Raw genomic sequence first — 576,716 nt, forward strand, 5'->3', positions numbered from 1 at the left:
ATTTTTACTTTGTAGAAACATCTGGATTCAGACTTATTGACATAGCTCATTGCAAAAGTGTACTCACAACCACCAGTCCATCCCAAAAGATTTTGCTCAAATAAACACACTATAATTATTCAGGATATTTTTAAACCAGAAGTTATGATTCACGAAATGTTAGCAGTAGGGATTCCCAAGGAAAAATAAAGATGCCCTTAATACTGAACGATTAAACATCATGAACTTTTAAACAGCTTGTGTCCTGGCACTGAAATACACATTAATAGACTATTCTTTTATTTATATATGAATTCTTGCCCGTTCAGTGGGGACTTCTGTTCAGTGGGGAGGTTTTTAACTTTCCTAAACTCTCCTATAAAGAATTAAGATATCCGAAGTAAACTGAGACTACATTCAGGATAATAAGAGCAAATCTTGTTTACGGTCAATAGAAACCAGAAATCCCAAACCTGCGAACTGCTTTAAAGTTTCAAACCATATTAATATCAGATGAACAATGAAAACATACCAGTAACTAAACAGACACTAATCTAAAAAAGAGAGCAGAGGTAATGACTAACTGCAGCCAATTTTTTTGGCCAACCAGAACATTCCATAAGGCTCAAAACACTCCGTAAGAGTACGCCAAAATCTAACCGTTTCATTTCAGACGCATTTATTTCACAATCCATGAAAAGTGCCATGTTGAGGTGTAATATATTTCTAGAAAACTAAACCCAGTGACTGAACAATAACAATACTTTTGCAGAACCGGGGCTGCGGTAATCAAAGATGACTGATGCTATTCATTAGGTGCGATAACACAGCGCAGAAAAAGAAAATCATGTGCAGCAGTGAGGGATTCGTAACAGCCACCCAGAGCTGGGCTCAGTTACCATTAAAACACGATTTAGCTCCCAGAGTTTGTAATGTGTTTAGAAGTGATAAGTGTGCTACGCGGATGAGCTCATCACAATCTGGCAGTCACAGATCAAGCTCCCATAAAGAGGAAGAAAACAAATGTTTAAGCTACTAACAAAAAAATTAAGTTACAGTTGTACATGGGAAGAATTTTTAATAACAAAATTTTAAATGATGCTCTTCTTTTTTCCTATTGCGCTCTATTTTTTTTTTTTTTTTTTTTTTTTAACCCAGAACACAACAAAGCCAGTTTCCTTTCTGTCTGGAAACTAAGACTAATTCATACAGACTCTACAGTGCAATATTATATGTCAAACATTTCTAATGATGTTTCCTTGGTTAGGAAATAGGTGTATGCTGTGCCTATTGAGGAAACCCTGACCCAGTTTTAAATTGCACTAGAGGTACCAGGGTGGTGTGAACCTTGGAACCTTCCCTTTCACCTCAAGAGCATAGAATGTCCCGTTGGACTCATTAAGCTTGACTAATTCAACCAGAGGTGAGGTAAGTGACCTCTGCAGTGGACTGAAAGCTACAAACTCTTACATAAAATGAGCTATGGGATAATAGTGGCTCAAGTGGTTAAAGCTCTGGGTTGTTGATTAGGGTTCAAGCCCTGGCACTGCCAAACTGCAACTGTTGGGCCCTTGAGCAAGGCCCTTAACACTCACTGCTCCAGGAGTGCTGTATCATGTCTGACTTTGCACTCTGACCCCAACATATCCCAAAAGTTGGGATATGTGAAAAAAGAATTTCACCGTGCTGTAATGTACATGTGACAAAATAAAGGCTTGTATTTCAATTACAAAATAGCAACAGGCCAATTTGAACCTCACTCACTCACTCATTTTCTACCGCTTATCCGAGCTTATCCGAGAACATGCAAACTCTGCACACACAAGGCGGAGGCGGGAATCGAACCCTGACCCTAGAGGTGTGAGGGAAACGTGCTAACCACTAAGCCATCGTGCCCCCCCACCATCCGATTTGAACCTAATTTTACTAATTAATTCTATAACTCTATAAATTCTATAAATATTTAACATTTAACATCTAGCTACATTAATTTAGTGTAGAGCCACATTTAATAATATACAGTATACGAGTTTTAATATATTGTTGTGCTATTACTGTACAAAATATCTGACTAAAACACACACACAAAAAACCCACCACAAAATAGAGACCTTTGTCCCGAGTTCTCACCGTCTCTTTCATGATCGTCATGGTCTCATTTAGACTCACAAAAATGCGACCGTCTGGTTAAAAGAGCCACATGGGTGTCAGCTCAATACCCTAATGACAGAAAGAGCAACAGGAAGTAGCTTTGCTCACAGTGCCCTCTCAGCAGGAAGTGCAGTTTCTCTACACTCTAGCCAGTCCCAACACAGACATCCAGGTTAAATTTTCTGTGACCACAGAGATCTGGGGCAGAAGAAAGGTCAGCAGGGCAAGCCTTGTGTTTGTCGGATAAGCCGTAAGACCAGCTGACAGCCAGGGAGAAATCGCTAGCCTTTGACCACTGTGGATGTGGAAAGGGGAATTTGTTGAATTTTAAGAAATTTGAGGGGTCATTAGGAACTTTGTACGTTTCCAACCTGAGGAGAATTCCAATGAATACTGTGTCAGTAGCACTGTTCTCAAAATCAAGAACCTAGAGCCGTAATGCTTTTTATCTAAAATTGACGTCTTTTATACCAAAGACCAAAACATTGTTGTTTTGGTTGTATCTATGTTCAGTCTTGAACTTTTTGGTCACGTCACACTCCACAATGTTAGTTATTCCATCTACATCTACACACTCCTTGTGTAAAGGTTCATATGAAAGTAGAAACACAGAGCTTTACTTTAGAATTTCTAGTTGTCTACTAGAGGAAACTTATTTTTAAAAAAATTGTTTAAATTTGTTAGCTTTTTTCCACATAAATCGTTCGATCTTCAAAGTAAACTGATATCAAACTCATTTCTGCTCTCCGAGATGCCCTGAGTGCTGTTTCATGATCATTTAAATTTTGAAGGTCTTTATCTTCAACCACTAAAATTCTGTGAAAGGTTATCAACAGAGGAAAAAAAAACGCACATCTCTCACTGAAAGCCAACAGAATACTGGCTCATTTTCTATCAGACTTGCAGCTAGAAAATCATTCATTTGTTTATACTGATTGAAAATGATTATACTGATTGTCCCATATGTCGATTTCCATTCTTCCAGCACAACAGAACAGAAAAATAGTTAATGCCTGTGTCTTTATTATCTCTATATATCTGGTCTCCTGTTCTGTAGCAAATTGATTATTTGGTTTGTTTTTAGTTAAGATTTCATTACAGCCAGGTACAATTTATGTAGGACCTTTTTTTTTAAATCAGGATCTCTTTGTTGCTTAATTTCACTTAAATATAATACTGTTGTAGAAAGGACATTATTTGCATTTACATTATTTACTTTGTATATAGGGGGGCAGAGGTGGCTCAACTGGTTAAGGCTCTGGGTTGTTGATCGTAGGATTGGGGTTCAAGGCCCAGGACAGTCAAGCTGCCACTGCTGGGCCCTTGAGCAAGGCCCTCAACCCTCCCTGCTCCAGGGGCACTGTATCATAGCTGCCCCTGCACTCTGACCCCAACCTACTCAGTTGGGGTATGTGAAGAAAAGAATTCCACTGTGCTGTAATGTTTATGTGGTGATAATAAAGGCTTCTATGACCACCGTTCTACTTTCCAGTGGCACCCAAATGAGGATGAGGTTCACTTCTGAGTCTGGTTCCTCTCAAGGTTTCTCCCTCATATCATCTCAGGGACTTTTTCCTCACCACCGTCACCACAGACTTGTTCATTAGGAATAGATGTTAGAGATAAATAGTCACGTAATAATACACTTTTTATACATTTTTATTCTGTTTTATACCTATGTAAAGTTGCTTTGAGACAATGTGAATTGTTAAAAGTGATATACAAGTAAATCAAATTGAATTGAATAGAAGAAAAATAGACTTGGCAGACTGATAAACATGTGTAAGGTGACTATGACATGTATATAGTACAGTCATTAAGGGAGACATTATCGAGGCTCAGCCTGTAACTGCAACAGTGCCTGTTTGACATTTCTGTCAACTGTTAAAGCACAGGCAGTGTGTTGAAGCGTGATAAGCACTATCCGGTACGGCACAATACTGTCTGTGTTCTGCACTTTTTGTTAAAAATGTAGATTGTTTTAAATGATATATTACGTAGAGAGAAGGGTGAGGGTTTTCCCTGAGCCTTGCAAATTGCCTATGTATTGTTTTTTTTTTGCCACTGCTTCAGTTTAATCTAATTCAACTTTAACCTCATTGTCACTGACCTTAACAAACACAGCCAATGAGATAATCGGCTGCATGAGGCGTAGTGAGAAAACCGAAAATTCTGTACAGGCATGAGATCTAAACACGGAATTTAAATTATAATACTCACACACTAAGTTATAGATACACACACACACACACACACATACACACACACACACACACACACACACACACACACACACACACACACACACACACACATATATACACACTCTCACCGATCACTTCATTAGAAACACCTGTACCTACTGTATGACCTGCATGATTGTTAATGTCCTGATGATCTCCTGGGATTTTCCCACAAAACAGACTCTAATGTTTACAAAGAATTATGCATTAAAAAACATCCAGTGAGTGACTGTTCTGTGGGTGGAATCCTGGTGCTGATGAGAGAGGTGAAAGCAGAATCGTCACATGGGTTCAGGCTAACAGGATGACTACAGTAACTTGAATAAACCCATTGTACAGTATATCCGGGGTGAGCAGAAAAGCATCTCAGAACACATTGAACCTTGAGGCAAATTGACTACAGCAGTAGAAGACCACAATGGATTCCTCACCTCTCAGTCAAGAACAAGAATCTGATGCTAGAGTGGCACCAAAACGGGACAGTGGAACTTTAGAAAAGTTTGTATAGCCTTTTGAGTGTAAGAAATAATATTTAATCATATTTATAGTTAATTCATGGGCATTCTTTGGAACAGAGTGATAATTATGAAGGATTGTGTTTCTGGCAATCATATTTATGACCTTAACATACCCTTCCTAAACACCCAATAACTGCCCTGAACAATATTCCTCCTTCCCCAAAACCTCACCCACAATGTTAAAAAATGACTACACACATCGCTATCTTCACCCGTCGACATGAATACATCTCTCTTACACTCAAACTCGATTGTAACCCGAACAAAAGGTTCCACTTTAGAGCTGCTAAAATAGAGATTAGAGTTTACTGCTGTTTACTGTCATGCAGCACTAATGTAGATCATTTTCTCAATCTATTTGCATGTCACTCTTTCACTCTGTCATTCGGATATGTGGAAAGGTGTTGCACATTACTCTTGGGTTGCTATAAAGTATACAAAGGGAATGAGAGATCGGGTAATTTGGGGACGTGAGAACGTGTGAGCCAAACATTGTGTATTTATCAAGTAACTGTACTTTTAATCTGTCAGCTAACATGTGGAGGCTAACAGAAAAAGAGCGAATGCTGAAAGTAAAGACGTTGCGCTGACAGGTCCCTGCATTTGTGATGTCTATCACACTGTCTATCACATTTACTTTCCACAGTTCTGCAGGTGCTTTATCAAATCTAATAATACGCTACGCTCATTTGAGTACAGAATAATACACAACTGTTCAGGGATTTTTGACTGCTGTTCATTCGGTAGAGGGTTTTGTTACTGTGATTATTTGTTTAGCAATGTTGAGGTGCAGAATAATTCTGATCCACTTCAAAGTTTTGGCATTTCCCTCGGTTAAGTAAAGTCCTTGAATTCTCTGTGTATTTGGATAATATTGGATATATAAACACTATTGCAACATTCATCTCTTTAGTACATACTGTATCAGTGTCTGAACCCAGTTGCCTGTTTTGTAGGATGTATTTTATTTTCATTTATCTTCTGATACAGTTAAAATAGTCCTTTTTTTTTTTAAACATGAATAAAGTATAAATTTTATACATTCTATAACTAGGTGCCATGTGCACGAATAAAGTCTGTATACAGTTAGCAGTAGCTAAGAGCTTGGGCATTGATACTGCTGCAGGCTTCCATGTTTTTCCATCCACTTTTTTGGCCCTGCCATATCACACCATCGAGGTCCACGGAGGGTGCTGGCAAACACATGCTCACTCTGTGACATGTGAAGATATACCATAACTGCCTATTTCTACATGATTGGTACGTGTTGTGATTGATACCCGAGAGAGGATGGTATTTCTTCCACCTAGACAGCATGGTCAGTTTTACTCACTCCTGGGCACATATGGCTGTGGTATTGTCACTATTTAAAGTCCTAACGACAGACTGAATGCTTTTGTTTTAAGCCACATGCTTGACTGAAGTGAAACGAAGATAATGGAGTGGTGGAAATGCAATTGTTGCCCTAAACAACCTTTGTAATCACTATGTTGGCCTCTGGCATGCAACAATGACAAGTAGCAAAGACAATAGTGCATTGTACCTAACTAGTGATTAGTATAAATATAGTGTTCACATGCTCTTCATTTTTTAGCTATAATAAGCATATCAAAGGTTACATTAACATCAATTCTCAAACCAGAGCCGAAATAAAAGACTAAACTCAGAATACTCAGAAGTATTCCACAATATTTATATGTATATATAAATATGTATATAACATTTTGGGAAGATCAGAGCTGATCTGTCGAGCATTTCTGTACCTCCATCTTTGGAGCAGAGGTTAAGGAGGCTGTGCACGGTGTCCATCAGGTCCTGCTGTTGCTTCTGCAGCACTGTGCTGTTACCCGAGGCTTTGCCCAGCTGAGCCTCCAGCTCAAGAATCACACCACTCTGCCTGACCACAAGCGCCTGGAGATTGCTCTTTTCCTCCCTTAGCACCTCCAGCTCTGTCCTGTGCCTTGACTCCATTTCCTGCATCTTCAGCTCCAGAAATCTGGTACACAGAGAGGCACGTGTGGTGAAAGACGTGTGGCAGACAGTAGAATGTGAAAAACACCAAATACAGTAGAAAGGGAGGAAAACAAAATACTTAAGAAAGCGAGAGACACCAAAGATATCAGGAAAGGAGTGATACAAATACAGTAGAAAGGGAGAGACACCAAAAATATTAGAAACAGAGAGACACCAAATACACCAGAAAGGGAGAGACTCCAAAGACAGTAGAAAGGGAGAGACACCAAAGACAGTAGAAAGGGAGAGACACCAAAGACAGTAGAAAGGGATAGACACCAAAGACAGTAGAAAGGGAGAGACACCAAAGACAGTAGAAAGGGAGAGACACCAAAGACAGTAGAAAGGGATAGACACCAAAGACAGTATAAAGGGAGAGACACCAAAGACAGTAGAAAGGGAGAGACACCAAAGACAGTAGAAAGGGATAGACACCAAAGACAGTAGAAAGGGAGAGACACCAAAGATATTAAAAAAGAAGAGACACCAAAGACAGTAGTAAGGGAGAGACACCAAAGATATTAAAAACGAAGAGATACCAAAGACAGTAGAAATGGGGAGACAACAAGATATTAAAAAAGAAGAGACACCAAAGACAGTAGAAAGGGAGAGACACCAAAGATATTAAAAACGAAGAGATACCAAAGACAGTAGAAATGGGGAGACAACAAGATATTAAAAAAGAAGAGACACCAAAGACAGTAGAAAGGGAGAGACACCAAAGACATTAGAAAGGGAGAGACACCAAAGACAGTAGAAAGGGAGAGACACCAAAGACAGAAAAAAAGGGAGAGACACTAAAGAGATTAGAAAGGGATGGACAATTGAACATGAGTAGCACCAAAGACAATAGAAAAAGAGTTATACCAAAGACTGTAGAAAGAGAGACACAAAAAGAGATGCTGAGGACACGAAGGAACGAGTTAAAACTGCGTTTTAGGACAGAGTGCAGCTGTGCGAATCCGTCTACACTCTCATGTGATTGTTCTGCCTTATAATTCACACACCATAGAAGATTAAATTGATTTAGCTTGGTTATTATAGGTGTATAAATATTTACACAAATTTCCTCAGTATCCATAACTGAAGCACTGGCAGAAGCGATCCAAACTTCATCATATACATTTGGGAATGACTCTAAGGCCAGAAAGGTTCCATTTGTCTTGAGGTTTAATTGCTTATATTGTTTATATGCTACACGTGTACATGTTCCTGAGAAAATAACCAATGCATAACAAATTCTACATGATGACTTCTGGAACGATATTAATACCATAACATCACAAGAACAAATAAAAAAACACAAATGCAACTAACTCTTTCTTGATTTTTTTTTTTGTGTAACTGATGGGGCAATTCTTGTTTGTACATTTCTTTCAATTACAGCTGTGTAGATCTGCTGATAGAACTGGGAATCAAGCTTAAGTTGAGAGACGAGTCCCGTCAGACCAATTAACAATCTAGGTTTATTTAAATATCTAATTACCATCTACAGAAATATGTCCATCTATAAAAATACGTCTTCAGAAGTGTTTTTAAAAGCAGGAGACGTCTTTCGTCTATTGGCAGGTTGCACCGAATTGCACAGAATGAAACCAAGTAACTGTCCGAGTTCAGATTGAGAATTGAATGCATTTTGCAATTTGTGTTTTTTGGATGTGAAGCTTACATTTGTGTGTTTTTTTTTTTATTACAAGCTATCGGATTTAAACAATCCAGGTCATCATTTCCCAGTGCAGAAATGTTCAAAAAAGTCAGCTCTAATCAAAATGTAATAAATTTGTACAAGAATCTGATCAGTGAATGTAGAGTATAGACATAATAGTCATACCAAGCAGCCACTACTCGATGACCGGATTATAAACCGTTTAAAACAGCAAGACATCTTGAAATAGTTTGTGATTTGTGCTTATGCTTACCCGTTCTTATCGTGGAGTTTACTGATCTCATTGGTCTGCACCATGAGCTGCTTCTCCAGCTTGTTCGTGGACAAGGAGTTCTCCAGCAGCTGAATCTCCAGCCTGGATGTCTGATTCAAAACCTAATTTCAAGTCAGAGTGAAGCAGTACAGCCAGACAGTAAAGATATAGCACACATAAACCCAAAGTAGGCCAGTTTTAAACAAGCAACACCTGTAGAGAGGTCATAAACCGGAAAAATTGAGCTACTGCTGTTCCTTGGCTCTGCAGTGGTAGTGATTAAGAGCACTGGGTTCTTTATTTTACAGAAACAACAGAATCAAGTCATGACCATATTCCTGCGTGTCTCATTCAAATTCATATGAAACATCTGCAGTAGTGGGAACATAAGTACGAGCTAAGGATACAGGGAGAACAGACATATCATGTGATTTGTGTATTACATTTGGCTTTTTTAGTGGTGATCCTGCAGAGATAATAATAAGAAGAATAGCTTGGTAAGTGTTTTGTGGGAAGCTTAATAAAGGGGGAGATACCTGAGTCTCAACATCAGTCAGCTTGCGGGTCTGTTCGGCCGTCTGCGAGAGAAGATTGGTTCCCATTTCCAACATTGCCGCGGTGCGATTGTGGACGACACTTTGCTGTAACTGTGCCATCTCTGCCTTCATGCTCTCCTTGATGTAGTTCTCAATCTGTGGTCATCAAAAGTTGATAATTAACCAAAATGTAAAGAAACACAAAAACAGGCCAAAACATTAAAGTGAATTTAATTTCTTAAATGGTCAGATTAGGGCCCTGAATTGCCACTGGTTTGCAAGTGCAATCATGCATCACCTAAAAAAACAACACGAAACAATATGAAACATATTAAAGGGATCAGTGAAGCATTATGTCCTTCCATTGAGAAGAAAAGTATGTCTTTTGTGGCAAAATACAGGCCTTGCTACTGCACAGAGATGAATAATAAAAGGCAAGGTATTAAATTTGCAAAAGCCATTTTTTTTCTACCATATAAAGATAACATTATATCAAATACTCGGGTTAGGGTTAGGATTAAAGTTAGGGTGATTGACAGAACCAGACGCTTTATCAAAATCATTACTTCATATTATTTTGGTAAATTATATGATATTAACAGCACATTAAATAAATAAATAAATAAATAAATAAATAAATAAATAAATAAATAAATAAATAAAATAGAGCCTATGACATTTTCTATTCTCTATACCTAATTAACATTAATCTAAATGCTTGAATTTTGTAGTTAACAAAACCTTCCGAACAGTTTATTGACGCATCTCATCACATTCACTTCCTCGATTTCAATTCTGTTAATTTTTCCGAGAACAATCAGCGTACATAGAAATGTCATTTGAATAGATTCCATATTTTTTGAATGTGATATTCATGGATTTAGTCTTTCGTTAATCACCTACACCAACAAAGCGCATGCACAACTGCACATCTGAATGCAAATCAGTAAAAAGTATTCTTTTAATAACTGACTCAGTCTACTGTAGCTACCAAACCTCACCGAGTGAAGAAATGAACAGATTCAGATGTTATTAAACGGGACATATCCAATGAAAAACCAGTAGCTAGAAAGGCAACTTGGGATATAAAAACATGTTAAAAAAACACTCCCTCAAAACCAACTATAGCGTCCCAAACCACTTTTACACCTGGACATGAGTGTTTTACGAACGTTAAGTGAGCAATAAAATGAAAAAGGACACCAACTTAACACAAGGACACAGAGGTAACTCTCTGCAGCTGCACACCAGGAAGCAATGGATGTTCTCTAAAACTAAGGTTTATAGACCTATATAGTGTCACTTTCCAGCAAATGTCCATTCCTAAAACGAATGAAATACCAAGATATATGTGTATTAAAATAGCTTTTGATAGATTATTGGGCATCTAGTAATTTTCCACGTCCAGCTACACTACACAGTCACTCTTTAATCATGGTTTCTTCCAAGCAGGCATCATTTCAAAGGCGTTTGTTATCTACACTAAAGTAAAGTTCCTCTTTCTATAATGAATAGAATGATTCAACCTAATACTAAACCTCAGCGCAGTAAGTACCCAAAAGGCCGAAGATGTAGGTGGAAGCAGATGTAGAGTCATTTGTTAAGGAAGGAAGAGATGAAGATGTTGTGGTAGAGGAGAACTTAGGAGCTTATCTTTAAAGCTTTCTTTCATCCTAATCTTCTGGCTTGAGAGATGACAAGGCCAGAACAAGGTTTACGAACACAAAGACTACTTATGTGGATTAGCCCCCACACCCCCCACCCATCCGTCCTCCATCTGAGCTCCTCGTGTACTTACATTAGCTTGGACTTAAGTCTGAGTTTGACTTTGTCATATAATCTTGTCTGTTGTTGTCGTCTGTACTGGAGGTTGTTCATGGTCATATATGTTAATACAAGACACAACGTTTGCAGTAAATGATTCATCTACACAAATACAGGGAAAAGTAGCGTACGGATGTATAAACTGTAACCACAAAGATATGAAAATGAGCCAGACAAGTGGATTAGTAAGGCAACTGGACATATGTATATCTTGGCAAAGCAGGGAAATATGTGTGAGCTTTTCAGTGTGGTCCAGATGAAATATTTGAAGCCTACGAGGGGAATAAAGAGGCAATGCTCATGGCTGCCATTTGTAGGTCATTCCAAACTAAAGTGCTGAAAAATTATTTGTGTCTTTATTAAAGGGCCAAGGGATAGACCAAAAATTCTCTCTTGGAATTATTGATTGTGAAATGACTTGGAATGAAAAAGCATCAGAGGCAACAAGCAAATTTGATTTTTAAATATGAAACACATTAATGTTTAGTAACCGTAAATTCTTACTCCGAATAGTACATCTATTCATTTATTCATTGTCAGTGGCCACTTTAGACTGATCAGGGTCATGGTTTGTCAGGAAACAATGGACATGCGGCAGGGACACATTCTGAATGGGATACTAGTCTACATGAGGGCATTGTGCAGGCACAGATTCATACCAAGGGGCAATTTAGTATAGAGAATCAACCTGGGAGGAAACTGGAAGAAATACACATGGACAGGGGAGAAACTTCACCGAAACTCTGAGAAACAACAATGTCACTTGTTCCACAATAATACAGACCGATTGCTTGTTTAGACAAATGCTATAATCTGTTAGTTAGCTAATATTAGACAGACAAGATTACGAGACAACAAACTCTTTGCTAACAGACATATCTGTTCCTTAATAATTTATGACTTTGATTATTTATACAATTGTCAACAATTGCTTGATAATGTACTGTTTCTGAAAGATTATTTTTTTTAGGCATGGTCACGTAAATTAATCCAGGAATTAAAGCATACAGGTTATAAAGGGTATGCAGGGAATAACTGGGGCATGAAAGGACAGAAGAGGAGGAGCTCATGCCAAGACTTTTTAAATTATTTAATGTAAAATAAAAATGGAAATTGGGAGAAAGTGGTTGAGATAAAATTATGTGCCATTGTTTTATGTAAACCTGAGGATGTAAAGCACTTTGTTAAAGGTATATAAAGGTATATAAAGTTTGTTAGCTAATACAATTTACTTGACTTTTATTTCCTGTACATGTATAAAAGATTATGATGGTTATCATATTATCATGGTTGTGTATTACAAGGTCATTTCACAGGTTACACACACACACACACACACACACACACACACACACACACACACACACACACACACACACACACACACACACACACACACACACACACACACACACACACACACACACACACACACAAGGCAGAGACAGGAATCAAAACTGCAGCCTTGGCGGTAAACATGTTAACCACTAATCTGCCATCCCCTGTACTAGGATGTGGTAGCTTAGTGGTCAAGGTGATGGATCTCCAAGTTGCCACTGCTGGGCCCTTGAGCAAAGCTCTTAACCCTCAGTTGAATAAAAAAATTAGATAAGGACGTATTAGCCATATTATTAAATATAGAGTTAATAATTCTCAATAGTAGCTCTTTAGATCTCAAACTCTCTGATAATGGTTAATAAAACTGTAACCATATTATTAACATATTAATATATCAACTATAACCATGTTATGCCTGTATTTGTACAACATCTCCAAGCTGCTCCACAGTGACAGGGATTTGAAATTATTATGAAATTGTGAAATTTTTCAGATTAATACAGGAATAATCTGCCGGCAGGAACATGCACTTTTACTGATGATGACCTTTAAGCCTTCAGACAAGCAAAAGTAGAAACCACTGCTCTCAGTTGTGTGCATCAGAAAACAGGGGTCTTAACCGAGGTACAATAAAATCCGTCGTTCGCCAAGGTTTATGAATTAAAATAAGTGATTATATTAATGACATAATTAATTGGCTTGGAAATGTCTCCACCATCAAAATGTGATTGTGCAGATTAGAATGTGTTGGCATCTTGTTTAACAGATAGACAAACAGTTTACATGGTTAAAGCTATTAGCTGTTGGAGATATATTTCTTGTTAAACAGGCCGTTGGTTAAAGCTATGCGTACTAAAGTATATGTCACCTTGAGAGTGTGTTATTGCTAACTCTCGCTTGCTGAAACTTTAGCTTAGACATCCTTTTCCTGGCTTCTCTAGGGAAATGTAGCTGAGTCATGGCTTACACTGGTAGGTGTCCCTAACGGAAAGTACCAAGGAGAAACAAGATTAGACAAACATACGCTTCAAATAAAAATACAATCGAGGAAGCTATAAAATGTTCCAGCGTGGAGCTCCGATCATTTTCCACTTTTAACCACAAACAAGATGGAGCATCCAGAGACAATAGATGTGGTGGTGAAAGAGACACAACATTAGCTCAAACTTCATAATAATAACTGGTCACTGAGCAACTTAAAATGCTTATAGTGGCTGACGTACAAAAGCGATTAAATTTAATAGCCTGTAAAAATTTTGGTGATGTCTAGTAAACCGTACAGTAGTGTTGAGAAGAAAAAATCTAAAAACTTTAAGCAAACCTTTAACTGGTGCGGAAAACTCCACCTCCACAATCAACAAAAAGGGGAGCGACCACTTTGCACAACATGCAACACTCGCTTTCTTCTCACAGTTGCAGGAATTTGGCATAATTAAGTATATATGAAGCTGAGGACCCTGTCAGACACGACTAAACTGCACCTGGGAGGCTTGGCTTACATCTCTCAGCTGCCCACCAACTGGGGTTCATGCCAAATGAGTCAAGGTCAGCCCTATCAGCGCTTTAAGATCTGACCGCAGGCCACCTCTGTCTAGATCAATATCATGAGCAACGCTTTTAAACCACAAGGGTTTAGTGCTTGACTTGGAAATTGATTGTGTTTATTTGCAACGTGTACAGAGGTGGGAAGGTGAAAGGGGCATCCTTTGTCTGAGGGAGTGGGGGTTACTAGGAACCTGGATTACATGAAAAATTATTTTGTGGATTACATCATGATTGTGGTTTGATTTTAAAATAGCTCCTCTGTTTCCATTTAGCTTTAATTCTGTTCAGCTATGTTCGACTATGATCAGTGGGAATACAGCAGGGGCAAATTCTGTCACGTCTCTGACAACTGTAAGAGTTTATGAGCACCGGGAGCAGAATTTCACCTCACTATTAATAGTAAAAGAATCTGTTTGAACTGCCGTCCGGTGCGTTGAGACCCTTCTTAAAATTAGGACACCCAGGAGGAAAATCTGTCTTATTGCTTCAGACATGAGGATAAATCTGCAGCAAAAGGTGAAATTTTACACAAATTATATTCATTAACTGTAAGCATTAAGCAAGTGACTGTTTGTTAGAATTGTAAAAGATCAAGCAGAACTTTAAAGCAGACAGCGTGTGCTGCTAATTAAATAAAAAAACGTGCTCATATTGGGGCGAATCGCTTTATTAGTAGGAGGAAAAGTATCATTTTAAAGCAGATTTCTCTACAGCTGGAGCAGAATACTAGCCTTCCAAGCTAAGTACTTCCAGGGAGAGCTACGTGCCATGTCCTGTCTTATCTCACCCACTGTGCTGCGAGACGGGATGCTGAGATGGTGGCCTCTCTCTCTTTCTATCTCTCTCTGCCTCTCTCTCTCTCTCTCTCTCGCTCTCTTTCACTCAGCAAAATCCTTTGAAAACATGCTAGCAGCTGTCAGGAATTATGACACTGTGTTAAAAATAAAAAACATTCCTGTGATTAAGCTACAGTGTGAAAATAACCATTATCTTTAACACGCTTTAAATTACCAGGTACACTTACGTATGTCAGCCTTTGAAACATATTTATCACACGACAATACGCACGGCCCGGTCGGACATAACTCACGCTGGGAGTTCATGCTGCGCAGGCTGTTTTTCAGTCAGCTCTTGTTTTGTGAGATCCTACAAGCCTGTTTTGTGAGGGCTTATAAAACTCGCTCAGAGCCTGTGACTGACATTGTGTAGATGAGGATTAGTGGAGTAACACTTAAGCTGGGCCTGAAGTTAACCTCTACAACCCGGATCCCACGGGCCAGCTCCCAGGCATTCCCTCAAACTCTAAGCGGCTCGCTAAGCTCTCACACTTGCATTAGTCTGCACACACATTGTGTTCGAGGCTCAGTCCGTTTCTGTTTTTCTTTAGTTGTTAAATGTCAGACTAACAAGCTATTATGGCATACACAAAGACATACTGTACTGCGATGTGATGTGATGTGATGTGATGTGATGTGATGTGATGTGATGTAGGACCATGTACTGTATACATCTTCATTTGCTACTCAATGGTTCAACATGTGGTTTCTGGTGTGTGATTAAAATTGCCTTAATTCATTGATGGCATAGAACTAGAGCATGATTCAAGATCTCGACCTAACCACAGAATCCTTAAACCAACTGCCAGATACAGCAAGCAAAACGTTAACAACACCAGAGAGTTGATTTCATTTTATGACATTTTCCAGCTCTCTTGCATCGCCGTAACTTCTCTATGCAAAACAAAAACCAACCCAACCATCTCACACAACTGCAAACATTTAAACAGGCACGAGTCGGCATGTAGCGAGAGCCGCCCAGGTCTGTTTACTTTTAAAATTCAGATATGAAACAATAAATGGAATATAACAGCTACGGCCTACGGGACCGAAAGCCAGTCATGGGGGAAAACGACTGGAAGAAGAAGTAGAACAGTGTTTAATTGAAAGGGTTCATTTGCATGCGTGACTCGCTTAGGTAAGCATTAATGTCAATATCTGACCTATTTAGCATTCCAGACCAAATAAAATCTAAACACTTCTATGAACGCCTGACTGCTTGTCAATTCTGTGTGGCCTGTGGTTTGCAAAAATGCAATGGCCAGATGTTTCTAATCCTTGAGAACTGAAATCTGTGAGAGAATGAGAATACATATATATAACATATATACACATCTATATCAGGGGTGGACGAGTCTCCAGTCCAGACATACCCTGGACAAGCAGATTACACGTCCATGCTATCAGTACTTTTTCCCCCTGAAAGTGATAAGGAGGTTATCATCCTTCTTCTTTGTTTTGCTTTCAAGTCTCTGTTAAGTACTGAGGAGCAAATTATTCAAAACGGGTAAGTTTTAAAATACAAAGGTAATATCCTTCTATTAAGTTATTTTATGTTATATATAAAATGTATTAGTATTTTTACAGACTGCAATTTACAATTACTTTATGTTTCTCTGTGTGTTTCATTCTAATGTCTTCCAAGAATTATGAAAACGACTTTTTTCTCTTTAAAAAAAAAATAAAGAAAAGTTTAGCGATGTATCACAATTATCGTAGTGCTGTGTTCAATATACTGTAATGTCACTTAAGATCATTTTATCAAGGAGCAACTACTAACAGAAGGATTGAAACCTAGCCTTGGACATTTAAATGATAAATTCAGTGTTCAACATGACACATCTTATCTCTAAACATCATTGTTTCTAAAGTTTATATGATGATGTTGTACAGGACAAATTCCGTAGAAGAGAATACAAAATCCAGGCATGTTCACTTACACTCACACTGTGACTAATGACAGACACATACTCAAAGCAGCTTGTAGGGAAATGCAAAATTTCAATATCTAACTACTGTATCTCATCAACACAAGGGCTACTTTAAAAGCACTTTATGAGGTAACATGCCATGCTGAAACATTAGAGGTGTAAAACTTTTTTTTTTTAGCTATTACCTCATGATTATCAGTGAACCAAGTACCTTGTTTAACTCGTGTTATTTATTCTAAAAGATGTATGTTTACATTCGACAGATGTCCTTATCCAGAGAGACTTAGATTATCTCATGTTTTTTTTATATAAATAAGCAATTGAGGGTTAAGGGACTTGCTCAGGGGCCCAAGAGTGGCAGCTTGTTGGACCTAGGATTGAACTCACAACCTTCCAATTGATATCCCAACACCTTAACCACTACCACATCCGGTCTTAGCAAAAGAACATGAACGTCTTTCGCGATCTATACCGAACGTTTTTAGAAATACTTTAAGGGATAAAAAAAAAAAAAGGGCCGAGTTTGTTGCACAGAAAATAAACTACTCAAAAGTGCATGCTGGAGCAATAAAAGAGCAATTAATTTTTTATTTCCTGTATCTAAAAAAAATCGGTCTTCTTTACTTGAAAACATTAAAAGAACAGGAGGAAATGTTTACTTTGACTCAATACCCTTTTCTCAGAAATAAGAGAAGCGAATCCAAAAGAAATGTTTACTTTCCTTTTTATTTTGGTAGCGTGACGAGCACTTCTGCTTGTTATTCTTATCAATATTGTCTATGTGGAGTTTTAGCGCTCGTCTAGACGGGGATTTGGATCGCTAATATATCAGTATGAAGATGTTTAATTGGCTCTCCTACAAGCAACACCAATATGGAATGTACCGAATGTTAAGGAAATACATGCTGAAGACTCTACAAAATATGACTTACGATCCAATACACGATAGTGTTTATGTAAATGTTTATGTTTACCTTTCATGTAAAATCACACTGACAGTAGGCAAATATTTTGCAGAGCAGATTGCATGACTGTATATTTGCTCAAATCCTCTCGTTTCAAATGTTCTTTAAGCCTCTTATATTTGAGCTGAGCAGGATGTGGTTTGAATTTGATGTGTGATTAACTTTGGTATGTCTAGACGTGTGGGACAGGAAATGCTAGCATCCATCCGAGGAAATGCAGAGGCAAAACAACAAACAAAACTAAAGCCTCCTCCGTTCCTCATTACCCTACCTTTTTCTAGACCTTTCACTTAAAGGGACTAGGAGATATTTCTGCAGAGATGCAGAACAGAAGAGATCAAGCTATTGTCCTGACTGTTTCTGAGAAGGTTTCACATTTTAGCCAGTACAAGATCCTAAAGGAACATTACTGACTCTGGCTCTTTAAAGTTCTGCAAGATTCCAGACTGTGATTTTTGGGATATTGAGATTAATTGTGCATATTTTTTATATACTAAATAAACAACAAAGGTAGTGGTGGGTCAAGCAGTTAAGGGTTACTGATTGGAAGGACAGGGTTCAGGCTGCCAGTGTTTTCGCCCTTGAGCAAGGCCTTTAAGCAACAGTAACACGATGAGTTCTGTATTTTCATACATCCAACTTGATTTAAGTGTGTAGTTTCAAAGCTTGGAATAAAATGAAACACTGAACTTCCACCTGAGCTGAGAATCGATCGAACTACACTGATGTTTTGAACAGACACATTACCACTCTGCACTGCTCTCCTCAGGAGATTCTACAATGTATTTGTTTACCTTTAATAAGATGTGAATTAATATGCTCTCTCTACGTAGTTCCATCTAGTAGCTCTGTGAAAATCCTTTTTTTTTTTTTTTTTGCATATCCCATCTTTGGAGGTTGGTGTCATAGCACAAGATCAGCCATGATACAGCCCCCATGGAGAAGAAAGGGTTAATTTAATCACGTGGAACCGAGGTACGCATTTGGATTTTGGACTAAATAAATTCAATGTGCTTTTCTTCAGTGTGTATAAGTTCACAGACAGAGAGAAGATCACAATTCTTTCGTGTTACTGTGATTGACAGGAGAGAGAGTGAAGATGCCATGACTCCCTCCCAGAGATGCCACAAGTAGACTCCTGTGGCTAAAACACTTTTCATTTTCATTTCAAAATGAAATAAAGTTGTAACTGGATTGGAAATCTCATACCGCATTCAGAATCATGTTGATGAATCTCACAATCATGTTGATGAATCTCTATGAATTCATTCATCCAATGTTCGAACTCAGTGCACTAACATAATGTACTAAATATATACCGATTTACCGTACTGACGTTACCACCAGAAAACATCTCATCAGTTCCCTTGTGAACCATTTGCTTCTATTTTTTATTTTTATTTCCTCCATACTGCATACGATCACATCAGCAGTCTCTTACATCAGACTTTGGCTACGCTCGCCTCGTCCCAAACAGTGGGTGAGGATGAGGCATGCATTACTCTCTCCCTGGGTCTGGACACAAGGCCTTCTGAAGTTGCAATCCATGCTGACAGGCGTGTTCATCAAACCGGAAAGCAGAATAGAACACAGAAAGAAATCATTTAGAAAACTGTTTATGTAGGGGCTTGTAATATAAACAGTGTTAGGGTCAGCATCAGTGGTCCGAGATCAAACTCAGAATGAGCATGACATGTATGTTTTTTTTTTTTTATTGGTACAGTATTGCAGGCCAAACCGTTTGAAATAAATTTCCCTACAAATGTCCAGCTAAATTGTTGAACTCATAATCCACAGAATAAAATTCTGTTCAGCTAGTACACTAGGCTCTACCGGTTCTTCTTGGTCATCCCATTGCTTTTCCTGGAGACCAGTTCTTTTTAAACTGGACTACGTCAACAGATATTTATGTTCAGTTATAAATGATGCAGCTGCAGCCAAGCTCTACAAAGACCAGTGGCAGATTCCAGTAGCTCTTCGTCACAATTTATGACGTATATGTTCTCGAAGGTGGTAGCAGAGCCAGAGACAAAGCCCTGGCAAAACATATGGCGCAAAAAACCCAGACGAGCCAGCTTGGTTGATATGAGTCTGCCTAAAAGTAAATATTAAGATCTTCAAAGCTTCAAAACACCAGATTGTTCCAGTAGATATTTCGTATTGAAAAACATAATATGACCGTCAATTATAAATAGTACATTTTGTACATTGATTTGGAACAAATAGGAACATCCCTAGATCTTTTTGGATTGCTTACATTACAATTCCACTTTGGGAAGACAATAAGACACCACATAAAAACCTGTAGTGGATAATTTGCAGAGAAATGTAATCCACAATGTTTAGATTTCACAGCGAAAGGAAAATATTTCACCAAACTTAAACAAATCCAGAACAGTGAGTAAGCATTATGTCATTTGTTGTGAATGTATTTTTACTTTCTTAGCACTAGGATGAAGCTAATATTTTATATTTAACAAGCAGAACTTTTTTTAATTGATGTAAATATTGACATGTGCCCTACAATAGAGAATATGAAAGTGAAATGACTTTTATAAAGAAGCTTCTGGGAAAAGATCTTTCAGAATATTTGTTTTCTCAGTAGGGATTTTGAAGCTCTGGAGCTGGTGTCACCAGTGCCGTGTCCTTCGGTGTGCTCGAACGGTGTTTATTTTTGCTTTTGCAGTCTGAAAGTGTGGTAGAAGCGTCTATACACAAAGTGACAGATAGACAGGAGATCAAATGAGCAAAACAGCAACAGGCTACATGAGTGCAGCATCCGCTTATGTCAACAGGGGAAAAAAGCTGAATTTCCAAACTGCTTTTGGTAGTATGCTTTCCACAGCTAAATGCTTATCTACAGTTTAAATGATGATGATTAAAAACCACATGCTTTTGGCAGAAGGTTCTAATGTATTAGGAGGCAAAAAAGGAAACACAGAGCAAGTCAGGGGATGAGGAGAGTAAAACAGGAAAAGACATAAAGAGCCTTAAAACAAGTAAGGAATGAAGGATTGAGCAATAAATGTTAGAGAACAAAGTGCAAGTGCAAGTATATATATATATATATATATGACTGTTTAAATACATCTGCTCTAGCTGGACAGGAAGTTGCCCTCCAAGACACTGCACAGAGATCCATTCACAAGCACACTCCTCTCACTGTCTGGGTGGATGGGAAATGCATTACGTCCAAAATCCTCGGCTGTATTATCCGGAGGAATGCAGTCCAAAATTTAAAGGCTGAACACTGAAGGCTGACACCTGCCTTCCTTATAATGCATCATGCTCCTTATTATTAACCCTTGAATTATTATAAGGTGAGCTCTTAATGAATGGAAGCCTTTTCATCTCAATTTCATCTCAACTGATCTTTTGTTCTTATGTTTATTAAAAACAACTTTCACAAAGTACAGACGTTTCATACTTTATTGGAAACCAGACCCTTATTATAAGGAGCCCCATCACAGCAGCAATTCACACCAAATTACCAACAGTTGCGGCCTGTTTGAAGCTGCAGTTATTCTCTCCTGCTGATAGCATAATGTGGATTGACCTTTGTTACTAACCATTTACCCCGCAGCATGCTCTTTGTGCTGAATAGTTGGAGGTGTGAGAGCCACTTTTCCATCAGCAATTATCTCCAGTGGGTGCTGCCCGCTGTACACCGAGTGCCATGTGGAATGTGAGAAGATTGGACAAGTGCCCAGCCAAGTCAAATACATGGTTGTCTAGGATTCAGATGCGCTATAATGTCATGGTTGTACAGGATGGGGCTAAGGATTAATGATTAATGTTCAATGACAACGTTCAAGCTGGTGAGTTTCAAGAGAGTTTCAATGAAATAATTATAAAAAAAAGCAATGTAACATTCTGATTCCTCCTTTGTTGATAAAGATGTCTGACACACAACTGTTAACAAGTGCCACAGAACAGCCGGTGAGTGACGACTCGACCAGAGCAATGCAGAGCTCTTAGAATACCTGTTGTTGCTATGGAGGACATGGACATCTATATTACAGCTTGCCTGGATGCATAACAACTTCGTTAGGCTGTTGGAAACATTTATTCAGTAACCTGAGACAGTAAAAACTCGACTGACTTTCATGAAAGAAAACAATTCATGTCAATATCCTTGTTTAAATGCTGTTTCTAGGTGGAGCAAAGCACCTCCATGTCATGTTGTATGGAGCTCTGGATTCTTACCGCCGTGCACTGAGAGCCTTCATTTTCTAGGCAGGTTAAGAAGCTTGAACAGATAATTCTGATTTTTTTTCCCAGAATCTGGAAGGTACGTGAATAAAATGAGCAAAATACATAGCATTTCAGCATGAGAATAGTTATATAACTGTAATTCTAGCAGGACACAATTTCAACACTTCACCAAGCGAAAACGAAGAGGCTTGTCTTAACGTGTGAGAGAAGAACACCAAAGTTCATAGCCGAAATGTCAGCCAAAGAAACACAATGTGCTTCATCACCAGAGACGTTATCAGGATAAAGGATAAAGACTACGGCTACATACAGCCATCCCTCCCGAAGATTCGAGTGCTCTTCCTTTTCATACTCTGTATTAAAGCACATCATACCGAGTCACGCTAGCGACTGCTCTTAAGTTTCTTTAATTGAAATTCTGAGAAACGAAACAAATGACTTTCTCCACAGAGGTGACCTTGCTTTCCTACTATCACTTCATTTTATGCAAATGTTTATTCTCTCCAAAACTCAGATCCGACATATGCTTATAATACTGATGCTAATGCGATATTCATGTCTGAAAAATTAGTGAGATTTTGTCACTTTGTGAACTATGGCTAAAAGGAAGCTAAAGCGAATGACTCCCAAAGCTCTGAGATAGTACATATTGTACATAAAGACACTCATTTACACTCACAGGCTCATTCCACTGTTGTCCTCCTCCTCCTACTAACTCATTATACAGTATGTCTTTCTACTGGCAGGGTTACATTTTCGCACGTTATTTATCTGCCTGTCTTTAGAGACTCTGCTGACTGAGCGCAGAGGCTTTGGTTTCCCCTTTTCATCTGAAATGTGAGGCTTTGATTTACATTTGTGGAAAAGTTGATGGAGCCGAATTTTAGATCCTGTAAAACAAGGTCCTGCTGAAACGTCTGGCTAGAATTCGACTGTAGGCAGATGAAGACGGACTCTTCGAGCTGAACATCTGCATGAGCCCATCTGCCCTGGGACTCAGCTTCAGAGCAGCTCATGAGAGCTGCCTCCTTTCCCTGTAGAGTCCTTTTACATGTGTGACATAAATATATGTGACAGATGGTGCCATTTCTGATAAAGCGGAGAAAACACGTGTAAAAGAAGAACGCAACAAGCGGCTTAGAAGGTTTTCCTGAGACTCAGATCGGATGTAGATAAATTCACGAGGGAACTCGAACAGTTATGCTTGACTTGAGGTCACAATAAGGTCAATTATGATCATACAGTGACATAATTTCCGACACCTCCTATATCATCTAAATGAACTTTTTTAACAGTATAGAAGCATGCTGAAGAACAGCAAAATTGTTGAATAGAAGCTATTTGAAGTAGCTGCCCAGAATCTGTACAGAGATTAGATAAGAGATACCTGCTATTACATGATTCATGAAAACGTTGAAGACTATACATGGCTCTGGTAACAGTTTAATGATCCACATTAAAATAAAATATGTGTGAGATACCTAGCGATGTTAATCTTACATAATGTATATCTCCAGCCCAAATAGGCTAAAGGCTATACAATCAAGCTAAGAAATCCTGTTCAAGTCCAAATCCTCAGTGTTTTATTGTCTAAATCAATATCCTTCGTTTCCATTCGGCTCAGAATAAAGAATCGAACTGTTTACGATGGTGTCATCTAGCTGTCTCAGTGAAAATTACAACATTTATATTAGGATCATTCTTATATCCTGTATGATAAAGCCAGACAAACCCTTTCTGTCACTTTATCGCTTTGTTTTTAATACATGTCTTAAAAATTTAAGTGAATATTCTCTGAGGAAGCAGGAAAGCCAAAAATATTTCAGTCACATTGTCAGTCTTTTCAACAAACACGATATAAGGGAAAAGTGAAAGGGAACTTCGGCAATGTTACTGCCATTAGATTCTGAAGAGAATGCACACTTGTGAGTAATTTATTTAAGTGATAGAGGATTATTTAACAGCAGAAAACAACCTGGAAGATGTCTGAAGCTAGGTGCAAAGTGAAAGACACGTGAAACCTACTCAGTTTACAGATTAGAGCACTCGGACCTCGATTGACCCGATTACAGCAGTATAATAAATCACCAGAACATCTTCAGTGGTATGCAAAAAAAATTGATAAATAAAATCCTAAATCATTTTTGTACAAAGTCTGACCATTTTACCGGTTTACAAACTTTTTCTAAATATGCCCCTATATTTTTCCAGAAAAATCATGAACACATATATCCCAAGCTTCGATTTTCACATGCGTTTAGAAAGGGCTCGACCGAGCTACACACGTATTTTCTTAGATATTCCCCTGACACGCTAAGTAGAGGGTTCTGTTTTACTTTCACCTTCTGTGGGGATTGAATGTGAAGCACAGACACATTTCACTGCTTCTGTGATGAATGTGCCACTATACTGGTTCCTTAAAAAACAGGAAGGAAGAGCACTTCAGTCTCATGAGCGGCTGACAGTTCTGCCTTGCTCAGTTTGTTGCTTTTGGCCGGCACAATCAGCAAAAACAAACTTTGATACAAAGGAAGTCACCCCTAAAATAGCTTGGGCTAGCTTTGGCTTTTCAACCATGCTGTGTGGCCTTCAGACGATTGAGAAAAGAGCGAAAAAGTTCTCCATGAAGGAGAACCGAGAGATGGCATTTGTCTAGCTTTAGGATTAACCTTTTGTCTTTGCACTAGCAGCCATTGCCTGTGTCAAGGGAGAGGCGGAACAATGTGAATTGTACACGGTCAGGGTTCAAATTCAGGATTTTAAATCAAGAGCTCAAAGTGCAAGGCTTTCTCTTTAGAAACAGGCATTTCTAAAATGTTTTCTCGGAAGACAGATTGGAAAAGATCTGTCATTTAAACTCCCACAAGGACTTCCACATGTCCTCGTGGCCTTTACTCTCGCCGAACTGGAGCTTGAGCCAAGCTTGAGTGTCTCACTGAATACTTTTAGCTTAGATAAACTTCAACTGGACTTGTTTGCTTCAAAGGCTAAACTTACTACAGGCTTTTACTGTATGTTCTAGATACTATTTTAAGAACAATCCAGTTTGATCACAGTGTACCTTTGGGTCTGGAAGACAAAAAAAAAAAACGTCTGGGAGCTTAGAAGGAATAGCGCGCCCTGTCTTTAAGAGGCGAGTTTCCTGTGCTAAATGGCAGACCATCATCAAGCCCACAACAGTCTTCAGTCTCAGGTCATTCCTTGTGCTACAGTAATCCTTGAACAAACAGAAGCCACATTTGACTGGGCCGTGTTATCAGGATCTGCTTTTACCCCCCAGCATGACAGAATTCCACAGAGTAAGTGATGTGCTCAGTTCTGATGGTCAGCCTCAACCATTCCTCCTTTCCACATCCAGCCACAGACAGGCCACTATCTGCTACCTTTCATCAGGCTTGAGATTGAGAGGTATTAGAACCACCTCAGCCATCCAGCAACAGTCAAGTCGTACATGATTAAGATAGATAGACTGGCCCGGGACACTTAATCTTGTGTGATTAAGTATGTTGACTGAAATATGTTAACTGCATCCTCATGTTCCACTTGTATAATTAGGTTGTATTAGCAGGAGTGGGGTTCAGCTTACGCTAATACAACATGCAGTTGTGCAATTGCTCTCATTAAACAATTTTCTGAGAAATAGACTTGCAGAAATAAAGATGCAAATGAGTGTAAAACTTATTACAGTTTGTATACCATTTAAACACTGACAAACACTTCCACTGAGGTGAAACTTTTTCATGGATCCTTTCACTTAAGCGTATCCTTCAGATTATATATAGGAAAAGGAGTAGAGTGACACAATCTGCACTTAAAGATAAAGGCAGTCATGAGGCTGGGTGTGTATGTTCTGTACTGTATGTCTGAGTGTGTTTTAAGTCAGAGATGGGTCGAATGAAAAATGGAAAAGACCTTAGTGTCTCGTACTATCAGTAAGGAGGTATTATAGCATTACCACTGCTGGCTCTCAGAAGATCTCACACTCCTACATCTGAAGTAAAGTCTCTTATTAGTGTAGAATCCAATCCGCAGTCACTTAGCCTGATAAGGACTAATGGAAACCTCAAATCTACCTAAAAATGTACTTTAAAATTCTCTGTATACGTTTCCGAGATAAGGTCAAATTAAGTAACGGATGACGTATGTCCTTTAAAAAAAAAGAAAAAAAAAAGCTACAACTTAAAACTACAACATAAAACGTTAGAATTTACTAAGAACACCACAGAATGATAAAACCACATTAATATGTCATTTTATTATATTTGAATAAACAAAATGTAGTTTAAGTAAAAAAAAAAAGTAACATGACTGAAGGATTTAAAGGATTTCGGATGAATCGGTCATTAATCACCATGCCATGCACATTGCACTCAACGTCTGCTTCTGCTCAGTTTTAAACAAGAAGATTAAAACAAGAACATCAGAACATGCCTGCATTATATAGTCATTGATTGCTTCACCATGAACATCTAGTGCAGCTCCTACATTTCAGTGTTTACACATTCTTCTTAATATATACACAACATACACATATACTAGCACTGTGCTGCTAAGATGGGTAGTTTACTGTTAAACCTATGGCTTCAGAGAAGGGGTGTGATAACTGATAATGTTAAGAGCAATTAATCAAAGTATCTACACACACTGGACTAGATCATATGTGTGTCTGATAGCAACAGTGGGTATCATCTCTGAGGGTGGGAAAATAAATAAACAGATTAACAATTTATGTAATAATAATAATAATAATAATAATGATAATAATGATAATTATTATCATTATTATCATTATTATCATCATTATTATTATTGTTGTTGTTGTTATAATATTCTTGCAAAAAAATACAAATAAATAGTAATAATAATAATAATAATAATAATAATAGTAATAATAATAATAATAATTATTATTATTATTACTATTATTATTATTATTATTATTATTATTATTATTATTATTATTATTATTATTATTTGCAAGATATATTATTCCTGGAGGTTGGAGGTCTGGCATATTAGAAATTCTACAACAAAACATATGTTTGTACTTGAACCACATAAAAATAAGTCTAAAAGTGTGCTTATTAAAATATCCTATAATTCAGATTATAGGTTGTGAGGCCTGAATAAATGTCACAAATGGTCACAGTTTGGCATTAAACAGATTCTGAACATTTGTATGCATGTTATTTTAGTGTGCTGGTTTCTAAGCAGTAATTCTTGAAATCTTAAATGCTAGAATGTTGTTTTTAAAGTCAATTCATAAGCAAATGATGGCAAAATGGCGGAATTTCATTGTAACTTTCATGAAGCAGTCAGTCGGTTTAAAATAAAGCCAAGTTTTTAAGGTCTTTTCTCTGAGCCCTCCTGTGGGTCTCTTTCACCTCCTGTCATTAGAGAGACAGTAAGTATACAAACAGTTTCCTGGGTGACTGACTAACTGGCAGACATGCAACGTGTGGAGTCTACCTAGACATCTGTGAAATCAGGCACTATTCAAGCGAATCACCACTGTGATCCTGCCGTGAGACACATGGAGCAGATGCAAGCTCAGTAGTATAGGTATAAATCAGGGGGTCTGACAGTTTGAATCACAACACTACAGCTATTTAAAAATAATCGATTACAATGCTTGTCATAGAATGGAACACCATTTGTTCTCTTGACACTGAAACTTTCACAAACGCTTTAAGTTTATGTAGAAGCTACAAAGCTGCAGTCATTTGTAAGACTTGAATGCACTTAAATGGAATAAAGGCTTTGGTTACATTTCTTCTAAAACAGAAGTTGCTCACATTAAGCCTTTTCTTCTGAGAAGTAGAGTTTGCAGAATCATCTATTTTATACTTTCCCGTAATAGATTTCTGGAACTAGGCATCTGTGCGCGTTCATTTATTTACATACACGGAGCTGGTAATTTGTTAGGAACATGGCCAAATAAAATGTTACCACAGAGAAAAGGTGTTGAGGCAGCTTTACCTTCTGTAACCACTGTGTGTAGTTCTCCATGATGTGCTCCAGCTGTTGAATCTTCTGGTTCGAGAAGTCAGGTTCAGGTGGTGGAGCATCTCTCTGAAGTGAGTTTGCGTTGTACTGAGTGCCTGCTTTCGTCTCGCGGCAGGATGCACCTGCATTTCCGTCGCCTTCTGGAAGGATGAAGGTGTAGGTACATTGACCATGCTGGAGCCGGTGGTATCTGCGGCTAGAGGAACCTCCTGTGCTGCTGCCTGTGCTGCTAGCCTTCCCAGAGGAGCTTCGTGATCCTTCATCTCCTCCTTTCTTCTGCTCACCTCCAACACAACTAGCCACTACCAGCAGAGCTGCTAAACCCAGGTAGCGATAGGTAAGTGTCCACCAGAGCATGTCAGCACCAGGAAAACAATCTGAGATACAGAGCTGTCAAGCAGAACTTTTAGAGGTTTCCTCTGGTTTTGTCTTATTGTTTTAACTATTCCTGAATCAGAAGCCTGTTAAAGTGTCCAGTGGTTCAAGATATGCAATGTCCATATGGGACCTCCTTATGAAAGAACTTGTGGAGAACATTGCTGATCAGGTTGTATCCTCACTCTTCTCAGAGCTCTTGTCTAGTGTGTCCTCTTGAAGAAAATAAGCACTGTCTTTAAAAGATTTGTGCACATAGTATGCATTGACAAGTATTACATAAGCATTGTGTGGTTGAGGTTCTGAAGCCGGGAGTCCATAAAGAGATGCAACTGTGCCGTCAGACCTCCCCTGGTGCGCTCACACTCTCTGTCATGTTCTGCGAACTCAGTTCTGTCTGTGACCAAGCGACTGTGCAGGATTCTTTGCTCTAGGCTTCTAGCACGCTCTGTGCCTGCCCCTCAGAGTGACTGGAAAGGAATGTGTGTGTGCTTGTGTTTGTGTGTGTGTGTGTGTGTGTGTGTGTGTGTGTGTGTGTGTATGTGTATGTGTGTGTGAGAGGGAGAGAGAGAGAGAGAGAGAGAGAGAGAGAGACAGAGAGAGAGAGACGCACACACACAGACAAACATACAGAGAGAGAGAGAGAGGGAGAGAGAGAGAGTGCACGAGGCAGAGAAGGACCCCAGCACAGAGGATGTTCTCAAAGTAAGGATCATTTTACAAGCTCTCTGACCCTGGGCTTTTGTGGTAGCCCTGCCTCCAGTTCATGGCCTGCTGTGGCTTCCCGTGCACTCCACCGCACACACCCACACATCCACACGGCATGTTTATGTTTACAAGCTAATTTGTCAGGTTCGCATGCATGTTTCTAATTTTCTTCTTACTTTATATATGCAAAGCCACTTTGAGTCATACAATTCTTTAACTTGATTTTCAGCTTAAGAAATTTCGAAGACAAAAGCCAAAACACTGCATGAAATATAACATTTGTGATTTTTTTCCTTTATCAAGAACTCTAAATAAAAAAACTGCATTTTATTCTTGCTCTATCTCCAATAGTGAAATACAGCACCTAGCTGATGGAGAGTCTGTGTTGTCAGATAAGACAGACAAAACCTGGCTTCTTCTGCTCTTCATGCTGTTGTTTCTTCTGGAAAAGGTATGGTCAGGAATTACTTTGGCATAGATCAGCGCTATGACTTGAAAACAGTAACAGTCAGGATACTTTGCTGAAAGATGAGAGGTCACAAGTCAAGTTTCAATTAAGGCTTGTGAAGGTCTCCTTCCACAAGCCTCCTCCCCCTCTTTAAAAATAAAATCCATTCTACAGATAAAAGATAAATGCTTATCGGTGATATGGCACTTTTAAAGAAAGACTGTGCATTAATACACACCGCCTCTTCACACTTTCTGACTCATGTGGAGGCAGCCGAAGATAACAGGCCCAGAATATCCCTGGACCAGCCTTGGCTAAAAGCATGTGTAAACATTGCCCTGAAATCTTGGATCTAAGGCCTTGTCCTGCTGCAGTAATAAATTACAAATTTGTGATTGGTTACAACCCATTAAACTGAGCAAATCCCATGTAATTTGACAACACGGATGGTGTTATGTCTACGAGGATATCAAGATTACTACAGTATAACATCTACTATAACATGCTGTATGTTTTTTTTATTTTTAATAACATCTCATATATCAGTTTTAAATTAAGACTTATTTTCAATTGATGTTGTTTTGACTACTTCACTTAGACATCAGCAAGTGCTAAGGAAAACGTCTAAGCTTCCATATTTACGTCGATTGAGTTAAATCATGCAAGACTCAAATTCCTCACAAGAATGTAAACACAAGAGGAAAAATCTTTATCTTGTAAAATTAACTGCTGGGGTGTCCAGAAGGTGTTGAATGACAAGATGTTAAGATGATAGTTATTCGAAACAAATTACATATTAATTACAATCTGCAGATTTTATTTTATGATACGCAATTGAAATGAACAACACAGTTTCGTGTAAACATCTAGACTCAGAGCTTTTTTTTAATCAATCGCAGAACCCAGCCAATTCCTGTTCATCAAAGATGCATTTATGTGGTTAATTAGCAGGCAATAATATCTTAGTCCTCCAAATTCATAGGGCTAGTTCATCAATGTCATAGCCAAGCCTCTGTCCTGCATGTCCATGAGTTCACTTCATCAAGCCCCAAAAGCACTCTACAAATAGAATCATTCAAACGTGTTATTCTTAAAGCACTTAACATCTCATTTGATATGCTCCCAAGCCTGGAGAAACAATGACTCAATTCAATCGCTGGTGGTCTATAAAGCATGGTAACAAATGATGAATGTTAGATAGGAAGGATTATCAACAGGTTTGGCACAACATTATTCAACAAAGATTTGCACACAAGATACAAAGAGGCTTTGTTTGATTTCTTAGCTAGTTAGGCTACCAAGCATGAACGGGTGAAATAAAACCTTCATTCTTGTCTTTTCTCTGATAATTTATGACTCTGGGTGTGACAAGGAGAAGTTATACTATCCTAAATACTGACTTTGTTGGCTATAGCTTGTTATTGTAGTGCCTATTCATACTCAGGAAACTGATAAGGAATTTACCATACACCTAAAAAAAACGTCTTCTGTTACCCTCCTAACTACCATGTAATATTTACATATCGGGTGAATGTACCCCTATGCACTAGCAATACGCAAGAAAAGCCCATCTGTACATGCGTCAGTCTTCTTCTACGGTATCGTTCAGCTAGGATTCACATGCCTACTATGTTACAACACCACAATTTCAAGACAAAGGAGGTTAATAGCCTACTAGCAAAATGTTCATGTAGACTGAATGACTGGACATACTGTACTGTGGTGAAGGAATTCTAAGGAAGTAAATCCTATGAACCATACTATCCTTGGGATCTGCTACCTGGGGCAGTTTCTTCACCAGCAGCCAGGCTCAGAGACTTTCAATCCACAAAACGTTGTAGTTACTCTACAACACAATATGTGAAGGAAAAGTTCGAGGAAAGATTCAAGAGCTTACGAGTTAGAGGTCAAACAGCCCCCTGTACTTTTTCTGCCATTGGATCTTCTCATTTCCTGAAGAAAGATCTTGGCCTCTGTATATCATTAGAAGATTCACACAGCTAGATCTGTGCAATAGTTTTAATGTGATATGCTTTAGAGAATCTTCCAAGCAGGAAACGTGTTTTCATCACACCGTCAGGTCACTGAATTAAATCTCATGTAAGTTTCTGTGGGCTTAATTTTTTTTATTTTCTAATTCATTATAAATGAGGTGCTTAAAGAAATGGCAGACTGATAAATACTTGTCTTGGTCACACTTTACAGTTCAGCTCCATAATAGGTAACTATCTAAGGAATAAAATGGAGAGAATGAGTAGTTGTTCATAAAAAATAAAAAAAAGGGAAACAGATTATTAATGACCAAAGCGTTACTGTGTCGTCCTTTAGGAGTTAGAAAATTATTTTAAAATGAAACATATGGGAACCTTTTATTAATGACCAGTGTTTCTTGCGGTTATTAACACATCCGACAGCACATTAATAGGGAATACTGTACCAGGTTCGAAGAACTATAAGATGATATTTTATCATGTCAATCTGATGTTCCTAGGGAGAATAATAATACTGTAAATTTTGTTCTGTCTGGAACATATATCACAACCCCTGTGAGATCCAGAGAGCACATTCAGCACAATGACGCAACTTCTCCCAGAGTACCCCAACCCAAAATTATCCAGTGGGTGAACATCTCATTTAGTTCAGGAATCTAAACAACCACAGATCCTAAGGAATTCCCAACCGCTCTAACTAAACATCAGTAAAATGCTGACTACAGACCACTTCCTGTACAAACCTTCCATATGATCAACTCAAATATAAACTAGTTGCTGCTGCCAGGTTGCCAAGATGGTGCCACTAATGAAAATTCTTCACCTAAGGAGAATCTAAAGGCCCCCTTTAAATCATTAATGGTGACAGACCTGTAGAAGTTTCTCCAAGTGATACTTGCAGTGTTTGCTGGACATCACTAAGGAGCCTGGGAACAGCAGTAATTCCTATGTTTGGTTCTAATTATACAGTTTAAGCAGATTTAATATCACAGAAGTGAGTCTGCAACTGAATATGAATAGCATAGCACAGTGAATGTCAGCTCAGTGAATTATGATATTGACCCCTGAACTGTATTGAACTGTAAGTTTCTGGTGACCTCTACCTCTGGTGACATCAACCTCTGGTGACATCAACCTCTGAACATCTACATCCTCTTTAAGAAACAGAGCTGTGGAAAGAAAAAGTGATCATATGAACTTGCGCAAACATTGGATCAAACTTTTCCCCACTCTTTCAGCTATGGATGTTTCAAAACCCCAAAATTGACAACAACTTAGCCTGAAGCTAACAGTAAATAAGTTCCAGGCACTATAAGAAACCAACATGTTTTCAACTACAGTCCCCAGCCAAACCATTGCCAAGCCAAGAGAAAGAGCTACAGAAGATGCTAGTTTAAAGCACATGGTTGCAAGTATGATTCAGCTTCAGTGGTAATTGTGCAGGCCCGAATAGGTTTCTACAGTGCTGAAATAATTATCAGAGGCACATTTTATAATCACACTGTTTTCAAGTTTGGGTGTTTTCAAGCTCATGTTATGCTTGAGGAAGTCATATTATATATTAGCAGGGCTGTCACGCATTGAGAGTGACAGTCACTCATTCCGGTCTTTTGTCACGCATCACATTGTATTTCTCACGCAGAAAAACTTTTTGACTATTCTTTGCAGCGCCCAAAATGTATCAGTCCGCATCGCTTAGTCGAGCCTGACTCTTATCAGCCAATCAAAAAAAAAAAAGAGGCTACACAATAGCCAATCAGAAAATAGCACTACAGTATCTGGGTAGAACAACGAAACAACCAATGAAAATAAAAAATCCATTAGCGAGGGTATTTTCTTTGGTCAGTTTGAACAAAACCTCAAAACGAAACAATCATGACCCTGAAAATGGCTGTACTTGAGCCGAACTGATTTAAATGGGAGCAACATTACAAATGATAAAGGAGTCCAAAAAAGGCAACAAACACAATAAATAACACCAGTCATAATCTCTGTCTCTCTCTCTCTCTCTCTCTCTCTCTCTCTCTCTCGCACGCAAGCACGCACACACACACACACACAAACACACACACACACACACACACACACACACACACACACACACACACACACACACACACACACACACACACAAATTAATAAATGGAAATTAAATAAATACTTTGTATTGATCCTTACCAAACAGAATAACTCCCTCATTATTGATTATTGTTTTTTTTTTTTTTTTGGGGTGCTGGGGGTTGGAGATGTCACGCTTGCCTGTCTTTAAAACTTGAGAGCCCTGTATTAGATAATATTAAGTTAGCTATACCTTTGGTTGAAATGCTTAACCTGAGCAAATTTATAAAAGTGCACTTGAACCCGAATCTAGCTAATAGACCAGGGTCCAGATGTTAGACCTAAAAGGGCAAATTCAGAAAAGTGAAACAGCTCTGCAGCAACGTATGCATTCTGGATGCTTTCTGATGGAAATGGTGCTCATGAATCCAGACCTCATCCTGCTGTTTAACCCCTGCCTTGCTATCTTAAGGTGCAGCTAGCACCTACACTGTAGGTTTCCTAACACAGGTACAGCCAACATTACAAACATACATATCATATGAAACAGAGTATACGGGCAAGATATGAAATCTTTTTTCATGTCTTTTACCCCATGACATCACAGTAATAATTCAATTCAACTGAAATGTATTTCTCTAGCGCTTTTAACAATGGACATTGTCTCAAAGCAGCTTTACTGTACAAAAGAAACAAACACAAACGTTTTAATAATATACAAAGATTAATATAAAACAAAAATTCAAGATTAATATTAGACATATTTAAATGTGTTTGTATTTATCACTAATGAACGAGCCTGAGGTGACTGAGTGACTGTTTCAAGTACAAACTCCCTAAGATAGAAGAGGAAGACACCTTGAGAGGAATCAGACTCAAAAGGGAACCTCATCCTCATTTGGGTGACACTGGAGAGTGTGATTATAAATACATAGCCAGTCTGATATAGTCAAATATACAGTCTGACAATTGATGAGGAGGTTGCTGTAATCAAAAAGTACATGCAGTTCTCATTTCCTCTTACAACGTCCGAATGACGCAGTATCCAACTGGAGCTGAAACATCTTGATGCCTCAGGATCCTCACAGGGTTTTTTTTTTTTCATTTCAATAAAGGTCCAAAATCTTAATGACACTAAATACAGCGAATAATTCTCAATTCAAATTCATCTGTCTAATGCCTTCTAGTTGAATGTCCCTGCTACACAGTCATGAATATATGTAGAAAATAACTGTTAAATAGTTAGATGGAAGTTTAAATATAAAATAGAAACAACCCGATCTTCAAACTTGCATTTATACAGTCTAGTTAAGAACATATTATTTAGCTGATTTTATTACCTAAAGTGTTAGCTAGCTGACACCCAAGCGAAATAAATAAATAAATAAATAAATAAATAAATAAATAAATAAATAAATAAATAAAACAAAACAATAGTAACAAAAACAACATTAAAATACAGAAGCAGAACTTGTTTGTGTTACAGTTGTCTTCTTAGTAACTATAAAAAAGTCATGGCCTAATGGTTAGAGAGTCTGACTCGTAATCCTAAGGTTGTGGGTTCGAGTCTCGGGCCAGCCATGACTGAGGTGCTCTTGAGCAAGGCACGGTGTGTGTGTGTTCACTGCTGTGTGTGTGCACTTTGGATGGGTCAAATGCAGAGAACGAATTCTGAGTATGGGTCACCGTACTTAGCCGTATGTCACGTCACTTTCATAAATACAAAATGGGTAATTAACATGCTTCAGAGATTCAACAAGGTCTGAGTCTGGATTGTAGTGAATCTGAAGATGGCTAAATGGAGGCAAAAAACAATGATAACGCATCCCTAACAGAGCAAGAAATCAAAACTGAGAACAAAAATGAAATGTTTAGTCTGCCCACTAGTACCATGCACTAATTCCTTGCGACAGAGGACATGATTAATTCTTTCAACCAGCCTAGCATGCCACATGCTTCGACGGGTGATGTCATGAAGCAACATCAAGCTGAGAGAGTGACACAAGCCAAAACCACACAAAACTTTGCCCCAGGGCTGCCTCCTCAGGCAAAACTAACACAGCGATGTCTGGCCTCTGTCAAAGCAAACTACTCTCTGTTTTAGTGATGGCAAAGTTCAGGTCAAGTTTACAAAAAAAAAAAACCTACCTGTTAGATGTTTGGTCTTGTATTTATGCTCGAGACTTAATTAGTTAATTAGCATCTTGCTCCACTGGAAATATGTCGACATACAGAAGTCTATTTTTTATTTTCAATTTTCTCATTTTTAACCTAAAAAGCACATATTACTCATTTATTTCACACAAAATGTTTTTTTTAACGTAGTTAAAAAATGTTTTTTTTTTTCTTTTTTTCTTGTTTGTATGTGTTTGTCTTTCTTTTTACACATTGCGTATCTGGCACATTCAAAGCAAACCCTGTCAAAGCAAAATATCATAAGTTTGAAAACAGATGGTGTGGGTGTGATTATATGCTGATTATTGTACCCTAGAGACTTTCATAAGATGCTCTGCTAGAACATTTAAAAGAGACACGTAATCTAATATAGATGCCCACGTCTTGGAGAACGCCACATGTTTACAACGTTTTCTTTTAGAACGTAGCTTTTTGGTTATGGAAGGTTCCAACGTGTCAAGATATATATACAAGTCCATTTTGAGAGCTTTTCCAAGTATCTGAAGCACATTCCGGGATCTGAAACTGTGTGGTCTGATATGTATCTTGGTCTTTACTGCCATAATACCCTTTTTCTGTACAGGTCTGTATTTCTGAGTCAATTCCCTGCATCATGTTTATCATGTCTCAACTTACTTAGCATTTGTAATCAGTCAGATCATGACTGTTATTGTTGCTATAACACAATGTTTATCTCACCAGGCTGTTGGAGAAGCTTCCTGTAAGAAAAGTGTTTACAGAGGATCTGGCAACACTGTTTATCTGACTTCCCCACCATAGCTTATCTTTTCCTCACCAGTATAAGCCACAAACCGACAAGGGCATCTCCACGATTAATATTTACGTGTCAGATTTTAACGTAATTGATTAAAAAATAAACTTAATTTCCTCTTTTTATCCTTTTCACATGGATATTATTTGGGATGTGAGTTGTTCCAAGGCGGGTTACGTACTGTATATTCATCAAATATGCAGGAAAATGAAAATGAAATTCCATCACATTTTGCACTCGGCACATGGGAGAGAAGACAAACTGAATTCTGAACCAAGCCCAGAAGGACTGGTCCTATTTAGACACACAAACTCCGTGGCACTTTAATAGCATCGTAAAGCCAGCTTTCCTTCAATCTGTTTGTGGCTAAAGAGCATTCTGCCGCTCCCTGATTACAACCATAATCCTGTCTAAGCGCTCAGATCCTGTATTATGATACACAACCACAAACTGCCTGAGACAGAAATGGATCAACCAGCCAGATCATTACAAAATGCTGCAATTTAATATTCAGCACTTGACACAATTCTGTATGAAATACTGTTTGACACGAGTTATATAAAAATAGCTGACAGTCTTTTTGTGTCATGGTTATTCTAGAAGGAATCGGTTTATGTCATGGATTAGATGATGTGCTTAGAATTTCCAGCTATTTTTTTTTTTTTGACTTGAAGTCATTTCCCCTTGGCTGTCTTGTTTGTATACTGGTTCGTAAAGACTTCAAATACGCTTCCATTTGTCATGAGGGATTTGTCGTGTCTATAATACTCCTTGTCATCTTATATAAGAGAACATCTCTCATAATATCATGCTGAAGTTATCAAAATGATTATGTTTAGAAATATAACAAAACCGAGTACAGAATATTGTCCATTGAGAATAAGGTTAGTGAGCATGGTCAAATGTTAGATCGCTTACATGCTTCCAGACAACAGATAATACTCCTGCAATTGAAAATCCTCCTGACTGATGCACTCTTCCTGAACTTAGAGTAGATTAAAGCTGGAAAAGGAAGATCATTTGACTTGTTGCCCAGAAAACTAGATAGTTGTAAATACTATGAGTATCTACTTGGCTTCATCTCTTTATATTCATCTCCTTTTCATATTGCAGGGCCGGACATTGTACTTTATGGATTTATTCATCCATCCATCCATCCATCCATTCATCCATACATCCATCTATTCATCCATTTGCTTTCAGCAGCTGCTTCATCCTGATCAAGGAGCCATAGACACTGAGGATGAGGATGAAATATATTTTGTATATGATGCCAAACAATCCTAAGGATAATATAAAGTAATATAAAGGAGATCATTAATAAAATTCACACACAATGTGTAAAACATGGAAGTAGATCAGGATACCAAGATTCTCAGGTCTAAAGAAATGTAGCCGACCCGAATCACTTTTTACCCCAAATCCGGCATGCATATTTTTATTTTTTTTTAAGAAAGACCCGACCCGAGACAAACCCGAAAAAATTAGACCCGAGTCCGACCCGACCCGAGTTTTTTTTTTAACCCGACTGGACCCGAATGTTGCATAACTCTACACTAAAGTAACCGCTACAAAATTGATTGACAGGTCTGTTTCAACGAAAATGAGCTTACCGCCAGCCACACGTCGCCAGCCACATGTCGCAAGCGGTCTTGGCAAACAGAGGAGAGGTTGGAAAAGGACTCGAGTCGATGCACACACACGTGAGATACAGTAGTTTGGGTCTTCTCGGGTCCGTTCGGTAAAAACACATTCATTTTAAATTACCCGAGACCCGAAGCCGCTATTATTATACCCGACCCCAGTTCGAGGCACACGTGAAACTTTTAGACCCGAACCCGCCCGGGTCTCGGATCGGACCTCGGGTTTTCGGATCTAAGTGGACCCGCGAAGACCTCTAATACCAGGAGCTGTGAGACAAAAACACTCCTCACTACACCATGGTGCTGTCCAGTTCTGCTAGAAAATAAAGTTTGGCATTAGACCTAAATAAAGTTATATAAAGTCATTCAAGTCATGGCTTGTTCATCGGGGATAAATGTTAGAGATATATAGTCACTTCATTTTAAACAATGTTTTAATACTTCTGTAGAGCTGCTTTGAAACAATGTCCACTGTTAAAAGCGCTTTACAAATAAAACTGAATGGAAAAATAAATTGAATGTCCTGGAGCTTGAAAGGCTGTGATTTTTTTCTGGTGTTGATTTGTTTGTAGAAGTCCCAACTATGACCAAGTCTTGACTTCTTGATAGACAACCAGTCTAAATGCTTATCTAAAGTCATGAACCAATTCATGAACCAGAAAACACATGCTCATACAATTCCTGACAAATTTCAACAAAGAAACCTTTTTTAAACTTATTTGTTATTATTTTAAATATTCATTAGGGCTTCGAATAATATTGCCACATGTGGTTTAGAGAGTAAATGTTATTAGGAGAACAAGAATCATTCATGAGAGTGATTTTTGTTTAAGGGAAGATAATTAGTTTCGACAAGTGCCTGTGTGAAAAGTTTTTTTGTTGTCTGAAGTTGAATCAATTCCATATTTTTGCAGTGAGGTGTCAATAAATCTGAAGTTTGCTCTTTAGCTTGTCTTTTTAAACAACTAAAATGATATATAAGTCTCAATGAAGGACCTTACAATGTCACATAACTGGAATAGATCTGAAGGTTGTGTTTTTAAGTCTGTTGTGTACAGCTGCTTGTTTTTAGTTCTGATACTCGTGTTTGTCTCTGGCTTAAGCAGGATATGTCAATTAAATGCCATTTAAGTGGAAGACTGTGTGTCGTGACGATAAACAGGGCATCTACTCTGTATTTTACAGCCGGGTGATAAGTTGGCACGGCTAATACTCACTCACTAATGACTCTCTCTGCTTTTGACTCCTGATATGAGAGCTGCAAATGGAGAATCTGATAAGGCTTTAAGCAAGGCACTGCCTGTCTCTCCTCTCGGATTGAGGAGATGTCCTCGTAGACATTGTGTAGATTTTTAAACAGTGTATGTCAAATAGTATAAGCTAATGATATAGATCTGTGAGAGTTCAGATAAACGAAATCTTTCCCTGTTAGCTTGCTCTGTGTATTAACGTCAAGGCAGAATATCTGCATTGAAATAAATACATGTACAATATGTCAAATAATTATAACAAACCAAACCATTGACCTTAAGTCATTGAGCTTCTCTAGTATTTAAAACATTACTTCTAACGCATGCTGTATAAAGAACCCAAATACGCCTCTAGCCGTTGTAATGTTTGAGCAATCACCTAAATTAGATGCAATGTATATTTATAGAAGTCATTGACCTATAATAGATGTAAATTCCAGTGTTAGATACTTAAATCACATGGAGTCCAAACCGTGCACATAAGCACTAATGTCACCCATCATGGCTGCTTTGGCAGTAACCGATTTTTTTAAGGCACCGACAAAACTAATTACGGCAAAACAAATAATCGTTATCATCAAGAAAGAGTAACATGAACCATGAGCACCTGTGTGAAAAGAAAAACAACAAAGAAAAAAACACAGAAATGATAAATGCATACTTAAAGCTCTCAGCATGTGTTATGTCATCACAAGCACCAAAGGTAAATATTAAAAAAGAAAGAAATATATATATATATATATATATATATATATATATATATATATATATATATATATATATATATATATATATATAATTTATTTATTTTACTTTTTATTTACAGTTTTTTTTTAATTAAAGTTTTTTTTTTAAGTTGCACTACAGTGAATTAATTTTTTTTCTCTCTAATTTTTAAAAAATAGGGTCAACATTAAGATTTTTTTACCCACATGTTTTTCAAAACGCAAGGGGAGTATTTGTATTTCTGTATGATGTATAAAATCAGATCCAGAGTGCCTGAATTTATGACAGTCCAGGCACTCTGACGTCAACCATCAAGTCACTAAATAAATACAGTGTTGCTATGAGATAGTAGATATTGTGTCCACAATATAACAAACCTCACAAAAACACAAAGCGGATTAGTATAACAGAACATAAAGAAGTCCATAGCAGGGGCTAGCTGAAGTCATCTGTTGGAGTCATACAGAGAAGTTAAATGCAATTAAAGCCAGAGTCTAATAAATATTGATAGGTCATGTGTTTAAATATATTCCTATTGGGTTTATATTAAATTCTTGTTTTTACAGCATTCTTTATATGGTGTACACTAAAAAAACATTTGTTTTCTCTATAGCCATATCAGTGGTCTGGAACAAAGTGTACCTGTAACACTGAATACAGACTTGTTGATTTTATCCTTTAATGTGAAAGGAATTCATCAGACCAATTCAGGGTGAAAAGTCGCGGTCAGTCTGCGAGTGTTTTCAGTAATCATTGTCACCCAATCGCTGTATTTTGACATGTCATCAACATAGCAATTTCCATTGCACATTCTTCTGATACTTTTCATTGATATGATTGGTTTGCTTTTGTTTTGCTTAATTTTCCAACAACGTATCGAGCCGCAAGCCACACAAGCCAAGATTTTCATGTAGCCATGTCAGCTGCGTAATGTTTTTGCCAAGGAATATCTGATTTGTCTGTTTTCTCTGGCGGTTCGAAGCAAGACAAGCAGGCAACAAAAGAAGCCAGTAGCTCTATCTCTGACCTTTCAATTAATTTCAAAAAAATTCAGGAAGGACAGTTTTCGCAGAAAAAAAAAAATATTCTAAAACGGACGTTTGTGTATACAGTAAAATCATCGGGGTTTAATTGCTTGCTTAACCTCTGCTAAGCTCATACTGTAGCTCGCAGCTCATGTGAACTGTCTAGGCACTCCTATAACATGAGGGGAATTTTGTCTTTAGAAGCATTTCTGACTTACTTTCTTTACCGCCGTAACATGTTTTCGTCATAAGAAACTAATGACACTTGGACTCAGCCTAAGTCAGAAAATCTTTCTTGAAGGCTTCTTGATGGGGCTGTTATGTTCAGGACCAGTTAAAGAAACACTTTTGCCTTTTGGATGGCCTCTCGTGAACTTTGGAGCTCATAGTGTTAGCTGTGGCACTGGTACAAGGTCTCCTTACAGGACCAAGCTGAAACATTTCAAAATGCATCTCTAATTTGTTTAAGGGCTCTGGAGCATCGCAAAGGACCTCAAATCTCTGACAGGCACATATGTATTGAGAGTGAAAAGCAAACGTTCCCATATGCATTCTTCTAAAGCTTGTGTATACAAGTACTGCATGGTGCAAACGAGCACTAAATCAATCCGTATCTGTTACTGTTCTAGTTTATAGCTGAGCTTTTCAAACTCTACAGTTGTCTGAAAAAGTGACCACACATCATCCGAGCTGTGCTTCTGCTCGTGGTCTCTAACAATGCTAATCCTGGGACAAATAGAGTGTTCGAATACTGTACGCTTAGTCGTTTATCAAGCCATAAATATCTCTGTGAAAATCTCAGTGTCCGGCCAAAATAATCCCCTCTGTTTCAGGTCAAAGGGCAAACTTCGCACTTCTGAATGCAATGTAAAACATCGACATGAAAGTAAATAAATAAATCACACGTGCCCTGTAGTGAAAGCGGCTCTATCTCTTGGGCTGACGAGAACGTCTTATTCACACATTTATGGCCACTTAAAACAAAACAGAGATGAGGGAAAAACTGAGCCCCAGTGTAGTGTTTGAGCACTAAAACACAGCATGTCTTAGTTTGCGTCAGCGTTGGAAACGTGTCTTTTATTGCTCAAGCACATTAAGGTCAGATGAGCGTGACACTTTTCTGTGAGGCCGTTTAAACACTTAAGAAATTAGAACCATTAGCTTTACAGCAGGATATACAACACACGACAGATCAACACCTCGTAGCCCTAAAGGTTGGGAATTCACTTTATGATTTTTAAAGGCTGTAAAGCGGCCGTCATCTGTCTTTAGTGTAAACCAGAACCTGTCATCATCTGGGTTAGGCAGACTGGGAAGAGCTGTAGGAGCCGACAACTGACAAAGCCTCGCATGGTTTTTCATTAAGGTGTGCCGCATAGAAGAGGAAGTAATGATACGGTGTTGATCCATGTGGTGACAGAGTCAGTCATTCATCCATTTGTCTTCAGTGAGCAATTTTTCCTGATCGGACAGGATCCGGAACCTGCCTCTGGAATACTGGGAGCAAGACGTGACCCAGTCATTAAGTGAAAAATAAACGAAAAAGGATTTGTTAACTTTCTTAACACATGGTGCACGAACCAGTTACCAAGTTCAATGATTTGTATTTGTAGATCTTAGCTGTTTAATTTCACAGAACTGCTGGCTGGTTAATATATCCTATATATCCTATATATCCTATATAATATATCCTAGTTAGCACAGAAGGGAAAGAACGTGAATGTTAACTTTGTTTAGTGCAGTGTAGAAGCTCAGAGAACCGAATTCTTAGTATATCATTACTGATCTTATTGTTTTCAACACTGTTCAATAACCCATAACTAGGCAAGTACGCAGGGACTAATTAAGATCATGAGTAATACTACAGTATATTAAGACCTATTGGCTACTACTGAATACTGGGGAATTAACCAGTTACTAGATAATAAATAAATATAAAAATAAAAATACTATCAAGTAATGTACCGGATTGGTTGAATTAGTAGCTCCTTTATGAGTCATTTAGTCATTCACACACACACACACACACACACACACACACACACACACACACACACACACACACACACACACACACACACACACACACGACTGATTAATTACAAATTAATGACGTCAACATTTCAAATATTCTCCTACCTTTAATCCCAGACCTACGTATATTATTATGTTCAAATGTTCAAAGAACATTTATAAACATATTGTTTTAATTTAAAAGTACCATTGAATTTCCTTTTTTTGGTATTCCTAGATTTGTTTTTATTTTATTTTCATTATTTAAAAACTTGTGTTTATTCCCTATTATTCTAATATACTTTATTCTCTATTTCTACACTTTAATGCTTACATTTATTTTTGTAATTCACTTAATCTACTATTTTATGCTTGTGCTTCATTGCATCATTGTTTCCTTTATCTCCTTATGCGTATGTTTGTATGTATATTTTATATCTTATCTATATAATAATAATCTACATTTAATTGTACACAGTAGCATGATCTAATGTGCACACTGTCCCTCTAATACGATTTGTTCAAACACGAGTGTCCTGAGGGTCTAATAAAGCAAATTTCTTACTTCCTGTCTATTTTCCTCAAGCAGAAAGTGTATCATATTTCCTCCTGAGTAATCACCAGTCTCATACATACAAGGCTCTGTGGTCTTTCCATAACTATTGACACCTCATGATGTACTGCAGAATAAATTTTACCTAGTAGATAATGGCTGATGTGTCACTGTGTCTTTCTCTGCATGTTAATTATAATTAACTGTATCAAAATATATGTTTTAGCTAGTTATTATTCTCATTTTAACTGGCTGTGGCTCAAATACCAAACATTTGAATTTATTATACTTCTAATAAGACTTCTTTGACATGTTCTGTGTAAAAGCCAGTCATACCTATTCTGTATATCCTGAATCCCCCCCACCCCCCCCCCACGCCCCCCCAACCCCCCCCCCCCCCCCCCCAGAGCACGAAGAGAACATATTTTATTGAATACTTTAAGAGGTGAGACGTTGAAGTCGAACGTCATAAAGGAAAAAAAAAGACAGAGGACCATGAAACCACATAGGAGTAATTCTGAAGCTGAAGGTGTTTGTCTTTTGCAAAGTAGCGCACAGGCCAAGAAATTAAAAGCTGACAAAAAGCAGCATTAGTAGAATTACAATAAAATAAACAGCAGAGTGAGATTTTTGTAAAAACAGCCAAAAGTGAGAGTATAGGGTTGAATTTGTTACTATGACAAACGTATGGGTCCGTGCCAGAACTCCCCATGGGCTGAAAAACACATCATTGTGGTTTTAGAGGTTATTTGTACAGTACAACCTTTCATACCAATATTCCTATATGCATTACAAAACAGGTCTCTGAGCTAATGGTGCATGTGGATCGATTTTCAGTATAACACTTTTCATCAAAACACAATGCAGTTCCATTTAACACCGTCATTTTTCAGTGAGACACCCAATACTCTACAATAAGTTGCATTAAACCGTGTTCATAGAAGAGCCAAGTTAAGATTGATAATGAAACTCAGCATCTGTAGAGAGAGCAGTTAGAGAAAATGCTAGGTTAGTTCATAGGTACCTTCTCTAAATAGAGTACTAATAAAAGAGTGAAAGGCCATGAGGACTGCACATCTCTGTTTATCACTACCAGGCCATCATCAGGTTTAAATACACAAGCTTGACTTTGAAGTAAGCGAAACACACATTTTGTCCTGGAATCTGAAAAATGTCAGGAAGCCATTTCCCTTTCTTTGTCACCTTCATTGTCTAACACTCAACCAGTGTCCACATTCAAAGGAGCAAGTCTGTCGCTGATTCACGGCTTGAAGGTGACGTTAATGCACGTTTTGGAGCCCGCTGAATAAATACTCAGTCCGTTTGTCTTGGTCTGTTTGAAAAGATTTGGTCATATTGTCACTGACTGGAGAAGCGGTACTGACTTTATGGCTTCAGAAAATGCATGTGAAACCACAGTACACAGAAAGTAAGAAGAAGAAAAAAACCTAACCACCTGGGTCAACGTATGTGAACTTCTAAGTTCGTAACTCTCACTAATGAGACAGTTATGCCAAGGACCAAGTGTTTTCTGTAAGAACTCAATACATTTGCATGCAGATTGAGTCATTCAACTTAAATAACACCCCTAACTATGGCTTTCAGGTTTTTTTTTCAGTGCTGGAGAGAACTTAAACTAATGTCCACCTCCTGCTGATCTCAAAGAAAACTATTGTGTTTCCGTCTCTCGCTCGTCCTCTGAGTTGCCATGTAAATGCCGGGGTTTCTGCTTTAAGCACCTTCATATGTTCTGCTGTGCCGCTGCCAAAAAAGTTCTCAGCAGATGGACGACGGCCTGATGAGCTTCTCTGAAGCAAGGCAGTCACTGCCATTTTGGTTACAGCTCCTCAGCTACGCCACCCATTAGCACTGACTGGCAGCTAAGGGTCATGAACACCAACTGACTAACTCATATATCCAGTGTACTCTCCATTAAACTTGCATGAGAAACCAAATGGCTGGAAGTGCTTCAGCACGAGTCGGTCCTCCACTGCCACAGGGAGGCACAGCAGCATCAGGAGTCAAGATAAATCACTGACCCTTTGTCAAGTCCAGAGACATTACAATAATGAAATACCCTTCTGGGGTTTGTGCCATCAAAGAGCTATAAATCCTGAACAGAACACTCTGTTAGCAGTGGCTAAAATGGGCCATAATGACTTGCCTGCTGGTCGTTATACCTTCAGAGGAATTTTAGTTTGAGGCCAGCAGCTTTGGGAGAGATCTTGAAGGACCATAATGTATGACGTGTTAGTGGAAAAGTGGTTTAAAAGTTGCGCTGTAAGCATTGTGTATTCATATCTGTTACAGACATACCGGTAAAGTCTCATTTGCCTTTTTAGAGCTACATAAAGACATATGTTTATTTCCCTCTAGCGAAATCCACGTCTGTAATGTTAAACACAATAATGACGTTAAAAGAAATCTGACATCCGTAACGAACGACAAGCCAAAATCACCTGTCTGCGTGAAGAAAGAGGAAAAGGAAGTGGCACAGTGAATCATTTCTGGTAGCTTCTATATAGTTAAACTAAGAAAAATAAATAAACAAACTAAAAAAATAAAATACTACAATAAACCAAGACATTCTTTTGCTAGGACAATAATAATGTAAACATCTATAAATAGCCCTAGAAAATCTATTACAGTTCACTATTTTCATTATAGTGTATTCACTTAACATTTTTAATTCATATATAACAATAATTTTGCTTCTTTTACTTAAAACTACAATATAAAACTAGAGCAATTTTATAATTTAGTGTATGAGTGCGACGGAGATTTATTAAAACTAGCTGCCGAAAAATACAAAGCAAGTAATGTCAACGTTTACTCACAGATGTGTCAAAGTTATATATTATCATGATTATAACACATGAAATGAAAAAATATATTTGAACTCATTGTCATTTTGCTTTACGATATACTATAAGCAAAAATATTAAGTTCAAGTCGTTATTAATTTGGTGGAGGTTTTTGTCTAAGCGTATAAGCCACCTTTGGTGTTGTGTCTGGGTTTATAGAATAGAGTGGTGCTGTGTTCTGAATACTAGTGCAGGTCTTAAAGGAATTGTGTAAAGAGAGAGAGAGCTATGGGGCATGGGAGACACGTAGCTGTGGCTTTGTGCTGGGGTCACGAGGCCTGACACGCTCTCACACAGTTGGCAGCGGATCACGACCATTTCTTCTCAGCCTCAGCTCTATAAAGGCAAGAGCTTTGATTGGCAGCTCATTGAATAGCTATTTGTAATTGACTTCTGTTTATTTCTCATTCGGATTTCAGCTCAATCTAACTGAGACGTGGGTCCAAAAAGCCACATTCCATTTCTTAGAGCTGATTTAATTCTTTATCATTATAATGAGCAAATACAACACTAACTAGTCGCTCAAATATTACTGAGCAAATTTATAGTTTCAAGCTCTGTAGATATTTATTTTTATCTAACAACCTGAATGCAAAGCTGGGACCTTTAGTTTTGACCTTAATAGATCAATTTTTAATAATTACATGAAAAGAAAATATAATTATTTCAAATAACTAGTCAGTTGATATTGGGCAAGAAAAAAAGAAGATAGAACCAACAAGCAAGCCATAAAGAAATCATTTCCAAAGCATTTTAATAGAATGTTTTTTTGTTTGTTTGTTTTGTTTTGTTTATTTTATTTGATTATTGTGTTCTGATTTTGCCTTCGCTGTCTGCCTGAAAAGATGAATGTCACCAGTCTGACTAAAGATTTCTAAAAGATAGATTTCTAAAAGATTTTGTGCAATTTCCTCAAACAAAGAACACCATTCTTTATTCAAATGGTTATATAATTATGTGCAAAATCAGTTCAGCTTGCAATCAGCTTGCAATCTGGTTTCGTCTTGAAAACCGGGGGAAAAAAACGCTTATATACTCACTCAGAGCAGGTAAAAGTGAATAACAGCTTAAAACGTTCTGACCTGAATTAAAAAAGATTAGAACATTTTACAGAAAGATTAGAAAGAACACAGAACAGATTAAAACCTTTTATGTAGGTGGGTTTTTTAAGCAGTCTAACAGTCAGCATTTTAATAATAAATAAATATTGTCCTTCATAGATTTACATAGAACTACATGTTGTTCAATGTCTTATTTCATTCATTCATTCATTTTCTACCGCTTATCCGAACTTCTCGGGTCACGGGGATCTCAGGCGTCATCGGGCATCAAGGCAGGATACACCCTGGACTGAGTGCCAACCCATCGCAGGGCACACACACACTCTCATTCACTCACACACTACGGACAATTATCCAGAGATGCCAATCAACCTACCATGCATGTCTTTGGACTGGGGGAGGAAACCAGAGTACCCGGAGGAAACCCCCGAGGCACGGGGAGAACATGCAAACTCCACACACACAAGGCGGAGGCGGGAATTGAACCCCTAACCCTAAAGGTGTGAGGCAAACGTGCTAACCACTAAGCCACCGTTCCCCCCATGTCTTATTTCTAAATTCTTTATCTAATTAATCAGTAAATTCTGGTTCCAAACTTTAAAGCACTATATCTTTATTTGTGATAGACATACATGAGAATATGCATATAAGACACCAATTTTGGTTCATTTCAGTGAGGAATTTTTTTATATATTTGTGTAAAAGTGAAATTAGACACATGTATCAAACGTATAGGAAGATTATTCACCAGAAGAATAGACCGAGTTAAAAAAGAAAAAAAATGTGTCAGTTTGTTGACAGAAATAATTGGTCCACACTGACAAACTGACATACGCTCGTTAACCTGAGGTCTCTGGTTTCACAGGAAACACATCTTTCTCACTCAAAGAACAGAGAAGCCGTGATGTTGTAAAGACAAGCTGTAGAAAGAGGAGAACGTCTAGCTCGGACTCCATGTTTGTTTTGAGACGTACACGTTTCACAAGCCAACCAATCTCTGATGGATTTCCTGCCCACCCAAATGAATAAAATATACTGTATGTCATGTTGTGAAAGAAGTGTGTTTGAATATCAAATTGTCTTTAAACAGAAATTAAAAAGTAGCAGAGATCTAGCAGAATCTATATTAATTTTCATTTTGTCTAGCACCCGTATTTAGAATAATAATTAAAAATTAATAAAAAAAATAAATAATAATAATAATGTAGCAAAACTTTCTGAGGAAAATCTCAGGAAAAATACTGAGGTCCGGTGATATGATAAACTACACAAAGAGCCCTTTAAAGGCAATTACAGGTCAGTTTACATTTAGCACTGACCGTCTGTCACTGCTTACTTTTCATGGAGCCTTTGATGAAGTCATACCAAAGTTATATATGTTATACAGAGAAAAAGCTAATACGCATGCTAGCAATAGGATGTTTAAAGCCAGGACTCTGTAAGAATAGCATGGACCTGCTGCGATGTACCAGTGTTTGCTGAATGATAAGATAAATCAAAAATAGATATACTGTATATAGATAGAGCTGTGGATTTGCTTTGTCAACAAGATGCCTCTTTAGCCACTGTGTGTAGATAAATACAGAAGCTAACTGGCTTGAAAAGGTTAAATCTGTTGTGGAATAATCACTTGATTGACTATAAGCCTGACAGGAATCAAAATGTTTGATCTATCATGAAACACTTGATTATTAAGGGTTTAATTATCTGTAGCGAGGGCACGTGGCTTAGTGGTTAGCACATTTGCCTCACACCTCCAGGGTTGGGGGTTTCATTCCCGTGTCTGCCTTGTGTGTGTGTGTGTGGAGTTTGCATGTTCTCCCCGTGCCTCGGGGGTTTCCTCCGGGTACTCCGGTTTCCTCCCCAGGTCCAAAGACATGCATGGTAGGCTGAATGGCATCTCTGGAAAATTGTCCGTAGTGTGTGTGTGTGTGTGTGTATGTGTGTGTGTGTGTGCCCTGCGATGGGTTGGCACTCCGTCCAGGGTGTATCCTGCCTTGATGCTCGATGACGCCTGAGATAGACACAGGCTCCCCGTGACCCGAGGTAGTTTGGATAAGCAGTAGAAAATGAATGAATGAATGAATGAATGAATGAATGAATGAATGAATTATCTGTAGCACCTTGTATTTTAGGCTTGTAATACTCGGATTTTTCTTTCTAAGGTTAGATTACAGAACACCGGAAGCACATGGACAGGACTTGAGGCCTGTGAGAATAATGTGTTAAAGCAGATAGCCATATGTATTATACACCTAGCAGCTCGAGTGGCTCTGGTTTGATCCTGATCGTTGGTTGTTGCATGTTTTCCTCGGGTCTGTTTGCACTTCTTCCTTTCTCTATTCTCCTACCACATCATACCAAAAACATGCCAGTAAGTGAACTGGCGATTTGCTCTGAAGTGCGAATGAGAGGGCACATGTATGTGCTTACACATTTGAGAAGGCACCTTTCATCTTATCATGAACCCAATTGACCCAGAACAGGGCGTGATCAAATCACATCCTCTCCTTAAGACATAAATATAAAATAATGTTACTATACTATGGTTAAGTGAATTTGTAGAACTAATACTAAACAAATGCAGGAAATGACACATCTTAACTTGTCTGCAATTATATCCAGCTGGTGTGCATTAAAGGCTATTCATGCAGGGGTCTTCCAAAAGAACGGGGGTCTCCTGCTCACCATTGGCACCGTCACCCTCCAGTTCCAAACTGTTTGCCTTGGCCTCACTCAACACACAAATGCCTACATGACATCCTTAATGGGAGGGAGGGTAAGTAAAAAGCACAGCCATTAATGGGCGAGGGTGTGTACGTGAGTGTGTGTTCATGATCGATGGCTGGGCACCTAACCCAGACACTCTCTGTCCACTCGGAAATCCAAACTTAACGATGTTAAAAGTGGACCGGCGTGCATGTAAACCTATCCTGTCTCTTTCATTAATCTGCGTTAAAAAGCCCAATCAAATTGCCTGAGGCAATTTTGACAAACGTGAGTGCAAAAGCGCTCTTAAGTACTGCAGTGATAAGTTCCACCCACCCACACATGCGTGGTCTATTCCTACAGGGACCTCCATCGGGCTCGTACGTCATTCACGTCTCCACTGCCTTCCAGCGCACACATAGAGCCACGGCATCTGCCTTAGAGTGGTATTTTCAGCTCGAATCTGAATGAAGCTATTGTGCGGCGCAAAGCAACCTGGTCTCTGTGAAGTGTCACAGGAGCAGGACCTGCGTTGTTATCTGAAGCATAAATGGTTTCCAGATTCCTACTGGTTTCTTAGGGGAGAGGCAAACTGATTTGTGAACACGTGCTTTATGTAAGAGGTTTAAATATTAATAGAGATTCTCCATTCGGGGCAATTTGTCACTAATGACAGCATGCAGTTCCTTTCACTTATCTGCCTGAATGGTCCTGACTTTGGTTCTGCCATTGAACTGGATCATCATTATAAAATTCACTTCCATTTGTGGGGCAAATTGTTTGCCCTGTCTAAGATGACTGATTGGACTATCAACATCGCACTAAGGAGAGTTCAAATTGATTATTATAATTTGTTACATCCAGCCATTGACGAAGAAAAGCCACCACGGTTTTGAAACGATTGCCATAACAAAGAGAAAATGCGATGCATTTGAAAAGCCAAATCAGTAGCAGATGGGCAGGTTTCAAGCAAATTTAAGGAGAAAAAGGAATAGTCCTTATTATGGCTATTCAAATTGCTTCTTCCCTGATAAAGAATATGATAGAGAGTCTGTTTTGTTTACTTTAATTGTAGATTTTTATCCTTGTCTGAAACATTTGAGCCTCTTGCAATAAATTACCATTAACAAAAAAGGGGTTTCCAGCCTTAATAATGCAAGCTATTGCTTTCTTTCAAAAAAAGAAAAATAAAGCAAAAAAATTGGCTCTTAGCGAAGGTGTTTATTAGTAGAAACCGCACAGGAAACACTGCTCACACTATCTGTTTTTTGACTGCGTATGGACATGGTGAGTGCAATACTCTCCCACTTAGCCTATTGGCAGGAATGCGGTGACTGATAACAGGTTCATGGGATCGCTGCGTCTCGGCTCTGCTACCATTTACTTTGTATATGTGGCAACTGATGTACAGAAAGATGTCTAGCAGGGTCATCTTTCTGTTTGATCCTGCATTAACCTCCACATAATGACACACCTTCCTAATTGACAGCTCTGACTGAAGATAGTGGATGTTATCAAGAGTATAGAGATCTTATGCTAATGCCTTTTTTCAGATGATTAGCTTTTACTGAGTCTCTGAATGGGAGTCTGAGGTCACGTTCACACTGCAAGTCTTAATGCTCAATTCGGATATTTTGATCAGATCTGATTTTTTGTTTGTTTGACTGTTCACATTACCTTTTAAAATGTGGCCTATATCAGATACCAGTGTGAACTGTTTGCTGTTTCGAACTGACCCGCATGCGCAAACGAACAATAACAATGACGTCACACGCAGCACGCCGTTGCGCTAAAAAGTTGGCGAGGTTATGGAGGACGTATTGTATCATCTGGTGCAAGCAAACATATCATGTAATGCTGTAATGTGATGTATTCAATGCAAACATTATGAGCTGGTTTATGTAACTACTTTATATAACACTCTTAACACACACATGTTACCAGTCACGTTTGTGTCAAGTTTTCGCATAATTGTGACGAATGTCGATGTAGATTGACGTAAAAGTCGCATCAACAACCTTGGTTGTTCACACTGCGGCCACATTGGAAAAAATCAGATTTGGGTCTGATTCAGGACCACATATGGAAGTGGCCCAGATCTGATTTGAAAAAATCAGATCTGGGCCAGATTTGAGTGTTCACACTACTCCTGAAGAAGTGTCACCTGGTCACTTGACCCCCCAAAAATCGGATTTGGGCCACTTTTAGCTGCAGTGTGAAAGTGGCCGGAATAATCCAGACAGTGCACTTGTGTGTACACTAATATAGCCTGCAATGACGCATCCACGTATCACTTTCTTCACCATTTACCGTGCATGTGGTCACAATCCCACAGCTGTGTGATGAATCCCAGCATTTCATTCTCATTTGGTCACATCAGATATAACCGTTTCCATCAGACTGGTCCAGCCAAATTTAGTGGTGGCAAAAATCCCCTAAGAAACAAAGTGAGTCAAAACACAGTGTATGACTGAGCAAAAGAATAACAACACAAATACAGTTTGTTTTTTAGCATATTTGCTAAACTGCAACTTAGAAACCGATCCCCTCGGTGACTATATCTGGAGGAGCATAAAGAAAACATGATTCACTCGAAAAGAAAATCAAGGTTGACATTAGCTAGGAGATAACAAGAAAACTGTTCCTTCACTATCTCAGTGTAGGATGAGCATTTTATTATCATAAATTTTTTTTTTTTTTTTTACCACAGATGAGGTCAAATATTGATATGCATTGGGAAGTTAAGGGCTGGAGCTGACTCTTATTAAGGCCCTTGAGGTTAAGGATTAAGTGTTGCAGGGCTGGACCTGATGTTTTTGTCCAGACTATGTGTGTTTTATCAGTGCTGCAGTGTCCTTCACAAAAACACAACTCATCTCCAGCCTTAATTTAAACCTGAAGCTTTGAATGCCAATGCATCAGGCAGAATGTGTGAGGTCTGATAGACCCGAGGACATTAAAGTCACTTTAGTGGCTCATACCAGACTCGTAAAGTGTTCACAAATAGTTTTATTATGCAAATGTAGCTGGTATCTAATCTGGCTGTAATGTCTTATGAAGGCTGTTTTGGGATCAAAGCAGGCAGTGTGGGTCCTCTGTGACCTCAGTGTGGACCTTGTGACAAGATGTTGGTTGGCCACAGCTAACCCTTGGATGGTCATCCATCATCTCTGTGCTTTATCTAGAAAATAGGTGACAGTGAAACTAAACAGAGAAGACAACTACTAAGTGAAGCAGGAGATCAAATGCAGAAAATGGCAGCAAAACAGCTCAGCGTTTATCACTCCAGCAGTGAATCATGTTAAATATGTAGCTTAGCTGAGTAATAAGAATAACAGTGACAGAATCTGGAACAAAGTGTTTTGCTGCCTGAATAATTTCAGCCTAAACCTACAAACATCCCACATCTAACAGATTTTCTCAGCGATAGACTCACCTGCTGCTGTCTGCACGGAAAGCGGAAGAGGAGCAATTCAAGCTCACTCAAGCACGCCATCTCCAGCATCTGTCTATAGCTCACGATTCATAAACCGAGTTCATAGCAAAGGAAGCGCAAAACCCAGATGGCTGATAAATCGTTTGAGTGCCATTCTTTCTGTCGTCGTTCCTCACCTCTCTAGGAATGGGACCGTTATAGACACAGGGAATTCTATGGATTAAAGATGGAAAGATGGGAGAGTTGGAAATAGTGGTGGGATAAACTTTAATGAAGGAAGATAAGGCTGTGATATATTGATTTATCACTGTTGTGGAATGGATTCCAAGAGCCTGGGCCTCAGCTCTGGAGGACAATTAATAAAAGTCAACCCAAGAGATAGTGCTTGATAGATTTAGAGGATAAATGAGACAGAACTGAGATTTGAACCTCTCCAATAGGTCTTTAGTTACACCTGAGACTTATGTAGCTGTAATTTTTTGTGGTGCATTAAATAAGATTTATATTCGTTTGATGGAGAATTGTGAGTTGTGAGCTGTCGACTACAAGGTGGAAGCTTAATACAATACTTAATGCATTTTTTACCTAATAAACCACAAGGAGCCAAGTGTAAATCAATAAGTTAAAAAAAGAAAAAAAAGGTGTGAGCATAGTCTACAATCTACAGTCTCAAAAGTCCTCTGGTGCTTTCTCTAGGCATGTGCTTCAACATATACTATATGCTGGCAGAGTCACATTAATATGCTTAGGTATTACATTGCCTTCTTCTGGCCAGGACAGGAAACTACACCATCTAAGGATTTCTCAGGGCCTTTTTTATTTTTTCAGTGATGTATAGTGGTAACTGCATTTGGCACTAAATTCAGTGTAATTGTTATATATGGTGCTGTTAAGCTAAAGGGGATATTCTGCTTTAGATAAGATGTTAAGTGCAGCTGATTGACATGTTTGTGTGGGAAAGATGTCTCGTTTACGGCTCTACGGAGCTATAGCACGGCTGAGGGAGTGAGGATGCAGACGACGTCTTGTCTGCATCCTCACAGGCTGTCATCACTCAGCACCAAGGCTACAGTACACATGGGAGTCTGGGAAAAAGAGTTGCACCAGTGCTAGTGCAATGGGGGATGAATCACAGCCTTTACATTGTGAACCAAAAGATTTTAGAGTTCAAGCATAGACCTGTACTGTACCATCCATGAAACATAAAGAGAGGGGACATCCTGTACTCACACCACAGACAGCAGTCAAAAGAACTTTTTTAAAGTGTCCAAAGAGAGAGAGAGAAAAGAGAGAGAGAGAAAAGAGAGAGAGAGAGAGAGAGAGAGAGAGAGAGAGAGAGAGAGAGAGAGAGAGAGAGAGCGCCTCTGCAATAATAGCTCCAGAAATAGCAGAGATTTCCAGACACCTCACACTACACTACCCACACACATATTCAGAATATTCTGCCTTCATTCTTTTCCTCACAAATACTTAGTCTTTGAGGCTTTTTTTGTAACTATAAAATAATTTTTAATATACATTTTGGGAATTTCATATGATATGATTGCTTATAATAATAATAATAATAATAATAATAATAATAATAATAATAATAATAATAATAATAATATTTTTTTTTTGTTGGGCAATTCAGTAAAACTAATGATGAATCGAATTGTAAAGGGAATTTTTTCTAATAATTTGGATGTATAAAGCTTTAAAAGTTAAAGGCTAAAATAAATAAATCCTCTTGATGCTTTCTGGTCTCTACCACTAGATGTCCTCATCATGAAAGAAATTTACTAACCAATTTACAACAGCACAGATCTAGCCTGCTGTGTCAAAACTCTTAAAAACCAGCTCAAGCGTTTTACCAATTTAAGCAAATGTCCTTTTAGATACAAGACATAAATGTAAAATAAAAATAGATAAAATAAACGAGGCAGCTTTCTCACACAAACACATCAATCAGCTACACTTAAGATCTTATCTAAAGCTTATCTAATATATAAATCCCTGCACATTCTTATGCCTTAAACATGATTAGTGGAGGTGAAGGTATATCTGGATAGTTTTCACAGAATGGCCAAGTGCACTGTTTCATGTACACTTATATCAACAATGTACGATCCGGCCTACACACTCAGGTCAATTTTCAACACAACATAACATAAGCTTGAGGTGCTGTTCTATAAATATACACTCATCCCGTCAGAAATCCATTAAAGAAGATACATTTGAATGTTGGCCTCAATCTCCCATGCACAATTTGACAAGATTAATTGAATCCTCCTGTGGGATTTGATCGGTTTAACAGAAAGCAATAATTCATAACGTGTGTGCTTTCTTACCTTGAGGGACATCTGACGTAAGCAGCAACAGAGAAGCATTGCATTCTAATAAGCTTGTGCCTACATATGCCTGTACACGTGTCAAATCTAACCATCATATTTTGACATGGGTAATTATTAATAGAAGTAACAACAGCAAAAGTAGTAGTCATGGTAATAATAGTAGGAATAGGAGAAGTAACAGCAGTATTACTAATAGTAATTGTAGAGTAGTAGTAGTAGTAGTAACAGTACTAGCCACAGCAGTTATAGCAATAGTTGTAGCAGTAGTAACAATAGTAGTAGTAAAAGCAGTATTTGTAGTAGCAGTAGCAGTTAGTAGCAGTAGTAGTAATAGTAGTAGTAGTAAATTTTGTAGTAAACGCAGTATTTGTAGTAGCAGTATTAGTAGCTGTAGTAGTATTAGTAGCATTAGCAGTAGTAGTAGTAGTAGTAAATTTTGTAATAAAAGCAGTATTTCTAGTAGCAGTATTAGTATTAGTAGCTGTAGTAGTGGCAATAGTAGTAGCAGCAGTAGTAGTAGTAGTAGTAGTAGTACATTTTGTAGTAAAAGCAGTATTTGTAGTAGCAGTATTAGTATCTGTAGTAGTAGCGGTGGTAGTAGTAATAGTAGTAGTAAATTTTGTAATAAAAGCAGTATTTCTAGTAGCAGTATTAGTATTAGTAGCTGTAGTAGTGGCAATAGTAGTAGCAGCAGTAGTAGTAGTAGTAGTAGTAAATTTTGTAGTAAAAGCAGTATTTGTAGTAGCAGTATTAGTATTAGTAGCTGTAGCAGTGGCAGTAGTAGTAGTAGTATTAGTAGTAGTAGTAATAGTAAATTTTGTAGTAAAAGCAGTATTTGTGGTAGAAATTAGTAGCAGAAGTAGTAGTAGTAACAGTAATAATAGTAGTAAGTATTTGTAGTAGCAGTAGTAGTAATAGTAGTAGTAGAAAATTTTGTAGTAAAAGCAGTATTTGTAGTAGCAGTATTAGTGGTAGCAGTAATAGCAGCAGTAGTAGTAGTAGAAGTAGTAGTAGTAGTAGTAGTAAATTTTGTAGTAAAAGCAGTATTTGTAGTAGCAGTATTAGTAGCTGTAGTAGTAGCAGCAGCAGTAGTAGTAGTAGTAGTAGTAGTAGTAGTAGTAGTAGTAGTAGTAGTAGTAAATTTTGTAATAAAAGCAGTATTTCTAGTAGCAGTATTAGTATTAGTAGCTGTAGTAGTGGCAATAGAAGTAGCAGTGGTAGTAGTAGTAAATTTTGTGGTAAAAGCAGTATTTGTAGTAGCAGTATTAGTAGCTGTAGTAGTAGCAGCAGCAGTAGTAGTAGTAGTAGTAGTAGTAGTAGTAGTAGTAGTAGTAGTAGTAGTAGTAAATTTTGTAATAAAAGCAGTATTTCTAGTAGCAGTATTAGTATTAGTAGCTGTAGTAGTGGCAATAGAAGTAGCAGTAGTAGTAGTAGTAGTAAATTTTGTGGTAAAAGCAGTATTTGTAGTAGCAGTATTAGTAGCAGTATTAGTAGCTGTAGTAGTAGCAGTAGTAGTAGTAGTAGTAGTAGTAGTAGTAGTAAATTTTGTAGTAAAAGCAGTATTTGTAGTAGCAGTATTAGTATTAGTAGCTGTAGTAGTGGCAGTAGAAGTAGTATAGTAGTAATAGTAGTAGTAAATTTTGTAGTAAAAGCAGTATTTGTAGTAGCAGTATTAGTATTAGTAGCTGTAGCAGTAGTAGTAGTAGTATTAGTAGTAGTAGTAACAGTAGCAGTAGGTATAGTAGTAGTATAGTAGTAGTAAAATCAGTATTTGTAGTAGTAGTAGTAGCAGCAGTAGTAAAAGTAACAGTAATAGTAGTAGTAATAGTAGTAGTACCAATAGTAGTAGTAGTAGTACTAGAAGCATTAATAGCAATAGTAGAAGCAGTAGCAGTAGTACTGATAGTAGTAATAGCTGTATTAGCAGTAGTACTACTAAGTGTAACAGCAACAGTAGTATTAATAGCAGTAATAGTAGTAGCAGCAGTAATAGAATTACTGTAGTAATCGTAGTAGTAATAAAGCTAGTGGTAATAGTAGGAGTAGTAACAGCAGTAGCAGCAATAATAGTAGTAATAAAGGTAGCAGGTAGTAATAAAGGTAGTAGTAATACTAGGAGTAAGTGTAACAGTAGTAGCAGTAGCAGTACTAGTAATAGTAATGTATGATTATTGCTCTGTTCCCAAGACCTTTATGTATTTATGAATATCACGACAGAAATCTTTAATCCTATTCTATTCCATGTTCCCTGAGATACTACAATATAATACATATGCAGCTTTGCTGTTAGTTCCAATGCACTGAGAATTCACTGAGTCTCCTTATCATTAGATTGCATAGTTTTCTGTTCTTTACTAATCGTTCTAAAAAATAAAGTGTAAAACATAGAGACACCTGGCATGAACAGGAAACCGACACTCACAACCTCTCTTGTTTCCAGGTGTGTTAACAACCCAAAATTTACTCTGAAACAAGCAGCAAAGTATTCAATTTTTCTCACAGAGCCATATAATAAAAAAGCATATCATAACACACAACCCTTTGATCTGATCAGGATTAGATGCAGGGACACAGCCTTTAATAATGGGCATCTCACAAATTCATCATTTACTGTAGGTGCGTGAGCATGTCTGATTTGTGCCTGAGCCAGGGGCCATGTCAAAAGCATGCTGGGAAAATATTTGTGCTTGTTTATTGCATTGCAGGCAAGAGCCTGAATAATATTCCCAGAGTTACAGTGGAGCCGTTTGGCCTTAAAGCTGTTTGTCTGGTAACACTATGTGCATCAGTATAGAAACATTAGGACTATAAAATATTTGCATACAGCATGATTTCACAGGACATTAAACCAATGATTAAATGAGGCATGGCTAATGCAAGACAAAAAGAATCAGATGGCTTGAACAATAAGCTCATGACAGGCTCATTAGGACTGCACAAACCTGAATGTCTTCAGTATTTATGTTCTGTATTTACGGACCACACTAATTCCAATTAGGAGTGCAGACATCACCAGAATTCTCAGTGGACAAATGTATTTACTTTGGAGCAGCTATAAACTGTCATCCTTCACCAGGTTCTTCTTTCTCCTTTGAATCAGACACATGTTACTGGATGAATCACTTACCAATATTAAGAAATCTCCAATTTTCTTTATTGCATAATGTTGAGATTTTAATTTATTATTAGACAAACATGGTGTGTGCTTCCTATAAATTAGTTGTTGCTATAGAAACAATAATGAATAATGCCTCATTATGTTTAATCATGTTTAATTACACTCCTCTTTAAGTCTCAGTCATTGTTTTACAACCAGAATTACTGTCAGATCCTTCTGACCAATCGGAATCACTCAAACCTCCTGATTTTTATTTTTTAGGTATTATATTTGAGTACTTTTCATATACCAGATACTAGCAAGTAGAGTACGCACACACTATTTCTGCTTTAAGTCAAGTAACCTTGTAGTTACGCACTAGCTAAATGAATATTGGTGGATTTATAGAAAAAAAACATTCTGCAAGGTGTCATTTATAAAGAAGTGACCATTTTGAGTGACCATTTTTGCACAAGATGGCGCCCTCTTACTTCTGGGGCACGAGTGTGTGCATTACTACCTTTGGTTCTGTGTTGCTTTTTGACAAAAGGTTTATTATTGCGCCACTTGTCACTGACAGTATCGGTTTAAACAAGTTGCAATGTTGTGCAAGTGCTGTGTACAAAATAATATGTCATGAGCCCTTGATAGCATCTGGTGCACACACAATAATATCTGGTGAGCGTATGATAATATCTGGTGAGTATGCGATGATATCTGTTGGGAATGCAAGATCATCTCATGAGCAACATGATAATTACCTAAACAAATATTACAATGGGTCCTTTCAGGCAAGGGACGCTGTAAGAACCGAGAATGTAACCGTGTTACAAAATATTGCGATCCACAGTATCCAGTAAATCCAACAATAAATCCAAACTCCACAAAAACCTAGCAATTCCTTTCATCTTGGTTTTTAACTGACAAGATTAATTAATATCGTGTGTATAGAAAAGATAAAAAATAAGTTTTTTGACTCCAACAGAGTTTCAAAGCCAACAGATACTTGTGGTTGTTATTGGTGCTTTAATACAGAAAATAGTTTTTAATATTTGTAAAAGTAGAGTTGTTCAAATGAACTCTGTTGTCTCCCTTTGAGATATCCTCTATGTTGTACGCTATATTAGATTAGATTAGATTAGATTAGATTAGATTAGATTAGATTAGTTTCAACTTTATTGTCATTGTGCAAGGTACATGTACAGAGCCAATGAAATGCAGTTAGCATCTAACCAGAAGTGCATAGATATAGCAGTCTGTATAGAAAATACTAAACAAGTGTGAGACAAAACAGTTTCAGTCACTGCAATAGATGACATTTTCCTCTGGGCTTTTGTTTGAATGAACACCCACAAAAGCAAGAATGCAAGTGACTGTTATCGAAAATGAGGGATTTTGATATGACTCAAGTATATGAGCAGATGCAAGTTAACGATGTTATGAAGAACGGGATGAAACGACGATGAGATGTTTTTGGCATGGAGTGCATAAACTGAGGAATTCATAACACACGTTCCATTCAGTAGAGCTTTATGTTTACCTATAAAAGCCTGCTGAAATGACTGGGGAGGAGCTGAAGTGTGAGATGCAGAGATCAGGGGAAATTCCCACAGGGGGATTCCTGTGGTTTAAGAAGAAATAGGATCTACTGACAGACACTACCTATAGACAGAAAAAAAAGGTGGCTGGGGGGTTGGAGGGCAGACATTTGTCAGTCTGCCTTGTATCCTCTTTCTGTCATTTATCACAGTAAAGTAACTGTGACCCAAAGCAGTGGTCTGTGGGCTTTTTCTACACTCACGTCCTTTCTCCATAGACTGCAATACTTTCCTGTGCCCAAGACCTCAGATTACAGTGGGATTAAGAAGAATGTACCAGTGGCGCTCACCTCCAAATGATCTCTCCTAGCTAACGGCAGTGTAAATCATCGCTCCAAACAAATGATCGTGAGAAACTTTCTGCAAGAAATGTGACCAGATTGCTAAGCACCTAAACCGAAACAGTTGGTTAACATGCCCCTGAAGAAAAGTCTGAACCATCACATTGAGGAATTTTATGACCCAGAACAAACAACCTTGCCAAAAATACAGAATATTTTTCTGAATGTTCTTCAGTTGGATCCTGAGGCCTAGTTTCTTTGCCAGCTCTATCCCATTTCCACTCTTCTGTGTAAGGGTGCAGATATGAGCCAATAACCTTGCTTCTTCAGATGAAATTCTGCAGCCAAGTTAAGCAGTCTTGATGCTTTTATACAAGTCTCATTATATTTTCCATTTAGCTTTAGTGTGAAATTAGTACAGGAAAGCAAAGGGTTAATATTCTCAGGGCAACGCGGTTCAGCTTCACAAAACCAAAGTTGGGTTGAAATATCAAATTTGATAAGATGAACTGAAAAAAAAACATGGCTTTTATGTTACGCTGTTAGCATTCCATGGTTGGAGCTTTGAAACCTACTTCTGCCCTGAGTTTAGCATGTTCTTCAAGGGCTTTCTCCGGGTACTCCGGTTTCCTCCCCAGTCCAAAGTTATTCATTGTAGGAATCTGATTGGCATCTGTGAACTGTCTGTAGTTTCTGAATGGGTGTAATTGTGCCCTTTAATAAGCTGGAACCATGTCAAGGGTGTCCATTTCGTTGTGCCCCAAGTCCACCATAACAGGTTTCAGCAATAGGTTTGACTCTGTGTAAGAGACCTTGTGTGAGCCTTGCGATAGAAGCCCTAAAGAACTTGCTTGTTATGTCCTTTGCTAAACAGTATAATGTGTGTTTTTGCTCATTTGCTCTAGTTGTTGCTTCTATTACTGTACTTCATGTGCATGGACTTTAGTCTATCACCACTGTTCACTTTGGTACCAGTGATCAACTAGCATTACAACTAAAAATTTTTCTTAGTTAGAATTAGACTGATGAAAAAAGCTCTATAATCACTGTTGTTGCCAACTTTACAGTTTGAGCTTGGAAACCTATAGTCTTTTGTTACAGCTCCAGCCTTTCCTGGCAATAGTTATCTGTAATCAAAACTAACCACAAATGTTTTCTCCACCTCCCGTGTCGGAAATGATGCAATTACCATAGCATACATTAGCATATTTGAATGTAGGAATGTTTTCACGTGGCTCAAAGTGCTCTTATGGCTTTTAGCTTCTAGTGAAAAGCCTATATAAATACGAAAGAGCATTCATACAGATACTGAATTAGAAATAAACCTAGCTTTTATGGTGCATTGAGACTACAGCTATAATGGTTCATTTGATGTGTGTTTTGTTTTTCATCATGTTAAGTCATTTATTAAAGAAGGCATGTTTGGACTGATGAAGCTGATATAAATGTGAGAAATGAGAAGTACTCTGTCTTTCATTTGAAGTGGGGGAAATTCCCTAAGCATTTACACACACACAAAAAAAAAAAAAAAATCATCACAGGTTTGATCTTGGCTTGTATAGATTGCAAAGAAAATTACCATACTTTATAGACGGAGCGAATCTCAACCCCTTTCTGTCTGCAGTTTGGCTTTCTGTTTGATGTCTTAAAGAGGTTTAAAGTTCGAACATAAAAAGAGCATGCAAATACACGTTAGCTGTTGGGTGTGGGAGACATGTTGAGATTAATGCACTATAGGTACAACAAAGATTTACGTTTAATCGTAGGTGTTGACATTTAAGATATAACAAAGCAGTGCTATTGCTGTGAGAGATTAAAATGAAAATGAAAATGTTAAAGGCAGAACTGGCCTGGTATGATCCTGAGATTGGATTATCATCTGTTTGGTTTCACATGTTCTTCCCGTGTCTGTGTAGGTTTCGTCCGTGGTTCATGGTTTTCCTCCCACCTTCCAATAACATAATAGTCAATTCAGGGTAAGGACATTAGTAGCTCACTGGTTAAGATACTGCCGATGTGAAGTATGTGAGCTCTTGTACATCTGATATTCAGTTGATGTTTACATTGGTTTGTCTTCTTTTACATGAGTTTACACACTCATGATCATGAGTAGGATACGATTCTCACGAATCCTAATTTGCTTTTATAAATGCTTCTGTGATCATTTTTTGAATAAATCTGTTCCTAATCAGCTTGATCAATGAGGCACAGTGGATTGGCTACACTAAAAAATTTACCCCAAAGTGTGAATGAGCATGTGACAGTGTGCACGCATGTCACCCTGTGAGGAACTGGCATCCCATCTAGGTTGTATTCACACTTCACACACACTCTTCCTGAGACTGTTTCCAAGGAACATACACAGCCCACAAAGACAACATTGTGAACATTGAGTAAACATTAGACAAACAACTAAAAAACACATTATTTAACAGTAAATAATATCTTTTCCAATACGGCATGTTGGGTAACAGCTACGCAACGTCTGTTCCTATGGCTTTAAGGATATTCATTACCATTCTTATACACACACAAACCCACACCTCCAAACTAATAACACATAGCTTATATCAATAAACACCAATCTCACAAAAGAAATTCATCAACAGACTGGAAAACCAATTCAAATGAATTTAATTGCCCTTCAGAGTAGAACATTGAGCCAAGCACCGCTGCAAACATCAGCGATCACGTGTCAGTTGGACTGCGCCTCATCAGGCGATTACAGCATACATGATTGGAGCACTAGTAACTCAGCCAACCAATCAGAGCACAACGCTGATTACTGGGTGATTGAAGAGGCTCACGGCCTGCGGCTAGTGAAATGTGTTCTGTTTTGGCAACGATAAAGAGAAAGGAAGCAAACCAAAGAAAAACTGTACAGAGGCTACTTAAAGCCTCGTCTGTAGTTACACTCAGCCATTGAAAAAGCAATAGATATGCTCATTAAAAGTGAAAAGTGAGCCAGTATCGTTAGTCTGGCCTGACAGGCAGAAATTAGCTGCCACATGCCCACCCACAAATGTGGAAAGAAAGTGCATGACATGAAAAAAAAAAACTTACCTGCCATCACACTCCCGAGGTTCCCCAGCAACAGCAGGAAAAACACCACACACACACACACACACACACACACACACACACCATTTAGTACAAGACTGCTGATTAATTTTCAAACCAGCTGCCAGCTGAGTTGTTGTAGTCTAGAAATATTAGACGTTTTCATTCACCGTCACAGTTCACAGAAGCTTTCAGCTACACCTGTAGGGAAGGTTTTGTTCAGAAGTAGGTCAGCAACATTTTCTTAACTTATGACAAATACTGCAGCTTGGGGATAAAGTACTTGCTCTGAATGAAGGCAAACTTTTGAAGCATTTGTCCTTGCTTAAACACACACACACACACACACACACACACACACACACACACACACACACACACACACACACACACACACACACACACACACACACAAACCAACAACCAAACCATACGCACATCACCAGCTTTGAAGTTCTCTCATGAATTTTAAATCAGTTAGTCTTGGGATCCTGACCTATTTATTTCTGCATTGATTTCATGACATCCCTGTTATAGGCAGCTTTGATGCGAGGTGAAATCATTGAAACCCTTGATAAGTTATAAGAAAAGAAAATTAAAACAATTTGGAATTTTTCTTGAGCAAAACATTAACTAAAGATCATTGATCGTTAAGGAAGTTTGATAGTATCACTGAACTTTCACTATAATTAAAAAAAGGCACCAAATACAAAATAGTGACATAGTAAAAAGTTATGAAAAATAAAGCAAAATATATTGTAAAATGCTCCTATGGATGATTTACGAATAAATCCGTTCATATCCGCACAAACACCACACAAGGTAGAGGCTGAAATCCAACCACCAACCCTGGAGATACTGTAAAACATACTAACCATTCATTGTTTAGAATTGTTTAAATGCAAATAGTATTTTTAGCCTGCAAAGTGCAGTCTTAAGTCTTACACTCATTCCTCCTCACACAAAAAATAGTTTAATAAGACAATGAAATATGAGTTGGAGCTTATAAGAAGGCTAATAATAGTAGCTATATGAAATATCTAATGTAGTTCGTGACTATGGCAAATTAGGCCCAGTTACTGGAATAATACACTGCTCTTTCTGGAGGATTCCATTTATTTCTTTTATACACCCTTAGTTTTTTCCAAACAAGAGTATAAGTAAGCAACAGATCTGCAGATCTAAAGGAAGTAACAGATTATATACACAGATTTATCGAGTGTCAAATGAAAAGTTTCCTGGGAGTTCAGTGCATGCAGCCTGGCATTAGTCTTCCCTGGAATTATGCAAATCCTCTTTTATCAAAACAGAAGACTCCTATAACTTATTCAAATGGTTCCATTTGACAACAAAGATCATTAATCCTATCCAGACAATTATTCATTGCTGACAATTATTCATTCAATGATTCATTCACTTGTGAGGTTAATCAGATTATGTGGTTTTCTCAACCACAAAAAGTAAAATCTCATGGTCTAGGTGGACATGAACATGGCCTTATCAAAAATATAAACATAAGTCATTCATTCATTCATTCATTCATCTTTAATAACAGGTTTATCCTCATCTAGGTCACTCACATATGAGGACCTTCCCATGAATAATGAGTGCAAGGAAAGGATACCCTGCACATCCTGGTTGGGATACAGGGCAAACAAACACTAGCAAACACGACTGATACAACTACAGTGATACCTCGTTTATCGCGGTTAATGGGGACCGGAACCCATTGGGGACCGGATAGGTGAAAATCCGCGAAGTAGGATTGGCCCTAAGTTTGAACTTTTCATTGATGGTCATCATCTTCCTCTTCCTCTTGGGCTCACTAGAGGAATCTTTCACAAGGGCTTAACGGAAAGTTAATTTCGAACACAATACGCGAGACACAGTTGACAGCGTGAACGAGAGTGGCGAGATACAACAAGGGAAGAAGCTGGGAGAGGGTGCGATGATGCGCAGCCAATCAGCTCAGATCTCATGCCGGGAACCAATCACGTGCCTTGTCTGAGTGCCCGTGGGTGTGTACAAAGCCTCTGAGAGAGTTTCTCCCTTTGTCTGGCATCCTGGGAAACTTGTTATTTTTATTTTTCGATGAATACTTTTGAAAAATCAGGGATGCACTGAGGCTGCAAAACTTGAACCGCGAAACTTGAACCGCGAAGTGGTGAGGGATTACTGTATTTACTTTGCCAACCTACCATTCAATTACATTTGCCTATACATCAATAACATTGAAACCACCTACTAATATCATGTAGGTCCCACCTGAGCCACCGAAATAGCTCTGACCCTTCAAGGCATGGACTCCAAAAGACCTGTGCTATGATATCTGACAGATCTGACCTAGTGGATCCTTTAAATCTTTGCAAGTTGTGATGTGGGCCTTCATGGATCAGACTTGTTTGTCGGGCACATCAAACAGATGCTTGATCACACTGAGATCTGGGGAATACGGAGGCCTAATAAACACATTGAACTCTTTGTCATGTTCATCCAACAATTCCTGGACCATTAGTGCAGTTTGGCAGGACACATAATCCTTTTTGAAGAACTCTGGGGAATATGTACATGGTCAGCAACAATGTTTAGGTAGGTGTGATGTATCACAATATCATCCATGTGAATACCAGGACCCAAGGTTTCCCAGTAGAACATTTCCCAGACCGTCACACAGCCTCCACCGGCTTCCCTTATTCCCATCCAAGTGCCATTCAATGTTTTGCCTTATGAGTGTATCGTGTACAGACAAATAACAAAATGATCTGCTTTGTTCTTAGAGCCTGAAGCACAAGAACGTGAAATGCTTAAACAAATATTTTGTTAAGATTGCATTTTTAAGCCTTGCTTCTGATTAATGATGCCAATAACATTCCTTCGCAGCATACTTCCTAGCAACATCATCAGTTCTAGTGCATTAGCAGAAAATAATTTTGTGGAACTTTATACAATTTGGTCAGGTTGTAACTGCTTACCTTGAGTGAACTAGGTCAACTTCGTTCATATTCACAGACAGCAGGGACAACTCTAATACCTTTGACGTTGAAGAACACAGTTAATAAATGCACCATAACCAGACTGAGCATCTCGCAGCACAGAACTGTGTTCAATTTGCCAAAACATATTTTGTTCACTTTGTCTTGATTTAATTTTTCCACAATCAACCTAGCCTCTCATATTATACAACAAAGCAAACAGATGATAACCGATAAAGGGGTAAAATGTAAGAAAACCATTTAGAGTTTACACTGATACACATACAACCAAATATTTGAACATTGTAAAATATTATAACTGTGCTGACTTTATCCGCATGCACTGGTATTTTTTCAGAATTTGGAGTAGCATAGAATAGAAGCGATTATTTGATCACATATTCATTACAGCACAGGGAAATACATTCTTTACATATCCCAACATTGGAGGTTGGGGTCAGAGAGCAGGGTCTTCCATGATACAGGTTCAGTGAGGGTTAAGGGCCTTGCTCAAGGTCCCGAAATTGGCAGCTTGGCAGTGCTGGGGCTTGAACCTCAATATTCCAATCAACAACCCAGACCATTAACCACTTAAGCAACCACTGCTCTGTGTTTTTTCCACATATCCCAGCTTATTAGGATGATGGGGTCAGAACGCAGGATCAGCCATTGGGCAGCATTGGGCAGCGCCCCCGGAGCATTTGGAGTTAGGGGCCATGATCAAGGGCCCAGCAAAGGCAGCTTTTCATCACAAAGGTGTTCATTGAGGTTGAGTCAGAGTCAGGGTTCAGTGCAGGACACTCGAGTTCTTCCACTAAAACCATCTCAAACCATGTCTTCATGGAGCTCTGTGCTTTGTGTACATGGACAGTGAAAGGAAATAAATGCATCAGCATTATTACAGAGACTTTTGTTGTAGAAATTGTTGTTCTAACCTTGTGGCAATAATTTGGTGACGGTCCACATATAGGTGTGTTGATTATTTGTCCACATACTTTTGGTCATGTCCTGTATATAATATTCCATTTCAAAAGCATTTGACTTAATGTCTGGATAAAGCACAAGCCTTAATAACAAAATATTTCACTTTTTTTTGCCTTTCCTTAATATCTATATTTCTCTGAAAGCTTGACATTTTAATGCCTCTAGTTTCATAACCGATACTTCTTTTATTATTTAACATTCACAAAAATGTTTGACTTCGTTGACTGCAGAATGATAGTTTTATGACATTATTTTATGACCTGTAAAGCCAGACTGTAATACTGCCATTGTTCATTAGTGAAAAACTTGTGCTAGTTACCACAACACTATTTTATTTTATTTTATTTTATTGTGGATTTTGTGGAGTTTCTGGATTTAAACCACTATTATTATTTTTTAAACTGCGGAATACCAAACTGCTTTGCACTCATCTGTGGACTGTTAACAATCTGTCAAGTGACTCACATCCATCAGCCTATCAGGTATTAAATTAAAATATGTTTATCACATATTCTATTCACCACATATACAGATCCTATAGTTTTTTTTCTGACATTAATTTTAAGTTATGATTTTTACAGTGTAGTAGTGTAGTGTAGATTATATCACATATATGTTTGTCCCTTTTCCTTTTCGACTTTATTCTAAATTCTAGCTATTGATATGTGTTAGGACATCTTTTGGGCTATGAACTTGTCCCTGGTCCAGTCAAGTTCAGTTTATTTGAACTATATTGACATATTGACTATATGTTTATGATATGTTGCAGATTGGAAGGCAATTAATCGTTCTAATTTCTGTTAAATCTGCTGTTGACTGGATGCAGGTTATCCACCCTGATGCAATTCATATAAAAAAAAATAATAATAATAATAATAAAAAAAAGAGTTGACGCATTAGAATATGAGAAAGCTGTGCAAACTACAGTATGTGTTACTGTAAAGGGTGGAAATACAGCAATCTTTTTTTTTTTTTTTGCTAATTTCAGAACCAGCCTTTTGCAGAATAGGCAGACCTCAGCGACTGGTGCCTGACCAAAAGCCACAGCCAGCGTTCCTATCCTTAAGTCATACTTTTTTCCATGTGGAAAATAAAATACCATCTAATACTATAACACCTTCAGTTATATGAAAAATATGATGTGATGTGTTCCAACCTTTCTGTGAATACTCGCTTGAGCTCCAGACTTCCTCCAGTCTAACTCTGAATCTCACAGTCTGTTCATACAGCTGGCTCAGGTCAAGTGGCTAAACTTTATTCTTCTGTGTATCACTGGTTCACATCCTTCAAGAGCTCCGTGCTGGAATTCTATTCTGTCTCACTTGTAGGTCATTAAGGACAAACGTGCCTGCCAACTTCATTTTTTACTGATGGAAAAAAGCCTAAGTGTAAAATAGTGGTGGCTTTAGTCATCTGCCAGATACTACACAGACTGTGTGGACAGTTTTCAGCCCAGACAGGAAACAACAGTCAGCATACCGCAGAGCACCTGCCATAATAACTCTTTACTTATAACACACAACTTTCACTTGCAGGTTTCTAATAAAGAAGCATGGCACACATATAATTAGCAGTAATTCTTCAAAAAAAAAAGACATTTAATAGAAAACACCAGATGGTCAAAAGTTACAACAGGCTTCACTTTCTTTGTAAAATCTTATGTTAAATGTGTCAAGTTGCTATGCACAGACTCTCTGATACAGCCCCTGACACTATCATAAAGCTCCCCAGGTTCACCTGGATATGCCTCATTACCTCAACATGAGGATTTACCACCTGGATTTTAGTGGTATAACGAGGTACAAAAAAAAATAATAAAATCCAAAGGCAGCAAGGGCAATAAAAGCACTTCATAGTGATTTAGTCTGGTTTGTATCCAGACTTAAACAGACAACCTGAATTTAATCCTGCCACACCCAAAATGTGCTAATCTTATCCCTGAACTTTCTTATAATCATAATGAAATGAAGGATGCATGCTTGCTTCTCTTGGCAAACCTTCTGAAGGAGAATGAATATTTCAGAGACTTTCCTTATAAACTGTATGCTTCGATATTTCCACCACACCACCTACGCCCAAATTCTGGTATTGTGGAGTATTCTGAAGTGTAGTTTTCAAATGTGCATCAGATAAAAAGAGTTCCTATGCTACAAGAATATGGAGGCGTTCTTTGGTGTGATGAACCGGTGGCAAATCACATGTCATATATATATATATATATATATATATATATATATATATATATATATATATATATATATATATATATATATATATAGTCAAGCCAAGAAGCTTTTTATTGTCATTTCAACCACATATAGCTGACGCAGTAAATGGTGAAATGAGACAACATTTCTCCAGGACCACGGTGCTACATAGAACAAAGACAGAGCTAAGGACTTAGCACCATATTGGACATCTGAGTGGCCAATGCATACTACTGCCATGCCGCCATCTTGGATCTATATATACACTACAGTGCCCCAAAAGTCTCCATGTGTATATGAAATGACTACTTTCTAGCAAAATGTTTGTATTTTGTTTCTACAGTATTTTTGTTTCTCTTTGCATTTGACAAATGATGAAGGTACTAAATGCATTCTCATTGTTGTGGAAGCTGTCGAAAGGATGCAATGGACTTGAAACATGGTACACTCATTAAACAGAAAACAATCAATGTGGGAGCCAAATTTGGTAGACGACTGTGAGTGCTTACAAAATAAAGGCATGTGGAGGATGATTTGTAAATATATGCAAAAATACCTTTTGCTAAAAAGGTTTAATGCCACTTTTTGTATGAAGGCTTTTGGGGCACTCTGCAGTAATCAGCATGGTGGCACAACAGGTAAAGTTGCTGGCTTACAGCTCCAGGATCCCCAGATTGAACTTATTCTTTCTGGAATTCTGGTTTCCTTCCACCGCCCAGAAACATTCCGATATGTTGACTGCCTATGCTAAATTACCCCTAGATGTGAATCAGTGTGTGAATGTGAATAGTGACCAAAAATGGTTGTCCCAAACAGGTTATCGTCCCATTCAGGTCTTACCTGTACCTCATGCCCACTTTTCCCTTGATAGGCTTCAGTTAGAATAAAATGTACTTTACTCCCAATCTTATGATCTAATGATCTTATAATAATACTCGCTATGAGTCTAATAAGAGCATTAACAGGTTTAGCTCCTGCCTTTAATAAAATGCTCAAAGATCAGCCAGTTAACTTAATACAGTAAGTAAGTTAACTTATTTTACCGTTATTCTGTAGTAATAATTAAACAAATGAAGTCCCCAGAAATTTCATTTAATAATTAGTCAATTAGAAATCAGCCAATCATGTGACAGCAACAGAGTAAAGTCATGCAGATAAACATCACAAGCTTCAGTTTATATCAAATATCAAAATTTTGAAAAATTGACAGTCACCTGATTGTTGAAGCTACAGTAGATGAGCAGGTTTGAGTATTTCTGTGGCACAAATACCCCAGAGAGCATTATTCTGTGGGCTGAAATGTCTCGCTGTTAAGAAAGAGATTAGAAATGAATGGCCACAGATCGGAGCTGACAGGAAAGCCCTGGTAACGTAAATAATCAGTCTTTACACTCATTCTGATCATGTACAACACAATGGACTACAGCAGCAAAAAAACAACACATCAAATTCCACTCCTGTCAGCCAAGAACAGTAATCTGAAGCTCACCAAAACTGCAGATTTGAAAAAGACCATGAAATATATTACTGCATTGGCCATTAATGTAGGTTTGATGTTCTGCAGAGGATTGTGAAAGAGTGGGTGTTTAGGAGTAGCGTAATTGCACATCTACGAAGTGTGTTTTGTAGTCTCATAGAAGGTGAGTTCAGCAGGAAAACACACAGCTCTCTCTAACAGAGGTTTAACACAGTGGCCTCAATATTCTGTAGTGATTTGATGCTGCCTGCTTTCAGATTATTGAGAATCATGCAGTGAGGGGAAGAGAGGAGAGACTGTGTGGTTGAGAGAGAGAGAGAGAGAGAGAGAGAGAGAGAGAGAGAGAGAGAGAGAGAGAGAGAGAGAGAGAGAGAGAGAGAGAGAGAGAGAGAGATGAGACAGTGTAAAAGAGAAGAAAATGAGACCATTTTGAAAATTGAAACTCAATCACAAAGGAATTCCCACGATGTAAACAGCTGTCAGAGTTTTCCGGTCCTAATGTTTATTTGTAGATTAACTTTAGTGAGTTTTCTGTCTGCAGATTTCCTTCAATTCAGCTGAACCATCTGTAATGACACAGGATCACAAGAGTCTCAGTCTCCATAGAATAAGGTGAAATAACAGCGGTTCGTGCCTTCTCGTGGTGTCTGCTCTGAAAACAGGGAGTAATGAGAGCTGTTTGAACAGCTGTCTCTTCTTTTGCTTTTAATGCAATCTGGCTTCTTCATCCCCAAACGTTCTTAACACCTTTCCTGTTTTTCCTTTACTCTGTGGATTTTGACACAGTCAAAAAGTCATCCTATTTTAACCCAGGGCTATATTCACACACAATTGCACTCTGGAGATGGCTCACAGGCAGCTAAAGAAATTACTACTGAAAGCCATTATATCAGAACTTTTCACACTTCTTTCAGAGTTTCCTTTTGTAAACATTCACTTCTGTTGTATTTTATGTGAATAGTGCTTTTAACAATAGATACTGTCACAGAGAAACTTTCCAGACATCTTAGGGGTAGATTTAGCTTCATATTGAGCAAGCCAGGGATGACAGTGGCAAGAAAAAACCCTGTGAGAAGCCATCAGGAAGAAACCTAAAGAGGAACCAGACTCAAAATGACACACAAGAGCCTCTGGGTGGTGCCATATTGTGAAATTATAAACCATTACAGTGCCATGCTGTACAAGTGTAAAGGCAGACTGTACTAGATTCATGTTTAAAGAATTAACGGGAAGATTTTATTGTGAATACAAGACCTGGGTTGAGCACATGTCAGGTTTCTTCCTGATGACTTCTCACAGGGTTTTTTTCTTGCCACTGTCATCCCTGGCTTTGCTCATTAAGAAGACTTTCTGATTACAGCAGTAGTTCTTAGAAGGTAAAAATCTACAATATCCAGCTGAGATTATTCTTTTTTTTTTTTTTTTAAATATCCCTTAATGAAGTGAGTGCATTATTAACACACTTTGCAAAGCGTAAAATTGTTATAAAAAAAAAAAATACAAATATGAATCTGTTCAAGGTTTTTTGTTTTGTCCTGTTTCAAAAGGTTTAGTTTAGACCCACTAAACCAGTTTAAATCCAAGTACATACATGGATACATGGATACAGATACAAGGATTATATTACACCCCTAGAGTGAGTCTATGTGAAACCATCCACATCTGCAGTAGCATCAGTTTCTCAAGAACAAAATTAAACAAAGTGTTTAAGATCCAAAGATACTTCAATATCTTCAAAGCTGTTCAGTTGATACACCTACAAAGCCAGTCAATACCACATACCTAATTACCATAGTACCTAAATTACTTAATTATCACAGTATCACTGCAGGACACTGCAGCCAGATAATGCTTTATGTCATGTTAAAGGACAAATGTATCAAGTGATAAAACTAAGAGCAATGGAATCATGCGTTCATAATGACAGCAGACGTGCTACAACCAAGGATTAATATATTAAGCTTGAGTTATATTTCCAGCCAAGTATACAGTCGATACAGCGGTTCCCTGCACACAGGCCTGAGGGAGTGTTAGCCAAGCTGTAAACGGGTGCATATGCATACAACGACTCTATGTTTCTTTTTTAAAACCTGCCAAGTGAGATGACAGTCAAGTGTAGTGACAACAATGAAAGTGGTAGTCACAATAATACAGTGTCTACAGAAATACAAACATTAAGTGAACAGTAAGCAAAAATTTAAAGCGCAATCAAACACAAATACACTATTCACACATTCAGCGTTCAGTCTCTCTCTCACTCACACACCGCTGCAAGCTTCCATGTTCTTCAAAACACCTACTCACATTTATTCTCATTTCCATTTCCCCCCTAACAATTTAACCAAGCATTTCACCCACACTTTTGTCCCTGAGGATCTCATTTGAACTCACTTCATATCCAGATTCAGATTTCAAACTCCAGCACTACAGCACCACACTCTTAAAGCTTCCAACAAGTGTCTAGTGTTTGTAGCTGCAATCAGCATTAGCGCAGTCTAAGAGATTGTTTAATTCTGTAACGATAACGTCACTGTTCCTCACACTGCAATCAGCTTAGTATTCATCTGAACTCCAAAATCAGTGCTTCCGAAGACTGTTTAGGTTTGTTTAACATTTATCTTTTAATATTTTTTAAAAAATTATGTCAACAGTTATGTATTAAGTTTCTGATATGGAAACATGATGTGAATTCATGTTTGCAGTGAGTTACAAACGGTTACAAAACTCTGGTCACGCATGCTTTGTTTGTTTATCTTGCCCTGAAATGCTCACGTAATTAACAGGTCCATCCTGAGTCAACATCGGGGTGTTTGAGCCAGAAAAAAAATGCTAAAATATGCACAGCAAGAGATGGCTCATGTGTCAGTCAGAGTATGAGTCAGGTATTATTTAAAATGTGCTGTTCCTAAAATAATGTTCAACATGGCAAGATGAGTCTGTAAGGATAGAACTGGATTTCTACAGAAGTATAAGCTTTATAGAATTGTCATAAAAGTACTGATGTTCTTCTTTGTACAATAACCATTTGTTATTAAGCTGTAAATCTACAAATCCATCAAATGATTATCAGGATTCGACAGGACTGAACCTTCGACAGAGCAAGTGTGCATTAATATTATTATAATATCGAAAGTCGACGCGCTACGGCTGGGGAGTATTAGAGTAAGCATGATGTGTTTTGAGGCAGGTATTCAGCTAGGTTTAGGGTTAACATTTCCATGACACAGAAGTGTGAGTTATAGCGAAGCTGCAAAATTGTGCATATGTATACAATGACAGTATAAGTCTCTTTTATTTTTTTATGTGAGACGACGGTATTAAACGTAACGATAAAACAGTCAAAAACATAGTATTTAGAGATAACAACAGAAAAGCCAAAAACTCACTTTAATACAAATTATAAACTATATATAATTTCACTCTAATATATTGTGTATATAGAAACCAAGGCTGTAAAGGAATACAGGCAAAAGAGAGACTCGTTCATGATAAATCAACTCAAAGTGCTAAAATTATGCCGTATAGCAATGCTAGTTCATGGTTATATAAGTAATAGTCTGTAAAGCTTGGGGTCAGTGAGAGATCAATGTGAGCCACAGAACACACAACAGTTTTCTGTAGAAGGATATGGAACAGTATTCAGCAGCATATATAGTACACTGTAGCTGCTGTTCGATGTCATTCCAAACACTACACACTGTATTAACATTATCTTTGTGGTACAACATACAGTATAAATACATTTGATACTTTACTGTTTACATATGTTACAATACACATGCTTATATAAAGATATATATTACACTTAAAAAAAAATAAAGTGTATTATACATAATACACTTTATAGTAAAACTATAAAGTGTATTATTTACCTAAATGATCAGACGACTTGAGCTAACAGAAGATGCGCACGGAGGTTGAGGGAGGAGTAAACAGGTGGAGGAGTTAGGAGGAATTACACTTTCACTTTCGTTCACTTACTCGCTACTGTACACTCTTAATGCTACTTTACACTTAAATGGAACTTAACTAAACTTCACTAAAATTAATGAACTTAACTGAAATTCTCTTAATGTAACTGAACTTAATTACTACAATTTCTGTTTTCTTTACATTAATTTTGCTTAATTTTCTTCATCGCTTTTCTCTTCACTTGTTTTTGCCTTTTTTATCACTCTTTCCTCACTAATATCTGCCGGTCGTTTTAATAAAAAACCTGTCCAAGGATGTTTGTTTCTTCCTCCCTTTTAAAATGTTTTGGAAATGTGTAAGGCAAGTGTCATTAAACAACGCTGATGCATGACCAGTTGCAACTATTTCTGGGATGTTCGTATCTCGCACGTGGTTGTTGGGGATCTTTGTTTCGGCGGCGGCGGCTCGAATGCTCGTATCTCAAAAATGTGTTCGTATCTCAAGGCAAAAATTTGGTTGAATCACAGCTCCTATCTCAAAAAATTCGTAAGTCAAAGCACTCATATCTCGAGGCATCACTGTATTTTACCATAATGCACATTTCAGTAGAGTACAGTTCTTCTGGGTTTATTTTTCTTTGCACTTCCCTCTACTTTATTCCTGTAAAACTCACTGTTTTGTTGGTGCAGCTCTGCAACTATCCTCACATTTTCTATATTTTTGATTCTGTGTAAACTGTATAAATTCCCATATGGCAGTAAATCTAAATCCAAATGCAAATATCATCTACAAAAACAGCAATATTTAAAGGTTCAGTTTTTTTCATATGCTTCAGTTTCCTCTCAGCCTGAACTAATGAAAGAGCTAATAAATGATAATCTGCTATTTTTACCCGAAAAATAAACGGCAGTCTAGTAACTGCCCTCTAACTGTTAACTTTTGTCGCCATTACTTTTAAAGCATTGATAAAATGGCAGCAGGTCGAACTGGAAATAACTCGGTCAGATTTATAGACTGATGCGGCACGTTTACGGCTTTCTGCGATGTCTTTTAACTCGCCATACCCTTGGAGGTCTTAGGCTGTTTCTATTATCCTTAATAAGAGCAGTATTTACGACCTAAAATGTCTCCATCAGGAGCTATAAGCAACACAGAGCCAAATCCACCTCAGGAATGCAGCACTCTGGAGCTCAGGAGAGAAAGTGTGTGTGTGTGTGTGTGTGTGTGTGTGTGTGTGTGTGTGTGTGTGTGTGTGTGTGTGTGTGTGTGTGTGTGTGTGTGTGTGTGTGTGTGTGGTCAATGGCCACATCATAAACCTTCCTAGTGGTGTTGCTGAAGCTCTAACAATCTCTGGCTTATTCAGAAGAGATGTTTTTTTAAAATCACACTTAATGCACCAGGCCTGTGTTTCCCCTGCGATTGTTTCCTCACACTTCATGCTGGAAAGCCAGAAACCAGAAACCATCTCATATCATTACCAAATCATTTAATGATCACTATCAAACCACATTAACCACCATGATCCAACTCCTGTCTCTACACCCATTTGACCAGCCAAATAATAGCACTTAACCCTGTTTTTATGTGTCCTTAGTGCAGGGATGACTGCACAAGGCTCAAATGATTGCACGTGCCTCACCATAAATAGTGCAGAGAACACGTAAAGTCATCAACCTCACTGCCTGCGGCCATGCGATCACAGCGTTTATGCACTGCAGTAATGACTAAAGAGAGAAATAATAGTGATTATCCTGGGCTAGGCTGAGTTGTTGGCCCACCACAGTATAATTAGAGCCTTTTTGGGCTTGGTTTTGGACTTTTTAACTGAATCTCGTCAGTCGACTGAACAGTTTAAGCCAAAGAAAATACTCCTCATTTAATTCTAGAGCAATGTGAGACCCTAAGGATCAGCCACTATGTTAGGACTTTTAGAAAAAGGGTATGTGTGCTACTTTTAATAACACAAGTGCTACACAGCATGGGGAGTCTGGTTTTCGGCAAGCCTAGTAGAGAAACTACAGTGACACCACTGGCTGGGAAGAAGCTGAGGTCATTGCATTGTTCTGGTACTGGTAAAGAACTGGACACCTGCTTGCAGTTTTCACCCACATTAGGAAAACGATACCATACAAGAAACAAAAAGATATATGGAAGGATGTAATAAGGAAGGATTAATGCACCTCAGTGCACCTCACACACTTTTTTGTTCAGCCATTCCTGAGACTTCACCACTGCAACTCTATGGATTTTAACTAATGCTGAATCTGAAACCTTTGAACTAATGTTCTTTTAACGTAATTCAATATAATCCAGCTTGAACCTTCTTTCAGCATTTCTGATATCACACATAACTTTGATGTTACCTCTTTGTGAGAATATCAAAGAACGGTTTGGATCTAAATCGGAACTAACACCAGCTTAAAACAGAACTCCAGCACAACTACGATGCATTATATCTTAAGTCCATTTCAGAAGATGTTGTTTTACAGAACTCCCAAAACTATCCCTTTAAAACATGACATTTCAGAAAGTAAAGAAAAAATTGGGGTTTCCAGCAATAAAACTTAAAACTCTCTGTCGGTTAAACCAGGAATAATCTGTTTTCTTTAGATATGGTTTCCCTCTAAATCCCCAGAGAAACTACAGTACAGTATATAATAGCTATTTAATGCCATAGACAAGAGCAGCATGTGTGGATCTAACTTTGAGCTTTACATCTTTCAGATTTTGTCCCCCAAAACATCTTGTGGTAGTTGGTGAAATGCTTCATCACATCTGTTTTTGCTCTCGTGATCAAAACCTGTTAAGTGAACTGCTCCACTTAAATTACTTCCAATTGGCAGAAAAGTTGGGAAAGTATTCACCCAATTTATTTTTTCATTCCAATTTGCTTTATTTTCTCTAATTACCAATGTACAAAGGTGAACTATTTGGACTTTATTCATGTCTCCATGTTGGAAAAAGGGTACGAACAGATACCACTATGAATATATAATCTCTATAATTACTATTCTAATAGCAATGATTTATTGAGATCCATTGGCTGTTGATGGCTCTGTGGTTCTTGTACATTACGTTCCTCTTCACTAGGAGATTAAATTAGATTTTAAGTGGTATTTTGAGAAATTAAAACAGATCAGTTCTGACATATTGCTTCTTAATTGTTTAAATGATCATTAACAGACCACAAGCGGTACACTAAAGAGACTGCCAATGCTGTACCTTTCTACTCGTGTAGCTGCCTCTGGTAGTCATAACGGGCTGCATGGCACTGACACTGGTGGAAAAAAGACCAAGCTTTTAATTTAGAAATTTTTAAAAACCAAAAAGTAAACATTCTGCACCTTTTCTAGTTCCCTGTATAAATGTAAGTAAGTAACGTGTGATACTGAGCTTGTTTACTGTTTTGTACAAGAGATCATATTTTTTCTCATGTCTGATCTCTTTTAATCAAGCATGTGTTCAGACAAGACTGATGATTTGATATGAAATGGATAATGAGGTTTTACCCAAACTGGTGGAGTTCATGAGAACTTGAGTCACATTGTCATTAAAGCAGAAAAGGGATGAACCAATGACTAAAAAACTCATATGTGTAAATATTTATACGGTTCTAGTTTTCACTCAAGTTCATGTCAGTAATGTAATTGAATGAAGCATTTTCAGTAGCATTGGATCCCACTATATCTACATTCAACAATGCTCAAATAATACCTTAAAACTTCGATGTCCAATCTTATCCGCAAAGAGTCGCTTGGGTTCAGCTTTTCATATCAATCAAGCATCTGATTCCACCAGGCCACACACAGTTTTCTTCTTTTCTCACCTCTGTTTCGCAGCAGGAAAACTAAATGCAGCACAAAGAACTATCAATAGCTATGTAAATGTTTTATTTCAGATACTGCAGTTTGTGTCAGCCAGACAAAAGATACATAAGACTGTCTAGGTTAGTAAAACCATTGTTAAAACTAACTGCCCAAGACCAATGTCCTGATAGAATGGAGCTACTGAGGAGACATCAGGGTCATAAATCACTAGAAATATTATTTAAAGCAATTTTACTGTATTTTGAACTAGAGATGTGGTAGAGATGCTTTCAAATATGTACCTCATGTTTACTCAGGCAGTAAACAGACCACCATGATTTCTCTTGGATGCAGACCAACAAAGTGGCTTTTTTTTTAATTTTGTATATATATTGCTTTCTCATGAAACATGAATAAATCTCTCAGGGATCTGCTTATTGAGTGAAACCACGCACCATTAAATACCGAGGAATTCTCTGAAGCAAGCTCGACTTTGGTGATAAACTCACGATTGTTCCACAGACTGTAAAAGAAGAGAAAAACAACACTAATTTAATATTAAGCCAGAATGAACAATATTCAAAGGCTTGGGAGCATACAAGCACATTTCAAACAGTCGCTGTTATTATAAAATGAACACTCCAAGCGAAAAAAAAAAGAAAACCTTACGAAAACCAATTTCTGTCAAATTGATCCAATACGGAATATGTTATGTTTTTTTTTTTTATTATTATTATAAATACACCATTTCTTTATGAAAATGTCGTAATTACATTGCAGATTTCTAAAATATCGTGTTAAAAGCATTTAAATGTTTGCCATCTGCCAAGGTAGAAGTGTTCACATGCTAGTGACTGCTTTTAGCGGACATGATCACCAACAACAGATTCTTCAACGTGCTTACATGCACCTAATTAATTCTTACCGAATGGAGGACTGTCATGATGAAGAATTAGTACTTGTAGATAATTACTGCCACTTTTAGGAGACTGGAGAAAGGACAGGCCAGATGGCCAAACCTTATTAATGAGGATCCTCTGTGGCATTGCTGATTTGTGGTGCGTTTTGCTGTGTGCAAGAAAAAAATAACATACTATAATGTTCATTCAGCAGAAGTCAGTTAGAATTAAGAATACAGACATGTGGGTCATTATACTGTCAATACCCAAGTGCTTTAGTATTTAAAAGACAAGTTTAAACCAGTAATCAGAAATTCAATAAAAGATTAAATATTGAAGCTGGTAAAAAAAAAAAATGCAATTACATTTCCAAGTATATAGAAAGAGCTTTAAAGGTTACATGCTGTGGGGCTTTTTTTCCCCTCACAGATTTTTTGAGTGAAATGGAAACAGTTGATTAAGGAGGATATTTTTCTAAAATAATAAGTGTCTTCTGAATAAATTTGTCTGTGTGGAAGCTTTGTGCATTTATACGGGTCACTACATCAGTAAACAGACATACAAATCAAAACTACTGCCATTGCAACATACTGGTTACATTTCAGAGATTATATTGTCTTACCGTCGTGTGCAAAAGTTTAGGAACCCCTGACATGATTTTCATTTATAAATATTTGGGTGTTTGGATCAGCAATTTCATTTTGATCTATCAAATAACTGAAGGAATATTTCAGTTGTGAAATGAGGTTTGTTGGATTAACACAAAATGGTCAATATGCATCAAAACGAAATTAGACAGGTGCATAAATTTGGGCACCCCAACAGAAAAATCATATCAATATTTAGTAGAGTCTCCTTTAGCAGAAATAACAGCCTCTAGACGCTTCCTAAAGCCTGTAATGAGTGTCTGGATTCTGGATGTACTTTGGACCATTCCTCCTTACAAAACATCTCCAGTTCAGTTAGGTTTGATGGTTGCTGAGCATGGACAGCCCACTTCAAATCACCCCACAGATGTTCAATGTTGTTCAAAATATTCAGGTCTGAGGACTGGGATGGCCGTTCCAGAACATTGTAATTGTTCCTCTGCATAAATGGCCGAGTAGAATTTGAGCAGTGTTTTGTGTCGTTGTCTTGTTGAAATATCCAGCCCCGGCATAACCTCAACTTTGTGACTGATTCCTCAACATTATTCTCAAGAATTTGCTGATATTGAGTGGAATCCATGAGACCCTCAACTTTAACCATATTCCAAGTACCGGCACTGGCCACACAGCCCCACAGCATGATGGAACCTCCACCAAATTTTATTCAAATCAACAAAATGGCAATGGTGCCCAAATTTATGCACCTGTCTAATTTCGTTTTGATGCATATTGCACATTTTGTGTTAATCCAATGAACCTCATCAATTGCTGATCCAAACACCCAAATCATGGAAATTGTCAGGGGTTCCTAAACGTTTGCGTACGACTGTATATCTGACGTGTTTCTAGATCAGTTTCACAGCAAAATTTACAAAATGAAATGAAACTTTTAAAATACACTTAAAATAGATGCTAGAAGTAAATTGCACTGGTACAAAGAAACACCTGCTGCTTATTATGTATTAGCTAACTGTAGAACTGTAATATATACTTTTAATTAGCTTTCAAGTGAATTTAGTTAATAAAAGTTTAGTTAATTTAGTTAATACAAAAGCTTTTTCAGCTTTTTCTGCATGAAAGTACATGAACAACTACACAGTACAGAGGAACATGTGTGAATGAGAACAGGCCCAATGATAAGATAGCTAATCTTTGCTGTGTACATTTAAGGCTCCGATGGTGTTAATAGTCAACAAATTTTTCTAAATTAGTGTAAAATGAAGACAATCAAAGACAAGTGAGGTTTCGTGTGTCTTACACGACTAGACATTATGCTACAATGCAAACAAGTTAGCCAACAACTTAGTGTGAGTTATCGAGAACAGTTAGCTAGCTAGCAATTAATGCTTTTATTATGTTTACAACAAACTGTTGAGCAACAGATCATAGATATGAATGAAAATCTAAAATCCAACCTGCTTTTCGAGCAATCACCAACATTCATTTCTTATTGATTTTAGGGTCCATTTGTTTCTTTCCCGTTTCTGCTTTTTTCTTTTGTTATTTCTCAGCGCAGCCTATGAAAGGTTGTTCACATCCATGAATTTATTCCATTTATTTATTTTGCGTGTCTTTAAAATGTCAGTTGATGTCAACTTGTGCATAAATTACACAAAGTGCACAAAGTGGGAATGATGTGGAAGTGATTTTGTTAGGTCAAATCTCACTTCCACAGAGAGCTTCTACATCTCACTTCCTACATCTGTTTCTCAGAGCACAACATGGGCTACTGATGTTGGCTGCCATGGACTACACATTCCAGGACCCTCGGGCTTGGTGACTTCTGTTCCCACTCGCCTGACTCCTAAAACACAGTCATCTGCACAGTATTTAAGCACAGTTCCATACTCACATTGTGAAGTAATCACTCATAACTTTTGGTGTATATTTCGTATCTAGTTCCTGACTGTTGGCCTGTTATAGTGGTTTAAACACCACCTGGGTTTTTGCCAATTTGTGGATTCCGACCTCGCATCATGGATTGAATTTGTTTCCTCGTGCATGTTTGAAAATAAACTCTGGCACTCGTGCATTTGCATCTGCTTCTGCGTATTTTCTGGTAATTAGTCTTGAATATTGTAACTACGCTCTTGTAAGACCCTGCACCCCTTTTTTTTTGTTTGATAGCTTAAAAATCCTAGAACAAGTACAGTATAAACAACCAAATTAAAGCATTAAACCTAAAAATAAAAGTGTTTGGGGTGGAGCAGGAACACACTGATTACTCTAAATCAGGTCTGTAAACACACTGATGAATGATGCCATAAGATCCCACACCCCATGATTACTTTCAGTCTAAATCATAACTGTTCATCATAATAGTCAACAATATTTTTATTATTGAATGCAGAAGTTTTCGGAAAGATACGATATATGTTTGGTTTGGTTTTGGTTTATTATTATTTGGTATTATGTTGGATTTTTATGTTTATTAACTGCTTTGGTGTTTCTTGTTTTTTGAAGAATAAAGAAAAGTAATGAAAAAAAAAGTTGTTTAAGTAATAGATTAGATGAATGCACATGAAATGGAGCATGAGAGATGTAAAGCTATGTCTCTCGGTGCTTGTATGGCGACAGACACACATAAGCTAAGGAGTGATTGCCTCTGGGTCATCCAATAATCTAGACCTACATTACACTGAGTTCCTGTGTGTGTGTGGGGGGGGGGGGGGTTTACATAATAGTGTGAGTGCCAGGAAGAAGGAACAGAACTGATAAAGAGTGAGTTAAAGAAGACGATGAAGACGAGTGTTCCCATATGTTCATTAGAGAGAGGAACATCGCACACGTTGTCTTTATTTCATTTGCATACATCAATGATTCTGTAATAACTTCCATTATTTCCAGTTCTGTTATAATGGCTCCACATAAATTACCTCTAGACTCTAAGCCCTTATACAGGAGAGCCTGCAGTGGATGATGATTATGGAGAGGCTCTGCTGTATAAACTCACTGTATAATCAGCAGGTAATTAACAACAAAGGCGCTCTGCACTATCGCAGATAACTATGCAAACATTCTTGTCATCAGCCTGATTAAAGATAAATAAATAAATAAAAAAGAAATCAGCAGCTTTTGTGGTGGGTGGTTTTTAATCTCTTCTTGTTATTACCTCTTCCAAATAAAGCTTGTACTGGAGAGTTGTTTGCTTCTGAATTAAGGTAGATGAACTTAAGGTTGATTGAATGAACTCGATTTTTCAAAGTACACTTCAATTCAATTCTACACATCCTGAAATCTGTGATTAGACTAAAGCCCATTAAACGTCATTATGATTAGCTACTTACCATTAGCTATAACCTTTCTGGTCAAATGACCACCAAAAGTGTTGCGTTAAGTTGATTTCATTGTTTGTTTGCTATTCTTGTTTGCCATAGTTGCCGTTTGCTCTTGTTGTTGTTGTTGTTGTTGTTGCTTGTTTGCTGTTGTTGCGTTAAGTTGTTGCTGTTGTTTTTGCAGTTTATTTGCTTTTGTTTCTTTGCTGTTGTTGCTGTCTGTTTTTTCTTGATGGCTAGTTTGCTGTTACTGTTGCCGTTTTCATTTGCTGTTTGTTTTTGTTGTTTGCTGTTAGTTTGTTTGTTGTTCCTGCTTATTTGTTGTTGTTTCTTTTTTTATGCTGTTGTTATTGTTTTTGTTGTTGTTTGCTCACTCTTTTTGTCGAGTAGTTTACTGTAAAGTTTAGGTATTAATGGTGAGCAGTTCTACATCATCATAATTTGATCACATGATGCACTTTATGTGGCTAGGACAACTTACTTTAGTCCTTAGCTCTGTGTTGTTTTATGTAGCTTTATGTTGTTTTATGTAGCACCATGGTCCTGTAGAAACGTTGCTTCATTCACTATGTACTGCGTCAGCTACTGTATATACAGTATGGTTAAAACGACGATAGAAAAGCTTAAGAGACGCTTAAGGGACTTCAAACTACCCTTTCAGGTGCTAAATACTTTCTATACCTGTACCACTGAGAGCGTCCTGACGGGTAGCATCACTTCGTGGTTCGGGAACAGCACCATGCAGGAGAGGCAAGCCCTCCAGAGGGTGGTGCGGTCAGCTGAACGTACCATCCACACCGAGCTCCCTGACATGCAGGACATCTACAGGACGCGGTGCTGGACCAGATCTAGGAAGATTGTAAAGGATCTCAGCCACCCCAACAATGAACTCTTTTCTTTGTTGCGTTCAGGGAAACGCTTTCGCTCCTTGAAAACAAACACAGAAAGAATGAGAAGTTTTAAAATTTGATTTGATTTGATTTGAAAACCTTCTTGACCTGACTTAACCTGTAAAAAAAAATGAGAATGTGCAGACTTGCAATTGGAATAATCATGAACTACACCGAACACTATAAAATGGCAGAAACTGAACTCATTTTAAATGGACACACATTTCAGTTTATGATAAAAAAAAAAATTAATTGTATCTTACTCGGCTTCACTGGAAGAGTCCATAAGCTGCTTGCCACTGGGCTGTTAAATTAGAAAAAGGTAAAAACTAATTGGAATCCATTTTAATAAATAAATCAATAAATAAAAAGTGTCATGCTCTGCTGCTCAGTTTAACATAAAAAAACACCCAGTACAACAGTCATTACTCACATATAAACACAAGCTCTAGTACTGTTCAACTTAATGCATGCATACACACTTTTATCAGACAGAACAGTTTCTATTTTATTTTTGTAGTTATTCTAATTTGCCAGGGGCTTTAAAACACATGCTTTAAAAACAATCTAGGACTGTCATTAGATGAGTAAGAATAAAGTATAAAAAGATGAAAAGTTCTGGAGAGACTGGAGGGATTTGAAATTTACTTGAAAAATGATGCCAGCTTGTTTTTCCCCTGCATGACAGCTAAGTATTTTGTTGAAGGTACATTTGCTCATACATTCTTGGCTTTGTTTTGTTCTTTAAGTCTCCTAAAGCATCCTCTCCTAGCACACTCAAGCAATATCAAGTACACAACAGCCTTATCCAGACAAAAACATTGCGGATGTTCAGCTGTGGATGTGGATCTGGGTTGGTGTGTGGGCTTTGATTCCATCTGTGCACGTCCACACAATCTATAGATTGAATTAAAGGAGGTCTTATAATGTTTCCTCCTCTAAAATCAGACTTGTAGATTTACACTGTGTCTAAGATTGAGATGATTTAAATGATGTTTAAGAATGACATATTTTTAGAAATTATCAAACAGTTTATGAAATTTGTAAAATAATTGAATCTGAAATGTTTTATCAATAATATATATTTTTTTCATAACAATGTTGTTTTTGGTTTAAATAAATGTGTATGAGTAAATGTGTTTTTGTCTCTAAATTTGTATATACTACTACTACTACTAATAATAATAATAATAATAATGATAATAATAATAATAATAATAAGAAGAAGAAGAAGAAGAAGAAGAAGAAGAAGAAGAAGAAGAAACGTTTATTGATTCTAAAACAACTAAATTCACAACTCTTTTTAAAATCATTTAGAATTTCTTTATTATTATTACTGTTATTGTTATTATTATTGTTGTTGTTGTTGTTGTTGTTGTTGTTGTTGTTATTATTATTATTATTATTATTATTATTATTATTATTATTATGTTAAGCTTTTACACTCCTAAAAAATAAAGTTTTCAGGAAGAAATTAAAAGGGAGTTTCATTGTGATGCCAGTGAAGAATTGTTTTTAGTTCCCCAAAGAACCTTTCAGTAAATTGTTCTTAAAAGAACCCCTTTATTCTTAGTGCCATAAAGAACATTATTATAGAACCTTTTCTGGAATGGAAACATTCCAAGTTCTGACAAACCTGACAAAGAACCATTTAAGAACCTTTATTATAAACTTGCCAAAGATTGTAAGAGAGTCCCTGTTAAAAAAATACCTCAAGGAGGTGTTCAAATCCCAGGTCTGGTGGGTTCTAACATTTCTGATACTTAAAAGTGACTTAGCATTGATTAAGTAGTAAGATGGCTAATGGCCTTACCAAAACCCTAAAAGCGGCAGCGTGCCTATGCCAGAATTCAAACTCCGAAACGTCCTGTCATTACTCCACAGCATTATTTGTTGCTGTACTACATCTGTTCAGACTTTCATTACTGGACCCTTGAGCTGGGCTTCAGCTGTTCACTTTGATTCTCAGATTATATTGTGCCTCAAGATGCTTTGGATAAAATAAACTACCTATGATTGCAATTCTGAGAAAAGGAGAATAGGAGATTTAGAGTCATCAGTTTGTTTCTGGGAGGAAACCTGAGAATCCTGGAGAAACCCAACACATGGAGAGCATGTGATACTCCACAATGCAAAAATCTGAGCTACATTGCCAACCCTAGAAAGTGTAAGCACAAGAGTCTGTTATTGAAGTATATGTGAAGCCTGTGTGTGTTCGATTTTATCAGATTCATCTGGTCTCAGTCCGTTTCTCAGTCTCACTTTGTGAAGTCATTCCTGTTCCATTATAAAAGTTGAATTTTTCTTTGTATCCACATCCACATCTTCTCCCACTCCCTCCCCCAACACCTAGCAAGACTAACCAGCCAAAATAGCTCAATTTATTATTTGCATTTTCCTGAGATGAATATTGATGCCGATTTGACAATTAAGTCAAGGACAGGGAAAAACTACTATGTGAAACAATATAAAACCAATTTAAATGGGGAAAAAGGGTCACTTTGCAGCTTCAGCTACATTCAGTTTTATCCAGCTTAAAGATAGTATTAGTGCTGAGTCTAATTTTACATGACATCAGACTCTTGTTTTGTTCTCTATGTGCTGTGAGAAACAGCCACTGAAATCAGTAGATATACATTAGCAGTGACTCCTGACCCCAAATTTGAAATTAAATCTTTTTACCCCAAGTATGACGTAGCACTGAGATAAAATTCAGGGTGTGACGAGATCAAACTTTATTTAGTTACAGTTTTGTATAACTTGAACCAGAACATTCGAACTTTGCATCAAAAGTCATTTTAACACCAGTTAATGCTTTCCATAAAGAACAATAATGAATGGTTTGTTTTCAAATGCTTGCTTTGTGTAGCCTTTGGGATTATATCTATATTACTGTGGCATTGTTTCAACCTCTAAGACCATATCCAGATATCTTAGCTTGGGCCAGTAAAAACAGCCAAGTCCCACGGACTGTAAGAACAGCATACACTCCTCATGACCTGCCACAAGGCTCATACACCAAAACGTTTATCTACACCCATCTCTCAAAAACCAGACGAAAACATACTTAGCATACCAAATGTAGGCACTGGTGCAGAGGAACTAAAAAAAGGACAAAACAACAGGCAAAAATGGGAAGACTGGGGAAAATCTAAAAACATTTGTTAGATGGTATTTTATACCACCAGAAGTGAAATAAACAATTTGATTTCATCAGCAAGCAGGCACCAAAAGAGGTCATAAAACACTGACGCTAGCTGAGCATGTAGTCAAATTTTACAGGGTTTCTGTTGTGGAAAAGTGGAATAACAGCTGGGTGTGGTCAGCACAGAGTAAAAGGCGAGCAAATGCAGGAATATATATGCAGAAAAACATCTGCCTCCTCAGCAAACACGACACTGCGGCTCCACATCATGTGTATATACAGTACATACCATCATTCAATCATTTGTCAGGGTTGTGGTGGATCCAGAGCATATCCTGGAGCTCTAGAAGACGGGCCATGAGGCAGGAATACAATCTGGACGGTGCACCAGTCCATCCCAGGGCACCACCTGCATACACACACAGCTGTACACTCATTCACTTCCAGTGTACCGCTCTTGCTCCTATTTAGCATAGCCCATCCATGTGTACATTTCTTGGGAGGTTAGAGAACCCATGAAGACACAAAGAGAAGATAATAAAATTGATATTTAGCTATAACTTGTATAACTTTTTAGACAGCTTTAAAAGTCATTGGTCTGTTTGTGTTTTGTATCTACATACAGCTGACAATAAATTCTAGCTTTAACTAGCACTAATCAATATACTACAAAGAAGGATGACTAAACAATGAGACAAACACAATGAACAACAAGCCAGGATGAAAAAAACGTTCTTTTACTTTTTTCGTTCTTTTACATGATACAACTTCAGAAAAACACATGCAAGAAACTATGTAAAGTTGATGTGTATCAGTGGAAGCTCAAGTGATTAAGGCCCTGGGCTGTTGATCAGAAGAACAGAGTTGAAGCCCCAGCACTGCCAAGCTGGCACTGTTTGGCCCCTGTGCAAGGCCCTTAACTCTCACTGCTCCAGGGGTCTGTATCATGGGTGACCCTGAACTCTGACCCCAACCTTCAAAGTTGGGCTATATGAAGAAAGAATTTCACTGTGCTGTAATGTATATATGACAAAATAAAATATTTATTGCAAAGTGGCTTACAATTGAGACAGGATACAATTGAGCATCAGAGGGTTGTTGAATGGCAGCAAACACAGTTTGCTATAAACTGCCCACTGCCATAATCAATTCAACTGAATTTGTATAGCACTTTTAAACAAATTGTATAAATCGATCAATGTTTCCCTAATAAGTAAGCCAGAGATTATGGTGGCAACAAAAATCTCCCTAAGCAGACATAAGGAAGAAAGAAATCTTGTGAGGAACCAGACTCAAAAGGAAACCTGATGCTCATCTAGGTGACATCAGATCATCCATCCATCCATAAATCCATCTTCTACCGCTTATCCGGGGCCGGGTCGCAGAAGCAGCAGTCTAAGCAGGGACGCCCAGACTTCTCTCTCCCCAGACATTTCCTCCAGCTCTTCCGGGGGAATACCGAGGCGTTCCCAGGCCAGCCGAGAGACATAGTCCCTCCAGCGTGTCCTAGGTCTTCCCCGGGGCCTCCTCCCAGTTGGACATACCCAGAACACCTCCCCAGGGAGGCGTCCAGGAGGCATCCGGAACATGATCTGATGTCTAGGGACATGATCTATCAGATCATGTAATTATAAATCATTTCCCTTCAATTACTGCATACTCTGTGTTCAAGTGCAGTTCTATAACCAGGAAATTCATTCTAGTTCTAACATGATATCAAACTTGCTGATGTTATCCAGGACCTGAAGTGGGACATTCACATTGACTCCATTGTGAAAAAGGCCCAGCAGAGGTTGTACTTCCTTCGCCAACTGAGGAAGTTCAAGCTGCCACAGGATCTGTTGAAACAGTTCTACACTGCCATCATCGAATCCATCCTCTGCACTTCAGTGACTGTTTGGTCACTCCAAACTCTCGTAGATCTTCACGCGAAGACAATCACTCTGGACCCCTCACATCCAGCACATTCACTCGTCGAACTGTTGCCATCTGGTCGACGCTACAGAGCCCTGAGCACCAGAACGACCAGACACAGGAACAGTTTCTTCCCTCAGGCAATCCATCTGATGAACACTTGACATACACGGAACACACAACACTATTCTTACATTATTTACTTAAAACACATACTTATTTATATTTCAATTTGCACATTTTTCCACTGTACATACAACTGTCTATATTATATATATTGTATGTGTTCATGTCTTGCCAATGTCATCCTGTCACACTGTGGAGCTTCTGTACTAAAACAAATTCCTCGTATGTGAAAACATACCTGGCAATAAAGATCTTTCTGATTCTGATTCTGATTCTGTTAACTGATGGACACTTGAAACCAAAGCTATTCATGGTAATTGCAGTCCTAAATCTATCATAGTCATTGGAGTCCTAAGGCATTTGTAGCAAAACTGTTTGTATCAAATACAGACAAAAGTCATCATCATGGTTTCTAAGTGCTACAATCCACAATAATAACCAGGCCAACACTGTCCTCTGTGGCACAGCGCAACAGAATCGTAGCAAATATATCAAACTGATACACTTGAAGATCAATGTCCAATGTGAGTAAAGTGTTTCAGTGAGGTTCTGTATCAGTATCAAAACAAAAACAACCACTTTTTGTGGTCAAGTGTGCCTCTGCTTGTTGACACTGTACTGGTACTTTTGTGTAATCTCATGCACTTCCAAAGAAAGCAGGGTTCATGCAATAGATCCATCAGTTTTTAGTGACCTCTGGAAACACTGTTTTCAGAATGTGAACTACGTTAAAAATAACTCTTGTTGCATGTTTGGTTTTTGTCATCTACAGCAGCGGTTCGCAAACTTTTCAGACCGCGACCCCCAGTATTAGTCTGCTGACGACCCGCGACAACCGGATGATTTGCCGTGGTTACATTGAATGGTGACCTTATCCAGTCATATTGGTCGGGAGCGTCTCCTTCAGAGAAATACTTATGAAAGTGATCCAAAGGAGACATCATTACAACCTTTTTTAACATATAAAAAATAAAAAATATTAAAAAATTAAATAAATAAAGTTTATGGAAATAAACTCGCGACCCCCAGACCCCCAGTTTGGGAACTGCTGGTCTACAGTAGAAAGCAAGGTCAGCCAAGTTAATGATTCTCCAGCATAACTGGTATCAATTAAGAGGAATCAAATCTACAGAAAAAACACTATATTTAGTTTACGGTGTGGTTTAGCAGAGGTTCTATTATAACTACAATTTTAATAATAACGATGGATGTAAAATATCAAAGGACAGCATTTAACTGTTTTAGTTTTTTTTTTTTTTTTTGGTTCAGAGCAAACACCAGGGAGAGCAGCAACATCCCTCCTTCCTCATACAAACTGTACATCATTGAACACCATTGATCATAGTAAAATTTCCTCGTATGTTTTTGAACACTGAATCTAAATCTGAATTTTAATATACAGGATTCCATTTCGGTAAAAGTTGTGTGGCTAGGGACTTATTCTCAAGCGTTTTTGATGTTCATGGCAGCAATACTAGACCATTTGGAAGGCAGGGTGACACACCAGCCAGACATGATTTCCTGACTGCAGAAATTACTCACACAAATGACTGTAAATACTTTGCACAGTGTGGGTACAGAGCTGGAGAATTATCAGCCTACACAGACCAAGAGCTTTGTTCTTGCCAGGTTTTAGATCTAAGCAATCAATGGCAGCATATGTGCATTTTTTTTTTCTTGATACAAAGGCTTTTAAGACCACCATCTTCGCTCTTATTTTCCTTTCATAGGAGTGTGAGGAAAGCAGGCCTCTCCTCTGGCCTAAGAACAACTGCTCACCTTGTGAGTCTCACTGTTTGCTTGAAGAGGTGTTTTCTCACATAGCTGCATTTCACTGGCTGTTCAAGCAAATCACACCTCCCTCACTGTGTAAGCATGTGTGTGGGGGGGGGGGGGGGGGCAGCCTAAATACCCAGGCACACAAAGATTTCCTGTTTTCTATATGAGCCTACACACAGGAAATGTTTGGAGTCTGCCAGCTTTATTAAAAAAAACAACTAATAGTTCAGACTTTTTTCAAACGCACTTAGAACATTAAAAAATTTGGACTAAAAGTTAGAAAGCTGAAACAAATATCTGAATCCGTGGTGCATGCTGAGAAGAGAAATTGTGAATAAATGACTCCAAGTGCTATTTCCATTTATGTCTTTACCAACTGTATAAGTTTTTCAACAGGTCAACAGGTCAAATAAATAGCCGATAACAAGTCAATTTTTATATCTTATTTTTATAACAGTGTCAATTTTTATATCTTAAATATATAAAGTTTAAAATTCAGAACACTTACATTAGGTTTCTTTTTTTTCTCCATAGACCAGTAAAATTTCTCTGTTAAATTCTGTAAGTGACTTTTTCCCACCGTGGGTTTCAAAACAGAACATTTTTTTAGGAATCAAAGGAGAGCTAACTATAAAAAGACCCCTTTATGATCCTTTAAATTGTTTTCTGGAATTTTAATCCATATCTTGAATCCTTCACTTCAGTCAGTTTTCCAGGCTATGAGTTTCCACATCTGGAAAGATTATGCCGTGTTTGTAGAAACAATCCCAGATAAAAGAAAAAGCCTTATAGCCTGTGTGATAATGTTTCTGTTTTTTCTTCAGTGTAGACACTCTTTTCTTGAGGAACTGCTATTTCCTACCAAAATCCAAAAATGTAACAGTGTCCTGGCTGAGTTTAAAACAAAGAGCAATAAAATAGAGATCACATTTAAAAAAAAAAAAAAAAAGGACAGAAAAGTGGAGCTTTGTGCATTTTTCCCAGCACAGGTATATCCTACATACTCCAGAAATCAGGTCCATACATATATATATATGTGAATATTTTTCTATGGTCAGATGTGTGATATTCACCCAGTATTACATTTACATTCGAACAGATCAAATATCTAGAGTTGATTTCAAGTGTGACATTGCATTTTGTTTTAACTCTCAATATTACGTCCAAAGTTTCAAGTTTCAAGTTTCAAGTTTATTTGTATAGCGCTTTTTACAATTGACATTGTCTCAAAGCAGCTTTACAGGAACATAAACATAGAACAAAAGGTTAATATAAAGTATAATATAAAGATTTATAGAATGCAAAATTCAAGATTGAGATTAGTTATATTTAGTTCACAATGTGTATGTATTTATCCCCAATGAGCAAGTCTGAAGTGACTCAGGCAGCAGTGGCAAGGAAAAACTCCCTTAGAGTTATCACACAAAGAGCTGCCCCTGCCAGTCAAACAAGCCATCATTAGACTATCAAAAACATTAGATGTGACCAAAGAAAAAACATCTTGAATCAACATCTTGAAGCATTCTTGAAAAGAAAGAATGCACTGATGAGCTAAGAAACACCAAAAGACCCAAAGATTAAGGAAAACAAAAGTGGTAGAAGACAGAAGATTACTTTCCCAGCTGAAGTCAAACCTGTTCACAACAAATCAAGAGCATTTCTGTGTCAGAGTCAACAGTCAAGACTTCACTAGAATAAATACAGAGTTTACACTGAAATTGGACATTTATCTGAAGCATAACAGCAACCCAAATCACGTAAGTATAAGTATTGAAGGTTTTTTTCTTCTCTTATATTCTTAGTAACATCGGCTTCATAAAAAGTTATATAATGTTGTGCTGAATGATTCTTTTCCCATATGAGGCCCATGAATTCTTGTACGGTATTAAGGGACTGCAATAAAACCATATTTAGAGTACACGCCTTACATTAAGTGTTTGTTCTTCTTCCACTTGCTGGTGTCCCGGTGTCTACTGGGTCTGTTCAACTGTTTAAATGTGGAACACAATAGGAATTACAGATCTGTCTGGGCTAGATATTTATTGGCCTATAGAGCACATTTTTCCACAATTCACTCACGTTCTAGCAGACTATTTTTAAAATCACCTCTATGTAAAGTCACAGCATAATTGCAAAGTCTAATTTGCAGATATTGCTGATAGTTTCACCTTTGTGTGGCTAGACATCAGGAAAAGTCATGTCTAGGTTTAAAGTCGTAGTTAACTGTTAGTGTAACATTTTTACCAGCTGTTGTTAATTCCTCAAAAATAGTCATTTTTGAATATGCAGGAGTAGCTACGTATTTATTATGAAACAGCTTGAAAAAGGAAAAACAAGTGATTTGGGGAAAAACAATAATATATATATATATATATGGATAGCATTTGATGGATATGAGCCAAGTGCATTGCATATTTCACCACCACCAAAAGTTTCAGTCAGAGAAACACAAAACCGCAACATAACATGCTGATTTGAGTTGCCATATCATATTATTGTGACAATTCTTGGATTGGATTAGCTGATACTCAACCCTCTTGTCTACCATACAGGTAATGGTAAAAAATATATATATATATTGCATCATGTGTGAAGCACAGATATGTAAATTACAGTATGCTTGTCCGTGATGCTGTGAAGATAACAAGGTTCCAGAATGTAAATACCCCTCCTGAGCTACCAGAAAGGACACACCCATAGCCACTAAAAGAAATTAGGTCCACTTTGAAGTTGTTGGTGGCTCGTGTGGCTTTATTAAACTGACAGATCAAAGTGTTGTCCATAGAGGATCCAGCGTATGAACCTAATGCAATCTCAATTCCTGCACAGCTTGGGTGTCAGATTTAGATGGTTCAGATAGTTGTGAGCCTGCTGGGAGAACGATGCCACTACATCATCGGATATACACGAGATACTCAGTGGAGAACTCCAGACTCCTGGCACTGACACTGTCAGCATTCCTGGTAGAATCCATATTCCTCACAGGGGTTCATTTTCTCAGGCTCTGACACAGATTTGAATGAGGGTCAATACAAAGTTTCATGTGTCCAGTAAATATATACTCTGGACTTGGTCCTCCCCCATGAGTTTGGGTAAGGACCAATTGTATCTGATGGATGTGATTGTAGTAGTCTCCCGGTAAAAGGGTTCTAATGTATACCTTCCTTGTCATTGGGGTGGTACTCTCAAAGTACTCGCAATCTTTTGTACTTTTAATGTGTATTCCCAACATGAATGTAGCATACTTTTGTAAAAGATTGAAAATATATAAATGGACCATAACGAACACTTGGTGTGCCTTTAATTAGCTTTTAGAGTAACATTTCCAAGATACACTGCATGAACACTGAAAGTACAAATGATGTACCCTACAAGAGTATCACACAGGTGACAAACAAAGATATAGTTTAGTGCTTTTTCACGGTCGCTGTCTATGATCCTAACAGACAAAGATTAATTAGGAAATTCCCTTTCTGTCAATCTGGTTCCTACCAGGTGGTGACTAATCCGTGGTTGTTCAGAGTGACAGATTTGTTCTCATTAGTTAAAATGAAATATGCTGGGTACAGACATAAACAAACGGCAAGAGCCAATAGTGTACCTAACATACTTTTTTTCCAGAAGTGATTAATCTTGGCATAGTTCCTAGGGCACGCTATCAAGGACAGGTTTTCAAGGATGTGTTTAAGAATTCTGTGCAATCTTCATGAATATTATCTCAGCAAGCCAATGTGCCTGAACATTTGGAGGAAAGGCCTTGTGTTAGCTGTCATGATCGTTCTAAGAGCTATCGGAATAGACATCTTGCATCATTTAAGCCTTCCCAGCTGACAGAAAAAACATTACGCGTTAACCTGCAGATTGTCAAAGCAGTAGACTGAGTTGTCAGTGATGTCATATCTTGTTCCAGGTATTAAATAATACACCAAATCTACATACTGTTTAAAACATACTCTTCATCTTTACAACTGTTCAATGTTGTTATTCACACAGTGACAGTGGGTGTTCAGAAGGTCCCTCAGCAGCCATCCACTTCTGGCTATGTTTCTCAAACGTACTTGTAGATTGCATCGCCCAAATTGCCTTTGCTCCCTCATTGGGAATTTGTGGTGCTTACTGGGCTGTCAAGTCCTCTTTTTAAACCTTTGCACTCAGTAAAGAACACATTGCAACTGGCAATCATGTCTGGAAGTAATTTCATTGAAGAAATGTGTTGAATATTCTCAGATAAGCAGTGTCCAAGCTGCTTAAAGTCTATCTTCTGTTTTTTGTCAACTAGGATATTGTTAATTCTGCTTTCCACTAACCCTCAGCAGTAGATGATTGTCACTTCACTGCTCTGTTTGTTCAGAGCCTTTATAATGCAAGTCAAGATGTCTCTGATGAGCTTTGTTTGTGCAGACCTTTCTCCAAATAAACAGAATTGCAATGGTTTATGGGCATTTCCCAAGGGTGTTCCATTGTTTTCTACCGCTAAATCCAATAGGTAGCTGTCCATGGACACTTTTACAAGGCATTAGCATGTGAATGTAGCTCATAAACAAGAGGTAGTTTCAGTAGTAATTAAACATTCTCAGTCTGCTTTGGTATCAATGAAGTTTTAATTATGATTGAATTATTCCTATTAGGAACAGTGCGATTTTTTTCATTCACATTTATTTTGAAAGAGGGAAAAATTATGTTAAATATATCTAAATTACTTGTATAAGCAAATATTATACAATGAATTTCCACTGTTAAGAACTTACCATAAATCTTAGATCATTTTATGCAAATAACAGGATTATTTGTAAATGACAATCTGATGTAGAGTTTGTACAGTTTTGATGAAAAGGATTGGGTTACCAGGAGACAAAAAAAAGATAAATGTCCAGACATGAGCAATCCTTTAAGGTCTGTCTTGGTATCAAACTACAGCATTTGAAATGAATTACTTTGCTCATATATGTGGACAGAAATTTTAGCCAGTAATTTCTTTCTTTGCCTGAATTGCGTTGGAATAATTATAGCAATTTACATTCTCCTACTTCAATAAATGGGAAAGCCAATTTGGAGAAAATTACCTGAGAGAACAATGAGCAGTGTTGCAGGTATATTCATAGATGGAAATTCTAAAGTAAGTAAATTGTGGCTTTAATGGAAACTATTAAATTAGGTTTTGTATGGCGTGTCCTTTATGTCGATTTCTTCACTGCGAAGAACAGGTCAGATGGTGCACATTGATTTTGTATGATAATGAATACTGCTGTCATTGGCTGCCTAAATAGTGGGCAAGGTTGACGTTGTGCAGTGGAAGAAGGTTCATCAATATTTGCAGACCTGGATTTAATGAATGACCACAGCTCAAGACAGCACATGCAGCTCTTGCTTGCTATTGGACAAATATAAGAAATCGGTCTACCAATAAATCTGAGTTTACACTGTTAGATTGAGTTTTTGTGTTATCTTAAGAGAGAATACATACATGGACCAGGGTCATTAATACAGCCAACAAAGTAAAATGATGACAGTGAAAGTATTCAGGATGTATGAGTGAGAATGGTAATTCTGGGGTTCTGGTGATTTCCCAGCACAACGAGCAGCAAACAAAACAGTACTGTAAAAGAATTGCGCAAAGTGAGGGACTTCACAGTTTACACATAGGGTATATGTTATGACAAGGGGTAAAATATCATGGGGTAAAAATAAATGACAAATGGCATGTTGCTTTGTTACCAGTATTATGAGATAGAATGTTTTGTATGGAGCTTCTCCCAACAACAGATGATTTGGGATTTAAAAGTAATAAAGTGCCACTGCTTTTCCCCTGTTCTTTAATATCACAGTCTCGTTTCCTACTATTCTATATATGGCAATGGATAAATATTGGTTTTTAAAGGCTTCTCGCATCTCAGTCTATAAAAAAGGAGCAAAATACAACATGGAGCTGAAAAAGAACCGAAATTTTGAAGGAAGAGTTTGGATGTAATATAATGTCTGCATAAATGTTAGCTTATAGATCTGTAGCATGAAATGATTCTCAAAGAAGAAAAAGAAGACTTCTTTTAAGTTAGGGTTCCATGTATTACAAACCTGCTCCCGATTCAGTGTATTTATACACATGCATGCACAAGCTTGCTTAAAAAGATCTTTCAAGACTGACCTTGTGCTCTATAAGTTCTATGACGCAAGATATTTTTGGCCCTGCAAATACCTGGCACATTCGGTACCTGAGCACCAAGCTCCAAACATTTACAGCCATTAAGCTCCTGAAAAAGCTTGCATACCACTTCAGCTGAACTTTTTGCCCACAATTTTAGCTTAAAAGGGGAATTCAAACAGCAGTCCATTTCACCATTTCTTAGATAAAATGGTGGTTTATGGTAATATGACTGGCTAACTGTAGGTGACACAGAAGAGACATTTTGTAGCTCCTTCAGCAGAGAAGCTTAAATATTAGTTCATGAACCTCTGAAACCATCTTTCCACATCAAATAGTAGACTCACAGGAAAAGCTCTGAACCACCAAAAAAAAAACAGCAGAAAAAGAAAAACAAGAGTAGAGTGTGTATATAGAAGAGTATATTACATAATATTATATAATATAAAATATTCATGATGCACTAAATCTACAAAATATTTTACTTCAAGATTACAGCTATTTATAATCTAAAATAAAATTGGTTTTTGCTTTAATTCCCCTTCTGTATCTGCCATTTTGTTTATACTTTAGAATTGGAAATAATTTGTTCTCTGAGCTGTGAAACCTGAACCAGGTTCCAGTACATTAGAAGCCACAATGCAGAGAATTTTTCACAGATATTCATCTTGTGCTTTGACAATGCTGCAGTATGCACAGTGGCTCCTCTTGGCTTCATCAGCTAAGATTGAATTACTAGCGAAGAGTCTGAGAAGAATTCTGCCGGGCCCGTACTTTAAAGCTCTCGTTGTAACTGTTGAGCGCTACTTGAGCTAGACGAGGAATCGAGCCAAAGACGCTCAGGTATTTGCAGCTCACGCCTGGATGCTTTAGGTGGCAGTGAGGAAGGGAGCAAATAAGGTCTGATAGGTTGGAGACAGGGTGTCATTTTCATTTTAAGAGCCAACGATGTGGACGAGCCTGGCAAATCAACAGACCACAGGCGCAAGCAGACATAACATAAACAAAGCAACAAACATCTGATGCACTCTCTTGCTCTCAAATCATTTCATCTTCTTTCTCTCTTGTTTTCGATGGAATTTCCCAGCTCTGACTGTGACAACACTAAATTATGTTTTTAGTCAGCCAGTCATTACAGTGCTAGGCAGGAGAAGAACGACTGAAATGAACAGCAACATGGATGTAATTAAAATGAGGCCCGAGACATTGAGGAGGAAAAATAAGAAAGGTCTATTTGTGAGAAGGAATGCATCTCTAAATATTACTTCTCTATAGTTTCAGAAAACATGCCATGGTATAAAGACTCAAAAGGTCTTTTGAGCGCACCACTTTGCCTTGCCCTTCTTGTATTAGGATTGTGTTTGGACAGAAGGTTGCTGTACTTTGTTTTTGTTCCTCTGCTGAAAGGCCAGATGGAGGTTAGAGACCATGTCTCAGGGCCACTGGGAGTTTGTTTCTACTAATCCATGGTGTAGACAGTGAAAATGCTCTCCAGTATTCCGTGCACAGCAGGGCCACAAAACACAATGACTATTAGGATCTCTTCCTTTCTTTCTTTCGTTTGTTCTTTCTTTCTTTCTTTCTTTTTTTCTTTCTTTCTTTTCTGTCTGTCTGTCTGTGTCTCCATCCAAAGGGCCAAATAAATCTACCTTTAAAGAACAGGTTGCCAGAAACATCCTTGGAGAGTTTTAATAGTCTGCCATCTTAAAACTAATGTTGTTTGCCTCCTAAAAATGCATGAAGAATGTATGCAATTAAGTAGAAACATAAATCATTGTAATGAAAGACTCAGGGTACAGGGTCATAGATCATACAGTAGATAGACATTATTAAGCTAAACTACTAAACAGTGTAATGTTTTCATGACAGAGACAGTGCTGGTACAATGCCATCAAATGTGCACCAGTTCATTGTTTTCATGGGACAAGTCTCTATTTTATTTAACTGCCACTGATTATCAGTGTCACCTTTTGCCCGATGTTTTCTGTAGAACACTGACAAATAGACTAGAATGCACTTTATTATATAACAGTAGATCTTTGTCATGCAGTGCAAACAATATGGCTTTCAGGTTGTCAGTACGTTGACATTCCACCGTAAGTGAACGAGAGCAGAGCAAGAAAGGGAAGCCGATTAAAAAAGCAGGCACTGTAGTCAAAAGCGAAGGAAATAAACACACTGTTTTTGTCTGCTGATGAGAAAGAGAGAGAGAGAGAGAGAGAGAGAGAGAGAGAGAGAGAGAGAGAGAGAGAGAGAGAGAGAGAGAGAGAGAATGACTGTAACAGCTGTGATCTCAGTTCCCATGCCACTTCTGCTCACAGATCGAGGCTGAGGGAGGGAGGCTTGTCATCTGCTTGAAAGCAGCTTGCTGAAATGAAAAATGTCACTCACATTGAACTGAGGCAAGCAAAAAGCCAGAGAGGACCATAAAACCACAAACCAATTAGAGAGGGTTGCATATTACTTATTTCATCACAATAAATCCAGGTCTATAAGTGAACATGAATCAAGAAAGTAAAAAAAAAATAATAATAAAAGAAATTTAAATGTTGAAACTGCATTTGCAGCAGGAATGTTGGAGCTGCAGAAGTGCTCCAAAGAAATAGTGTGTGTGAGAGAGAGTGAGAGAGAGAGAGAGAGAGAGAGAGAGAGAGAGAGAGAGAGAGAGAGAGAGAGAGAGAGAGAGAGAGAGAGAGAGACTTTCCACACTGTAAGGTGGAGTTTCTTGCCTGATTCATGAAATTAATGAATCATTGATTTTCTTTTGATTCCTTACAATTGGTGCTCAAATAAAGTATTCCAAGCTTCATGAAACACTTGGCTTCTCCTCACACAGCCTCAGATAATATAGGATTGTGGCATGCCATCAGACTCACCACCACAAAAAGGTCTACAGGGTGTTTAAATGGCCAAGATTTATGACCGAAACAAAATTTACGTCTCAGCAATTTTTCCTAAAGATGCAAAATAATGACAAGAGATGCCTTTCTATTACTTAGCATTCATCCTTCCAATGATTTGTTACCTCTATGTGACAGGCTGAAATGCAGACACCGTATATCACAGGAACATGGATATTTAACATCTCTGTACTTTTTATTGCTTATGAAATACTGGTCTTTTTTGTGAATGAACAAATCTCATATTTAGTGTCATTCGTCCTTTTTGTTTAGTTTAGGTTTTTTGCAACAGGCTTTATAGTCTTTAGTGCACTGGAATCTCTGCTGCTTGGGATTTCTTAATAAAAATCTTCTTCGATGAAACACAAAGCAACACACAAATCAATCAAAGCAGTAACGGTCGTGTCAGACGGCTTCTCTGGGTGCTAAACAAATATTTCAATTTCTTCCTTTTCCTAAAGAACATTAGGTTTGATGTACATGTATAGCCTGCTAGTTTGCGTAACCACCAGCCGATACGTCCTTATATTTTCTAAATAATTTTTGAAAATAATTTGGTAAATCTTTACCACTCTGATCTTTTATGTTAAGTTGCATTTATTTAATGTTACATTGTGTTTCGCAAATTATAATAATAAATAATGATAATGATAAAATAATAAAACACACAATAACTACACAAATTCCTTGTTTTAAACATTTGTTTCTAAAGATTTTTTGTTAGCATTGTGTCAAAGAAAAAAAAAACAGTGGTGGAAATAAACAGTAGAAGCACAGAATCTTTCCAAAATAATTATTGTTAATAGTTATATTAGAAGTAATAATAATGAATAAATACTTTAATATATACTGAAATAAAATTCAAAAATGTATTAACATTTTTTTTTAAATGAAACTTAAATTAAAATTAAAATTTAATTTAGAATTCAAATTAAAGTGTGGCTCAATGCCTGAAGATTTGCAGAAGTTTATACATTAATACACTGTATATCGCAAGTTAATATTCAGAATATTTTTCCCAATAATTATGGTGAAATAGTGTAAATAAAATGCCTACCATTTCTGATCAGCTACAGTTTATCATCAGCTACCGCTAATAAACTTTTTCCACAGATTATTAACTAAGCAAGGAAATGTTGATATCTCTCCATGATAACACTCCATAAAAGGCCATGCAATAAGATTGAGGTGAGAATGTTGCACCTTCGTCAGTGGATCACATAAAACAATATGTGACTGTTGACATTAATTAACACCTGCCAGACTGCCCATTTAAATATTTAATACTATTAATAACTAATAAAACTACACTGTATAAGAGAAAGACTGTGTAATTACAATGGCAGCCATTTTCATTGTTTTTCCTCATGTGTAAATTAAATCTATAAGGGTTATCTTATGTACGCCCATAAATGTACTCCTTCATCCTGTCAGCTTTCAGTAGCTCCTGATTTGTGGGGTAGAGTTGAGCTGTTTAACACATTTAGCTAACACTTTATGTGAAAGGAAGCTGCAGTCGAATTACAGAAGCAGCAAATAAATCTAATGCTCAAGGTTTCATGTCAAACTTGATAGGTGCCATTAAATCGTTTACATGTTGTCATCACATGGAGGAGAGAAAACTTGTCATGAAAAGAGAACATGTTCATGAAGCTCTGAGACACCTATAACAAAGCGTCTGCCTCATAATCCGACTGCATCTACTTCATATAATAGAGTGAATCTGGATACTGGCTCATTTGCATTCAAAGCTATCATGAAGCACTGTTCCAGTACAACTTGTATTATTTAAGATGCCCATGATAAATCATTTTCATGTTCTCAATTGAAAGTTTTTTGCACACTTGAACGCACTGTGTACACCTCGTACAGCTTCGCTCATTATAAAAGCTTGTACATTAGCGGCAAGAACAGGGATTGAATAAACACAGACATAGAACACACCCAAATGACATGCAAGATAAGGATCAAAATACCAGTCTATCCCACCAGGTTCTTCCCTCATTCATGGAAAGACAAAGGCATTACTGCTTAAGACCTCTAATCTCTTCACACACAAGTTGTGACATAAGCCTCTCATAAATCATCCCATATAGCTAAATATTAATATAGTGCTTTTGAAAGTGGTGTGAAGGCCTAGTGTGGATACGCATCAAATACATTTTTGTTGTTTTGTTTTTTTTTTTAAGTTGAAAAGAAAGCAGCTATTGTACAGTACACATGGGAAACATAGTCATAATGTATAAAAAATATTTAATATGTGCTCAAGTGAAAGGTGTTACTTTTAAATGTACTCAAGTATTAATAAAACTAAAGGTGAAAGTTTCAAGTTATCGGCATGTTTTGATGTGAAAAGTCTTTTTTTTTATTATTTGTCAAAAACTACACTATATTACCTGAAAATATCAACATGGGATGCATATATGGGTCACAAATACTACATAGCTTGATATATTATTAATCAGAAATAAAACATCATGTAAATAACCGATATTTACCATTTAATAAGAATTGACTTAAAAGTTATGCTAACTGTTGAATTTGACACAATGGCATTAGCAAAGATTTCAGTCAAACTATATGTAGTTTATATTATGTTATCAAATTAGTGAAGATTGTTTTTCTTTTCATACCTTCTAACAAAAATGGCATCTTTATTTAAACAAGTATGCTAAGTGCAGCATATTGAAAGATTTCACAGAGAGCCTGACTCTTTTCCTCAGGTCAGTATAACAGTTTTTTTGGAATAGCTGCATTTTAAATTACATGACAGGATGCTTAAACTGCATGACAAGGTCACATCAGATGGCGAATGGACATAATTCTTGATTTATTCTTCTACACAGATGAACTCGATTGAATGCTAAACTGAAGCATGTGGATAACAAACTAAACCCATTATACACTAACGCAGAGTGTAATGTGCGAGACCACAGCGAATCGTTAACAAATACAAAAAATATTGAATGCATTGCTTAAGTCATGTAGCAACTGTAGTATTTTCACCGCCGTGTGAAGGACTGATCAAGTGACATGTCGGTCGAGAGATTGAGACACTCAGTGACATTTCAGTGAGTCGGATAAAGATTGATTTGCAAGTTGCAAGATTTTCAGTCTAAAGTGCTGTGTACATGCTTCTTGACACAAATCATATAGGCAGCAGCTCAATGGCATGTTTTGCTCAGCAAAATCTCTAAGCTGTTCATTTGATGCTGAAAGAAAGAAGTTATGTTGTACTGTCCTTGGCTCTGTCATGCCACTGTTTTATATGATGTCCATCCAGTGCTCAATAAAACAAGAGAACCCCTATAGATTACAGACACATTTTTCAAGGTCTGGAAAAAAGATAAAGAAAAATACCAAAAGTGTACTATATGTGTGTGTTTTGTTTTATTTTTGTTTGTGTGTCTGTAGTTTACGGCACAATGTCCTCTACAAATTCTTATCTCCTTATCTTGCATTAGTTAAAAGGGGCCTCACAAAACCTGCAGCATTAGACCACAGAAAGTTGGGGTTTTTTGTACAGATATAACAAAACTGAGCACTGAAGCACTGAGATAGAAAAAGAAAAAAAATAATGAAAGAAGTCTGACTGTATTAAACATTATTTTCTATCATACATGTGACCAATCTTGGAGATGCATCTATTCATGTCTTTTTTTTACAATTTGGTAAACAGAAGTATAAAAGCATCTCTTGGACTCTTGTATTAAGAATATTAATAATGGTTGAACACACACACACACACACACACACACACACACACACACACACACACACACACAAATAAATAAATAGATCTCTTTATGTGTCATCTTTAAAAGAGGTTCATGGATGATTTTTTGTAAAAAATCTAAAACTGCACATCATGTAACGGCTCTTTGGTCCTGAGCTGAAAACATAATGTACGAAATGTCAGATATTTCTGATTAATCTCTCAGATTGTGACCACTGCATCCCTCAGAGTGTGAGCATGTTTATCCAGGTGGAGGCTGCAGCATTACATGAAACTCACGGGACAGCTACAGAACCAGATATGTTGTCCATTTTTACTCAGCTCATGTACTCATGGACAGTTCCAAACTCATCTTCTTCACCTTTTAAAATATGCCATAACATTGCTGAAGGCTTGTTTCTGTTTACACAAAATTATATTTTTGCCCAGAGCCCAGATCCTGCTGATCAGATAATCTAAACAGAAGCCATCTTTTTATCATAGATAGGTTTGTGAGCTCATGTGCAATATGCCAATACTCCATCATGCCCTGTAAGTATCCCAAAGCAGTCAGAAGTCTATTGTGACTTCTGGGCAGCCAGTTATCACCAATTCTAAGGTTTTCACACAGAGAATTTTTCTGTGAGTATTGGGATCTAACACATTGTGACAAATCTTAAAGTCCTTGGATACCAGGTCTATAACCACCATGTTGATTATGCAGTGTCTTATGAAATGTGAACTTCTACTAAAATTCTATTCCAGCTTCAACATCTGACTGACACACACTCACACAGCTCCCGAAGCATAATATAGCTTGCTTTACATACAAAATAAAATGTGTAGGCCCTTTTCTTATCTATATTACACAGTAAAGTGCACCATTTATTTCATTAAAAGCATGAGCTTTGCATGGACGATGTACATCACTTTCAAAACCAGATTATTCTTATTTGCATCACACCATTTCACGCCTTAGAAAGAGCTCATTATATACAAGAAGAGATGAGTAGAAATGGATTATGTTCTCATTTTCAGAACTACCTTTATACTCTAAATCACATTCAGAAAGAGTCAGAGGTAGAAAGATGCATTGTAATAGAAAATGCAATTTATTCAGATGCATGAATTAGGAAGTACTAAAAACTATCCCTGTAGTAACATTTGCCAGACACCCTTATCCAGAGAAGCTTACATTTTATTTAATTTTTGTATTCAATTGAGCAATTTAGGGTTAAGGGCCTTGCTTGGGGGACCAGAAATAGCAGCTTGGTGGTCCTGGGAAACAAACTCACAACCTTCCATTTGGTAGTCCTAAGCCACTACTCCCCATTGGAGTAATGGTTGTGTTCATTAGAGTTAAATGTACAGCTTTCCTCTGTTTCCATTGCGTTTGTAACACTGAGTTGTTTCTGAAACGTCAATACGATGGCATATGCTATTAAACTGATGTATAAAATCTGTTTTTTTGTGTGTGTTATTGGAACTTTATCTTGCTTAGTGATCTGTACAAATTGCCTTTGTAGGTTGAGGGGTATAGGAGGACTTCACTGAGGGAAACCAAAAATGCAGAAGAAAGAGTGAACGCAGAAGTCACGATACGTTATTTTAACAGAATCCAGTGTTCCAGCAACCACAGAGCGAACATGATCTAAATACAATTCCTACTGATACAAATCATAACCACAAACTGTTGCCTTTATGCATGAAAAAACACAGTATAGTAAGCAACATTGTATTGCCAAAAAAATATGAAGTGGGATTAGTATTGGCAAGAGATGACTTATATGGTATCCTGCCAGTGTTTTGACATTTCATTAAATTGCCCATATGCTAAAGTAGAAAGAATGTAAGGCATTCAAAAAGAGAAAGTCAAACCGCAAAAGAAGATTTGGACCTTTTCCTCTCACAAGCCGTTCTCCCCTGCCAAAAGGTCTGAACCAGATGCTCTCAAAACCAGCTCTAAGCCCTGAACAGGAAACCATACGTAACTATCACTAAGTGTGGAAACAATAATCAAAAGCGATTGTTTGTTTAAAGGATGTGTGTGGAGGATGTGGTTGTACGAGCGGCTGAGTGATTATAGCACCCAGGCCACTCAGAGGATGATGGCGATGGAGAGAGATTAGAAGACTGGCTTTGATTACCTGTGTGGAAAGGTAATGGAATAAGATGCCTTGGCCTAGTGGAGCCGTCATTGGGGCACCTCATAATACTTTAATGAAATGTGGCAGGGACAACGTGTGTGTGGGGTGGAAAGTATTATCACCACGTAGGGGAAATGAAAGTCCACTGAAAGCCCTCTAATCTCAGTATAGAAGGAGGAAAAGCCAATAAGAATTTGGTAATAAAGGCCAAGGCAAGGATGAATGGAAGAAGGCATTGGCGAGCATGCTGCAATCATGCCCCTGACCAGCTCAGTGTGGAAAGAGACAGGAACCAGTAACAACAATGACACACACATACAAACAATAACATACAAACACATATTGCCTTTGTGGAAGAGAGGAAAGCTGATGGAAGTTCAATTCCTGATAAGATATATGAAGTTACAGAAAAGCTATTGTATAAGTTGATGAACCAGAGCAATTCATTCAGTCTTAAAACAACCTTAATTACTTAGAATAAAGCAACTACAGTGTGGTGACATGTGGTTACCAACATACCGTTAATCATTTTCTAATATACGAAAATGTATGATATTCTCCTGACACCACAACATAGTCTTTATATGACTGTTACAAAGCTCTTGTCACCTTCTAGAAAGGCTAAATAAAAATGACACATATTGATATGGAGATTCAATCTAATGTATGTTGCTATCGAAATAACAACATATCACAGTGAACTCATTAATATGTACCTTATATTATCCTAAACTATTATCAGTGCCATGCTGTTGTAGAAAATAAATCCAAACCCTTTGACCAATCAGAAGTGAGGCAATTCAACTCAATAGCCTTGTAGTAAAAGTCATTAATGATTTTTTAATGTGTGTTTTCTAGCATTAAATGGAGTTTTTGAGAATAATTTCCCGAGCTGAAAATATAGTTTAACGTTTTAAGAAAATGAACAAGGAAGTAACATGTACACATTTAAGGACATTATGATGGATGGCTCTGTCTCTGAGGCTCTGCTCAGTAATCTATGTTTAGAAGTTAAGTGAGGGTCACGCCAGGGTCATGCCCTCGGTGCAGCCGGAAGATGTCTGAGTGTACCCATATGCTGATTATTATACTGGTATGCAGGGTTAGATCAGGTTACTGGCAAAACCCTCATTTATCACAGAGCCACAATAAACAGCACATCATGTCAGAACTATTCCGCAGGTTCAAAGTAGTAATTATACAAGTTATAACATGTTCATAAAGGAAATGAACAGGCATTTTTTTCATCAATCATATCAATTTTCATCCTTCACTATTGTTATCTTTATATCTTTATAACATCTAATGGACTCTTTCTGCTATTTATAATGAGAAATCATCTGCAAAATAATAAATATCCTGTTGGCATAAATGACATTTATTTATTTTTTTCCTTAAGCCAAGTAAAGTCATTATTGTGTGTTATAAGGCAATTATAAAACTTAAAGAGATGAAGTGATGAAAGTTTACCTATAATCCATTCGCTAGTCACATTTACTGTTTAATCTGTGAGTAAATTTTGTTGCTAGTATGGAAAAACCCTTCACATGTAATGTCAAATGTTGATATTATCTACTATATATTTTGTTCTGAAAATGAAAGACTCACTTAAACTGAAATATGTAAAAGTTCTAGCAAACGTTCTAGCATTTAGCATATAGAAATCGTAAAAAAAAAATCAAAACTTGTATTTAAAGGTTCTGACCGAGCATCACAGACAATTTAACAGACAGTAAATAATGATAAACTGAATTGATTAGACTTACGTCAATTTCGCTACAGCACACAACCATAGAACAACTTGATCAAAGTCTGACATTCACTGTGTAAGGAAATCACACTCAGTCTATCAGCAAGGCTCGTGTGTGTCTATGTGGTTTCTTAATGTCGTGACACCATTTTCCTGCACTGTCACATAATTACCTTTTTTTTTTTATCTTCAATTAACTAAAATGCTGTTAGTTCTATCTTTTAAACCTCCTGCTGTTAGATGCAAAAGATTTTCAATCCTATAACTACATAACTTCCCTATTTATTTCACGGTAACACTTTACACAAATAAATCAATGATCATCAATCATCATCATCATCATCATCATGCGCTAATATACCTGATTTTATACTGACTTAAATATTTGAGATAATACTGACTAATTACAAACAATGTGAGTCTCATGAATCCATGCTTAAATAACGTCCACCTTAACCACATGTTTGTCTTTGTACATGTTGGAGCTCCTAATTGGTGCAACAGAAAACTTTCTTCTCATTGTTGGCAGATTGCGAGTTCTTTTCCTGATGATGCCACAGCCTTACAGAGCAACATGTATGTGTAAGATAGTAGTTAGCTATACATTCAATATTTGGTGACTTCCTATTAGCCCTAGTAGATGAGAATAGTGCCATAGTACAGAGATATACTGTATAGGTGTCGAGATTTTGACAACTCATGACCCTACTGACAGCAGCCTGAAGCTGTTCTGAAGAACTGACGAATAATAGTTCACAACATCACTGTAAACCTCAACCGCACACAAACTCACAGGTGCTGCGTTCTTTTAGAAGTCATCTTTTTTTGTGTGTTAAGGAAATGCTGGCAGCCTTGGCGTTTTGCTCTGCATGATTTCTCGCCTGTACGACTTACAGATGTGTAACACAAAGCCGGATCAGACAGTGAGGTGTTAACAGCTGGTGGGAGCACCGTAAACATCGTCGGCATTCAGTTAACACCTTATTTAGTTACCTGATTTAATACTGGCTATTTCCCTAAGAATCTGTTTTAAGTATCTTACTCTCTACATCCTTTTCACTCTCTGTTGTGTGGCTACGGCAATGGTTTGTAGCATCAGAAAATGTAATAGTGCATGTAATTTGCCTGAAAAGGCATTGTTATAAAACTACTCAAGTGGCTTTACAAATAATGCTTATGACACAGATTTATACCAGTTGGTCCTGGTGTTTTATTTAAAAAATACTTTCTAAATATTTTTCTTGCTTTCTTGGAGCTTGTTCTAACCTGTGGCTGTAATACTATTTTTAATATTAATTAAAGTTATGATGTACTGGTTCTTGGCTTCTGTACTGTTTAAATGGTTCTCAAGCATGGCCAGACTGTTTTGACTTTAATGAGAGTAAGATGAATGAATCGAGTTTTGAACCCTTTACAGGGACTTCCCAAAGTGCCTGCCGAGATAATTAGGTCCACATGAGGTGAAAAAGGGACCTTGAATTAGTGCACGTCACATGCAACATTCAGATATTACAGATTTGTGGACTAGGAATGAACACATGGAATGAATAAAAGCTTTTAGAGTTGTTAAACAAACCTACATACATCTTACAGAGAGAGAGAGAGAGAGAGAGAGAGAGAGAGAGAGAGAGAGAGAGAGAGAGAGAATTGTATATCAGGAAAAAGTGTGACTTTGAGGAAGGTTTACTCAGAGTTCTGTACACAAGGTGCATGCCCTCAACGCTAAATTTGTGTGTACATTATTTATATTCATCTATGGTCATAGACAAGGACTAAAATCAATTCAGAGTGACTCGTTCATCTGTTAGCGGCTAAAGCTAAGAGTTGGTTATTCAATTGTCTGCTCTCCATTTTGAGATTTACTTTGATTTTGGTGTTTTGTTTTTTGTTTTTTTGTTGTTGTTGTTGTTGTTGTTGTTGTTGTTGTTGTTGTTGTTGTTGTTGTTGTTGTTGTTTTTTAAATATTTAATTTCTGGCATTTAGCAGACACACTTATCCAGGGTGACTTACATTTTTTATTTCAAGTTTATACAACTGAGCAATAAGGGTTAAGGGCATTGCCCAGGGGCCCAGCAGTGGCAGCTTGGTGGACCTGGGATTCAAACTCATGACCTTTCAAGCAGGTCATAAGTACTACTATCCCCTAATATCTATGTAACTATAGCACATTGCTATCCAAAAACCCTGATGAAAGTGTGACCTTCACTTGGCTCAAGTGTAACTTATGTACTGTACTTGGCTAGCAAAATGTTAGACAGTAAGCAGGATGATATTTGTAGGAAACATGTCCAAAGTAATTGAAATACATTTAGCTTTTCAATGTATAAGCATTAAAAGCCTCCATTTTGGCTTAAATCATTTTTGTTATTGTGTCATGTCTTTAAATTGCAATTATTTAAATGTAGCCAAAATCCAGCCTTAGCCACATCTGACTGTTTTTTCCAACAGATATTTGCGCAATATCGTACAAGCAAGAGTGCAGTTATAATGAATACAGACAAAGCTATCACAACCCCCATGAGGTAGAATTAGCTGTGGCTCCTGAGTGGAATGAAAACCTGCACTGGTCCTTTGTGGATAGGATTGAACACCCCCGTGTTACTACACAACAGTAATTAATATCAATTACTACCTTTTTGCATGTGATAAGGTCAAATGTTCTGTTTTTGCTTTGCTAGCAGAAACAGATCCTGAACAAGACACACTCCTACCTGCCTGTTTATAGCCTGTCAGTTCGCTGGTTAACTCACATTGATTAGTAAATTCCCATTCTCTTATTCATTTTTATCTGATTATAAAGAGCAAAAATTGCAAACATGAAAAATGTATCGTTCAGCTTGTCCTCTGATGATGTCACTAACAGTACTGTAGTTATAGCACGTGCAGTGATCTACACAAAGAAACCATTAGTACACAAGTAGACATGAGTATGAGTACCTAAATGTATACAAATACCTATAGTATAAAGTGTAGCCCATAAACTGTCAAAGCAACACACACACACACACACACACACACACACACACACACACACACACACACACACACACACACACACACACACACACACACATATGAAAAGAGCAAAACAAAATCTCGCACTTCCTTCACTTCAGCTTGCAACAGTGCTTTCGTCTTTTGCGTCTATGTGTTCAGTCTGCCACCGTAGTGCGATTTGTCGGGCACGCTTGGCAAACACAGAGCGGGGCTTTAGATGTGAAATAAAGCAGACAAGGACAGGTGAGGCAAACTGGTAACAACACACCAAGTAGGTGCATGATGGTGGCAGGGGCAAAAAATGACAATGGCATAAATTTTAAGTAAAATACAATATATAATATATTGACCTTTTTCAGTGGAGCCATTCTGGCATGGCAATGTCTTTAAAATAGAATGCACATGAAAGCATGAACAGAGAACAAACTCAAGGACTGCATTAATAACTGAGATTGAAAATGATTACATTAAGCATACATTTTACGCATACAGTACGCATGCATTTTATTAGAATATGGATAATGTAGAGAAACTCAGATAAACGATGAATCATTGTGGGACGAATAAAGGTATATCTTATCTTTGTTGATTTAATATTCAGAGTAAGAAAGAACGATGTTCTGAATAAATTAAGAAATTGTATTCATACAAAAAGTGTATACATAGAGCTCATAAAGACATACCTATAAATATGGAATATGAGCATGTTGAAGGGGCAGAGCTTATGTTTTTTTTTTTGTTTTGTTTTGTTTTTTGTTTTCAAAATTGCTCCTGTCAAAACATGTTAGAGGATTGTCATTGGCCTAGAACACCTCCGAACAGTAGAACAACAATAGGAGACAGGACACAAAAAAGAGGGAGGACAGGAAAAGGAAAGACAGCACAATGATTGTCACTGCTTGTGGTTCCAGTCAGTCTTGTGAATTGAATTGGACAGAAGTCCCTTCAAGCCCAGAACAATACCAGAACAATTTATTTGAAGCGTTCTGATAGCACCAGCACTCGTACAGATCTGAAGCTGAAAAAGTTTCAGAAGATCCATCATCCCTATTACCATCAAGATACACGAATGGCAGACTGTAAATATTATTACTCTAAATATTCTTGTTATTTAAGCAATTAATAAACACAGCCAAAGGATTATAAAGCCTAATAATTTTCAGAACATGTTACAGTTACATGAAATAAAGCCTGGGTTTGGTTGACCTTCAGCTCTGATCCACGCAGGGAACTTGACGGATATAGAGAGAGGGCAACAAAGCCAATATTATTCATGTTGGAGAAAGCAGGTATATCATAATAATATTATGCTGTAATCATAATATCCATTTGCCCCTTTGGGAAAAATGGGTCAGCACTTTAAAACCTTGGAAAAAAGAAATCACTCAGTGAAAAACTTCCAACCAGAAGTTATGAATAAATCAGTAGCAAAGGCAGAATAAAATAGAGAAAAATACCAGGTAAATATAAGGACTGGTTCAAATTTAATAGGCTAGCGATATACAACATAATAAAAAGAAGCGATCAAGAAGAAACGGAAGGGAAAAATGAATCGTACAAAGTTCTTTCAAGGTTTTGCTCTGGATTCCTCTCCTCACCCCAGATCATCAGCCTGTCCATACTGTACGTGGATGTAACACATTTAAAAGATATTTACAGAGTAATTGCTAATAGTTAAGTGCACATTTGTTGAATGTCTTTAATTAATACTCTCAGTTAAGAGTGATGTTCCAGCCTTATTATACATTCCACAGCTCCTTATCTGTAGGACAAGGAGGAATTCTTGAAAAACACACTTTTTCAAACATTTTCTACCCACTACAGAACATTTCCATGAACACAAGGACTTTTTTCAGGAACTTCAGGTTGAGAAACAAGGGCAGCTCCTGTGAGCTCTAAGGCTGGAGTTTTTATTTCAGAGATGTTTTTTCGTAGAGTATAAACTTTCTGGGCGGAAGTTCCGATAGTGAATATAACCAAATGATTAAACACAACATTTCATAGAATAAAAATCTATATTTAGCTTGTAGACCAGAAATAAGGCAGCTAGCATAACCAGCGTGGATGGAATGCTTCTTCAACAATTTTCAAATGTATTTACACAAGCGGTGAGTGAAACATGTACAAGCGTATTTAGTAATTAGCTCTACGTGTGTGTCTGCTTACAGCAAGGGACAAATATAGCTTTAGAGCATGAAAGTGGCCATAGTGCATGCATGACCATGACTATGCTCCATGCAGAGCACAGCTGGATGGAAAATGTGCAATAATCTGTTCATGCAGTTAAGTAAAGGTAATATGTATCACCTTTATCTGTACACACAGTTCAAATAGTTCCTATTTTGAGTTTGTACATACGAAACAAGAACATGCTCATCTACAGTATGATAGATGGAACATTGTGCTGGGAAGAAAATGTGATGAATTGTTTGCATCACTTCTGGTTTTGTGTTTAACTCTAGTGTTGTGTTCAGTGGTAGACTGCTGTCTCTTTCATGCTCTACTACAAGACTGAGGAACTCTTTTGTCCCTGTGGCCATTAGACTGTACAACATCTGTCAGGTATTGCAGGGTGGAAACATATAAACATTATCTGTATTTACACTGAATGTGTATTTACTTGTCTATTTGCTGACAATGGAGATTTTCCATTTTCCATTTTTTTTAGATATATATATATATATATATATATATATATATATATATATATATATATATATATATATATATATATATATATATAATTTTTATTTATTTGTTTGTTTTTTTTAAATGAACTAATTTTCACGTTTGGGGAATTGTTGACCACGTCTCGGCAAAGCTGTTGTACCTGAATGTTGTTTCACATCTGTCTCAATCTTCATTCACAAGATAGAGGTGAAGTATATGTGTGATTGGAAACTGTGTGTTTAAACGTGTCACTGGTGGTGGATTGCGGGTAGTCCGAGGCAGCCGTGACTGTAGGTTATAGCATGTTCTACTCAGTTCACAGACAAGATCTCATTCAGGAACTGTTCATTCCCCTTAAAAGGGCTTTTCATACTGTGCTGATATGAAGCACACGCTGTTCAATGTCTGATTGATCTAACATCTTTTCACACTGAACATGCTCTGCTTCATAACAGTCCTAACCCCACTTAACCCCACAATTAAAAATGTAAAACATTCGGGAAGTGCATCAACTGAAGAGATTGTAGTACTTGTGATCTGTTTGAAAGGTCAGTTTGAATCCCAGGTCCACCAAGCTGCCACTGCTGGGCCCCTGGGCAAGGCCCTTAACCTTCAACTGTAGCACAGAGGAGTTTTATTTTTATGGTCAGAAAAGTCTGTCTAGTACAAACAGTGTGGCATAGACAGTAATGACCAAATGGACATCCGACATCTCTTCACGTTGTATACATTTAGCGTGTATGTTTGAGTCTGGTGAAAACTAGTAGGATGGCGCGGTGGCTGAATATTAGCACTTTTATTTTACTATTATAGTTTCTTTATCAAGAAAAATGGATAGGCTTCCTAAAAATGTCTAGAACCTTGTTAGATAAGTGTGATTTCCTCACGGGATGAATGTCACGATTTAATCAGTGATGTGTCACAGCAAAAAGGATTTAAATCATTCAGTTTGTAATAAGATACTGGCTGTAAAAAAAAATAATAACAACCATTGGTAAAAATGGATATGAAATATATTTGACATCAGGAAATGATGCAGTTTATTTTAAAAAATGACACAAATACATCATGTGAAGGTTTTTTTTTCCTGTCCGAGTCACATTTTCTTCATTCCTGGATATTGCTTGGTATTATAGCAGCTAAGCAGGCAAAATACCCATTAAGTTATTAATACTGATCTCCTTCTGCTTTTCTTCTCAGGGCAAATCCTTCACAAATCCAGAGACAGCAGCAGGGACAAAAATCATGTCTTCCCCTCTACCTCATGGATAAACATCAAGTCTTTTAAACAGGGAGATGAGATCTAATGTCAGGTGCAGTTTTCATTAGGGAAAATAGTTTACACCTGATTGCTTGTTTCTATTTATCACACATTATTCGTTATATATCCAATCGGTGCAGGGATGGACTGAAATATGGCAGAAAACTGGATATGGAAAACTAATAGATAGTGAGTCCAATTTACTGTAATGCTATGATGAAGAAAAGTAACTGTTTTAGTACTGTACATACTGTACAGTTAGAGAAAGTGCAATGTTACACTAAAATGTTGTGTAATCTTCAGCTAGTCTACAGTATCTGTATCAGAGATTTGGTGCTGGATGTTTTTCAGAGATGGAATCTTTGGAAAAGTCAAGCAGGAAAGCTTAAGGTCAAACCTATAATCCCATGATCCAAACAGACAGGTGACCACAATATCAAAGAGAAAGGTCAATAGCAGCGGGAGGCTGATTGGCAGCAGTCTGCATTTGGAAATTATTTCAGGCAGCCCCTCAAAATAAGTCCACCTGAACTTAGTGACCTGGCTGATTGCTTCCACTGTAAACAAACTTGAAATTTTCCTGGTGACTTTTCAAAGAGAAGGGCGTTTTACAGACTGTGGACGGAGATCTGATAAAGATCTGGTTACGTTTATATTTATATTTATTTAACATTTATATTTATATTATATTTATATAACAGTTAGATTTATTTTTAGATTTCAGATTAATATTTGAGATGTATGGATAAGGTAAGTTTAGATTTAACGTTTGGACTCAGATCGAAAATTTAGATTTAAATAAAATATTCAGATTTAGCTATGATATTTCTTTTTTTTTTTTTCATAAAATTCTTATAAAAACAGCATAATGCTAATGTATGTAAATCTTGGGAAACATCTGTTTCTTAGTTAAATATGTCAGTTATCATTAATAAATGCACTGAACCATTAATACAAGTCATGCCAATGAATTGTCAAATTAAAGGTATTATTTTGTTTCATAGTGGTATTACTTGAATATTTGAACTTGACCCATGGAAAATAACTTCACACTCCTGTCAGTTTATCTTTAAACATCTTAAGCATTGTTTTTGTGGTTAATCTTCTGGTGGTTTTTTCTCACTTCACTAAACAGAAATTAGAGGGTAAATGATGGCTCAAGTGGTTAAGGCTCTGGTTGTTGATCGGAGGATCAGGGTTCAAGCCCCAACACTGCCAAACTGCCACTGTTAAGCCCTTCAGCAAGGCCCTTACCCCTCCCTGCTCCAGGGGTGCTGTAACATGGCTGACCCCAACCTCCAAAGTTGGGATATGTGAAGAAAGAATTTGACTGTAATGTATATGTAACAGAATAAAGACTATAAGGGTTTTTTTTTAAACCTGGTCACTTCATGCGTTTTCTGTGACCCGATAGCTATACGATCGTTAAAAGACCAGGTGTAAATGCCCTCCGAAACAGTTTTGAGACGGATATAAATCCGATCGCTCAAACCCCTTCAGGAGGTGGTCTGGGACGCATTACAGATGAAACTGGACAGGTGTAAATGCATGTGGTTGTTCAAGCCACATACGTCAGTGCTAAACTCCTCCCAAACGGAAGTACGTCACTCCCAGGTGACTCGCGAGTCGTGCATCGCTCCTGAAACAAATATGTTTTCCCACCAGCGCTGGCTCCGATCTTTCACCCAGGTGTCTTATTGGGTCTTAAAATGCACTGCTGCCTCCAACGACAATGCAGCAAACAGTATATGCTGTTTTTTTGTAGCAACCGCACACACCAAAGCGTGTTCCATTTATATTACTCCCGGAAATGAGGTAAAATATATTTGCATATTGGGCAGGAGTAGAAAGATCGGATCGATATCCGGTTCGCCAAAACGCATTTATGTGGCCTAATGTAAATAGAACAGTTTTAATAAAACAGATACAGTAGCTATCGGATCAGAGAAAACACATGAAGTGACCAGGCCCTAAAGTGAAATGCTACAGCTAAATCATTTGACGATCACCAGACGATCTCTCTACAGAAACCGAACCGGTTCGTATTTAGAAAACTGGAATTGCTAAAAAATCACAAATTTATGAAGTCCAATAAAATACCTTGCTGGATTCACATTCAAAACACTGTTCTCGAGTCGAACACCATCACCTAGACATGCTTAAAAATCATTTTAGCAGAAATAAGGTGCTGTAGTGAAGCTGCAGAGGTCTGGCTCACTTTACCTTGTGATCATCGAGCACAGACTGAATTCGATTAAGAGAATGTTACGCTTCTGAATATGACTTTGAAATAAAGTTGGATCATTTACCAAGAACTTATTCCTGGAATAAATTGGATTATTCACCAAAAACTGATTCTGTTACACAAGTATTATAAATGATTCCATTCAGAAACTACAGGAGGTATCTGATAAAGGTGTCATAAATCCAGACTTATTACACATTTATTCATCTTGAAGCTTAGAGGAAATGAAAAAGAAAAGCATGCAGTTACAAGACTAAGAAGTCATTAATGTTTGTTTCATTATTGTGTTGTATATTAATTTCTTATCCCATTCATCAACGTCAGTCAATAAAAAAGGATGACGGACCATTATGTGTATTTGTACGTGTATAGTCTGTTACCTGAACATAAATACACAGCCCTCATCATAAGTTATTGCTGTATGCTAGAGTTTCACTGTAATCTTTTTAATAAGGAACATCCAGCTTGTGCTTTGATAAGACCTTATACACAGAGCTTATAGATAAAGCCATGGCAGAGTGATCACATGCTACTGTCATGTGTCTAAAAACACTGGCTTTCCTATCTAAGTTAAATAACCCAAAAATAAACCTTTGTCCCATGAACCAAGGTAAATTTGCTGATTTAGGGATAGAGTTAAGACACCATGAATCGTACTGCGGTCATGTTTAATTGGGGAATAAAGATTGGAAGATGAATGCTGTTATTAAGCACTGATTTTGGTTTATTAGAGATATGACAATGATGTATAGTGCATCTAGCATTCTGCTAATTAAGTAATTTGATTTCAATGCTGCTTGTTTTTAATTCGATTGAAAAGCCAGGACAAAAAGGTTGTCGCAAACTTCATGTGAAGGTTCGCAAACACGTTTCATGAATCACAAGTCTTTTCTTACTAGAGCACATTGTTGTTGGTTTGGAGGAACTGTTCAACAGACAAATAGGCTCAGCAGACCAGAGAAAATGGAAGGAGGAAGAGGGAGAGAGAGAAATAGTGAGATAAGAGGGATGTTTGGGGGAGAAAGTCACACGGCAAATCTGGGGGAACAGATCAAGACACATCGCCTGTTGAGAAGCCCTCATAGAGCTGCCATTTTGAGTGAGCATCTATGAAAGTCCCCTATTGTCACTCAGAGGTAGACACATACAGGGGCGGGAGAGATTTCATGGTCTATATCACTATCTCCACATCTCCACTCTGCTGCAGCTGCATCTCTCTTAAAGAGAGCGTTGATTCATCCGTCATGTGTCAAAGGTGACAGATAGAAGTGAACTAAAACCCAATGGAAGTAATCTTGACATACCCTTTAGCAGTAAAAGCTACAACAATACACACTCAGTTAGCAGATTTGGTTAACCAGAGAGATTTGTATTCAACCCACAACATCAAAACAAGCAATATATGGGTTTTCTGCACGACTGTGTTACTTCAGTTCCATGTTATATTTCCTGTGATGTTCAGCGTACTGAACAGGATGTAAAGGAAAATATCGGCTAGCAACCTGAAATCGATGGATAATATAATTACACAGTAAATAGAGATGAATGGTGTAATAGGAAGACATGGAAGTCATGTGCTAGAATATTGAATTTGAAAACACATGACTCCCATCTGTATTTAGTAAATTCTGACTATACAGTTCGAGTGACATTTAGCCCGTGTTACTTATTTGAAATAATTTTCCAGCATCGAATCTAAGAAAACATGCATGTACAGTATGTCATGATGTCTCGCTTCATTTCCATGACTCATCTATTATAGGTTAGGGGAAAATGTGCATTTTAGTGTCAAACAACATTTACTCAACCCCGTTTTTTAGTTCTTTTGAAATGATGATGAAGATATTGTGATACACAGATGACACTGGAATATTGTGGCCATTTTGAGCTCTGGCCATTCAAAGTACGTTTTCCTATCTCAGGTGTCAATCTCCCCTTTTCTTTACAGTATTGAAAGTAACATGGGTGAGTTATTAGCACAGAATTAGAAAATACACAAAATCTGGTTAAGCAGCATCAGTGCTATTGGAATGAGGACATTAACGTTGTTATTATGGTTCGTTTTCAGATAATAAATTACTTTCAATCTCATCTAATCAATATGTCACAGTGTTGTAAGCGCAAAGTGACCTCATCAGTCCATATCACAGTATCATTGTATCACAATATCAACGGTATCATAATATTTTTTTTTTTTTTTTAGAATTAAGAAAACTTTCAATTCTTCTTTCCATGATCTTCAGGAATTTCTTTTTTTTTTTACAAGGATGAAAGTTTTCAGGTATGTGTAGTGAATGTGTAATGGCTAGTTATCCATTAATGAATCCATTAAATTGATACAAACACGCTAACTGACTGAACAACTTATTATTAACTCTACATTAATACTGAGTAGAATCTCGCTCCTTTTGCTCTAAAACAGCCTCAGTTCTTTATGGTATGGAATCCACAAGCTGGTAGAAACATTTATTTTAAATTCTGGTCCATGTTAACATAATTGTGTCAGACAATTCCTGAAGACTTTTCAGGTGACCACATCCCAAAAGTGTTACATACTGGATTCAGATCCGGTGATTGGAAAGACCACCAAAGACCAATGGACCATTGTGATGCTCATAAAACCAGTTTGAAACGATTTTGGACGTGAAGTGATGCACATGATCAGCAACACTGATCTAATGTCTGTGGCATGGATGGGTATTAACCAAAGTGTGCTGAGAAAACATTCAATATCATTACACTCCCTCTGCTAGCCTGGACTGTTCACACAAGGCAGGTTGGGTCCATGGATTCATGATGGTTCAAATTCTACCATCTTGGAGCTTCAGAGCCAACCAAAGCTACATTTTTTCCTGTCTTCACTTGTTCAGTTTGGTTGAACTTGTGTCTGCAGATGTCTGTTCTTGGCTGACAGAAATGTAAGTCACATGATATTCTGCTGTTGTAGACCATCCAAATCAAAGTTCAACATGTTGTGCATATGGAGAAGATACGGCTTACTACAATCACACAGATTTTTTTTTATCAGCTCTGAACTGTCTGACCTTTCTCTGTTTATCTCTCCAATCAACAAGTTTCCATCCTCAGAACAGATGCTTACTGGAGATCAGCAGTTATAGATAAACTCAAACCAGACTGCTTAGCACTATCATTCCTGCCACACTCAAAATCACTGAGATTTTCCCCATCCTGATGGTTGATGTGAACATTGCCCAAAGCTGCTGGCCCATATCTGCACGGCTTTATGGATTGCACTGCTGCCATAAGATTAGCTGGTTAGCAGAGGTGGGAGTAAGTCACACATGTGCAAGTCACAAGTAAGTCTCAAGTCATGAATGTCAAAGTCAAGTCGAGTCTTTTTTAATACGTGTCAAGCAAGTCTTAAGTCTCAAATTTGCGACTTAAGTCTGACTCGAGTCAAGTTGAGCCCCCATCTCTGAGTCAATTAACCAAAGTCCGAATCAAGTCTCAAGTCATGAATGTCAAGTCAAAGTCAAGTCGAGTTTTTTTTAATATTTGTCAAGCTCAAATTTGCGTCTTAAGTCTGACTCGAGTCAAGTCATATGACCCGAGTCCCCCATCTCTGCTGGTTATATAATTGGTGAGTAGGTGTACTAGTGTTCCCTTTGTATAATCTATTTCAAGTAGAGTGAAAGAGGAAAAAATGCTCTATATTGATATAGATGTCCACTTGATTCAGGTTTTGATCTATTTATCTGAATCATGCACATCTGTTGCTTTTTCTCAGTTAACTCTAAGTATAAATAAAATATCTTTAAATAAGTCACTGATGATCAGTCACTTCTCTTTACCTTCACCACCTGTTTCTATATGTAGAACCTGGTGTGTTTTAACATGACATTCGTATTAAAAGCATGACATGGCCACAGTATAGGATTACAGGAGTGTTGTACATAGCAAAAGCTTGGCTCTGCTTCAAGTCGGTGTTAATGTTATTTGTTTTATTACTGCACTAATATATAAATCATGGTTGTTATTTTTTATGTATGTATTTGCCGAATGCAGTCGTGGTTGTATTGCCAAGAACACTGCAATAAATAAGATCAGGTAATAGATCAGTGAGGAATGTTAAAATAATAATCACCATCTGTGATCGTAAAAGGTTTTAGCTGAATATCAATGTATACTATTTAGTAAGGGATGTAATACTTAAGATGTAAGACAATTGTATTATGTACGTATCCTTTATAGTAAAATCTGTGTTTTTGAGTCTGTTGGCCCTTGGAGCTAAAACTGTCTTTAATCTATAGCTTCTTTCTTTGTCTTCATATCCAGTAATGTTGGATGCACTGTTTATATTTTTGCACTTGTTCTTGTTTTCAAAGTAATCTGTGTAATTGTTGATGCGGTGAATGATACATGAGGAACGTGCTGTAATGTAAGCATTCAGGAACTCATTTTGGGAATGTTACAAAATATTTAAAAATCAATGGTTATTAAAAATTAAACAAATGTGGTATAACAGGAATAAACCACTTTGGGACACAGTTGGACATTTGGTACATACTGTAGACATGAGGAAAAGTGGGAGCGTGTCATAACAGTAGATCTTATTGGACTGTATCCTTGAATAATGATTCCTATTTCACCATTTCTCCTGCTCTCTATCTCTCTCTCTCTCTCTCTCTCTCTCTCTCTCTCTTTCTCTCGCGCTCGCTTGCTCTCCCTGGCAAAGACAAAGCAGTCATTTAAGCATGTGGCACATGGTTTCAGTTACATTTGTGACTTGGCAGATCGTGTTAGCATGTGATTTTGTTTGAAGATTGGGTCTATATGTGTGTGTGGGGGGGGCAGACAGACAGACAGACAGACAGACAGACAGACAGACAGACAGACAGACAGACAGACAGACTACCATTCTCTATTACCAGGAAACATTTTTGGTGCCAGATCAACATACATCTTTACAAAAAAAAAAAAATCTATGAATTACGATAAACTCCATGAAGACATGGTTTGAGAAGGTTGGAGTGGAAGATCTCGAGTGTCCTGCACTGAGCCCTGACTCTGACTCAACCCCACTGAACACCTTTGTGCTGAACTGGAACACCGACTGAACCCCAGACCTCCTCATTCTTACATCATCAGTGTCTGATCTCACTAATGCTCTTGTGTGGCTGAGAGGTTTAGAGAGGATTATGACTTCAGTGATAGAATGTACAGTATTATTTTTAGCTCCTCGTAAATTTAAACATCAGATGTGGGTCTAAAATCAGTAAAGGGTTCTCAGAGATATAATACAGTATACTGTAGGTACGGTAGGTAGAGTAGAATTAGGCTTTAAGATTAAGATCATAGTTAGTTCTAAGCATGTAGTTAGTATTTAGTTAGGTGAGAAATCACAGAATACAACTCGCCCCTGGAAAAACAATATGGAACATCAAGCATACACAGCGTGCTATTAAAAAAATCATTTCCACAGTTTCTACAGGCCATTTGACATTTGTATGACTGCATGAAGACCACTGATTTATTGGAAGGCAGAAACTCTGTGGATCGATGACTGGTCAGCACCGTCACGGCTGGAAATCAGACTGGCAACTTTGGAACACGACGAATCAGTTGCTTCACTCAGCTCTGTAATTAAATTGCAGAAAATGTGGAAAATGGAATTAGACTACTATATGCATTATGTATTGTGCTCTCTCTCTCTCTCTCTCTCTCTCTCTCTCCCTCTCTCTCTCTCTCTCTCTCTCTCTCTCTCAGTCCCTTGGATGACAGGATGAACTCCATTTTGAAATTCCAAACAATCAGAGTTATTCTCCTTTACAAACCAATAATTTATTCATATCAATTTCTTTTAAAGTCATTCATCATTTTGTATTTCACTTTTTTCACCTTTTCTTTTCTTAAATTGTTGCTATGAATTGACAGAAAGACAAAGCGACAGACCGACTCACTCACTCACTTACTTACTCTCTCTCTCTCTCTCTCTCTCTCTCTCTCTCTTACCCTCCCTCCCTCCCTCCCTCCCTCCCTCCCCTTGTCTCCTGACCATGTTGTGCATTCATTAAAAAGTGCCTTGCTGTAGTATGAATGTTCATCACCTGCAGTTCTAGTGAGAAAAATGAATGAGAGAGAGGAATAGAGAGCAACAGCGACAGCAGGTAGTCCTGGAGTGAGGTTGAGGTATAAAGGGAAACTATTATTTTGTATAAAGGGATGTTGAAGATCAATAGTGAGCTGTGAAAATGAGATACATACAGTGTCTCTAGACATACAGACAGACAGACAGACAGACAGACAGACAGACAGACAGACAGACAGACAGATAGATAGATAGATAGATAGATAGATAGATAGATAGATAGATAGATAGATAGATAGATAGATAGATAGATAGATAGATGGTTAGATAGATAGATAGATAGATAGATAGATAGATAGATAGATAGATAGATAGATAGATAGATAGATAGATAGATAGATAGATAGATAGATAGATAGATAGAACATAATGCATACAAATATTTATAGTCAATATGTGCCATCTATATATAGTCTCTTACATGGAAATGATGGAAAAAGATAGTGAGAGATACAGCCAGCCGTAAGATGTTTCCCGATGGTCCATTAGTACTGTTTCCATTCAAGCCGACAGAAATAACCGTGTTACTCTTAAAAGGTGAGTTTCAACAAGATAAATGTGGCGTTGAGGTAATGCAGAGCTTAAAATACACAGCCTGACATCAGAGGGTCTAATCACTTTGTTTAGTGTCATATATTCATGTCAAAGCAGCACTACAGAATATCAAAATATTATCAAAGCAGAGATTATGCAACACTTCTGAGACGACGTATTAAGCAAAGGTCCTTTTTAGTGCATTTACTTATTTGTTTAATACCTTTAATTAGGAAACACAAATCGTTCTTAAGTGGATTTACTAAATGAGAGGCACAATGAGCATGTGTGTGTGTGTGTTTGTGTGTGTGTGTGTGTGTGTGTGTGTGAGTGTGTGAGTGTGTGTGTGTGTGTGTGTGTGTGTGTGTGTGTGTGTGTGTGTGTGAGTGTGAGTGTGAGTGTGTGTGTGTGTGTGTGTGTGTGTGTGTGTGTGTGTGTGTGTGTGTGTGTGTGTGTGTGTGTGTGTGTGTGTGTGTGTGTGTATGTGTGTGTAGTGCCTTGTGATGGACTGACATTGCCTTGCACACAGTGTTCCTGGGTCCACTGTGTCCTTGACCAGAATAAAATGATTTTTGAAGATAAATAGAGGAATGTTTTAATAAAAAAAGGGCAGTTTAAGTGACACAACCTGACTGAAATGCATCCTTGTACGAGGACTGTAGCAGCTGTGATGTACATAATCTAGACTGAAAAATATGCATCAGAATGACATAAAAGTCATTGTAAAAACTATTCTTAAAACAGTAAACTGCCCAAACAACAACATAATGGCAAATGACTGTATGATCATGACAAGGATGTCAAAACTATGGCAATGGGGGATTATTCAAAGGGTAATGCAAAACAAATTAACATAAACTTTAATATTTTAGATTAATAATGTAGAGTTGATCCATGACCTGCATTTCTAACAGTCCATGTGATGTTCCACATATCACAGGTAATTGTTATGTTTTTAAATGACTTTACCAAATAAATGCAGTTTGCAAGAAAGTCATGTAAGACATCTGAAGCTCCACCTTCTTCTTCATCTGTCTCTCCATAACTAGTGACAAACTTTCCACAGCCACATCCTCCCAGTTTGCTCAGTATCATTCAACACTCCTACCTACAAGTTATAGATAGGGGTATGGATGCATAACACAAGCCAAGGTTCTTAAAGTCTGTACAAAATGAACACACATATTCAGGGCATTTAATTTATTACAATAAATTTATTACATCTTTATTATCTTGAATGTTTAATATTATTATTCTTTAATTATTTAATATATTAATTATTAATATTTATTTATTTAATACTCAAGATTCTAGATTTCTAGGTTTCTATTTAAATGTAAGCAAATGTGTGTATTGTAGCTGCTTTGTCAAAAAATAATAATAATAAATTCGTCATGTCTAATCGTTGCTATTGAAGCGTATGTTCAGATGACATGCTGATGGATTTGATCTGAAATTGATGTGATTTTGCTCAAATTTTTGAAGTGCATGGCAGCTCGGGTCACATTGACATTAAAGCAGAAGATTCTACTTTTCACTCAAGTTGTTGACAGTAATATAATTTGTAATGAAACTTGTTGTATTACATCACAAATGGCTTCAAAATAGAAGCATTTCTAGTAGAGCTCTCAGACTTTTGGTCTGTACTGCATGAATATAGAGTCAAATATTTAATTCATAAATAGACATTAATATGTAATATGCTTCCGAAGCATTTGAGTGGAACTGTATATAATTATTTTAGCTGAAATACATTTGCTTATTAAATCTGACAATGTAGACTCATGTAATTTTTATCAAACCCATAACATAATAATGTAATAGTGATTTCAAGTGGATTACTAAATGACTAACTGATTTTTTTTTAATCTAGAGTACAACAACTCACAGCGTGCAACCGTAAGGCTGATGCACAATTTATTTTGTAATCAAATGCAATATATGATACCCAATGCCAAGAAAAATCAATAGCATTAAAGCAAGGTACAGTCTCATGGGATGCTGTGAACTTGTTGGTCATGGAACATGGTGGATTTAATCTTTTTGAACTGATGCACACAAAAATGTATCTGTCCAAACCTCACGTAATGTCTTTTTGATTTCACACTAAAGTGCACAAACCCGGTAGAGACAAAACAGAAAGCGGCTTGCTGTGATAATACCTCTGTCAGTGCGAGAGGAGAATGGAGAAAGCTGGAGAAATGCTTTCAAACAGCATTGTCTCTCTGTTGCCTATCACCTTGCTGTAATTACTCTCATCGCAGCCACTACACATTCATCCTGCGTTAAACTCAAGTGCTTTTTAAACCAGCGTTCTCATTTCTGCATACACTCGACTATTCTTTATCATTTTACCAAAAATAAAATACTAACGCAGTGAAAAGGTTCTGAACAAGGCATTTGTGATATCTTTGTGTTCGAGTTATCGATCAGCCATCGTCAAGGAAGCTGGTTGGGCTGAATACATTTTCATCATAAGGCTGTAGTTGTTGGGGCTAAATTCATTTAAATCACAGTAGAGCATCTTAGAGAGAAAAAGAGAGAAAAAGGAAGAAAGGGAGCAGCCGGTGTGGTTCTATTTTCATTTATCTTCAGTAAGCACTTTATCCTGATCCAGGTCTCAGTCTAGGGAGCACTGGTTGTGAGGTAGGAATATGGGACACCAGGCCAGCACAGAGCACCAGGCTCACACTCACACACACACACACACACACACACACACACACACACACACACACACACACACACACACACACACACACACACACACACACACACTGCAATCCTAAATCACTAATCTGATAATTAGCATGTCTTTGGAAGACAGAGAGCCAGCAGCAAACCCACATAGGTGAGGTTTTTATTTCATTTATTTTAATTAAATGTTATTATTGAAGCCCTACATAGTCTCTTAGTCTCTCATAGTCTCTGGATGGATGGATGGATGGATGGATGGATGGATGGATGGATGGATGGATGGATGGATGGATGGATGGATGGATAGATAGATAGATAGATAGATAGATAGATAGATAGATAGATAGATAGATAGATAGATAGATAGATAGATAGATAGATAGATAGATAGATAGATTTACAGGCAGACAAGCAGTTAGATAGATACATAGACAGACAGGCAAGTAGGCAGGCAGGAAGCAGGCAGGCCGTTAGATAGATAGTGACAAGGGCTCAACAAGACATGACATGACAAGGCATGACAAAGACGACATAGGACGACATAAGAAGAGGATTCTGCGCCGCCATAGGCAGTATACACAATACACAACTGATGTTGGGTAAAGAGGTCTGGCATTCATCCCAAGGGTGTTCAGTGCACTTAGGTTCTTCCGTTCTTACCTTCTGAAAGTATATATTCAGGGTGTTAACTTTGTGGACAGAAGCATTGTCCTGCTAAAACATGATTGAGCCTCCAGTTCCAGTGAAGGGCAATTAGTTGGCTGTACATCAGCTCCGACTGGCAGACAATAAACCCCAAAATGCTCACTACATACAGCTCATACACTCAGTCTGGTAAGTATGACAATTTCACTTTATATTCCAGTTTATTTAAAATACAGAGTAATTCATTTCATTCTAGTTGGCAAAATGCCCCTTTTAACCACCATCTTATTATCACTAGAGCAGAAATGAGAGTGATGAAGAAGTGTATACGTAAGAACCCAATAAAAAAAAACATAATTGCAATTATTTCTTAAGAGTAGCAGTAGCTTTACTAGTTCTTAGAATTTTCCTGTGGGAACAACAAATAACATTGTTTATTGGGCCAGAGGGATATGAAGCTACAAAAAAAATCAAGATATGCAGAACTGCACATGGACCAAATAAATACGTTCAATTTTTTCCTTTTTTAATGGTTTTGAGTCATAACTGTACATTCTCAACATCGATTTCTGTCTTTTAGGCTAAAATATGTTGCACACTATAGTAGGTGTTATTTTGCAAATTTAGAGGAGGAACGGCATTTTGTAATTCAAATGAGTCATTTCCAAATCTAATGGTTATTTGAATAAGTTCTTAACTTAAATTCAGAAGTAGGTGTTACCACACGCACTCTTTCTCACACACACACACACACACACACACACACACACACACACACACACACACACACACACACACACACACACACACACACACACACACACACACACACAGACACACACAAAATGAGGGAATGAAGGTATTGTTTTTTGTTTCTAAAGATACAGCATGAGAGAGATAGAGAGAAAGAGAGAGATAGAGAGAAGGAGTGAGAGAGTAAGAAAGAGAGAGAGAGAGAGAGAGAGAGAGAGAGAGAGAGAGAGAGAGAAAGAGAGAGAAAGAGTGAGAGAATAAGAGAGAGGGAGAGAGAATAAGAGAGAGAGAGACTGAATCTATCTTTTAAATGTGGAACCGATGAGACGTTTCTTCTAAAAATACAACATATTTCAGGTATTATATCTGTACATATGAATGTCCTGAACTCTTTCCTGTTGAATAAATAACTGGAAATGGCCTGATCTAAAAATATCACCCAATAAATCATTTATAGAGGAACTGTCTGCATTTTCACAAGACACAAGTCTGCACTGCAAGATTTAATCCTCACAATCTGTAGAGAACGGATGTCTCAGAAACAGTGAAAACTGTTGGATCTGAAAAGATTTCTCACTAGCTTCTCCCCCACATGAGATCTCACTGAAAGTTGTATTACTGGTTCGTCTGCATGTCAATAATTCAACACTTCATGAAAAATGAATTCTGTCAATAAGTGGTTATGGGTCTCGCATTTCAAATCTTCAAACTTTCTGAAAGTGAGCTACTGAAGTATAGACAGCTTGTCGATTTATGAGATGATGATGATTTGTTTCATGGATTTCTGCCATGGCCCTATGTCAGGCTAAGGTTTAATAAACCCACAATTCTTTTTTGAGTGAGTTCCTCCAGCGGTCGGTTTTGGGTCCCCTTTATTCTCACAGAGTATAATGATCAGATCACATGACTTCTCCAAGCCCTGCTGTACAAATTACACTCTTCACTTCCCCATGATCCACGTCCCAAATTTCACAGCAGGAACCTTAATTTTTGTATATATATATAATATAATAATAATAAAAAACATCTATATTGACCTGTTTTTATGCTGGAAAGATGTTGAAGTGCAGTTGCATTCAAAGTAGAAAAGTATAAACTCTTCTAGCAGTTTCTACAGTTATAATTGAACAGAAAAAATACCTGTACAAGTTCATTGTAAAGGTAAATTATTCTTAGTATTAATATCACTTCAGATATTAACCTTACCCTGATGCTCTTCGGCACTACATGTGTTACTCCAGCTTGGACACAAACCCCCAGGTCTTTATCCATTCTTGTTCTGCACTTATATAATGTTTACTCCTAGAAGATGTGAATCTAAATTGAGTTAAACAGCAATGTTCTCACTAAGATTTTCACAAGAAAACAGAAGAAAAACAGAACTGAGGCACGACATGAGGTTAGAAAAGGTAGAAAAGCAAAATTAGCCATTTTCCATCAACTGGTCTGTAAACTGGCAAGATCCTATAGAAAAGAGGAATATCTAAATTGAGATTTAGACAACCTCAAAACAGCCATCAACCCTGGTTCTGACCACCACTACCCCCCACGCACTCTCACCATCCCCTTCCTCCACCTTCACACCAGGCCTGTGTTAAATCTGCACATGACAGCAAACTTCCTCTTCGCCTCCACATGACCACGAAGATACAACACGAACAGGAAGAACACTGTGTACAGAATTGAGTACAGTTCATAACATAAATGAGCATGGAGCCTGAAAAAGATCGATTCGTTTTTTTACTCCAAAAAAAAAAAGATTCATTGCATGTTTTTTTTTTTGCTATAAAGTCCTTTCACATACATATGTTAAAAACATACATTTATGTAGTAATGTGTCCAACAAATGTGTCTTATGCATCACCTTTATTTGCATATACGCATAAATGCAGATCTTATATGATATATATAAGATTATATATGCAGATCTTTCAAATAGTTCCATGAAGAAGAGGCATTAATGATAAAAGTGCTATAGAGATGAATATGGAAAAAAAGAGGGGTGGAGGAGGGCCATACTGTGAATAGTTCCTAAAAATTGCCCCCAGACCCACTTTGTTGAGATAACAAAGTGCTGCTACATTGGCTGATGTCACCACCCACTACTGCAGCCTTGGGCCATTTTTCCAAACCACTCTGTGTGTGTGTGTGTGTGTGTGTGTGTGTGTGTGTGTGTGTGTGTGTGTGTGTGTGTGTGTGTGTGTGTGTGTGTGTGTGTGTGTGTGTGTGTGTGTGTGTGTGTGTGTGTGCAATATGCCATTATTTGATGGCTTCTTCTTTCTTGTCATCTCCTGCAGCCCGTGTATTAAATCCCCAGAGTAATCTGATGGTACCAGCATGCATGGTTAAATACTCAATGCATGCCCTGTAATGCATCACTGGAGAAGCATTGCCTTTGAAGAGAGCACCAGTGTTGTGCAATCATGGTATACTTCAAACAGCATACATTAAAACTGCACTTGGAGACCTCAAAGGTTCCTCCCCTCCCAGCCCAGCTCAGCGTGGTGGTGGCAGGTGAACACTAGAGAGCTCAGGAGTGGATAATGTCTTTTCTTCCCCTCCATTTTCCCTCCCTGCTACTCAGGCACTACGCTACGGCTGCAGCCTCCTGAATTTTTATTGTCTTACTTTAGTGCCTGTATGCTCTAGGTAAGAGGCACAGACACAAGTCCTTGCTCTGGCTTTACCATGATCTTTTCTACTTACATATGCATAATGCAAATCATATGATTTGACCTTCGTAATCATCAGATCTCAACCAAGTTGTACATTTACGGGAGATTTCGACCTGATGAGCATTTAGACAATACTCTTGACCAATAATCAACAAAACCCAAATGACAGCATACCAACCCTCCAGTAAAGTACTGTGATGACCCAAAGATCAAACTTTGCAACGATCAGATAAAGATTACTGAGATCAGACAATGATGATGTAAGTTTGAGGAGGTCTGGGGTTCAGTCAGTGTTCCAGTTCATCACAAAGGTGTTCAGTGGGGTTGAGTCAGAGTCAGGGCTCAGTGCAGGACACACGAGTTCTTCCACTCCAACCTTCTCAATCCATGTCTTCGTGGAGCTCTGTGCTTTGTGTACAGGTTCATTGTCATGCTGGAACAGTTTTTGAGTTCCAGTGATGGGAAATTATAAAGGTATACCTACAAAGACACACAAAGTGAATGTGCGCATGTGGTATTGCAATTCCAAACAGCTCCTAGGTATTGTTCTAATATTTTCTCTTAAAATTAAATTAAATTAAAATTTAATCTTTAGCCTGCGATATTTATGTACTTCTATTAATATCTGTGATATGGCCACCGCTATTGAGCCCTATATGAGCCCCACTGCATATGCTAATTGCAACAAAAACATGAATGTGGCTTGAGCCTCCTCTGATTAAATTTCAGGACAACTCCTTTATCTGATAATAGGGACAAGATAATATATATACACACCCTTCAACATCCCGATAAACAGGATTCAGTGATCAAATAAACACAAGGAGTTTTTACAGGTGGTAAACTGGGACATACAAGCTCTGTAAACTTGTAATAGCTGTGGTTCCCTTTGCTGTGAAATTAGGGCTGACATGAGTGACATGGTGATTAAATGAAACCAGAACTGTCAGAGATAGTAAGTCATGTGTCCCTTTGAATGCTAAGCCTGCAAATTAGTTCGGTTCATCCTCCTCTGGCATCAAACATTTTCATTGTACTGTATAATGTGGGTAATATGGTGGTAGTAGTGCTGCTGCCTCACAGTTCCAAGATCTTTGGTCACTGACTGTTTGGAGGTTCTAATGTTCTCTCTGTGTCTGTGTGGGTTTCCTCTGGGTTCTCCAGTTTCTTCCAACCTCCCAAAACATTGGTCACTTTCAGGTGTCCCTAAATGTGAATGTATGTGTATGTGCAACGGATTGTGATTGTCTCATACAGTATTCCGCTGATAGCTTCCAGGTCCATCACAACCCAGTCCAGAAGATAACAGTTAACGAAAATGAATGAAAAGTACAAATAGTTATGTTTAAAGTTATGTTTATATGCTATACAACAGCATAAATACAGTATCTGTGTATTCAGTGAAATATTATAATGGAATGAAGATAATGGTATATTGTTTCCCATGAACAGGAAAACTTTAGACCTCGAAGTTCTAGCATGACTCATCTCATAATTCAGGTTTAACTGAAGACACATAGTGTTTCATATCATTTTCACTCAGGAGCTTTGCAATTTAATTAAAATGAATCAGTACGCATGATGGGTTCCAAGGATCTTAATCACTACAAATTTTAATTTCCAGAGAGGCAGAGAGGCCACAGCAGACATGCAGTATTAAAGCGAAGCCTTACTATCATGTCGTGGCACAGATATGACTCTGGATTCCACGAGAGCTTTAAAGTCAGATGAAATCTTCTGATCCCACTTTTTCTGTGTTTTAAAAATGTTGGAATTGTAAAACGTAGAGAAATTAAAAAGTGTGAAAAAAAAGATTTTTAGCAAATTGAACAATAGCAAATGGAGATGCTTGGCGTTTGTTGTCAGAGAGAGTAGTAATAATCTTTTCCTCAAAGTAATTGAAGCCTTGAAGTTTGAAAGCTGCAGCAGAATACTCACAGAGCAATAAGCTCTTAATTCTACTTCAGAGAAAGGAAGATATACCAGCCCTCCATGTCTCACTTAAACAAAGCAAATATTAAAGTGTTTATGATTTTTGGTCATCGTGTTAACCTGAATTGCAGCGTCAAACATTTACTTTGTGAAATAATGCAGTGTTTACATTTACAGCATTTAGCAGACGCCCTTAGCCAGAGCGACTTACTTTTTTATTTATTTTTTTATCTCATTTTTATACAACTGAGCAATTGATGGTTAAGGGCCTTGCTCAGGGGCAGCTTGGTGGGCATAGGAATCAAACTCGCAACCTTCTGATTGGTAGCCCAACACCTTAACCACTAGGATACCACATTCCAGTGTTAAAATGTTAGAGCTAGATGCTTAGCAACAAGGCAAGAGTAAACCGTTATTTAATCATCATTGTTGACACAGCAAATATGCAAATAAGAATGTTAAGCCAGAGTTTAGGAATGTACAGGATTAACTGGATTAATTGTTAACCCTGGGTAAAGCATGAGCAGTGTGAAAAGTAAAACAAGATAAGCCAGGATTCTGTTCACCCAGAGTTTACAATGACCCAGTGGGACTAAGGTCAAGTGTGAAAAGCAGTTTAACATAGCCATCCCACCTACTGGCACTTTTGGAGGTTGAAGGAACCCGAGGAACCCAGGTTCAGGATTGAATGTGGGCCACAGGAGCGACGAGGCAGCAACACTGTAGCACCATGCAATTCTCTTATATATGAAATGACTTCTCAAAAGCTTTAGGTATCATACACCACATACACCTTCCAGTTCTCAGCATTTATATTGTACACCATATGGGTAGAAGGTTTGTGGATAACTGACCATCTCACCCTCACATCTTTCCAGAACTATGGCCACAAAGTTTGATAGAAAGTCATTAAGTCACTTGCTTGTCATTAAGGTTTGAACTAAGAGGTCCAACATGATGATACCCCTGTACGAAGCGAGCTCCTTGAAAACATGGTTTGAGAAGCCATATGGATTTGTCCTGCACACACAGAGCCCTGACCTCATCCTTACTAAACACCTTAAGGATGTAACCAAATTCTAATAGAAAGCCCTTCCAGAAAAGTGGAGGCTATTATAACAGCAAAGGGGCAACAGTTCTAGAATAGCTAATTCAACAAAGAAAACAAAACCACAACGCTTTGGCCATAGAGTGTCGCTTTAACAAGATGCACAGACTACCTCTAATGTGTCTTATTTTCAGACTCAAAGGAACTCTAATGATTTAAGAGCAAGAGCCTAAACTTCAGGAAAAAAACTCAACAGGTTACTTTTTAAATGCATTGATATTAATCATTATTACAAAGCACATTCACTGAAACATAAAGAACAACATCTCACTGACAAAATGACAGTGCATGATTCATGTGTAATTACAACATCCTTTTTCTGCATTAGCCTTAACCATTCAAGCATGCCTGTGTCTTCTACAGGAGACAGACTACGATTACAAATAGGCCTACACCTTCTTACCCACTGGGACCAATTACTCTGGAATCAAGCCAATTTGTGCAAGGAGCATTTTTTTCCTATCACCTGTCAGAACATTTATTCATCTGAGTGAATGCTCGTGTGAACGCCATCAAGTCTGGGAAAAGGTGTGTGCAATCAAGAGTCCTGTGTGAACAGATCAACCACCTAAAAGTACAGTGTACATGTAGCCGCGTTTTGATCTGAAAGCCCGGGTGGCCGGGTGAATGCAATGAGTATGCAGAGTCTCTGGGGAGATAAGACATTTTTAGCAGCAGTTATTTCCTTCAGCATATACGTTTTCACCTTGTTGTTCAAGGTTAACTACTCGATCTCTGTACGCTTTCCACAGGTGGATCATTTATAGTAATATGTTAATGCTGTAGGCTCGAGGGGCATGTATGAAGTTAATGTCATATCATAAAACTCCTGGATAAGAAGGTTATTTCTCCCAGACATTCTGTGTGGAAAATGGAAAGATTGAAAAAAATGGCAACACAGTCTCACAAGAAAAAAAAAACAACGTTCAAAGGTTGCACCTTCTGTCTGATGAATAGCAACATCCTGACGTAAATGTTTACACTGCATAGTAACACAACTTTCACCCGAATACGCGGTATATTATATTAAGCACCAACATATTTTAACTCAGCTTACATCTACATCTGTGCTGTGTGAAAAAGATCAATACGCTCCCTTTTTCTTCAATAGTGTGTAAAGTTTGATTAGGATAATAAAAGAAGCCCAATCTTTTTACTATTCTCTGCAAACATAATCAGCTTGAAAAATTAATCAGCTTGAAAAACACCCCAGTTGGGTTACATTTTCTTTCTGGTCTGAAAAACTAATTGAGCTTACAGAGCAAAATACTGTACAGAAGAAAAATAATCAGACAGTTGACATGTGCATGTGTTTTTATTTTAATTTTTTAGTTTAGTTTTATGTATGATTCATTTATTTTCATGTAGGCCATTTGGTGATCAGTCTTTTTGGATACATACAGTACAGTACGTACCAGTGGCTTATGGCTATATGGTTTATTATCTAGAGAATATCTGTTTGTTGAATTGTTAGACTGTGTTTGATACAGTAGATGTGTTTCCTATAACCAGCAAGTCACATAGTTAATATTATTAACCTGGGTTGCCAGACATCTGCAAAAACATCATCCAATTATATCTCAAAATTCCACAAAAAAAAAATTAAGCCTGAACTTTCTAAAGCATATAACTTCAAATATATGGAAAAGTGATCATTTTTGTTTTTCATTAATTTATTTTCATATATATTTAATATTGTTTTTAGTTTGTTGCAATTTCTTTGAATACTTTAAAACCATTATACCATTATAATGTGAATACTGTAATACCGTTATGTCTAATATTTCTTTTCTCCCATTTTCCCAATACTAACTCAATGGAAGCTATACGGGGTTTAGTTGTGCTGCCTCACAAATGCACAAAATCTACAAAAAAGTCAGCAAATCAATGGAGAATTGGCTTAAATCTGTCAAAGATCGATAATAATCAAAAATAGTAATAATTAGTCACTTAAAATATGTCATTAGTATTTCAGCTGAGCTTGAAATGTATGGAGAAACATGAAAACAATCAAAAAAATTAATTCCATAGATTTTTTTTTAGGTTCTTTAAAGATTAGCTGTATAATGTATGTGTATTTAAAGATAAAGAACACAATCTCAAACCACAACACACACACAGCACTAACGCTTCAAGGCTGTCTGTGTTTATACATATTACTATGAAAACTGTTCTGATTTACAATGTACTACTTCAAGGTCTTCGGCCATGCAATGATTCACAAAATACAAGAAACTCAGACAGTTAGATTAAAAGTCGCATAAGGGTCATGTCTTTTAAGGTCACTGGAAGACAGAGTGCTCTAAATATGTCATCTATTGCAAGTAACATTTTCAATGCAAATGCTCACCCTTAAGCTGATCCGATGCAAAACTTTGTAAATAGTGGGATAGTTTGAATAAGAACAGGTTTCCAGTCATTGTGAAAATTGCAAATACTCTACACTATACTGTATGTCTGTCTGTGTAACATAGAGATTATATTATGGCAGGTAAGTTCTGTTTGAATTGGTATATAGCGAACTCCAAAGGAAGCAGTGCATCCATTCTGTTTTATATGTATACATGTCTGATTTCTGCTTCCAGGCTTTTGTTTATCTGTCCTGTGTAGGTGCTCTATGTTGTGTAGAGTACACCTAATCCAGAGACGCTCTTGATGCTGTCTGGGATTTATACGAGCCACTCCTTCTTCATTACCTTCGATTTCCAATGCTTGAATGCTTCAAGCCGTGTCATTTAAATCACACAAAGCACTTGCTTTATATGCACGTCATAAATTATTGTGGAGAGAAAACCAAGCAATATTATATGGCTTTGAAGCCAGGCCACGTGTCAGCGCCTCTTTCGGAGCAGTAACATAAACTGTCCTAGGGCTACACTCTATAAATAATGACTCGCATCAAAGAACAGCATATTAAAAAATCATCCAAGTAAATCACAAAGCAGCTCTGTTATAAACTCTGACAGATCACATGCAAGATGAATCGAAAAAGCCTACATTTAAAGCATGGGTTACAAATTGTGAAGATGAAATCAAATCACATTGAAATGTTTGTTATATTTTTAACTGTAATCTTAAATCTTGGGAAGCAGCTGGTTATTTCGCATCCTGTCCCAAGAAAAGCTCCTGAACAATTCTGTTTCCAAAAGAAGCAGATGTTATGATTTAAACCGATGATGCTTGGCCATGTTAAGGATAAGATCTGAGTCATGCTGTTCACAGCAATTTTCAGTACAACTGGTTTGAAAACCGAATTGGATTTACGCTCACCAGCTTCTTTAAAAAAGAACACCTGTACCTTTGCACGTTCGTACAATTACCCAGTCAGTCAATCATGTGGAAGCTGCACAATTCATAAAATCATAAAAATACAGGTCAAAAGCTTCACTTAACATTTACATCAAACAGTGAGAAATGTCATTTCAGTAAATCTCAGCATTTTTGTTACTGGCACATGGGCTGGTGTGAGTAAAAAACACCTTGTATTAACAAAAAATAAATCAATAAATAATCCAGTGAGTCACAGTAATGTGGGCAGAATTTCATAGGAAAGCCACAAGAACTCAAAAACACTCTTTACATCTGTACATGTTGGTGTGCCCAGGCTCAGTAAAAACCGGACAGCTGAAGACCAGAAAACTGCCTGAATTAGAGCCTAACAATATGGCCTGTTTAGTGGTTAGTGGTCTCACACCTCCAGGGTCGGGGTTCGATTCCCTCCTCCACCTTGTGTGTGTGGAGTTTGCATGTTCTCCCCGTGCCTCGGGGGTTTCCTCTGGGTACTCTGGTTTCCTCCCCCGGTCCAAAGACATGCATGGTAGATTGATTGGCATCTCTGGAAAATTGTCCGTAGTGTGTGTGTGTGTGTGTGTGTGTGTGTGTGTGAGTGAATGAGAGTGTGTGTGCCCTGTGATGGGTTGGCACTCCGTCCAGGGTGTATCCTGCCTTGATGCCCGATGACGCCTGAGATAGGCACAGGCTCCCTGTGACCCGAGAAGTGGTAGAAAATGAATGAATGATTGAATGAATGAATATGGCCTGTGAGCTTAAATTCTGTACATTATAAAATATTTTGTATAAAGTTCTGGAATTACTGGACATGAAGTTTATGTAACTTCATGAAGACTAGATAAGCTTTAATAAAGTATGTGATAAACAGTATTTTATGAACCTACAGTATACAGTACATGGTTCAGCGTAGACAGACGAGTGAGTACCAGTCCTGCTTTCATGCTGGTCGGTGCTCCTTATGAAATCTGACAGTATATTTACTTTGTACACTCCGTGTTTGGAATTTTTCATGATTTAGCAACAACCGCTAGCCTCGTTACTGAATTAGCTCTGTCACCTGAAAGAAGAGAGCCAATTCCCTTTTGTCTCCCATATGCAGTCATCCATGCCCTCCCTCATACGCCCTATTGAGAGGGCTATAAATTAAAGGCACACTCTGACACAGACCCCTTTCCCAGCCCAAACACAAACACAGGGAACCTATTCAATAGGTTATAAATCCATGGTGCACTTTGACACACGAGCACACAAACACAAATGGTAGGACGTGACGAGCGTTTGACAATGTGAATGGATGGACGTGCATATGAAGGACATTTGCTGTGGCCGGCTCGTGGTTGCATTTGAAAGAGAGAGGGACAGATGCTACAGATGACACACATCTCAAACTATAGAGGAAGCAGGTCTGTGCATCTGCCATGGTTAAAGCCTGGCCTGACCCCTTGACCAAGAAACTGAAAACAAAAAGACAAGTGAATAAAAAAAAGAGAGCTAAACAGAAGGTCTCATCAAAAAACCCAGCTACAATGGAAATATCAGTGATTTCCAGTTAACCATGATCAAAAATTCACCTTTCGCCATTTAATAAAAAACTTCTGTTTTTCTTAATCATTCTTATTTGGGTTTCAGATATTACAGAAATTTCATGCTATGTGAGATTAACTGTTATGAACCTCTGTGCAATTACACTACAGGGCCAAAACATCTTTGGTCACTTGATCAGTGTGTACTGGTTAAACATCACATTCCAGATTTATCTCACCTTTACTGTGATAATGTGCTGCACTCGTCTGTTCTCTTCTGTGACGTCTTTCCACTAGATGTTGGAGTGAGTCTGTGTGGATTTGTGTTCATTCAGCTACAAGAGCATTAGTGAGATCAGACACTGATGGTGTAAGAGTGAGGAGGTCTGGGGTTCAGTTAGTGTTCAGTGGGGTCGAGTCAGAGTCAGGGCTCGGTGCAGGACACTCGAGATCTTCTACTCCAACCTTCTCACACCATGTGTTCATGGAGCTCTGTGCTTTGTGTACAGGGTCGTTGTCATGATGGAACAGCGTTTAAGGTCCAGTGAAGAGAAATTGTAATTTCATGGCATAAAGTCTTTGAACCAACAGTTTGTGGACAATCTGCATGAGTGTGATGGTCAGGTTTACGCAAACCTTTTGTCCAAGTGAATAATAAATTCTCAGTTAATATTAGATTAATCTTAAACACTTAATCCACTAAAGCTGTTTAGCATTTTCCACTGATTGTTGTTATCTTGCATTATACAGTCCCTCCAGGATTTCAGAGTTTTTTCAAGCATGCTTGATTTTGCTGCATCTTTTTTTAGTTTATTGTGCTATGTGCAAAAAACTTATTAAATTGGTGAAATTGCAAGTGTACAATTCTTCTTTTGAAAAGCACTTTGGCTGAATGTGCTTTGTAATGACATCACACAACACGTCTTTGTCCAAATCTGCAGGAGTTTGAATTTCAGGAATTTCAGCAACTGTAAAATCATGAAATCCTGGAGAAGACTGATTCTAAAAAGATTTAGCTATACAGTGATCCCTCGTTTATCGCGGTTAATGGGGACCGGAACCCCTCGCGATAGGTGAAAATCCGCGAAGTAGGATTGGCCCTAAGTTCGACCTTTTCACTGATGGTCATCATCTTCCTCTTCCTCTTGGGCTCACTAGAGGAATCTTTCGCAGCGGCACAGCACTTAGGAGGCATCGTAAGGGCTTAACGGAAAGTTAATCTTGAACACAATACGCGAGACACAGTTGACAGCGTGAACGAGAGTGGCGAGATACAACAAGGGAAGAAGCTGGGAGAGGATGTGATGATCAGCTCAGATCTCGCACCGGGAACCAATCACGTGCCTTGTCCGAGTGCCCGTGGGTGTGTACAAAGCCTCTGAGAGAGAGTTTCTCTCTTTGTCTGGCATCCTGGGAAACCGTTTTTATTTTTATTTTTTGAATAATATTTTTGAAAAATCAGCGATGCACTGAGGCTGCGAAACTTGAACCGCGAAGTAGAGAGGGATCTAAATATCTACACCCACACAGTGCACAACATGGCAGTCTGGGAAAACCTGTAAGTTGTCACTGTGACACAGTTAAACAAATGATAGATAGATAGATCTTCCTTGCTAGCTATCATATATTTTAAAATATACTTCACCAAATTGATGAAGAAATGTTTTATTTATTTGAAATCTTGCTGAGACTTCCTAAAAAAATCATCAGGTAAGAAACCAGTTTAACAAAACTGGTGGTATAAACAGAGAGATGTCTTCCTTCTCACTTTTAGGGGAACTCAGAATGTTTGTTTTGGGAAACCCAGAATATTGATTTTTTTTTTTAGTTCTGGGAAATCTGTCAATTTTATATATAGAAGAAAATGTCATCATTTGACCACACAAAGGGTTTTTCCCTAAGCCATTAGATCGTTTCATCAGATCGAGGAAACCTCTCAATAAACAGTCAGGAAATGGTCAACATTAGGCCACAATGTTTATTCAGTAGTGTTGTTTCAACTTACAATACTGTCTGCATTTTGTAAGACTAAAAAAGGTTACCATTACAGTCAGCTGTGCTTACACGCTACCAGTTGCTCTGGCCACTCTGATGGACACACTGCCTTCAGCCGATACACACACAAGCACATTTCCAAATGATAGGCACTTTGAAGGTTTAAAACATTTTGTGAATATACATTTATATATTTTTTTTCTATATAGTTTTTAATATGTGAATAAGCATTTGGACTCGTCTTTAAAAAGTCGAAAGCATAAAAAAAAAGATGAAAAAGTCACAAATAAAATGTGAAAACTCAAAAGGTGGCCAATGGAATATGATACCACAATATAAGAATCCTTTATTTCTTTTTTTCTTTCTTTCTGTTCTTTTTTTTTGCAGTACATTTCTGTGTTTATGTCCAGCTGAGGTGGCTTATTCAGTCATAGGGGTTGTTATTACACGGGGCTGGCAAGACGAAGCTAAAGCCCATGAATGTGTGGAGTTCAGTATGCAGTGAGAGTGTGTGATGTGTTCAGAAACAGCGGCCTCTTCATTCTGCTCTCCTCAGTACGACTTCATGACCTGTCGAATTCATACAGGCTTCCAGAGGGACGGGCGGTGGGGGGCGACCACTGAGAAGGAACTTCCGGGACTCGTTATCATATTAGATGAGCACCGGGCCGTTAACAGAAGCAGTTCTCCACTTCTAAGTATAGCTTCTTAAACAAAATGAACCTGATTAGATCAGAACTGTTTTGGCGTGAATGCACGCCTTTATCAGAGGCATTGAAACACTGGTGAAAAAAGGTACCCATGTGTCTGAAGCACAGCTGAGAGGGTTAAGAAGCTAAAAGGCATCACACCCAAGAGAGAGGAACAAACTAATCGGGGGCAGCAGACTCAACCGTTCAGCCACAAAGCCAAAGAACATCAGCATACTGTATGTATAAACGCACCGTGTTTAAACCGGATTTTCTGAAACGCCAGTATGTCACTTCCTTTTAATCACAAAGATAAACTCAGTGACTGATGTCAATGCCAAAAACATTTGGTTCCCCATGGAACGGATTCCAAGGCAAATTTATAGTGGATCCAGGCATTACAGGTGGAAGTCAAAACAAACTACACTGACATTAGCGTCCAACCAGCGTGCGATAGCACAAGGAGGAAAAATGAAGTGGAGTCAAACTCTGACAAGCACGTCCACGTAACAAATGGGATCGAATGGCATTAAATAATAAAGCTATATGTGGGTAGATTTTGCTGTACACATGTCCTGTCACCTATCACCTTTACGTCCAATTACCGACCGAACCACGAGCGATATTACAGACGAAGCTAGAGCTACTCCAAAAAAAATAAAATAAAATAAAAATAAACATTGATTATTATTCAGACATGAGAACAAACAAAACCAAAAACCAGGGAAAAGATTTACGCTGAAGGATAAATGTTAATCCAGAGCTCAGTGAAAAATAAAGAAAGGCATTTTTAAACACTGGAGAAAAAGATAAGTTAATGAAATACATCTTTTACATCAACATTAGACATGCTAGGGCGAAATAATGCTGAAAAAAAAAGAAAGCAGGACTGATACAGAACAATTCTATTCAAATTGTTTTCACTTAGATTTAAAGGTTGTTGTTTTTTTTTTCTTTACAAATACATACTGCTACAGTTAAAAAGTAGTCAGCGACTAAAAACGGCTCCTTTGACAGAAGACGGATGACAATTCCTCGCCTTTACAGATTGTGTGTGTTTTGTTTTTTTTTTACTTTTCAGCCTTTTCGAATAATACACAACAAAAGTTTAAATACACTGAGATTTACCATAATTGCTTGGTTTTTTGTTTTTTGTTTTTTTTTTTCATTACAAAAGAAAAAGAAAGGTCTGAATCACGATACTCTATGCAAATCTTTCTTTATGTTACTTATGTTCCTCGGTTGCTGTCTTAGTTTGGATCTTTGTCTTGAACGTGTTTGTCGTCGTCAGAGATATGGGACAGTCGTTGTAGTCAGTGATGAAGTTTAGCTTTACGAGACAGCTGTGGAAAAGGGAGTCTATGCATAAAACTCCTTGGTAGGAGCTTTTTGATACACCGCTCCAGAGGATTTCCTCTCACCGAGATCATAGCTGCCTTCATCCTTCTTCCTCATGCGGTACACCAAGAGAAGGATGAGGAAGATGGCAAAGAGAAATCCAATAACTCCACCAGCAATGACGGCTGTGAGGCGAGAAATAAACGAGAGGTTAACTGCAGCTCGGGGTGTGTGCGTGTGTGTGTGTGTGTGTGTGTGTGTCATTTCCAATGTTAATGTCGGTGACAATCATCTGCCTACGGCTCGTACATCTGGGCTCTGGCTTTCTAAATTCTAAAGTTCATCAAAAGCAGGCAGCTCTCTGCCTCAGTTAAGCCTCACTTAATTACCTAATTAAATAAAAAGAGCTCTTTGGCTGCTTTTCAGGGGAAAGAGCAGAAGAATGGTGGCAGAATGTAGGAAGCTGTCTGTCCACCCACGTACTCACATAGCAGAACCTCTCTGGTGCAACATATTACCCAGACAGAGCAGAGCTAACTCGCTTTTTAATATTTCTCCACGGATGTAAACGTGTTGAAATTGTTCAGTTATTTGGAGGTGATGCTGTACGCTTTTTCCCTTCTAGTCTGAAGTCTGGGGTGGAGGTGTTGGAAAGGCACAGGAGGCAGTATAGAAGAGATTGGACAGTCCGAGTTGTAAGGTTCATGCTGGGATTTTGTTTGAAATGGAATTAAACATTATCTATCTGATGGCCAATCGTCATCGTGGATGAATCCCCCATGTTTTATTTACATACTAATAAAGACAAAAAGTAACATTGAGCGATAGGGGACAGCTAATTTCACAACTAATGTGTCAGAACATTTAGTATTAAACTCTGTAAATATTATCTTTTTAACCTGCAACATGTTTAATAAAACTTCCCAGTGTCTGCTAGCATGTTAGCATGCTAGCTTTATACTGCATGTTGTATATATTTTCGTACGGTTCAGTGTTTTATAATGAAAATAAATGGTAAAATATCTTGTTTTGAAAGAACTTAATAGAGATTTTAAAAACTTTCTCAGCTGAGATGATCATCATTTGAGATTGAGAGATGGCTTAAAAAACAAGCGGTACATAATAATGGGCCTGTTAATTTTAGCTAGTGTTCAAAAATGACAAACAATCTGTGTTAAGCTGTAAATGAAGATTTCAGTATCTCGGGATTTTGCTAGCTGAAGTGAAAAATCTTCACAGATCTTCACACTGAACTGTAGAAGATGAGGGGTCACAAACTGTAAATAAACCCTTTTACCGTGGGATTGTAAGCAGCAGCAAGACTATATTTACAAACATTACCTACCAAGCACAAAACCGAGGATTTGTCAAGCGATCGCTGTTCACTAACGATCACAAACAATTTTTGATTTAGCACAGAAGCCCAACATAAAGAGGCTCGTGACCAACATGGCCGTCATGCCTACCTGCCAGGACCTCTGTCCTCTGGAAGAGGTTTTCTGAATGCACTTCGAAGGGCTCTAGGGGGGAACGAGGAGAGCTGGTGGTACCGGCGCCTGGATTTATGCGGATATCCTCCGTCACAGGAACCAGGGGCTGAATAGAGAGAAGAGGAACTGGCTTTAGATTGCAGCACAATGGCATATCAAACTATCACAATGGACTGTTTTCACTCCCCACTTCTGGCACAGTGATGTACTTCTACACCGTAGATTTGCTTATATATCATCCAATATTTGTCCCAGCAGGCTTACGGCATTCCCGTTCTAATTTAATAGGCATTTATAAATCGTTCAATAAAGCTTCAGTGCATGCATTCTTCTTCTAATGATTTTTATAATGAATAATTCACATGCAGCCTGCTGGTTGGCTTAATTCGGCCTAGAAGGCTAATGTTGCTTTTTTTTATTCGATTAATTAGGATTCCAGGGTATTATCCTGTAATAAATTAATACCTCCAAAAGGTGTGATGTGCAGCTGAACACCTACGCATGCAGCTGCCAATACACTCCCATGTTAATGTGACCTTTTACATGGCGCAAGATTGAGAAGAGTGAATGGAGTCAGTTTCTCCGTTTCCATTTCTGTCACATGCTACACATGGCATAGTCAGGGTTTTTAGTTAGAAACCTTTCAATAAAATATGATCTTTCATGCTTTACTTTGCAGTGAAGGTCCTTGTACGAGATCAAATATTTGGTGTTTACTGTATTGGAGTTTACTGTATTTCAATTCACTGAGATTCAGTTCATCAGAGAAAAATCATACACAAAAAGCTCCTCAGTTTGATTTCACAGCTCTGCTAAATGTTTTAATTTAACGAATATATGCATTCAGCTATACATCGATAACACTCACGAGCTAAAGCAGGAAATTCTTTGATTGTTATGGTGCGTCATGTAAAGATCGTTTTTACAAGTTGTATACATGAACACCAGCACAGAGTCGTAATTACGAGTGGGAAAGTCAGTGGTTATTATTCCTGTCTGTCTGTCTGTCTGTCTGTCTGTCTGTCTGTCTGTCTGTCTGTCTGTCTGTCTGTCTGTCTGTCTGTCTGTCTGTCTGTCTGTCTGTCTGTCTGTCTGTCTGTCTGTCTGTCTGTCTGTCTGTCTGTCTGTCTGTCTGTCTGTCTGTCTGTCTGTCCTTTTCATTTACAATATTCTCCTTAAATATGGCCCATAAATCTTAAGCTAGATCATTTCCCTCTCTGAACTTTCTTTCTTTCTTTGATTACAAACATAAAACGGAACCGCACCCGATGCACATTTCAAAAAACCCTTTCTGTAAATTTTGTAGCTAGTTACATAAGAGAAGGTATACCTCCATCCCCACTTCCTAACTTGTAAATACACACCTCCCAGAAGGAAAAGCACAGTTAGTCTTATTTATGCCTATTTATGACAGGAAACGATCGTTAAGTTGTTATTATAGTGATGGTTATATTATACTATAATGTTCAGATAATTGTCAGTTGTGTACTGAAGAGTATGTCTATGCATGTAAGGTTTAAATAAATAAACAACTTTAAACTAACCTCTGTCCTGTCAGGGTGTTTAGGCGGTTCTCTTGTGTGGTCCCATTCCCGGGCTGTGAAAGTCTCAACTCTGTGTGTGAATTCTTTGGTGGTGTCCTGCGTAGGCTTTGCTTTGGGCGCTATGAATAATGTGCTTTTTGTAGCCATCTTCACCTCTTCCTCACCAGCACCTGAAAGGAGCACCAAACCAATCAGCACAAAAGCACAACGGTCCAGAAAGCTGAGCGCTGAGTTAAGACTCTTAATGGATTCTAGGACAACAGCAGCTGCTTAAACTAAAGAATGTGTCATTTCTTGAACTGTAAGGTCTTACCTGAGCCTGATCCAGAGCTGAAGTCATCGTCATCTTCGGGGTATCCTCCAGACCCCGTTTCCTCCAGGTAGAGATCATCTGTGGAGGACGAAGTCTGTGCAGCCGTGACCGATGTCTACAAGGGAGAAAGAGTGCAAATAATTACAGATAGTTTCATGAATATTCGCCAAGAAACATAACACCCGGTCTTACAGCTTGAGGATTAAGCCTGCTGGAGTGCTCCCTTAAACAGATGCTTGAGGATTTCAAACGGTCCGGTTGCTTCCTTACTTCGGTTTGTTTGAGCAGATATGAGGTGAAGTTTAGATCTGGTCTCAGAACGACACCAGAGGATTTCGTCTTTAGCGATGCAACACGATTACAAGATATGCTCAGCAGTTCCTGATGTGGTAGCTAGGCTAATGTGAGCGCAGTCCTGGATCGTGACCAGAACATATGCCATTTTTAGCTAAACATTAACACAACTTGGGGTTGTAATTTTAAAAAAGCAGCCAAAGTTGTCAAGTGTTAGACAGCAGTCCAGATGTGGATCCATAAAAGTATCTCAGGAACTGAGCACCTGAGAGAAATGTCTCAGAGGCGATAAGCATACGGAAATAATCGCCATGAGACCAGAGGCTACACAGATGGTCATAGTCTTTCCATTTTTATTTCTTTTCTGAACCTAATGTCGTCTTGTATTTATAAAAATCTGGATAAAAGACACATGGTTAAAGCATAATGTGTTGATTCTCCCTGTTTTATATTCTAATCTATTGGCACTAGTCATACGTTTTAACATGAAATGCCACAATGAATGACTTTAAACTGTATTATTTGTACTCAGAAAGTAATCACCGGTTTGGATAAGCATTACAAGGTCATTCCTGTCATGCGTCAGTCATGTTAGCAGATTATCTGTACAAAGGGGGTTTTTATGTACTTGGAAATTTGTACAAATTTTACCTGAATACACTTTCACTAAAAGGTGCTTTCGAAGGCATGAAAGTAAATCGATATGCAAAACCTACAGTTGGATTTGACATTCAATCTATGACACTGGGTCCGTTCCCTAATCGCTAGTGGGGCTTGAAAAGTGCTATTTCAGTCATAGCACGTTCTACTCCGAGCTCTCTGCTTATCTGTGAAAGTCTGCTTGCCGATAAGAAGGCTTTGTTCTCTTCACGACATGCTGCAGTGCAGATTGCACCTGTGTTGGAGAGGCTTCCTGGTGGGACGCGTCACCGGTTTATGGCACAGGCAGCAGCAGCGCCACATGTTCGCTCTCAAATTAGAGAAGTCATGCCCCAACCATCGTCTACCACCCCCACCCCCTTATCCCCTAGCAACCACCTTGGGAGGAATGACTTGTTTGTCTTCTAGTGCTACAAGTGTCCTATTGAAATTTCAGGAACTGGCTGGAACTTTGACAATCCAAGACAATAAACCTGCACAAGAACAACTGCAGAATAACGCTAAACCCGATAACTTTAAAGGCATGAATCCGAACATGACTTAATAAAAAGTGGACATGTTTTTGATCTTCGGAGATTTGAGCTTTATGGGATTAGGCCACGTCTTGTTTATATGCAGGGGTGCTCAAAGAAGTATCAGTGGTGTGTCTTTGTGTGTTGTGGGATAGCTTCTCAGACACCATGACAACCTCGGTTCACTGCCAACCTTACCGAGTCTCTGATCGTTCAGTGAGCCTTTCCATACTGATTGGGTTTTACAGGGCACACAAATCCAGCCAAATCCTAAGGTTACATGTGCAAGATCGACTCGGTTTATATTCCTGCTCTGAGCGTTTGCGTATTATTATTGCATATAATGTTAGAAATGTCCATCTTTGAGAGCTAAGACTTTAAACATACTCAGATACCTTTTAATGTCTGTGAACGTCTGTATTTTAATTTAAGCAAATAATTCAACGAAATGAATGAAATAACAAAATACAAAGACAAAAAGCGATATGAGCTTCTTAAAGAATGCCATTCAAAGCTTGGACTGATTAAAGAAAACCGTTCATTTCAATTTCTTCATCCCGGGACTGAATTCCAAGCTACTCGGTAATCAACACTATACATGTGAAGCATACAATGAAGCATATAAGGAATTCCATCCAAATCAACAAGCTTCAGTGATAATTATGAAGGCCACACACACAAGCGCTGTAGCATGTGCCTTGTTGATACGAACTTTCAAGGTTTGTATTGTTTGCCAGGAACTAAGCACTATTCACAATAGGCAAAGGGGCAAGAAGGAGGAATTCCATATAAATACACTCCCCTCCAAGCCCTGGTGAGGACAAGACCATTGACGTGACTTCAAAGATCTTCTGCACCACTGATCTGAAACCTGTAGGATAGGGTTCACACGTACAGTGCAGACCTGAGCACAAAACCTGCCGCTTGGGCCGGTTCGCTTTGAAATGGAACATAGTGAAGTTGACAAGCCATCGTGCAACAAAGCGCAGCCTTATAAACCTATCTGCTGGTTTCCTTTGATCTACAGAGCTGCACTCGTCTTGCAGAAACCACGCTCCCATCCCCCATCACGTGTGCGCTTACTCCCCCAGACACACACCATTAAACTCCCAAACAGCCTGGCTAACAAACCTCAATGCCCACCCACTCGTCCAACAAAACATCATCAGGGGCAGAACGTGGTTCGCAAGCTGTCCTTGAGAACAACTGTGATTTCTTGTGGTTGACCTCTTTACAGCTCCTACACCCCTGAGTGCGAAAGTCTGGTGGTCAGTCTAACAGACAGCAGAATGAGAAGTCCTCTATAACGAGAGACCTTATGACTTTGTGGCCCCTTATAAAGTGGCTGCCACAATAGTTATTTTCATCTTTGTGTAACAAACAGCAAGCCAGCGGGAGGCTTACCTCTCGCCATAGATGCACACACACAAGCAAAAAGATGGATTATGGAGAAAGAAGAAACAACAATGTGACAGGAAACGGAAAAAAAGAGAGACAGACAGCCAGAGAGAGGAGGGGAGAGGAGGGAACAAAACAGGAAGCATGAAGAGGGGAGAGAGAGAGATTACTTCTGTTGCCTGCAGGTTACTTCACTAAAAGCCTGTCAAACTGCACGTTCATGCCTAGCAACCTTTGAAAGACTAGAAAGGGTCCCTCGGTGCAGTGTGTGGTTAGCTGTAAGCCATGTTATTACTCAGGCAGGCAGCAGATGGGACGGGAGGGAGGGGTGACGTGGAAACAGGCTAGCAATTTTTTTCCCACCAGGACTCACCTTTCACCTTCAAGGGAAATTCTCACAATTCTCAATCTTACAGTAGTCTCACCCTCGATCAGTCTGTATTTAATAACACATATATCTAAGGCATTAATCTCTCAACAGCCTAAACACAAACACACACAAACCAAAAGAGCTTAAAGTCTGCACTAGAAACAGTGTCATATCTTTTGCAAACCTTACGGGCAACGAGAATCTGAACCTAGAAGGAACATTGAGGATCACAGCTTTTTCACTCATTAAAAAAAAAACGGGCATAATCCCATCTTTAAAGGTTTCATAATTTAGTTTGAAGCAGTTAAGGCTGCTTGTTTGTCTGCAGGCTACAAGTAAAAGTCTGTGGTTGGCCATCTGCCTTGTTCTGTGAAAGCAGTATGCTCTAAGCCAAGACTATTAACAAAACTGGCTTACTCGACTAACTGCGTATTAATGGTTACATTTTGGCCCGAGATCCTTTAAATACATTCCTTCTATGATGGCGAGAGGAAACTTAAATTGCTGGAAATGTTTAAATAGATGCGTCTTCAGTTTCTCGTTCTACTCTCTACCGTATAATTTCAAAACCTCAAAAACGGTTAAGAGAGCTTTCTGGGGAGACAGCACAGCTCCACTGAGCTTCTATTCAAACTTTGGTGTTGATCTACAAAGCCAGAGAGAAGAAGAGATCTATACCGTAAGCAATACCGATCCTGCAGACACCGGTGCGGCTTCTTCCGTTGCGTAAGTCAGCAGCAATATTTTTATGTCAGCTTTATCACCTCTGAAGAGGAAAACAGCTGACCGTAGCTTTCCTGTCACTGCACTGTGCTGATGGGAAAAGAATGAATGATACTGTGTAATGGATAGGAGTCCACCTCCAGAGAGCCACCGCAAATGCACCTGGCGAGATCCGTTTTACACAGCAGCTAACGCTTGACCTCTGATTTACTGCCCTGATATGTTCTGCACAAACAGACCATGATTGTGTGATAGAGACAAAAGACGAATAGTTTTCGAGAAATCAAAGATAATCATGGAAAACTTTGGAATATTAGAAATTGGTTCCAGCAGTACAGCCAAAAAAAAAAAAAAAAAAAGGAATAATGTGTGGTATGAGTTCTAGTCTTCCAAGCCTGAGATTTTATGGCCCTGCTGGGGATCATAATCAGGCACAAATTAATAGTCTTTCTGAGAGGTGAGGGGGTTCCTAGAGGAAGCAAACACAAATCAATGTCAAGATCAAACCAGGGAGGCCTGAATATGGTCCGGCATGTGGGTAAGGTAAAATGTTTGTGAAATTACATCATTCACGGAACAAGAAGGGGCTAATCTGCACAGGAGCATGCTCAGTCAGGCACATGAGACCTTGCGACAAAGCAAAGCAATTACTTAATGCCTCAGTCGTTCTGCAAAGTGGTTAGCGGGTTCTTATCTCTCGTCTGAAATCTTTGACTCGGTGGACGTTTCCAGTTCTAAGGAATACTGTAGAATGAGGTAAAGCCTAAAGGTATAAGTGCAGTGAAAGCCTCTGATCATGCTCTGGCAGGACTTCATGCAAAGTCTCTGTGACCCTCATATGGTTCCAAGAATTTGGGAAAGCGCTAAGAGCAGGGAGGCCCAGAATGTACATCGATCCAGCAGATAATATTTCAAAATACAAGTAAACCATTGACATGAGGCACGGCTTGAGCCATGCAAAAACTTTCAGAGTTATGGGAACCTACATCTAAAGCTACATACATGCTTATGTTCATGACTTGACAATAAAAAGAAGACTTATAACCTTGAGACCATGCCAGAACCGCAGCACTACAAACTACAAAAGAAATATACTAATGTTCTTACATTTCCATTCATACACTATAATTTATGGGCAAAAGTGTTTTCCAAACTGTTGCCACAAAGCTGGAAGCAAGCAATTGTATAGAATGTCGCTGTGTGCTGTAGTGTTACAATTTCTCCTCACTGGACCTCAGACACTGTTCAGTCATGACAATGAACCTGTACACAAAGCACAGAGCTCCATGAAGACACGGTGTGAGAAGGTCGGAGTGGAAGATCTCGAGTGTCCTGCACCGAGCCCTGACTCTGACTCAACCCCACTGAACACCGACTGAACCCCAGACCTCCTCACTCTTACTGTAGCTGAATGAACACAAATCCACACAGTCTCACTCCAACATCTTTCCACTAAAAGACTTAACAGAAGAAGAAATCATATTATTACCAACTTATTGAGATGTTCAGAAAGCACATATGGGTGTGATGGTCAGGTGTCCACACGTTTATAGCCTAATAGTGTTCAAAAGTTGTTATGCATTTACTAAATGTAAAGTTAACAGTAAATATTAAACCTTAATTCTTTTTAAAACTATTATTAAGTACATTATTGTAATATCACAGTAGTGTAGCGGAGCATTTGAACTACTGTACTTCAATCGGCTTGTGATAACAGAAGCCTCCCATCCCAGAAACTGAATCTGAGAACCACAAAACTCTGTGGTCTTCTTAAAAGAGCAGCTTCTGCTTACTTGAATTCACATAAAGTTAAAAAAATCCTTAAAGTTATTTAATGTGTGTCTTAAACCCGAAATCAATTTACTGGAAAATTCCAATCAAACGTCTTCACTCTATTTTACTTCGAAGCAGCAACAAGGGGGGAAAAAAGGGTTTCTTTTTTTAACCCCAACCGCTGGCACCCGATCAGACAACACATCCAGCCTCTATGACTTCCTCTTTCCAGTATTGCTTCCTCAGAGGAAGACTTTCAATTTCATGGTTTCCAGTCCAAACAGCAGTATTCCCCACATGCCCAACAAGCCCTAGAATATCTTTCTATCCCAGCAGATCCATCAATAACAGTAATAAAGGCTAGAAATTGCCATCGTGATATGAAACAAACATCTGGACACATCGTATGTACCCGTATGTATCTACCCCAGACCTGGTTTTTCTGCTGTTTCTTCAACTCCGTCAGAAGGATCTGTTCTTAACGTTGACCTCATTGTAAAAACATTAACAGCATGAAACGCGTTTGTGGGTTAGTTAGAGATTTTCAGGGCTTTTATCGAACGCTTCACAGATTCCTGACCACCGAACGTGTCTTAAAATGATTTGTGCTTTAAGAGTTTTTTTTAATGATAACTGACCGTTTTTATCCACAGCCCTTTCAGATATTATGCTTTTTGAATTTTAATATGTATTCAGCCCAAAGGGCAAAGACGGTTCAGTGCAGAATTTTAACCATGAATAATAAAAGCAGCACAATTTCTTTTTAAAAGGAACACCACCTTTTATTACCTGTTTTAAATTCAACAATCTCTCACTAGACAGCAGCGGTAAGAGGAGAAAGATTTGTTTTTTTATAATTAACTGTCCTTAAACAATGAATATGGTTTTGCTCTGATGTTCCTTTGTGCTCCGCTGGTTTTAGAGTCAGAATCCGGTATGTTTTTGACGAACGTCTGCGCTCGGTAGAATAGATTTCACGCTTCTCTGACTGAATGTTAAAAAAAACGTGTATACTCGAGTAGGCACAAATACTTAAAGTAGTTATTACTGCATGCATGGAATTTCTGGTTTTTATTTGATTTTCAAAACTTTTTTCCCCCTCTATACTCTTATGGAACGCTGCTTTTGACAGAAAATCCTTCTGTGTAATCACGTCTATGTAAACTATTTATGGTAATAAGTAGCACATAGAACGTTTATTTAATCAGCTTGAGAATTTTGGGCTTTCCCACATTTCATGTCTATTCATGTTGATCCCTGATGATTTAATGTACAGATCACATTCTAAAGAAGGACAAAGAAAACTACTGTGTCTATATTGAAAGAGTTACCTGTCTCAGTCTCTCAGGCTCACTGTCTTTCTCTCAGTCTCTGTCTCTCTCTGTCTCAAGTTCAGTCTCTGTCTCTCTCTGTCTCAGGCTCAGTATCTCACTGTCTCATTCTCTCTGCGTCTCTTTCTCTTTGCGTCTCTTTCTCTCAGTCTCTGTCTCTCTCAGTCTCTGTCTCTGTCTCACTCTGTGTCTCCCTCTGTCTCTGTCTCAGGCTCATTCTCTCTGTCTCAGGCTCTCTCTCTCTGTCTGTCTGTCTGTCTGTCTGTCTGTCTCGGTTTCGGTGTCTTTGTATCGGTTTCGGTCTCTCGGTCTGTGTCTCAGTCTCTCGATCTCTGTCTCAGGCTCAGTCTCTCAATCTCTGTCTCAGGCTCAGTCTCTCAATCTCTGTCTCAGGCTCAGTCTCTCAATCTCTGTCTCAGGCTCAGTCTCTCAATCTCTGTCTCAGGCTCAGTCTCTCAATCTCTGTCTCAGGCTCAGTCTCTCAATCTCTGTCTCAGGCTCAGTCTCTCAATCTCTGTCTCAGGCTCAGTCTCTCAATCTCTGTCTCAGGCTCAGTCTCTCAATCTCTGTCTCAGGCTCAGTCTCTCAATCTCTGTCTCAGGCTCAGTCTCTCAATCTCTGTCTCAGGCTCAGTCTCTCAATCTCTGTCTCAGGCTCAGTCTCTCAATCTCTGTCTCAGGCTCAGTCTCTCGGTCTCTGTCTCAGGCTCAGTCTCTCGGTCTCTGTCTCAGGCTCAGTCTCTCGGTCTCTGTCTCAGGCTGTCTCTCTGTCTCTGGCTCAGTCTCTCGATCTCTGTCTCAGTCTCAGTCTGTCTCTCGGTCTCTGGCTCAGGCTCTCGGTCTCTGGCTCAGGCTCTCGGTCTCTGGCTCAGGCTCTCGGTCTCTGGCTCAGGCTCTCGGTCTCTGGCTCAGGCTCTCGGTCTCTGGCTCAGGCTCTCGGTCTCTGGCTCAGGCTCAGTATGTCTCTGTTTCTGTCGCTCTCTCTGTCTTTGTCTCTCTCGCTCTCGCTCTCAGATACAATCAAGTTGGATGGTTGTAAATGTGTATTTTTTGTGTATTTAATTTGCATTATATTGTCTGAAGCGTTAGCGTACATGAATTTTGTTGCACGCATTATTTGTTTTTCACATCTGCATTATGTGCTCACTTTCTGAAATATGCAACACTAACAAAATCTAAAATAAATGTTCTCTACCATAACTAAAGCGGTTTCTCCTCTGTCGTCTTCTTTTTATGTATTGTTATAGAACCTACAGTCAATCAGTTCCAGTGTATTTTACCCTGTATTTACTTTCAATTCACAAGTTCACCCAAATTCTGCATTTCATTTAAATTCACAGCATTCTGCTGAGGTGTCAGTAAGCATATAATCGTCTGCTTACTATCCTGCCACTGATATTTAGCTCCAGACAGATGATGGGCACTTCACTGCCACTAAGCCAGGGTTTCCTATGGAGAATCTCTCGTCTTCTAAAGAACTGCATCCAGGAAAAGCAACCCGTCTGCTGAATAATTCAATCTGATCTTGAGCTTTTAACAATAGATCATCATAAGGCAGCTTTACAGAATGATATCAATTTAGGATAAAAATGACACATTTATAGATTTATCCCTAATGAGTAAACCAGAGGTTGCGGTCATGAGGAACTCCCTATGATGAAAAGGAGGAAACCTTGAGAGGAACCAGACTCGAAAGGGAATCCATCTATATCTGGATTTCTAGAGCGTGCCATTATAAATCATTTCATTTCGATAACTGTGTACTATATGGTCAGAAAAGTGCAGTTATGTAATCAGGAAATGTAATCTAGTTATAAGATGAAGTCTGTTCTGTTGAAGTTCTTATCTCTTCACTGATGGAGACTTGAGTGAATTCACTGTGAACAGGTTTTGATTATGACGTCATGCACCGTCACGCAATGTGCCTCATGTGACCATAAAGATTAAAATAAAACTCAGAACTTCTCTGAGGACTAATTCTGGCCTCACATGGGGAAAGGACTCATATTTGCAGGGTTGCTTTCAAACACGTTTCTTTCTAAATTGCTAATCGTTGTGATTTGTGTTGTTCAATACGTCCCTTTTGTGCATGCAGGCTAGCAAAATATTAAGCACTATTTTTTTTTTTATTAGAATATGATATTTGTTTTCAGTACAAACTCTTATAAAGTTGTAAAGAACATTATTTTTGTGTTGTTTTTTTTCTTTTGATGTCACTGTGCAGAAAAACCTGAAAACGAGGAACTGCTTTCGTATAAGGCCAGTAAGAGCCATGGGGATTTTTTTTTATTGTCATGTCCTTTCTTTGTTGTTCTTTTTTTTTTCCACTGTCTGTGTGTGTGTGTGTGTGTGAGAGTGTGTGTGTGTGTGTGTGTGTGTGTGTGTGTGTGTGTGTGTGTGTGTGTGTGTGTGTGTGATGTTCCTGGTGCAAGCACTCATACGACACAAAGGTTACTTAATTACAGTGCTCCGGTCCTTGAAAACACACTTCACCAAAAGTTCTGAACTCTCAGAGCAAATAGCACCGAGTGCAAAAATAACCTAAAAGCGAATGCTGTAAAATATATTCTTTTGTCTAAAAGGAACTTCAAGGAGTTTTTTTAACAAGGGAGTTATAAGAAGAAAAGCCGAGCAGCGAAACAAAAGTAAACAACGTTGAGTTTGGCATCTGAATAGCAAACAGAACAGCTGTGTTATGTGATGACGCCTGGGTTGTGGAATAGCTACGTTTATTTTAACTGGCAGTCTGATGACCTCTGATGAGCGCATCATGAAATTCTACTCCTGATTCAATTCTATAGTCTTATACTGTAGGTATGTCATTTAACAATGGCTAATTAACTTAAGCTTTACCAGCTACATCCTTCATAAAGCCACTCAAATTCCCCAGCCTTATTAAAGTCATTGACAGGGACAACGTAGCTCACAGGGCTTTCAAGGATATTCTTAATGGAACCCAGAGGACTGCTGTGATGGGGCTTTGCTTTCGTATCTCCATGGCTCCCTGTGACTCCAAAGTGGATTATGGCCACCCTGTGATTTCTCGACCCAGTTAAACAGCTTTTGATACACACAGAAAAGCCAAGAATTCTTTGTGTGCTGTGAAACATTATACGCTGGGAAATGGGCTTCACCCTCTGAGTCAAGATTTGAATAAAAATACTTAAAGATTTGGTGCAGTGCAGCAGGTCTATATCCGGGCCAGTTAAAGCAGGATACAAATAAATAAATAAATAGTTAAATAAATAAATCGGTGGGATGTTTGGAGAAACGCATGGACATGCATTCAAAAAATTGCTTTCAGAAGCCAGAGATTTAAAGGAGCTCAAATTGTAGAGGCAAGGAAAGAGGCTCAAGGTATATTAATGGTTTTTTCTTCTTCATAAACATAAAAACCTAGTACTATGAACTCAATAAATATCTCATTGTATTCTTAATGAATATCCAACCAGACGAGATAAATGAGGTAAATATGAATGTGTGTAAATAAGTAGTGCTTGGTGATATAATACTAGGGCTGTGTATTGGCAAGAATCACGATACGGGGTTGCGATACGATATGTTGCGATACATTGCGATATTGTAAGCAAGGCGATATATTGGGATATTTCTTATTTTAATTACAGGATAAAGTTTTAGGGAAGCTGTCAAGAACACCACCATATGCAAACCTTAGCAAAAAAAAATTTCTTATTTAACCAGAACACAGTGGGAACTGAATTTGCATCAATTAGCCCCTGTAACATTCAATATGATTGAACCACTTTATGTGCAGTATGAATAAAGGGGGAAAAATAAAGTGCTTGCAGGATTTCTTAAATGTATTAAATGTATTAAAGCTGTTATAAACAGACCATTGGATGTGCGCATGCGCAAAAGTGTGCACGCTTCAGTTATAACACCACGTGTGTGGAAGTCTGATGCTGTAACCGATATTCTCTTTTATTTTCATTTTCTCATACTAATGAGTATTTTTTGTTTTAGTAACATGTTATTACGGAGGTTTTTCCTGTGTACGGAGGAATAAACCGTTGTGAGTGAAACGTTTGTGAGTTCTCCGTCCTTATTTTCACGGGCCTAACCTTGAGGAGCTATCCTAAATCTCCATTAACTTGTTACTTCCTGTCACTGTTTAAGTTCAGAGATAAGAAGACTGCGATCTAGCGGTTGGGATATAAACGGAACAAAATGAAACGGCCATGAATCTGTATAAATTTTTTTATTTATTTTTTTAATAAATATTGATATTTTGTTTTTGAGAATCGATAAAATATCAGCAAACAAAATATCGCGATCCTCACGTGTATCGATATTTTCTTACACCCCTATATAATACTGGTCTTGAAAAGTTTTGCAACATTAAAGCTGTATGATGATGATCATGAGCTGTAGCTATAAATATAACCAGCCCACAATTATAATTATATAACAATCTATTATACTGCTCTTACCTGAAGCCTTTTGTCTGTGAAATAGAGGATTACAAAAGGGCATCTATGCCAAATCTGCCAAAAATGAAGCAAAAAGTGTTGAAGTTCACCCCAGTGACTGCGTGACTGCTTGGAGATCCTGACATTTGAACTGACAAAGCTGCTACTCTTCACAATGGTATATAGCTAACACTAATAATGACAATATTTATTTCCTTCATACGTCGTTGAATTCAATTTAAACTGTCAATTCATTTCCTATCACCTGATTGTGAATCAGGTACCTAATACTGTACATTTAACATATGTCGTTTTTGGTTTTCTTCAGTCTCCAGACCACAGGACTCCAAGATTTTACAGCTTCTCAAGAACATCAAAAGTAGCTCATCAGTCAAAGACATTAAAACCGTTCAAGAACGTTTAAACTGACTGTCCCTCAGTGATAGGATGGACTTCCAACCTCAACTCAGATAATGGCTTTGCTTAAATTTCCTCATTTGTAGTAAATGAATCACACATACAACATTTTTTAATTGTTGTGTTGGTATGATCTACTACTTTCGAACCATTGTTGCTGTATGGTCTGGTCTTTATCAGCAATCAGGTCTGTGCTGAACTCAGAGTTTGTGATGACCTATTAGTTCCTCAGGATCTCTCGGTTGCACTATTGTAAACTGTTGTAGAAAGGACATTATTTACATTTACATTATTTCCTGTCCCGTGTCCCCCAAATGAGGATGAGGTTCACTTCTGAGTCTGGTTCCTCTCAATGTTTCTTCCTCATATCATCTCATCGCCACTCACTTCCGGCTTGCACGTTAGGGTTAGATGTTAGAGATATATTAGTATTTTACATTTTAAATTCATATTTGTAAATTAATTTTAAACTTTTATATTATGTATTTATTTATTTTTAATAATATTTTATTTCTTTTTTTATTTAGTTTTTTCTGTTTCTATACTTCTTTAAAGCTGCTTTGAGACAATGTGAATTGTTAAAAGCGCTATACAAATAAATTGAATTGAAATAGTACTAGAATAGTGCGCACGCACACACACACACACACACACACACACACACACACACACACACACACACACACACACACACACAGGAAAAGTTTTGTTATTTTGCTAACTTTGTTACGCTGATACGTCCTCGACAAGACTCAAATTGCACATTAAACTGAATTTAATGTAATTATTTAAATTTGACTTGTATTTATTTATTTTTTTGTCAGTTCATAAATCACACAAAAGTGAACATGTAACCTATCGGATGAGTGTCGCACGACATGCCAAGCTTTTAGTGACAAAACTATTGCTTACTGTTGGATAGAATCAAACCTAAAACCTTCTGTAAGCATATAAAAGTAATATTAGGTACAGACACAGCTTCTCTGTGGCCATTGAAATTGTCTGTCAATATTGCGCATCATTAGCAATAAATTATCTTTAACCGTGTAAAAATTAATCACCCTGTAGCACAGTTAAAAATATCAAGCTGGAACTTATTTCTCTTCCAAATGATAGCAAACTACTAAAATAACATATAGTATAACGAAGGACAGATCGGACGGCCATTTTATATTCACAGTCTCTGCTAACACACATCTGGCCACCTCAGAGTGCTCGGCAGTGTTCTAAGTTTACTGCATTACACCAACACAGTGTTTGCATGGACTGGAAACATAAGCTGAAGAGAGCATGACTTTTTCAGGAGACCAGTGAACAGGAGATAGATGCTTGCACTGTGTTGGAAAAGCCTGTCATGCCTGTGCTGAGCTCGGAGACTGAGAAAGTGTAACTGGAGCAGATAGCCGTTTCCAGACGCAGTTGGACAGTCCTGCTGACTGGGATCAGGTACAGCTCGGACACTTTCGCTGCAGCATGCTGTCTGTATTTATACGCCGTTCCCTGGTGAAAGGCTCCGTCTCTAGTGTCCATGCCAGATCTTTCTTGGCTCAAGAAAAAAGGGCTGGAATTTCCTGCCAACTTTCTGAAGAATAGCAGCTTTTTAACAGGAGGTTTACACCAATTACTTTGTGAATGTTTTACAACATCCAAACAAGCGCTAACAATACTCGCCAACTATGAAATGTGGCTAGAAATGTACACAAGAGCCTTTATTATATCTAGCAAATTGATCCGTCAGGCTGCCATAGAAAAGCAAATGCGAGCGCACATATCCTATCTTCGACACATTCCCCAAAGTGCTCCAGGAACCCCCAGCTTTGCTCGTGAGGATGAATGAACTCTTTCAGACTGCAGTGTGTCTGGAATTTCCTCCAGTGCTCTCTAAACACAGGTGGCACATGAGGAAGAAGTCAGCAGGAAGCTCATCCTTACAGCATATGTAATCGCCCTGAACAGCACACGGACCAGCAGGCAATGCAGCTGGTTATGTATTTTCACTGCAAATGCTACATAAGGCTCTGGGCACTGGGAAAGTTCTGGGGGGGAAAAAAGAATGGTTTATGGTTTAAAGCCAAAGCGGTTAAAAGATTACAATCGGTTCATTTCTTAGATAATGACTGAGTACATTCCAAATAGAATGAAGTAAACCCAAGAGTTATAATGTGAAAGGAAGCTTGTCTGAATCGAATGTGCCAGCTGGGATTTTTTTATATGTCACAGCGATACAGACAGACGGTGTTAGTAAATAGTTTACGACAGACTCGGAATTGATGGCCTCGACAGCATGCGGGGAAGGCATCGACAGTGGCGACGATGTACACAGGGAGATAACCGTAGACACACTGTCACCGAGGTTCTTACAAAAAGACCTTCACATTATTCACTCTAAACAGGCAACACTTCCTTCAGCCTGCCCTGATGTAGTCAGATAGGCGAGGTATCAGTCGGGATGAGGTCAGGGCTTTACACTCCACAGCACTCCCCTCAGGTTCTCTCCTCATGGGATGCTGATGTATAAATTAGTTGCCAGTTCAAAGTTTAATTTAATCCAGATTTCTGCTATTGCCCGAGTGCCTGTGGCATGTTTTATCCAGTATCTGCCCTGGCCTTTTTTCCCCACTCTATGACAGGAAACACTTCTTAAGTGTCAGCTCATTAACCTCCCTGTGGTCGGAGGGGGCAGGCCATGAAAGAGTCTTAACCGGGCAAGGGGGCAAAGGCCAACAGACAACAATGCCACAATGGCCTTTTCAGAAAATTAAAAGAGAGCCTAGATCTGCTTCAGGCGGTTTCTTAAACATGCCCAGGACCCCCCAGGGTAGTGTGAGAACCACAGAAACAGACACCACCCTCAAGTCTCCAAATTTCTCTACAGTTACTTTTTAAAGTCTTTGCACCGACATGACGTATGATACACCGACATTAGCACATGATGGCTGTACCTCATTTGGAGCTGTAATTGGGCCTAGAGACAACAGTTTAGGCTAAACTGTTCCATATCCATGAGTCACAGTGCAATCCTTACAGAGATGGAACTAAATGCGTGTCTTCCATTAAGAGGATTTGGCCTCTAAGGGGTCAGAAGGCTGTGGTATTTGGTGGGGGTTGGTCGTTCGCACAGGAAAGCAGAAAAAAAAAACTTGATGCCAAGAAAAAAAGGAGTAAGATGAGTAGATGAAAGAAAGTATAGAAATCAAATGAAGACAATAAGAGGATAAAAACGACAATGGAGTTTTCACATAACTGATTTAAGAGGCTGGAGAGTAGCCATTAACCTCCAGGACCAGAGAAATAAAACACGTAGAAGATGGCTGTCTAAACTGGCTTTGCTGTCAGAAGCGAAGGAACACTTTTGTGTTCCCGGGGCAGGTAGGAGAATCGCAAAATAATAGTATAAAGGAGGTATGCAGGCCGCGGGCTAAAGCACCAGGTGGTGATTTGTGATCTCATTATGTAGGGCTTATCCGCAATCTGCAGCGGCACTGAAAGATTTTCAGTTTGTGCACCTAAAGCACCGGGCTAACACCAACGAACAGCGTTAGCCTGTAATATCTCTTCCACGAATGGAAGGCATTATATCTCAGTCTTCATGGCATCGAAGCTTAGAATAGTCTGTGGTTAGACCTCAAAAATGGAGGATTTCAGCATAAAGATGGGTTGTACATTTAGAAATGTGAAATGACTGCTACCCTTGAGAAAGGAACTGTTGCAACACAGCACCAGACACAGCTGGACTCCTGCAGGCCTGTAACCCTTTCACACAGAGGCACGGCTACACCGAGGATTAGCAGTCTGGGAAATAAGTAGGGGCATTGTGGCACAAGTTAGAGATTAGTCGCATTTCCTGGGGTTCGCCGGCCGAATCAGGACATGAACACATGGAGGACCGAGCAACACCACGGAGGTCGTCACTCAATTTACTTGTCTGCGGAGTGCATTCAAAGCGTGCGGCCATAACTTAAATTCATTTTTTATGTTATGTAAATAATTCCAGGAAACGGAAATAGGTCACGTACCCAAAGCTCGCCTGTGCTGTAAATATTTCATGATGAAAAAAGCATGTCGGAGAACGTGCCTCTTCCTAACAGGCCACTGAAGCTGTGTTGGAGGACAGAAAGCACCTACACCGAGAGGACGGACATCTTGCTAAAGCGTACAAACAGCCCGCTTCATCCCTCGTCACATGCGAGATAAAGATCGTTCATTAAATGTTCGTGTTCAAAACCGCTTTCAAAAGTCTCGCTAACCTCACGCGGCGTTTCGTTTTCCTCCCCGCTGTAATTATGAACAAAACCGCACAGTTCACAGGGTTATAAGTTTCATTTCCACAATCCCAGAAACTGTCGTTTAATTGCACCTGGAGAACCTGGAGAGAAACCGGTGAAGCGTGTGCAGAATTCATACAAGAGGATTCAGACTTGTCCTGGGAATCGCTGAAATCCGGTCTTCCATAATAAACAAATGGCCTGCCGTGATTAGTCGCGTTCTTTTGTTCAGCAAACAAATACAAACTTTTGATGTGCGTCAGGCTCGAGTCAGGGAATGAGGAGTGTTTAGTGTGACTGTTTTGCAGTCCCGAACGTTATTACTGTGTGTCTGGATTTATTATAACGCAGTTCACGAAGCTATTAACAAATCAGTGCAAACGGTAAAGGCACTGATTTTCCTACTGTATAAAATAATCCAAATTATTTTACAATTTAGGTTTAACGTTTGACATTTAGGGGAATACAGAAAAATCAACAGAATAAAATTATATTGAAAACAAAGTAATAATGTATGAATAACAAGCTAGAAATAACATTTTCTACATAAAAAAATAACAAAAAAAGGCTTTTTCTTCATGTAGAGGAAAGGTGATGCATCATGCCCTTACTTCACCTCAAACACAAACATCGACTCCTACCTACGTTATTAAAAAAAAAAAGAGAAAAAAAAAAGGAAAGAAAAATATTGTTCCAAATTCCTTAGCAATGAGGAATAGTGCTGAGCTCTCGACAGCGCACATTTTTACATAACATTTTAATTGGAGTGTGGTTTGTGTAAGGCAGTTCTCACCATTACACCACCCTCCTTCACCTCCATCTGTAATAATAAAGCGGTGCTTTTACGGTGGAAATACTGCATGCTTCCTAAGTCGCCGTCACAGTAAAGAATAAGACACGGTGAACTGCAGGGTAAATTTAAGAACTGTAGCGGCGTCAAACGCTTGCTGTCGTTCCAAACGTTTATGAAACTCTCCCCTGTTTAAAAGCGAATATTCTTTCTGACCCGCTGCATAACACACAACACTCATTTGTACCAGCTAGAGCTAGGCGATGTAATGCCGATGAATATCTGGTCTTCTTAAAAACGTTCATAGCTCCAGTTGTGTTCGACTTCATGGAGATTTCGGACATTCAGTGAGAAGAAGACAAGCCTATGAGGATCCTGAGGTATGTTCCAGCTCCAGTTGGATTAGACTTCATGAGGATTTCAGACATTTAAAGAGAAGACACTAACTCCATGCGGTCTTTGAGCACAACAACCTCCTGATCGTTACACGACTGTAAGAATGCATGACTGTAGAATGAGGATATTATTCATAATAACACTCTTTGGTGTTTATAACAGGTTATAATCACATCCTCCAGTGTCACCCAAATGAGGATGAGGTTCACTTCGTCTCTGGTTCCTCTCAAGGTTTCTTTCTCTTTCATCTAAGGGAGTTTTTCCTCGTCACGGTCGCCTCGGTCACCTCAGGCTTGTTCATTAGGGATGAATACAGTACAAACACATTTAAATAAAACCCATTGATTTATATATCTAAAATACATATATATATAAAATATATATACATATAAACACTCCTAGTAATTATTGTCTCTTTGGGATATGGAACATTGTCAAATTTGCATATGAGAGTAAAAAAGGGAAACAAAAAGATCATCTGCGGATGACACGACCCCGTTCGGGGCCTGATAGCTCCTGCTCCGGATGACAGACCGCACGCCGTGCTCAAAGAGCAGCCTTGAAAGGAGTCTGTCATTTGTATCTGCATAAAAGAAAACACATTTGTGCCTCTCTAATGCTTCTCAATCCCCCACTGTCTTTTAAACGAAGCAAAACCCAGGCCTGCTGGAGTTTACAGCACGGAGATGAGTGTTAACACAGTGCATTAGCTCCGATTAACTCCTGCTCTCAGAGCTGTCGCATTAATGCGCCTGAGCACGTTGAAAAAAGAAAAGAAAAAAAAAAGAAAAAGAAAAATAATGCACCGGGGCATTAGATGCTGTTTGACCTGCCGTTATTAAAGATCAACAAAATCTCCCCTGCTGTCCAGTCTTCTGGGAGCAATTCCCGTCACTGTCTCGACCCTTTTTTATGTGAAATGTACCCTCTCGCAGCTTGATTAGGTAGTCACAGTTTAAATGCATTGGACATGGTGTCTGCCACCAGCGCTCACGGAATCGATGCTTCACAGCGGCCGACGAGACGGACTTCTCGCTACTTTAGCTTCTGCTAAAGAGAAAATTGGTTTTTCGAGGAACTAGACATGAGCTCCACTTTATGCCACTGTGTGTTTTACAAAACATTTACAGAGACGATCTGTATGCTTCCTTGAGAAACCTCGGAGAAACTAAAGCCGCAGGGATCTTTATTTACTCTCCTCAGGGAACACAAGACTGCACCAATTCTGTTCCTAATGATCACAGGTTTGAAGGATGAAATAAATCTTCAGCTTGGAAAACGCAGCAAGTATACAACAACTGGAACACGCGTCCAAACTGGCTTTTAACTAAACTGCTACGAGCAATATAGCCAGACCATAAAGCTGGGACGAATGGAAATAACATTAATGTGCATTCTTCTGCACCGCAAAGCACAGTAGAGATTTCTATAAGGCGTGTTTGAGTGATAATAAAGAGCGCTCATGATTGTGAGTGATTGCAGATGTGCTAAATGTAGCGTAGCGCCTTCCGCAGCCATTTAAAGCACACAAAGGGAAAGTTCGCTGACCATGTTGCGACACGTCTGTGCGTATGACGTTTAAAAAATACTGCGTGTTTAAATAAATCGCTGGGCCATTTATAATTATGGGGAATCGGCTTAATGCTTTAGCGAGCCCGTGACAAAGCCGGCAAAGAAACCGTTTGGGGTGTTACGTCGACAGAATGGTGTCGGAGTCTAATTAAACGTACGCTGGAATCAATCCAGATTTAAGACGCGTCATCGCTCGAATACATTTACTTACACTGAACACAGACCGTTTACAGGGCTTTACTCTCTCCACACCTCCTAACTACTGCTTTCTACAAACATAATCCGTTAGAGGAGATTTCCGTTTGTTGTGTTATGGCATGTCTTGAGTTAAAAGCAAAAGGAAATGAGAGAAGCTTGTACAGGATGTTTTTCTCACATGTTCAGTGACTGGGATCTGATCTAAAGATCTTACTCTCCATCCCAGGTGTCGTTGTCTAGCGGACCGCGGTCTGGATTAGCGGGTTTCACAAATTGTTTCAGGGGATCTAACAACACTATTTAAATATACTGCAGCAGAATCAGTATTTTAACAACTTCAGTTTCATTTATTTTCTTTCACATGAAGCTTCCTGCTTCTTTTCACATCTGCTGCTCATGCTGCCTCACAGGGCAGTGTAACAGTCTGAGGAAAGCGCCATCCTTCCCCTTCCCCTTGTACGATAACACAGACACCTATGATTGGTTAATGCCGCTGTGAATGATAGGAATGAGAGTACGTCGTCCTTCCCACACAGATAACATTATGCTCTCTTGGCTGTCGATGGCTGTCGTAGAGACTCGCGATCTCCAAACGAAAAAGAGAACTGTTTTCTGTTGCGCCGTTCGGCCATTTAACAAAAGTGTCCTTTTATTTACCCTCTCGAAATAAGGGGAGTAAGGACAACGCAATGTGACAAAAACAGCGTGTTTAAAGTTGTCTGGACAGAAGTGTGCATTTATTCTCCACTTCAAGCTCAAACTTCAAGCTGAAACCTAGAGCCACATCAGACATGGGATTTGTTCTGAGTTTGTGGCTCTTGTTCACATGGTCACAAAGCTTTGTCATGAACTAATCACTAATAGTTTAGATAGCAATAAAAGGTGACTGGGGTCTTTAGAAAGTCTTGTTAGTTGCAACTTTATGGAAATTTTACTTTATGGAGCTTCACATTCACTTTTATCGAAAAACCTCGGCTCTAAAGATTTCGATTGAAAATGTATTCAAGAGTACGTCAAAGCAAAAACTTAACTGGACAAAATCCAGATACTGAAGTGTGGAACCATGAAGTGAACAAACTGCAGATTGTGTAGAAATAAATACATTTTTGAATTACAAATGTCTAACAAAAATACAATACGAAAAAAAAAACCTTAAGGCTTTCACGCAGCTTTGACTCCTAAATCTTATAATAACAAGCCATTAAAAAAAATACTTGACAGAGTTCTGATAACTATCCGTAGTCGTGGACTTTCTTCCTACTTTCTGCTTGAACTGTTTGCGAGGTATGCAAAAAAAACTTTATCTGCATGTAGCAACTGCTTCCAGCTTTCAGGGAAAAACCAGTGGAAAAAAAAACAGCCGCTAGAAAACAAATGCACATACGTCCCGCAGATGTCTCTGCTGCTGATATATACAAGGTTAACATCAGGAGAATAGAGCTAGACAAATTTCTCCTCCCCACCACCACCTCATCATTCTTTCCATCTGTGGGGGAAGAAAAAATGGGAGAAAGAATAATGTCAGTGTTCAAGGGAGCAACTATAGCCAGAGTAATAATAGCACTGCGGGGAGAGAGACGCAGTCGGGGCTGGAACTGTGTGGCTGATGGCAAAACAAGAGTCCGTTCACGGTCCCGAGAGCCTGGCCTGCTGAGGCCATTAAGGACCACGTGAAGACACAAAGTGAGCCAAGAGACCGAGCTCTATGGGGATGACCGATTTCAGAGTGCACGCACCTAAAAGGCAGTTATAACAGGATATAAAGGAGAGGAAAAAGACTACATCAGCTTTAATGATGCTCATAAATGAACGCAAATATTTGCTCTTTGCAATAGTTCAGTACTATGCATCGATGGTTCTTCCCATCCTCTTCTTGCTCTCCGTATGATTTCCTCCCATCCTCCTCCCATCCTCCTCCCATCCTCCTCCTCTCATCCTCCTCTCATCCTCCTCCTCTCATCCTCCTCCTCCCATCCTCCTCCCATCCTCCTCCCATCCTCCTCCCATCCTCCTCCCATCCTCCTCCCATCCTCCTCCCATCCTCCGCTCACTGAGAAGTTCAGAGTGAAGGGATTTGTTTAAAGGCTCCGGCATCTCAACTCATAACCCATATTAGCTTGGACGCTCTGTACTAATTACTTACCACTTCTTGTAGTTAAATGAGCTGAAGTGAAGTTTTCCAGAAATCTCTCCACTAGGACTGCAGGGAAGTTACACACCTGTCCTTTAAATAAATAAATAAAGCAGCAGCACTTACACTGGTCAAAAAAAGAAATAAAATCATCTGTACTCTGTAAAAGTGCCCCAAACACCCATTTCACATGGACTGAAATTAGGGATCATTATCTGTTACAAATAAAGAAATCCTGTTCTCGTTTGCCGCAAACATGATTTCCCGTTAAGGACTTGAACACACTATGGTGTGCTATTATAGGAACGTAATTGTCCAAAATCAATTCAATTACATCTGTGCAAAGTCTGTGCTACTTAGTTCTTATCATTTACATTGCTTTAAACATAAATAAAAAATACCCCACCACCACCACCCAATTTGCCACGTTACCAAAGCTACAGCTTTACGGCTGAGACCCACATTATACACGTTTCTATAAACATCACATATCCCTGTGTTCTGCTGTTACAGGAGATGCATGAACGACTTCCGACCGATCAGAATCTAAACACTGTGGTGTAAATAAGCACTGTAGTGTTTTTTTTCCCTTTCAGACAATGATTCCACTCAACAAACAACAGTAACTCAAACACAAAAGACCAGAACAGAATCTCTCACTTAAAGTGTTTAGTTTTTGGAGTGCACTAGTCTGAGCACAAGCTTTTGCCCACAGCCAAGAGCTTGTGAATTGTCCAGAGTGTCTGAAGGATGAGAAATCAGTGTGAATGCCTCACTTTAGTGTCTTTGTCTCCAACACACGGCCCAGAAAACAGCGAACCTGACCCCAAGAGAGAAAAAGCAAACAATAAAACAAAAATAAAACTGATACAATGCAAATGTGTGTTTGGCTGTAAACAAAACAATCAAACTCATCTGCTATTCTGATGCTTCCTGTAGCAAGTCCACATCACTCTCGCTAATCTAAGCTGCTAAATGAGCTCCGCTCAGCCGTGACACATCTGCAACACGGTGAAATGAGCGAGTAAGACAAAACAATTAACAGTTCACTCAGCCGCCTTAGGAAATGGCATAATGTTCGGTTATTAGAGGTCTGTCTCCGACAGCAAGGTAGTCATGCCCTTGCATATATCTCCATTCTGAAAGCAATAGTGTGACCTCTCTTCCTGAAAAATCTCCTTGTACAATATGGAGGATTACAAATCTGTCATGTGGATCGGGAAGCACAGCATTACCGTACCGAACCCGAGGCTACCCGTGCTGCGGTTCCCGCCAATGGGGAAAGTACAGCAACTCAGGAAGTATAGTAAGGGGGGTGTCTAAGTCGTGGCCTAGAGTCTGACTCGTAACCCGAAGGTTGTGGGTTCGAGTCTCGGGCCGGCCACGACTGAGGTGCCCTTGAGCATAAATGGCTGCCCACTGCTCTGGGTGTGTGTTCACGGTGTGTGTGTGTGTTCACTGCTGTGTGTGTGCACTTTGGATGGGTCAAATGCAGAGAACGAATTCTGAGTATGGGTCACCGTACGTATCCGTATGTCACGTATGTCACGTTACTTAACCACAATATAGGAAGTATGTTTCCACAACATACATGTATCATGAGTGACAGAGGAATGATACAATCGCTCGATACCAACAAGTGAGTCAGAAACCAGTCCAACGCTGAGGAGAGTCAGCAAACAAACACACTCAGCTTCAGACCTCAGCAAACGTGCACAGTGTGAAAACCGACTACGATACAGCAGATTCGTTTTGGACTGAATTCCACTTCGCAGCCCCAAAAGGAAACTTTCAAACTTTTTCCACAAACGAGAACATTGGAGCTGAACGAGCTGCTAATTAATGATGCAACAAAATGGAAATTCATGGCAAAAAAATTCAATTAAAGACACAAAGGGAAAGAAATAAACCTATTTTTTATTCATCCGCTTTTATTTGTAGCGCTGCATCAATTATATGAATTTAGTGTGCATCTTGTTTATGCCCTTGGATGAATAATCAGGTAATGAATAAAAAAAAAAATTGAAATAAAAAAAAAAGTGTGCATATTCATGGCTATCAGCATACATTGCTCAAGCAGCAACACAATGAAACTCGGTCAAATTGCAATTACTGCAGTTTTTTTTTTGTTTTGTTTTTTTTTCCATTTTGCGGTCATTAAATATTGTGAAAGTTTGTGGTATTATGAATAAAAAGGCAACGCTGAAAATGGTTGCTAGCAGTGTTTACCTGCACAAACCATCACCGACATGTTTAAAGAAGACAAACGAATTTGAACAGAATGAAATTCAAAAATCCTACGTTTTGCATCAAATAAACTTTTTTGGTTTTGTTTGTAAGTCATGTTTAGTCGACTGAAGCTTTTCCTTATTTTACTTATTTTAAGCTTGATTGAGTATCCATAATAAAACAAAAGCTCCTTCTTTTGTCAGCAGGCAAAAAGGAAAGAGGTAGAAACAAAAGCATCTCCTGTGATCAGTACAGATCTGCCTGCTTTCCAGACAGGCTACTTTAATTGCAATGTCAACACCGTGCCAGCATAGAGAATCAATGCGCTACGCCAGCTTTCACTGAAATTGATGCAGCTTTTCACAGCTACAGGGCACGGTGACTGAGACTGCAATCAATGGCAGGATGCAGAACAAACCAGCATGCCAGTGAAGCATGGAATTACACTGAGACTGGTGCCCGTCCAAACCTGGACAAGATTCGAGGCTGTAAAGCCCTATTCGGACGGGATTACTGTAGTTTTACAGTGGGTCGTTAGAGAGATTTCAGTTTCACAGACGTACTTTGTGATTTTAATCCCGTCCGAATCTGCCATGTCTGTCTTTTTCTCACACGACCTGTGTAAAAATCCCAGAGCAAATGACCTACTGTTTTTCAGCAAACTCGGCGCTCCTCTGAGAAATCTAATCCAGTCTGAATGCGAATGTCTGTGATTGCCGAAAATGTTTTTTCAAAAACGCGTTTTCTTGTCTGTTTTGGTCAACGTGAACTACCGTATTAACCCTAGTGCACCGGTATTCAAGTTTGCTACCCTGTGAAGAAATAAAAAAATGAAATCAACAAGAAGAGCCAAATCATGTAAATTCTTAAGACTGGCTTCTGTAATATCAGTTTCAGGTAAGAGTACTTTCATTTCTATAGTCAATTACATAACGTGAAAATTATATAAAAAACATATTTATTCCAGTGGGTTTATATAAAGTTCTATATAAAACCATATGATGTTAAACATTTTTTATTGATCGGTCATATGACCATACGCAATCCACGCATCCTGGTCATGTGGTCTTATGCAACGCCCACATGTAAAACACAGACACTCCTACCTCCGTAATAAACACAGAGACGTTAGTCCCGTCCGAATCCATACATGAAATGACAGACGTCGGCTGAAAAAAATTCTAACTCAAACGTCGTTTGGAAAACTAGTCCCGTCCGAATAGGGTTTAAGTGTCAGAAATACAAACCTAAATTCCTGAATTACGTAACAGACCACCGTGCGTTAAGAGGACATTAGATAGACTTGTTTCAAAAAGTACGGCTCTTTAATCCGAAACGCTTAACAGATATTTCTAATGGCTGACTGCCATTATTAGTGATCTCATGCAAAATAATGAGCCATTAAAAACACAAGGCTGGCAAACTAAGCCAAAACGACACAACAGCTTATACTACAGAAGCACCAAGTTAATGAGATAGATAATTCAACTTTTAACATGTACTGGACCATAAAATGGCAATCTTTAAAATCTATACACACACTTTACTTTCTTACCTTCTTTCTTTTCCACATCTGCTCATGGTATTGGATTATCTGATAGAGCATGTCAAATACTTTCTTCATAGACGACAATGAATTACGGTGTCGTAAGACTACGGCATAGAAACACGAACGACTCGCCGTGTAAAGGATTCATGAGCTTTCGTTTCATTGGTGCGCTAGCTGAATGTAAACTCGGAGTACGTTTAGACTTCCCTGAGCTATAACACAGCGTGAAGGTGAATTTCTTTAAACTGGAGCAAGCCAAAACCTTTTATCCCAGAGCCAATCCCAGGAATTCTGGATATGTGAAGAGATATGCTGAATGTAATACAGCCAAACCACCTAGGGTAGAAGATGGGAAGAAACCAGAGAACCCATAGGAAAGGCACACACATGAGGAGAACACATCAGGCAGTAACCCGAGCTCAGGCTCGAACCCGTGAGCTGTGTGGCAGCCACACTATCCTCTGCACTGCTGCATTCCACCAAGCATTAATCTCAGTACAAAGATCACAAAAAATCAATGTGTTAAATGTTAATTCATTCTTTTCATCATTTTTTTCATGCAAACATTTTCAACTTGTCTTTTGTTTGTTGACAATATTAAAATTAACCATAGGCCCAGACTTGGGACTTCCATGGGACTTTCACACCGGTTTAGTCTGAGACAGCACATGGTCATTTGAAAGCTGTCCCGAGGTCCAAGAAGCACAACCTCTGTACTGAACCTGAGACTACCTGTAGGAAGTGGTGTGAGGTCAGTTGCACAGGAACTGTGATTTGATTCCTGTAGCGTGAAAGCAACTCGTACTCAGGTAGGAAAAAGAAGATGTGAGACACCTTACTGCACATAATAGCACCAAAATGTGGAAGTAGTAGTTCAGTGGTTAATGTGCTAGACTACTGATCAGAAGGTCATGAGTTCAAATAAAAGATCCACCAAAAAGCTGCCTCAGCTGGGCCCCTGAGCAAGGCCCTTAACTTTCAATTGTTCAGCTGTATGAATGAGATAAATTTAATCTGCTATGGACAAGGGTGTCTTCCAAATGTCGTTCATGTGAAATAATAAAAAAGAAAGTCTGCAAGCAGACCAACGCCGTGAGGATGGCAGCATTGCAGCCGAATTCCAGAAATACCCAATAAACGTTAAACTTTTAAGTCTTTACTCTCCGAGTGTAAAAGCTGTGTTTTGCCACGCTGACACCGAGGGACGTCTCACAGTTTGCAAAAAGCACTGGTATTACATAGCCTGAGCATTTTTTTTGACACTGTGAATCAAATCCTTTCACAGAATAAGTGACTAATACCCAAACTGTCTGTGTAAACAAACAGCCAGTGTAGAAAGCTTTTAGACCGGTCTAGTCCAAAGACACCAAAATAATGGAGCACATCAAGATACCATTAGATACAACACACAATAGCATGAGACATTTGTCTCTCTGGCATCACCTGACACTTCTATTTTTTCCTGTTGTCAATCCTACATGACTACAACAGCCATTACATGGTTTATGTTTGTTTCATGGGTGGCGTTGGCCTTTCAGTTCAGTCCTCTGGAAGTGGAAAGAAAACTGCTTTCGGTAAAACGTTTCAAATCTTTGCAATGAGAAGCACATCCAGTAAATTTTGAGACGTTTGGTTGGAACGGTTATGAATCTTTCATACACCTTAGAATCCATTCCGATGCTGTCAGCAGTCATATCATCACTAAAGACGAGTGAGTCGGTTCCACTGGCAGCTGTACATAACCATGTCATCATGTTGCACAGAGGTGGTGTTATGGTGCTCTTTTGTTTTTTTTTCTTCTCTTTACGACTCTTCTTCTGGAACAGCCTCATCTTGAGATCCATACCGATTTCTAAGATTTTATGAGTGTAATTCAGGAATTTATTATTATCTAGCTAGCTAAATAAGGACGACGTGAATCAAGCTCACCAACAGACATCCAACTCTCGACCAAACCGAGCGTTGCTGAATGCTTGATTCTGATTAGTCAGAAGTAAAACAACATATTCTGATACCATAAAATCTTTAGGACTCATTCTCGCATGCACTGACAAGAATATCTATAATAATAAACAGGACAGAACTAACAGCAGCCAAACTGTAAGACACCAATACAGGGAAATCTTCAGGACTTAACCCTTGTATGTTGTTCGTATGTTTGTTACTCAGCCAGTGTTCATGGGTCTGCTGCTTTTTAATTCAACACAATCAAAAATGTGATGTTAAAATACTCTACGGATGTTTATTTCACCACAATTACAAGCAGTATAAACAGCATATTGCATCACATTTTTTAATGAAAGTGCTACTCATTTTTTTGTTGTTTTTTAATAAAATGTAATAAAAAAAAAGAAAATCAAATTTAATCAAGTTATGAGTGGGGAAAAAAAATCAACAAATTTACAAGGAAGCAAAGTTTTTCAAAAACTTTTTTCCCACAGACCCGAACAACATACAAGGTTTATGTACATGTGATCTACATTTTAATGTCTAACTAACAACAAGTAGAAAAAAAGCTGAAGGAACGAGTGTTTGCAGCTGTCATAACCCAAGTGCTGATGGGAACTATCTAGTTATACGGATGTTACACAACATCAAACGTGTCGACGTATGCCAAACAACAAATAGACAAAACTAGGAAATTTCTTGATTTAATTAATACACCATTGTAATTTACTGTAGTATAAAAGGAATAAAGTGCTGTTGCTTATATTCCTCAAACAGTATGCGTGGGTGTGTTTTAATCCTTACTTATCCAGGGAAAATAAAATGCACCTAATGTTAAATGTTAAAACGACAACCCAGTGTAAGATAAGATGTGTCGTTGTAACGACTGAAAACTTCAACCACGGTTCAGTTACCGCCTGCTCTTCCATCGTGTGCCTGCGAGCCTTGTTAATACATGTGTGTTTTTAAATTTCATTTTCATTTAACATCACTTAAATAAATGGTGGAATTAGTAATAAAGGGCACATGGAACGTCTGCCATGTAACTCGTATGCATGCCTACAGGGTCGAAAGCTTAAACGCTCAACTCAAATGGTGCAATTACTGTAGTGCAGCTGGTCTACTTGCCATCGGGGCTGACTGCTTTTCTAAAGCCAACAGATCCTTTTAAAATGATTCAATCTTATTTTGTCATGAAGCTGTCAAACAATGCAAAGATGTCTGCGATCAGTATGGTCTGAATGTGTAAAAGGAAATCAATCCAGTCCGGTAAAAATGAACAAAAGACATTAAACGATAGAAGTGGAGCTTAAAAGCAGTTACAAGGCAAAGACACAGAAAGCAAATCAGGCAGAAATGGAAAGATTTTTTTTTTTAACCACTGCAACTAGACTAAAAGTTTAGTTTTCGTAGACTTAATGTTAAATATTATCTAGTTAGTAATGTGCCCTACAGTTTAACCGCACTGAGGCAAGGTCTTCTTTAACGTTGCTTAAATTTAAAAGTTATTTTAATCCTTGTGCTTATGAACACTGTACACATGCCTTGCCATGTGAAGACACTGTGCCTGAAGAGCATGATAGAATAGATTCCCAAAAGCATGTCAGGACAATTCATGCATGTAGTGTGATGAGAAAATAGACTAATGTAATTATTCTGTTATTGAAATGTTTCATACACCGTCTAGTACTTTTTAATACTAGTTTCTAAAAGTACACAAAGTGAATTTCTCACATTTCCAACCTTCTATCCGTGAGCAAAAATCTCTGCAGCTCTGAACGAATGCCGAACATTCGGTCATAAAATATACAGCATTATTCAGTAGACATCGTACAGGAATTGTGTTAAGCTCAAAATAAGCTCATAGCTAACTGGATGATGAGTGAATGCATGTCAACAAATGTATGTGCATGACGATGAAAAGAGATGATGTTGAAATTCCTTCCTGCCCAACAAGATAATTATACAGACGTATATATTTAACAGACAATTATATAATATTGTAATTAATGAGAGCAATACACAGTAATGTTGAGATGATAATCTATACCTGTCTAGCTGTGGGTTCAAATGTTTCAACTGGGTTTATTTGACACTTTGTGACAATGCATTTATTTCTACTTATCCTTCTATATAAGGGAAATAGCATGTCTATACAACCCTTTCAGAATGGCAGGTTTTTCTGATGTAAAAAAATAATAATAATAATAATAATAAAACCATGTCAAAAATCGTGTCAAAACTTTTTTCATGTTCAATGTAAAATTACAACATAGAAAAACAATCATAAATATTGATAGGGAAAAATAAATATATAATAATAATAATAATAATAATAATAATAATAATAATAATAATAACTTTGTACATCTTTTGATTTTATTATACTTTTTCTTATTCGCCATGGTACGTCTTCATGTCATAATATTTTACTACTCTTTCTAGATTCATCACGTTGTTAAGTCGCCCAAAAGAGTTTGTGTTGGATTTGGGGCCCAGCTCTGGCTAAGTCGTTCGGAAACACTGATCTGTTGGTGTATCAATTCCTTTGTTGATTTGGATGTTTGCTTTGGGTCATGATCATGCTGAAAGGTGAAATTCCTTTTTGTCTTCAGCTTACTAACAGACACCTGAAGATTCTGTCTAGCCATCCAACTATTTGGCCTAGATGTGAAGAATATGAGAGATCGTTGTCACATGCAGAGAGTAATCAGTACGTGTCAGGACTTCCTGCAGCTCCTTTAGTGCCGCTCTGACCCTCTTGGCAGCTTCCCTGGTAAGTCTTTGTCTTGTTCTTTTAAAACATTGGAGAGTTGTTCTTGGTGATGTCACTGTGGTACTCCAAATTTGGAAAATTCATTTATACTTCTCAAGTCCTTTCAACAGCTCAGATCCCATGCATGCTTTTCAATCTCCATGGACCATCCATGAAACCAAGAAGATCCCCAAACAGCTGGTCTTTACTTGGGGTTAATCAGAATCACTTTATGATAACAGCTGTATTTTAATTAATTTTGGACGTGAAATAGAATGTGATTGTCTTGAGAATGAACACAGCTATATCCCCATAATCCCAGTTTCCCATTTTAAAGTTTACATTGAGGGTAAGAAATTTCTGATTAGAATTTATGTTACATAACAAAAACCTACGGCAGTATTATGTACACACACACACACACACACACACACACACACACACACACACACGTATCATTATCTACCCATTTGCAATAGATTGATCAGGTTACATTAACACAAACACATACATACACATACACACATACATATACACACTCATACATATACACACTCATACATATACACACTCATACATATACACACTCATACATATACACACTCATACATACACACATACATATACATACACACATACATATACATACACACATACATACACACACACACACAGCCAAGTCTGGGGAAGGTTTATTAGTTACAGATTAACATTATTAATCAGTATTTGCTGGACTTTTGATAAACAGGAACCCAAATCAAAATCGTCCACTCGTGAAGCAAAGCCTGTGCAAATCAGCTGTGAAAACACACCGCAGGTTAAAGCGAGAAGACGATCTGTTTTGGATTAACACTTATTATAGTAATCAATGTAAACATTCCCTTTTCATTGTAACCTTTAAATGCGGCTTTGAAAGGCGCTGTGCAACATGTTGCCTCTCGTGTGAACTTTACACGGAGTTGCGGTGTTTAGAAGCTCAGGCTCTGCAGTCACTTTGGCTTCATAAAGCTCGTGTTCATTTTGCTGGAATAAATATCACAGCTTCCTCAAAGCAACTCTGGAGGAACTAACCTTAATGTTGTAAAGGTCTGGGTTTGTTGTGGAGCACAACATGGAAGGAAGGAGCAAGATTGCTTCGGAACAGTTTTTCACCACTTAACAAGAAAGCAAAAAGAAAGAAGAAACTCACCCTTTCTCCGGAAAGAAAGACCGTCAAGCAGAGGGTCAGTATCATCCAAAGGTTCCTCATAATTCCCCGGACAAGCGCGAGGCTTCCTGCAGCAAAGCGAACAAATCTCTTCTACTGAGTAACTCAGTGCGTGCGTCTCTCTCTCTCTCTCTCTCTCTCTCTCTCTCTCTCGCTCTCTCTCTCTCTCTCTCCCTCAACCTTCGCCTCTCTCTCTCTCTCTCTCTCCCCTCCCTCTCTCTCTCTCTCTCTCTCTCTCTCTCTCTCTCTCTTCTCTCTACCTCTCAACCTTCGCCTCTCTCCCCCCTCCCTCTCTCTCTCTTCTCTCTACCTCTCAACCTTCGCCTCTCTCTCTCTCCTTCTCCCTCCCTCCCTCCCTCCCTCAGGAGCTCGGTCCCACAGGATACGTGTTGCTTTAGTCCTCGGCGCACTTTGTTTCCTTTGGTTTTCCCCAAATGTGAAGTGCTGCGTGCGGAAATAATTATGAAAATCACTGTTTATCTTCCTCGCAGTCTTATAACGTGTTACTCAGCAGAACAACAGTAAATCCAGGTCAGCTGAGAGAGAGAGAGAGAGACAGAGAGACAGAGAGAGAGAGAGAGAGCTGGGCCATATGATTGGCAGCTCTACCGACCACTTATGAGACAGAGTGGGAGGGCTACAATGCTCTCCTTTATTTCTCTTTTCTGCTCTGCTTTTCTCTTATCCTCTTCACTCAGTCACTTAAAATTCTGATTTTCTGAACTTTTCCAATTACAAAATAAAAAGGTCAGTGTGTGTGTGTGTTTGTGTGTGTGTGTGTGTGTGTGTGTGTGTGTGTGTGTGTGTGTGTGTGTGTGTGTGTGTGTGTGTGTGTGTGATTCTGTACAAATCATACATCTTTTCTCTGCACCTACTGACTTTGTAAGTTTGATCACCTGTATGTTGTGCACTGTCTCCCCCTAATGGTTAAATAGGGGACAAGGTCACAGATAATACAGATTTTCTTATTTCCATGATTTATTAGACAGATTATATATCTTTTGTCATGTGGGGAAATCAAAAGAAATTATCAATGCCACATTTAATAAAGAAAAAAATCATGTAAACTGCAAAATATACAGTGGATGTTAAAAATCTACACAGCCATGTTCACTGTGAAGTTAAAAAAATAAAATAAAATTGAAACCGAGATAAATCATGTCAGATATCTTTGAAAATCCAAAAAGTAAAAAGTCTTCAAGTGAAAAACTAATTTAAAAAAATAATAAATAAAAAATAACCTGGATGCATAAGTGCACACAGACTATTCAACCTATATCTCAATGTCTCATAAATAATTTTTTGGTCTCTGTGTGTGTGTGTGTGTGTGTGTGTGTGTGTGTGTGTGTGTGTGTGTGTGTGTGTGTGTGTGTGTGTGTGTGTGTGTGTGCTCACATGCACATGTGTGCGTGCATGAGTGTGTATATGGGGCTTTCATATAGCCACCTTACCTAATAGCCCAGACATGTGAAGAATACGAGAGATGTTATATGCAGGAATTGGCCAGCTTGGTTAAAACCAAGATGTCACAAAAATCCTACAGAAACAGCTCATTTTTATTTGGGGTTACAGTTGTGTGATTACTTTTAAACAAACTTTGAATTTTATTTATTAATTCTGAGCACCAACACATGCAATTATAAAAGAGGCCACACATCTATACAAACAAGTTGTTGTCAGTTTTGTCTTTGTCTTTGACAGTATAAAAATTATATATAATCTGTTGAAGATGTCATTTGCTCTTTTTCCAGTCCTCATCTGTCCAGTTTCAGTGAACCTGTGTAAAGATTAGATTCCTGTGTTTGACTGACAGGAGTGGAAACCCTTTTGGTCTTCATCTGTTGTAGTCTATTTGTGTCAAGGCTTGGTGTGTTGTGCCTTTTGGGACTTGATTGTAAAGTGTGTATATTGTTAGAGACAGCTCCTGTACTGTATCTGTGTGGTTTATAAATTGTGCTGCTGCCGTATGATTGGCTGATTAGATTATGCCCAATGTTCAATGCAAAGTGATTGTTGAGTGAAATTAATGTATAATATGTATAACATTAATAATATATGATAATAATGTAATATAATTATATAATTATATTATATATTATACATATATATAATATTATATATTATATAATAATGTAATGAATAACATGAGTAACATTTTGCAATGTCATCCATTGTGTACCTGCTGTCTTTTGTGGGTTTATTTCAGAAGAATCTTCTTTGGACTCTGATATAAAATCCAATGATTGGTGGTAAGATATAAGTGTAAATCAGTCCATATTGTAAGAATTAGTTAAATCATAAGTCCATGGATAAAAATCCAAAAATGGTCCAATAGACCAATTCATTCATTCATCCATCCATTTTCTACCACTTATCCGAACTACCTCAGGTCACGGGGAGCCTGTGCCTATCTCAGGCGTCATCGGGCATCAAGGCAGGATACACCCTGGACGGAGTGCCAACCCATCACAGGGCACACACACACTCTCATTCACTCACACAATCACACACTACGGACAATTTTCCAGAGATGCCAATCAACCTACCATGCATGTCTTTGGACCTGCGGAGGAAACTGGAGTACCCGGAGGAAACCCCCGAGGCACGGGGAGAACATGCTAACTCCACACACACAAGGCGGAGGTGGGAATCGAACCCCCAACCCTGGAGGTGTGAGACGAACGTGCTAACCACTAAGCCACCATGCCCCCCCCAATAGACCAATTAATCCAGTTAAATTAATTAGGACTGTAATATGCCGGATTATTTAAGTGATTGAGGAATTGACTCTAATATGCTCAGAAACAAAACTATGCCATGGTGTCAATACAAAATGAACACACACACACACACACACACACACACACACACACACACACACACACACACACACACACACACACACACACACACACACATACACACACTGTGCAGCCCTACTCTCCTCAGTAGACCTAAACAGATCCAGATTACTCAGCACAGAGGCCCAGATTAGCCATCCAATTAGTGAGATAGCAAAGCTGCTTCTGCCATGCTAACTGTTTAGGCTATAAGTCTCTATAAGTCTAACACACAAACATTAACTACACCTTATGGACTGCTTACAATAATATAAAAAAGGTATTTCCAATATCATGTGCAATAACAAATTGGCACTGAAGAGAGATTAGACATTTTATTTCACTTAATATAGATGCTTCTATTAGTTAACAGAATAGAAGCTTTTATTTTTGTCACATATACATTACAGCACAGTGAAATCCTTGCTTTACATATCCCAGCTTTGGAGGTTGGGGTCAGAGCTCAGTGTCAGATATGATACAGACCCCTGGAGCTGTGAGGGTTAAGGACCTTGCTCAGGGACCCAACAGTGGGAGCTTAGCAGGACTTAAAACCCACAAATCAACAACCCAGATCCTTAACCACTTGAGTCACCACTGCCTATATGATACGATATAATACTGAATCACTGTGGAGTTTTATAACATTGTCTTTCTGAAATAAACCTGTCATACAAATGCTAATATTAAACATTACAAGAAGATAAAGAAGGTAGGTCTAAAATAAATAAAATAAAATGTCAAAATCTTAATCTCATTTGTGGTCTCAATATTCTGTGACCTCAAATATAAGTACATCGTTTAGATCGAACAATAATGCATCCTAATCAAATATGATGACAGATACGAAAAAATGAGGTTGTGTCTTTTTTTTAAAAAAAAAAAGTTTGCTTGCTTCAGAAACTGGACAATTTTTTTTAATGAACAGTGTTTTTCCTTTAATGCTGAATTTTCCAGAGCATTTTACAGAAGCTTGTAGGGAGGTTTGTCAGGTTCCAACAAGCTTCCTACCACAAGTTCGGCTCAAAGATCACACCAAAAGATCTGATAACATCCCAAAGTATTTGAGAATAGGAAAAGGAAGATTACAGTATTTTTTCTGCATTTTCCTCCAAACAAGTTAAAACATTGTTGTACATTTTAAATTTTTGGAACAGTATCTGCAATACACAGGTGTTATACACAAAATCTAGCAACCAAAATCTAGCAGAAGAGCATGATAAGTATAATGGAAAATGACTTATTTGATTTTAGCCTAACCGTTTAACTGTAAAATACTGTTTATTGAGTCCTTGCTGCATATAGTTCACACAGAGTTCACGCAGTGCACAGAGCGACAGATCTCTACCTGCTCTCCAAGCAATCAATATTGTAGAACATGAACATGTTGAAAATGATAATCAATTTAAATGAAATGAAAAAGATCCCATTTTGACTCACAGCCGCACTGTCCCAGTTTTAGAATGAATCCTCAAAACCCCTGTACACATCCTGCAAACATTTCACATCTTTCTGGTGTTTAAACAATAGCAACAAATGTTTGATATTGTTGTCAAATGTAGCCTAAATAACTGATTTGAATCATATCTTGCTTATTCGGTTTAAATTAGACAGACGTTTCCAGAATATTTCACACAAGCATCTGTTTCTGGACTTGAATAAAGTGATAAAGTTGCTATTTGCAGAATATTATGCTGTAATTTGTGTCCTTATTTTTGCAACAGCTTAACATAAAAAAAAAAAAAACACTTTCTGGTTCAAACCATGCCCACTTTTCTGAATATAACAACAGATATGAATATTTTAAGCACTAGACAAATACAGACTGGCACTACGTTACAAGCCTACGTACGTATGCACAAAGTAAATAGTTCATTCTGTATCTGACGACGGTGCCTCTGTGGTGGCTCTCGAGGTCACGGTGTGAGCTCGACTCATGCTGCTGCGCTGCTCTGCAGTCGTCCTACGGGATCTCTGGGGTATAAAGGTGGTCTTCCTACCACTATTAACTGTTAGTGAATTTTCATCATCATCATCATCATCATCATCATCATCAAAATTGTCTTCATCATCTGCCTCGTCATCCTCCTTCGTGGCTCCATGGGGCATCATTGGGGTGTGTCTCAACTGGCTCAGAGGTTTTCCCAGTATCCCAAAGCTAAGAACCCAACAGGAGAACCTGAGACGTTAAAATGGGCTGGAGCAATGGACAAACATAGCTACAATTGTATTACAGCTAGAGTTACTCATTTGTCACCTGCAAGTTGCCAGCTGTTGGCTGAGCTCCTCCATCAAAACATCTGTGTCTATGATCTCATCTGGTTGCTGCTTGTGGATGCTGGAGCTCTGAAACAAATGAGTTGCTTTTTCTTGTGTTGAAGGCAGGATGGACATCATGACAGGTGAGCACTGGGTCATTGTAGAGATTAGGCCAGGCCTATGCCGAGACTTCCTAAATCAAAGATCATATCAGATCATTTTAAGTTGTAAAAATGGTTCTCATATTTGTTCACCAAATGTGGTAAAACTCAGGTACAGACTGAGACATAGACCTAATGCTTTGGATGGTCTTGGGTTGACTTTCTGTCTCCTGTTCCTCCTCTTCCTCTTCCTCCGGTTCTTTCCTTTGAGCCCTTAGGGCAGGGTTGAATGTGTCAGGTCGCAGTAAGCGATTAATCTCAATCTGAATACCTTTTAGATCACGCCTTCCGAAGGTGACCCAAGCCACATAGCAGAAGAAGCTATACAGACACTGGCATATACATGCAAAACAGTCCAAAGTTTAGTAAAATCCACCTTCAAGCTTCAGTTACTTTTATTTGCTTAAAAATCTGGTTGCTAAAGGCAGGAGAGGCATGAATAAAGATTATTAAAATGTAAACGATTAACTAAATCAACTAAAATAGAGTGATAAACAGAGTGTGACTGAGTCGCAGAAAATAATCGATTAAAATGATGCTAATAAAATGACATCCTATATATTTTTTCCATGTGTTCTTAAATATAATGTTGTTAAGCCATTCCCTATTATCAATTATGTTTCAGCCAGTTTAACTGTTCCTTCACTTTCGAGTTAACAAGACTGAATAAAAGCAGCTTGTTGCCAAGATACTGCAAATGCAAAGCCCTCCATCCTTAAGGCTCCTAAAACTTAAAAGAGAACCAAAAGGAGCAACTTCAGACTGAAGACTTACATAAAGGTAGATATATTTCTCTTCACCATATCAATGCTTAGACACTTTTCCATAGTCTTTGTTTCACCAACCTCATACAGAAGCCTGTCACTGTAGGTGGATGACACCCTGCTCCTGTAGACACAATTCATCATTTTTTGCAAATCTCAAAATAGAATAATTAAGTACCACACACGAGGACGGCAGAATGGCCCTAGAGTTCATTTTTATTTTAATTGGGCCATAATTTATATTTGCACTATTATGCAAGTTGCCATAGGTAACACAGAGAGCAGAGTAGTTCATCATCATGAAGCAGAAACGCTCCGGTTACTGATGATGTAAGTCCATGTTTTGTTTTCCACAAAAGAACATTACTCATCCTAGCAATTATTCAGATCTGACATGCTTAAAAAAAACTGAAAAGTGGTACCGTCAGGCAATCTACTGATGAATTATTGCCTGAGTGTACCTTTAAGTGACAATAAGAAGCTAAATTAGTCATGGTTGGAAACTTGCCACAGACCTGCCACAAGCCATGTGGTGCTGTTGGGAGAGACTCTGCCCCAGCACCAGACTGGAGTAACAGACGGCCAGGTGCTTCTTGGCCAGCTCTAGTTTAACACTTGCTTCTGCTGTCATCTGCTGCTGTGTCACGCTCTGCTCCCTGAAACAACCAAAAGAAAGAGGATTATGCTAATCCAGATTTACAATTAGCCACCACCAGTGCAATGGGTCATGTTCATGTAAGCACTACTGTGGCTTAGACTTCATTGTAATGAGTGTAAGTAGCAGTTGTTACTCTTTAAATGCCTAAACAGACTGTGAAATGACTGTTGAAAAAGAATGCTTGGTAAACATCCCATTCCAGATTTATCTCCTTTTGCTGTTCTAATAACCTCCACTCCTCTAGGAAGGCTAAGTAACAGATTTTGGAGCATGGTTTTAAGGATTTAAGGATTAGTGAGATCACTCTGATGTCACGTGACTGGGGTTCAGTTGGTGTTCCAGTTCATCCCAAAGGTGTTCAGTGGGGTTGAGTCAGGGACAGGGCTCAGTGCAGGACACTCGAGTTCTTCCACTCGAACCTTCTCATACCATGACTTTATGGAGCTTTGAGCAGGATCATTGTCATGCTGGAACAGTGTTTGAGTTCCAATGAAGAGAAATTGTAATATTACTGATATTCTAGTTTGTCTTTCTAACTTTTTTGAACAGTTTGGAGAAGAACCACATATAAGTGTGATGGTCAGATGTTCATATGTGCACAGTATATATAACAATGCTTATATAAACACATGTTAGATAGAAGGTTTCGTTCTTATTATACCACAGCATTGATATAACAGGACTCCACACCTTTTAAAGTTTTAGAGTCAGAAGTTAGTCCTGTTATTAATAGCAACTCCTTCATCAGCCTCTATTTTTATTCTCTCTTGAGAATAGTTAATAAGACAAAAAAAACACACACACACACACACACACAGCTTGTCGTGTTATCAAAAAAGCAACGTCCTGAAAACTTACTGACTTCTTCCATAAGTGTCACCATATCAATGATTAAACATTATTCTTTCATTTTTAATGACTTTTTTCATTAGATCTGATATTACAGCACTGTAATACATCATAGTAACAGTACATTAAAGTATAATATAATTCATCTCACTCCTTCAATACAATACAAATCAAGTACAATCCTGAGATGATCTTTTTCAAATACATGTGAACCCTAACTTCAGACTCACACCATGAGAGCCTCAGAACTATCCTCCAGAGACTTCTTCTGCCAATAGCACTGCAGATACAGCAAAAGAGCAGCCAGAAATGCATCCAGCTCCTTACTCCTGTACTCAAAACAATTGATGATCAATACGGATACTATGTTAACTTATATGACTCTAATCATGATCATGTTTACTAGTTAACAAGCAGAGTATGACTTACTGAATGACAGACATAAAGCAAAGTGGAATGGGCAGGGCTTCATTCTCCTGCATTACAGAGACCGCCACTTCTGAAATAAATAGAAAATACATAATATGAAGATTTTTTTTTTTGTTTTGTATAGATGCAAGTTGAATTATGAATCTCTCTGTGCTGCATGAGGGTAAAGTGTTAACAGAGATTCTCATGTAAAAAGGATTATTGTTGTCTTCTTAAATCAAAATAATCAATATGATTATGTACACAAACATATGAATAGAATTGTCTATAATTACGTTTAATATCCTCAATAGTGATCGAGTCCCTTTCCTGTGAGCATTCTGCAGTGGCCTTGAAAGCGTTCAGCTCAGCAAGTCTCACACTCTTCCTCAGACCAGAGCTCCCTCCTTTGGTGGAAGACTTGTGCTTTGAAATTCTTCAAAAATCCAAAGAAGTGCAGTCAGGTTGATTATTTCTTGATGCAGCACAGAAATAATGCTATACTTATTAAATCAATAAAGCAGTTTTTTAAATCATAATCATACCCTAATTCATTAGAGGCATTCTTTAGCAGAAATCTATCAAATTTCATTATATTGAAATTTAAATATTTGCTAATGGTATAATTAGATGCTGGATAGAATTTCATTCAGTCATTTTAAGTAGCTGCTTTCAGGACTGTGGTGGATCTAGAGACTATCCCAGGAACATTGGGTGAAAGACAGGAATACTCCCTGGATGGAATGCCACACGCATGCACACACACACACACACACACACACACACACACACACACACACACACACACACACACACACACACACACACATTCACACACTCATCCACGAACCAGAGATGCCGGAGCTGTGAGACAACGATACTACCCACGGTGCCACCATGCCTCCAGGATTGAATTGGTCATTTAGAATGATAAAGAAGAGGAACATTTGGATATAAAACTGTCCCTTGATATGAGTTTGACTAGATGTTATGACTGTTAGGTGAAAGATATCATGCTTAACACATAATAACTTCAAGCACTGCTGACAATGTGTCTTAATGTATAATGGATCAGCATTAATGAAGAAAAACAAATATTTTTACTTTAATAGATGTTCCCTGACCAGCTCTTGGTAGGAAGGAGCTTTTGAGGCTTTTCTCTTCTTTTTAATCCCGGCAGAATTGTTAAAGCTGTTAAAAAACAGTCAAAAGTCAGTCTCTAGAGTCACAAAATACAGCTGATTGTCTAATTGTTTAATTGTGAGACAAAACCAGGAGGTAAGAGTCAGTTTACCAAGTAAACTCCAGGGTTTGTTTTTCATCATTCCAGGTCCATTTTCCAGCAGGAGGCATACTCACCTGTAAATAACAAAAAAAAAATCAATATTTATTATACAAATACAAACATTTTCTGTTTTCTCTACTACATGAAACATACAGTACATCAGTCACGCTATTCTTTCTCACACAAATGAAACCGCAATATATTTTAAACATATGATCGTTGCAGTTGTAAATGTCTAAGCACTATTAATTTGAGAATAAATTCGATCTTCACCATTTCCTTTTGTAATCTTGACATCTCCTCTGTTACACTAAACTTCCAATACGAGCCAATGTTGTTTACAAAGATGGCGGAAATCCCGTATCTTAGCAACAGCCAATCAGACATTACGTTCATCAGCACCTGCTTTCACCACGACAGGCCACTAGGGGCTGCTATAAACAAACAAACGATTTTCTTTCGACACTTTGCCCTTTCCTGATAAGTGGGCGGGGTCAGGTTTGACAGACAGGCGACTAGTCCTATAGCTGAAAAGCATCCGCTCATTCACCTCTTCCTGTTTTTCGACGAATCCCTTTTGTATGAACTGTAGTCCATAGTCCTGAAAATCAGGTAACACAATAAGTAATAACGACAACATTTGTTTTTACTTGCAATTTGAACACATGTGCTGTTGTATTCTGTTAAAATGACTTCATAATGGCGACAGTTAATATGTAGTAAATGTAATAACAATGTTATGCTTGGATGTTGTATATATTTTGTGTAAAGGTGTATTTAACTCTAAAATAACTCCATATCACCTGTTCATGTGCATGTCATACTTTTGTCAGCAAATATTCTATCATATTCAATTCGATTCAAGTTTATTTGTATGGAGCTTTTTACAATTGACATTGTCTCAAAGCAGCTTAACATAAACATAGAACAAAAGGTTAATATAAAGAACAATATAAAGATTAATATTAGATATATGTAAAGGTGTTTGTATTTATCCCCGATGAGCAAGTCTGAGGTGACTCAGGTGACTGTTGGGAGGAAAAACTCCCTTAGACGGAAGAGAAGGAACCTGGAGAGGAACCAGACTCAAAGTGGAACCTCATCCTCATATGGGCGACACTGGAGGGTGTGATTTATAAATATGTAGTCTGATAAATGTTGTACTGATGCAAAAGACCACATGGAGTTTATCATCTCTTCTTTAGTATCGCAGAGTCTAACTGGAGCTGGTAGATCTCTAGATGTCTCAGGATTCTCACATGGTTGGCTTCATCTCAGTGGAGGTCGAAATCTTCATCGCATGGAAGATAATCGGAGCTGGTACAATTTCTGGATGCCTCGGGATGGTAGAAAGAGAGAAGCAGTGAAGAGGGATTAAAGTAGCTCCTGTTCATAATATTAGGAAGCACTAGATCATAATGTGCATTTGGTCAGATGTAATAGAGCACAATATTATGGGATGTATTGTGTGTATGCCTGACTAAAGAGATGAGTTTTTAATCTACATTTAAACTGGGAAAGTGTGTCTGAGCCCCGAACACTATCAGGAAGACTATTCCAAAATTTGGGAGCTAAATATGTCATTCCTAATGTACTACAATGTCATGAGGAAGTCTAACCCATGTGATGAAATACCAAACAACATGTACTAGGTTGTTTAAGACTGTCATGTGTAAGGGAAGGCTTGTCTTAAATATCTTTTTCAGCCGTGTTTACATGTACACTAAAACACAACTGGCTAACTGATTGGCATTGTTTATTTCCAGACTACTACACTGAAGTGACACGGTGAAGACGATGGCAGCTCAAATAGACAGAGTCATGGCAATAAGTGAATGGGAGGATAGATGGCAGGAAGGAAGGATTGGTTTCCACCAACCTCACATTCACCAGCAAGTGGCACTTTTATTGTCTATTCATTCCATCTATTATAAGTAGCCTTGTGTCCATGCACTGCAAACATGAATATATTATCTGCCCCACCATTACAGGGGGCAGCCAGGGTTCAGGACCGCTTCCCTGGCTGCCACGTGTAATGGATGAGCAGCTCAGGATGGTTCAGTTGTCGTGCACACTTAATGGCCAAAGACCAAAGGTCTGAGCATCCCATTCCAGATTTAGTCCCAGATTTAGTCTCTTTTGTGAAGGTTTTCCACTAGATGTTGATGTGAGTCTGTGTGGATTTGTGTTCATTCAGCTACAAGATTAGTGAGATCAGACACTATTGTTGTACAGTTTATCCCAAAGGTGTTCAGTGGGGTTGAGTTCCACTCCACTACAACCTTCTCAAACCATGTCTTCATGGAGCTTTGTGCTTTGTGTACAGGTTCATTGTCATGATGGAACAGTGTTTGAGTCTGTTAGTTACTGTGACAGGGAAAAAGTAATACTGCAGCATAAAAAGACAACTGTGTGCTTCCAACTTTGTGGAAAATAAAAGCCCACATTAAGGTGTGATGTTGAGGTGCCCACAAAGCTTTGGTCACATAATGTATTATTTGCAGCTCAGATAAGTTAAGATTCACTAAAATATGGGAAAGCAAAAGAGTTTTAGTGGCTAAATAAAGACAATTTTTCAGCTGCAGAGAGTATAGGCATGGCAGGCATGGACATGAATAATCTGTATAATATGGAATTTGTTTACTTCTCTCACATGTGATGATTCCCCTTGTCATTTATCTTCAGAATGCTGAAGGATAATCTAGATAAAGTCTTGTGTGCAAGGCAGCAGGTTCGGTTTTTCTTCCCTCTGTGTGGTAAGGCTGTAGACATGAAATGGTAGGTGGTTGATTTGTGTTATGCACAGAACATGCCACAGTTAAAATGTAATGTGTCTCAAAGTTATTCATGCGTTGTATTCTGTCTGTCGCAGGCTGGCTGACATGGGTCACGTGATTGTCGGGGTTGAGATTTCAGAGAAAGCGATAAAGCAGTTTTTTGAAGAACACAGCCTGGAGTACAAAGAAGAGCCAGTGGCGGCTATACCTGAAGCGAAGGTGTTCAGGGTATAGTACAAACCATTTATGTTTTATCTCATTTTTATACTTTACTTTTCTGCTTATAAGAAATCAGCTTACTCAGAAGGGAGATCTTAGATTAAAAAGAATTAGTGGACTTTGTTTTGGCAAAACATTATGATTTATTAAATATTTCCTAAGATAAATTCACAGCAAATCCCAGCACTCCTCACAGGATTGATGCAAAACTGATTCGTAGTGACTGGTTTGGCTCCTGTCAGAAATCTGATAACTAAAAGATTTATGATAAGAAAAAAACTATTCTTACTTGGGGAAAGCTATGTCTTCCTGTTTGTCTAGCCAGAAAACATCCTATCAGACTCTTCCAGAACTCAGATGCTTGAGAAATCTGAAAGATGTCGTGTGGCCCAGTGTCAAATGTTGACCATTTCTCTTTAAGAGCTGTGGCAGGATCTCGGGATGACCTCCTGACACAGTCTGACCACTTTTACAAGTAAAAACATTAAAGGCAATGGGTGAGTGAATAACAACTCATATAACTAATCATTCCCATGTCTGTGAAAACTCCCAGCATGCAGATCAGATTTAAACAATACTGAATAATAACTTGGATGAGGAACAAGTCGAAGCTGCACAGAGCTGTGTGCTGTGTATAAAAATATATTTGGTGGACATTTATTATTAATGCAGTGAGAATGTCAGTATACCTGAAGCATTTGTACTGTCTTGCTCTGCTCAGTCTGCCTACATTTCTTATCCTTATGCAAGAAGAGTATTATATACTGTACATCTGTACTGTATCTGACCTGGAAGACGTACACAGAAAGCATTGTATTCAAGCTCCAAATCCAGTCTACAGTATAACACCTAAAACTTTAAAATGGCAAAATAACAAATTGGTATAAATAACAATTATGCACAGTTTTTGTTCCATAGTTTAGTAATTTAATAAAGAATGCATATGTTATTCATTATTACTGGATGGCAACAGGTTCTTGATATGTGTTCTTTTTTCTTTAATTAATCCTCGAGTTTTAATCGGTAGTGATGATAAATAAAAACAGAATTTGTGTGTGACTCAGCCAGTTTACTTTTCTTTGTTTTCAGAGTTCTGATGGAAGGATCTCACTCTATCAGTGTGATTTATACAAGTTCTCCAGGTACATGTTGTACTAACAGTTTTAGATTATAAAGCATGCCGGAGTAAAATCTAATAAATTATTTGAGCTTTCTCTCTCTCTCTCTCTCTCTCTCTCTCTCTCTCTCTCTCTCTCTCTCTCTCTCTCTCTCTCTCTCTCACACACACACACACACACACACTCTCTCTCTCTCTCTCTCTCACTCTCTCTCTCCCCCCTCTATCTCTCTCCCTCTCTCTCTCTCTCTCTCTCTCTCTGATTTTTCAGTGCCATAGAGGGACAGTTTGGAGGGATTTGGGACCGGGGTTCTCTGGTGGCCATAAACCCATGTGACAGACAAAAGTAAGCTGTCAGATTTCTCAGCATTTCCTTCCACATGTTATTATGGGCAGTTTATTATGGGCATTTAGAGCATTATCCAGAGCAACTTACATTCATCTTATTTAAACAGCTGAGCAATTGAGGGTTAAGGGCCTTACTCAGGGGCCCAGGAGTGGCAGCTTGGTGGCCCTGGGGTGTGAGCTCAAAACGTTCCAATCAGTAGTCCAACAGCGTAACCACTGAGCTAACACATCCCCATTATTTATTAAGTCATTAAATAAGGAATAAAACAAACCAGTCCAAGTTGTTATAGAAAAAGTAACCAAATTTAATGCAGACAAATTTAATGACAGAATTACTTTTGCCACCTTAAAATTATTTTCCAATAACAGCTTGAAGTGTTTTATTCATTTTATACATCGATTTGAAATCGATTTCAGCAAGTAAAGAAATTCACATACTTTTTATTTGTTATATTTTACACTTATAAAACATACACTTATTATAAGTAATAACAGCTATAAACCATCGTTCTTTCAACCTTCTTTTTTTCCTCTGTCCTGCTGCACTGACATAAAACTGCAACTTGTTAGAAAGAAATCAGAGCGTGCAATTCTCTCTGTCCGTAAGGCCTTCCCTCTTTAGATTAAGTTTAAAGGAACAGCTTAACCTCTGTTTACAGTGGAGACTCTTTCTCAAAACACTACATCTCCAAACTTCACCATATTAAGATGATCCATATTTATTCAACTCTTTTCACGAGGAGCATCCACCTTCGAAGTCTGAGTGTAAGTTGTTGCTCTAGAGAACGGATCAATTCCACAGCGCTGTGGTATAAATATTAAGAACATAGGTGTATAGCATGGAGCAGAAAATGTCAAGGTACTGCTTGATAACTGTAGTATCTCTTTGTTTTTATTCTGAAGGTATGCTACACTCATCAGGTCCTTGATGGACAAAGACTGCAGGTATTTATTGGACACACTGGAGTACAACCCTGAACTGTACAAAGGTAACAGTACAAAAGACTTGTGCTTTTTGGGACATTTGCTTTAGAGTCTTCTGAGAATTATTGTGTATTAGTATTTGCTTATATAGTTTTTCAACACAACAGGGCCACCATTTTTTGTGCCTGAAGAAACTGTGAAAGGTTTATACGGTGAGTTTACCTCATACCTCCATGATATATATCTATCTACCTACTATCTATCTACTATCTATCGATCTATCTATCTATCTATCTATCTATCTATCTATCTATCTATCTATCTATCTGTATACATATGTGTGTGTGTTACAGGTGATTCTTGTGACATCAAGCTGTTGCAGAGTAGAGACGCCTTTGAAGAAAGACATAAAGCATGGGGAATAGACTCACTTCTAGAGAAGGTGTTCCTGCTGATTCCAAAAGCCATCTTGAACTAACACACTTTTAGGAAGAGATGAAAAATCTCTTGCATATTTTGTACTTTTAGTAGCAGGATTTAAAGGGGATTTCAAAAGTTCCCAGAGCACACACTCGATGTGTTTGCAGGTTTTTAGTCTTTGTCTGGTGAGTCGGTCTACAGAGTGTCATCATACCTTGTGGAAGTGTGTGGTAGCTTAATTGTGTCATTTTTTTCAAAGGTCGAACATGTGACAGACAGACACCCCACCCCACATGCACCCACCCAGACACCTCACCCCCGCAGATCAGAGCAAAGAATGTGTGTGAAATATTGTTTTTGCTCGATAAAACTGTTATGCTACAGCAAGCTTTTCATCACATCCTGGTGTGTTCAAAAAGAAGAAGAAGAAAAAAAAATACACTGCGACAATACACCTGCACACACACACACGCACACACACACACACACACACACACACACACACACACACATACACACACATATATATATGCAAATGTATCCCCTTCAGTTTCATTTTTAATTTTGGGAACAAAATACACAGTGTATCAGTGCTTTGTTGTGTTGCAAGATCCATTTCCGGGTGCAACATGACATTCTGGATGCTTTCCCCTTTAGACAAGTGTGTTAATGTCAAAAAAACATGATCATCATTGTCTTAATGTGTGATTTGACCTCAAGTGCTTTTGTTGCCTTAGAGACGTGCCAGGACGCGGTGGTCCTGAAAAGGTTGCTCTAGAATAGTCACAGTTGGGCATAAAAAAATAATAATTCACACAAATTCTTTGTTCTTCTGCCATGCAAACTGAACAACAAAGAAAAGACCAATGTCACACACACACACACACACACACACACACACACACACACACAACTTTCCTCAAAATCCTCATAATTGCCCTTAGAATCAGGCAGTAGAAATGATTCAATCTCAATACAGCTTTCTATTGATTTGAAGACTAGTTAGATGTGAACATGTTAATCATCACATTTAACAACTAGCCTTAAAATGGATAAAACCTTTCATGTTCAAATCATTAATGCATATTTTCAAAAAGATGACACTGCCTCATGATCACAGTGCTGTAGTTGAAAAATGAATCTCATTAGCAGAATGAACTTCATTAGAGAGCAACAGACACCTGAAATGATTACAGCCAAACCACTTTTCCTTAATTAATCCATTAGACCTAACTCATTAATGAAGTTTGTTCCACAAACACCTGGTCCTGATGAAGAACACACAAGATATATTATTCTTTCAATATGGGTTTTTCAATTTTTAAGAGAAAATCACAGGAACATTTTAACCCACATCACATGCTCTGATACAATAGTGATGTATATATTCCCATGAATTGTTTGATTATCAGCTAGATAGTGTGTGTACTGCTACACTTCAGAGAGGATTGTAATAAAATTAAAAAAAAATAAAAAAAGACAAGACAAAAGATGGAAAAATAAATCAAATCTTTATTGTCTGCTTGTTTTTTTTTTTGTTTTTTGTTTTTTTTTTTTTGGTTTTTTTTATCTTTATAGTTTAATTCCTAAATAAATCTCAACATGAAGAGACACTAACCATTAGATGGGCTATCAGGAGATTATACATGTGGTTATATAGGTTATATATGTGGTTGTTTACATTTATGCATTTGATCTACATATGTGAAAATTTATTTTAAATAAATCTGATTTACTACATTTTGATTGCTTGTGTGTTTTCTGTGCATTTTCTTTTAATGTTTGAGTGTTTGTCTCTGCCTTCTGTCGTTCCTCTTGTTCTCCTCAAACATTTGATAATTCAATACCTGCACTTTAACTGTCTGTGAGCTGCTGTGATAAGTGAATTTCTCCACTGTGGGATCAATAAAGTATCTAATCTTATAAGTTTTATGAGTGACTGTGTGTGGATGGTGCCCTGCAATCAGTTGGTGTATCCTCCGTAGTATATTCCTGCATCTCACACAGTGTTCTCAAGATAGACACAGGATATATATATATATATACAGCATATTTTTGTTTCAGAAAATGTTCCAGAGTTCCTCTTCTGTGACGTCTTTCCACTAGATGTTGTAGCGAGTCTGTTTGAATTTGTGTTCATTCAGCTACAAGAGCATTAGTGAGATCAGACACTGATGGTGTAAGAGTGAGGAGGTCTGGGGTTCAGTCTGTGTTCAGTGGGGTCGAGTCAGAGTCAGGGCTCGGTGCAGGACACTTGAGATCTTCCACTTGAAACCTTCTCAAACCGTGTCTTCATGGAGCTCACAGAGATCACAAAACTCTGGACTTCTGATAGTTCCCAAAATATCAAAGTCAACTAAAGGTTGTTTTCATATTTAACTTTGGAATAGTGTTCCTGACAGTGTTCAGGTCTCAGGCACACGCTCCCAGATTAAATGTAGATTAAAGACATATCTCTTTAACTCTTTGAGGTCAACAATCTCCTAATCCATACACACCTATCAGACTGTATAATGACTGTAGAAGGAACATTATTCATAAATTATCTTTCTATTATGAATCATAATAACACTCTTTGCTTTTTATAACAGGTTATGATCACATCCTCCAGTGTCACCCAAATGAGGATGCGGTTCCCCTTTGAGTCAGGTTCCTCTCAAGGTTTCTTCCTCTTCCATCTAAGGGAGTTTTTCCTCACCACAGTCACACATTTACATTTACGGCGTTTAGCAGACACACATATCCAGAGTGAATTACAATTTATACAACTGAGCAATTGAGGGTTAAGGGCTTTGTTCAGGGGCCCAGCAGTGGCAGCTTGGTGGACCTGGGATTCGAACTCATGACCTTCCAGTAAGTAATCCAACACCTTATTAATTATAATTAAATATTAATATAAATAATATAATATAAAAATAATATAAAAAATTAATATGAATTAATTATTAACACTATATTAATCTGGAATCTTTGTATAATATTAATTTTTGTATAATGTTTTTTTACTTTTGATAATATTTCATATAAAACTGCTTTAAGACAATGTACATTGTTAAAATAACTCAAATAAATACATTTGAATTAAATTAAATAGAATTGAGTAGGAAATCTTATATATTCGAAACAAAACGACATTGTAGACAACTGCCTGCTTCCGACTTTGGGGCAAAGGGCTGAAAGGGTCTAGAATCCGTACGTAGTGTAGTTCTGTACTTGAACACAAGATGGCAGCACTTTTTCTAAAATCCTCACATCTTTTACAAGAGCAGGAAAATAATTAGTGGAAGCTGCAAATAAATTCAGTTTGTTTCTTTCTTTATGTCTTCTATTTTGTTTATATTCTCACATCTGGATTTGTGTGTCATTTTTACAAATATGATGCCACAATTGGATTCATTATGACAGAATGGAATGGTCTACGGCAGGGGTTCTGTGTTCCAGTCCTATGTGTCCAGGAAGCATAATTCTGTGATTTCCCAGATTCAGTGCCACGTGTTAAACCAGGTATAATATTCCAGATTTCTTGGTGTGATATTCTGGGTATTTAATCACCCAATTTGCTCCAAGTGGTCAAAATTGTTTAACTTTGATTTTATCTAGTTTCAGTAAGCAGGTATTTTTGTTGTCAGTTTAGTGGCCAAGGTCGATTGAGGTTCATTTGCCCCGAGAGCGCGTGCCAGATGTGTTTGTGTGTGTGTGTGTGTGTGTGTGTGTGTGTGTGTGTGTGTGTGTGTGTGTGTGTGTGTGTGTGTGTGTGAGTGAGTGTCGCCAAGACGCCTCTATGGTCGAGGACCAATCAGAAACGCCGTGGGCGGGGCTTGAAGAATGTTGCGCGGATAATGGAAATGGACAATAATAACCCCATGTGCTGTGACAGCCCCAGAGAGCAGAGCGCATTATTCTTCTTATTTCTGAATGGAGGGTCCAACTGAAAACGTGCGGTGTAAGTGCTGGTGGGACTGGACGCGTTTCAGGCTGGGGATCATTGGTCAGTGATGGAGCACAGGGTGAGGTAGCGCATACCTTGTGTTTGTGTAAATAGGGTTGTGCTGAACGGCGCCATCACAGCTTTTAGATCACAGACGCGTCGTCGTGACGATCAGCCTTAATGCCGTAAGCAAGCTTTTTTGCACACAGGGCATAGCAACCATTTTTTTCCTCCCCTTGACAGTGGATGTGCTATAAAACTGTAAAGGATCCAGTGTGCACGCTGCTTTCTCTCCGCGCAGGAGACGCGTAATGCGTGCGCGCTTGCCGAACGCATCCTCGAAGCCCACCTGTACCTGTACCTGTACCTGTGTATAGCGGGCAGCATTCATGTCTGATCTGTCGCTGTATCCGACTAACATACTGTTAGGATAGAGGTGGAGGGAGGGAAGGTGCAGGGAGGAGGGAGCGCATATCTGCGCCTTAACGCTCTCGTAACTCAATCCTGTTGAACCGCTGGTAACGAGCAGTTTACACGCCTCCGAGCTGGCAATAAAAGTGTCCACAGGTTTAAACCTGTGTCTAACAGCTTCTAAGAAATGGTGGGTTCAGGAAGCTTAGTTCTTAGCTCTTTAGGCATTTATGAGATGTCACTTCATCACATCCCAAACTGAAGGAAGTCTCCAGGAAGAGAGCGCAAGGAAGGATCCGTTACATAAAGCACGTCGGGAAGCCAGATTCCTGCAGCCAGTTCATAGGAAGGAAGAGGAACAACGCTTCCAGAGCAGGTACCACACTCTTCACTGATGTGCTACTCACACGAGAAGGTGCAGAGAGCTAATCAGCTGAGAAACGGCAGTGATGAGTGTCCTTTCACACTAAACCGTGATTATCTAAAGGAATCATGCTTCAAGTGGCTTATTGATGTGGGTGTCTGAGTTAGAAGTCAGATGAGTGGCTTGATAGCGTATTTCTTCTCGAGATGCCTCTATATGAGACACTTTACCCACTTGGTGTCCATGCTTGTGCTGATTTTGCAGCTCAGGGACGTTTAAATTAATGAGATCAGAAGAGGAGACATTACTAAACTGTGGTCATGACTCAATCACGCTATCAGGTATTATGTATGATCTGTCATGGCTTTTTTTAATATATTGGACTAGTTTTATAGCCGTTCAGTTTTACAATACGCTGTCCAGAGTTTAATGAGGGCAAGGGACTGAAGGTGGAAAATGGTTGGAATCTCAGCACCCTTTTGACAGCGTCTAATAACTCATTCCCCCGCCGTCATGCAAGCAAACGTATATGACTTCATATGGGCCAGGGGAAGGTTAAAAGGAGGAGGGGCAGTAGGCATGAATAGCTCTGCATTATGGCACAGAGGAGGTTCTGTGCATTCACAGCATCTTAAAGTGTGGAGTGTACAGCCAAAATATGGGCTTGAAGTATTCTCACAGCCAAGACTGCTAATGCTAGAACAGAAGAGAAAAGCTGTAATTGTCCTCGCTCATCCTGTTCGTTAATTAGCCCTCGAGGCATGTGCACGAAAAGCATATTGTTGAGACATAATTAATCAAGCCCAGTCGTAATTATTGTGGACTGGAAATTAAAATGTGAGGAGTAGCAGGGGGCTTTCAGTAAAAGGTAAACATCTTATTACAGTAACTCAGGCACACCCTTTCGAACCCTCTGAGGCAACAGTTTTGTTTTATTCGCTACCGTTTCATCTTGCATGTCTGTGAAATTACTTGGAAAATAAGTGCAGTTTTGCTTAAAACAACCTAAAGTCTTAGAAGAGCATACGGTAGATTTATATATCCTTCACAAACTGAGCTATTTGGAGTCTGTGTATTTTCAAAAGCGCATTTTGAGGTGAGGCCAGATGATGCAGCAGCTTACCGAACCACAGCCTCAGGCCCGGTCAGTCTCATTGCCACAAACATGTAGCACAGCCATGGCTGCCCTGCCATTGCTTTCCCTCTAGCCCATAATGATAGAGCTCCACATTTAATTTTAGCTAAATCTTGCCTTGCTCACCTCACCATCCCATTTGTTTCTCTCCAAAAACAGCTACCGTGTACACAACCTACATGTTCTGTCTGAATCCAGCTGCAGTTAAACAGGGGCCAAAATCACAGATCAACCCAAAACGCATGGCCAGCAACAACAGACGTTCTGTGTGTAGACAATGTGGTTATTTTGCAATTATAGCTGTGAAAGGCCAACAAGACGAGCTAAAAGAGCTACTGTGTGTACAGACTGTGCGTCAGACTGTGTCTGTATTCACTAAATATTAAAAACTCCTCTTATGCATCATAATGAAGTGTGTTACATTACAGTGAGTGGGAGTTAATTCGGCTCAATAGATCACCGAAATGAGATTTCGTCTTTTTTTTTTTATAAGCTGTTTAGCAAACTTTTAGTAATGTAAACACATTTTTCCAATGCAAAATTACAGGTTGGAATACACAGATTGTAAAAACGTGTGTTTTGTGTGAACACAATGATAAAGTCAGAATCAGAATCAGTGTCTCCAGGCTGAGAGAGATCTAGCCACTGTCACGATGATACCCTGACAGTTAGATGCGGTTGTAGGTCATTAAAACAGGAGCAGTACTTCTACAGCATATAGTCTGTTCCTCGTGCCATTGTGGGTCATGAACCAAGAAAGAATGTCAAGATGGATGTCAAACTAGGCATGCCGTATTCATTAAAATTGATTCTTGTTGACATGAAGGTGCATTCTTTCCTGTAACTGCACCCTGCCAGATGCCAGGCTCTTCGAACCCCATCGCAAACCACCTGGAGCTACTCTGTAAGAATAATAGTTGCGGCTGATAAAAAAAAAATTGACCTTGGAAAAAATAATAGCAGTTGTATCACTCGCAATAATAGAGTATGGACACATTGATTTGACAAAAGACACAATCGTAGGTTGAGGAATTAGATGAGAAGGAGAAGGAGAAGGAGAAGGGATGAGCTGTGAGTCCAGCTGTCACAAGCTCCTCCATGTGAGAAAACAAACCAAGCTGCCGCCGTCTGAGCTGGCCAGTATGGCACCGCTAACAACGGCTGCACCTGCTTCTTCTAACCCTACGATTTCACCATAAATCATTTTCTTTTGCGCCCATCAAACCGAGAGGCATATTAGTCTAAGGAAAATGGAAAATATGCATAGAAGTTAACTGATGTCGCATGAATGCATTATGGAATTGATTGGACAGGGCGATTAGGATGATGGAACGCTCTCATTAGCTGTTATGAATACATCGCAAACTCATTCCTGACCAACCTTGATTCTGGAGTCAGTGTCTAAACCCACGGTTTACCCGAGAAGCTCAAACACATTCTGAACACACTGAAGGAAGAGATAAGGAATAGAGCAACAGAGACTGAAAAGAGACAGCATGGGTGACAGGCTGTGATGAAGGCTGAGCGGGTGTCAGAGAGTCACTTCCACCAGTCTTTCCCTGTCAGCTCTAGACTCACTCCTGTGGCCCAGTGCTGAGTTCCCCAAGCCCACACATGTCCTCGATTTGCATCGCCCTATATTTATTAGCTGGGCTATCTCTCTCCTCCTCCTGCTCCTATCATCTATTGCAAGGGATTGCAGTGGCTTTCCTGCTATTGGGACACCTGTATTAACGGCAATCGATTCACAGAGAAAATTGAGATTAACTTCACCTGCGAGGTAAGAAAAAGGCGAATGAAATAAAAGAAGGGAAATCAATGTCTTAACTAAAGGAAAGTATGAATTATTGATGAGCAGCACGTAACGTAATCTCAGGCATCTGTTTTCTGACTAATATCAGCACTCGGCACATAGCGCACGGTGAGAGGAGCGTCACCGAGTAAGCAGTGTCTTATCGATTTTATGCTCACGTATCCATGCAGACAGAGCACTTAAGCATGCCCATAGTTTCATATACAGTATACGTGACATATGGCATATCATTTGAATTAAAGTTTAAATTACAGAGCAACAGAATATTTGATGTTTTAGATAATGTGCTGCAGCTCATTAGATGTGAAATGAAACAGGAGCCTTGTTTCTATCTAAATATTGAATTAAATCATAAATTGGCATCACAAAAGCATTATGCAAATTCGAGAGTGTTTCCATCAGCTTTGTTTGGACTAAGAAAAACATCCCAGGTTTAACATTCATTAGAAAAAATCTACAGAGAGCTTGGAGAGAAACCAATTTATGAGAAGATTCTTAATCCACAACAATAACAATAAAAAATATATATATATATTTTACCTCCTTTTTGAGCAGGGCACGAACATCTGACATTTTGTTTTCTAAAAAATGGGATCACAGATAATCATTTTACGTTTAGAACATAAAATAAAAGCCAGCATGTAAACTGATGCCCTGATTTGAATAGTGACGTATTCATGAGAAGAAAGACATTTGTGTCCATCATACATGTAGACCTCACAAAACTAAAGGACTGCTGAACAGTTGGTTGCTGTTTCCTAGCCAGCTGTGGGTCATTTCTTATTCACAGCTGCCAAGACTGAAACCCATGCCTGAAAATGATGACCTCCGGAAAAGCAATTAGATATGTGATTATTTTTATGGCTATGGATTTCCTTAAAATTTCATAGTCATATATATATTGCACATACTGGCAATTTGTAAACAACTGTTTAGAGAGAATTCCTTCAGGAATCAGGCAGAAAAAGCAGTGATTTTAGTTCAACTTGTTCTTTGTTTAAGAAACCTCCATTAACGTCCATTGTTACAGACATAAAATATAAGCCGTGATTGCGATCCGCGGGCATTCTAATCTAAATGCAAATTTGAAAACAAAAAGTGACGCACTCTCGATTGGAGAACCGCTGGATAATCGTAATGCTGATCACCTTAAAAGGATATATATAATATCTATATATAATATCTATATATAATAACATCAGAGGACGTAACATCAGTGACATCACCGTTATGATGTGTGAGTTGTGAGTCTACCAAGAATTCTTTCGAATGAATGCTTAGCATTTAAACATAAAGCATGTAGCATAATAGTATTTTTACAATACTACCAACTACATACTGTCAGTTTCTGTACAAATACAGTTTTGTGTCTGGTGTTGTGCGTATATTTTATTATTACAGATGGTGGGTTGTCCATAAGGACATGTGAGTCAGAACACCACCATAAAATATCAGCCATTCGATAAATATTAATCTTCATACAGTCCTCATTCAGCTGCACACATAAGCCTATGTTTCACTGATTTGCTCACCTTTTTAGAAGTTATTATGAGGAACAAATAGGAATTGTGACTAGCATTAACGATGGAGACTGGGGCAGGACTCATGCTGCCCCATTTCTCATTCTGTAAACATATTGTAGTGGAGGAGAACAGACGAGAAAACAGTTAATGACAAGTTTGCCAGGGTTTTAATGTTTTATACATTAAATTGGGTTTGGTCAAATAACAAGAATAAAAGGAATTAGAATAATAACATTTCAGGGGCACTGTTGAGCCGCCAATGGAGTAAGACGTCTGATTTGAGACTGTCCAATGGCCAAAAAATACAGCGTTTTTTATTAAGCTAGAGAAAATTAAATTTTCATATTCATATTTCATAGGCCTTCAGGTTTTGCCGGATTAGGTTTTCTTTTCTTTTTTAAATTTAAAATGACTTGTATTCGATTAAAAAGGGCCAGGATCAGGGGTGGATGGGTGGGGGGGGGGGGTTGTTTTCTTCTTTTTCTTTTTACTTCCTTTCCATTATTGTTATTATTGTTATTGTTGTAATCCTTTTACTTTACTCCTTTTTCGTGTAAAAACAAAATGGGATTCTGTATTGTTATTTGACTTGGTTTGTTTGTAATAAATAGACTTCCCAAAAAAAAATAGAATAATAATATTTCCACAAACAAAGGTAAAGTGTAAGTATCATGTGTCTGTGATGTACAGAACCTTTTATGTTGTCAGATTGCTATGGTATATTGCAGCCACAGGATATTGCAGCAACCGGAGGAGGGAAAATGAGGACTTAGATAGTGGATAATGTCCATATAACAGAAATGCTTCTCATATACAAAGGCGGAGGAAAAGAATAAAAAATGTATTTCACTTTTTACAATGCCTGAAGCTTAGGGGTAGTTTCTGGAGGTGGCAAAACTTGGCAACCCTGGTTAATATTATTAGCTCTTCTGTGTAACGTACTGTTTCAAAGGTATGTTTGAAACGTACACTTACTCAAAAATTCAGAAAATATCATATTGGGACAACCTCAGGGCTTAATTTTAGCTTAAGGCTGTCATTAATTATGTCGTCCTTCCCAAACAAAATCAGTGATCATGAGCTGCTGCTGATTTATTTCATTCGGATTAAGTATTTCGGTTGAAATCTAATCTACTATATGCATTCAGCAATAAAATCATAGATTGTTGCTGCAGATGAAGGTTGATAATAAAGCAGAGAAACACACAAGCTGGGTTTTTCTTTCAAAGAAAAGAAAAATCCGGAATCAAGTGAAAGTTAAATAGAATTTTTATGGCATATTGTACTACACAGTTAGACTCCAACACTAACCGAAATGGAGTAATTTGTTGCTCTCTGGGAATTCTTAAATTTGTCCTAGAGCTTGCTATTCAAGCAGATATGGTTTGGGAGCTGAGCGAGAAAAACAAAATGTGAAGATGGAATTATTGCCTATTCAGTATTACAGAGGACAGGACTGTGGGATAGGTTTCCAACTGACATGTGATTATTTGTAATTAGAGGATCTTGCCATTGGATTTCACAAAAGCAGGTCTAATATCTGAATGTGGCAGCATGTTGTACTGAAAAGTAAACACAAGCGGTGGTGAAGAAATCTGGGCCAAATAGAAATATAAGCATATATAAATAAGTGTATTATACTATTTCAGGTTTAGAAAGAAATTCTGAACAATCCAATTAATCAGACATTTTACAGTTTTTATTTACTGGTGCATTATCTTGTAATCTCACACGGCGCAATAATCTGAGCGGAGCAGTAGGGATGATGGCCCATGGTGTAACGCCGATAGGAGAGAACAGAAGCATTTGTGGCGGATAAGGTATAAGCAAGGGAGCGAAAGAAGGGTAAAAAGCAAAACTGAAGGAACCCAGGTGAGACCTGAAAGCTGTCTTTGTGCATAGCCTGGGAGGAGAAACACTGACCTATTCACACCCGCAAATACATATACACTCGAAGGGGGTTATGAAGATGAGGGGAGAGGGTTACTTGGCAAACAACGTAACCTCAAAACTGCAGCATGTTTTCATACCAAACACAAAGTCCAGTCTTTCCCAAGAGTAACGGACACCGCACTCATAAAGACGATTTATTTTCCTTGCTAGCACAGTCTTGATTGTACTTCTTAAAAGTTTCGTTATTCCCCCCACTCCCTCACTCGTGTGTTGGCTGTACTGGACTCTGTTTCACTGAAGCTTGGAGAGAGCTTGATGCTATCTGTGTGCAGCTCATGTTTAGCATGCTCAGGCCAAACACTAGGCCAGTGTGTGTGTCAACAGCAGAACGGTCTCAGACCACCAGTGTAAACGCACCCATTTCAAATCAAACATGGCTGTATGCTGGCTCACATACACACACACACACACACACACACACACACACACACACACGCTCTTTTGTCCTCACTGGTGATGCTTCACAGAGTGTATGCTAGATGTACATGTTGATGTTATAGTAAAGAATATCAAAAGAAAGATAATAATTTCCAAGTTTTTTTTAATGGAACCGTGTGCTGTACATACTGTACCCTTTATTTTTATATATCTTGTTGTGTTCTCCTTGTGTTGTACAGGAGCGTTTTGTTGTGTCTGATATTTTTAATTAAAATTTCTTTTCTTTTAATTACATCCACAATTCCCAGCATATTTAGTGTTATTTAATATAATAGATTCCTAATAGCTGCACTATTACAGAAAGTAAATAAAATATCTGTTTATATGAAGCATTTGATTAGAGACAGCTTGTATAAATGCCACTGCTAGATTAAATGACCAGAAGGATATTGAGTGATGTATGCTGTTTGCTGTGATTTCTCTGCTAGGATAGTGCAGAAGGGCGCAGTGAGACATGAGGAAACTGGAGAGTGAGGAGAACTTGCCCCTCATCGCTTTCATTGGACGGCAAGACGAGGACCACACACTGTTTTTGCGGTGGGTTCCAGCTCAGCTGTGAGAAAAAGAACAGGAGTGTAAAAGCCATAGAGGAGCCCAGTGAGTGCTGTAGCTTCTACTTCTTCTAATGGACCAGTGGCAGGGGGAGCTATGCCAGAGCTCAGGCCTTTTCCCCCCACCACGTCTGCTCCATGCTGAAGCTCCCAGCTGAGTCCTGGAGAGCTGAAGGAGAGTGAGGAAGCCCCATGCAGGCACGAAAGAAGTATGTGCTTCTGGGTCTGTGTACATGCTGCTGGCTGCTGCTCTTCTACTGGGGTGGCCTACATGAAAGGTTCCTAGGACTGGTGACACACCGGAGGGTCGAAGTGCTGCGCCCATGGCCTGACTGGCTGGACCGTGTCCTTTTACCAGCGTACGCCAGCCATGCAGAGCTGCAGAATGGAGCAGGACCTGGTGAATCCCCCACGCTGCGACGCCAGGCATGGAACGGCATCTATAAGGACAGCCGGTGTCGAATGGAGACATGCTTTGACTTCAGTCGCTGCCGTGGACACGATGGTTTTCGCGTGTATGTATATCCACCTGAGAAGGGCGATCATGTGTCAGAGAGCTACCGCAAAATCCTGGCCTCGGTGGCCGAGTCCCGGTACTACACATCAGACCCACGTGAGGCCTGCCTGTTTGTACTGGGCATTGACACACTGGACCGTGACCAGCTATCGACACAGTTTGTCCCCAACGTCGACGAGCGAATCCGTGGCTACCCTCTCTGGAATGACGGACGCAACCACGTGGTCTTCAATCTGTACTCAGGCACATGGCCGAACTACACGGAGGACCTGGGTTTTAACATAGGCCAGGCCATCTTGGCTAAGGCTAGCCTGAACACAGAGCACTTCCGGGCTGGCTTTGACGTTTCCATTCCTTTATTCTCGAAAGAGCATCCACAGAAGGGCGGCGAGCGCGGGTGGTTACTGCGGAACACTGTGCCGCCAAAGCGGAAATATTTACTCATGTTTAAAGGGAAACGCTACCTAACGGGTATTGGCTCTGACACAAGGAACGCACTGCATCATATCCATAACGGCAAAGACATCATATCCTTAACGACTTGCCGTCATGGCAAAGACTGGGAAAAGCACAAGGATGCTCGCTGTGACCATGACAACCAGGAATACGAGAGGTAAGTCAAGTTAGTGAGCCAAACAGCAGCTGAGCATAGAATGTGTCAGTGATGCTTCTGGCTATGAACCTGAGCTACTGCCTGCTGAGTATAAAGTGACAAGCATACTATCACTTACTGTTTAAGAGGGTAGTTTACTTGTGTAAGACATGTGTTGTGGGTGTGTAGGAAGTGCTTGAAACTGAACACTCTATGAAGAACAGGTGAAAATACATGTATGGTGTGTAAATTGTACAGCGTTAATGTGTAAACAAATGCAGCCATACAGGACGCTGCCTTCAAATCAAGAGCTTTTTAGTCTTGACATCCAAACGGTCCTGCCATTTGTTCCTACGAAAACAATTAGCAAGCACTGCAACAAAACGCAAATCAATTGTTAGCATAAACTCTGTGTCATTTACAAGCTGCAGGCCCACGGTAACTCTCAGAAAAAGAAATAGATCTCTCTTCTCAGTAGATGTAATACAAAACATTTACTATATCTGGCATCAGAGTAAAATGATCACATCTCATACTAATATTAACGTTCATGTGTACGGCTAATGTTAATGAATGGATGTACATTTTAGACTCAAAAATACTTCGAGTATCTGTGCCGTAGAAATTAATATATATAATTTATAGATATATAGATAATTTATATAATTTATAGATATAATTTATAGATATATAAATATAGAAATGAAACTTGCTTTTGATTACAAATTGGAAAAAAAACAATAACAGAATGTACATATCCAGCCAGGTTGAAACAAAAAACAAAAGGAAAAGAAAAGATATATAGATTTCCAGCCAGACGTATGTTTCGGCGATATGGACGGCAGGAGCTTAACTGACTCATGTGTCAGCAGGAACAGTGACATTTAGATTTATGTAAAAAAACAATAAATAGTGCTGGATATTGTGGACAAATGTTCCCCCCTGTGATGACTGTAATGCTTATGTATTCGTTTGATATTAAGGGAAATGAACAGCAACTGTTCTTTAGGTGACTATGAATGTAGGATGTGATTGGATTGCCAGCATGAACAATCCATCCACAACTACACAGACAGGGATATTATAACAGGGTTGCAGTCCAGAAACCTCTGAATGATAAAGGGTGTTTGAGATATGCTCAGTGCTACAAAAATTATAGGCACTGCCCAAGAGAGACGTGATATGGTCAGATGAGTCATTCTTCACTATTTTCTCAAGAAGTTAAGGCATACACAATAATATGTGGCAAACACAATAAGGAGAATGGTCTGAAAGCTTGAGTCCTGTGGAGAGGGGATGTGCTGGATCTGTTATGCTATGAAAAAGATCTTGCTCACATACTTTGGTTCTACTTGTCCCCTTTAAGGGTCAATGCAAACCAATACAGTTATTCTGACTTCTCACCTTTGTACGATGACGCAGTATTTCTATCCTGCTGGGTTTTAAGCTCATCCCATGACACTAACAATGACAATGCCTCTATACACAGGGCACAAGGTCTCACTGAACGACTTGATAATTATGCAAATATTGTAAAACAGAAGGAGATGGTGTTTGGGTTGGTTTTTATTCCAACCAAGCAGAAGCCACACCTAAAGAAAGTTGTAAAATGCAAGATCAAGCAATTAAACTGGTGGAATCAGATGTGGCTTCTGCTTGATTGGAAACAAAACCACAAACACACACACATACTCACAAACACACCCGTCCTTTGTACATAAAACAGGACACCGCTGTTGTAAAACACATGCTTTGGCCTCACCAAATCTCAACCCAGTAGAGTGCTGCAGGAACAAATCCTAACACTCGGAAACCAGTCAGCATTTTGACACTTCGGGTTCCATCGTTCCAAAGTCAATGGGGTTTTTTTTTTAATGGATTTTTGGTTAAATGCCTGAAATAAGGTCTGTGTTTGATTAAAACTAGCTCAAGATATTTTCCTGTTTCATTCTACGACAAAAAAACACATCAGAAATACCCTTCTTGTGATTTTTTAAAGCTTTCACGTCTTGAAAAGGGTGGCTGTTAACACCTAACTAAATGGAACTACACTACAGAGGTTGTCGGGGACTTAAACATTAAACGTCATCACTCTGAACAGTAAACTCATCTACGACAGCCTTGATATGTACAAATAACATGGTTTTAAAAGCTAATTCTGGTCAGACTTTTCATTTATTCAGATTCTTCCACAAACAGAGTACAGTGGATCCTTATTAAAGAACATGGATTGAAAGCTTGGTGACTGGTGACTGTGGTGTAGTTTGTATTGTATGTAGCCTAACTTTAGCTATTTCCTTCTGGTGATTTTAGACATCAGGAATTCTTATGTTGTGTTTATTGGCGATATGATCTTGATGAATGAAACAAATCAAGCTTTTGTTGGTCACAGAGCTGATTTTCTGCAATAATCCAAAAGCCAGTGGGAAAAAAAAAATCCTATTGTATTTTTGTCAAGGGAACTAGAGTGATGCTTACTTCTGGATATTCTACAAAACTACATCATCCCTGCAGCACTCTGTTGAACAGCCATGAGAGATTTAAGAGCGATGTGTTAGATAGCAATCTCCACCATCATCAAAACACCAACAGAGGGAATATTTTTTGGAATAGTTATGTTTAAACTTCACTACACTTTCAGAGATTTGTAGAGAATCTAGGGCAAGTCAGATTTAAACTGCTCTGAAGGCTTGTAATATTATACAGTAGCTCATTGACTTATTATTATTATTATTATTATTATTATTATTATTATTATTATTATTAAATAACTATTAATGTAAGTATAATTGTTATTTATTTATAACAAACAGTTAATAATTGTTAGGGTTATAGTTAAATATGAAGTTAATTATGTATAATTAGAGGAAGAGCCAACCTGTTATTTTGTTTCTAATACTGCTTATGTGAGTTTTGTGAGAACGTGTGGCAAAGCGTAGCGTCTTAATGGTTCCATCACCGTGCAGTGCCCCATTACTGTTTGCTTTGGGTTTGTGGTGTGGACACATTTCCACAGCACAGAGTGAATGAATGAGTTCATTTATTCCACACGACGAGGTCTTAGGGTCTCTCTCACTCTCTCACAGAAAGGGAAGGGGTCTTATAACCACACCAGCTAGAAAAAGGTAAAGTGTAGCTTGGTGGTCCATGGACCGAGGACCGTTTCTGTATTTTTTTTCTTACAGTAATGAGAGTGGAGACATACTGTAAGCTGATGAGCTCTAGGCAGGGAAAAGAATTTCATTTTGTGTTCACCCTCAGCAGGCAGGGAGAAGTGTATCCGTGGCGTCTGAAGGAGAGGAATCATAGAAACAAAAAACAAAAACTGTGAAGATCAGCACTGCATGAAATAAGGTCTATTAACTCATCTGTTTCCTTCTCCTGTTCTCTGTCTCTCTTTCGGGTGTTCTCGATTGATGGGGGATAGAGAATTGGCACAAGAAGCGTTCTTAGAAGGTACTTGCAGGTTAATGATGACCAGCATCTGCCACTGCTACAGATTAACCTGATATCACCTCGGACCATTCACGAAGAAGGAAAGAAGCAGAGAGAGAGGCAGAGAGACAGAGAGAGAAGGGGGGTGTACGAGCCGGCAGAGGCTTATCACAACCTAATGGCCTACTTCGCTTGATTCTTTTTTTAAGGAAAGAAAAACCTGCATTGTACTGAGAATGCAAATGAGGAAGAATGTGAGAGAGCGAGTTTGGGGGGAAAAAATAGGACGAGCGGTTGGGGGACATTTCTGGGACACACTCACACTATCACACATGCAGTGTTTTCCCAGAAGTCTGAACTGTTATTCAAGATATTGTGCAGAAGCTCCAGTGTGCAATGTCTGCGATCAAGCACACAGTTAAAGCAGAACAAGCAATGATCAAACCGTTGTCTACTTTTTGGGATGCCTTATACAGTATAGTCCCTATGACAGCTATCACCATGTGGTAGATTTCCTTACAGGTCATTATTCCAGAACGTAAAATAGCACCAGACAAAAAGAGACTAATAAAAGCATTATACCGATGTTTTATAGTCTACCATCCAAATAAAACACAACAGTAGAAAAAACTAATGAACAGATGTATAATGCTTTTCATTGTTAAAAAAAAATATACAGAGAGAAATGCATTGAAAGTTGCATTTGTATATTATATGGAGTAAATTGGATAAGGATATTGGATAAAATTGGAGAGAGAGAGAGAGAGAGAGGGAGAGAGAGAGAGAGGCATTCAAAAAAAAAAAAGTTACACCCAGCTGTAATTAGGAGGGTGTGAATTTGTGCCCCTAGAGAGAGCATGGCTTACGTGGGTCAAATTCAAACTAAGAGAATATCAGTCTAATAATAAAATGCATGCTTCAATTTAAGGCTCCCCAAAATATTTTTTTAAGCTACTTAGATTTTTATTATCCCTCCTCTTTGTATATGGTTTATTACACGATAATGTGATTATCAAGGAATTTGTGAAGTATATCCAATAGGACCCTTCATTTACACACACACACATTTTATTTATTTGTTTGTTTGTTTATTTAATTGTATTATTATTATTATTATTATTATTATTATTATTATTATTATTATTATTATTACTGAGATCTTCATAGTGTTTTTAGCCCATTTTAGCCAATTAGTTAGAAGTTTTTCCCAGAGCAATTTAATGGCATTTATTTTTTTAAAAATAACTGTAAATAATTTGCTTGTTTTGATGACTTTTTAATCTGCTTTTTCTAATGAAATATTTTATCTACTAGGTTAATGATCTGGATTACTGGGCAGTCTGTTATATCAGGAAACAAAATGCATGAAAAGGAAGAACAGAGCCGGTTTATACTGGTTTATGCTGGATATAATGGTTTTAACTAGACGACCGTGATCATCCTGCAAATAAAGCTAATGTTAGATAATAATAAATGCCACAGATTGCAGGAATATTCGGACCCTTTAATACGGATCTGGAGAATTCTATTCAAAATCATTACGTCCTAATAAAACATCACCTTATAATTTAATAAAATAACGTCCCATTAAAGCATCTACTGAAGCTTTCTTGTAGGAAAATGGTTCAGTACATTTACGGATGATTCACAGTCTGCTTACAGCATCACTTTTTCAAAGACGATTACATTACTTTCACTAAAATTGCAGCCGTATATAAAACACGTGGAGCTGCACTGCTTTAATAAAAATAAATAAATAAATGAATGAATAAACAGGCAGTGTGTGTATAACCAAGACATACAGTGACCATTATTGATGAGCTGTGTTTATAATGTAAATTAAAATCTGATATATAATATAGTTTACAGTATTCATAATTCTGCTGCTTTTAATATGTTACATAATATATGTATCCGAGGTTCTTGCAGTTTTAGGAATTTTGTTTTGATTATAGTTTAGACAGATAAATATAAATGATTATAAAGTTATACTAGAGCGATGCCGAACTGTTGAATCAGAAAATGTGCTTTCGTTTTCTATGACAGTAGCTCTGACAATAGTTCCAGCTGTAACACTAATGTTAGATTTAAACAAATGTCCTCATTATATAATACGTTAATAAGAGCTTATAGAACAGCTTGTCTGTGGTGGATGTGCCACATAATCTTAAGCTAAATATAAACAGATATTTTTTTGGGGGGGGGGGACGGGGGACAAAAATGTATGATGGTTGATATGACATTTTATTTTACATTCATTGGACAAGTTTCAGATTTCAGCACATTCTCAGTTTCTTGGTAACATGACAAGCTTTTTTTCTGTCCTATTAATTTCAAGTGAAAGGGAAAAAAATGATGCTGCTGAGAGAATGAATGTGATGACAGGAATTTTCATGGACGTTCCACAACGTTACATTTAACTCGATATGATTAAACAATGTGACGCTTGGTTAATATAATAAAGTTTAAGAAATGAAAGATAAATTGTAAAATGCATGATAAAAGCCATTACTTGCCATTGCGTATTATTTTTAAATCATGATCCTTGTATGTGATGCATTTCAGAGTTCTCTGCTTTGCCACAGGCTGTATCACACCGTCCAGGGTGGTTTATTTTCCAGTAATAGCACATCATGTCATGCCTTAAATACAATACGTTTACACGTAGGCATGCTGTATGCTCATGCAACAAATATAAGGGAGCATGGTTTCAATTTATCAATGCAAACAACAAAATGATACAACAGAACAGTTAAGTAGGGAGATGGAAATCTTTGTTGAACTTATTAACTGGTTGCTCTAGATCCTCATGGGACTCTAAATGAGGCAGGCGCACTTGAAGAGTAAAACCATTACACCAACAGATAAAAGACTTTCATCACTGCTAGTACTAACTGGGAAAGAATAATAAATATGTGGTGTGCCTAAAGTGCCTAATTAGATAGTTTGACCTTTTTTCTGACTCGATTCTGATTAAGTCAGCAATCATTAATAAAGTTTCTCGATTTATTAAACATTTAAGAAACATTTCTCAATTCAGATTAGGTTCGGTTTTCAAAAGTAAAAGCAAAAGCGAAAGCAATTTAAACGTAAATTTATAATCAGATGTTATAGGCAAATATACCATAGATTATTCAGATCGTGTAGACATACAGCATTCACAGAGAAAAATTAGGTCACCATTTTAAAAACCATGTTATTGAGCAGATGTGTTCATTCATCCACACTGAAGCACAAAGCAACACGATACCATTATTTTACATTTCTTTCCACCGTCACATCCATTATACATCTCCTGTGCAGACTCCTATGCAGACTCCTAGGCAGTTTACTTTATAACGAAGGCAAAACTTTTTGTATACTTTCTCTGGCCATTTTTTTGCAGCTAAATATCTTGGATGGGATGCAGCTTGGGAGAGTGCATCAAAAGAAGCCTCACTACAATTTTATGATTAGACACAGTTATACTGTAGGCTGCTCGGGTAAGTGAACGAGAAGGCACAAAAAAGCCATTTGTAGAAAAGAAATATCCTGCAAACATCCTGCTATCATCACTACAAGGTCTGTAGATGATTCTTAGACTTTTGTTGTATTTACACACAAATCTTACAATTACAATATGTGTTTGAATCTGACCAACAAATCGTACGCCTTGAATACGGAATATTTAAGATTCTGACCATTACATTTTAAATTTATTTCCATTTATAAATGAAAAAGAATTTTTATACAGGAATGGTTATGAACCTGCTTCATTATTTAAACTTCAGCATGTAGAAAAGATCAGGAATGATCCTAGTGCTATTCTACTGACAGCAGCAGTTGTGTTTCAGCCGTTGTGTGTTCACATATACACATCAACTCAGCTGCAACAGGCATTCGTATGTACACACCCATCTTATTTGCACAGTAATATGATGTGATATTCAATTTTAATCTTTCTCATTCTACTTAACAGACTGTATCTGTATACAAAGCCCCAAACACAAAAGATCACAACAGCACTTATTCTCTCAGACCAATTTGAAGTGTATCTATTGTTGTTAGTGTGTCCTAAAATGACCTGGCAGTTGCTGTGATTCCTGTCTGGCATGTGCTGGCTAAGATCATATTTTAGGCACATACTTGTCAATCTTTCTGATATGACCAAAAGAACGACTTGGGTTTCCTCACCGTTTAAAGTATTCCTAGGTTTAGGACATTTCACGGAATTAACTTCAGCATTTATTTAATTTCAGGATTAAAATCACCGTATCGTGTTTTAAATCTTGATACATGGCCATTTCTCCTGAAACTGACAACATCTGAGAGCTTTTAAAGCTGACCACAATTACACATCATTACAGTTTAACTTCGTAGAATTGTTCACAATGTTGGTTTTTGTTAGATTTTTTTTTTATTCCCATGCACAAAATGTACCGCAATGCAGGAATTATAGTCGCTGAAACTCTATTGACGTCCCCGGCAGGTCTGGAAAATTTGATTATTTCTGAAGCCTGCAGGTTAGTGAGTGTGTCTCAGCTTTGTGGGCTGGCACACTCCAGGCTTACTGTTGTGTATATCTGTGTAATGGGAGGGCATTTAGAGTCCCAATCTTCTCTTTGTGCACTGCAATCTGCACTGCTAAGGTGGGAGTGAGAGAAGCCAGAAGCGTCACTGCTGCTATTGTCAGAATCCAACAGAGCAGAAAGCATTTAAGAGCATATGAGTGGAGCACTTTGGACAAATGCCCTTTCACCCTGTTCCTGGGCTTCCTGTTATTCTCCTTGTCCCAGAACACCAACACACATCATTTAATCTCTTCCTTTCCGTGACACTCAGCGGCACAGCATTTGGTAATTAGCTCATGAGTTGAATTGGTGTTGTATTCGATCAGGGAAAACACTACTGTGTGCAGTGAGGGAGCAGGACAGAGATAACAACGTGGCATGAGAAGTGAAGGCTAAACTGAAGTGCTCTGATTCTCAAAATCTGAAAAAGCACTCAGTGATTAAATGTAGATGTAGTAAGCATCAGATTAGATAGTATTAGAGATGCCGCACAGTCACTGGATCATCCAGGCTTAATACTGAACGAGTGTGTGTCTGTCTAAATGTATTTATTGGATCATAAAAGGAGAGAACATAATCCTGCTCCGGCACTATTATTCAAAGCTGTATGTTGCGTGTCCTTGCTGTACAATTATTTATATTTTAGTCACGATCCAAATCTGCTATGATATTAATAAGGTTAGCTAAAGCTTGGTTAACGTTTTCTGTGGTGTTGTTAGGGTCAATAAGTCCTTGCATGTAGAGAATACACTGCAGATAATTATACCATGTAAATATTGTTCATATATTCAGATTTATCTACAATTTACTATTATAAGATTACCAAATAGAGACCAAATATAAGATTACTAAACCTATTTCTGGACAAAGAAGAAGAGCTTTATCTTTACTGGAATTTAACAATAGATGTAAAGCTGGAAATTAGTATAAATGTCTGTAAGCCGGGTTTATAATGCCTTTTTATCCCTTTATTTTCCAGTGTAAAACCCCAAACTATGTTCTTTTCCACATGTAGTTTACTGTGTCTGCTGAAAAGGTCAACCCATATCTATCCTGCAGGCTCTTGTAAAGCTAGTTCTCCATTGGCTAACACTGAATGTATTATGTCGACAGGTGCAACATTATTTATTGTCACGTTCTGTAACCTACACGAGCTGCGCTGAGTAACTGAGAAACAGCACAGAACAAAAGGACAAATATAACATAATACTAATCATGTTTCTGCTATGTCATGTATTTATATAGCATCCGTGTACATTCTTAATGTTTTTCCAGGCAAAAATGTGCTGTTTGCTTTCTGACACTGTTTGGTTTGATTTGATTTGAACTGATCCGGTCTTCAAAACAGGCTTGTGCCATAGATAAATTTCAGATGATTCATGGTATATAAAGAATACATAATATAGTGTATACAGTATATAAAGTATACTGAGTTATACTGGTGGCAATAGTAATGTTAACCCTTTTGTACAGCACCAATATAACCAGTTTATTAAAATGAAATAAAATAGACCACATAAAGATGATCATCTCTGTACAAAAGTATTGTAAGTATATTTACTGAGCAAAAACATAAAATAATTATTTTATTCTGTTGTTTAATCCTTTATATATTTTACCAATTTTTAGTTTTAGATTTTTTTTTGTTATTCTATGTTTCATTTGTCGATATTTTGCATCAAAAGACTCATTTATTGCAACTTCAGAATTTTTTTTTTATTATTATATCTAAAAAGAAAAAAAATGAAATTCTGATTTCTGAAATCCCTCTGGACTGGACTGGGATGATGATAACCTAAGCTTTATATTAAGATTGATCATGTTTGGCTCTGTGAGTCACCGATTGGGTGTTCACAATAAAAGTCTCTTAATTGATTTCCTGTGCCTGAGCTGAATGTAACTTAACCCTTTTTGGAGGTAACAGAGAACCTTTAGCTCTGGAATGTAATTGAATTCACCACTGGCTGGTTTCTTTTTTAGTCCTTTTATTAGACTTAAATTATACATTGCGATATTATGTCTAGACACCTAACCTGAAATATATAACACAGTATATGACAAATCTTCGAGCTGTGTATGAATCCAGATCTTAACAGATTATAGAGAATCACCAGCTCGCCGGGTTTTCCAGTAACAGTGTTAGAGCTCTTGGTCATGTGAACTGTCCCAGTGCAGACAGGCACAGGGCATTAAACACAAGCACAGTGACGTGCCCTAGATAAGGCTGTCAGCTGAACAAGTGAGAAACATATTGAACTTTATGAATTAATCATGAGAGAAGCCGTCAAACTTTTTATTTAATGATGACCTTTAATGCACTGTTCTCCCTCCGTACAAGTCCAGTGCCACCTCCCCGCTCGTCTGCAAAGCAAAACATTTTTGAAAATAAAATTTGTCCTGTACACCTTGACTAAATATCCTATATTATGCATCACTGAGCACACTTCATTATCCTGTACTCTTGCAGACTTATTTACTTAGTTCTTCTGGCATTTTATTCATGACCATAAAATAAAATTACATTCACTCACCACCTTATTAGGAACATTAACGCATGCACTTTTAATCATCATCCGCTCAGCCGATCGAGCAGCAGAAACGCAATGTGTAAAAGTCATGTAGATGTAGGAAAGAGATTCGGTTGGTGTTCATGTCAAATGTCAGACTAAAGGAAGATCCGGAAAGAAAATCTCAGTGACTCTGACTGTGGCATCGCGTTTGGTCTTGAAATGGTTTGAGTTGTTTTAAAAACCTCAAAAAATGCAGACTTGAACAAAGCATGAGGCAGATGTGCTACAGGCATGTGTTCAGGCTGGTGGTGATGGTGGTGTGATAGTATAAAGACATTGGACTTTATGCTAACCAACCTTCTGTTGAATGCCTATTATCTTATGAATTTGAATTTGTTAATCATATAATTGCATGATAATGTGCCTTGTCAGAAAACACACGTTGCCATGATGATAATGAGTTCAGTCTTCTCCGGTCACCAGATCCGGAATCCAGTAGAGGATCTTTTATAGAACAGAAGATTTCCAGTGTGAATTTGCAGCTGACGAATCTGCAATGGTGCAGTTGTGTGATGCAATCGTGTCAACATGGACCGGAGTCTCAAAGAAATGTTTTCGATATCTGCTGGAATCCATACAATAAAGAGTTGTTCTGAGACCACAGGGGGATCCTATCCACTATTAGTATAGTGTTCCTAATAAAGTGACCAATGAGTGGTACAGTATAATCCACTGGTATTATTATCTTTTATCAGAATTTCTAGCTTCTGAAAAAAAAAACATGTCACTATGATCCAGTCCCTACTGCACACATATTTAAATAGGGTATGTTTGGGTATTTTTAGCCCACTACTACACACCCCAGAGTCTTTTCTTCTCATGTAGCTCAGAGAGGAAGTGGTCTCTCTCCAGATGTCTAGGACTCTTCACCTACACCGTGGAGGCTGTTCTATCATCTCGTCTCCTGTATAAGTGATGCAGAGAGTGTAGAGCTTCTTTCTCCTCCCCTCTTTCCCTTCCCCCACACACTTTCTCTCTCTCTCTCTCTTTGTCTGTCTGTCTGTCTCTTTTCTTTGCTATCAATATCCTTCTAGTGATCAATCTTACACCATGTCCATCATTTGAGTCTCACTTTCATGTTCTCATTCACTCAGATTCCTTCTCTCTTTTCTTTACCGCTCCGTTATTTTTTTGTCTACCATTCCCTCTTTTTACACCTGCGACCATTTTCTGAATCCCCACACCCTCCCCCACACACTTTTTTTGCTCACTATTTCGCTCTCTATATTCATTTCTCTCTCTTTCTCGCTGCAGTAATGTGATCAGGTGCACTGAGTGAGTTGTCTCTGCTCCAGTAACCGCATTAAGGCCATCTCCTCTGGCGTGCCTGCTTCTGTTGCCCATATCATACTATCAAGGCCAGGGTCACAAAGGCCAAGTCCTCTACTGGAATGAGAGACACTCTGGCTCTCAATCATTGCTTGTAATGGAGCTCTGGCCAGGGTTTCCCATCAGCACTTCCGACCTGTGCTCATTTAGCTCTAGCAGCAGTCCACAGCTCTGGTAGCCAGTGGATCTATGTATCAGATGACCTCACCAATCTTCACACGCGTGGCCCTCCCAAAGGGAGAATCCAGGCACCAGCTGAAGCCCTAATGCTTCTGCCATTCCTCTGTAGTGTTGTGTCCAGATCAGTTTACCGCAGCATTGAGATTTAAGTCCGGGTGTGGTCCTGGCTCACTAATCTTGCAGGAAGCTCTTGGCAGTATGCAGTATGGACACCATAAATGCCAGAGGGAAATGGGTCCAAATTCCATCTACGGTTCCCTTGACGCCTTTTTTCCTCCAAAAGGCAGTAATTGCAGACAAAAATCAGTATTGCTTGTCTACAAAACACCATAATAACCATTTGTTCCAAGGCTTTGTTTACAGTTCTGTTTTTCTTTGCCCAACAAAACGGCTTAACAAAAATTGACTAAGTTGCTGAAAAGCAAAGCATCAGTGATCGGTAGAGAGCAGAAGCAGTTCTCTTCCTTATTTCCTGTTTATGCCACAAATCAGGTTCAGTTTATTGCACGCTCAGACAAACTTGTAAATGAGAGTTTGTCTGAGTGTGCAATAAACCGAGCGGTGTTGAAGCTTTTGTGTTTCACTAAATTGCATTACTGCCTCTGCTAGCCGTCTGTCCTCCTCCGCAGCAAAAAAAGAGAAGCCTAAAGAAAACGGCAGCAGTGACTTTTACTCCTCTTTACATCTCCTGCCTCTGCTTAATGCAACAAACCAGTGTTGGCATCGAACGGATTGCAATTAATTGGAGGTTCCACTTAACAAGTCAGTTTGGCACCCAGCACTGAAAACAAGTAGCGTTAGCAGGTCAAGAGAGCATGAAAGATGTGTGTAATGATGCATCTCACACACAAACATAGTCAGCCACTACAGTAGAGTGATTGACAGTGCCAGGCTGTGAATGCCTGGCCCAAAACCAGTAGCTTTCTCATCAGCGAGCCTGTCTGTCTGCTTGCCTGCCTGCCTACCTGCTTTCACCCAAATGGAGTTCTCATCCATCAGTAAAGGAAAGGCCTGAATGTCCTACCAGAGTGCACTCTTACACAAAGCTCTCAAACTTTAATGCTTTATCGATCAGGAGATGCATGTATCAAAGCTCTCAGAGTAAAAGTAAGACTGTAGGACTGATTTGCATTAGAGTTTGTCTATCAAATTGAGTATATATTCATAAGGATAAAGGAGCGCTGATCCAGGATCAGCTCTGCTAGTCTGTTGCATTCGGAGTTTGGTGTACTCAGTACTTTAATGCTTAGTCAGCTTGTAGCTACTGTTATATAATGTGTGGTGATCGCTGCAGGCAATGTGGTGTCAGTGATATGGGGTTACATTTTGACAGAAAAGTTGGAATAATTTCGTCTTACACTCCTCTGCCAAAATCGTCTCATTCTGGTGCATTAGCAAAAAACTTTCCATGTTTTACATAAAGGATTCCCTTTTGTTTGGGATTTAAGAAAAGAATTAGTGAATATTTGGCAGGTTTTTTATAGACCACAAAAAACACCATCTAGTTTCGTCTACCCTCGTTGCATCCGTGCCCTGCAGAAGTACCTAAAACTCACAGCCCTCTGTTCTTCCTGATGCTTCTTGACATCGGTAGCAGAAAGGAGTTACTTCACTTTTAAGTTATGCTGTGTAATGTTCTGTTTTTTTTTTTTTTGGGGTTGTGCTCTGGCTTGTGTATTCTGTTTGATTACTTGCCATGTAAAATTCCATAAATATATCATTTACTTGAAAAAAATGGTTTGACAGAAAAGTTGAACTCAACAGATGTCTTATAGCATTGCTTTGCCCCCTTGACCACCAGTGTGAAAGGGAAATTTTGATGATATTCTATAACTGTGAGGCCTGGCGGATTATTTTAAAATACACATGTATGCGCTTCATGACGTCATGTGGCGGAAATGAATCCGAAGAGGGAATTTTCCATCTGGATTGAAGCAAAGCAGCCATTCTTTGGCGATAAACTCATGCCTGGGTAGTGGCTAAAACAAGCGCACTGTTTACAGCCTGAATGAAGAGTGGCATTTTGAAAATGTTACATGCAAATAGACTGCACCGCTTTAGACCCCAGTGGTCATGGCGATCCATGTCTAATTGTCTCAGAGTCTGGCCACAGCCAATCAGTCATCACATCAAAGTGTAACAGGCCGGCGGCCTCTTTGAGCTAGAGACACGAGGAACGTTCCTCGAGACTTGACAGCGGGCGTCACCGCGGCAGCCAAACAGGAAATTGAATCTGGAGCACGCAAACGACACGCGGCCTGGTGGAATTTCAGAAAACAAAATGGTTCCAGGGCCTCCAGTGGGTCGAGCAGGAGGGAGGGAGAGAAAAGAATTCAGCCTATTTTCCCCCTCAGAGGCATTAACAGAGCTGCAGTGGGATAAAGACATGATGAGTGTTTACACATGCATTCACACACACACACCCTGAGTAACCTTCAACTGACCTGAGGGCTGGGATCAGAACAGGTGGCTACATCACAATGATTTATGATCAGATTGTTTCGTTACACTAATTAATGAGTTAGAAAAGATAGATGGATGGTTGGATGGATGGATGAATGGATGGATGGATGGATGGATGGATGGATGGATGGATGGATGGATGGATGGATGGATGGATGGATGGATGGATGGATGGATGAGAGATTTTTTATTATTCCATAGTGGTGGGAGATGTGTGAAGTCATATTTTGAAGGCTGCGATAATTGAGTTGCCTGATTATTCCTGTCTTAATTTCTTCACAGCTCTCTCCATTTTCTCCTCCGCAGTTCTCCTGTGTGTTTGTATGTAATAAGGGGGACTGAAACGTGCTCATCTATAACCCCAATTACATGTAAACAAACAGCCAGCACACACTGCTGTACCAAAATGGGCTCTCAGAGGTGCATCAGTCTGCAAATGTAAACAGCGTTTTTCTTCATGTTCTTCTTTAGCCCTGTGCTGATGGGAATATTTTCACTAGGCGACGTCTGTAATACATTTTCTACAGGTTTTAGCCAAGTTGTTTTTTTCTGTGAACCAAAGATAATTGATTCACACATATAGGTCATATAGTCAGGTTTATTTATCGGTAGTTTATTATGTTAGACTTCAGTTGTTTGAAGGTTGTGATTAAATCTCTTATGTGATTTGTAAAATTAGAAGATGCTCTGAATAAAAACATTTTCCAAATGAATAAATCTAAATTTCTAGAAAACTAAACATTGTATGCCATTGTACTGTAAATCAAGAGGATTTATTGATTTATTGATCAGGCCAATATGTGAAATTTTGTGATTTGATAACTAGCAATGCTAAGTGTGTAGCAAAGGTAAAAAGGCATCATCTTGCTGCAAAGCCAGAGACAGAATAAAATCACAGAGTTGCAGCTACAAATGATGGAAATACGTCATGCGCTAATGTAAACTCATCTCATCCGAGTCATTCAGACTCTCAACTATATAGAGCTTTGGAGAAACTTAATCATATCTAACTGATAATAATTGACCCCCAATGGAAGTTATAGTGATTCATTATCCTATGATGCTTAGTTTTGGATAAAAAAAATTAGTGCTGTAATGAAAAAGAAAACCCGAAGCAACGTCTAAGGGCTTTTCTCTACGTATTTGATAATAAGAAGGCTATTAAGTGATGCTGTGTGTGTGTGTGTGTGTGTGTGTGTGTGTGTGTGTGTGTGTGTGTGTGTGTGTGTGTGTGTGTGTATCCAAGGGGCAGAAAACATTCCTCTGCATGTTGTGCTGTATTTGTGCCTCTGAAACATTGTGTGCTGTAGTAAGGGGCTAGTTTACAGCAACATTGATGCCTGCTCTTTGCCAACAGCAAGCATAGCGATAAGCAGACGGCATTTTAAGTGCTGTGGCGAGCTGTTAATGTGTGTTTGTGTACAAAAGAGGAGGGGGTAGAAAAAGAGAGAGAGAGAGAGAGAGAGAGAGAGAGAGAGAAGTGAGAGGAGTGTGAAGCAAGAGTGAGAGAGATGTTGTCTTCTGGAAATGTCCTATGCGTACAAGGAGAGTTTCCCACACTGAGCACTGATCCTAATTGTCTGCTAATTGTGACTTCAGCAACAACCACTGCCTGCATTGCGTGTGTGTGTGTGTGTGTGTGTGTGTGTGTGTGTGTGTGTGTGTGTGTGTGTGTGTGTGTGTGTGTGTGTGCGTGCGTTTGCGTGCGTGTGAGTTTGCGTGCGTGTGAGTTTTAGGCAATGAGGGCAGGGTTGGAGCATACCCTCTAGGAGTGGAGCATGCAAAGACAGAGACAGCACAAACACTTCCCATTTCCGCTTCCTATATTTAGTTGATGTGTGAAAGACACCCTACACAGTAGCAACATGCAGCCTGACAACTTTTGAAAATGTGTGTGAGAGAATCAGGTATAAGAGAGTTAGACAGGCGTGCTTGTGGTTGGGTGGGTGAGCTCTGTAACCATGGTGATAATATTAATTCTCTCTGTTCTGCCACTACCTACAAAAAAAAGCGAACGCACACATACTCATGAGTTGCCATTAATAAAACTCCCCTCTGCATGCCTTAGTCATTATATATGAAGGTCCCTGGAGGGTTGAAATCCACTCATAAATGCGGCTCCACGTCACCCTGTCGGCCTGAAAAAGTGGAACCCACCTGGCAGCACACTCGTACGCACACACTAACATACATATTCATGTGATTCACAGCCACATGCTCTTTAACAGTACATCCTGTATTTCTACACAATTACATTCATGATAGGGTGACACATGAGCATGAGAAACCTGAAGAACACTCTCACCTAAACCAATCACACAAGTGCACACACACACACACACACATACACACACACAAACACACACACGCCTGTGCTTTACTGTACTTGCAGAGCTGTATATGAGCTGTGTGTGAGAACAAGTGGCAGGTTTGCTCCATTGCTCAAGGCAGTACTGTTGAATTTATGTTGTGTATCTCAGCAGGAGCAGTTTCAGACATGTATTACATACATTGGTGTTAAACCAAACACACACACACACACACACACACACACACACACGCACACTCTCTCATCGCTTATATATACCCTCTTGTGCATTCACAGAGCAGTTGTTAGACCTATGTTTGCCTTCCTATAACATAATAACCACTGCGAATAAATACTCCACAGCTTCTTAGCATTGTCCATCTGGGGAAACTCTTTAAGGTTCTACGGAGAACCCAGCAACACAAAACCCTTTCAGAAGAAGTAAACATTCCAAGCAGACCTCTTTTTGAAAGCTAGAATTTGTTAACCATCCAAAAGAATTCTGAAGGAGTCATTTAGTTTTGGGCCAGGCTATCAACACAAACCCCATTGTAATAGGACCTCTGAGACTTTGTTAGTATCATTAGTTGCTTCACTTGGCGATGAGGTCTTGTAAAAACTTACAACATGAACTAATAGAGACATACTGTAAAACCAAGCCTAAGAACACAGTAACTGGGATGTGAAGAAAAAAAAAACAAAAAAGAAAAATACAAATATAATAGTATAGATACAAATACATAAAAGTAAAAGTAATATTATTAACATGAACATCTATGACACCATTTCTCTGTGTGTGTGTGTGTGTGTGTGTGTGTGTGTGTGTGTGTGTGTGTGTAGTAATCCATGGGCTAATAGAAACTCACACCCCTTCATTCAATGCTTACTGATAGAATCAGCAAAGTATTTAGAGACTACCATTTTAAGATTTTAAGAGACGCATCATTACATCTTGTGGAGTATCTGACAGAACCAGCTTAAAAATAATGCCAGATGTGATGTGAAGGAATTTTTTCTTGGTTAAATTAAGGATGCACTAAATCAACATCTTTATTTATTCAGCAATTTATTCAGACTGTGAAGATGCTAAAGGATGGTTTATTAGCACTAGAATTAGTAGTGTATCAGCTTCCAGTGGTAACATTATAATGATCAGTTAAATGGTTAAAGGTTTGATTCCTGTTTTTTTTTTTTTTTCCCCAACCACATCTGTAGTATATGTGTGATTACAAATCAGAGGGGATGATGCTGACTTCCATTTTTTCCAATTCTGGTCCTTGGTAAACGCCTGTATGGTGCAGATGTGGATGAAGAGATTAGGTTTAATTATACTGGACTATTTCTTTAAATCCTTTTCATAAGAAGATGAAGATGATGAAGATGGTGATGATTTATATGCTGGAGATTAAAATGGGTTTCTGGAGCTGGATACAAAATGGTTTTCCCAAAGCCCCCGAGGTCTTCAGTTAATGGTTGTGGATGAAATTGAATTTCCTGTCAACCAGCTCTATTTTTCTAAGGCGAACCAGTAGCAATGGTTAATACAATAATGGACATAGGAAAAGGCTTTTTGACTCCTAGTGCCATGTCAATATCATGGATTTCAGAGTACCATTCCACCTTTTTCTCGATCCATCTCTATCCATCTCTCTCTTTATCCATCTCTCTCTATCTCTCTCTCTCTCTGGTAGGCACTGGTCAGTGGAGCCATGCTGAGCCTGGAGCTTAAAGCGACCAGCAATACAATAGCCTGCTGCTGCTCTCCATCAGAAGCCTGTCTCTGTCCCATGAATATAATACCATTCTTCACATTCTTACAAAGGAATCTGTGTGTTAGAGGAAGAGAATGGAACCAATATGTGTGATAGATGGACAAGATGGAAAGCTGGTCAGTTTTTTTTTATTACACAGCCATACCAGTGTCTATCCACATCTAAAGATTTCCCCTTGATATGACCTCTGTTATCTGTTTACATGACTGGCACTCACTTAATCTCGAACAGCACTATTCTGCATGCTCAGACGGCATAAACAAACACACACATCAATAAAATTCATCCTGTGGACTACTGACACATCCTCGACCGTGGTAGTCGCATGCCCTGGGCCTTAACTAAACCTGCTAAACTGATCTTCTGCCGGATTGACCTTTCTTTTACAAGACATGAACTATGAACAGACATAAATCAGGCCTGACAATACAGTGGATTATAGTTAGAGCTTTTGAAGTACATTTCCACAACACAACGGTAAATCCCACACGACCCCAGAGGTGACATGTAAACAATGCAACCACACTGTCCCATGAGACAGAACTGAAATAGAATCTGCTGTAGCCCTGATGCTTCCCTGCCTAGACTAACGGCTTAATAATTCTCGGACAGAAAAGAATTAAACTGCGTTACTATGCAGATGACAAGGATATAGCGAGGGCATGCCCCCTGAGAGTAAAATCACAAACTAGTATATTTTGAAAGTACTTATTCTGTAACACAATGCTGTACCTCTGCAAACACACACACACACACACACACACACACAGAGTAGGTGTGTCAGGCTGAGACTGATTAAAGTGCAGAGGCGATGTCAGCAACATAAAGCAGAGGCAGTAATAGGAATTACCTGTCATCCGTTTGCTGGTGATCGATTCTTTCACGTGTTTGCTGAAGACGGCCCACTTAATCTCTCGCTCTTTCTCTCTCACGGCAGTAATGGAGGAATTACATATTTACACCCTGGTAGCTGCTTATTTTTTACCTCCTGTTCCATGACTTTCTCTCATTCTTCACTGCCCACTGTTTTTCACTTACAGAATGCCACCGCTTAAATTTGCTCAATAAAACAGAGATTTAAGATGAATTTAAGAGTGAAGATTGAATTTATTCCGGTGTAAAAAATATTCCATAGCTGTCTTTGTGAGGATCTTTGTGGTCATGTGAAATAGCACTGCATTTGCTATAGTGAAGCTGTATGCTGTAAATGTGGAGTCTTTAACTGAAATTAAAACACACTCTGATATGGATCATTTGTAAGAGGACACCAGACCATCATGCCACCACGTCCCTAAGTGGGCCTTTATCAAACTATTGCCACTGATCTTGAAGAACACAGTTTATCTGTATGTCTTTGTGTGTATTACAATGCACTGAGGTTCACTGGTTCATGGAGTCCTACACTCAGCCTCCCGAATATGTGATCAGAAGTAAACAATACCAAGCTCTCTAATGATTGTCCAACTTGCCTTATGCGAACACTGGGATTGATTTCTAGTATTTTTAACAAGAATATATAAAGTAAATAGAGACAGGAATCGAAGCAAAGATCTTTAGTGTTTTTCAACACTTAATGTTGCCAAGAGCCAAACATTTAGGTGAGCATGCCATCGTTTAGGAGCCCTTATTTGTCAATATCTTCACATATCCCAGCTTGGTAGGAAGTGTACAAGGTCAACCATGATATAGCACCCTGAAGCAGACAGGGTTAAGGGCCTTGCTTAAGGGCCCAAATGTGGCAGCTTTGCAGTGCTGGGGCTTGAATCATCCTTAGCCTTCATTGAGACTCCACTCCCTGAAACTAACATTGCAACCACAGACTTTCCAGGAGCTGATCAGCACACATGTATCCAAGGATATCAGTTTACTTGCCACTAACCACATGAAAAAATAACAGTTTTTAAGTTTGGCATATCACTAATTTACTAATTTCAAGAAAGCTCATTGTGTCACAGTGTTCAGTTTTATTTTTTATTGGAAACTGGGGTACGAAGTTGCATAAACAGATGTGTGAGGTAAAGTGCGTGATTTGAGCTCCTGAAGCTGGGATCTGTAAACGATATGATTTTTTTCGTGTTTATTTCACTGTATGTCATCTAAATTGTAATCGATTATTTAGTTAAGACGCTTCAATACGAACTATTTGCCTTAAGGTGATACTTTTACATAAACGAAACCTTTAAACGTTTGCTTTTACTTTGTGAAAGTAAATTACTGAAAAAAATTACAATTTTCTTTCTCAGTTTTAGATAGAGGCCATTGACATTTCCACCATAAACCCCCTACAGTGCCAACATGAACCCCCTGTTGGGAAAGCCGGGTCTAAATGGAGCAGATCTCTCACAATGAGAAAGACTGAGCCACAGCTCTCAGTTCAGGCATGTTATCTTAATTCACCTCATCCATCTTTGTATTTTTAATGGTTTACTGGTCCCAATGAGCCAAAGCACAATGTGCTGACAGAGTAGTAGAGAAGAACAGAGAAGCAGAGAAGTACATCAACCAGCTGCCAAACAGCACCAATGCCAAAAAAAAGAAACAACAAAAGCACCAAAAGTGCAAGAAAAAGCTAGTAACTGGACTCAAGAGTGCTCGTGCACAGGGTGTTGACCTACCACTATTATCACAGCTGTTCACATACAAAATACTTCATTGTTTCTGTTTGTCCGTGACTAAGCAGCATTAATGAATTTGTCAGAAAGTGTCTAAGCAAACAAAAGCTCAATTATGCGAGGTATTTTAGGAGAGCCGGGCATGGCACGAGTTCTTGTAATGGCTGGGCGAGATAGTCGTTTTGCTCGGCTACATTTTGGAGTATTTTTTAATCAAATGCACAACACAATGCAGGGGCGTGAGATAGGGGATGGTTTGTTAATTCTGAATATTCATGTAGACATGAACAAAAATATAGACAAAAAAGAGAAATTTTACACAAACATGAACACTGACCACTGACAAAGGGCACTCAGAAGTGAACACACACACACACACACATACACATTCTACAGACAGACAGACGGATAGACAGACAGACAGACAGACAGATAGATTAGATAGATAGATAGATAGATAGATAGATAGATAGATAGATAGATAGATAGATAGATAGATAGATAGATAGATAGATAGATAGATAGATAGATAGATAGATAGATAGATAGATAATATCATATATATATACATGCCTCCTGGTGGACCAGCGACATGACACCACGCTCTTCTTAACATGGCCCAGGTTTAATTAACCTGGTTAAGGGAGCTTAACCCAGTCACTGAAGAATCAACTCTCACTGCCAGTCCCATGACTGAATGGAATGGGTAGGTTGTGTAAGGAAGGGCATCTGTCTTAAAACGTGCAGCAAATCTTATATGCAGACCAAGTGATCTAATGTGGCAACCCTGAACATGGAGCAGCAGATAGAACAACATATACTGTATGTATACATATGCATATATATGTACGTGTATGTATATATATGTATGTGTGTGTCTGTATATGATTTGAGCATAAACAAGCTCATGAATCACTTCTCGTCACAAAAGCTACCCTCCTTAGCGTACAGATCTGGGCACATGACCTCAATTTATTTGTGTATAAAGAAGAATGAGATTCTCCCAGTGATGTGTAAATTTGGTATAAATAATTCATCAGCGTTTTTTTCACCAGCAAACCGTCTCGCCTTTCTCACAGCTGTCCTCCTATCCTTCATTATTCTTTTTATTTTATCTTCAGATGTGCCCAGTAGTGATATATTTCCCTTTATCTAGACCCAGGCACCAGCAGCTAAGTTTAGAAACCAGCCTTCACTACTGAATCAGTATATATGTGGATTCAAACAGCACTCAAGTTAAAGTTCCTTTGCCATTTCATATTTCAGGTTTTCTTACTCATAAATCCCTGCCTGAGCTCACAGCACGCGCACACAGTGCGGCACTTTTTCAGCATTAATGGCGTCAAGAAATGGTCTAGTTGTCACTATGGGTTTCTTCACCTGTCACATGCTTATAAAACACTACAGGCTTGGTTTCATAAGACACACACACACACACACACACACACACAAAGTTTGAATCTTTGGGGTGTGTTGGTGGGACAGATATTCAACTGGTCAAATGAAAAGAAAGAGGTGGGGTTTAAATGAAAAAGGTTGTGTTACCCGTCTTGTTGGTATACGCAATCAACTCGTCTCGTCTCCTGATTTTTAATAATTGAGCACGCTACAATGCAGCGTAGTGACATTTTCGTAATGTCATTCGGATTCCACATCAATATTTTTAGTGGTAGAAATATTTTGCTGGATAACATCACTTACAAGAAATTGGTCTTGGCTTAGCCTTTTAAGGAGTTTGTAGTATTAACGGATCAACTATCAACGTTACTACAACTGATTAGCTGAGTTAGCTAGCTTTTTAGGAGTAGACTAAATAATATTAATAAAAAAATTTTACTGTGCTGTGTGAAAATCTTAAAAACTGTAAATTTTGTATACATGTTGGTTTAAATGTATATTTTATGATTTCTATACATAATTTTTCAAACAAAAATTTTATTTTACAGAATTTGAATATTAGAGAAAAATTATTATAGCTGCATTATTATTTAAATTAGAGAAATATGCCACTACAGAAAAAAAGTATCTACATTGAATTTGACAAATGAAGTAAAACAAAATCTTCTGAATCTACTGAGGCCATGACTGTCTGTCGATTCTGTCCATTGTAGGATGCGTCATGTATAAAAACGCGTCACCTTTCCGATTCACATTTACTAGCTGCATCCAGCAGGTGTGTCTCTTACTCTAAAGTAGCTACAGATGAAATCAGTGTCGGTTCTGTGGAATAATAGTATAATATTAACTGTGTACACCCAAAATACTGGTTTTAAGGAAGCAGGTTCATTTCTGTCTGAGTTTCTGTCATTATTTGTCAATTAATTTCAATTCATTCATATAAAAAAAAACAGTTAAATGAAAACATCATAAACACAAACAAATCAGCAATATTATGTTATTATAATATTAAATTTTCTTTGTAATAATTGTTATTATGGTCCTTAATATGAGATTTTGTTGCATACCATGACTAGCAATGTGGTGTTACAGGAAACTCCCTGATGAGGTGATGTGATACTACGATGAATACCCGCGATAAATAACAGCATGATAGAGTTATGCTTTAGTCTATTAAAGTCCTTTTCTCTTTATATAATTTTCAATTATGGATTGCCAGTAGAACACACTCAGAAGGCAAAAGCCTTTCTCGAGTTTTTCCTTGTGATAAATTTCAGGGAAAAACAATTCACATTTATATCCGAGCATTTCTAAATCTGATTTGTGACAAAACCGATATACACTAAGTTAAAAATAACTCAAAGACTCTTCATAGAAAACTTCACATTATCAACAATTATACACATTTTACACACCTTTAATCCACTGACATAAAACATTTTATAAGAGGGACATTTATATAAACTTGTGACTTGCCTTGCAGCTGCTGCTACTGTTATATCAAATTGATCTACATCTTCTGACCAATCAGAATCAAGAATTTCAGCTGCACTCTGGAGCAACCTCCCAGGATAAAGGCTGTGCGATTTGAAAGCCAGAGAGTGGATACCAAAGTGTTGTGACTCCATTACAATAGCAACGTTGCCACATAAACTCAGTAAAACACACACACACACGCACACCTCCCTTAGTGCTTTTTTGCCTGCTGTGATCTGTTGCTAAATTTACCACGTAATGATGTAGGCTGTTGTATTCTTGATTAGCACTATGACACAGTACATAGTGTACTATAGTGTACACTCGACCTTTAATTACATCATAGCAAGACTTATATATAGTCTTTTACAAAGTTTTATATATGGTACACCTGAATTGGTAAAATATGTTCAGTACAGTAAGCAAACATCCTTCCTATTGTATGCTGTCGTGTGTGTGTGTGTGTGTGTGTGTGTGTGTGTGTGTGTGTGTGTGTGTGTGTGTGTGTGTGTGCGTGCGTGCGTGCGTGCGTGCGTGCGTGCGCGTGAGGGCATGGGTCTGTAATTTCTTCTTCCCAAAGTGTGTCTGTGTATGTGTGTGTCTGTATGTGTGTCTGTGTGTGTGTGACTGTGTGTGTGTGATACAGGACTAAGTAACTGTGTAAAAGGATCAGTCCAGATTAAAGAGCTCAGGCCTTTTATCCCCATCCTTCTGTAATTAACAGCGAAAGAAAGAGAATAAAATAGATGGGGTAGAACTGGGAAACACACATATTTCAATGGATGGATTTCGTAAACACACACAAACACATACATACACACACACACACACACACAAGTACATTTAATGGCAGGGAGTATGCAGTCAGTATATGAGTATCTAGTGGGAGGCATTATTTTAGAAGCCAGGACAAATACAGCCGAATTTAGCTGAAATGGTGGAAACAACACACACACACACACACACACACACACACACACACACACACACACACATACTGTATAGGCCGATGGTGTAAATGCATGCAGCAGTATAGTGGTAATGAAGGTTTGTTCTTGTACTGAAAACAAATGGGACTTCTCAGGGTGACACAGCACCATCAAGTGACTCATAAACCACAAAGCACTGAAGGAGACAGTGTGTGTGTATGTGTGTGTGTTTGTCTGTATGTGTGCGCTTAAGACGGGAACAGATAGACAGGTAGAAGAACCCAGGAGATGCTTATTATGCAACAGTCACTGCTGTAACTCACATGTGATGGGGATTATTAAAAAAATAGAAAGAAACTCGTACATGCAATCGGATTAAAACATCTGTGTGTGCACACAACACACACACACCCACACACACATACACACTTTCATCACAGCAGCAGCAGCATTCTGACTTTGCAGCTGTTGGAGTGAAGATTACACAGAAAGAGAAGAATGGAAGAAGGACAGCGAGACAGAGATAGGGAGGGCGAGAGATTGCATTTGTGTCACAGATGAAATCTATTTCCAGCTATAATATGAAATTTTTCACTATAGGGTGCTGAGACGTTTCTACTGCCTTGATTTTCACATCCTCTAAGTCATTCCTATATCCCTCTCTCTGACTCTCACTTTTTTCCTCTCAGTTCAGGGAGAGAGATGCATCTGAATTGTTACATATTACACAGAGTGTAACTGACCTGCTACTAAACCCTCTGTGTTACTCAGCACAGGCTGACCTGAGCACTGACCTGAGCACTGACCTGAGCACTGACCTAAACACTGACCTGAGCACTGACCTGAGCACTGACCTGAGCACTGACCTAAACACTGACCTGAGCACTGACCTGAGCACTGACCTGAGCACTGACCTAAACACTGACCTGAGCACTGACCTGAGCACTGACCTGAACTTATGTACTTCATAAACAGTAAAGAAAATTCCTTTGAATTCCATTTAGAGCATAAATATTACTGGAATATTTCTGGAAAAGGGGGACTTGGTGGCTTAGTGGTTAGCACGTTCGCCTCACACCTCCAGGGTCGGGGTTCAATTCCCGCCTCCGCCTTGTGTGTGTGGAGTTTGCATGTTCTCCCCGTGCCTCGGGGGTTTCCTCCAGGTACTCTGGTTTCCTCCCCCGGTCCAAAGACATGCATGGTAGGTTGATTGGCATCTCTGGAAAATTGTCCGTAGTGTATGATTAAGTGTGTGAGTGAATGAGAGTGTGTGTGTGTTCCCTGCGATGGGTTGGCATTCCATCCGGGGTGTATCCTGCCTTGATGCCCGATGACAACTGAGATAGGCACAGGCTCCCCGTGATCCGAGAAGTTCGGATAAGCGGTAGAAAATGAGTGAGTGAGTGAGTATTTCTGGAAAAACTGACACACCCCATACATTATGTAACAAGGGCGTGAAACAAGGGAATAAGTGACATGTAGGGTTGAAAACAGCTAATGAGATGTGTTCAGGAAAAACAAAAAACAATTATCGAAACAAATGATCAGCATTTCCTTCTTCTCTCTTGTCTTGTTGTGGTCAGTTGTTTTTAAGTTAGCACAATTAATTTTGCAATATCTCCTCATATTCTGGCATGAAATATGGATAAAACAATTTCTGAAAAGAAAATCCAAACTCTTTGGCTGTTTGTTCTGTAAACTGTAGGAAAACCAAAATGACCAACATCCAGCCTATGAAAAAAAAGGTTCCACTTGCCTGCCAAAAAATCTTCCCCCTTTTACAGAGTTTTTATTGGTGCAGCTTATTTCAACACACATACAGATACACACAGTAAATAAATAAAAAGCCATGAGTGGTATATATGTACAGGAGCTTATAACAATATGAATAGTAATTATTCTATGTTATTATAATAATAATAATAATAATAATAATAATAATAATAATAATAATAATAATAATAATAATAATAATAATAAGACGAAGAAGAAGAATTTGTTAGTACTTCAACTATATTACTATTAGTGCACTAAATATTTTTGCCACTATAATTCCATGCTATCAGCCACTCCAGAAACTCCCTTGGAAGTTTATACACAAATTTTCCACAGCAGTGAGTCTCCACAAGAGTCTTACAGCGCAGCTTAATGAAGCGTTTGAACACTGGCAAGCAAAAATACCTCAACAACTTAAACTTCGTCTGTTCAAAAAAAAAAAAAAAAACTAGAAAGCTCCCAGCTGATTCATGGGTTTCATGCCTTAAGATGCCACTCATATATAATATCTGCTTAGCGAATATGTTCAGGGACGGCCTCGACGGCAAAATAAATCTTGTTTACCATCATGACCTCTCCCCAACTCCTGCATTCTTTTCAGATCAATTTTAATGGCATAAAGACTCTTATGAGGGCGCCCAGAGGACACGCTTTGTTAAGCCCATGCCCTTGCCTGAACATGTTTTATAAAGTTTAAAGCTCTGAAGTCGTGCTACAGTAACCTTTATTATAAGCCTGTTTTTGTAGCAAGTAAGAAAACTAAAGACTAGTCACTGAAATAAATCTGGAGAAATATATAATAAAATGAACTATGACCTACGAACTGGTTCTTTAAATATCCCTACATGATTAATGAGGTTCTAGATGTTTAGCAAGTGCAGTATTTTTTAATGGGGTGACTGCACATCAGAATCTCTGACGCCTTCACACACTAAAGTACAGGGACAACCTGTCATGTTTCTGAGCTCCATGATTCGCCGGTGTGACAATAAATAAATAAATAAATAAATAAATAAATAAATACCTCACATGATTCCTCACAAGCAGCAAACAACATACGAGAGATTGACCGATGACCTTTGCGCTTCCGATACGGATGAAAGAAGGATCAGTGGGCAACTGGTGGCTGTCCGTCATTAGAGATGGGCCAGGCCCAGCTGTGTGTGTGAGATAGCTGCTGGAGTCTGTCTGGCAGGAGCATCAATGATAATGAAATCATAGAAAGGCAGAGTGGTTGGCAGGCTGCTACATTCAGGAGATTCATTACAAAACACTGCTGAAAAAAATCTCCCTATAAGATTTCTTTCACACACCCAGCAGTGTGCTATAACAGTCATTATATCATATGTAAAAGCGGAGTCTTAACTGGGAACAATTTTTTCACTTCCAGCTTCCATCACCTACACACATTGGGCCTGATTAGGATTTAACCCCATTCTCTTATGCGCTTTCTTCCGCCTCTGCATTCCCAAACAGGTACTCGTTCGCTTGGCTGCAAACTCACGCATTCTCGCTCTCGCTCTCTCACACTTAGACATGGCAGCACTCCAGGCACTGGCAACAGCTGAGCAGTCAAAAAATGCTGGGCAGTGATGTTACAAAGAGAGACTAGCAGCTGCCTCTAGAGAACACTCCTCAGACCTCTCAGTGATACAGAGAAGCTATAATTTATTTAGACCTAAATAATGCAGGGTTTTATTGGGAAACAGGAAAGCCAAGCCAGACAGAACAGGAGAGAAAGCAAGGGGAAGTCAAGGGGGAACAGACTGGAGCAGTTCATCTGTTACTGGCAACGAAAACTGCTCATTTAGTTCCAGAAAGGATTTCCTGCATATTCCTTTTTAAATGTTGACAAGCTCTCCCCCAAGGACACGCAAGCAGTTGGAAATAAGACTGTTAGGCATCTTTGTGCTTCGCCGGAGTAAACATGTCTGTGTCTGCCAGGACACACAAACAGACCATTTTACTGCCGTCTACTTCTTAGAGGTGTACATTAACACAGAGAGCAAATGCACACAGTTGAAGGATTAAACTTGCCTGTTATGATCGCCATATAGATCATATAGTATGCAATGTTATTTCATTATGAATTAATTCATTATTATAAGTGAATACTTAAACAAGGCACTGTTTAGTGTGTGTAACTTTGCATGTTATATGCTTATATTATTTTATTTGTATTATATTTTTTTTAATCTTTCGATAAAAATACAACACATCCTTAATCATATTAATTTAGTGTGTATAAAATAAAATGGTACTTAATAATATGAATGCTCACTGTAAATCATATAATAACAAAAAATAACTATATTGTATTTTAAAAAAAAGGACATTTAAATCTGGGGAACAGTTTAAGTTTTATGTAGTCCCACATTTTTAAGGGACTCAAAATAATTGGACAGTTTGCTGCTCAGATGTTCCATGACCAGGTCTGGGTTATTCCCTCATTATTTCACTTACAATAACCAGATAAAATGTCTAGATTTGATTTAACTCTCCATGAAGTCCAAAGAGCTGCCACTACAAGTGAAGTAGGTGAGGCTGAAATATCAAAACAAACCCATCAGAGAAACGGTAAAATCTTTAGGTGTGGCTGAATTAACTATTTGGTAGATTCTTACAAAGAAATATCACACTAGTGAGCTCAACACCAACAAAAGGCCTAAAGATGACAGAAGAATTTTTCACCAGGGAAAGAAGTCTTCTATTCTCTTCCTGTCATTCTGGTACAGGTTGATGCTTGTTGCCTCCATTCATAAGCTGTTGTTCCAGATCTCTACAGGCTCTACAAGTCTAATCTTCCTATTTTTAAGGTTTATTACAGATTGATATGTTGTGGTTAACGCATTATATTTATCCTTCTCTTGATTCATAAATACAATGCGTTAACCACAACATATCAATCTGTAATAAACCTTAAAAATAGGACGATTAGACTTAAGAGCATGTAGAGATCTGGAACAACAGCTTATGAATGGAGGCAACAAGCATCAACCTGAACAAGAATGACAGGAAGAGAATAGTATAAGAAAAGGAAAGGCACAGCCTGTTATTTGTCATCAGAATCATCTCGAATGAGTGTGTATGGGTGTGTATAGTGGAACTGGTTCCTATGTATTTATTGATGATGTGTCTACTGACACCCAGGCAGCAGGAGGATGAATTCTGAAGTTAAGGTTTCTATATCAGCTGTTCAGGTTCAGCTTCAAACCTCATGGGACACCACATCGCATTGCAGATGACCTGAAGCAGACTTCGAATGTAAACCAAGATTTTTGTTTTTAAAGGAAAAGTGGTGGAATTTTCTGCAAAGACCAAATCCATCAACCTGACCTGAATCTAACAGTTGCATTTCAGGCAAAAATGAAAGTGAAACACTTTAAGAACAAGTAGGAGAATTGAAGACAGATGTAGTAAAGACCCAAAAGCGCAACTCCAGGGAAGAAGCCCAGAATCTGGTGGTGTCTATGGGTTCTAGACTTGAATGTACTCATTGATTGCAAAGGATTTGCAAACAAGTAATATTTAGAACTAAATATTCATATTCATTATGTTTTTCCAACTATATGTCCTAATAATAATATCCAATTGTTTATGGACTTGACTATATGCTGTCACAATAAGGAACTAAACGGACAGTTAAAACATATGAGCACAAAGTTTGGGATATAAATGTCAACAGAGAGAGCTTTTGAAATTGACAGGTAATATGACTGACCTTCTTTGTCCTGATTGGTTGGAGGTTTATGATCCACATCGTTCCTTTTTTCTCCTATTTAAAGCCTGGGACATCGACAGAGATTCTCCTCTGAGTTAATATTTTATTGACAGCTGACAAAATGTGAGAACTTCACCAAATATTAAAAAACATTCATATTTAAAAGTCACAGTATGCTATTGCTCGCGCTATATTACTTTTATATATGTATATATGTATATATATATATATATATACATATATATATATATGTATATATGTATATATATATATATATATACATATATACATATATATATATATATATATATATATTAAAGCACATTAGAATTGCAGTTGTTTATATCTAATTAGAAAACCATACATGATCATAATTAAAATGATTCATTGTACTCTTGACTTTTTACATATGCAACTGCTTATACTACTCCACAAACACTCTGCCTCTGAACTGCTCAGTATGCAGTGCTGCAGTAGGTCATGCCCCAACATTACAGACTGGAGACACGCTCCATGTCCCCTTGTGTCCCATAACAGCAGTAGTGTGCTATAGACACATGCATTTACCCCCTGGAAAAAAAAATCTGGCTCACTTCACGACTCAACCTCTGCAAATGGAAGTGCAAGAAGCCTGTTTAATAGCTAGTAGAAAACAAAAGGGACAATTAAATCATTTATTTGTTCCATCACTTCTGTGTAAATGGCTTCATTAAAATACACAGTGAAAGAACACACAGTGAGAGTAAAAGAGAGGGAGCAAGGGAAAAGTGGGCCGGAGCTAATTTACATTCAAACATACCCGTTCACTTCAGACCCATGGAATAAGCCAAGTGTAACGTGTGGTGCATAAAAGCTAAGAAAAGATCTCACTAACACCCACATAGTTGTGGTGCTGGTAAAAACAGGATTACTCTCTTAACTGGTGCTGAACTACAGCTCAGATGAATTCTCCTTTCCATCCCCATAGACTCGAAACACAACACAGCACAGATTAACAGCTATCCATTACTTGGCAGATGAGGTTACTCACCCAAAAACCTGTGTGCACTTCATGGAATTTTCACACTTTCAGTGCTTCAGTACTAATCTAATGGCACTGTTTTGGTAGCATCAGTTCTCCACAGTCACCACATTACAATTTTAATAAAGCTCTTCAGTCCAACCAGAAGAATAAATGGAAACGTTCAAACATATTAAACAACATATGGCTCACGGGCCGGGATCCTCCCAATAAAGAGTCTAATGGTAGCCGATCAAACGTAGTTAGAATATCTGTTCCAATTTAAAAAGGTATTGTAGACCGTGAATTAATAGAAATATTAAAAAAAGAGCTATTCCACTAGGGGCTCTAAATACAGCCACTGACAAAATGTCCTAGCGTTTAACAGCAGCTTGTGACCATATATTTTGGTGGGACATCACAGCATTAGCAAGAACGCTGCCCCAAATAAATTTGAGACAAGAGATGAATACACTTGATGCATTCTATTGGTTAGTATTGATTACATTTTTTGAGTAGAGTAATAAGCAGATGAGGGTCCACATCAAAGCCATCCAACACTCGGTCCAGTAAAATTTCATGTGCATTAAATCACAAACCCCAAAAAATCATGCACTGAAAAAGTGAGACATTTTTCTTCTGCTTTAGTTTGTCTGGCTCAATTGACTCAGGATCTCTATGATATTAGTACATAGGTTTAGTGCATAATTTTATATTAATATAAAAAGCATTAGTAGAGTCTAAATAAACTGTATTATGCACTTAAATTCAGACACATGTTGAGTCAACCTGGTGCTTTGGCTTTGGACACTTGCTGGGCTTTGATAAGGAGCCAGAAGGGGGGGAGATGGATGGCATGGCTGTTTGCTCTCCTGCTGCAGCGGTAAATAAACATGTATGCGAGTGAACAGAGATAGAGGTGCTTTTATGGCAGAGTGTTTGCACTCCTGCTGGAGTAGCGCTGGAGGCGAGCCATGGTCGCTGTACCCTGCCGGCCTGCAGAGGAACACTGGGTTCTTTCAAGAGCAAAGCCCGCTGCCCACACAGGGTCAAACTTGTGCGAAAGCAAAATAAGGGCTCTTATAGTCCAAGCCAGCCATCAGTGAAAAGCAGACTTATGTATGCTAACACATGCAGAGCTAGTACTCCTGGTAAGGAGGTGTCTTTTCTATGACAGTGAGAAGGTCACTGTTCTTAGGCAGCTAAATGGGAGTTGTGGATGATGGGCTAATTGCTGCACTTAGTAGTCAAGCACACACAATTCTCCTAGAAACCTGCTGACAAAATTAATCCCACTTCTCAATTAAATCGAATAAATTTCTTGCTTATGTTTCACATCTGAAAGCAGTCCATCACTTGAATGAAGATATCTTTATGACTCCCCTTTTGTTGTTGCCCTTTTGGGTCCCGTTGTTTCTGTAGATGTTCAGTTGTAAAGTCAGCCATTTTAGTGGACACTTGCTGAAGGAAGCAGTTTTTAAAGCTAGGAATCCAAGCGCAGGCCATCCCTTTTGTGTACCCTCCAAAGCCAGGCCTATAAAGCATGCCAAGGATAGAATATATGGAGTTTTCTTGTTTATAGTCCCCATGATTCATGACCAAGTAGAGATGCCTCCTTAACCTGATTGCCTGGATGTTGGTGGTCCGTATCATATGTTTTTTCTCCAACTGAGACAACAGTCATGCAGAAATTCTATGGGTAGTTACTAGATATGGGAATTATTTCATATATAAACAGACCGGATTTGCTGCTCAATCCTTTTCATCCATGATCATTAGCTCAATCTGGGTCAACAGTGACTTCTCTCCCCATTTCTCTCTCACTAATCACTTAATGGTGGCAATTGCACAAAGGAACTGGATTCGTTTCCTTTAGCGTGCTCTTACAAATGCTAAAAGGTTGCCAGGGACAACAGCTTGAGGCAGGGACGGTGGCCAGATCAAAAAGCCTCTCTAATGAACTACAAAGCTCTCTTTCTGCAGTGTGGAGAATGTTTGCTTGTGCTCATGCTTGTCTTGTGTGTGTCTTTTACACAGGTTTGACTATCAGGAGCTGCTCCACAACTCCACCTTCTGCCTGGTTCCTCGTGGGAGACGCTTGGGATCCTTTCGTTTTCTTGAGTCCTTGCAGGTATGGTGGTGTTATGCAAGTTGTGCTTGTGGCAAGAAAACCCATACATTTAGAATGGTCCAAGGGTTTACTAGTGAAACATTGGGTGGGAAACTACAGAACATATATTTTTAGGCTTACTGGCATTGTGTGGGAAAGGGCCGGAAGCTCACACGGGGTGCCCTCAGCTCTGCTGAGCAGTGCTGAATGGACAAATCCACAAAAACGGTGAGTTTGGCAGCCATACCCACACAGTAACTCCTCGCAATTTCTCTTTCTTTTGTCCCAAGTTCACTGTCTCCTTTGCTCTCACTTTTCCATTCACTCCTCTGTGAGCTTCTCTTTTCTTTGGTGCCAGCCAAAGCCACATAAAGAACTAAAGAGCTGGCAATTATCAGTGGATTTGTAAGTGGAAAGTTCTAGAACATCCTTTGACCCAGCACACCAAAATGTGTATACACATCTGAGAATTGGCTGCCGCTAGCCAAGAGCAGTGTTATTCCTTTACCTCTGATCTACCTTCTTTTTGTATGAACACAGACAAAGTCCAGGCATGATGTAGATACGATAGTTAGAAGTTAACAACCCGGAGCAAATTTTTGTTGTCCGAAAATAGTATCGTCTTAAGCTGTACCAGAGGGAGCTTGTTTGATCTCTGCCTGTTCTTAAAACTATGCTCTCCTGTGATTTCATTAAAACAATTAACACCAGAACAACACGCATGCTGTGAGATAGAAAGCAAACTGGAATACAAATTTCTAAGCGTACAACAGAAAGTACGTAAGCAACTTCAGTAAACAAGAGAGAAGAGGAATATCAGACTGAACTTAATAAACCAAGGCTCCCACCTACTATTGATCAAACGAAGGATACTGTTTAATTAGCATCCAGGATACTCAGTATCAGTCATCCTAAGTGCCATTTCTTGTCGAGAATTAACAATAGGATTGATGTTGATTTGGTCCCTTGGGACCTTTCTCTTAAACTGTTCCTCTTATACTCAACAAGAGTTCTGTAACCTCATATGAATGACTGCTATACATATGAACCTATTTTATTTTATAAGCAAACACTTTGAATTTTGGTTATCGTCTATTAATCCCTCTTTTTCCTGTCTTCCTGTCCCCAGGCGGCCTGTATCCCAGTGTTGCTCAGCAACGGTTGGGAGTTGCCCTTCTCTGATGTCATCCAGTGGAACCAGGCAGTTATCGAGGGAGATGAGAGGTTGCTGCTTCAGGTAAACATCATGCTAACAAAAACTGAGAGCAGTGAACTTTGAAGCCACTTAAAAGCATGTAACTGGGGGAATGAAAGTGGTCTAGATATGGAACAAGTGCATAGCATTTTCATGTACAACCTTTAACTTAGCATGTTCCCTTGAAAAAATCACATCTCTGTCCCATAAGGTGCCTTCTACAGTGAGGGCAGTGGGCATTGCCCGGGTGCTGGCTCTGAGACAACGTACCCAGATGCTTTGGGAGGCCTACTTCTCCTCAGTGGACAAGATAGTTCTCACCACTTTAGAGGTGAGCATAAGGTGTTTTGTATGTAGGTTTTAGGCAGAGTTGATCTGGCAAGGACTGTCAGGGGAAATTAAAACAAGGATGAAGATGCTCCGCATCATTAGCACCCACTTAGTGCTGTGCCTTCAGGTTAATTGCCAAACACAATGTTGGTTTTGCATAAATTGTATTAGACAGCATTGCCCTCTGCTGGCTAACTTTGAAACATATGACTTGCCATAATTTGGAAAGAGATAATGGCTAGGGGAGATAAGTGATGGGAAATAAATACATTTTAGGGAGTTTATTATCAGTAAATTGACTCACTGTTGTCATCCATCAGATTATCAAGGACAGAGTATATGGCCATATCTCAAGGAATAAGTTCATGTGGAATTCTCTGCCAGGGGGACTTCTGGTGCTACCTGAATACTCAATCCACCTGGCCCATTACCCTTTCTACTATCTGAACCTTGGTAAGCATAAAGTTTTGTAACATGTTTCTTTTCACAATAAATTACTTGACAGAATATTGCAGCATAACGTGTATGGAGCAGTGTGTTTAAGTGCACAGAACAGCCCCAAACTCATTTAATCAAACCAGTGCATCAACAACTACACTTAAACATCACTGTATTCACACCAGTAACCCTAACCATTTTCTTATTTCTCTCTGTCTTTCATTAATGCAGGAGTCATGCCTGGCCAGGAATTTACTGCTGTCATCCATGCCACATCCCCACTGGTTTCCCAGTCTCAGCCAATTATGAAACTCCTGCAGGTGGTGTCCAAGTCAAAATACTGCTCACAGGTACACTAAATGTTTCCAGAAAATAGAGAAAATGTATTTCTCTGTTGCATGATTCTCTGTTGCATGTTGTATGACTCCACTGTGCCTCTTTACAGATCATCATCTTGTGGAACAGTGAGAAGCCACCCCCTCACCGGAGCAAGTGGCCACCCATGCCAGTGCCCCTTGTTGTCACAGATGGCAGAAGGAAAGTGAGTGTCTCCACATGAGGGTACAGCCAAGCTGTGGCCATATGCAAAGAACAATCCCCCATGAGGCTCACACCATGATTTACTCTGCTTTTTACAGACAAGCAGCCGTTTCCTGCCGCATGTCGCGATTGAGACTGAAGCGGTGCTCAGCCTAGATGAAGATTCAGTGCTACTGACTAGTGAGGTTAGACCTTTCTTTCCATGATTAAACCAAGACCAAGACTATTCTTAAGTGTTTCCTTTTAAATTTGTAAGATCAAATCTGTGAACTTGTTGGAAAGACCTAAATTTCTACATTACTTATTCATAAAATGTGGTATGATCTTCACCCATGTCACAACAAATACATAATCATATTCTTCCTAAAACGAATGCCTAAAAAGAAACAACTGTAATTATGATTAGTTAACAGTCTGACTACAGGTCAGTGGCTTCGGGTAATATTCACATCAGCCATCACAATAAAGAGAAAGTGTATAATCTCTGTAAAACTGATCATGGCATGGTTGTTAGTACCAGATGGGCTGGTCTAAGTATATCAGAGACCTAGTGGGATTTTCACACATAACAGTCCTTTGTTTAAAAGAGGGGTCAAAACATTGGACCGTGAGATGGATGAGCTACACTGGCTTCATGTCCTGACAGCCAGGACCAGGAATATGTGACTATCATGAGTGTAGGCTTAGCCAAACCTAGGTAGTTGAAGATAATCACCTGTTCTTTTGCCACTCTTTCAGTCTGTGCCTATGATAAACTCAGATTCTTGTTTTTGCCTGATGGGAATGGAACCTGATTTGGTCTATTGCTGTTGTTTTTTTTTACAGAGATCACCTTCTTTCCCCATTCTTATGCTTGATGTGAACATTAACTGAAGTTCTTGTCCTGTATCTGCACTAGTTTTTGCACTGCACTGCTGCCACCAGATTGTCTGATCAGACAAGTTTAGATGCTAAGCTGTGCTGATAAGCTTGAATGTGCTGGTGCTCATAATAAAGTGGATGACGAATATACATAAATCGACTGCATCATTTCTTTCAGGTCAACTTTGCCTTCCACGTTTGGCGGAGTTTCCCTGAGAGAATTGTTGGATATCCGCCCAGAAGTCATTTCTGGGACCCGGTGAAGAAAATTTGGGGCTACACCTCCAAATGGACTAATGAATACTCAATTGTGCTGACTGGAGCAGCTTTCTATCACAGGTACTGATCAGAATTCATGTACCATCCAAACAAAATATGTTTGAAATAAAAAAAAGACTAATCTGCTGAATAACATTTATAATGACAGTAACTGTTCCCTTTTTCCTTTCATAGGTATTATCATTACCTGTTCTCTCATTATCTGCCGCCTTCATTACGGGCATTAGTGGACCGCAGCTCAAACTGTGAAGACATCCTGATGAACTTTCTAGTGTCATCTGTGACTCACCTGTCACCCATTAAAGTGGCTCAGAGGAAGCAGTATAAAGAGATGCCTAGTCCACAGGTAAGTCATCAGCCTCATGCCTCAGAGCAAAGTGAACACATTACACATTAAAATGCTTATACAAAGATTATACTGAAGAATGGTGAAGTAGTTTTTCTACAGGTTAACATGTTATAAATTCCTTTCCTTTTTTTGTTTGATTTATCAGAGCACCAACATGGCCCCCTGGGCAAACCCTGAGCACTTTACCCAGAGACAAGAGTGTATAAACACCTTTGCAAGCTGGTTCGGCTATATGCCCCTGGTGCACTCGCAGCTTCGTCTGGACCCTGTTCTTTTCAAGGACCACGTGTCTGTCTTGCGCAAGAAGTACAAGGACCTTGAGCGTGCTTGAGCAACACAGAGATTGCAAGCATTGGCTTTCAGAGTCACCTCAGCCTTGCTCATAAACGAATAAACTCTGCAGACTGAAAGTGTTAACCTTGAGCCTTGGTGGTGTTAAACCGAGAAAGACCGCTTCCAACCTACTGAATTCTGACAGGATCTTGACAGAAAGCTCAGAAGAAGAAAAAAAAAACTTCCATGCTATCAGATTGCACTGGCTGCCGTTTCACTTCTGGTTTGACGTTAGCACCTAGTGAGAGGCTAATAGTGCAATGGACTAACACCTTACCGTGTGGTTGTGGAGTCAGTCACATGGTAACTTGACTCAATACATGAAGCTGTATGTACATGACCAATAAAACATTTCTGAAATGCAACATGTTCTGAACATTAAGAAATGAGTCAGAAATTCTTTATTTTATACAAAATGATGTGAAAATCTTTGACTGTACAAAAGATTCATCTTACAAACATTTTTCATGTGGCACACATTCCGGAAGGAAATTTACACACACGCTGATTCTTTATCTTCCACCTGATAAGATAGCTGCCAGGATGAAAAATGTGAGAGATCACACAGTCTCCTGCTCAGAGGGTCAGGGATTTCTTGTTAGTGGCACAGAGTAAACCTGTAGCTCAGGCTGGTCTCCCATCTGTCCCTCTAGAGATTACCTGGGCTCACTCCTTACTACTTGGCATGGAATTCATGTGCCTAGATCCCTGATAATCCGAGAGCATCTCAGTACGGTACTTTACAGCAAGAAGTATGTATCACAAATGAAGTTTTCCACCCGAATCTCATTAATAATGACTACATACAACGCAGCAGTAACGATACCGGTGATCCTGAGCCATCTGCTGTCCTGACTAAGAGACTGGATGAAAGGTGGCTCACAGGTTTGTTTACAAAAAAGAAAAAGGCACCCCTGAAAGAAAAATGGAAATGTTTTCTGGTCATTTGCGCATTGTCAGCATGGCATTGATGTCCCACAGCAGGTTCCTCATCTGGTCCATCAGCACCTTCATCTCCTGATTCTTCTGCCTCACTTTCTGTCATGATGTTTGAAAAGTAGAGCACATTAAATAACAGTTCTGAAATAAACGTAACGGTTTGTGGTGTGCAAGTCGTCCTGCTAACGTAAACGTCGTGGCCATTATTTTAAAGTAACGACCTATAAATAAAAAATTATTTACACAGCCTGGAAGACGGCTGCATTTAACAGCTGTCTTTAAAAAAAAAGCCTGTACCGTATTGTATCTGTCGTTGTGGCTCAGTTTTAAGAAACTTCACGCTTGTAATTTAACATCACTCAGTGAGGAAAGTAATTCTAAGCAAATGACTTCATCACTAACATTATACAATAGTGTGCAAAAGTCTGGCACATGCAAAGAAATGCTGTAAAGAGGACATAAATATTAAAAAAAAAATTTATTTATCTAGTTACTATATATGTAGCATATATGCCATACATGTACATATTTGGAAATCTGGGAAAAGTTTTAGTACTGACTCAATAATGCCGAAATCTATTGATAAATTCTGTACAAAAAAATCACTATAGAGAGCCTAAGATTTTTACACAATATTGTATGTGTCTTACTGTAAACTACAAGACAAACCACAGCTGTATATGAATGCACTGTTTCTAATATTCTACTCTTTCCATAGTGACACCTTGCACAGGGACTTAATTGAATTAAGGAATAAAAGATATTAAAGAATGATATGTTGTATATTTTGTATATTCTGTTTATAGTTACTTTCACTGTGGCTGAACACCCATGCAATCTTGTCACTTAATCTGTGAATCTATCAGAGAATCTGATTTTCGTGGCATACCTGTCTCAAAGCCCTGTGCAGTTGTCACTATAGAAACAGGAACATATGTGAAGAAACAAATTATAAAACTATGATGTGCAAGGCATAAAGACATGTGAACAGGAAGAGAAATTTATCAACACCTTTGTACCGATGATAATCAGCAGCGATGTGGTATAAAATTATTCTTCTTTTACTTTCGTCTTTTCCCGTTAAGGGTCGCCACAGCGAATCATCACCCAACTCTATCCTCAGCATCCTCTACTCTCGCACCATTTAACACATCCATATATCTCCTCTTTGGCCTTCCTCTTGACCTCTTACCTGCATCTCCAACATCCTTCTACCAATATAACCATCTCCCTCCTCTGTATGTGTCCAAACCATCTCAATCTCTTCTCTCTGACCTTGTCCTCAAAACAGCCATCCTGAGCTGTCCCTCTGATGTGCTCGTTCCTAATCCTGTCCATCCTTGTCACTCCTAAAGAGAACCTCAACATCCTCATCTCTGCTACCTCCATCTCTGCCTCATGTCTTTTCCTCACTGCTACACTAGTCACTAACCCATACAGCAGAGCTGCTCCAACTACTGTCTTGTACACCTTTCCTGTGATTCTTGCCAACACTCTTCGGTCACACAACACTCCTGACACTTTTTGACATGGTATAAGATTGATATAAATTAATTAAGGGATTTTTGAAAAAAAATTTCTGCTGCTTTTTGCTTAATGTGCTCTCCTGTTAAAATCACTGTATTAATAACACATTTATACACACCTTTAAAACTTCTTGCTTGTCCTGAGTCACAGCAGGACTGCAGTGCTCCACTCTGACCGGAGCCATCTCCTCTCCGACATACGGCACCAGCTGTGTGATACAAACAAAAAGACAGTTTCCGTTTCATACACCCCGCTTCTTCACCGTTTTCATGATTAGATGACGTTTCATTTATTTATGGTGATCTATTTCACCTGATACTAAGGCAACAACATAAATCAGATTTATAATTAGATTAGACTTGGAGCAGTGCAAGCTACTGTGATTACTGTCAGATTCAAGATCACACTGTTCCATCAGAGCTCCAGCTTCTGCTAACCTGATGGTATCTCACCTCAGCAGGAGACTCCTGAAGGTCAGAGGTCATCTCTACACAGCGCTCGTACAGCAGTCGGAGTTTGCGAAAAAGCAAAGTCAGCTGGCGCAGGTGCTCCTGCAGTTTCCCAAAGCGGTCCTGATATGCTGCCTGACTCTGGGTCACACCGTTGGGCAACTAGAGAGGACAGACACAAAAAAAGAAATATCAGACAGAGTCAGACAGAGGACACTCCAAATGAAAAACAGTGGGGTGTTTAATTGACAGTGTGACACAGTAAACAAATAATAGCGGAATGTAACGTACAGAAGCTTTATTAGGAAAAGACCCAGATCATTTCAGCCTTTGCTTAGCAAACTCAAAACACACACACACACACCACCACCACCACCACCACCACCACAAAGACAGCATTATAGAAGTCTGCAGTAAAACAATGTAATATGAACCCTGTGTTGCATGTTTTTTAAATAGCAATAAACTTTGCTCAGTGGATTGACAGTTTCAACACAAAAAAAACTGAGCACAAAACCCATGTCTGAGTTTGTATTTTCAGCTATTCTCAGTGGAGTGTGAAGTTTGATGAATGAGATAATTAGGCACCATTAGAAGCTGCTACAGCATGAAGATTAACACCAGACAACCTGACAAATAATCAATGACACGACACTGCACTGCAGTACTGCACTTTCTACGTGATATGACTATAACTCCAGACCTATAAACCTGTCTGGGAAATTTAATCCATGGCCAAAAACAGGTAAGAAACCTCACGTCTTCAATGAGCTTGACTCGGTGCACAGGTGTACTGTCAGGTTTGTTCCTACACTCAGGACATATTTAATACTACAATCAGCTGTGTTCTTCAACCTTTGTGGAAACACTTTGGTGAAGAAAGACATACAGGTACACAGACCTTTGGACGCAGTGTTTACACAAAGATTTCATCTTGACATCTCATTCCAGGGGGGCATGGTGGCTTAGTGGTTAGTGCCTCACACCTCCAGGGTTGGGGGTTCGATTCCCTGCCTCGGGGATTTCTTCCGGGTACTCCGGTTTCCTCCCCCGGTCCAAAGACATGCATGGTAGGTTGATTGGCATCTCTGGAAAATTGTCCGTAGTGTGTGAGTGTATGAGAGTGTGTGTGTGTGCCCTGCGATGGGTTGGCACTCCGTCCAGGGTGTATCCTGCCTTGATGCCCGATGACGCCTGAGATAGGCACAGGCTCCCCGTGACCCGAGAAGTTCGCATAAGAGGTAGAAAATGAATGAATGAATGAATCTCATTCCAGACCATTAAGAGTTCATTTTGTAGAAGAATAAGACGGGAAAGTGTTCAGTGTGTAAGAGTGTAGTGTACCTGAGTAGCCCGTGTGATCTGGAAGATCTCCATAGTGCGGGTGACGATGTCCTGCACGGTGTCCTGACCGATGCGACACAGGAAAACCGGGGAGATTTCTCTGAGAGCGGCGGAGTTTGGAGGCATAGCAGCCTGTCCTGGGACTGAGGCTCCTGAACTGGCGCCCATGAGAAGGTTCTGCTGCTGCTGCTGTTGCTGCTGAAGGGGAACACCACCCAGACCACCACCTGGAGCCTTCTGAGGCAAAGACGACATCTGCAACAACAAACACAGCTATCATTCATCTGGCTAACAACATTAGCCGCTAACATTAGCAGCTAGCTCTTGAACGGCTATAACGTACACTACGTATTAACCGCGTATGTGCTCGGATTATAAACTCAACACATTTTAGGGCGCTTTAAGACTTACTGTAAATTCCAAGCGGATATTAGTGACGTCTGTAAACTACATAAAGCGCAAGATAAACACCGCGGGTCTCTTTCGCTTTCAAACAGATTAGCACACGCTAGTCTGTCGTCACTTCCGGTTTCCTCTACTCGTTTCGTTGTGCCGTTTTACTAACAAACTCCTAAAATACACCGAATCACTGAATCGTTTCGACACCCCAGCAGCACTCGTTTTCAGTTTATACTACATTTTAATTTGAGTAACTTTAGGAACAAAATATAGAATGACAAATATATTAATATTGCCCTGATGTTGGATTTCACATATAAAATTAATAACTGTTAATAAACGTTTTTTTGTACTATCAGCTTATGTAATAAATATTTGCGAATTACCACCTGAGTTTGCGTAACAACTTTAGACGACTCCAAAGTTAGCTTTTAATTATAATGGCTTGTTTTGACGTTTCTATTTACGACTTTTAGTTTGTAATTTTTCTTCTCTATCGGAAGTCAACAAACCGTCCACCATGAGTCACACGAGCGATGTAAGTTACACACGTTTTTAGTTTTTCTTTTCAGGTTGTTGTATTTTTGCTCAACCAGGTATGTATTGTTGTATTGATTGCTCACCATTTAATGTGTGAATGTCCGATTTCAGATATTTTATTTTAGGTTTTTGCTGCAAGCATGCTAGTATGATACAGCTATATGGCTACCTGTTAGCTAGCAAGGCAACTGAGAACTGATTAGGAAATAATCGTAATTATAAATGATTACTTTATTGCTTGGTAAAAGTTAGACGTGATCCCACTATGTAAGTTTAAATAGCTAGTTTTATCTCCATGTAATGTTAGCTAATTCTTGGTCATTCTGTGTGTTTATGCTGTGTAGCAGGTGATTTAATGCATAACGTGTCATGTGTGTGTGGTCATCTGAAATACACGTCACAAGTGGTCTATACTCTTTCCATATATGTATGTATGTATATGTGTGTGTGTGTATATATATATTTATATATATATATTATATATATATATATATATATATATATATATATATATATAATGTGTGTATGTATATATGTGTATATGTATATGTATATATATATATATATATATATATATATATATATATATATATATGTGATGTGTAATCTGTTCCCATATGTTTGAAGGCATGTTGAGGATGAGCATGGCTGAAACTGATAGTCTGAGCAGCTCGGAGCAGAACTCCATCCAGAATGATCCAATCTATGAGGAGGCATCGGGAGCCGATGGTTCCGGTTCTGCAGCCGAAGCTAACGGCCTGTCCTCTGCACAGCAAGATGTCCTCGAACGCTGTCTGCATGCGCTTACTCACGCCAAAAATGACAGCCACATCTTGGCAGCCCTTCTTCTGGTAAGATCACACAAAAAAATGAAACTTAAAATTTCAGCAAGCCACTTTACAGAAAAACAAAACTCAAAATTTTAAATGCAGCAAATTTCCAAACGTATTCCTTGATAATCCGATGAAAAGAAATAACCACAAGGATCACTACAAACTGACAAAACAAAACTAAATAACACTAAGGTGACACGTCTTCTTTCGTCAATACGTTATTACCGTTTTAAGAGCTCTCGAAACTTGATGGAAGATGTTTAAAATGAAAAATTTCTGAATGTAATCACACAGCAATTTGGCCAAGATATTCTTACCAAATAAGGGTAGAGTGAAGTCTTATTCTGAGCTTTCTTCCCTCTTACCTTTCATCCAAAAATAAATCCTAACCATTAAGACGCTCTATGTTTGACTATAGCGACTATAGATTAACATCATGTTCAATTTGGAACATCCTAATAAACAATTAAAAAAAAAAGGAAGTTCACACTTCTCACTCAAATCTCTGGTTTTAGTCAGAAATACAATGCAGGATTAAAAGAGAGATGTTTTTCATTTTTGCATTGTTTTTTGGGTGGTTGTTTTTTTTTGTTTTGTTTTGTTTTCGTTTAAATAATTTAAATGCTCTTCTGTCCAGATTACACGGTTGTGTCCAGCCAATCAGCTGGATCACGTGACCCTGCATCGAGTTTTTGAAGCAGTGGGATTTAACCTGCCTGCGCGCCTGCTGGTGACCGCGATCAGAGGGAACGAGAGCTCTGGGCTTCCTCCTGAGGAGCTGCTGTCTCTTGGGACCGCTTTGCTGGCTGCTCTAAGCACAGACCCAGACATGGCTACGCATCCGCAGCTACTCAGTACTGTCCCTCTTCTCCTGGGCTTGCTAGAAGGTGGAGCACCAGTCAGCCAGAAGCGAGCCGAGCATGACCCAACAGTATCTCAAGCCACTGAGAAGACACATGGAGGTGCTCCGTTTCATCAGTCAAAGAAAAGTACTTTAGTAAAAGAAGCAGCAAGTACTTCCAGGTTAGCAGGTGAAGAGGAGGTAGTACAGCCTCTCACATCCACCCTGGATGAGGCAATAGCAGCCGACTGCTATCAGGTTCTGAGCTCTCTGTGCTCCTTTCCACAAGGACCGGATCTGCTGCTGTCCCGTGGTGCTGTTCCTGCTCTGTGCAAAGCCGTGGCTCAAAAACAGACACTCAGCTGTGAGAAGGGGCTTCCTCTCCTGGCTCATCTCTTATCCAGCAGCATCAGGCAGCGAGCATGGAGCAAGCACCCATCAGAACTGATCTCTTTGCTTGATAGGATCTCCCAGAACTTCAGCCAGTCTTCAGATCCGAATCAGCTGGACATGTGTACGGCGATACCACCGTTTCTCCCCCCACCAGGACACGAGCCACAAACTCCAGAGCTCAGGGATGTGGTTAGTCGACTTTGGGCAACGTTGCGTCCGTTTATTCAAGGTAAACTCGGTTCCGAGCAGCTGGGTCATGTTCTCCTGCTGTCTGCTTGCCTGCTGGATTTGTGTGGCTGGGAACCAGCAGGTCCGCCAAAGTTCTGCTGCTTGCTAGTGAACCGGGCCTGTGTGGAGGTGAGGATGGCACTTGAGGAGCCTCCGGGTAAGAAGCTGTCCTCTCAGGAGCAGCACATGCTCACTGCCTGCTACCGTATCTTGGAGTCAGCCATGGAGCAAGCGTGCAGCGTGGGGAATAGCACGAGTCCTGCTCAGCCGGAGACTGCCATTACTGGTTTGAGTCTGCAGCAGACCAGACAGGTGCTGGGGGTCTTGGAGGAAGCTTTTTCGGCCATCATTTATTACCTGCAACAGGTGAGAAAATCTGTGCAGATGGAACTGGAACAATATTCCATATGATTTTTTACAAAGTTTTTAAGAATATTCATAACCAAATCAAACTAACGGAACCGAAGCATGAGGACTAGTCACCTATTCTTAAATTCAGTCTGAAAGAGTCTCTAAAGTTTTTTGGGTTGGATACATGAACAGTGTCACCTTTTAGACACCGATCAGGTTATGAACACTTCATTCACACCTCCAATTCTTAGTCTTGTTATTTGTGTTTAATTGAAAGATATAATAAAAGCTAAAGAAACACTGGCTGAGAGATGTGCCTCACGAAGCTCGTTCATTCCTCAGTCAGAAATAACAGAACGGACAGCGAGTGAAATGGTCTTTACCAAGTGAACATAGAAAATAAAAATTCCTCCATGAGCACAGATTACATTATCACACTCAATAACTAACTTTGAATATTTGTCTAGTTTGTACACTTTTTTTTTCTCTCATCCCAAATCTCTAGAACAGATCACATTTAGTTCCAGACTAAAGATTTGAGCATTTCTATGTGTCTAGAGATATCATACACAATATGAGGAATTATTGTTCCTAAACATTTCGCAGGTGGATCCGAGTCGTTACGACGAGCCTTTCCTTTATGCGACGTTCCGCTCTCTTTGTGCCTGGTTGGCTGAGGAGACGTCATGTTTAAAGGAGGACGTCATGGCTCTCTTACCCTTCCTCATTGGCTACACCAAACATCACCTGCAAGACAAGAAAGGCGAGGGCTTGGCTGATTGGATGTCAGAGATGTCCATCGCTGAAGGCTCCCAAGCTGGAACGTGGACAGTAGAGCAAGTGCTGAGGTCAGAAAGATTACGGACGTTTGCACGCTGTTGCTTTACAGGAAGTTTAGTTGATGTTCAGATCAGGCTGCGTACTGAATGCATTGTTCAGTATTTCAATCTTAAATAGTCTTTCAATCAAAATACCTAATTATGGATTTTCAAAGTGCGATTTAGCGATTTATAATTTTGTAAATATATTTCTATGCCTGTAATAATCACATCATTTCATTACACCCCGATTTATAATGTTATCATGCAGTTTATCTGGATTTATTTTTTTTTTTTAATGTTTTACATCTTTTCAGGACTGAAATTAGCTCATTAAGTATTTGTTTATATGTTTAAAATTCATATTTTGAATTTATATATTTCCCTAAAGCTGCCTTTGTGACAATGTGCATTATGAAAAGTGTTTTAGAATTGCAACTGAGATGTTTTAATTGCAGGCAGCAGATAGCTTTAAAATGACACATTGCTCACTATTTGAATAATAATAATAACATAATATTCTAAAGTATATAGGATTGTGTTTCTGGCTCAGATATCTCCTCCCAGCACTCTGCCACCTGTCAGCTGAGGAAGGCCCACGAAAGCTGCTGCTCTGTCTGGAAACTCCCGCTTTACTGGTGGACTTCCTCACCCGTGGCTGGGGAGTGCTGAAGACTCAGAGCGGGAAAACAGTAAGCCGAGATCCCAGTTTGGAAACGGCCTGTTCCACCCTGCTCAACTTTGTAGTCACAGAGCCCGAGCGAGTCAGGTACGAGGAGCCTGTACACTTTCACATACTAAAGCATAAATCAGTTTGGATCTTTACTCGAATGTGTATCCTGTGAAGCTAAAACTAAAACGAGTGTTTTCCTGGTTTAGTAAACCGCTTTGTTCCTGATCTGTGTGTGCTCAGGACTGATGCTTGCTTTGCCTCCCTTGAAGCATTACTGAGTGAAGTGCTCCCGATCCTCCTCCACAAGTCACGCTTGTTGCTTCTGACGGCCAACTTCTGCACTCTGGGTCTCATGATTAACAGATTAAAACCAGCTTCAACTGGTAGGTACCTTTAAGGACACATGCCATCATAAACACCGTCCTTTCTCAACACGCTCATCCTTTTGACTTCTGTTTCTTATGATGTCTGGAATTTTCTTTGTCACTGTTACCTCAGGCTTGGTCTTTACCTACCTAAAGCTGTGACCAATATTAAAGGTGCAAATTACTTACAAGTTTAAATATATGATATAATAATATGAAAAAATACAACATGTAGACCATGATGAACAATAAAAGTCATATTAAGTCATACGATCATCAGAAGTAGTCGCAGTGTTTGGAAAACCGCCTTCAGGTCTGGAATATTTGTTTGTGTGGATCATCGTCTTGTCAGTGATTTTAGATGTATATGTTGCCCAAGTTGTGAGGCCTTCCACTGAGAGGTGTGTGCCTTTCTAACTCGCGTCCAATCAATTTCATTTACCACAGATGGACTACAAACAAGGTCCCGTCTCAGAAATGATCAAGAGTAATGGGAGGCATCTGATAGTTCAGCTTTTTTCATTTTTTTAATATGTTTACATACATTACTGAGTTTAGACTGATAAAAAATAATAATAAATTAGTAGTATCAGGCTGCAACATAAATGGGGGTCTGAATACTTTCTGAATTCACTATATAGATGTAGCTATATTTTATTTTAGCACACAAGTAATAAAAAATGACAGACAGACTGTGAATGTCCTAATAAATCATTGTGAGCTGAATTTTGTGTCTTCATAGCATTTTAACTTGGTTTTCAAGCAGCTGAATATCATGACAGTCCACAGTGAGTTCTGGTAGCAGATCTTTATGTACATACTGTAGGTGGGAATCATGGATGTCATCTTAACGATTAATCGCCACCTTAAAAGTGTTATACAAAGATCATCGACACTGGATAACCAAAGCATCTTTCAATGGATATCTTCCTTGTAGGTTGTAAATATGAGGGCAGGACAGTTACTTAGACATGCCTTTTATGTTCATAAAAACTGATCTATGACTATGTGTGTACCCAACAGGAACTTTAAGTCAGCAGCGCTTCTTCTCCTCTGCCCTGCGTTTCCTCCGAGGGGCGCTAGAGGGGGTCGAGGGTAAGTGCCAGGCACAAGTCTCCCCAGTGTGGGCACCTTGGTGGGAGGAGGTGTGTGAGCTCTGGAGGCTCAGCCTGCAGGCTCTGGGTGGCTGTGTGAATGCTCAACCTTGGATAGCCACCATCATCAGGGAGGAAGGCTGGCTGCAGCACATCCTCAGCCTGCTCAAGTCCAGCTGTGGTCTCCCAGACCCACAATCACAGGAGGCGCTGGAGGAGGCTCTGTGTGCCCTCGCCCACAAATGCCCACTTTGTCGCAAGGATATTAGTGTATACATGAAAGGGGAAGCGGGGGACTCGCTCAATTGCATGCCACAACTGAGGAAGCTTCTAACTTAGCTACAATGCTAAAATCATGAGCTTTGGGGTATTAGCTCAAATATATAATGTAGTTTTTTCTTGTTGTGTGAAGTTTGAGGATTGGCAAAAAAAAATTTCTATTGTTTTATGATGCAAAAATTAAATAAAAGTATTTTGCATATGTGTAATAGATTTAATTGCTTTTATTGGAAATTATTATTCAGAGTTTTTACATGACCGAGCCAGGTCTGAACCCACTCTATTAGGAATGTTGGAATGTCATTTTTAGTTTAACTCAACACTTTTAATACCTGATCTTAAAAAACTATGTCAGGTTAAGGTAACTGCAGCTGTGTTTCTGCAGTGTCTCAAGTGTATACAGGAGTTTTCTCCCTTCTTTGTGCTTTTTAATTCTTGACAATTTCAAACTATTTGCCCTGAGGATCACACTCTGTGTAAATGAAAATCCATTATGATCTCAGTACAGATTTTTTCAGACGCGAAGAAAATCAGATCCTCTTCTGGGTGGTTTGTCAATCTGACTGAAATTCAGATTTGTAGGTTTGATATTAAATTATCGCTCAAACCAGCAGATGAACTGATTTAAATTACAAGGTCAAGATTTTCTCTTTTTTAATGTTACTTCCTTGGGCAGGTTCAGGAACTCAAGGATCACTTCCTGGCTATTAACAATGTTTGTAGAATGTCCGAATGCCCATCTGTCCAGGATTCTCATTAACAGAGTAGTGGATGGATGTTTGTAGGAATTACATTAAGGAATTAAAAAAAATTGCACACAGGAAAAGATCACTGATTTTGCAGCCGTCTAATTATATTGTTTGAGTGCAGTAATTTACACCGCCACTAGATGGAGATCTTGCTGCAACCATGTAAGCAATCTTAATAATCTAAACAATTACCTGTAATCTCAAAGCTGGTAACATTTTAGCAAAACTTAAAAATATCAATTTCAAATTCAAAAAAGACCATAGTAATGCTTTATCTATATTCAAAACATTGCTTTACAGGTAACCTCTGTGTGTGTGTGTGTGTGTGTGTGTGTGTGTGTGTGTGTGTGTGTGTGTGTGTGTGTGTGTGTGTGTGTGTGTGTGTGTGTGTGTGTGTGTGTGTGTGTGTGTGGGTGATTGTGTCCCCGAATGAAATGGTTTGGCATCTTGTGCCCCTGGTCCCTTGCACTACATAGGATGAATGGATGAATGCATGGACAGCAGCAGATCACATCTTTACACTGTTGGACCTTATTGGTCTAAAATATGACCATATATCGTTAATTAAGAGTTAATTCCAGTTTACAATTGAGAAAAGAATAGAAACGTATAATAATATATCATATAGTTTGGATTTAAATGTGTGTGTGTGTGTGTGTGTGTGTGTGTGTGTGTGTGTGTGTGTGTGTGTGTGTGTACTCTGAAATGACATCATATCTCCGGTTCAGATTATAAATGTGATCAGCTGTCAGTCAGTTCTCTCTCCCACCCCCTCTATACACACACACACCAAATTCTGTATAATAAATAAAATGTTACGGCTGACATCACGTAAACAAGAAATAAGGCTGTTACTCCTTGCATTAACAACAACAAAACCCTTTTTAAAAGCTGGAGAACCCGCACTATTTAGTCCTGTGCTATACGATTTGGGACACAACCCATGGTTTAAGCAGGTGTTTCTTGTGTCCCCACTTTTTTACTCCGTGTCACTCTGTTCCACCCTCCGCCCCTTTCGTTGTCCCGTCTTCTTTGTGTTCATAAAAGTCCTGAGTGTCGCCTTTCTTTTCTCACACACTGCACAACCTGCAGCTCCAAACCTTCACTTCAGTGTCTTCAAATCAATAAGCAACATGCTGTGGAAATCAAGGACAAAGTCGGATCCCTACTGCGTACAAGTAAGCAAACAGCTCCTTTAATAATGACGCAAAACTGTTGATATGTTTCATTATTATTTAATGATAGTAGTAGTAGTAGTAATAATAATAATAATAATAATAATAATAATAATAATAATATGTATCGTCTTAACATTTGTTTATATTATAGAGTATATAATAAAAAGAAAAGCATATTATAGAAATATTTCATTTGCTTTGAAATGGAATAATCTGCACGGAACATAAAAATCTGAATGAGTTTCAAGAATAAATAGTGAAAATAGTTTAAACAAGCGCATAATTGTCCCTTTAAGGTGGTCCACACGACCCCTCCCCTGTATAGTACACCCAGCTGTGGTGACGCTATAAGAGTGCACATTGCGCACAGTCCGGGAGAGTTGAACATTTGCACATCTTACACACACACACGCGCACACACACACCCGAACGCGCGCACAGCACTCATAACAGCGGCACTACGAACACTTAGGCCTGTCTGCATGGATCTAGCACGTCAATGAGTTTGTGAATTCCCTGTTCGGTCGTTTTCGAGGATCCTGCAACTGGACAGAGAGCCAAGTTTCACCCCAGACCACTTGTACATCCACATGTTAGTGCACACCTACTCAGCGATGGTGAGTGGAGCAGTGATTGTTTGTATTTTTTTTTGCATATACAATTCAATAGATGCATTGAATTTGATTTATTTTACTCCGTACATCTCGGCCGTGTTTATGCGTAAATGCAGTTATTGTGTACGGAGGACATTAGGTGTTACGGTCATTTTATGATTAATGTATAAATGCTTAGAGCTTTAATATATGCTATACGTGTGACAAATTGGCTTTGGAGTTATTAAAATCAGATGTACATTGGTAGGCTTTCACAATCACTCAGAAATGTTTACAGGAGAAATAGTAAACAGATTGGTGCCCGTTAATTGCGCGTTAGTTCCATGGGGATGTTTGGAAATACAGTAAATAAAGAACACAGGATTTATATCACAAAATAAAACCGTACTCACAGATCAGATACAGTCGCAGAATTGATTTCACTGACACATCGTTGATTTTGCGCTGGCTGAAAGCTTCATAAGGTCTGTTCATGTAGGTCCATGTAGCCAACACTATTGTATTACACATCTGTCGAGGGTTTGGTCAAATACGCAAGAACATGATTTGATTTTTTTCTGAAGAATCTTTATCTCGTTTCCCGTAAGAGGAGCAGAATAATTCATGTGTTTGTCTGAATGTAAAACAGACAGAAACACCTGCTGCATTAAAATTGGGAATATTTCCAGCTTCTTTTTTATTAGTAAAATGAATGGATTTTGTTAAATATTGCACTTTAGAATTGTTAGTTTTCGTTTTTAATATATCTAATGGATGTAAATACAACTAAACACCTAAATAGTAACTTGCCTACTACTTTACTATTAATAGATGTATGTATGTCATGTATATAAATTACATGTTATTGTCTTTACCTTTACGCTTAAATAAAAAATTAAGGTTTCAGGACTTTGTGTGTGTGTGTGTGTTTATTTTTTTATTTTATGAGGGCTCTTTTAAGAAGTATTAATACATTATAATGGAACCTATTTTTAGCCAAGCAGAATAAAGTTTCTAATGCTACTGTTTGTGTTTAGGAGCGCTCTGATGGGATCTCGGGCTCCTCACCGAGACTGTCTCAGCTCTGCTCTCTGAATCAGACGGCTTACTCTGCGGCTCCTCCGCTGTGCCACACTCCGGCCTCGGACTTCCAGCCGCCGTACTTCCCTCCTCCTTATCCACAGGCGTCGCTTTCCTACTCGCAGGCACAAGACTCGGGATACCCGCACCTGGCCGACCCGTACCAGTCCATCAGCTCCCTGCATCAGCACCAGCAGGCCGCCTGGCACCCCCCGCGGGGCCGCAACCCGGAGGACGCGGGAGTCCTATCACAGCCACACCGTGCACTGAGCCTCGAGCCCCGGCGTGAATATCCCGGTGTTCCCCGGCTTCTCCATGCGCTTGGTGAGGGAGCAGGAGCGGGAGCGCTTGGAGATGCGCCGCTCAGCCTGCACGCATCACAGCACGGCAATGAGGATCTGCAGGCAAGTATTTCATTAGCGTCGGGTGTATATCACATAAAATCAGGCAAGATTTCGGTTAGTTCTATAAAACCTTTTATTATTCCATATCATTCGTGACTGACTTTTTACGTGTGCGTACACACTGAAAACTCTGCTAATATCCATATCAGAAAAGTTCAGAAAATTAGAATAATGTGGTTTTTAAGCATATATACGCTTCTTTTTTCCCACATATGAATTTTTAGAATTCCTTTCTTTTCGCTTTTTCAATTATTTTTCACGTGATCACGTGTTATTCACGTGGTGTCACGGGAGCGTTTGAACTTCACTGGTGTATATGAATTTCAAGTATAAATATATAAAAACAAACAACTTTAGGGTGCTAGCTTTATAACTACATATTAGTCCCATAATAACAGATATTTCTCTCATAATCACGTTTCCCATCCCTATCAATTTCATACCACAACTTCAGAACAAATTGAACAAATTCCTGTAAGCCTTTATGAATTGTATACTTTATGCATTGTATGAATTTTCCATTCACACCATTACATTTTAATTAACTGTAGCCTGTTAATTGATTCACGTGAGACTAATTATTTATGATACTAATTAAACGTAGCCTATTTGTGAAGCACCAGAATTGCGCACTTATCTAAACACTAGCTTAGTACAAGGTTCATGTTGTTTCTGTAATTTAATTATTATTATTATTATTATTATTATTATTATTATTATTATTATTTGTTTAGTTTTTGTTTAGTTTTTTGTTTGTTTTTCAGTAAGCTGATTGAACGATTGATTCTTTTCTATTATTTTATTATGCACTGACTACATGTTCCATTATATTGAAGTATTACATTGAAAGTGTTAGGACATTTATATAGATAAGAGCAAGAAATGTTTATTGTTTATTTTTATTTTTTATTCGGTTATATTCATTCAAAGTGGTTTAACATCATTTTCCCGACTCGGTGGTGTTTTGGAGCAGGTGCAGGATCATAGTGGTCTGAATGACTTAGTGTTTGACAACTGAGCGCAACCAATCGATTTATTTAGACAGTTGAGGTCAACAAAAAAGGTTTTTTTCTCTCTGCGTGAGACTATTTTAATGTGAAACATACGAACCCCCTTTTAATTCTGTAAAACACTCCATGTTTATTTGCTCTACTTAACAAACAGCCGGCTGGATAACGAATTTCTGATTTTTTAACTGAGAACCACTTTAAAAATTCATGCATTTATGATTAGAAATAATCAAATAAATGTCAAATCTTTTTTTTTTCTATTCAAAGAAAATGATAACTATTTAAACGATGAATAGAATTTGGCACTATTTTAAAATAGGCAGAAGGAATTCTGTATGATTACATTTTAATTCACAATAATGATTTTTTTTCGATTCTAAGAATAAATTTTGTCTGCATAAAATAAAACCATTTTTCTAGTTTTTCTAGACTTTTTCTAGACTAATTTATCACAGAGGGCTCATCCTCTGAGCATATATAATCAGCCATAAATGTTAAAAAATATCAGAATCATTTTTATATTTTAATTAATTCATGTTATGTTATGTTCAAATAGCATTATTTACCTTATTGTGCTGATGCACATTGACAAATTAGTAATAATCAAGTTATGAGACAATCAAAACCAAATATATATATATATATTTTTAAACAGGGTATGGAGGAAACATCATCCCTGGGAATCTTGGATCACTCTGTTATCAAGAAAGGTAAGATACTATTGTTGATTAAGGAGAAGTGAAAGTAAAAATAGAAATCATAAGATTATTTTGTTGTCATTATTATATTATTATTTAAAGATTAAAACACACACACATACATACACACGCACTCTCTCTCTCTCTCTCTCTCTCACACACACACACACACACACACACACACACACACACACACACACACACACACACACACACACACACACACACACACACACAGTCCCCACCACAGAAATAATTCAGCAGTGTCGTTTCATGTGAAGTCAAGAAATCATCCAACGCTCAGCTCACCCTTTAGGCAGTAACTCTTAATGAACTGTTCATGGTCATATGAGAGAAAAAAAGAGGGATTAGAAACCAGCTCAAGGGAGAAGGAGGGGTGATGAAGAAGAGTTGTGAGGAATTCACAGTGTGATCTTTCCACTGAAATACCAAGAAATTGGATTTTTATAGGTCACACAGAAACTCCAGCTCTATTCCGTCTCTCTCTCTCTCTCTCTCTCTCTCTCTCTCTCTCTCTCTCTCTCTCTCTCTCTCTCTCTCAGAAGTTGGATCATATCATGTTTTTTTATACAAATGCCATCTTAATTCACACGTTTGTGCATTGGTTACGGTGCGCTCTCGTGGGTTTTGCAGATTCTCGGAGAGGATAAAAGACTATAAAGTCTGTATGAATAAACCGAAGGTGTGCACACACACACACACTCACACACACACACAGCTGCGTTTTGAATAGAGGCTGCTAATGTTGGGCATCACAGCAGGGCGAGATACAGAGACACAAGACACAGGACACGAGATAAACACGCAGAGAGAATAATTTTGTGTCTATATAAGTAAGAACATAATTTATAAATTATTTCTATACAAAGGCTTTTAAACAGTTTGCATATAGGGGTCCTTTCAAATGCAAAATAGATTCCTCTTACTGTACCTTTTATTATTATTATTATTATTATTATTATTATTATTATTATTATTATTATTATTATTATTATTATTTACTTAGACTTGTTATGTAAATGTGTAAAATAATATTTTGGGTATTTATAAATTTTATTTCTGAACCTTTCACCAAGAGAACAAATGATGTCCAAGTTTAAAGACTTGTTTAATGTTTGGCTCAATTCAATTCAGGTGACTAGACAAACAGGTTACAAACTCAATCCTAATTAAAATAACCTGTTGCATAGAGATTTCCCATAATATAACAAAATAAAATAAAATCACATACCCCAAGGCATCACGTAACCCTCTTAAAATGCTTTCGGTGTTGGGTACTTTTTGTTCTTTTTTTTGTTTGTTTGTTTTTAATGGTTAATGATTCTAATGTGTAAAAGGTCAATATTAAAAAAAAAACTGCCATTTCTATAAGCTTCATGGCATTATTTGCTAAAGAGGAGATTGTTTGTAATTCAGTCACTGACAAAGTATCCCATCAAAACCAGAGCTAAAAGCAGGTGGGTTTTGGGTTCAGACTGGCATGTTTATTACTGTTGGGTCATTACTGAGTGATGAATCTTAAAATCCTAGGAATAATGTTAAAAATAAGAACCTTCTTATATATATATATAGTCCTAGAGAAGAGTATTGTTCTGTATGAAATGAGAACCTTGTATAAGGGGAACTGCTTAAAAAAAGCAAAGAATGCTTCACTATCCACTGAACCTTTTTTAATATTGTACACAATCACCGTGATTAAAACAATTACATTAAATGCCTCTTCTAAACATTATTTAACATTATTTAATACACCAACCGTCAGACAAATTTCTTCAAATTCACTGCTTGTGAATCTGTTATTCTGTTGCAATATTGTTCAGGTTTTCAGTGATTGTGCAACAATGTTGGCTTATAAATGCTATTCTGATTAGGTTACGTCTCTTTTTTCATGAAATATGCCTGAGCTCAATTTTTAAAACGTTAGTAAGAGTCATATCCTCTTCTAAGAGGTTTGAAATTGGGCTTAAAGCCTTTAAGTGTGAGCATTTTTAATAAGAAACCTCTGACTTTACAAACGTTCTCTGACAGTTCTGATTCCAGACTGGCATGAAATTTCAAATAGTTTATAATAATTACCTATTTTACTCATTATGTTGTTGTGATTAATGCTATGTTGTCAGTTTGTGTCATGGTTGTAAGCTGAATCACTAATTTAATGCAAATTAAAAGCAACGTGCCCGAAGAGAACATGATCAAAAGCTGTGATTTTTTTTATTCAAAAAATGATAATAAGTGACATCCAATTTCTCAAATGAAAAACATTAAAACAGTGATAAACTACCAGACGAGATCAGTTAAGAAGGTGAAAAATTAAACCAAAAAAGTGTAGCGACACGAGCATCGTGTTAAACCCGCTGCTGCCGTCACTTGTCCTACTTTTCATTTCCTCCTTCTACATTTTTCATTACAGCATGTGAAAATTCAGAAGAAGCAGAAATCTGACATGTATCTAATACGTCTCCTGTCGCTGTCTCTTGCTCGCTCTAGTTCCAGTCCCTTCCAAGTTGAACGGCTCTGCTCTGTCTGTCTTGTCCTTTGGTAAAGACGGTTTGGGTCTCGGCGGTGTGTCCAACCCAGCTGAGGTCTTCTGCTCGGTTCCTGGACGCCTGTCTCTCCTCAGCTCTACGTCCAAGTACAAGGTGACAGTGGGAGAGGTCCAGAGGAGACTGTCTCCTCCTGAGTGTCTCAACGCCTCGCTGTTAGGAGGAGTGCTGCGGAGGTGAGCAGAGGATTCAGACAAGACCTGATCAGCTATTAAACAGATATAGAGAGAGCAGCACAAATTACATTTTAGGAGATTTAAACTAAATGGGGCTGAAATATTTGCCCACACAATGTAATATGTTAAACCTGTTACAAATTAAAATATTTGCAGATCAATCAATCATTTCCTGAATTTATCAATATTCTCTTTAGAAACACCAAACGCTGTATATACATTCTTTTTTTTTAATGTATCTTAATTTAACATTTTTTGAATATATCCACTTCCTACATCAAAAAAATAAAATAAAAAAAAAAGCCAAAGTCATTTGCTTGATTAATGAAGGTTAATGAATGAGAAATTATTTAGCCCATAAGCTAAACATTGTGAATTCAGGGGAAAAAAGCGATCTGGGGAAATTAAGGGTATAATCCAGATGAGAGGTGAACTGGTCAGAGCTGCTAATGAGAGGATGTCAGTAGTGTTAAGCGTCTCTGTGTCCCCTTCCTCAGAGCAAAGTCAAAGAACGGCGGCCGCTGCCTCCGTGAGCGTCTGGAGAAGATCGGTCTCAACCTTCCTGCCGGTCGCCGCAAGGCAGCTAATGTCACACTCCTCACAGCCCTAGTGGAAGGTACATACACACACACACATACATAAAGACAATGATGCACCGCATTAGTCATGTATTCAGACGGCACAGTACCTCACAGTTTCAGCATTTTTAGACAAGTTCTAATCTGAAATGAATTTCTTTAAGGTGAGGCAGTCCACCTGGCACGAGACTTTGGTTATGTGTGCGAGACAGAGTTCCCAGCGAGGGCGACTGCAGAGTACTTATGTAGGCAGAGTGATCCAGACCACCTCCCCACACGGAGAAGCATGCTGCTGGCCACCAAGTGAGTCCCAGTCACATCTGATCAAATGTCATTAACATCACCAGTACTTCCACAGTATATGAGTAAAAAACTATCTCAAATGATCTTGTACTTCAAACATGCACTTATTAGATCACAATTAATCCCATTAATTCCTAGTTGTAGCTTAATGATCTGAATGCCTCCTTTTGCACCCTGCTGATCCTAACATTAGGACTATCCAAATATTTAACACCAAACAGCAACAAAATCAAATCTATATCCAGGCCTCAGGATGCACTGCTCGGTTCCCAACACATCTGATGCAGCTTGGTCATTAACTGTGGAGCATAATTAGATGTTTTCAGACTGAGATTTATCCTCTCCGTAAATTATATTTACAAAATACTGTAATAATTACCACATTCCATAAAACACCCAAAAAAGAAAAATCAACACGGACAAGTATACGAATGAAAGCGGAAAAATTCTTTTTTTCATTAAAAAAAAGTTATTCCTAAAATTTTGTTTTATCTATTTGTTAAATTTAAGAGTGATTATTAAGAGTATTGTGTTGCTTTGTACCGTTTTAATCACTAATTTTTATTCACTTTTGGATGAATTTCTTTTTTCGCTTTTAAAAAATCACATATGTTCAATTTATCATGCAAGAATTAGCATTTAGTTAAGAATTGAACCTCCTCACACTCAGAAGGAAACCTGATAGTCTACTTTTTTGTTATACAGGTATAATATATGTAATGTGACACTGTGGTACATGTGGTGGGGAAAAAAAACAGCTAATCAAAAATCTATTTAGAGATCTTACACAACATGTTCACTTAGTACCAAAATTTAGACATAATAACCATTAATAAATACATGGTTAATGATGTCAGGTTGCTCAGATACATCATCATCTGTTAAAATATACAAATATCCATTAACCCTGTGATACTGGACAGAAAACTAGTATTCATACTATTGTGTTTAATATGTCATGAATGGCATACATTTACTCAGAGCCTTTTTTCTGCATCAAGCAATAAGTCAAAGAAATTTTATTTAAAAATAGAAAAAGAAATAGTTTTTGATAGAATAAGCAAAATAAGGATATGAATTTCTGCATTTTGAATCCATATATATGTCAGACAGCCCTGAGGTTTATTAAATACCCTACTGTCACTGCTTTTTGCTCTAACCTTCACTTTCTTTCCTTGTCCTCAGGGAGATCTGCAAAGAGTTTGTTGACCTCATGTCCCAGGACAGGTCACCGCTGGGTGCAAGTCGACCCACACCGTGCCTGGAGCCCGGGGTTCAAGGCAGCTTGACTCACTTCAGCCTGCTCACCCATGGCTTTGGCACTCCAGCCATTTGCGCTGCCCTCTGCGCCTTCCAGAGCTACCTGCTGGAAGCCCTCAAACTGCTGGACAAAGCAGAGGGAGGCGGCAAGAGCCACCAGGAGAAAGACCTGAAACACTGCAAATGAGGCAGCGGTGCATATCCGGCAACATCGCAAAGACTGAGCTCTTCCACAGCCTTTAGAAGAGAGAGAGATAGAGAGAGAGAGAGTGTGGGTGTGTGTGTGTGAGAGAGAGAGAGAGAGAGAGAGAGAGAGAGAGAGAGAGAGAGAGAGTGTGTGTGTGTGTGTGTTTACATGTGTATTTATGTGTGCGGGTGTGTGTGCTTGTTATCCGAATCTAACTGAATCAGCTGCTGGATTTGATTCAATCTCTGTATTACCGGATCAATTAGGATGTGATGTCCTCTGGAGAGAGAGAGAAAGAGAAAGAGAGTGCATGATTCATAGCTTCTCACTTCTCTGAATTGTGGGGTGGACATTCAGAACAGCGCCCCTGTGTACTCGCCCTGTGTTTCACTGAAATCCGAGCCACAGGAACTGCAAAAGGCAGCTAGAGATGCCGCACAGTGCTGACGGAAGCGCTCGTTAAGAAACAATGCAAATATCGTCTTTTTGTACTCCCTACTGTATGTTTGTTACCCATGATGTTATTATTATTATTATTATTATTGTATTTCAAGGTAAATGTAATATATTATTAAAACGAAATAATGGTGTGCCTGGTTAATACAGCTGGTGTATTTGTCCTTACTGGGTTTATATAAAACACATACAGCACATGTTTTTCACTGTTTTTATATCAATCACAATTTTTTTTAATTAAATCACATTCCAAGATATTTCTCATGATCAACCCCCCCCAAAAAAACTCAATACATACTAAATAACTTAATAATTACTAAGAATAATATAATAAATAATATAGAAATATAAGATTTATTAGAGAAAATAATAATTACTCAAATATATAATAATTATGAACATAATTTCAGCCTTTACACAAAGGCAAACCCACAAGAAGATTGTTCTGTTTAAAATATGTACTGTGTATTAATCCGTAAGCGGCTTCTACATAGATTTTATTTCATGTTTCTCTTCTGCAAGTGATCACAGTTAATGGTGAACAGACTTTATTTTTGTTAATCCACTTTATTATTAAATTGGCACAATCCAAACCTTTGGTGTAAAAGTGTTAAAAACGAATCACACCGAAGGTTGCAGAGTCTCAGCAGGTAATCCAGAAGGTAACACAAAACCTCTACGATTGCAAACACAAGTAACTAATCTCACAGTAGCTAATCCCCCTCCAGTCCTTCTCTCACTCCATCTGCCACTCTACCTTTCTTCATCTGCTCTGGGGCACTACACCTCCATACCTGCCCCCCTACTAGCTCGCACGCCCTGAGTGTTGATTCCCTGATCTCTCTCTCTCTCTCTCTCTCTGATACTTGTAGACACTATTCAGCGTCTCTGTGCCCGCAGGCGAACATATGCTCCTCTTCCCTGCAGATTCCGGTTATGTTCAGGGGGATTGTTTAATGTTTATTAATCTCACCTGTCTGCAGAGGGAAGATATGCACACACACACACACACACACACACAAATAAAGCAGAGTACAAAAATACTTTCTCTGCACAAGGTGAGAAACGGCAGCACATTCAAAAACACTCACTGATGAGCAGTTCTTATTTTTGTCCCAGTTCCATTTCAGCTCAGAACCTGAACTCAAGCTTTTTCTTGGATACACACTGCTCTGTTCGGCTCTGCAACTTAACCAAAGAATCTGCTCACATTAAACTGAATTTAGAAAAGAACTGATTGGATTGACAGAGCTGTTAGACTTCGGTAGACAGTCGGAAATAAAGATATTCATTTAACACATTACACAATAACATATTACCAATCCTACCCTTTAGAGGCCAGCTGTTGTTTCTACCAGCTATGTCTTCCACAACTTTTCTTCTTCTATTAATAAACATCACATTTCTCTGTTTGACAAGTGACAATACGCGTTAATGTTAATTATGACATGTTGATAAACAGAGAAATATTGCATTTAATGTATGAAAAAAAAACCTCAAAACACAATGTACTTAACAGGGCTAAAGTTTTATTTGAACATAAAGGATCAGATATGCAGTACAAAAGAGTGATGGTGTTAAGATGCCACAGCAGACGGTCACTTTGTCCCCACGGAAAGCTTCTCCATGTCGTGAATGCCATCCTTGTCAATCAAGCGAACGGTGAAAGACGGCAAGTTCAGGATAAAGCGCTTGTTGAGCTATGAATTTGAGGCAAAATTTAAAATAATAATTAAAAAAAATATATCACACATTAGTGAATGAGGGGGGGGCAATTAACACTGAAAATGGCTTAAATGATTTAAACGTTGTACAGAAATTCATTTTACTTCATTAGTTAGAGTTGACGTTCACACCAGAAGAAACGGAGGTACAAGAGAAAACTGACAAGAACGATGGTGGAGATGCGACGTGGCAGAATGTGTGTGTGTGTGAGCTTACCTCTTCTACGCACTTCTTCAGAAGGTCTAGTGCCTCTTCACGTGTCAGATCTGCATTCAGAGCAAGAGATATTTACTTCAAAAATAATTTCAAATCACAAAAACATGCTTAAAAAAAACCCCAGTATGATTTACACAAAGAGTTGTAAAAACAGTAGCCGAAAGCAGAACCTGAAAAGAACCAGAGAGTCTGTTTCCACCACAAAAAGTACTGGAATCTTTCTCTCCAAACACTAGAATCTACACTTTTTCTGCTGACCACAAATCAAGTTTTAGCACCTAGTATTATGGGCATTGAGACAGTTTTTATGTAAAATAACTAAAACAGTGTTGTAACAAAGTAGTGTGACTTATTAGTGCCATGTCGGGGTTGTCAAACAATATTGAGTTGTTTATTGCTCAACCTTAAATGACCCGAAACAAATGTTTTTTGGCAGAAACAAGCATTTGTTTTTAATTTTAGGAAGCTGCAGTAAATGTACTTTACAGGTGTCTATAATGACACCGTTCGTACTAATTCATCAACAAAATGATTTGAATGCCAGTAAGAATCTTTGGTCTGCCATAATATTTAGTTTACATTCAGCCTTATGGTCTATAATGTATAAATATAATGTAGCTGAATAACAAAATAAATTTTTATTTATTTAATTAATTTTAAGCAAGCAAGCAAGCAAATAAATAAATAAATAAATACCCTTTCAATTTAAACACGTCTTCCATGTTGTGTATTCATGTGCATCAAAAACTATGATGCAATTTAACGTGGTTCTTATTTGGGCCCGTGTTTGGACACTTACACACACAAAGAAACGGCAACAGAGGAGAGAGAGAGGGGTTTCACCTGGCCTGTAGTATCGGTCCATGATGGACAGAGTAAGGAAAGCTCCATATCCGTGTGCTGCGAATGGGGCTTTAGCCAGTGATGACATGTAGTCCATATAGTACAGAGCAGGACCGTCGGTCTGATCATAACCTGCCAAAAGCAGGTTCACGTGGTACGGAGTCTACAGGAAACAAGAGAGAGAGACTAAAAGAGAGCTCATAAGTTCGGCAGTAATTTACCATCAAAAAACAGAGACAAATATACACACAGACGTTCTCATTAAAGCACTTGAGGTGCCTTAGATCACTATTAAAGTTTGCTCTAGTGTTCGCACTATGATTTTAAAACACTGTTTTTAATTAACAAGTTCAGTCCTAAAGCGCAATCAACAAAACGAAGGACTGAAGTAGCATTATCAACATCAAAACCAGCGTCAGAAAGAGAGGGGAGGGTGTGAATAAGCCGAAACAGGAGAGAAAGCAAGGTGGGGTGGGGCAGGGAGGGGGTGTTGAGCGGTCTGGGGGGTCGTTGGTGTCACCAGCAGTGTGACATCTGCTGGATGACAGCACCCCGCAGCTTGGAGCACCTCCCCACCTTTCTCTTCTCCTCTTCCTTCTCCCCTCTCCAAGACTCCCTCCCTCGCCCCGATGCCCTGGAGCTGAGCCAGAGCTCATTAAAACTTCCTTTAGTCTCTTTCCTGCTTACTTGCTTTGCCATCTCCTAACTCTGTGCCTTTACACCTGCTTTACACTTCCCCTTCCCTCCGCTTTAAGCCGCATTTTTAAGAAAAGAACCGTTCCGGTGTCCGAACAGATTTGTAACTCAGCTGGTTCTCATTTCATCATCATGAAGGAAGAGACATAAACTGGCTTACTGCCAGCTACGCTACATCTAGAAAGCGGTGCAGGTGCTAGAGGTGCACATCATATCATAAAGCCTGCAGTCTGATTCAGACCTTGGCTTTGACACGGTGTAGTGGGAGTGTAAGTGTTAGAGAAACTTGGCTGTGCTCCATGCGAGTATCCCCGTAGACAGTCGGTTTAGAGCCCAGGTTGTTGGAGATACCAAGCAGGGGAACAACAGAGCTCCCAGGAGTGCCATCTCTATCCATTCTCTCTTAACTTGACACCTGTTTCATACATACCCCACCTGAGTTCCCAACACAACAGCAATTCTCTCACCTCACCCAAGAGAACACACCATTAAATATTAGCGCCCGAGCATACAACACCAAATAGCACTCTAGGCTATACTATATCTTGATATGGATACTGAATCAAAATGGCTTGGGGACAGTCAAGATAGAGATGTTTCACTTCCACCTCCCTTTTCACGTGCGTGTGCGTGTGTGTACATGTACCAGCGTTCCTCCAAACTCTCACAGACTGCCCAAGGCACCCTTCCCTTTCTCTGTCCTGACGTCTTCTCTCAAGTTCAGCTGTGACTGAGCCATGGAGCAACATGAAATACGGTGACAGTAATTATTTGTGTCTAGAGACACGGCTATATTTCTGGAAGTCAGAAGACGTTTCTTGGAAACATTTGTGTGTAGATTTGAAAGCCTTAGAAAGTCTTTTGTCTCTTTTTTCAAAGCTGAACAATAATTACAGAAAATGTACAAATACATATAATACAGTTTAGAATAGGGCAGTTGTTCAATTCCACCTATACACATTTTGCTAAATTCCTTAGTTTCAGCATTGGGATTTGATCTTCAGTGGCATGAATATGACGTTATGTGTCACCATCGTATACACCTAATCACATACAGTGACCACAAAACCTTGTGAAAAGACTCAGTATTTCAAACTCCTGTGCTCTTGAATCACTTTCTTTGTTTTTGTTTGCTTGTTTTTATAGATAAAACTACATAACGTTCTCGATGAGGTGTGGCAAAGAAGTCAATCATTTTGTATAAGTGTAAAGATTATAGTTTTAAATTTTAATTAGTTCGCTACATACTAACATTTTATTGTCTGTGCTAAATCACATTCATCTGCAGCCGAGCTCCAAGACCGAGATTAGTTTATAACAAAAATTACTGTACCCTTTGTTTAAACGATACGAGCATATAGATTTAACGATTAACAACTCAACATTTTAATCTCTCAAATATAATTAATATAATAAAAATAGCTGTGTCTAGAAAAAAAAAAAAAAATTCAGGCAGTCTCCAGAGGTTCCCTGCAGTCTTTTTTCTTTCTAAAGCTCAGTCTATATAGTACACACATGCATGCACACACACGCACGCACACACGCACACAATGTAGCTCCCTTTAGACAACCCAGGATTACAGCTACCAAGGTCAAGCATGTCTGCATTACATTGATCCAAATCTACTGTCTTTTCAAACCTGCCCACTGATACCTGACAACAGAAAAGTAAGTGAATGTTCAGTAATCGATCAGAGATTATTTCAGGATAAAACTGATATGAATAAAAGCACTTCTTAGCGTGGATTTAAAAATGTCCAATAAGGAACTCAGGGCTTTAAAATAAATAAATAAATAAATAAATAAACAAGCAAACCTCAAGAACCAAATCCTTATTCACTTAAATAAAAATAAATAAAAACAGCAAGGACAATAATTCATTCATTACGTACATTATAGATGTGTACATAAGAAATAAAAATAATTATAACTGTTTTTGACTATGTTTATTTCTTAACCACACCCAACCCTAGAGAGCACTGTGCTAGAACTAATCCTCAGAGGGAAGTCTGGTAAGATAGGCAGCCAGTGAAGGCCTTTCTTTAACTGTACATTAGATGCACTGCAGCTGAAGCATGTTGATTTGAGAATGAGGCCCAATGCCCCAGAGGGCTTCTTCTTAACCCCCGGGGCTTGCCCTCCCTCTTCAGCCCCTCCTGCAACAAATGCTCTAATTGTTTTTTGTAATTATTTTCTCCCTTCTGCTATTGTGACAAGCAGCAGCTACTCCTAACAAATTAACACAAAAACTAGCAGACAACAGGGCCGGGGTGTAGACAGGCCTTTTACACAGATGGGTGCATAAGTGATCTCTCTCACACACACACACACAAAGGGACTATATGCTGTAGAGCATGCTCAGGTGCTCAGGAGCACAGACACTTGGATCACACCTCATATTTCACAATGTAGACACACGACATCCTGACATCTGTCTTTTATCACTGTCAACACTACCTTCGTTCAGTCACAGCAAGCGGTGCACGACTCAGCGCTGCCAACCCAGCATGAATTACATTTACGGATTTGTTCAGTTAACAACTGAGCACTGGTCTGGGGGCAGGAGAACAAAATACAAATCACACCTTCGGAGCAGCGGCATTGTAAACTTTTGCATTTTGACACTAAATTCATTTTAGATATCAATCGATGTCGTTTGTCTAGCAAGGTCAGTATCTAATAAACTGTACCTATGATTATTCGTTATGGTTTTTCAGTCAGCTGTGACACCTGATTCAGGTTTCAACAGCACTGGAAGACCAGCACACCAAATACAGGAATTACAACAACAAAAAGAAAAGGAAAATATTACAAAAATGCAATGTGAGATAGAATTATTATTAACCATATTAATAATACAACCTAATTGCTGTCTGCAGTAAAGAGTGAGAAGAAATAAGCATAGACATTTTTGTACACCATCATTTACACACCACTCTCTCCCCCCATTGTAATTCAATTGCCTTCTAACTAGCGATAATTATATTCTCTTCTCTTCTAACAGCACCTTTATCCATTCATGGTTACTTCAAATCGGATGTAATGCACCAAGCAGCTCCACATCATGATGCTCTCCCCTTTGAACTTCTGTCTGTAATATTCTGTTCTTAGGGTCATATGATGAGCTGAATTAATGCCGCAGACTTGTTTTGTCGTTCAGTGGAGGGATTTTGTGGAGTGTGAGGTGTAGAAATGGAGATGTCTTTAGTCCAGTGCATTGTTGATTACTTTCTGTATAACTGGAGTTCCTGCAGCTCCTTTTTAATGACAGCTGGCTTCTCTCTCCATCTTTATCATTAATATTAGAGCATTTTACGCAATCCCATGTGGCTCACCTGTCCAGAGACGATTACTTCTGGTTTGGGGAACTTATTTTCTCGATTACAGTGCATGCCTGGTGTACTGACACTTCCCTTCTTTATGTGCTCAGGTGAAATTCAAAGGTGATCAGGTGCCAGAAACACACACTAATGCAAGGTAATGGTTTTATTTAAGATTCGGACTTGCTATTTTTGTATTAAATTGCTGCATATTTATAAATATTTGATGAAAGAATGATGTTGAATTGAATTCCTCCTTTTTCCCAATATAGGTGAGATGTGTGTGATGGATTAAAAAAAACAAGAGAAACTTATGTACACACCCTACTGCGCAGATAATCTGCTAGGTTCTTCCTGGTGAAGTTCGCAGCAGCCGTCGGACTGAGCTCATATCCTAAAAGAAAGACAGCATACAGAGGACAAAACATGAAAATGTCTGTATAAACAACAAATAATGACAATGTCTTAGCACGTTCAATTCCTAAAAATTGTTCACAAATTATTAAATTCAACAACGATTCCCATCCCATGAGAGCACAAAGATTATAAGTTTGTAATATTCTTCAAAACTGTGCCTTCACCAAACATTCGTTCTTGCTTACTCCTGCTTTAGCATCAAGCCAGCCAATGGGTCTGATGCGAAATACTGCTTTCACATTGATATAACAGGCCTTCATTGTAAACCAGATTGCTAACACATGACTGACGAGGAGTTCCCTCATCTCCTTTTACTAGGTCTCTCAATCACTTCAGTAAAAAGTGGAGGAGCCTTGCATGCACTTGTGGCTGGATGACTCCAGAGTGACCCAGAGTTTTGACCTAGTCATATAACCTACTTCTACTAAACAATTGATTGATTTTGTGTCATCCCTGGCAACAATTTGATCACAAGCTCAACTGAACAGTTGACACTGATGGAAGACATGAGCAACTCTCATGACTAAACAGAGACATTATGAACTCAGCCAATAGGCAGGATGGTGTCCAGTCTCTCCATGACATGCCACTCTACGAAAAGCACCGCTACCTTCTTTCCATTACTTACAAACTGTATATAGTTTTTGATAACGTACTATATACCTGTGCTGCTCAATGAAGTCTGCTACAATCTGAGCATCACTCTTTATCAGTCATCTCTGAATCCTTTTCCAGTCTCCCTTGATGTTGGTACGTGCCTAATCACAACACTGCTAATGATTAGGAGGAGAGTTATAGAACTCTGGTTACAATAAAAAGTAGAGCTTACACTCTCTAATATATTCAGGGTGTTGTTGTGAGGATATTTGGTTATTCTGCACAAGACCACAAGCATTTATGTTAAACATGAACACAAAGTTGATGTTCCAGTTCATCTCAAAGGTGTTCTGTGGGGTTCAGAGTCAGGACTCTGTGCCAGACACTCCAGTTCTTCCACTCCGACTTCAAGGAGCTCAATTTGTGCATAGAGGCATTGTCCTACTGGATGATGTTTGTGCCTTTTAGTTCCGGTGAAGAAAAGCTGTAATTCTACAGCATACAAGGACACTGAAGTATTTTTGTTTATTGTCTTGTATTTTTGTCCTGCACTTTTTGCACCAGGTTGCACAGATGCACTTTATGTATCTAGGAAGAACTTAAAGTCCTTAACTCTGTCTTTGTTTTATATAGCTCCATGATCCCTGAGAAACGTCATCTCATGTCACTGTGTACTGCAACAGCTATATATGGTTGAAAAGCCTCTTGACTTGACTTGACATACTGTGCTTCCAGTTTGTGACAACAGTTTGTGTCAATAACCACATGTGTGTGATGGTCAGAGGTTTACATGCTTTTGACTATAATGTTCATGGGATAATCGCTAGGATTCCCAGGAGTTCAGACCACGCACTAACGAGGAAAGAGGGGCCATGCAACAATGCCATTTTTTAATGAAATAGTGATATACACTTACTTTTTAACTTTGTATAAGGCCTTAGCATGCATACATACATACATACATACATACATACATACATACATAGATACAAGTGAGCAATCCAAGTTTTACAACCCTCAGTTAGCAGTTTACTACATGTAAAGCATAAGAAATAACACAGTTGTTTATAAAAGTGTGAGAGAACAACATTACATACCATTTCTCATTTTGTAGAGCTGGACATTTTTCTGAATGTATTCTGCAAACTGTACAGTATCTCCAGCTTCCCCGACACACAGCAACAGGATTTTCTCACTCAGTTTGAACATTTTGTCGTAGTCTGCAATAAACACGTTTCACGTTAGGTTTAACTTCAACTTCCTTCCCTCACAAAGAGAAAACACACAAAACATTATCCCGTCACATTAGTACTAATAACGCTTAAAATTGTGTGATTATTACAAAATAAAAAAAAATCTCTACTGACTTCTGAGGACGAACAAAAAAACACTTTCACTTTCGTTCCATATTTCGCCTACTCATCTGCTGAGACCAGCTCATCGATCTCACAGATATAAACAGCAAACGAGACAGCAAATGAAATCATGAAACAAAATATTACAACATATGAACGTCTCAGTACTGACTGACTGCAAGAAATCTGTTCTGCGCACAAAAGTGCCGAGCTAAGCCGCTAGCAATGACTAGCACAGACTAATCTAAAAGAAAATTGCAGTAAATTGTATTCTTATGATTTATTTGCGAACAACAGTTATACATACAGGACGACGAATTATATTAAGTACACGAATAATCCTCTAACTTAGTCACATAATTTTAAAGAACTAGAGCTGCGCGGCTAGGCTAATAGCTAGCATGACTGCTAAGCTAAACTATGCTAAGCTAAACTACGCTAAGATAAGCTATGCTAAGCTAAACTATGCTAAGCTAAACTATGCTAAGCTAAGCTAACGCTCGTGAGTTGATAAATCTTTACCTTGTTTCATTTTGATGATGCTGCTGGCAGCCACATTATCAGCAGCAACCAAGACAAAGTCCGGACCCTGAATACCAATCAAATATTCCATCTTGCAAAAGGGAAACGAATCCTATAGAATTTTAGTTACACCGGTATCGAATGGACACTGTAAGAAATTACACAGCAAAACTTCAGCACAGAGGCGCGCTCTTCTAACGTCACCGGAAGTAAAGGTCGCATGTCTTTGGCATCACCTGATTGTGCCGGATGGCTAGTGGTGGTGTGTTTATGTACTGTATGCTAACGTTATGATACATTTAATTCCTTTTAAAACATATATATATATATTTGTTTTTTCAACTGAAGCATTTCACACGCTTTTTCATACCTACATATATAACATAATGATTATAATAAAGTATAAGTATATATAAAGTATCTAATAAAATCAATCTTAAATAAAGAAAACAAATCACTTTTTTTTGTTATATATAAAAACTTACAGTTGCAAAAGATAAATGTATTTTTTTTCCAAATGTAGTTAAGATGTGTTTTTTTTTCTGATCATTTGTCTAATATCCTTTTTTTTTTTTTTTTTTTTTTTTTTTTACTGGTATCAGCCCAATACCTGATATCAGATCAGTCAGTATTGTCTCTAGTGATGGTTCTTTGCCCTGATGATTAAAGAACATTAAAGTAAAGAACATTATCCATGACAGTATCTGTGTCGGTTTTCCTAGAGAAGGTAATTCAGGGGCCACTATTGAAAAATTGAGCTAAAGAAAATAGTACTAATGTGAGAAACACATAAAAACATGACATCTGCTGTTGCAAGTAATTAAAAAAAAAACCAAAATATTAAATCAGGTATTAAACTAGGTAGCTATAATATCTGCCACTTTCTTTTGTTCTCCTCCTTATTTCTGACTGATTTCATTCACTACTCTTTTTAGCTAACACAAAATTACTTTTTATATCTGTAGCAATTTGTAACATGCACGTATTACTAAGAAGATACAATAACAGTACCAGATAATTATAACTTCAAAATACACTTTGTTCACGGTCTTTTTATACTCGAACGCTCTTTGTTGAGTACATCTTTACTTGCCACATAATCAATTAATTTGCCATCAGGAGGGAGACGTTACAATATTTAAACAAGTTGCTCATAGAAAGACATTTCTTCCAGTGAGATTTACAAATGCCATTAATTTTTTTCATATATCCTAAGCAAGATTGTTTTATTTTGAGAATCTAAATAATCTGTGGACCTAAGAAAAATGAATCTTAAACATAGTAAATCAATTTCCTATAAAAACCCAGCAAAAATCATTAGGTATGTCATTTTACTTTAGTTACTGTATATTTGATATTAACATTAATGATGGAAAAACTAATAGAGCTAGCTAATTAACTTAATTCAGAGCACTATACAATAGAGAGCTATATTGAACAGAAAAGATAACATTTTACAAAATGTTTATCAAGTTAATAAGATCAAAAGGGTCACCAAATCCCCAAACCCTATGTTATATGTTGCTGTAAATGGCATACCAGTTATTAATTATTTTCTATTATTGAGACTGCTAACAATTTGCTAAAGTACTATTAAAAGGTTTATAAATGCAATTTAAAAGCTCAAGTATTTATCTTCTTTGCATTAGAACCTAAAGCAAGAGAAACAACTTTGTATTTTAATAGATAAATACTTTTTTCTACAGCACATGCCTGTCCTTTATAAATGATCTCACAGAGACTCAAGTTTGTTTTTCTATACATAGGTTATCACTCTAGTGGAAGTAAGGCTGGATGTGTCATGCTCATTTATTTTCTCTTGCTGTCCCCCTGCCTTTCTATCTCTCTCTACATTTGTCACTGGTTTAGCCTGACTGCTTCGTTAGGACTCATAATTTGCATTCAGATTAATTATCTAATTACCGACAAATGTCCGGCGGCCACCCCGCGCTCCAGCTCGTCAGCTCAGAGCCTGTAATTATTTTAATCATTTACTTTCATCTGGAGTGTTTCTGCCATACTTTAGTGTTTAGAGGCCATTCTTAATTACCCTGCCAAGGCACTCTACCCTTGTTTCATGAAAAAGAAAGAAAGTGACACGCACGCACACACACACACATACATGCACAAAGAGCCCGATGGGGATGTGATCTTGACAGCATCATGGAAGCTTCAAGCTCTGCTGGTTTTCAAGCTTTTCTTTCCTCTACTTCTCGTTCACTTTCTCTCTCCCTACCTATCACCCCCAACATCCTGCTCTTCTAACTCTTTCTCTCTCTCCAGCTCTCACTTTCCCCCACTATCACCCCCACCACTCTCTTACTTCCTCCCTCTTCTTCTTTATCATAAGCACACACAGGAATCGCCTAAGGGCCCCAGTGCACTGACTGCTAATATACTGACACACACACACACACACTCAAACACATAGGCAGAGAGAGAAAGAGAGAGAGAGAGAGAGAGAGAGAGAGAGAGAGAGAGAGAGAGAGAGAGATCTTGCACAACACTTCCCTATGCTATCTGCTAGGAGAATCTATACAACTCTCTGTGCTTTATTTAGTCAGCTATCACACTGTTCACAGTTGTATCTGGTTCTTGTCCATCAGCGTGTTGTGGGGTTAAATCCCACTCACTGCTCTCATAATCATACCCTGGCAGCCTTGAGCCAAATACACTTAGCCATAACTGTTCTAGCAAAAGTACATAAATTATAATTGGATCCCTTGAATATCTGATTCACTTTGAATGGAAAATTAATGGAAAGATTATTATCTAATGGCCATTTTTATTTTGGGTTCTCTGTGAAATGGGAAATATGTTCTGTAAGTGGTCAAAATGAACCACTTTTATGACAACAAACAGCATAAAACAATTGAACCCAGCAGTTTCACACTGTGTCCCAAATGGGACCAGTCAGAGGAAAAAAGTATAGAGATTATGAGCACATAGCCTTAGGGTAGAGTTTGTTGGACTGAGACAGGTTTTGAGCTCTGATTAAAAACAGGGACAGGCTGGATTAATGATATTCATGAGTTAAGTTCAAGTGTCTGTAGCAAAATCCGGAGATTGCGTCTTGGTATTGATAAATGGTGTTTAAAAAATACAATTAATCATTGTGAGGACTTTGGGAGTTTTAGGTGTGTGTGTGTGTGTGTGTGTGTGTGTGTGTGTGTGTGTGTGTGTGTGTGTGTGTGTGTGTGTGAGAGAGAGAGAGAGAGAGAGAGAGAGAGAGAGAGAGAGAGAGAGGTTGGCACATTTAATACAGTCACCTTTGCCATCCAGTTAATCTTTGCAAACTTTAGGCCTTCAAATGAACAAAAAGTGGCGGTATCAGGGGAATAGTCCGAGCTTAAGTGTTTAACGTAGCAATTTAATCATTTGCATTCTTGAAGGGAAACAGCGCCGGTGTCAGCCGGGCCGATTAATCTAAGATTTCACGGCGCCGAGTCCGGGTGCCTTTCGCTTTTGTTCGTGACTGTCGCCGTTTAGCGGCTCTCTATTTCCCCCCCTATTTAAGCAGAAGAGGGCGGCGAGAGCGTACGGACACGAGAGAGACCGCTTCATCCGGACAAAAAGCGCAAGCTAAATGCAAGTGACAGCCTCTGAAAAAATTCCTTGGAGCAGCTGTGCGGATTCGACATAGGCGGCTTTTTCTCCCTCCCTCTCCTCCCTCTCCTCCCTCCTCTTTCGGAGCGCGTTTAGCCGCCGCTGTGACCCCCGGTGCTCGGCACACGCACCTGCTGCTCAGAGGCGCGCCTTCACCGGCGGAGAGATTAAGCGATGGGCGGTGCTTTGAATACCCTCATGAGATCCTGTGTTTAAAAAACCCCTTAATGCGTGAAAGAGCCTGCATTCATCTCCTATTGTTCAACACGTTTTTATGGGACAACATTGGCCATTATGAGGTTTAGAGATTTACATGGGACTCCATAGAAGGGGATAATCCTGTCAAGCAGTGAACGAATGAAAGTTTAAACCTGCTGTTTTCATATTTATTAGCTGGTTAAAGCAGCTGAAGGAACGATGCCCAGACTTTACTCCTTCAGCTTCACTCCTCTGCATCCACAGCTGAGCTCTCAGCCTGCGGCCAAAGGCTTTAGACACTTTATGCCATAACACATACTACTGAATTTTTATGCTTTCTGAAGCTTCTTAAAAGTGTAACTTATGGGTATTAGTTATTCTGTTAGATATCACCTCAGCGTCTGCCAAATGCTGTACATGTAAATGTAAATGTAAATGAATAGACAAGAAGGTAAAAATGTGGATGAGAATGTACTCACATTTTGTAATATTTATACAAAATTGTCCCCATGGTAAATTGTTTATCAGTGAAATATGGTTTTGCATTAGCTCCATGATGTGACACAGAGAAGAAACCTTGAGAGGAACCAAACTTGAGGAAAATCATAGAAAATCAAGAAAACCATCTTTCTACATGCACATCTATAGTAGTATACTGTTACAAAATGTATGCAAAGCCAGTCTTTGTAGTAACAATTTATTAAACTATAAATCAAAATCCACTGAACTGTATTATGACTTTATTAACGTTATACTCATATAAATAATAAGAAATTATATTTATCCTAATTAATGTCAGTGACCTCTTGTTTATGATTTAATATATCTTGGTTATTATTAACCTTTATCAGATTTTGTATTTATGTCTATTGTGTATATTCTGGAAAAGCACTGTATATGTCGATCCTGTACACTCAATACACCATGGATGCTCCAATCCAATATTTAATATCAGTATAGAGACCAGTGCTGAGATTGAAATTGATATTGGAAAATGGTTTTATCTATTCATCCACCTTAGATCTTGCAAATCAGACAATGATTCATTCATCGTCAGTTAATTTAAGGCCACCTGTTCACCTACTGGTATGTTTTGTGGTATGGTGTAGGTGAAAGGAAGCCAGAAAACCTGGAGGAAACCCACATGGACACGAAGAGAGAGCATAGAAATCCCGTCACCTACATTAACCCAAGCACAGGAGTAAAGCAGAGGCAGTAATCCTGCTTTTCTATAAATCACTACAGAGTAACTCTGACTGTGTTTTTATCCTATGAAGCATTTCTATTCTAATGGGAGTGGTCCCAAATTCCAGGATGACCTTGCACCATCCACAGGGCACAAGCAATCGCTGAATGAGTGTGAGTGATGAGTATGAAAAGGATATAAATCATATGCAACGGATTTCCCAGTTACCAGATCTGAAAACAATTAAACACCTCTGGGAGATTTCAACTAAACGAATTGGACAGCACTCTCCTTCATGAAAAAAAGGTTGTAACGTCGTACTCAAGAACAGTGTTCATCTAGAGATTTGTGGAATCGATGCCAAGCACATTGACACTGTTTTGGCAGCATGTGGTGGTCAATATCTGCCAGTTTATTTTGCTTATTTCTTTCATTTTTCATTTTTTCACACAGATCTTTCACTAATCATGTGACACAAATAAGCGTAAAAACCTACAATTATCAGAAGAAAGAGAACAGAGCATTCTGATATCAGTATTATATATAAATAAAAAAATACAGTGGAATGAGTCCATCCCTAGTTATGAATGTTCGGTCACATGGAAACAAAGAGTCTTTATTAGAAAGTGGTTCCATAAGTAACCTATTTTTTTTTACATGTTTGAAACCAAAATTCGAACAAAATGGGCTGGATGTGGCCTGTTGTGTTATCTCGCTCTCTCTGTAGACAGATCTCCCCATCCACTTCATCATACACTGGCCCCAGGGCTGCATACATCCCTCCATTCCCCCTCCACCCCCTTTCTGTCAAAGCTGATTGTTTCCGCGCCAACAGAGTGCTAGAGGCTAGTGCACTGTCACACTGCATCAGGCAAAGGGAAGGGTGTAGAGAGAAAGAGGGATATATAGAGAGGGATAGGTAGAGAGAGGAAACAGAAACAACAGAAACAGAGCGATAGAGGGAGACGGTGTGTGTGTGTGTGTGTGTGTGTGTGTGTGTGTGTGTGTGAGAGAGAGAGAGAGAGAGAGAGAGAGAGAGAGGGAGAGTGTGAGAGAGAGAGAGAGAGAGAGAGAGAGAGAGAGAGAGAGAGCGCGTGTGTGTCTGTGTGTGTGTGAGAGGGAGAGAGAGAGAGAGAGAGGGAGGGAGGGAGAGAGAGAGAGAGAGAGAGAGAGAGAGAGAGAGACAGAGAGAGAGAGAGAGAGAGAGAGAGAGAGAGAGCAAGAACAAGCATTTTTAATCTTACAACCCAGAAGTGTTTCTACTTGGTGGCCTGTTCATGCACATTTGATGAGGGATATGAATAATGTTACCCCCCAGTGTTGAGAAAGGGCTACTAAACCCAAAGATAAACATGAGGCTAGACAGACGATTCTCAGTGCTGCCCCCTGTTGGGGACTTTACTGTGTCAGTTGCCTGAAAAAAGTGACAACTAATCCTGTCCACACACACACACACACACACACACACACACACACACACACACACACACACACACACACACACACACACACACACACATTTATCTGTTTATTTAGGCTGGTACAAGACCCAAGCAGCAGCATCAACTTGTTCCTGCTGATGTGGAAGCTCAAGAAGGCAGAATCAACACAGAACCTTTGGACTTCGACAGGATTAATTGATATTGCTAATGATAATGACAATACTAATAAAAATACATTTTAATTGGCCAAACTCTTCGATTATAACCCTTGCAATTATACAGTATATTAACATATTCAGTCTAAGATTTAATATTTTGTAAGGTTTTATATTTTGTATCAGATGCCTGGTTATTTTTACCATATGCCGCATTCATAAAGATGTCTATATCCATATTTAAAAACAAATAACAAACAAATATACTATAATACTAATGTGTAAATCCCTTCCACTTGGTTCATGGTAATGTCACAGTAAAACAGCAGCTTCTTCTGAAAGATTACTTTTGTCTAAATTCAGGCTTTATCAAAATAATAGATACGAATGTCATATCATGGTATCATGGTTCATTAATTACTGTTGAGAAGGAAAGCAGCAGTAGGACTGAGTAAAGAGCAGTTAGAATGTGTGTTTATAACATCACACTGACTGCATTGTATATAAACTGCTGTTGTGAATTTGTGAATATGATCTATTTATCTCTATAGTCTCTCTCTCTCTCTCTCTCTCTCTCTCTCTCTCTCTCACTCACTCTCTAATATAATTATATACATATAATTTTTTTGTTGTTCTTCTTGTTTGGCATTCTTTCTTGGTTTAGGTCTTACCTTTCATCCGCAATCCTTATTTATTTATAGCACACATATTCTTGGCATTAGTATTGTAGGAACACAATACACTAAAATTGACTCCATATTTGGATGTTGGCCTGAGTAAAATTCTATAATTCATTACTTACAGCAATAACAACAGTGACAACTTATAGTTCAAACTAATAATCAATCTTTACTAAAAAGTCAATGTGAACAGATTAAGTAAAATATCAAAGAAGAAATATAAAAAATTAACATTAGTTTCTAAAATGATATGAACTTAGTTCACTAAATAAAAATCTTGTATAGTAGATCTCATAGAAGTTATCTAAAATATTTTTCTGATCTTAATCCCCTGGTTCGAAAAAAATGTCATAAAAACATTATGTATTGTAAATCATTCAGTGTATAATTTAGCCAAAGTGGTGTGTTTCATACATTCATTCATGCATCCATTATATCCCTTTCTCTTTTAACTTACTGTATTTTAAGACTGTCCCGGTAAACCTGAGCCATGTTGTGAAATCTGAGCCATGTTTCTGTGCATGTTCTGTCCGTGTTCAGAGTAGAAGTCAACTTGACTTCACAGACAATTTGACGTTATTAGTATCAGACAATTGGACTTTATTTTGGTAGGTCTGATATAAAATTAGTCCAGTAACTGTTGTTTTTCTTTCAGTTGAGATGTTTTTTTACCTCTGTTGGTTGGACAGAATAGTTGATTTTAGATGCTTAAGAAGAAGCAATTGGGGCATCTCAGAAAGTAGAAGTGAGATGGACATTTGTGTGAAAAATAATTCTATGAATATATTGTCATTAGGTAAAAGCTAGGTAAAAACAAAAAAACTACAAATTCTTAAAGTGTTTACTTTCATATGAGCCATAATTCCCTGATGTGGAATGTGATATGATAAAGGATTTAGTGTTTCTGGATATTATGTGTGTGCATTGTGAGTGTAAGTGTACATGAGTTAAAGTAATCTCTTGCTTATGTAACCTTTATGTGCATAATTATAAATATGTGAAATATATCAGTTATGACCATTTTATTATCTTATGGGTATTTTACTATTCCAAGATTTTTAAGATTAACTTTTTGTTCCACTTCTATGACATCACTTTAACACAATAACACAATCAGTGACAGAATCCTGGATGTTACCGCTGCAGTGCACCTTGCCACCAGAAATATTTTCGCAATAACAATTATTAAATTTGCTGGATATTTTTCTGCTACATGGTGCATGTGTTCTGCTTTTTTTCACACCCAGCTAGGATCATCCTCATTTTTCCTCAAGACATGTGTCATGTGAGGACAAACAGCGCACTGAGTGCTACATGTCCTCTCCCTCACAAGAACCCGAGCCTCCAGCATACAAACGTCTAGAGATGTCCAAACAAGTGTAAGTCGATGTGTTTGTTAATCCAAATAGCCAATCTTTACAAATCCTAGTATGACACACGCATCATTAATTAATCAAAAAAAATCTGAGTTATGCCTATGTAAACAATACAGGGTTCTCACCTAGAGGTTTAATTCTTTAGGCTGCTTATGCAGCTTTCAACCAAAGACAAAGAAAATGCATCTGTGCATTTGCTAATTATAAGCTACATGAAATGGCTGTATGTTTGCAGACAAAGGATAATAAGCGTAAACTATACAAACTTCTTGTCATGACCTGAGAATAATCCCCATTTTTGACAGGGGGTCAGGCCTGCTGTTTACTAGGCCGAAGTGGTGCAGTGAGCCTGAGGCAGAAACCACACACACACGTACACGCACAACGGAAATCCCCTGGAGACTCGGGACGGCGCCACAGTCACCCGGCGGCCATACTTACTCTTTGGACTTAACTACGATTTAGCTGGTATCTGTGCAAACACACATGAAATAAAACTTCATACCCAAAGCTTTGCCCATGTGATAAGGCACAAGACGATAAAATATTGTGAATTAATAAATAAACCATAATAAGAAAGGGTGATTCAGATTCCGTATTAGAACACCAGATTAATTTGGCACTGTTTATTTTCCGGATTGATAAGAAAAAGTCAAAACATGTTACTAATCCTTTCCAATGGAAGTGCCTAATGAAAATAACAGAACTTAATTTATGCGACACCATCTAGATGGGTGTGGACAGCATCAAACCGGAAATCACTGACGGAGTCACTATCATTAAATTCTGGTCAGGGTTTTGTTCGATCTGGAGCGAATGCCGGGAACACTGGGTGTGTTCTTAGGAGGTGGGAGGAAACCCATATAGACACGAGGAGAACATTCACAGAATATAACCCAAACCAGCTGTATTCAAATATATATTACAAATAATAACATTTTAAATGTTGTGGATGAGAGTAAAACCAAGACCAATAAAAAGTCATTAAAAATGGTATTCGGTCAGACTTGACAAAAAGCCATGCTTCTTGATAAGATATAAACCTTTTTTCATTCACATGTAGAAATTCAACAGATTTCAGAAATGTATCATATCTTTGGATGTGTTTTATTAATGGAAAGAAAGCTTAGACAAAAAAGGTGCAGTGATATACTGTGAAATTTTGTTGTGACATACAATTATTACAATTAGAAAGTGTTTTTGTTGTCTGGCTAAATGTTTTTTATGTCTGCCTTTTTTTTTATCATAATGAACTGGTTTCATTCGATAATCTTGGTATGTACAGTATTCATTAAGGGACACCCAATAAAAATAAAACTGTTAAATATTTATTCATTCATTAACACCCAAAAGACAAACCTGATGAACTGTCAGAAATTCAAACCCTTTCCCTTTTATATTTGGCTTCATCAAACTATATATATATATATATATATATATATATATATATATATATATATATATATATATATATATATATATATATAGTTTGATGAAGCCAAATATACTGGATTTCATACTGGTTTGGATGAGCACTAAGTAAGAAACCTTTGGTCAGGCATGCACAGCACTGCACTGATGTATCTTCAAGAACAATGTATGATAGCAAAGACAAAAACAGAGTCTGAAGCACAGACATATACAAGACCGGACTGACAGATGAGGGATGCAGGAAATAGTTTAAAAGGGCCTTCTCTGTCACTGTTCTTAGTCATTTGTTTCTGCTTGACCGTCTTCGCCTCTGCTCTTTCTCTTGCTCTTGTTTTTTCTCTCTTCTGGTGTTGTTACTGGCTAACAGCAGCTGCAGCTGAGCCCATGCGAAGCAGCTCTTTCCTGTGAGTGAGGATGATATCGAAGCTGGACTGGAGTCGGTTCTGCTGTTCTTGGACACGTTCCTGCAGGGTGCGCACCCAACGGATCAGGGCGAGCCTACGGTACATGGTCAGTTGCACATGGTGCTTTTCCATCTCCTCAGCTTTGAACCGTTCTCGGTCTTCCATGGTCCACACAGCCTCCATGAGTTCTGGCAGTTCAGAGCAGGGATCACTCTCTGAATCGGAGCATGCTTCTTCAGCTAGGCTAGAACCTCCCAGCCTCTTACGGTGCATCTCAGCTTTCTTGTCCTCTTCAGCATTCTGTTTTCCCTCCAGGTTTGTGGTTGCATCACTATTTTCTGAGTTTGAACCTCCCACACAGATGCGGTCCCACGTAAAGTTCAGGGAGTCTCCCCCAGTTACATCTCCGCTCTCAATGGTAAGAGGTGAAGAGCTTTCTGACCTGTAACTCAACTCAAAGTCTTCATCGCTCTCTTCCCAGTCCAACACCCCATCTTCTTCTATATCCTCCACCCGTTCTTGTGCTTTACCTTTCATAAGGTCTTCTTGCTCTTCCTCCTTCTCATCATCACTCATTCTCCTCATCTCCTCATCTATTTTGCCCTCTTCTGCTCCATCAGGAGGCACCCTGCCTCCAGTGTCTTCTCCACTGTCAATCTCAGGAAGAGGTTCCAGGGGGCTCCAGCAGGGAAGGCGAGAGAGGGGAGACAGGGGTCCAGGCACATAGTGGTTGGCAGACGTTGGTGGATAGCGGCTTGTCAGGCCCAAAGCTCGAGGACGCATTTGGTTGCGGTTCTCATCTCCAGTCATTGTGTTTTCATCTTGACCCAGGAAGTTGAAGTTCCCATCCTTCTCAAACATCCTCTGGTTGTTGCCGAGAATACGCAGGGTCGAATTTGTACCTCCAAGGTGACCTCCAAAAGCAGCGTTCACAGGTCGATCTTGTTTCAGCATGTTTCTTTGAGAGTGAATCGCTCTTTAAGAAAGAAGAAAAAATCGACAAAAAAAAAGAGATGGATTTCCAGCTTGGATAGATATTAGACCTTGTGCAAAAAAATACATAATAAATAAATAAATAAATAAATAAATAAATAAATAAATAAATAAATAAATAAATAAATAAATAATACATAATTTATTAATAAAATAATTTACAAAAAAATAACTCACAAATCAACAGTATTGTGGTGCCACATTGAGAGTTCTCAATTTCAGAAAATATTCTAATGACCTATAGCAGAAGAGGTAACTGAACTAATCACTTCATGGTGTCGTCTGTCATCCTATAGAGCCTCGGGGGCAAATCCTAATGATCCTATGCAGGTGACTCGGGCAGCATTATGGAAAAGAGAAATAACCGCAAGCAGCCGTAGGATTTAACCCGCGTTAATTTGCGTAAATTTATCACATCTGCGTGTTAATTATGGTATGAAATTATTGCCAATGGAGGACTAGCGAAATCTGAGAGCCTTTGGGCTGCTAGTCAAATCGTGCTATTTATTTACCCTGTCTCATCTCACACTGGTAATCACACAAATATCACAGATTCAATACAATTACGACTAAAAAAAAAAAACAGGTTAACTCGGATTTAATGCGTTACGTAAGAGCAACGCGTTTAGTCTCACCCCATATCACAGCTCTGGTCCTTCAGCAGGAACATCTACTAATTCAGATAATAACTACACACTGTGTTTATTCTGCGTGTAAAAGCTGTGATTGGAGATTATATTTATAAATCATTGGATAATTGGTGTTGTCTTACCGTCTGTTATGAGCGTTTAGCCCTCCTCCAGCCTGTCCTTTCTCCTTTCCAGCAATGTCTGTGCTGTTTCCTCTCTCTCTCTCTCTCTCTCTCTCTCTCTCTCTCTCTCTCTCTCTCTCTCTCTCTAGTATGACTCACTTCCTAAAGCGGGCAGTGGCGACCAAACTGTACATTGGGAACTGAACATTATCTAACTGATTAGAAACAAATCTTTTCATCTAATGCTGGGAATCTAACAACATACACCGTACAGACCTAAATATGTAGACACCTGAATATGTCACCCATATGAGCTTGCTGAATATGTCACCCATATGAGCTTGCTGAATATGTCACCCATATGAGCTTGTTGAGCGCCCCTGTATCATTGTACTGTATATAACTTTTGTATAATTATACATACATATGTTTACATATATACCTATATATTACATGCTGTACACATTTACATATATACCTATATATATTACATGCTGTACATATGTTTACATATATACCTATATATATTACATGCTGTACATATGTTTAAATATATACCTATATATAGTACATGCTGTACACATTTACATATATACCTATATATATCACATGCTGTACACATTTACATGTATACCTATATATATTACATGCTGTACACATTTACATGTATACCTATATATATTACATGCTGTACACATTTACATGTATACCTATATATATTACATGCTGTACATATGTTTACATATATACCTATTTATATTACATGCTGTACATATGTTTACATATATACCTATATATATTACATGCTGTACATATGTTTACATATATACCTATATATATTACATGCTGTACATATGTTTTAAATATATACCTATATATATTACATGCTGTACACATTTACATATATACCTATATATATTACATGCCGTACACACTCTTCTGAGAAGACTTTCCACTAGATGATGGAGCATGGCTGTGTGGATTTGTGTCTTTCATTCATGAGAGCATTAGAGAGGTTTTTGGGGTGAGGAGGTCTGAGGTGTGAGTTCATTCCAAAGGTGTTCAGTGGGGTTGAACTTATTAATCCACAGTTGTTTTTATTCATTTTTTTAGGGTTACATTGGATGTCACAGGAACACTAGGCAAAAGGAAGAACAGATCAAATCTGCATTCCACTCCAGTAACTAGCATGTATATGGGAGTAAACCTAGGAAATGGTATGCCTTCGGGGAAGTAGTAGCTCAGTGGTTAAGGCACTGGACTACTGATCAGAATGTAAAATGTAAGTCACTCTTGATAACGGCAACGGCCAAATGTCATAAAATGTAAATGGGAGAACATGAGCGCAAGACTGTATCAGTGACCCTGGAGCTGTGAGGCTGCAATGAGATCAGTTGCACCACTATGCCACCCTCCAATGTGTTTTACTCAATTTAATCAAATAATAAGAAACAAAAACAATACCTTGCCAGCTGGAAAATATGATCTACCAGCTGTGTTTTTCAGAACAAGCTCAATTTTTCAACAGAGTGTAATATTTACAAAGACCTGTTTACTGCTACAGAACATTTAAAATATGTCAATTTTAACTGAAATCATAATTTGTTTGCATCCTGAAAGTTGGTGAAAGTTGAAGCAAATCAGGGCACAGCCCATGAAATGTTTCAAAGCTGTAAGACAGTTGGAAGTTTGAAGAAGAGGCTTGAAGAACCAACAGCATTTAAACATATTACACCTTGTGCTGGAATCAGGAATCTAAAGTATGATAACAGTCAATGGAAGCTTCTATTCACATTTGGACATTACTATCATGTTACTTTATGGTGAAATCATCACACACTTGCATAAGACTTCAATGGTTTCTAAATACATCTATTTATTGAAATTGTATTTTGAAATTGTTATTCAAGATGAAAAGTGTTGTTTAAGGTTTAAGTTTGCAGTTTGTTTATATGATGCTGATTGGTGGTCTTAATCCAGTATGTTAGCTTAGTTAGCATTGTGCAATGTAAATTTAAAAAACTAAACTGTTCGACAACATTGATGTAATTTTGATTGTTCTCTAAACCAGTCCTTTAAGGCTGCTTCAGTATCGGGGAACCCTCCTGGAATCATTTTGTTGCTGTTGAGAACGACAGCAGATCATCTGGGCTTTTTTGTGGTGTCTTCTGAATGCGTGACTTGTTTTGTTGTTTGCACATCACACAGACTCAGTAAGCACATCGCCTCCCTGTCCCATGACAAGCTCCAACAACATCCCCATTCAAGCGCAGCACCTCCAGGCCGTCTCTGCCAAACCCTAATCTCAACAGTAGCCTTAACACATGAAAAATACATCAAACGGAGAAGCAGCCCTGCAGCCCCATCACATGCAGGATCATCTCCATCAACCAAACAAGCAAGGGAGGAGTGGAGACTGGGGGGTGGGGGGGTGGGGGTGAGAGAATGACCAGAAGATGAATTACTTTTAAGCACAGCTTGTGCTTCACCAGTTAAAAACACACCCAAGGCTCTAAGATTATTATGCACAACGACCATTAGATTTAGAATCAGTATAAAACCTCAGGGTGGGAAAGAATATGCTGTTGGCAGAATATAAAAACACTGGTTTGGTAGTTAGCAGTCTGCAGTAGCTAATGATCCAGTAGCATCAGTTCAGCTGTATGTCACAGAGTTCACAGGAGCCCACGGCACTGCTGTCAGTGACGGTTACTGCACATTCAACCAGCCGGCCAAGCGCTTTCAGCTGCAGAGCTCTTGTTGGAAGCTCAAACCTGGTGATTAGCTATGACTGACGTCCTTTACTGCTCAGGAAAAACTTGTAGGATTCCTTACTCTGACTCACAGATGTTACATTCTTAAGAAAAGTATGATTCACCAGTCTATTAAAGAACAGATCTACAGGCAGGTGACGAATTATAGGAAAACTGTGTGGCTCCTCTTTAACTTTATGGTATTTTTTAGTCCCCAGAGAATGAAGGTTCACTGCAAATCATTTCTAATTAATCACTTCTATCTCATTAGGATACCCATCCTGATGGGATTGGACACTTCCAGGATGACAACGTGCTCATTCACAGGGCATGACTGCTCACTAAACGGTTTGATAATTAGGAAAATGTGGTAAATCCTTACACACTGAACTAGATGGGGGATTTAAGGAGTGATGGATTGGAAAGCAAAAAAAAAAAAAAAAACTTCTGGAAGAATGATGTACATCTGCCTCTGGATATTTGTAGATTTCCAGTGGTTGGGCTTCTCTCAAGGTTGTCCAACACCTTATAAATATACCATACAGCAATTTTTACTTTATCATCTGTTTGTATTCCAGCACTGTTCAGTTCTTGCTAATGAGGGTCCCCTTGCCAGGGCTGCTGGACCAAGTGATTAGCAGCATACAATTAATTAGGTCCAGTTAAAAAGAATCATTACTACAGTTGAGCACCTAGATTCTAGAGAGACGAATGCTGCTTATTTAACAGACAATTTGCTTAGATTCCTAATAACACAACCATGCCTCAAACGGAACAGGTCTTTAGAAGAGCATCTTCACCCTGAGGGACTGGAAGCTTGGGGTCAAGTGTAATCTCCTAGCTTCTCTTCTGCTGGGTCACAAAAACCCCTGTTGAAATATTGACTTCAGAAAGAAAATAATAAAAAAAAGGGTTTACACAGGGATAAAGTTAACCATGTTTAACATTTATACCGTTATCCATTCAGCTTGAACCAAACTAACCATTTTCTTCTGACCTCTCTTAGCAAGGTGTTTGTACCCACAGAACTGTTGCTCATTCAATTTTTAAGCACCATTTTGTGCAAATTCTAGCAAATGTGGTGTGAAAATCCCACTCAAAATACTCAAACCATACACTGCCACATGATTGGCTGATTGAATAACTGTAAATGGGCAGGTGTTCCTACTCAAGTGTACAGTGGATACAGTCTACATTGCACAGAAATTGAACAAAAACAAATTCGGTTGTACATTATCCTAAAGTTACAGCCAATTAGTTTGCAATAAAATTCTAAAAATATGTTACCCATGTTCTATATCTAGGATTTCATAGCTTTAACAAATCATAAACATTTTGGAAGCAGTTTTAAAATAAACTTTTTATTTATAATTTTACAATTTCACAATTCCACAAAACACAATATTTACATGATAAAATATTTAGTCATCAGATTTAAGAGAACTGAGTCAAGACACGTATCTGAAGCTAAGAAATTAGCTCGCTGGAGGACGGAGACATCACAAAGCAGCTTCAGTTATCATAAAAACTGAAAATACTTCTCGGAGTGCCACCGGTTTTCACAGAGTTTTCTCTACATTGTCGCTTTGCAACCGGTGCCGAAGTGTCAGTCTGAGCTCTTTTCTTAATCTGTAACAGTCCGGAAAAATATAAATGAGACAACATAAAAAAAGTTCAGTCAAAATTAATTTGTTCAAAGATCAAACCTATTTAAATCTAGAATACTGCCATTTTATTAATGAGTGAAAACTGGACATATATAAAAAAATTATGATGTAATTAATTATATAAAATTATTATTAAACTATTTAACTATTAACATCTCATTAATAGAAATATATTTTTTAATTATGTACATGTAATAAAATCTAAAAATAATAAATAGTGAATTTGACATCATTATATTGTGTTGCACACGTACGCACACAAAACACAACACTCTGGTGCCCCCTAGTGATGCACAACAGCTCTAACACAAAATCCTTCGCATGTACGCCACTACACCAGGTTTCAGACTCTTATGAAAAGCTTCATGATAAAATGACCTGTTTCTTTGAGCTGGCAGATGTAGGTGCCTCCTTTTCTGGAGACAACGTCTGGAAGAGGAATCCTCTGGAGTTCCGTGGAGCTAGAGGGTTGCCTTCTGAAATGTTGGCAAGTTTCTGCAGCACTGCACGTGGCTGACTGAGCAAAGATCCTGTTCTCACCTGAAAGGTAAAGGCACGTTACGATCTGTAACAAATGGCTCCAACATGCACGAATAAGTAGCACATTTTTAAAATCATAATTTATTCATAAGTTGATAGATTGTTTAGATTCCCCTTTGTATCTTAAAAACTGATCTATATGCAAACAAACAAACACACACACAAACATACATACATACATACATACATACCATACATATATTATATATATATATATATATATATATATATAAAAATGTAGTCAACATCCTGCTATTGAAAAGTGTTCTCTGTCATACAAATACTTACAATAGGCTTACAGGGCTTCTGAAAAGGGTTGGTGTTAGAGACTGGCTTCTCTTGCGGGAGCACGGAAGAGGTCTCTGCAGCTAGAAAAAGGTTTAAGACTTGTTATCATACCCAAGAGTCAGAAACACTCCAACAAGTGATTTGTTTCAACAGCCACCTTTCTTTTGGAGTGCCTTAGCCGTTAGTTTCTTAGCCAGCTTCATGAACTGACTGTCCTCCTCTCCAATCTTGTCCTCCTCCTCCTCTTCCACTTCTGCTGCTTTCTTTGATGTTTCAGACTATCACAAGAAGAGAGCATTGCTGTTAATCTCCATAAATTGAACTTATCAGAATAATTGTACATATATGAGACAGCTGTTAAAATTTCCATGATCATGCAATAAATCTCTCAGTATCAATGTTGTTGATACAATCACCCTGGTTCATACACACCTGCTCTCGCAACCACTGCTCTCTCTCGAGCCTTTCCTTCTGCCTCTGCAGCTCATGCTGATCTACGTCTTCCTCCGCCTCTTCCTCTTCCCCCTCAGCAGCAACCCCGAGCTCAAAGTTATCATCTAGGAGTCAGGTTACATGTTATGAAACAATCAGGCATATGTATCTTCTGGAAACACTTAAAATAACAATGAAAGCTAGGATGCTCTTTTACAAACTTTGTACGAGTCTCTGATGGATTATTGATGCATGTCGAGAAAAGAGAATAATCATCCATAACATTAAACCACCATTGTGTAGGTCCCCCTTGTGCCACCAAAACAGTTCTGACCCTTTGAGGCACAAACTACACAAGACCTCTGAAGGTTTGGTGGAGTATCTGCCACCAAGATATTAACAGCAATACCTTTAAGCCCTGTAAGATGTGAGGCCTCCGTGGATCTGACTTATAAATCTAGGAAGCGGAGAGTCACTGTACTCTGACATCATTCTATCACAACCAGCATTACCTTTCTCCAACAATTTATGCTACAGTAGCTCTTCTATGGGATCAGACCACACAGGCTAGCCTTTGCTCCCCACACACATCAGTATATCATGAGTGCCCATGACTGGTTAAATGTTATGGCTGATTGGTGCAACTAACCAGTATATATTGGAAACACGTGCTTCATATTTATTACATTTTTCAAATTCATTAGATTTTTAGCCTTTCCAGAGCAAAGATTTTGGTGACTTATCCAAATGCATCCAATCAAATGCTCTCCCGAACACATCTATAAACAAACTACAGGTGTTGCTAAGCCATTGTTAGGTCTGTTCAGTGGGAGGTCTAACATCTAGAACACTACTTGGCTATTGTTCCTCAACACATTTCCTCAACTTCCTGTTTCCGGATGTGACTAAATCCTCGTCAACCAGCAAAGCTTTAGTTCACAAAACAGGCAGCTATCATAATCACAAAACAGCTGTTAGAATCACAAGCAAATGCCTTGTGTTCAGTGTGAAGAGGTTTGAACAATTATACACGCACACACACACACTCCCTCAACTTACCGATATTCTTCCAGCGGAAGCGGCGCTCTCGGCCAGGTCCGTCAGAGTGCAGATCTCCATCAGCTAGATAACGCTCCTGATATATGCGCAATTTGCGTTTATCATCATCTAGGACCTGCTTCCTGTAAACAGACAGACAACTCAAGAGACTAGAAAGAACAGTATACCAATATATGTATATTACACTATGATCAAGATGCCACAAAGCACACATTTGGCGTTGTTTGAACGCTGACTGCTTTCTAGTGGCAAATCTGTGTTATAGCAGTTTTTAGATATTCTATATAAGCCCATAGAGTGTGTAAAACACCACCACAATCTCCACATACAACCAAGGGAAAAAGTTAATGTGTTAATTCTTACATATGGATTTTGTTAACTTGGTCCATCAGTTCATCATCCGACGGAAGTTGCTCCTGTATGTCATCATCTTCGTATTCATCATCTTCCTCGTCGTCTTCATCGTCACTGCCGACATCACTGCCTGAAAGCTCGGCCTCAGAGTCCATGAACATTGGTTTGGGTCTCCAATAAATAAATAAATAAATAAATAAATAAATAATAAAAAAAGATGTTAGCCATTAACTTTGATTAAACTTGCTTGATTCACAAGAATTAATATAAGCCAATTCTATTCTGTATAATTTTTTATCTCTGTCCGTTTCACGCATTTCATAAAAATCACAAGCCTTAAAATGACTCACATCTTTTTGCCTCGATGTCGCCTGAATACTGCATCCTTCTCCTCATCTTCTACTTCATCACCTACATCTCCTTCACCATCAGAGTCTTCCTCATCCTCCCCCTGATAAGGAAAAGACAATCAAGTGAAAACACATGTTTAGTATCCCTGGTCATTCAACAGTACTAATTAGTTACAAGAGTTATGTTGTTTAATAATTGCCCATTAAAACATACTGCCTCTTACCCTCATTAAAATGTATTTTCTTCAATAACCACTATGCACACACACTACCATCTCAGACAACAAAATCACGTACGATTGCTTACCTTCTCACTGTTGCTGTCAACATCCGACAAGAGCCGAAACTCACAATTGTCCTCCTCTTCCTCCTCCTCCTCCTCCTCCACCTTGCTCTTACTATTAACAAAAGATAAAAATATTACCAATGTACACCACATGGATTAAACTGGCATAGTTAACATTTATAGTAAAAAACAAACAAAATAATAACAAAAAAATTACAAAATCCTCTTTACCTGTCAGATTCATCTTCAAGAGCAGGGCCTGTACCTGGTTGCACTGGAGATGTAGCTGAAAGAAATAATACAGAAGGCATTAATGAAGGATTCTGTGAAGTTAAAAAAATAAATAAATAAGAACCAGTGTCAGAGGAACCAAAAATTAATGAAACAGAAACACACACCAGGACTGCCTGTGAACTTTCCAGAGCAGAGAGAAAGCAGTTGGTCCATGTCTGCGTCTGAGCTCCCGTGACTCTCCCCGACTGCGTGATTCATCTCCACAGCCCCAGTTTCCACTTTAGGTGTGCCAGCGTCTCCATTCTGGGTGGAGAATGCTCCAGAGCACAGGCCCAGCAGCTCATCATCACCTCCTGGCTGACTCCTCCTGGATGCCACTGAGCCAAAGCCACCCGAGCAGAGCCCCAGTAATTCACCCATGTTGGCATCCATGGCGTTTTCATCCAGGTTATCTAAAAGCAGCTGTCGTTTATGAGAGCGGCTCTGACCACCACGGGGCCCCACATTCAAAAAGCCATCTGCATCCAACAGCTGAGACTGTGTGTCCTCTTCCTGTGAGAAAGGGCCCTCAGAGTTTTCAGGAGAGGGAACACCATACAGGTCCTGCGAGTCCTCCACAGGGAGGGTCAGGGACGGCTCAGAAAGCTTACCAGAGCTCTGAGGAACAGGACAAGAGGGCAAGAAAGTAGAAGGCACAGTTAGTGCATTTGATTAGAAGAAGAAGAAAGAAAAAAAAGCGACAAGTGTAACAGGATTAAATAATCAGCATCAAATAGATTTAGAGCCTTGGTTTGAATCCATAATGTTGGCATATTTCCAATAATACAGAGCATGACCAACTTAAACAGCCTGCAGTGTTCGAGATACACCACACCCCTGCTGAATCATAGAGCAAACTACTAACTGTGGAAGATCTCTCACCACCACCTTCACCCATACATCATCTACTACTGTAACTGGTCTCCCGACAGTGATGTAGATGGTGACATTCTAGAGAGCATTTATTTGAACGAAAACGATACTACTATCGAAGAAGCAATGAAAGTTGCTTAAAAGACGAATATATCTCCATATCTAGTTGTCTAGATATACCGTTGTGTTCTTGTTTATAATATATAGATAAGCACAAAGCTCTACAACCCCTATTCTAATTTCAAGTGTCTTAAAGTATAACTGCAATAAATAGGACTCTATTTTCTAGCTATAAATGGGCTGACCTTGGAAGCTGAGCCGAGGAAACTGGGTCTGAAAAAGCAGGGTGAGGGTGAGCGGAACACAGCTGCCGAAAGCCCTTTGCCTGTGGTGCGGCTCACTGGCTGATATGACGGGAGTGTGGAGCTCGTCAGTTCAAAGCTGCTGTTATGGCTGTTGTCCTTGTTCAAGGAAAGGCCATCATCATCTTCTGTGGGAGAAGAGAACAGTAAAGGTCACAATTTTTCTACAATAAGCATCATCCATATGTAAGGTTTACACAGATCTACAGTAAATAAGTTTCATTACAGCTGTCACATACGTATAGTATAAACTCACCCATTTTGCTGTCATTTTCGTGATTGGCTTGCCCAGACTGCCGAACACCATCCCTAAATATAAATGAATACAACAAGGTGTTAATAATTTTCCATCTCAAACATAAAAAAAAAAGACACACATACACAAGGACACACTTACCCGGTCCTGGAGCAGGAGCTTCCTGCAAACAGCATCAGAGTGCCATCAGTGTATGGAGTAGGAGATGGACTTTTAAAACTGGGAGAGACGCTTCGTTTTAATGCATTGCCTACTTCAGCTCCCTCTACCTCCTCTTCGTCATTTTCAGCATCGTTGGCTTCCTCTCCGTCGCCCAACAAATCTTCAATACCCTACAAAGTTGAATTTGGAAAAGAGCAACAGAAGAGGACTAGATGTATTATTAAAATGAAGAGGATGCACTTATTTCAAATAAAAGACTGATAATGAGTTTTTTTATTGGGTTTTTTTTGGGGGGGGGAAACAAACAAACAAATAAAAGAATATCCTAAAGTTTGGTTGATTTTGTGTTAATTTCTACATCTGAAAAATCCTGGAGAGACAAAATACCATGCAGGGAAAGAATGGTTTACACTAATACCTCTTCCTCCTCAGACTCAGTCATCTCCGCTTCCTCCTCCTCCTCACATTCTTCATTATCCAGGCGATAAAGGGCAGCTCTGCGCTCTCTTTCTTCCTTGCGGCGAATAGCCATAGCCTGCTGCAGACGAGACTTCAGTAAAACCAGCTTCTCTCCTGAACAAACACAGGGGAACAGAAAGATACTCCAACATCTCATGTCTTCAAAACGTGTCTGTTTATCTGTAGCATGTATCTGTAGAAATTCAATTTTGCTGAAGAACAGAAACAGAAGATAAATGTGCTCTAAAGGCATTTATTATCTCCCCAAAGATTTCCATTATGTGAGTCTTCAGCCAAATGGCTTTTTTTCTGTCCCCCCTAGTACAAATGTAATAACACAGTCCTTGCCTTTTGTACTTTTGAAAATTCTACATATGCTAAACAGAAATCTTTGATTTTGTATTCATTAAGCTGAGAACTAGCAACTAAATATGTAAATGATGTCTTCTAGACAGAATACCTGGCTTAGTGTGTACAGGCTCCTCTTCCTCCTCATTGACTGTGACAGTGATGGATTCAGAACACAGCTGTTCCTGTCCAGAGGCAGCGCGTTCCTTTCTCACCACATTTACATGAAGCGATCGCTCTCTTTTAGACCGAGGCGCAGGCTGGACATGCTTTAGAAAACGTTCTTTTAAAGCCTCTAGACCTAAGAAACACAACACAACACGTATCCAATGTTGGGAGCCTGATTAAAAAGAAAAATCAAGCAACCACAAACCAAAGGCTACCACTACAAACTGCTGCACTATTCACACAATTTAGAACACTTTTCCTCACCAGGGTTAGTCTGCTGTGGCTCCAGCTGTACAAAAGCTCCATCATCTGCACACAGCTTTGCAACAGGGGGAGGCTCCAAACCCAGCTCGCGCAATCTGGCCAGCTTATCCTTCTTGGGTTTAGGAGCTGCTGTTCCTTGCTCAGACAGCACAGAGCCACCTTGTCCTGACTGACCGGTCCCTGTCTTAGTCAGCTGAACCTCGGACATCTCATGATCCTCTTTAGGAGATTCAGCACTCTTAGACATGTCCACAGAAGGAAGAACACACACTTCTTCCATGACCTCAGGGTTTTGGAGTTCAACTCTTGAAACCTCTGACTGGTCATCTGTGGCTTCAGTAGACGTATCGAGTTCATTTGTAGCACCGGTTTGTTGGGTACCGCTGATTGGGGCAGGGACATTCAACTCAGCCTGTGGGTCTGAGTTCTGTTCTGGTGCTTCAGACTGCTTTTGTGTAGTAGAGGATGCTGTAGATGCAGCTACAATACAGGCCTGGTATTTGGGAGATCTTAAAAAAAAGGAGAAAAACACAAAATGAAACAATCCAAACAAGTATTAGTGTAAAAACACCTACAGATTCACCAAAATAAAAATCAAGACTTTTACTTGACTTGAAATTTTCCTTTCCATGACATAAGTGTACATAAAGTATAACATGATCTGCCTACTTCAGTAACGCCATAGCAGGTCTATCAGGGCGAACTCTTCTCTTGAAGAAATGGTCTATGCCTTTGGGCTCTGGCATATGGTATGGAAGCCCTATTGTAGATTCTGGTAAAACAAACAAGAAAGAAGAGTACATAAAAGTGAAAAACTAAAAACGAACAACAGTCAACAATTTTATACTCAATAAATTCCACTAACCTCTAACAATCCTCTGGCAATCACTGTGGAGCTGTTTCATTGCCTCCTTACTCGCTCTCGCTGCTTTCCTCTCCTAAGAACACAATTAGCTGGTTAAACAAATAATTACAAATAAATAGATATGAGGAACACACCCACAACTGAATGATTTGTACCTTGCGCTGGGATTTGCCTTCCTGCACTTCGTCCTCTTCAGAGTCATCTAAATGCGGCTGCAGTCAGGAGAAACTAAATATTATTTCTTATATTATTGTAAATTACTATAAATGGGGAGGTGTTGGAGGGGAGTATATAATAATTTTTTTTACACATCTCTGATGCATCCAGAAAGCAATAAAATGTTTGCACTATTAGATACGTAAGGACCATTAAGTGACACGGCTTGTCATTAATTTCAGAAATTGATTTGAAATTAATTTGACAATATTGTGCATGTGTGAATATAAATCCTTTAGAATTTCACTATTTTAATGAATTTACGACACATAGTCAAGGTTTTAAAGATCGGACCAAGTATAGAGTAGATAGCTCTAAAAGAAATGAATGAGTATATGACCTGGGGATGGGCTAGTGATTTGTACACATGTGTATTGCTGCTACTCAGAGAAGCTTTAATGATCCGTGCCTCTCACCTGGTTCTTGGCTTTCTTTTTCACAGCAGCTCGAATGGCATCCAGGGATTCCTCGTCCTCCTCCTCCATTACCTCCTCCTCCAGCTGAGCATCAAACAAGTCGTTATCACCCAGTAGACAACCACTGTCATTGAGAACCTTAGGCAAAGGTGACTCCTGAGAACAGAGAGAGAGAGAGAGAGAGAGAGAGAGAGAGAGAGAGAGAGAGAGAGAGAGAGAAAGAAAGAGAAAGCGAATGATAGTCAGCAAAGACTATATTCATTAACAGAAATTTTCTGAAAACCCCAATAAACTCACTTCAGAAGTTCTTATCTTCTCTTTCAGCTGTTTCACTAGAGCACCTCTGTGCGTCTCTTTCTCTTTGCGTCGCTGTGACTTCCCTCTCTTTTTGGTCTCTTCCTTACTTTTTCCTTGATGCTCATCTTCCTCTGGCTCACTCTCATCACTAGACATGGCAATGCGGGTTATCTTCTTTCCCCGGCTCTTTTTTGGCTGCTCGCCTTCACCACCATTTGTCCCCTCACCGCTGGATTCGGACAGCACGAGAGCCTCAGCCATCCCGTCCACATCTTCGTCCTGCTCACTGTCACTGTCCTGGAGGACCTTTCGTGTACGTGGCTTCCGGTTCACAACAATGTCTTCATCTGAATCTTGAGCTTAGAGGTTTAGATAAAGTATTATGGTTTAAAACAGCACTTGCCAAAACATACATGTTACCTGAATGCAGTAACTCATGCAAAGAAATAGATCCAGTACGCAAATGACAGTATACAGTATGCAGGTATCAGTAGATTCAATTTAACATAGGAAATACATTTTAATGTTTGTTAAAAAAAAAAAAAAAAAAAAAAAAAAATTTCAAAAGAAGGGCCTAATCATTTACATATGCCAGACAGCAAGACTTGTCGATTAGACACTCTCAATTGGAATGGAGGAGAAAGGAAATAAAAATCATCTAGAATATCAAGCAGACTGATCAAAGGCAGATACAAATAAAAAGCAATACTTTATATCCACATACACAGTACCATCAGCTTTTAGCCTTCTGTAAATAATGACTTGCATCACTGTCAGTTTTTAAACGTATAAATGCTGATGGACTATCAGTGTAAATGTTTTCATTGTTTATATTTACAGTACAGTTCATTTATCTGCATGTGAAATGAGACAAGAAATACAACTTGTTAGAAACTCACTCCTCCTGTGTTCATCTTTTTGCTGTTCCGATACGAGAGTTTTAACACTACCGAGACGTGTAAAGAAAACGTACAAAAGAAGACCTGGGAAAAAATAAATCCAATCTGAACAGGGAGAAAGAGTGTTACTGTTACCGTTCCAGTATTTACATCTTCAAATCGTCATTATTTACCTTCTTCAGTCTGAATGACATCGGTGGCGGCATCCGTCCCAGCTTCCTCCATGGGTGAACCTACGCCACTGTCTGAATCACTCTCTGCCTTGGGGATCTCAGCAGGCTGTGTACAGAAAACACCTGTCACATACACCTCTCACAGATAACTGATTAAACTGAGCTGGATTTAGAGCAAACAAACAAACAAATAAATAAAAAGTACACGCTTTATAAAGAACTTTATTTATATATGCTTTATAAAGAAAAGCGGTAGAAAATGGATGGATGGATGGCTTTATAAAGAACAATACATTAGCATACTTGGGGATCCACTTTAGATCACCAAAGAGGGATTAAACATCAACATAACCAGCAAAATCAGGCTGTAACAACCCTGATTCACGTATGAGGACTAGGTTAGGTATCAACAACCTTTTTTTTTTTTTTTAAATAGTAGAAACTTATAAAAATGCTTAGATCGATTCCCAACATGTTAGTAAGGTCTGGGTTCAGTAACATTCTAGCTATCGACCTAGATATCTCATTTATAGTCAAAGTTTGATGGAAAAAAAAAACGTTCGACGAGATAAACAGTTAACTAGTACACACTCCATAGATAAAATATACATTCGTTATTATTCCTATTACTATCTAAACCAGCCGCTTTGATTAGCAATGATTAGCAAGACAGATAGGCTAGCTATGACTTTCTAAATTAAGCGTCACTTTAAGTCTATCGAAGTTGTTTTAAATCGATTTTTACTAAAAGTAATGGTTATAAATATATATTATAGCCTGTGTGAAGCGGTTATAACAGGTCGCGTGAGCTGGCAAACATTAGCATTAGCATAACGTTACCCGCTCAGACAGAAGCAGGTCCATCTTTTGTCCACTGGAGCTTTTCGGCTCGAAAGCGTCAACACGACAGGTTAGTACACAAAAACGTCCAAAAATGACCGAGGAAAGACGGAGAAATTTGTATCTTTCCGACGAAGCTAGGGGTATAAAAACATCTCCCGCCTGATCCTCAGAAATGGAAATCTCAAAATTTCAACTGTTCGCGCGCTGTAGTGAACGCGCACGTCCTGCGTCACGATTTCAAGCTCGCTGATTCGCTCAGTTGTTGGCAGACTGGATCGCTCTGTCTGTGACTGGCTACACACGTCGGCGCGCAGCTTTCTATTGGTCGATATATTAAAGTCAACACACAACACACTTTGTAACGTGACAGAAAAACAATAAAGGTTTCTTACTCCAACTCGGTATAAATGAAGTATACAAATCTACTAATTGTAGATCTTATAAAATATATAAAATATACAGAAAGAAGAAAATAATAATCAATAAACAATCAATAAACAATAAATAGGATGAATGAAGACGAACCGTATTAACTGCTCTGTTATTTATACCGCTAGTGTAATGTAAATGGCGGGTTATTTCAGTATCGGTGCCACATTTATCTCCATCTTTAAAGGTGGCCCTTGGAGCTGTTTGTGTGGATTGTGCAATTGCGCATGCGCGATAAGCTGCGCACGTTCTCACGCATGCGCAGTTACAAATCCCATGGATCTGCTTTAAATCACACCGAAGACAACGCAGCGCGCAGATCCTTGAACGGATACGCATCCCTCCAGTTCTTAAATTAGCCACATTAAGCTTCGAGATACCGCCCCCAATTTCAGTGTCGGTACGGAGCCGCCAGGCCGGGACAGAGACGGAGAGAGAGCCCTCGGCCATGGAAGCGCTCGGACCCGGTAAGCGGTGAAAATATGGAGCCTGTGTCCGGTGACAGTGAAGCGCGAGGCGGCTCGGCTCCTCACTTTAGGCCGCGGCTTGGCTTAGCTGTTGTAGGCCTCGGAGACAAAAACGAAAACAAACACTTTCAGCCGCGTCTTTGTCACAATTCTGTTCGTTTTTTTGAACTAATACAGTTGCCGGTTAAGAAATACTTCCACAGAAGGCCAACAAGTGTTTGTGTATATGTGTGACGTCGGGACAGTTATTTATTGTGTAGCAGCGGAGTGAAATGTAACACGCACAGAGCAGTGCGGAAGGCAGCACGGCATTGTGGCGACGTCGATTGGGATTTAATCAAGAAGCGAGCTTTCTTCCGTGTGTGTGAGAGTGTGTGAGTGTCTGTGAGAGAGAGAGAGAGAGAGAGAGAGAGAGAGAGAGAGATCTGGAGAGAGAGAGGTCTGGTCTCTTACGGTTTCCTACTTATTATAGAAGGTTTAGTTGTAAAAGGACGTCGTGTTTTGCTCTGAAAATACGGAAGCTTTTGGACTATTAAAGGCGCTGACACTCGCGTCTGTTAGAGCGACATGATAACTGGCGTGTTTCTGTCTGTGTGAGCACATGGTGAGTGTGCTCGGTTTGGAATTGTGCATTTAAAACAATGGTTGATCGACTGTCAGCTGTTAGCTAGCTCACCGTGTGAACCACAGACAGACAGAGGCTTCTTGGGACATGAGCACATCTCAGACATGGCGTTAATGTCGTGTGTGTTTCCATTACAATCTCCTTACGACACGATACTAAGGTCCGTACGGACAAATAGCACTCTTTTACATTCCACTCTTTGGTATTAGGCCTCATTTTTTTGCTTTTAGTTTTGTGGAAAGGTTTAACGAGTGAAAGTAAACACACCTTTCTCTTCTCTCTGCTCAGCGGACGGAGTCGCCAGTGTGTTTTATAGTGTTTAGTGTACTGTATTTAAAAAACACACAGAGCCCGAGTGTATTAATGCCATTAACAGGAAAATGGTTCATCAATATTCTCACTGGTCTACTTTAGACTTATCCGTGACTTTTTTTTTTTTTTTTTTTAACCCTTCAGGTCACAGCAACCACACTGGACTTAATAGGGTCCATCAGTTAGAAAGTGGGTTTGTATGGCAGAGTAAAAAATAAAAACAAGTTTTAAAACTGATTATAATCTTGGATTGGTTTTGAAGCATTTTAAATTGATCATGCTTTTTTTGTGTATACACACACACACACACACACACACACACACACGCCAATGTGCATTTGAGTGGATAAAATGCATGTTCTTACATTTACAGCATTTAGCAGACGCCCTTATCCAGAGCGACTTACTTTTTTTTAAAATCAGTTTTATACAACTGAGGGTTAAGGGCCTTGCTCAGGGGCCCAGCAGTGGCAGCTTGGTGGACGTAGGAATTGAACTCGCAACCTTCCGATTGGTAGCCCAACACCTTAACCACTAGGCTACCACATCCCTAGTATATTGTATCTAATTTATTATTAGGTTTAAAGAGGTTTTCTTTTATCAGGCAATTCAGAATACATCTGCATAGGAATTTTTTTCTTATCATTTGTCGGTTTACGTGCTTGTGTTGTGTGTAGGTTGAGCTTTTACACATATTGGTTCAGACTTTAGCCATGGCACATGATGTGGTGGGGGTGTGAATGGCAGTTGTCATAGTTTTAGGAAATGCACAAACATGGATGAGGGGGATCCCCCCAGTAGTACTCCCAACATCCGGAGATAAGATGCATGTTCCAGGGTGTTTGTCAAGCCCTAGTTTACCTGAACGATTCATGGCTTTGCCCTTCATTTGCAACTCCCTTCTCCTTCACCTCGTTTTCTTGCAGTGATTGTAGATGTGTCATTGTTTCTGTGACTCCACTGCCACCTTTAAAATAAATAACTAAACAACAAAAAAATCTAAAATGCTGATATTACTCAGTAGATTTTATCCACAGCTGTCCTTTCCCCAGTGGTGTCACACATACCATTCAAAACAATCATTCATGGTGCCATCCTGTAGAACCAGTTGACATCTCTGTAATTAAAAGCCATGGGGATTCCCTTTGTCTCATCAACATGGTGAGGACCTGTGTTAACATCCTCCTGCTCAGCTGTACACTGTACTGAGTAAAGTAATCCCGGTGATTGGGCAGTGACGGCTTGCCATGTGCTCATTTTCATTACTGACTCAACTTTAATCCGTCCGCTTCTCAAACTCAGCCCGTTGCACCAGTATTCAATGCCAGGAATGTTAGATTTTTTTCCAGAATATTTAATAGCAAAAAACACCTCACATAAATTGTGTAAGTAAAATGTTGCGTAGACAAAGCTTATTTTGGGTGCCTCAGAAATGTGTAATGTTAGTAGTATTGCACACAAAAGCTGTGATTGCTTTATTTATTTAAATGCAAATAAAGAGTAATAGTTTGGCATCCATGCAGAGGTATAATGATGTATGATCTAAGCACAACAATGTGAAGTTACATCAGTATTAAAATCAGCAGGTTTAAAGATGTTAATGTCAGAAATCCACTGGCAAAGAAAATGAAGGGCGGGTGAAAAAAAAGTGAGACCAAATTGTATATACCCAACAGCTTGAGTTCTTTTCTAGGCGCACACAAGATATTGACAGCCGTAGTCTTAATAAAAAGGAGGAGGAGGCCGGATCAAGAGCAGGGAGGCCACAGTGGAGTCACAGTACCCCTTGTGGATTATGTGCTAACTGGAGCGTGTGGACGCACCACAGGACTTGACCTCTCCAATTTGTCAAAGCATTAGTGTCAAGCCCATGACAGTATACAGTACTCCTACATCAAATGTACAGCAGATTAGAAGACGGGACAATGAAATCTTGTACATCCAAATTTGATGCAAAAAATGGAATCATTTTATAGTTTGAACAGAAGGACCAAAGTAGCACTTAAAATGAAATGCTCAGAAATATCTAGTTCAGCAATGATGTTCAGCGCATCACAGCCGTTTTCAGCCCTGCTGCTTTCTGTGACTGTTTTGTTTCAGTGGCTTCTATATAGTGGGGGTTCTGTGCGGGTAATTGGGTGCCTTTGTTCTATGATAATTGACAGGAGGAAAAGCAAGACAATTTTGTGTTTTGAATGTGTTCTTATTTGCTCAGGTACTGGTTGGACATAGTCTGTCATTTTACCAAATTTACTAAAATGTTAAAATGTCCAGTATTTTTTTTTTTTTTAACACATTATTTTTGTACGTTTTCTGTAGGCCCGCCTGCCCCTACCTCCCTTTTCCAGCCACCACGCCGGCCCGGCTTGGGTACGGTGGGGAAGCCGATTCGCCTGCTGGCCAATCACTTCCAGGTGCAGATCCCCAAGATCGATGTCTACCACTATGACATCGAAATTAAGCCGGAGAAGCGACCGCGGCGTGTCAACAGGTGAGAGTTGACTGCAAAAGGAAGAAGACAGAGCAAATATGTTGTTGTTATTATTATTATTATTATTATTCATTTTCTGTGCAGAGAGGTGGTTGACACCATGGTAAGACACTTCAAGATGCAGATATTTGGGGACCGGCAGCCTGGATATGATGGAAAGAGGAACATGTACACGGCTCACCCACTGCCCATCGGGAGAGACAGGGTAAGCTGTCACTTGAAGCTGGCACCGCTGTTCAATCAAAAAAGGCATTTTTACATACAATAAGATGACATTTGTTCAGTGCAGAGTGTGTGAGCCTCCAGGCAGAACTCCTCAACACTGTGTCTTTTGTTCTACAACTGCCCACTCAATGTGACTGGTCTAAATACCACACAGTGTCAGCTATTTGCACATTTGCTTGTGGTTGTGGAAGCAGCAGCATCATAAACACTTTTAAGGGAAACACGAATATACCACACACTTCTCCATCTTGCTTTTTGTCTTTTGTGCTGACTTTGTGATGTGCCCAAAAACAAAAAAAAAAACACTCCCACACACACAGCATTTCAGCTGAACTATCTGTGCACTGTCTTGTTTTTGTCAATTAATTTGGTGATGCACAAAGCAGTAATGTGTGCTGAATGTTTCAGGTGGATCTGGAAGTGACTCTGCCAGGTGAAGGGAAGGATCAGACCTTTAAGGTGTCTCTGCAGTGGGTGTCTGTGGTGAGTCTGCAGATGCTTCTGGAGGCTCTTTCTGGTCACCTAAACGAGGTTCCTGAGGACTCTGTGCAGGCCCTGGATGTCATCACACGCCATCTTCCCTCCATGAGGCAAGCTGCTATGCTGATTTTTAAATTATTTATCCTTTCCTTTAGAAATACACATGTCCCAGGTTCATTTTTGGTGCTGGGATTAAAAGTATGAGCACTTTTGGACATTTCCACACTTTTTAAAAAAATTTTTTTATGAGATTTAACAGTGAAGATTGGGCTTGAGTTTGTTTGCGGTTTAGTGCAACTATGTTCCATGCAACAAAACTTTAAATTTGTTTTAAGATGGTAACCAAGGTACAGGTGTATGGATGTGTGTAAATGCACCGGTTATGTAATTACATTGTTTACTTTGTTGCAGGTACACTCCTGTAGGCCGTTCTTTCTTCTCTCCTCCTGAAGGCTATTACCATCCGCTAGGTGGAGGAAGGGAGGTGTGGTTTGGGTTCCATCAATCTGTTCGTCCAGCCATGTGGAACATGATGCTCAACATCGATGGTAAGAGGTCTATTGACTTCTATACGTTGCTATATTTTTATAGTAAAATGATAATGATGATTTTTTTTATTATTCTTGTTATTCTAATAATTGTGTAAATTTTTTTGTTTCCCAATCATATAGTTTCAGCCACTGCGTTCTACCGTGCCCAGCCAGTGATTGAGTTCATGTGTGAGGTTCTAGACATCCAAAACATTAATGAGCAGACCAAGCCCCTTACAGATTCTCAACGTGTCAAGTTCACCAAGGAGATCCGAGGTGAATTGTGTGGACCACGAGAATTGTTTAATATTTAAATAATTCCAGTTGTGAATCTTTATTGCTGTTTTGTCGAGTGGGGTTGTTTCTGTTGACATGCTTATGGTCGTATGTGTGAACAGGGTTGAAAGTGGAGGTCACACATTGCGGACAGATGAAGAGGAAGTACCGCGTGTGCAATGTCACCCGCCGCCCAGCCAGCCACCAGACGTAGGTCTTTAACCTGTTTTGAGGTTAAGCTTTCTTGTACAAGCCTTCTGTCTAATTAATACTGCTAACATAATATTTGAGCATTTCTGTGTAAGCTGTTTTATATATATATTTTTAATGATTATTCTTGATAGGTGCTGAAGATATAAGTGAAATATCAGTAGCTGTATTATTTTATTTTATTTATATATACTTATTGTGAAATAAGTAGCTGTATTATGACACCCAACTCACTACACCTTGAAGACCTTTTACTATTGTTTTGCTTTGGCAGGTTTCCCTTGCAGCTAGAAAATGGACAAGCCATGGAATGTACCGTAGCTCAATATTTCAAACAGAAATATAGTCTGCAACTTAAATACCCCCATTTGCCCTGCCTTCAAGTGGGACAGGAACAAAAGCACACATACCTACCCCTTGAGGTGAGTCCAAGGCTGTTCCAAGGCTTTTCCAGTCTAGGGCTGCACGATCTCTAAAAACTGTAGAAGTAATTAAGTGTTAAATGTATGCAAAAGTAATCATGTTACATATCTCTTGTGTGACCCCATTTGCTGATCCTTTACAGTAGGATATAGAAGCTGAAGTGAACTAATTCACCTTTTGTTTGAAATTGTACCATAATTTTTTTTCATGCACAATTTGTTTCACTAAATTCAGATTCTGTCCATTGCTCCAGGTCTGTAATATTGTGGCAGGCCAGCGCTGCATAAAGAAGTTAACTGATAACCAGACTTCCACCATGATCAAAGCCACAGCCCGCTCAGCTCCTGACCGCCAAGAGGAGATCAGCAGGCTGGTGAGTTGCACTGCATGACCTTCTGTTATTCCTGCAGTGCTTTTCTTTTAAATCTGTAGCTGTTTAAGAACAAAATTTAAGTCTGCCGAAGCACATCGTGACAGAACTGTCACAGCATTGTTTACTATGTGGATTAATATTCTTTAAAAAAAAAAAAAAAAAGTTCCCTGTTTTTTGCTGCATGTTAGTTATTTCAGCACTAGGTGATGTTATAACTGCTTTTGCTGAGATTAGCAGTAAACCCCCCCCCCCCCCCACTAATTTCTTTAGAGGATGTTAAATGCTTCTGTAGCATTTGAACTTGTGCAAACATTTCATAAGAGTGCACCATTTGTTCCTTCTTAAGGTGCAAATATATACTTAACATTCTCATGCACATGTACGCACACATGTAACAACATTTCTTGTTCAAATACTCACTTGCTGAGTTTAGTTACTTCATGAGCATTGAAAGCAGTGTCCACTAGATGGCAAGCCAAACACAAAACCTTGCTAACCGTCTGGGTTCCGAGTCAAATTTCATAGCAGGTTTGTGTACAGTGATGTGGTGATAAACAGTCTGCTGAGCTCCTGGTGGTGCTATGCAGCCCGCACTACTTGCAGTGCTTTAGCAACATGTGGACATGCACAAGCAGCATGCCAAATGAACATCTCGCATGTTGTGGCCATCTTGCACGTACAGTCACACAGCTAGTTTTGCTGCTAACACACAGTATATAAATGTATAATAATGTATATAAATCCACCTTAATTTTCTGTGTCCAGTGACTAGATGTAGAAAAAGAGGGAAAGACGGTGTTGTAAAGCTGATTTTTATTAATTTTTTTTTTTAAAAACATGACCCACATTCCAGCTTGTAGTGAAAAATAATAGTTGTAAATCTCTCTTCGACCTTATGTACTGAGTTATATGCTTTCCATTCATACAAAAGCATGAATGGCTGAGCTGAATGAGTCATAGCTGCATGTGCCATCTCGCTCACAATTTGAATGTGTTTACTTTGGCTTCTAATCAGCTGAAGAACAGAAATCATTGCTGCTGTAGCTGATTACTTAACAAGCCGATATTTATGTATGCTCTTTACCTTTGGGACGGCTTGCCGTGCTAATATTATTGAAATTGTATACAACTTTTTTTTAGCAGTTATTTTTTGCTCAGGATTTAGGTTTTTGTGCTCCTAATGTGTCTCAATAATTTAAAATATAGGCAGTTATTTGCAGACATGTTCTAGCTACCAGTAGTACTGGGCAATATGGCTGAAAACTGTATTGATATTTATTATATCAATTATATTTATTATATCATGTTGCTAGGTTACCAGAGAGTGAGTGCCTTTGTTAATGCAACCAAACTTGCTTCACAACCTCTGTTTTTCAAGTTTTACAAGTCTATCGCGATACATATCGTTATCCTTTTATCGCCCAGCCCTAGCTACCAGTACTGTTCTGTTACAGTAATGCATGAATTTATTAAATATCCATTTTGTTCTCAACTACCACTGAAATTATTTCAGTGAGAATGTCTTTCTTTGTGTATCTTGCCATAAGAATCTCCCTCATTATCAAACACATGTCCTGGATGCCTGGAAGCTGCCATCTTGCACATAATTACTGAACATACTTGTGATCTCCAAGCGGTTTCAAACCCTTTGCTACAATACAGTAGCCTGCTGAAAAACTTTGCTTTTCTGTTTTCTCAGCTAAAGCAGCAGGGGAACAGAAGAGGAAGGTGAAATATGTGTTTGTTTTGGGTAGAATTTGTTTAAGAATATTTTGTCTAAGTATTTTTGTTTTGCTTTACAGAGTTTATACAATTCTATATCTCTGTTCACCTCCCTTCCATCCTAAACAAACGACCCCCGCTCCAGCCTCGCCCCGCTTGATGTTTTCCTTTCAGTCTAAAGAGCATTGTTTATATATTATCTACAATAATGTACAACATTCACTACCGCAATATACACTTTATCATGTGAAACATAAACTACATGGCTTATTGTTAATTTTGTAACCATTATATCAAGAAAGCGTATTCACTCAGATTGCATTTAAATGTCGGTTCATTCATTATCTGCTTTATTATGTATGCTGGTGACATGGAGGTATTGTAAATATTGTCATACATTATGGCCTTTTGGTTCTAAAATGATCTCTCTCTCTCTCTTCCTCCCCGCAAGGATTTTCTTGTTTAATTCTGAATTTGTGATTTTGTGTATTTTTAGGTAAAAAGCAACAGCATGGTGGGTGGCCCTGACCCCTACCTAAAAGAATTTGGCATCGTGGTGCACAATGACATGACGGAGGTGACGGGGCGGGTCCTCCCAGCGCCCATGCTGCAGTATGGGGGCCGGGTGAGTACAGACACTGGGAGGGACTGTGGCAGGGTGAGTACTGGGGCACGGGTGAAGGGTGAGTACGGGTGGGGCCATAAACACAGGCGAGTGTGTGCGTTTGTGATTCGTGGTTGGGTGAATGAACTAACCAAGAGGAGGATGATCAGACTCTGCTTTTCCCGTCTTACTTAACTGATGATTTTTGTTTTATGGTTAATTCTGTTTTATGCTCATTTTCACACCTGATTTGAGTCATTGATTTTATAAACAAATTAGTGCTAAAAAGATTTAGCTGTATGAGGTGTGCTCTTCTCATTCGTATTACTGGTCCCTGGAGTCTTATCCTCTTCCTCTGGAATGTATGGCGCTTTTGAAAGACTGCTTTTCTTTTTGCCTAAAGTGTTACTGTACACGAATGTTACTGTGCTGGGATTTTTTTTTTTTTTGTTGGTTTGTTTCTCAGAGTTTCAAATTATCTGGTCAAAATGTAAATGGAAAGGCAGTCTCTCATTTTTGTTTAACTTTAGTGTCATTTCATTACTGGTGTTTGCTGTAAACATTTAACAGTGTAATTTGTCATCAAGGTGAAATGTTGGCTAAAACCTGTATCTTTATGCTAAAGAATGTATTACAAAACAGTTTGATGTTTTAAACACTATTCTAACATGTGATCATCTCCACTGTTCAGTGACTCTTACATTAATGCATATTAAAAGCTAACAACATAAATCCCCTGGGATGTTTTCTATTTTTGGTTATGTTAATACTTCTGAAGCAGAGGAATAAGTAGCTTGAGTACTGAATTCCCTGAACACTGGAGAGCACTGAACACAGCACTTTTTATTAACATCTTTTCATGCTTAAGCAGCAAGTTTAGATACTTTTGCCTAGTCATTTGATTTATGCCTGTTTAAACATAATGCAGTTAATCAGCCCAGAGGGGTTTTGTTGATCATTTTTTTAATGTTTACTGTTTAGTGTTTAGTGTATGGGCTTCACTAAGAATGTAGAGACTCTTTTCACAGAATAAGACAGTGGCTACGCCCAACCAGGGCGTGTGGGACATGAGGGGGAAGCAGTTCTATGCCGGCATCGAAATCAAGGTGTGGGCCGTGGCCTGCTTTGCCCCTCAGAAACAGTGCAGGGAGGACCTGCTCAAGTGAGTGCCTGTTTGTTTGTTTGTTTGTTTTTGCCCCCAAATGCCTTTTATTTCCACTTTCATATTTGCTGCTAAATAAGGTCTGTGACCATACTAATGAGAAGATATGGTGAGGTCAGCAAAAGGCTATCTGTGTATGAAATTAATATCCTGCGATGTACAAATTGTGCCAATTATTTCAATAAGTGTTTCCTACACTTGATACGGCACCAACTTTTGTATTACTTTGAACCAATTTCAGGAAAGCCAGTAAAAGAGACAGCCACAAAAGTAGTCTGTGCATAAACACAATGCTTGTTAGAATGCAGAGTTAACTTAATGTTGAGAGAACCTGCTGTGAGGGGCTTGTAAACATTGTCAGACTGTCTATCTAAAAATTCCGTACAGTCACAGTTTAAAACAACACTCAAAATCGTTTGCTCTTACACTGCAATTTTAGTTTGCAGGCTCAGTTTGGTTAGTTTATTGTTCTCATTCTTTCACTTTTCTACTAACACTTAATTCTAGTCCAATCCAAAGGCTAAATCAGATTAACATGTTTAGGAATTGTGGCTCCAAACTTTAAGCCTTTTTCCTCTCCACTTTCAGGAGCTTCACAGACCAGCTGAGGAAGATCTCTAAGGATGCAGGCATGCCTATTCAGGGCCAGCCCTGCTTCTGCAAGTATGCCCAGGGAGCAGATAGTGTCGAGCCCATGTTCAAGCACCTTAAAATGTCTTATGTTGGATTGCAACTCATTGTGGTCATCCTGCCTGGGAAAACCCCTGTCTATGGTAAAGAGATGAGCACAAGTCTGCTCTAGTATAATATTTTACTGGACCTCATTAACCACTCTTCTGCTGGTGTTTGCTGTTTTTAATTACTCAAGATTATTTCCATGAGGTTGAAGCAGATGTTTTTGTATTTTAGCGGAGGTTAAGCGTGTTGGAGATACTCTGCTGGGCATGGCAACCCAGTGTGTTCAGGTGAAGAATGTAGTGAAGACCTCCCCTCAAACGCTCTCCAACCTCTGCCTCAAAATCAATGCTAAACTGGGTGGCATCAACAATGTGCTGGTACCCCATCAGAGGTGTGCAGCAATAACCTAAATATTGATTTTTGTATGTGTGAAGTTTTTTAGATAAATAAGTCATTTCGGTACAGAAAGCAAGGCTGGATGTGAGTGAGAATTTGATTTGCCACATTTGCTAATTTTGCAAAAGACTCTTGTCACTGATTTGCAAAACCAGGAATACAGACCAATTACTTATTTGTAGTTTCACATATTGCTGTGTTTCATAACCATCTGCTAGCTAACAGAAAATAAACAAAACCTAATTATACCTCCATATCCCTTGTACTTCCCTCTGTGCTCCTTAGACCATCTGTATTCCAGCAACCAGTGATCTTCTTGGGTGCCGACGTTACTCACCCCCCAGCAGGGGATGGGAAGAAGCCGTCCATTGCAGCAGTGGTGGGCAGCATGGACGGTCATCCAAGTCGCTACTGCGCCACAGTGCGGGTGCAGACTTCGCGGCAGGACCTGTCCCAGGAGCAGCTCTTCAGCCAAGAAGTCATTCAGGACCTCACCAACATGGTGCGTGAGCTGCTCATCCAGTTTTACAAGTCCACCCGCTTCAAGCCCACGCGCATCATTTACTATCGTGGAGGAGTGTCCGAGGGGCAGATGAAGCAGGTGAGTACGGCCTGACATGTTATATAGGTGACATTTATGGAGGTTATTACATTTTCACTTGGAGGGGTAAAGTGATATTTAGATACATCACACAAAGTCTCAATGGATTATTTTCAAATGAATTCTCTCCAATGGATTGCTAATGCAGTTTGTTATACACAACACGCGTGTAATATAATCTACACTCTCCATCCACTCTAATAGGAAAACCTTTACACCTGCTTGTTTAGGCAGTTATCTTGTGGCAGCTGCACAGTGCATAAAATCATGCAGATACTGGTCAAGAGTGTCAGTTGACGTTCACATTGAACATCAGAGCAAAGAAAAAGTGATTGCAGTGACTTTGATTGTGGTATTGAGTATTTTAGAAATGCCTTTCTCTGTGTTCTCTAGGTTGCATGGCCTGAGCTGATAGCCATAAGAAAAGCTTGCATCAGTTTGGAGGAGGACTACAGGCCAGGGATCACCTACATTGTAGTGCAGAAACGTCATCACACCCGACTTTTCTGCTCTGACAAAGCCGAGAGAGTAAACAGTTCAAAATTGTTCAGCTAACCCTCACCATGGTTTTAAATATAATTCAGGTTAAACATTGCAGACCAAATTCTATCACTTTTTGCAGGTTGGGAAGAGTGGTAACGTTCCAGCAGGCACTACGGTAGACAGCACCATCACGCATCCCTCGGAGTTTGATTTCTACCTGTGCAGTCATGCTGGTATCCAAGTAAGTGTTTCTTACTTCCTGTTAATCTACTCTTGCATGATGCTGTCAGTTTGTAACTCTTCTGTTTCTTCGTGAATAGGGCACCAGCCGTCCCTCACACTACCATGTGCTGTGGGATGACAACTGCTTCACTGCAGATGAGCTTCAGCTGCTCACTTACCAGCTGTGCCACACGTATGTGCGCTGTACACGCTCCGTGTCCATCCCTGCCCCAGCGTACTACGCCAGACTCGTCGCCTTTCGTGCCCGTTACCACCTGGTTGACAAAGACCACGACAGGTACACCACAGTCTCACAGTTATGTTGTCAGCAGAGCATTCTGAAAGTTACTTTGTTAAATAATTGACATTTATTACCCGTTTAAAAGCAGACCTTTTGCAATGTAATGATGTGGTGAATACTTGCACCACAAGAGGTTTTTGTTTAAATCAATATGATATGGCTTCATCATTTGAAACACAAAGCAGTATATGGTGCCCATCTGCTAGCTAGTAGAACATTGTGTGGGGTTGAGCTTCAGTTATTTGTGTCAATACTGAAAAGTTCTCTCTCTCTCTCTCTCTCCCAGTGCGGAAGGCAGTCATGTATCAGGCCAGAGTAATGGTCGGGACCCTCAGGCCCTAGCCAAGGCAGTCCAGATTCACTATGACACCCAGCACACCATGTACTTCGCCTAACTGCTTCAACCAGCAGGAGATGCACTTCTACGCTTCCTCTTTACTTCTCTCCTTCTTTCTGTCTCTGTTTACTATTTCTTTGAACTTCTCTCTCTCTCTCTCTCTCTCTCTCTCACTCTCTCTCTCATATATTTTCATCCACAACCAAAGCGGTTCCAAAGCCAGAGGGTTGGACACGTGTCTGAATCAAGTGTTCGCCCTTAGTGGAACTGCCCACCAGCAATCCTGCACTGAGAGACCACTAGTCTCCAAGGCACAGTGTAAATCAAATTGAGCCATTTAAGAGTTTAGTTTTTCAGTTTTGAATGTCATATTTTTTTTTCCTTATTTTTTTTTAATTTGTAATATACACTGAGTGTGAGCAAACCTGCGCCATTTTTGTCGTGACAGCTCTGGCTCTCTCAGCTAAGCTGGACTTTGTCTACTTTTACCTCAGGCCATTGTTGGCTGAAACTTGTCCTTTTTATGATCGTATTTTAACTCTTTCCGCTCAGTCTTTTACAAGCGAGGTGATCTGGGTATCATACCCATTACTCTTCTCCCATTTTGTTGTGTGTGCGTGTTTGTGTGTGAGTGTGTGTGTGTGCACGTTTCATTGCAGGCCACTGAATTGTAAAGGGAAACTTCAAGGAGTTAACTGCTGTAAATGCCTCAGTTTATTTTATAGCGCTTCACATACATACATATATATAAAAAGACACATCTATATAAGCTTATTTCACTAGATTTACATTGTTGCAGGATTGCATAAGCTGATGGGTTTTGTGTAGCAGGAATTATCCATGGTCTCAGTTGTGACTGAGATAGTAAAGTCCTTCCTGTCCTGCCCTAAGTTCCTTTGTGTCTGTGGCATACGTTAGAAACACATACGTCCTTTTACGAATGGTTTAGTACAAGGTGCAGGGATGGTTACAGACATGAAGCTGGCCCATCACTGGTTAGTGTAGTAGGCAACAAAGGGCAAAACTTGCAGAAAGAACAGCACTCTCCATTACCTTTTATGCATTTCTACATAACAAATCAGATTTGTAAGAGTTTAATATAAATCCTTTTGTGATTATCTTAACTGTTAGTGTATAAAGTCAATGTCATTGTTACTGTTGTAATGTTGCTGTTATGTATTTCAGACCGTCAGAATCTCAGTTGCTTTAAAGAATTTTTATCCAGGAGTTGTATCGATGGTGTTGGGTGAATCCGGTTTTGTAGCTGAACATGTTGTAGCATTCTGTCCATGGTTGTGGGGCCCAAAGTGCTTTGGTTGGTGTTCCTTTTTTTGGTTTCAGGTGATTATCATTTTATGATTTTTTTTTGTTTTTATGTAATGGAAGTAATGAATTATCATTGCAAAGATTTGCTTTGACCTTATTTCTGCCCCAAGTGTCAGACAGTGGCTTGCTGGGGAAGCTGTTTTGACAAGGAAGGATCAATGACAATCAGGGCTCAGGGGGATAGTTAGAGCTGTTTGTTGGCCATTATTTGAATTTTACACTTGCTTCTGTGTTTTTTTTTATTGCTGTTGAGTGAGTTAATCGTGTATATCTATATATAAAGTTTGAAGGTATACGTTCGTTTTTTGTTGTTGTTTTTTTCCCCCCTTTTTTTTCTCCTCTTTCGAGAGGGTAAGAAATGCGAGCATTGTATTATTTGCTGAGACACAAGCATAAGCACTGCCTTGATTTTTGACAGTACCTGACTGGTTGAATGATGGCAAGCCTTGTCCCTGGTTATGTGGTCATGTTGGGCCTCTGCATGCGTCTTGTCAGGTGGGCAGCTCATCAGAAACCCTTTTGTAATAAACCATCTATAAAGCCACAGGTTTGCTATGAATGAGTTTGAGCTCTTGCCTGTTTAGGACGTGACTCTTGGCCTGTGGAGAAAGGATGGGGCAATGGCATCACTCGCAATAAGCTGGATTACGGTGTTGGGCAATTTCATGTTATTACCCTATTTTTTTTTTTTTTTCCTCTAATGTTGACCCCACAGTGCATCATATTTGAACAATTGTGCCTCATTGTGGTAAAATGACAATAATTCCAGTTTCTTATTATGGCACAGCAATATACTTCAAATGATGAACAAAGTTAAAGCTATAATTCTTCTCATTGATGTGGCCATTGGTATGATTGCCCTGGGCATGTGCATTTGTGTGGATGTTTTTATTTTTTGCTTGTGTCAATCGGTGGGAATGTGCATTTGGTGGACTAGCTCTTTAGGCTCTACAGAAAGTTATACTTTTTAGACTTTGCTTGCTTGCATGCCAGAGTATTGTCCTAAATCTCTTACAGAATATTTATTGTCTCAGAAAAAGGAAAAAAAAAAACTTCTGTAAATGTGTATGAATTGAGACTGCTTGTTTTTAGGGTAGCAATATTGACCAGTCTCTTTTGACAAGATATGAAATTTACGTCACAGACGTCAGTAAGTCCTGTGGGTCAAGCTGGATGCTGTGAGGGAGTGCCAAGTCCAGTCTTGACGAAAACTCCAACTCAAACGAGGTACACTTTTTTTTTTTTTCTTTTTCTCTCCAATCTGGGAGGACCAAGACTGGCATGTCATCCCCTTCGATACCCAACGGTATACTACATGGCTGCTCAGCTCAGGTCTGCTTGTGCTCTGTAGTTCTGTGGTTCTCTGTTTAAGACACTCACACTCTCAGCATCCAGATACTCAAGGATTAAACAAGAATTACCTCTTTTTAACCTTTTGACCCATGATTTCTCACTACTTCCCTGATTTTAAGAGAGCATGATTTTTAAAACAATTTCCTCTTTGATATATAAAGATTTGTTATTGGTCAAAAGTGTATTGTAATTTATTTCTTTTTTTTGTGCGTGTAGCTTTTCTGCTGTATTTTAATGTTTTCAGCTGTGTGACCTGTCTAGTAGCAATAGAGGGCGCTCTTATTGACCTGATGGGGCTTCCTCTGGCCTCTCCTATTAGGGTGCCACATCACTTGGTGTATTGCTATTTGACATTTTAAAAAAAGAAAATCCCCTCTTCCTTTTCTTTTCCTTTTTTTTTTTTTTTTTTTTTTTAGCCTGCAGGGACTCTTCGTGTTATTGTGCAAAGTTAATAAATTGGTATTTTACGCCTATCAAGTCTCTTTGTATTAATTTTTAATTAATCTGAATGCCATTTTGTCTGTTTTGCATCGTATCAAGCTTCTGGGACAATTAATTTAAACGAGTAAATGAAGCATAATATAAGTATTGAGGATATAAAGTTTAACCTTGGGTAAAATGTGTAGAAACTGTAGTTATTGACAGTCTTGCTATCATGGACTAGGCAGATACAGAGTTCTGGTCAAATAATCCTGTAAATATGTCCGGCTCCTGTACCTCTCTGTCCCGGCCTTGTTATGTCCTTGCCTTCTTTTGTGCTTCCCCATCTGCACCTGATCCTCCCCACTCATTTCAATTCCTGTTCTGTTGTCATGGCCACTGTTGCCAAGGAGAAAGGGTCTGCATAAAAAAGGAAACTTGAACCAGGGATCTTGTATCCGTGATGTTTAATTCAGTAATCGAGACACTGATATTTACATGTGGAAAACTGAGAACATACAACTGAGTTGTATTTGGGGAAGCCAAGAAACCAACTAGTGGAAGAAATTAGAGAAATTTGTATTTAGTGATGAAATTATCGTGTTCTATTACAGTTGTTCATTATTATTTGTAAAGTGTAATATGTACTATTTAGAAAAACAGATACAGGTATTAACAAAAATGTCAAACATTTATATTAGCTAAACTTTAGTTGTTTTCAAAAATATACATTAAACACTTGGTTTGATGGAAATTACAGTACACACCCTCAAAACAATGTTACTAGAAACTACTGTTTTGTTTTTGTTTTTTGTTCAAGCCACATCCTCTTCCATCACATTCTCTTATGAAAACAATCAAAGATTAACCAATTTCTGCAATTTTAACAAAATGTGATTTTTGTAAATCTTTTTTTTCTTTCTTCTTCACACAACTCAGTAATATGACTATATCTATTGCCCTAGTGTGCTAATTGATCCATTTACAGACCATGTGCTCTCCCTCCCTCTCCGGTTTCTCTGCCTCTCACTAGCACATTTGCTTCTCAAGAACAGCGTGGTGTTGGCCAATGCTTTGTTTTTCGGAGATGCCAGCAACCGGCATGATGAACACATTTTAAGGCTGTTATAAGTAGACGATCATTTCTGACTGACTGAATCGCCACAATTTTGTCCAGAAAAGTAGCCTCTAGTCTTTGTCTTTCCTCAAGTGGCCCGGAGCACTAGTCCTGGCTGCGTATCTGCTTCTGTCGACGATTATCTTCAGCACAAGTGGATCCCCACAAAAGACGGAGTGACTGGAAAGACGTCTACTTCTCCACACGTGGATATCCGAGACATTTCCAGGCTGTGTGGGCAAACGTTTTCTACCATTTCATTACTTAACAGTGGAACATCTTCAGCCTGATCTGTGTGTTATAACTGATTTCAAGATTGTTTTTGTTTTAATTTGTATGCTTGGTTTTTGAGAAGATCAGATGGTCACTTGGATGAAATCCATCTTCAGTGGTTCTTCCGTGTGGTATCAGATTGACTCTACCCAACCCATCTGAGTAAGGCAACACCAAACCAGGAGACTAACATTGTTCCACTGACAAGCTGGATCTTTTTTTTTTTTTTTAAACATGCAAGCGAGAACACATGCCTTGCTCCATACAGTGATAAAAACTTTGGTTCTCTAGGTACCTTGTTGACCGAGTTCTCCACAGCTGACTTGTGACAAACAATAGCGCTGGTTTGTTTCTTAATAATTTATCACATCAAAGAAAGAGGGAGAAAGTTGGCATGGTAAAGAACTGACGGAGAATTCCAGCACAGGCTTTGAAAGAGAGCATATGAAAAGTTAGTGTATTAACTCTTCTGAAGGAACTCACTGAAGAAAAACTGAAAGGCAAACAGGACAAAGAAAGTGTAACCTTGACGAGCAGTTTGAGGAAGGAGTAACGAGGAATCAAACAAGTAGCCCTTAACAGGACCTGCAGCAATAGAAAAAGTGTCGTCCCGGTTGTGGCCCGACGGGTGGTACAGAGACAGCGGCATCATGGTGAATACGGGTATGCAGCTGATCAGCTTCACCTGCGCTGTTACTGGCTGGGTGATGGCTATCGCAGTGACCGCGCTGCCCCAGTGGAAGGTTACAGCTTTCATTGGGCCCAACATCCTGACCTCGGAGATCGTGTGGCAGGGCATCTGGATGAACTGCATCTACCAGACCACTGGGCACATGCAATGCAAGACTTATGACTCCTTGCTAGCGCTTCCGCCAGACATCCAGGCAGCCCGTGCCCTCATGTGCGTGGCCATCTTCCTGGGCTGGCTGTCCTGCACGGTGTCCTGTTGCGGAATGAAGTGCACCACTTGCGCCGGGGATGATCGCCATGCCAAGGCTGGCATAGCGCTGTCCGGCGGGGTGCTCTTCATCCTAACAGGCCTGTGTGTACTCATCCCCGTGTCCTGGACAGCCAACACAGTGGTGCAGGACTTCTATAACCCCAACGTTCCTATACAGAAGAAGCGTGAGCTGGGCCAAGCCATCTATCTGGGCTGGGCGGCCGCAGTCATTCTCATCATCAGCGGCATCGTGCTGAGCTCCACCTGCTCCTACATCGAGAATGGACACTACAGACGTGGCTACATGGGCCGCAGCTTTGCTAATTCTAGGCCGTCCCCACTGGATCCCCCGAAACCCATCAGCACCAACAGTGTGCCCCTTAAGGAGTATGTCTAAGGTGGAAGGCCAGTGATAGCATTTCCATAAGACTTAAATGGAGATACATCATGGTCAGTCATGTAAAATACACATGGGGAGTCTCCAAGTTTGGAGACACGGCTGAATAATTCTCCTGTAGTGTTTGAGTTGTGGCTTTGAATAATTGTACTGCTTTTCTACTTTTTACTACTCATTGGGGGTGCAGTTGTAAATGTACTAGAGAGATGTACTTCTTATTTATTAGATTAATTGTTGAAATGTTGAATTTGACTTTGTTGATGATTGTAAAAGAAAATTCCTACAATTTGTCTCTGCACATTTTTGCAATTTTAAATTATTCGTGTTTGTGAAATGTGTGCTTATAAATAAAAAATAAAATAAAATTTAATGGTTTGAAACTAAACATCTTGTCCATGATGTAAACAAAACACAGAGGTCATTAGTCAGATGATAACTGGTTAATTGAATAAAGTATTTTTTAATTCATTCATTAAAAACATTGAAAAGTGTGTGTTGATTACATGAAAATAAAGTATATATATGATGGGATTAAAAAGTATTATAGTATCAAAGTCCACAACATCAAAAAATCATTACAGCTGTAAATACGGATGAAAAGAAATCCTCAATCATCACTGTGTACTTCTAGAAATACAATATTGACTGAGGATGCTGTGATGCTCCCGTGAAGTTTTCACAAGAAAAAGTACTTTGTAGTTTACAGATTCCTGTAAACTACAAAGAGCAAGTTCACGCAACGGTTGTAATAGGAGAGGATAAGCTCCAGACACTATACACCAACTTGGGTTACAGAGTTTCTATCCAGTAATTATGACTCAGAGCGACAGTGGATTATATATCTGAGGAAGAGAAGAAATCCACAGATTGAAGCATTGCTTACTCAGAGTCTATGAAGAAGGACACTTGAAAGAGTGCATCTAAAACAACAGAAAAGATATAACAATAATGAGAAATTAATAGCATAAAATTTCATTATGTAAATTACAATGTAAACAATTAACTGAACGACGCACGAGGAAATAATCCAGTTAATTCCGAAAGTTAATAAATAGATTTTCAGAAAGTTCCTATTCGAAAGGGATGGATTACCTGAAATTTGTTCCTCTCCTTTATGTGAATATAAAGATGTCCATCTCTTTTGTACTGTCTCTATAAGAGCAAGATCGCCAGGCTTCAGCTCCTGGAGCAGGTTCCTCCTCTGGATGTATCTGAACATAGAGTTAAGGACCACCGTACAGGCTTCATGTCCAATACACTTATCAGATCCAGCTTCCAATACATGGCATCAGTTATTTTATCTTTTCAATCAACAGTCCATGCAACACTGAATAGCAGCTATTATGTGGCTGGTGGAGATCTCCTCGAGGAAAATTTCCTCCTCTATATTAATTCCTGACAAAAAAAATCCTGATTTCTGAATTTCCCAACTTTTTGTCCTAGTGTACACTTACAACTACTGGCCAATTTATCTTAGCCTATCCAAATACTGTTATCCAAAATTGTTAAATCTAACTGAATGTTTTTCAATTGCTATTGCTGTGATGTGCTTTTTATACTGACTCTTCAGTAAAAAGTAAAGAGCTGAATGTAATGAGTATTTAACAGTGTCAGTTCTGGGATACTGGATCCGATAGAATCGTTCCGCATCCTGCAGCCACTCCAGCATGTCAGCGATTGATGGTGACAGAGCAGATCTGGCCACACATGTGCTGATAGGAAGGACGTCGGAGTTGTGCTCATAAATCCTGAAAACTGCAGACACCTGCTTACAGACTGAATCTTGTACTGAGCCAAGAGCATCCCTGTGAAAACAGCAAACCAAAGATTCAGTCAGACAGACAGTCAAAAAGATAGATGAATAGATAGATGGATGGAGATAGATAGAGACAGATAAATGGACGGATGGATGAATGGATGGAGATAGATAGATGGACGGATGGATAGAGATGGATGGATGGATAGAGACAGATGGATGGATGGATAGAGACAGATGGATGGATGGATAGAGACAGATGGATGGATGGGTGATAGATGGATGGAGATAGATAAATGGATGGATGAATAGATGGAGATAGATAGATGGACGGATGGATAGAGATATAGATAGATAGAACTCACACTTTCGTACTTAATTCCCTCAGGACTGTATCTACAGCATTGAGGAGTTTGTACTGTAGGCGCTCTGGGAGGTTTGGAAAAGCATTGAGAGGTGTATTTGCTATTTCAACGTTCTTCAGCGCCCTCAGCTGTTCTATAAGGTTCCCCAAGGAACTCACTAAAGGTGTACATTCTTCAAGCACCTCCTTCCAAACAGCCTGATTCGCCTTAACACTCTCAAAGCATTTTCTAACTTCTTGGTGCAGCTGTAATTCTGCTGGCTGAGACATGACACTTTCAGACAAACAAACAAACAAACAAACAAACAAACAAACAAAAATAGGTAAGGGGTTAAAAACAGCTGCAGGTCTGATCTTTACATTTGTATCACCATTATTATCAATTGTTAATATAAATTTAATGAGCTACATTATATCAATAACGGAATATCTATAATTTAGTACCTTTAGCTATTTAAGCTATTTAGCTTCATCACGCGCGTGCCCATGTAGTACTTCCTAATATTGCAAAGTGTACCGCAAAACCCACCAATCCAAAACGAACATCATAAAGCGTTTTGCAGTAATCTCTTCTGCGATTGGTCAATCCGTTTTTTTTTTTTTTGTCGTCAATCGGAGAATGAATCAGATTCAAATGGCTGTTAAAATATTCTATTAAACACCATAAATGTTCCAGTCGACTCTGAGTCGATTTTGAGTCAGACCTACACAACACATTTTAAGTACATATGCGCTCAAGGTGTGTTGTCTTTTAAGAATTAACGTGTATTTGTGAAAAATCTGACAAAATCAGATGTTGACTGAGTTGGTGGTCGATTCGACTCCTTATGGCTGATTTAAAGAATCGACTCTTTATTGAACGGACCGTGACGCCCCGTACGAATGACGTAACACAAAAGCTGGCCGCTTATTGGTTGATACATTTCTGCAAATAAATTTGAAAAGCTTTTTCCAACCGCCGTTGCTGTGAGAACAGCTCGTGAAGCAACAACAAAGATTAAACCAACGTAAACGGGTAATATAGAAAAGCTTTAACGATGTCAGAATGTTGATGATTGTTAATTTATGCACGATACGTCTCTAAACAGGATATTATGAGGTGTAATCTTTATAGCCGGTGAGCTCGCGCACCTTCTTCCCTAATCACCTTCAATGTGTTTTCTTTCAGAAACAAAAATGGCGCCTCGAAAAAGAACCACTAATGCTAAGAACAAAAAGAACCCAAAGATGCCCAAACTGGAGGCTTTTCTGCTCGATTTTGATGATGAAGGTAAGTTTATTAACCGTACATTGTTCCCAGGAAAGCCTTGGGTGTGTGTGTATTTTTAAAACGGCTGTCCTTTTCTCTTCATTCACAGTAAATACAATTTATAAGAGGTTGAATGAAAGGACCCACAACCTTCTAAAAGATGCAGACAACCTGTACAACATGACCCTGATCAAGCTTCCCATGGCAGTTCGACAGATGAACTGGATTCAGTATTGTGGTACGTGTTTAATCACCTGGTGTTTCTTTCCTTTTTCAACTCCTGTTGTTTTTTATTCATGTACTACATACATGTGTGTTTTAAGAAATTCAAATGTTTCCTCTATGTGCTCATTAGGTTCTGAAAAGCCACAAACAGCAGTGGATGAATCAAAGGTAAGTGTGTCTGATTTATGTTTAAGGTTCTCAACCTTCTGGCCTGAGATGGGGATGTAATCGTAGGAGATTTGTCGTAATTTGTTATTCGTAATAACTTGTTTGAGTTCTGTATTGATAATTAAAACAGTCAGGTCATTGTTATAAAATTTTCTTAGCCTTTATTTTATTCTGAGTGCCTTTTTAAAAGCCAATTTTACAGCAGACCACAGGTTCATGGCATGCAACGTACTCTCAAATTTACACCTGATGCTGGCGGTGTTCAGATCTGCAATTTGAAATAAATTATAAGTGTAGTATTTTGCTAGGTTAACATGGTTCAAGGTTCCTTATTTGCCACATACATATTACATACATGTGATGTGATGGAGTGAAATGGTTTCAGTGGTAGTTTTTCATCATACAGGAGAAAAGCAACATTAAAATTATTAATTAATATAGTATTTGCTATATATTGCAATGTATTCCCAAAAGGTCAGTGGTGATGAATATAAATATAACAATTTATTGTTATTATTGTTATTATTTACAGATACCTGCACATTATAATTACTGATCATTTTAAATGAGCTCAAAAACTGGCCAGTTTGAGAACCATGATCAGTTTTGAAATTATTATTTTTTTTTGTCTGAATGAATGCTTTTGTCAAATGCAGCAAAAAGAGGAAGCTGCACAGGTGAAGCTCACCCTCGCTCAGGGTCATACAATTCCACCGAAATCTGCCAAAAAAGGTGATTTTTATTTGTTACAAAAATGTTTATTCCTCTTCTGTTTTTGCTGTATGTATGCTAATATTAATCATATTTGGTGTGGGTTGTTTTTTTTTTTTTTTTTTTTTGGTCCATGTTTGTAGCTTGTAACAGTGTAAATTCTGAGGATGAAGAGAATGTTGTGCCCAAGTCTACCACTAAAAAGGTCAGTGCAAAAACATGTCACCTGTAGACTCTATTAAGGGTCTCCTATCTTACTGCTAGTTCTGTACACTTAATCAGTGAACTGTCATTTTGTTACTTACCAAAGGGAAGACAAAAGAAAGCACCATCAACTACCAAGAAAGCCAGAGCGCTTTCTGTGAGCAAGCAGAATGGCACTATTAGAAAGTAAGTTAAATATTCATTAACTAATTGACTTATTTTTACTTGTTTGCTTATACAAACATTTACTGGTCACTCCAATATGAATGTACACGTATAACCCATTTAATTATCCAGTCAGTTAAACATTTGAATGCAGCAGAATGCATAGCATCATGTAGAAACGGATCAAGAGCTTCACATTCAATACCGGAATTGAGAAGTGCTTGAGAACCACCTTGGCATGGTTGTTGTCACATGCCGGTGATGTATTTCAGAAGTTACTGATCTTTACACAAAGTAATATGTATTTCTTGACACCTCATTGATGAGAGTGGTCAGTGGAGATATGGTAGGATGGCCATATTAACTCAATTACCCAATTTTAACAGCCACGAGCTGAAAAGCTCAGGATTTTACAATCAGGTTCCATTGCTGTCATGTGAGGCTAAAATGAGTACAGGCTTACAGATAACTGTAAAGAAATACTTCGGTTTGTGAAGTATGGCGTGAAAAAGACCCGGGAATGTTTATTTCTGATCTTAAGCTGGATAATTGAATGAATGTGCAGGTGTACCTAATAAGATGGTCAGCGAGTGTACATATATTAAAGAGTCCCAATTCTTTTAAAACATGAAATGTTCATTAATAAAGTTTCTATTTATTCTGTCTTAAGATCCACCAGGAAGCCCATGGTCACCCCAGCCAGAAGTTTCTTGGATTCTTCAATCATAGGCCCAACTCCACTCATCACACCTCGCTTTGACTCCAGGTAAATTTCTGTTAAGACTCTCTGTCTCTCACGATGGAACGTGACTTGCTAGTACTCTGGGATAAATGGGCTTTTAAGGATACATTGGTGTGATCAGCTAGGGGTGACTAAAACAATGTAAATCCATTTCTATTTACATTCTGTGCTGTGGAACAACACCGTGCAAGTTTCTGCTCTCTTGCTTTATAGCCGCTAGGAACCTTAATTCCGGCACCAGTCTCTATCCCCTCTTACTTTTCTCTTGACGTTAATAAGACAAAAAATGGAGCTTGACACACTAGGAATAATAAAGCTCTTTATCCTGAAGACTTCATGTGAAGACTCCTTTCATGAAATGTTAAATAACATCATTGTTCAGAATCTCCATCATGCCAACAATATGCTTTGAGGAGCCGATGACACCTTTTTATAACAAGATTGTTATCTTTGTGGAAAATCAATCAACACCTTCTAGGGCCGAGAATTCGGTCATGGCGTGGCATATAGTTATGTAACGTTCAAAGTAAAATAGATTAGTATAATAAAATTAGCCAGTATATTTGTGATTTCCATGCCACCTTGTTTAATACTAAATTCTTAATGTTATGTCTGTGCTCTGTCTAGGTTGCCCAAGACCCCAGCAGTACGAGTTCCTCGTCACAGAGAGAAGGTGTACAGTATCTCTGTGAACGGCTCTCCCATCGCTGGAGGCTCGGACGATATCGTCATCAACGTCCCTCTGGGCAACGGAGAGGTTTGTGCTTTTTCACTATAAGCAAAACTGCACAATGTGGGGAAAATGGGAAGCCTTGTTTTGCTGGAAGGGGAAAAATCGAGATAAAGGATTTGTATCATGAATCATGTAAATCGTGAATCAATCATGTTTTATTCCATAATGAACACAAAATGTGATGATAGCTGCTCGTGTGCTTACAGTGCATTCAGCTTCTGGCCAGCGAGATGGATTCTGTTGATCTGCGGCAGCTGGATGATACGGCTATCCACAGCATCAGGCAGCTACAGGTATTCTGTCGTCATGTAAAGTAATGACCTTACATTTAACAATCTAACATTTATGTAAAAGTAAACATTTTCTATTTTTATTTGTGCAGAACCGACTTACAGCTCTCTGTGGAACCTCAGAGTGAAGACACTGCATTGTGTCAACTTTTTTTTTTTTTTAGAGCACCCTGTATATTCAAGTGTTGTCTGTTTATACCATGTATTCTTCAGTTCTGTTTTGGATTTCATTCTTTTAGCATGATGCTTTTTTTCTTTTTTTAAATCACTATCTTTCTGTTTCCTGTTGTATATTGTCACGGGCATTCTCTCACTGTACATCTATCCACAGTGTATTGTTCAGTTGTGCATTTTATTTTGTAAATATGATCCAAAATTTGTAAGCAGATGTTTTTATTTGAAGTCAAAATCATTCATGATATTTATGTACAATTCTGCTACTTTTCCTGAGGAGCAGAACTACTTGAGACACAGCATTATCTATATCACTTCAACCATGTATCTGTGTGGATAACATCCAGATACATGAGCAGTATGTATAAAAGTGGAATTCTAACATATAAACAGCATCTTACAGTAAATGACAGCTTTTTGTTGGTGGTCTCAAGTTCTCCGCTCTATAAATAGCATTTATTTATTTTAAAGTACTTGACGAGGCAACTAATCATTATGCAGCATGAACATGGCACCATCTGAATGGAGGATTCTTCTTTAGTATGTACAGGAATGTCTGAAGTCCATCAACTGAATGTCTTTAGTGTTAAGGATGACAGATGGTTCCTGGAGCAGTCACTCTAAATAAGTCTGCAGAGTTTCCTCCTAAACATGTCATCATTTCATGAAGGAGACCTGAGATCTCAGGAAGCTCTTTAGCACAGGAGGCTTCTGCAGGGCCAAAGAGAATAACAAATCACATGAAAATACAGAGCAGGACACAGTGAGACTTATACAGGGGACACAATTTTTTCCCCCACTTACCATTCGCTGACATTTTCCTAAAGGCGTACTTTGGGACATCATAGATGTTTTCGATCGTTTCTGAAACAAAGATAAAAGCAGATGTTGAGGAAGGGAGTCATGTAGCGATTGGCTGTGAGGGAGGTTTATACGTGTATGATGAATGAGAGATACCATATTCTGCCTCACTGACACGCCGGTTTGATCGAGGTGTATCATAAATGGGTTCCTCAGTATGTAGGGCTGCAAATACATTATACTGCTTACAAACAATGTAAATAAGATTTTCTAGAATAAAAATACTGAGATAAAATATTTTAATGTTAGTTGATTGTGTTAAATATTATTTTGTTGACACTCCGATTTCCACCTAAAATGTCAAAGGTTTCATGCTCAGTTTTGTCCTGAAGCTTTAAGGTTAACCTTGCTGGCTTGTCATGAAAGATTGTCTTTTCTTTGCACTGGAGCTGTAAGTGGTGGTTGTAAATTAATTAAAGAGATAGTTTGATGTGGTGTAGTCATATAAGATCATCTACCACCCTAATCCCACTCTACATCCAAGGCATCTTGGTGTGTTAATATTAAAACAGGAAGTTCGGAATTAGAAAGCTGTGACCAGCCCATCAAAACCCTGTGCGCTTTCAATTCCCCTTTCAAAATGTATTCTGTTATTCTTTGGCTGTTACAATAAGTGCTTCTGTTCTGGGAAATCTTTCCACTAGATTTTGAAGTGTCTGTGTGGGTTTGTGTTCATTCAGCTACAAGAGCATTAGTGAGATCAGACACTGATGGTGTAAGAGTGAGGAGGTCTGGGTTTCAGTCAGTGTTCAGTGGGGTTGAGTTAAAGTCAGGGCTCAGTGCAGACTCGAGTTCTTCACTCCAACCTTCTCACACCATGTGTTCATGGACCTCTCAGGCATTGTTGTGCTGGAACAGTGACGGGCTGGTCAACTCCAGTGAAGAGAAATTGTAAAGCTACAGAAGCAATGCTGGTAATAGTTCTGTACTTTAAACTTTGAGGCAACAGTTCGGGGAAAGCCCACATGTGTATGTGCATCATGGTCATAAGCATGGGTCTTAGCTTCAAAACAAATGTTGCAAGCAACTAAAGAACATAAATATCATTGAAGCAATACTTTGCTTAGCAACATTAGTCTTATAGAATTAAAGAAGCAAATATCAGACGAATCAGGAAAAATGTACCAACGTTTGCAAGGAGGAAGGACATCGTAATCGTTCTCGAGTTCAGCCTTCTGCATGACTTCATGCTCTGTGCACTGACTGCTGTCAGCATATGACAAGTCTGAGGAGATGAAGCAAAAGAAATGAGTTCGCAATATCTGCTGTTCATTCTTTATCCTTTTCAACCATAAGTCAATTACATAAAACTCTTAAAAATGAAACCAATGCAATGGACTAGAGTGATTGACAGAATTCAGGTCAATCATTTAGCTCAGTTCAGTAAAACATACCAACATCAATGTAATTCTGTGAGCATGCAGTTGGTATTACAGCAGCAGAGTGCACACTGGGAGACCATAGATAGGAAACAGGCTCAGCAAAGTGATGCCTCATGACCAGAGTATGACTTGACTCTGGCTGAGCATTACTGAACACACTGCAGGGGCTGGATGTAGTTCTGCACTTGGAATTTGATGTAGTCCCACTGCTTGTGAATACACACACACACACACACACACAAAGCATTTCATTTTGACATGTTGGCAATAATCTTTTGGTGTCAGTGTGTAACAGCGGTGTGGTGTTAGCGTTACCTGTTAGAGTTTGGCTTGGTGGTGTTACACACACGATGGTTCATCGCCTGCAAAAGCTGGCACATCCACAGCTGTCTGAGATCTGCTGTTTCTGCAGCCTGTTGGGAAATACTTCAGATTAATTAAATGAATACTTGGCTCATTAATACAATTACCCTATACAATACACAGTAAAGACACACAAATAAAAACATCAACATTAACCCAAACATTTATTCATTTGCCAGCTTTGAGTGTTCATCATTCACTCACTCACTCACTCACTCATTTCTACCGCTTATCGAAACTACCGGTGCCTCAGGCGTCATCGGGCATCAAGGCAGGATACACCCCGGACGGAGTGCCAACCCATCGCAGGGCACACACACACACACACACACACTCATTCACTCACACACTACGGACAATTTTCCAGAGATGCCAATCAACCTACCATGCATGTCTTTGGACCGGGGGAGGAAACCGGAGTACCCGGAGGAAACCCCCGAGGCACGGGGAGAACATGCAATCTCCACACACACAAGGCGGAGGCGGGAATCGAACCCCGACCCTGGAGTAGTGTTAATTTCGTCAGACGAGACGAGACGAAATATGTTCGTCAACAACCTTTTTTTTTCATGTCTAAGACGAGACGATGACAAGACTGCACCTCTGTCCAAAAACACTGACTAAGACTAAATTAACATGCATTATTATTGACGAAAAAATGCGAGACGAAAATGTTTTATATAAAATAAAAACTAAGATAAAATCTCTCTTCATTTCCGTCTACAATTATCTCTGCCTTTTCATCAGCTGTTACGACTTGTTTGCGGCTTCGCGCTGTTGCTCAATTTACATGTCTCATACGCCTGTGGTTACAACACCAAACCGCTGAACAATTATATTGCTTCCGCTAAAGAAAATAGTGCGCTCCGTCTCTACGGGTAGAATCCTGTGTGTGCATGGCAACGCTCTGTTTTTCATGGCAACGGTGTGTTATAGTTAGCAGCGGTCTGTTATCAAGAAATAAAATAGTGTTAAATGATATCTGTCTCTGCGCAGGTGCTTTTATTGTACATGACAGCTTATGTCCCGATGTCCGGTCTTTACATTACGATTAAAAGCAGTATCAATAAAGTAAAAAATGTGATGTTCAGTCAAGTTCGAGTGTGTGCACTGTTTAAACGAGTGTTCTCAACTTCTCACTGATACTTTTGTGATTCGCGGAGTTTTCACAAGTTTTATAGCCTTGATATTGTTTCTTATTAAAGAAAAAAACTCTTTACCCCCAACCTGAAAGCTCTTCCCCGTCACAATCACATCATAATCAAAATAATTATTAGGCTTAAAAGCAAATGTATATGTAAGGGAATCAAGTTTAATAATTACATGTAATATCGCTCCAAATATCAGTAATGGTGGTGCAATACCATGTATAACGTGCATTAAGTTGGTAATTTATTATATATATATTTATAAAATTGTAGTCTTTTTTAAAATAACACATTAATGCTGTAGGTGTATGTGTATGTGTGTATATATATATATATATATATATATATATATATATATATATATATATATATATATATATATATAGTATATATGTGTGTGTGTGTGTATATGTGTGTATATGTGCTGTAGGTGTATGTATATATATATATATATATATATATATATATATATATATATATATATATATATATATATATATATATATGTGTGTGTGTATGTGTGTGTATATATATATAGTTTATTATATATACATATATATATATACACACATACACACATACACACACATACACACACACACACACACACACACACATACACCTACAGCATTAATGTGTTATTTTAAAAAAGACTACAATTTTTTGACTGAAACTAGACTAAAACTGAAAGACTTTTAGTCGACTAAAACTTGACTAAGATACCTTGAGTTTTCTTTTGACTAAAACTAGACTAAAATGACGAGACTTGTAGTCGACTAAAACTTGACTAACAAAAGACTAATCTTAAAGGACATTTGGCCCAATACTAAATTAAAAATAGGTGACGAAATTAACACTACCCTGGAGGTGTGAGGCAAACGTGCTAACCACTAAGCCACCATGCCCCCCTGTTCATCATTCATATGTTCCTTAAATAAAAGGTAATTTTTACTTCTTAGCATTTTTTTTCTAACGTGTACTGAAGTCACAGTTTGCATTCAGCAGACACTCCTAACATAAAGTAGGAGTTGAGAGAAAGAAAAACACCAGCGATCCCTGTTCCGTCTTCAATACAACCATCAGTGAAGGTACTTTCCACTGAACTCAAACAGAAGAATGTTGATCTAATGTACTTCTAACTTGCTGGCAAATGACAACGAACCACATCCTCAAACACACACAGTACTGAGCAGAGAAGGGCAGCATGGAAACTCACCAAGACTTTCCTCTTCCCATTTTTCATAGTGAGCTCAAAACTATAGTTTTGTTTTTTAGTCCACATCATCTCACGCACGGACTGGACCTGTTAAACATCAACCGCAAAATAGTAAAGCCTCACGAAGCTATAGCTATGTTTTAACTTAGTTGTGACTGCAGTATAATTGGAAATTATTAACGACTCAGTTTACAAACCATCTGTAATTATGATCGTGTTTGAAAGCTAGAGTGAAAGGGAGAAGCTGAAGTCACATACTTACCTCAATAAGGTAATACTTTCCTCTGAGGTCAGACTATTAGAGAGGAAAAAACCCCACATTTTTATTCCATTAGTTCTGACTGTTTAATCTGAGGTCAAATTAAATGAAATGAAACTACTGTAAACTGCTAAAGGTTATATCAGTATACAACCGTGTGACAAGTGCTTATCCACATAATCACACACCAATCTTAAATGATACTGGCTTAGGAATCAATTTCATCAAATAGCAGAATTAAATGACATTTAGATCGATATTTAGATTATATATAATGTATATTTTTTAATTCAACAAGATACACCATGTTAAAATTAGAGTTTCCTGCTTTACATATTTGCACTTTTTTGACCATATAGTACACAGTTACAGAAGGTTAATTTGTAATAATAATAATAATAATAATAATAATAATAATAATAATAATAATAATAATAATAATAATAATCATACATTTTATTTAAATGCACCTTTCAGGGCACTTAAGGACACCGTACAATTGAGTGGTGCGGATAAAATCAATACATCAATACAGCAAACAACAATTATTTACATTTAAATAGGTTACAATTGATCAGAGAAAGCTAATTTAAACAAGTGAGTTTTAAGAGATGATTTAAAAGCCACTTTCTCGTATGGGTTGTGGAAGAGAATTGCAGAGATTAGGAGCAGCATAACTAAATGCCCTAGACCCCATAGTGGCTAAATGAACAGACAGTACAACAAGGGAAACAGATCTGAGAGTACGCTTCGGGATGTAAATATGAAGCAGATCAGAGAGATATTGTGGTGCACAATTATGTAGAGCTTTAAAAGTAAGAAGTAAAATCTTATAGTCTACTCGATATTTTACAGGAAGAGAGTGAAGGTGGTAAAGACCTGGGCCCGTATCCCTAAAGATTCTGAGAATCCTCTCAGAGAGCTCCTAACTTAACCTAAAAATTCCTTGCCAGGAGTTTTAGCTTAGAAGTGATTCCAGAACATTTTCAGTGAACTCTGAGCAAGGAATGGATGGAAAATCCTATCTTAGTGAGGAGGTGTGGTTGACCCGTTGCTAGGTATGACTCATCATTTCAAAAGCCGTGATTGGTTGATCCTACAAGTTTGATGAAAATGAACGTTTGGTGATAATGAGCAAAGGATGTACCCTCAAATCAATAAACATAATTATACACTCTAATCTTATGCAGACTGTAATTGTAAATAATATTTCACATTCAAGAAAATATCTGTAAAATGAATAGTAAGCTGTAGGGGTTATAGCCTAACATTAGAATCTAAAATATGTGAAAACTTAAGCTCATTACACCCTGTTCAAATAATGATTCGTGTCTTATTTGCTCATATTAATATCCTAGCTGGCATATTTTGTACTTTCACTCCCATATGGACCCCATTGAAAACAAGATGGCCTATCTCAAGGGGCTGTCCTTAATGAAGTTACAACGTTACAACTCAGTGTGGTCTTAACGAGGGTAACACGGCTCAGCTTTTATCAATGTCTGTGATTACTTTCTTCTCCGGTGTAATAGCATTGTGGCGTCGAGTTGGTGAAGTAATTGCATCTCTAAGGAGATCCACCACAAACATGATTCCTGCACGATTCAATCTGTAGCGTCTCAATAATTCCCTGTCATCCAGTGTTTGCAGGACATCTCTCCTGCCTTCTCTGTTGGCCATTTTGTGCAGCTGCTTAGGGGAACTCCTAAGCCACTAAAAGTCCTCTTCCCTGCTCTTAGCAGATCTCACCTCAGGAGCCCTTTTAAGCGCTAGGAATCTTGAGGAATAGCTTTTATATTAACTGGGATTTTCATGTCACTTTTAAGGGAAATTCTAAGAAAACGTCATGACTCTGAGAATTTTCTCAGAATTTGGCCGCTAGGAGCCACTTTTTGCACAAAAATTCTTTAGGGATACGGGCCCTGGAGTGATATGCTCAATGGAGGAGGTTCTAGTAATTATACGGGCAGCTGAATTCTGGACTAATTGAAGTTTGTGAAGGAGTTTGTCAGGTAGCCCAAAGAGAAGAGAGTTACAATAATCATTGCGTGAGGTAACTAGAGCATGTACAACAACAGCTGCGAGTTTGGGGTGAGAAATGGACGAAGGCGGTTGATGTTTCGTAGATGGTGATACAAATACATTTATTTATAACTACATTTTCTGGTGTAACCCAGATTTCTTCCTCATATCATCATAGGGAGTTATTTCTGCTTTATTGGCTCGAGAGATCAATTTACTATAGAGATCAATTTTAAATGTATAATTTATCTATATATGTAAAGCTGCTTTGCAACAACATCTGCTATAAAAAAAAAAAGAAAGAAAAAAGAAAAAGTGTGATACAAATAAAATGAATGAAATTGAATAACATTTCAGACTTTGAGCTAGACCGTGAGTTCTGAGCATCAAATCGAACTCTGGAGCGGTTGTGTCGAAAATGTGATTCCGGACTTAAGCCGGCCATTACAACAGTTTTGAAAGTACACAAGATCATTTTTCTGTTGTTCTTCATGTTAAGAGTAAATCATGTTACATGATACACGAACCACATCAGCCGGTCGTCTTTGATATGAACAACCTGAGCCAGTTTAAGGTAAGTTAGCGTGACATCTAAACATTTTTAGAAAAATTATTACTTTTCAGTAACTTTCCCTGTTCTGTGTTATTGTACAAGTACTTATTATTATAATTATTATTATTATTATTATTATTATTATTATGATGCTATGTAAGAACATACTGTCATATACATCAAATATTGTCACAATTTGCTTCCTAGCCCTACTTCCAGGATGAATAATAATAATACACTTGTTTCTAATACATTTCTTTTTTTAAATGTAATGCACAATAATATAGTAAAACTCTCTAAACATCAGTATTCAGACCATCTGCTCATCCCACAGAACTTCAATTGCAAAAGACTGAACAGAACTGAAACCAAAGGCTGCTTTCAATTTCTACAACACAATGGAGCAATTTATCAACACCCAATAGCGCATCATGATAAAATGTTCCACTGTCATAGAGTCGTGTGTATTACATCAAACGAACACTTACAATCTAAGTAGAGTAAAGCTGAAATTCCATTCAAATTCATTTACACACGTTAAAAAAAAAAGCTGAAATTCAGTAGAGATACTTACAGAGCTTCCATGTTCTTTATTGTAGAAGAAAAGGGTTGAGTTGTAAAGCTCGAACCAGTAAGTAACCCACTTGAGCTTCTAAAATATTCAGTAAAACCATGGTATTAAATAAACAGGTCTCTTCTCTCAGTGTTTACTGACTAAATGCTGAGAATGTGATCAATTTAAGCTTAATCTCAAAAATGTTATATACATAGATGTATATAACAAATATGTTGTTCTGTATACAAAGATACTGCTGATTAGTTTTCATCTTAAAATCCCTCACTTACTATCTTATCTTTCCTCTTCTTTAGAAACCCCTGGCATGCCGGTGCGCACACTATCGAATCCTCTCTAGTAGACATGTTCAACTGCACTGCTGAAGATTTCTGTGGCCAATGTGATACCTGATTCTAAAATGACCACAGCACTTCCTGTTTTCAGAGGCCCTCTTACAGGTTATAAAACCCATCATTTATTTCCCAATTCTGTTTTTATAGATTGTTTTTGTTATTGCTGTGTACCAAAGACGGGGACACTTCAGACTACTTACACTTACAGTATTGTTCAAAATAATAGCAGTACAATGTGACACCAGAATAATCCAGGTTTTTAGTATGTTTTTTATTGCTACGTGGCAAACAAGTTACCAGTAGGTGCAGTAGATTCTCAGAAAAGAAACAAGACCCAGCATACATGATATGCATGCTCTTAAGGCTGGGCAATTAGTTGAAAGGGATGTGTTAAAAAATAGCAGTGTCTGCTGTTAACTGTGCAAACTCAAAACTGTTTTGTACAAACGTTTTTGTTTGTAGGATTTAGCAATCCTGTGAATCACTAAACTAATATTTAGTTGTATGACCACAGTTTTTTAAAACTGCTTCATATCTGTGTGGCATGGAGTCAACCGACTTGTGGCACCTCTCAGCTGTTATTCCACTCCATGATTCTTTAAAATTCCACAATTCATTTACATTTCTTGGTTTTGCTTCAGAAACAGCATTTTTGATATCACCTCACAAGTTCTCGATTTGATTAAGGTCCGGGGATTGGGCTGGCCACTCCATAACATTAATTTTGTTGGTTTGGAACCAAGACTTTGCTCGTTTACTAGTGTTTGGGGACATCGTCTTGTTGAAACAACCATTTCAAGAGTATGTCCCTTTCAGCATGAGGCAACATGACCTCTTCAGGTATTGTGACATATACAAACTGATCCATGATCCCTGGTATGCGATAAATAGGCCCAACACCATAGTAGGAGAAACATGCCCAGATCATAATGCTTGCACCACCATGCTTCACTGTCTTCACTGTGTACTGTGGCTTGAATACTGAGTTTGGGGGTCGTCTCACAAACTGTCTGTGGCCCTTGGACCCAAAAAGAACAATTTTACTCTCATCAGTCCACAAAATGGTCGTGCATTTCTCTTTAGGCCAGTTGATGTGTTCTTTGGCAAATTGTAACCTCTTCTGCACATGCCTTTTTTTAACAGACGGACTTTGCTGGGGATTCTTAAAAATAGATTGGTTTCACACAGACGTCTTCTAACCGTCACAGTACTTACAGGTAACTTCAGACTGGCTTTGATGATCCTGGAGCTGATCCATTGGCTGAGCCTTTGCCATTCTGGTTATTATTCGATCCATTTTGATGGTTGTCTTCGGTTTTCTTCCACGTCTCTCTGGTTTTGCTCTCCATTTTAAGGCATTGGAGATCATTTTAGCTGAACAGCCTATAATAATTTTTTTCACCTCTTTATAGGTTTTCCCCTCTCCAATCAACTTTTTAATCAAAGTACGCTGTTCTTCTGAACAATGTCTTGAACGTTTTCCTCAGGCTTTCAAAAAGCATGTTCAACAAGTGCTGGCTTCATCCTTAAATAGGGGCCAGCTGATTCACACCTGTTTTTTTCACAAAATTGATGACCTCAGTGATTGAACGCCCCACTGCTACTTTTTTTTAAACACACCCCTTTCAACTAATTGCCCAATTGCCCAGCCTTAAGAGCATGCATATCATGTATGCTGGGCCTTGTTTGTTTTCTGAGAATCTACTGCACCTACTGGTAACTTGTTTGCCATGTAGCAAAAAAAAAAAAACAAAACAAACTAAAAACCTGGATTATTCTGGTTAGTCACATTGTACTGCTATTATTATGAACAATACTGTACACACATTATATTTATCTTCATCACCGATGGTTAGGTCAAATGCGTTGTAATGACTTACACGGATCGCGTACGGTATAGCAAACGGTGCCTACACGTACATGTCTTTCTATGTTCTGACTACCGTATGTTCAGTCTTCCTACTGAAAGGTACAGACGCAATATCGAACAAACATTATATAGTAGACAGATCTATAATCACACAGTTTATTGTAAATGTTTGAAAGGTCAGAAATGAGTACAACAGCTTTATGGTTTTGAACTGAATCATACAATGTGTTAGTAATAAAACAAAATAGGTGCAGTGGTGGAAGTAGTAGTTATTTAATAATATAGATCATATTAAATATTTAATGTGGAACCTATCAACAGAGTTCTCATAGAGACCATTTCCCATTAACCTGACCACAGAATCTACACTCTGGGATCTTTCTTGTGATCTTGTCAACATTGCGCTGAAGCTTATAGCCAGCTTTCACTGCAGTAGTGTGTCTGTGGGGGCCAAAGGCAAACAAATAAATCATAAATATAAAAACAAAACCATAGAATAAAAAAAATCCCTTGTATAGTACCTGCTGCATGCGAGGTCAAACAAAACATTTTAACTGACGAACATGACATTAATAAATTATTACAGCTGAATCGTGCACAAAGCTAATGACCTATAGAAGTAAGAAATGGCTTTGTTTTTGTGCATCTCCCGTTATGGGTGTGCATACGAGCTCTTTACTGCCTTTTGTTCGCTAAGCTGTAGGTATTCCTCAGTAATATTTACATTTATAAACAAAGAGTTCCATCCTCTCATGCCTCTGCATAGGCTATCTGATAAGTGATGCACCTACTAATACTGATCTGAGGAAAAATTTATGTCATTTAAAACCGGTCCGGGTACGGAAAGGACCGTCTGTAGAGTTCAACCGTGGCTGACACACGACATTTGAGCACAGGTTGAAATCAAAACTCCAGAAGAGAAAAGAAAATGGTTGCATGAATGTATGAAGGTTCCAATATATAAAATATTGCTAGCCATCATGATACTACTAGCTTTCTCTTAAAGGAGGATGACTGGGTTGGAGGGAAGGAGAGGAAGAGTTTTTCCACTGATTAAAGGATTGCAGTCGCATGCTGCCTGTAACTGATCACCGTTGCTTGAGAAGAGCTTTATACATGGCGAAGCCTAACACTGCAAATACTGTGGCTCCAACGCTGGCTCTCAGCCAGAATGTAGAGTTCTTCAGGTCAGCCTGGGTCATGTGTCTGCATCAGAGAGAGAGAGAGAGAGAAAGAAAGAGAGAGAGAGAGAGAGAGAGAGAGAGAGACAGACAGACAGAGAGAGAGAGAAACAGACAAAGAGACAGAGAGGGAGAGCGACAGAGAGAGAGAGAATATCAGTCAAAAACACATCACTGATTAATTCACCTTGAGGGTAAATGACAAATGACAAATCAATGTGTAGTTCCTTTTTCCTACTTATTATAAAAAATTGTACTGTGCACCATTAAGTTAGTTCAATATTTAAGTATTTTCTAAAGAGCACAAAGGGAATTTCCCTAAATAAAGTTCTTCTATTTGTCATTTGGCATTCCCCATCACTCAGCTCCACGCTCTCACACACCAGAGGCACAGAGATGAACTGTGATAGGGTCGGCTGCTGGGCTGGGTGGTAGAGCAGTAAAGTACTGGCAAAAGCATAGAAAGAGCAGTGAGCACTCGTCAAGGGCCGGTAAATGAACATCCTGCTGAGATGCTCATAACAAAAAAGAAGCAGTAAAGAATAAAGGACATAACACAAAATGATGACTAAGATCACACTCCCAAGAGTCATCAAATCCAAAGTGTCTCACAGTTCCTGTAAACATCTGCTCTACTGCCAGTGTGAAAACTAAAGTAACACACAACTCAGCTATAGGTTCCTCCCTGCCTGCTCATTCAGACCGCTCTCTTCTAGTAGGTGTCAGGAAACAAATATCAAGCTCAACCATCAGACTGAAATATACAAAAATAAGAAACAGCCAGAAATGCTTTGTGAACCAGTTCGGTCAGGAACCCATCAGTGAACAGAATACACAAGTACACTGTGGGACACCATCTTCACCCGGACTTCTGGGTGATCGTGTGTTTACCTGGACACGAATGGGTCGACAGTCGCCTCCTTGTAGATCCTTTACAGAGCTGACTGTCTGCATCTGATGGATGATGCATCTGGTCCCATCGTCAGCTAAACGACAAGTGTCCGTCCCATAAAAAAACAAAAGGGGCCGCAACCTTGTGCACATGCATAAAGGTCGGCAATTCAACTACCATTCACAGCTCAGCCACCCTTACAGTACATGCTTCACACAACCACCAAGAAATGCAGCAGAAGAAAAAAAAGTCTGAGTTAATGAACAGATCAGTAAATTAAACCATAAAGCTCCTGTGCTGCGAGAACCTTTGACCGAATACAGGCTCAGATAATATCTGGTCAGAGTTGGGAGTGTGCCATCTAGGCGTTCTCACTAAACTGCATGTTCCAGCATCCAAACATCACAGAGCAGCACAGACACCATAGTAAACCACACCGTTATTAAATGCCCAGATACCAGATCAGTTTCAATCCTTTAACATGAAGGCGTTATATGCACTACTGAAAAATGCTGCCATCTTCAGTAGAGTAATCAGTCACCAAACACACAAACACCAAGTCAGCAACCAGAAGAAATTACATTACAAGCAGAAACGGTTTAGTGTCTACAAAGAGCTAGCTATTAACCCACTGCATACATACATTCCATACTCTTCATAAGGTGAAACATAGTTCCAGCCTGTAACAGGTTAAGACCAAACCGATCTATTCAATACTATTACAGACCGAGTAGTTAAACAGAGATAAAAGAAGGCATGCTAGCAGGGTTAGAATGAGGTGAAGAGATGCAATAAGAGGATGAACAGGCCCAGCCAAACACGCGAGAACGAACACCTACGGATGGAAAGAACAAGCATGACGACACATTACGTAATATAAAAAGGAATAGAAAGACATCAGAATAAGGAATTGAAAGGGTGACAAAATAAATCGTAGTTCCAGGTATTGTGTTAGCAAGGACCAACAAGAGACAAGGTAAAGAATAAATTCAACTGTTATTCCAATTATATTACGTTTGGATATTTCCGTCGACTCGTATTACACACACGTCGTTTACAGAGTATCTAAATGTCTCTTGTAGATCTAAACTTGAAGAGTAAAGACATTTTGTAGACTAGATTTTATTCTCAAAATGATAAAATGATATAAACACATTAGTGTGTAGGTTGTTAGAATGCTGTAAGGTTCAGTATTAAAACAAACAAAGACAAATAAATTCAGGGAGGACTGCAGCCGCAAAGGATAGAATCACCCGGCAACTACAGCACTGCCAGCACAATGATGGAGAAAAAAAACTGAATTAGTGCAGTTACTGTTTGCATATCCACCATGTAAGTGTATTAAAATACTACTTTAAGGACTAATGTTATAGTAGAAGGAAAAAAAATACATGATCTATATGTTAGACATGCAATTTTAAACAAAACCTAATATTTTAATAGAACAACAATGTTTAGTAATGCCCCATGCATTCAGTGCACCAGTTAAAGTAGTCACTCTGGTTCTCTATCTTCAGCACTAAATCTAATTTAATCAATAATTGATAATATTATTCATCAATAATTCAAAATAATAAACTAGCATTTTTTTAAAAGCAAAGTAGTGGAAACAAATCCTTTTTAGATTTATCCACATTTTCCAGAAAACATCAAGCATACAGACTCCCAAAATTGGATAGTGTCAATGACCTTGACATGGCAGTCAGTAACACATCCATCACCCAGCGAGCATCTCCAAAACTGCTCTCGACTCCCAGCAATGAATGGCTGTGGCTATGAAATTTACAATTGTATTCTTTGGCTAAATGTGTTACTGTTCCACCAATTAGGAGCCTGAGGGAAAGAAATGTTTGATGCCGGATTCTGTCAGTCTTCCCAATGCCAACTGAGACGCTCAACCAACAAGTACTAGAATCCTTTGACTAGCCAATGCAACCATCAGCGAATTGCCACGAGTCATCACTCGAACTGGAAAGAGCACTCACTATAAATCACATTGTTACTGATGAAAGTTTGGCACTGCGATCCTAAAAAGTCGTGTCTGGTGACATTCTGCTTCCTCATCTATTACAGCTTTCCTCTGAATTTCTTCCCATCTCTTCCACTCTTGCACAACCAAATGGCAAATCACAAGCTCCTCCACAACTGTCTTAATCGTACTACTAGTGACTCAAGAAAGGAAAAAAGGGAACTCGAATATGACTGGAAATAGATAATGCTCTGCTATTAACGGAATTGGATTACGAGTCTAAACCTTCCGGTTCAAAGAAAAAACGCTATTAGGGTGGCAAATACTAGGTACATTGGACCATTAGAAGTGGGTGAAGCTGGACAGTACTTCAGAGAAAAGACATAAAAATCATACTTTGCTTGTACCACACTGTAGAATTGAAGAATAATGCATCAAGGCACAAAGCAGAGACTAAACAGACATTAGAAATTCCCCTATATAGTTTACTGATACAAAGGACACCCGACTACAGACCTATTGATCATACCAACCACCCACCAACTCACCCACACACACACTCCAACACACAGAGAACCACCCCAACATACACAGAACCACCACAGACAATTCTCTACGATCTATCAATAAATGAAAAGGGTTAGAAAAAGCTAAGTAACCCATATAGAACATTCCAACCATCTGAGGTGGATATGCAACGCAAAACAGAGTAGGCGTGTTAGGAAACAGAGGTTAAAGGTGGACATAAAGAGCATAAGGAGGGCAGGGCTGGGCTTAGAGACCTGTTCACAATGACACTGTAGACTTTGGCCCTGACCGAACGCAGGAGCTCACTGTTCAGCAGGTTCTGACTGATGCAAAAAGTGCACCTGTTGCAGGCACACATGCACCGGAGCTTGGCGTGGCTGCGGAGACACACACACACAAACAGGAAGAGGAGTTCAGAGTCATGTATGATGCACCATCATGAGACCTGATTCCTAAACATTCCTCTTCCTCTTTAAAGGTTGGAGCTCCTGCCCTCCTATAAAATCACCACTTAAGGAAAAATAAATAAATAAATAAAAATATCACAAAGCAGAAATGGAGAAATTTAATGAGGCAAAACCACAATTAAACAGTACAAAAGCACAATTACACTCTTAATAACGTAACCGTGTTCCACCAGATCAACAAACAGTCTGTTTAATATTTTTGTAGCATGCATCATTATAACCTTGTTCAGGATTGTCAGGCTTTTAGCAGATACTATTTTATAGTCATTAGATGTTTGTTATTTTTCTAAGACCATTGTGATGATATTGTGGAGTGTATCCAATGTAGGTTTAACAAAGCTAAAGCAACCAAAACCCTTACTTCCATTTAGTCAGGTATCAGAGACTTGTCTAGGGCTGACTCTTTTACAAATGTCTAGTCTAACTGAGGGTTATATACAAGTTTAGCTTCTTCTCTGCTGTGACTCACACGATAGTGGCTAACAGTACTAACTGTTGACCACGGCTGCTAGAAACTGCTCTAAAGTCCACAGTTTTGTGCACAAGTATAAGATTAAAAAATATTGCTTTATACTGTGACATCAAGCTCAATTTAATTTGTGAATTTTTGTTTAAATTCTTTTTAAAAAAAGAAAGACAGTAGATAATAAGACTTCACAGGCATGACTGAGACACCTCACTAAAGGTCCTAAAACCAGTTCCTCACATATTTTGTTTACAGAAAACCCCAACAAAAGCACGTCTTAATACTCAAGACGACATTAATCCGTCTCAAATTAAAGAAACTTCAGGCTTAGCAGATTTCTGTGCTTGTACATTGGAAAAGGAACCAAATCACATCTTTATCTGAAGGACCTTGTGCTTCTTTGTCAATGTTATTTATAAACAGGCGATTTATAATAATTAAAAAGAATGATTGATGTTAAACTAAAATTAATATCGCCTCCAACAGCATCAGAAGGGGTTTATTTGCACAGCTTAGTAGACTGATTTAATCACCTCAGCCTCAACAGTGGGCCTACCTATAGTCTTTACATATTTCCCTTTCATATATGTAAATTAGAGATAAGCATCGCTCTGACCACCAGATTAGGAACGACATCACCATTAAAGGTGGAGTGCATAATGTTTGAAAGCCAATGTTGACATTTGAAACAAACACGACCCTAACCCAAATGGGTGTCACCCCACCAACACATACATACGCAACCCAGGCAACTATTATAGTGGAACCTGCTGGGGCAGCTGGCCGAGGGGATATTTTTTTCGATAAATGAACTCAATGAGTAATACTCTGGTAATACAAATGTGTTTTTGTAGTACTGTGGGTTTAGCTCCATTTCACGTGGAAGACGACGTTCAACGCCTAGAACACGAGGCAGAGGTAACGGCAGGTATCTGCCATGTCAATGTTTCAATAATGTCACACATGCGCACTGCACACTCTCTCCGCCGCATATTGACAAGACACGCCACTTCTGCTCATTGGCTACACGTTTGTTTTGTTAGTCGGCCCGACTCGGTTTTTCAAACATCGTGAACCTCACCTTTAAATGCTGGAACAGAAAGCTGAAGTGAAAAACAAACTAATCTGATGATATACTGTATTTGTGAAAAATCTATCACGAAATCTAAAATTTCAACATAATGTAAAGTGACGTGTAAATGATCCGAAGCTAACAACACATTCGTCACCATTACGGTAATTTTGATGGCAGTGTATTTTTTTCTTGTAGTAGCGCATCTGTGCAGTGTTAAGTGAAGTCTGAACAGAAGCATAGAGGCAAAACAAATTAAAATGATATCATTATTGGAAGATACACAAACAAGCAGTAATGGAGAAAGGAGTAATATCATGCCATCTCTAATCCTAATGAATGCTCAAAGTATAATAAAAACATTATATTCAATTTTAAACAGTTCTGAAAACTTTTTTACATTTAACACATACCATGAAAGTAATGCTATATGGGATTAGGGGGTTTTAATGCGCAGTCAGATTCGTGACAATTTGTTTGCCACGGTAAAAAAATTTCCTACAGAATAACGCAAAGGAAATGATGTACACAGGGAGGAGAACAGGCAGCCATGAAAGCCGTGCAAGAGGATGGAAAGGTTGTAAAAAGTAGGCTGAGAAAGCATTACTCACGGATACATGGCCATGGTGGTCAGTTTGGTGTAGATGTCTCTGCTGGGCGCTTCAGCTGTGTTACAGGTGAACTGCTGTGGCGGGTGCAGCTTGTGTCTCCTGCAGAAGTCTAGAGGAGATGTGCTGTATTGTTGGCGAACCTCGTGCAAGTCTGACTTAGCGGTGATTATCATACATGGAGTTTTACTGTCCATGAAGTATTTCTAAAGTAAAAAAAGAAAAACAAGGTCATGCTGATCCAACTCGATAATACTTTGTATTAATTAACCCTATAGTTGTACCTGATGTAGACTGCAGCTTGAGAACATTACAGCTATAAATCTTCTCTTCAGAATGTCTGTATTTAATCTCAGAGATGTGCCCGTGTGTGACAAACCTTATAAACCTTTGCGCAGTATTCAAAAGAGCGTGGATTACTGAGGTCATACACTAGACAGACAACGTCGCAGGCCAGATCAGCTTCAGAGAGGAACTCAAAGTCTGGGAGAACCTCGTGCAGCTGAGAAAGACGCAAAACATTAATTCTGTACCGTTCGTAAGATCGTACGAAGTTATGTAGGAATTCTGATGATTGCAATATGTAAACTTACTAGCAAGTACTTCTCCTGTCCATAAACATATGTGGTGCTGATGGCATAGTAGGATTTGTGGTCCTCCCTAATTTGCTTTTGCCTCTACATGAGGAAATACGCACACAAATAAAAAAAGTCAAGGTTTCATGCCAAAAAATACCTAATCTGGACAAGCTTGCACAAAACCAACTGTAAATTATAAATTCCATTTGGCCTAAAACAAAGGCCAGAGGACATCAGAAACTTGTGGCGGCATAATTTGTCACCATAAAAACAAACTGAAGAACCTCCATGATTGCAGAAGTTTTGATGCAGAACAACATGCACAAAAAAAAAAAAACAACAACACCCACACTTCAAGCATGTTCTGTATCTACCATCTTTCAGATTTGTTCAGTGTACTCACAGTTAAGTTCCTGCCCAGAAAGGCTTGCAGGAAGCCACTCTTGCCACTACCACGTGCTCCCAGGACATTACACCGGAACACACTGCGCTGGGTTTGCTTCTTCTGCAGGTCAATGTGCTTGTTCCTGGTGACTACACCACACAATACAGTCAACATAAAGATATAGATAAAGGCACGAGGCGGCATCTAGTCTCTCTGTCCGACATGCACGCAAATGCTTTTTCCCTTACTTGTGATGGCAGCAGCCTGTGAGTCCTGTTCATGAATGATAGAGTAACCAAGATAACCCAAGTATTCCAAGCAGCGCTGTACATCCAAGTATGTTGTCAGCCTGAAGAGTAGATCAGACATAGATCAGACATCATATACAAAAACTGCCTGGAGTACAAATGATTCTGAAACAAGGATCTCTTTAGATCGGTAACGTTACTTACGTCCACTGTGACAAGTAGCCCTGGTAGGTAATCCAGCCCTTATCGTTGGTGTACACTGTATTGTTGACATCAGGGCCCCAGGGCATGTAAGGGAAGACTTTAAACAGATCTTTCAACTCATCAGGAGACAACGAACAGTCTCGATCCTGAAAGGAAGCTTGGCTTTATTCTGGGATTCATTTTGCTAAAAGCTGGACTTTTAAACCATTCAATACAAGAAGTATTAAAAATCTCCAAGCATGATTCTGTTACTTCTCACAGACTAGAGCTATACATCTCCCAGCGATTCCCTTAAAAGCTGACAAACCCCGGACTGATGGACTCACCTTGTCGTGCTTGTCAAACACACTCTGCAGGAAGAGGTACGCATTGTGGTTCAGCTCTGTGGTGCAGTTCGGGGGAATTTTTATCCTGCACAAAACAAGGATGTCCCCAGATTATAAGACGACTTAATTAAATCCTAGCTGTTCCTGGCACTAGCAAAGACGGCCTTAATGCGGTGCTCTATAGCTAAAATCGTGTCAATGGATATTTACAATAATAATCTTTACATCGAATGTACAAATTTGATTCATAACTTATTTTTTGGTTTGCAAATTGTAAGTAATTTTTCCTGATCGATATTTTAAAAAAGTCAGAAGTCCAAATGAGGGGTTTCCTTGCTAATCAGTTAAGCTCATTTTAAGTTTTAATAATAACACAATCAGCTGAAAGAGCTTTTCGTGTTGCTAGGTATGGGGTGTCTCTACGTTTTCTTACTGAAAACAAGACGTTATTTTATCTGTTATGTTTGCACCCACTGCAGTTCTGATACTAAACGCGAAGGTCAGAGCCCGGCTTGTCAATAAACCAATTAGAAGTGCATGTACAAAACTGCATTAGTGTTATAGCAACGCTGTGTGATTTTACTTGGGTATATACGCCCAACACTGCGTGTGACTCACAGAGGAAACAGGTATTCCTGGGTGAGCTCCAGGTCATCATCATAGCCAAACCTTCGGAGCACAGTCCATGTTGTCTCATGCCTCCCTCTCTGTATAAACAGAGTGTGTAGGAACAAGAAGCCTGGCAGAGGAAGAGCACACAACCCAGTCAGCTATGCATATTTACATTTAATTCTTCGGCAGACTCTCTTATCCACCGCAATTTACACAACTTAAAACCTTCTTAGGTAAACAAAAAAAGCGAGCTTCATGTCCAGCAGAGCTGACCTTTAAGAGTGAGGCCGTTGTCTCTAATGCCATCGGTCATGTTTCGTCGCACAACGTTTTTCACGTCCTCCAGCGCTTGAGGAGCAAGTGGCATGTTAAAACAGGTTCTCTGCAAAAAAAACAAAAAAAAACCCACATACCAACCCTGTTATTAGACTAACTAAGCCTGCATGAGTATTTTCATTATTCAACATGCCAAGGAAACTTCTGTGACAGAAAATAAGAGCAAGGTTCATACTTGGAAGAAATTCAGCTCATGGTCATTGAGAATCCCATCGTTGTCCAGGTCAGATATTTTGAAGATACGCGTAAGAGCTTTGATGCAAGAAGGCTTCATCTGAAACCAGACGACAGATATTATTATTCCATCTTTAATCATTAAAACTGTATTTGAAACACATTATGAGAACAACAACCCTCAATAAGGTTTCCAAATCTGTTAGAACAGGATATTTTGGAGGGAATCGGAAATGTAATAACTGAGGCAGAGGCGCTAATGCTAAAATGCTCTTAAGATTTTGTAGCCTTTAACGTCTTAGAATTTCTCACCTCCTTGTCCTCTGGACAATAAAGGGGGCCTGTAGGGTGCAAAACGGCCTTCTGGGCATAGTAGAACAACTCCGAGATATTCTTCAGGTTTTTTGCAGAACACTAAAAAACAAAAATGATGGTTAAGATGAATGCTGGAGAGCCAAGTAAAATTGTATTTGTTGGATTACATGTAACTATACTTTAGTGAGGCTCTTATTTTAGTGTGCGTTAAAAGGTTTGATCTGCTCATCTAGTTCTAATTTACAAAAGTCACAAAATAGTCCGTCCTTCTCCAGGATTAATGTGTCTTATTAACAGGTAACAAACCCATGACAGACAGTTACATACTGAGATGGTGTGATACAGCCTGATACAAACCCACCTGAAGTGGATTATATTTATACAACTGCATGGTCTGTAATGTTATTCTGCTTACACCTCGGTGTCTTTACATTTATTAATGACCAACACATTGTGGTCAGACTCATAAACCCTGCAGTCTGTTACGTTACAGAGAAACCGGAAAGCACAAGCTCCACTGTATTGAATCTGTCTATTATAAGTTGTAAATTATGTTGAGTGCCTTCCATACAAATCCCTGTGAAGTTAACCCGCAACTGATCGATCAGCTGTGCTATGACGCATAATTATAAACAATCAATTCAGCTGTAATAATAATCCCATTAGTGACATTTCAGCAGGATGTAGTTCCACTAAGGAACATGTTTATAATGATATCTTTTGTGGTGTGAAGACAATAGTAAAAACTCATGGCCAAGCCCGAATGAGAGGGATTAATCTGATTCACTCTTCTTAAGCTCTATGTGCATGTAGTCTTGTTTAACCGGTCTATTAATTTAGACTGAATCTTTTCACAAGAATTTGGCTGGATGCCACATGAGCCACCAGGTGATGCCTGGTTCCTCCATGATACTGCACACGCTTAGCGTCTCTCACAGAAATATTATCCAAACTTATTCATCTTAGATTTAGAAAGACTTTCTAAACACATCCCATTAGTCACAAAAAAAAATAATAGGAGAACTTTACTTACCTCAACACAGGTCTCAATTTCTGAGTACTGATTCATGATGGGCAGAATGGTCTCCATGCTGCTGTGGTCCACCAGGTCTGACTTATTCCCCACAAGAATAAGGGGAACTCTGTAAAATGTCACGTTATGTTTTAACAGTCAGTATTGCATTACTAATTTAAGCCCAGTGTATATCTTTCTTTCCCTCCATCCTGTTGTAGAAGGCATGTTTTCCCATATCTCAAGGCATAACACAGATTTAGGGATACAAGCATCATGTGCTGAAACCTTAACAAAAGCTCACAAACACAAAATTACACACTACTTTATATTCTGTTTAATCAGTCAAGTGAGCACAACCATTGCCTGCTTTGATTCTGACCCTACAGTGCAGTTTGTACGATATCATCTGATTTATGACTCCTACACTCAATAATCCAAATAGCTTTTCTGGCTTCAGTTAAATAACAACGCCTCAAGCACCATTAAATTCTGTATAATTTTACAGACATGGAGAAGATTTACACAAAATGCAAAACCCTAATTAAAAATAAAATCTCTATTGTGTTCACAGATTGTCAGAAAATCTGTTCATGTGTATAATATAAATAAATATAATTATATACACACACATCATAATTAATATTTGGCTACTTCAATATATTAACATACTAAAATATATAAAATGTAAAAAAAAACACATTTAAATAAAATACTTAAACACATTAGCATCATATCATATGAATGTCATAGCCTTTTCGAAATAATCGAAAACTGTGCATCTGTGTCTATCCTCAGTGCCAGATATGAGCAGGCCAAACATTTCTATGCACCGCAAAATCATGTACAGACTACAGACACACATACCTGCTGTCCTTGTCTGTTCTGTCGTTAATGAGAGGAATCCAGTGGCTCGTTACCTAGAGTAAAGCAAAAAAAGGCTTTAAAACACCAGTAGACCATATTCAATTAACAAATACAACAAAAAAACGGACATAATTATCTGATTTCCATAAAGACCAAACCTACCTTCTCAATAGTCTTTTTGTTGTTTACAGAGTACACTATGCATATGACGTTTGCCTGAAACAAAAATGATTATTATTATTAACAACAACAACAACAAAAGGATGTGACATTTTACTAAATAGGAAATATACATAATATGGAGACACATACAATGCAATCCTATGAGCACCAAAAATAGTGCACACATACAGTAGTGACTTTAAAGTTAGAGGTATAATGAAGCAACCGAATAGCAGGATTATTACTGACTGTCTATTAGTGTTGCTAACTTGTAATGTTACAGTTACAGATGAGACAACTGCACCATGTTACGTCCTATCGCAGTAACATAACAGAATCATTATAACAGTTCTAACAGTAATCCGTAACGGATACAAACGTTTTAGGAAAATAATCAACGCCTGAATTTTATACACAAACCCTCTCTCCCTACAGAAGGATTAATTTTAGCAGCAAGAAAAGTGATCTGCTGTCAAAAGTCGATCGATAGTTGCGACCCTACAGATAACCGTTACTATAGTAACCAGTAGTAGAAAATTTATTTATGACAAAAATTATCACGATCTTGACGTTATACTGTCTCCTCACCCAGCCCCATGTCCGATGACCCAATTTATATCCCGAATTCAACCCGACCCTAACCATGTCAGTGAAATCAGGCTCACCTTAGATATTTCTTGGTATAGCTGTTCGTCCGACTGTTCTGCTTCTATGGATTAAGAAAATAAGATCAGCGGATAGAACAAGAGAAAACAACAGATGAGGAGAACTGGAAGTGCAACAGAGGTTTCATATGAACAGATAAATCACATCAGAGTGTGAGTATGAATAATAATAAAGGAGTGATATTTAGAGATGATGCATGCTACAAGACTTTACCAGAGTAGTCCACGATGTGTGTCGGAACTCTCTCAGGGGTGACGTCAGCAGGAATGGTGATCTCCTCGGCACGCAACGGTACCTTAAGTGTAGCAAAACAAAACACAGCAGGCATTTAAACGTCGTTTAACATTTCCACCCATAAAGCATGTACAATTAAAGGAAACATTAAATGTTGAGACAGACTGTCATACCTCATCAGGGAATTCCTCACTAACCAGTGACATGATCAGTGACGTCTTCCCAACTTTAGCTGTGGAAGGAGAAATATGATCAGTGTTCTGGTGTAAAGCATGTAAAACTCTTCGTATTATAACCAACTCTGATCTACAGATATGATACGACCGTGTGCAGAAGTTTGTACTCTTTCGCGTCTATTGGATGAAAAGACAAAATCTAAAAATAATTCTAACCTAAAATTAAAAAAAAAAAATGTACAAGAAGCTTAAACAAACAAACATAAATACAGTAAATAAATGAATAGAAATAAACTGAAAAAATCAAACAATTTGACAAAAGAGGTGTCAGGAAGACTGGATGTTCTGCAATGTGTAGGATGATGGTTCTGTTTTTCCACAACCATGGATTACAGATCTGCTCCTAAGGGCGTGCAAACTTTTGCACTTCACTCTAAATGGCTTGGCGCTCCATCTGACAGTAGAATTCCTTCATCCTAGTTGCTATAAATACGTTCTGTAAACAAAGAACAACCCGAACACGATGTTAGAAGAGAAGCATCACCACAATATCTGTTGGACTTCTCTGCAAAACGGTTCTGCAGCCTTTAAGACGTTGTGCTAATGTTGCTAATGAGTGCTAACATCGTTGAGCTCTGATATAAAATGTTCTTAAGTGATAAAAAAAAACAAAAAAAACAAAACTGAATTATTAAATGTACACGGTTTAATACACACGATTTAATCTAATCGACCTCAGATGATAACGTAGGTGAAGTTGAGTGCAGGGGGCGCGTGAAACCGCTAGCTAATTGGCTACATTAGCTTCCTAAAGAGCTCCAAACTTAATTATTTCTTCACTTACGTTCCCCGACTAATAATATCCTGACGTCCTTCCTCATTGTTTACGACGTGTATCCACTTAAAACAAACGCAAATCTCTTCGAAATATAGCATGTAGCTAAACAGCACAGCAGCACAGTCCCGGTTACTGTGCTTCTCTGAGGCAATGCTATGATAAGCTAAGCTAATGCTAAGCTAAGCTAAGCTAATGACACCGGGCTACGCATGCGCAGTTCGATCGATTCGCGCTTTTGTAGGGCAAAACGGACGGGAAGTTGGGTTCTTATTTCCTACTTAAATGGTGCTTGTAGTAACGACGTAGCGCCTGTAGAGGGCGATATTTGGGTTCAGATGGAGTGTTTCTGTCTATATATTCCAACATAAAAGTAAAAAAAAAGTATTTTAGTACAAGTTAAATATTTCACGGTTATATACTGAATTACAGACCATGTATATTATGTAGAACAGCTATAGTGTTTATAAAAGACATCTACTCTTGGTAATGGGGTAAACAATATACACATTTTATAGGTTATACAGTAATACATGACCAATGTAATGGTCAATTAATTCATGCATTATTTAATCCGAGGCTATTTCTGGATCTTCAGAAGCCCCGAGCTCCGTTTTACAAATCATACCTCTCAACTGACAGACTATGGAATGGAGTCTCCTGTCTGAACCATGCTAAAAAAAGACTATTACTACAAAAGATATTATTACAAAATACAAACAATGTCTACTTTGTTTACCTGCACATCTTTCTGTCATTCAGGCCAATTCATCAACTAATCATGTTGCAGCAGTACAATGCATAAAAACTATGTCAAGACCCTTATCTATCTAACATTAGGATGAGGAAACAAACAAACAAACAAACAAATAAAGCTGAGATCAGTGACTCGGTCACTGTGGCATGGTTGTCGGTGCCAGACAGGATGGTTTGAGTTTTTAAGAAACCACTGATCAGGGATTTTTTAGTACACAATGGTACAAGAAAAAAGTAACACAGGAGGAAACACCTTGTCCAGTTTGATAGCCTTCTTGAACTATTGATCAGAAGGATGAGTATAATTCTAATGTGTTCATTCCAGTATTTCTGCACATGTGATATTGTTTGAACATAGTATTTACACTGGTATTTTGTCTTTTGTGTATTGTCTTGTATTTTTTGTTTGCACTGTCTTTTGTCCTGCACTGTCTTATTTGTCTTTTGTCCTGCACTGTCTTGTTTGTCTTTTCTCCTTTGTCCTGCACTGTCTTGTCTTTTGTCCTGCACTATGTTTTTGTCTTTTGTTCTGCAGTCTTTTTGTATTTTTCCTGCACTGTCTTGTTTGTCTTGTTGCACAGATGCACTTTATGTATCTAGGACTAACTTTCTAAGTCTCATCTCACTGTGTACTGCAACAGCTATATATGGTTGAAACGACAATAAAAGCTTCTTGACTTGACTTGAGTTTAAATTCCATCATTGCCGAGCTGCCACCGCTAGGCCCTTGATCAAGGAGCTTAACCCATAACCACTCAGTTGTATATGTGAGGTAAATGTAAGGTCTGGAAAAAGTGTATCTGAAAGTGCTGTAAATGTAAACTGCATCACCTAGCATTTTTATCATTTTCAACTGTCCAGTTTACATGACCTTGTGTCCACATTGCATTAAAATCCTGATCTTGGCTGAAAGGAATGTAATCTGTTCAATTTTAATTAAGTAAGGAAGCTGGAAAATGAATTGCCAGCTGAGAGGGAGGGGCTGCTTAACTTGGCCTGTGTTTTGAGAACTTTGTCAGAACAGATTTTTCAGCAAGGCACTGGTCTGAACAATAACTAGTAGGGTCATGTTTTGGTGTTTTTAATATCTTTGTACCAGGCTGTGGACAAATTCTTATCTTCTCCTTACAGAGTCTTCTTTTTGGTGGAATTGATTTATACAAATAATTCAATTTAATTGAAAGAAATGGGTTTGAACAAGTAGATTTTTTGTTGTTAATAAATAATAGGAAATTAGGCAATAATACATTCATGTTGGTGGAATAATTGGGAAGTTCAATAGCATACATGCACTAATGAGCGCCCTCTGCTGGTTACACAACATGTCCGCAACACTTTTTCAGCTAATCAGACAATAAACCAGTTTCAGTCTTGGGTGTAAACAGACTGTAGATTCACAGATATACATTTAAGGGAAGTTATTGTTAGTGATGCATTAAATCTTAATGATTCATTTTTCGAGCACATGCTAAAAGGGGTGTGTATTGTAACCGGTAACTACGGAAAACCAAAACGGACAAAAAAATTAGGTTTTGTTTTACACCGTAAATAAGAGAGATGTAGCGCCCCCTGTAGGCCATGATTAAACACACCAATCACATGTGACCGTTTCTGCCTAAACATTTCAACTTAAAAGTTAAGATTAATAACAAGGTCTTGGATAATGTCATTATTTAACAATGGAGGTGAAAACACTGAATAAACTGGAATTTAAACATTTAAAATAAGAAATATTTTGTATAAATAAAATGAACATGTACAGTATTTTTTGCAATAAAGTATGTTAAAATTTAAAATATATTTATTTGTTCACAAAGTCATGCAGACAATCATCTGACTTCTTCATAAAACATTTTTATTTTGTCAGGTTGATGTATCTGTTTTTATGTGTGAAAAGCCTTAATTTAGATTATAGAGTTGTAGCAGGTGTGTGCAATGAGTGAGAGACTCTCACTTCACACACTCTCTCTCTCACTTCATTCTCTCTTTCACACACTTCACTCTGTCTGTCTGTCTGTCTCTCTCTCACACTTCATTCTCTGTCTGTCTGTCTGTCTCTCTCTCTCTCTCTCTCTCTCTCTCTCTCTCTCTCTCTCTCTCTCTCTCTCTCTCTCACTCACTCACTCACTCATCCCCGCCCGGCCTTTCTAAGCTGATTGTGAATACGGAAGTGATCCCAATAAAGAGTGCTGAGTGAGCTAAAAAACAGATTTTGTTTTCAGTGTTTCTGCTTTTCTCCATTTTCAGAATTACCTAGAAGTGGATAATATCTTACAAGCTTAAAAAAAGTCCACCATGCTTGTTACATCTGGGTTCTCAAGTGGCCTGCAGCTATTAGCATATTCACCATATCCCAGTGAAATTGATTTGTTTGCTATTTCAGAAAAAAAAACCAGTTGGAAAATAGAAATCGCAAAGATCACCTGAATACAGAGAGCTTGGAGCCAGAGCTTTAATAAATTACTAGTTAATTATAGAAATCCCACTGTTTATTTTCTCCCAGTCCAGATATCTCATTTCTGCAGTGCTACAGCTCTGTCCACTGTGTCCTGCAGGCCAGTTTGCAGTTTACATCTACAAAACCGTCACCCAGAATCCAAAATATAGAGCATTTACATCTTGGTTTACTTCCTGTTCCACCACAGTTGGGCCTGATGAGGGTAGAAGCACTGTGTCACTACAATCTGACCACACAAGAGTTCACTTGGAACCAGGCACAGAATCTCAATTAGAGCATCTCTCTTGTTCTCACCTGCACAAACAAACTGCAGCCAATAGGCAAATGCAGCCTCTGTGGAAACCCTGTATGTTCCATTTTATAAACCATTCCATGTCAAAAGTTAAACCCAGGAACCCTTCAAATTACTCTTGAGTGTTGTCTTACTTTTTTTTTTTACATTGAGTATACTTCGAAAAGGTTCGGGTTAAACATTTCATATATTCTGCAGCAATCCTGCTGATATTATAAATATCCACACTGATGGAGTCCAAACACGCTTCTGTCCTCGGTGATGATCATTTTCGTCTACGGATATTGGCCTCTGCTGAAAAACAGGAAATTGATTAATTTAACCCGTAAAGTAATGTATCAGCTACATTAAATCACATCTCACTTCTTTTTTTCTCCACAATTTGGTCAGCTGCCTATTTCTACCCAGAACCCACAGCTTTCTCTATCCTACATGTACCAACCAGTGAGAGTGAAGACCAACACATGCCAGACAATTGCATCTTTTTAAATTGCTGTTCATGCTACGACATGCTTGGAGGAAAGCCCTATCTGTTATTCTCTGTTGGACTCATGATCTCTCACAATTGGCTAGAGTTGTTATGACTGATAGGAGAGAAAGTATGCAATCTTTCCACCCAATATGGCAATTTTGTCACTTGATTTCAATTGAATGAGATTTGAATGTGCAATCTACAGACAATTTTTTTCTGTTGTGCTACTCAGGACAAATTCCTAGATTTGATCGATTGTAAAATTGACTGCTTGTAAATCGTGTCTTACTGGTGTAATCTTGAGGAATCATAGGCTTGGAGATGACATGTCTCAGGGCGTCCACCCACTCCTTTCTCTCCCGCTCCTGCTCACACATGAAGATGAACTGGCGGTCTGGTGTCTCCACTGCCATCCCACACTTCCATTTATTTCCTCTGGTCCCCTTCGGCATACACTCACTAACCGAGTACCCATGATTCTCTGTCCCAATGAAAATCACCCCAAGCTCCACAGCATCCTTGACAATAAAATGTAAAGTCTGGGTGTCAATTCATTTTCAGTTAACAAATAAAAAATTGTATGCTTAGTCTTTAATTCATCTATACAATTGATCATGTCTTACCAGCTCGGTTTTAAAATAGAGTAGTTTTCTGTCTAGACCATCCAAGATGAACCATCTCTTCTTGAATGGCTCCCGTTGCTGGTCAGAAAAGAGTTATTAATTTATATTTTATGTTTTTATGAAATTTCCATAAATTTAAATTAACATTCTCTTAATATAAAGAATTTTTTTAAATTTAAGTCTCCCCGTCAAAACACTGCTTATATTGAGTGAGTCACCTACCGATGGTCCAGTTTTTTCCATGTAACCTTCTTTAAGGTACTTTCTGGTAATCCATGGCAGCAGCTTAAAAGAATAATACATAAAAAAAATCCAAGGTCTATGCTGGATGAAACTAAATACATGGAATAAAATATTAATTTAAGGCATTTACACTGTCTTAAAAAAAAAAAACAATTAATAGTTTACCTCGCCATTACTGGCTGTAGGAAATGCTGTCTTCAGGTAGACATAACGTGTAGCTCTTATAGCGTTGTACCAATTTACAACTTCCTGAAAAGGTAATGATGTCTCAGTTACACTCTGATTTTGGCAGGATGTCTTAAAACCTGTGCCCAGATTTGCGTACAGAATGTATTTTATTGTAAAATGTTTTTGATATTGATCCAGATTATGGTATTGTTTTCAAGGCTTTAGTTCTGGAAAACATGTGTGGACTAGGCATGGGTACCTACAGGCATGTTGTGTAGTTTGTCTAATGCATGAAAATGCTAGTTAACCCTACATCCATCCATCCATCCATCTATTTTTGTACCACTTATTCTAAACAGACTCCCAAGGAATGTTGTGTCCATCCCAGGGTACTCGGGGCACATGACACCATGAACAGGGTAAAAACGAATCACAAGGTACCAACAAATCCCAACCTATATTTTAGAGATACCAATCAGCCTACAAGGCATGTCTTTGGGCTGTGAGAGGAAGCCAAAATACCCTAAACCCCAAACCCAAACTTGACAAATGTAGTTTCATTTTCTTCTTTTTCAGATGTGCTAACCACTAAACCCACCATGGCCACCTGAATTTTTATTAACAAAGCGATCTAGGAGAAGTGGTTAGGACCCTGCCCCTATCTATGGGTTCGCTGCAACATATGCAACTTTGTGACTTTGTCAGAAGCTTCAGGCAAATGTGAGCATACACAACACATTACCTCTTGTGGTTAGTTCCACAGAACGGTAAACAGCAACAGCAATAGTCTCAGTAACAGTTTGACACAGGTTGGTAAGAAAAAGAATTGTTTAGAATATAATATGTTTTACTTCTCTGTTGGGAACAGGCAAGACTGACAAAAAAGCTTTTGGCTAATCTGGAAATAGATCCTATTTTTTGTTGTTTCAAAATTAGGAAGTAGGTTCGCATGTTTGCATGCATGCATGTTATAAAAGAGGTTTCTGCTCTCACTGAGAAGGATGTGAGACAGATATGTCTACAAAATGTGTAGAAAGATCATTAATGGAAAAGATGACTCACCTGACCACTTTCATGGTAAACAAAGAGGTTTCGGGTGTGGTCCTCCACTGAATAAGTGATCTGAAGGCCGTGAGCATGCCCAATCTTCTGAGGCTGGAAGGTTGCATTCAGACTTTGTACAGAAATAACAGCCTTTGGCCCTTTTGATTCCTAAAATGAAAGAATAAGTATTATATACTCAATGATTTCAGTTATTGACTGTTACATAATGCAGTAATAGACTCCTGTGTACTGAATATTTGCAGGAAAAACAAGCTCAATTGTTTGATCCAGTTAATAAGAGGAAGAGGTATGAATAATAGACGAACAAATGGAGGCATTTAGTGTAATGCACTGTAGTGTAACTCATATTAATGCAAACATTAAAACAACAGGCAGCATTAAACCGCTTTCAATAAAATTGCATAACAAGGCATATTGTGTGCTCACATCCTCCTTATAATATTTGAGGGTGAAATCTTGCTCCGATAAAACAAACTTCCTCTTGAGAAACTGTCCATTGTCCTTCCCCTTCTTCCATAACACTCCTTCATATACTCCTATAATCAAAAGAAACATTTCAGAACTCTAGAAAAGGAATTTTAATAGGCAGATAGATAGAACGATAATTTATTTATTTATTATATAGATATAAATGACAGAGATGACACAGCATCAGGTTGCATGAAAACCAGCCAAGGACCATATTAGTTACCATTACAAGATTATTAGGCATTAAGATTTTGTGCTATATTTATATGATTTTACTAAACAAATAGTCTTAAAGCTACAGGTTTACCTGATGTGTAGGCACTAAGTTTATTTGGCTCTGTAAACTCCTGTCTTTCATACTTGGCTCTGATCCACTGCTCCCTTAGAACACTAGATCATGAAGGGGAAAAAACATCTCAAGCATGGGAAGTTGTTTAAAACAGATTAATTTTAAAAGAGAAAGTCAAGTAAAGCAGCCCAATGTTAACTACTGTCTCATACAGTATGTTTAGACAACTATGGGTAGTTTGACCCACTTGTGTAGAGAACTGAAACCAGATTGAAACACATTCAAAGGCTTGACATCTAACACCAAACCCCTCTTGGCTGAAACAGAAATACTTTACTAGTTCCCCTTATTGTTACTAAGATTATTGCATGTTCTGATGCACCCCAGGCAATTTGTTTGCCATATCAGCAGTCTCACACTTCCCCAACTATATTCTTCTTTAACTACAGTACCATCAGTCATGAACAATGGCTTGGAAATAATTCCCCTTTGCAGTGCCTGTAAATTAGCTCAGTGTTTTCAGTACTTACTCACAGTCATGTCGCTGTGGCTGATAATAGAAGACCGGGACAAATCTCTCGAAGATATCCTTGGCAGCTCGGTTTCCATGGGCTTTCATGAACTTTAGGTAATACCATGCAGTTACACAGAACACAACAGAATTCAGCTCAACCACATGCTTTAGTACTCAGTGTAATTCCTTATAATAAACCATTGCTTAATGAGACATTACTTTAAACATCCTAATTGAACTTATTTTGGAAAGTTACAATGACAGTAGTGACGTAGGACTACCGGAAATAGCTACTTTTTTACTGGACACTACTTTCATACCTGCACAAGCTCGTCATCCCAGAAGTCTAAGCGGATGGATTTTATCCGGCTAATACTTGATAAATTGCGATGAGTTCCAGAGCAATTCAAGCAAACAAATATACCAAGGGTATATGAAGCCCAGTCCGGGTCTGCAACAAACATAAGAGGACTAAATTAAGACCTAGGGCTATACAACTAATCCTAACACAAAGTCTTATACAATACTATAAAAAAGTCTTGTGCACACTATTATATATATATATATATATATATATATATATATATATATATATATATATATATATATATATATATATATATATATGAATCATTTTAAGTAAAAATTGAGTAAAGAAAGCAAGTGGCTGCACTGATTGTATGCACTTTAAACCCCAGATATTGCCTTTGTTTAGTTTGTTTGTTTCTGATATTATTTTTTAATGCTATTTATACTGTACAATAATGTAGTATTTTTTTAAGATGTATTAATGTTTAATTCCTTTTTTATGGAAGAGCGGCTTACTTTCCAACATTACCTTTCCTTCCTTCCAAAATCTAGATCAGCAGCACAGTTAGTTAGTTTGTTTGAGGGTGCAGTTAGGGCTGCTTTCTACAGCCTGAATTTTTATCTTAAACTAAATCTGGAAACATTTACTGAAAACATAAAGGCCAGTGAATAACTAAACAGAAGGCACTGGTTTGAAAAGAGCTAGTGGTTTGAATACATAATGCACTTCAGCAGTTTGACTGACCTGCAGCACCGCAGTCAGCACAGCTTCTGTTCTCCGGCAGCTTCAGCAGTTCCAGAAGAGTCTTTTTATTCTTGTCATGATTTGCCATATGAAACGTGGTGTAAAGGAATTTCAGGTGTAAAAAAAAAAAGAAAAAAAAAATTCTTTAGGACATCGTTATGGCCGTTTTCACGTGAAATATGTTCATTCTCCCCTGTTAAACTGGACTCCGGTGTACAAGCAAGTGCTCAACTCTGTGGTTAACCGGCAGTGAATAAGCCAAGTACCTCCTCCTCTCAGTTCACACACACACACACACACACGAAACCAGAGCTGTTTCTCACTTTTTTTTTTTAAATGCAGCCAGAGGTCTTTTTTTTTTTTTTTTTAATATAAACAAACATATCCAGTGGACTCCTGCTCAGATAATCCAACTACTCAAATATTAGATTAAAAAAAAATTAATTAACCAGAAAACTTTTTATTTCAACATTTTCCATTGTTTCAGTTTCACTCTTTTGAATGAATCCCACATACACAATATAGTATATTCAGTTTGGATACCTGTCCACAGGAGTCATGTACTTGTTAAACAGCCCACCAAAAGTTTGTCCCTCTTTCCTGTTATAATGTGCTAAATATTTGTGTGGGATTTGTGTTCATTCAGTGACAAGAGCATTAGTGAGATCAGACACTGATGGTGTAAGAGTCAGGAGGTCTGGGGTTCAGTCTGTGTTCAGTGGGGTTGAGTCAGAGTCAGGGCTCGGTGCAGGACACAAGTTCTTCACTCCAACCTTCTCACACCGTGTCTTCATGGAGCTTGTGCTTTGTGCACAGGTTCATTGTCATGCTGGAAGTGTTTGAGTCTCTTAGTTCCAGTGACAGGAACTGGTAATGTTACAAAATACAAATACATTTCTATACATCCTAAAAGTGTGCTTCAAACTTGGCAAAAGTTTGAGGAAGACCCACATTGGAATGTGATGGTCATGTGTCCACATTCTTTTATTACAATTTTAATAACTTAAAATACATCATAAATAAAATTACAGATTTGAAGATACCATTTCAGAAGAATATAATTTATTGCTTTCTTCTCTTGAGGAACATGAACTGACCTGTTGAGACATTAAAATTAAAAATGTCTAAAACTGACACCTAAAACTGAGTTTAATCAGTCAAATTCAAGGCAAAAAAATGCATCCTGAAATACGTGTTTGGTTGTAAAAATATACACATTTATTCTTTGATTTCATTGAGACATTAAATAAAGTCATAGTTGTAAATATTAACACTAACCAAAGGATGTTAATTCGATGGAGAAAAACTGAAAAATAGTGATCTGAATTTTAGTGCCCAATATAAAACCTTTAAGTTAGTGAAAGGCGCTGAGTAACTAGAGCAGCCAACAGAGGTCTCGTTTTTTTCAGTCATATATACATTTTTAGGCTGAAATGTGTTTTCTGACAAATTGTAAGTACAAATTTATTACTTCATAAAACATACATGATAAAAGTACAAAACATGAAACTCCACACAGATTTGAAAAAAAAAAAACCCAAAACATAGCAATGCACCAACATAAAACCTCACCTGCTTAAATGACAAATAATGTTACTGTACAAATGCATATAATCCAGCTGCCATTGAACGGTTCAAGGAAAACCTGAGGCCAGGTGCTGAAGAGTGCTTTTAGATAGTTCAAGGTGAATGCTATCAAGGTAGTGCATGAACCTGTGAAGAAAAACAGTACATTTAACACCATGAAAACTGTCAGCTATGTTTAAGTGCATCAGTTGACTTCAAAAACCACATTTCACTACTAAAAATCACACCCATCAAAAGTGGTGACACGTTTAAAATAGCCACACAAGTGTCTGGGTCTAAAGCTCATGAAAGCTTGGTTGACGACAAGATGTTTAAGCCCACATCCTGTCCTAAAACATCTCTGAAGATGCTTCCGCTTGGGGTGCAACGGTGCAGAACTTCACATACTTATGTTTATATGCCGGCTGCATATCAGGTTATATATCTCAAGAGTAGGAGATTAAAAATACATTTTAAAAGTGAGACTATTCTTTTGCCTTCCTGCATTTGACTGAATACACCCACATAAGACAAAATAAGAAAACTGTGCAGTCAAAAGTGCCATAAAAGAATGCTCTGGTGACTAAAATTGTACTGTGTGTATTCTTTTAATCCTATAAAATGTCCAGCAGTGTAGAGGTTGTGATTTATCTCAAAGTAAACAGGAGCACAGACTGAGCTCTGAAAAATGTTACCTGCGTTTGACCTTGCCCTGCTCCTTCAGACTTTCTGATCTACAAATGGTGCGCAGAGAGGGCAGGTAGTCCGTGGTTACTGCCAGTTTGTTCCCCTGTGTGCTGAGTGATCGGCTGGTGAGGACTGTATTCGTCACTTCCCTCCTCATATCCATCACCCTGTGATGTAACAACGTTCAGTAAACTTACATGGCACCGTTAGATGGTAACATGGAATTACATCAGTAAACAAAGACTTACTAGACTAGCACCCAACTCTAAATATACCCATGTTATCCATTCTGGTTTTACGTGATCATGTTACTATTTGCTGTAATGCTGAATAATGTAGATCTAATGCTCTGGAACAGGGGAGTCTTGCAGTCAGAGGGCAGACTGGGAAAGTATTTCAAATCGAATCTGACTCGGGTTTTATTAACACTAATTACTGTGGCTTCTGTAGCAACTTTATATCGACTGTTTAGCATCAAGCTAAATACAGACGTTTTATCTGTTCCGAATCCATGATGCAAAGATCGCAACAGTTGCATCAGTTCAAAAAGAATCGGCTTATTTAAAGCCATGAACAGACAAAGTAACATTTAAGTATTAAAACCTAATGATACTTATTGTGATATTTATTTAATGTTTCTTTGGCTTCTGTGTGTGACAGTAATCGGTTTGGATGAAACATTTCACTTTAAGCTGCTGGCTCCTAAGACTCTAAAATGTACGCGTTTCTAAACTACCGTTTATCTTAAAACTGGTAGTAACCAGTCATCAAATTTACACAGTTGTTGTATACTCACCTGGGTTCAAGTAGTTTGCTATGAGAGAGCCCAAATCTCTGTCTGTATGATGCCACAGGAAGGGTGAGCTCTTCCACAGTCTCTGACCTAATGGGCTCCTCAAACTCCTGGACTTTATTCCAGGCTTCAGAGATCCTCGCCTTACACTTTGAAAAACTCAGACTCCCTAACACGGCCTGGATTTCTTTGGAGTCAAAACCATTCATATGAGCTTTACACTCCAGGCGAACATCATCAGTCATTCCACATTTGATCTCCGCCCCTGTCCCGGTGAAGTCCTGTGGTCTGCATGCCCCTTCTGATTGAGAAGGCTGGTGGTGGAGAGACGAGTCCAGGAACGACATGTGATCTAAATACTCAGCTAAGGAGCTCAGGCACTGAGACACAGACCGACTCTTTTTCCTTTCAGTATCAGACAACTCGACTTTCACCCTCACAGCTTTGGATGCTGGTGGATCCTTAGGAGCTTCATCCTGTGCTGGTTTTGTTTCAGAACTGGGCTTAGGCAGGGACAGAAAGCTATCCTCTGAATCGGAGTCAGACTGAAAAGCACTTTTATAGTCAACGTTCAGCTGCTTTTTCCGCTTCATTCTACTTGAGACTTTGAGAGGTTGCGAGTCATCAGAATGCTCTTCCTCTTCTACTACGTTGCTGTATCTACCCAAGGGTCCTGGTTGTGGTTCCGTGTTCGATGGCAATCGTTGTCTGTTGACAGGGTCTGCAAACGGACGAACGGGTAGCGGGAGCAGCACTTCCAAGTTTGAGTAAAGCAAATTCGCGCCTCTCTTTTCAGCTTCTGAGAGAAGATCGAACCAGCTGCCTATGTCTACATCTGAAGGTTCATCCTGAAACACACAGGTATTAAGTATTTGAAGCACAGATGAGATTTAACGAAGAAACTTCTAGAACCGTTAAAAAAGAAGATCAACGGAATTTAAAAACCTTTAACAAATCGTCTACTCCTTTTTCTTGCTGCGTGTTTAGAAGGCCTAACAAAGATTCTGTGCATCCTATATGACAAGGCGGTACGCTGGCCGGAGGTAGCGCGTCCACGTTGGCAACACTTTCCACTTTAACAGCATCGTTCTTGATCTCACCAGCAGATGTTTCTGAGCAAAGACAAATAAGGTGTAAAAAGATGAAGTTTGTCACATTGCACAATCTAATCCCATTGCTGGACCTACACGTACTCACCTGTACGTAAGAAGGGCCGTGGCACCTGCCGTCCTCCTCCACTGCGGGTCCAGAACTGCAGGTGCAGGAGGCTCTGTCGGATGTCACATCTGTTCCAATGCAATAAACATGACAAGTCCTGCATGTCTGTCCTCACATTTTCCACCAGACACAGCAGCTGCAGGTAACTCGTCACATCCACCTGAGACACGACGGGTGTCATCATTCACAGACTAGACATGCACACTTCAGAAGTGACACTGGATAACTATGTGGCAAACTATCTTACCAAGGAAGGAGCTTTGAAATGGATTTCATCAAAGTACCCATCAAACATTGCACTGAATGTAGGATCTGAAGATGAATGATGAAGATCGACACGATTACTTGCTGTATTCTGTTAAAGATGAACCATTGAACCAATCAGACGCTACTCTGTCACTCACCGCTGGTTGTTAAGATGACGGGTCTTTTGGTGGTCGTCATAAAGGTTTTAACTGCAGCCAGGAATCCGGAATCGTCATCAAATATGACATCGACTTCTTCAAACAAGATGAGAGACGTTGCTGTTCTCTTGCACTGCTCTTCGGAGGACGCCTTACTCTCCTGACTCTTGCACTCAGCTTGAGTGACTTTACCAGATGTCTTGGGACAACCTTTTCAACAGAGAAGATTTACTTAAGCAAGATGCCAGAATTTTTCAAGATACTGCTTATTTCCAAACGAAACTATTATACAGCTTCTTATATCCCCTTTTCCAAATAAGACTTACTCTTTTGAGCCTTTTTTTCTTCCTGAGCCTTTTTTTCTTCCAAAGGTGACCTACAGTCACCTTTGGCTGTAGGCCTTCCACCCATTTTGAAGAAATTGGCCAGTGATTTTGGTGCCAAGGTTCCTTTCCTCGATGCAGCACCTCGAGGCGACTGCGGTGGTTTCCTGGGTGAGGACACAACTCGTCTAGGCGAGTTCACCTTCCCTGTGATAAGAAAAGAAAAATGCAGTAAAGTCCTATAGATAAAAGACGAGAAGTTAAGAAAAAGTATAGAAATAAACATGTCCAGCACATGAAACTATTGCAGCATGTTTGTAGTTTGTAGAATCTACTCACGAGGAGAAGAGCAAGGTTTAGTTGAAAGACTGCCACAGCTATAACTGTTGAAGTAAGTAGGCTTATGGACATTAACCCCATGGATGTCAACTTGATGAGACTGCGTGGCCTCTTTCAACTGAGACAAGATCTGACGTCCACTACGCTGAGAAGAACAATTTACTTCAAACACCTAGGGCAGAAAATTTAATCAGAGTGTGACATTAAAGGTAGAGAGAGATTCAAATGATTTAGATTCAAAATGTACAACTGGACATCTGCCTCAATGTTGACTTTTTCGAAATACAGATAAAAATGCCTTTCTGTCTGTTTTTACCCTCACAAGTTCCTTACTCCATTGGGTTTCATCCCTTGCTAGTTTAACCACGAATCCTTAATCCTTAACTTTGGTAAACTCTGCTGACATTTTTAACATGTTGGTTGTGAAAGTGACAACAAATGTGAAGCGAAAATTCTGAACCTTGATTTCTCTTCTTGATGTTTTCACAGTAGGTCACCATACCATGACCAGATTCCCTAATCTTTGTCGTATTTTTATCCCGTCACCCTTAAAAAACACAGGAGAACTCACCTTGAAGCCGAGTTCCTGAGCGCAGGCATAAACGGCAGCGGTTTTGCCTACACCAGTGGGGCCTGTGATAAGCACTGTGTTACAAAGCATGTCCTCTGGATCCTCCAGCCCCTCGCTACTGTCACCTCCTAACCAGGAGTCTACACACGGTCACACAGCACAGTCAGGAATACACATGCAGACACAACTTTATCGGAGCCTCAAGAACTGCAGCGTAATTTACCGTTACTGTCGTCCTTGTGCTTTTTCTCCTGCTGCTTTGTCCTTTCTTCACGGTCGGCCCGGAGTTTCCATTCCTTCAACCAACTAGATAATGGAACAATGAAAGAATATAAATGGTGCAACTTCCTAATTTACAGTATTCCTGAAAAAATAATCAGATGGTCCTGAACAGCGCAGACCTGTGCAACTTCCTAACAGAGGCTGTGTTTCCAATGATGTCACTAGATTGCTGTGGCTGGTACTTCTCTGTCCAGGGCACATCCTCAGTACCGCAATCTGGGAAAAATGATGAACAATGACAAGATTTAGAAAACAGAAATAAAAACAAAAACAAACATGAAAGATTTCAAGACATTTTCTCTTTACCTTTGGAACATGAATCTGAAGTTGGAGAGTCAAGTATAATTATAGGGTCACACTGCTTCTTTTCCTCTGTGGGTTTGGGCTCATCCTCTGTAACCTGCTTGTTTCTCAGCGATCGTCTCGTCCTGCCACAGCTAAGAGCCACAGATTCAGTTGTCTCTGGTGTTCCACCACCTGGGTTGTCCAATATAACTATGGTCTCCTCCTCCTTAAGAACAGACTTCTGTTTCTTGGGCAGCCTGCCTACTCTTTCTCCTTCATCTACACGCTTACGCTTCCCTCCAACGGATTCGGTCAAGCCCACAGCAGGAGCTGCTTTAGACCCACCCTCGGGTCCTGAGGACATTAATCATTAAGAAAAAAAAGCAGGAATAAAGATTTTTATCTTTAGTGATTTATTTGCAAACATTTGCTACGAATTTTTTTTTACCCCAAAATAAGAATTCCATTCACCCTTATTAATTAAAAAGAATTAGACATGAGAATCAGACAACACAAGCTGTAATACATTCTTACCGTTAAAAGCAGCCTGTACATTTTCATTGTGTCTCTTTAGGATTCGAGTAAAAAATCTGTGGGCAGGGAAAGAGGGATTGGATGTGCTGATTTCTTCCAACAATCGCTCTCTCACAGGCTCCGTAAAATTTTCTCGCCTTCCAGAGACCTGAGGTAAAAAAAGGTAAAAATCCATTGTCATCTATACTACATATAATTTTTGATGATAGCTGACAGATTTTCTTACATTTCTTAATTTTAATTCACGTGCACACACGCAGGGCCGCACCTGCACACACGCAGGGCCGCACCTGCACACACGCAGGGCCTCACGTGCACACACGCAGGGCCTCACGTGCACACACGCAGGGCCTCACGTGCACACACATGCTCACACGCAGAACCTCACACACACACAGAACCTCACACACACACAGAACCTCACACACACACAGAACCTCACACACACACACACACACACAGAACCTCACACACAGAACCTCACACACAGAACCTCACACACACACACACACAGAACCTCACACACACACACACACAGAACCTCACACACACACAGAACCTCACACACACACAGAACCTCACACACACACAGAACCTCACACACACACAGAACCTCACACACACACAGAACCTCACACACACACAGAACCTCACACACACACAGAACCTCACACACACACAGAACCTCACACACACACAGAACCTCACACACACACAGAAACTCACACACACACAGAACCTCACACACACACACAGAACCTCACACACACACACAGAACCACACACACACACACACAGAACCACACACACACACACACAGAACCACACACACACACACACACACACAGAACCTCACACACACACACACACAGAACCTCACACACACACACACAGAACCTCACACACACACACACAGAACCTCACACACACACACACAGAACCTCACACACACACACACAGAACCTCACACACACACACACAGAACCTCACACACACACACACAGAACCTCACACACACACACACAGAACCTCACACACACACACACAGAACCTCACACACACACACAGAACCTCACACACACACACAGAACCTCACACACACACAGAACCTCACACACACACACAGAACCTCACACACACACACACAGAACCTCTCTCACACACACACACACACACAGAACCTCTCACACACACAGAACCTCTCACACACACAGAACCTCACACACACACAGAACCTCACACACACACACACAGAACCTCACACACACACACACAGAACCTCACACACACACACACAGAACCTCACACACACAGAACCTCACACACACAGAACCTCACACACACACAGAACCTCACACACACACAGAACCTCACACACACACAGAACCTCACACACACACAGAACCTCACACACACACACACAGAACCTCACACACACACACACACAGAACCTCACACACACACACACAGAACCTCACACACACACACACAGAACCTCACACACACACACACAGAAACTCACACACACACACACAGAACCTCACACACACACACACAGAACCTCACACACACACACACAGAACCTCACACACACACACAGAACCTCACACACACACAGAACCTCTCACACACACAGAACCTCTCACACACACAGAACCTCTCACACACACACACACACACACAGAACCTCACACACACGCACAGAACCTCACACACACGCACAGAACCTCACACACACGCACAGAACCTCACACACACGCACAGAACCTCTCACACACGCACAGAACCTCACACACACGCACAGAACCTCACACACACGCACAGAACCTCACACACACGCAGAACCTCACACACACGCAGAACCTCACACACACGCAGAACCACACACACACGCAGAACCACACACACACGCAGAGCCACACAACCACAATTAGACCAAAAGACAACCTCTATTCTGCAGGTTCTCTGAGCAGGAACATTGAAGTTGCTTGCATGATCCTCCAATGACACAAGTGGGATGGATGTTGCATTATAAAATTCCTTCAGGCAGCTCAAGAAAGGATTTTCAGGCCAGGGAAGAGTCCACATAGAGCAATCTGTCCACAGCAATGAAAAACAAAACGTACCTAATTAATAACAGCGATGATAATTAGACACAGGGTACAGGAGTGTCAGCTTACCCATGGGTCTTTGCTGCACGTGAACCACAGGCTGGAATGAAGTACAGGCTTGTATGTACGCCTCTCTGTTAGATGCCGTCTTAGCAATCTGCTTTTTAAAAGACTCGGGTAGGCCACTTTTCAGAAACTCCCTCTTTGCCCGGAACTGCTCGTCATCTTGAGAGTTTTCTGAACCCTCACGACTGTTAAAAATAAAATACAAAAATGAAACACTAAGATGTAGAAGATGTATTAATGTATTTGAAGATAAAAGATTCATTTCTAAAGTAAAACCTGCTGTCATCAAGTATAGAAATGATAGCTGAAGGTCTCAGGGCTTTTCCATCCACAAGTTTAGAAGCTAAAGTGAAAAACCATGCAGGATTAAAACGAGTCGATACTTCGTACAAGAAAATTATAAACGGCAAATGCTGCATTGTAGAAATGCATTACCTGGAGCGTTCTTTAAAGCCTTACTTAGAGGCGTATTTTTGCCTAAAACATCATTTAGACTGCGAAGTTTTTTCTGACTGCTGCCACTTTTTTGAGTCGCAGATGCTGGGCTGCTTTGTACGTCTTCCAAAAACACAACAGAATCCTGAAGAAAAAACAAAAAAAACAACAAAAAAAAAACAGCATTCAAACAAAGCCACTTAAAACGGACAGCAGAATGGAACCACATTTACACAACCTAAACCTGCGTACAGGTAAAATTAAAGCCATACCTCGTCCTCACAGTAATTTATTTGTATGGGTTCTTTGCTCCTGGAGGAGCGTCGCACAGCGGGCTTCTCTCCTGCAGCAGACCGTTTACTTTTCTGCAGTGCTTTGGCTTTCTGCACCAACTTTTTGGCCTGTTTCCTTTTTTTCAATGAATTGGATTCCTGATATAAATAAATAAGTAAGTAAATAAATAGTGACTCATAATACTTATGAAAGTGAATCATTAGTAATCACTATGGCACCTTTTCAAGAAAATAAAAGTAAAATTACCAGTGTTTCAGAATCTCTAGTTTTGGTGGCAGAAGAAGGAAACACTCTGGTGAATCTTATTCTGATCGATAAAGAATGATATGAACAGACATATCAGACAAAGTAAGTTCAGCAATGCAACATGTTAACATGTCTAACACAACAGGGTACAATGTACCTGATGGGGCTTTCTTGTTTGTCGAATGGAGAGAGCATCTCGGCTCTGTAAACATTCTTTTTGCGCCTGTGAGACTTTGGTGTGGAAGCTTGAACTACGTCATCCTGGTGGCAGGCTGCAGAGGTTTTTGGCTTCTCACGGCTCCTTGTCTTGCGAGGAGAGGGATTTCTTTCAGGTGCAGAAGCTGCCTGTCTACGTGTCTGATCTCTGGTAGACCTCCTAAGCTCTTTGACACCTTGCTTGTCACTGTCATCAACCAAGCCTTTTTTTCCTACTACCTCGACTGACATCAGAGGTTTGTCTTGCTTTGGAGTAACTGGTACTTCTTCAGATTGGTCTGCCTGTTTTTTCTTCCTACCTCTTTTCTTCCCAGCACCCTTAGCCTTTTGTGGCTCTGTACTCTGTTCTAACATGGGCAGGTCTGATTCAGTCTCATCTGCTTTCGTTTCAGGTTCCATCATCTCCGAGGCGTTTTCTTTAGTTGGCTTCGATTTGCTCAGGCCCTTGCTGGGTTTTCCTTTAGACCCATCCAGACCAGGCTGCTTGAAAGCATTCATAAACTGTTTCCTTTCTTCTTGGGTGCATTTAGGAGTGGAGCTGGATTCAACCACAGCAAGCTCCAAATCTTCTTCATGAAGTACAACGTTAGATTTCCTCTTATGGCCCGGCAGAATGTCTGTGTTCACCTGTGGGTTATCAGAGGATGGCTTTTTGCCATCCTGTATCTGGCTGTCCTTTTTACTTCTAGTGAAAATTGAAGCCACTTTTAACTGAGGTCCCTTGATCGACTCGAAATCAGGAGAGATCGGATGCACTTCAACTTGGACGGTAAGCATTCTTGGTGACATGGTGGCAGCTACTGGATCACTTGCATCCGCGCAAGACTTCGCTTCAGAGTTTTCTACAGCACAAGTGTCCGACTTGAAGTCAGCAGCGACCTCGTGCTCGTTTTGCATCTGGCTCTGTAAAAATTCTTCAAAGGACACAGTAACGGTGCTGCAACTCAACACTGACGTTTCATCGACATTGACCTCCATACTGGCATCATGTAGAGATTGATCTTGCTCTGTGTTGCATGGTTCACTCTGGCTGACGTTAGCTTTTCTATTTCTCCTCACCACAGACCTTTTAATTCTACACTTGTCTTCTTGAGCCGATGCATTCTCATCGACAAAATTATCGTCGATCTGGGAAGCTAAATTTTTACGTTTCGGATTTTGCACCGTATCCTTCGCTTTTCTCTCGTCTGAGCCAGTATCTGTGACATTCTTGTTTTTTAAAGGTTCTTCATCTATGCAGTTTGCATTGTTTATTTGCAAAGACCAGCTTCCTCCATTATTTATCAATGATTCATCTGGGCTTTCTAATATACAGTTATCAGCGAGCATGTCCTGTTCCTCATCTTCATCTTCCTGTAACTCGTTCTGTTTTTCCTTGACTTTCCTGGTCCGTTTTTTCCTCAGAGCTCTACTCACCTTAGGAGAAACTTCTTCACATGAAGATGTCTGAATCTCTTTGGATTGAAGTGGACTGCTGTCTTGGATTGAAGAGGTAGTCTTATCCTGAGCGGTTGACGGTTTCCGAAAGTAGTCCATGATGTTGTTTGATCGGGGCGGCGAGAAAGGCTTGTCCACAGTCTTGGGTAAGGGCAAGAAGTAGTTTGTGATGGTCTTCGGTGTCGATGGTGGCGGCTCGTCATCTTTCCTCGACTTCTTGCACGGCTGAATTAAGCAAAAAAAAAAAAAAAAAAAAGTTGTTTGTGAAAACACACTAACATTTAATGATTATCGTTATTATTCATAAATCATGAGGACAAACCTGCGTAGCCTCAAAATCCTCAAGACCAGCTGACATGGCAACAAGTCCAGCCATATCAAAGTATCTCAAAATTAGAGATCTAAATGTTACAGTGATACAGGGGTTTAAAAACAACAACACAAGATGTCATTAATCAGTAAAACAGCTTAAACTAGTTCAGATGTAAATCCAGTACTGTTGCTAGTTAAAGTTAACACTAACCTGGTTTATAGTAAAGTAAAGGCAGGATAATACATTGTCCACGTCTCTGAAACTTTAATTAACACTGTGCCATATCAGCAAAACGGTGTCTAATAAACATAAACATAAACAAAAACAAACCACTAGCTAACTTGGTTAGCTCGCTAACTAGCTAACTATTCCTCTATAACAACCAAGTTCATGCTACAGAGTTAGCAAACACACACGACACGCGTGTCAACAACTCTATACAAACGCTCACTGAAGTGTAAACATTGGTGAGAAAACAGAAGTAAACATTTTTAACTGAACCCCAAACCGTTTACTGTATAAAACTAAACTTAGTGCTTTTCCCGCAAATGGCGCCAAACAACACAGACCGCGTTCACCGCGTCAAATCCACCAATCACAGCGCATTTCGTCATTATCCTCAATGCGGATGTTGCGTAGTTTTTAAGTCGTAAGAGCATATTTACTTATACACAAACAAAAGAATCACATTAACGTTAACAACAATAACAGTATAATAATAATAATAATAGTAATAATAATAATAATAATAATAACTACAACAACAATAATAATTATTATTATAATAACAATAACAACAGCAAAAACAATAATAATTACAATAATAATAATAATAATGACAACAACAACAATAATAAAAATAACAACAATAACAACAATAATAACAATAATAATAAGAACAACGACAACAATAATAATTATAACAACAACAACAACAACAACAACAACAATAATAATAATAATAATACACCCAGCTTACATGTATGGCAATAAAAAATGAAATCATACACTGGATAGCCATTGTAATAAATCATACGAATGTTTAAATTTTTTTCATAACTTTTTTTTTGAAAAACCGCGATTTTTGGCGGCCATTACTGCTGTAAGCTGCTGATTGTTTTCACTTCGTGTGTCCACTCTGTATTATCCAGTAAAGCAAGCGGGAGAACGAATAAAGGCCAAAAACTGGTAAGAGAAGCAGGAATAACTACCAGATGTAAACATAGACATTGAAACCAACCACATGTTTAAGGTGACGTTGATATTTTTTTTGTCTGTTTGGTCTTTTTCATTGACAGAATGTGATGCTAATGTCAGCTAGCATGTAGCTTCTCTGTGTGTCTTGTGTGTTTACACAGTGCTAGTTGGCTGGTTCGAAAACTAGCTGAATATAATAGCAATAAAAACGTCCTTCTATAACAGAGAAATATTATTTTTTATTTATTTTGTTATATAAAGTTGTGTAATGGCGATTAGCGTTAGCTTGGGTTTGGCTTTCCAACTTACTGACGCTTTGTCATTATGAAAGCTGTATTTTGCTTCTCATTGCTTTCATTTACATCTCCTTCGTTACTTTGATTCGTTTATTCGTAAGTCAGATGAAATGAAACAAGAACATGATGACAAACCTCAAAAACAAACCTTTTGTCTCGTCGCTCGCTGATACGTCACTTTACAGCGACGCACAGATGTATTATGCTCAGGTGTATAAACTGTATAATCACACACACACACGTAATAATCTCGGGTGTATAAACTGTATAATCACACACACACGTATGATGCTCAGGTGTATAAACTGTATAACCTCACACACACACACGTATTATGCTCAGGTGTATAAACTGTATAATCACACACATTATGCTCAGGTGTATAAACTGTATAATCACACACACACACGTAATAATCTCGGGTGTATAAACTGTATAATCACACACACACACGTATGATGCTCAGGTGTATAAACTGTATAACCTCACACACACACACACGTATTATGCTCAGGTGTATAAACTGTATAATCACACACATTATGTTCAGGTGTATAAACTGTATAATCACACACATTATGTTCAGGTGTATAAACTGTATAATCACACACATGTATTATGCTCAGGTGTATAAACTGTATAATCACACACATGTATTATGCTCAGGTGTATAAACTGTATAATCACACACATGTATTATGCTCAGGTGTATAAACTGTATAATCACACACATGTATTATGCTCAGGTGTATAAACTGTATAATCACACACATGTATTATGCTCAGGTGTATAAACTGTATAATCACACACATGTATTATGCTCAGGTGTATAAACTGTATAATCACACACATTATGTTCAGGTGTATAAACTGTATAATCACACACATAATGGTCAGGTGTATAAACTGTATAATCACACACATAATGGTCAGGTGTATAAACTGTATAATCACACACATTATGCTCAGGTGTATAAACTGTATAATCACACACATAATGCTTAGGTGTATAAACTGTATAATCACACGTATTATGCTCAGGTGTATAAACTGTATAATCACACACATAATGCTTAGGTGTATAAACTGTATAATCACACGTATTATGCTCAGGTGTATAAACTGTATAATCACACACATAATGCTTAGGTGTATAAACTGTATAATCACACGTATTATGCTCAGGTGTATAAACTGTATAATCACACACATAATGCTCAGGTGTATAAACTGTATAATCACACACATTATGCTCAGGTGTATAAACTGTATAATCACACACATAATGCTCAGGTGTATAAACTGTATAATCACACACACTATGCTCAGGTGTATAAACTGTATAATCACACACATAATGCTCAGGTGTATAAACTGTATAATCACACACATAATGTTCAGGTGTATAAACTGTATAATCACACACATAATGCTCAGGTGTATAAACTGTATAATCACACACATAATGTTCAGGTGTATAAACTGTATAATCACACACATAATGCTTAGGTGTATAAACTGTATAATCACACGTATTATGTTCAGGTGTATAAACTGTATAATCACACACATAATGCTCAGGTGTATAAACTGTATAATCACACAGATGTATTATGCTCAGGTGTATAAACTGTACATTCATGCACAACATCTCGTATTCATCACATGTATTATTGTTGTTTTAGTCTATGATTTAGTCTTAATAAATTTCCACAGCCCAAATTTCACTTATTTCTCATAATTCTAAAGTGGTTTTCTTCATACCCAATGTTTATTTAACATGATTAGTTTGGATTTTTGTTTATTTTCTTAGCATTATTTTGGGAGGAATAAAGTATTTTCACCATAAAGACCTCTGCACAGGATGCCCAATCCACCATTTCATCAAAGTGCATTTAAAAAAGCCTTAAAAATGGAGAAGTTTGATCGATCTTCTAATATATGGCTGCTTCCTTATAGATGACAGAATGTGAGCAATTTCATGGACACCGGGAACCTTAGCCAGACATTCTTCTTCTCTGCTTTATAGAATGTGGAAGAATGATTTTCTTAAAGTATTTGTTATTATTTTTTTAATTTAAATGGTAACTGACTGTATGGTCTTTCTCTTATTCCTCTTACAGGACTTGACCAGAGATACGTTCATAAGTGTGATGATAAACTAACAGGTCTGCTTGTTATCCTGTTATTAGGAAGGGCTCAGCAGTGCCTGGGAGCCCAGGGAGCCACTGTCTGAGTCCCTTGGGGTCAACACCGAGAAACCAGGGACTATGAATGCTACAAAGGGAGGCCTGGTCATTTTCACGGCCAACTCCAACCCATCCAGCAGAGAGCTGGGTAAAAGGATTGCAGAGTAGGTTTGCTATTGTAGTGCTCTATTACATGTGACTTGTAACAAGAGTGTTGTCTGTTAGTTTAACTTTGGGCTTGTGTATTGTGTAATGACAGAATAGTTGAATTGAGAGAATAGAAGAGTTATCTGAAACCCCGGAATTGTCTCTGTCGGGAGTTTAATCCTCAGCTTCTTTACAGTGATGTTTTCTACCTTGTGGCATTTCGGAAGGGAACCCATGCCACATTTAAATACATTTACATGTCAAAGTGAAAGCAAAAATTTTGCCTGAACTGCATATCAAAAATACAGCATGCTTTTAAATAACACTGTTAAACAAAAAGTACACAATGATGAGCAAGAACCTTCCAGAAAAATGTATTTATTTGTCATGCAAAACTGTTTGTAACTTTTTTTTAGGTGGTGGAGGGTGGGGTGGGTGGGTGAAGCATTAACATCGAAGGTAAAGAAGAAAGGAATTGAGTTTTTGAACTTTTTTGATCTGTTACTTAGCGAATAATTAATTAGTTTATACTTAATTACTTCAGGTGAACCAAATAGCGCAAGCATAATGAATGATACATTAACCGTTTTCCCACAAAGGGGTAGTTGAAAAAACACCTGAGTTAGAAGTGTCGCACAATTTCTTGCCTGTATGCAGTGTGTACAGTATGCAAATCGACCAAGAGTTAGGGTGTGTGTCGATTCGGGTGCGTTTCCAATTTCCATACTCATCCAATCTGTTGTTCGTCGTGATTTAAAAGTCTAGGCTTTTACTCTGAGTGTTTGCATCATTGTCCTGCTGAACGCTGATGGAGTGTGATTTAATTTCCTGACATTCGAAGCTGTCGCTGTGCTTCATAGAAACTTGCAGCGAAGAAGCCGTCTGCTTTTTAATCAACTTTCCATTTTCTGCTCAAATACACATTTAGAATTGTTTTGTAAGACTTTGCCGTCTCACTCAAGGTTTATAAACGTTTTGTAGGACTCGAGTTCCAGATGTTTTCTGAAACGGCACTTTAAACTGCCTCGACATTGGTCTCATTGTATATACATGTTGCCCGGTCACTGTTCACAAGTTAAAGTAATCCAACAAGTTAAAGTAAAGTTTTAAAATGATTCAAACGTTTTAATCCTTACCCTTGACTTTGTCTCATTTTCGCTTGATTCTGTCTTAATCTTGACTTTAATTCTACTTTCATTTGTACTCAGTCTTCATTAGTGATTTACTTTATAGTCTGAATGCTAATTTTAAAGCTCATGTAGATATATCCAGTAACATTAACTCATCTTTTATTTTCCACTCGACATCACTGCAGAGTTTCTTGCAGAATAGCTGATTGCAATGCTTTCAAACGGTGGCATGAAACATGTCTGATTTTTCAGGTATATTTTTAAGTCTAGATATTACTTTTGATAAACGGTCCAGTAAAACATTTATACTTTATGTATGTATGTGATCGTTATGTCCCTATAGAAATGCAAGGTGATGTACTGCTTATCAAAGTCAATTGGCGACTGTGAAAGTTCTGTTTCAGCGGTCCTTACGGCCATGACCGACAAGAACCACCCGAATTCCGAGAACTTCCAAGAACTGCTGTTGTCATCCAGTCATTTATCACATTTCTTCTTGATTGCCTCCTGTCATATTGTTAGCGCTGATGTAAAGCCATTCTTTTTAACCTTACCGAACTCTCATAACAGAAATCTGCAGCTTTACTAACCTCATTTACTCTTGTTCTCCATACTATCTATGAGTTTGCTACAACCTAGCTCGGTCTTTTTGCTTCATAAGCTTCATTCCAGGGTTTCTTCACCAGTATCTACTCAGAGCTTTTGGTAACCACATATATTAACACCCCATATATTGTGTCATTTCATAACTTCCCTTCATTCTATTCACTTAACAAGACGTCTGGTGGTTGTCACTGTCCTTAGGGGTTCTCTGGGGTTCATAAAACCAGGTACACGTGTAACTAGCATTACATTTCGGTTAACAAACAAAACAAACAACGGCTGGAAAGAAACTTGGGCAATATTTTGCACCTATGTTCATTCCGTTGGTGTTACATTGTGTTGGCTTTGTGTGTCTTTCTTTTTTTCTTCTATTTCACGCCATTTCTTCCGTTTTTTTTTCCGCCTCTGCTTCTGTACAGACGGTTGGGTGTGGAGCTTGGCAAGGTGCAAGTCTATCAGGAGGCAAACAGAGGTGAGACGATAGAATGTTTCCATACGACAACCAGTTAAATGAAGCAGAGCTGCATATCATAGGAGCGATAATCTGACCAAGAAATGTGGTTTTATGTCAGTAAATTATGAAATGACGCCTGGATCTTTTTTGGGACCTGATAGTATTCTTTGCCTGGTTGATTCTACAAAGTGCTCATTCCTTGCATTCGTTTTCTAGGAAGTGCAGAGAAAGCAAAATGTTTTGCCAGGATACTGTAAAACTGGCACAGTTTATTTTAATACTAAGCTGTGTGTATTGCAGTGAATTCACTTTCGTACGTATTACAAGGACGAAAAGTTCTTTAAACTCGGTCTGTACAGAAAACAGTGGTTGTATAACAGTCTAGCACAAAACAGCAGAACTTATAAAATAATAGGTTTTGTTTCATCACAGAGACACGGGTTCAAATCCAAGAGTCTGTGCGTGGTAAAGATGTCTTCATCATCCAGACTGTATCCAAGTAAGAAATCATTATTTTGTATTAATGGGTAACGGCTGATAGCATCGTTATCGTTTTTATAGCCAAGTTCTCCTTTCTTTCACAGGGATGTTAATACGACCATCATGGAACTGCTCATTATGGTGTACGCCTGCAGGACCTCGTGTGCACGGAACATTATTGGAGTCATTCCCTACTTCCCTTACAGTAAACAGTGCAAAATGAGGAAAAGAGGCTCCATCGTCTCCAAACTGCTGGCCTCCATGATGTGTAAAGCAGGTACAGCCACTTGTATTAGCTGCTTTTTAAAGGCAGACTTCCAGAGTTTAGGAACCTCAAACCTCAGAAGTCTCCTTCTGAGCGTGGAACAAGCAGCAGTCCCTAATCAGACCAGCTCAGACTCCCTAATATTATCGTATGCGCTGCTCTAAACGTATTCGTAAGAATCGGAAACTGGATTCAAAATGTTGTGGGTGTGGATGATTTCATAATCCGTCTCCATCTTGGACACTCCTTGCCTGAGTTTAGCAATGTTCCTCACAGTGTTGTATAAAGTACTAGAAAGCAATACTTGAGTAAAAGTACAAGTATCGTACTAGAAAAAAACTTTCGTAGAAGTGAAAGTCACCTTTTAGAATATTACTCAAGTAAAAGTCTTAAAGTATCTGATATTTACTGTACTTAAGTATCAAAAGTCATTTTCTGATATTTAATGTACTTAAGTATTTGAAGTAAAAGTAAAAAGTAAAATTTCAGCGATTTTCGGTAGGCATAAGAGCAGGGGCGGTTCTAGGGTTTCATCTTTAGGGGTTTTAGCCCTCAGTGAGAATTTAAAACAAGCAGAGTTTTTTATTATATATTACATGACTACATAGTAAGCCAAAAGTTATGGTATTATTGAATGGCAAAAGTGGACACCAAAATTTTATGCATGATGTAATGATGCCAGTCTTGAATCAGATCAGTTCATGTATGTGTGCATTCTCTACAAACAGTGTGTCCAATGAATGCAGTCATTAATAAACTAATATTCACAAGATAACGACCAAATCAATAAATGTTATTTTTATTTAGTATCGATATTGCATTAATATTTTGTTTGTGCTATCAACTCTGGTAATAAGAATAGTGACATTTCATTGCTTTTGGTTGCCGCCGTTATAGATAAACGCCTCCAGCTCTGACTGCGCGTGCACGCTGCGTGTACCTGTGCTTCTCCATAGAGCTTGCGGAGCGTATAACAATCTAGGAGCAGTGATTGGCCAAGCCTCCCTTATTGCAGTCGCACACATTTCTTATGCTTTTATTTTGTAGTAACGAGTAACGAAGCTGCTTAGTGGAAATATAACAGAGTAAAAGTATACATTTTATCTAGGAAATGTAGTGGAGTAAAAGTGAAAGTTGACATAAATTTAAATAGCGAAGTAAAGTACAGATACGTGAGATTTTTACTTAAGTACAGTAACGAAGTATTTTACTTTGTTACATTGCAACACTGGTTCCTCAGCTGGTTCAATAAAAACAGGAGCAAACACAATAGAGTGTATTTCACAGAGTGTGTCTTAGCTTTTACATATTGTAATGCTGTGTTAGTAATTTGGTAGTCTATTTATTTAGTAATTGTAGTCTATTTATTTATTTGGATCAGGCTTGACTCATCTCATCACTATGGATTTGCACCAGAAGGAAATCCAAGGCTTCTTTAACATTCCAGTAGACAACCTGCGAGCGTCTCCGTTCCTGCTACAGTACATCCAGGAAGAGGTGTGTAACAGACCAGTAGCCTGAGCATCAGCAGCACACACTGTTCTTGCCGCCGACGTTCGCTCCTATGATAACTAGATACAGTGACACTCACTTTTTTTCTATTTTATTTCAATTCTTTATTTCTTCCAAGGCCAGATGGCACCTTCACTGATTATTCAGACTGCTAGTTCGCCTGTCCTTCTAATAGTTTCTCTTTCTGTCTAACGCACAGATCCCTGACTATAGAAACGCAGTAATCGTGGCCAAATCTCCAGCATCAGCTAAAAGGTACAGTAATTTAGCAACTTGTGTATGAATAAGTGACTTGAAGGCAGTGCGGAAATTAGTCATGTCATAACTGCACAATGACGTATATCCTTCAGGGCGCAGTCGTTTGCTGAAAGGCTGCGGCTGGGCATCGCCGTGATCCACGGTGAAGCGCAGGACGCCGATTCCGATCTTGTGGATGGACGACACTCTCCGCCTACCGTCAAAAACATCGGTGCGATCCATCCCAGTCTGGAGATACCTTGTAAGTACTTTATATTATTTCTAATCATATACATTTTTTAACTTGTAACAATAATCATTACTGCGTTATTAACGTTTGTCTTTTTTTTAATCACACAGTACTCATCCCAAAAGAAAAACCTCCTATAACCGTAGTGGGAGACGTAGGAGGTCGGATCGCCATCATCGTGGTGAGCTTTAAGATGGTCTAAAGTATTAGATTTTGTTTTTAAATGCGTTTTGGTAATATTCACAGACACATTTATGAGCCATTACTGATTGGTCTGGTGTTTCTTGTCATTTGTAGGATGATATTATCGACGACGTGGACAGTTTCCTGGCAGCCGCTGACACGCTGAAGGAGCGAGGTGCTTATAAAATCTTTGTCATGGCCACTCACGGAATCCTGTCCTCTGACGCACCACGTCTGATAGAAGAGTCTGCCATCGATGAGGTCCGTAGTCTGATCTAATCATCTAAACATAAAGACTAGAATTTGTACCGTTTTCACCCTAAACACTCATTTATACTTAATATTAAGTTTGTATACACAAGATGCCCACCACACACAGTCCTCGGTCATTTGACGTGTCACTCGTGCACGTTCTTTGAAATGAACGCAATGATGCAGTAAAAGTGTTAATACTGTAGCGATAGTGTAGAACCAGTTCAAACTAACTTAAACAAACTAACACAATGATGTCTCAAATCATTCTTGTGCACTATTCTAACACATTCTGTTCTAACATGCAGTGAGGGTTGATTGAGATGTTTGGGCTCCAACACGCCATCTAGTGGACGCTGCTTTTAATCCTGCAGGTGTAGATAAGACGCTGTAGCGAGTCTGTCGCCGCTCAGGTCACAGCTGTGTGGAAAAAGTGAAGGATATTTACTCCTTAACAATCTGCTTGACCTTCTGCAGGTGGTTGTCACAAACACCATTCCACACGAGATCCAGAAACTGCAGTGTCCCAAGATCAAGACGGTCGACATCAGCATGATCCTGTCCGAGGCAATTCGTCGCATTCACAACGGAGAGTCGATGTCTTACCTGTTTCGCAACATAGGCATGGATGATTGACAGATCTGTCACCTCCTGTTTCATCACTGCCACTTGTGTAATGTTCACAAAAGTTTTTTTTTTTTTTCCCCACTCATATTACACAGATATTGTGGCCAAAACTATTTTTTCCCCTCTCTGTTATGTTGTGCTTAAAGCCCATTACACATTCTTTTTTCTTTTTCTTTTTTTTTTCCTTTTTTTAATTTATTTTTATTGCTTTGTGCAAATTCTGTTCACTTACTAATTACTGCAGTGTGGTTTTCAGATACGTTTGAAAGAGGGTGAGTTCTGGGAAATACCCTTCACAGCTATTTTTGCTAATTTGTAATAATTTAAGGAAAAAAAAACACTGGCTGTTTTTGTTATGTTTTGTTTTTGTTATGTTTAAACTGAATGCCAATTTGTACTTTACGGATGTCGAACTGATACTAATTAAAATGGCTAATCAGGGTTGAAGTGCTCTGTTGTATCGGATAAATATTAACAGACTATTAATTTTATTTATTTACACTCTCGGGAAGGAAGAATTCTTTAACATGGCCAACCAATAACGAAATTATTAACACAGTCATCATCTCTTAGCACTCTGCCATATAATCATACCAGTCTTTGCCTCACGACTCGTGTAATCACTGTGCTACTGGATAGTTAACTGTGTTATTTATTCGGGAAGTTCTTGGAATCTCTAATGCTCAAATAAATTTGAATTTTTTGAACTTTAATTAACGGACAAAATCCGATAGTTGCTCGAACTCGAAGTAGAATTTTAAATAGGAATATTTTTCATGTTACGATGTTCAGCTTCAGCAGATTAAAGCTTATTTGCTTTACTAGTTATGGGTCCATGTACGTGATCTCGCTTCAAAACTGTTTTCAAGTTTGCTTAACTTTTGACTTTTCCAGTCAGTCTGTTGCAGGGGCTTTTGTTATTGTACTAATCTGTCAGGCTGTCACATTTCCTCACAGCACTCGATGATGATGATGATACAATAAATAAATTAATATAAATGCTATCACTGTTTGCTGTGTTATTCTGTCTGAATTACAGTATACTTGTGAAAAGTCAGGGGAGGGACGTATATATGTAAGCTCTGTACCACTATAAAAATAAACCTTTTCTGTGTTTTATGATTATTTACCCTAGAGAATGGCTTAGGAGATACTAGATCTGCGTCAAATCATTTGACCGATCTGTAGTGCTCTCGGTAGCTATGTGAATTTCCGTGCCACTGTTAGCGTACCAGTCTCTCAGGAAAAGGGTGTGAGTCCCTCATTCTTCTGTGTTTAAATCATTTCAAGCACAGTATAGAAGCTGATATAATTGTGGGACTGGTGCCATATCCACATATTGTGCTGTTCTGTTTTGGTGAAGGTGTAGCAGGGTATCTCTACAAATGTCTAACAACAATAGAAACTAGGCCCGGGTGTAGGATTACACTTTGTGTTATATAAAACTGAGCATGTGATCATTTTGTTTTTCAATTTGCAAACATGAGCTCTCTATTTAAGCCGTGTCTCCTCTGTATGCAAAAAATCCCCTTTGAGTGAAGCCCTACATGTGTTACGCTTTATGCAGACCGGCCTGCACTTGTACCGAGTTTCGTGAGGAAGTACCATCGTTTTTTTGGTATTTATTCCTCTTCCTCATACAAAGAAAGAAAGAAAGAGGGAAGAACAGATTTTGTCTTACTGGAAATATATTTATACAAACAAACAAAAAAAAAAACACTTAATAAGCGAATTTTAAAAGCACATCTCGGTCTTCTTCTTCTTATTTGTTGAGAATCTTCACATTTTATTTTTTAATTTTTTACACATTTTATTTTTAGTAACCACAAGAATTGGCCAGTAAAGTAATCATGCACTGCAACTTACTGATAAAGTTGAAAAATCAATATAGCATGTACTGTTTCTTGTTATACAGTTCGTTGTGTGTCATTCTGAATCTCCCGTGCTAAGAAACACACCTTTACCCTTTCTGTACAGCTACAGTTTGCCTCCTAACACTGATATGACACATTCGCTTACTGTATAAGCATAAACAGATTGTGAAGGCTATACAGAGAGCATGTCTTAATAAATACTTCTTAAAACAGCCTGAAAACATGAAGCCTCTTTAGACTTCTAGCATTTTCCACTGCTTGGAGAACTGCAATGATCGACGCAAAGACTCTCTTTGTCTGAGTTCTTTTTTTTATTTTTTTATTTCGTACTTTAAACTGCATTTATGATGTGGATTTCAATGCATCAGAATGTGATCCACCAAGTGCTCAATATTGTAAGTGGTGCTTTTTAGACAATAAACAGGCATTCGGTGTGGGTTCCTGAGCTCATTACCTCTTACCTTGCTTTCCCATTTAAGACGTAGAGCATTGCAAACCTTAAACCTTTTCATGTGTTAAATTAAGTTTGGTACTAAATAATAAAGATATAAATAAGGGACTGTTGTAAACAAATACCGTTAAAATTTTTTCTTGTATATTATAGACTGCATCATTTCAAACTTATGGAATATTTAAGCTTTTAACACCAAGGGCTGTTAAATACAACAACAACAACAACAACAACAAAATCATCTTTCCCTGTTGCTACTAATCTTAATAACATTAAATTCGTTTTTTTGTTTTTTCTTTAAATCTTCCGAATCTGTCCAGGAATTAATATAAAAACCTGCTGCATCAGAGATGGAGGAAAATATTCTAGGATTAGTTCACTGAGGCAAGCATGAAGCGATTAAAGTCATTAGTTTCTCATGTCACATACTTACTGTAAAATAAGACTTGAACTAATCAACCGTAACATTGAAAACCTTCTGCCTAATATTATGTAGGTGTCACCAAAACAGCTCTGAGCTGACAAATCATGGACTCTACAAGAACTCTGAAGATGTCTTGGTGGTATCTGGCATTGAAATGTTAGCAGCAAAATCTCCAAATTGCAAAGTGAGGCTTGATCAGACTGAGGTTTGGGGAATTTAGAGACCATCAAGTCATCACCTTGAACTCATGTTCCTCAAACCATCCCTGAACAATTTCTACCGTGTGGCAGGAAGCATCATACTGCTGAAAGAAAACACTGCCATTAGAGGAACATCCATAAAGTGGAGTACTTGCTTTGTAACAATGTTTATGTAGATGGTACGTGTCAAAACATAAATGTCAGGACTTAAGGTTTCCCAGCAGAACATTGCCCAGATCATCACTGCATCTGTCATCTTGTCTTATTCCCATAGTACATAATAGAGCTTTCTCTTTCACAGACACACAACAAGACATCCACATGATGTGAAAGAAAATGTAATTCATCAGACCAGGCAACCTTGGACCATTAATAACCAGGTACTAACCACTATATACCAAAACACCCCATAAGACCAGCAGTTATGGATATGCACTGACCCAGTCTTCTATCCATTACAATTTGGCTCTTGTCAAAGTCCAGCTAATCCTTATGCTTTCCCGTGTTTCTTGCTTCCAACACACTTGCTGCCTAATAATATATCCCACCCTTGGTAAGTGCCATGTTAATGAGATAGCCAGTGTTATTATCTTCACCTGGTGTATTCATGTTCTCTCTCTCTCCCTCTCTCTCTCTGAAGAACACATTTTAGAAGCCCTCTGCAACGTTTTCACTTTTTATCTTTTACTTTAATAGTTTTTTCTGATTCGTTTGAGAAGTGTAGTCAGTAAGTCTCTCTTTCAAGGTTCTTGGAAACAATGTTCCTCTAAAAGTAGACCTTTCTTCTGTGGTTGATGCCGAACGCTGCCTGAAGCTTGACTGATGTAATTGGTTGAACCTCATTCTATCCTGTTGAGCCCGAGGCGGTTTTTGAGAAGAACAGCGATGATCTGCTGACAGATCTGTCTGCACGGCTCTGAGCCGAGTTCGGTTTGACCTAATGGGAACCGTGTGTCTCCTAGGAAGCTTGGTAGGAGTTGCATGAAGATCATTAGTAACCCTGTTTTCACCCCACAGTCTTCCAGGTAGATTATTTTGAACACCTGGTGTAGATACGGCAGGTGGAGTAGGATGATTTCTGCTGTGGAGTTTGGTGACAGATGCTTTGGTTGAACTGAGTTTGACTTCATGTGTTGGAAAAGGTTTAGGTTGAGGCGAGACCCGATGTGGCTGCAAATAGTAACATAATTAAATTTCACCAAGTTATTTCACAAAACCTGTATAGAGTTAACTTTTTTTTAATTGTTTGTTAGTTTGTTGTTAGTTGTGAATGCTTCTTATTAAAAATTAACCCTGCAATTAATGAAAAAGTATTATTCGTTTTGTTAGACACACAGATGTAGAAAGGAATCCTTACCATCCGGGTATTTCTCTCCATCTTGGGTTTTACCTCAGGCTGCTTCTTACTTTCTTGCTGCACACACAGATGTTCTAGTGTCTTCCTTTTCAGAGGATGGATATCAACACTGAAGTGTACAACCTTAAAGCCAGTCAGTATCTTTGGGCTTAGTTGCTGTTCTTTATCCATAGTTCGGGCTGTTGGACTGTCCTTTGGTTGTGAAATGGAGTTGTCCATGTCTTTGACCTCTATGGCCTGCTCAGTGGTTGACTCCCCTGCGATCGACGGTTTTAATTGAAAAGACATTTTGCAATCTTCTTTATGAATCCTTTCAGTATTTGGGGTATTTGCTTTCTGTAAACCAGTGTTTAGAGATGCTGGTTTTGATTGTGGTGTCGAGTGTGCGTCATCAAGCACTGATTTGAGGCTATACGTGTTATTGAATCCTGAGTCAATTTCTGTGTTTAAACTCAGTACTGGCACTTTGTTGTGCGTGTCAGAAAACACGATGCACTGTGCCTCTGCGGTTTTCTGCACTAGCACATAAGGTGCAGCTACGTTATCCTTCAGCAACGGCTTGTTTACTAATAGCTGTGATTCAGCGCTGTTGTTCTTTTCTATGGGTTGCATGTCGAATATATGTTTTACTGCTGAATACGATTCACACCTCTGTAGACATTCTGTATTTTTATCAGGAGCTACGTGTGTATCGGTCTGAAATTGGTGTAGAAGTTTGCTGTCAGTTCCTTGCTGTGAAGTGAAATCTGTTTCCTGTATTAGATGTTTATTGTCAATAGAAACAGATTCAGACAAACTTTTTCCTCCATTCGTTGACGTCAACTCTAAATCGACTGTTCCCCCGGTTACGTGTTGGACATTATGCTCTTCTGGTGATGCACACTCAAGTATAGAATCTTCTGTTTCTTTTAGAGCCTCATGGATTGATGTATTTTTACATGAGCCAGATGTTAATGAGGACGAGGGTTCTGCGGCATTGTTTGGCTCACCTGGGAACCTGAAGACAGCTTGGATCCTGTTAAACATCCCTACGTTCTCAGAATTAACACTCTCACTCTCCCTGCAATCGAAGTACTCATCTGATGAAAAAGAAGACCTGGAGTCAGAATAGATGCTCTTTCCTTTATGTACTGTGCAGTCTACATGATCTGTTTTATGTTCAACAGGTTCTATGAGTTTATGTATGTTCCACTGATTGTCTTGGAAATCTTTATTACTGCTGGTTTCCGCAATATTCTCACAGATTATTTTGTCTGATGTAGTTGCTACTATATTACATCTATCACTGCCAAATGGTGTTATATTTTCAATTGCTGGATTCTGTGATATTTGAGAATCTTTACGTGGGTCAGCACTAGTGCAGATATTCTCAGCATCCAATTTTTCTCTCTGTTGGGAAAAGACTTGCTTTTCCATAACATCAACCACAGGTGAATTTTTCTCATCCTGCTTGCTACTCTCAGCTGGTGTAAGATTTGGAATAGAGGACAGACCCACAACCTGTTTTTTCAGACTGCTAGGTGGAAGTATCTGCTGAGGATAATTGCACTGCTTGTTCTTTCCCTCCAGTTTATTTTGGGGCTGCTCATTAGGTGAAGCAGCATTTTGAGAGGTGGTGCTTGGACAAATTTTCTCAGACAGAGACTCTTGTGGCCTGTGGATCGGTTCTTTGAATCGGATGGCTTGACTGACCTCAAAAATCTCTGAATGTGTGAAGTGAGCTTGTAGGGGTTTATTATAGTCCCTTATATTAATGAAGCCAATAACATCAATTGGTGGATCTGGCTCAGGCCAAATTGGCAGGTAGTCAAACATGTTAGCTTTTTCTAGGTGGAGCAGTCCAGGGTGAATGTATGGACCTTCTGACACTTCCTTCATGTGTTTAATGCTGTTAATCTTGGCTGTGCATGTCTCAGAAGTCATATGATTGCTGCTGACAGCAGCATTGCCTGAGACTAGAGCATATTTGGGGTTGATGAGTTTGAGGGCTAGGGTGTTTGTGGGCTGCAGAGCAGGTTCTGCTTTAGAGATGGGTTCTAGCTTTTGCTCTTTCTCAAGATTAATCTTGTTCAAGTCAATGGCATTAGACATCATATACAGGTCTTGGAACAGATGGTCAAACAAGTCCACAGCCTGGCCTGTGAGCACAGTAATGATGCTCCTGTCTAATCTCGAGGCAGTCCATGTGAAACTGAAAAAAAAAAAAAACACCCTGATTACACATGGTGCCTCGATGAAAACACACAATATAAAGTGACCAATATTTATGAATACTATGATTGGCTCAAACCAATCCATGAAATTGAACTGATCAGGAAATTCAGTGTTTTGCAAAACAATTCAACCCCCTTAAATGCCTGAATCAGCCTTAAACAAATTATTCTAGACAGTATATTTTAAATTATAGAAAAATATTCCTTTAAAGTATTTGTTAAAGTCAAAATGCATTATATGGCAGTGGATCTTAAAAAAAAATAAAACCTGAAAAAATTTGATGACTGTATTTTCAAACAGTTCCACAGATACAGTCGCTAATGCCAGTTTAATGCCATACAGTCCAAATGCCATACATGTAAATGCAATACTGAGGTCTAGATTTTGACCTGACCAACTGCGTAACATTCACCTGCATTGCTTTGACCTTTTCCTGCTGAAAAGTGAAGTTTCTCCAAAGCTTTAGCAGACTGAAACAAGTTCCCTTGTAATATCCCTTTGTACCCCTTTTTACTCCACCCGTTCTCCCAGACGCTGATGATGAGGAAGTGTACCCTGAGTGTGATGCTTCCAACAAATTATTTCACTATAGGGATGATGTTAATTAGGATTGGCTTACATTAGGTTTGAGGCACACACAGATGTTTGAAACTTGCAAAGAGAGAGTATTTTGATCGTGGTCTCATCACACCGAAAAAAAAACCAAAAAAACACATCTTCACTGAGTCAAGCCCATGCTTCAACCATCCCATATAGTCCTCTGTTATTCAGAACTCTTGAAATAGTCGGGTGCATCTTCACTCCTCCCTCAACCACTGTACACCTTCTGAGCTACTGTCAGCTTCACTGTGGCTTCCCTCACCAGTCAACCATTTTTAGAGAGGTAATGACCAACCTACTGCTTGGGAAGCGGAATGCACCTCCTCACTTTTGATCCAACACATTTACTGTAATGTCCATCCGCTTCCTATTTCCATTCATGTTCTAAAATTCTTTTTTTCCTGAGGCCAAAAATGGAATTTCCACTTTTCCTTTACTTGTTCAGCATTGAATTTATTTGTCATGTTCCAATCCACAGTGTTGGTTACCAGATCATATTTATTTCATGCTCTCTGTATTTCCAAGTATTTCTGTTTTGAGCTAGCCTATTAGGGCAATATATTAATATAAACATATGAAATATTGTCTCCCGATTTAAACCAACACTGTTCTGACTAATTTTAGATCACACTTGCAGCCATAAAATAATTCATTTGTTAATACTGATTGAATACTGTATGTTCAATAAGTTGATTTTGTAAACCAGTGTACCGGTAAAAAGGGTAACAAATAACTATAACTTACTTAGAATTCCCTACTTGCTGACCAATAATCTTGACAAATATTGTTATTTAAACAATTTCGAAGGGAGTTAAATACTTTTGCAAGCCACTGTAAAAAGTAAAACAAATCCCAAAACAGGACTCATACTATTATTACTTTAGTATTTAAAACAAAGCAAAGCAAAACAAAACAAAACAAAACAAGAATAGTAATTTGTGAACTGTCTAACCTGTACGATCCTGAAACAGCTTTGTCTCCATCAACAAACATGAATTTCTGACTTTGGCTCCCATATACTTTCTTGGATGAGTGAGTGAAAAAGCCAGTTCCTCTGATACTCCGCACTCTCAAGTTCTAAACAAAAAAGAACAAAAAAAAACCCAACAACATTAAACAGCTTGTTATTTCAGTAGCGATCAGGGGGCCGACCCTTTTTAACGGCTATCTCTCTTTATCAATCACAAAAACCTCTATTGCACTGGAATGTTCGCAACCAAAAAAATCCCTCAGTGCACTGCAGGAACCAGCGAGCGAAAGTGATGTCATATTTTCTGCAGCTTTTCAGCTTGAAAAAAATGGTGGATGAATTCTTAGCCAACTTTTTCTACAAGTGTTAAAAGCTAGTTATCTTTGTAGGAAATTGAGTCATCAGTGTCACAATGTGAAGTAAAACAGGGACCCTAACAGTACACGATATACACAATACACTAATTCACCGTCTAGGTAGATAGGGAGCTGTTTGATGCACCATGAGTGATTATGTGATATGTAGTTTACAGGTGAAAGTGTTATAACGAAGATATCATTAAATAATGTAAATAATGAATGCAATTTTTTCGAGACAAGACTCTGGGAGCAGATATGTAAACATGCTTAGGGGTATTTATGTGATTTTGGTATACAGTAGCAAACTGAAAACATTATAACTCTCTGAATTTTGTCCCTTGTGTCTTTGAAAGATAAAAAAACTTCTTCATTTGTTTTGCTAAACATCCTTAATTCCATAATATGTTCAAACAATAATTCATACAAGATCTGTTTTATATATAAAAGCTTCTTTCTGAAGTTTTTTCATCAGTCGTCATATTTCTGTTAACTGTTTTCTTGTGTTTTTGACCTTGTAAGTGTAACAGCTCAGATTTTATTATGGTTCTTCGGAATTCTGACTTTTAAGAGGGTGACATGACAACTGAGAAAAGGAGAAATTAAGGTGTATTACATTAGTACAATGGTCTGTCACAACTGCAGATTGTACGTGGATTTTAACGCAATACTTTAGCCACATTACACCCTGCATCCTTATTTTCCTGCTTGAACTTTGCAGAAAATACAACAGCTTTTCTTAGAGTGAGACTGATTTTTACAGTAAGTATTATAGGAATCGATCTGGACGAAGAACTGTTTTGAGATCTCATATTTACAAACTTAAATTAGCCTACTAAAACCACATTATGATCAAATATGTTTGTCCTTAAAATATTTTATAAATGTTAAAATATACACGACATGCACTACATATACTTTATTTTTGCAAACTCACAGGCTTTTCTTAGAGCTTCAAGCCAAATTTCAGTTCCCAGTCAGACTGGAAAGTTCACTTTATATAGCACACTGCATGTAACTAGCTGAAGTCAGTATTATGTATTGCTAAGGTTATTGGATGTTAGCCACAATAATAGCTTTGCTAAAGACTGTATATTTTGTACTGATTCTGTACTTTTTTTTTTGTCAGACTAAATATGTAGCGTGTGTATATTGGCCTGGTCAAAGTTAGCTTTGTTCAGTTCATCCTAATTTTAGCCTGAATGGCATCTTCACAAAAAAAAATCACTTAACTCATTTTCCCACCAAAATGACAGATAGAATCTTTAAAACACTGAGGTCAGAATTTTTCGTTTGCGCATGTACGACACGTGCGCATATTCCTCCAATCTTCTTCTCAGCAGCTCATATCTGATTCTCTGGAATGTCCTTGATGAGCTTCAGCATGTTAATCTGTGATCAGCTGTGTTTTGTATCTGTCTGACCTCTCACGTCAGACAGAAGGCATGAAGTGACATCTCAGATACACTCTACCTCAGACCGGTCTGAAAATCATTTAACTAAAGATTCAACTGGGGAGCTTTTGTGTCACACTTCTCTGACATTGTTAAAGCAGTTGCTCTTCTTTTTTCAGCTGCTCTCATTAGTTGTCGCCCCAGTGGACCATATGATCCACATATTTGATTTGGCACAGGTTTTTACACGAGATGCCCTTCCTGACACAACCGTCCCATTTCTATCTGGGTGTGAGACCAGCGTTGAGTGCAGTGACACGTGGCTGAGTTGGTTCCCTGTTTGAGAATCAAACCCACTGGACTACAGACAATGTTAAAGTGATTTGATTCACAGATTATTGCTGCCTTCATCTCTAAATTTAAAAATGCAGGACATACTGTACCTTGAGGTGTCCTGTGTGCATTGAGGCACTCTCACACATTTTCAGAAAGTGTGGAACCCCAGTAACATCCAGTATGATGTATACAGCTACATTACGCTTGAAGCTCGCGTGCAAGAGATCTTTAAAGATGTCCACATCTGTAAAGAAATCCATGACCACAGCAATGACCTGTAAATGGATTGCATTTTGTTATTTACCAAATTCGGTGATCACAAACATTTAACCAGAGGAAGATTATTCTGTAAACTCTCTTCAAATCTCACTTCCTATTACGAGATTATCACTATATTCTGAAGCAGTTAGTAACACTTTGTTTGTCATATTAATAAATACTGAAACCTTTATTTACATTCAGACTTACTAACTGCATGTGATTGACTAAGACCTCTGGACTTTGTCTTGCAGGCCATCACTACATCGTAAAAGTTGTGAATATGGCTTGATAAAATTTAACAAACGTAATTTAGTTTCATTTTCCTGTAACTTGGGTTCATTCTGAACTGGGAATGAGCTTCAGATTGTTTTTTCTTACTATTCTCAGCAATTTGACTTACTTAATATAAATCATACTGTGTGAGAATGTGAGTGTTAACATTAGAACTGTTTTTTAATATTTAAATAAATAAAATGAATGAATTCCATTACCTCTATACTTCTACTTTTACTACTACTACTAACAGGTGAATCAGGATGAATTATGTAGTGAGATTGACTCCCTAGGTTCAGGGACAGATTTTTTCCATCCACCATCACACTTCTGAACTCTACACTACACCGTTAGAACACTGTAAAAAATAATGTATATACTGTATATATATTACATGCTGTACATATGTTTACATATATTCCTATATATATATTACATGCTGTACATATGTTTACATATATTCCTATATATATATTACATGCTGTACATATGTTTACATATATACCTGTATATATTACATGCTGTACATATGTTTACATATATTCCTAAATATATATTACATGCTGTACATATGTTTACATATATACCTGTATATATTACATGCTGTACATATGTTTACATATATACCTGTATATATTACATGCTGTACATATGTTTACATATATTCCTATATATATATTACATGCTGTACATATGTTTACATATATACCTATTTATATTACATGCTGTACATATGCTACATATTTATCTGCACTTGTCTATTTGCACAATTGCTACTCTTTGCACTTACTCATATTTATCTGCACTTACTCTTTGCACTTCTGGGAGATGCCAAATTGCATTTAGTTGCTGTGTAACTAACTATGCAATGACAATAAAATGCTATCTATCTATCTATCTATCTATCTATCTATCTATCTATCTATCTATCTATCTATCTATCTGGTCTGAGGTAATAATAATATTATTACTACTGAGCTCATTAACGTACATTAATAACGTTGATAAGAATAATATCCCACGTTCTCACCTTTTGTGCACGTGCTATGGTTTTCCTGATGACCTCTTTAATATGCTCGTCACCTTCTAGAGGCGGGTGCGCGTGCACGGCGACGCGGGTCACTCCACGGTAGCTCGCGCGCTGAGGCCAGCCGAGCTCCAGGTGCGGGAGAGAGTCATCAGAGCGCTCCGGCCAGTACTGGAGGGACACGTGCGTCCCGGTACAGTCCCCTGCGTAAACGGGTAAATCCGGACAGTAGGGTTCCACGGACGCGCACAGCTGAGCGAGCTCCAGGTCGGACAAAAATGACCGAATCCGGTTGATCCTAATGAACTCCTGAAAACTGTCCGGACCTCCATCTAGCAGCCTCTCCAGCGCCAGCCTCTGCGCCTCACAGTACAGGAACTCCGGCTTGGACTCGTTCGTGCGTAAATTAACATGGCTCTCATTTAGACACTGAATCTGAGACAGAGCCATCACTAAAAACCTCTCCAAAATATCACCGTGCCAAAGGTTTCCCAATAGGTTCAAGTCATTATTCTGAAGTTTATCTGTTCACATTGGTTGTGTGTTAACCTGCTGATGGAGAGGTGGAATAACGCGTTCTTTCACATAACTCTACACAACTGTTATCAGAGTGTTGCCAGATTGGTAAACCCAATGTTTTTTTGGAAAATAAACAAGTTCAAAATATGACCAAAGTAGACAACTTACCACCCTAACCATATGTACATTTAGATGAATTCCCATTTGCTGTTGTAATAAGCACGCATTGCTGCTCGCCATTGCCTAACTTACCATTGTATATATCCACCTGTTTTCTGTTTATAACAGCAATATATTATGTTGATAGTACATACATCTCTAAACGACCGTTTATAGTAATAGCCATATATTTTGTTACAGCACATATCCTTCTGTAAATTTCAGTTTATAGTAATAGCCATCTGTATATTATGTTCATAGTACACACACATCTGTAAATTACTCCTATATTACCATTTTATTTAATTTATTTAACTCATGTAAACACTGTACATCCTGCACTTGCTATTGCACTCTGGTTAGACCTAAATTACATTTTGTTGCTTTGTAGTTGTACATGTGTAATGACAATAAAGTTTAATCTAATCTAATCTAATGTTGGGTGAGGTGGTCTGGTGTTCAGTGTGGTTGAGGTCAAGGTTCTGTGCAGGACATTCGAGTTCTTTATTCCAACCTTCTCATATCATGCAGTCAGGGAGCTTGCTTAGTGCACTTGAGATCAGGCTTGAACCTCTTAGTTCTGTACAATTCTGTGCTTCCAACTTGTGAGATGATCAGGTGTCCACAAACCTTTGGTCATATTGACTATAACGTTTCAACGTTAATATCAAGAATATTTATTCTTTAGTCCATATTTATCATTTAACCATATTATGTTAGCAATATTTACAACCACAATTAAAACTACAACAGGAATGACTGGTTCATACTCTTCTTTAAGTGACTGGATGTGAATAGTAAAGAGAATTTATGTACATGAATATTTTTGTATAAGCTATACATGTGGTAGGAGGATTTGTTGCTTAAACTGGCAACATGGACAGGTAACCACGGGCAAGCACGGTCACGTGACTCAATGCATTCACACTATGCAGAGGAATCTGTAAAGTCATCATTGTGGCCTGGTTTGTAGAAACATGGGGTTGTTGTGCCAAAAAAAAGTGCACACACATTCTTTTAAATTCAGATATATAGTATTGAGAAATGTTGAATGTTGACCTGTAGCTTCTGGTTTGTCTTACACAATTTCATATAAAGTAAACTCTACAGAAGACTGACACAATTGTATTATCATTAATACAATATAATATTTATTTCCCCCTTCCTTACTGCAATAATCACATCCAATTTATGTATGAGATATATGTCAATAACAGCAACAATAGACAAATAGACACGCATGTATATAAAAATACCACAAACACACTCTGCAATTAACGAACTGTGGCAAAAAAAAGTTTACAAAAAAGTGCAGCAAAAATGTAGCATTTGACCCTGTGGTATAAATGCATTTAGGTTTGAACCTGTTTGAACCTTTTTTTTATTGTTTAGTGGTGTTTCTTCTTTCCTCTTTGGGAAGCCCAAAGAGAGTCTCTTAGTGTCTTATAATCATTACATGTTTATACTGTAGGCTACATGAAAAGGATTATACAGTTCTTTCTGTGTACCTGTTCACCGCTCATCAGGGAAGACATGTATTTTTCCACAGACACAACATTATACCTTTTGGTATGTTTGTCTGGAGCAGTCCACGTGACTTTCAATTATTTCCTGGTTAAAAGTCTATTTAATAACTAATACGTTGAATTAGGTACATCAGATGGTATATCAGATCAGACACGCTGGACATAAAGGACCACGTGTGACCTCCTGCATGAAGTTCTGCTGAGGTCAGTGGTAAATGAGCTTGACATACTCTTTAGGGAAGAGGCCAACACGCCCATTGCATCGTCCCTTCCAACACTGCGGGTCTGAGCAGTCGAGCAGGTCAATGACATCACCACGCAGGAACTGTAGCTGTGAGTTGTGCTTGGGGATGAAGTCTACCAACGCATGGGCATGATGTGGCCGCTGGTGGATAAAAGATATGTGTGAATACATCTTCTGTTTCAGCAACAGAGTTGCTGAGTGTCATCCTGATTTAATAAGATAAATCATATTCCGTCTTACTGATTTAACATAGTAACTTGGTGATGAATTGATAACAAACATCTCAGTTTGAACCTTTGGAAATTTATAATTTTTCTTACTGTAATACAACAAAATACAGGAGACTCTGGCTTAAATCTAACCAACCAACAAGAGAGCGCATAAAATCTGGACTCTTCTGGACTTGTCTATACAACACCCACTACCTTATCCAGATTTTGCACAACACATATTGCGTATATTTCATTGAAATTCCACATATCCATACATTATTTATTACAGTCATACATTATTGTATATGTGACCACAACATTTTTTTATGTAAATCATCCTGGTTGGTGTAATCATTCATAAAACAGTTTAGCTTTCTGTGCATTGTTTCAAAATGAGATCAACCCTGTTTAAGGTAGATACGATTATCCAGAATAAGCTTAGGTGTGGTTCTTGTGGATTTTGATACACAAATCATAAAACTTCAAGCCTCAAGCCCTTAGCTTACCCTTTGTGAGTGTTCTGCCTCTCGGAGAAAGACTGTCCTTTCTTTAGCAATGCTGTTGCTTTTGTAGAATTCCACCAACTGGTTGAGAGACGAAAAGACCTCATCCCAGATAAAGTACTGTCCCTCTCTGTCCTTCAGAACCTTAAAGTGTTGCACATGATCACCATAGCTGTGATGTGGAAAGAACAAAGTTCTATTTAGAGTGAACATTTTTTGCATTCTTTAACCAAAAAAGTAAATTAATCACAGAATGTGCTTTGGTACTGCATCTGAGTACGAGAACGAGAACAACAGCAAAATACCATAATAGTAAAATAGTCATTGAAAATTATAATACACCTGAGGCCAAATGGGGAACTAGGATTCAATCGGTTAGGATAATTTACGGCAAAGTTTGAACATGAGTCACTTCCCCTTTGTGAAGCTGTGAGGGTCAAATACATTCACCGTTCTCCCTGAATAAATAAGAGGCTCTTTAGTCACACTCATACCAGTTTACATAATATTCTAATGTAGTACATTGATAATACAGGACACTGATTCTTTTATTTGTTATTCAGCAAGATTACTTTGTGTATCTAAGGAAGCCTTGAGCGTATACTATTTCAGCATCTTCTACCTTCACCTCAAGGTGCCTTGAATTTTCCCAGGCTTGGGGCAAAACCTACCAAGACCCTTGGTGTATACTTAGCTTCTCTATTTGATTCCCATATAAATAACATAGTAAAACCGGCTCAATACAGTATTTTAATGATTCCTTACACATTGGAGCGTGTTTTTCGGTAACCACAAGTTCAGACACCATCAATGTTTTTCCCTGAACTCAACCTGCCCAGTTGTCTCTCTGCAGTGGGGGCATTGTCTACACAACCATATTAAATTTGCAAGTTACTGTGATAGAAAAGAAAACGACAGAAAGAAACCAAGATCGATTATGTCATATGTGTCCCACCTTTAATGTGATATAGCAACCGATAAAAATCAATTGAAAAACAAGCAAAATATCTTAGGGAATATAAAGAAAAACAAAATGTGTACAGACCCTATTTATAATATTCATTCAAACTTATGTGCAAAAGAAATTATCATACACCTGTTATCAAAGAAACTCTGATACCTCCATATAAAGATCAGCTGTTTCTTTAGGATCTTGGTTTCATTCAACTGCTAAAGCATGTATGAGATCTCATTGTCAAAAGGTAATGATCAGGACAGGGGCACAAAACGTTTTCCAAATCATTAGATTAACATAAGACACCGTAGATCACTGTGAAGGTCATTATCAAAAAGTTTAAAAAATGGGGCACTACGGTGATATCACCGAGAACAGACCGTCCTTCCAAAATAGATGAAAGGACGGGATAAAAAAAAAAAAACTAATCAGGGAGGCTGCCAAGAGACCTACTGTGCAGCAACATTAACAGATCTGCAGGAAAATCTGGCAGGTACTGGCCAATCCCTGCATGAGACATCAATCTTATTTTTTTTCACGTGTCTAAGCCACAGGGTGGGAGGTCAAGACAGACGCCCGTTCTCATGACAAAAAAAAAACATCCATGCTTAGCTAAATCACTCCAAATCAAATGGGTTGACATCTGAATAGATTAAAGTTTTTGGGAATAATTCTAAAAAAATTGTTTTGGTGCAAAAATAAAGACAGCGTGTCACTCAAAGGACACCATACATACACAGTAAAGCATGGTGGTGGCAGCATCATGCTACGGGGCTACTTTTATTCAGCAGGGACAGGGGTACAGGTCATGATAGAGGTCATCATGATTAGTGCTACATGCCAATCTCTTTTGCCACAAAACTAACAGTCCTCTGTTAGACAGCTGAAGATGACAAATCCAAGTCTATGACTAGAATGACTGAAGGGGGAGATAAGATAACCTGAAGAAGGCTGTGCACAGAAGATCTCCTTATTATTTTATAGATCTGGTTCATCTTTGGAAAAAAAGAATGTAAAACATTTGGCCAAATCAGTATGTGATAGGCCTAACTAAAAAGATTAAGTGCTGTATTTATGTATTATTAATTATTTATTAATAATAGCAGGCTATTTAAAAAAAAAAAAATTTAACTTTTTTTTAAATTTCTTTATGTTTTTCACTTAGATTCTCCTGCTTGTTGTATGACATTAGAGGTTGAAAAAGATTTTAAATTATGTGTTTTTCAGCACAAAAACCCTTTTATTTAATAGTGGTGTGTAAACTTTTATTTATATCCACTGTATAATTTTCTATAAAAAAATTATTTTTCTGATTCCTGTGCAAAAAAAAAATGTATGTGAAATAAATATAAACCATGACAATATTGGGTGTGTTAAGACTCAAGTCTAAGAAGGCATATGATCCAAGGAGAGTAGGATCAAAATAAAACAAAAGTTTTGTGATGTTTCCTCACACTTTTGACTCACAGAACAAATAAAATCTGGGATTTCCCGGATTACAAAGATTATCATATAGTTTCCTCTTTTTGTAGTTTTCCAACTAACGTATGTTCCTCATCTAGTGGAGTGAGTATAAAAAAGTTTAGAGTTAAAATATTTATCTTGTAGTTTGCTTGACTTTTAAATCCGCAGTGGTTTAAACCTGCAGACTTGCATGCAATGGGATCTATCTATAATTATAAAACAGTATCCGTCATCATCCGCGGTTAACAGTACGACATTTTGTCATTTTATAGCTAATGACATCATAGTCACTATTCATTTTGAAGGTTGATTTATTTCTGTTATTTTCTACAAAGTGTTTTTTCTAGATAAATAACTACTGTATGTTGGTAAGTTTTTAATGGCTTTTACTAAAATGGTAAACAAGGGGAGTGAATATAAGAAGTCTCTAAGCCTTCCTCTTATCTTTCTTCACGTTTTGTCCTACTCCTGTATACTCGCTGTATAACTCTTACTAGTGTTAACTTTTTTTTTACCTGTTTATGTTCATGGACTGCAGTCCTGTTTGAAGCTGAATTGTACAATAAATGATAAAAATAAAATGATTTGAGTATTTGATTTCACTTCAGAAAGTGTTCTTTATGTAGCAGGCTAGCGAATTGTCACTACCGTCTTTTGTGAAATTGAGATAGATAATTAGCATTTTATAGATACACTTGACAGGCACTATTTACGTTCTTAAGTCCTCAGATGCTCTTATTTATGAGAAAAGACTGAGAATGTAACAAGGCCAGATTAACGAATGAAACAAATAAATAGAACAGAAAGAAATACTTCAATAACAAATACCAGTGCTATACTAATCTAAAAAACTGTTAATGCCACTGATAGACATTTTATTCATTAAAATATTGTGCTGAAACTGTATCAAAGGCATTATGATCTTCTTAGCCCCTTCTGGATTTCATGGAGTTTTTGATCGTTGCGGCTAAAATGTTTGTTTTTCATAATTCCAAAACAACTTTTTTTTTTTTTTTGAGTTTTTTGTGTATTTTGTGTGTGTTTTTTTTTAACTTCTTTTAAACTCCTACTGGTGAAAACGCATCTCGTTACTTTGCATGATAGTGCTCATGTTCTCATGTGCTCATGTTCATGTGTATTGGAGTGGGCTTTGGCTGAATGTGTGTTGTGCTGACGTGTCACAATCGTCCGTGACAATTTAAAAAAAACTGCGAGTTTCTCTGAATATTGCTGTTTGTAAAATCTCAAAATTCTGGGTTGACTTATTTCTATCACCTTCACTGCCTTTAATATTTCAATGGCATTTTGACAATTATAGAGAGAAACTGTCTAGTGGTTTTGACTGATGCAGTCAGATAATAATGTGTACAAATATTTTGGATTATATTGTGTCAATGTAGTTCATTTGCTTTAATATTAAAAATATGAGAGAAACATAACAAATGGAGGCAATTTTATTTAAGAAAATTTTAAGAAATTTTTTAGCAAACTATTTTGATAAACCACCTTGTGACATGTTTAATAAGTTTTTTTTATTCATTCAACTAGTTTTTAATTGAACATCTTAATAAAGTCCATGATATCATGCGTCCAGCATCTCAAAGCCTGAATGTGTTTAGAAATAAAACGGTTTCTTCTGACATACAAATCGAATGTTGGCATAAAGTTAGCATCTCATTTTAAGTTTTGGAGACTTTCGCAAATTGTCAATCTAAGATTTCTCTGCTTGTACAAATGTTTGCCTTTGCGAACAAGCAATTCACTGTGAGTAGAAAAAGCAACAGCAAAAATATGCAAAGAAAACCTTTCAAATATTGCCTTAAAAGTGGATATGGGCATGTTAAGGCCTGAATCTTTTTCTTTTTTTTTATTTTTTACAAAATTTTTTTTATAAAATTGTTTTTAAAATAAAACTGCTTTCATTTAAAGTTTTTGCTGTAGGATATAATTAACCGCATACTATTTATAGCATATTCTTCACCCTTTCTTTATCAAGGGTGCCAATAATTCCGAAGTGATATGACTCAGGATTCAACAACTTCAATATACTCCCAAAATATGCCATGAGTGTTTATCAGTATAATTGTGATGTGATTGAATTCCAGATTCATTCTTGAGACAGTTTTTCACAAACTCACAGGAAAACACTCATTTCATAACTGCCTCGTCAGCATAAAGTATGCCTCCAGTCAGCCATGTGACATACAGAGTGCTGTCTAAGAGTCTGACCAGACTCAGCACATGGCTCTAAGTTCACAGAAACTTTAAAATGTAATTTTTTTATTATTGTTACTTGGGTTTGACCATTTAATCAGCATTTTGTCACTTAGTCTTTCTTGGAAACAATGATAAAAGATGGCAAGTGAACAGGATTATAGTAATTAATGTTTGGACAGACTGTAGTACATTTAAAAAAAAACAAGTGTTCATTAGCCAGGACTGAAATAGACTAAGTAGCCAAAAGGATGTGAACGCCTGAAATTCTGAAAAAAATGGGCATTTATAATAAGTTGTTCCAACATTGTTGTTATAACAGCTTTCACTGGGAAGGCTTTCCACTAGATTTTGTATCGTGTCTAGGGATTTGTTTGTATCTAGGGATTTGTCTATTCACTCACAAATGTTTTAGTGAGGTCATGTACTGACGGCAAACGAGGAGGCCTGGTGTGCAGCCGTCATTCTCAAATGTGTTCAGTGGGGTTGAGTCAGACTCAGGGCTCACTGCAGGACACACGAGTTCTTCCACTCCAACCTTCACAAACCATGTCTTCATGGAGCTCTGTGCTTTGTGCACAGGTTCCTTATCATGCTGGAACAGCGGTTGAGTTCCAATGAAGGCAAAACTTGAAAACTAGCGCATACAATGGCACAATATGCAATGATGTTATTCACACGCTAACCCTAACCCTAACGCTGTGGCTAGTGCTGTTCAGTTTCTGATTGTGTGTACTGTATGTTGCTAAACCTCTAGCTGTAACATTCTAAAACATCAATGTTTTACACTGTAAATCTTTGGCACCAACTTTTGGTTTACACAAACTCTGTGTATGTGCTTCTGCTAATCCCACAGACTGACTAATTCTAACTCTTCATTTTAAGAGATACAATCTGGACTTTTTCACCAAATGTTTCCCCTTTGACTAATACCTTGTAAGCTCATCACTGGAGCCAGTCAGTCTCATTTCTATTGCGTAAAATGCTCTTTTCATGATCACAGACATTTTCTCCATTTTTTCCATGATATGAGTGGTGTGCTAAAGCCCCACAGGACTGCCCACCACAAATCGCGAGCAGAGAAACTACTGACTTTCACCATAATTTATTTCTGCACCCCAGCTGCCAATTCTGTTTTCACTGATGCACTGAGCATCCTCCTATTCTCACGCTAACAAGAACCGGATATGTCACACCTGCGGCCAGCCATGCACAAGAGTGTAGTGCTGATTATTTCATGCACGAAGCCTTTTATTATTCATCATTGAACCCAAACCATCCACCTGCGACTACTAGTTAATGAGCTGTGACAGGTAATAATATTAAACTTCTTCTGATTTTAAAGCCAGAGCCAAAACTCACATGAGTCTGTCCAAATTCACTTTATGCTCACAAACAATGACAATGACAAATAATGTTATAGTCCACATCACAATGTTAGAAGTACAACAGTACAGATAGCTAACCCACCTGACAGACATTGAGAACTCCCCAGGTGCGCTTTCGCTCTCTCGTACCAAGAAGGCACCGCATTCCCGCTGTCGCAGTCGTCCCTCAGATACATGCCTGGAAATCCGGCCTGCAAACCACCTGCGAACAGCAGAACAGCAGAGTCATACTCTCACTGTGGCCTGATAACAGACGCAAGAACAGGCTCTGTGCTGCTTGCCATTCGGGTAAATCAGCATTTACCTCTATTGCCTCTGATCCCCGCAGTTTTATCTGCCTAAGGATTACTCTTTGAGGAAGCATATAGAAATGCATAGAAGTCTTTTTAGATTAAGACGCATGTATACGTACGTGTTTGGATTCAAACTGATGTAGTTTTTGGGGACATATCCCTTCCTTCCCATTAACTCTGCCGTGTACCAGTTTGGATCATCTTCCATATTGGTAATCTGGCATAAAAGAAACAATCAGTAAGCTCAACTCCTCTTCTCCATCAGCAAACCTCCTCAACATTAAACTGTATTTTCTGACAGAAACCTTTGTCTGTACTGTTCTATGTACAAAGCAATTTAGGTACTAAAAGTTTATCTTAATTCTAAATGAACTAAAGCAAGTCATGTAAGGTCTGGGTGAGTTCTCACGATTCATTACCTTAAGTATGTCATCCTTCTGGAACGTGAGTTCATCGTTTTCTGTGGCACGAAAGTCGTAGATAGCTACAGCTTCCATCGCTTCGACCCCCGTGCAAGAGCTATGAAGCGGTCTACAGTTGAACAGCAGAGAGAGGATGTTCCAGCCTGACACACTGAATAGAACTGCACTGAAAACAGAAGCTACAGAGCAGAAATCGTTGAATACATCACGGTAAAGCACAGACGGCGTGCTGGTCGGTTCTTTGAGGCTGGCAATCCACCAATGAGTGTGAGTGTGAAAGAAAGAGCTGAAGAGGAGGGGAGAGAGAGAGTGAGAGAGAGAGAGAGAGAGAGAGAGAGAGAGAGAGAGAGAGAGAGAGAGAGAGAGAGAGAGAAAGAGAGAGAGAGAGAGAGTAGGAGGTAGAGAGGGGGTGGCAGTTCCTGTTGTTGCATTCTCACACAAGAAACACAGCAACACACAAAAAAAGGAACACTAACAAAAATAGGGGAGGAGGAAGAAAGACAAGTCTACAGGTCCACTACATAAATTCCTCCTTCAGAGAGGTGGTAATGATTCACAACCCATACGCATTGCTGAATTCATTTTAATATCCAAAATTCTATATTATAAATGATATTAATCTAATAACCTAGTTTTTTTTTTAATCATTTATGCTTTAGTGTTGATGTTCTCAACTAGTATACAGATTTTGTACCTTCTATCAAAATACATACAATACAATGGATAAAATAGGTTTGAAGATTTTAAAGTTGGACGCATCCCCATGGAGTAAGACACGAATAAAAGAGTTCTTAGGACCCTTGGGATTGACTTTGCACCAAAATGGCTATAGGGCTCAGTGCTTCTCTTTCTTTCTCTCTTTCTGTCATGGGAGAAGGGAAGGCCTGCATTACACAATACCTGACAAACTCTGTGTGTGTGTGTGTGTGTGTGTGTGTGTGTGTGTGTGTGTGTGTGTGTGTGTGTGTGTGTGTGTGTGTGTGTGTGTGTGTGTGTGTGTGTGATTAAAACACCATTCACAGATACTTCCTTTCTCTGGTAATCCAGGGAGTAAAATGGAAAAATCCTTCATTTGTATTTGACTCAAAATCTAACTCACATTTTAATAATAAACTCAGATTCTAGGTTAGATTTCCTTATTTTTCAGTAGACTTCATCACTGCACAGCATGGACTAAGTCTAAAAATAGACAGAATGTGAATCTATAGTACATATTTCATTGCCCACGCATCCTGAGCCAGTGAAGTGTGTGCTAACTCTAAGTTGTCATTCTTGTTAGATTCTCTGTATCTGTCCATCACTTTTTGTTTTCCAACCGCATGCTGTGGCACTGAAGCTCGACAATCGCACATGCGTCATGGTGAACCACATTTCTAACAGGCCGAGAGAGGATGTGTTGTAAAAATAACACCATGGGCTGTACTGCAAAAAAATCACTTCCTGAATACAAAGAAAAGGATAAGAAAAGAAAAGGTGCTGCTTGATTTTATTAATATAAATAACAACATATTAGGTGGACATGGTATCACAATAGATTACAGCATGACAAGTGGTTAATAATGCTCTGATTGTTGTATCAAATATATTCTGCTCATTGATTAAATGCTGTTGGAACATGAATTTTCTTCATGACTGAGTTGGGGTCTGTGTCCCAGGTCAAGCATTTGGTTTGAGTCTTAAGACTTGAGTCTTTTCTGATCATGGACTATGTAAAATTGTATTACTGTCTAGATTTATTTGAGTTCATTAATACATGATAGATGCAGTTACGGCTAGATGCTTTATATGGCCAAAAAATCGTGGACACATGACAGTCACACCCATATGTACATTGTTGAATATCTCGTTACAAATTTAATATACACCCACTCTTCTGGAAAATCTTTCCTTTAGATTTTAGTGAGGTCAGGCAATGATGTTAAGCGAGGAAGTCACATCATACATCCTGTACATCTGTTACAGCAACAGTTTGAGTAAGAACCACCTATAGGTTTAATGGTCAGGTGTCCACACAATTTTGGCCACATAGTATAGCTAATGGTCATGATGGAAAGAAGAAACTAAATCCTTCAATTTAACCATCAGTTCAGAGGCACAGTAAACAACAATTCAGTTACATTTGCCATTCCTCCAAACAATCTCTTTAAACCACAACAAAGCAACGCAAGTGAAAACAGCAGTGAGCAGAGGCAGGGGGTAACATGAGGTGGTCCTTTACACAGTATGTGTGATATAGGTTTAGCTGAGATGAGATGTTTTGTTCTGAAGCAGCTGCAAAAGTCTGTGTTTTATGTGGCATGTGGAGTGCTCAGGCTGTGCAGGGGAAAGTACACAGAGATCATTGTAATGTAAGAGTGAGATCGTTGTTATGTAAATTTATATTTTCATTATCTGACTTCAAAAATATAAAGTATGTTGAATGTTTAAACAAAACTAAATCATTAAAACAACCTGCAGTCATTTGTGGACAGCCTGGAGATGTATGACAGTAGAATAAAATATTATTATGAAAAGGCCAGGTTAAACAAATATGATCTACTCTGGATTTAACATCTATAGATGTATTGTTCGACGTTCTCTGGAGTGCTGTTGCAGTGTTTAAAAAAAAAATGGATCTTTGAAATTAACAGTACACCTGACCTATGACATTTTTCTGGCCTATGAAGAAAAATTGTATCACACATATAGACAGAGAAATAGTGAAATAGTGAAAAAGTAAAATAGAGAAATAGTGCTGCATAACCGAGTATTATCTTGCCATCTAGTTACCTGTTTTGTGAGTGACATGAGACATTTACATTTACAGCATTTGGCAGATGCCCTTATTGTATAAAAGTGCTTAAGTCTCTATTATTAGATACATTAACTCTGGTTGACTAGGTTACATACTTAAGATACCCTAAATCTAAAACTGTTTTTTTTTGTATTTTTATATACATACATACATACATACATACATACATACATACATACATACATACATACATACATACATACATACATACATACAACAAACAGGGAAGGAAGTGCTCTGGTACCTCTGAGGGTGCGAGCTGCAGTGCGAGGAGTGATGAGGGCTTTGAGGTAAAAGGGAGCTGGTCCATTTTTGGCTTTGTAGGCCAGCATCGGTGTTTTTGCTCTGACGCATGCAGCTACTGGAAACCAGTGAAGGGATCACAGCAGCGGGGTGGTATGAGAGAACTTACTGTAGGCAGGTTGAAAACAAGCCATGCAGCTGCATTTTGGATCATTTGCTGAGGATGAATTGAGTTCAAAGGTAGACCTGCCAGCAGTGTGCTGCAGTAGTCCAGTCTAGAAATGACAAGAGACTGAACAAGAACCTGAGTAGCCAGGGTGGACAAAAATGGCAGAATCCTTCTAATGTTGTAGAGAATTAACTGACATGAGCATGTCACATTAGGAACATGAGAGGAAAAGGACAGTTGATTGTCCATGGTTACCCCAAGGTTGCGAGCTGTGACTGAAGGGGAGATCAGGGATATTGCAAGATTATGACCTGGGGATAAATCACCTGGCATGATCAGCTGTTCAGTTTTGCTAGGTTTGAGCTTTAACCGATGAGCCGTCATCCATGATAATATTTCTGCTGGACATGCTGAGATCCGATCAGAAGCTGTATTATCTGAGGGCTGGAAAGAGAAGTTAAGTTGTGTATCATCAGCATAGCAGTGGTAAGAAAACCCATGCGAGGAAATAACTTCACCAAGAGAGTGAGTAAACAGGGAGAAAAGAAGAGGACCAAGTACTGAGCCCTGTGGGACACCAGTGGAGAGTATGTGCGGAGCAGATGTCACTCCCCTCCATATGTTACCTGATATGAGCATTCTTCAAGGTAGGAAGCAAACTATTCCCACACTGATCCACAAATCCCAAGGCTCCTGAGGGTGGATAGGGGAATCTAGTTTTTGCCCGTATCAAATGCTGCTGGAAGGTCAAGGAGTATGAAGATGGATGGCAGTTTGGCAGGTCTAGAAGCATGTTTTTTTCTCAGAGACAACCAAAAGGGCTGTCACTGTGGAATGAGCTGCTTTAAATCCAGACTGGTTGGGATCTTGGACGTTACCCTTACAGGCTAATGGATATGTATTTTGTGTGATGCAGCCCTCTACTGGTCAGTCAGTCAATTTGAAACAGTAACCCTGTACATAGACATGTCAAGCATTCAATAAAGGTTCACGTCAAGGTTGACAACTTCTTTTCTGGCACCCTGTCTACCCTTCAGAATAACAAAATTGTTCATATCACACCATAAAATAGGACACTGGCAAATATGTATTTGTATTATGGTAATTTGTATCATGTTAACTTTGTTTTCTCCTGTGCTTCCCGTGTGCCATGTTGCCATCTAGAGGGCTTGAAGTTCATGACTGAAATCTTCAATTACTTATTTACTGGATTTATTGTACTTTGAAAGCTTTCCACTAGATGTTGGAGCATGGCTGTGTGGATTCGAGTTAATTCAGCTACAAGAGCATTAGTGAGAGCAGACACTGATGTTGGGTGAGGAGGTGAAGTTGGTGTTCCAGTTCATCCCAAAGGTGTTCTTCTCAAATCATGCATTCATGGAGCTTGCATTGTACACAAGAGCATTGTCATGCTGGGCCTCTTATGCATGGTTTAGACTTCTAAGTTCCAGTGAAGGGGAATTGTAATGCTAAAGCATGCAAGGCATTCTGACATATGCACTATTTTGTATTTAATTACCACCATTCGTATATCTTAATTATTTTTCTTGTTTTTATATTTGCTGTAGTTTGCCTGAGCTTCATTTCAAGCATTTCATTGTACTTTCACTGACATCGGTATATAAGACAAATAAACATGAAACATGAAACAGCTATATACTTTCAACTTTGTGGCATTAGTCTGGGAAAGAACCACATGTATATGTGACGGTCATGTGTCCACAAACCTTTGGTCATGTAGCATATGAAATCTGAAAATGTGGTGTTTTAGCAAGCGTATTAGAGTAGAAATAATAGAATGAATCTGAAAGAATTTTATGTGTTTATGAAATAGAAACCGGAAGAAGAAGTATAGAAGAAGCCTTTTATTATCATCACATACACATTAACAGCACAGTGAAATTCTTTCTTCGCATAGCACTCAGGGCTCAGGGTCAGCCATGATACAGCACCACATGGAGTAGTGGGGGTTAGGGGCCTTGCTCAAGGGCCCGACAGTGGCAAGGCTTTAAACCTAATCTTCCAATAAACAACCCACTTGAGCCACCACAATACTTTACACTAATATAAAAGCATTTTTGTATAGATTGTATAAAAAGATGTAGCATGAGCAAAGTGGGATATAATATGGGAGTATTTTCAGATGTAAAACAATCCAACGTGGGTGTTTACTGTATCAACACAACTGCACTGTGTGGAACAGTTACTCTCGTTAGATGGCAGCACTTTCCAGCAGCCTGATGAGGGAAAATCTGCGACATCATCATATGAGTTTATTTAAAGTTTACTTATAAATAAACTTAAGCAGCTGCCTCGATTACCGAATTGTGTAACTATAAACGGATACAAACTGAGTATTCAATAACCTATCGTACAGAGAATATATGATTTAAGTGGAATATTGAGTAACCGAGTCGGTTTTGGTCACACCCTTTACTGCTTGGCATTCTCTGGAAGCCGAGCTATTAGTGGCTCCGCCATATTGGATGGACTGAGTAGGTCTCTCTCTCTCTCTCTCTCTATCTCACTCACTCACTCACTCTCTCACACATTGCTAATATACAGAGCTTTACTACTAGCTAAGCTAAACCACACGGCGACGTGTAGCCTCCTGCCTGCTCTCCACATAAACACTAACAGACACTTTCCTAAACTTCAGTACACATTTAACAAGCACTTTTAACTTCTACATTTCTTTACCCCCACTGTTATATATGCCGGGTATTATTATTATTATTCCCGGGAGAATACTGAACACTGAGCCAACATCACCGGATGACTTGGTAAGTTGTTTTCTGTTTTTCTAGCTGGTTTTCTCTCTCTCTCTCTCTCTCTCTCTCTCTCTCTCTCTATCTCTCTCTCTCTCTGTATGTGTGTGTAATCTTGATTCCCAGATTTGGTGATATCTCCACAAAGCACCATTCAGCCTTCAGCATTAGAGATCAAATTAACAATTTAGCAAACTAATTATCTAACTATTTAAGTTGTTGGGTGAAATCAGGCAGCTTGCAGCTTTACTATTTGGCGATTTAGCTGTTAGAAACACCTTTAAGACAAACCAGTTGTCCAAGATTAGCTTTATAGGGCTAACGATGTTAGCCAACTAACTACTACAATAGCCAGTTATTATATCTTTATCATTTTTACTGACGACCTCATTACTAATAATTCTCCTGACATTTGAAGCCTGGTCGCCAAGTTATAAACTCGTCATATCACAAAATGTATAAAAAAAATCTAGATATATGTTTTATTCGAACGTTAGCAACAAGCTAACAGGATGAGAACTTTTCTTGTATTATCTCTTGCTAGCTCCCCTAACTGGCTGCCCTTCTAGCTAACTGGCTACATGTTTACCGTACTTAATGGGAAGTCAACGTTTAATATCATTTCAGCATGTCTAAAGATGCAAAGTGAAAGTCGTGAGTTTTAGTTCTGTTTCTGTGCCATGTTTACACCCCCCCATGTTAAATATCAGCTTAGTGTTAAGATTGTTGCCCGGTAAGCAAGAAAGCTAGCTAGCTAACGGCTAACTAATTAGCGTGCTAATATCCTAGCTAGCAAGCTGCCTTTGTATAATGGTGTTAATCGCTTAGTTACAACATATAACTGTTATCTAGAAAATGCGACCTCGTTTGAAAGTCCAAACTAGTATTATTCGATCATTTTTCTTATTTGTATTATTTTCGCCTTATGGGCTTGTATGTTAAAGCCAGTCGGCTAATATTAGCAACAAGCTTATCTCAGTTTAACGTTGGGTGTTTATTAGAACAGCCTGTTTTGTTGATCTGATTTAGTTCATCACTGTCTGTAATTTTAGAGAACTTGTTTGTGCTTGATATGAGTACACAGATAAACCTAAACGAAACTATATAATCGTCCAGAATGGTCATGTTTAGTTCTTGCAGGTGAATAAGTCACAGCGCGGGTGGTCCTTTATGCTTAGACTGGATTAAATAAATAGCACAGACTTGTACTTTGTAGGAGAAATGCTGTTATTCGGTGGCTTGTTTGCTCTGGGACACACCCGTGTATCTCCCTGTGTGTATGAGGGCTGTTACGGTATGATAACCTGCGTTTTAAATATCGCGGTATTTCAGTTTTAATCACCACTGAAATACGCGCACAGGTCACAAGTATTACAAATGGGTTCCTTGTGTTTTTGGTCTTACATTGAAATCTGTATTTGAGTAACATTTTTTCAGTAAACCTTTCACAACAGCCCAGCCCTATCAGGATGGGTTTTCCTTTATTACAGGAGCTCCTCTGTGACTTTTATTCACCCCTTTACAGATTGGATATTTTGGTGTTTTTCTCCATCGTCAACAGACACACGTCCCAAGATTTTCTATGCGGGTCTCAGCTCATGTAAAAAACAAAACAAAACAATGTTTTACTGCTGATATTTGCCGTGTCTAATCACGAATCCTGCGTTATCGTTGACTTTTTGCCAGATACGAAACACTTCCCAAATCCCAAAACCGCTTCTCGCACGCTTATGAATTATGAATTGGGTTTTCAAAATGTTGATGGAACCTCGGTTTGTGCCAGACCGATATAAAAGCCAGTGTTCTTTCTCGATCTCGATTTCTGTGCCTCTTCAGCTGCTCGGGCACCGTGTTGTGGAGCGCAAAGTCCTGAGTTACTAGAAAATACAAACCAGCTAACAGCTCACTCCTCATGCGGTGAATTTATTGTTGTACAGTTGCAAGAAAAAATAATTTGAAATCTCAGTTTAAGAAATGAATCTGGTCTGAATAGGGCTGTTGTTAATGTTTATCACCTTGAGGTTATAGGCAGAAAGAGTGAATAACAAGAATGTGCGGTGTTGCTTAGTAAAAAGTACTTTATTTATTCATGGATGCCATTTTGTTCTGTGCATTTATGCCAAGTTTTTTTTTCCTTACGTACTTTATTACTGTCATGTACGATGAAGTTGGGGTGGCAGCAGGAACATATTAGTTGTATAGTATAGTGTTATTTATGTCTGTACTTTTGAGAGTCACAAACAGCTGGAACCAAATTCCTTGTATGTGTCAACACACTTGGCCAATAAACCTGATTCTGATATTTCTGTACGTTCCCTGCAATAGTAAGATTTTGGCATCCTGAAGGTGGCTCCTAGAGTTGTATTAGGTTTTAAGAAAAAGGGGAAAAAATGTTCATAAATAGCAACACATTTTAATGCCTGTTTTGAACATCAGCTTGAAGGTGAACATCTGAACAAACACCATGGCTAATGGTGACACTAACAATCTTAATGTTGTGATTAGTTCCTGTTAGACGTGTTTGTGTCTCACGGTATCATCCTCATTTAACATAACATGGGGGAGTAAACAGTAAGACAAACCATGCAGTTTCCGAACCTGTTATGTACGTTGGACTTGTATAGTCGTGCTCTGAATGAGTAAGTGGTGTCGGACAGTAAGATGCACCATGAAGAGGTTCTGCTCACAAATGGCAACCAGCTGTTAAAACATCTGCCCTAGGTGCAGTTAAGTTTACACTAAAGTGATATAACTGAGTTAGAAAGAACGGCAACGTGCACTGAAACACACACGCACACACCCAGTTGTCTCTCCTTGACGCTTATGTTTTCTCTCTTTCTTAGGCTGCATTGTTGTGGTTTAGACTGCATTCTGGATTTGCAGGCACACCCACTACTAATATCACTGCTTAGGCAAATGCCTCATGCACTGAGATTGCCATTAACGTTCCCCACTGCTAAATTGCCGTTCAGATGTTTTTCAGACAAAATCCTCATTTTGTTCTCGTATCCTTCCGCTGCTTTTTTGTAACGCAGCCACGAAGACGTGTTGGCACTTGTCGTAGACATTTTTTTTTGTTCATCAAGGCTGGATTGCATCACGGCTCTTTGTCCTTAATTCCTGTGTTGTATTTTCTCATGCATGTCCATTTTAACATTCAGATATGTTATAAGCACTCCCTCTGACTGGTCCAGGCTCTATTGTGTATTTGTATAGAGCTGCATTTTCTCTTGTCTGACATTACAGTCGAGGACAAGAAGTAGCCTTAGTTACTTTGATCTGTTTAACGCAGTGTGACTGATGATCTCTAGACTCAGAATTAGAATTTAGAATGACATTTTCTGCAGTGTTTGCTTGTTTTTGCTTTCCATTCTGTCAGGATTTCCAACCCAAAATAGTCAGTTTCAAGTGAAACCTTTAACAGCTTTGCGATCTGTGAGCTAGATAGAAACAGGTGTCATTTTAGTTCCGGGTTCTCTGAATGACAGCTCGATTATTTTTTGTTCTCTTTCCCTTTTTCTTCACTCACTCCTTCCCCGGATGGAACATGCTGAATTTTATCTCTTAAACTCCTGTGTAATATCGACAGGCAGTGTTTGACTGACCCATGCCCTGAAATTGGAAACCGATCTTAGGTGAGTCCCTGTCAGAATTTAATTTCATGTACATTACTTTCACTCCTTGCCCTGGGCTACATAATAAGCTTATTGTAGCTAAAGTGTTTAATCAGTAACAGCTAGGCTGGAACTAGGACTGTGTGATATGGATAAAAATAGCAGGTCGCAGTTGTGCTGCTACACATCGAGATTGCGATATGCTTCTCAGTATGGGAAACGGTGAAGCCCAGACACTTCAAGGTTAAACTTTGTCCTCTGTGATTTACATTTTTATTTTTTTTATTTTTTTGCCTGGTAAAAATTTATCTGCTTATGCAACGACTTCGTTTTGTATGTACAGCAGGCTTCTGTAATATTTATCAAACAAAACACATTTTGAGGATACAGTTAACCATGGTATCTCACTATCATTGTGGAACATCCTTGATTCATTTAATTTGAGCAAGTATGTGAAATTAATACCGAGTCGTTTTTTGCTTTACTCATAATTTTTAGCAGTTCTTGTGATGTGATATATACTACACCAGCTCTGTGGACTTCAACTGGTTGTCTGTAATCCTGAAATTAATCTTAACTATCCTTCTGTCTTTGAGTATGAAGTGTATAATAACAATTATTCCACACAATACCCATACGACAATTTGTCTTTGATTTAAAGAATTTGTTTTACAAGCCTAGATTACCAGATCTACTTTGCTTCTATGAAATCAGAGATTTACCAGCAGCCATTAAAGGTAACCATTATGACTCAGCGCTTACGTCTTTCCGTTCAGTTAGTTTAAGATAGATTATTAAATTATGTCTAGCTGTCATGTCTTATTGATCTCATTGTCCTCCGAGAAAAGGTTTTGTCATCTCTGAGGCTAGTCGGCGTTGCAGGAGAGTCGAGGAAGCCGACGCACATCTTCGCTCCTTTGCCTCCCTGAATTTGTTCTGCCTGGTGCTTGGCTTCATTTCAGCACCAGCTACTGAGCTGCCTAGTTATTGGCAAGGCTAAGACCTGCGCCGTTCTTTAGTATGGAAGAAGCCACTGTGCGTCTTACACCCTCACACAAACTGTGCCTGTGTGCTCGCTTCCTGAGCCCCCGGTCAGAGCGAGGGCTTCTGCATCAGTCACCCCTCGCTTCATCCTGTGTGCTTTGACTGAATCAGTGATTAAAGCAGCAGATGTTTCATTAGGGCCTGTCTTTATTCATGTATATGCAGACTCAGGGATGTCAGGAGGGAGGTGGGTGGAGGGAATCGATGCCAAGCTTGAGCTGTATGGATGCTTGGCACAAGTCACATTTTTACTGATTTTTCGTGAATTTACAAGACGCAGGGTTCAACTCGAGGTTCTTAGATGAACTCACTGTTGTCAGTAGGCAACGATCGATCGAATAGTGTTAATGTAAGCGTTAGTTAGCAGATCGATCAGGAAAATGAGTTTTAAATAGTTTAAAGCATGTGCATCGAGAAACACACGTAAACATAAATTACTATGTTATGTTGCTGTACTGTAGAAATATAATATCTGTATTTCAAGAAAGCTTTAGTGGACAGTCCTGCTGGCTGTTTGTTTCTTTCTGAAATGGAAAGAACGGTGTGATGCAATTAGTTTTGGGAAATGAGACATTTCCTCACATGCTAAAAGTGTCGTATTACGGTAAGATGTGTAACATGAACCGCATTAATCCACTCTGTCTTTTAGTCTCAGTAGCATGGCCTGTGTGTGTGTGTGTGTGTGTGTGTGTTTGGGTTATATTTCACTACCTGGATAAGAGCCTACTACACGTTCTGTTTCGAAAGTGCACAGCTGTGACCTATTTCTCCTTATCCGACATAGGGTAATTTTTAAAAGTGAGGAAATTCTGGCGTTGTCAGGAAATGTGCTTGCTAGACTTGGCCGCATGCGCTTTCTTAAAACAAAGGGCATGACTAAGATTTTTTGACCTTAGATTAGATTTTATGCATTATAATTAAAGGTCAAGTGTGCAGAAGCATCTGAGAAAAATCCTAATACATTTCTGCTCAGTTCAGCTGTGGAGGTTAATTTGTTTGTACTGTATGTTTATAACCGAGGTTTGTTTAGACTGTACTTACCTTCTCGGTTTTGTGTTCCAGGTAATGGAGGAATTCGACATGCTCACTCCCTGCTCTGTGTGGAAATGGTTTTAGCAGGCACCGACTAACACAGAGAATTGCTGACGTGAATTTGGACTAGTTAAAACCTTTCAGAAATCTGACCCCGACTCTGAGAACTTGCAGAAGAGAAGAAACTTTCTGGTTGTGTGTGTGGTGTGTTTTTTTTTTTTTTTTTTTTTTTTTTTTTCTTTTCTTTTTTTTAAATCCTCAGACCATATCACAAGGATATTAACACATAAAACCGCACCATGCCGAGCTCAACCATCCGGAGGCAGATGAAAAATGTGGTCAATAACTATTCAGAGGCAGAGAAAAAGGTCAGAGAGGCGACCTCCAACGACCCATGGGGGCCCTCCAGCTCGCTCATGTCCGAGATCTCTGACCTCACGTACAACGTGGTGGCCTTTTCCGAGATTATGAGCATGATCTGGAAGAGGCTGAACGATCACGGCAAGAACTGGCGGCACGTGTACAAAGCGCTGACGCTGCTGGACTACCTGATCAAAACCGGTTCGGAACGTGTGGCCCTGCAGTGCAAAGAGAACATCTTTGCCATACAGACCCTTAAAGACTTCCAGTATGTCGACCGTGACGGCAAAGACCAGGGCATCAACGTGAGGGAGAAGTCCAAGCAACTGGTGGTTCTGCTGAAGGACGACGATCGGCTGAAGGGTGAGCGCTCACAGGCCCTTAAGACCAAAGAGCGCATGGCCCAAGTAGCCACCAGCGTCGGCAGCAGCCACCAGATAGGCTTTGGTCGTGGCTCCAGCCAGCCGAACCTCTCCACCAGCTACTCGGAGGAGTACGGCAGATCTGAGGGCTCACCGGCGTCGTATCATGGATGTAAGTTTATTTGACGATGACAGTTGCTAAATTTCATTGTGTGCTGTTTTATTATGGCATCATTTGTTTTTATGGTGATCACCGAAACGGGGGTTATAAGTGATTTTTTAATGTCCCTGTAAAATGCCTTAAAATAGTGGTATTCGATGTGTTGACCAAATTTCCACTGAAACAGGAAGTCGGAGTGGGACATCATCGAGTGGCTCTTCACTCTTTTCCATTAGCCAGTAGATAAGATGCAGAATGATATCAAAATGGTTGATAATTATGAATTTTCCCTTTTTGAGCAGATTGACTTAGAGATATATTTAAGACTTGTATATACACATACATATATAAGTCACAAACTTTCATTTTGAGTTCAAGGGGAATTTAATAGTGCCATAATTATTATGCAATGACTTATCACTGAATATCGTAGGAGCGTAATAGTGTCTAGAGATGATTTTATCACCAAAGTTTATGCTATAATATATTTCAGTCACATGGTTCATGATATATAAAGCTTCAGCACTAGGAACATTTTAGAGTTTATTAAGTTATTCTGAAATTTCCTAGCTCTGCTGTCATGTTCCTCTCAGTCCATATCGATTTGAAGCGAAACGGCTTAATGTCTGATGTAAGATTTATCGTTCTAGCTGTTTTTGGAAGCAGTTCATTGCAGAGGCCGTGCAGCTGGACCGTCCTTGCTCATGATTTACTGTCCTTGTCTGCTTCAAGGATCCCTGAATCCTCCTATGCACAATTTGAAAACTAGCACTTCTGCTTTTGGCCATTATCTGTCATTTCGCTAGATTTGCTTCTGTTCTCTGAGTGTTTTGAACCGTGGCATGCCTTGCATTTTACTCTCCATTTGCCTCATGCTGGTTACAGGAAGCCAACATTCCCAAATTCCCCAAGGTCTAGTGCACTGCTCTGTGATCCTGTACAGAGGGGAAGGAGGAGGATTTCTCTCTCTCTCTCTCTCTCTCTCTCTCTCTCTCTCTCTCTCTCTCTCTCTCTCTTCCACAAACACGTACCACTAAATCGTTTTAACTTAACATACGGATGTCAGACATAGAAGAGTATACCGATGGTGATGGTGTGTATCAGGACTGAGCGTTGACTTGTAAATACCAACACACTCTATATTGCTCGGTTCTTATTGTTGTTGGGTGTTTTCTTTTTTTCTTTTCTTTTTTTTTGTTTGTGTTTGCGCATTTATCATTTTGACTGATGCGGTTTTCTCAATTGTGGCATATTAAACTGAAGAACAAGCAGCTGAGTCATTAAAACAAAGACGGGGGAGGGGGGGATAAACGTCTACAAGAAAAGCAGGACTGTTAACAGCGGAATGGTTTGCATTCCAGCAGAAATTTCCGGGAATTGTCCTTCCAGAATTTTTGTGAATAGGCTTTCTGTTAAGTGTAAGCCACACTTCAACAGGTTGCTTTCGATGAGGAGGTTTTGGTGCACAAATATGGGAAAAAACAGGCAGCTGGAGATAATTCAAGGTTTCAACTAACGGCTGTGAAATAATGTAACGTTGTAATAGTAGATTAGATGAATTATCGAAGATAAGAGCTAGTTTGATTAGAGTCTGGAGTGTTGGTGCGCTTCTAGTTTGCTGATATTGACCATTGCATGTCATCTGGCATGCAATGTGGTCCAATGTTTCCTGTGTTGTGAGATGAGCAGTTGATGTAACCAAACCCACGGTTATAGAAAGTCAGGAGATTAGATTTAGCTGTTATTTTTATTGGCTTGGTTTCTATCTCACGTCGTTGCCTAAGTTTAAATCACTACACAGGTTTTCTGCCTGGTGGAACCACTGATGGAAATGTCTAGAACAATTTCCATTTGTCACGTCGTTTGACTTCCAGGCAAGACCTAAAAATAATATATCAAAACATGTGGTTTTCTCTCTGTGCCTCATTCCATTTAGTTTAGTGTAAGTGCAGAGCTCATTTCAATATGAATCAGTGTACTGTCATGTTAATCGTACTGATTCATATCAGAGCCCACGAACATGACCCAGGAACAGCTCCACCTCTTTCTCCTCCCCCTCCAACACCGGAAAGCACCATTTTTACTAAATGAGAGCGTGTGCGTTGGCAGAGCACTTTGGTGTGTTGGTGGGTTCCACACTCCCACCATCACAACGTGCCAGCTTTTATGCTAAGGCTCGCTTTATTCCGAGCAGACTTCTGGCTCCTACGGAAAAGTAGCTCCCAGAGACCGAGGCGTCCGAACAGCCTGCTTGCCTCCACTGTGATTAATTAGTGTACAGAAACCAGTGATGGGTCCGATAACATCCTCCTACGGTGATGAACAAGACTCAGGGCTTTCCGAGGTACATTTCAGTCAGCGAAGCAGTATAATGAGCCCTCATGTGAGTTCAGACATTGAAGGAGATCTTTATTGATCCTCTTCTGCTTATAGAGGTGCCAGGCTGCTCAGCTGATTGCGTGTGCTGTGAGTCATATTTGCATCCTTCCACATTAAGACCGGCACAGGAACAAGCTTATGATGTAATACGTGATGTCGCAGCGATCCACACCCACGCTTCTTCATTAACGTCACCGCTACCCCAGCTCCACTTAACACCTTTTCTCATCCATACCCACCATCCTGTAACCATAAAAAGGAGAAAATGTCCACAGTCTCATCACACCACAGTCCTGCTTTGACAATAGAAATTTGTATCACAAATTTTGAGAATAAAGACATATAGAATGAATTGCAGTTTTGATCAATATTTTTCAGAACAAAATGTATGAAAGTTGCAAAAACAAATTGTGATCTTTTCATCTTTCTGAACCAAAAGCTCATCCAGGCCAATTTTCTGGTTCCTGAATACGTAATTAGGATAAAATATCAAGACAATACTCGCTTACATCCATCCATCCATCCATCCATCCATCCATCCATCCAATCAGTAGCCTAACTTAAAGCTAAACTCAACAGACCTCATTTATTACATACTTGATTTTAAAAGCTGATTCCATTTCACCTTCCTTTTAAAGGTCTGTGAGTGACTGATGTGCTGCACTGCACATACACCCCATATGGATTGTACTTTTCTGATTGAAAGACCTCCCCGGATCCTAGACATGTGCAGCACTTCTCATGGGAAGCGCAGCCAGTTAGAAATGAACCGTACAGTCAGAGGGGCCGATATTTCACCTTCTCTCATTTTAATTCTCCGTCCCACAAAGCGTTTATCAGAAGCCGAGAAAACAGAAAGGACGACGTATTGAATTTGAACAGCCTAAAATGAGGAAATAATAAAACTGCAGTAAAAATCCAGATCGGGTGATCGATCGGGATTATTAGCGAGTAAATGGATCAGGAGGACTGATGGTCGGTCGGAGGCTTTATGGATTGGAGACTTGCATCCTATCGATCACTGCCACTTTACAGTCAGACAGCTCCGAATAATGAGAGCACTTTAAAAGGTTGGAGCCATACCCACAAATATTTACCTCTGTTCTGCATTGCCCTGATCTGGTGCTATTAATAATCCCAGTCATTTCTATTGCCTTAGGGGCAAAATCACTGGCATAAGACCACAGGTCTGTGAGCACACCTCGGCCAGACCTAGTTCTCTCATTTGTTATAATCCTGTTTATCCAAAACCTCATCTTGGTAGAAGGGAAGTTCTACTCTGACTAACACACAGCCCTCAGTCTACAGACTCCATCCGTGGATTAGTTTAAATGATTAAATTATCCAGGCGTGTCATCCTTATGCTTTATCTCTCTTCCTACTGGGTGAGTTAGACAATCTCCTGTGCACAGCTTGCTTCACCCCAGAGATTGAGTTGGATTCAGCTCTGAGCTCTGGCTTGGTCATTCAAAAAACACTGATCTTTTGGTTAAGGGATTTTTTTTTTTTATTTGGCTGTATGCTTTAGGTCATTGATGTGCTGAAAATTCCTATTTATCTTCAGCTGACTAGCTGACACCTGAACATTCTGTGTTTAAATTCAACATGGAATTTTTTATGGTGTTTGTAGCTATTCATGATTCCGTCTACCTCGGGGGGGAAAAAAACTGTGACGCAGCCAGCACCATGCTGACTATGGTGATATTTTGGTGATTTGATGATTTTTTATTTTTTAGCACCAAACATACCTTTTTAAAATGGTGGATTTATTATAAATTTTGTCTTATACATGTATTATACATACTGTACAGTCTGGTCTTTATTTGAGCTTGATGCTTTTTGCGAGAAGAGGCTTTCATCTAGCCTTCCTTTATCTACCGCGTTCTTAGTGACGTCACTGTGAAGCTGCTAATTAATTTTATTTTATACACTACTCCTCATATAAAACTTTCAATAAGTGAGATCTTAACAATTTATTTGTGGGCTGTCGGTTGTTTGAAAACTATTTGGCGTTAATCAGAATCTTCTTATCGATGTGGGCTGCATGCTCATTACTTTCGAACATTCGATCGAATGTAATTGTTTAATTGAATGTAATTGTTTAAATGTAATTCAAACATAAAGGGGCTTGCACATGTACACAACCAGGCTACTGTAAAAAATAACAAAAAAAAAAACCCGCACCATTTTTTTTCTTAACACAATTTGTATACATTAAAAATTCAGGTTGGAAAAAAAGTTCTGATATGATTTATGTTGGCTTCATTTTTGGTGGCGTTTTCACACGGCGTGTAGAATTTTGAAATCTATTGTATGTCTTTTCTTTCCTTTCTTTCAGCCACATCCCCCAATGCGTCATCAGAGCTAGAGCAGGCTCGACCGCAGACGAGCGGAGAGGAGGAGTTACAGCTGCAGCTTGCACTGGCCATGAGCAGAGAGGCGGCAGAACAGGTGAGGCATATAGTCACTATCACTTACCTCACTACACCTACACTGCTGCAATCCTCACATAGTTCTCATTATTTTGATTTCCATTCCGTCTAATAACACTCGTCACTCCAGTGCTCTTTATAAACAAAAGGTTTACTGCTGGGTGTCTCCAGGTCGGTCCGAATTTCATCTCACACTATTACAGAACAGGAATGTCTTAATAATAGTAGTATATTTTAGGCTTGTGTTCTCAGTCAGGTGTAAATATGTATTTAAGTCTGTTTGACACGTAATAGCTTGTCACTGGATTATAGAGTGACGTGCACAAGTCAGATGCACGTGTTACACTGAGGCCAAGGGAACGTAAGCACTCTGGAATTAGATTTGATACAGAGAAATGAAAATTGAACCAAAAAACGGTGGCAAGCGGTAGTTAAAGCCCGTAGAGAGCGCACAGCATACTATAACAGTGTTTTTTTTTTTTTTAAATTTATTATTTATTTTATTTATTTATCACCCGTAAATCTGATTGCATTCTGATGTAGTGGAGCTGAGTCGAGGCTGCTACAAAGCACTGACACTCAAGAATCCTCCAAATGCTTCATAAACACCATTCAACAACACCGTGGCATAAAACAGACACAACGTGTGGTACTTGTAGTTTTACACCAAAGAGCAATGGTCAAGTCGCTTCACTGCGGTATACATTTAAGTTCGTTAGACTGCCTTAAATGCTTACGGTACTGTTTCGAATGAGCGAGAGAGCGACGTGACCCGACCTCCTCCTCGTGCAAGCTTTCACTCTCCACTGATTACAGATTATACAGAAATGCCGAGCCGTGGACTCGAGCCAGCCCAGAGATATTGTTCAGATAGAGTACAAATTAGAGTGGAAGCAGAGCAACCGCAAGCATAATCGCTGTTCCAAATTCCAAGTTATGAAAGTGATAAAGTGGGTCCAATAGATTGGATGGGAAGTGTTGTGTTTCCTTTCACCCTCTAAGCACTGCGAGGTTTGTCCGTAGTTAGCGCTCTAAGGGCATTGTACAGGAAGTGTGTCTACGCTTGGACATCTGGGATGAATTTCCACATGAAAATATGAGACAGGCCCCGCTGGTGGCTCAAGCTGAGGAGGGGCTCCTCGGAGCAGGATGTGTGCTGTAGGAGGTTCCTGCTGTCGGGACAATGTTTTACTCCGAACCTCAGCCTTTGCCTGGCAGTACACACTCCTGGCCCTTTCCCCTGCAAACTCTGCTTTAGCACATCCTACCCATCTCCTTTCAATGCGTCTCATCTCAGACAATTTACTCTTATGAATTATGAATGCCCTTGTGTTTTTCTTCCATTTAAGACTTCCTCATACTAAGTGATTCAAGCGGTCACGTGGATAAACTGGCTCCTCTCATGCATTTCCCCCATTTTCATCTAGGAATAGAAATGGCAGCTGCATGGGCCACGAATTTCACCTCCAAAATGTTATATATATATTTTTTTAACCAAAAACTTTTTCTTTTTTTGCCTGTCTTCTGTTACCCCTCAGGCCTTTATTTGTTTCCTCATACTGTAGTTCAGATGGGGGTTGGGGTGGTTGGCTGGGTGTGCCCCATCATCTGACTGTCAGCCTCAAGTACAAATGAAAATGAGTCATGTATTATTCAGGAGTGCTTGTCATGTTTTGGTGCATTACAAAACCGAACAAATTTCCGAAGTGCTCTGGACATGTACTGTATATAACGCAACGCATAATGTCATGTGTCGTGTGCGTGTTTAGGAGGAGAGGATGCGCCGTGGGGACGACTTGCGGCTCCAGATGGCTCTGGAGGAGAGCCGTAAAGACACTTCGAAAGTGCCCAAAAAGAAAAAAGAGGTAGGTGCAGTTCCTGGATTCACTGAGAGGTCGATGATTCATCACCCTTAATGCATTTCCCTCCATCATTTCCTGATATCATACTGTCTCCAGTACTCTTTCTGACAGTAGGTTTAGTGCAACTATAAACGCTTTTCGCCAATCATTTCAATTAATGCTTTTCTATCCTCCTGTGTTTCTTTTTTTGCGGACTTGCTCAATGTCCTGTGAGTATCTATACAGAAAGCCTAGAAGTATAAACGTTTAAGCTTCTTTATAGTAGCAGAACACAGATGTAAGGTCTAACTCTGCATATGTGTGCGTCAGCCTCAGTCGTCCTTGATGGATCTGATGGATGCGGTCTCTGGAGGTCCAGTTGACCCTTGGGGGACAGGAGGAGGAGGAGCAGCAGCAGCAGCAGCATCAGCCCCGTCCTCTGACCCCTGGCAAAGCTACAGTAAACCTGGTGTGTATAAATGAGTACACACACTCGCACAAGTTTGGTTATTTATTTATTTATTTATTTATTTATTTATTTATTTATTTATTTATTTATTTATTTATTTATTTATTTATTTATAAAATCATGTTGACCAGATGGTCTCTCTCCAGGTTCACTGAGCTCTAGGCTATTAGTTTCTCTCTATATCTCACTATATTTTTTGCCTTAACTGTTTGTCCCCCACACACTGTTTCTCTCACTGCCTCTGTTATGTGCACTGTCTCACTGTAACTGAGGTGGTGTCTGAGAAATGCAGCCAGGCTTGTAGTAGTACATTCCTGTTTGCTCTAAACAAAGGGGCCCAGTATGCAGATTTGCAGGTGGAGCACCCAATGTGCTCGTCAACAGATCCGTTTCCTCTGCGTTCCATCTGAGCTGCCTTACACAGCGAATACATCTTTATACATTATAGATCGAACACACATTTGTGTCTGAAAACAACGAAGGAAAACGAGTCATAGTGAATTGGATGATTATACATTCTGCATTTACGTTTGTATAAGTTTTGTAATTCCACCAGAAGAGACATCATAGTGGATATTATGAACCATATAGACAAACAGGGGGACACCGTAAGTGTACAAACATTTAATGGGTCATTAGCTGTAATTCAGTTTTCTGAAACACTAAACAAATTGCATGCAAAAGCTTTAGTACATCCAGCCTGTTAAAACTGATTTGGCTAAAGTTTCAACAGCTAAGCGTTTATTTTGCTCAAGGCTGCTAAACTTGCTTGCATGTTAGCAACACGCCCCAAAGCTCTCCCGTCCCTGTATGCCGTTGTCCCTGGATGTAGTACCACATCCACATTGGTGTGTATAACCAATGCGGCGTTCCTGTCCTTTTGTCCCATCCTGTAGGTTGCATGACATGAATTGTGTAGCTGAGAGTGTATCTGTGTGTACAGGTAGTGCCACTAAGCCAGCAGCTCCTGTGGATCCCTGGGGTCTGCCAGCTTCTGCAGTGTCTGTCTCTCCTGTGAAGAACAGTGACCCCTGGGGGTCAAGTTCTGCTCCAGCAGTGGCTGATCCGTGGGGCTCAGGGCCTGCCGCTCGTCCCAAAGCCCCTGGCCCAGGTACACACACACTTTCACACATAAGTCGTTGCATATGTTGAGCGGTGTGGTGAGGGTATCGAAGGTTCTTACTCTTGCCTCAAAGAATATGATGTCCTTTATTTCCAAACAGGCTCCTTTGATCTTTTCTCAACATCAAATGGTACCTCTACGGATGACCTAGAGGATTTTGACAGTCTTCGCTCTTCCATGATGTCAGGTATTTGTCTCATCACTTTATTCTGGAAACATTTTCTCTTGTTGCTCCTGTCTTTTGAGCCTCGTAATCTAGACTTCCTTCTATGCAGTTTTTAGATGGTGGAGTTCTTTTCAGTGACCTTGTTCTGACTTAAGATGAATGGATGCATTTACAGGTGGTGGTAAAGGAAATTCAGCCTTGTCAGCACAGACCAGCATGTCTGTCAGCCCTGACTTGTTTGACCTGCAGCCAAGTGCCACAACCAGAAAAACCCCCGAGTCATTCCTGGGTCCTAATGCAGCCCTGGTAAACTTGGACTCTCTGATCACCAAGCCTGCTCAACCAGCTCCTGTTTCGAATCCTTTTCTTGCTGGAGGTATGTTTTAGTCAGAGCTACTGCACTTACCAAGTGTTGTGTGGTAAGGATTTATGACTGTTTATGCTACTGAAGACTTTGGATGCATTTGACTCTTGACTCTCTCTCTCTCTCTCTCTCTCTCTCTCTCTCTCTCTCTCTCTCTCTCTCTCTCTCTCTCTCTCTCTCTCTCTCTCTCTCTCTCTCTCTCTCTGTGTAATGCCTTCTCTTAGGAGCCGCCCCTGCCCCTCCACCTCAGGTCAATCCGTTCCAGGTGAACCAACCGCAACCACCCACTCTCAACCAAATGAGAGTAAGCCCCATGATGGGCCTCTCAGCCCAGGGATATGGCAACCTGGCACAGAGAAGCAACGAACCCATGCCCTTGTCCTCTCTGCCCCCTGCTGGTGTTGTGGGCATGGGTCCTATTGGTGGCATGACACCTATTGCTCCCATGGGCCAAATGATGCCAAGCATGGGCATGCCAGTCTCCATGTCAGTGCCGCAGCCACTCAGGAGCGATGTTCTGCCGCCTGCAGGCACCACAACCCAGGCTACTGGTCCCACTAATCCTTTCCTGTTGTGAGGAACAATATAGGCTCTCATCGCCTTTCTCCGTCTCCCAGCTCCTTCCCTATAGTATGGACAGCATACTGTTGTGTTCCCCAAACCAATGTGCTATTTTGAGACTTTCTGGAGTAGCAGTGGTGTTTACAGTTTTTACATTGGCAGGCGATGCCGTCTTCGGCGGTAGGTACCATAGAGTGATTGGTATTTTATTTTTCTAAATTTACTCGAATGGACTGCCAGCGATTGATTACTGTGTCTCTAGGTGTGACTTTCTCACCACTCTTAGCCTACGGTCGCTTTCTGAAAGACAGCCTTGTGTTCAAAAGGCTTTCTGATTTTTAAAAATTACTTTGAATTGCTCATTTTCTTAAACAGAGGCTTAAACTCTGATTTCTCTTGTTTAATTTTCTAATTTTTAGTATTTTTGAAGCTGTATAATTGCAAAAAGCTAACCCGTTTTAATCAAAACAGCCACAAATGTTCTACCCGGTGCATATACACTGTGTGTATTTTACAGTAGGTTATGAGTAGACACATTTTAGACGACACTATCAGTTTACATGGTAATAATTTTGATGTTCTGAGCAGGGATTTTGCACACGCTCTTTTTGTTTTTGTTCTTGTTTTGACTGTTGTCTCACCGTTAGTCCTTAGCTCAACACTGATCAACCGTTGTGTTTTTTTTTTGTGTGTGTGTGGGGGAAAATGCTTAGGACGTGCAAAATTTGATCCACACCATCGACCTGTTTGAGCGGTTTTGAACCTGATGAGTTGAAAGATGACTTTCATACTGAAATGGAGGGGATTTTTAATGCGTGATGTGGAATCGGCTACCATATCATACCCTCGCTCGACTTTTCTGAATATATCCACCATTTTTAGAGCTTATTAACTGCTAATACAGGCTGTTTCAGTTCATTTACGGTTATGTATCTTCACACAGCTTCTCCCCCGTCTTTGTGACCGAGCTAATCAACGAGCAAATCGATACTAAAGATTAGTATTCAGTCAGCTAGCTTTTCAACCACGCTGAAAGGTTTAAACTAGCGTCCAGTGAACTTGTTGCTTGGCGCGTAACGGTGGTAATGTTTATTTAATGATCAGCAGAACAAAGGGAATCGGGAAGTTTATTTAGTTCGTGTTTTCTTCACGTCCGACTACGTCTACCGCTCACGGTATAACTAATCACTTTTACCCAGTGCAGAATTTTTATATAGCGTGTTTTAAATAGTTAAATATTTATCAGCGCTTTCCATTACAGCAAGTCCACAGCGTGTATGGAAAACCACCGTAAACACATTACGTATGGTATCTTTGGTTGGTGGGGGATTTCTTGACTAGGCCTGTGTGTGTGTGTATTTGTGTGCAGCACACATGTATGCATATTTTTTTCCTTTACTCTGTTTTTTTTTTTTTTTTTTAGCAATGGTGTTAAAATACATCAGTTGATTACCATTAAAGCATTATTATGTAGCAATAGGATATTCTTAAAGATGAGAATCCTTTTGTTCATATCAGAATTTAATTTTAATAAACGGTTCATTCACAAACAGGATTTTTAACACAACTTTGATTCCTGCTTTTATATGAATATTATTTCTCCCAAGGTCAAACATCCACTACATGTTCTTGCATGCTCCAGTTGAACTTGTTAATGAATTTGTAAGTCTAAGGATTTACAAATCTTTCCAGAATGACTTATTTTTTTTGTTCCTCCCCTATATCATGAGTGAAAGATTGCAATTTCTTTATCTACCCATATGTAGTTACCAAAGTCGTAGCGCTTTTGCTGTATTACAGAGTGGATGGTGTAGTTTTATAACACAAACACCCTTGTAAATTGTTTTTATTTTAATTACTTTTGGCCCATGTGTCAGTGTTCTGGATTCGAGTTGTCGTCTAGCAGATGTAGAAATGTGCCGTTTTTAACTGTCCTCTTTATTCGCGACTTCTTCCGGACATCCTGTGGTAGTACCGCCCCGATCGCAGGTGTGTTCTTACTCACAAACTCCACATCCATCCTCAGGCAATCGGGGGAAGACGGATTTAAACCGTACACTTCGTTCTCACAGTCGGTGCGGGTGCTGATCCTGTGATATTAGACTTCTTGCTGACGAGCATCAGATTAAATTACACAATTGTTTGTGGGGGGGAAAAAAAAGAATCCTGTTTTGTTATGCAAACTATCGTCGTGCTATGGCTTTTACTGATAGAATATCGATCTCACTTCGTCCTGTCTCATTTTTCCTGTTACTTCATACATCGTTATGCATCTATTGTGGCCGACTAACCTCATGAACGTGCATAAACACCTTTACTTTCTCATGTTACGTCTGTATATTTACCAAACTGTCTCATGTTACTGGGAGCAGGCTGCTTTTTATGAATGTGCTCAACCTGTTGGCATTATAACTGTATAATATAATTTATCATTTGTTCTATTGTAACATATTGTTCTGTATCTTATTTCTGTGTAATGCTTTTGTAGGAAAGTCACATGAAATTTTAAAATGCCACCTAAATCGCAGCAAGTGATAAAGGACCTGTAGCTGCATTGATAAAAAAAAAATAAACTGTATCACTGACATCGGATTTGAGTTGTGTGCTGAGATGTGTGATGGATTCTGCTGAAAATAGTTCACTCCGTTGGAGTCGTGTGTCCAGAAAAGTGAAATCCAAACAAAATAACAAAAAAAAAAAAGGCTTGAGAAGTTTATTACAAATATATAAATGTGTATGTATGAATGTCATGGTTGTGTAGGTTAAATAAATGTGATGCTTATTAAGTCATAAAAACTGTCCGATGATTAAAAACGTGATGTCTGTAGATTTCTGAAACGACGAACAGTTTAACAGCTGTGGCGTCGTCAGGTTCCTGTCAGGCGAGTGGCGGGTGTCGGCTCTGTGGGCGTGACGTCATATCCCAGCTTCTTCATGTCCTTGGTAACGATGTTAAACTGGATGGTGACGAAGCCTTGAGAGCGCACCCTGGTTACTGCAAATACAAAAATCCAGCATCGCTCAAATGTTTCCTTACTGTGTATTTGATTTTCTTTGGTATGTTAGAACTTGTCTTACCTTCTCTTCCCTCTCCCTGAGCCACGACCTTAGGATCCGTGAACTCAGGACGCCTTCCCGTCAACCAGCTACGGACCAGAAAGTACATTTTATTCGATGCAGAGATTTGTTCAGATCGATTATTGCTTTATAGTAAAATCCTGTTACTGCATGCCCTTAATATTACAGTTAAGTCTTCTATATTTATTAGTAGGGTTAAAAGTTTTGAACAGGAAGATGTGTTCAGGGTCAGAATGTCTCGTGCACAGGCTCCTACATTGCATTCCTTTCTAGTTTAATACAAACTTCTTTCGAATGACATCAGAATAATGAGTGAAAAAAACTAGAATCTTAGAAACGTTCACATAATTTTCAGTTTGTCGTCATCTGCGTAACGTTAGTGGTGGTGTGAACGTTCAGCAGAAGGGAGAATCTCAACATCTTAATAACATGGTCCATGTTGCAAATTTGCTTAAAATTAAACACGCATGAACATTTTAAAAACTTTTTTTCAAAATCATAAACACAACCACCTTAGATTCTGTTCTGCTCTCAGACCTCACTACAAAATTTGCAATGAAAACTCAACAGAATATATCTGAAGAACCTTTTAGTCTACTACCTTGTGAATCTCTGCAGCCTCGACGTGGACTCGGGAACAAACATTGGGATTGTCCTTGTGTGTCTGCAACGATTCATCATAAAGAGACGCTGGTAAATCTGGGATGTGATTTTGCTAATGAATGTCACGTACATATATGTGCTGGATCTTAACATAATTAATAAAAACAACACAAAAACACATCTGAGATGTTGATCGTAAGAAAGGTTCATTTTGTACAACATGGTGTTGGTGTCAATATTTGTGCAACGATCACAAATATTATGTCTTCCTAATCTAAAAAAACAAAACAAAAACAGACGCTTACGTTCCAGGGGTAAAAGGGACGTGCACAGCTCCGTAACCCCGGACCACGTCGTTTCCGAATGTATCTGGTCCATATACGCTCACCACGACCTGAGGCCCTGGTGAAAATTTAGAGCAAAAAAACACACACACTTTAATCCTGAGCTGTACTGTATTAAGAGGAAGGCTTAATAAATAGGGCAAATATTAGAAACCTGTTTAATTGTTATCATTATGATCATTATAAATAGATTTCCCAAATCGGTCCTCAGGGATGTGAAGACGTCTTAAACCACATGGCTTTCATTGGCTGTACTTATAATGACATTATACACACACCACACGCCCAAACACAGTATGTAGTGCCAGTATGACGTACAGCTTGGGGTGAATAGAGTATGTGGACAGAGCTATCTTGAGGTCTGTCCTCTGGTTTAATGCAGGAAACTTTTCATAAATGTAATCAATTAAAAAAAAAAACATTTCTCCAGCATTTTTCTATACATAGTGTACAGAAAACCTTGTCGTCTGCCAAACACCATTTTGGGTGTGTAGTAGTATTTAATAATTCTTTTTTATTATATAAAACATTCATTTTGCTTCCGGTTTGATTATATCTATCACACTGAAACCATTATAGCCTGTTTGCCTACACTAACAGCTCAATATTTGAAGTAGGGCTGGTTTTACCACTTTAAAACATCTGGAGACATCTAACTATCACTTTCACTCTTCTGAGATTATTATATAAATGGACCTGAGGCAAAGTAACTGAACACTGAAATGAAGCGAAGTGTCTGAGAACAGAAGCGTTATATGTGTTCAGTCATATTTATACTCCACATAACACAATGTCATTTTAGTCCTGGGCTCAAATAAGCACAGCAGCCAGATGTTGTGCCTTGTTTGGTATATCATCTTATGGTTTCTTCTAGATCTTTCGAATAGTATTTTTCTAAGTACCAATTAAATGTGACGATATCAATATCACTTGGTGAATGCAGTAGTGTGTGTGTGTGTGTGTGTGTGTGTGTGTGTGTGTGTGTGTGTGCTGCACTTTGCTGTCTCAATGCTGCCACCTTGTGCTACTTTTCACAGTTTCAGGCTCACTTTAAACACAACCCAAGGCCTATTTTTGAGCCTCTTGCTTGAAAACAACATGCTCAATTTAAAATGACTTGATCTTGAAGAACTCTGGTACTTTCATTCATTTTCTACTTCTCGGGTCACGGGGAGCCTGTGCCTATCTCAGGTGTCATCAGGCATCAAGGCAGGATACACCCTGGACGGAGTGCCAACCCATCACAGGGCACACACACACTCTCATTCACTCACAAACTATAGACAATTCTCCAGAGATGCCAATCAACCTACCATGCATGTCTTTGGACCGGGGGAGGAAACTGGAGTACCCGGAGGAAACCCCCGAGGCACGGGGAGAACATTCAAACTCCACACACACAAGGCGGAGGCGGGAATCGAACCCCCAACCCTGGAGGTGTGAGGCGGACGTGCTAACCACTAAGCCACCGTGCCCCCACTCTGGTACTTAATAAGGATTATCAAAATAATAATGATAATTGGTGGTTGAAATAAAGTGGGTTTTTTTCTGCTCGGTGTTTATCATTATACTGTTGGAATCCGGTTGTGTTTGTATTGTGTTATGGCAGATTGCTTGTGTCTGTTTTGTCGCATGCGCGTCGTTTGTGCTTGCGTTTCTTTGCTGCCTGTTCATTTAGCCGCTTGGTGTTGGAATTATGCTTTGTTTAGGTGTTAATGGTGTTTGTAGTCTTATAGCTGAGTTTCTTTCAGTACTTGTGTGTGCATGTGTAGATACAGCATTCAGGCTTTGTATGCTTTGAAAGGATTTATCATTTTTGTCCTGGCTAAAAGTGGAAGGGGTTAAATGTCATGCAAAGAAACATTTGTTACTCTATTCTTAGGCAGAGAACATCCTGAAGTTAAAACACCAGTTTCACTCCGAGAGGGTTACATCTCTGGGTCTTACACTTAATTGACAAATGTAAGGTTATGGAACGGAAGTAAAAACATCTTTCATTTGAAAATTTCTGCCAGTGGACTGGAACGTCAGTGTAAGAATCAAATGTCAAATGATTCAAAATTGTATCACCTTACAGGAATCAAATTCATTTTATGTTGAACAGTTTAAATTCACTATATTAAAAATCCTGACCCCACAGTGGATACACAACACCATAAGTCAGTACACGTTTTATTACTGAGATTCAAATCTAATTTTTCCAAAACTTTCTATCTCCAACTTTATTACTGACTAAATCCTCCTTGGCATGTAGAACACTAGTGTTGCAGATGTTCTGCCATTCTTCAGAGATCCTTCTTTTCAGCCCACCTTTGCTGGAAGCGTTGTGTTGCTCTAGCTTTCTTTAAAAAATATGCCAAGTGCAGGACTGGTGTAGTCAGGTGACATACTTGTCCAGGTCAGTTTTCATTTTTTCTATTCTTTAGAATCATTTGGCATCAATGTCCAAGCTTGAATATTGCTCTTCTGCCAAGCTTCTGGACACAGGGAGTTATCGTCTCAGCCAGTATTTGGGTATATCTACAGTTTTCATTCTGAGCTGGTACAGTAACTCTGATTCCACCGATAACCCCGATCCCGAACCAAAGCACTTACTGAAGCTGTCTGTTTTTCAGCACAAGCAGCTCATTCTAAACCTCCAGATTACTACTAGAACTGATTTGACTGATTTTTAGTTTGTCACTGATGTGTATCGTTTATCATCTCACAAACAGATTTAATCCAAGTTCAATTCCTCTGGCAATTCTTTTCCATGTGTAGCTATGATGCAGACGTGCATCAAACACAGACCATAGGTCCAAACTGTAGAACTTTCTGGTGTTCACAGGTCATTTTAGAGCCATGTTCAGTCAGGTGTACTCAGTTTTGTTTCAGTGATCACAGGCTTTCTAATTTGTGTGTCAGTGTTTGCCTTCTTTTGAACCAATGTTGTGTCAGTCAGCTGTATGGTCTGGTCTTTATCAGCAATCAGGTCTGTGCTGAGATCGGAATTTGCGATGACCCATTATTTCCTCAGGAGCTCTCAGTTGCACTATTATAAACTGTTGTAGAAAGGACATTATTTACATTTACATTATTTACTGTCCAGTGTCACCCAAATGAGGATGAGGTTCACTTCTGAGTTTTTCATTAGGGATAGGGATAGATATATAGTATTTTAAATGTTAAGTTAATCTTTTTAAAATCAATTAATAAAACTTCAATTGTATATATTCACTTACTTATTTTTATTCTTATTTTTTCTTCTCATTGTCATATAACACACACACACACACACACACACACACACACACACACACACACACACACACACACACACTGTATGTATTTCCTTTTCTCTCTCTTCTGTTTCCATACTTCTGTAAAGCTGCTTTGAGACAATGGGAAATTGTTAAAAGCGCTATACAAATAAATTGAATTGAATCACAGGTTTATTCACTACTGTTGCATTGAGTTTCCACTTTGGAGCCTGAATTTTCAATATAGTCTCTGTAAAAGTCTCTGTAAAAGTCTCTGTTTTGTTTTTGATTGTTCGTACAAATAGATTCTCTACTGGTCAACTTCAAAATAATGCAAAGAAACTGTGAGAGGTGATACAATTGTGAATCATTTGACATTTGTTGATTATTTTTTCTATATATCACTTCTGGCAATAATTCCAGCTGTGAGGCAAATCACAGGTTTAATTAACAGCTAATTCACAGGGGCTTATTTGGCAGATGTTCCACATAATCTAAGCCTAATAGCAAATTTGTAAAGTTGTTAAGTTTAAAAAATAAAAATGCATAAATGTTGATATGGTGAATCTTTGTGTACAATATTTTATATTTCTGGAAGGTGCCAGTGATCGCAATAGTCAGTAAGTTTTCCACCAAGTGGGAAAAGAGTCTTCAGTAAACAACACTTTGCACTTTCTGGTTTCTGAAAAGCAGAATAAGCTGCCGTGTTTTGTTGGTAAAGAACACAACAGTTTTTTAGCTGTTTTTAACACAAGCGAAAATAGAAGCCGACTCGTATTGCAGACGTTCTATGACGTTAAAATGACGTTCTATGACGTCTATGACGTTCTATGACGTCTATGACGGAAAGCAAGTGACTTTGTGGTGGAAACACCATCACACCAACTCATTGTTGATTATTTTCCTATAACAGGATCTCCTACACACATCGAGGTGACCGGGTGTAAGAAGTGTGTGAGGTGTGTCGTGGTAGACATACAGCCAAAGGGGTTGGTGCTTTTGAAAGTAATATCCAGAGGAAAGTTCCACACCAGGATCTGAGATGAATCTCTTCCTTTCGATGTTATTTGAGAAATCCCCTCTTCTAGTCCCTGCAGATAGGAACAAAAAAACAAAACAAAACACAAAAACACTAAATTGTGTAGATAGTAAAAAATAAAAAAAGAGTAAAATATCCTAAATGAAGCACATGGAGATTAATGAATGGGATAAATGATGCTAATGACAGCTTAGATTTATTTTATTACTATTATTAAAGTTTACTTACTGCTGTTGGAGCCCAGTCTTGTCCATATACAAAACAATACTTGCAATATAAGTCATCATATTCTGGGAACTAGAGAAGATAAAAGTAAACAAACAGAAGCGTTTTACAGTGTTGTATAAAAGCGAACACTTAAATCCTAACATCACAAACTCACACTGGCTGTTTCGATTTGTCCATTAACCAGGAGAAGAAAAACTGACGGGTTATTTGAGGTCATGTTTACGGCAGTAATAATAAAACACAAAACATTACAATTAGACACGATTGTGTGTGTGAGATAGCAGTAAAGGGAAAACACTCAAATGGCTGCTGGTTGGTTGCTAACATCGGTTCCAGCACCAAGGACGCTTTGACTACGGCTCCCTGTAAGGGACAAATCTAAAAGAAATGGCGATTTGTTAAATTTGGGTTTCCACCAGGTGGCTGTAGAAGAACATTACAAAAAAAAAAAAAATCTTTATTATTATTATTATTATTATTATTATTATTATTATTATTATTATTATTATTATTATTATTATTATTATTAGTAGTAGTAGTAGTAGTAGTAGTAGTAGTATTTCCTTTTTCCTTTTTTATTTTTTTAGGAGGACTAAATATATAGTATTTTAAATTAAGTTAATCTTTTTTTAAAAATAAATTTCAAACTTTAATTGTATATATTCACTTATTTATTTTTATTCTTATTTCTTCTTCTTCTTCTTCTTCTTCTTCTTCTTCTTCTTCTTCTTCTTATTATTATTATTAATAAAATATATGTATTTCCCTTTCTCTCCCTTTTCCATACTTCTGTAAAGCTGCTTTGAGACAATGGGAAATTGTTAAAAGCGCTATACAAATAAATGGAATTGAATTGAATTGAACTGAGTTGATAATTTTACACCATGTGACCAGACATGATTTAATTTATCAGCTCATTACCAAAACCAGCATGGGTTAATCTTTGTGGAAAAATAAATAAATAAATAAATAAATCACTGTAGGGCGATGAGTTTACAAGACCTGTGTTTGACACTCGTTACTTCACAAGGAAATGTTATTTATATTTGCACTGGGCCACTGTGACTGCGGGGTTTCATTCTGGTCAAGCAGGAGTACATCTGATTTCAGGTCTTCAAAAGATTATTAGGTTTACATGGCGGAAAATGAAAACCTGCAGCCACAAATTGCCTGTTACAGATAACACTGAAGTCCCATGGTAACCCTGAACAGATTGAGTGAGTCTGTGCAGGCACATGTGCAGGGATGAGGAGACGGTAGGAAATGTAGACTACCGGATAGCTTAACTAATGACACCACCAGGATTAATGCCCAAATTTCATTCATGGACCCTCCCTTGTGTACTCGTAACCTTTGCAGTAATGCTCACCTTGTGCACTTCTGGTGCAGTGTAAATTTGTGTAGAAGATAGTAACCTCTCTCTAGGACCTGAAGATTTTTGGAGGGTTTTATAAGATTTGCTGCCTGTAAAGAAAATCCACTAAGGAATAGTACCACGCGGCAGAAAACTGCTGAAAAATAAAGCAAAAGAGTGAACCTTCTGCCAGGATTGCTGCATGCTGAATATGACATTTCTTTAACCTGAGTCAAAAAAAATAATAAAAATGGTGTGCTGCAGGGGAATCAATATTAATATTAGAATCAAATGATCAAATTTCAGAGGTTTGTGCATTAATGATGCACTGCACCACTACATCGTATGTAAATATTTCCCTCACAAGACCAAGGGAAAATGGCCTGACGGTCACTGTGTGGTTTATGTGTGTCCCAGTTTAAGGCGCCCTCGTCTGCTGCCAATTTTCCCACTCAGGGACCAGGTTCTTTGACTTTCAGCTACTATTTATAGGACAGACTTGTCTGTACTACTTAAAAGTCCTTTGCAGGACCCGTAGCTAACATTTTTTTAGATGCAAGGTAAGGCTTTGATAGAGATTTTTCTGTATAGTTATTTTGCACTTTCTCTGTAAGGAGCACATGTGAGATGAAACATGTCCGGTTTGTAATGTGTTTTGAACACCGTTTAAGAAATGTACACATTAAAGACATTTTAGCATTTCGATATCTGTGACAGTTTGTACGTCACTAATATAATAACCTTTTACAGACTCACCAAAGCTTTGCATGGTCTCCCTGTGCTTCCTCTAGGTACTCCGTTTTCCCCAACAGTTCAAAGACATAAGGTGTAGTCTGATTAACGTCAGACTACTTAAATTTTCTGTGGTGTTTGTGTGTGTGTGTGTGTGTGTGTGTGTGTGTGTGTGTGTGTGATTGTGCCCTCAGATGGGTTGGATGGGTTAGCACCCTGTACAGAGCGCCCCCTAATAGATAGAGATAGATGAAAACAGATGGAGGCACAGATACAACACAGGACCTGTTAATATAGCAATCAAAATATTCCCGAATCTATCACAGTTTCTCAAATATGCAGTATTATGGAATTAATACTGGAATTTCTTGTGGAAATCCTTTAAGGTGTAGCTAAGTTACAGCCAACGTGTTAAAGTAAAACACACCATTGCACACAGTACTGTGACATACTGTAACAAATGTAGTTACACACGGTTACATTAAAAAATTCACTCCATGTAGTATTTAGTGTAATTGTAATTCGTACAAAAGTTATTTTTTATTACTACTTTACCACTTGATTATGATTAATTAATTAATTTATTTTTTACATATGTTCTTACTGTTTTCCAAGAAAAACAAATGTATATTTTATGGCTTACATTTTTATTTAGACCTTCAAAGTCACCTCGAAGGTCTCATTTCCTTTTATCTAGGCAATGACTGTACGCTATACATCAACCTAACAGACTCTGTTTATTATCCAATAATTTCAGCTTAGTATTCACTCTATGGTTTAAGCAACCAGTCAATCCATCTATATAGAAAAAAAATTAAGAACCATACCAATACACCAGTGACCTTTTCTGACCAAACATGACCTCATCCTATACACTGTAGTTAGTCCTGAGCATAATTACTGCTGGTTTAATGTTGGTAACCGTCTGTATGCTGGAGTAAAACAAACACTCGTAAAAACAAGTCTGCTTTACCTCCATAGAAGCTATAATCTCAGGCTAATTTTTAAAAGCATTTTGGGATAGTTTTTTGCTTATTTTTTAATACTGACAGTCTGTTAGCCTGTTTTATTTTTTGCTAGTCTTTCTTGACATATTTTTTTTTTTAAAACATCATAGATATGTAGTCATATATAGTACAGTTTTAAATAACCAAGGTACTGTTCACATAAAAACATGATGTTTATGGCATCAGTTATATCATTTGTTTAACATTTTTAATGTTTAAATACATTAGAAAAAAAAATAAAGACCTGCACATAATTTCTCAGTGCTTGAACACCAGTGAGTATTCTACACGGTCCTGTCAATAACTGACAGTTTAAGTCATCTTTGGATGCAGTTTAATACAACGGATTCATCTTTAAACATTTATTCAAAAATAATGCACATAATAATACTATAAGACAGCAACGTCAGACCGCTTCGCTTTAGCCTTTATTTATTTTGGAACAGGAGTTCAAATTCAATGTGTTTTCTACAGGACATAATAAATATTTGTGGCATACATAATGTTGCACATCCAACACAATCATACATAACTGTTTAAAGGAAAGCATGATTCTTCTTCGTGTTATGAAAAAGCTTAGTTCTCTGTCTCCAGGCTCAAGACTTAGCTGTAGTGTAGCCCTCAGGTCTGTGGAGAGGCAATCAGCCACACTTAATGTTGGAATTAAAGGCCACTCAAAAGATGTCAGACTCATTATTGTTACTGTTGCACACTAATGCACTTGAACAAAGCGAACAGAAACAGCAATTAGGGACTGTATATTGTGTAACCTATACTGAATCCCAGCTGATTTGAACTTGTTTTTCACTGCACGTAAACTATGCTTGACATCAGGAAACAACTCTTATCATTTATTCATCTTCACTAACTGCTTCATCCTGGTTAGGGTCACATTTGTCCCGGAGCCTATCCCAGGAATGGTGGGTGTGGACATGGTGAAAGCGTTTAAAACTCCACACAGACAGTAATCTGAGCTCCATCCATACTTGGCCATTTAGGCCATTTGCTTTAGCCATTATGCTTATATGTTACATCTAAACGTAGTTTTGGTCATGAACATTGCATAAATCTGCATTAGGTTTTGTGTCTATATTCTGGGATTGACTGACAGAGAACCTAGGATCTTGAGAAAGCTATTCAGATACATGATTGGACTGGATTGTAGCTAAATGTTTTATTGAATTGGATTCTGCCCTACTTGTCTCATGTTCTTTTTGTTTATGCATTTCTATTACACTGCAGAGGTACAAGTGGGCCTCCTTCTTGTATTCTCTAGCACTTCACATTGCCAGCCTACTAACCAGCTCCTGGTGGACTCCTGATACGATGAGTATAATGTTTACGTGCTAACTGTATCAAAACCCACTTTTTCATTAGAGATGACCAAATCTGTCTTGCTAATGATGATCGAGATAAATACTCCATGTCCAAAACCAGTGGAAAACAGCAATGCATTTTGGATAGCAATGGTGAGAATTAATTAGCTACTTGAAGAAACAGTATCCTTGCAGCTGATTCGGGTCATATTTTAACTTTGTATTCAGTCTACAACGATAGAACCAGAACACGATATCAAGTCTGTTGAAGCCAATGCCACTGATGATATCCAAACAGCTTGAGCAGCTAGAGGCCATCCTTCATCCACCTTTTGTCCTTGGTAGTCCTCCTCTTGCCCCTGGATTCAGGTATTTAACTCAATGATCCCTTGCTCCAAACATGGTCCATTGGTATGTATGAAGGGAGTTAGTCTGTGTGTTTAAAATGATAAATAAATTATTAATGAATTAAAGAATGTACAGTACAGACCAAAAGTTTGGACACACCTTCCAAAAGTTTAGACACACCACCTTTTCAACAGGACAATGACCCCAAACACACCTCCAGGTTGTGTAAGGACTATTTGACCATGAAGGAGAGTGATGGGGTGCTGCGCCAGATGACCCGGCCTCCATATTCACCGAACCTGAACCTGATCGAGATGGTTTGGGGTGAGCTGGACCGCAGAGTGAAGGCAAAAAGGCCAACAAGTGCTAAGCATCTCTGGGAACTCCTTCAAGACTGTTGGAAGACCATTTCAGGTGACGACCTCTTGAAGCTCATCAAGAGAATGCCAAGAGTGTGCAAAGCAGTAATCAAAGCAAAAGCTACTTTGAAGAATCTAGAATATGACATATTTTCAGTTGTTTCACACTTTTTTGTTATGTACGTATATAATTCCACACGTGTTAATTCATAGTTTTGATGCCTTCAGTGTGAATCTACAATTTTCATAGTCATGAAAATAAAGAAAACTCTTTGAATGAGAAGGGGTGTCCAAACTTTTGGTCTGTACCGTATATAAAATCCCCCTATTGTTATCTCAGTGCCAGATACTCAATTTGTCCTTGAGACACAAAAGTTTAGAGGCCCAGTGTCTGAATGCTCTGTGTGTACCACTATCGATCTATGCCTTCTTCAGTCTCCAATTAGGTTTAAAAGTACAGTTTATTATGAAAGTTTATAGTTATATTGCTTCTCCATTAGCTAGAGTGCAGCTACATGATAGCATAATGGCCTGTTTTAGGTGCAGCCGAGTGGGTCACAGTGGATTTGAGATCAAATTATGGCAAACAGGATGTTGATGTTCCATTCTGACCACTAGATAATTATGTATAGACGATAAGTGGCTATTGTTGAATTGTGGTATTTGGAATTGTGATTTCGAAAACTTATGAATAATAAATATTAAAGAAAATAAATTGGTTACAAACCAGATTCATGCTAACATCCCCAGAACAGACAACCTAGGTATTGATGGGTGTTGATGCCTTCCTGAAATGATGATTATTATGGGCTGTATCTAAGCCACATTCACTTTGGAGCAATTTGCAGGTTTCCTAACCGTTAAATCTGTTGGAGTAATGGAGCAAGCTGAGGACATGCTGCAGTCTCAGGTGCCATTTAGTTTCATTAGCAATGACATTTCCGTCCACGGATGATCTCTCAGGAAATGTAGTCAAAATTCCATTAATCCATTAACTTTCCAACTGTATTGTGCTGGCTAACTTGAAAACAGAGAACACTGAAAGTAAATATCAATGCTATTCTTCTGATAGCATGCCAGGAACTTGTTATAAAATGCACTTTTTATTAGCATGCTTACATAATGGTTAAATTCTTTAGTATTTTAAAATCTATTGTCTCTTAAGAGGCGTTAAGAGGTGTATGAAAGCAAGATGTTTTTTTTTTTTTTTTTCTTCAAAGATCAGGGACAGAGAATAATAGCTTAGATAAATTTGGGGGATTTAGGGGATTTGGGGGATCAATTCAATTTAATTAGCTTTTCCAGCTGTAAGTGAGTAGTCATGATTTCAATATACTCCGGATTACATTTAAAATAAAATTTGACCATCTCAAAGGTTTATACAGACTATCATCATTTTAGCCTGGAACATGATATAATGTCATAACTGCTCAGTTGTGGAAAAGGAATAAATGTTTAAAGCATGTTTTGTAAAAGCTTTGCGGTTAACATAAAGTGAAACCGTATGCAGAATGGTGAGTTTTCAGTGCAGCCAGAAGCGAAGGACATGCTAAACTCCTGGATGTGCACTGATGCATCACCTGAGTCAAATTTCCCTTTAGGCAAAAGAGAAAAAGACTGCATTTGCTGAGTCAGGAGTTTTATCATCCTATCAGTTATATCTCTCTATATATATTCTCCTTTAATGACGAGAGACCATCGATTTTCTTTTTTTAAATACAAAAGATGTGCATCAAGACAAGTACAGTAGGATCACAGTCATCACAATTTGACTATGCATACACTTTACAATACAGAAATATCTTAAAACAGTCCAGGTCTTCGAAGTGCATTAGTATACAGGATCCCGAAAACGATCTGTCGGCTCTGAAGATTGTATGCTGGGAAATAATAGAAGAAGCTGTTCCGATACTTTGAAATGCTGAGGTCACGCTGTGTTATTCTCCTCTTGTGGACCAGGAACATCTAGCTCTGGTGTACAGATATATTTTTCGTATTTACAGTCCATGAAGGCACTAATAAATAGCTGATAGATTGTGTTAAATGAGGTAGATCCTAACGTTTTCTATCCCGAGAGATTGCGCACTAAAACATAAATTTAAGGTTCATTTACTGTACATCAATATGATTGGACATTAAGCAAACACTGATACATTTGCTTTGTACCACTCAGATTACAGTTATCCTTTTTTTTACCACTACATTGATGTCATGTTCGGTGGAATGGAAATCAACTTGTGGGACATTTTCAATCGGAATAAATTATTTTCTGGGTGAAAGTCAGATCTAAAATGCGTTTGGACTTTAACCTTACTCAGAATTTAAAGATAACACCTTGTGGAATGTGACATGACAAAGACATTCAGTACTGAACACGGGAACAACAAACCAGGCACAGAAATTAATTTTAGGCCTCTGAAATGAAGTTAAAAAGCACAGTTTGGTGAAACCCAGCAGGATATACTGCACTTTACTAAATCAGATTCATCTACAATATTAACAGTGTGACTGATAAACATGACCTCAAGAACAAATTCAATAACAATTTACTAATTGATGTTTCTCTAAAATTTTTGAAGGTCAAGTATATTTAATTACTGAATTAATATTCAAAAACAGATGTATTTTAATATTTGTGGCAAACAAACAAACAAACAAACAAACAAACAAATAAATAATAAATATATGTTTTTAAATTATAATTTTTTCCTTATTTTTTCTTCTGTTTCTATACTTCTTTAAGATAATGTGAATTGTTAAAAGCGCTATACAAATAAATTTAATTGCATTGAATTAATTAAATAAATAATAATCCAAAACTGTTCTTAATTCTTCAGACTAGACTTTTATTATAGAACAGACGTCTAAATACCTTTACTAGATCGGTGCAATTTCTTTTAAATCTTTTGTATAAAAACATGCCACATCTCATGTTGTGAGAATAAAGCATAAAATGAAAATATTAAGAGCTGAGAAAATTTTCTGATCCGTTCAACTTACAGAAACAAGGACATGAATCGTTATTTAGTGAGATGAAGGTCATATTCTGTTGAACACTGCATTTTACTGTGGCATATAAAGTGTTTCACAGCTTTGCAGATATACATACAGTACATGCATACATAAATATCAAATGCAACCTCCTGAAAAATATGAACAAATACAACTAAAAGGACAGAACAAACTAATTGTCATTGTCTTACATTGGAACAGAAATCCACATAAGATGCTTATTAAACATGAATTCTGACCCAAAATGTATGCAGGCTATTATTAATATCCAAGCTTAAATAAATTGATTTTCCATCCATCCATCCATCCATCCATCCATCCATCCATCCATCCATCCATCCATCCATCCATCCATCCATCCATCCATTAATGAATGAATGAATTCATTCATTCATTCATTCATTTTCTACCGCTTATCCAAACTTCTCGGGTCACGGGGAGCCTGTGCCTATCTCAGGTGTCATCGGGCATCAAGGCAGGATACACCCTGGACGGTGTGCCAACCCATCGCAGGGCACACACACACTCTCATTCACTCACACACACACACACACACACACACACACACACACACACACACACACACACACACACACACACACACACACACACACACACTACGGACAATTTTCCAGAGATGGTAAAAATTCATTCATTGAATAATGTGTAATCACTGGTGAAGGTGTGCGTCTGCATGGATCTTGTCTTAAACTGTCCCCCACTTTTGAAATGAGGACCAGTGGTGTAGTTGAGGATAATCCTTACTGCAATCCAGGCTTAGTAAAAAATTCAGCATGTTACACATGCAGGAGACTAAAGCTCCTTTCAGAGATCTAGAGTCTTCTCTTACATAAGGTCTCTGCTACAGGCAGCCAGCCACACAGGTCAGAGGAGGCTTGGTAGATCCGGATGTGCTTCACAAACAAAGAAACAGATAAGAAGAATAGATGATGGAGGCAGACGGGTGGCGGATTGGTCTGGAGGTGTTCATGCTGGAGAGTTTTGGGTGGAATTGTGCTGCATGAATCATGGTATTTCCTTCAAAGGTGTGGGTCCTTCTCCAGGAGAACGTGTGCTGAGGGCTGTGCTGTGTTCATGCTGCTTCTGTGTATATATATGTGTGTGTCTGTGTGTGTATGTGTGTGTATGTGCAAGTGTGTGCAAATGTGTGTGAGAGAGACACACACAGGGAGAGAGAGAGAGAGAGAGAGAGAGAGAGAGAGAGAGAGAGAGAGAGAGAGAGAGAGAGAGAGAGAGAGAGAAAATATATGACCGATCCCTTTCAGGCTTTTAGCTGCCTCGTGACCCTGGATCACATTTGTCTAATTAGCATCAGTGTTATTTGCCATTATTATACTTTTAATGTGTTACTTTCAAACATTTCAGCTCCAAATTTAATTAAAAAAACTAATCATGCTATTAGAACTAGGCCCAGTTTCCTAAAAGCATTATGTGAAATGTCATGTTTTCTCTACCATATAATGTCAAAGTATCTTTATGCTTAGTACAAATTTATTAGCACAAATATTTGACACATATTTGTTACAGCACACACATACAGTATGTGAGTGTGTGGTGTATGAGAAGTGTAAGGACCATATAAGTGAGTGTGTTCTGTAAATAAAACTCCTTGACCTCAGGTCAAAATGGACCAAAATATGAATCTTAATGGACTAATGGATTTCAAAAGAACGAAGGGCTTTTTATTTGTATATTTTTTAATATCTCTTCGGTGCTTTCTGATGATCACTTCAGCTGGGATGCGAGTGTCATTCATAGCTGTGCATTTTCACCGGGAAGTGTTTGAAATTCTGTGAAATTATTAATGCTGTCTCTATTTGAGCAGTGTGTGTCTGTGTGTTTTCATTTCCGTACAGTGAAAACGGCAGTGCTTTCCTAACAGAGCCACCTCGTTGCATAGCAACTAACTTCCCATAGTGGCCCTGACCTCCCCCTCCCGCTCTGTCTTAGCTACGCACTGCAATAAAATCTCTCTATTACCAGCTTGCCTTTGCACAAGCCAAAAGAACGACATTTGATATATATTCTATAAAAAAAATACAATTATTCAAAACTAGCAATAAATATATTCATTTTCTCATTTCTTCCTCCAGACATAACAGATCTTCTGTTTCCATTTCACGTCTGCTCTTGAGGCCATGAGAGGTGACAGAATAACAAAGTAGATGTTAGTAATAGTTTCAACAATATTAAATCTTTATCACAAGCTTAAACAATGTACTGTACATAAGCAGCAGTCTTTCGCTCCTCAACACTGAGCCGTCCTGGGCGTTATAACTTGTGGTCTAATTTGGCAAAAATGGCCTCTCTATTCTAATCCTAGCTTTCATTTTGTTCAGCTATGTAAATATGCCTGCTAGTGTGCTGCAGGTCTCTGGGGAGTTATTGTACTGTGTGTACAGAGCGTTCGCTGGATATGGTGAGTCTAAAGCACCTTAATTGGGATTTTAAATCATTAGGATTAAACCTTTAAATGTGTTCCCCCTCACCTCACAGTGAGAACGGAGCAGCGACGCTTGAAACGGATACATCCAGAAAGAGTGAGAGACGAAGACTGTGTGTGTGGGAGAGACGAGTAAGAGATTGGGAATAAGTGAGAGATATGTGTGAGCTGGATGAGTAAGAGAGAAAGAGAGAGAAAGACAGTGTGCCAGAAAGAGAGAGAGAGAGAGAGAGAGAGAGAGAGAGAGAGAGGGAGAGCAAGATTGTGTGAGAGAGAGAGAGGGAGAGAGAGAGAGAGAGAGAGAGAGAGAGAGAGAGAGAGAGAGAGAGAGAGAGAGAGCAAGGTTGTGTGTGAGAGAGAGAGGAGATAGAGATATGAAGAGACAGATAGAGAGAGATAATGAGATAACTGAGAGAGACTAGAAGAGAAGATAGATAGAGAGGAGAGAGAGAGAAGAATATAGAGTAGACAAGAAGTGTGTGTTTGTGTGTGTGTGTGTGTGTGTGTGTGTGTGTGTGTGAGAGAGAGAGAGAGAGAGAGAGAGAGAGAGAGAGAGAGAGAGAGAGAAAAAGAGAGAGAGGGAGGGGGGATCCTTCTTCACTATGTGAAATATTGTAGTTTGTGATTCTGCGTGACGCACCAGCCCACAGAGCACTGCCAGCTCTCGAGGACATTTTCTCACAAACTTAGTTTACTGGTTTCATCCTTTAGCAAGCCCAAGCTTTCGTCAGTCTAAAGTACAGTCTTGGTATGCATGCTTATCTATTTAAGCATCATGTTAAAACATTGATGTCGGCACTTCCTGCATACCAACGAGCTGCCTCGGTGTATATATGGAAAGTTGTACTATACTATTCCAGGAGGCTATATTTTTAATTCAGAAATGCCGCAAAAGCCTTGCATTTCATTACCTGGATAATAAACATGATATCCTCAGCACTGTAGTCTTGCTCATCCTTTCACAAAGAGTGTACGTCTCAGGAATCCTCTCAGCCTGATACGCAGCTTTTGGCTACTTCCAAACAGCACTGCCTGAGCCTGTCACATTAGATAAGGCCACTGTCTGGAACGGATCACAAAGTAAGGTTGACTCCACCGTAGCGTAGTTCGTAGCATACATACCGTACATTATGTTTAAATATAGATGCTAAACAAAGCCTAACTTATATCACATTTCATGTCCTCTGGCTAATAGGTAATATACATGACAAACAAGAGCCTCTATTATATAACATGGATAAAAGTCTTATCCAAATGAAGGCTCATGAATAAAAGATGACATCCTATTTGAGTCTTGGCTCATTGTGTCTTTTTTTCTAGCCATTACAGCATTGCTGCTAATGAATCTGAGACTCTCCTGGGTCGGTCCACATCCTAAGTAAACTCCACTTTATTCAGATGTACAGATGTCTTTCTGATTTCTTTGATAATAACAGTTTTGATCAGGAGCCAGTTGGCGCTCAGAGATAAATAACATGCTCGGTTCAATTTGATGTGACGAGAGCGGCATTAGACATTTAGGTGATTGTGATTATGTGTATAAATGGATAAACTGCCATCGTTACGTTTCCAGACTAAGTGGACAGCCTTGTGTCTTTTGACTCAAAAGTGGACAGAGGGTGGCTTTTTGTCTTCTGCGATAATGAATTTCATGGGGCGATGGAGGAGGGGATTGCGGGAGAGGGGATGGGGGCATGTTTTAATTAGGTTCATTTGAAAAGCACCTGCTCTTTGAGGTCTATTTGGAGAGGGGTTTTGTATAAGAGCAGTGACTCCAGTGTGGTACAAATGAAGAGCTGAAAAAAAAGGCAAGTTAACAGGCCCGTGCGATTCTCGAGCTTCTAACCCCCAGCACGCCCACGCGCTGTCTTCTCATATCTGACAAGCCATGGCTTCTCTCACATCTCTCTGCCTCCTTCCTGGTTCCTCCCCACCTTTTTGCAAATCTTGGAGAGACTACAAATACTGTAGACTGTGCAGGGTTTTTCTGCTTCCCATAGCAATACAATATGAATTATTTCACAGTAAATAGTGTGGTGTGTTTTCATCAAAGGAGGTGAATTGGGCAAAAGGATGATGGTGCTTTTCTGATCCAAATGCGTCAGGTTACAGGTGTGATAGGCAAGCAGGTAAAATATATACTTATATATTCTTATATACTTATATATTTGTGCTTGGTAATGTTTTAATAAGAGATGAGCTGTCTCATGATAAACCCGACTGCATCGGCGAACGAGAGGACGGAGGGAGGCTGTAAGCATTCAAGTGAATGCTGCACTCACATGATAGTAGAACTGCAGAGGTGGCAGTGAACAGGAAGGAGGCTGGCTGACCCATATTGGGTTTTATACACGTAAAACAAAATTTCAAAAAAAGAGAGAGAAAGAGAAAGAGAAAGAGAGAGAGAGAGAGAGAGAACTCAGAAAAGAAATGCATCATCATCCTTTTTGAATTTGTCTTTCCTGTGCAAAACAAACAAATACATAACTAGAGTATTTCATTCTATTGGAACGACAACACATTTCATGTCACCTTATCACACTACCTCCGCTATCTTGCTTTACCTGTGAGCATGTCAAGATGTCAATCAGTCAGAAAACAGACAGACAGACAGACCCCCGAACACAAAACCTGCACTTCACTGTATTAAATCTATAATCGAAACGGTTAAAACACCAAATACTGAAATAGTGTATACTGTAGACCCAGTTAGGTGTGTTGGCTTGTGGAGGAGGGGAGTATGGTGACAGAATGTATCGTGTACTGAGCCATGTTGTCATAGCACCATCCTTTTGTTCAGTTCTTTGTCTGTACGTTAGATGTAACAACCCTGATTCCCTTTTGTCAGCTGGATCTGTCCTCACCTAATTGAAATCTTCACCCAGACAGCTGCACTCATCAACAGCAATTACATACACGCAAATGTGGCCAGTTAAAACTTACAAAAACAATATTTACTGATAACTAATAGTGCAATTATGTCTTTGTACTGCATATCTACTGTTAAGGGCTGATATAGTTGCCCAGACCACAACGGCATATTATTTATGCTTAAATGACATACGATTAGCTGGCTGTCTTACAAGTGATCAAAGAGCATTGGCAGTGTGCTGTCTGCAGAAGCTGTCTTTGGCTTTAGAAAAAAAAAAAAAAGTTTCTAGCCTGCAATAATATTTTAATATATTACTCATATCTTATTGGTCTTGTGTTTTTTTTAATACCAAACTGAACTGAGACAAATCATCCCTGAGCAAACCTTGCATCTTTAATCGCATTTTCATTACTTCATGTTAACAATATCGTCCATGTTCTATTGCCTGAAATCTGTCTAATATCCTGCCACTGGGTGCAGCAGTGCATAAAAGATAAAAGTCTTTGGGTGGGACATTAGAGAACATGCCGTGCACCACAAGCAGACCATTCAACAGTCCATTCTTGGCTCTTGGCCTGATCAGCTACACTAACTTTCTTATTTTTATTACTTAGTTGTTAATTTGTTAATTGGTCATGAATCTTCATGATATGTTTTATGATCAGCAGCTCGATCTAACACGTTTCTGGAGGATAGGTTTGAAAATTATTCCATATTTCATGTTTCCATGGAAGCTTTCATTGTTTAGCGGTTTTCATATAAAAACAGGCAAATAAAGCTAATTGTACCGAATGTGTACCTGTTCACATTATTCAACAACAGATGCAAAAGCAGCTCCGAGCCTCTGTAAAAGGAAGTGGTGGCTCAATGGTTAAGGTTCTGGGCTGCTGATAAGAGCTGAAACGCCAGATCTATCAGTGTGCCAATTTTGTGCCCTTGAGCAAAGATTCTAAACTGTGACCTTTTAGCTTAAATATAAGTGAAAGAAGGTGAATGCAAAATTAATCTAAATAATAAAATACATAGGTAAAAACACACCATATCACTGAACTGAATATTATAAATGCCATTATTACTATTAGTAACACATAAACGTATATATATATATATATACATCCCAAAGAGAGTTTTTTTTAAAGGACAAAGGTTGCTTAGCAACTTTCTCTTCAGGCTTTTTGCTTTGCAGTAGAGTAGACAGCGTGACTAGGTATTATTGTACCTTTCACATTACAAACTGCAATTTTCACAGTTTTAGGGCCTATTCAACACAAACTCCTCCATCTACACACACAGATAGCCTGCATTAAAGTGCATACATACTAGCAATGGTTACTTCACCTATATGCAAGTAGGTAGACCTGACAGGAAACTGTGTGGTGTGGTTATGTAAATATTTGATTCGTTATTTCACTGATGTTACAGGAATCGTGACATTTTTTTTTAACTCAGGAAAGGGGCAGACAGAATACTGAATATAAATTAGAGAGCAGAGTACTTCACATGAGCCTCAGAGACAATGTAAAAAGCTTTGTCAAAAACATATTGACGATCACCTTTCAGACAGAGCAATAAAACACTTTAGCTAATCACACTGAGCGGCTTCAATGATTTAGGCTGCCTTATGAACACGCTGATATTATTCACCACAGGTGCTATTCGCGGGACAAAGCACATGCATGCTCAAAGGAAATCATATTAATATATTATAACCAGAGGAGTTATTTAGGCTTGAGCATTTATCACAATTCCACTCACATGTACTTTTAAATGTGATGTCAATCAAAAAAGGATAAGCAATCCACACCTCCAGGAAAGCTGTAATAAAAACATTATGGAACAACTTCCCCTAAACAATGTGTCCTGCATTGTGACAGCCTATGTCAACAAGTACTTGTAGATAATTGTAGCTTTGTTAAAACATCGAACTGAGCTCATGTAAACAGAGACATTTGTGTTCCTCAGACTTAAGACTGATGGTGAATACTGTTTGTGTTTGTTGCAGAGACCTGTCAAAACACGTCTTAGGTACAATGCAGTACGAACGAGAGCTATGACACTCTGTAAAGGTGAACAGCACAAAGGGTTCTGTCCAAAACAGGCCAGAGTGGAATTTAGTGTTTACATGAAGTTTGGCGTGCTTTCTCATTGTGCAGGAGAACATGTACTTCTCACTCTGCCAGACATCACTCTGTCTGTGAAGTCTCCAACCTCAGACAGGTCTAGAAAACAGAGCTGTTTAATAAAGCTTACAAAAGGCTCACTATATTCTCAACCCCCAGTCGGTTGAACAGAAATGCAAGTACACAAACATCATGTCATGAAAGTGCTCTTTTCTACGAGCAATATTAGAAACACCATGTCATTTCTCCTGTTCTTAGAGTTTACCAGTGCACCAAATTGGCCAGGCTTGGTCCGTCTGTCATGCTGAGCAAGGGCCATTTTTGGGTACACTACAGTAATCTACTCAGTCAACAGCTGACACAACAGATGCCTCCCAGCTCTGTCTAAGTGCAGATTGGGGTCATTCCTCTGATGCCTCAGACACTGACTCAAAATTAAAATGGGGTTTGGCCCCAATGAGTTATAATTATTTGACAATTCAAATGAAAACATACATATATTGATGTAGTAGCTCATTGGACTACTGATAAGAGGGTTGTGAGTTCAAATCTCAGGACTACCAACCTACCACTGCTGGGATCGTAAGCAAGGCCTTTAACCCACAATTGTTTAGTTAGTTGTATTAGATATTAATCTTAGTCACTCTGGATAAGGGTGTCTGCCCAGTGCTGTAAATATGCGTATGTGTTTATTTAACTTCAGTCACAGTAGAGCTGGAGCATATGCTGAAAACAGAAGGTTTCAAGTAGGACCACACCCTGGATGGACCAGTCCACTGCAGGTCACCATACACACACACACACACACACACACACACACACGCACATGCACACGCACACACTATCAGCAAATCCAACTGTTGGCATGTTTCTGAGAGCTAGAAGAAACCAGAGAACCCAGAGGAAACCTACGCAGACGCAGAAAGAACGTGTGAATCTGTACACAGGCATTAACTCATGCTCATCTTTTGCAATATCTCTCTTATATAATTTGCCAGCAGCTTGTGTGTTAGAAAATGTAACCTGATTTAGACATGCTGCCCGTCCAAATCCTCTTTGATTAGCTTTTTTTTCTAACTGTGCTCAGTCGAATCTTGGCTCTTGTTTGTTTGCTTCCTTGACTGCCAGCTTCATGCACAAACCATCTCATGAGTCAACGCCCAATCATCTCGCAAGAACTATATGGCATCATTATTCTATTGCTGTGTTGTTGCATCACTCTGCATGAGTTGTATTCTTGAGCTGTTAGTCTGATGATGTGCAAGATTTATGTCACAAATTCAGCGTTGAGCAAATTGGATAGCATTGTCATGTGTTCACTATTCACCTGAAGCCACATATCACAATCAGGTTCCTGACAGGCCTTCACAGATCACCGTTTGCCCAGTGGATGTGAATCTCTCTATCAGCAGGGAAAATGGAGGGATAGGAAGAGGTTTACCACTGGAATAGTAGAAGCTGCTTACTGGAGTCTGCAATGGAAACATATGAAGATGATCCTTCAGTAAATTGAATCCACTCCAGTCATTATGCGAAACTGCATTAACAACGTTTTACCGTTTGAAAGATTTCAGCCAGCTGAAACTATTGTCAGTAATCTGATGAGCTCTATAGACCTCCGTGCATATGCACAGGGAAATCTTATGTTTCATTTGTAATCAGAATCCACAGCACAAATCACTGCATCTCTTTGTCAAAATATGAAGTGAGCATTGAATCTTTTCCCAAACTGGATAAACAAGGAGCCACTTCCCATTCACACACACCATGGACAAATAAAAGCTGTCAAACAGTTATTACTATCTCCCGGCAGGTTCAGGGAGGCTTCTGATCAGCCTTATTGCTTCCTCAGGACTTAGAGTGAGTCTATGCATCTCTTTTAACAAGCACTGTCATAATAGATTACGTTTTTGCACTGACCTTTATGCACAACGCCAAGAAAAATATGAACGATGCTTTATAAAACTGTTTCCACACCCATTAATCATAACCTCCTTGGTGGTGAGGTAAATTGACCAATCACTCTTAGCTGTTGCTGAGATTACTGTTCAGAAGAAACACTGATAATTCATCAAGACTACTGAGATCCACAGCTTTCATGTCATGTGTATTTCACCCTCTGTTAACTTCTGAACTTCGTAAACATAAAGCAAGCAGAGTACTTACTTTAAACCCCTTAAACTCTGGGGTTATGAAAAGTTAATGATCTTTAAACCTATCATTCATTAACTACTAATAATTATTCAGTAACTCCAATGACCTTAACAGAAAAGGCTCCTGGGCATGTAAAGGGTTAAATCCTTTTTTTTGTTGTTGTGAACTTCTCATACAGAAGTCTATAAACAGATCTGCATAGATTAGTAAGAAAATTATGTAAGTAAAGTAATTAGGAAGTACAAAATACAGCCATTTGCTGTATGATAATAATGTTAACCAGTGAGAGATATGCAGAGGATAATGATGGGATTGACTCATCTGCCCCCTGGCAGTTTGCCTGTGTTATCATAAAGAGAAGTTTTCTGTTGTACAAATCACTCAGTTTACAGCCTGCACTTCTGGGCTTAATCCCTTAGACATGGTTCTTTCTCATAGATTGAATGTTGAAGCTCAAAACTTTGAGAGAGTAGCTCTCCCGTGTAGCCTTCATTTTATTTTATTTTTTATAAGTAACCGCTGTCAGTACTTCAGCAGCTAGAAGCACTTCCACTGTTTAGAAAGTTGATTTATGAAGTTTGCTGGGTCTTTTCAAGGATGGCCATTCTGGCCATTCATGTATTCATACATACGTGTGTGTGTGTGTGTGTATATATATATATATATATATATATATATATATATATATATATATATATATATATATATATATATATATATATATATATAATCGTTTTCTTTTGATTTAAATTTGTTTCATTTACACATAATTCTGATGTTTAACATATTTTTTTCATTTATTGCTCTAAATGATTTATTTAATGCACTTCTAATATCCACATAACTCATATACAAAGAATAGAACACTAACAAATGTCATTTTTCTGTTATATTCCTATGTTTTTTGTTTTCATTGGACAACTGGTCAAGAATCTGGCAGAATACAGATGGAACAAATAAAGAGAGACAAAAATTAAAATGTCAACAACAGAAAACAAATGGCAAATTAAAACAGATCCTTTAAAGCTTGGACGATTTCAATCGAAGCATTAACTGCTGTTATGATTGATCATGGAGAATCATTTTGGTGAGATATTTAGGATAAGATTAAGTTTTCACTCCAGAGATATACACAGAACCTCTAAGGGTTAAAACTTTGGTTTTTGTGAAGAGTCTTGGGTAAGAACCCTTTCATAATATTATGAACCCTGAAAGATTTCTTTTTCTAATAGTGTATATGATTTGAATCCTGATACTCTAATGGTTCATCTTCTTTTTCAGCTTCAGGAACTGATATACAGCGATCTTTACGTACACTATCTACTTAAAAAAGAAAGTGTGCATAAGTTAAGTCCACCGTCACTATCGCTGGATGTGTAAACATTCCTAGACCTGACATTTGACAAGAATTAATTGTGTTTGACCCTCTCTTGCTATAGATTTGAGATTGTGACATCAAGAGCCCACAGCAGAGCTTAAAGCAAGCAGAGTTTCTGAGCACTATAGAATTATGGATTTTAGTTGTCTTATCTCCAGATGGCAGTTTTTGATGTACTTCTGTCATGGGTGGACGAGATGTATCATACAGCTTTACTTCTGCTTATCATCTGTTAACAGCTTTTACAGTCCCCTGGGGAGAGATTCATTGTTGATGTCCCCCTGTCAAGATTTCTCTATGCTTGCTTTAAAAGGTACAATAAAATGTCTGTAATTTGAAACGTGTAGCCTTTACACTTCCAACAGTTAGACAAAAAAATCCAGACAGAAAGCAAAATGTTCTGATTATTTTTGTCAAAACAATTAATGCACTGCTGGGATGAGAGTTGGATCAAACTGTATTTTATACATTTGATTCCTGAAAGTAGAAACTAGTTAATATTATAAGATGATAATATTATGAGAAAAATTCAGGAATTTTGTTTCCTGATTCCTAACAGGAATTATTTTATACAAAAATGGCTTATATGTTGATCCAGGGTCCTTTGGTTTGATCCTGAATTCAGATCACTGTCTATGTGGACAACATTCATTCATTCATTTCCTACCGCTTAGCCAAACTACCTTGGGTCACGGGGAGCCTGTGCCTATCTCAGGCATCATTGGGCATTGAGGCAGGATACACCCTGGATGGAGTGCCAACCCATCGCAGGGCACAAACACACTCCCATTCACTCACACATTCACACACTACGGACAATTTTCCAGAGATGCCAATCAACCTACCATGCATGTCTTTGGACCGGGGGGAGGAAACTGTTCTCTCAATATATGGGTTTCCTTCAGGTTCTCAAGTTTCCTCCAATGACACTAGGTGGTCTGGCTGTGCTAAAATTGCTACAAGGAGTAAATGAGTATGTAAATCTTTACCCACCAGGATACCAGTACAAAATGCAAAATTAATGACAATACCATTTTCTTTAAAACAGACACAATAGAACAATCCAGAACAATCCAGATGGATTTAGAGTTATATTATTTTCAGATATTTTGTTATGCAGTGCCAATAAACTGGATAACACTTTGGTAAGTCAGGAGCAGCAGACATTTGGCCTGTTGTGGATTAAGTGGCCATTTTAATTAGATGTACGCATAACTTAGTGGTGCTGTGGCTCAGCAGGAGGAGGAGGAGGAGGAAGAGGAGGAGAATCTCTGTCAGGGTCTGTAATTTTGCTTACTATCCTTTTCAGTTGGGGGTTTTAGAGAGCGCTTTTCTCTGCTTGTTGAGACGTCTGTAAAAGCTGCTCTTAATAGCCGTCCTTTTTTTCTCCCTCTGAGTTGATCTAACTTTTATTTTGTTGAAAACATTCAGTCATTTTCTACCGCTTTATCCAAATTGTTGAAAACACTGTGTCTTAATTTATGTTAAAACTGTGGATAATGTATGCAATAGGTTACCTATCTGAATTTATTATTTATTGCAAAGAAATGAATGTTTAACCAAAATGGTTATTAAGAGAAAGTGTTCTGAGAAGTCTTTTCTCTTCAGGCATTCATAGTTTCTGTTTTATGTGCTCTTGTGTATTCAAGCAGGCCAAAGTAATATGCTCTTTGCAGGATCTGAGCCCATCGGCAGTCAGATGTACAGGTGTGAGAAGCAGCAGGCTGTAGAGCCATGCTTCAATAAGAAAAGCCTGTTATCTCAGCTGGATGTAGACTTCCCATGTTCTTTATCACTCCCCTCGTTGCAGTGTGCTGCTTTGGATCACAACACACATTTAAACCTCAAACACTGGTGTAACGTATGAAAGATGGTTTACTTAAGATTGAATGATAAGCTTTCAGTTGTACTTGTTCTTTAATTATGCTTGATACGCTATATAAATAAGTCTGTGTTTATTATAAATTCGGAGTGTGCGCACTTATTTCAGAAGCGGCAGTGGTGAGCAAAAGCCATTAAAGTTATTCAGCATTCTGTCTTCAGGTCCAGTAACTTCTTAGAACATATATTTGATAGTGTTCAGATAAATTTGATTAAAGTTGGGTGTTGGCCAAACTCTTGACAGTGCAGTACATTTTTTGTTTTGGTTACATGTTTAACCACCATTTCCAAGCATCTTTTTATTTATTTATTTATTTATTTTATTTAAGTTTTTTTTTTTTAAAGTTATCTATCTATCTATCTATCTATCTATCTATCTATCTATCTATCTATCTATCTATCTATCTATCTATCTATCTATCTATCTATCTATCTATCTGTCTGTCTGTCTGTCTATCTATCTATCTATCTATCTATCTATCTATCTATCTATCTATCTATCTATCTATCTATTTATTTATTTATTTATTTATGTGTTATTTAAGTGCAAATACTAAATTACGATTCTACAGTTTTTTCATCCTTTTGATTTACCAGGCCACAAAACATCCTGCAACATTTCAGTGTAATTTTAGAAATGCTCTTGAGACTCAAACAGTATTGCATGTATATTCCTGTACTGGAGAAAAGATAAGAGGACTCGAGAGACTTGGTGCATACTCAGGCTGAATGAAATGCTGATTGTGGTGCTTTCATGTGCCTACAGTCCAAAACTCATTGACAACAGCATAACTGTTGTGTACCTAAGACGTATATCATTAGAACCCTGGGACAGTATTACAACACCCATACACCTGCTGTGCAGCCAGGAGAGGTCCTCTGATCTCCTGTCTCTTCTGTTAGAAGACAATGCACAGATGTCTGGTTGGATGGTCATTATGATTAGTGTTTTGCTCCAAGGCTACAGTGCTACAGTCATTCTGATAAAAATGTTCATTGGTGGTTTTATATTCTATTCATCTCCCTACCAGTTATCATGAGGATTTCCCTTTTTTGTGAATTAAGTAATTAGTATAAATGTGTATGCCAACCTTTAGGGCTTTGTCACAGCAAATGCCTCCATCTGCTCTTTCTTACCCTCTGTCTATCATTGTCATTTACCAGTAGAACAGTTGTAACTCTGGGAACAAGCTTGGCTAGGCTGACACTGTTCACTCAAATGTAATTGATTATTAATACTTTATTTTATATTAATAGTATTATTATTTTTAACAGAAACCCATTGTTTTACACAGATATCAATTTGAATACTGTTTGTAAAATGTATGCACGTCATGTTTGTATACATGTGGAAGTTACCCAGTTGCCTAAAGCAAGGCAGAATTTTTAACTTTGATTTTATAATCTGTTGTATTTAACCAGGGAGGACCTAAGCTACACTATACCAATAAAAACGTTTGAAGACACGTGTCCATCACACTCAAATGTGGCTCTTTCCCTGATTGTTCTTGCACAGCTGGAAACACACCAACGTCTGCAATTTCTTCCTTTGCTCTATCATTACAATTTCCCTCCACTGCATCTCAAATCTGTTTCCGAATGACACATGTGCACGAAGCTAACTCGGTAAAGACATGGTTTGACAAGGTTGGAGTGAAAGAAATCAAGTGAACTGAACTTAACTCTGCTGAACATCTTTGGGACTAAATCTAAACTGGAACTGAATATACACCAAAGCCTTCTCATCTGACATCATTGTTTGTCCTCAATAATGCAATTGTAGATAAATGAACACCATGAAAAAACATCATGGAGCTTATTGGTGTGATGGTCAGATATTCACATATAATGTACTGTATGTACTAATTGTCTTTTTTTGCATTTAGTCCCAATATATACAGTATGTTATACAGTATTTACGCAAACGGCCATTTTAGTTTATTACACATCTCTGTTATTCTAGATAAGAATAAGCTTACAATAAAGATGAAGAAGAGTGGACTAAAACACTAAGGGACTGATCAGAAGTGTAAATATGATCGTGCCACGGAGGCGGTAGACACGTGACCGCGCTGCCGGTACAGCAGAAGTTTGGCGCGTCAGAGCGAGCGCGGATCCCGAGCAACACACACGCACGAAAACCTGTTCGCGGCGTTCGGGCAACGTGTAGCCTATATATTCCCTGTAGCGTTCCATATACGACTTCTTAACATTGTTTTTCCCCCGTTTTATATATATGTAAATACATATGTCCATTATCCTTTATCATTTTTATGCTAAATATATATTGGAACAGTGCGTCTTGGGCGGTATCATAGAGTGGAAAGCAGTTTAAAAAGGAGCAAATGGACTGCAAGGAGAAACGGAGCTTCACCAGAAAGGATTCGCCTGCGCTATACTGAAAGTGAAGGAGATGCTTATGGGAACGTCCGATTCCTTATCTATAAGGTAACTTTTATGTCGACGAGGTTTAGACTATTTTTTCAGAAGTTTTTTTTTAGTATTATTTCCCTGTCTACGCGTCTGCGCGCTTCTCCTCTGCAGGTTGTGCGGACTGCTGTAGAGCTGTAGCGCTTTTCTCCGACGCGTCTTTGCGCATTACATTTAGTCGCCTGGAAAGATTCTGCATGCCCTTTAAATTCCAACTTAGTGACTCACAACACATTGCGGGATCAGTTAGATTGTAAAGGTGGCATCAAAAGCGCGCAGGCTGGAACTGAGCAATATATACAGTATATCATTTTTTTTTTTGGAGCTAGCGGCGTCGTTAAATAAAGACAATTGTATGTAAACATTGTGTAGGTTTGTCGTGTCAATCTTATAAAGTTGGACTTTTTTTTTTAGGACATCTCTGGCAGACGCTCCATCATGACCGATGGCGAAGGGAGAGAGCGCTTTCAATACCTGGAGAGTGGTGAGGTGAGAGTTCCGGTGGCGGTCTTATACCGGGCGCACGGTCATGGCCACGCTGCCGAGGATGAGGAGAAAGGCAGCACATGGGGCCCGGATGGCTCTGAAGGCTCTAACAGCTCTGAAACTCGGGGTGGTGGTGGCGGTGATGCCCCTGCTCCGGATGGTGGGTCTGAGGAGCAGGAGCAGCAGCCGTACCCTGCGCTCGCGCCTGTCGTCTTTTTCTGCATCAAACAGACCACGCGGCCACGGAACTGGTGCCTCCGGGTGGTTTGTAACCCATATCCTTTAGTTTCCAGCTTTTTCCCCCCACTGCAGGAAATCGTTTTAAACTCATTTTTGACAAAATCATCATTTTCAGGAAATCTAACGGCTACATTCTGTGCTTTGTGTGGAAGGTTTCCTTCTGTAAAACATGGTGTTTTATGCACTTTAGATGACACTTTGTCACATGATCCTATGGCCTGATTATGCTATTCTGGGATTCCATATATTCTGGGATTAGAAATGCATTTCCAAATCCCAATTCATAGTGTACTATAAACATATCATGTCATTTATTGTTTGAATATCTTTGACTAAAGTTTTAGGTGGTAAATAGAGGACTAAATAAGAAGAATAAATGACAGCAGTTGCCCATTATGGTTTGTGGGTGTGTTTTGACAGGAAGCATCAACAGATAAGGTCTGATGTTTTTGCTCAATGAGAGATTTATTTCCCACAGATTACCCTCTTGGCAATGCAATTAAGTGTCTTGCATTATAAATAGGCCAGTTTAATTATCTGTAGGGAAAACGAGAAGTGAGCCACAACGCTTGTTTTTTCCTCTTAGTGCTGTATGATATGAAAGTAAATACTTTTACCTTTTAAACAAAAATCTACTCTCGTGGATTATTTATAGATGAGTACTAGGATTTATTGGCTTCTTTTCAATGTCCTGTAAACTCCTCCATTTAATAGCATTGTGTAATTCCACTATTCAGAAGAAAGACATATCCGTTCTTATGCGATTGCAGTACAGCTGACACAACATGCTGAGTGATGGCTTTGAGCAGTGCAATTATAGTGGTGATTTATGCACCTATGTCTAATGAAATTAGTGTTGCTCTCATTATCTACTGAGGGCACAGACAACACCATGTGGAACACTAGCAGGAGCTGTAATGCTCAGAGTTTTTTTTATTTTTTTTTTATTTTATGAGAGATTTCTTTTTCGAATAGTCTTTTGTTTTGAGTTATTTATAATTCTTGCATACACACAAATGCTACTTCTGATTGTTTCAACTCGCAGTTGGTTCATTGCTATTATATCGAGCTTTGCATCAACACAGAATCATTCTTTTCAGGATCACTCAGGAAGATGTCACTCTGATAATGTGTATTGCATATATTGCATCATTCTACTAACACTGGAGCAGGTTACATTAGGTAGAAACATAGCATGACTTCAAATTTTACACTCTATTAAAATAAAAGACAGTATTGAATTTTAAAAGCAGAAACGTATTCAGTTTTATCACACAGTCTGATCATATTTTGCAGACCGAGATCACTCGTATTCTTTATTTTCTATGGCATGTTTGCTCTCAAATTTAGAAATTTCATTGTGGAACCTTATATGGAAATGATTCATGCCAGATAACACACGCTATTGTGGCTTTTTGGTTTAGAGGGTGTATTTGAAAGCCTCTCCAAGGAATAAAGTCTTTAGCCATACTGATATATCAGATATTTTCTACCATATTGCAGAATTTACATACTGTTATATATATTTGTTATTATATAAAATTCTATATCAGTCATGTGTCATCCAAATGTTAATCCATGAACTCTCCTGTTGTGTTACTAGACCATAACGTTGACCATCATCGATGCTAAATATTTTATGTTCTGACATGTTACATATCAGTGACAGAGCTGGAATTATGCATGTGTTATGATGATTTATATGAAAGCATATTTACCAAAGAACGCCAGGAGGGATTTCATTAATTAAACATATCTGTTTGCAGTGTATTATGACTAATATGGCTGTATAGTAAGATTACATTAGTCCTTGGGAATCATGTTTATTGGTTTTACATTATTGTTTACTGAACACAGTGTATGCTCTTGTAGAGCAGACAAATATGGATAGTGTATACTTCTCTAGAGATTATCCTTTGTGGAAATGCATTTCGTGTGTAAATAGAGTGAGGACTATATGTGTACAGATGGTGGTTGTGTATCGTGTGTACGGGTGGTGTTACGGTGCAAGCTCTGTGACCCTGTGGAGACTTCCTCTTGGCCCACAATGACAGCATTCTGCTTGTCGAGTACAGGCATGCTGCCTGGCCCGTGTCAAGTCATTTTATACCTGCTTTACTATTTCTAAACTAATTGTTTCAGATAACGGAGAGTGCTCGGTTGGTTACCTCTTTGTGAATATACCTCCAGCTATTTTTTGGTGTGTAAATAAAACATTTGATGGATTTGTCCAGTGGGTCAGATCCTGCGCAAAAGTACAATGCTTCTGTTTCCCTCTCTTGCAATGATGTCACCCTCTGGCACAAAATGAGCTTTACTTAGCAGTAGGATGCACCTACTCTGCTGTGTGCTGTAAGGCCTGGTCATTACATGCAGAGCCTGCATTTCGACAATAGATGAGTTGATTTGTCAATGCCAGAGATCTGCTATTGTGTTCTGGGTCATGGGATGAGCATTACCACAGAAACAAAGAGTGTGCTCTGGCAGAATGCGCTCAGGCACCATGAGCAAGCAGTCTGTGAAATCTCAGCAGGTGCACACTTCTGAGCGCTCACACAGGGCACACCACAGAGGAACAAATGTGCACTGGTCTCAATTTTAAGAATCTAAACAAACCATTTCTTATGGTTCTGGATCGGGATCTCTGGCTTTCTGCATAGTGTGCAAAATCAAACTCCCAGTCTGGTTATTAAGGAGTAGGAATCATTTAGATATTTATAATTGCAGCAACGGATAGTTCGATTGAACAATTTAAAATTGAGCTTGTATGAAATCAATAATGTTAGATACTTGTTAAATGATTTGTTGTTTGAAAACACACAACTAACAAGGCCTGTACAAATATCTAGTCTCCTGCAGCCCTCTTGATGGCATTTTAATGACTTCAGATGTGATGGTGTGATAACAGTATTGGTGCCACTCACTTAGGCTTTAAAGGACATTCTGTGTACATGAGCAAATTTATACAGCAAATGGAAATTCAGAACGGTTACAGACAGTTGAACCCTTTGGGGTTGACAAGACTGTGATTGCAAACTTGTTGTTGTATTTCAATGACTTTTATATGATATGGCAGTTCCAGCCTGTAGTCAGTGATGCTTTGGATGTCATGCAATGAATGGCACATTGAGGGCTGGGATTTCACCCCATCACAGAGATCTATTACACGATCACCAGAGAAACCTGTATGGTTTTTTTTGGTGAATATAATCACCAACCTTGCTGTTTTTGGTGCTTCACTTTAGTCAGGTAATTAAGTCATTTCAAAAACGCAATAATTTCAATATATTTCAATATATTTATTTTCTGTTTGTTTATGTTGGTTCCCATAGGTCTGCTGTCAGTAAAAAAAAAGAACACTTTAATAAAGCCATACCTCTGCACAACCTGGGTATTACTCTTTTAGCTGGCCAGAGGTGACACATTTCCTATATGTCGTGACCTCCAAGCTGCTGTGGGTCTCAGCGGATATTGATTGGGCAGCATAAGGTGTGGTGAAATAGACTTCAGCAAAACAGATTTGTTCTCAACTGACGGTTATAAACAAGAGAAGCGGAAGCAAAGCACATAATTGAAAAGCTAAGTGTCCATTGATTTTAGTGGCAGGCATGGACAAAACCTTCCAGTGAACCTCAAATCTAGCTAGCCCCATGAGCTATGTGGGGTGTGAGCAGAAAAGATGGCATTTGTGCTGCAAGCAGGAGGTCACAATAAGGCTCCCTAAGGGAACAAGGGCTAGCAGAAATGGTAGGAGATGTTGACTCATCGTGTTTTAAGACTAACAGGAATCCAAACTACATTTTTATGCACAATTCTTTCACTCTGTAGTAAACATGAAGCTAGCTGGTTAAAAGCAATGGGGTCCCTTCATACGTGCAGAAAGCACTAAAGAACTCTTTGTAGAGTTCGATGAAAGAGAATAATTGTTTGCATTTGTAAATCCATAGCATACAAAACAATTCTCCTGCTTTGAGAAGAGCACAAGAGTGTGTCTGAAACTCAAACCTGACATCAAAGCCATGCTGCAAGCTCAAACAGATGACAGGGGTCATGTTTTTGAGATGCCCCGTCATTGTGTTGATTCAGCTGTTGTCTTGCATCTGTTCGTTTGGAGGACTGCTACACTGACCACGATTAGGTGTAAAGATCAGACCAAGAAAGCGACTTCATTAAAATTTCATTCAATTTTACGTCTATTTCCGAAGTAAGGAAGGAATAAACTGTAGTAACTACTATGCCAGCATGAATTTGATTTAATTGTGGGTTTTTTTGGGGTGATAAACAGAGAAGACACACAATAACAGCAAGAAAAGATGGACTGGATAATGGAGAAAACATATCGGGTTCCACATCCTGTAAAATATCAATAGAACTGGATTTGGAAAAGAAGTTTATTTTTGGAACTGTATAAAATATAAACTGAACACAGACACACACACAAAAGATTTGTGTCGAATATATTAGAAAATATTAGATTTCTCAACAAAATGTGATTTCATTGCTTATACCAAACTTCATTTAAACAAGCTTCTTAATTACTAGACTGATGATGGAGAATTAGTGTGATCAATGCATATAGTATGTAAATGTAATTTAAATCAGTTCCTGTATGAAATCTCACGAGGACGCTGGAGCTACTGGGAACTACAGTTTAACTCTAGTATTACATTCGGATATTTAGAACATGTACGGTTAAATAGTGCAGAGGAAATGTGTCTGCTGCAAAAGCATTGTGGGTTTGATTCTCAGCTCCAGCGTGAGCTTGGTGTTTGATTTTATTCAGGGCTTTGAAAATACGTGATCAAATCATACCTGAGGCATTAAAAAAACTTTTTCTGTTATGTTATTTAGTTCAATCACATGGAATTGACAGACAGATGATCTAAGTCAATCTAAAGTTGATCTAAGTCGATCTAAAGTCTATGAGCTTTTTTCAGTGTACATAAAGAGACTAGTCTCTAGACTCTAGACACTTTATATATCTATGTAAAAAAAAGTAACTTTATTACATATACAATGATACCTCGAGATACGAGTGCATTGACATACAAATTTTTTGAGATACGAGCTGTGATTCGACCAACTTTTTTGCCTCGAGATACTGTAACAAAGCCGAAACAAAGATCCCCAACAACCACGTGTGAGATGCGAAAATCCAGGAGTAAATAAAAAAGAGGAAGAAACAAACCTCCTCGGACAGGTTTTTATTAAAATGTTCATTTAATGTTCATTTTAATTTTAGTGAAGTTTAGTTAAGTTCCATTTAAGTGTAAAGTAGCATTAAGAGTGTACAGTAGTGAGTAAGTGAACGAAAGTTCTCCTAACTCCTCCGCCTGTTTACTCCTCCCTCAACCTCCGTGCGCATCTTCCGTTAGCTCAAGTCGTCTGATCTCCAGGGTAAATAATACACTTTATAGTAAAACCAGTTTATTTTTTTTAACATTCTCTTTTATTACTGTATGTTTTTATACAATATTTGTCATTTATAAACACAGGTACTGTACATTTTTTATATTCAAAGCATAAACAAAACAACTGGAGTGGGGGGTATATATATATATATATATATATATATATATATATATATATATATATATATATATATATATATATATATATATATATATATATATATATATAGGGTATCTCGAGGTATTACTGTATTATATGTCCAATGTAAGTGATTTTTAATGGTAAAATGTTAACTGTGTAGTGGTTCGGTTTAAAGAAACGGTTAGGAGTTATTATCAAATTATCAAATCAGCATCAACTGAAACTCAGGTATTCAGGATCAGTATCTGAAAAGAGAAAGTTCTGTCTCTAGTTATAATTTATTGTGATACTGTATGAAATGATTTAATGAAGTCCAGGTCAGAGACTTAGAAAGAACTTATTTCCAGCGTCTGCCGCTCTTTTGTCAGTTAAAATCAGCTGGAATCACGTTATTGAATTCTCATTGAACGGGTTGATCAACACAGACTTTTATTCTTTTCAGCTGGTCTCTATACTTTTTTGTAGTCCTGTTGCTTTTAAAGATTTTTTTTTTCTTCCACACCTTTTTTTTTTCCACGATAGCATAAAAGAGAGCATATCTTGACAGTCATATACCATGGACTTTCAGAGTCAAGGTTCCAGACTCATCTTGAATCATGCTGAGGGATAAATTTTTAAAGATGTTTTTTTCTCCTGCTGGCATCAAACGATCAGTGAAACACTGCATTCGATCTGTTGTTCACCAAGTGATGTGAATAGTATGCGCAATGAAAAAATAGTTTAAAATGATCTTAAACCCAACTGAATGGGTGACGATTGTTTTTCTTTTGCTGTTTTGCAATGAGTCATCGTGAAGAACTAATAGTTAGTCAAATCCATTTTTCAGTGAGGTCATATATTTCTGCATCAGCACTGAATTATCGAGTCGTTTCTTTTTTTGTACAAATAATAACCAATAATATGAGTTGTATTATTTTGCAGCTATAGGATAGATGATCAGGCTTGTTTGTGTAGGAAGAATTTGTTTTTGTTCTTTGCGTGTGTGTGTGTGTGTGTGTGTGTGTGTGTGTGTGTGTGTGTGTGTGTGTGTGTGTGTGTGTGTGTGTGACTTACTGGAACATAATCTCATGATCATGCATCTTCTAGACCTTCATGTGAAGAAAAGCTCCAACTTGCATGCTCTGCACTTGCCATGGACACTGAAAGCTTAAACTGATTAATAAATAAAAACCACATTGGAAAAGAGGCTACTAACAGCAAGGACTTTGTCAGCCATAGTGAGGGGTTGTCATGGCAATGCACATGGAGCGTTTGTGTAGAGCTTGTGAGGAGGGCTCTCTGCAAAGCCTGCACACTTTGCAGTGTTACTGCAGTGTTACCACATGTATTCATCTCACACTGCAGGGGGTTCAGGGGTCTATCTGATGATTCGGGAAAAACAATTCTAATAAATGTAAAGCTTTCTGAGTATTTACTCTTTACAAACAAACAGATATGTTTGAAATAAACAATCATTTTCATTCGGATGTAAAAATCTTGTGATATAATAACATCAGGACACACTTTCTGTGAACTGTGTGTAGAGTATAATGATCAGTAATAATAACTCCATTATTACTTGCTGTAACAAGTAATGTATGTGAGTGGATGTTTTGTAATTTTCCATCCTTCTCGTTGTTAAACAGTGTCTCCACACTTTTGTTGGTGCTTTTGTTTGAAAAACCTGATGCATACGGAGATACATGTTGTCTATGTGACCACATAAATATATAGATATAAATAAATAAATAAACATGATAAAGTCAGTTCTGGGGGGCTCGATGGCTTAGTGGTTAGCACGTTCGTCTCACACCTCCAGGGTTGGGGGTTCGATTCCCGCCTCCACCTTGTGTGTGTGGAGTTTGCATGCTCTCCCCGTGCCTCGGGGGTTTCCTCCGGGTACTCCGGTTTCCTTCCCCGTTCCAAAGATATGCATGGTAGGTTGATTGGCATCTCTGGAAAATTGTCCGTAATGTGTGAGTGTGTGTGTGAGTGAATGAGAGTGTGTGTGCGCCCTGCGATGGGTTGGCACTCCGTCCAGGGTGTATCCTGCCTTGATGCCTGATGACGCCTGAGATAGGCACAGGCTCCCCGTGATCCTAGGTAGTTCGGATAAAAGCAGTAGAAAATGAGTGAATGAATGAAAGTCAATTCTTTCCGGATTTTTTTTACCAGAAATGACTGATTTTGCTGCGTTTTTGTGCTTTTTTTGTGGAAACCTACATAAATTGACAAAATCGCAAGCCTAGGCTTCTTCTTTTAGACACCTAGCAGTAAAGACACATATGTAATTACTTTGTATGATAGCTGTACTCATTTTTAACACACATGAACCAAAGAGCGCTTTGACTGAATGGATGTTGTGATGATGTCACACAACAGATTTTGGCCCAAATCTGCCGAAAAGCTGATGACTTCTCTGATTACAGCAGAATTTCAGTTGATTTTGCATCAATTTCTGCAATCACAAAATTCTAAAACCCTACAAAGATGGTAAAATATAATTTTGGTACCATATCAGTCAAACCTGATTTGCTTAATTGCCCATTCTTTCTTGTTGTGTTGTTGTGGAGGGAGATTTTCTTATTGCTATTATTAAAATCTGATCCTCAGTGAGAGTTTTTCAAAGTGTGACAGTTTTTATAATATTCGACTTATCAGTAATTTTGTCATAATTGACAGCGATACCGAACAAGACACGTAGCATATTGTTACAGCATATTGAAGACGCTACAGAGTTTCTAAACTTAAAACTCTCTTAACTCACATAGAGTTATTGCAATAACTAAATGTAAGAGATAACAGATATGAAGCACATTGAGGAACAGAGCTCAAGGAAGACAGATCCTGGTGTGCTATTAGTGGCTGTATCTCATTCTTTTACCTTGAAATCCACTCTGACCTTAAAGCAGGAGCACAGCACCGCAGCTGTATTCAATGAGCTGCAGACTGCCTTTACAAAATTAAATTTGGATCCTCTAGCCAGTGCATAATCTATTTCGCATCTGCCTATGCAAATGGATAAGCTATTCTGCAATGTACTGATTTCATCAATTAGCTCTTAAATGTATTTCAAAGCTGCAATTTGACAAAAAGAGCAGCCATTCTGGTAGAGGAGAGATGACACATGCAGAAAGCTTGAGATCAGCTCAGCAGAGAGACTGTTTGTCAGAATAGTGGTAAATGCGCGTGAAGCTTTGCGTGCCTGCTGCATACCTTTCAAGTAAATAACTGGTTGCTGGACAGGTCTTTGACACAGAGGACCAGAAAGTATTAAATGATTGCCTCCTTCTGCCTGAGACAAAAACAAAACAAGTGAGACAACAGACTACCCTTAGACTGCCCTCTTTATGTACCAGCATATAATTTCTGTGTCTCGAAGGTTCTACACAGGATACAGATGTGGTGTAACAGAAGGATGCCTGAACACAAAGGCAGTTTTGTGCCAGAATGGGGTGCAATCAAGCTTCTAATTCCGATGATTTTCTGAAACTCCATGGGATCCTGCTATTCTGAATTCAGTGGCTACTGGAGTCACAGGGTCCAAAGAGTTTTGTTTACAGATTGCAACCCTGCAGAAATGCAAGACCCAAGCCAATTAGGTCAATTACTGGCTTTGGAACTGCAGTTAATACAAAAATATTTCCTCCGAATTTTATTTCAGAGAGACTTTAAACGTACTTGTATATTTACCAGTGAATAAACATGACTGGTTTGTTACTATAGATCTGAAGGATTCATATTTCAACATTTTCCCTTGAGCACAGACAACTCCTCTGTTTCCATGAGAGTGGAGTGACATTTCGGTTTATGTGGAAAAACCTGAATGTGAAAGAAAGATAAAAAGGAGGCTCTGCATCAGCTTATCAACATCCTCAAAAGCCTCGACTTAATGCTGTACATCAAACACAAGGGGGAGCAAAGTTTGAAACGATACTGAAGCCATCAAACAAGATCTGGCATCAGACAGCAGATGTACTTTCGTGTAACAATCCTATTAATCACGCAACGTTCTACAGGTTGCCATAGAAACCTGACAAACAGGATTGTTTTGCCTCTGACATGCCATCTATTGGATGTTACTTAATCTTAAAAGTTGTATATGAGATATGTAGGGAAACATTTAAGCAATGTGGGTCAATGAAAAAAAAATTACTTAAAAATAAATTAAAAATGCAACAAACAAATACAAGAAAATTCTTACACTGGAGAATTTAAGACTTTATATCCTTGCTTTCTTGGTACTTTTCTTAAACCACAAACAACCCTAATTAATTATTCAGTGTGTCTATAATATTCATATAAACATCTCCAGAGAAGCCCATAGACTGTCAATGTCTAGGTTTTTGGCAAATTATAGGATGAGGGGATTCTCTGAAGAACAGTACTTACTGGGAATTACCTGGTTGCCAAGCAACAGATGTGGGCATGCCTAACACTATAAAAGAGAGAGAGAGAGAGAGAGAGAGAGAGAGAGAGAGAGAGAGAGAGAGAGAGAGGGAGAGACAGAAGATAACTCCTCTGCTAACATGGTGACTCGATATCATTCATTATTCATGTCTATGGCTATGATAAGGTTTGGAATAAGGGATAAAAGGAAACTGGATGGTCGTCTTTGTGATATATGAAGTTCAGTACAAAGAAGTGTCCTAGATCAAATATTCTACAGCTGTTTCTTTATTGGATGTAGGGCCAAACAGAACAGAAACATTCCATGTTCCTTAACTAAGACTGTTTATCTCATACAGAAACTTACAGTATGTATTGAATGATTTAATTTTTGGTGTCTAGGGACCTGTGCTGTACCTCGTCATTTACTTAGAGCTATTAATAGTGAATTATTGTGTATGGTTACAGTATGGTCAACTGAACACTTTCATTTGCTTTCAGGATCTCATGATTGGAGCTATCACAACGTGCTTTGACTTATATACTGTATCTTAAGATTATGAACAGCACTTAGTTGAACTGAGCTGTACTTGTTAAACATGAGTTATTGGTCAGAATTACACTGGTGTGTAATTTTTAAAAATTTTTTAAAGGAATAATTAATCAGATTGGCATTTATCAGATTTACTTATCTGATCAAAACAGCATAAAAGAAAAACTGTGAAAAAAGAGCCTACATTTAAGTTTTAGTATTTGTGGCACACACTTTGCTCTAAGTACAATATATATAAATCTATAAAGAAACAAAATGACAAAATGATAGCATGCGCTGGATCAAGTGCTATTTTATAAGCTGTTGAATCGTATAAGTGTACAGTAGAGTTTATAAAGATCTCAGTGAGTAAAAATATGTTTGTAGTGACATAAACTGTATTGAAGGTCTAGAACTAAAATGCATACACAATACTGATAAACAAAAAACAAATCCACTCATCTGTAAAGTAAAATACCTGTCAGAGAGTACGGAGTATTGCATGGGGACTTACGCCACACAGCATACTTTAGCTTAGCTGACAAAATGCCTCCAAAGTCAGGCCTCATATACTGTGCTTATGTGGTACATTTACTAAAAAGAGTGCTGTCTTGCCAGAGTTATAATAATCCTAATTATTATAGCATTATTCCACAATCTTTCCTTGTTAAAAACTCTTTTCTGGATCCCAAGTGACACAAGAGAAAAGTGTTTGTTCTAGCATCCTGAGATTGTGAGCTCAAATCCTGATAACGCTACAGCTTTCCATGGCTGGGAGATGTACTCTGGTCATGTGGGATGGTCCACTCTTTCACCTTTGTCAATCAACGATACACACTTGCCAACTGTAATTATCTGCTAGCTGCTTTTATTCAGAGTGGTTTTTCCCATGGGGCATGCGCAAGAAGTTCCAAAAGATGAGGCTTCACATGTGTTGGAGAAAGCAATATGTTAGCTATTACAGTCCCTGGTTGGAAGAGCTCATATGTTGGAGGTGACATACGATATATCATACGATATCTGGCTGACAGGTGGGAATTAACAGGTGAGAAATGGGGGAAAACACATTCCTGCAAGATCACATAGAAGTACAGCCACAACTGGTGAGCGTTTGTGTAAAATCCAGCATTTGGCAGATGACCTTATCAAGAGCATCATAAACAAATCCTCATGCTAGTGCAAATAGTTCAAGGTCTGAGAGTATTATCAAGCTAAAACCTTGTTAGTTCAATTTATTACTTTTATTTATTATGAAACGAGACAGCAGCTAAATCAGCAAGGATCTCTGAACTATGTTTCCTGCCTCTGCTCTGCTGTGCTCTGCTCTCTCCTTTGTCCCCTCTTTCTTTTTAATCCTCTGATTCTGACCAGCCTTGACCCTAAACTACATAAATAGTCACTCTATAAAAAATGAAATTTCACAAAATCTACAGGGAAGCTGCCACTTTGAGGACCTTAAGTATAACGAGTGTAAGAGAAACAGTGCATGACTGATCCTAATTTCTGTCTTAATCATTTGACGTGCAATGCTGAAGTGCTCCCTGTGCTAGCATTAATAAGACCTAGCCCTAATTATCTAAGAAGAATCTATCTAAGAAGCCTCTCTCTCTCTCTCTCTCTCTCTCTCTCTCTCTCTCTCTCTCTCTCTCTCTCTCTCTCTGATACAATCATATATGTATCTTTGCTATATTAATTTTTACACATATATGGCTTATTAAATTTATCTGCTGGATTATTGGAGACAACTCAGAAGTGAAGAAATTCTAGCAGTTTTGCTCGACTGCTCTATTGTGATGGGAGTCTATGTCAGCTGCCCACGCTGGAGCCATCCATCACCATAAATAAACACATTCACATACGCAGGAATCCCAATATAGAGTTCTTATATAATGGCCCTAATGAAATATAACAGCTATTCTGGACACACAGAGACACAGTCTGATTTAAAAGGACAGGGTGTTAAGTGGGGGAAGCCACAGGAAAGCAGTGTGGGACCACACAGACTGTCGAGAGGCTGTCTGGAACCCCTGCTGCATTCACTGTATATATTTACACACCGGTGTTTGTTTTTCATCGAGGACGTCCATGTGTTTGTGTGACTGGCTGAGCTGTTGCTTCCTAATTTAGGTAATTTTTTGCGGTGCTGATGTGTTCAAAACTTATAACTGCGAAAGATCGGGATAATAAATCTCTGCCTTGGTTTAAACCCAGCATTCCTCAGTTGGCGACAGGATGCATGTTAGTGTTCACGCTCATTCTGCTGTTGAACGATCTAAACACAGATGCACAAATGCAAAAGGAATGTGATAAAGGAAATGTTACATACATACTCACACACACACGCACACACACACACACAGACACACACTGGTTCTGTACTCCAGAGAGAGCGTGTCATGCTAGGTTTTGCCTTTGTGATGTAGAGGCATTGGCTGAGGATCAGCATGTAAAACTTCTAAAATTGTAGAAGAAATACAGACACGTTACTGTCGTGTTTATGAATCCCACAAACTGTATTTGTTAATCTTTACAGAGCAATGAAATGATCTAATCAAACATGGCCTAACTAAAGTTATGTAATTATGTGCCCTCTGAAATTAGCCTTAGTTGCAGTCTGATTGCCTTGTAATAAAAATGCGTAGAAAAGTGTGAGAACCTCAAACGATTGTTCGTAGTTGTAATGACACTTGGCTCTTAGCCCGGCTCTTAGCCCAGAACTGCATGCTGGTACTGAATCCTGTACTGCTCTGAATTCAGATTTATGGTTCAGGTCATTATACCGATCCGAGACAGCAGCCTTTCCCAATGGCAAAGGCGGAAAATCTGAATTTCAGGAACGTCTATGCGTTTCTTGTTATGTGTGTCAGATCTCTGTATCATCAGTTTCGGTAGGACGAGTTCTGAGTCAGATCAAAGTCTAGAGCGGATAGGGAAAAACATCCCACCTCTTACAATTTTAAAATAGACTGAGAGCCAGAACTTCAAAAAGGAGGTGTCTGATGAAAACTGAAGAAAACATCTTATTCTGTGGTGACTTGTATTTTTGGAATTAGCGCATAGCTCTTTTCCTACATCAAAAGTCCGCGTTCCTCATCCATGCTATCTTTGGGACATCTCAGAAGCTTGTATTTTGCTGTAAAGGAGACGATTATCAGTAGAAAGGAACCATAAGACCATTGTTTGCTAAATATTATATGATGCTTCTTAGTAAAACCATGACATTGACATGGTTTTGCGTGTGTGTGTGTGTGTGTGTGTGTGTGTGTGTGTGTGTGTGTGTGTGTGTGTAGCACTGGTGTGAGTGTATATGTCAGAGCAGCAATGCTGAATCACTGCTGAATAATCTACCAACTGAAAATTTCAAGTCAATACGGTCCAGTGGTCAGGAACTGGAAAAGGCTAGAAATTAATTAACGCACGTTGTGTACGAGAACAGATAAGCTAGTCACCTATGTAAGGTATAAATAAGAAAGGTGTGTAATAAAATTGCTAGCCTTTTTAAAATCACATATTGTAAACTGCTGTTTTTTTTCATGTGTGGGTCTGAATTGAATGCACACACAGATCTGTCTGTCTACGTACTTCGTATTTTTTGTGTTGTATACGTGTGTTTCACATGCGCTTGGCTTACATGTGTAGTACATATCATTTTATGTGTCACAAATGTGTCATTTCGAGTAATTTGCAGAAAAACACTTGTCCTCAGTACACATACAGGAAGTGGTCAAGTAGGTCCTGTGTTTGTAGGATAAGTCTGGGATGATGTGGAACCCATAGGTCAAGTCAAATCTTCCAGTCTGCTAAAATCCGACGTGACAGCTCTCACTTTGGATTATTATTTTTGGCTTTCCTGGGTGACTCGCTGCTGTGCAAGAACATCATGTTTCAGAGGTAGGGTGTCTGATCCTATCCACAAAGGGCTATAGAGCCGCTAGATATTTTTATTCAAAAAGCAGCTACACCTTATTTCCCTTTTCAATTATTTGACTTTGGATAAAAGTTGTCTCGAATGAAAATGAGTAAAAAAAGAGGCTTTAGTAGACTTTAATGGGCCGAGTTTGAATGAGGTACGGAGAGCTGTACATCTGAACATGTTTGTCTCAAATGTAATAGTCAGCTAATTAAGAATCGAGACAACGCTGCATTTGCCTTCATCTGTGCTCTCACAGCTCTGTTTCATGCTCTATGTGAAGTGTTTATTTCATTCATTTGGAGTTTGAGCACCTCAGGAAAAGCAGGATCTAAGCAAGTGTAAGGATCTAAGTGAGTTTGATAAGAGCCAATTGTGGTGGCTAGACAACGGGTCAGAACATTCCCATAAAAGCTTGTCCTGTGGTGTGTTGCTATATTGCTTTTTCTTTCTTTCTTTTTATTATTAATACACACAATTTTACAACTGACGTTGCCCAAGGTGCTTCACAAACAGTCATATAAAACATTTAAATTAAGAGAAGCATACTACCACAATACAGTATAAGAAAAATAAAAAAACAAGCAGACAAATAAAACAACAGAAAGCAACCCTATCACTAGCCAAAACCCACATGCCAAGCGGTTGTATACTAGTATATACTGAAGTGGTTAATACTAGTTGGAACAAAAGTGGTTCAAGGAAAGCCAAAACTCTAGATGTGCATGGGAAACAAAGACTAGCCTATCTGCTCTCATCCCACAGAAGATGTGCTGTAGCACATGATAGCATCAGGATGCACTATAAAAATGTTCTGCTGGTGAAACCGTGTGTCCAGACATTCATGTGGAGGTTACTTTAAGATGTCCCACCTACCTAAACATTGTTTACCAAACCAAGTACTCCATGCTAACATTATTACCCAACGGCAGTTGCCTTTTTCAGCGGGATGATGCTTCCTGTCACACAAAAATAGTTCAAAAATGATTTGAGAAACATGACAAAGAGTTCAAGATGTTCCTCCAGATTCAACAGATCTCAGCCTGATCGAGCATCTCTGGGATTTACTAGACAAACATGTCCAAACAAATGCCTCACCTCACATCTCATAGGACTTGCTGACATTTTGGTGTATAGATACCATAGTACATTGGTCTTGTGAAGTCTATGGGGTACCAACTAAATGCTAGACAGGCGGTTTTAATGTTACATATTTTTAATAATCTTGGAAGTGTTCTTGCAGCCTTTGTAGTCATTCATGTCTACACGCTGGTATTATACTAATTAATTCCAGAAGATCAGTCCTATCATCCACGTCCTTTGTGGTGTATTTTCAGAAATAAGAGCAGCCAGTGACTTTCTTTTAATTGATCGGAGACAACTCTTACATTGTTAACTCTATGATGCTTAAGAGGTATAAGGCTGATTTAGAATTTGCTATAGCTGTGTACATATCCTGCTAAGCCTTGATTTACTAAAATCTCATCTAAGAAGAACTAATTTGCATGTGCAATCAAATAAATTGCATGCACAGTGAGTGGACATGATGTGCATGATTTAGAAGAAGAACTGAGTGAAATTGTGACATAAAAAGTAGGGATAGAACGCAGTTGGTAAGTTTTTTGCGTGTGCTATTAATTCCTGCTGTGAATTAAAAATACAGGATCAGAGAGAATCAGAGAAGAGTAAAGCACAGATTAAAGACAGAGAGAAAAACTTGACGATCAATACGACTATAAAATGAATGTGTTTATTTATCAGTTTGGATTATGTTCGATGAAAAGCATTTGTTTTAAATGCTATCGGCATCAGAGGTGTGAATATGTGCTAATAAACCACTTTACAGCTTAGTAATCATTATAGCATAAAAATCGAATTGTTCCAAGACCCTAAATATTCAAAATTGTGAATGATGTATTTCTAATTTTTATACAAAACTCAGATTTTCTTAATATACTTAAAATGCCTCTTGTAAAGGTTATGATTAAGCCATCAAATGCTTAAAATAATACCTATCCACTAGCAGATCCACTAATACCTATCCACTAGACCTATCCATCTATTGGCTATGATGTTGACAGGGTAGGTATTTCACAATAATTGGACCCAAAGTGAAATGCAGTTTGAGTTGGCTCCTTTCAAACAGCTTTAAGCTGGTATCTCAGGCTACAAAGCTTGTAACCAAGGAAACAGTTGGCTGGGAAAAAAAGGCAGCGTTAGAGCGTTTACGCCAACTCCCATACAATCACAGAAGCTCAACTTCTGGCTTTGATAGCTAGAAGAGGCTTGTCTGTGTTTGTGTTGGAGTTGGGGACAGTGTATTAAGCTTACTCTTGGAGCTTGAGGGGCATGCTCATGACGATGGAGAGCAGGTTGTGGACTGAGCAAGTGGGTTGAGGGAAGATGCCAGAAATGACCAGATTGTGCTGCAGCTTGTGGATGAGTAGGCACAGAATTCAGATTACCTCCATTATACTCATTGTTCTGTGGGGTCTGAGCCCAGCTACAGTATGTGTTGCAGGTCTGTTTGCTGTGGTAGTGTCTACGACATGCATGTAAGAGTGTAAACACTCTCGCTTCAGAGCCTACAACTAACTTCTCTTGTCTTTGTGTCCTGTGTAGAACAATACTCTATAAACTTTATTATTACCAGTTCGTAGCGAATCCTTAGGGAATCCTTTAGCCACCCTTCAATATGAGTTGTGTGTATGATTTGGTGTAATCCACCTCATGATGGTGTAAAAGATCACATATGAGAAAACATCCATCCACAGCTGTGCTGTGACAAACCACAACATAAACACAATCCAGTAAAAGTTTCCACAGCACAGGGTTTAGCATATTTATAATCAACACAAGCATAAAATATGACTTTAATTGTGCTGTGAGCACAACCCTCCGTGTTATTTCATGCAACGTTATTAAATTAAGCCTGCAGCACTCTGCGTGAGCTGTAGTCTGTTTGCTTTTTCTACATTAGGCAGTTATGGATTACCACTGCTGTATACTGTATGGCTTGAAGGAAGGTGGATTTAAAGGCAGACAAGCAAACACAATTGCTCCTGTTGTAAGTTGTTAAGTAATGGATCTGGCTCTGCTGGGCAAGACATTTGTAAAGCCTTTGTGTTTTTCCTCCAGGGTGTTGTTTGAAGTCTACTCTGCCATCACCGGTCTGAGAAAAAAGAGTGCACTGAATTAGAAATGTAATTACTGATGTCAAATGACATGCGTTGTGTTCTTGGTTGCTGCATCATCACACTAACATGATTACTTATCAGCATGGTGGTAACAAGAAGCGTGTCGTGATCTGCCGGGAAATGATGAGAATATTTATTACAATTTGTGTGTGTGTGTGTGTGTGTGTGTGTGTGTGTGTGTGTGTGTGTGTGTGTGTGTGTGTGTGTGTGTGTGTGTGAGTGAGAGAGAGAGGGCTTGAAGAAAACAGTAACTAATTATATTAATAACAGGCTATATGGGTCAAGTCTGACATGACTGACCTTTTGCTGATATTTATTTCAAGGATAGCGCATGCTTGAAGACTGAGTTTGAATGAGAATTGAAAATTTAAACGACTTTAAGCCAGAAAATAGAAGGTAAGTACTGTAACTCAATTAGAATATGTGAACTTCAGCTCTGGAGGCTCAGTAACACCATTGCTCTGAATTGCGTTGCTCCACACACAACCGACAGGCGCTCCCAGTGCTATAGCACCTGTAATAAGCACATTGATGATGTCTCCCTCCAGCCAAAAATGGCAGATAGTGTGATGGCCTCCTGCCTCTTTGGTCATCGTGCTGTTGGAATCGAGACAGTTTAGTGAGGTTACGGCACATACGTATACATGTGAAAGTGGCAAGCCTAGTGTGTTATGCTCAGTACTCGAGCAGCGGGATGAAAGAAGTGGGCCAGTTTCTCGGCAGGTGAGCGGCTCTGAATCACCGGTGCTGTCCAAGGTGCTACAGAGTGTGGAGGTGGACCCTGGCACTGCAGCTCGGCCACACACCCGTAATTAGCTTTCAAAAGCACATGACTGAACTTACTATTATGTGTGAGGTTTTTTTTTAGAAGCCATGACAAATGTAAGAAGCGTGCAGTTTCTCATTCAATTGTATTTAAGATTTATTTTTAGTGTGAGGTGGGTACACGCTATTGAATCTCTCGGTTCCTCTTTATATCAAAGGGAGTATATTTTACAAATCAGCAGCAAGTAGAAGGAAAATGAGAAGTTCTACATGGTAAAGATCACAAGAACATTTTTGGTGCAGGTTGTTCTCTCTCTCTCTCTCTCTCTCTCTCTCTCTCTCTCTCTCTCTCTCTCTCTGTGTTTAAATGTTTACATAAAGAGAAAACACCAGGAATTGCTCCTACAACTTAAAATCATACAGCTGCTCATACAGCTTAAGATCACTTATTACTCAAGATGGAAAAGCTGCTGTGACATGCACTGGACGTGGAGAGCTGTCAATAATAATATCTGCAGAACACAGCCAGAGGAACGCCTGTCCATCTGAATACAGGACATTGTCTGTCTCTGTATTCAGCTGCAGAGATCAGACACTGTTGTTTGTCTGTCTTCCATCACCCACTGGCATGTGACAGTTCAGAGTGAGAAAGACAAGGCACATGCCCACATATATGTATACAGTACGTGTATGCTAGCACACATCCACACGTTCCGACACCCTCGTGACTGTCGATCTGTTGTCTGAGACAGATTGTATGTCGAACATGTAGCTATTAAACAAATGAATCATGGTTATGAGCTTGGTTGTGTGTTTATTACTGAATTTACATAATGTGCCTCTGATTTTTTGTGCATGTGGCCTGTTGTCCTAGTCATGTCTCATTTCTTTGCTAATAAGGGTACAATAATATGTAATGGATAGCTAGATTTTGGAAAAGTGTGCTTTGTAGCAATGTAGAGAACTACATAGCAACATAAACAGTTATGCTTTTTAGTCCTGTTTTATTTTTCATTGTCTGTTACACTATTATATACAGTATATATATATATATATATATGAGGAAAAGATGTAGCAGACTGGAATGTGCAGCTAGAGTACTAGCATGATGTGTGACATGTAGTAACAGTACAGTATGTGCAAACGTTACAGAATGGAAAGTGATATATTAATGTGTGTGATTACTATACAAACTTGATTGCCTACCAAGAGGATTGTATATTTGCATTTTCCATAAAGAACATGTAGTTTAGTGAGTTTCTGCCAAATAATACAAACTACAGGGTCATGTGACTGCAAATAAATGCTTTTTGGAGCTGCAGAGGTGAAAGTCACATGATTGCCTATTGATGAGCGAACACACCTGCAGGAGAGATATTAAATTACATAAACCTGTTTTCACCATTTAAAGAAAAATTATGTAATATTACTGTATGTGTTAATAATAGAAACGTTTACTGAAATTATGTAGTAAAATAGTGGTGGTAATGAGGGCATCATATCAGATATTCACTGCGTGTTTGCACCGTTCTGAACTCAACATTAAACATTCATTTGTGATTCATTTCATTTCATTAATTTATTTGGGGCAAATCCCAAGCACAATCGTGGGTGCAAAGACGGAATGCAGCCTGGATAGGACAATCTTAATAAACAATAAGAAAAAAATGGAGGCAGGGGGCACGGTGGCTTAGTGGTCGGGGTTCGATTCCCACACCTCCAGGGTCGGGGTTCGATTCCCGCCTCCGCCTTGTGTGTGTGGAGTTTGCATGTTCTCCCTGTGCCTCGGGGGTTTCCTCTGGGTACTCCGGTTTCCTTCCCCGGTCCAAAGACATGCATGGTAGGTTGATTGGCATCTCTGGAAAATTGTCCGTAGTGTGTGATTGCGTGAGTGAATGAGAGAGTGTGTGTGTGCCCTGCGATGGGTTGGCACTCCGTCCAGGGTGTATCCTGCCTTGATGCCTGATGACGCCTGAGATAGACACAGGCTCCCTGTGACCCGAGAAGTTCGGATAAGCGGTAGAAAATGAGAGCGAGAGATAAAAAAATAGAGGCAGAAATGTTTTTATCCACCAGTACTTTATTAACTTGTATAAAATGTCTACACATTTGCTTAAATCTACATGATATGGTTTGGAGTTTTTCGGTGCATCTGCATCATCTTCTTCAGGTTTTTCGAATAAGATTTACTTTGTTAAATCACCCACATGACATGCACTAATTGAGAGTGCATTTTCAGTAACTTATAAGTACATACACCATTACCGGCTGTAGGACGGTAATCACGTGATTTACACTGTGTAACCATGACACAGAGTTATTTTGCTATATGTAATTCAGCGCATATCAGAACAATTCCATTTATGGTAAAGTATGACATGGTAAATCTGATTCCTTCTGTAGTGATATTAATGTTGACTAACAGCACCTGTTGGGTGATTGATGCGAAATGTCAGTAGGACCCAACAATAAATTTGTCACAAATCCCCTCAGAGCACTTTCTGTATTTTCATTTCCTAGTCCTGGCAGCACTGGGGCTGCTCTTTGTGTCTCTTCTGTTCAGTTTCCTCATTAGTCTGTGTATTTATACCCTCTTCTTCCTCATCGTGGTGAGGTTTCATGCCATGTATGTGAGTTAACATGCCATTCTTTCCTTTTTTTCTGCTTTTCTTTTCTTCCTTTATTTCTGTCTCCCAGTTTCCTAGTTGATTGATGGTCGTCTTTTGACCTTGTGCCTTTTTATTGTTATTGAATATGGATTATCCATTTATGTTTCTGCCTGTGTCTTGACCTCTGCAGTGAACGTTAATAAAGCTTACCGGTTTATAAACATGATTTTACTTTACTGCCAACTTATAATACAAGCTGCAAAATAATACATATTATTTTCTTTCACTGGTGTGTTGATTGAATTTTGATAAGCGACTTATTTGACCATAATCAAGTATTGTACAAAACCGTGTACTAACCTGAATTAAAGCAGTTAAGCAAAGAAACACAGGAGTACAGCACGTCCCTCCTTAATGCACAGCAGGGTGCTTGAGTGCAAATATTTGATAAGGGCCATAAGTTATTCATTATACTTGTTTCATGCTTTCCTTGAACTAGAACTGTGCTCTTTCCTATTAAATCAAGGCTGCAATGTTACAGAGCTGCTGCCATAGAGACCGGAGAAAACTCAGCACCGGCTCTCCAGCACCGACTCTCTACCTCCACCCCATGCTCATGACAATTCATGAAACCTCAAAAACACAAGAATGTACACAAGCATGCTTTTAAAGCAATCTGAACAGCACTTGGCATTGAAACAGGCAGTGAGGGAGGTGTCTGCTTTTCATCAGCGCTGTTTGAAACGCAAACTCGCAGCAGGCGCCTTTCTCACCCGTTTAGTTCCTTGAGCCTCAAAGGGTAATAGTGATGGGTGACAGTTTGAAAACCCACGCAGTCTCCTGTGCTTTCTCTCCTTCCCTCCTGTGTAGCTGGCAGCTGGAGGGGAGTGCAGAAAAGTCATTAATCCTAACAGACATAAAAGGGCAACAGTGTGAAACTCCTCCTTGGGACAGCAAGCCAGGGTTTGATAGAGAAGGTCAGCTGTGTTACAGAACTGCATCCTCCCTTTATTTTTAATAGTAGTATCTCATAGTGATAATTAAGTGTCTGTTGTTTAGTCCTTTGCATTTGTTTGCCTGATCGAAAGTATGATAGAATTATATCAAGTCCAGTATTAGTACAAATGCATAAAAAAGGTTTTGACAAAAAAAAATTATATATTTATTTTATTAATTTATATTTATAGTCAACAGGTCAGTCGGAAAATATAAAATATGTAGTAACAGACTTATGGAATTAAATATATATATTTATCAACACCACATAAATCACAATTATTAGTCTTACAATTATGCAATTATGCCTTTCTCAGGGCTAACCGCAATGAGACTTCTCTTATAATGTTTGATGAGGTTGGAGTAAACTGAGCAAGGATCGTGCTCTCACAGATACAGAATCTCTCCTGTTCTTCCACGGTCCTGGGACAATTTTTTTTTCATATTGGTTTTTACCCATCTTTGCAAAGGGTGCCGGTCGGTGCATTAGGGAGAGTGAATAATCACAAATTACTCTCCCAAAAATTTACTGCAAAGGGGGAATGAAGGGGAAACTGCTGGAACACCTGACAGGCAATCTTTCATTTGTTTTAAGAGGCGATAGATTGGGAATCCATTAAGAGGCAAAAACAGTTGGAGAGTTTGGGCGACTGTTGATATGACAGCACCTGTCAAACACACCTCCTGGGGAAACAGAGGATGTGTGCACAGAATGGAAGAGGAATTCTATGCTATGCCTGTTGATTAATACAATCTGAGCCATCTCAGGCAGGAAGTCCTATACCCCCAAGGGATCACTGAAATATGTGTGCATTCAATTTATAGACAAATATTAGAAGATGATGGACCACATGAGGTTGAGACTAAGAGCACGAAGATCATTTAAAGGCAGAAATCTATAATTATCAATCTGGAAGTCACAACATTTATGGTTTTAGAGTCTAGGCTAAAAGTGGTTGATGCTGGTTTGACATTTCAGTTTTGGTCCAATATCATACCTGAGGCATGTGAGCAGGTGATGAGGATATTTAAATGAGATAAATCTGGTATGTGAAGTCTGGCTCTGGGGCAAGGAGAAGCTTGTTGTTTATAAGTAACGAGCGAGAGTGCACCCCTATGGCACGGACTTGTTGGAAGGGGTGCCAAAACATGCGCAGGAACAGTGGAGCAGCTCCACCGAATCGTGGGTGTCTCTGGACCTGCGGAAAGTGGCATTTCTCATTCAAGCAGATGCACAGCTACAAATTGCCATGGCAACCAAGGCTCATGCTAATTGCGTCTCTATGTGATTCCCATCCGCCGCACTAGTGATAGTGTGAGAACAGTTCTCCTCCAATCGAATCTAGTATGTGGAGAAAATGTTTACAGGAGAAAGCTGTCTGTAAATCTGTTTTTTTTTTTTGTACTGAAATCCACGTTAATATCCAGTGACAAATCAGGTTTAATAGACAACAGAGGTCAGATGAAACCTGAATTTGCAATCCAAACCCTTAGTAAATTTTTAGTAGGAATCACGCAATGATATATTTTTTTTAAAATATTCTCCTTATTAGTTTGGTGCTTGTACTTTAATGCTCTGTCCCAAGTGCTAAAAAGTTAGAACTTTTTTCAGTATTAATGACATGTTAATCTTTATCTAATACATAAGATCCATACAGAATGCTTCGGGTCATTAGGTATGATAAATATATTACGGTAATTTGTCAGTAGAGCTTCTGCCGCATTGCATTTGAACCCCTTGAATATATTAGCATTGCACCTTCACTGTACTCCTCACCCCAATCAATTCTAATTGTGCATCTGAAATGCAAATGTCCACTTCATTCCTGCACTTTCCATGCAAGAAATCTGTTGAAATATTGTTTATAGTGTGCAGAAGAGAGCACAAATTTAGTGTACTCGTCTCCCACAGAGATGTTCTGCATATAAGCATTCTACTTTATCACTATGTCTCTCGCACTCTCACCGTGTGGTAGCTGCTAAGCAGGGGGCATGTGGTAAGCAATAAATCAGAAAATATTCCACCCTAGATTCAACCTGATTTGCAAAATAATTCATTCTGCCTATTTTTAACAGATACATACATTTGTTTTCACAAAATTGGATTGTTAAAAAGAACTTAAGTGGATGTTTCAGCATTGTCATATGTTGCAGTGTTGCTCCTATTTGTGCCATTTCCTTTTACTCCAATGAATAGATGGAATCAGTTTCTGAAAAGGTGGTGGTGGTGGGGGTTTTACGGTGGCTTAGTGGTTAGCACGTTCGTTTCATACCTCCAGGGTTGGGGGTTCGATTCCCGCCTCCGCCTTGTGTGTGTAGAGTTTCCTCCAGGTACTCCGGTTTCCTCCCTCAGACCAAAGACATGCATGGTAGGTTGATTGGCATCTCTGGAAAATTGTCCGTAGTGTGTGAGTGTGTGACTGAATGAGAGTGTGTGTGTGCCCTGTGATGGGTTGACGCCTGAGATAAGCACAGGCTCCCCGTGACCCGAGAAGTTCAGATAAGGGTGAGTGAGAGGGAGTTTATGAAAAGGACAATTAACAGTCAAGTGGTGCGAGAGACATTTTCAAGAGCTGCACAAGATCATAGACTTTCAGAAAATTAAACCTTTTGCCAATATCAAGTACTATCTGTTTCTAAAGTTGTATTTACGTAACTTGTTGATTAATTATCAATATAATGTCTGGCGCTCAGTTCTGTGAGGACAATTATTATGTGTAGGACTGATGTGTGTCATCTGTTGCTGATCATTGACATTTCCGCTTGCTTTAGGCAAACAACAGTGCTATTTTCCATCTTAGAGATCAATGTGAATAATCACGACGTAGGCAGCATTTTCCTGATCTTCACTGTTTACTTCATAAAACATGCTGGGAATTTCTGTGGCTCATATGTTCTCCTTGTGCAGGTTAAATCTGGCAAGTTAAGGCTTACCATGAATATAAAGGCACCTAATATATATATTTATCCAAATAATAAAGGAGTAGCATGTCACTTTTGGGGGTTTGGGATTTTCGGGTTACGGTTACAGATAACTTGTTCAAACAGTCTTCACCATGGGAGAGCACAGCACTCAAATCACCGGGCCATTCAAAGTAATACAGAATTGGAGCTGTGATTCTGTTTCCCCCTCATGTGGTCTCCTGTTACATGGAATGAGCTTGATGCTGGTGTCATGAAAGCAGGAGTCACTGAAGAAAATGTGGCCAAAATGTAAGGTTTTTTTGACCAGACTGAGCAGAGCAACAGTAAAGGTGACTTATATAAATGTGTAAACCCAAGCTGCTGATTGCTCAAAGAACGATTCTGTGACAAAATTGTGCAAATCAAAATTTATTTTTGTTGTTGTTGCAAATAATCCCAATAAAAATGATTTAAAACTCTTAGCCCTAAATTAGATTTTGGTCTCTACTGAGAAAAATGTATATATAGAGTATTTTGCTACATTCTGCCAATGATCCTTCATCCACGTTTGAATAGTTTTTGTATTCATTTTTGTTTTTTGAAGCTTTATTTCTATAAGCTAATATTATGCAGTGTGTGGGGAGGAGTAGCAGCAGCAGCTAAAAGATATTGATCCTTAGGGACAGTGTTCCTATGGAGACAACCGAGTTTAATTTCAATTTTTCAGTATGATTATTCTCTGTTTGTCTCTCTCTCTCTCTCTCTCTCTCTCTCTCTCTCTCTCTCTCTCTCTCTCTCACTCTCTTTCTGTCTCTCTGTCTTTCTCTGTGCCTGTTTGTCTCTCTCTCACTCACTCTCTCTGTCTCTGTCTTTCTCTGTGCCTGTTTGTCTCTCTCTCACTCATTCTCTCTGTCTCTGTCTTTCTCTGTGCCTGTTTGTCTCTCTCTCTCACTCTCTTTCTGTCTCTCTGTCTTTCTCTGTGCCTGTTTGTCTCTCTCTCTCACTCTCTCTCTGTCTCTCTCTCTGCCTGTTTGTCTCTCTCTCTCTCTCTCTCTCTCTCTCTCTCTCTCTCTCTCTCTCTCACACACTCTCTTTGTCTCTGTCTTTCTCTGTGCCTGTTTGTCTCTCTCTCTCACTCTCTTTCTGTCTCTCTGTCTTTCTCTGTGCCTGTTTGTCTCTCTCTCTCACTCTCTCTCTGTCTTTCTCTGTGCCTGTTTGTCTCTCTCTCTCACTCTCTCTCTGTCTTTCTCTGTGCCTGTTTGTCTCTCTCTCTCACTCTCTCTCTGTCTTTCTCTGTGCCTGTTTGTCTCTCTCTCTCACTCTCTCTCTGTCTCTCTCTCTGCCTGTTTGTCTCTCTCTCTCTCTCTCTCTCTCTCTCTCTCTCACACTTTCTTTGTCTCTGTCTTTCTCTGTGCCTGTTTGTCTCTCTCTCTCACTCTCTTTCTGTCTCTCTGTCTTTCTCTGTGCCTGTTTGTCTCTCTCTCACACTCTCTCTCTGTCTCTCTCTCTGCCTGTTTGTCTCTCTCTCTCACTCTCTTTGTCTCTCTCTCTCTCACTCTCTTTGTCTCTCTGTCTCTCTCTGTGCCTCTTTGTCTCTCTCTCTCACTCTCTCTCTGTCACTCTGTCTCTCTCTGTGCCTGTTTGTCTCTCTCTCTCACTCTCTCTCTGTCTCTCTGTCTCTCTCTGTGCCTGTTTGTCTCTCTCTCTCTCACTCTCTCTCTGTCTCTCTGTCTCTCTCTGTGCCTGTTTCTCTCTCTCTCACTCTCTCTCTGTCACTCTGTCTCTCTCTGTGTCCGTTTGTCTCTCTCTCACTCTCTCCCTATCTCTCATCGTTCCTAATCAACAGATAAAATCAAAATAATCTAAAAATATAAACAATAGATAACACCTTAAGAAATCAACAAAATATCCTCAAATTAAATAAATACGGAAACATACTAAACTTGAATGCAAAATAAACTTGCCTCAGGATGTCACACTGAGTTTTCAAATCCATTAAAATATACTCTATGAATAACCATTTAAGATGCTCTTGACTATATGTTAATTTTGGGGAAACTGGGTCCTTGACTTGGTGACCTATTTAAATATATACGATTATGAACGTGTTGAGTAATGCTGCCTTGAGTCATGTTAAAATTTGAAGCTGAATAAAATCACATTAAATTCGCTGCTGCACTTAGAAGTCATTGAGCAGCCTGGTGTGGTAGGATGAGGGTTGTACAATATATCATTTGTTCAAAGTTATCACAATATATACCGATATTATAAAAGTGCAACATGAAAATTACTAACAATTCCCACTAAAAAACAATGTTCTCTGTGAGCTTTTAAAGATTCCAGGTCAGATTTCTGTGGGTGTGTTATATTAAGCGGATCCGTAATGTGACACATCACAGCTTTACTAGTTTGTCTTAATATTAGTCTACCGCAAGGCATACTGCAATGAGTAGCAATATAAATGCGATATGTTATTTTTATAAAAACGTGGGTAGGTTTATTATGACAACATGTACGAATAATAAAACGAAATGATATAAAACGCTAAAAACGCAGATAGTCTAAATAAGTGTGCAGAGAAAATAAAAGGGAAATCTAAAAGACAAAAAAAAACTCAGTCATGTTCTCAGAGTGATGGGTTAATCTGACAGATTCAATTCCAACAATTACCGTTTTAATCTTTCATTTTATTTGTTTATTTTTAAAATGTCTTTTTGTTTTATGTTACATAATATTGTGGTAGGCTGCTTCATCAGTCATCAGCATTTTTGTCCCTTGATTTTTTAACAGCAGGTACTTGCCTTAAAAGACAGCGATCTGGATGTCAATTAAAAGAGATGGTATGAGTAAATGACCGGATAAAAATTGTAATCCTGGTAAAAATAAAAAATAAAAAAAATAAATAAAAAATCAACACATTTTTCCTGTGTGGTTAAAAACCAAATGAAGCAAAGTCTCTGAGGTGACACTGGCATTTCATTGTGTTGGATTTAAAAAATGCAGAAAGATTACAGTGAAATGTTCCATCAGCATTTTCACTGCTGTGAGATGGGAATTTACTTAACACTGCTCAGTTAGCAACTTTGAATCGTCTAATTACCTCGGCGATCCTGTTAGACTTTGTATTCTCTAATGATCTCACTTTCTTTCCTTTTCTCAGGCAAAATGCAGTAAATTAGTTATAATCATTACATGTTGCGAAGTTACAGAAAGCTTTAAAAGAAAAACGAAGATCGCAACTACAAAATTATTACGTTAAGACATCCGCAGTGACGGATCAGTGGATTTATGCCAGAGTAATGGTCTCAGTGATGGGAAGTGATGAAAACACCTCCAAAGATTCGTTGCTTTTCATAAATGAGGATTAATGCTGTCTAAAGAAAAAATTAGTTAGGGAGCTAAGAATATGTTACGTAGCTGGAGTGTTTAAATGTCTGCTTTTTAAACAGTTCACATGTGTGTACTTTTAAAGTTGATTGAAAGACTGGTCGATTTGCTAACTTTACATCATCTTTGATGAACTTTATGGTTTTAATTGCTTGATGAATAAAAACATAAAATTATGAGGCAAACAATAGGAATGATGGACCTTATAGCTTTTTAACATATATACAGAATTAGTATGATTCTCATTTTTGCCTTTATATAAAAATTCAGTCTTTTTACATTCAGTGTCTCAAAAAACACTTTAATATTATTTCTCGTAGAAACGTCTGTCACCGAAGCGAAGACGTTTGCATTATCTGCTTCACATTGACCTGAGATGTAAATAACTCCTGGAAAAATTATGGCCATTCAGTCCATCAAATGCATGATGTCAAACCTGCATCCTAAAGCCTTGAGGTTATGGGTGAAAATGGAAAAGAGAACAATGGAAAGCTAACCGTAATGATAGTTCAGTATCCGGTGGATGATGACCTCTGGTGTCAGATGTCAGGACAGTCAGGAGTCGCAACGACAGTAGTTATAATTGCCCGCTATTATTCTCAGACACTAGCATTCATATACAGATGAAGTTGTTCATACAACTTTATTGTTATGTAAGTTGAATCTGAATGAATGCATTCGGTAGAAGTTATTTGCAGAGACGATTATCCAGGCCTCATTGGAGTGGTACAATGCTTTTTACTCCAGATATTTTTATGAAGCAGCTTTACTGGACTCTGGATGCAGTCCCCTAATACACAAGCCATAAAATTCAGCCTAAAACACTTGTGGCCTACATAAGATGGATGAATAATAGAGAAATCGATACAGCCCTGTTTGTTTTCTCCTAATATCCTAATATCACCAACATCTATTGAGTGTAATCAATTAACAATGACTGTTGTTTCAGTGCCCTAGCTTTCTGCCCGAGCTATTAAGTGACGTGTGTTTGGCCACATTTGGTGCACCAGTGTTCTGCCAGGACAGATTTGTGTGTGAAACACATCTCAGGTAGTTTCACTGATGGAGTGTTAATACAGTATGTGCTTCCTCTTATTTTCACCTCACTGGTCTTTCTCACTGAGCTACTTCCCAGTGCAGGCAGTTGGTCTAAATCACCTGCTGCCCTTTCTGTTCCTGAAAAAGAAGAAATGTGCCACTACTGTACGTCATCCATGATGAGCAATATGGTAGTTTTGTTGTTGTCTTTATGTCAGTTGTCCTTTTGAACTGTCGATACTTTTGTTGTCTCAGACTTCTGTTTAAGCTGCCATCCATTTCCACTTTTCATTAAACGCTTAAAATCCAAAGGTGTTTATGGTAGTAGCTAAAATAATTGCAGTTGTTTTTTCGATGTAAAAATGTTTATGGCCACCTGCACAATCCTGATGCCTGTATACACAGCTGGCTCAGCCTGCAGGTGACAGAACTGTGGTGTAGCTCAAGGACACAGTGGTGCTCCATCACACAGAGCTTGTTTAATTGCCTGTGTGTGTGTCCTCTGTAAACACAGTTTTACTTAGAACAAAGAAGAAGGCTAATCTGTAACCTGAAGCCTGCTGTATCTACAGGGCCCACACCTCTTTAGCTTTGCTATTCATCCAGTGTCAAGTCCACACGATGCATCTGTACTGTACACAAAGCTAGAAAATGTTCACGTTTATGTCACTCCTCTCTTTTTCCCAACTGTTTGCCTAAACTGAACTCATCATATTTTACGAAGGTAAAGTTTTGTCATAACGTAAGGAATAGGCTAAAAGTATGTTCACGTAAAAGTAATATTTCATGAACTTGCTTTGATTTATTGCATAACAGATTGAACAGCTTTTACATGAATGATTGGATTCTGAGCATCATTTGGTAATTGATGAGGGATAATTTGGTAATTGATGAGGGATCAATAATCCATATCGGTTAGGACATCAGGAAACCTTCTTTATAACACCATAGCTAACTCCAGGATGCCATGGTTTTTAACAGTTTTGATATTTATTACTCCGGTTAACCATCGTGTTTTGTATTGTAAATTTAAACTAATGTTTAAAGTAAGCTGCAAGTGTGCTCATAATGTAATTGTATTAACGTTTAACTTTATATTTTATATGTAATTCTTAGGGAAACTTTTAATTCCTAGATTTTATTCTGCCGGTTTTTGTAGAGGTTTTTTTTTTTTTTACCTTAAGCAGAACGCTCTTTGCACAATGTAAGGCTTTTAAGTGCTTTGAGTAGAAGGCAGTCAAATAAGCGTAAAAAGCTTATTTTCCAAAGGTCTCTATTTTCTCAGCACTTTATTATCAAGGAAATATTTTATAAGGAGATTGTATTGTCTTTGTTCATTTGAAACCTTTCACAGCCTTGCTAACATTTGTATTGTGTCCTTAAGTGTCTGTCTTCCTTCTGATCTAGTTCTGGCTGATCTAGTGCTTACCGATTGCATAATGCTTGCTTATTTACACTGCAGATTCATTACTGGCTTAGCTCAGCTAAATTGTTGGTTTACAGTATGACTATTATGCTTGCCTGTTATTGTTGCTCTGTCCTGACTGTATCCACTGATATATTACTTGACATTTGTTGCAGGCAACACTTGGTGGTGGTCACTATCACTCACTAGAGTTGGCATGTAGCTGGTACAGAGTGAGGCTAAACATCATTCCACATTTGTTTAACTGATTGCTTTTTAATGCCATGAAATGTTGCCAAGTGATTTAAAGGTGACATTAATTAAAGGTGTATACAGCACTTCTTGGACAATGGCCAGAATATTAAATTAGCTCTGATATTACAATAATTAATTTTCATGATGCGGTTAACAGAAGGCAAAACAAAAACAAAGATGGCATCTGGCAGATCATTCCTCTGCAGAGGAAGCAGAACGTTATCGTATCATGATACCACCGCCAAACAGGGATGAAAGATGTGAAGATCTGGGAAATTAGGAACACTGGGAATCAAGATGAGACAGCAGACTGATGTTGTTTGATGAGTATTCACTGTGATCTCACCATGGACTGCTAGCGGGGGCAGTGACTGAGAGATCTCTCTTGTTGGCTGCCATTAGAAGCCTTCAGGCTGGAGCCGTGTGCTGAGCTGACAGGGGAGGTTTTTAGCCATGGGCACAGTCCTGACTTAAGCCCAACTCTTCCTATTTCCTCTATGTTGATGATGCTTGTCACTGAAGTGTATTCGTCCTTTCTGACCTTGTCAGAGAATGTTATTATACATAAACTTAATTGAATTTGCCCTCTAATGAAATGGCATGGAGCACTGCGCAGCTCGAAGCAGTGCAATGACTTTATGATGAGTTGCCTACATTGTAAGACTCAGTCACGCTCACGGCTTTCCCAGTCACTGCCTGAAAAACACTGCTAGACTAGCAATCTTGTCGGTCATGAGGTTACATGTTCCTACAAGATATGTTCATTGTTGGTTTCATATGCAGTTATTGCAAAAGGCAACAAAGTACAAATTCTAAAGCCGATAAGTGAACAGCTGTAAACAGTGCAACCAAAACCTCACATCATCCCCTATCATGTGTACAGTACATTTATTCCACTGATGATTTATTCTTTACTGAGTCTTGCCTTTACTACTTTAACTAATAATTTTCATGACATGAACCCAGCTGAAATAAAATGAATCTCTGCTCTTTGTGATACTTTATCATGTTACCATGTTAACCTTATTGCTAAAAGTACCACTTTTAACATGAATCAAGCATTAGCGTGTCAGTCATTACCTCCTGACCGGAGAGGCCGACGCTGCACAGAAAGGTTCGTTCTGCCACAAAGACATATTTCCAGATTCATCCATTGCAGATGTTCACAGGACAGCAGGATAGCATTACAGCCTGCTGGATTCTTCTCCCACTTCTTCGCCGGAATGATTGCTTCACGGGCCATCGAGAGTGTTTTTTTGGCATCTTCAAGGGCCATCGAGAGTGTTTTTTTGTAGACAAAACATTTATAGCTATCAAAATCAATTTGCTTGTGCAGCCTTTTAGTGAAAGTGCTTTCTCTGAATTGACCCTAATAGAGGTAAAATGGGAGGTTGTCATCAACATGCACATATATACACAAAGCCCCACTTTTGCTTCCCTAAATACGCAGCCCACAGCAATTAGATGTGATAAAGAGGCTACAGCACCGTACAGAGGGAAAGCACAATTATTTCTATTTTGGCCAAAATGTGGACATCTATTGTACAGATTGTCCTGCTTTATATTGCATTTGGCTTCAAGGTGGCTCCATTTTGGACTGTATACTGGGTTCTATTTACTGGGTTTAATATTTAAATGCACCTTTAAAAAACTTTAGTTAGGACCATATTCAAAGTCACCAACTTCAGTTGGAAGTATAGATCAGTATTTATGTGTAGAAAGTTCTCTGTATTGAGTCTGCTTACACAGACCAAGTTTCTTAGTGGCTCATTCAGGCTATTAAAGTCACTTGCATGTTGTTCATGTCTCTGATTTCTCATGATTTATAAAGTCTAGAAATGACTGAAATGGTGATTTCCAATCAGGGTTTGAAATTATTAACAAAAAAAAGAGGTTTTATTCTTTTCTTTTCTTTTCTTTTCAACAGCAGTAGAATTCAACAAAGATTTAACAAAAAGAACAATACAGTATTATACCTACAGTACAAATGATCACATTAGTTATAGTACTCCTGTTTAATCAAGCAGATGATATTCATCTTAATTTAACAATATGGCTTCTACACTCAGCTTAATGAAAAGCACTTGAACCAGATGCATTGGCAGGAAGCATGAAGCTGCGATTGCAGGAATGAAAAAAAACTGTATCTACTGCTGAAATTTGCATCATGTGACTACACGGGCACTGGAAAACATCTGTTTTATATTTTATTGTATATTTTGATTAGTCCAAATAAAATAATGCATTTTTTTTATTCTTTTGATTTGACACATGCACATTTACACTCAGGATTTTACAAGAGTGGTCTATGGATAATATCATATTTATGTATTAAATGTCATTATATAGTTTTTTTAGTTTATGACCATAACATGATTTTCAGAATGATGTATTTATGGTTAAATCAATACCACTATGTCTAATAACAGAACTCAACATTCTCCTTTTTTTTTTGCCACATATGTGTTGTTAATTTATGCGATATGAACTCGTCTGTTCAATTTTGTGTAATACGAATTGATTTTGAAAAGGTGCATGTACACTAGGATGGTCGAACAGAATGAGGCAGAGAAAGAAGAAAACAAGTTACGAATACAGAGAATAGATTTTCCTCAGAGACGAACAAGCTGGGTGAGTTAGTGCTTGGGAAAGTCTTATTTTGGTAGTACTGCATTCCTGTTGGCCTTTTAAGGAGATGGATGGATGGGGATCAGACAACTGGGAAATGGTGTCTTGTTGTAAAAAAAAAAACCATCTTCCAACACAGTGACACATCATCAATTTAAGCAACTCTGACTGCTGTTTGTCTGTGTGACTTTCTTAAAATGTGGTCAGTAGCATCAAGGGAACCAGGCTACACTGCCTGCCCTTTACGTCTGTTAACCTTTGTCATGATTTATTGAACTAAAACTGCATTTCTCTGTTTACACTGGAAAGAGGAAGTCTATATTAATAAATAGTATATGAAGTGTATTAGGGAAAACCTGGGCTGGTTGTTGTGTGTGTGTGTGTGTGTGTGTGTGTGTGTGTGTGTGTGTGTGTGTGTGTGTGTGTGTGTGTGTGTGTGTGAGAGAGAGTGTTCATGCCTCATCCTAACCAAACAGAGACTTCCCTGGCAGTCTTAATGTCAATCTCTAACCATAAAATAATGTATTCTTCACAATATGCTGCTTGAGAGGCTGAAGCACCTGAGGCTTGTACCTTTTTCAGCTTACTATTTGGCGTCCTTTCTTTCTTTCTTTCTTTCTTTCTTTCTTTCTTTCTTTCTTTCTTTCTTTCTTTCTTTCTTTCTTTCTTTCTTTCTTTCTCTCTTTCTTTCTGTCAGTCTTCTTTCCCTTTCCTCATGCCCATACACTGAAAAAAAACCTCAATGAATGTACTTCATTCAAATGTCTATGTCTTTTTCACATGATAGAACATTAACACAGTGTTTTAACACGTTTATTTATATGTAAAACTCTGAAAAAATCCAACACTGCACTCTCACCTGTGCTGGGGCTCAAATGTCGGTCACTGTCAGCTTACCAGTACGACATTCCTACAATGTTGTGCTACTCTACTACGTGTCAAAATGTTTAATGCAATCCTATAGTTATAATTCCCATAAATTCCCTTATGTCCTCATGACATTTCCTAATGTAATTGATTTACATTAATACTAAGCAATTTAATATTTTTATCTACACTTTATGTAATATGGTCTCTTGAATCTGACTGACCACATCTACCGTTTTTTTTTTTTAATGTATTCATGCTGATTAGAGCTCCTTCTCATCAGTGTCTAATTTTTTTTAACCTTCCCAGTCTCAGGCATGGCTCAATGAAATTAGCCTGCCAGCTCTTTTCAGATTTTTTCATCTGCCCGTAGAATAGCAAACAACATGATGTACTCCACTTAGAAGATCAGGTCTGCATTAAACATGAGATCGGTGCTGCCGTTCAGCCCTTAGAAAACTGATTGCCTCCTTGGAGTGTTCTAGCAGTGATGTTTGCAAGAATGTGAAGTGCTGTGGAACGACAAGGTCTTACTGTGTACTTAGTTAGTCTGTGTACGTGTAAGTGGATTTGTGAGCATGTCTGAAACGATCGGAGAGGCAGTTCATGCAGTTTTTGCTGCAGCGTGAAGGCATTTGGTTTTGAGTTCAAAAGATAGATATGATAAGAGAGTTTCGAACTTCAGCTTTTAAAACGTTTATTTTAGATTTCGGAATATTTGACTAACAGATGTTTCTCGTTACAGAGGTGCATCCTGTTAGACTGATTGTTTAAACAATAAGTAGGTCTGAACAGATTGTCTTGGTCTTAGACATTTGTTGTTAATAAGGATAAGCCAACGTGAAGATTAGAGAGCTCTCTATGGGGAAAACAGCAAGCAATTTTGAAGCAGAGAAAAGAGGGAAAATCAATCAGAGCCACTGCAAAAGCATTGGGCATAGCAACAGTCAGGAATGTGCTGAAGGAAACCACTGGGGCAGTAAGCAACAGAACCGAACAGTTTGGCTAAGGAAAACAACAACAGCTGATGACAGAAACAACATGAGGGCTGTGAATAAAAATCCAAAAACAACAATCAGTGACATCACCAACAACCTCCAAAGGTTGGTAAAGGTAAAGGAACTACACAAAAGGTCAGTGGTGGCTCAAGTGGTAGGCTCTGGGTTGATGATTAGTGGATCAGGGCTCAAGCCCCAGCTCTGCCAAGCTGTTATTTTTGGTCCCTTGAGCAAGGCCCTTAACTCTCTAAGAATGAATGTCACTGTGCTGTAATGTATATGTGACAAATAAAGGCTTCTACCAAAAGATCTAATGATCGAAATAATCAATGATCGAAAACATACTGTCAACTCAACAAACAAATTTTATAAGGGGAAAAAGTGTAAAATATTAAACTGGCCACCTGAGCAGCATTTTACATCCTGAAAAAGAGACTAAATGAAGGAACCCCCAAAACAAACAACATCTGAACGATACTGTAGTAAAAGCCTGGAAAAGATGATGTCACTAAGGCACAGGCATGGCGTGAATCAAGGTTTAGTGTTAACATAACACAGCTAGCTGTAAGTCCCTGGAAATAAAAGCTGAAAACCTAAACTTGAATCTCTTATCTATTAGCCTTGCTGTTCCTATAGTTTGAGGGACTGTATTTATTTTTGATCATACTCAGTCATAAAAGAGTACGTGCATCACTGTAGCTTAACCGATTGCAGGTCTTCCTGCTGTATTGTTATGACAAATCCAGGCCCTGTTTTTGCAGGTCATACACAATGATAGCCAAGATATTGGTGGCCTATTTTGGTGCTAATGATTTCTCCCATTTCAAACAACCAAAGAAACCACAGTCATGCTAATGACAATGACAGAAACCTTTTGTCCTGAACAAATCAGCTAAGGGCCCATGTAAAAGCTGCATGGTTAAGTGTTTTTTCTCTTTGCATTGCATTAATTTCATTATACTTGTATATGGCTGTGTCTTAGTTTCATTATGCATGCTATTACCAGTATTGCATGACAGTTCTGTATTTTTAATCGGTGTCTACATCGGTGTCTGCAAGTTAATAAGATTAATAAATTAATTTGCAAGTTAATAAGGTTGTTATTAGTGACCAGGATTTTGTGTAGTTTAGTAGGGCATGGCATTAAGGAACATTAATAGATGAATTATGTAATTCATTTAAACATAAGTAAATTTCTAAGATGTCAGTGTATATATATATATATATATATATATATCCATCCATCCATCCATCCATTTTCTACCGCTTATCCGGGGCCGGGTCGCGGGGGCAGCAGTCTAAGCAGGGATGCCCAGACTTCCCTCTCCCCCGACACTTCCTCCAGCTCTTCCGGGGGAATACCGAGGCGTTCCCAGGCCAGCCGAGAGACATAGTCCCTCCAGCGTGTCCTAGGTCTTCCCCGGGGCCTCCTCCCGGTTGGACATGCCCGGAACACCTCCCCAGGGAGGCGTCCAGGAGGCATCCGAAACAGATGCCCGAGCCACCTCAGCTGACCCCTCTCAATGTGGAGGAGCAGCGGCTCTACTCTGAGCTCCTCCCGAGTGACTGAGCTCCTCACCCTATCTCTAAGGGTGCGCCCAGCCACTCTGCGGAGGAAACTCATTTCGGCCGCCTGTATCCGCGATCTTGTCCTTTCAGTCATGACCCAAAGCTCATGGCCATAGGTGAGGGTAGGAACGTAGATCGACTGGTAAATAGAGAGCTTCGCCTTGCGGCTCAGCTCTCTCTTCACCACAACAGATCGGTATATCGACCGCATCACTGCGGAAGATACACCGATCCGCCTGTCGATCTCCCGCTCCATCCTTCCCTCACTCGTGAACAGGACCCCAAGATACTTAAACTCCTCCACTTGAGGCAGGAACTCTCCACCAACCTGAAGAGGGCAAGCCACCCTTTTCCGGCTGAGAACCATGGCCTCGGACTTGGAGGTGCTGATTCTCATCCCCGCCGCTTCACACTCGACTGCAAACCGTCCCAGTGCATGCTGAAGGTCCTGATTTGAAGAAGCCAACAGGACAACATCATCTGCAAAGAGCATAGACGAAATCCTGTGGTCCCCAAACCTGACTCCCTCCGGCCCCAGACTGCGCCTAGAAATCCTGTCCATATAAATAATGAACAGGACCGGTGACAAAGGGCAGCCCTGCCGGAGTCCAACATGCACCGGGAACAAGTCTGACTTACACCCGGCAATGCGAACCAAACTCCTGCTCCGGTCATATAGGGACCGGACAGCCCTTAACAGAGGGCCCCGGACCCCATACTCCCAGAGCACCCCCCACAGGCCATCACGAGGGACACAGTCAAATGCCTTCTCCAGATCCACAAAACACATGTGGACTGGTTGGGCAAACTCCCATGAACCCTCCAGCAACCTGGTGAGGGTATAGAGATGGTCCAGTGTTCCACGACCAGGACGAAACCCGCATTGTTCCTCCTGAATCCAAGGTTCGACTATCGGCCGAATTCTCCTCTCCAGTACCCTGGCATAGACTTTTCCGGGGAGGCTGAGGAGTGTGATCCCCCTATAGTTGGAACACACCCTCCGGTCCCCCTTCTTAAACAGAGGGACCAGAACCCCAGTCTGCCAGTCCAGAGGCACTGTCCCCAACCGCCACGCGGTGTTGCAGAGGCGTGTCAGCCAAGACAGCCCCACAACATCCAGAGACTTAAGGTACTCAGGGCGGATCTCATCCACCCCCGGTGCCTTGCCACTGAGGAGCTTCTCAACTACCTCAGTGACCTCAGCTTGGGGGATCGACGAGTCCACTACCGAGCCCTCCGCCTCTGCTTCCTCAATGGAAGACATGTTGGTGGGGTTGAGGAGATCCTCGAAGTACTCCTTCCACCGTCTATATATATATATATATATATTATCTTTTGAGTTGGTTAATGGAGATAAAAATCCTGCTAATTTTTATGTCATCTGTCTGACATACTACTGGGTAACTGCAAATAATAATTAAATGTACCCTTTTGTCCAGCCATTGTAAAAAGATTTGATTTGTTGTTGTAAACAATACTGAAAATCAGTTATTTAGTACAATTGCTCAGCCAATTCAAGAAATTGTTTAACAGCATGCATCCTATTCACTTGCTTATCTGACATATGGTCACAGAAAACCTGAGAGCAAGGTGTGGGACATCCTGGATAGGCTGCACACTCACACACACCAACAATTTCGAGGCCTATAAGCCTACAAAGCATGAAGACTGAGAAAGGAATCTGTAGTAAACAGAGGAAGACCTCTAAGCACAGGGAGAACATGCAAACTCCACACACAAAGGGTGTAAGTGAGAATTTACATTTAGAATGTAACCCCAACCCTTTTGCCACATTTTATATTATACACGTGCTTTAGGATTAAAAATAGTGTCCATTTGTCTCATCGCCACAGCCTGGGAACCAACCCAGACACTCAGGGGTTAACTCTCAGTGCCAGTGGGTGAAATGGGCGGATTTTGTCAGGAAGAGCATCTTGCATAAAAACATGTGCCAAATCCAAAATATGTGAATCATATGATCCACTTTGGCAACCCCCGAACAAGGAGCAGCTGAAGGACAACAACAACATTATCATTATTAAAATTAGATTCAAAACCAAAATATCTTTTTTTAATTAATTCAGTGGTGGTGGTTCTGGAGATTTACTTTTATTTTTTAGGATCTAAACTCTATCATGGGGTGGATATACATGAGTATACCCACGAGGTGGATGTGACATCATATCACTGCAGAGCCAAAAAAATAAACAGGACAAACTGATATCTAACAACACTTTAACTCAGCTCAAAAGTATCACCATCAGTTATGTTTAATTAATTGACAAATTGGTGATCAAGATTGAAACATAAACTGTGCAGTTCTCCATGTCCATGTCTTCTGTTTACATTAAACTGATCGCTATATAAAATTCCTACTTTGTCTTTGAAACATTTTATTGAAAGAATAAATTAGGCACTTTTGTTTCATTTTGCATACGGTAACTAAAAAAAAAACAGTCATAGTGAAGCATAATGAAATTTCTCATTTCTGTTTAATGAAAAATGTTTCCTCTCTAATTAATAAGTGCTTTAGAACTTTTGTAATTAAGATTGCAGAAGGGAGAAACACGGCAGTTCATCGCAACCGAATACTCACTATGAAATGAAACGGGTCTGCTGACGTTTCTTAAATGAATTTAATTGTAATCTAAATCTTAAAAGAGCAATTTAACTTGTAATGTAACTTGTAATTAAACCTAAATATAAAAGATATCTTTCCTTGACTCATGATCACCTGGTTCGAGCATGTGAGCATGCTGGTTATACTTCTGAACTGTGTGACCCTGGGCATGTTCCAGCCCTGTGAGGACGTCGCGTGCCAGTCTGAGTGGTGCATCATCCTCCAGGTGAGCACTGATCTTTTCATAGATTTTCATATAGGTGATGACATGATTACAGGGTTTATTCTCCTCTTTGTTTTGCCTATAATGTACTGGATATTGCTCCAACTGTCTGTTTCTAATGTTAATTGAACGAAGATTCCTTTTAGTGTTTATTAAGTTTGAAATCTCATCCTACACAGGGCATGAATGACAAGTAGAAGCCAAAAGACATGTTGTTAGTGTAACTCTAGTGTGATTCCCTATGGCCCTGCATGACACTCCATTAGACCTCCAGGGGAATTGTGTCTGTGGGAATGGTGCTGAAGCAGACATTGGGTCAGCGATATCAGTAGGAATTAGTCGGACGACACAGGAAGGAGCCACATTGCCCATAACTTCCCTACACCTTTCCTCATTTCCTCAGGACTGGCACGTTGTTTAATGCATCCTGCTGTATTACAGTATTACAGTATTACAGTGTCTACAGTATTACATGCTGGCTGATAACGATTGTACTTCTTTCTTTGACTAAAAAATAATCATTTTGTTGGTTTGTGCCTGGTGTAGACCCTGTGAGTGATGTACTCCTGGTAAAGTGAAGAATAACAGCTTCTTGTTTTGCCTCGTCGTGTTGGTTATGTGTAATTACAGTGTTATTGTGTCCACAGGCATTTGATGACTGCATCTTTGCCTTTTTCGCTGTGGAGATGGTTATCAAGATGATGGCTCTGGGGATTTTTGGATCTAAGTGTTACCTTGGAGACACTTGGAATCGCCTGGACTTCTTTATTGTCATGGCTGGGTGAGAGATCCATCATTGTATAAACAATAATCTTTTTTTTTTTTAAGAGCTCAGATACAGGTAATTTTTTGGATATGATTTGTAAAAGGTAAATGGAGTAAGCGGAGGCAGACTGAGAACAAATAACAGTCTGGGAATTTGTATTAGAGTGCATAAGCTAGTATTACAACACAGGATTCCCCTATTTTAAGATTTTACACAAAAAACAGCAATTAAATAAACCAATTTATGTACAGTACATGTCAATAGTCCCTTTAAAACCATTGACGTCAGAAACCATTGACCATTGAATTTTGTGATAACATTCTTTTAAATGATTTATTACAGGGTTCACATTTATATTTTTAGTACCTGGCGGTACCAGTGATCTCATTTTAGAAATCTAGAAGAACTAGTATTAACGAAAGCTTGTTCCCTTTAAGGACTGTGGCTTATGAGTTATTGCTTATTAGCACACTTCCTTTTAAGCAGAAAGTAAAAGCTGGTATTTGCACACAATTAGAAAGCTGTTCTAAATAAAGGCTGATATAAAGGAATGCTTAGCATATAGTACGTATGATATATATGATCATATACAGTAAGGAGGCAACTAAACATGAATTATTGTTGATTGATTAATCACGAGGGGGCACAGTGGCTTAGTGGTTATCACGTTCGCCTCACACCTCCAGGGTTGGGGGTTCGATTCCCGCCTCCGCCTTGTGTGTGTGTAGTTTGCATGTTCTCCCCGTGCCTCGGGGGTTTCCTCCGGGTACTCCGGATTCCTTCCCCGGTTCAAAGACATGCATGGTAGGTTGATTGGCATCTCTGGAAAATTGTCCGTAGTGTGTGTGAGTGAATGAGAGTGTGTGTGTGTGCCCTGAGATGGGTTGGCACTCCGTCCAGGGGGTATCCGGCCTCAATGCCCGATGACGCCTGAGATAGGCACAGGCTCCCCGTGACCCGAGAAGTTCAGATAAGCGGTAGAAAATGAATGAATGATTAATTATGAGCTATTCAGAATGAGCAGAATGATATAGGGACAAACTCTTTGTTTTTTTGTCAGTGGTTTGCTTCTATAACCTAACCTAAACACTGCCTTACTGAGCTCCAAAAAAAAACATATTTCTACTATATTTATGAACAGACTGGCCCAAAATTTACAAAGGAAACCTGTTCTTATTTCTAAACTGCCCCTGTATAGTTCACACACTGTGCACAGGAAAGAATATTGCTGCTGGGGTCTCTAAAAGACAATAATTCTGTTCATTTAGTGACAGATCTTACTTGTTAATTGCACATATTTCATCATTCTTAGATAAACGCTCCCTATCGTTATTAAAATGAAATCTACCAGAGAAAGTCATTCTATTGCCTTTTAAAAATGAAACACAAGCTTGTCTTGAAGCAGCAAGCAGGGTGTTAAAGTACAGTGAATCTTTCTCATCATTCTGGAATGTAAATTAATCCAAAAAGGATTCTGATGTCAACGCGATCAATTTTGTGTAGTATATTGAAAAAATATTCAAATTCCGGGCTAGACCACACCTTCTCCAGTTCCCAGATGTTTGGAGCACAAAACAAATACAGATACAAATACAGACATCCTTCGATCTTCTCTCCGTAACAATGAATATGTGTTTTCTGGAGCAATGTTGTCCCTATTGTTAATTATAATCACAAGGAGATTTAGAACAGAAAATTTCACATATTTTTTCTCATCTATTCTTTGCACCACCTGTCTGCTTTTCATCTATCCTTGTCTACTATACACAGAAAGTTGATAATTGAACCTTAATGGACTAAACCAAATCACAAGTAAGGTCTCAAACAGGTGGGGCTGGCTTTCCGCACGGTATACATTCATGGTGTACTTGTTCACTCAACAGCTGTATTTGATCACATATAAAGTCACACAGTATGTGTATAGCTCTCCAAATGCACCCAAATGACACATTGACATACTGTAGAACTGATGTTATGTCTTTAATGTCTTAGATTTCTTTCTTGTTCTGGACATTATTGTTTACACAGGTTTTACACACATACAGAGCTATACTGCATTCACCATATTATTTCATGGCAAAGAATTTCCTCAAGTCTTGAATCTTGATTAATTTAATTTAATTTAATTTAATTTAATTTAATTTAATTTAATTTAATTTAATTTAATTTAATTTAATTTAATTTAAACAATACATAGACTAAATTAAATTCATTTAAATACAATAACATGGAATGGATTTAAATTATAAACTCACTTTATAATTAGTCTGTAAATGCAATAGCAAATTTAGAACATGAGACTGAATGTAACCAATTTCTCAGTCCAGGACTAAATATATTTATTACACAACTAAACAATTGGGTGTTAAAGGCATTGCTCAGGGACCCCAGCAGTGCAGGTTGGTGGTGCTGGGATCCAAACTTCTGTACAATTACCACTAAGCTACCGCTTCTCAGAAGTGTTTGTTGCTGAAAAACAGGTTCGATGGTGTAAATGGGGTTTCTGCCTCTGTTTATTGAACCTGAATGTGTTCTGTCTCTCTGAAGGATGATGGAGTACTCACTGGATGGGCACAATGCCAGCCTGTCAGCCATCCGGACTGTGCGTGTACTCAGGCCTCTACGAGCCATCAACAGAGTCCCTAGTAAGTAAACTCATCGTCTAGTAAGCAGTAAGTTATGCTAGATAGTATGAAATATGATCAACTGAAAAGTTATGTGATATATATGGAGACAAACCGTTTTCACAAATACATGAGAAGGCAATGTGAGAAAGACCACGTTTGTGTGGTTTAAACTCAGTGCCACTTTAATAGGAATACCTCGACTCCTGCTAATTCATGCAATTATCCAATCAGCCAATAATGTGGCAGAGGTGCGAAAATAAAATCAGGTCAAGAGCTTTAGTTAATGTTCACAAAAACTTCCAGAAAGTACCAGGAGTGAGGAAAGGAACATGCTACATGTGTTCTAGCCTGTGAGTGTATTTAAGTAATACCACAGCATGTATCGTAAGAGTGAATTTGTTATCACGAATAACATCACAGCCTTCAATCATTCCAGCTGTGCTGTTTCTTTGTGATAACACACAAAGGTTACTTTTTGTATTTGTAATATTATGGGTATTGATAGGAAACAGATTGGAGTAATGCAATTATTTATGTTATTTACAAACCCATAAGCAGCAGATGGATAGAGAATATAACAGCCTTGTGAGAATAGCTATAACAGCCTTGTGAGAATAGCTATAATAGCCTTGTGAGAATAGCTATAACAGCCTTGTGAGAATAGATATAACAGCCTTGTGAGAATAGCTATAACAGCCTTGTGAGAATAACTATAACCAGCCTTGTGAGAATAGATATAACAGCCTTGTGAGAATAGATATAACAGCCCTGTGAGAATAGATATAACAGCCTTGTGAGAATAGATATAACAGCCTTGTGAGAATAACTATAACAGCCTTGTGAGAATAGATATAACAGCCTTGTGAGAATAGATATAACAGCCTTGTGAGAATAACTATAACAGCCTTGTGAGAATAGCTATAACCAGCCTTGTGAGAATAGATATAACAGCCTTGTGAGAATAACTATAACAGCCACAGCTAGAAACGCTGGCATGTTATAGACATCAGGACACAAGAGTAAGTTCAGACAAGATTTTATTGCTATACATGTACATGATTTGAAAATAATTACATTATAATAATAAAATTAGATTCTAAAATTCCCTTTAAGGCCAAGGAATCACTATAACAAACAACATTTTAGTCCAAAAGTCTGTTTACAGAATTCTATCACTTGTTATCTTTTGTATTGGTTTTGCTGTATTTACTGAATATTTTGTCTTTTAAGTTCTAAGTTTATCTTTTCAACTAAACAATAAGCTGAGTCTTTAAAGGGTTAAGCTGTAAGCAAGCACAGATCCTGAAACTCGTCATGCATTTGTGTTACAAACCTATGTGTTAGAGAACAGATGGGTTTGTTTCCATTTTTTTTTAGCACATATGCACTGTGAAGCAGGTTGTAAATTTAGTGCTAAGTTAAGCCTCTTCCTGCTGCTTCAGCATTAATGATTCCACTGTAATGATAGTGATGTGATTTATCTGTCTAAGGTGGACTCATAAGTGATTTTAGCACTTGAGAAAAGTGTGTCTGTGTGGTTGTGTGTGTGTGTGTGTGTGGTTGTGTGTGTATAAAATATCTTGACCCTAGCTGTTCATACCTGTAGTCTTTTGTGGTGAATTTGAATCAAGATGTCCCTCTTTTCGCCAGACGACGTACAGTATTGCTCTGTCAGCATTAGTGTGTGTGTATATATGCTTGTGCTGGCCTTCTCATTTTTCTCCACTATGTGACCAAACACTCCTCCAGGGAGCTCATTACCCCGGCCATGCTGTGCCGTGGCCTCCTCTCAGACAGCTCTGTGCTGTCTTATGTGGGAGGCATGGACAGGCCACACAGCGGATGTTCCTTCTTCCTCTCAAGCATGTCCATTTAAGGCCCTCTCCTCTTAATGTAATTCATTGAGATTACAGCAGCCATATATACTCTCACATTCACACACACACCCAGACTTAAAAGTATTAGATATGCCCCACAATTCAGATATTCATTTATTTCCTTTACAAATCTTCCTGTTGTACTTTTGCTATTTCTATTAGGTTAAATCAGGAAATGAGATTCATATAAAAATTCCAAGCGTTCCAAGGATAGTACGAGTTTGCCGAGTTAAAAAGGTGTATCCGATAACTTTCCGGCGCTGACATTTCTAACATCTCTTCCATTAAACTTTTCTTTCACTAAAGATACAATGATAGTTTGTAGAACAAGAAGCATGTATTGATTTATGACCCCTGATATTGTCACTCGTTTGCCTTACTGACGTCTCTCAGGCGCTTCGCAAAAGCAGTTTCAGACAGGAAAGGTTCATTTTAGCTTTGTATACAAAGCATGTTTTTTCATGTGTAGCAGGGAATCATCAGTTCTACATGAAGAAATACATGAAGCATCTCAAATGTTTTGTCATTAAATTTCCAGGACTTACATGCTTTGTGCACTTTCATGACCGGTATTCATGACATTTCTCTGCTTATCAGTTTTTCTTCACTTGTAAAATCGGTACAAAAGGACAATAATAACAGCCTTTATTTTTAATGCAGTTACAAGTCTAACTTAGTGGTATATCATGAACATGATGCTAATTTACTGAAACATTCTCTCAGTGCAAACTCTAAATAAAGGTGGTGCGTCTTTAAACATCCCGCTACATGTCATACATTGCAGATTTGTTGATGTACACAATTACTGTCAGCCTATTGTAATATGAATGGACAAGTGCAAAACTTCACCTAAAAATACTAACCAAATACAACTGACTGATATATTTCGACCGAACCAATTATATACCACATTGGTTCAATTTCCTATATGTGTTTACTAACGAAGGCGAACCATCCTAACCCCCCCCCCCCCTTACAACAGACAAGGCATTAGCTATAATAAGCAATGTGTTCGCTAACGAAGATAGCAGAAACTTATTAGTTTGTCAGTTAGGGGGTAAAAACTAACAGCGATAGTAAAACAATTGAATTTACATAAAACTGTCTCATCATTGGCAAAACTTTGGAGTGTGAGAAACTCAAAGGCCAAATTACACATGAGCCTAATTTTATCAGGGAGTGTGAACATGAAATGTAGTAATATTATTGTTATGAAACTATCAATCCATCACATTGCACATATCTGGTACTATTTTAAAGGGAATTAGAGGAGAAAGGAAACTAAATACACAGTTTGATATCAGGTCTTTTTTAAGATTGGATACGAAGTCTGCGTGTCCGTTTTACCAAGATTCTCTTTGCTGCTTTATCCCAAGCATGAATAGTTAAATCTTTATCAAATTTATATACAAACATTAAGGCAGTGTAACCGGCAGATAAACTTATTAGATTTTGTAATTCCTTCAAACAAGATCAACAAATAATCTTTCTTTTATAGTTTAGAGAGGAACAACACTTATTGGCAGAAGCATCATCAAGTTGTACTTGTTTGATCATGACAATTGGGTGCAGTGTATTTATTTCTTTATGGACTAAATCAAGTATTTTTTTTCTGTTGGATGTTTTATTACTTTATTAGTACTGGTTTCAGCCTTCAAGCATGGTTTGATGGTGGTGTTTATTAGGGGTGCATTATATTTCTTGTATGTTTGAGATCCAAAGCTCTGACTCCCATAGTCAGACAGGCACTGTGGTCTTATTACAGTGTGGTTAGTTAGGCACAAAGATCTATTAAGCATTATAACCTGTGTGTAAACTTAAGCTTTTTGGATGTGTAGACATTTGCCATTGAATATTGTGCAACATCTACAGTATTTAGAATATATTCCTCTCCACAACCTAAACCCTGCAGAATGTCTTTAAGTGTCCGTGTGTTCGATTATATTCACCAAGCAAGTCAGAAATAAACTTGGTTGAACTGAGATGATACAGTATGACAAAGTACAGCTATTGTCAAATAGCAAGTGTCAAAGTACAGCTATTCTTTGACAAATAAAATGTCCCTGTTTAAAAGTTTGATATAAAATGACTTGACGTGATGTCTCTCTGTCTCTGTCTGTTCCTGTGTCTGTACAGGTATGAGGATACTGGTGACTCTGCTCCTAGATACTCTGCCTATGTTAGGCAATGTCCTCCTGCTGTGCTTTTTTGTGTTCTTTATATTCGGCATTGTCGGGGTGCAGCTTTGGGCTGGTCTTTTAAGGAACAGGTGTTTCCTGGACAACAACGCGAAGGAGTAGGTTCATTATTTGTTTTCTCCTTGCTTTCTTTTCTGCTCTGTTCTAGTCTTTCCAGGAGTGAGTTTCAGATGTGATCCAAAGTGACAGTAAGCTCTTGCCATCAGCAATGCCAGAATTCATTGTTGAGCATTCATTATTGAGCAAAGAACATGCATATATATCTCTAATATACTGTATATACAAATACAAATGTACTTCCTGCAAGAGCAGGTTTTGATGTAATGGAACAAATTAGCACATTCTTCATGCTTTGTCAGCTCTGTTTATCCCCAAAAGCTGATTCAGAGCTTTTGAAATAGCTATTTGATCTGTAAGGGGCTGCTGGGGAGACTTGGTAACAGACTCATGTAACCTCCTGTTCTCTTCTAAAGCTACTTATTATGATGTGATCCATTTTATGTCTCTCTGTTCTTGTTTGGCTCTTTCATATTTATGTAATGAATGATTAAGGAAATTCACTTTATTCTCTCAACAGTCTGTATAATCTGTCCTTCATGAGTCCATATTACATGCATGAGGACGGGGAGGAGAGCCCATTTATCTGCTCCACTATAATTAACGGCATGCTCAAGTGCACCGACGTGCCCCATTACAAGGAGGGTGAGATGGAGTGCGATCTAAATGCATCCCTTGGACACACCTTGTCTGGGCCTGATATCAAGAACGGTTGTGTGAACTGGAACCAGTACTACAGTGTGTGTCAGCCCGGGGAGCTCAACCCTCACAAAGGGGCTGTGAATTTTGACAATATTGGATATGCTTGGATTGCTATTTTCCAGGTAAGTGGATACTGATTACAGGGCAGCTGTTTTTTTTTTTTTTTTAGTAGATGGCTGTTCCTTCAGAAAACAAATTTTGCGCTCAAAAAAATTGTAGTCATCATTGTCTGGCTCCAACAATGATTACCCTCCTTTTTTTAATCACTAAGATTTTTGGCCATCTGTGTGTAGGGGATTGAAATTCTTCCCAGAATGCCATAAAAATGCAATACATCTACTGAAATATAGATTCATCATAATTTCAATCTGGCCTGCTTACCCTTGGCTCATGTCTCAAACAGTGTCTTGAGCAAGCTTTAATCTTGAAGAAGATTGAATGGACATAGCCTTGCTCGCGGATGGGTGTGTGAATCAGGCAAGGCGTTCCTACGGTGCGATCTGTTCTTTCTTAATGAGTGTCTGACACCTGCAGGTCACTCTCATTAATTTGGGTTTCTCGTTCAGTTACTGGTCCGCTATATTGACAGGGTTACCAGTAAAACATGGCGTTCTATAATAGAGCAGGAGGGACTGCCACTGTGTAAACATGGCAGCATGACAGGACCTTTTGTCATACACCAGATCTCCAGAGAGAAGAGCACAAGCAACAGATAACTAACCAGCTGAGAAGTGTCCCACAGATAATAGCGTACTGTAGGCCACACTAATACAATGAAATCTTGTCTATATTCATATCTTACATAATGTTAGACCATAGCTGTCAGCCTTTAAAAATTAGCTTGATTCATATCTTGTCTGAAAAGCTGCTATACACTTAAAAAGCATTCATTCCCTGGAAAGTGGTCTATTATAACGGCATTATTAGCACACTGTATTAAATGACATAAATGGAGAACACCCAGGAGTGCTGTCCCATATAATGGTAAGTTTATAGATGCAACATGCCATGATCCACAACACTGTAGTATTCACTGTGAAAGGTAGGGTCAAAGACCTCAGGACAGGCGTCCTTGAGGTTATATTCTCATCAGAAAGGAATTTAAAGGCTTAGAAAATGTGTTGTAGCAAAGCAACTTTGTTGTTTGTTGATGCACAAAGTTTCCAGAGAAACAGGATGTGTCAGGCGAAGGTTTTTTATTAGCTGAAGAAAAAAACGTGCTCCCGAGGCTGCAGGATGTGAAACCTGTCTATAAGAAGTGGTTGACTTTGTTATTATGTTTTAGTTTTTCTATCAGCAAACCCCATATGATCTTGCTCATGGAAGTTAAGCACTGACTGTTTTCTGTTTCTTTTCTTCACAGGTTATCACTTTGGAGGGATGGGTAGACATCATGTATTATGTTATGGATGCCCATTCCTTTTACAATTTTATATATTTTATATTGCTTATTATAGTAAGTTAACTTCTTTTTTTTTTTTTAGATGAGCTACTTTGTGTACAGTCTATTTCAAGGCAAAGAAAGCTGATATGTTGTGCATTCTCCAGGTGGGATCTTTCTTCATGATCAATTTGTGCCTGGTTGTGATCGCAACCCAGTTCTCGGAAACTAAGCAGCGAGAGAACCAACTAATGCAGGAGCAGCGTGCACGCTACATGTCCAACGATAGCACACTAGCCAGCTACTCAGAGCCCGGCAGCTGTTATGAGGAGTTGCTCAGGTACATTAGCCACTTGTACCGCAAAGTGAAGCGTCGTGCATACCGGCTCTACCATGGCTGGCAGAGCAAGCGTAGGAAGAAGGTCAACCCCAACAGTGGCGGCTTGCCAGGGGGTGGAGGGGCCAATGGGCATGGCAGACAGAAGAGTGGTGGGCACTGGGCACGCTCCGTCCACAACCTTGTCCAGCACCACCAGCACCACCACTGTCACCTTAGTAATGGCAGCCCAAGCCCCCAGGCGATAGCAGAAAGCACTGATGTTCTGGAGATGAGGTTTATCACATCAGGAGTACAACTGACGGTGCCCTCGCAGTCACCTCCTGGGTTGGATCTATCACCAGGACACCAGTCAGTGCACAGCATCTTTCAAGGTGACTTTCACGAGGCCCCACAGATTTGCACAGGCACCACAGCTGGAGTGACTCCTCTGGGGAGATTTAATGGGGGCATGAACTATCCTACCATTTTGCCCTCCTTCATCTGCAGCTATACAGGCAGCAACGTCACAGCCAAAGGTAGACTCGAGGCCAACAACAGCACTGCAGACATCGTGGATCCTTTTGAAAAGATACAGCATCTGACAGGAGAGCACAGTAAGAGCTCATTTTTGCTCACTCCACAGCAGCCTGCACCATGTTACACTGCTCTGCATGAGCATGCAGTACACCTAGTCACAGAGTCTGTCACGAAGCATTTTATAGCTATGACAGAAAACTCATGCTTCCAATGTTAATCATTATCCAAAGTAAGGCATCAGACACTGTAGATAACAGGCTTCTCAACGGATATTACTTTAGGCCGAGTACCAGACTTTTAATTAAAAACTATGCATTAATTTTTCCTTTTATTTTGATAACACTTTCACAAATTTACATAATTACACAAAAGGTGGTGATATTTGTGCGCAAATATAAAGTAACTTTCTATTTCAAAGCTTTAAACAAAATGGAAATAATAAGGTTCTAATAATATTCTTCAGCTGAGGAAGCTGGAAAAAATGAATAAAAAATAGATGATTTTGAGAACAAATATAACTTAAGACAAATATAACAAATACACTACCAGGGATTTTACTGAATCTTACATAAATAATCAAGTCTAAGAAAATATCTATACAAATATATACACTTAATGGCCAAAAGATTCACATGTGCTTTTCAAACATCCAATTCGTGAATTATTCCCTGTGATAATGAGCTCCATTCTTCTGTTCTGTTCGGTGAAGACTTTCCACTAGATGTTGGAGTGTCTGTGTGGATTTGTGTTCATTCAGCTACAAGAGCATTAATGAGATCAGACACTGATGGTGTAAGAGTGAGGAGGTCTGGGGTTCAGTCGGTGTTCAGTGGGGTTGAGTCAGAGTCAGGGTTCAGTGCAGGACATTCGAGATCTTCCGCTCCAACCTTCTCACACCGTGTCTTCATGGAGCTCTGTGCTTTGTGTACATGGTCATTGTCGTGATGGAACAGCGTTAGAGTTCCAGTGAAGAGAAATTATAAAGCTACAGCATACAGAGACATTCTAGACAAATGTCTGCTACCATTTTTGTAGCAACAGTTTGGAGAAGAACCACATATGCATAGGATATACAGTATACAGTATATATACACACTGTAAAATGGAAAGTCCAACAAAATGAGTGCAGTTCATTGAGTTGGGATAAAAGTATAAACTTTAAAGTGTTATATAGAGTGCAATAAATTGCATTTTCTTTCACACAATGTGAAAATGTTAAATGGAAAGAATCCAAAAGCCTGCAGATTAACAACTGCAAGCAAAATCATCACTTTTGCCTGTGCTGCCTGACCTTAAGCTTTAATGATTTTTATGGGCCAGTTCATTCCTCAGCATGATAAAGTGATTCCAAGCTGCATACTCAACAATACAAGGTATTACACTTTTTATAAATATTTAGATTGCTTTGACGTAGTATTATTCAACACACTCGTTCCCGTGATAAAGTCGTACATAAAATTCCTTGCAAAGAATTTGTTTACTGGACTCGAAACAGAATTTATTTCAGTTCAGACACAATTTCAAACTCCACCTCTCGGAAGCATGTCTTTAACTTTAAATGTAGGGAAGTGTTATCCACAGTAACTTCTGTTTATGACTTGACTCAGCTTTACTTCAACCCAAAGGTTGCGTGCACTTTGATTGTACTCTTCATATGAGGCCATTAAATGAATGGCATTAAACAGAGGGGCAGGAACAGGAATAGAACATTACAGGCAGGGTTGTGTTCTCCATCAAAGCTCATCTGTTTATGACTGCCAATCTTCCCTCGTGTGCATACCTGCTCCTACTTGTTTTATTGGATTAATTGACACCTATGAACCGAAAAACAGGCCTAAAGTTGATGATGTTGTCATTCATCCAAAATTAAGTACATTTTTGGTCCAAACCCAAGGGACCTCACGGACTCTGTAATAGAAAATGTATTGCACACATGTTGGTATCTGCTGGAAGAGTACATACTATTCATACATGAGGGGAAAAAAGCAGAAATTCTTCTGAGTGCTTCTAAACAGGATTTTTATAGCATGACAAATGTTTATTGCTAATGACCCTAGATATATCTTACTGAGATTTATGAGACTTTTCTCCTTCAGGTCACAGGCGCTTAATGCTGCAGATGGCCGGGGTAGAGCCAACGTCCCTGCTCTTTGAGGTTCTCGGGTGTCCATACTGTGCCCAGGCTCTGGAGAACATTGATCTGGACTTAGCTGACTCTGAATGCTCCCAGTCTGAAGGCGAGGTGGTGCATGAGTTTTCCCGCCGTGCAAGGTTTAAACTCGGACACTTGCGTCACCACAAGAAGCTTGAGGAGCGCAACCGGTTGATGCGCTACTGGGACAACTTCAGAGACAGGATGAAACGCATAGTGGATAGCAAGTACTTTAACCGTGGGATTATGATCGCTATCCTCATCAACACATTGAGCATGGGAATAGAGCATCACAAGCAGGTGAGTGCCAGAACGGCTCCCTCAGCTTCTTTCTTGCCGGTGGCCGTTGTCCTGGAATCCCTCATGAGGGATCCTGAGGTGACTTTGGTAAACATTCTGTTCATCTGTTTCACATCATGAGCTGTCATTGTAAGACTTTGAGATAGCACTAGCATTACTTTAGTAGCAATTTTAAAAAAGAAAAAGAAAAAAAAATCATGGGAATTGAGTCCCTTGTCTTCAGAAGTGAATTGGGACCTTGCGATGTGTGTGTCTGGGTGTCTGGTTTCTCTCAAGAGCTGAACAACATATTTCACAAAGGTACTGCATCTTATGGTGTACACAGAGGGATTCGTTACTTATTTCATCTTCATTCATAAACACTGGAGATGGTTTTCATATCCTTATTGGGCTAAAGGCTTGTGTGGTTATGTAACTGTGCGCAGTGCTGCACTGCCTCTTCATGCTGCACCTCCTCTCGCTGTGCTATGGCCTCATTGCTGGAGAGTGGGGATCTCTCTATCTGTGATGTTGGCAGAAGGCTGTGATTTGAGATTCAACTGATCCTATCAAGATCTCAAGAGAAGGGTTGTGTGGATGTTGGACATCTCATAACCTAGTTAGAAAATGTAATTTGTTACTGCTGTTATTGTGTGGAAAGCTTCACGCTGGAAACGCGCATCATGGGCAGTTTTAAGAGAAAGCACAAAGTAGGATTTCAACCATGTTTAAAAAAATATGCTTGAAGTTTATTTTTTGTTATTTATTTCATTTGCTATGCATCTGATAGGATGAGTCACAATGGATGAGGTATATTTGATATAAGTAGCAGAATTGCTGCTATGTTGTGGAAATGGTGGCCGAATAATAAACACCCTCCTACTGCATAATTTAAAAGGTTGGTCTGCAGTCGATGTGCGCATAACCCCTTTTATGCCTTTAATGCTTTCTGATTAACCTAGACCTATTGTTTTTCATGGGATTTGCAAATGCTTCGGTCAGTGTCAGGGACTGAGATTAAGAAGGATTTTATGCAGTGACTCACCACAGACATTGTGATTTATAACAAAGCTTAATTCATGTGCAGGAAGAGAGCTCTGGTTGTATTTACTTTCAGATCCGTGCTCAATAGCTGCACTAAACAGACGTCATAAGCAAAAGAACATAGAACATTTTTTGGCACTTGCAATCTAAAAGTTATAGTTTTGCTTTTGGGCTTAGAATTTTAAAAAAAAAATCGTAGTTGTGTATCGTAGGCTGAATTTACACCTCCCTAATCACAGTGGGAGAGATTTAATTGGAGTTGAGATTTAGGGCTATACAAGTCTGTAATATAAAACCTGTCGGGACGTAATAACACGCTGTGAGCCAAAGTCCGTCATCTATTGTTGTCTGGTGGAAAATCTAAAACATAATCATAGCCTGTGGTCATTTTATCACCTTGTTGGTGTATTACTGTCACTACTAGAGAATATGTGATTTTTATATTAAAAATAGAAACCATGAAACTGAAACGTGAGAATCCAAAGTGTCTTCTGATATAGATAGTACATCAGAGCAAATTAAATAATCCACCTATAAAGAACGGTTAATGGGCTCTAATATATCCGGATGTGTTTTGTAAACTGTATATTGCAAAGTCTGGTGAACAAACAGGCGTCACATGTTTAGATGGAGTTTGGAGGTTTGTAAGAAATGCATGTGTCGAACTAGGCTGTTCCTGCTTGTAGGTTAAAAGGCTTTAGAACTTGCAAATTCTCTCCTAGTGAATGTGTTAAGATATGGATTTGCAGAACACATCTACAATAAAGTAAACACTATGGGCATGGTTTCATGTTTTCTAGCTTTTTTTGCAAGGGGGCAGATTGAAACATCTTATTGTTGTGATAAAAAAATTAATTATTTAATCCTGATGTTGATGTATTCATTGTGTAGAGATTTCTAAGCACCTCTGTACTGTATGCTGCTCTGGATAAGGGTGTTACATACTTGTAAATGTAAATAATGAGGAGAAATTCATGGAGCATTCATGCACTGTTTGTCATAAACTTTAGGGTGGTCCCAGCTCTCTATCACGCGTGAGGCCACATCACACCAATCTGTCATTAAAATACTGTCTGCTTTTTTTTTTTTTTTTTTTTTTTTTTAATAAAAATGCCAAATATTTAAAAATCTGCAACTTACAAAGCCAAGCATGTTTTATAACTATTTTAGTCCATGGCATATTATGCTTAAAATTCCTTTATTTTCAATTATTTGGAGACGATTTTTAAAACAAATTCATTTAACTAACCAGTGAACGATATACAGGACCAAAGCTGTTAATAATCAGAATTCATCCAAAACGTGTGTTTCCAGCATGTATTCTATTTACCTTGTGGAATAACAGTCTAAGTGTTTGGCCTGTGCCTATTTTTTGTCCTCCATCATTTATTGAGCAGTGCATGCTGGATACTCAAGGTATAGTTCAGTAGGGCAACAAATAAAATGGCAACTTAATGCTCTTAATGTTTAAAGATGTTTAAAAAGATGTAGTAGCTGGCTTTACAATTCCTAGAGGAAATAACCACACCTTCTCAGATCGGTAGCTTTTGTGTGAAAAGGGCACATTTTATTTGTAAATTTGTTCATTTAAATTGTTCATGAAAGATAAGTAAATTTAAAGCATGTAACAGCTTTATGTTCAGTACTTCCAATTTAATTTGAAGAAGGGCAGGAGCTGGGCTAAGACTGTGGCAGAACTGGGACTGGCAGTAACATGAATAACGTGCGTCAGTCTGTAATAATAGCCAGGTTAAGGATGCAGTAGCGTAAATTAGGCTAGTAGATTAGGGAATAGGAGCAATAAATTGTTTACTGACAAATACAAACAATATTTAACAGCCTAAGCTGAATTAGAAACATTGTGCGTGTCTGTTGTCGAGACCAGTAATGAACTTGATTGATAAGATTGAGGAACTGTCAGAGCCAAATGAGCTGATTCTGATGACCTGTGTTGCACTTTCCTTCCCTCTCTCTAAGGGTAGGTGAAAGGATAGACATTCAACATAGCCCCAGTGCTCCGAAGTCAATCAGTCAGCTAATCATATTTCCCCAGTGCCAGTGAGTGGATCAATCAGCGTCACAGCATTATAGATGAAACTACATGCATTTGATTACTCAGATGTGCACTGAATTAGTGAGTTTGTTTGTTTGCACTGAGCAGGACCGCTTTCATCTCTGCCCAATATCAGGGATGTTGTGGACAAGTTTTATGAGCACAGAGCTGGTGTATTGCAGTTAACACATTATGTCTCAAGTCCAGCTAGAGATCAGTAACACATCTTTATCAGTGGTCTCTTTATGACTGCTGTTAAGCTCATTGCTGCATTATGTACACTCAGAAGTTTTACAGCATTGCACATACAGAGTGCAGCTTTATTTGTGTAATGGAAAGCCGCATTAATATACAGCTTTGCAGCAAACTGCTTTTTCTATCCCCGGATGATTTATGCTTTACTTTGCATAGGTCTTTGTGACATGCTACATATCCAGGGAGATGAACGGTCTGTGTCTGACTCCCCATGGAATGATCCCATAGAAGTGTCATCTCATAGACTGCTTCTCTCTTCCCCCTGTACTCCCTCCTCTCATTTATGATCATCTCTTTATCCTTCTTATCCCTCCTTTATACTCTATCCTCCTTTCCTTTCCTCTCGGCTACTAACACGAGGATATCTGGGAGCTCTAGCCTGCATTTTCATAGGGATTGTTTTTCAGTAACCACCCCCTTCTGCACAGCGAATGTGCCTGATGCAGCAGCAGTGGGATTTCGTAGCTCTGCACTCAGGCAGCACAGACCAATTTGAGGAAATTGAGAATGTGTTTCGATTTGTGTGCACTGTTTAAGAGGCAACATCTAGAGCTTAAATTTAGGAAGGAGAAATATGGCACTGTGTCATGTTATAAACAGGAAAACAATACAGAAACTAGTTTATAGCACCGGATTTGGGGTTATTTTAAAGAAATGACATTTTCAAGGTTTACAAAAGCACTATCTATTTATGTGCGAACATCTTGGCCAAAAAAACCCTTGCCAAGATATCAGCAGACAGAACATATTTACCTGATATCCATAGTATCATGTATCACATAGGATAAACATTAATTAATGCAGTATAATAAGTATATAACTGCAGAGTGTTTATTAAAGTGTGCCAAAGTTCAGAAGTAACTCAAACAGATGGAACAAATACCAGCACATTATGAAACATACATATAATCCAGAAGGCAGAAACAAGATACAGGCTACAATTTGTGTGATTAAGCGCTCAGCCAGCTGTAGTAAAGCTCAGTAATGGACAGTAACATAATGGTATAATCCATCACTGTGGTGTTTCCTGTGTCAATGTTTCGTGATGTAGTTAATGTCGAAAGGTTGTAACTCCCTTGAGCTTGACTAAGTAATTATAGATTTTAAGTCTTGCTTTCCCTAAAAAGTGTTTTCATGTATATTTGTATTCTAATATTAACCTTTATGCACTGCCAACACAAGGAAATTTTTTTTCTTTAGAGAGATCCTTAAAATATCTTGACATTTCAGGATACACGTACTGAATGATAATTCACACTGGCCAATTAAAATATCTTGATGGATAGAAAAAAGTACTTTTGGCTCAAAAGTAAAAAAAAAAATGATTGATTGATTTGTAGAGCATTTCTGATTCCTCCTTATTCTGGGCCCATTCTATATATTTTTTCTATATATATATACAATTTCAGCTATTAGCCCATATAGAGCCTACTGTATATAAGAGCCTAGACATTATATACAGGTTAAATGAAAATTTGACATAATATTAGGTTAACTGTTTTGTCCCAATATCTTGGGATTAAAAAATGTCATAACAGAACATACATACATACATACATACATACATACATACATACATACATACATACATACATACATACATACATACATACATACATACAGTGTTGGCCCCTTCCTGATGTTTGTTTTTTTTTGCACGTTTGTCGCATTTAAATGTTTCAGATCATCAAATGAATTTAAATATTACTGAAAGATAACATGAGTAAACACAACATGCAGTTTTCAAATGAAGCTTTTTATTATCAAGGGAAAACAAAATCCAAACCCAAATGGCCCTGTATGGAAAAAGTGTTTGCCCCCTAAACCTAATAACTGGTGTGGCCACCCTTAGCAACAAGAACTGCAATCAAACTTGCAATGAGTCTGTTACAGAGCTCTGGAAGAATTTTGGTCCACTCATCTTTGCAGAATTGTTGTTATTCAGCCACATTGGAGGGTTTAAGGTCATGCCAAGGCATCTCAATAGGATTCAGGTCAGGACTTTGACTGGGCCGTTCCAAAGTCTTCATTTTGTTTTTCTTCAGTCATTCAGAGATGAACTTGCTGGTGTGTTTTGGATCATTGTCCTGCTGCAGAACCCAAGTTCGCTTCAGTTTGAGGTCACGAACAGATGGCCGCACATTGTCCTTCAGGATTTTTTGGTAGACAGCAGAATTCATGGTTCTGTTTATCACAGAAAGTCTTCCAGGCCCTGAAGCAGCAAAACAGCCCCAGACCATCACACTACGACCAACATATTTTACTGTTGGTACGATGTTCTTTTTCTAAAATGAAGTGTTACTTTTACGCCAGATGTAATGGGACACACACCTTCCAAAAAGTGCAACTTTTCCACAGAAGTCCACAGAATATTTTCCCAAAAGTCTTCAAGGGGGTCATCAAGATGTTTTCTGGCAAAACTGAACCTTCATTTAAAAACTACATGTTGTGTTTACATGTGTTATCTTTGAGTAATATTTAAATTTGTTTGATGATCTGAAACATTAAAGTGTGACAAATGTGCAAACAACTAAAAAAATCAGGAAGGGGGCAAACACTTTTTTCACACCACTGTACATCATCCACTTTAACAGAAACACCCCAGCCAATCATGTCTCAGGGGACAATGCATGATCAAACACAGCTACAGCTCAAGAGCTACAGTTAATGTTCATGTCAGATCTCAAAATAGGGGAAAAGTGTGATCTCAGTGAGTTTATCCATAGCATGGTTGTTGGTACCAGATGGACTGGGTTGTGTATTTCATAAGCTGCTGATCTCCTGGGATTTTCACACACAACAGTCTCTAGAGTTTACACAGAATGATGTATGTTTCTGAAATACTCAAACCAGACTAAAGCTTACGACTCATGAAGCTCATGTAATAATCTGCAAAAAAAAAAAAGATAAATAATCAACAAAAAATTATAATAATAAACGTTACGGAGGCTCAGAATATAACTGAACTGAAACGATCAAATAAATGAATAACAAATAAACGTTCCAGTGTTCCAAAAGTCAAGAAGCTCTTATTGCCATATATAGCTGGTACAGTACACAGTGAAATGAAACAATGTTCCTCCAGGACCATGGTGCATAAAACATAGAGCTACGTAAAACAACACCAAATTAAGTACACTACACAGTGCATCAAGACAGAAAACAGACAGTACAATATAATATAATACGATACAATAGTATCGCACTGACCAGTACACAGTTCTGGTGTGAGTAAAGTGCAATTAAATTGTTTAAGAATATATACCTAATACTAACTAGCTAGCTTGTTAATATTGGCTAGATACTATAGCGCACAATTGCTTGCTTGCTAAAGATAGCTAATGTTAGCTTTTTCTCATATTATTTTATTTGTTTGCTTTATAATTTGTTACCAATCGGCCAGTGAATAGAGGGAGTCACTCTGAACTTTTTGTAACTGTTGTTATTCTGACTGTAAAGATATTGCAAGTTAAAATTGTGGTTCATTTTAATAATTTTACTGGAAATGTATATGTGTTTTTTGAGTACCACAGAGACTCAAGGAGTACAGAAGTCTTCATAAGTGTTATTTCTAAATCTGCCTGGTTCTCATGCTACAGTGACCATATATAGACATCAGAAAATGTTCTGGAGATTCATTTTCTCACTCATTTTTTCAGAAAAATGAGTCATACAGATGAGTCAGTATTTTTAGAGGAATCTCCTATTTTGTTGACAAAAAGAGCCTCAATTAGACAGCATTTTGTCAGGTGTATTTTCTTCCACTAGCAGTAACCCGTCAGAAATGATAATCCTAGAATCAGCTAGAGAGTTAGGATGAATCTTGCCAGACATCTGTGCCTGACATTAATAGGATGTCTAGACTTTGGACGAAGTGAACGTGTGTGCTTGTTAAACAGTGTGCTTTGTGTCACGTTAGTACACAATGTTCTGTTCAAACAGTCCCACTAATCTGGTCATTAAATTTGTTGTGTTAGCACTTACGGCTAATTCTGCAGGCTCAACAGTAGCGAGATACATATTGAGGAAAACCCACTCTACTGTGTTATCCATGCTTAGCCTAGTCAGACTGTGGGGTTTGTGGGGACTGACCTGAAGTTTAGAGCTTGTTGGACTTATGATGCCAATGGGGGTGAAACCAAAAAAATGATCACCATGTGTGTTTATATAACTTTGCAAGGTTAAAAATTGGTATGGTCTCTCATTAGAGTAGAGGACGATATGTGCACAACATCCATAATCAGCAACAGAATGGTTTGTGGGAGTGATATTCAATTCTATGAAAAGTATGAAAATACACTCCCACAGCCATGAAGATATGGTTGTTGTTGATGGAGGTCTACTGCAAACTTTGAAGGGTACCGGTAGCTCAAAGTGTAGTTAGAATCAGTTGTGCAGATTGTGTGTATGATGTGTACGTGTATGTGATGAAATTAAGAAAGAGAATGATGGCTGTAAAAATTCATGTACTGCCAAAGGATTGCAGACTTATTTAAAGTTTCATAGTTTACATAGTTATATAGTTTTCTGTGCTTATACTAGCTGGGATGTACAGTAGCAGAGGCTAAGCTGGTATTATTGGAAAATTTAGCACACGCTGCACTGTTCTTTCGAAGAGGTGTTTTTAAATCAGCATTTTTGTCATTCAGCTCTGTCTGTAAATTTTGTTTATTGTAATTATTGATCAGAGAGTAAACTTAAATGCAAACACAGTAAACGTTTTCTGCAGTTTTATTTATGTGCAAATTATCTTCGTGTGAAATCTGAGTTAGCTGAACCTGACGCTGACTTTGGTAATGCTTGAAAAAAGTGATCATATTTAAACTTTTCATGTGAGTCTGATTACTCTGTTAACATAATATCTCAAGAATGAGTTGTTGAACATTTGTAGGATTTATAATTAATTATCATTGTATCAGATAACAGATGAACTGATCGGATGTTAGAACTGAAACAGGGTCAAGGACACAACATGGTCAAATGTCCAAAATAAATTTTCTTCAATAGCTTTCTTCCTGTTTTAATTACATTTTACGATTAGTTATGTATTAGTAACAAGAAACACTAGAAATGTTCTACTTATTCAACTCTGAGGATGACTTTAAGTATTCAGAAGCAAATCAGATGAAGAGGATGAAACCACAGAGTGATGCTACTGCCAGCAAAAGGATGTGGCCAAGAAATCAAGCCCAGAAATCAAGCTTCTAATACAAAGAAATTTAGGAACATGCTCTGTTGTTTTTGTTTTTTTTTTAAATTATGCAGATCTGCTCTGTAAAGGATTTATTAACTCTAGGATGTTTATGTTGAACATTATGTTAGCAATTGTTGTATTCTAACTACACTGGACTGGATTGACTGTTATTTCTGTATTGACAAAATGAATAGCACCACCATCCTGATGCATAACATTATAATTAGATACATATATAGTATTCATATATGGTATTCGTTTGTATAATATTCATTTGTATAGTAGTATTTATAATTAAGGAAATATGCACTTAAAATTTAATATTGTAAATACACAATACTACACAAACGCTGTGATTCAAGGTTTTTTTTTTTATAGAGCAAAGACCGGAAATCACGTTTCTAAGATCACTATGAAAGACAGTTACAGCTTAATAACAAATTTAATAACATGTGTGTGTGTGTGTGTGTGTGTGTGTGTGTGTGTGTGTGTGTGTGTGTGTGTGTGTGTGTGTGTGTGTGTGTGTGTGTGTGTGTTTGCTCCCATAGCCTGATGAACTGACAGATGTTCTGGAGATTAGCAATATTGTCTTTACCAGCATGTTTGTCCTTGAGATGATCTTCAAGCTGTTGGCCTTTGGTCTCTTCGGCTACATCAAAAACCCATATAATATATTTGATGGGATCATTGTTGTTATAAGGTAAAGTACATTGTACATTTAACTTCGTAGCTGTGCACCTTTGTATGACGCTTCTTTCAGGGGTCTTATAATTCTATTATAAAGTCCAAATTTTACATTTTTTCACTGTGTGCCATTATCCTGCATCTGTGTTTATTTTAATATAAACACATGAGATGTGTGTGCTGATCCTTCTGACTGCTGAGTGTATGTATGTCCTTGTTAGTGTATGGGAGATTATTGGACAGGCTGATGGAGGTCTTTCGGTGCTCAGGACCTTCCGTCTGTTGCGTGTGCTCAAGCTGGTGCGCTTCCTACCTGCTCTGCGGAGACAGCTGGTGGTACTGATGAAGACAATGGATAACGTGGCCACCTTCTGCATGCTGCTCATGCTCTTCATCTTCACCTTCAGGTGCTAAAGGACCCGAAATGTCCGTTTACACAGATATAAACTGAAAGAATTGAGCTGTCTTGACCACTTACTGAAGGGCAGATGTCAACAGCTTTTATTTTATATATGCTCAGAAGTTACTCTCAGAAGCGCTAATTAACCTTAATGGGACCATCTTAACCTGATATCCTGGGAATGTTACTAATTATAATCATTATATATCAAAAAGAAATCTCAGCTAGGATCTAAATAGACCTAAATATATTTAAGATCCCAATGTATACTAAAGAGCTTAGGTTGACAGAAACATACTCTGTTTGATGAGAAATCTTTACTTAAAAGTGTATAGAATCCATTTAGATATTAATGAGATTTTTAATTTTTAATTTTTAATTTTAATTTTTTTTAAGAATTTATTCTTATTTATTTTATCTTATTATCCAAAATAATGTTTTCGTATTTCTAATATTAAGCTAAAATTGGCAGTTTTACTATATTATTACAAGCTACACTGTAAATTTAACCCATTTATTACAGAACTATGATTCAAATTTGGATAGTATTTGAATTGTAATTGACTTTTTAAGAGGACGAATATACAGGAAACCACATAAAGTACATAAGTTACTGTTTATTGGCTGATTGTGGAGGTCACTGCTACTCTTCCTGATGGAGTGCAAGTTATCTGCATAGTGTAGAGTGATGTGCAGATGTCAGTTTAACATTTTAATAATTGGAATAAAAGTCAGTGAGTAAAGATGCATCTTCTAGGCCTGTTCTAGTCAGTTCACCAAAAATGGTACTAATTTGCATAATCATCTCTGTTGAATTGGTATAATAATAATAATAATAATAAACATTTTTTAATTGATTTAATTAATCTTTAGCTTGCTCTCTAATGTTCTACAGTATTCTTGGAATGCATCTGTTTGGCTGCAAATTCAGCCTGAAGTTGGAGAATGGAGACACCATTCCAGACAGGAAGAACTTTGACTCTCTGCTGTGGGCCATCGTCACTGTGTTTCAGGTTTGGTTGGGAACATTACTATCTCAAAAGAGTGATGAGTCAAAGGAGGGGGTGAAAAAGGCACACGTTATCACTGACACACAGGCTTGCACTTAATCTAAAGCTATTAAGGTGGCTTTAGTCCTGTATCCATTCAATAATATAAGGAAAGTCCACTGGCTTTGTGTACTTCTACCAAGGGCCAAATAAAGATATCCCACAGTTTTATCTCTATGTCATTATTTTTTCACAAACATACAGAGGGGAACAATCATTTTAAATGCCCTGAAACGATGTGTTAGTAGTATTTGCTGTATCAGCAGAAAGACCTGCTGCTATAGTGTTGAACCTGCAATATGTTGGGCTGTATAGGGCACATTTAGAGGCAAGCCTGCAACTGAAGGTATTTAGCGATCAAGTATCATGCAGGGAAGGAAAAAAATGCAGTCAGTAGTTCTTAATTACAAATAAAAGGCAATTTTTATTTACAGAATTACAGAGGCAACATATATATATATATATATATATATATATATATATATATATATATATATATATATATATATATATATATATATATATATATATATATATATATATACTGTATATATGAAACAATGTCAATTCTCTATAAAAAATATAAATGGAGTACGTTGCAACATCAGCTGTTCATCTGTTGTTTATCTCAGTTTTACATTTTAGGCTTGTGTTTTTATTGCAGATACTAACTCAGGAGGACTGGAACGTGGTCCTCTATAATGGAATGGCATCCACGTCTCCACTGGCTGCACTTTACTTTGTGGCCCTGATGAGCTTTGGGAATTACGTCCTATTTAATCTTCTGGTAGCCATCTTGGTAGAGGGCTTTCAAGCAGAGGTGTGATATTATTCAATATTTATATGCAGCATAATGCATAATGTTATACTGTGTGTGTGTGTGTGTGTGTGTGTGTGTGTGTGTGTGTGTGTGTGTGTGTGTGTGTGTGTGTGTGTGTGTGTGTAACAATGCACGTAACAATGCCTACAAAACTATTTGCAGTTTAAACTTTTTCTTCTGTAAGAAAACAGTATATACAGTATATTAATTTCAGGGTCTGATCACTACAATATTTAATATTTCAGCTTGAAATTCATAAATCCACATGATAGTGACTACACGGTGCTTTGAATTGAATGCACAGAATGATATTAACAAATCTGTGAATACTTGCTAGAAAGCATTTAGAAGTTCATGTAAAAAACTTTACTATTACAATTTATAATGTATGTGATATGTTTTTGCCATCTGGTTCTAAAAAAACTGATAGACATGACTGCACATGGGTTGTTTCAATATTCTTAATAGAATGCATCAGGAAATCAATTCCTGCACCTGTTTAGCATAACTCTCAAAATGACCTTTCACAATGTATACATAGATGTATTTTGACGTTAGACTACAAATCTAAATATGGCCCAATAAAAACACTTTATATAGATTTTCCTCTGTATATGTGGTTGGCTGCTTCTGGTGTGCTGATGCAGGTTGTGTGACCCAGCATGTGTGTATAAAAACAAGCGATACAGCGCTTTCACAACGAGATCTCATTATCTCAGGTTACTGACCCACACTGAGCCAAACTCATAGAAAGCTCTTAAAGCCATAAACGGAAATTTCTTATTGTTTACAACATAGATGACTAACAAGATGTGATATTTATTTAACTTAACTAAACTCTAGTTATAATTTCCAGTAATGCAGGTATATATTAATAAAAAATAAACCTTTTAGCAATGTCTACATTGGTGCTGCCACGTGTTGTTATTGGTGCCAAAGAGCCAGGCACTAGACCACTGGATAGCTTTTCTTTAAATGTGTCTTCTAAATTGTAGGGAGATGCCACCAAATCTGACGGAGATGATGAGAAGAGGTCAGTTAATTTTGAAGAAGAGGAGAAGATGGGAGAATTACGTGCCACAGGTTATTGTTTAACTTACTTTCTTACACTAAAACACTAAATAAACTTGGATTATCAAAGGAAATAAGTTTCAATACTGTGGGTCCTGCGCTATCGTGATAGTTTATAGTATAGTTTTCTCCAGTGGACTTTGGATGTATACAATATATCAAGGTCTTGTTTGGCATTACTGTACATTTCTTCCTGTTTTCCTGAAATGAATCGCTCTCTTGCAATTATCATCAGCAGAGTTGAAGATGTACTCCCTGATGATGTCTGCAAATGGGCATGTGGACACTCATGGTAATTTGCCTCCACCGATCATCATGCGCACAGCTGCCACTCCTATGCCCACACCAAAGAGCTCGCTTGGCACAGACTCAATCTTCAGTTTAGAGGAATCAAGGCGTGGCAGTGGGATTTCCATTGATCCAATTGCTTACGATCAGAGATCACTGGTGAGTAGTTTTAAGTCAAAAGTAGTGCTTGACATTTATCCACTTTGCATGATAAGCAAACCTGATTATGAAAATAGCGTGAAAAACAAATTGGGATTTTTATACAGGCCAGCCCACGTAAATCGCCCTGCCACCCGTGTAGTACAAGCAGTAACTGGGGCAGTCGCAGGTCGAGCTGGAACGGCCTGAGTAGAGCACCAAGTCTAAAGAGGAAAGACACATCTGGGGAGAGGGAGTCTCTGCTCTCTGGTGAGGGCAGAGGCAGCTTTGAGGATGAGGAACCAGGGGGAATCATGCTGGGAAAAACAGGCAGTGCCAGTGGTAGCTCTCTGCACCACCCCAGTTCTCTGGACTTTCCTGAGCTGCCCACACTCCCCAGTCTGTGCCCATCAGGAGAGTACCACGACTGCAACGGCAGGGCATTACACCTCTCCAGAGAGCTGCCCTCTGAGCTGAGCCGCGAGGACTCGACCACAGAGGAGGATCTAGATGATGTGAGCAATCACACAACTCCAAAAACACCCACACACCCCCACACACACACACACACACACACACACACACACACACACACACACACACACACACACACACAAACCTCTACACATACAGCATACAGGGAGATTTGTGCATGGTTGTTACCAATGTACTAGTCAGTGATGGAGCAATTACTGTAAGTGATGTTTTCCCTATAAAAATACTCCACCATGTCACATCCGTCTTCTGGCCATACCCATAAACCTAAGTGAACATACCTTTCATTTATACAGCTACTTATGCAACTTCTGTTCTTCTTCCCTACCCACCAGACCACCAGTGTGGTTTCCATAGGAACTAGTGGATGCAATCAAACAAATTGGTTTCTTTCTGATGCTCTCATAAACACTGGAGAAACACTACATAATCTATCACATGCTCCAAAATTGTTCATCATCACTTAACTGGCAAGATTTAATGTAAATAAACAGCATATTTTAGGTATTTTGTAACTTAACCAATGCTGAAAGCAATGGGTTGGTTTTTTTTTGTAAGGTTGCCATCCCAAGGGTTTGACTGGTTACAAGACTAATTGTAACACTAAAAGATTTGATGCCATACTTTGGTGGCAGCCGGTTATTTATTTGTATTATTATTATTATTTTGGAGGGTGAAAACCAACCTCTCCTGTGATCTGGTGTTATGGTACTCAGCATTCAAGAAGCACAATGTTGAAATAGAGTTTCAAGCACTATACAGTATAATATGGAAAACAGCAAGCTGCTGCCTCTTCTGTGTCAAAGGGAGAAATTGAAAGAAATAACTTATTTTTCTATGCTAGCTTTTCGGATCTTTAGTAGCAATATTTCTGAATCCAATGTGTTATTATGCTGCAGAGTTTCTGTTTTCGCCTGAAGAGGATGCTGCATGCGTATAAACCCAAGTGGTGTAAAAGTCATGAGGACTGGTCTCTCTATATATTCTCTCCACGGAACAGGTAAGTAGTTTTCTTCACATTAAATCTAGTAACCATACAGTACATTATATCCTTTGACCTCGTTGTGTTTCTCTTCTTTAGGTTTCGAATGCTCTGCCAGAGGATCATTTCACACAAGATTTTTGACCATGTGGTCTTAGTCTTTATCTTCCTTAACTGTATCACCATTGCTCTGGAAAGGCCACACATTCAATCCAACAGCCCAGTAAGCTCAACTATTATATTCTTCTGCACCTTGTGACCTCAGCTTTTAGTGAAAGCACTTTAATACTTAGTAGTACAGTCAGCCCCAGAATTACTGGCACTAAGACAGCATGATTTGTCATGAAATAGGATGATTTTGCTTTTTAATTGCCTCAAACAATTCCCAACTCTCCAAAAAATGTTCAATTGTCTAATTTTCTTACAGCTACTACAGACTAATTTGCCACGTTTTTGGTCGTTATTAAAATTTTATTAAATGACATTTTATCTATTTTTATGATCCAATTTTTAATAACACAATTGTATCTCGTATGCCAAATTCCTAAAGAAATTGGTTTCTAAACATGCAGGTGAACATGATATATGTAACATTTAAATAAGAACATGTTTTTTAGTTTCTATAAAAAAATTCTATGGATTAAAGATTACATTCTTCTCCTATATATTTAGTTTGGAACTTATACCTTTTCTTTGTATTTCATCTTTTTTTTCATTCTTACTAATACTATTTTTTTTGTTTATACATACAGTATATATTATATTATATTATATTATATTATATTATATTATATACAGTAACATATATATTTCTACAGTATGAATGTGGTTATGAAATCCTCTGTGCGGTGTTCTTTTTTCTAGGAGCGACTGTTCCTCAGTATTTCCAATTACGTATTCACTGTGATATTTGTTGCTGAAATGACTGTGAAGGTACTAAAGCTTCAGTTTGATACAGTTATCCAGATGAATTAATATCACAGTCACTGTATACCTTACTACCATCTCTGGTCTTGTAGGTGGTGGCTCTTGGCTTTTATTCAGGAAAGCATAGTTATCTACAGAGCACCTGGAACGTCTTGGATGGAATTTTGGTGTTTGTTTCACTCATTGACATCCTGGTGTCCCTGGCATCCACTGGAGGGAACAAGATCTTTGGGATTCTGAGGGTTCTACGTCTGCTAAGGACACTGAGGCCTTTAAGGTTAGGATCTTTGTTAAAAGACTAAAAAATCTAAAGCCATTGAAGCCATTTTCAATCGATATAAACAAATGAATTATTTTAGTGGCTTAAGTCTGATTTAAAACGAGTCAGGACACTGTTGGCTTTCTGAGATGGTTATAAAACCTGTTAAGAAAATCTTACACAGAATTTCAGTGATTAAAGATACACCTTTAAAATGATTATTGAGCCATTATTAACACTGTGGTGTGGGAAATTCACTGATAAAGGAATCAAGGAAACTATTTACTCTTTTTTGGCATCAAAAGAAAATTTTATCCTTTTGGATTTTCAGAAATAATTCTAGATGTACTGCTGTTTGCTTGATATGTCATCTATTCCTAATTATCCTGAAATATATATCAATTAGATTACATTCTAGCTCAGTCATAAGCGTCATTCAGAAAAGCTGCACTGTGTAGATGTTGAGCATGTCCACCTGAAGATAGTGTTTGTTTTTGACTCTGCAGAGTGATCAGTCGCGCTCCTGGACTGAAGCTGGTGGTTGAAACATTGATAACGTCACTGAGGCCCATCGGGAACATAGTACTGATCTGCTGCGCGTTCTTCATCGTCTTTGGCATCCTTGGAGTGCAGGTCAAGACTTATACAGTAGTCATAGTGTTGCCCATAAGAATGATCTCTGAAAATCTCTGCAAATGAAAACAACTGAAATAACAGATTTATTGGAATGTTTAGCTCTTCAAAGGCAAGTTTTACCACTGTGAAGGCTTGGACACAAGAAACATCACAAATAAATCAGATTGCCTGCAAGCCAACTACAAATGGATTCGGAGAAAGTACAATTTCGATCATTTGGGGCAGGTAAGAGTTTGGAAATATAAGAAATGCTCTTGTGCAGTTTAATACATACATTAGAACTTCTGTACAACAGACTTTGCTTTAATAGCCCTGAAAAATCATCAATGAGTGTTATAATGGACTAGTTGCCTAATGACCTAATGCATCTAATGATTGAATCCAAAACTGCAAGTCAATTACACTTCCAGGAATCCATGTGATGTTTGTAATTACGATGCTCTTGTATCTTTACTTCTCAGGCTCTCATGTCGTTGTTTGTGCTGTCTTGTAAGGACGGCTGGGTGAATATCATGTACGATGGCCTGGATGCTGTAGGTGTAGACCAACAGGTTTGTTTCTGAAGGGTCATACAGATAAACAGTAAAACCCCACTATATTTTTCTGTGCTGAATATTTTAACATTGTTTCCAAACAATATTTGGACCTTTTTCTTTTCCTCATCACTGAAAGCCGGTACGTAACCACAACCCCTGGATGCTGCTTTACTTCATCTCCTTCCTGCTGATTGTGAGCTTCTTCGTGCTGAACATGTTCGTGGGTGTGGTGGTGGAGAACTTCCACAAGTGTCGGCAAGACCAGGAAGAAGAGGAGGCACGCCTGCGTGAGGAGAAGAGGCAGCGGTTGATGGAGAAAAGGCGCAGGAGTAAGGAGAATTGTGGGTCTGGTCGGTAGTCTATTTTTCTGAGCACTGCCTGCCGCCAGAGCCTGAGAGAGAAAAAGAGACCTTGAGAAAGAGAGAGCAAAATAAAATAATAAAAGTAAAATAATTACGTAAAAATACGAAAGCCTCTTAGAGTTGTGTTGATGGCCTTGGATTGTGATGGCCTGCAGCATGTTTGCCGTTGCATGTTCCTTACCATTGATAATGCAGCATGACAGGTCTTCAAGATCGAGTTTTTAGGCACACAGGGTCACTTAGACCCTTAAACTGTGAATGCAGTGTGTGGATACTTGATTCTTTTCTTTGAGAACAGTGAAGGTCCAGATCTCCTCCTAACAGGTAGGTAGGAGCAGTAACATTTATCTTAGATTTCCTAATTCAGGCTCGTGTGAAGTTTCACTAAGCCACATTGCACTGCTGTAGCGAGCGAGGAGGATAATGAAAATTCCTCCGGTTCCGTAAACGTCTCAAGCACCGTGTCTTTGTATCGCTGTGCGTAAAGAATGTACGGGCAGCGTTATCCAGACCACTCATGAGAGGATTAAAGACACTAAAAGCATTGGCTATGGTTTTACATGAAGCAGTCAATAAGGGAAATGTGCTTACTGCATTATTTTATGCAAAAGCAACCATGCCGGCCAAGGTAAAGTACCTAAGTAATGATGTCTAGCGTAAAGCCAGACTGTTTTCAGTTACACTCTTCCCATGGGCCATTACTCCTCAGTCGGCGGATTAATAGCATCGCGTCTGTGAATTGAAAAGTCCATATATCAGCGTTAGTACAGAAGTTCAGAATTAATCTTATCATAGTGTCCATCTGATGCACCTGCAAGAACCTCTTGTCTTCGATGCTGACATTTCAATACTCTGTAATCAGAAGCCTTACAAATGCGGTCACAGCTCTGGCATAGGAAAAAAAAAAAGAGATGGAACTGTCCCCGAAAAGGACGAGTGATTTATGAGCAGCTGTCAGCTTCATCTGACACAGCAACACATTTTAGGATGTACAAGAAGTTGGGCATGAGCTGCTTGGTGAGATGTTCTGTGTCCTAATGCTGATTTATCATTTGGCCTGTCATCATAATTCGTGTCAAATGACAGAAAAATTGATTTGGCATGCCACAGACCTTAAACACAGCAAGTGCTGATGATTAACTGTTAGCTTGTATCTGCATGTGCATCATTGCATATACAGTATACAGTAGATCCTGGCTTCTCTCTCGTCATTCGGTTGATAAGGTCGATAAGTTCAACCGTAAACATGCATTGTATGGCAGACTCAGAAAGATGGATTCAAACTGAAATTGGAAAATGAAATTTACTAATGAAACTTAACACTACTAATATATCAAGGGTCATTCAACGTTACTAAACATTGTTCTCATCACGTAACAATCACGATCATTCATATGGATATGTTTACACACACATAGCCAATGACTGTCATGTTTACAAAAGCATGTTCCCAAATACGGCATGTTCACAAAGGCATGATGCACGAGCGGGAGCCGAGTTCAGCAGAGGATATGAACTTTGCCGTTTAAAACTTGATTCCACAGTGTATTAGCGTCAGCATTATATCGACGTCCTACTCTGCTGCACAGGCTGTTCCTCTCATGCTCAACCCTTCCTGCCTGAATTGAATTAGTTATATTGCATGTATCCTGCATTATGCTCAATATGCTTTTCTGCATATGTGCACGTGTGTTTTTATGAAACAGAAGCGCAGCAGCGGCCCTACTACGCAGATTACTCACCAGCCCGGCTCTACATCCACACACTGTGCACTAACCACTACCTGGACCTCTTCATCACCTTCATCATCTGCATCAACGTGGTCACCATGTCCATAGAGCACTACAACCAGCCCATGGTGAGTCAGATCTCAGTACACTTTTTTTTTACACAAGGTTTAAAAATGTTTTTTGTGTGTGTGTTTTTTTAAATTGGAACCTTTTTTTCCCCGCAGTATCTGGAAGAAGCGTTGAAGTACTGCAACTACGTCTTCACTGTCTTCTTCATTTTAGAAGCCCTTCTCAAACTTGTCGCATTCGGCTTCCGAAGATACTTCAAAGACAGGTATAGCAGAAAACCTAATACATGCTTCAGTTGGAGAGATTTAATTCAACAACACAGTGTGAGGATTTAATTTCAGCAGCGATACCAGAGCAAACACATACAGTATGAGCACACAATGCAACATCAGGGAGAGAAGCAAACACGGGAGCAAGCAGACGTAAGAAACGGCTAATACGAAAGAAATGACCTTATAAACAATTTGTGTAGACTTAAGTGTGACAGGCAGAGAAATAGATGATCAGGATTCCAGTGCAGGGTGAGGAACAGGTGAGGAAGGTGCAACAAGGCAGGGGAAAGCTGAGACTGGTGCATTAGCTGTAGGCAACTGTGACTCCTGTAAATACTAATGAGATAAAAAGCCATGATGAGGTGCATGGAGGAAGACATGTCATTTAACATGTTTCTCTGTAGCGCCTTAGACAGCAGCAGAAGTATCATGATGTATTTTAGATTATTAAATCAGGAATCCAGGCTTAATGATTGCATAACTATGATTTATCTTGTTGAGTCTCTTAGGAATCACGTCAGATTATATCCCATCTCTGGCATTTATCTTTACAATGCAACGGTATAGATTTATGCTCTCAGATGTATTAACATATAATAATGTATAAGCTTCAAGATCAACTTTTACATGGGAGATACAAGCCCAATCAGATTAAAGTGGATTTAATAAGCTTTAACATCAATATCGATTGTGTTACTGAAACATTTTGTATACTTTTCTGGCCACAAGCTTCGTGATTTTGAAGGATGTTATTCGGTTGGCTCGGGTGCGCTGTACTTCCACAAACGCTGAGGCTCGGTAAGCTTTTCGGAGCGAATTATGGTGACTGGAATGAGGAAGATTAATGTACGTTATTAAGCAGTTTTGTTTGAAGCAGATAATGGTGATCAAAAGAGATAACCTCACAGGTATGCTAACAGGTAATATGATGATTGACAGGAAAGGATTTGCAGAGGTGGATGCAAGTGCAGCTGGAGAATACTTAATAATAATGACAATGATAAATCGAACAAGCAGGCAAGGGTCAGGTAATCAACAAACAGACTACACAAGAGCAGGAAAGATCAAAACGAACCCAGTACTACGGACAAGGACGAAAGGCTTGGTATTGACAGGGATTTAGTGTAAACTGCACAATACATACAACTCATGTGAAAGTTTCAATAGACAGACTAATCGAATGGAAAATGGATAATACAGGGGCGGAGACATAGCAGATATGAGCACCGTAGCATTAGGTTTTTTTTTACTTGTTTATGTTTGGGGGGCACATTGGCTTAGTGGTTAGCACGTCCGCCTCACACCTCCAGGGTTGGGGGTTCGATTCCTGCCTCCTCCTTGTGTGTGTGGAGTTTGCATGTTCTCCCCGTGCCTCGGGGGTTTCCTCCGGGTACTCCGGTTTCCTCCCCGGTCCAAAGACATGCATGGTAGGTTGATTGGCATCTTTGGAAAATTTTCCTTAGTGTGTGTGTGAGTGAATGAGAGTGTGTGTGCCCTGCGATGGGTTGGCACTCCGTCCAGGGTGTATCCTGCCTTGATGCCTGATGACGCCTGAGATAGGCACAGGCTCCCCGTGACCCGAGGTAGTTCAGATAAGCGGTAGAATGAATGTTTATGTTTGCAATTGTGTTTCGTTTTGGTTCATGCCTGGTGTCCGTACCAGCACAAGAGGGAGATTCGTGACAATAAGGTCTGTGGTTGGTCACCTATCATGTCAGTCAAATTGCCTCTTTCTGTGAAGCAGGTGGTTCATGACTTTATTTGAGATTATTAGACTGGCAAGGCACATTCTTATATCTGCAGTTAACTGGTCCACACTTATAGTATGTAGACAAAAGATAATCAAATGTTTCTTCCTATTGTTCTAAAAATAGGCTATAGTTCAATGTGAAATTACCAGCTACCTATAATAATCAAATAACAACACAGAATCCAGTGTATGATTAAGAACCCGTGCCCCATGTATTAAGACGAGTCAGGATTATTCCTGTTTACCATTTAATCTCACAGTAGCCAAGATTGATTTAGCTATCCTAAGCTTTTCTAGACTGGAATTAAGTTCAGAAAGAGCTTAATGTTTCCTGGTATAGTGTAGTAGCCTATAGTACGGTGTTCAGTGCGTGCAATGTGACACTGTAGCTGTAAACCCTGTGCTCTTCCTGACAGGTGGAACCAGTTAGACCTGGCCATTGTGCTTCTCTCCATCATGGGCATCACATTGGAGGAGATCAAGATGAACGCTGCTCTTCCAATCAACCCCACTATCATCCGTATCATGAGGGTTCTGAGAATAGCTCGAGGTATTGTATTGTATTGTAGTACATGCCTCATTGCTCACAGCGTTCCTCTGACACTTCAGGGACTCTTATTCACAGCATTACGAGCAGGGTTATGTATCATATGAGGAGTGCTGAGTCTGCATATTATGCATATATTTCCACAGTGCTGAAGCTTTTGAAGTTGGCTACGGGCATGAGAGCATTGCTGGACACTGTGATGCAGGCTCTACCACAGGTTCACTTCTTTATCTTCTTCCTTTTCTTCTTCTACCGTCATATACGAATATGTCATGGAACGCGGTTCTGATAGAGCTGTTGTGTGTGTAATTATTTATTAAATGATTGTATAATACTGTTTTTATTTTATTTATTTTTTTGTTTTTTTTAGGTTGGAAATCTGGGCTTGCTGTTTATGCTTCTCTTCTTCATTTATGCTGCACTCGGCGTAGAGCTTTTTGGGAAATTGGGTCAGTGCTGCATTTTTTGACTGCATTCACACTTTAGTCTCCCTGTTCCAGCGTGAGTGTCAGTGCTCATCACTGCCTGGCATTTTTGATTTTTAGGTCAAAGATGTTTGGAATTGATCCTAAGGGCAACTTTTAGAGAAAATCTTGCGCTCTTACTAAATGAATTTACTTTGCAGTTAGGTTGGGGTGGGGTGGGGTGGGATGGGGCGGGATGTCAGGGGAATTGAGCGGTAGTGGCTAGGGGTGATTTGGATGGGAATAGAAGGGCAAATTAGCTCTATAATTCTTTTGACACAGCAGCTTATTTTAATGAAAGGATGATCTTTGGCTTATACAGTAGAAAGAAGGGTAGGATCGTATGACTTTAAAAACAATGCTTATTTATATCATGGACAGACGATTATTTTGTTTGTTTATTCAGTTTATTTTTCCATTTTGCATTTTCATGTGTTTCATGTTTTCTTCCACTTATTTGTAGAATGCACAGACGATAACCCATGTGAAGGACTCAGTCGACATGCCACATTCGAGAACTTTGGAATGGCCTTCCTAACCCTCTTCAGAGTTTCAACTGGTGATAATTGGAATGGTATAATGAAGGTACTTTATTAATGTTGAGCATAAGATTGAATTATTAAATTATTCATTTTAAAAAGCTGACACTATGGAATCTTCACAAATGGTCTTGTATTTCTCTGATAGTATATTCTAAGTGGCATCAATAATATTCTGTGTTTTGCAGGACACTCTGAGGGAGTGTCCTTCGGAAGATAAGCAGTGCCTGAGCTACCTGCCATTGGTATCCCCTGCATACTTTGTCACCTTTGTGCTGATGGCCCAGTTTGTGCTGGTGAATGTGGTGGTGGCTGTGCTGATGAAGCACCTGGAGGAGAGCAATAAGGAGGCCAAAGACGATGCTGAGATGGACGCAGAGATTGAATTGGAGATGGAGATGGCTCGACGTCTCAGTAACGTTTCAGCAAGGAGCTCTGGTGGTCCAGAGTACAGGGGCACGTATATGGGGCCAAGGGCACATTCACCTAGACAGGTATATCAGCACTGGCATAGACATAGACACCATTACATGCACTAGAGGCTTGTGTCAAATAAAAAATGTCACAAAGTTATGCTTGGCTGCAGTTTCCCAGCAAACATGAAGAGAGTTTTAGCACTAACTAACTCTGAAAATTAACAAATGTTATCTCTTGATTTATGTCTGCGGATGGGTTGATGGACAAGTGCAGAATTAAGCAGACAAACATTCGACTGCATGTGGTTTTATAGTGGATTTGGACTATTTCCTAGCATAGTGTATCAGAGTAACATATAACATTTGTTAGTATAACATATACTATACTATACTATACTATACTGTACTATACTATACTATACTATACTGTACTATACTATATTAACTATACTATAACATTTGTTAATATAACATGTATTGGTTGATATAATCCTATATGGGGGAAAAATTATACATGCAAATAGTTTTAGTCCATATCCCATTATTTCATCAATATGACTTGCTTATATTCAGTAATTAAATATAACCTACATTACAATAAAAATATTATGCACATCTAATAAATGACATGATATCAAGTGGCCTTGACTCAATAGTCGGGCGAGGGCTCCCTCTGGTGGTATGTTGTAGGTGTTGCAGGTCGGGATGTAACACTTGTTTGACAAATCATCAAAAGTAGTTTACTGCTATACTGAAGCTGTAGCTATATATGTCAAGCCTGTGATAATATATGTTTATATTAATGTGATATGCAAATATTTTCTTTACAAACCAACCCTGTCCCAATAAGACTTTGCGTGACCTGTTTGTTGCGATAAAATGAAAAAATATGAAATAAATGGTGTCTTTATGGGCTTCACTACTGTATGTTGGCCTTAAGGATAGAAAAGTGGCCACATTTGTGACGTGAATTGTTAGAGCACATCTTAGCATTAATGAATATGGGCTTTTTGTGTAATATATAAAGAGACACAGACACTAAACATGCTTTAAAATAATGCTGTGCTTTACCACTGAACCAGTGACCCTTGCTTTAAAGGCTTGCTTGGATTTTCTGTATTGGATGAAGGAGAAGTTATAAGTTATGTAACAGGAAGATTACAGAGGATTACGTTTCTCATACACAGGATGAGCGAATGCAAAGAACTCAGGAGAATTTGCTATCACCACGAAAGATGTCAGTGTCCAGGATGCATTCTTTGCCTAATGACAGTTACATGTTTCGGCCTGTGAGGCCAGCCAGCGCGCCGTACCCTCTGCAGGAAGTGCAGCCAACTCAAGCATACCTTGAATTAGGTATTTACTATTTTTCATCAGTTGCTGGTTTATTAAGAAGCTTTTTTTGTGTGTTACCAAAACAATTTAACCATAAATCTGGAGACTAAACGATGGACTAACTTTCCATGTAGGCTCAGTGACCTCGATCCACTCACAGCCTTGTGAAGGTCATTCCTTGCTCCAGGTTCCTGGTGTTCATCCTCAGCCCCATATTAGTATTTGCATGCCTAGGATCCCCACTCCAAAGTCATCTCCCCTGCATGCTGTAGGCAGGCATCTACGTAGACAGGTACAGTTAAATATATATAAATATCTCTGTCTTTCAAACTATGACACTTTACCCTTTTTCCTCAAACCATGCTTTTTTATTTCAGGAAGTAATCAAGAATGACTCAATCGATGTGCAAATGTATGACTCCAAAGGCAACCCAGACAAGCATGTTAGGGGTACAAGAGCCAGCATGACGCTCCCAGTGCCGCAGATCTCCTCCCCCAGCACCCCCCTGGTGTCTCATTTCCTACCCTCTTACTGCGACATGTCCAGTGTCTGCACGCTCCAACACTCTCACCAACAGAGAATTATTCCCTTACCATCCAGCCGGGCCAGCAGCAGCCCCAGCGACTCTATGTTGGACTTGGCGGATCCAGCCGATGAGGAGGTGCACCATATCAACAGCTCCGCCAGGTTGTGGGCAGGATTCCCAGCAGAGGGCCGGTGCCACTCTCTGTCTCCCTACATCGAACCGTGGCCGTTGCCTGTGAAGAACTGTACCAGTGCCACCAATCTTACCAGCTACAGCACTAAAGACAAGGACTTTAAGTTCTTCAGTGTGGACACCAGGGGATTTTTGGACAAGCCGTCCTGTTGCGAGGATCATCGCCGGCACTCCATTGAGATTTGCTCTTCGGTGGACAACAATGCATTTGAGCAAGAAGTAGGTGAAAAGAGGTATCTGCCCATTCGTGGACAATCATTGCACATCCCCAGAAAGAAGAAGACGAGTCCTCCTTGTATCTCTGTTGACCCACCTCTAGAAATGGAGCTCCCACCATCTCTCGCATCCATGAGAAAACTGTCCGAGAGCACGCTACTGCGTCGAAGGACGCCATCGTATGAACTAGCCCTACAGCGTGACTCTCTAGACTTCCTGGAGCACCAACTCCCAAGTCGGCCTTTCATCAAAGTGGAGAGACAAATCTCACACTGTGGTGAATATCTCTCTCTCCCACGGTTCCCCTTTCACAAGTCGGACTCCAGTTCCTGCATCCTGCGTGAAAGCAACCCATCAGCACAGCCGCCTCGCTTCGACAGCGCACTGGAGGAGTCTACAGATTTCAGCACAGTAAACAGGACTGCTCAATGATAGAGATGGAATTGTCGATGGTTTCAGACTGCAGCGTGGAAGTTATTTCAGTACTGGAGCAACAACCACTTAATTCAATAGCCAAAGTTTTTTTGAGATGTATAATATTATGTAAGCCAGCCAGGAATGGCAACTTTGATACGAGTGTGATCGGGCACGATGGGATATGCAATTTCAGGTTTCTATATGGAACTCTGGTTCTTATCTTTTTCCCACTGCCCAATCACATTGATTCGAGTTCAGGATGTGTTATGGGTTTTCTTTTTCTTTTTTATTCCTTTCTCCATCTTGTCATTAATATCGCTGTTTCTGTAAAAGAATACACATGATTAAAATAAAACAAAAATGGATTTAAAAAACATACAAGAACTGTACATGATCTGTACTTTATTAAATCATATGTTATGTAAATGGAGGAAATATTGTATTGTGAAGAAAATAGATCTATTCATATGCACATATTTTTATAGAGATCTATAATGTTTTTGCACATATCAATTTGAAATTCAAGTTGAAATGTCTTTTGTTGTCCTCTCGTGAATGTACATTTTTTTAAAATCGAATAGCAGTGCAAACAATTCTAGTCTATTTAGACCTACTGATACAGAAATGAGTTTTATTTTTCTATTGGGAAGCGGGGTATGACATATTGAAGTAGATCTAGCGACAACCAAACATCAAATGATCTGTAGCCTGAGTGCAATACACTGTAAATGTTTATGTAAGTTTACCCTGTTATTGTAGGTTGCTCGCATTTTACGTAACATAGTATTGAGCATCTCACTGACATGACCTTCTACCATAATCAAATTCATCTCAATGTCTTAAGTACAAACTCACTCACATATTCATTATGTGTTTTAATAATGGCATTTTGTGACCCTTAGCTGTGGCACAGGCAGTGTGCATGTGAAAGACAATATAAATCACTAGGTTCATGTTTTCCTCCTTTTTCCTTATTATTCTCTGACATTTGGAAACATTTCTCTAACGTTACGGAAAAGAAAGAGTGTTTTCTGACAGGTTGATTTTAGCAGAAACGGTTACGGTTTACCTTTCAGCTTTGATATGATTCCTCTAGATTTCTGTTCAGTAAAGAGAACTTTATACGATAATAAAAACTGAATATGGGTGATTCTACAGCTGTGGGCACTTTTACCTATAAATATCCAGTTATTTAAAAAGTTCTGGTCTGTAATAGCTGATACAGAGCCAGTGAAGTCCCTGGGTTCAGCTTCACTTTTCGTGTCACCTTCAGTAGGAGACTGGAGCTTTCTATCATGTTCATACTGTACAGTATAAGCTCATATGGGATAGCAGTGTTCTTCAAAACATTTTTAGTGAAGAACAAAATTAAGTAGAACTGACATCATGGCCATTTTTATTTTCCCGTAACAACTGAAAACCAGGGGGCACGGTGGCATAGTGGTTAGCTCATTCGCCTCACACCTCCAGGGTTGGGGGTTCGATTCCCGCCTCCGCCTTGTGTGTGTGGAGTTTGCATGTTCTCCCCGTGCCTCGGGGGTTTCCTCCGGGTACTCCGGTTTCCTCCCCCGGTCCAAAGACATGCATAAAAGGTTGATTGGCATCTCTGGAAAATTGTCCGTAGTGTGTGTGTGAGTGAATGAGAGTGTGTGTGTGCCCTGTGATGGGTTGGCACTCCGTCCAGGGTGTATCCTGCCTTGATGCCCGATGACACCTGAGATAGGCACAGGCTCCCTGTGACCCGAGGTAGTTCGGATAAGCGGTAGAAAATGAATGAATGAATGAATTCTAAAAACCTTGAAGATCAGTTGAGTTATTTCACATGAAAGCCACTTACACTGTCAATAAAACATAATGCAATTTTAAACAATTAATTAACGCTAAAAACTATTTATGGAAACGGAAAATTTATGGGGAAAAAAAAAAAGAGTCCAAACTCTGACTGATATACTGACTGTTCTGCTGATACACCGAGGTACTGACTAATAAACTGATCCACTGATAAATGAATGACTGATACACTGACTGATATATTTACCTACTGACGGATCAGAAGTCAACACACAAGTGGTGTTTCAATAGAACTACAAATTGAAATAAACAAAAGAGTATCTCATACCTGTAAAAGAATTACTCGCAGAAATGAACTTTCTATACAACACTCGTATATAAACATATAATTAAACAATTCGCATACGTAAAAACGGATTTGCAGTCACGGATAATGATCTGTGATCATTTTTGAGCAGATAGTATGACATTTGTCTGGATGTTAATACAGAAACAGTTTCTTTTACAGTTGTGTTTTCATATAACAGTTTTTTTCTATCAGCACTGTTATTCTAAGGCAATATACAGTATGCTGTCGGTGTTGGTTTAATGGAACTCATTCTAATTTTTAAACATACAATAAAAGGTATAAAAGTTCATGTTGTATCATCATCATTGTTATGATGTACAAACTCAGACCTGCTCTCAGTAAGGACTCCTATAACAGATGGAGAAGTATTTTTATTTATTAAAATAAATTCTCTTTTCTGCTTGATGAATTCATGCACAAATTGAAGGGACTTGAAAGTGCCCATTGTGACAGAAACACCCATATAGACTATGTATTTGACTAACTTATGTATCTTCTTCCGTTTAACTTTGAAACATTCGATTCAGCTCATTCTGACACTTATTTCTCTCCGATTTCATGAACGTATGAAATTCAAATAATGGATTCTTAACAATGCTTTTTGACTACTGTTTTCTCAATTTTTTTGAATCCTGAATCGATTCAGAAAGTCACACTATTGCATGTTAATGGAAAAATACATGAATGTTTTTGAGGTTTTTTGATATTTGAGCTTTAATTTGTAGAATAACTACCTGCACTGGACTGCAACTGGCTGTCTGGGTTTTCCTCTTTGTAGATCGACTTATTCATTGTCTAATGCAATATTTTATCTGTATCTTTGTGATGATAGCTCAAGCGACGTAGGTGTAAGCAAAAACCATGGCTGGTAGAATATTTTAATAGCATTTAATGGCATATTTAAATACTGGGCAATTAATGTTCAGTCAATTTACATGGCTCTGAAAATGGTATCTTTTTATTACCAGCACCATGACTTTAAAAAAAAAAAAAAGAAGAAGAAAAAGAAAAAAGAGATTTTTTTTATAGAATTCATGAACAAATGTGTAAAAGGATGTGATGTGGACATGCTTCAATGATATGAATCACTTTATTGATATGGAAACTACAGCTTTCACAATCAAGCAACCTAGTATCCTTAAATAATTAATCTAAGCATTCTCTTCGTCCTTTCGTGGAAGGAAATTGAGTCTTTTCTTTTTTATTTCTTAAAGCAAATTGTTTGCAATAATTTTGTTTTGAGTTCTTTGATATGGCTCAGAATTAATGCAAGGGAGGTATTTAAATGGCTATACAATTTCTACACTGTATTATAACTTTTTATTGTTCAATGATCTGAGCGGTACTCTCTGTCATCTGAAGATAAACATTTTTATCAAAAACAAAAAACCTGTGTCCTGTTTCTGACTGACTACAGTGATGATAAAGGTCTTTTTTTGTATCCTAAATTTGTCCCTAGCTTGTCTTTGTGTCCTAAAGTTTTCCCTAGGTCTGTTTTTGTGTACTTATAGTGTACCCAGTTGTAAGAAATTTTGATTCGTTAGGGTGTCCCTAGGTCTGTTTTTGTGACCGTAGAATGTCCCTAGGTCTGTTTTTGTTTCCTTGGAGTGTCCCACAATAAGGTAGGTTATTCTGACTATAAAGTGTCCTTAGAGTGTCCCTATATATGGTTTTCTGACCTTAGTGTGTCCCCAGGTATGTTATTCTAGCCTTAAAGTGTCCCTATTGTGTCCCCAGGAATGTTTTTCTGACCTTCAAGTCTTCCTAGGTATTAATTTATTATGACTTATGTGTCTCTAGAGTGTCCCTAGGTATGTTATTCTGACCTTAGAGTGTCCCCAGGTATGTTATTCTGACCTTAGAGTGTCCCCAGGTATGTGATTCTGACCTTAGAGTGTCCCCAGGTATGTTATTCTGAACTTAAGAGTGTCCCCGGGTATCTTATTCTGACCTTAGGGTGTCCCCAGGTATGTTATTCTGACCTTAGAGTGTCCCTAGAGTGTCCCCATATATGATATTTTGACCTTAGAGCATCCCTAGTTATGTTATTCTGACCATAGTGTCTCCAGGTATGTTATTTTGACCTTAGAGTGTCCTCATGTATGCTATTTTGACCTTAGATTATCCCTAGGTATGTTATTCTGACATTAGAGTGTCCGTAGGTATCATATTCTGGCCTTAGAGTGTCCCTAGGTATGTAATTCTGACCTTATACTATACGTACAGTGTTCCCAGGTATGTTATTTTGAAACTTAAAGTGTCCTTATGTATATTCTAACCTTAGACTGAGTGTCCCCAGGTATGTTGTTTTGACTTTAGAGCATCCCTTGGAATGTTATTCTGTCAATAGAGTGTACCTAGGTACGTTATTCTGACAATAGAGTGTACCTAGGTACGTTATTCTGACAATAGAGTGTCCCTAGGTACGTTATTCTGACAATAGAGTGTCCCTAGGTACGTTATTCTGACAACAAGCCTTAAAGTGTCCCTACTGTGTCCCCAGGAATGTTTTTCTGACCTTCAGGTTTTTCTAGGTATCTTATTCTGACCTTCGAGTGTCCTCAGGTATGTTATTCTGACCTTAGAGTTTCCCTAGAGTGGCCAAAATTATGTTATTCTGACCTTGGAGTCTTCCGAGGTATGTTATTCAGACCTCAGCGACTGAATTAACCACAGACTGGTCGCTATATTGTCTTTCATGATAAAGATGCACTCATCACAGACTTCATCTTAAGTGTGGAATTAATCAATCACCTTTTCCCTGATCAACGTAAAAACAAATGTGATCATCTATGATGCTGTGGAAGAAGAAGAAGAAGAAGAAGAAGAAGAAGAAGAAGAAGAAGAAGAAGAAGAAGAAGAAGAAGAAGAAGAAAGATGAGGATAGAGAAGACACGAAGTATAGAGAGTTCGTGATCAGCCCATCCGATCTCCTCCTGTCTGCTTCGTCTTCTCCTCCTCCTCCCCTCCTCATCCTCTCCCTTCCTCTTCTTCTCTTCTTCTTCTCTCCTCCTCCCCTCCTCCTCCTTCTTCTTCTTCCTCCTCTCCTCTCCTCCTCCTCCTCTTCTTCTTCTCCTCCTCCTCTCCCCTGCTCCTTCATCCTCCCTCCCCCTCCTCCTCGCCCCTTCTCTCCCTCCCCGCTCTCCTCCTACTCCTCCGCCTCCTCCTCCTCCTCCTCCTCCTAAGAAGAAGAAGAAGAACTAATAATATGCCCAATAATTACTTTACAGTAAATAGAACTTTTTTAAGGACAAAGACATAAACACGTCACCAGTGAACCTTCTTTCTTTAACCTGCGGTTTCAGTGCCATCTGCTGGGAACCAGACGCTGAACAGGAACCTCTCGACACCGCGAGGTTTCCAGGGGAAGATAATACATGGCACACAAGAGACATATCCTAAACTACTTTATTGACTACTTTAATGCACTACATAGGGAGTGTAAGTGATTGGGTTTTACACTCAGTAGTGCACTTATATAGGGAGTGATGAGGCATTAGGGACAGAACCAGAGGAGTTTCTCTTTGCTAATCAGTGAGGGAGATATTTTTTTATTTGTGTACCAGAAAACGCCTAATTTCTTTATTATTATTATTATTATTATTATTATTATTATTATTATTATTATTATTATTGTACATATAATGGTTAGCAAGCACTTGAACTGAGTCTGCGGTGTGTACATGCATGTAAACCTTCTTGGTTTGTTCCCTACAAAAAGGTAAACACTGTTTTCCTGTCCTTAGCCCTTAGCTTATGCGAGTGTGAGTTCATTGTATATATATAATATGTTTTAGGGCTGTTTGGGTTTCAGTACCTGCTGTTCTAAATAGCTGCAGAGAGGAACCGAGTGTTATATAACTTTAAGGTGATGGGTGACATTTGTGTCCCATTTAAATGACGTACAAGTGTTCATGTTCCAGATAAATATCTTAAATACTAATAAAATGTACATCATATGGCCAGAAACTTTGTGGTGCTCCATGAAGACACGGTGTGAGAAGGTTGGAGATCTCGAGTGTCCTGCACTGAGCCCTGACTCTGACTCAACCCCACTGAACACCGACTGAACCCCAGACCTCCTCACTCTTACACCATCAGTGTCTGATCTCACTGATGCTCTTGTAGCTGAATGAACACAAATCCACACAGATACACTCCAACATCTTGTGGAAAGTCTTCACAGAACAGAACAGAGAGCTCATTATCACTGTAAATGAATATAAAAGCATATATATGGCAATGCTCATATTATCTGACAGCAAAATGGTCACATTTCATGCTGCGTAGACTAAAAAATCATGGTATAACTTATGTGTATTCTACGTTAACAGTTTTCAACAAAAATGTGGGGTGAAATTGATTCATGCACCAAACCTGAAAGTCCTGAACCCTGTCAGCCATGTAGTGATGGAACAGAGGATGAGAACACGATGGATCAGTGTTCCAGTGAGCCTTCAACCCCCACTGCACATGTGAGAACATTTTAAACCTGCATTTTTGTTTATAAAGTGAAATAACTTTAATAGCACAAAGCCACCTATGAGCAAAATGAAGGTGTTGCGCTCTCTCTCTCTCTCTCTCTCTGTGTGTCTCTCTCTCTGTCTCTCTCTCCCTCTCTCCCATACCCATCAGGATAAAGATTCCAGCTCTCTGGATGCCATGATATCAGCCATAGTTCTCAGTGGGAGTCCAGTAAAGAGCCAGCAACTGGGAGAACCTGACCTCACTGTGGAGGAGAAAAAGCGGTTGTTGGTGGAACAGTATAACAGCAAGCCGGTAGTCTTTCTGGAGCGCTATCACCCTCATTTAAAACCTGAGCATTTGGAGGCCTTCTCACATGTGAGCAGCGACTGCAGGACGCAGTATTACTGTACCGAAGTTCAGAAACGAGCGTTGAGTTCGGCCAACAAGACGAGGGTGCGCAATCATCGTTACGCTGCTCTACGTGCGCTTCAGAAAGGTATTTGTCCTTTTATTGTTTACAGATTGAAAGCCTTTTATTGTGCTGCACATCGTCTGCTCTCCCTCATGCATTATCATCAGGGAATCACCAATATTTTCATGCTAGTGATTCTAATTTTCCAGAATGTAAATACAGCTGCAAAGGTTTTGATTTTGCCCTCATTCAAATACATTAGTTTTAGTTTCTAAAGTAAGAGCTTACACCGAGATCCATGATGGATCACAAACTTATAACTGGATTAAATGTGGAATTTCTGACATGAAGTTTTTTGTGAGGAGATGGTGATTTACATTTTCTGCAAGGAGTCTCCAGAGGTTTAACAGCAAACCCTCTTATGTTTTATTCCAGGTGTAATAACTTAAATAACTTGATTACTTAAATGAATTCTAGATACCTTTATTTGTAATGCACACTTAAAAATGACTAATATTGTCAAGTGTGGTATGTTTGTGTGAGGCCCAAGTTAATACATGAAAGATGATAAGACAAAAATATAATGAATGAATTTAAAGTGATGAGAGGACAGAAGGGTGTGAATGAGTAAAAATCTAGCTGACTCTTAATAAGAGGTTTTGTATCATAACTGAGCTTTTTTTTCCTCCTTTCTGAAGAGGGTCAGTACTTCAGTGAGGAGCAGATGCGTTTTCGAGAGCCTCTTCTGTACGAGCAGTACATCGGTCAGTACCTGAGTGAGGAGGAGATCCTGCAGCGCTCTGAAGAAGCTATGCAGAAAAGCAACATGGGTCTGTCAGACCTGCTCATCAACTCCTATCATGAGAAGGAGCTGCAGAAACGCCTGCAGGAAGAACAGAGCCGAGAGAACTGTGCAGAGCAGGAGGAAGAGGAGGGTGAGTTGTCTGGGGCCGGTGTTATACTAACGGGCTGGGGAATAAAACCAGGTTTCTTCGAGGAGGACATGCGGCCCTACCAATACATTTTAGTTACTTCATGGCAGCTCTTTAGATAAACATATAGTCAGGTAACTTCTGATCAATTTCGTTAACGTATCTTCAGGTTTGACATGATTTGTTCAGTCTGCTGCTTGTTTGATGCAGACATAGTATGAATATTTCTAAATGACAATAGCAGCCATCTTACACACACTCAACCATAAGCAGGCAGTCGCATGCATGGGTAGTGGAAGATTTATTGGTTAAGGCTTTGCATTGTCGATCAGAAGCTCTGGCCAAGCAGCCGCTGTTGGGCCCTCGAGCAAGGCCCTTAAGTCATGCGCACGGACCCTGCGTTCAGACACCAACCACCTCACAAACTGGCATATGCGAAGAAAAGCCTTTCACTGTGCAGTAACGTTGATGTAATTAAAAGGCTTTGAGTTTTCTTACACAAAAATCACATCAAGTAAAAATCCCGGCCTTACAGTTTTTAACCGTTTGTGACGTTTTAAAATAGACCTGTTGTTTAGACCTCACAACCTTCTCATTTAGTATACAAGTGCATTTAGTTTCCAGACTGCCACATTAATGCAGCACAGAATAAAATTAGCCAGAAGGAAACACACATCACACCCCCACAGCCTATTTAATGGTCCTTAAAGAGCCGATTTCAGAACGATGACTAATATAATTTGTCCTGCCGATTGCGTTTCTTTACTCCACAGACGACGACGACGAGCCTACGCAGGCCCAGTGGGAGCCGACAGCCGAAGAAAAAGCTTTGCTGAGGGACGAGTTTCTGAGTCAAATGCACCAAAGCTTCATCGAGGGCAAAGATAAAGACTTTAACTACAGGTTCATTTCAGTTCCATCGTTTTTTCCCTCTGTACATTAAAGTAACGGCTTCTTCTAGATCGCCGTTTCTGATAACAGGAAGTTGCTAAATAAAATATCCACGCTATCAGAAAGATTTCTTGAGCCTTGGAGAATCTTTCTATGCAAATCTTTCACATGAACTTATCCTGTCTGTCTGCAGCGAAGTCGACGAGAACCCAGATTACGATAACATGGACATTTTAAGTCGAGACGCTGAAGAAAAGTACTTTGATGAAGATGATGAAGATGATGAAGAGGAGGAGGAAGAAGAAGAAGAAGAGGGGACTGAGGTTGACAATATGGTGTAAATGTTTTTGAACCTGTTCAAGTATTTATTTTTCTACACAGATGCAGAGTGCCACAAACACCTTACTGTATGCTGTGATAAGTGAAGCATATCCAGGTGATCCAGTTCCAGGCAAAGTGCAACAATAAATAGAAAGAAAAAGCAAAGAAAATCCTGTGCAGATGAAATGACTCGCACCTCTTGGGTGGATGTTGTTAAGCAAAAAAAAAAAGGGCTCTAAGAGCTAAAATCTAAAGGAGATCCACCGCATGTGATTATTGTGAATCTGCTGTTCTAAAGCATCTATAAATTTCGCATTTGTACGTTTTAAAAGTACATTTGTAATGGAGTTAATAATACATTTCAAAGTTTGTGTTTTTTCTAATAAAACTATATGTGAATAAGTCGTAGTAGGTGTAGCGTTGGGTATTTAACCGATGTAAACGTTTAATGTTGAAACGAATGACTTAAAAGCATCCTCTGCTTGATGGTTCGAGTTGACGTTTAATCCGAGGACAAAAAGCGGATAAAATGAGTAAATACTTTATTAACATTTGTTCATTAGCATGGGTATAACTACAATTACATTTCTACACGAGAAAAATTAAATATAAATTCACAGGCTAGGTGTCATGTGTAACATTATAGAAAAAAAAGTAGAGAGAGAAATTAAAGATCAGCTACGTTAGTGAGGTCCCTTTGATGATTTAAAAAAAAAAGAAGTGAATCCAATCCAGGGTCAATCCTACAGCATCTATTCCTTACTAAAATGTCATGCTTCTTTCCTTGAACGATAGCATTTACGAACACATTCTGAACCTCTTAAAACCTCGATTTACCCAAACAATGTTTCTCATTTGGCTTCGATCAACCCTAAGCTTATCTTCTCGTTCCCACACCTGCAGATTATTTCACCCCAAAATGTTAGAAAACCTTCATTTTCTACATGGTAAAAAAAAAAAATCATAGGCAATATAAAATTATTCTATCAAATGTTAACCATACTTATTAGTTCCTTCATGTTTGTTAATATGGTTACAAGTAATAATAAAACTCAAAGCTTGCTACTTACTAATTAAATGATGAGAAACACTAAGATTAAACACCACGCTCCTTCAAATACTAGAGTTCACAGTTAATTGTCATTATTACTTACAATGGCAAGTGGTTAGATGAAACATTAAAAAGGAAAACCATGACATTCTATCAAACCCACAGGGTCCATAAGCTGAAATTTTCAATGGCCTCCTGATTTGCTGTAAGAAACCATCACAGTATTAAAGATGGTGTTGACGTGGCTGCTGAGAAGCAACAACCGTTACGTGCTCTCTCTCCCTCCATGCCTCCTACTGCCAAACGCAGTGAAAGGACGAGCAAAGTGGCGTCGTGAAACGAGAAATATGTGCAATAGGAAAGACGGAAGAAGAGATTTGTTATCTGAGGATAAGAAACCGGAGTAAATGAGGACGAGGGAAAAGGGAAGAATGCCGTGAGTTCTTCTCCTCCTTAAGGTCCAACTGCACATAACGAAGGAATTTCCACCACTTCTCCATCAGCCCTGAAAAAAACAGAATGGTCACAAATGTTAAGAAATAAAAGACTTTTAAAGTGACTTCAGATAAAATAGGAGTGCAGCAATCTGGGGGGGAAAAAAAATCCCACTTCCACTGAGATTACATGTTAAATGGACTGGAATTGGACCAGTGGGCACTCAGACACCATGTCTTACTTACACCTCCTCTTCTGAAGCGTTTATCACAGGACATACTGGTTGTAGAGCATCTATTCGTTTCAGTATCATTCTCGTGGCAAAGCGAAAGTGTTGCTCATTTTATATAAAGTAGCTTCTAAATATTTTAAATCCAACCATTACGTCGTTTGCGTGTTCATGTTCTGAGGTGATGGATTGGAGTGCATCACAACTACATTGTTATTTAATAAGACTTCTATGAAATGTAAGCATTTTTTCTACATTTTAAAATCTGCCGCCTTTTTTTTTTTGTTTGTTTATATTGTGAAAAGGGGAGTTGAAAAAGACTCGGAATAAAGGAGTAGAATAAAGGCTACTACTACTCGTGTGAGGCTAGTGAACGTTTTTCTTCACGCTGCCTTATAAATTACTCAAAACAGACCTCAAAATCAAGACCCTCATCAGCGGCAAAGGGCCACCATCTTACTCTTGAACATTTCACAATAAAATGTGTGCTTTCACACATCACTCCACACTGTTTACTGACGTGTCTGATGGACAAAGATCCTCCTACCATTCTGACAGACTCGAGCTGCACTTTCGAACATCTCCACAGGGAGGAAGCAGACTGTTGGTTTCACCATAACCAGCATTTTCTTCAGGACTTGTAAACCTACTGTACGTTCCAGTTTTCCCTTTTTATTGTCTGTTGAAATCAAACGACCTGCAAATCAGAGTCTAACTTTGGAGAAACCTCAGAGAGTCCCCCCCCCCCATATTTAATAAAGTCGGTAATTTTATATGTGCGGTAATAAACCAGTCTGTGTGATTTAAAGGGTGGAAAGTAAACGCCTGCGAGACGGAAAGGAGGAGACAGAAGGACATGAGAGGCAGATGCTCTCCCGAGTGCCAGCACTCGGTCTGGAACGCAGAGCGATGCTAATGCGGATGGGATCAGAACATAAACCAGTCGGGCTCTGAGCGTGTAAACGTCAAAGTCAACATACAGCATTTGAGACTGTTCTGTTTCAGTCGGTTCGGCAAACGCCACCTGTTTCTGCTTGTGTGGCCCGACAGCTGCGCTGAGTTTCATTCATTACGACGTGAAAATGGCAAGATGCTCGCTGTGTTTAATGGTGTGCCAAACATAACAGAAAATGTTTGTTCTCCCACACCGATTGCCATCCTTAATGTAGATCTTGAGTGTGCACATGCATGAAAAGAGCTGCAAGTAAGCAGCTTTTTGGTTACAGTCAGGTTTTACATACTTTCCTACAACCCAAGCATGAGGCATCATCTCCATCAAGAAGCAGGAGTACACTCACCAGGCCTCGGTTTAAAGCAGAACTCACCTCTAGGCTGTCGCTCATCAATTAATGAGAATCCCAGGAAGCCGTCCATCCTCCTCGCTCATGTTCCTCAGGTTATTCTCAGCCTCATCCACACTCCTGTACAAACGCACACAAACGTGGATCTGATACAGCATGCGGTACTCCATCCTCCACCACCAACACAATCCCGTAAAGTGTGATCACATAAGGCAGTATCTGCCAGCTTTGTCTGTAAGCCAAGGACTCACACTAGGAAATCTTTCACATCCTCCACAGTCAGCTCTCCTGTTGTGTCGAGCGTGATATCAGCACTGCTGTTTGGGGAATCCAGGCCAGGAGACGATAACGCACTCTGCATTTCATCAAATATGCCTAATAATAAAAGAGGGACACAACAAAAGAAAATAAAGTCGGTGCAGTGAACGGATCCAGCGTCCCAGATTTCCAGATGTCATATTGCAAAACCAGACACTTCCCACCATTCTGTAACGTCACACCAGAGATTTGTCCGTCACCTTCAGAATGCTCTGCAGATTTGCTCTCTCCTGGTGATTGGGTCTTGTATGTGCCGTTGGCCTGGGGCAGGGCTACCATACACAAACTGGAAAGATTGCATAATGAGGAATAAACTAAAACACAAACACATGCTGCTTGGACATGGTTTCATTTTTGTTGGATTAAAAAAATAAATAAATCATTAAAAACAAACAGTGCATCAGTTGACATACTCATGCTCCAAAAGCTCGTAAGGTCGATCGACGTCCACGCAGCACTGAGGTTCAGTGATTACTCGTGCAGACAGAGAGAACCGTTTATACTCAGACGGTGAGATCAGATAAAAACCTGTCATCGGGCAACAATAAGAGACTTAACGATTACACTGAAGGAGCCCCTATAAAAAAATAAATGTGTTTAAGCTCATCACCTTGCCCGGTCTTGGTGAACACGCAGGACGCAATGCCGCTTATGTCTTCCTTGCGGATGCAGTCGTATCGCACTTGCGGCCTCAAAGCAGGCACGCTGAACACATGAAGGTCTCCCAGGTTGGTCAGGCACACCAGGCCATTCTCGGAGTAGTCCTCAGAAGCAGCACTGCAGAAGTTGACCAGAGCCACCTTCCGTACACGGCAGCCTTCGTGCGCGGTCAGCTTGAATTTGGTCTTTGCGCTGACTTTGGGCAGTGTGAACACCTGCAGTGAATGATGGGAGAAGATTAGTGAAGAACTGCAATCATGTAGGGTGTTGGGCCTTATGTGTGAAGACAGCTGGGCGCTTCAGGGGAGTTTATTCCACCACCTGAGGCACAGCAACTGCAGATCTGGACGAAGTAGAGCTGTAATGTATTCGTGGCTGTAGGAAGTACTGTACATGATGAGGTACTAAACAAGAATCTGACATATCCTTGGAGAGGAAAAATTAGAACCGTACAGGAAGAAGCTGCGTAGCTGAGTGATGGTTTACCCATAGAGAATACAGCAGGTTTGTGTTGTGGAGGTTTTAGGTGAGGAGATCCATGAGGAGTCCTCTGCTAGATCTGATGAGATCTGAGTAAAAATCTTGATCTTTCAGGGTGGATCGCAGGGGTTTGACTTGAGAGTCACTTATATAATGTGTTTTACAGCACCAAATATTAGAGGGACCAAAAATTAAACAGGACAAAAATCTTTCACCAGCCTACTGTACATGTAGCAAAAACTCTGTAGTACTCAGATGTTTAAATGCACCACCGATGGACCCCAAGACTTCACCACCAGTTTAACTATATGACTATGACTATAGCTATTGGTATAGTCATAACCATGACTATACCAAATGCAAATCGCATTCTATATGAATCCAATGTGTTTCACTGCTGCAATCCATGCATTTATTCAGTTTCTTTAGCCTTCTCACTGGATATCTGCTCTGATCAGCTCACCTTAAACTGCTCCTCAGAAGTGATCAGGACCGAGTGGCTGCCCTGCATATCAGGAGCTTTGGCCAGGTCTCTCGACTCCTCATAGGGTTCGGGCAGAGGGCTCCCCCTGCCATCCAGCACAACAATGGACACCACCGGAGCTCTGTGCATGAGTTGGATCTCTTTCCCAAGCAAAGCCTCCACACTCCGTTCAGAGAACTTCTCCTGTGAGGGCACGTCCAGAGCGTAAGCATATACGCTGCCTGAATTCGTCCCAGCCCACATGGTAGGGCCGTGGTGCGTTCCTGAGTGAGAGGGGAAAAGAATATATTACTCATCGGCATCTGAAAGCTGCAGGTATGTGCTGACCTCTAAAACTTCAGAGAAATGGAAGTTATGTACCTCTACTACATGAGTACCGGTCCCTAGGTGCTTACTGTATTTGATGGCAATAATTCACAAATAACCAGAGACGGCATAGACGACCGATAACATTAACCATTAAACACCACCATAAATACAGACTGATTACATCTCACACTGATGTACTGCATTAAAGGAACAATAACGCAATTGTACGAAATCTCTCCGTTGAGGATTATCCCCTGCCAGATAGCCAGTAGACCAGGATTGTGCAAGTGCCTGATTTAAAGGAATGACATGCAGATGTTGTGGACAGAACGGCTCGAGTGTGTGGTCCAGACAAAGATCTGACATGGTTCCAACTCCAGCGTAATCACTTTCAGTAAAGTTTGGGTGAGTCTCTGTGAGAACATTCTCCAGACTTTAACCCAATGTTAATTTCGAGCGCATTTATACAAGTGCACGTAATCAGATATTAGTTACTTAGTTAGTTAAGTGCTATAATTTACTGCCATGTCATCTACTGAGGCTGTCTTCATGGCAAGAATGGTTAATAAGAACTAAAATAACCTAATCTCACAAAGACAAACAAAGACAAATAGACAACTTAAATGAATTTTTTTACATTAATATCTGACAGAAACTCAAACTTTTTCTGATGAGACCTTGTAAAATAGCTCTTTAAATGAATTGGCCTCATAAAATAACCTTCTGTGGCCAATATGCGCAGGACAGTCCAACAAAATCTGCTTGACAGTAAGGGGAATGCTGCAGCACAAGCACTGAATGGGGTCTTCTCCTTTCCGTAATCAGATATCAATTTAATCTCGACTATAAAACATGTATTTGCATTAGCGTGCACAACAATGCACAATGTCTGGCAAATTTAAAATGCAAAGAGGTCCATGAGGTACTTAATAGACGATATGTAAACAGTGGATTGGGCCAAGAAATGTAATAGCAATCCTTCCATGTGCAATTGTTTGGTTGTTCGAGTTCAATGCCATACCAGCTTCAAGGGCTGCTTCATGGCAAATACATATATTCATCAGAAAACCAATAAAATTATGCACAGAAAAAAAAAAAATAAAAATCTGTCCAACATGACAACTCTAAAATTTTATTTCCTTAGAGATAAATGTCTAGGCACAATTTACTGGATTCCCCAAAGAACTTAGAAAAGGAAAAATTGTGTTCCTGGAAGCTAAAAACTAACACAGTTATATATAAACTTGCCGTAATAATAAGTTCATAATATCGTTCCAGTTGTATTTAAATTCTCTCATTCTAATACAACCGGAACGATATTATGAACTTATTGTTATGGCAGAAACGGCACTGTGCGCTAAAATTCAAATGCACATTTCACAGTTGACTGAATTATGTTTCAAATCATTAATAAACATAAGGGAGAAACACCGCTGCTGCTAAAACATTACATGAATTTTAATCGTTTACAATAAGACGATATCGGGGCTCTCAAGTTTTGAAGTCAGGCAAGCATGACCTCTCCAACCCCCCCACCCCCATTTTTCCATTGGTTGTTGCATTAAATATTAACCAGATAGTGCTATTTTCTGATTGGCTATTGTGTAGCCTCATTTTTTTGATTGGCTGATCAGTGTCAGGCTCGACTAAGCGGTGCGGACTGATACATTTCGGGTGCTGTGGCTTATTAAATATATGATAAAGTCAAAACGTTTTTCTGTGTGAGAAATACGACGTGTGGCGGGAGAGCGTGAGAAAAGACCTAAATGAGTGAGTGTCACTCTCAATGCGTGACACTTGACAGCCCTGCGATATACTATTCGTGGTGTCCCGAAATATTTTTAAAAAAGTATTTTTATTCTCCATTTCTGCTGGGAATTTCAAACTTGCTTTTGACATCGAACACGAAACTTGCAGTGTGTAATACCAATTTGGTCGTACCGTCTCGGAGGAACGTGTCAGCGAAGCAGAGGCAGCGGACCACACCAGATAACGAATCGTCAGCTGAACGGGGCTCAATCCGTCTCTGTACCGGCGTCACCTCGGCATCCTGCTCTGCTAGCTGAGCGTTAGCCTCCTGGACCTGAAGCCAGAAACACAGAGTCAGGCAGAACGTCGACAGCATTTGCACAGATTATTCAATGAAACTCGTGACAGGTTTGTTCATTAGCTGCTGAACAGCGAAGCATTGAGAAAGATCAAGTGCAACAAGGAGTCCATGATTAGAAAATCAAAAGCCAGAATGATTATGAAAGAGCCAGAATCAGACTGACAACACAACAGAAAAGCACTCACTTTACTGGACGGGCTGCTGACCAACACACGCTTCTTTCCAGACACCCTACTCTTGCGAATCCTCCTGAATGACTGGCGGAGTGACTTCTTCAGCGACTTCACTCGTGAGAGCGGTCCCTCCATAGCCAGAGAGTCATTGGGATGTAATGTACACCTAGAAAGAAAGAAAAGTTTGGAAAGAAAAGCTTGTTTAGCTTCAGTAATGAAGTTACTTATTTTTAATATAATAAAATAAAATGGTTTAAACAATGATTTAAAAACATCCAAGTGCTCTGGAAAGAAGGAGTGTGAACATCTGCAGTAGAGAAGCTACCTTGCCAGCACCGGGCTTCGGCGATGGTAGTCGAAGAGACCAAAGCCATGGCTGGTGCCAAAAGCAACGAGGTTCCACTCGGCATGCAGCGTCACCGCGGTAACCGCAGCAGGGGGCATGCACTGCACGAGGACTGTAGGCTGGAATCCAGCAGCAAACACCACAGAGCCAGACTTCTCTGGCAGCCGGTCATGACCCTTCCATGTGAAACCTTCCCGGTCCTGGAGGAGGTCCATGGTGACCACGTCGATCATGTGATCGGATTTCTCGTCACACAAGTACATCACAATCACCTATAAGGTAAAAGGAAAGATGGACAAATGGGTAAGATGTTCTTCAGGGTTGTGTGTGTGTGTGTGTTTTTTTAAGGCTGGTGAAGTGAAATAATTAACTGATAAACTAGTTCTACAAATATTTAGAACTAGTTTATAAATATATTAAAAGGAGAAGCAGCTCTACCTGTCCTGCAGTTCCAGCCACCACCAGCTTGCCGCTGTATTTGCACAGGCAGATCTTCTGGATTCCTAACCTTGGGTCATCACTGTAAGGGTCAAAGCAGCCAACCTGTAAATAAATAAATAAAACCACACACGTTATGGTGCAAACTTGCACAACCCAAAATAATGCTTTTAACCTTCAAAAACATAACATACTTTCTATAAGCCTAACCAGACATATGCATTAAACCTTTATTCAGATCATAAATAATAAGCTCTGCTGACACAAAGGAATGACATAAAAATAAAAACAACAAGCGTGGCAGCTGTGCCATCCAGTGCAGGAATGTGCTTGCTTGGTCTTCAGCACATTTCAGGCCTCACACTGTCTGCTTTTAATTAGAGTGAAGGGGGGGGAATGGCAGATGTATCACAAACTGCCAGACTGCAGTTTCTTCAAAAGACAGAGGAAGGAGGAAAGATGGAGATACAAAAAGTACAAATACATGAAAAACTCATGCAATGCATTAAAAAATAAAATTTAAAAAAATAATCAAACCCAGATGTAAATGATCAAATGCTGACCTTTTGGAACGGAGGCCACTCCTCTTCACCGGCTTGAGTCAGGCTGTCGTTGTGGTCACAGTCAGTTTGGAAGATGTTGGCTGTGCTCAGCTTGTACAGAGGTCTGAGTGCAACTCCTGATGCATCCCAGAAGCGCACTGTGCCATCCTCGTGCCTTCGGACACAAACAGAAGGAAGTCACTGCTACATTTCAGCTGCACCATCAAAACATCCTCAAATCTACTGAACTCGAGTAATCAAATCCTTACAATTCTTACACAAAGATAATTCTCAAAATCTCAAATCTGTACAAAGCTCTTACCCAGTTAGCAGCAACTCTTTCTGTTTGGAATCAGGTGCCAAGTTCTTTCCCCCGCATATTGGCCAGTTCTGTAAAAATCGGTGAGAAATATTGTTACAAGCCTCACGAATCAGTAACCTTAAATCAGACAGCACCATCTGACACACTTTCTATTCGCTGATGTAATAAACATTAAAAGTTTAGGCTCTTCTGCCAGCTGATCTTTTAACGATGGTTGTTAAATTAAACTTTTCAATAAGTCTGACTTTGGAACTGCAGACTTGGCATATTGGTGCCTTGGATCTCAATACGACTATAAATATATTCAGATTGAAGCCGTTAAGATTTTATAGATACAAAACCTGTTTGTTATTGCAACATGCATTCTGTAAGCAAGTTCAGCCTGCGTCTGTCTCTGATCACACACATTCACATGGTTGAAGAACATAAAGCCAGTGACTTATCAGGCTGAGATTCCTTGGACAGAAATAATGTTCAAGGATTGAAAAAGTCTGGGAAAAGAGAATTAGAAAACAAGACCCAGAAAACAACCAGAGCAGCCCTGCTCACTGACCTTATTGCTTCTGTGGTTCAAAAGTTTTCCTCCATATAAAAATCACAACATATAGAGCAGACTAACCGTGCATGTCTGTAGAGAGCATTGCTGCTGCCCGGCTCTCACCACTCTCTCCCACAGCTTGGTTGGCACATTGGAAATGTGGTAGGAGCATGTGATGGCAGAGGAGTGCAGAGGTGCCAGGTATGGTGCAGGAATGGTGGGCCAGCCAGGGGTCTGAAGGTCAATCACTACCAGCTCTTCCTCCAGGAGCACAACAAGGGTTGAAGGCTCATCAAACTCTAGAAATCAAAGTTCATCGCTTCCATCATTAGGATTGTAAGAACAAATCAAGTCCCTTCGTTCTATTAATTTATTAGTTCTTAACTAATGTAGTTAACTGCTGAACCGCACACCTGCGTCCCTATCTGTGCAGTGGATGGTGAAAAAGTCGATGACTCGTGAGGTGAAGTCCAGGGTCACGTGTTTGCAGTCCTGCAGTATCGTTAAACAGTGTCTGTCCCCGTAGCTGGCTCGAGGCATGCCGCCACTAAACAGCACCAACGGAGCTCTGCAGAGAAAACACAGAGGACAGAGGACATCCTCCTGAGTCAAACAGGCACAGCTAAAACATGCAGGATTAGAAGCTTTCGCTTTTCACCCACTGCTGCCCAGAGCTGACACACACCCCGACTGGGTGGTCCTCCATAAGATCTTGTTCACAGCTTTGCAGGGAAATGGGCCTGAGAGAGAGAGAGAGAGAGACAGAGAGAGAGAGAACAGACTTTAATGTACTAAGACACAGACATCTGGATGACTCACATGAAAATCTACACCGTCATGAACCCATGGGTGGACATTAACCAGGAAAATAGCAGTAAAACCACAAATAGTGTGTCATTTCTCCCTCAGCTATATTCCAGGCGGGTTTTTAAATACAGGCACTTTGAATTCATCTGGAGAAGAACTTTACCGCAATATTATGTTTGAGATAAAACATTGTGAGGTTGACCAACCTTCTTTCACAGCAATGGTTAAAATGTTTGGTTTAAATGCACTATTTGACCTGGACTGTTTTATTAATGCTTTTAAACCAGAGGAGTTTCGGTAATGTGACTTTTACAGGATTCGACTGGACAATTCTAAGGAGATCGAACGTGTGTATTTTGGCCAGACTAAGGCATTTTAAACATTAAGCAACATTTAACAGCGTTTTGTACCAGACTTCTTTGTTACAGTGCTGGAAGCATGATCTGCTAACGAATTATTACTTTGCAGATATAAACTGTAGATATTATAGATCTCCAGTGACCTAGCAGTTCCCCCGGTAAACCTAATCCGACTCAGACAGGGCGAAAAATTAACTGCCAGACAAATGTTTCAGCTGTAATGCAATATGTGGTCAAACTTTTCCTCCTCTTTTAGTCCTTATTCCAGAAGATTCTAACTCGAACGCCAGTGAAAACAATTTATTCTTTGTGATACGGGGAAGAAATATACTTGGCCAATCGGGACTGCTCAGAGGAGTCATTGTTAATACATCTCCTACTGAATGTTCTCCATTAGATCACTGACATGCTTTAAAAGGATCACCGGTGATTAAGTGATTCAAAGCTCTCATTAAGATAACAAGGAGGTCTTGGTTCAGTCACACACGCAGAATTTGGGTAGCAACATCAGACTTGTATCGGTGTAAAGGCTGAGACTTGATTTAAACTACTGACATGAGACTTTACTACAACTTAGTGCATACTCATGTCCAGACAATGTGTGTACGTGTGGTACTTAAGTACAATTAAATAATAAGACTATTTAGAATATGACTGGACAAAGTTAAAGGCCATAGAACTATTAATAACAATCCACTTGCAGAAAACTAAACGTACTGGCTCACCGTAGGGTATAGTGGAAGAGATGGGCTCGCTGGTGCAGAGACTACTGCTGCTAACAAGCCACACCATGTAGCCACCATCACTGTGGGAACTCACAAAGCTGTTCCCAGTCCGAACCCAGACCAAGCTCTCCAGCTGCTGTTTGGTTTACACAGAGAGATTGAGAGAGAGAGACACAGACACAGACAGACAGACGCACAGACAGACAGAGAGAGACGCACAGACAGACGCACAGACCGAGAGAGAGAGACAGACAGACAGACAGACGCACAGACCGAGAGAGAGAGACAGACAGACAGACGCACAGACCGAGAGAGAGAGACAGACAGACGCACAGACCGAGAGAGAGAGACAGACAGACGCACAGACCGAAAGAGAGACAGACAGACGCACAGACCGAAAGAGAGACAGACAGACGCACAGACCGAAAGAGAGACAGACAGACGCACAGACCGAAAGAGAGACAGACAGACGCACAGACCGAAAGAGAGACAGACAGACGCACAGACCGAGAGAGACAGACAGACCGAGAGAGAGAGACACAGACAGACCGAGAAAGAGACACAGACAGACACACAGACAGAGAGAGAGAGAGAGAGAGAGACACACAGACAGAGAGAGAGAGAGACACACACAGACAGAGAGAGAGAGAGACACACACACACAGACAGAGAGAGAGAGAGACACACACACACAGACAGAGAGAGAGAGAGAGACACACACAGACAGACAGAGAGAGAGAGAGACACACACAGACAGACAGAGAGAGAGAGAGACACACACAGACAGACAGAGAGAGAGAGACACACACAGACAGACAGAGAGAGAGAGACACACAGACAGACAGAGAGAGAGAGACACACAGACAGACAGAGAGAGAGAGACACACAGACAGATACACAGAGAGAGAGAGAGAGAGAGACAGAGAGAGACACACAGACAGAGAGAGAGACACACAGACAGAGAGAGAGACACACAGACAGAGAGAGAGACACACACAGACAGATACACAGAGAGAGAGAGAGAGAGAGAGACACAGACAGACCGAGAGAGAGACACAGACAGACACACAGACAGAGAGAGAGAGAGAGACACACACAGACAGAGAGAGAGAGAGACACACACACAGACAGAGAGAGAGAGAGACACAGACAGACCGAGAGAGAGACACAGACAGACACACAGACAGAGAGAGAGAGAGACACAGACAGACCGAGAGAGAGACACAGACAGACACACAGACAGAGAGAGAGAGAGACACACACACAGACAGAGAGACACACAGAGACAGATACACAGAGAGAGAGAGACACATACATTTAGAGTCAAACACTGTATACCCAAATGTGATCTAAACCACCCAACACAAAAAGACAGCTAAAGGTTTAGGCGCGTTATGATCCACAGTGTTCATAAAACTGCTTTTAAAGAAACAATGGGTGATTAATATTCAAAATGTATGGAGAACCACACATGTATTACCATTAAGATCATTTTAAGTTACGTAATTTAAAAGTGTTATTACACACACACACACACACACACACACACACACACACACACCTGTTTTCCAAGGAAGAGGTTGTCTACATGTCGGCTTTGAAAGTCCCAGAGCACAACGAGGCCCCTGCTGTAGCCGATGAGGATTTTGTCTGGGTGCTGCGGATGCTCCTGTAGGGACTCCACTGGACCCAGAGACTTCCCACATTTGTAACTATCAGGAAGGCTGGAAAATAGAGTGGCCACATGATGGGAAAATGTTACAGCCAACAAGCATTCAACTCAAATTTTTCATTTTACACACACTGCACTAGGGCAAGAGAGATCTTTTATATGGACCGGGGAAAATGATCATCTGTCTGAAGGCCCAACAATTTCCAAGTAAAAGAAACAAAGACAAATGAAAATCAGGGAGAAATGTTTGCAAGGATTTGCTTTAGAAAGATCAAAGCATGCAGATCCCGCTTATCTCCATCCATCCAGATGACCTGCACATTTCAGATCAGATTACAAGCAGCTCCCTTCATTACTGCTCGTTCATATAGAATATGAATAGAACGAGGGGCATAGAAGCCTTTATAAATCGCCACATATACATTACAGCACAGTGGAATTCTTTTCTTCACATACCCCAACTAAGAAGGTTGGGGTCAGAGTGCAGGGGCAGCTATGATATCGCACCCCTGGAGCTGGGAGGGTTGAGGGCCTTGCTCAAGGGAGGAGCTTTGGCTGTGCTGGGCCTTGAACCCCGATCCTCCGGTCAACAACCCGGAGCCTTAACCAGTTGAGCCCCCACTGCCCCGTATAATCCACACACATTAAAAATATAACATACAGAGCATCACAAGGGTGTCACGTTTCCACCCTGGGAATGGCCCAGTTTCATCCTATGCTGGACAAAAGCACTGTTCAGTTTCCAATCCTAACAAAAATACAATTATAAAAACAGAAAACTAACAAAAGGTTTGTGGGTTTCTATACAAACTGTACACAGCACAAGGACCAAGTTAACACAAACAATATCATACATACACTGGCTGTTTGAAATCCCGGCCAATCAAAAAACAGGGTATAGGGTTTCTCTGTGGCTGGGGCACAGATTCAAGTGGAGGAATGTCCACAGTACAGCCCACAGTTCGGATGATACGCACCCACAACAGTGAGAAAAAGCAAGGGGAAAACCATGGTAACGAGGGGCTAAAGTGCCATTTCAATTGCCTGGTGCTAAAAGCCACAAGAGACAAAATGTTACACAGACGAGAGCTACAAGCACATTGTCAGCATTTCCCATGTAAAACAGAAAACCTCAAAATCCCTCCGGAGGGGAAACAATTACGTGTCATCAATATACAATTACAAAGAACTTGAACTGAAATAATAATTGAGTTCCATGAATTTAACACAACATAACTCAAAAGTCCACATCAATACAATCTTTATTTTTAAGTGGTTTTAATATGACTAAAATGTTAAGGTGGGGGAAAAAAAAGTACAAGAGCTGATTTCGACAAGCATTTGAGAGAAGGCAGAATTAATACGAGGCTGAAGACTGATCTCTCAAGAGCTAAACACAAACAGCTGACCACAAAGCATGACATTGTATTTAACAGAGCCTCTGAGTATTTTTTTTCTTTCATAGCGAATCCAGTGTCCTGCGGATGCCTAGTGATGTGCCTGTGAGGCACGCAACGGCTGATTTAAATACCCCTCCGACTGGAGCTCAGAGAATTTGGCAAATGGTACAAAAGCATTTTGTTCTGTAGTTCCCGGGCTGGCACATACTAGCAGCAGCTCAGAGAAACCGCCCATTAGCCCAAATTGCACTTGCTTAATGAGTGGTTCATGGTCTCTTCCTGCAAAAGATAACGCATTCACGCTGACAACGAAGTACCGAGGTGGAAAGCTGTAATTTGCCTTAACTTAAACAACCGGTTTAACCGTCGAGCGAGAGACAAGTGTGATTTTCTGTCTTTTAATAGGCATCGTTACAGCCACCTGGTATAACTTGCAATTCCTTGTAATGTACTGAAACCCCACACACACACTTTACTTTCCGTTCTCTTAAAAAGGTAAATTAGGTGGGAAACTGTCAAATATACCGATGCGTAGAAACCTGTGGATGCCTGTATAAACTTTTTATTCGTCTAGACAAACTCCATACAACACCACTTCGGATCTCCAGACATTTTATTCCACGAGGGTGTAAAACTGTGAGGTAGGGAACTTGGTTATGACTGAGGAATATGTTTGCAAAGCCTCTCTCCTGGGTTTGTAATGGACAGCCACAGGTGGAAGCCGGAGTGGAAATTTAGCCCTGAGCTACAGTCCATTATCCAGGACCACAGTGGCAGTAGGAAGAAAACAATAGAGTTCTTTGCAAGTTCTTTACCCTTAGTGCAAAGTTCTCCCAGTCTGACGTATCCCGGGTTGCTCATTTTTTTATGACGCAGGCAGTGGAATGCGTCCAACCCACCAGTGCAGCACAGTGAGCTGGAGAACATGCGAGCTCCAGAACATACACATTTGCTTGGCAGACACAGGAAATTGTTTCAGTTCACACATATTTCTAACAAGCCGAGTTGTTATATTTTTTTTTGTTCCCCCTTCACAGTAGATGCATTAAGTTCTGGAAGGAAGGGGAAAAATATAAGTTTCTATACACCATTACCTCTGCATGATTTCATCTTGGAAAAGGGATTTGTTCAGCAGTGTGAAAGTGGGCAGCTCCAGGAAGTGGATTCCACCACCCTCAGTGCCCACAGCCAAGAGATCGCAGCTGAGTTTCGGCAGCAGCACGGTCACGCGTGTCGCACTACAGGAGCACAAAAGTACACACAACCATCATGACCAGACCATTCCTGTATGAACAGATACAGCATGACATGTGTAACAGCCTGGAGAAAGACTCCGAGCAATCTAGATGTATTTAATATAGAACAAGTATATTATATAATATATAGTATATTACAGGACTTCATTCGGTCAGTTTGTAAGCGTGCCTGAAGATACCCACCATTTTCTTATCGTATTTAGAACATAAATGCACTCATTACATTTAGGGAAACCTTTCAAACTTCTGTAACTTCTGCAACTTTCATCAGCAAAGGCATCACCTGGTGCTGTCGATGCCAGGCCTGCCAGGAAGGCTGAAGCTGTATACCTCCTTCAGTTGGCAGCAGGAAGTCTTCTGCACAATCTCCCAGAGGTGCAGAGAGTTGTCATCCAGCAGGGTCAAAATTCTTCCCTGTAAATTCAAACATGGTCCAAGACTGAGAATTTTTAGCATTACAGACATGAACATCATATATGACTAATTATTCCTCTCTCCCTAACCAATACTGAATAAACCAAACAATTAACATGAGAAAAACCAGACTTCAATATTCTCATAATTCTAATCCACCTAAACTGATTGTAGTGGATTTAAAAAGAAACCAAAAACATTACGGTTCTGCATCCAACGTGCATAGAGCCACTTTCTTTTACTGCCCGGTTATAGCCATTATCTCGTAACCTGTATTATTTGTGCGGTGCAGCTTTTATCATAACGTCATCAATAAGGTCATGCACTTTTATTCTCTCTCATGGCCAGGACATGGGTTACGTTTTTCCTCATCAAACGGTGTATGTGGCTAAACTTAAAACAAAAGTAGATTTAATGATAAACTAATTATTGACTTTTTTTTTTTTTTTTAACAGCAGCAAACCTAATGGCCCATAACTCATGCAGTAATTTACAAATTCACATTAAAGAAAGAATACCTCAGCTACAGGCTACTATAACGTGTTCGATTAAATCATTACCAAAAGCACCTCAAAAACGCCATAAACACTGAAAATGGCAGCAATGGGTGCAATCACAGGCGCAGGTTTTCTTCCAGAATAATTTGGCACCAAAGTCACACTACTTTTAGTGAACATGAAGGAAAAGCTGGAGAAGAGGACGAGAAGAAAAAAAAAACTGTGTGGCTTATAGCAGAGGAAATACGCCTGTACCTCATTAGAGATGATTAAAAAAATAAATACATAAATTAATAATAGATTCTAGAGTTCCTTTGCCTGATCGGAAACATGATAAAACATACATTTTGCCCCAAGAATTATAAACTGAACGACTTCACAAAAAAAAAATAACACAAATGAACCAAATTAAAGCTTCTTCAAAAACTGCAGCATGAGCTACAAGATAAACTGGTGTATCATCCTTCTTACAAGCCGACAGAAGATGAATGCTTGTTACCTGTCCATGGAGTACGTGTATCTGCGTGACAGTAGCTGGCTCCTTATGCAGTCCAGTGAACTCCACTCCAGGAGCCCCGTACCTGAATGCTGAGTTAGAGACTTTTCTCTTTGTTTTATAAGTAAAACAGCAACACTTAATGCCCTATAATTCATACATCACATACAATAAATCACGAGACGGAGAGCTAGACTGTTAACAGAAATAGAGCATATTTTATATTTTTATATATATTACATCGTAGACTAGGAAGAAACAGACACTGACCACTAAAACTTAGATTTTATTTAATTGCCCTGGGTTAAAAGAAAAAGCGCACAGGTGTCCAAAGACTTTACAGAGCATCATGTACAGCACCTCAAGTAAAAGAAGAAGGAGGTTCATAAGAAGATGATAAAGGAGGAGAAGATGAAGGACATCATGAACAAGCAAAAGGGGGAGGAGGAGGAGGAGAGCATCAGGAACATGGACAAAATTAACATTTAAGGAATTTGGCAGATGTCCATAGCCAGACTTACAGTACATCTCTCTCATTTACACACAGGAGCAGTTGAGGTTTAAGGGTCTTGCTCAAGGGCCCAGCAGTGGCAGCTTCTAGGATTTTAACTACTTCTGATGAAAAGTGCGACACCTTAAACATCAGTACCACTTCGACACGGCATGAAGAAGATAAAGACTAAGTTTCCCCTTTCTCCACTTCTCCAAGTGAAACCATACAAAGCCCTGGCAGATAGTGGGATCGGGGGAGGAGTGGAGGGGGGGGGTGTTAAAACAGACAAATCTAAACCACAGTTTTCCCTACACATTTTTCCTCACAGACACACACACATGAAAACTGGATAGGACACTGTGCTAGAACAAAAATCTGCAAGCTTCAGGCTTATAAAGTCCCTCTTGCACACTAGAGCCGTTATTAAAAGTCAGAGGGGAAGTTACACACATCTGGAGGTGTGTTAGAAGCGGAGACAGATGCAAGCATGGCGTCCAGACAGGACAGAGAACGGAACATAGAACAAACGCCCTGTGGACGACAAACCCAGCACCTCACACGCAAACCCAGCACCTCACACAGGATTTAGACCCATTTTCAGACCCGTAAAATGAAGAAATTATTTTGGGGCACGCACGCGCACACACACGGAAATGAATGAGTTTTAAATTAATACAAGCAAGATAAGAACGCTAGATTCCTTCCTGTAGAGATTCACAATAAGGGTTCAGGATGCTGAGAAAACCAAACAAAGCCAAAATTAAATCTCTATCTGCCGTTTGTTTAAATGGAGCAACGCCAGCATACATCCTTCTGGTGACAAAAGTAAACCGCAAACATTGTTAAACTTCCCTTTTCTCCTTGAGCTCTGTTATTTATCATTATCACGTCCTTCATCCGACGGAGAAGCTGTGGGAGAGGCCGAGGATGTGTGGAACGTTAGGAGGATGTGCTGGGAGCTGAAACGGGGAGGGGGGCATGCAATGTGATGCAGTGAACTGGGCCTCAGTGCTGGAATGTGCAGGGTGTGTGGGGATTAAAACACATGAGCAGGAGAAGGAGGAAGAAGAGGAGGATGAGGGGGAGGGGACAGGAGCAGCTGGATGAAGCTTTTAGAAGCAGGACTGATTACACCACAGCTCATTAATCATTAACAGAAAACCTTACAACTTCTTTTCCTCCCCCCCACACAAAATAAATAAAAATCCCCCCCCCCCCCCACACACACACACCATATGAACTCAAACAATTCCATCTTCATTTAAAAAGTTACTTTTTTTTTGGCCAAGCACATCCCAAGGCAAAATCCTTCACACCGCTTGAAATGGAACAGAGGATATTAAAATAAGCAACTTCCTATTTGAGTATCCGGCTGATTTCTGACCCGAGGAGGAGAAGGAACATTCCAGCACGCTTTGTGAAACTGAGGAGTGAAGATTAAGAGAGGCTTCTTTCAAGCAGATTTTTGCTGTTTTTACTCCCTATGCTGAAAGGCTTTCCACCATGAGGACCACCCGAAGGATGGATCTCGCCACACACCTGACATCAGTGCATGCTGGGTTCAATTCAGAGCCATAAGACAAGACGCAGATGTCAGCTGCCTCCGAAAAAAAAAAAAAAAAGACAATTAAGTTTCCCCTCAATAAATGATCAGACCACATGTATAAAAATCCAAGTTCTTGGGTACAGCATGTTCAGAACGGTACATAATTTAAAGCTTGGCAACTATGCGACCATAAAAGACCATGGGTTAATAAATAAAAAGCCATTGTGTAAAATCAAGAAAATTCTTTCTAGCCTCCTATATGTGGCTTAATTGGAAAGTTGAACTTGTTTCATTCATCAAATAATACAAATATATTATAATTATTTCTGTAGGTTTATACATCACCAAGAAATACTTTATCATTTAAGGGGTATTTATAAATCATCACAGGAAAAGAAAAACTTCAGTGCAACAGTTCTTTTCTAAACAGATCTGCGATTCACATCATTTTATCCCTTTAAATTCACTCAACCTTCTAAAACACTACCAAAATCATGTAACTTCATTACCCGGGAGTTTGATCGACACAAAACTTTACAAAGTTTTTCCTTCATTATATGGTCTATACTACATTTGTACACCTCACAAAATAAAAACAATACCAAATCATCAGGAAGATTACATTGTTTTTTAAAAGTTTTTTTATTTAATTTTCACTACGTACAAATCAAGTACACAACCAGTAAAATTATAATAATAATACTTAATTATTATTATTATTATTATTATTATCATCTTTCTTCCTGATCCTGGTTCTCAGTGTGGAGCAGGACCCCGAGCCCCTGGCTGCTCCCACTGCTAACCAAACACACCGAATAGGGCCCAAAGGCCACAGTAACCATCGTCTCTCCGCAATCCACCCACAATGCTGGGCAATTACCCATTGAAGCGCTCACAGCAAACCTAGCAAGAGAGAATGCAATTTCACGGTCTGAATAGTGACAGACAGCAGGCTTTGTGCTTGAGCTCTACTTCAGTTATCCAATGTTGCCATGCCTCTTCAATATAGCACAACCTCGGTAATTAAGCAGTGTATCGGGGCTGCATAATGAACGAATTATTTGAGGAAGCTGAAAACAACTGACCTAAATATAAGTAAACAAAAGGACTGACATTGGGGAGATTATCCAAGATGGTGTTTAATATTTGTGGTTCTTAAAAATCGCATCACATCGCTCTGTCGTGAAAAACACGCATCTCTACTTTTCAATAAAAGTACATTAAGTTTTCTGAAACCATTTTTAAGTCGTGATGTAAAAGTCCTCTCTCGATGTAGACACGAGTATACAGAGGTCGTCGTTCGAGTAAAGCCCGGCTCTCACTGTGCTGTTTTTCATAATCCTTCAGGATTGTTGCTTGTCAGACTGTACGAACATGAGCCCCATGTCTTACTGTGGGATCTCAGTTGACATCATGTCAGACGCATAAAAATCGGATGCACACAAAAAGACCAGAAGGTCCAGGGGGTTTTCAGACCCGCATTCTCTCGCTAAAATGGTAGGTAGCAGCAAGCAAAAAAAAAAAATCTATAGCATTAGTTTATGACAATTAAAAAAAAGATATAAATGTGGTTTGAAGTTATCGGGATAAGTCGGTCACCCGGCTCAGCGCTCCTATTGGTTCTTGGTTTGACGCACATCATAGAGATCACACTGCAGGTAAGTGTCTGAAATCCGACACTGCCAGAACTTCATCAGAAGAGAAAACAATCGCAATGGCCATTAATGGGCTTTCGGTGACCATGACCATGACACACCAACCATCAAAGACTACAGATTTTACCCAAGGATTCTAGAAATCTTCAAAAATGTGTCAGGGAGCTGAGCTTAACACCATGGACTATGAGAAACATTGCTAAATTCTGCTAACACTTATCCAATAAAATAAATTAAGTGCTTGTTTATAGAAAATATTTCCAAAAGTAGTTTTAATAAGGATTTCCTTTCAATTGGAGTGAACTTAGCAAAGACACTTTTACATCAGGTCGCCTACTGAGATCCATGTCGGCACCGAGTCAGACTAATGCTTTTATTTTTATGTTATGTATATTCATTATTAATTTCTCAAACCTCAAATAATTAAAAATCCAATAACTATCCTTTGTCTATAACATTGGGCTTTACTGAGTAACCATGGTGCAGTTTCCTACTCCTGATTCCAATACAAGTGGAGTTGTGTTAACAAAACCAAGACAATAAATATCCCACCAGATACACTAGACATGCAAACTAGTGATTAGGATTTTAAGGCATTAATATTTAAGCCATAATTACATCCGATGTAAAATCCATGTACCAGATCAGAACGCTCGATCTTGACGCCAAGACCTCACTTTCTGTAAAACAATCTTTCACTGTATAAACAAACTATTAATTCACCCCTAAATCCCACTACACCGCCTGCCCCACCCCCAGAAACCAACTCTCAGTCAGCAGTTACACAGAACAAACAAAAAAGCAAGTATCAGTTACCCAATTCTGCACTCACATCAACTTTCGGCTCCGAAGTGTGTCGTTATTTTCAGGTTTAAACTAGACGTGACGAACGGCATTATAACGAAAGCTTCACAAAGCCATATTTCCGCTTATTGTGATTCACGGTCACACAAAGCCTCTTTAAACTGAAAGATCTGGCACCGATGAGCATTAAAGAAAATTCGATGAAACACCCGGCGTGTTTCCGAAGGCCAACAGAGTGCATTTATTTATATATTTATATATACACACAGTATATAAAAAACCTGAAGTGTCCTCAAAGGCTGATAAGTACACTACAGGAGGGGGAAGGGGAAGGATTTTAAGCCCTGTGTGCGTCCAGGATGCCTGCATAAGAATACTAATGCAGAGTGACTGATGCTTCTACAGAGAACGACTGAAAGAACAAGAGAAAGAGAAAGATGAAGCGTAAGAGAGAAAGAGTGAGGAGGACAGCAAATATGCAAGACGGGTCAAAATCTCTGAAAAATGTAAAGAACCTCTGGGAATATAGAATAACCTCGTAGCCCGGGACAATGGATAAAAATGAGGACTAAGCAAAACCAGGGTAAAGGGAGGAGTGGAGATATAATGAGAAAATCTGCTAGGCTGTTTCCTCAGCTGCATTCAATCAGACAAGAGCACAGCACAACGTGAGAACAACGCTGCCCGTGAAACATGAGACTCGGCCCTTCGCGAAACGCCTCGCTGGACTGAACTGAAAGATCTTTTCGGTCCAGACAATAGTTTGCGATTTTACAGTCGCTCCGCTTTAGACGTGGAAACATGGAGGAAGCTACATTGCTCTGCGGTGATGTGATGATGTCGAGGGTGGAGAGAGGAAGAGACTCCCTGAAGTGCACTGACAACAGCACTGGGAAGGCAATTCCACTGCATTGCTTACAGCTGTGTCAGTGCCGATTCCTCAAGCAGCTGAACCCCACATGGGAATTCATGCAGCTAACACAAGTCTGACTATACAGCCAGTGTCTTATAAAGCAAAACTTTTGCCGCACATGAGGCTCATTAAGCGCTGAAATGCAATAGTAATACAACTGGCTGTATATGTACAGTACACATGATGAGCAGACAAGCAAGCATGTCCATTTTTACAAAACGGGTCAAATCAGTGACTTTTTTCTTTCTTTGTTTAAATGGTTAAAAAGTAGGAGATGATTCATTAAAGATGAATTTCATGTTCTCACCAGTTTGACTTTTTCCCCCTCTCGGAATGAGTACGATCTATTGAAGAAGAAAAAAAAAAACCCAAATTTTTCTGTTCCTGTGTCTACGGGCATGGGACCTGAGAATCCTTCCATAAACATTAAAACAAACTTCTCACAAAAAGCTTCACCACATCAATGATCGTATGTTATTCAAGATGTTTCGTTTTATCACATTAAATTAATCTGCCAAAAGCCCCAAAAGTGGAAGCCGTTACTATGGAAACACCTCATTTTTGAGATACTCTCGGGGCTGTGCCGTCATTAACTTTACGTCGAACCGATCACGTCTGGGAATTAAACAGCGTGCATTATGAGGAACATTTCATCAACCAAAGAAACTAAATTTATTCCGAAAAAATAAACAGTAATGTGCACTTTCACACTGGGTGTTTATTCAGAAGCACGGTACAGAACCTGAGGCTACGTGTAGGAGGTGGTGTGAGTTTGGCTGCGCTGGAGGCGTCCCAATTCCTGTGAACATCAACGCAACTCGTACCGGGTTCTGCACTTGTTCAGGAAGTAAAGTAACTTGTGTGCGCGCGTCATCGCTCGTTTTCAAGACACACGTAAAATGAGTAACAGGGGAACGTTATCGGACACAGGAGCTGAGACGCCTTACTGTGCATGACGGCACCAAAATAATAAAATTAATAAATCAAAATATAATCGATATAGTCTCTGTGTGTGTTGTGATGTAAGATAAGCACAAACACACCAGGGTTTGATTAAACCAAGCAAGTCTGAAACAAGACCGACTCATTGGGCAGCCAGGAACACTAGGATTCGAACCTCAGTAAATACGTCCAGTGTGAAAACGATGGGCAAGCGACTGTACCAAAGAACGAGAAGAAATCTTAAAAGTAAAAAGTTGCTTAGAAATTTTATGAATTCGTTTAAAAAAATAAACCCGAGCTAAGATGTGTTTGTGATCGGTTACCTCTTATTGACCAACTACAGTACAGTCAAGTCAAGTCCAAAAATATAACTGAAGTAAAACACCTCTGAGGTGTGGAGGCAATTTAAATATAAATAAGAGAAGACTGGTCAGATGGAGATTCTGAAGACCGTCACAGAAACTATGAGAGTTTTCTGCTTGCATTTAAAAAACAAACTGGGGTTGCACAGTTCTCGAAGACCAGAACAACATCAAATTAACATTGATGGCCTAAATCAGATGGAAACAGAGCTAATTAGGCTGTGGGCAAAATATGACTGTTCATTTTCTCGGTCACACAATCCCAACGGCTCTGACGGTTAAACGACAGAAAGGCCAGAGCGACGTTCCAAACTGGAAAGTAGCAGCTACAGCAGTGCATCCCAATTATCTGAGCTCTAGAGCGGTGGCCTTGGAAACCGTTTCAAAAGGCGCCTTCAGCGAGGCCAGGCAAAGCCTCAGAAGAATCTCCCCTTACTGCGGAGGGTGATCTCTGCGCAAGTCAGCATACATTCTTTAGGGGTGAACCCAGCTCCTCCAACAACCCCTCTGTTCAAGACATCTCATTACGTTCCATTCTCTCTCACTCCTCTACACACACACACACACACACACACACACACACAGTCCCCTGCCCTGTGCCTCAATGTGTGGTTGGAGCAAAAGCATGTTTATGAAGAGCTAAGCTTGTACTTCTCGTGTTTGCAGAAATTCAAACCAAGCAACAAGGACACAAACATCTCACTTATACAATGTTCTACAGATAATGAGAAGAACTCTTCAGGAGCCCATCCTTTATACATGATTACTGTTTTAGATGCATTGGATTGTTATACATGCTTCTATACATGCTTGTTTACATACATCCACTTAACACGTACGATAAATCAATCAAGGTCAAGTCGATTGCAGACTTCTTTAATTTTATACATTTTGCTTATTAAATATTCTAAAAAATAAAAATAAAAAAAAAGCTCGCATCTCAGATGGAATTCACAAGTCTCCATGAGGAATACTCCATTGCCTGGTTAAATTTATTGTATAAAAAGATCTGAGGAACTAGTGAGTCAGGGTTCATGGAAGTATTTTTATCACTAACTAAACCCAGATCATGCAACAAGGTTATCTCCAAACTACATAACGCTATACAATTATCTAAACAAGAAAATACGGAATATATAAAGAAGAAATGGGAAAGGGAAGTAAATGTGAAGATCACACAGGAGAGCTGGGGGAGAATATGTCAGTCACAATGGTTATCAACCGGGTCAAATACATGGCGTGAGTTTTGCTGGAAGAATATTGCACGATTTTTTTATTACACCCATTCAGAAAAGATACCAAGGCAGCGGAGATGCCAGTTGGAGACATTGTGGATCTAACCGAGCCAATCACTTCCATATTTTTTGGGACTGCCAGACAATAAGACCTTCCTGGAAAGAGATCCATGAACACAAACAATGTATTCAATGTAAACATTCCATTTAAATGTGAAACTGTATATTTGGGTAATCTAGGGTTGGAAACATGGAACGTTAACGATAAAAAACTGCTTATGATACTATTGGCGGCCAGTAAGAAATCTGTTACGAGGAAATGGTTAAGTAGATCCACCCACTATTAATGAATGGATTGAAATTATCTATGAGATTTATGTTATGGAAAAGATATCCTTTTCCCTCAAAGTTGAGAAAGAAAAATTCTATAAGATTTGGACTAAATGGACTGAGTATGTAAAACCAATTAGACCTGATTTCATTTAACTGTATTTGTGCTCAATGTAGATCTGCCCTCTTTTTATGTGATGTTTTACTTAATTGAGTTGGTGCGCACACCAGTTCTGTTTTGCTTTGTTTTGGTTCTTAACTGGAATAATTTGTGGTCCATAAAAGAAAAAGGTCAGGAAGGCAATATGATCAATCTCATCTAAAATATCTATACCCATCTCCATCTATGTACTTGTACGACTAGAATTGTAACTAATGTATGTGATGTGAATCTGCCTTTCTGAATAAAAAGATAATTTCCAAAAAAAAAAAAAAAAAAAAAGATCTGAACACACACAACGCCAAATTAACCACAAAGTTAAAAAAAAAAAAAAATCATTAATGCATCATGTGTTTCCAAGGATTTTAGTTTTTATGAATGTACTAATTATCATTTCAATATTTCTGCCCTTTCCAGGGAACGCAATCAGAGCATAAAAATCAGTGTCTCGTGTGAGAAGATGGAACCAAGCTAAGCTGCTTGGAATCACTCACTCATTTTCTACCGCTTATCCGAACTTCTTGGGTCACGGGGAGCCTGTGCCTATCTCAGGCGTCATCAGGCATCAAGGCAGGACGCAGCCTGCACCCTGGACGGAGTGCCAACCCATCGCAGGGCACACACACTACAGACAACCTTCCAGAGATGCCAATCAACCTACCATGCATGTCTTGGGACCGGGGGAGGAAACCGGAGTACCCGGAGGAAACCCCCGAGGCACAGAGAGAACATGCAAACTCCGCACACACAAGGCGGAGGCGGGAATCAAACCCCGACCCTGGATGTGTGAGGCGAACGTGCTAACCACTAAGCCACCGTGCCCCCTGTTTGGAATCATTATCATCAAAAAATTAAATCTATTATATATGGCATATCAGCTTGGATTTTGTTAAGCAAAGTACAATAGAATAACTGCACATTTACATAGAATTCCAAGTCTAAATCTAAGCAAACTCTGGACCTCTTTAATCAAAATTTTTGTAAAGCCGTGCGGACATTAAGCTTAAACTTTCCTTCTGACTTACAAAAGATAAAAACTCTGACTTACTTGCTACTTGTGTCTATGTTGATGGACCATAAAGTACATTCTTGATGCAGCTCATTTGCATGTAGCGACACACCCACAAAACCCCATATAAGGTCGAGAGTGCAGAGAGCCTTGAGCACTGGATGAACAATCAGGGTAAAAGGAGGACAGACAGAAGTGCAAGTTATCCTACTCGCTTTTATGACAATGCCACCATCGCTGCCATCACTGGTGTCACCACCATCAAGCAAGATCTAAACAAACAGACAACCCTGTCCTTTGTTTATGTGTGTTTATTTTTCCATATATATTACACACACAAAATCTTTTCACAAAATGTTTTGCTAGTATTCTTGGTCTCCAACCTAGTGAACTATTAAAAGGGAGAGGTTTCTGGAAGACACTTTGCATTAAAGGTGTCTGCTAAAAGCTGTAAAACAATTATAAAACTTAACTGCATATTCAAGTAATCCGTCTAAATTATATGACTGCAGGCTAGAAGGATGAAATGCTCCTGAAGCTAAACCACTTATTTAGTTAACTTCAGAACAACTTCCTTTCCCACCCATCAACCACAGCACGCATTTTCTTTCAAAGACAGCCGTTAGATTGTGTGCAGAATAGTTGGATGACATTCACAGAGGCGAGCAACAGCCCAGAGAGTGAGTCAGGGCTTCAGAGACTCTTGGCTCGGCTGTGCCTGATAGTACCAGCCTCCGTTAACCACTCCTCAGTGCGGCTCAAAGATCTGCACTGTGTGCTACCGTGCCCACCACTACAACGGCTCGGGGCATGTCCCCAGTCAGACAGAAGGGCACACATTCCATATCCTCGCCTCGTTTGACCAAAAAGAAAGCAGGAGGAATAAAAACAAAAAGGTCAGAGAAATGTCTCTATAATTCCTTCTCTGCTGTATGGTCCAATTAAACCAGCCAGATAAATCACAGGCTGCTACAGGAGTCTCCAGCTCCACAGTCTGATAGCAGTAATTACAGCCTCCTAAACATTCCTTTAACCCAGAGCATGGCCATGTCCAATATAATCAACACTAAAGAATTCAACCCAGGGGAAAAAAAATTAACTGTGGGAATACTTTGAAACCATGTTTTAACGCTTTAGGCACACTATGAACTGTTTCAGCACAAAACACAAGGGGAACTGGGAGAGACTTCAGTTCTGTTTCCTAAATGCCACAACTATTATAGCAAAAGGGTTCGCAATAAAAGACCCAATAAATCTAAGTTTAGTGATATCAAAACTTTTAATGTACACACACAAACACAGATACTGCCCCTACTGGAGGAAACCAATCCCTGAAAGACATTAAACCAGTAGATTGAAAGTGGTTTCTTTGGGTTTCTTCATACAAATTTTTACCTCAATCCATATCCTCATTTCCCACAAGACTTAAAAAAAGAAACCGAAACGTCGACACATATCAACACCAGACAGACGAGACAGGTGAACAAAATATGTACTTTTTGAAAAGGATACACTTTGATGGCTCCTGATTTAGTCCCAATGGCCATTAGCTGCAGTTTGGGGTCATAGGCCAGAGCACTTGGCTGATTGGGGAATCCATGTTCGACAGTCTGGATGAAAGGAAGAGGAGGTTTACATTCATTTTATACACACAATAGACATGCATAGGACTCTCAGCATTCTGACATTTGTTTATTCTCAACTGTGTGACCAGGCAAAGTAAATCAACTGCAAACAATGGCAGACTTCGCTATCCGTTTTTAACGACTAATAAAGAAAAAACGCTGCATAAGCACATAACATGTCCCACAATAGTAAAAATACAATAACCGTAATTATATAAATATGCAATGGTTGCAAATCTTGTCTTAATCATTTGGTTTCTACACAATGTTACAGAATTGTATGCCATTCTTTATTATCCACATAATTTGACAAAGGAAAAAAAAACCATTACAGACGTACATCTCTGCAGCGATATCTGGAGTTATATCTACTTTTGTGACACGGTCTACAGTAAGTATAAATAAAACTAAACTGAAACGATTGCACAACATCAATGTCCTCACCATTACATACAGCACCCCAATGCTCCAGAGAGAACAGACACAGACCACACAGCCATCATGCACAGATTTGTTTTATTTCTTTTACCTCTAGATACCTGTAGATGTGGTTATTGATGCCGTGGTGCGAAGGACTGAATGCATCACTAGGCACATATTCAAATTTTCTGATTATAGGATATATTATTAGGTGTATAATAGTGACACTATGTGAAGCGCTGATGTGG

General features: G+C 38.9%; 27 protein-coding genes and 3 long non-coding RNA genes across 71 annotated transcripts in view; 13 read left to right on the top strand and 17 right to left on the bottom strand.

Annotated features, from left to right (window-relative positions):
* angpt1 (angiopoietin 1) overlaps window positions 1-28,891 on the bottom strand; it is a 58,003-nt gene extending 29,112 nt beyond the window's left edge. Inside the window, exons 1-4 of one of the 2 annotated variants that reach the window (XM_027148390.2) lie at window positions 27,993-28,889; window positions 9,360-9,515; window positions 8,824-8,933; window positions 6,655-6,887 (exon numbers count right to left, since the gene is read on the bottom strand). In XM_027148390.2, coding sequence (XP_027004191.1) covers window positions 6,655-6,887; window positions 8,824-8,933; window positions 9,360-9,515; window positions 27,993-28,376 — 883 coding nt within the window. In that variant the 5' untranslated portion in view covers window positions 28,377-28,889. Of the gene's footprint in view, window positions 1-6,654; window positions 6,888-8,823; window positions 8,946-9,359; window positions 9,516-27,992 lie in introns of both variants that reach the window. The other variant, XM_027148389.2, reaches the window with a different exon arrangement.
* Window positions 14,261-18,943, top strand: LOC125140169. The gene is made up of 3 exons (XR_007139413.1): window positions 14,261-14,582; window positions 18,695-18,773; window positions 18,884-18,943. It is a non-coding gene; the product is annotated as an uncharacterized LOC125140169 (long non-coding RNA).
* A 91-nt stretch (window positions 28,892-28,982) lies between the features above and the next one.
* Window positions 28,983-38,032, top strand: LOC113643944. The gene is made up of 3 exons (XR_007139414.1): window positions 28,983-29,099; window positions 29,454-29,553; window positions 37,660-38,032. It is a non-coding gene; the product is annotated as an uncharacterized LOC113643944 (long non-coding RNA).
* A 40,668-nt stretch (window positions 38,033-78,700) lies between these two features.
* LOC113643958 lies at window positions 78,701-80,717 on the bottom strand. The gene is made up of 4 exons (XR_003440920.2): window positions 80,479-80,717; window positions 80,009-80,076; window positions 79,462-79,594; window positions 78,701-79,024 (listed from the first exon to the last, which is right to left on the bottom strand). It is a non-coding gene; the product is annotated as an uncharacterized LOC113643958 (long non-coding RNA).
* A 60,562-nt stretch (window positions 80,718-141,279) lies between these two features.
* On the bottom strand, window positions 141,280-177,815 carry sdc2 (syndecan 2). Its single transcript, XM_027148485.2, has 5 exons — window positions 177,617-177,815; window positions 146,689-146,803; window positions 146,376-146,545; window positions 144,808-144,937; window positions 141,280-143,526 (listed from the first exon to the last, which is right to left on the bottom strand). The coding sequence occupies exons 1-5, from the start codon at window positions 177,674-177,676 to the stop codon at window positions 143,363-143,365; spliced, it is 639 nt and encodes a 212-aa protein (XP_027004286.1). The 5' UTR covers window positions 177,677-177,815; the 3' UTR covers window positions 141,280-143,362.
* A 4,358-nt stretch (window positions 177,816-182,173) lies between these two features.
* On the bottom strand, window positions 182,174-187,298 carry LOC113643953 (protein phosphatase 1 regulatory subunit 36). Its single transcript, XM_027148405.2, has 11 exons — window positions 187,132-187,298; window positions 186,868-186,932; window positions 186,678-186,764; window positions 185,870-186,009; window positions 185,595-185,664; window positions 185,396-185,494; window positions 184,174-184,314; window positions 183,740-183,782; window positions 183,027-183,226; window positions 182,732-182,926; window positions 182,174-182,632 (listed from the first exon to the last, which is right to left on the bottom strand). Exons 1-11 carry the CDS (start codon window positions 187,252-187,254, stop codon window positions 182,347-182,349), a joined length of 1,449 nt encoding a protein of 482 aa, XP_027004206.2. The 5' UTR covers window positions 187,255-187,298; the 3' UTR covers window positions 182,174-182,346.
* Window positions 187,299-187,355: 57 nt separating this feature from the next.
* On the top strand, window positions 187,356-194,403 carry tpmt.1 (thiopurine S-methyltransferase, tandem duplicate 1). 3 transcript variants are annotated; one of them, XM_047808240.1, is made up of 10 exons: window positions 187,445-187,470; window positions 188,064-188,178; window positions 188,625-188,750; window positions 189,544-189,636; window positions 189,731-189,863; window positions 190,944-190,996; window positions 191,243-191,317; window positions 192,223-192,308; window positions 192,411-192,455; window positions 192,597-194,403. In XM_047808240.1, the coding sequence occupies exons 3-10, from the start codon at window positions 188,656-188,658 to the stop codon at window positions 192,719-192,721; spliced, it is 705 nt and encodes a 234-aa protein (XP_047664196.1). In that variant the 5' UTR covers window positions 187,445-187,470; window positions 188,064-188,178; window positions 188,625-188,655; the 3' UTR covers window positions 192,722-194,403. The 3 variants fall into 3 exon arrangements, with proteins under 3 accessions (XP_027004299.1, XP_047664196.1, XP_027004300.1); XM_027148499.2 differs by lacking the exon at window positions 187,445-187,470 and adding an exon at window positions 187,933-187,984; XM_027148498.2 differs by lacking the exon at window positions 188,064-188,178 and having other exon boundaries at window positions 187,356-187,470.
* A 2,080-nt stretch (window positions 194,404-196,483) lies between these two features.
* ext1c (exostoses (multiple) 1c) lies at window positions 196,484-244,224 on the top strand. Of its 3 annotated transcripts, none has more exons than XM_027148410.2 (12): window positions 196,484-197,378; window positions 204,657-205,909; window positions 239,445-239,538; window positions 240,647-240,754; window positions 240,924-241,043; window positions 241,363-241,495; window positions 241,712-241,830; window positions 241,926-242,021; window positions 242,119-242,205; window positions 243,060-243,220; window positions 243,335-243,506; window positions 243,655-244,224. In XM_027148410.2, exons 2-12 carry the CDS (start codon window positions 204,972-204,974, stop codon window positions 243,838-243,840), a joined length of 2,214 nt encoding a protein of 737 aa, XP_027004211.1. In that variant the 5' UTR covers window positions 196,484-197,378; window positions 204,657-204,971; the 3' UTR covers window positions 243,841-244,224. The 3 variants fall into 3 exon arrangements, with proteins under 3 accessions (XP_027004211.1, XP_047663718.1, XP_027004212.1); XM_047807762.1 differs by having other exon boundaries at window positions 196,484-196,670; XM_027148411.2 differs by lacking the exon at window positions 196,484-197,378 and adding an exon at window positions 199,481-200,281.
* A 4-nt stretch (window positions 244,225-244,228) lies between these two features.
* zgc:114119 (Mediator of RNA polymerase II transcription subunit 30-like) lies at window positions 244,229-248,647 on the bottom strand. 6 transcript variants are annotated; one of them, XM_047807766.1, is made up of 6 exons: window positions 248,513-248,647; window positions 248,102-248,356; window positions 246,746-246,919; window positions 246,621-246,628; window positions 246,427-246,516; window positions 244,743-244,880 (listed from the first exon to the last, which is right to left on the bottom strand). In XM_047807766.1, exons 2-5 carry the CDS (start codon window positions 248,354-248,356, stop codon window positions 246,453-246,455), a joined length of 501 nt encoding a protein of 166 aa, XP_047663722.1. In that variant the 5' UTR covers window positions 248,513-248,647; the 3' UTR covers window positions 244,743-244,880; window positions 246,427-246,452. The 6 variants fall into 6 exon arrangements, with proteins under 6 accessions (XP_027004213.2, XP_047663719.1, XP_047663722.1 ...); XM_047807767.1 differs by lacking the exon at window positions 244,743-244,880 and adding an exon at window positions 244,887-245,697; XM_027148412.2 differs by lacking the exon at window positions 246,621-246,628 and having other exon boundaries at window positions 244,229-244,880; window positions 246,761-246,919.
* ncdn (neurochondrin) lies at window positions 248,626-255,126 on the top strand. 2 transcript variants are annotated; one of them, XM_027148408.2, is made up of 7 exons: window positions 248,626-249,038; window positions 249,668-249,891; window positions 250,511-251,701; window positions 252,293-252,534; window positions 253,058-253,273; window positions 253,418-253,560; window positions 254,566-255,126. In XM_027148408.2, the coding sequence occupies exons 2-7, from the start codon at window positions 249,670-249,672 to the stop codon at window positions 254,973-254,975; spliced, it is 2,424 nt and encodes an 807-aa protein (XP_027004209.2). In that variant the 5' UTR covers window positions 248,626-249,038; window positions 249,668-249,669; the 3' UTR covers window positions 254,976-255,126. The 2 variants fall into 2 exon arrangements, with proteins under 2 accessions (XP_027004209.2, XP_027004210.2); XM_027148409.2 differs by having other exon boundaries at window positions 248,670-249,096.
* Window positions 255,127-256,366: 1,240 nt separating this feature from the next.
* tfap2e (transcription factor AP-2 epsilon) lies at window positions 256,367-266,632 on the top strand. 2 transcript variants are annotated; one of them, XM_027148407.2, is made up of 7 exons: window positions 256,367-256,842; window positions 258,473-258,919; window positions 260,585-260,639; window positions 263,136-263,367; window positions 263,865-263,983; window positions 264,110-264,248; window positions 265,434-266,632. In XM_027148407.2, the coding sequence occupies exons 1-7, from the start codon at window positions 256,477-256,479 to the stop codon at window positions 265,693-265,695; spliced, it is 1,620 nt and encodes a 539-aa protein (XP_027004208.2). In that variant the 5' UTR covers window positions 256,367-256,476; the 3' UTR covers window positions 265,696-266,632. The 2 variants fall into 2 exon arrangements, with proteins under 2 accessions (XP_027004208.2, XP_047664029.1); XM_047808073.1 differs by lacking the exon at window positions 256,367-256,842 and adding an exon at window positions 257,124-257,459.
* A 1,028-nt stretch (window positions 266,633-267,660) lies between these two features.
* psmb2 (proteasome 20S subunit beta 2) lies at window positions 267,661-276,092 on the bottom strand. The gene is made up of 6 exons (XM_027148490.2): window positions 275,843-276,092; window positions 275,063-275,185; window positions 273,275-273,345; window positions 268,936-269,098; window positions 268,093-268,142; window positions 267,661-267,851 (listed from the first exon to the last, which is right to left on the bottom strand). The coding sequence occupies exons 1-6, from the start codon at window positions 275,931-275,933 to the stop codon at window positions 267,750-267,752; spliced, it is 600 nt and encodes a 199-aa protein (XP_027004291.2). The 5' UTR covers window positions 275,934-276,092; the 3' UTR covers window positions 267,661-267,749.
* Window positions 276,093-285,576: 9,484 nt separating this feature from the next.
* LOC113643951 (UPF0500 protein C1orf216 homolog) lies at window positions 285,577-288,244 on the bottom strand. Of its 4 annotated transcripts, none has more exons than XM_027148401.2 (2): window positions 288,086-288,244; window positions 285,577-287,296 (listed from the first exon to the last, which is right to left on the bottom strand). In XM_027148401.2, exon 2 carries the CDS (start codon window positions 287,272-287,274, stop codon window positions 286,270-286,272), a length of 1,005 nt encoding a protein of 334 aa, XP_027004202.1. In that variant the 5' UTR covers window positions 287,275-287,296; window positions 288,086-288,244; the 3' UTR covers window positions 285,577-286,269. The 4 variants fall into 4 exon arrangements, with proteins under 4 accessions (XP_027004202.1, XP_027004203.1, XP_027004200.1 ...); XM_027148402.2 differs by having other exon boundaries at window positions 285,577-287,363; window positions 288,086-288,159; XM_027148399.2 differs by having other exon boundaries at window positions 287,949-288,086.
* Window positions 288,245-292,162: 3,918 nt separating this feature from the next.
* LOC113643997 (claspin) lies at window positions 292,163-303,562 on the bottom strand. Of its 4 annotated transcripts, none has more exons than XM_047808048.1 (24): window positions 303,193-303,562; window positions 301,825-301,930; window positions 300,753-301,111; window positions 300,456-300,611; window positions 299,979-300,035; window positions 299,824-299,896; window positions 299,628-299,730; window positions 298,959-299,467; window positions 298,639-298,827; window positions 298,138-298,292; window positions 297,699-297,889; window positions 297,558-297,610; window positions 297,245-297,426; window positions 296,192-296,684; window positions 296,025-296,079; window positions 295,815-295,905; window positions 295,508-295,608; window positions 295,167-295,328; window positions 294,804-294,925; window positions 293,745-293,869; window positions 293,470-293,590; window positions 293,313-293,392; window positions 292,863-293,024; window positions 292,163-292,446 (listed from the first exon to the last, which is right to left on the bottom strand). In XM_047808048.1, exons 1-24 carry the CDS (start codon window positions 303,544-303,546, stop codon window positions 292,330-292,332), a joined length of 4,116 nt encoding a protein of 1,371 aa, XP_047664004.1. In that variant the 5' UTR covers window positions 303,547-303,562; the 3' UTR covers window positions 292,163-292,329. The 4 variants fall into 4 exon arrangements, with proteins under 4 accessions (XP_047664004.1, XP_047664005.1, XP_047664003.1 ...); XM_047808049.1 differs by having other exon boundaries at window positions 293,313-293,386; window positions 297,245-297,429; XM_047808047.1 differs by having other exon boundaries at window positions 297,245-297,429.
* On the top strand, window positions 303,431-319,166 carry ago4 (argonaute RISC component 4). Of its 2 annotated transcripts, none has more exons than XM_027148470.2 (18): window positions 303,431-303,563; window positions 306,820-306,991; window positions 307,076-307,196; window positions 307,625-307,806; window positions 308,108-308,244; window positions 308,368-308,502; window positions 308,625-308,712; window positions 308,987-309,134; window positions 309,389-309,508; window positions 311,727-311,888; window positions 312,863-312,996; window positions 313,585-313,769; window positions 313,906-314,065; window positions 314,356-314,671; window positions 315,065-315,199; window positions 315,294-315,395; window positions 315,475-315,674; window positions 315,964-319,166. In XM_027148470.2, the coding sequence occupies exons 1-18, from the start codon at window positions 303,545-303,547 to the stop codon at window positions 316,070-316,072; spliced, it is 2,625 nt and encodes an 874-aa protein (XP_027004271.1). In that variant the 5' UTR covers window positions 303,431-303,544; the 3' UTR covers window positions 316,073-319,166. The 2 variants fall into 2 exon arrangements, with proteins under 2 accessions (XP_027004271.1, XP_027004272.1); XM_027148471.2 differs by having other exon boundaries at window positions 311,727-311,855.
* Window positions 319,167-320,090: 924 nt separating this feature from the next.
* Window positions 320,091-322,175, top strand: cldn35 (claudin 35). Its single transcript, XM_027148477.2, has one exon. It carries the CDS (start codon window positions 321,154-321,156, stop codon window positions 321,838-321,840), a length of 687 nt encoding a protein of 228 aa, XP_027004278.1. The 5' UTR covers window positions 320,091-321,153; the 3' UTR covers window positions 321,841-322,175.
* Window positions 322,176-322,265: 90 nt separating this feature from the next.
* On the bottom strand, window positions 322,266-324,788 carry c19h1orf109 (c19h1orf109 homolog (H. sapiens)). Its single transcript, XM_027148478.2, has 5 exons — window positions 324,405-324,788; window positions 323,962-324,234; window positions 323,466-323,645; window positions 322,933-323,051; window positions 322,266-322,760 (listed from the first exon to the last, which is right to left on the bottom strand). The coding sequence occupies exons 2-5, from the start codon at window positions 324,228-324,230 to the stop codon at window positions 322,720-322,722; spliced, it is 609 nt and encodes a 202-aa protein (XP_027004279.2). The 5' UTR covers window positions 324,231-324,234; window positions 324,405-324,788; the 3' UTR covers window positions 322,266-322,719.
* A 31-nt stretch (window positions 324,789-324,819) lies between these two features.
* cdca8 (cell division cycle associated 8) lies at window positions 324,820-329,033 on the top strand. 2 transcript variants are annotated; one of them, XM_027148476.2, is made up of 11 exons: window positions 324,820-324,975; window positions 325,129-325,230; window positions 325,319-325,447; window positions 325,565-325,602; window positions 326,259-326,334; window positions 326,457-326,518; window positions 326,624-326,703; window positions 327,353-327,448; window positions 328,052-328,181; window positions 328,364-328,450; window positions 328,540-329,033. In XM_027148476.2, exons 2-11 carry the CDS (start codon window positions 325,137-325,139, stop codon window positions 328,573-328,575), a joined length of 828 nt encoding a protein of 275 aa, XP_027004277.2. In that variant the 5' UTR covers window positions 324,820-324,975; window positions 325,129-325,136; the 3' UTR covers window positions 328,576-329,033. The 2 variants fall into 2 exon arrangements, with proteins under 2 accessions (XP_027004277.2, XP_047664006.1); XM_047808050.1 differs by having other exon boundaries at window positions 324,834-324,967.
* On the bottom strand, window positions 328,824-337,404 carry LOC113643999. 4 transcript variants are annotated; one of them, XM_027148473.2, is made up of 10 exons: window positions 337,272-337,404; window positions 337,000-337,077; window positions 333,854-333,886; window positions 333,592-333,678; window positions 331,180-331,277; window positions 330,877-331,070; window positions 330,612-330,707; window positions 329,579-329,647; window positions 329,426-329,485; window positions 328,824-329,332 (listed from the first exon to the last, which is right to left on the bottom strand). In XM_027148473.2, exons 1-10 carry the CDS (start codon window positions 337,344-337,346, stop codon window positions 329,208-329,210), a joined length of 915 nt encoding a protein of 304 aa, XP_027004274.2. In that variant the 5' UTR covers window positions 337,347-337,404; the 3' UTR covers window positions 328,824-329,207. The 4 variants fall into 4 exon arrangements, with proteins under 4 accessions (XP_027004274.2, XP_027004273.2, XP_027004276.2 ...); XM_027148472.2 differs by having other exon boundaries at window positions 330,877-331,073; XM_027148475.2 differs by lacking the exons at window positions 333,592-333,678; window positions 333,854-333,886.
* Window positions 337,405-339,346: 1,942 nt separating this feature from the next.
* On the bottom strand, window positions 339,347-353,752 carry rhot1a (ras homolog family member T1a). Of its 3 annotated transcripts, none has more exons than XM_027148464.2 (20): window positions 353,527-353,752; window positions 352,680-352,738; window positions 352,486-352,567; window positions 352,272-352,315; window positions 351,607-351,660; window positions 351,445-351,497; window positions 350,599-350,707; window positions 349,563-349,664; window positions 349,252-349,350; window positions 349,014-349,122; window positions 348,747-348,867; window positions 348,129-348,213; window positions 347,803-347,948; window positions 347,599-347,699; window positions 347,369-347,499; window positions 346,981-347,064; window positions 346,767-346,889; window positions 346,391-346,593; window positions 344,029-344,151; window positions 339,347-340,410 (listed from the first exon to the last, which is right to left on the bottom strand). In XM_027148464.2, the coding sequence occupies exons 1-20, from the start codon at window positions 353,561-353,563 to the stop codon at window positions 340,293-340,295; spliced, it is 1,983 nt and encodes a 660-aa protein (XP_027004265.1). In that variant the 5' UTR covers window positions 353,564-353,752; the 3' UTR covers window positions 339,347-340,292. The 3 variants fall into 3 exon arrangements, with proteins under 3 accessions (XP_027004265.1, XP_027004268.1, XP_027004266.1); XM_027148465.2 differs by lacking the exon at window positions 339,347-340,410 and adding an exon at window positions 341,454-342,112; XM_027148467.2 differs by lacking the exon at window positions 344,029-344,151 and having other exon boundaries at window positions 353,527-353,748.
* Window positions 353,753-356,052: 2,300 nt separating this feature from the next.
* Window positions 356,053-362,181, bottom strand: adap2 (ArfGAP with dual PH domains 2). 2 transcript variants are annotated; one of them, XM_027148447.2, is made up of 11 exons: window positions 361,920-362,181; window positions 361,186-361,316; window positions 360,882-360,973; window positions 360,370-360,452; window positions 360,021-360,130; window positions 359,592-359,741; window positions 358,527-358,610; window positions 358,341-358,403; window positions 358,119-358,196; window positions 357,785-358,013; window positions 356,053-357,314 (listed from the first exon to the last, which is right to left on the bottom strand). In XM_027148447.2, exons 1-11 carry the CDS (start codon window positions 362,005-362,007, stop codon window positions 357,289-357,291), a joined length of 1,134 nt encoding a protein of 377 aa, XP_027004248.1. In that variant the 5' UTR covers window positions 362,008-362,181; the 3' UTR covers window positions 356,053-357,288. The 2 variants fall into 2 exon arrangements, with proteins under 2 accessions (XP_027004248.1, XP_027004247.1); XM_027148446.2 differs by having other exon boundaries at window positions 356,053-357,317; window positions 361,920-362,180.
* Window positions 362,182-362,964: 783 nt separating this feature from the next.
* On the bottom strand, window positions 362,965-374,657 carry atad5a (ATPase family AAA domain containing 5a). Its single transcript, XM_027148445.2, has 23 exons — window positions 374,250-374,657; window positions 374,049-374,127; window positions 372,231-373,951; window positions 372,074-372,134; window positions 371,806-371,964; window positions 371,534-371,678; window positions 371,375-371,441; window positions 371,102-371,283; window positions 370,869-371,017; window positions 368,922-369,069; window positions 368,409-368,741; window positions 368,222-368,318; window positions 368,044-368,126; window positions 367,821-367,960; window positions 367,250-367,421; window positions 366,914-367,117; window positions 366,588-366,797; window positions 366,431-366,495; window positions 366,163-366,343; window positions 365,911-366,077; window positions 364,969-365,813; window positions 364,181-364,339; window positions 362,965-363,632 (listed from the first exon to the last, which is right to left on the bottom strand). The coding sequence occupies exons 2-23, from the start codon at window positions 374,100-374,102 to the stop codon at window positions 363,554-363,556; spliced, it is 5,421 nt and encodes a 1,806-aa protein (XP_027004246.2). The 5' UTR covers window positions 374,103-374,127; window positions 374,250-374,657; the 3' UTR covers window positions 362,965-363,553.
* Window positions 374,658-375,086: 429 nt separating this feature from the next.
* Window positions 375,087-384,866, top strand: prpsap2 (phosphoribosyl pyrophosphate synthetase-associated protein 2). 5 transcript variants are annotated; one of them, XM_027148489.2, is made up of 11 exons: window positions 375,087-375,227; window positions 377,726-377,886; window positions 380,022-380,074; window positions 380,489-380,555; window positions 380,641-380,813; window positions 382,183-382,298; window positions 382,513-382,568; window positions 382,664-382,812; window positions 382,911-382,981; window positions 383,098-383,244; window positions 383,713-384,866. In XM_027148489.2, exons 2-11 carry the CDS (start codon window positions 377,804-377,806, stop codon window positions 383,869-383,871), a joined length of 1,074 nt encoding a protein of 357 aa, XP_027004290.1. In that variant the 5' UTR covers window positions 375,087-375,227; window positions 377,726-377,803; the 3' UTR covers window positions 383,872-384,866. The 5 variants fall into 5 exon arrangements, with proteins under 5 accessions (XP_027004290.1, XP_047663976.1, XP_027004288.1 ...); XM_027148487.2 differs by having other exon boundaries at window positions 375,137-375,291; XM_047808019.1 differs by having other exon boundaries at window positions 375,142-375,227; window positions 377,657-377,886.
* Window positions 384,867-384,954: 88 nt separating this feature from the next.
* Window positions 384,955-396,380, bottom strand: fam83ga (family with sequence similarity 83 member Ga). The gene is made up of 5 exons (XM_027148394.2): window positions 395,603-396,380; window positions 394,146-394,313; window positions 391,935-392,059; window positions 388,169-390,359; window positions 384,955-387,981 (listed from the first exon to the last, which is right to left on the bottom strand). The coding sequence occupies exons 1-5, from the start codon at window positions 396,047-396,049 to the stop codon at window positions 387,496-387,498; spliced, it is 3,417 nt and encodes a 1,138-aa protein (XP_027004195.2). The 5' UTR covers window positions 396,050-396,380; the 3' UTR covers window positions 384,955-387,495.
* Window positions 396,381-397,411: 1,031 nt separating this feature from the next.
* Window positions 397,412-405,811, bottom strand: grapa (GRB2 related adaptor protein a). The gene is made up of 5 exons (XM_027148497.2): window positions 405,496-405,811; window positions 405,196-405,293; window positions 404,866-404,985; window positions 398,766-398,934; window positions 397,412-398,188 (listed from the first exon to the last, which is right to left on the bottom strand). The coding sequence occupies exons 1-5, from the start codon at window positions 405,571-405,573 to the stop codon at window positions 398,009-398,011; spliced, it is 645 nt and encodes a 214-aa protein (XP_027004298.1). The 5' UTR covers window positions 405,574-405,811; the 3' UTR covers window positions 397,412-398,008.
* A 5,347-nt stretch (window positions 405,812-411,158) lies between these two features.
* epn2 (epsin 2) lies at window positions 411,159-429,529 on the top strand. Of its 4 annotated transcripts, XM_027148435.2 has the most exons (10): window positions 411,159-411,487; window positions 415,062-415,107; window positions 417,193-418,056; window positions 422,762-422,874; window positions 424,625-424,720; window positions 425,027-425,165; window positions 426,109-426,276; window positions 426,389-426,475; window positions 426,630-426,830; window positions 427,043-429,529. In XM_027148435.2, the coding sequence occupies exons 3-10, from the start codon at window positions 417,462-417,464 to the stop codon at window positions 427,393-427,395; spliced, it is 1,752 nt and encodes a 583-aa protein (XP_027004236.2). In that variant the 5' UTR covers window positions 411,159-411,487; window positions 415,062-415,107; window positions 417,193-417,461; the 3' UTR covers window positions 427,396-429,529. The 4 variants fall into 4 exon arrangements, with proteins under 4 accessions (XP_027004236.2, XP_027004235.2, XP_047663799.1 ...); XM_027148434.2 differs by lacking the exon at window positions 415,062-415,107; XM_047807843.1 differs by lacking the exons at window positions 411,159-411,487; window positions 415,062-415,107 and adding an exon at window positions 415,806-415,823.
* Window positions 429,530-430,078: 549 nt separating this feature from the next.
* Window positions 430,079-436,264, bottom strand: b9d1 (B9 protein domain 1). The gene is made up of 7 exons (XM_027148439.2): window positions 436,065-436,264; window positions 435,911-435,979; window positions 435,623-435,734; window positions 431,366-431,462; window positions 431,059-431,121; window positions 430,458-430,525; window positions 430,079-430,374 (listed from the first exon to the last, which is right to left on the bottom strand). The coding sequence occupies exons 1-7, from the start codon at window positions 436,125-436,127 to the stop codon at window positions 430,247-430,249; spliced, it is 600 nt and encodes a 199-aa protein (XP_027004240.1). The 5' UTR covers window positions 436,128-436,264; the 3' UTR covers window positions 430,079-430,246.
* A 22,741-nt stretch (window positions 436,265-459,005) lies between these two features.
* On the top strand, window positions 459,006-539,407 carry cacna1ha (calcium channel, voltage-dependent, T type, alpha 1H subunit a). Of its 4 annotated transcripts, none has more exons than XM_047808055.1 (35): window positions 459,006-459,355; window positions 459,752-460,098; window positions 499,779-499,890; window positions 500,535-500,668; window positions 503,201-503,298; window positions 507,294-507,453; window positions 507,933-508,236; window positions 509,478-509,570; window positions 509,663-510,428; window positions 512,448-512,803; window positions 521,877-522,028; window positions 522,234-522,419; window positions 523,308-523,425; window positions 524,126-524,281; window positions 525,277-525,364; window positions 525,588-525,799; window positions 525,907-526,293; window positions 527,173-527,273; window positions 527,355-527,478; window positions 528,120-528,188; window positions 528,275-528,459; window positions 528,948-529,074; window positions 529,177-529,302; window positions 529,539-529,628; window positions 529,750-529,963; window positions 531,682-531,833; window positions 531,930-532,039; window positions 534,213-534,346; window positions 534,490-534,560; window positions 534,714-534,792; window positions 535,271-535,392; window positions 535,535-535,840; window positions 536,950-537,118; window positions 537,232-537,389; window positions 537,475-539,407. In XM_047808055.1, the coding sequence occupies exons 2-35, from the start codon at window positions 459,776-459,778 to the stop codon at window positions 538,462-538,464; spliced, it is 6,972 nt and encodes a 2,323-aa protein (XP_047664011.1). In that variant the 5' UTR covers window positions 459,006-459,355; window positions 459,752-459,775; the 3' UTR covers window positions 538,465-539,407. The 4 variants fall into 4 exon arrangements, with proteins under 4 accessions (XP_047664011.1, XP_047664013.1, XP_047664012.1 ...); XM_047808057.1 differs by having other exon boundaries at window positions 529,750-529,942; XM_047808056.1 differs by having other exon boundaries at window positions 525,591-525,799.
* Window positions 539,408-543,873: 4,466 nt separating this feature from the next.
* On the top strand, window positions 543,874-548,020 carry ccdc97 (coiled-coil domain containing 97). Of its 3 annotated transcripts, none has more exons than XM_047807887.1 (6): window positions 543,874-544,030; window positions 544,924-545,064; window positions 545,225-545,552; window positions 546,167-546,403; window positions 547,177-547,303; window positions 547,485-548,020. In XM_047807887.1, exons 1-6 carry the CDS (start codon window positions 544,013-544,015, stop codon window positions 547,630-547,632), a joined length of 999 nt encoding a protein of 332 aa, XP_047663843.1. In that variant the 5' UTR covers window positions 543,874-544,012; the 3' UTR covers window positions 547,633-548,020. The 3 variants fall into 3 exon arrangements, with proteins under 3 accessions (XP_047663843.1, XP_027004254.2, XP_027004255.2); XM_027148453.2 differs by having other exon boundaries at window positions 543,885-544,030; window positions 547,174-547,303; XM_027148454.2 differs by lacking the exon at window positions 543,874-544,030 and adding an exon at window positions 544,098-544,310 and having other exon boundaries at window positions 547,174-547,303.
* A 117-nt stretch (window positions 548,021-548,137) lies between these two features.
* The window catches only part of llgl1 (LLGL scribble cell polarity complex component 1), a 29,633-nt gene continuing 1,054 nt past the window's right edge, over window positions 548,138-576,716 (bottom strand). The window contains exons 2-23 of one of the 4 annotated variants that reach the window (XM_027148451.2): window positions 575,936-576,033; window positions 564,978-565,059; window positions 563,851-563,981; window positions 563,406-563,549; window positions 560,801-560,963; window positions 559,240-559,372; window positions 558,034-558,088; window positions 557,762-557,916; window positions 557,430-557,647; window positions 556,811-556,878; window positions 556,510-556,663; window positions 555,947-556,051; window positions 555,488-555,780; window positions 555,175-555,328; window positions 554,821-554,962; window positions 552,550-552,833; window positions 551,557-551,821; window positions 551,360-551,474; window positions 551,108-551,232; window positions 550,880-551,003; window positions 550,653-550,748; window positions 548,138-549,168 (exon numbers count right to left, since the gene is read on the bottom strand). In XM_027148451.2, the coding sequence (XP_027004252.2) occupies window positions 550,670-550,748; window positions 550,880-551,003; window positions 551,108-551,232; window positions 551,360-551,474; window positions 551,557-551,821; window positions 552,550-552,833; window positions 554,821-554,962; window positions 555,175-555,328; window positions 555,488-555,780; window positions 555,947-556,051; window positions 556,510-556,663; window positions 556,811-556,878; window positions 557,430-557,647; window positions 557,762-557,916; window positions 558,034-558,088; window positions 559,240-559,372; window positions 560,801-560,963; window positions 563,406-563,549; window positions 563,851-563,981; window positions 564,978-565,059; window positions 575,936-576,033 (3,087 nt within the window). In that variant the 3' untranslated portion in view covers window positions 548,138-549,168; window positions 550,653-550,669. Of the gene's footprint in view, window positions 549,169-550,652; window positions 550,749-550,879; window positions 551,004-551,107; window positions 551,233-551,359; window positions 551,475-551,556; window positions 551,822-552,549; window positions 552,834-554,820; window positions 554,963-555,174; window positions 555,329-555,487; window positions 555,781-555,946; window positions 556,052-556,509; window positions 556,664-556,810; window positions 556,879-557,429; window positions 557,648-557,761; window positions 557,917-558,033; window positions 558,089-559,239; window positions 559,376-560,800; window positions 560,964-563,405; window positions 563,550-563,850; window positions 563,982-564,977; window positions 565,060-575,935; window positions 576,034-576,716 lie in introns of all 4 variants that reach the window. The other 3 variants (XM_027148450.2, XM_027148448.2, XM_027148452.2) reach the window with 3 other exon arrangements.

This window comes from Tachysurus fulvidraco, chromosome 24 (genome assembly GCF_022655615.1).
Source record: "Tachysurus fulvidraco isolate hzauxx_2018 chromosome 24, HZAU_PFXX_2.0, whole genome shotgun sequence".
In the NCBI taxonomy this organism is placed as follows: domain Eukaryota; kingdom Metazoa; phylum Chordata; class Actinopteri; order Siluriformes; family Bagridae; genus Tachysurus; species Tachysurus fulvidraco.

Coding starts and splice junctions, on each gene's coding strand:
- tpmt.1 (XM_027148498.2), top strand. CDS start 188,656: ATGGCAGCTCAAATAGACAGAGTCATGGCAATAAGTGAATGGGAGGAT. Junction 188,751..189,543: donor CACCAACCTCACATTCACCA/GCAAGTGGCACT, acceptor ATTTATCTTCAG/AATGCTGAAGGATAATCTAG. Junction 190,997..191,242: donor GATTTATACAAGTTCTCCAG/GTACATGTTGTA, acceptor CTGATTTTTCAG/TGCCATAGAGGGACAGTTTG.
- c19h1orf109 (XM_027148478.2), bottom strand. CDS start 324,230: ATGTCTCAGCCAGCAGAATTACAGCTGCACCAAGAAGTTAGAAAATGC. Junction 323,646..323,961: donor AGGGAATTAAGTACGAAAGT/GTGAGTTCTATC, acceptor CTGTTTTCACAG/GGATGCTCTTGGCTCAGTAC. Junction 322,761..322,932: donor AGGAGAGGAACAAATTTCAG/GTAATCCATCCC, acceptor CTGTTGTTTTAG/ATGCACTCTTTCAAGTGTCC.
- adap2 (XM_027148446.2), bottom strand. CDS start 362,007: ATGGCAAATCATGACAAGAATAAAAAGACTCTTCTGGAACTGCTGAAG. Junction 360,453..360,881: donor CCACAGCGACATGACTGTGA/GTAAGTACTGAA, acceptor TTCATGATCTAG/TGTTCTAAGGGAGCAGTGGA. Junction 357,318..357,784: donor GATTCCTCAAGATTACACCA/GTAAGACACGAT, acceptor CCTGTTTTTCAG/CAGAGGCCAATATCCGTAGA.
- b9d1 (XM_027148439.2), bottom strand. CDS start 436,127: ATGACCTCAAATAACCCGTCAGTTTTTCTTCTCCTGGTTAATGGACAA. Junction 435,735..435,910: donor AAGACTGGGCTCCAACAGCA/GTAAGTAAACTT, acceptor TCCTATCTGCAG/GGACTAGAAGAGGGGATTTC. Junction 431,122..431,365: donor GTCCCTTTTACCCCTGGAAC/GTAAGCGTCTGT, acceptor GAATCGTTGCAG/ACACACAAGGACAATCCCAA.
- cdca8 (XM_027148476.2), top strand. CDS start 325,137: ATGGCGCCTCGAAAAAGAACCACTAATGCTAAGAACAAAAAGAACCCA. Junction 325,231..325,318: donor GCTCGATTTTGATGATGAAG/GTAAGTTTATTA, acceptor CTTCATTCACAG/TAAATACAATTTATAAGAGG. Junction 325,448..325,564: donor GAACTGGATTCAGTATTGTG/GTACGTGTTTAA, acceptor TGTGCTCATTAG/GTTCTGAAAAGCCACAAACA.
- rhot1a (XM_027148464.2), bottom strand. CDS start 353,563: ATGAGGAAGGACGTCAGGATATTATTAGTCGGGGAAC. Junction 349,665..350,598: donor AAATTGAGACCTGTGTTGAG/GTAAGTAAAGTT, acceptor TTTGTTTTTTAG/TGTTCTGCAAAAAACCTGAA. Junction 344,152..346,390: donor ACCACCATGGCCATGTATCC/GTGAGTAATGCT, acceptor GTGTCTCCGCAG/CCACGCCAAGCTCCGGTGCA.
- LOC113643953 (XM_027148405.2), bottom strand. CDS start 187,254: ATGAACGTAATGTCTGATTGGCTGTTGCTAAGATACGGGATTTCCGCC. Junction 186,010..186,677: donor GTCAGGGAACATCTATTAAA/GTAAAAATATTT, acceptor GGATTTTTGAAG/AATTTCAAAGCACAAGTCTT. Junction 183,783..184,173: donor CACCACATGGCTTGTGGCAG/GTCTGTGGCAAG, acceptor TTGTGTCTACAG/GAGCAGGGTGTCATCCACCT.
- sdc2 (XM_027148485.2), bottom strand. CDS start 177,676: ATGAGGAACCTTTGGATGATACTGACCCTCTGCTTGACGGTCTTTCTT. Junction 146,804..177,616: donor TCTTTCTTTCCGGAGAAAGG/GTGAGTTTCTTC, acceptor TCTCCCTTGTAG/ACATCGGTCACGGCTGCACA. Junction 143,527..144,807: donor GAGGACAGAGGTCCTGGCAG/GTAGGCATGACG, acceptor CTCGCCTCACAG/CCGTCATTGCTGGTGGAGTT.
- cldn35 (XM_027148477.2), top strand. CDS start 321,154: ATGGTGAATACGGGTATGCAGCTGATCAGCTTCACCTGCGCTGTTACT.
- prpsap2 (XM_027148487.2), top strand. Junction 380,814..382,182: donor CTCCATGATGTGTAAAGCAG/GTACAGCCACTT, acceptor TATTTGGATCAG/GCTTGACTCATCTCATCACT. Junction 382,982..383,097: donor GTCGGATCGCCATCATCGTG/GTGAGCTTTAAG, acceptor TGTCATTTGTAG/GATGATATTATCGACGACGT.
- zgc:114119 (XM_047807763.1), bottom strand. CDS start 248,356: ATGTCGTCTTTGCCTCAGAAGGCTCCAGGTGGTGGTCTGGGTGGTGTT. Junction 246,517..246,745: donor CTGAGGTGAGATACCATCAG/GTTAGCAGAAGC, acceptor TGTATCACACAG/CTGGTGCCGTATGTCGGAGA. Junction 244,881..246,426: donor ACAAGCAAGAAGTTTTAAAG/GTGTGTATAAAT, acceptor ACATCATGACAG/AAAGTGAGGCAGAAGAATCA.
- epn2 (XM_027148435.2), top strand. CDS start 417,462: ATGCCGAGCTCAACCATCCGGAGGCAGATGAAAAATGTGGTCAATAAC. Junction 426,476..426,629: donor TCGCTCTTCCATGATGTCAG/GTATTTGTCTCA, acceptor ATGCATTTACAG/GTGGTGGTAAAGGAAATTCA. Junction 426,831..427,042: donor GAATCCTTTTCTTGCTGGAG/GTATGTTTTAGT, acceptor GCCTTCTCTTAG/GAGCCGCCCCTGCCCCTCCA.
- tfap2e (XM_027148407.2), top strand. CDS start 256,477: ATGTTACGGCTGACATCACGTAAACAAGAAATAAGGCTGTTACTCCTT. Junction 256,843..258,472: donor CGGATCCCTACTGCGTACAA/GTAAGCAAACAG, acceptor GTTTGTGTTTAG/GAGCGCTCTGATGGGATCTC. Junction 260,640..263,135: donor TCACTCTGTTATCAAGAAAG/GTAAGATACTAT, acceptor TGCTCGCTCTAG/TTCCAGTCCCTTCCAAGTTG.
- grapa (XM_027148497.2), bottom strand. CDS start 405,573: ATGGAAGCTGTAGCTATCTACGACTTTCGTGCCACAGAAAACGATGAA. Junction 404,986..405,195: donor ATCAGTTTGAATCCAAACAC/GTACGTATACAT, acceptor TGCTGTTCGCAG/GTGGTTTGCAGGCCGGATTT. Junction 398,935..404,865: donor GAGTTCTCAATGTCTGTCAG/GTGGGTTAGCTA, acceptor TCCACATCACAG/CTATGGTGATCATGTGCAAC.
- cacna1ha (XM_047808055.1), top strand. CDS start 459,776: ATGACCGATGGCGAAGGGAGAGAGCGCTTTCAATACCTGGAGAGTGGT. Junction 524,282..525,276: donor TAGAGGGCTTTCAAGCAGAG/GTGTGATATTAT, acceptor TCTAAATTGTAG/GGAGATGCCACCAAATCTGA. Junction 534,347..534,489: donor GGTTCTGAGAATAGCTCGAG/GTATTGTATTGT, acceptor ATATTTCCACAG/TGCTGAAGCTTTTGAAGTTG.
- LOC113643997 (XM_047808047.1), bottom strand. CDS start 303,546: ATGGCCGAGGGCTCTCTCTCCGTCTCTGTCCCGGCCTGGCGGCTCCGT. Junction 295,609..295,814: donor TTGACAGCAACAGTGAGAAG/GTAAGCAATCGT, acceptor TTTCCTTATCAG/GGGGAGGATGAGGAAGACTC. Junction 294,926..295,166: donor CAAGTTAACAAAATCCATAT/GTAAGAATTAAC, acceptor GTCTGTTTACAG/GAAGCAGGTCCTAGATGATG.
- ago4 (XM_027148470.2), top strand. Junction 308,245..308,367: donor CATGATGCTCAACATCGATG/GTAAGAGGTCTA, acceptor CCAATCATATAG/TTTCAGCCACTGCGTTCTAC. Junction 315,396..315,474: donor GCAGTCATGCTGGTATCCAA/GTAAGTGTTTCT, acceptor CTTCGTGAATAG/GGCACCAGCCGTCCCTCACA.
- psmb2 (XM_027148490.2), bottom strand. CDS start 275,933: ATGGAATATTTGATTGGTATTCAGGGTCCGGACTTTGTCTTGGTTGCT. Junction 268,143..268,935: donor GGACCGATACTACAGGCCAG/GTGAAACCCCTC, acceptor CTCTGAATGCAG/ATCTGACACGTGAAGAGGCA. Junction 267,852..268,092: donor TGAAGAAGTGCGTAGAAGAG/GTAAGCTCACAC, acceptor TCAAATTCATAG/CTCAACAAGCGCTTTATCCT.
- atad5a (XM_027148445.2), bottom strand. CDS start 374,102: ATGGCTGGACTTGTTGCCATGTCAGCTGGTCTTGAGGATTTTGAGGCT. Junction 373,952..374,048: donor AGGATTTTGAGGCTACGCAG/GTTTGTCCTCAT, acceptor TGCTTAATTCAG/CCGTGCAAGAAGTCGAGGAA. Junction 372,135..372,230: donor AAACAAGAAAGCCCCATCAG/GTACATTGTACC, acceptor TTTATCGATCAG/AATAAGATTCACCAGAGTGT.
- fam83ga (XM_027148394.2), bottom strand. CDS start 396,049: ATGGCTCTGTCTCAGATTCAGTGTCTAAATGAGAGCCATGTTAATTTA. Junction 394,314..395,602: donor CCATAGCACGTGCACAAAAG/GTGAGAACGTGG, acceptor ATCCATTTACAG/GTCATTGCTGTGGTCATGGA. Junction 390,360..391,934: donor GCTGTTTCAGGATCGTACAG/GTTAGACAGTTC, acceptor TTTTTTTTTCAG/TTTCACATGGACTGCCTCGA.
- LOC113643951 (XM_027148399.2), bottom strand. CDS start 287,983: ATGTTCCTGCTGAAGGACCAGAGCTGTGATATGGG. Junction 287,297..287,948: donor GACCAGAGCTGTGATATGGG/GTGAGACTAAAC, acceptor TCTTTCTTAAAG/AGCGATTCACTCTCAAAGAA.
- ccdc97 (XM_027148453.2), top strand. Junction 545,553..546,166: donor TCTACGTGCGCTTCAGAAAG/GTATTTGTCCTT, acceptor TCCTTTCTGAAG/AGGGTCAGTACTTCAGTGAG. Junction 547,304..547,484: donor GATAAAGACTTTAACTACAG/GTTCATTTCAGT, acceptor GTCTGTCTGCAG/CGAAGTCGACGAGAACCCAG.
- ncdn (XM_027148408.2), top strand. CDS start 249,670: ATGTTGAGGATGAGCATGGCTGAAACTGATAGTCTGAGCAGCTCGGAG. Junction 252,535..253,057: donor ACAGTAGAGCAAGTGCTGAG/GTCAGAAAGATT, acceptor TTTCTGGCTCAG/ATATCTCCTCCCAGCACTCT. Junction 253,274..253,417: donor ACAGAGCCCGAGCGAGTCAG/GTACGAGGAGCC, acceptor GTGTGTGCTCAG/GACTGATGCTTGCTTTGCCT.
- ext1c (XM_027148410.2), top strand. CDS start 204,972: ATGCAGGCACGAAAGAAGTATGTGCTTCTGGGTCTGTGTACATGCTGC. Junction 205,910..239,444: donor GACAACCAGGAATACGAGAG/GTAAGTCAAGTT, acceptor TCTTTTACACAG/GTTTGACTATCAGGAGCTGC. Junction 241,044..241,362: donor TAGTTCTCACCACTTTAGAG/GTGAGCATAAGG, acceptor GTCATCCATCAG/ATTATCAAGGACAGAGTATA.
- LOC113643999 (XM_027148472.2), bottom strand. CDS start 337,346: ATGTCTACTAGAGAGGATTCGATAGTGTGCGCACCGGCATGCCAGGGG. Junction 330,708..330,876: donor ACAGAATTACATTGATGTTG/GTATGTTTTACT, acceptor TCATCTCCTCAG/ACTTGTCATATGCTGACAGC. Junction 329,486..329,578: donor TGTCAGTGAGGCAGAATATG/GTATCTCTCATT, acceptor TCTTTGTTTCAG/AAACGATCGAAAACATCTAT.